The 433,729-nt window shown below is 43.9% G+C and overlaps 2 protein-coding genes and 2 pseudogenes across 17 annotated transcripts; 1 reads left to right on the plus strand and 3 right to left on the minus strand.

Annotated features, from left to right (window-relative positions):
• Positions 1–1,262: 1,262 nt before the first annotated feature.
• LTBP1 (latent transforming growth factor beta binding protein 1) lies at positions 1,263–345,280 on the minus strand. 16 transcript variants are annotated; one of them, XM_036334892.1, is made up of 34 exons: positions 344,457–345,164; positions 343,408–343,478; positions 299,348–299,645; positions 229,463–229,632; positions 205,422–205,589; positions 165,031–165,255; positions 163,535–163,809; positions 142,911–143,013; positions 139,000–139,071; positions 123,931–124,053; positions 119,139–119,306; positions 116,000–116,227; positions 113,793–113,815; positions 110,006–110,105; positions 109,202–109,297; positions 99,308–99,433; positions 98,056–98,181; positions 96,972–97,094; positions 92,968–93,087; positions 82,780–82,902; positions 79,664–79,786; positions 78,107–78,229; positions 73,895–74,017; positions 67,386–67,511; positions 48,905–49,030; positions 45,350–45,493; positions 31,223–31,399; positions 30,372–30,458; positions 27,903–28,031; positions 27,111–27,251; positions 25,613–25,783; positions 7,787–7,909; positions 3,693–3,842; positions 1,263–2,296 (listed from the first exon to the last, which is right to left on the minus strand). In XM_036334892.1, exons 1-34 carry the CDS (start codon positions 344,948–344,950, stop codon positions 2,115–2,117), a joined length of 5,157 nt encoding a protein of 1,718 aa, XP_036190785.1. In that variant the 5' UTR covers positions 344,951–345,164; the 3' UTR covers positions 1,263–2,114. The 16 variants fall into 16 exon arrangements, with proteins under 16 accessions (XP_036190785.1, XP_036190784.1, XP_036190786.1 ...); XM_036334891.1 differs by having other exon boundaries at positions 109,202–109,300; positions 344,457–345,162; XM_036334893.1 differs by having other exon boundaries at positions 109,202–109,300; positions 229,514–229,632; positions 344,457–345,161.
• Positions 106,910–108,544, minus strand: LOC118669115 (annotated as a pseudogene).
• Positions 345,281–373,124: 27,844 nt separating the features above from the next.
• LOC118669454 (non-histone chromosomal protein HMG-14-like) lies at positions 373,125–384,441 on the minus strand. Its single transcript, XM_036335546.1, has 2 exons — positions 384,122–384,441; positions 373,125–373,203 (listed from the first exon to the last, which is right to left on the minus strand). Exons 1-2 carry the CDS (start codon positions 384,439–384,441, stop codon positions 373,125–373,127), a joined length of 399 nt encoding a protein of 132 aa, XP_036191439.1.
• Positions 384,442–387,021: 2,580 nt separating this feature from the next.
• Positions 387,022–389,986, plus strand: LOC118669455 (annotated as a pseudogene).
• The last annotated feature ends 43,743 nt before the right edge of the window (positions 389,987–433,729 follow it).

Below are 433,729 nucleotides of genomic sequence, written 5' to 3' on the forward strand. Positions count from 1 at the left end.
TGTTGAAGAGAGTATATTTTTAATTGATTTCAGAGAGGAAGGGAGAGAGATAGAAACATCACTGATGAGAGAGAATCATTGATTGGCTGCCTCCTACACGTCCCCTACTGGGGAGGATGAGCCCGCAACCTGGGCATATGCCCTTGGCCAGAATTGAACCTGGGACCCTTTAGTCTGCAGGCCAACGCTCTATCCACTGAACCAAACCGGCTAGGACATAGAATCATAGTCATTTTATCGCTGCAATTTATTAGAATAATTCATAAATTCAGTTTTGGTTTGTCCTCACAAGCAGGGGCATATAGAATTGGCATGCTTGGTAACTGTTTTCTTGAACTGTTGACCCAAATAAAATGTTCATGAACCTCATTTCTTAAGTATAACAGATGTGTAATTTCTGCCAATATTGGGTCATTAAGATTTACCAGAATTCAAGTACATTTTAGAGTAAGTCAGTCCTCTGTGTGTGAGAAATACTACAGCTAAATTGTAGTATTCTTTTGAACCTATAAACATTTATTAGAGAAATATGAATGATGGAATTGTGCAAACCTTTGATATATTTAATTAGGGTTTGGTTTGCTGGCTTTGTACCTAGTGCTCCACTCAGCTAACATGGCAGATACCAACCTTGTAACTTCAAATTGCATAGGTTTACAGCAGCTCGCCAGTGATTTTGGAGAGATGTTTGATGATTATGACAAAAGAATAGAATGTTATTGGTTATTGGTACTTTAAAGTACAGAGACCTGTTCTGTGGAGGGATGGAGAAAGAGACCTCTCACTCAAGCAGCTGGGAAATACATGGGTTAGCATAATGGGTTATGCATAATTAGTATATAATGAATGGCTGGCATGCGCTGTACTAGTTATCTGTCTCTTTGTGCCACAGAACCCCAAACCCATGGAGGACAACTGGGCTTTAAAAGTAACTCAAAGAATCATGTGTGTCTTCTTATGATCTTTCCTGTGTGTGTGTCCTACTCTGTTCCTATAGGGCCCATCCCAATGACCACATTTAACCATATTCACCTCTTTAAAGACCCTCTCTCCAAATACAGTCACATACAAATACTGTACGGTTAGGACATCAACACATGCATTTTGAGGGGACACAATCCAGCCCTTTAAGTATCTAACACATTTAATAATTAGCCGGCCAACAACTCTACATTACTTGGGACCATTGCTAAAAATAAAGGTGGGGGGGGAGGGATACAACTTGTACACGTATACTCATTGACAATTACTCTCAGGTAGAATTTTTTTTCTAAAAAAAATGGTGATTTATTTTGCTTTAACATACATGGTAAATATGCTGGGATCATCAAGTTTTCAAAAAATTTCGCTGGGCATACTTCACACATTACAATTCTATGTGAGTTCATTGGTTCTTCCATTTCAATGTACAAGAGGGATCCACCTGACACCTACTAGCAGCTTGGCTAAGAATGGACATTAGAATCAGACAATACATCGTAAATAGAAAGTACTCTTCTCCAAACGTGTGGAAACAAAATCACTGCCTGCTCCACAGGACAGACAAGCTGAATTTTAAAATGCTCCCAACTACGAATCACGTGACCCTGTGTCACAACACTTACAAAACAGTTTCACAATATCTCACCAACAACTTGTGCACTTGAGATTTAAAAAAAAAAAATCTGAAGGAAAAGAAAAATAGTAGCCAAGGAACTGCACAACCAAAAAAATGAAAATTATATAAAATATTTCCACCGCTATGTAAATGCCAAATTTAATCAAGCAATAGTAAAACAAAAAACAAAAAACCAAAAAACACAAAAAAACACACAAGACAACATAATAATACAACCTTCTGTTTAAAATAACAGCACTGCTCCGCCTCTTTTTTTCCACTGAATTTTACATATGAACAGACTATATATACGGGTTTTTCAGAGAAATGTCCATTTGGTCTGTTGCATCGGTCAGGCTCACACCAAATCCTTTCATTGTCTTCTGAGGATACATGACACCAAGTTGCTCCTGTTTCCAACACTCTGGGTGAGGTGCAATGTCTCAAGTATAATACATTTCTCTCTTTTCCTTTACACAGTGCAGAGTATACGGGCTTAGGTTATGTAAATTTTCCTTTACTCCAGGTCACTGTCCTTGTCTAGATTCAAGGCGGTATTCAACGGGGTGCAGTAGTTGGGCTTGTCAGAAGGCACGTAGCCGGGCAGACACAAGCACTTGTAGGAGCCTTCCGTGTTGATGCACTTGGCATTCTTGCAGAGAGACATCCGGTTGTTCAACTCGTCGCATTCGTTCACGTCTGCAATAAGCCAAACCACACAGGTGAACCAGCTCGGAGGTGCTCTGCGAGGGCAGGAACCCACAGCCTACCGAGGCACCGAGGCGACTGGCCTGCACACGGCCTGGCTGTTCTCCTTCCCTTCCCCCACCCTGAAACGTTCCCATTCATGACAGTTTCCATCCCCTGAACGGTAAGGCAGACTTTCTAGATCTTACAAAGGTAGATTATCGGGGGAATTCTAGAATTTCTTTCCCTGTTATTTCACACAACACGAACAATTTGTTAGCCTGACATTTTTACAGTCCAACCTCAAGAAAGCTGGAAATACTACCCCACTTGTGAATTCTTTTCCGCAGGTAGAGAACAGACGGATGTGTCAAGAGGACACAGTTAAGAGCAAACCAGTGAGCCGAAAGCCTTCTGAGCAGCCCCTCCTCAGGCTGACGTTACTTCTTGGATTTCTTCCCACCGGAAAGAAAGGCTCTTATGCACTTGCAACTCCTGTACTAACCCAGGTTCCCTACTTTCCAGACCCACCACAGATGGAGACTCATCAACAGGGAAGGGAACACTACAGGAGGGAGAAGAACTGCAAAAAATAGAAGAAAACTTAAAGCCCAGGGCCGTTTAGAATAGAGGCCAAAGGGCCCTGGAACACAGTCTGGGCATTCATTCGAGGTCACACGGAGCAGGATAAGTGTGAGTTTACTGCTCTTTTAAAAAGAAAAGGGGAGGCAACGACAGCATGTTAGGAGGCACTTTTTCCAAATGATTACCACGGAAGTTGTACTTTTTCAGACATCTACATTCCCTTATGCTTGGGCCAAGTATTCAGGGGAAACATTACTGGCTGCACAGTCAAAAGCTACATGTAAGAGTCAAAGTCAAGGAATGGCTCTATGTGAGGAATTCTACAGGAATTCTTACATGAGATATCAACTCTATTTTTTGAAATATGTTTTCATTGATTTCAGAGAGGAAGGGAGAGGGAGACAGAAACATCAATGAGAGAGAAACATCCATCGGCTGCTTCCTGCATGCCCCACACTGGGGATCTAGCTCGCATCCCCAGGCATGGGTCCTGACTGGGAATCGAACCCTGACCTCCGGGTTCATAGATCAACGATGCTCAACTACTGAGCCTGCTGTCCGGGCTCACCTCTATCTTTTAAAAATTGTGGTAGAATATACAGAACATAAATATGGCCTTTTTAACCATTTTTAAGTGGCCAGTCCAGTGGCATTAAATATATTCGTGTTGTTGTGCAACCATCACCACCTTCCATCTTTAAAACTTTCCTCATTTTCCTAAACTGAAACTCTGCAAATCTGTCTTAAATGTACTTGAGGGTATGCGATCTGACCACAGGGGATCTCAGGAAAAGAACTGTTTCCCACAAGACACCGTTCTTACCGACACAGGTCATCTTCGCCATGTCCAAATGATACCCATCAAAGCAATCGCAGGTGTACCCTTCCTGCACCCTCACACAGCGGCCGTTCTCACAGCCATTGAGGATGCCGCACTCCTCAGCCTGAAGCTCCTCAAAGCTGTTTAAAAAACCTGGAAACGACAGGGCAGACACCGAGTTAGATATGTTCACCCTCTTAAACCGTTTCTAAAAACTATATGGTTATGCTTACGGTTCACCAGATAGACATATTTCAGATGCTTTAAAGCTAGCATTAAAATGTAAGTGAACACTGCATATAACTGCAACAGAGGAGGAAGCATAAAATATTAAAAACTTTAGATATTTTGTATAGATCAGCCCCAAATCTTGAATTCTGATGCTCCAGCAAGTATGATTTTTGGTTTTGCCCTTATTTAAAGTTTTTACCTAAAATTCCAAATTCCCTGAGTTCTCACTAGCAAATGTCAGGACATCTTTCAGCGTGGAACCAATAGTGAAGTTATTGGCGTTCAGGAGACATTTGCTTAGAACACCCAGGAGAGTTGGAGGGGTGCTTCTTGTGCTTAGAGTTCCCGGGAGAGGGAGGGCCAGGCCCTCCCAGCCCTGCCGGCTCTGTTTGTTTGCTCTGGCTTTGGAATGAGCCCGACAAAAGGGCTCTTGGGGATCAAAGGACAAAGGCAGTAAAAGGGACTCAAAACATCCTGATAAATGAGAAAAGAACATCGCGCCTGTGTCTAGTAAACCCAAAGTCTTTTTGTACTGAAACAAAGACGCTCTTGTTGAGGTCAGATAGCTTTAAACGGACTCAGGGCTGCAGTGTAATAATACAGAAACAACCTACCCAGGCAGCAACAGTGCTGAGCTTTCTTTCTAGTGAAGGAAGTTGTAAATATAAAAGACTCAAGCACACTGTGGATGCGGCCCCTCATCCCTTCCTCACCTTCTGGACCTCACCAAGTATTAGCTTTAAGAAAAATCAAAATGAGGAGCTGGGGGGCTGGGCTTTGTGACAAGGGGGAAGGGATTAAGCAGCAAAATGAGTAGTTACAGAGATGCAGATGACAGCATAGGGAATATAGGCAATAACATGGTGATAATTTAGGTAGGGGGCCAGAGGGGTACTTGAAGCAGCAGGGAGGAACGCTCTATAAAGTGCATGATTTTAGAACCACTTTGCTGTACATCTAAAACTAATACAGAATAATATTGAATGTAAACTATAGTTGAAAAAAAAAATGTAAGAAAAAAATCAAAATGTGGCCAAAACTGTTAGGCCTTTGAAGTATGTAATTCTCCAGTGGAACTGCAGGGGGCAGCAACATATCATCGCTTACACAGGACTCTAAGTCTAACTTGGAGACGTAAAAAATGTAGTAATATATCCACGACAGGCTCTTTTTACAAAATTTTAGAGGAAAAAAATATTACAGGCATCAGGAATATGTCAGCAGATGCCCCCTAGCCAGTGTGAGAAATACTGACTTAAGAAAATAAAGTCAACTTCCAGGTATTGCAGCAAAATCATTTTGACTTTAAAACTAGTCAAATCATTTTTTATTCTATACATTAAAACATGAAATTAAATTTGAAGCTCCTATACAGATATATCAAGTAGACTTCCCAAAATACTTCCATGGGACTCTAAGGCTGGGTCAGCACAGTGCCGTCCCTGCTGCCTATTTTATAAATAAAGTTTTACTGGAACACAGCCACTCCCACTCACTGATGTACATCTTGCTGCTTTCATGAGAACACAGCAGAGCTGAGTAGCTGCAATGGAGAGGCTGTGGCTGCAAAGCCTAAACATTTCACTATCTGGTCCTTATAAGAAAAAGTTGATTTCTGCTCTAGGAGATCACAGCTTTATAACTATTTCGCTAACTAAAGGCACCACCAGCCATCAGTAACATTTGCAAATAACTAGAAAACAGGAGATGGCGAATCATAAAGGTGATAAGAATCCTTAGCCTCCCCTCTACGTTACCATCTACCCGATACCATCATTTCTCCAGCAGGGCCAGCGAGCCCTTGCTCCTGGTCTGAGACGGGGGAGCTATTTCTTGTAATTTGTTCAAAATTTAAAGGCCATTTTGTAGTCAAAGCTGGAGGTCCTGGAACTACATCTCAACTACCTATGTTGCTAAATAGGAATTGGATGTGATATCAACTTGTTCCTCTTGTAAGGTTTGTACTGAATGAAAAAAGAGTTTTAAGGCAATGTGAGCATGAAAAAAGAAGGTACATAAGCCAGAACATTTCAACACTGAACTTCCTGAAGTCTGAACTATGTTGCGATCGAGGCTACACACATAAGCTATGGGGCTGTGTCAGAGTTGTACAGAGACTTGATCTGGTATTTTGGATTTATGGGGCAGGTAAGCTGGCTTTCTTTCAACCTTAATATTTCTTCTCCTTTTCTTTTCCTTTCTGTCTCTTTTTAAGGTAAATGTTTATCGACCTATAATGTAAACAGAGAGAAGTGTAGAAATCATAAGGGCACAGTCTTACAGCTGCTAGTGCATTTACGCACATTTCATGAGGCCGTGTATGGCTGTGTGTTGCAGATTAAAAAAAAATCTCAGGTGTTAGAAGTCAGGACAGTGGTTGCTCTTGCAGGGAGTGGGCTAGGAAAGGGCACCAGGGCCTCTGGATACTGGAATGTTCTAGACCTGGATGGGGGTTACACAGATGTGTCAATGCTGTGTTCATGTAAATTCTTTATTGATTGATTGATTTTAATGAGAGGGAGGGAGGGAGAGAAGGAGGGAGGGAGGAGTAAAGAGAGAAAGAGAGAGAAATCATCAATTTGTTGTTCCACTTATTTATGCATTCATTGGTTGATTCTTGTATGTGCCCTGACCAGGGATGGGACCCACACCCTTGGCGTATGGGGATGATGTTCTAATAAACTCAGTACCTGGCCAGGGCTGTTCATGTAAATTTTAAAGCACTCTAATTCTACTGGATGAACAATATACTACATCCTTCAAAAAACAAAAAGAAGGGAGAAAAGAAAGGAGAAAGGAAGGGAGAGAGAGGGGAAAGAGAAGAGAGAAGGAAAAGGGAAGGAAGAAAAAAACTCTTCAACTCAGAACTGAAGTAGATCCAAGTGCAATCACAAAGCATGCATTGCCCCTCAGGGACTAGGTCATGGCTAGTTTGATGTGCAGGTGTCAGGGCCCAAAGAAAGGAAAAGCTTCCTTGTATTTTGTGAGTCAGCAGCCTCTCCAAGTCCCCCCCACCCCGACCACCCGCACTCCCACTCCCGTCCTGAAAACCTGGTGCAGAGCGCTTCCCTGAAAGGAGGGCCCCTAGATGGGAAGGGGCCCAGGCAGCTGGGACCAGCGATTCCCTATTCCCGTTCTTGAAGTGACGCAACCTATTATCTACTAATATTTCATTTTGGACCGTCCTGTTTCTCAGACTTCAGATAATTAGTCTACACGTGAAAGCTCTGGTTTCCCCACGGAAACATTAGGTTATTGTGGCTTCCTCATCCAGGCCGCTGGGCTGCACATGGTAAACCAGTTACTTTCTAAATGAGAGTAGGGTTCTCACACCCCACCTCCCACAAGAAAACCCCACTCACAAATGCAGGAAGAGCCGGCACACATCATATCTTAACGCATCCCCTAACGAGTGGATCCTAAAAATTAATTTCTGACCAGGAGAGCAATGTTTTTGACCTCCCACTCGAAAATACTTCTAAGAGCAACTTGGTACAGTTCCCCTTTGTCATTTCCTTGTGTGACAAAAGCTACAAATCTAACTGGGTGTTCAAGGAAGCCCTCGCAATAGACCACCACTTAATGGTACAAAATGATTATTATGGAAAGGTAATGAGGCCATTTGCTTTACAGACAGTGAACGTGGCAGCATCCCCACCCGCGAGACTAAGATCTGGGCCAACAGCTCTCGCATTTGGATGCAGAAGGGTTAGCCCAGGGGCCGTGACACCCCAGTCTCTGGTTCGGAGATCTAGTGCAGCCCGAGGCTTTGCATTTCTAGCGAGTTCCCAGGACGACATTTTGAAAACCCTTGGCTAATCTTGAACCACAATTTAGTGCCAAAGTAACCGAAAACGTCTGCTTACGGTCCTGAATGAAGTAGGGGTCGGCTTCCGGAGCATACTGTTCACTGAAGTCCACCAAGGCGTCCCGGCCATACGGCTGCCGGCGTCCTGTGACGGGGATGTTACACAGCTGGGCATAGTCATCTAAGAAAGAAACAACAAGGGACGCCTTCAATGTCTGCTTGCACCTGATGCACCCACTGCCAGCTGAGAGCCCTGGGAATCTGCCAGGGCACCGGCCACCCCAGGCCCATCTCCCACACACACTGCTGGGCCAGGAAGTGTCTCGATGTTCTTCATGAGAGCCCTGCCCATCCACATACACTGAGTGTCACCCACATACAATGAGTGTCACCCACATACAATGAGTGTCATCCACATACAATGAGTGTCCGTCCAAATACACTGAGTGTCATCCACATAAATGAGCGTCATCCACATAAATGAGTGTCACCCACATACAATGAGTGTCATCCACATACAATGAGTGTCACCCACATACAATGAGTGTCACCCACATACAATGAGTGTCATCCACATACAATGAGTGTCATCCACATACAATGAGTGTCCGTCCAAATACACTGAGTGTCATCCACATAAATGAGCGTCATCCACATAAATGAGTGTCACCCACATACAATGAGTGTCATCCACATACAATGAGTGTCACCCACATACAATGAGTGTCACCCACATACAATGAGTGTCCGTCCAAATACACTGAGTGTCATCCACATAAATGAGCGTCATCCACATAAATGAGTGTCACCCACATACAATGAATGTCCGTCCAAATACACTGAGTGTCATCCACATAAATGAGCGTCATCCACATAAATGAGTGTCACCCACATACAATGAGCGTCATCCACATAAATGAGTGTCACCCACATACAATGAGTGTCATCCACATAAATGAGTGTCACCCACATACAATGAATGTCCGTCCACATACAATGAGTGTCATCCACATAAATGAGTGTCACCCACATCAATGAGTGTCATCCACATAAATGAGTGTCACCCACATACAATGAGCGTCATCCACATAAATGAGTGTCACCCACATACAATGAATGTCCGTCCACATACACTGAGTGTCATCCACATACACTGAGTGTCCATCCACATACACTGAGTGTCATCCACATACAATAAGTATCCATTCACATACAATGAGTATCCATCTACATACAATGAGTGTCCATCCATATATAATGAATGCCCATCCACGTACATTGAGTGTCCATCCACATACAATGAACTCTAAATAAAAAATAATCGCTGAGCAGTTGGTAGAACTATCCCAAGAGACTAAGGAACTGAGAAAAAGGGCCATCTGAGAGCAATGCAGGCCTGTCGGGAGAATGGCTTGATCTGAGCCCATCAGGTAAACACTTGATAGGTATAAAGTAGTCATTCTTACACACAGGCATTTTTTCACTCACGAGAGAGAGAAAATTTATCTCTGGTGATCCAGAAATTAGACTAGCAAGGAAGGATGCTATGAAGTACAATTTAAATTTAATAGCTATTATTATAATTCTACACTCAAGACATGATCCTTATGGATAGTATTAAATTAATGATGTCATCATCATCATCATCATCATCATCATCACCATAGTGTAGTAAAGGTAGCAGCAGTAATAACAGCTAACAGACGGATAATGCTTGCTCTGTGCCAGGTACGATTCTTAATACATATTAATTCACTAAACACTAATTCATTAATTCACTCACAACACCCTATGAAGAGGTACCATCATCATCCCCATTTCACAGATGAGGAAACAGAAGCACAGAGTTGTTAAGTGACAGCTAATATGTGGCGGCGCCAGACTGGAACTCAGTAATGATGTTCCAGCTGCACACTTACTCTGCCTCTCCCACAACGACCTCAGCTCCTCTGTAACTCTTGCCTCTACTCCTTCTGCACCCCAGATAGACTCCTCTGTGGTTACTGTTCCTGCAGCCACAGTTCCAAGCTGGGTCAGCCCTATGGTTGTCTGACTTCTAAACTCTCCTTTAGTTTTCCTCACAGGACCCACCCAGCGCACAAGATCTTGGATCCCCGCTGGCTGGGGTGACTGAGCTTTAAGTGCATTTCATGCTCCTGCCTGCATTTAGGAGCAGAGTCATGCAGGAGGTGTAGCGATGAAGGCTTCAGAGAGGATGGCTTCATGTTCTGAACGCATGTTTTACAGAAACCTGCTACCTGAGGAATCACCTAGCAGATGGTGGAAATTCTGGGGCTCCCTAGACTCCGACAGCACTGCCGGGGCTGTGAGATGCAGGCCAGCAGGCTCCAGGGCTAGATGGGCACTCTCCGGGCAGTCGCACAATGCAACAGCCACTTGCCCCGACCACAGATGGGGAGAGTTGTCCTCTATTTTTTTGCCTCTGTAACAAAACTAAACAAATACATTAAGGCAATAGTGCAAATGCTCAAGGCTGTCTTTCATCCCTCAACTTAAAGGAGTCAAAGGTATGTGTGTGTGTGTGTGTGTGTGTGTGGGTGGGTGGTGTGCAAGCATAAGTACACACACACACACATCTTCTATAATTGCACCAAGGAAGTGTAAAGCCAGAAAAGACCCCACACCGCTGGGGAGCGGAGGATTATGGTTGCCCCTTCCTAAAATTCTCCTCCTGCAGAGCATTCCAGGAACAACATACAGACTCCAGACAGCCCAATATTTTTGCATGAAAGCATTTCATGAGAAATATTAATTTCATTAAGGAAAGAGCTGATCCTGGAAGAAGATCCTTGACTCAACAAAACCCAACTTCAAACAAAGAGAACACACATGGCCATCATGCTTCGAGTTTGAGAAAGAAGAATGAAGGATCTCCCCGAGAGAGCAAAATTGCTGAGATGTTTACAAGTTTCAAGAGCTGAGGTCATTGTCTCTCAAGACTTTCTCTATACATTTGTTGGACATCTGAAAGGGAGACTTGTTCCATATTTTATATCCAAGCAACAGTTGTGATCAAGAATAGATGTTACAAGTAAATTAATCCATGTTCTTATTTTGTAAAACTAAATCCAGACACAGTTGAGCAAGCTCTTCTGACATGTGGCTCTCAGGGGAGCTCCACTGAGACTCGAGGTCCTGGGGCTGTGGACTGACAGAGCCAGGGCCGTCTCAGAGCTGTCTGAGCTTCCTGCCATGGCCTTGGCCAAGACCATGCCTCCTCCACTAAGACGTGAGCTGGTGGCCACCCTCCAGGCTGTCACCGTCTAGCAAAAGGAAGGGACCGAATGTGAGAGGAGTGACGAGGAGGAACAGACTTCTGTTCTGGTGAAGTGCTGATGGGCAGCTTCCTGGAAATGCTGGTACTTGACCTGAAACTAAACAGAATTTGCTTTACAGGAGAAGATATTTTGGATTGATTTTAAAATGAGATAACCCAAAAGCATCAAGAAAGGGAACTGTAAGCTGGGTTTGGGAGCCCACAAGTGACTCCTAGGAAGACTTCTAACTCAACAGGGGCTGGTGAAGGGGGGCAGAGGAGAGATGGGGATGGGACCTCTGGGACTTGAGGCATCTTCTTTGCCCCCCCCCCTTCCCAGCCATGCATTTATCTTTCAAGATTCTAGAACTGACTGTCCTTTGCTGCTTTACTTTGTCTAACATATTAACATTCCAAACTTCAAGACAGTTTTGGTCAGTTATCCAAACATGATTTCTGCATTAAATGTTCTCTCTGTTGTATCTGGAGACGTGCTTGTTTGAGGGGACTGAGCTTTCAGTGCATTTCCAGGACATGCATGCTGAGTAATTTTTTTTCTGGGAGCATGGATGAGTCCATACCAACCCACCCATGTCACCTCTCCAGGCATGCACTTCTGTTCTCATCTTGGCCAGGGTCAAGGGTGAAGTGAGGACAGGCTAATGGAAAGAATGTGGACTTTAGAGGCACAAGCTTGAGCTCAAGTCCTGATTATACCATTTATCATTCAGCTCAGCAATTTTGGGCAAGCCTCAGTTTCCCCATCTGTCACATGTAGATAATAATTCCTGTTTGTCTACCTCTGTGTTATTGACATATAAACATGAAGGTAACATTATGGAATGGTTTATAAATTTTGGAGCACCAAGAAATTGGAGGGTGCCATTTTTTTTCTCATAGGTAAAATCACCAAGTCCCTACTTAAACAACAGGAAGTAAATGAGGATTTTCAAAGACAGCATCCGAATGATTGATGCAGACTTCAGTGTTAGTAAAACTTAATGGTAGTTGTCATTGGGCAAAGGATTGCGCGGTAAATAAAGAGCAATGAAAGCACAGTTTCTGGATGTCTTTAAATATTGTTGTAAGGCTATTTGGAATTTCCTAATAGATGGAAGAAAATTTTAATTCAGTAAACAGAGAATAAAGCCTTCATCTCAGACATAAGGCTTACTTGTCGACAGCCTAGCAAATATAATCACGTGGTCGAACAGTGATAAAGTATGAACAATGGCACACTTGAACACTAGATACACAGAACTCAAAGTACAGGGGGCAAACTGGTGTTCAACAATTCTTAGTGATGCCTGAATTGATCACAAATGTGTGGAGTTGAGAATAGGTTTCTCAACGATCTTCCAGGGGAACAACGATCACAGGACTTTCTAATGAGTCTCAGGCATGGCACCAGCTTCAGGATCTGGGCGCATGCATATTTCTAGCACGTCTGAGCCTCTGAGCAAACCCCCAGCCACGACCAGAGCCCGTCCCAGCTTGGAGATGTTTGGTCTGGTTATCTCTAGGGCTGGTCAGGGCTGCAGGACAGCTTGGGGACACAGTGAATTGTGGTTGGTTGAGGAGACCGAGCCAGGGATAGCGGACACCTGAACTATTTGCACAACCTCCCATGACAGCTCATGAGAACCTCATGGCTGTCACTTCATCCAGCTTAACGTATGTACACGAACACATATATCCCATCCCTAGAGTCTTTTTTTTTTCTCCAAAAATTCTTCCCTTTACTTACGCCATCAACAATGAAGCAACTAGTCACCCAGGGCCTGGTGCAAACGAATAGCTTTGCTTAGCAGGCAGGGCTTGTACTCTGTGGGAGGCAAACACTACTTATGATACACCACACAGTGTGTGCATCCGGGATCTAGCCAAATGAGAGTGTAAAACGAACAGGAAATGGAAATATTCACACCTCCAAGCCCCTGCCCCACTGCTGCTGTCCCCACCCCACCCCCCAAGCACAAATGCTAAGCTCTTGATCAAAGCTATGAAAGACACACATGGCATGGTGTTGGACACGTCACTACGTGATCTAAACAAGACCCAGGCCATTGATCACACTCATTTCCCCGGCCCGGCAGTTTCATAGAACAGATGGTGCTTTGATTTTAATTTTAAATTGAAAGAAAAAAGTTTAAAAATTACCCCCTGGGAACCAGCGGGTCTGGGGCCCCTGCGGTTGGCGGCAATGGGAAGCACATTACTAGATCCTGGCAGGGAAGCTGCACTGCTGATGACAGACACATCTGCCGGGCTGGGCTGGACAGTCACATGTCACCATGCCACTCTGGCATGTGGGGAAACTGGGAGGTGAAGTCTGCGCTCTGCCTGAGGCTGATTGAATTCAGCTGCTTGTAGAAATAACGCAGAGGCTGCATTTCGCTCCCCACACAGCAGGGCTGAACCTCTAACACTGGAATTGCATCATTTTCCAACACAGGAGACGCAAGGACCGATTCTCATGCTTTAGAGAAATGGGTCTTATTTGGATCAAATTTCTAGACCAAGCATTTTTCTTACAGGTCCCCATATGTATTATTAATTGATGATGGTGTTCGGGAAATACATACACACACACAACCAGGAAATGGAGGAAGGAGACAGGGAGAACAAAATGAGTATTTACCCCAATGCATGCTGAGCCAGCAGTATAACAGGCATATTTTTTTGGGACTGAAATGAGCAAAATCTATAAAGTTAGAAAAATGTTGACCATTTACAGAACATTCCATCCAGGACATCTGTGTGGGTGTCTGTCCACTTCGGCTCCTTCTCAGAGGATACATTCTTAGCCACAGTCACCGGTGAACAGGCAAGAATCCAGTTGCCCTGATACTAAACTTACTGAGTTGTGAGAGAAAATTGGGCACATTAAAAGAGACAGGACCCAGAGTAAAAGTCTTGGGATCTAGTCTTGTTTCTCCATGTTCTAGTTCCTTGGATTGGACACAGTTTTTGGTCTGTTGAACTGGATTATTGTCTTTTGACTTAGTGACATTCAGTGATGGACTGACTCACTCACTTGTGGAAACCGAGGCTGAGAATATTATGGGCAGCGTGCGATTTGGGAGAGAGAAGGGCTATTGTGACATGGGCAATAACTTATCAGTAATAACTAAGTCAGCCAAGAAGAGCTGGGAAGGTTCCATCCGCCGTGGGGGTGACCATACAGCAAGCATGTCAAACTCACAGTGTGGCCCTCCAGCCACAAGTTTGACATGCTTGGTCTACAGCAGGGGTCCTCAAACTTTTTAAACAGGGGGCTAGTTCACTGTCCCTCAGACCGTTGGAGTCCGGACTATAGTTTAAACAAAAACTATGAACAAATTCCTACGCACACAGAGGCAGCAAAAACACCAGGCGGGCCGGATAAATGTTTTCGGCAGGCCGCATGTGGCCCGCGGGCCGTAGTTTGAGGACCCCTGATCTACAGGAAGGAGGCCAACCAAATGTAGAGGAGGAGGGAAGGTCGCTCAGAGAGTCACAAGTATATACCGTAGTCCTCCCTTATCTAGGGGCTGACTTTCTGTGGTTTCAGTTGCCCGTGGTCAACCATGGTCTGAAAATGTTAAAAGGAAAATTCTAGAAAGAAACAGTTCACAACTTCTAAAATGCACATGGTTCTGAGTAGTGTGATGAAATCTCGTGCCATCCCGCCCCATCCCGTGGGATGTGAATCATCTCTTTGTCCAGTGTATCCATACTACATGTGCTACCCGCCCTTTAGTTCCTTAATAGTACCAGTCTTGCCCTAACCAGTGGTCGGCAAACTGCGGTTCGGCAAACCACGGCTCGCGAGCCACATGCGGCTCTTTGGCCCCTTGAGTGTGGCTCTTCCACAAAATACCGGCTCTTCGACAAAATAGCAACTTCTGCACATGGGCCATGAAGTTTCAATCGCACTGTAGGTGCGCGCCCGCACGTGGTATTTTGTGGAAGAGCCACACTCAAGGGGCCAAAGAGCCACATGTGGCTTGCGAGCCGCAGTTTGCCGACCACGGCCCTAACCGGTTTGGCTCAGTGGATAGAGTGTCAGCCTATAGACTGAAAGGTCCCAGGTTCGATTCCGGTCGAGGGCATGTACCTTGGTTGCGGGCACATCCCTAGTAGGAGGTGTGCAGGAGGCAGCTGATCGATGTTTCTCTCTCATTGATGTTTCTAACTCTCTATCCCTCTCCCTTCCTCTCTGTAAAAAATCAATAAAATATATTTTTAAAAAAGAGTAGCAGTCTTGGTTATCAGATTGACTGTCGGGGCATTGCAGTGCTTGTATTCAAGTCACCCTTATTTTACCTAATAATGGCCCCAAAGCACAAGAACAGTGATACTGGCAATTTGGATGTGTTTAGAAGGAGCAATAAAGTGCTCCCTTTAAGTGAAAAGGTGAGTACCGCACAATAAGATATTTTAAGAGAAAGACCACAATAACTTTTATTACACTGTATATTGTTAATAATTGTTCTATTTTATTTGTTATTGTTGTTAATTTCTTACTGTGCCTAACTGACAAATTAAACCTTATTATAGGTATGTATGCAGAGGAAAAAACATAGAATATATAGGGTTCGGTACTATCTGTGGTTTTAGGCATCCGCTGGGGGTCTAGGACTGTATCTCCCATGAATAAGGGGGGACTACTGAACAACAAATAAGAAAGCATTAGGGGAACAAAAGTACCAGGCAGACGCTGGCTAAAGAACAGTCGAAAAAAGGAAGGTTAGCTAACCTGTACTGTGAAGCTTCCTTGTGCGAGGTGCTGTGCACTTGTGCACACACCTTTTCATTTAAATCTCAGAACAACCCTGTGAAATAACTAATTTATCTCCTTTGTTTCCAATAAGAAAATTAGGTTTCTAGTGTAAAGTCCTAGTTTAGGTGAGGGATTTTAAAAAATATATATTTTTACTGATTTCAGAGAGGAAGGGAGAGGAAGTAAGAGATAGAAACATCAATGATGAGAGAGAATCATTGATCAGCTGCCTCCTGCACACCCCCCACTGGGGATTGAGTCCAAAACCTGAGCAGGTGCCCAGACCGGGAATCAAACCTGTGACCTTCTGGTTCATAGGCTGATGCTCAACCATTGAGCCATGCCGACCGGGCGAGTGAGGGATTTGAACCTAAATTGGTCTTGTGTGCAAAGCCATGTTCTTTCTACTCCCCAGCTGCCCTTCTGAAACCCTAAGAAAATTATTATATACACTCCCCAGACCTTAAGCATCAGGTAAGTAGTTTTTTAGCAATAAGCATCTGTGACTACAATTCCAGGGAGAGGAGTAACCATGAATGCTGATGAGCTCAGCCCCACCAGGGGCAGCGCTATCATTAGGATTTATGTTTATTGACTTTGTTCGATTTATTAGGTGAAAGAGATCAAATTGCTTAATGTTCAATTAAATTGTACTTGTTGAGAACAGGGAAGTAATGAAGTCTTGGCAAGGTTTACGTTCTGTGGGGCTCCTGTAAATGTGGAGGTTCTAAGGAAACACACGGGTCTCACACCAACCAAGTCCCCTCACCCAGCCTTCTTCACCCAACGCTGCCCCCTCCAAGTTCAGTCACTCCCAGAGTTTCCCACCAGGTTGCTGTTTATTTAGCCAGACTCTAACCCAGTGGTTCTCAACCTTCTGGCCCTTTAAATACAGTTCCTCATGTTGTGACCCAACCGTAAAATTATTTTCGTTGCTACTTCATAACTGTCATGTTGCTACTGTTATGAATCGTAATGTAAATATCTGATATGCAGGATGGTCTTAGGCGACCCCTGTGAAAGGGTCGTTCGACCACCAAAGGGGTCGCGACCCACAGGTTGAGAACCGCTGCCTAACCAAAGAGACAGATTGTTGGGTCAGAATGCCAAAACGTGAAGGCTCGCTTTCCTTTCTAAAATCTGGGTTCAAAATTTGCACACTTGTCCTAGTATTAAGTTATGCCACACATGAAAACCTTATAACAATGATTGATAACTTATAAATTTTCTCATTAAAATTACATGAAAAGGTTTCTCCATTTCTAAATATCCCGGGCTTTGGAAATACTCATTAAGTCGTACATTCAGGCAACCTCAGAGGAAACCAGGAGTGAGGTAACCTCTAATAATTGGTAAGAGACAAGACGGAACAATATTAAACAGCGTGGTAAATGACAAAAAATAAATAAGCATGTACTATATTTAAGAAATACATTTTGTCTCTTCTCTCTCTCTCTCTCTCTCTCTCTATATATATATCTATATATATATATATTTGCATTAACCAGGGAAGCATTTTTTAAAAACAGGAGCTAAGTATGAGCTTAAGAATATAGGGGAGCTTGTACAACACAGGGGTGTATTATATGCCACTGAACTGTTCACTTAAAAGTGCTTCATTTTATGTTATGAATTTAATCTAAAAAAAAAAAAAGTCAAGAGAAACAAAACATACATGGGAAAACCTTTATATATAGAAGCTAGACTAGTTTATCTCTAAGGTCCTTTCTAGTTTACATAGTCTATGATTCTAAACAGAAAAATTTTGCTAATTGGCTGCAAAATCTTGGGAAGACAATTTGCCATGGAAACTTAAGGCTGTGATATGAGGTAACCACCACTAGATGATGCCATTGCCTTCAGGGGGTGCTGATCTGAATGCTTTCAGGTTGACTGACAATCATGGACTTTAATACACTGTAAGCATGGACAGTCTACCTTGTAAGGACAGTCTATCTATCTTCGTTTTTCTGCTGAGGAAACTGAGGGCCAGAGAAATTTAATGATATTCCAAAGGTCCAGTTAGGATAAATTCTCAAAATATAAAACTTCCTTTTACTAACAACAATAAATTATTATTTTTTCCAAACCTCAGAGGGAAGGTAGGGGAGGGTGGGGGTAAGGGGGAGAGATCAACCACAGGACTTGTATGCATGCATATAAGCATAACCAATGGACACAGACACCAGGGGGTGAGGACATGAGCGGGGGGGAGGGGCGATGGGGGGGATAAGGACACATATGTAATACCTTAATCAACAAAAAAATGAGGGTAAAGATGTGCTGTAAGTATATTATTCTTTTTAAGTTTGGAAGAGAGAAAGCTAAATTAATATTTGTTCAAAACTTTTCATTAATATTCAGAAGTATAGATCTCAAGGTCCTGGAATAAAGATATAGGCTGAATCCATTACCATTATTTGAGGATTAAATCTAGATAATGAATATAATATTAAAGTAAACATAGTTGACATTCAGAAAGCCAAGAGACACATGAAAACATGCTCAAAGTCACTAATCATCCGAGAGATGCAAATCAAAACAACAATGAGGTACCACCTCACACCTGTCAGACTGGCTATCATCAACAAATCAATAAACAACAAGTGCTGGAGAGGATGTGGAGAAAAGGGAACACTCGTGCACGGCTGGTGGAAATGCAGACTGGCGCAGCTACTATGGAAGACAGTATGGCGTTTCCTCAAAAATTTAAAAATGGATCTACCATTTGACCCAGTAATACCACTTCTAGGAATATATCCCAAGAAAACAGAAACACCAATCAGAAAGGATATATGCACCCCTATGTTCATAGCAGCACAATTCACCATAGCTAAGATCTGGAAACAGCCTAAGTGCCCATCAGCAGATGAGTGGATTAGAAAACTGTGGCACATCTACACAATGGAATACTATAAAAAAGAAGGAATTCTTACCATTTGCAGCACCATGGATAGAACTGGAGAGCATTATGCTAAGTGAAATAAGCCAGCAGTGAAAGAACAATACCACATGATCTCACTCATTCATGGATAATAGAGAACATCATAACCTAATGAACAAAAAGAGAGATACAGAGGCAGAGAAGCATCGAACACACTGTCAAATTACAGCGGAAAGGCTGGGGAGTGGTGGTGGTGGTGGGGTAAAAGATCAATCGAAGGACTTATATGCATGCATATAAGCATAACGAAAGGACACAAGACACTGGAAAGGTGGGGTAAGGGCATGTGCTGGGGGGTAGGGGAGGCCGGGGGAAGGTCAATGGGGACAAAAAGGAGACATATGTACTACTATTTGTAATACTTTTAACAAGAAAATAAAATAAAAAATTTAAAAATAAAATAAAATGGGAATAAAAAAATAAAGTTAACATAGATGATATGATTATTCATAAATATGCCTTCCATTTGATAGTAAGAAACAAGACAACACTGTGACGTAAAACTCAACGACTTTAAGATCCCTAGCTCTGTTTTACGATTTTTCTCATACATTGCTCTTTCCCGTAATCTAAACTGACTTTGTTACCTTCCCCTCTGGATCTACTCAGAATCAGGAGTCCCCTACCAGCACCTCCTTCTGGCAGTGACTTCTTTGCTGTCTTCGTAGGTGCTTATGGATTAACGTGTGAATGGTATCTCCTAGGGTTGAGCAGCACACGACCAACACAACTGTTCACAGCAGCCCTGCTTGCACTGGGAAGGAAGCACGAAGGAGGCACTGGTGTGTCTACCTTCCCAGTGAGCTCATCTTTTGTAATTTGCTTCTTTCTTAAGATACTCGTTACTGATGCTGAACAAAACAATGACAGCCCCCTGTCCCCACACCCCCCCTCCCCCGCCCGCAACTTCTGCTTCTTGCAGATTGTATCAACACAAAGGTAGCTTTGTGAAAATCAGTGATTTTCAACCGGTGTGTGGCAAGAATTTTTAAAACTTGCAGTACCTGACTATTTAGTCAGAGCCACTGACCTCTTTTCCCTTAGATTGTCAATTAAGAAAATTACAGCAGCCAACACAACAATAGCCATCGGGTGTGAATGAATCAAAATTATACTTATTTTTTTTGTCAGACTGCCAAAAAATATATTTTTTGGTGTGTTGCAAAACTGTAGTAATTAGGTTTTGTGTGCCATGAGATGAAAAAGATTGAAAATCGCTGTTCTAGATGCTTTTCTCCCAATTACAAGAGGCACAATCTGTCCGCTGCATGAAGGGGAAGTAGATAAACTTTCCCTCACCCCTCTGCAGGCTTGCCTGGTCTGGCCCTTGGATTACGTTTAAAAGGCAAGGGCAGCCAGCAGCTTTGTTCTAGTCATTGTTGTCTTATAAGATTAATTAAGAGAAGGTCAAAATAAATACAACCGTCTTTGAATTCAAAACCACAGACAGACTAGGGCTGTGAAACAATTATGTACAGTGATTTTCTCATAGTCCCACTGATCATAGAACATTCAACTATTCCTATCATTGAAGAGATAAAAAAAAATCGTAACAACAAAATTTTGAAATATGTGAAAGCAAATTCCCACTAACGAGCAATTCACCTTCGGAAAGATCACACTGAAAAGGCATTTCTAGGAAACTAAGTGCTTTATTCATAAACTCTGACTTCAAGGGAGAAAGCGTAAACGGCTAAAAGCTTTATTGTGGAGAATAATTAGGTCACTTGTTAATTAAAAATAATAGTGTTGCTTTTGGGATCAGATTATTCATTTTACATGGGATCAGATTATTCATTTTACTCAATTTCTCTATATTTGGCTCTCAATTAGAAAATTCTAATAGGACATCAATGTGATTATAATCATAATAACATTTATTCTCTCTTCAGAATATTGTATCCAACAGAGCGTGGCCACCAAATACTTTCTAAGCACGTCAATGCGGTATAGCTTTTAGGAAAATAAGCACTGAATGAAACTGACACCCCGAAGTCCAAGCTGTACACAGCCTACAATTTCAGAAGTGCTTGCTCACGGCACAGATGGAAATCCTTTCATCAGATGCCCCACATTTAACTGTTCTCTAATCATTGCTGAGACCACTGAGACAGTAGCTTCAACAAGTTCCCAAAGCAGAGAGTTCATGCTCAGGTTTGTAGTCAGCGAGGCCCGCTGGTCCTCCCAGCCGGAGGGGAGGGGAGGGGAGGGCAGGGGGAGTGCGGGGGAGGTTCCCAATGCTCATTGGCTCAAGCCTACTCCAGAGGTTGGGGTGAGGAACTGTAACTTTTCCAGCAGCTTAGCAGGAAATGGAGTGTGTTCCCCCCTATCAGGGTTTGTTTTCTTCCTTTTTGATGTTATTTGCTCGAAGGCAAACCACGTTTCCTTGTCTTCTATGTTTTGAATCATTGACCATCACAGGATCCTACCCCCTACATGTGACTTCCCTGCCCATTGCTCTCTCCTCCTCTAACACACCTGCCGAAGACAAGGTGGTTGGAAAAACCCGCCTGGGTGCTCCATTTCTAGTATTTTTCCTCCGATGCCCTGTCCTCCTCTTTGTACCTGGCTCTCTGTCATTCATTCCTGCTCACGCATCGGCTTTCACAAGTCAGTATCTCCGTCCCACTTTTGGTCAAGAGCTCCTGCCCTGCCGCGCAGCCCTGTCCAATGCCGAGTCCCTCCCCGCGTCCCTGCCCTTCTCTCTCTGGCCACTTTACAAATGAAGGAACAAAATGTAATGCTGACCTAAAATGACAAAGCTCTATGTGCAAAATTCATTAGGAATTTTAGTTTTCAATAACCCTTTTATAGTAAGAAAAGCATTTCACCCCTTTTGGAGGGGGGAGTAAGGGGAAGTTTTCTAAATAAATAAACATCTTTTCAGTAAGAAAATACATAAATTGCTTAGTTGCCATCCTGTGTGGTATCCAATTCGATCGAGTTCCATGGATACCAAGAATCCAGTCCCTAAGGAACTGGACCACTTACCACTGAGATAGGCTCTGTGTTAGGGGTCCTCAAACTACGGCCCACGGGCCACATGCAAATACAAATATTGTATTTGTTCCCGTTTTGTTTTTTTTACTTCAAAATAAGATATGTGCAGTGTGCATAGGAATTTGTTCATAGTTTTTTTTTTTTTTTTAAACTATAGTCCGGCCCTCCAACGGTCTGAGGGACAGTGAACTGGCCCCCTGTTTAAAAAGTTTGAGGACCCCTGCCGAGTCTGTATACAGAGCACACATTCTGTGTGCAGGCAGAGCACCCACTCAACGCAGGCGGCCTTTTATATCTGTCCAGTTTGCTCTTTTTAATTCTCCACTATAGTTTATAGCTACACTTTCTTCAATCATATTATTCAGGATCTAGGATCCAAATGACAAATGCTTTCATGCTCAGAGAGTATTAACTGCCATATCCTCACAAAAGAGTTCCCAGCTCTGGCTGCGGAAAACCAAAGTGACTTGTCCAGTGCAATCGACAGAAGCAGAGCCAAGGCGGACGAGAGCCCTGGCCTGCCTCTTAGACCCAAGGCGGCCACCACGCACTGTGCCTCGCGTGCGCGCTGTTCCAACGTTATTATTAACATTTTTTGGAAACGCATTTCTTGGAAAAGCCTTTAAACCGTGACTGCTGAAAGGCCTGTTGCAGCCCCTGCCCAGTTACAATATTTTTTCAAGTTTAGTCCATGAGTCAAATCCCTGTCTTCCTTCACACCTCCGAGGGGATTATGAAACCGCTGATGCTGAGATCTTTGGGAACATGGAAGCGCCATGCGGCCATGCATGCACGTGGAAGGAATCACGAGCTCCATCGCCCAGACTCCAAGTTCTGTCACTTTTATGGGAACTTATGAAAAAATTGGGGGGAGATTAGCTGTTAGGAAGTGTCCAAAATTTTTTTGTCATAGCTAACAATACATAAATAAAGGCATTGCTTCCATATTTAAATGTGACAATAGGAATTGTATGGCATGTTATTTCACAGAATTAAATTGTAAATTTCATGTAAGTACAAACAGTACATTTGTTTCAAAATGTGTTGCCTAGTACATATCAGTAAATAATGAAATGAAGGAAGAAATATGTAAATAATTTAAAACTGAAAACAGATGAATGATCATTTAGATTGCATTTCAGTCATGGTTCTTACTCTTAACTGCACCTTGCATGTAATGGTTTAATAAACATGTTGTTCTTTGCCTTGTTTAAAAACTAGAATTAGACATAATTCTGTATTACAGTCTGTAGATTTGTCTCCTTTAAAAAAAAATGGCTATATTTCCACTATATGGATACACCAAAAATTATCAACCAATTCCCTATATAATTTCAAATTTTTCTTATGCTGTAATGGTTATATTTTTATTCCTAGCAGCCAAGTACAAGACCAATATATATTCCCAGAACTAGAGGGTTTTTTTTAGTCAAATGTATCTATACTAGTAGGTCTTCAAACTGCTCTCTTGGCAAAAGAAAGGACCCACGCCTCTGCATCCTGATCAACACTGGTGTTTTACAAGTCTTCAAACATGTGCAGTTTCTTCTGTGGCACTTCAGTTTCCTTGGAGATTTTTTTAAAACCATTCTCACCTTTCTATGCCTGACTTCCATCAAGAATACTTAAGGTTAAAACACCTGTGATGCAGTACATTAAACTACCATAGGTGGCACTCTGCCAGCTTCCTAAGTGTCCCATAGAGAAAATTTAACTTCAAAGTTTTCGATCAAGACTTTCTCAGGTGATTATGTTCCATTTACTTACACTAAATCTAATTATTTTAATAATTTACTTAAAATAAGTAATTATTTTAACAAGAACCACAGACACTGGGATCTCTGGGTACTTTAGATTCCAGTGTTTAAATGTGTCAAATTTTCTTTCATTTATAGGCCAATAGGGCTTTATTTCCATGAGATAATGGCACCCTACATATCTTGCAGAAAATTTTCATTTTATACTTTCAAGAGTATCAATAAAAACTTTAAAAACTCATTTTAGATAATTATTGACTTGCCCTGGCTGGGTGGCTTGGTTGGAGGATTGCCCCATACACCAAAAGGTTGCAGGTTCAATTCCCAGTCAGAGCACATACCCAAGTGGCCGGTTTGATCCCTGGTTGGGGTGTGTATGAGGGGCAACTGATCAATGTTTCTCTTACATCAATGTTTCTCTCACTCTCTCTCCCTTCCTCTCTCTTTAAAAATCAATAAAAACATTTCTTTGGATGAGGATTAAAAAAAAGTAATTATTGACTTGCTTTAATCTATTAATCCATCAAATATATATTATCTATTAAGCCCACTAGTGTGCTAAACTCTGACGCAGAGTTGATGAGGCACCACCTCTAATTTTGCCTAGCTCTAGAGATGTAGTTTTTCTCTTCTCTAAGCATACAATGCATGAGAAAAAAATTAAATCTCAGCTTTAATTTTTCACTCGGCTACTTCTATATTCCAAGGGATACCATTTATCTAAGATGTGCTTTGAGACTTCGGGTAAAAGGCTGGAGTAGCACCGAAGTGGAGAAGATGCGTGGATGTTGGGCCAGGCCGCCTGGACTGGAATCTGCCACTGGCTGGTATGGACCATGTACCTCAGTTCCTCTTCTGGAGAAGGGAGGCAATTATGCCCCTGCCTCAGAGGACCGCTTGGAAAATTAAACATCTTAAAACCTGGAAAGCATCTTGAACAGCACCTGGCACTGTGCCTCATACATGCCAGCTGTCAACATTTTTTACTATGGAGGAGACCCAGAAAAACCAACCGACAGAAAACCCCATAAACTCCACCAAAGACTTCAAAGCTCTGACATTCCTATGACTTTCTTCTAGCACGTCACTGAAAATTCCCAGAAAGACCAAGCAATAACCAGGCCCTCTCGTGTTTGATATGGATACAAGGGTTTGTTCTTCCTGACTTATTTTTCCCCCAAACAGCTTTTTCTCCCAGAGGCCGGGGGTGTGAGATCATGATAGAGGGCTCAAATGGGAGGGCCCTCCCACAGCAGTTCAGCCCCTCCCCCCAGACGTCACAGATGCCCTGCCGTCAGTTCACGACCACTTCAACAAACTGTCCACTGCTGCACCTGCAATGCCACCCACCCTCAGTGGTCTGGAACCTTCTCCTAATGCCAGGTCTGGCCTCTAAGACGTTCGCTGAGGACTGAAATAAAATCCTAAGCAGCCCAGACATGTACCAACTGATACATGAAATTCTCATGTCAAGCCACCCTGACACAATCCATCCCCCTGCACTCACTTCCCCTGCAGGTGGCCCAATCCGCAAGAAGCCACCTACTTTCAGAGGACACTATTTCAGGAGCCACTCCACCGCCTCCAACTCCTAGCATTCTCAGATGTAGCTGCTGCCTTAGCAAGAATTAGAGCCTGTGACCTATTGGACCAGAAGTGTGCAAGCCTGCTCCAAGCCAAAGCGTCACTGTACGCTGCACTTGATGCTCAAAGCCGATGACAAGGGCTGCAATTCACCCCCCCACCCCTCCACCCCTCTACCCTCCCAGCACCGTCTCCATCAGTAACGATCATTCCCCAAAGCAGCGCTGGGCTCCTAAGGAAAGTGAAAGGTCCTGTGCCTGCCAGGCTGGGATTCAGCCAGGGCTCACAGTAACACACAGACAAGGTGCCCCTTTGTCAACGATCAGGATATGCAGGAGCAGCATAGTTAAACGGCTCAGTGACAGAAATGATGAGCAAAGCAGTTTTAAAACACACGTTCTTTGCTCCCTCTTTCCGAAAAAGTAGTAACGGCACTCTCATTGCTTTTAATAAAATCAAGTCGGATGAAGTCAGGTGTCTCGAACCTTGCGAGCCTGGGCTGAGCACCAGCAGCAGCCGCCTCCCCTGGCAGAAAGGACACCGAGATAAGGGCTCACCTGAGTCCTTCATGGGGCAGAGGGCACACTGCATACCCCAGGCCTCGCCGTACAGGCAGCAGCACTCCGTGTAAGTCGTCTGCTTGCCAACGAGGGGCCGGCTGCACACGTAGTCGTCGCTCAGATGCTCCCAGCACAGGTCTTGGTAGACATCGGTTTCTTCAATTTGTTCTGAAAGGGAAGGCGTGGGTCCGTGACAATCGCACCACGGCTCCAGGTTCATACACATGGAGGTGGAAGCCGGCGAGGCTCGAAGTTCCCATGCCCGTTGCTAAGAGTGACTTCCAAATAAAACTCTGAAGCCAGCCTGTTCTCTCCATGGATCAGGCCTCTGTCGTCTCCACCTGCGTGTCATCCCATCCGCTGAATGCAACCTGCCCCTCCTGTTCCAATGATGTCCTTCCCAGTATAGCGTCCATCGTTACATGAAACTCCCCACTGTCTTGCCTGTACTTCCTATCCCCGACGGTCTTCTCTTTCCTTCCATCTTTGCTTTGTCATGTTTACTTCTCTGTCCAATCCTACCATTTCTCTCTACATAATATTTTTTAGATTCAAGTTTTCTCACCCATTTCATCTGCCAAAGCCTTGGACTAGTGACACTTCATCCCAGAATCCTCCACCCTAACCTTTAGACCAGTGGTTCTCAACCTTCCTAATGCCACGACCCTTTAATACAGTTCCTCATGTTGTGGTGACCCCCAACCATAAAATTATTTTCGTTGCTACTTCATAACTGTAATTTTGCTACTGTTTTGAATCGTAATATAAATATCTGATATGCAGGATGTATTTTCATTGTTACAAATTGAACATAATTAAAGCATAGTGATTAATCACAAAAACAATATGTAATTATATATGTGTTTTTCGATGGTCTTAGGCGACTCCTGTGAAAGGGTCTTTCGACCCCCAAAGGGGTCACGACCCACAGGTTGAGAACCGCTGCTTTAGACCTTTCAATTGATTTTATCCAGAGCAATCTCCTGTCGTGATGAGGGACTGACCCATCACACCTGATGTGGTGATGGACTGATCAATCACACAGTTATCAGTGGCACATGAGCTCATCAGGGAGGAACAGGGATTCCTATCCATGGACACACGGGCTCTCCGCCTCCTTGTTGAACTCCACCCTCTGTTCTGCCCAGCTTCCCCTATGTCCTCCAGTGCAAACTGGGAAACGAACTTATCTCTCCCTGAACTTACATCTTCTTCAGCCCCCTTTGAAGGTTAAGTGTGATCAACCCTCAGGCATGAACAGCTCTGCATGTGCTCAGCCACTCCAATACTGATGTCTGTTGTATGAGTATGTTCAGGGTATTAAGTCTCCTACGTACAGATGATATGCATTTACGATTCCTCCCAGCATTTCATTTGAATTATTTCAAAAATACCCACAGAATCCATTTTTCTCTTTTCTAATAGCTTACATTTTAGTCAGAAAACCTTATGACATTTGTTCGGACACAGACTTGCATCCCTCATCCAAACGTACCGTGTGATTCAGATGGTCGCACACATCTCTTTTCTGAAGCATCCAGGACCATTGGATGTGTACAGAAGCAGTTATAAGAGCCTTCTGTGTTAATGCACTGGCCATCGATGCAACTGTTGGGGTCTTGACACTCATCCATATCTGAAAGGAAAAAAAAATTGTTAAAGAAAAACCAGTGATCAGTTGTGTTTCACACACTTACCCAAACTGAGTCCAGATTCCAGGGGCTGCCACAATTTCATTCCCTACGCATCACTATCCAAAGCAGTCTGACTATAAAACTGTGAAATTGTGTTGACTGGGGAAATAGTGCTGCCCTGCTGCTGATGACATTACACAAGGAAAGGAAACATTTAGGAGCAGAAAATGCTTAGACATTTAAGGTAAAATGCCCCTTTAAGATAGTGCACAATTATTTCCTTTTGCTGTGTTTTCCGGCCTAGCGTACATGGTTTTCTGCTTAAGCATCAAAGTCAGGGTCAGCATTTTAAAATGGGATGAGTGATGAAGCAGGAGGGTCCCCAGACCAAAAGAACACTCCACTCAAACCAGTGACCTGAATTATAATTCCACACTGAATATTAACTCTTCGTTTGATATCTAGTCCAACAGCAGCATTTGGAAGCTTTTTATTTTCTTAAACCTTGCTCACGAAAAAGATCCATAAAACATTTACACATCTTCGCAACACATGATTTGGATGCAAAGAAACTGGTTTTGTACGCCCCAGCATGACTTATTTTTTTTCCATCTGTATATGTTCACAGCACCCTCTATTCTCTTAAAACTCACCAAAGCACTGCAATTTGACAGGATCGTAGTATGTCCCTTGCTTACAGTAGCATTCATACCCAGGCTGAGTGTTCAAGCAGAAGCCATTTTTGCAGATTTCTTGTCCAAAAAGCAGGCATTCGTCCGCATCTATTGGGCGGGGGGAGGGGGGAGAAATGGAGCAACAAACAGAGGAGTTGCCTCTGGTCTTTCAGTCAAGAAGAAGCATCTAATCCTGAGCTTCACGCTAGATAATTTTACATTTATATGCCACAGATTCTTAAAGACACAGCAACACAAAATTCTTGAAGTTGGGGCTAACTCACAGAGGCGGAAACATAATCAGGGCTGTCTGTGATATTTAAAGAACAAGGTCCGAAATATCAATAGGGAAGGTCTATCTGTGAAGATGGCTTCTGGGCTGCTCCCGTGTATTTGATGGAACAGTCTATGAAATTCTACAGTGGCACCAGCAATATTCTCTAAAGGACATGCCTTTGAAGACATGTCCCTTCCTATAAATACATATTTCGGCCCCTTAATTAGCTGAGATGATGAAAACTCCTGAAAAGAGTTTGATGGAATTTTATAAAAGTCTTCTTTCTTGGGGATGATAAGCTAATAAAGGCACAAGCTGCTAAGGGTGTTGGCAGACCCATTCCCCCACAGAATTTAGAGTGCTCGGGATACTCAGTGGTAAATTAGAGATAATAGAAACATCTATTTGATAGGATTGGAAGGATTAAGTGATAGAGAATCCACGTGGAGAATTCAGTATACTAGTACTCGAAAAAAGTGTTACTTACTACTTCTATTATTATTATTATTATTATTATTATTATTACCATCAGTTCTTACACTTTAGAGCTAATATCCTCTAGTCCTCATTTTAAAAACTGGAGATTCCAGCCCTGGCTAGTGTGGCTCAGTGGTAGAGCACTGGTCCATACATCAAGGGGTCTCAGGTTCGATTCCCGGTCAAGGGCATGCACCTGGGTTGCAGGTTCTATCCCTGACCTGACCCGGTCAGGGCAAGTGTTGGAGGCAACCAGTGAATGTGCCTCTCTCACATTCATGTTTCTCTCTCTTTCTTTTTCTCTCCATCTCCATCCCTCCCTTTCTTCCACTCTCTCTAAAAAAGAACAACAACAAAAAACTGGAGATGAATTGGTCCAAGTTAAACAGCTGGAAAATGGCAAAACCAAGTCCAAAATATATGGCTGTTTAGATCTGAACCTAATATTCTTCCAATCATTTCCAGTGCTGCTAAAGATAGGGAGAGGAGGAATTTATTTTTCCATAAAAGAGGGGATGACTTTGTGGTGAACTCAGGGCTTCATCTCACAATATAAAGTGAGATTTAACTACATCCGGGCAAAAACATATAATATTTGTGACCTTGAAAAACCATTAAACACATATCACCAACCGAGTCTTGTTATTTAATTGGACTAAATCATAGATGTATTTAAAAAACACATATGGAATTTCTTACCCAGCTACTGAATTATACCAAATTATTAAAACACGATTTTTCCAAAAAGATGAATAAAAAATGTTTTCCATCCATGTAGCAGTTTTCAATATTAAATTTTACAGAAAAAAAGTCACTTTGTCTATAAAAGGACTTAATATCTCTATCATGGAAATGTCAAAAGTGAGTGGTTAATGAGGAAGTACTCATACATGTGGTTTAAATTTCACCCAAATAAAAAGGCTGCACATTTAATTTAGAATTATAGATTAATAGCACTGAATATATAAAACACATCTACTTTTGCTTTCTTCTTTTCCATTCCTTATTACGAATCTGTGGCCATAAGTAAAAGGTCCTAACAATAGTAGGATGAGTTCTAAAAAAAGCAAGAATGCTAGCTTTACTGATGATCATTAAAGACCAACGTGATGACAAATTTATAGTCTTAACATGAGGTTTCTAATATGCTTCTGGAATAAAAGAATAAATTTATTAAGTACAGAATTCTGCATTAGGCACACCTTGACATATATTATCTCATTTAGTCCTCATGATACTTTTTTTAAAATATATTTTTTATTGATTTCAGAGAGGAAGTGAGAGGGAGAGAGACAGAAACATCAATGATGAGAGAGAATCATTGATCGGCTGCCTCCTGCATGCCCCCACCTGGAGACCGAGCCAGAAACCCAGGCATGTGCTCTGACCAGGAATCAAACCATGACCTCCTGGTTCAGAGGTTGACACTCAACCACTGAGACACACCAGTTGGGCAACAACTTTTGAGATATCATTCCTGTCCCAGAGCTGGGAACTCAGAAGGTTAAGGGCCTGAAGTTCTAACTCCCAGGCCACGCACGGCCCTGCCCAGGCTCCACAGGGGTTCCTTCCAGTGGCCGGATAATCAGTTTCCCTGGCTCAAAAGAACTCTAATTCTGTCTAACCCAGCCATGCTTTTATTTGAGTGTCCGATATGCACACACATTGTATATTCAGTTCTGCTCGATTCTGACCTTTATAGTCCTTGTCACCAGCTTCATAAGAGGATTCTCCAGTGGGGACAAAACCTTTCCCTCTAGGACACATTTCAGTGAATTCGGCTGATTTCAGGAGAGACCAAGAAAAAAGTTGAAAGAGAAAAACATCAACATCTTCCATAAATTTGTATTTTATCTTATTATGATTTTTTTATTGTTGACAATATTACAGCTATCCCCCACTTTCCAACCTTTTAGCCCCCTCCCCCAACCCCCACCCTACCCCAGGACTCAGTAACTTTAAAACAAATTTTGGCATCTACTTCAGACAAGTAAATTCAGTACAATCTCAAAAATTATGCATTGGGTGCAAATAAAACCAATGACTTCAGAGGCTTACCTATAATTATTTTTATAAAACCTTCCTAGCTCGCCCATATTTTACCTACTCATGTTGTTACTTGGGGTTATGACTTACTTCTCCATTACTGTGGTCTCTAGTATTTTAACGTTTTAACAGGAATCCATCAAGCGAAATCTTAGCTTAAACATGCAATTGCTAGGTATGGGTCATGCTATGTCGTCGTTGTATGTAAAAAAAGATTGGTTTCCATTTTAAAAAATGGGGTAACATGGAATTCTTTTCCTGCCAAATACAATACTGAACCTCCCTGTAACCGTAAATTCGATGATGGAAAGAACTTGAGGAATGCAGCACTGAGGTGATTTTTCCAGCTCTGAATGGAACGCACTCTAAGGTAGCCTCACTTGAATTCCAGTCGGGCAGCTCCCAGTGAATGCCAGTGTCTCATTCAAACCAGAATGAGAACACCCCGCCACCACATGACCAAACGCAAGGGCGACACCTCCTCTTAGCCAATGCTTACCAGTCCCCAAGACCGGGCAGGGGAAGATCTCACAGTTGTCGCCCCACCCGGCCCCAGAGGTGCAGCAGCACTCTTGCTTGGTGACGTTGGGGGCCAGCACATTGTCGCAGAGACTGGCGTCGTTGAGATTGTAGTAGCATTCTTTCTTCTCTTCCCTGCTTCGCTCTACTTCCACGTCTAAACAGAGCGCAAAGGAAAAGGAGGGCTGACGGGACACATCGGATCTATCGCTCTCACAACACAGCCGAAGCCACGGTGACAACAAAGACCGGATGGGATAATAGTGTTTAATGGACAGAAAGCCGCTTCCCACTTTTAGGTCAGATTCTCCCACAGCAAGATACACATGCACTTGAATCCCAAATTTTGGTGGATTTCACCCCCCACCCCCCACCCCACCAAGAGTGCAAATCTGTCAAAACCATTTCCTTTTACATTAACCAATGACTCTATTCTTGCACATTTGGCTGTGAGTGAAGTTTCCATACTTGCTTTCTTGCCAAACACAGGCCCATTCCTTACTGAACTATGACACCTACTTAAATCAGTGAAAGTTTCCCCCAACACTTGACGGGAGATGTAGGGCCACACATAATATTTAACCCATAGTTATTTGAATCAACCATGCCCCCGATCTTTTCTGAATAGAACAAAGCAGAAGATGGTAACTAGAAAAAAACAAAACAAAAAACTGCAGAAACCGAGAATCTATAAAATAACCTTTCATGACTGAAAATCTACTCAAATTGCTGCAAATACAAGGCTTTGAACGAAATAGTGAATGTCAGATAAGCCTCAAGGTAAATTTCAAGGCTGGGTCTACCAGCCGTGGGCAAACTACGGCCCGTTCGGCTGTTCTATCCGGCCCGCGGAGCCGAAAGAGCGGAGGGTTCTCTTCCTCCCCGCTCCCCGCCCCCCCCCCTTCACCAGCAGCAGCGTTAACATGGCAACGTCGGGAAACACGGCCGCAGCTCCTTCTTCTGAGTCCAGTTTAAGAGCCCATTGTGGCCCTCGAGTGAAAAAGTTTGCCCACCCCTGCCCTAGCCCCTCCCTGCTCCAGTGTGTCCTAGAGGAAAATGCATTCTAACAGACTGAGCTTAACCCTCTGTGATAAAGACAAAGCGATGTGATAGGACACACACGATGAGAACATAACCCGCCTGTTTTTAGATAATACCAGACATGATTTCATCCCATCGGATTTGAAGTCTATGAACAAGTTTGTGCTCTTAAGAAATGATCAATATTTTGTGACTGGACTTGGCAAGTAATCTAATCTCTTCCCTACCAAATGCCATGAAGTTCAAATTACTGTCTATGGTCCAATTAAAATTTGTTCCACTTTTATTTTATAATATATCAGATAAGAAATTGACTAACACCATCACAACTACTTAGGTAATTCTAATGATTTTTTTTTTTTTTTTCATGAGAATGCTGCTGTTTCCAGATTCTTGGACCCAAACTGTAGGGACAAAGGGAAAACATTTGCCAGGGAGGATAAGACTTCTTTTTTTAATAAATATATATTTTTATTTATATCAGAGAGGAAGGGAGAGGGAGAGAGAGAGAGAAACATCAATGAGAGAGAATCACTAATTGGCTGCCTCCTGTGCGCCCCCTATTGGGGGTTGAGCCTGCAACCTGGGCATGTGCCCTGACCAGGAATTGAACCGTGACCTCCTGGTTCATAGGCAGATGCTCAATCACTGAGCCACACCAGCTGGGCAAGGCGGATAAGATTTTAATGTCAACATTTACCCTTTTTTTGAAGTTATTAGATAATTATATTAGGGAAATGTAAGGAATTATTTTCACAATAGCTTCATGTATATTTCTTTTGGCAGCATCAGGCTGACCCTGGAACTTGATTAATATACCAAACAGCAAAGGTGTTTTTAAAACATAAGTTAATAAAATTCTCAGAAAAGATGCTGCCCTTTTCTTTCCTCTTCTGGCATTAAAAACAAGCAAAGCAGCAAACAAGCCATGACCATACCCATTGCTCTCCCACACAGAGCATCCACGGGGATGGAAAAGATCCCTTGCACGCTTCAGTCTGGCTCATTCTCCGATTGTTCTGTCTTTGACAGATTTCAGCTTGGACTCTAAGTTAGTGTTAATAGCTGATGACAAATTCAAACGTAGACTAAGTGTCCAGGAAAAAAGCTGAAATGCTGATTCCTCAGAAGCAGCCTGTGAAGTGGTTTTGAATCATTTCCTCCTGTGTGAAGTTGGATCAAACCTGCCACATCCCTCATCTCATCTAGCTTTCCACGTGCGCAGAGGACAGCAATGAGCTTGGCCCACGCCAATGCACGGGCCACCGCCAATTCACTCTCCTCAGGAGGGGCCTGAGCTCTCACACACGGAGTCACTGGGGAAAACTAAGGGTAGGTATTTTAAATGATTATTAAATCAATCCTGAACTCTGTGGAACATTTCATAAGCTTTCCCCCAACACCTGTGAATAAACTGACACCCTATTACTATTAACAACTCAGCTCAATTATTTTATACAGTTGGCCTAAAAATGCTGCTAGCTATTAATGAATGTATTTAGAAGTAGCAATCAAGTCAGCAACACAAGTAGTTTTGCCAGTCAAGTTTACAGTTTGTGCTAAAAGAGGGCTCAAGGACTGTTTTTTCCCACTTGTGTACAAAGTTGTAGGTATGTCATAGTGTTTATTACAAAACTAGAGGCCTGGTGCATGAATTCGTGCGTGGGTGGGGGTCTCTTGGCGTGGTCGGTGATGAGGCCGTCTCGCCCAGTCCAGGGGGAGGGACCGCGGGAGGTTGGCTGGCCACAGGAGGTTGGCTGTGGGAGCGCACTGACCACCAGGGGGCAGCTCCTGTGTTGGGTGTCTGCCCCCTAGTGGTCAGTGCGCATCACAGCAACCGGTGGACCGGTCGTTTGGTCAACCAGTAGTAAAAGTCACTTAGGCTTTTATATATATAGATGAAATACTATGCAGTTGACAGTGGAGACTGCTAGATTCAGAGATGATCAGAAACCACAGGCTTCTGAGTCAAAGCATGTCAAAAATTATATCTATAGTAAACACTGATTTCTACAATGTTCGTTAGACCCACAGCATAGGAATGAAGAAATCAAATGATCTTTGCTCTTCTTCCTTTCTTGTTGGATGGAAATTCACAGGTTAGTGCATGGGGAAACAATCAATAATATCACTGTATTATTCTGGTTTTATACTGGTTGTTTCAAGTTTTGCTCTGATTTCTCTTTCCAAGCAGTCTGGAAGCTCGATGTTTACACAGCTGAACTCAAGGGCTGGTCAGGCCCTCATCTGTGTTTGGAAAGCGGAGCAAATTCTTTTTCAAAAACTGGTCCACAAAGGTCGTTCTGTGAAAAACTACAATTCCCCTATCTTCCTAACCTTTACATAATGACCTTCCTAGAGCATTTTTCCACTGCGGGGGAACACTGATCAGTAAATAAAGAGAGTTTAGAAATGTTTCTATTGGAAAATGATTTTAAAAGATCAATGGTTATAGGAAGTGCCAAGCATTAAAAAGATTTTTTTTTTTCTTAAATACATGATGAATAAAATTAGCCATACTACATATCTCATGCCAGGGACTTCTACAAAATATATTACATCTCCAGTCTTTTCAGACCTGATTTCTCAATTTGTATCTAGAAGTTGGCTTCACATCTGTGTATGAACAACCATTTGTGTATGTTGATCCTGGGGGTATGACTGGCGATAAGAAGCTGAGTTTTTGGAACTTTTCCAGGCGTGCTTTTTGGGGAAGAAACTTTTACAGAGTAACTCCATGAGACAGATGGTGCAGGGTAGAGCACCCTCACCTTCCAAAAGAAAAACTGAGCGTGGGTCCAACGTCCCAATGCTTCATGTTTCTTTAGACTTTTTCTGAGAAGCCCAGCTTCTTAGCTTCTCAACTGGCATGAGTTTGGTTTGGTTTGTCTTTTTTCCGCTCTGAGACAAAGCGGGAGGGGGCAGCAGACAATCCGTGCAGGGGTGGAGTTCAGCTGCAATGCCACAGGGCATGGGCGGGTACCCTAGCTCCGAGTAGGAAGGAATGGGTTGCAGCTGTAGGTGCTGCTTCTGGAGCTCCTGGAAGCTTCTGGAAGCTCCTCTGGGTTCATCAGACAGAAGAGGGTGTGGTCATTCACTTACAGGATTGTTTCCTTCTTCAGTCTTTCCCCCAGGATATCTAATCTTAGCTTTGCTGTTGGGGTGAGGAAATTGGGAACTTTTTTTGGTGAAAGTGGATTCGAGCATCTAAACGGGCTCATCTTTGTTTTCACGTTCCATTTGCAATGTGTTCTGAAGGCCTCCCTGAGCTGGTCCTCCCAGAGCCACTGGGGCAGGCATGATCACGACAATGACCAAAGAGCAACCTCAGAAATAAATATGTGAGAGTACCCAGTGTGCCCGGATGAGAGCACCTGCCTGCCACAGTCCTGAAAAAGACATCAGTTCACGCAACTCTGCGATGGGGTGATGGTGTTCCGTAAGCTCCTTTCAACAGACTTAGGAAGCTTTCTTCTCTTCTTTATTTTTTAAATCACCACAGGCACTGATGTTTTCTATCAACTCGTGTTTTTATGAGAAAAGGAATTCTAGAGTAATATTCCAAGGAGGAGTAAAAGAGAACTTGGCAATGCATGCCTTCCTTTATTCTCCCCCTAGTTTTCTTATTCAAGGACTTGGAAAATGAAACGTGTGTGTGTGTGTGTGTGTGTGTGTGTGTGTGTGTGTGTGTGTGTGTGTGACAGAGAGAGAAGTGGAATTCAGGAGAAGCCATGGGTGAGTTCCAGAAAACAAGCACAGCCAATAGGAACGGACTGGATATGAAGGGATGCAAAGAAAAAGGAAGTCTGTAGAAAGGTGGTAACTTCCGCTGGTAAAAGATATGAAAAAAGTCAAAATAAAGGTTAGAGAGCAAAGCACAAGAGAAAAAAATACTTTGAGAAAAGATTTCTCCACACAGTTCCCATTTTTAAAGAGGTCAGTTGGGTAGGGAGTCAGCCCATGACAGCGCTGGGAGAATAAGACCTGGGAACCTAAGCCACACTTAGGATGGGCTGAGTAAGGCAATCGTGGAAGGCTCCCTGGAGGAGTTGATGGTTGAGTCAAGTTCTTGAAAATACATTTTTAAAAAATTGGCCAGCAAATAAGGTGTGATAGGGGTGAGGAGGAGTCAAAATACAACTGCACCCTGTGCGGGTGGACCAGGGTGAGGGGTGCCCGGTTTGCAGAGGAGTAACACTGTGAGTGTGAGAACCTGGGGGGTGGGGCAGGAATGCATTAACAGGTGAACAGGTGATGGCTGTATTTCTGACTTAGATGCTGGGGTAGAAGACAGTGCCAGTTTCTCCTGAGGCCTCAGGACCTCACATTCCAAAGGCCTCACCATAAATACTTGCTAGATGCAGTGGAGGATGTTTCGTTGTTGTTTTTTTTCTGGTGAAGGGGTCAGAAGAGAAAGGGAGAAGTAAGCCTAACATAGGAATGCACTGGGGAGAAGAGAAAGTCTGTGATTTATGGCGATGCTACTAAAAACTGGAAATGTGAGTGAGGGTAAGACAAGTGGGCAGGTGTGGGTGAAAGAGACTCCTGAGAGCCGAATAAAGCACCGTGGAGAAAGAAAATGGGGGAGACCCATCGTCGTGGGTGGGAACAGGAAGCACCTGTGGAGACGGAGAAATGAGCAGACGTCACAGCAACACAAGTCCTGTGTTATGGACACGTGCGCATCACAAGGGCCGGTACAGAGGATCGTGAGCACTAAGCCACGCTGCAAGAGACATGTGCAATGTTTGGAAACATCTAGAAATGTACAAACCAGCCCAGCTAGTGTTGCTCAGTGGTTGAGTGTCGACCTATAAACCAGGAGATCACAGTTGGATTCCCGGTCAGGGCACATGCCAGGGTTGTAAGGCTCATCAATCCCCAGTGGGGGGTATGTAGGAGGCAGCCGATCAATGATGCTCTTTCATCAATGATGTTTCTCTCTCTCTCCCTCTCCCTTCCTCTCTGAAATCAACAAAAATATATTTTAAAAAATAATAAAAATATATATTTTAAAAAATAATAAAAAAATAAAAAATGTATGTTTTTTATTGATTTCAGAGAGGAAGGGAGAGGGAGAGAGAGATAGAAATATTAATGATGAGAGAGAATCATTGCCCGACTGTCTCCTGCACACCCCACACTGGGGATTGAGCCTGCAACCTGGGCATATGCCCTTGACCAGAATTGAATTCCGGACCCTTTGGTCTGAAGGCGGACACTCTATCCACTGAGCCAAACCGGCTAGGGCTTTTAAAAAAATGTACAAATCATTCCTCTTCAGGCCTTTTTTTATGGCAAATTCTAGGATACAAAATGCATTTCTAATGCAAAGGTGTGCGTGTCTCTTGCAGTATTAAGATAAAATGGTTTATTTATATAGTTCGAGTCTGTGATTTTGATCTATTGATAGATCAGTTCATTCAAATATCAACGTGTCTTTATTAAAAGCTCAGGTATCATTTTAGAAACTATATGTAAGAAGCAGAAAAATTTCATAAAAATAAAAGTATGGTTTGGTAATTAGCAAATTCTTCTCACTATCCTCTTTGAATGTGAGAAGAAACCTGACCCAACTTAAAAAAAAACAACACAAAAAAACAAATGATCACATTTTCTTCAGTCTTCCCTACATTTATGGTATAGATCCACTACAAATACCCATTCAGACCTCTGGAGTTTTATGGCATTTTACAGTGTTTGCATTCCAAACAATGTGGTCTCACTGTCTTTAATTTTTTTTCCTACCAAAGGTTTTTTTTTCCAATCAGAAATTATTTTGAAAAAACTCTCTTAATGTTAATTGATTTCACAGGTTAACCAAACGCATTAGAAAAATAATCCTACTCTGCCAAATATAACAGTTGCATGATATTATGTGGTTTCCTGCCTTAAAAAATATGTACACACACAGAACCTGTAGTGGGCCTCGATAGGAAGAGAGAAACCAGAATGCTGTTTGGGTCCGGCTGTCAGAACCAGGAGGATTGACTGGCCCGCGTCCCCTGGGAGCAGGGAAGTGCTCCCTTCTCTTTTGTGCCACGTGCAATGTAACCAAAGCACCTGGAGGAACCGTCCGCCCTACAAACAAGTGTGAATAGAAATTCCTCACTGAAATGTGGCCCTTTTATACCTTTGATAAAAGGAATAGTTACTTTTACTTTATGCAACTAGCAGGGGACGAGATGTTGGGGCACACAAGGGACACATTCTCCAATGTGGAGAGGCAATTTTATTCAGCAGCTGCAGAGCGTCGCCATAGGTCATGGGTTGCAGGGGATGCAAAGAGAAATAAGACAGAGGAAAGTGGCCATGCTGCCTGCTAATAGATTTGGCCCTCACGCTGTAAGCAGCAGGAAGCAGTTGAAAGTGTAAAGAAGGATTGAAAACCAGATGTATGTTTTGAAAATGTCAACAGTGGCAGCGGTGTGGGGGATGGGAGGGGCAAGATGAGAAGTCAGCTGGCGCCTGCTGTGGTCAGGGAGGAGAGGCTGAAGGACTGGCGGGGACAGTGGTAACGGAGGAGCAGGGAGAGATCAGAAGGGTACTATTGAGGTAGAAGTGGCAGGATGTTAGGATGGCTTGGATGGAAGGGGAGAAAAATCAAATCTGACTTTAGGATTTCCAGTATTTTTGTTGTTGCTTGTTTTTATGTTAATCCATTGATATTTTAAGAGAGAGTGGAAGAGTGAAAGGGAGGGGGGAGAGACAGAGAGAAACTTTGATGTGAAAGAGACACACTGATTGGTTGCTTCCCACACATGCCCCAACCGGGGCCAGGGATTGAGCCTACAACAGAGGTGCGTGACTTTGACCAGAATTGAACCTGTGACCCTTCAGTCCGAGGACCTACACTCCAACCACTGAACCAAGCAGGCTGGGGCAGGATTTCCAGTTTTGATGGTTAGCAATTAATGAGTGAACATAGAGAGAGTTACTGGAGAAGGAACAGTAATTAATTTGGTTTTGGATAATTTCAGGCAGAGACGCTTACAAGACACCCCAGAGAAAGGTCCGATGACTGGCAGCTGGAAATAGAGGTGGAGGCAGAAGGTGTTTGCTTGGCAGTCCACATCGGAGAAGAAAATCTCCCAGGAGAAGAACTAGAGTAAAAGAAAGGGCTGAACATGCAGCTCCCTGGGGCACTATTGTTTACGGAATGGGCAACAGAAAAGGAGTCTGAGAATAAGACAGAAAAAGAACAGTCCGAGGGGCGGGAGGATAAGGGAGGAGTAATGTCCTGAAATCAGTCAAGGGAGAAAGCAGGGGAAGGAAATGGGAATCCACTGTCATCGATTCTGAGGATGGAGCCTGCGATGAGATGGGTGGCTCACTGATGACCGCGAGAAAGGAGTATCAGGCAGGTGGAGCATGTGAGGGCTGATCTCAGCGTGTGGGGGATCGAGTGGAGGAGAGTTCTGCTGAGGCAGGTGGAGCATGGATGTCGCTTCAAAGCCTGGAGGTCGGCATGGGGACAGGTTATCCCTGGATGGTGGCTCTGGGGGGATATCCTTTTTTGATATATTTTTTGCATTTGCCAGTTTTCTAACAAGCATGTGCATTGTTTTAATAATCAGAATAAAGCAAAGAAATGAAGTGAAAAGGAAGCCAGTTTTTAGGAGAATCTGGTGGCATGGTGTCCTCGATCTTAGAAATAGATGGAAGTGGAAAGAGGTTGGAGTTGGGGTCCTCTGTCGATTCTGCCCACACTGGCTAGGTGACCCCGAGAATGACTTCCAGAGCTCCCCTCTGGCCTGGCCTCCTGACCTGTAAACAAAGGAGCTGGGCTGGAGACCATGAAGGTGGGTCTAGATGTAGAAATCTGGGGTCTGGCTTGTGATGTGAGAGTAAGTTCTCAAATAGAGTAAGAAAACGGATATTTAAGGAAACCCTTTAATGCATTTTGTGAAGAACAGTTATTTCATAAGGCAAATATTTATTCCAGTTTCTGTTTTATAATTTCTGATCTTGTTTATTTTCATTTCTGTTTTTAAAATATGTTTTTATTGATTTCTAGAGAGAGGAAAGGAAAGGGGGAGAGAGAAACATCCATGGGTTGCATCCTGTACATCTCCTACTAGGGATTGAGCACACAATCCTGCATGTGCCCCAACCAGGAATCGAACCTGCGACCTCTCCTTGCATGGGATGGTGCTCAACCAACTGAGCCACACTGACCAAGGCTATTTGCATTTCTTAACAGTGAGGAAGAATAATTATTTTATAATGCAAATAATCACTCCAATTTATATGTTTTATAATTTCTGATCTTGTTTATTTGCTTTTCTTAAAGTAAACACCTACATCGATTATAATACCTATCTTTTTTTTTGCATTCTTTTCATTATACCTTCTGTTTTAAAAATAAAATCCAGTCCCTACCACAGCATCTCCTCTGTGCGCTAATCAAGGCAGAGAATAGCATTTTGTGGGTGAGGCCTGAAGGCTGCAGTTGCCCAGACTAAATGTTTACTGCTTCCTTGAGAGTGCCCGAGGACATAAAGTTTTTATGGAGCAATTATCGCAGGCACTGAGGAAATAAAAGCATCAGGCTATATTTCATATCCATACCCTCTTCCATGTGATGAGTGGTCTGGTATGGACATTTCTTAGTTGTTTCTGTTTCGGGTGCTTTTAGGCAATGCACAGCTATGGAAATTAGTGGCCAAAGGCCCAGGCAGTGAAAAACATTAGACCAGACCTAACAAAAAGGGTAGGTAAAAGCCAAGAAGTCGTTTAGGAATAAAAATCCTAGGACATTAAAGTTCAAAAGCACCTTGAAGGTCCACCTGGGACAAAGTCCTGCTGGAAGTGGGTGCCTGTCTGCCAGTGGGTGTCCCACCTGTCCTAGGGCAACAATTTTCAACCTCTTCCATCTCATGGCACATCCAAACCAATTACTAAAATTCTGAGGCACATGGAAAAATAAATTCTATGTTTTGCTGATCTTACAAAAAACAAAGGTTGTCTTTTTTTTTAGATGACAATCTAAGGGAAAAGAGGCCAGTGCCCTGACTAAGTCAGGTACTGCGTGTTTTAACAATTCTTGTGGCACACCAGTCAAAAAATTACTGCTCTAGGGCAACACCCAGGATTTCATGAGACAGGTATTTTGACAGCTATCTATTTACTGGAAAGTTCTTCTGCATCCTGACCTGAAATCTGCCTTCCTGACACCCACCCGTTAGGCCCAGTTCTGCCCTCAGTATGAAACCACTTGAGATTATTATGCGACTGCTCATCCTTGGAATGTTAAATGGCAACTTTATCTCCCCTTTCTTAAACACTTTTCACGAAGCATGAGGTCTATTAGCCTATCATGGATAGAATAAAGTTCATTTGAATCCTTGTTTAAAAACTTAGGCCTGGCATAAGATGTTTCATTTTATGTAACAGCAGACTCTGGCTGCAGTGGAATACAGGTCTTAACTGGCCTCCATTTAACCCACTTGTTGGATTAGTCAATGTTCTCTGGTGCCCTGAGAAACATCCTGGCTAATGCTCACAGCGGGTAGAATGCCCACTGCCAGTCGGCAGTTCTTGGGGGGGGGCGGGGGGGAGGTCTACATAACTTCTGATCTTACATGTTGACCAGTATGTTGACCAAGTCTCAGCTACATTTATTCTCAAACCTTGTGTGCCAGTGTGTTGATTACTGTAGTTCCATAATCAAATAGTATATAAACCAATAAAATACCAATGTGAGTAGAAGAGTTGTTTCTATTACACGTTAAAGTTTTAGAAAGACTACAGTTTGTTCAGTTAAAAGAATGCTATCAAATGGGTATGGATAAGACAACTGCAAACAAAATTGAGAAAAACCGCAACAATCCAGAGGAATGTTCCACTCATTTACTTCTGCAAAGGCCTTTGCATTCTCACTCCCTTTAATGTTGGCAGTGGAGATAATGCATCATAGATATGGCTCATGCAAGACAAGCCAGGCAGAACTCTTAACAGTGAACTTCTACTCAAAGCCAGGCCTTGGCCCTTCCTCAAAGATTGGTGAATGAATCTACATTTACATGCTTTAAGTTGAATTTTAAATATTTAAAATATGTCTTCTCCTTTTTATGATTTTCAGCTTTAATCAACTTTTTCAAACAATGGATCAACTATTGGCTCTGAAGTCAGGGAGAAGGCTCCCACTAGAGTTTACAGCTGACCTGTCTCTCGGGACACTTAAAAAGTCCATATCATCAAGGTTTCCAAGATCTATACAAATTGAGGTCTGGTAGAAGTCAGAGATACCAGGAACTATAGGAATTAGTAAGACTCACCAGTTACTGTTTAGTTAGATTATATTGATATAAACCAATGAAACAACTGGGTATGTAGAGGATTTAGCAGAAGCCAGAGAACTATGGGGAAAATATACAAGAAACTCATAAATAAAAGCGTTAGATATAATGTTAAGGTAAAAGTATGTATTCATTGGCAGACAAGCTTTATGAAGCTGCGTATTCAAAATAATGTTCTTTGAAAAAGCAGAAGAACTTTCCAGAAAGGGAATTTATCAACGAGAGAGAAAGGAGACTCAGGGAGGGAAAAGGCAAAGGGACTTGCTTACAGAAAAACAAAAAACAGTAGGTGAGGAACAAGGCTTACAAAAATAATCATGTAAAGTTTTAAGAAGTAGTTGTCAGTGAACTAGTCCGGTTCACCAAAAATGGTTCTGATGGACAATGACCCCATTGTTACAACTCTAAAAAAACAGGAGCAAGCTTTAGGATCCCAGACAGATAATCTAATTGAAGCTATGTGAACTGAATGAACCATTTCTTGACATCACTAAAACATTCTAGCAAGAAAAAATATTTGCAGTTAAAAGGTGCACCATTTCAGAAGAGCTCATCAAAGGATGAGAAACAGACATCCCTTAAGGGTTTGCATTATAGCTCACTACTTGATGACTTGACTTTATATAGTACTTTGCCATTGATGAAGGGCTACTACATATATACTTTTTTAAAAAAATCACCGAAACCCTCTGAGGTAAATAGAACCTTCCTATTTCACTGGTGAGAAAATCAGAACTCACAGATGCTGAATGACAAGCCAAGCTCACATAGCTGGAAAGTTGTTAGCAGACCAGAGCCCCGGCCATTCCAATTTACAGTCTTACAAAGAGTTTGGAAAATAAATGGAAAAAGTAAACGTTCCATTAATTCCAACAATCATTTTATGTATTCTACCCCCTCCCCTCCCTCCGCAGACTGTGATCACTGGACTATCTTATTTTTTTCCTTTGCATTGTATCACATGCATTTATCATGACTACCTGATCTTCATATAGTTCATTTAATGACCATACAAATATTATGACATGCGGATTATTTCAGTCAAAAATAATACAACGGATGAGGTGTTACTCCATAAAACCAAAGATCAATAAGAAGAAGACAGTTACTTAATCCATCCCGTTATTGGCCAACCAGGTTTTTGATGCTTGCTTTGTGTTTGTTTTTTGCTATTAAGATGATGTGTTTCCTACAAGGGAATACCCATACGACTGTCAGCTGATTTCTCAACAGAAACTCTGCAGGCCAGAAGGGAGTGGCAAGAAATATTCAAAGTGATGAATATCAAGAACCTACAACCAAGATTACTTTATCCAGCAAAGCTATCATTCAGAATTGAAGGTCAGATAAAGAGCTTCACAGATAAGGAAAAGCTAAAGGAGTTCATCACCACCAAACCAGTATTATATGAAATGCTGAAAGGTATCCTTTAAGAAGAGGAAGAAGAAGAAAAAGGTAAAGATACAAATTATGAACAACAAATACGCATCTATCAACAAGTGAATCTAAGAATCAAGTGAATAAATCATCTGATGAACAGAATGAACTGGTGATTATAATAGAATCAGGGACATAGAAAGGGAGTGGACTGACTATTCTTGGGGGGGAAAGGGGTGTGGGAGATGCGGGAAGAGACTGGACAAAAATCGTGCACCTATGGATGAGGACAGTGGGTGGGGAGTGAGGGCGGAGGGTGGGGCGGGAACTGGGAGGAGGGAAGTTATGGGGGGGAAAAAAGAGGAACAAATGTAATAATCTGAACAATAAAGATTTAATTTAAAAAAAAAAAAAAAGATGATGTGTTTCAGTCCCTGAATGGAGAGCAGCCCCTCCCTCCAGAAACACTGTTCCCCTTCGCAATGCCCGTGTGTTACTGTCTGCTCATTTAAATCTGCACTCCCCACTTCCTGTAGTTAATCCCTGAGAAATCAAGTGTGTGTGGATGAAAACTGTACTTTTAGATTTTCCTCCTTATTACTCGCAAAGACAATTATTTTACCCAGAACACGTGCACCCTATGATGGAACAGTGAAAGCTTTCTTAGAAACGTGGATAAAAATCAACTGAGATTGAGCAAGAAAGCAAAATGGTCTGTGTGTCACTTTAGCCGGCTCTCAGAGGACCACTCAGTCTTTTGCTTTTCTTAAAACACAACCAAGCTATGGCGACATGGCACAAACTACAAGGGCGATCTGGAAGTTGATGAATTTATCTGGAAAAGCATCATTTCCCCACTGCAATGCGTGCCATTGACGACAGCCCAGATGAAATTTTAAATGAATGCAAACACAGCCGCTCTCTAGGCCAAATTCTGGGAAAACACCTCAAGAATTCCAAGTGGAAATCTTTGTAGATCCTGAGAGGCTTATATGTTGCTCCTCATTTAGAGAAATGTCAAGATACACGTCTCCGAAGACCAGGAGAGAAGGGTTATGCAACACAATGAGATGATGCTTGTGAGACCCCAAGCCATGGCTCTCTGAGTTTTAAGCAATTCCTAGTAAATGCTCTCATCACTTTGGATCCCGCACCCTAAGTCATGGCACCTCTGGGTTGGAAAGCACAGGAGGGACCACCTAGTCCTCACCCGCCTCCTTAATCCACTAATAAGGTGGGCTGGGAAGAGCAGAGAAGCTTCCAGGGACAGCATGTGCCAGAACATTTGATTACTTCTTACCTCACTGCAGAGTGTTTGGCCCAAACCAATGCACGTACCGATCCCGGAGAGGAGCCCTGCCCCCCTCCACAGGGGCCCCGTGACTTACCCCCGGGGGCCCGGGAGCGGCACTGCCCGGTCATGGGGCTGTACTCCTGGGTTTCATCCGCGCACACACACAGGAAGGAGCCTTCCACGTTTTCACAAAAGGCTTCGCCACACACGCCACTGAGCAGTTCACATTCGTTCACATCTGGAAAAGGGAGCACAGAGCAAGTCAGACGGGGGCCTCACTCCTTTGCTTGACCAGCTGTGCCGAGGCTGGTGGCACTGGCTGAGAACCAGGACCCCCAAGTGAGCAGTCGGGCCCTGCTTGCCCCTCAAGGTAGGGCTGTGCATTTGGTTTGTATGAAAGCCATGAAAATGCAAAGCGAAGTTTCCAAATTCCAATTCTAGCTTTAAGGAACGTCCCAGAACTGTGCTGCAAGCATCCTACGCACCTTTGATGCTTTAGTTTTCGCCTCCCTAACTTATTGACATAACGAGGTCTTATATAACCCACACTCTTCCTCTCAGTCCTAATTTAAGGAAAATCACCATCACTGTCACTTTGAAAACCATACACTCCTTTAAATTCATTTTTAAGAAATGGCTTTAAATCCACGTAAATGTCTGAAAATCATTTCCTGGCAGCCAAGACATCCATCATTTAACAACCAGCAGTCAGGTTGTGTAAAGACCCCGTAAGTATTCACTGGTCCCATGAATCACTCACATACAACAAACTGGTTCGATGACTCCTCACTGGTTTTGCCCTGCCTTTGAAAATCCTGTTGGTGTCCCACAGCCAAGGAATCTATGTGTGAGTGTGTTTGATTCAACATTATGCAAGTGCACAGCCCAAAAGAAAGCCTAATGCGATGTTCCACCTGGCCCAATGCTACCTCTCACCTTTACTCCTCCTAAGAAATGTTATGAATGCAGGCCCCATGCAGCAGAGCCCCTGGCTGACACCTGAAATGCTCATGCGCTTTACGCCTTCCCCCTGTGCAACAGCGGCTTCCAGGAGAACACTCTGAGGCCGCGAATACAAAGTTAAACATTTGAGCAATTCGCCAGACCCCTCAGAAAACAGATCCTGTTTTCACCTGCTATGCTCAGCTAATTGAATACAAAGTTTATGTATCTTGACTTATTTGAATAATTACTCAGTTTTCCATTTCATTGTGTATATAAACAGATAAAAACCAAAACGAGCTGGGTTTCGCTAGTTAAAAGATACTGCAACGTAAAGTAAAGCAATGAGTTAGTATATTTAATCAACCTAGACAGTCATAATTTAGACCAGAAGAACTGACTTTAGAAATCTGCCAGTTCACATTGATCAGTTTTAGGTCAATGTCCAATGGAACTTTGGACTTTCCAACTGGTGTTATTTCCAGGGCTCCCCCATCAGGCTGCATTCATTCAACCCCAAAATATTTTCTAGTTGTCTTCTAGGGGCCTAGGCACTGGGGGAAAAAACCATGAGTCAGGCGGCCCAACTCCTGACTTCATGAAGCTTATAGTCAAGTCAGGGAAGTTAATCAGATAAGCAGATAGGCCGTGATAAGTGCCAAGCACAAACAGTACAGAGCACTATGAAAGCACAAGACAGTGGGCCTTCGGTGCAGGGTGGGTAGGGACATGGTTGGGAGGGAGCTCTAGCTGAAGGATACAGAGGTGATGATAAGAGGGGGTGGAGGTGGGGGGAGGCAGTCAGGGTCCTAGTAGAAGAAACAGCGTGGCCAACGGTTGGTATCAAGGCTGATTCATCCCTTACACCCTACAGAACACCAGTATAGTGAGCTGCACATGACAGGTGCTCAGTTAATATTTTTGAAGGCATGCACACACAGACAAAAGGACACCTGCTGAGTTCCCTAAAATGACGAAAACGATTTCTTTACTAAGGGTGGCGTTTTGTGTGCCACAATGAAACATCGACAGGGGCTCAGTGAGTTCATCCGGCTGCCTAGAAACGAGGATTGAGAGCTGTGTGAAGTCAGTGGCTTGAGGTCCCAATGAGTGACAATTAAACAATATTTACCGAGCACCTATGACAGGCCAAACCGGTGGAGAGAGAAAGTTCTCAGTCACATGGCGCTCACTGCCTTGGAGAAGGCGGCTGCCGGCAGCACACGTGATTAAATTATTCCCCCCAAAAGGGTGTCCGTTCTGCAATAGAATTTGCTCAAGGTATTCTGGAAGCAGGAGGAGGGTCACGGCTCAGTTGGAGAGTGAGAGGTGGCACAGGGGTGGTGTGTGGGAGGAGATGGCATCTCTCCTCCAGCTCCAGCTCCGGCAAGGAGTGGAGTGAGTTCAGGCTCTGGGAAGGGGAATTTGCGAGGACATTCTCAACAGAGTGAGCAAACAACAGCCAGGGAACCGCACAGTCGCACGAGCAAGCGCAAGCAGTTTTACTGGCTGGAGCGTAAAAGGTGAGGAGAGACAAGGTGAGGCCGAGAAGGTAAGTGGGGGTCAGGTCACATGACCTATTTAGTCACAATATTTAGTGAGTGTCAGATGGCTTTCATCGCGGGCATTTCAGTGCAATGGAGACTAAAGCAGCAACTGGCAGTAGCGATGATGACAGTGTTACCTCAAAAGCGGTTATTAGTCAAGTGATTTTTTCATTAAATTTCCAAATGCCTAGGTTTTGTCTTCCCAGTGAGATCTGGATGGGACCTGAATGAATGCTTCATTGCAAATTTGCCACAGAATGAACAGAGCTATTTTTCTTAATTAAGAAGAATCAAGAAAACGCCTGGCTATCTGGGAAGTTTTTAATTGAAGAACCTTTCTTCTCTTTCCCATTGAATTGCTCTACGTTATAAATGTGCTTCATAACGAATTTGATTTAAAGAAACCACAGCTGGTCAGAAAATGAAATGCAACATCCCCTCTTCTCATGTGCATGTGCCGGGCCATGTCCTACCGTGGTCGGCAAACTGCGGCTCTTTGGCCCCTTGAGTGTGGCTCTTCCTAAGCCTTAGGAGTACCCTAATTAAGTGAGTAACAATGTACCTACCTATATAGTTTAAGTTTAAAAAATTTGGCTCTCAAAAGAAATTTCAATCATTGTACTGTTTTGATATTTGGCTCTGTTGACTAATGAGTTTGCCGACCACTGTCCTAGGACATCTGATGACATTCAAGATTCATTTGCCCGTCCATCAGAGGAGTGAAGAAATGCAGTTGCCCAATCCAACGCATGGCTCCTGGGTGTCATTCCTGGAAACCGAAATTCCTGCCAACACCCCTCCTTACAGGCACTGCCTGAGGAGGTGCCCAGTGAAGACAGGCAAGCTCTGCCCCACACCAGACTCTTTCCGGTGCAGGAGGGGCTTGAGAGTTCTGCACACTCAGCTAAGAGCTTAAACAGATGTTCTCCCTACTACACGTCTAAATTCAAAGTTACACGTCTATACTTCTTAATGTCCCTAGCCATTTCAGAAGCCATAGGACCTTTTCGTACATCCCCACATTGTGTGACAACATCCAATCGCGATGAAATTCTGTCTGGATTACCTTGCTGGTAGTCTCTCCTGTTGTTGATAGCTTTGGTTTCTTTTCCATGCGGAGATAGGAAGCGTGTTGGGGGGAAAAAAGTCTAAAAACTCACCCACACACCCTTGCCCATCCTGCGGGGCCTGAAAGCCCTGATAACAGAGGCAGCGGAAGGAGCCGGCCGTATTGTCACAAAACCCGTGCCTGTCACAGACAGTGTTGTTTACACACTCATCAATATCTGCAAAAAAGACACAAAACACAGACTGACAAACACCAGGTAGGAATGGATACACAGGCGCTTCCACACACCTCGGTTAGTACGACATGATCATGGTTACACAGAATGAACTTTAAAAACATTTTACACAGCAATAAAATGTTTTGATGGAAATGTCTTACTAGACAAAACACTGGGTTCTAGGAGAAAACATTTACTTTTTTCTCAGGAAATGTTTTCAAACGGAAACAACGGCTACAATGGTCACACTCAGTTATTTTCTCAATGTTTTTAATTCTTTATTTTGAAGGAGAACTGTCTCTCTCTACAGAGGACATATGGGAAGGCACTGCCACCTATGTTGATTGTGGTAAATACAAAACTGTTCTATCTGCAGAGTTGGGGGCTGAAAGAAGCAGCTGCCTGCCTGGGCAATGGTTACTCAACTCCATGGATGACCTTGATCAAGTCTAGCTAGTATTCCCAAGAGAGGGAAGAGAAGAAGGTGGGGGAAGGAGAGGAGAGGGAGAAAGCAGAGGGGGAGGAGAGGAGAGAGAGGGGAAGTGGGGAGGAAGAGGGAAGAAGAGCAGGCAAGAGGGAGTGGGAAGGGACAGAGAATCTTATGATTTCAGCGGTGTAGCCACTGAACTCATTGTAGCCACTCAAGGTCTTCAATGTTAATGCTGCTCCACCTGACCAGCCAGTGGCCAAACCTGTAAATCCATTGTGTTCTGTATAAATTTTGTGATAGATAGTGGTCCCTGGCCTCTCCTTGCCCCCCATTAATAAAAATCTATACTAATAAAAGGGTAATATGCTAATTAGGACGAACATCTTCTGGATGTCCATCCGGACAAAGCCACAGTGGCTGCAATGCCCGGGACTCACAGCAGCTGTGGGCTCAGGCAGCTGCAAGGCCCAGGGCTCACGGCAGCCACCATGACTGGCAATGGCAGCAGCAGCAGGGTGATAGAGGTGGCGCCTTCCCCTGATCATCCTGGTCGCCTCCACAGAGGGAGGCCAGACTGCGGTTTAGGCCCGTTGCCCCTGGGGAATGGGCCTAAGCCATCAGTAGGACATCCCCTGAGGGTTCCTGGACTGTGAGAGGGGGCAGGCCAGGCTAAGGGACACCCCCCACCCCCCCCAGTGCATGAATTTTCATGCACCAGACCTCTAGTGTTCTCATAAAAGTGATGTCTCAATGACAAAGTCACAAAAGGACTGTTAGATATAGTTCTTCTTTATCTTCTTCAGTTTCCCTGCCATTCTTTCATTTCTGACCTCCTGTTAACTGTGCACTCCCTTCTGTCCTGTCTGCCTCTGGACCTCACAGTCCCAAAATACAGGTTTTGGGAGAAATAGTTAAGAAAATGCAATGACTGTATCCAAATCTGATAGAAGGTAGTGTTTTTATGTTCAAATAATGAAACAAGAAAACAAACGATAAAGGAAATGATGGGCTAAATTGCACTTGACAGAATTTGGTTTTCGAGAGTTAATGTTAATAAAATTGAGCTTTTCTTGTTTTAAACTTTTTAAGCTGATTCCAAGAAATTTTCCAAGGAAAAATTCAGCGATTTTCGGCAGCTGTCTCACTTCCCTTCCTGATGTTCCAACACTGACACCATCACATTCAGAGACTGTCTCACCTTTTGAATTGCAAAATATGAGTGACTGCATCAGAGTTTTCCTAATTTTCACAACTCAAAGAAGACTTTCTCCCAGCTCCACCCTTTTCCCTGGAGTCCAACCTCTCAGCATCTTCCACTATACACCCCCTCCCCCCCACCCTCTTCCCTCACTGCCTTGGAAAAGCTTGACCATGATGTCACCCACTGTGCTTTTCCATTCTTTCTACCACTGTAATATGTCTACAAAAAAACACAAAACCCCACAAAACTGTCTACAATCGTTGCCTTTATTTCCTAATATAGCTTACCAGTAAATAAAATAATAGCAATGATACTAATATTAATAACAATAATATGGGTATGTTTCTAGGATCACTGTGATGATTAAACAAAATAACACACATAAAATGTTACTTTTAGCCCTAGCCGGTTTGGCTCAGTGGATAGAGCGTCGGCCTGGGGACTGAAGGGTCCCAGGTTCGATTCCGGTCAAGGGCATGTACCTTGGTTGCGGGCACATCTCCAGTAGGGGGTATGCAGGAGGCAGCTGATCGGTGTTTCTCTCTCATCGATGTTTCTAACTCTCTATCTCTCTCCCTTCCTCTCTGTAAAAAATCAATAAAATATATTTTTAAAAAATGTTACTTTTAGAACATTGCCTGGCATGTAGCATAGGAAGCATCCAGTACGTGTCAGCTGTTATTATTACTATTACTATTCCTCCTAATCATTAATGACTTACTTCCTGACTCTATCTCTCAAAACCCCTCAGAAAAACCATCGACATTTGCCATGATCATTTGCCAATCAGTCACCATCACCCTTGACCTCCACATCTGGTCAACACCCCCTCCTTTACAGTACTCTCTCTTTTCATAACCGGACAAACCATTGTTCTCATTCTACCTGTAACCACTACGGTTGGCCCTCACCTGGCACAGCCTGAATGAAGGTGGCGCCTGCCAGGGCTCAGGCCTCAGTCCTCCCCTCTCCACCCTTTCTGCACCTTCCCAACTGCGAAGACCAAGGTCCTCAGAATGAATCCCAATTCCTCCTCTCCAGCCAGGATCCTTCATATTCAAAGTCATCCATTTACCCATTTGATCTTCTGCTGTAATGTCAAACTTATCAAGTCTGAACCTACTAAACTACACTGTCTTCCTCCTAAACTGTACTTCCTGATCTGAGTGAGAAATCTTTCATCTCTTAGCCTTCCACTTTTTTTTTGCCTCTATCAAACACAAAGAAGACACTCCATAGATTTGTTCTGATAGATTTTTAATGTCAGCATGAGGCTGGGATTATAGCTATTTACTGATCACAACCATGCGAGGAGTAACTGCATGTGCCATCAAATCACTTGACACAGGCCACTGCTAAGTTTAGACTTTCTGGGAGGGACATTTGTCAGGATATTACACTACTCATCGAAGTATAGGACCTAAGGGCTGGAAAGAAACTCAGAAATGCTTCCGTTACCACTTTTATACTGATTTCCCAGCCTTCCTCCAGGGCCAACCTCCATCCGTTAGAGACATTTATCTAATAACTGCTGGACATGTTCATCATAAATGAACTTATTTCCATTCCCGCCTCACATCTCCATTTCGCCTGAATTCCCTTCAGCAGAGAATCCAACCAGTCACCCAAACCAGAAACCTTAGTCACCCTTCTCTTGCTCCTCCACCCCCATCCCTCCAGTCATACCCTTTTATCTAACTTTCCTGAGGCTCATACTCCTAATCGGTTTTTTTTTAAATCTCCAGTCTTGCCTCCCTCCCTCTAAACGGTTCTCTACCGAACTGCAACCCTGTTGGTGACATCCTCTTGCTCAGAATGTCCAGTATCTCCTCTTGGCTGGAGGATACCGAGCACGCTCCTTCACAGAGCACAGAGCGCCCTTCATCATCTGGCTCCTGGCTGCCAGTCTGGCCCCGTTCTCAGCCAGCCTCCTTCCCAATAAATGCTCCATCCCCACCAGCATACTAGAGTTCTTTGTAGACCCTATGGTCTTTAATTTCTCACTGACTTGGTGCATACTCCTTCCTCCACTAGAAACTCTCCCCGCTACCTGCTTTGCTCAAAGCTCCTCTGGCTTCTCAGGAGTCGATCCAGGGGCCACTTCTTCTGTGGCACCTTCCATAGCTCCTCCCATTGCAGACTTCAGGGCCCCTGCTCTCTGCTCCCAGAGCACGCTGTGACATTGCTGTGCTTATCAGGGCTACTTTTCGGGGTGGGGGACCTCACCAGCACCTTATTTCTCTTCAAAAATGAGGTGTTGGATGGCAAAGAAGAAGCAGTGCTAGAAACCTGGTGGCTTTTCAGACAGATTTTTGAAATAAAATCTCTTGCTTTCCTTTTTATTAATTCCATGCCGTTACAGCAGACGGTGCTTTCTTGTTACTGATCGCCAGCTCAGGAACTGAGTGACTGACCTTAAGGTGAAGAAGTCCCGAGACAGTTATGAATTACTGGGCGTCTTGCAGTCTCAGACTTACTGTAACAGTGATTAACAAAGTTTAGATGAGCAATATTTTGGATTTGAGTGAATAGGAAAAAATAACTTGGAATGCCTGCTAGAGACTCACTCTTCAACAACTAATATTTTATAAAAATGATAGACTGTAACTCTCAGCAGTTTCATGTTTTCAACAAAGAGGTGAGGTAATCGCTTTAATAAGAAGACAACATTTGTTTCACTTCTCTGACTAATGATCTGTATTAAAAAAACACACGCTTTCATTAGATTTTTCTTTGATGTGAGCTCTCTCAGATATTTTTCCATTGTTAGTTCCGTCTATAGAGACTTAGAAGAACTACAATTAATATTAATTCTATAAAAATAAAGCTAAATGTTAAGATTTATGATTATATAAAAATAAAAGCCCTATCAAGATGCAGGTTTCAGAAATGGACCAGTGAAAGCCATCTGTTTTGGCTGAAGTTGAATTTTGAATATGAAACTCAATTTTGAAAGATCCAACTCTCACAGGCTGTCTTTTCACTTAATACAGAGTGAGTCCATGACATTACCAATTTTGCTGAGGCATCTGCAAGAACCCCACATGGTATTATCACCGGTTACACTGCCAACATGAGTGATGAAGACGTGATTATCCAGCTATCTCTCAGTTGGCAACCCAAATGAATTAGGCATACTGCTGTAAGAATTTCTGATTCCTCATGCAAGATTTTGCTGCTAATACCTGACTGAACAAAGCAGATATAAATATTACTGCTTCAATGGAAATGAACTCAATAAAGAATTACACACACCAAGGATAGTGGATCATTGATGTGACTTCTCCAATAGCAACGTTACATAAATGCCAGAAAGATAAATAAAGCACAGTCCTTCCTGGGTTATCTGGAACTAGCAGGAGCTCAGTTTAAAGTAGCAGTGTTGTCAGGGACCTTCAGGCCCACACTTTGAGGCACTGACCTATTTGGTAGATCCATTTTTCTCATCCATATGCTTTTTATTTAGTATCTTTTCTCAGTGGATGAAAAGTTTTTCAAAACCTATTATATTATTTTTAAATATATATATATTTTTATTAATTTTAAAGAGAAGGAAGGAGAGGGATAGAGAGATAAAAACACCTCCTGCACACCCCCTATTGGGGATAGAGCCCGCAACTTGGGCATGTGCCCTCACCAAGAACTGACACATAAGCTCCAGGTTCTTGGGTTGATGCTCAACCACTGAGCCACACTGGACAGACCAAAACCTGCTGTTATCAGGGATTCTCCACAGAAAGCAGAACTCTAACCATTTTCCCTCACTTCTCAAATAAAGACTTAGGGCTAGACACTTGGTATCACCCTCTTGCTTACGTAAGGTGAATTATGAAAAAGGGCAAAAGTATGCAAAGGAGGCATGATTTTCTAAAAGGGACATCAAAAAATGACAACTGTGTTCAAAGACCTCAACAATGAAATCCACAACAAAACCTCAATAATTCCATTAGATTCTCTGAATTATGTAGAGAAGTATGTGTATGGGGAGGAAGGAGTATTTGTGTACCTTTTGTTTTTTTCATTTAAATGATTTGGTTTTCCTTCTCTTAGTTGCATTCCTCAGTTTGTTTGTTTGTTTGTTTGAAGAAAAAGGAGCTTCTCTTTTGTACTTAGCATGTCCATCTTTCTTGATTTTCTTTTTCTTATTCTGAGCAAGACATATATCTACCTGTTGGAGGAAGCAGCTCACTGCTGAGTCTCCTGTCTGCTTCCAGGGAACTCTAGAGAGGGGGGTGATGGAACAGAGCCCCCTTGTTAGTAAGTGGATCATTCACAGAAAAATCGCCACAGCTCCTGCATGGCTTGGAAGAAAAAGCCTTCCTGTCATCAAAACATTTTCAGATGAATGATATGGTTCATCTCAACGTGAGGGGACTTGGAAGATTACTGGGTTTGCAACCCTTCATTTTAAGAACCAGAACACTGAGGCCGAGAGAGGGGAAGTGACTTGCCTCAAGGTTATGCAACCAGTTCGTGGCAGAGCTGGCAACACAACAGAGCCCAGTGTAGGAACAATCTCTGGATTCTGAGTTTGAAGCTCCGTCCATCACGTCTTGCCTCCCACTGTGGCAATTGTTATACAAGGTCAGTCCGAGAGGGTGAACGGAACTAACCAAACAGTGAGCCCAGCAAGTGCACTGGAGTTTGTTCATGACAAAGATGGGAGTCAGAGAGCACACTCCTTGATTTATCGCTTATTGACTTGCAGTTTAAATCAAGTACCCCCATCTGGTCTTGAAACAAGGCCTCGTCATCAAGTATCATCATACTTGAAACTGAAATACCCGCGGTATTGCTGTGCTGAAGATGAGATTTTCCTAGGAGACCCATGGAAGAAAGGCCCATCGGGCAATAAGGGTGTAGAAGCCGCAGGAGGTCCCAGGACCAAGTTAGCACTGATGTTCTCTGGATCTCTTCATGATAAGGAAATGATCCATCACTTTAGCCCAGGGCCCTCTTGACCAACTGGAATTGGTTACACATTTAGTGCCAGAACCTTAGGAAAATAGAGCCAAAGAAAAGGGGCTTACATTGGAAGGGAGTAGGGTTCTTGCTTCAGGAAAAATGCCGCCCTCATGCTCCTTACTGAAAGGAACGGAAGCCGACGGGAGACAGTAAGTCCCAGCCAAGAAGCGGGACTGAACAATGTTAGACCAGCTGAATCGCTGCCCAGAGGAATGTTTAAATGGCATGGCTGCTGGCCCAAGAGAGATTAAGGCCTCTCTCCTAGCAGAGGAGGAGAAGCCAGGATTAAATGGAAGATGAGTGCGAGGTCTAAAGAAGAAAATAAAATTTAGCCAATAGGAAATTAAAAACTGGATTTGGAGAGGGTCCAGACAATACAATAGGATATGGAAAGAGCCTTTAAAAAACAGTGCGCTGAGGTCTGGCAACATTGGGCGGGCTGAAGAATACGGGCCTTGTGTGTTATGGAAAACAACTCCATTCTGGGAAATGGGGGCGGACCAGGAGGCAGAAAAAGTCGCTGTCCCTGTGCAGAGTTTGACTGCCATGCTGCTGCCTGACAGAGAAGGTGGGAAACCCTGGGGACCTCAATGGTCACAAGTATGTTTTGAAAGCTAGAAACCTAAGATAAGCAACAGAAATGACAGAGGTAAGAAAGTTACTTCAGGTCCAACTTTCTAGTATATAAATTCTAGGAATCAAGGCTGCCCAGTGAGTAATCCTTTTTTTTTTTTTTCTTTAATTCAGCCTTGAAATTCACTACTTTTCAAAGTTTACTTAAATTACCCTGTAACAACCACCAGGAGCAGCCTCCCACTTGGTTTCTAGAAACAGCTAGAGGTTCTAGAGAAACGAAACCAAAACGTTGCTTTGATTTAATTAACATCATGTGGACAATGTATATTCGCCATTCATAAAACCCTAATGAAAACCACCCTAAAATCACAAGCAACATCCTAGTCATCGTATCCAAAACCATGAGACAGCCTTGATGACCTCCTTGTACCCAATCATCACGCTCTTCGAATTTTATCTCTTGGTTCCATCTCCAATCTCTCCCCTCCCCACCATCCTTATTCAGGGCCTCACCATCTCTCACCAGAATTCCTACAATGGCCTTTCACCTGGGTCTAGCGCTTCCAGCCACTCATTGCCACTCCAATGCCATTCTCCATAGTGAGAGAATGATTTGCTATTTGAAACACTCAACCAAATAATTCCCCCTTAGACTTCTGCAGGTTTTCTCCATGGATAATAGTATAAAACCCTTGCCACATGCCCTGTGGAGCTCATCCACACGTAGTATCTCAAGGTACTTGCTTTTCTAGGGGGACCCTCTGTCCCTGGGATCGAAGGGGCTATATGTTCCTGGGTTTCCTCTTAATCCTTAATCTCTTTGACTTGACCGCTAGATTTTGAAGTTTCACGGTGTCTAGTCCTAGGCCCTCGTTTCTTCTCATTATATGATGTCTCTTAGCGGCCTCACTCATTCTAATAACTCCCACTGCCGTCTACAGCTGACCACTCCCAGTTGTATCTCCAAACCTAAACTTCTCGTCCAAGCACTAAATCTAACTTGACGCAATTGCCTACCTGACGTACCCACATGAGTATTTCATAGACAACTGTACTGAAATATGTTCAAATCATACTCTTGATCTTTGAAAAAGTTTACTTTGCTTGAAAGGATAAAGCTTATATAAGAGAAGTGCTGCTAATTATTATTAATAGCATTCACATATTTTAAGTTAGTAAACCATAGCAATTCTCAACATTTGTAACTGCAATTGAAACCAAGCAACCAACAAAATCAAAATTTCCCAAGACAAAAAAACCCACAAAACTTAAATTCTTTTTAATCTAGCCAAGGATTTTTTTATTTTTTTTGCATACAAAGCTATATTTGTTTAGTTTAAAAAACTCTGGACCCACAGCCCAAAAGTACAATCTTCCGAACATTAAAAGATTCTGTTGAATAAAAAATAAACACACTTTGGGCCAAATCCCTCCCTCAACACCAACGGTAAATTTCCAGTTATAAATGTTTTCTATCTGAAGATTGACTTTTCTACTGTATACAGATAAGTACTTCATAGATTCTCACTTTTTATTATGTGAAAGTAGATCTTGGGCCAATGTGTTTCAGGTCCCAAACTTATCTTTTGGTACATTTTATTTCCCTTTCATACACTGTTCTCTTTTTCTTCTTCCCATTGGTAAGAAGTATATATATTAGACTAAAATATTATGGGACTCTGAGTAGCAATCCTGATCATGATTCCCTCTCGATCCATTGTAAGCCATTCAAACACTCTGAGTGCAGAATAAAATCAAGCTATTTTCTGTTTTGTTTTGTTTGTAAATAAAAATAGCAATACTGGTGAAAATAAGAGACCATATGTAACTCAATACATTTTTCCTTAAAATTTAATTACATTTCTGTGTGACCCACTGCAAGCCAAGGGAATTATATTGAATACTCTGTTCCAAACATGCTATTTTTTGTTTTGTAAAAGGTGATGGGGAGATATTAAGGAATAAAATTTTTAATAATTTTCTTGAAATCATAACAGCACTGCCATGTATACAAAATGGACTGAAATCTAATGTTCTAGGATGTGTATAGGGTTTAGGAATTGTGACTATTTAAACAGATAATGGAGAAGGGAAGATGTTGAATGTTTGAAGGGGAGGTCATATTTGTTGTTAAGCATTGATGATGAGACACAAGGTCTGGATTGATGCAGCTCCCCAGGTCCTCGCTGGCTCTCTCCCTGAAGTCACCTGAACCCCCGACAGTGGGTTCCCGGTACCTTCCTCATCCACATGCCTTTCCTACATTTAAAAGTAAACACGGCTGGTCAATGCTCCTTTATGTGAGGATAAAATTCTAAAATTGGGTTTTTAAGTTTTGTAATTTTTTTGAAACCCCCAAAATGTCCTAAGAATTTTTCAAGTATTTAAATCAAGTCTTCAGTTCTCATTTCCAATAGGCCTTTGAAGACAAGGAAGGGGGTAAGTGTACAGACGAAGATCCTCTCTCATCCGAAATAAGGCCAAGGATGAAAGTCCTCAGGAACAAAATCATTTTAGATGAACTGCTTTCAAAAAATTCCAAGATGAGTATTTTGGCTTTTACATTTTCAACCGTCTTAACAAGCTCAGGCAGTGAAAGATCAAGAAAACGGGGCAAGTGCTGGGTCAGTTTTGCTCAGTGAGGGGGCTCAGAAAGCTCGGGTCCTGGCGCTGGGAAGGGCATCTGTGTCCTTCGACAGGTTAGCCCTGGGCTGGAGAGTCTCTTCCCACTGGGAGAACAAGGACAGGGGGCGGAGCCTGGAGGCCCTGTGTGAGGAGGACATCGCCTGTGGCAGATGTTTGTTCAATTACAATAAAACCTCGATATTTTCGGGTAAAATCGGAATCTGAGTATCTGTGACACCTAAAGGAAAAATTCCAAATTAAGTTGAAAAGTAGCATATTTTTAAAAAATATATTTTATTGATTTTTTACAGGGAGGAAGGGAGAGGGGTAGAGAGTTAGAAACATACATAAAACAGCTGCCTCCTGCACACCCCCTACTGGGGATGTGCCCGAAACCAAGGTACATGCCCTTGACCGGAATTGAACCTGGGACCCTTCAGTCCTCAGGCTGATGCTCTATCCACTGAACCAAACCGGTTAGGGCAAAAGTAGCATATTTTTAATGAGAAGCAAGATACTTTTTCTTTTCACAAAAGCCAAACCTGTAAACACAAGAAGCCATCTATGCTTCTTTTGAGAAAAAGAGAATCCAAGTGGATTTCTGAATTTAAAAAGCCATTTTCTTCCTATTTCTTCCCAGTAGGGATCGACAGAATACTACATGAAAACGGAAAACGTGAATGAAAGGATTTGAATTTGCTACAGAAAAGAAACATTGCTAAAAATCTAAAGAAATGAGAAGAAAACTTTAAAAAAGAATTTCTACTCTTGAAAGTTAAAAAAAATCTTAATGGACTATCACAAAAAGAAGACTATTTGAATAAATTCTCCAGTATAAATAAATTCTATGCCATTCAGAAAAAGTTCTTTAGATACTCATGGAAAATATCCTGAACTTCACTGCATAGTTCTCCGACCATAATTACTCCTGGCAAAAAAACCCAGTATGTGTGAAATATACATGTGTGTGTTTACACTGTAGAAGTTTTTTAAATGCACTACTATTTGTCTGAGATTTATTTATAGTTACTTGGACCATCTTTGCATTAATGTAATAGTTTTATATTTTTACACCCGCGATCTGCTTAAAAATAAACACCTTTGTCTAACTTCAGAGCCAGGCAGCACACTTTCTCTTTTCATATAGTCTTTCTTACACTGGGAGGTGCTGCCAATGAGGACTGGGAGAAAGCCCTAGGCATGGGCCAAACATATCAAACCCCAGATTCATCTTTTTGACACTCAGGCCCCAGAGGCAATATCAAATCAGCCAAAAAATCCCCATTTTGTTCACTATTCTAATTTTTCTTTTTCCGTATTCAAATAAGAGTCCAAGAAAGATCGGCTTTGAAACCACAGGAAACGGTGTACCTCTAGAAATAACTCCCATGCTTAAATGCAAACAAGCATAAGCCTTAGCCATCAGTTTATTGGCAACAGATACATAAAACATTTTAAAACTTGAAATACTGAGGGGGTGAATGGGGACAGTAAGTCATCTGAAACTTTTGGGGAAAACAAAGGGTAAGAATTAAAGCCAATTATGTATAAACAAGTCACTATATTGTATTCTGATTGACTTTAGATACAGTTTGAGTTTAAAAGTAGCTAATACACTGCAGGTGGGAATGCAGACTGGTACAACCTCTATGGAAAACAGCATGGAGTTTCCTCAAAAAATTAAATATGGAACTGCCATTTGACCCAGTGATCCCACTTCTAGGAATCCCACTTGTATCCCAAGAAACCCGAAACACCAATCAGAAAGAATGTATGCACCCCTGTGTTTATAGCAGCACAATTTACAATAGCTAAGATCTGGAAACAGCCCAAGTGCCCATCAGTAGATGAGTGGATAAAAAAGCTGTGATACATTTACACAATAGAATACTATGAAGCTATAAAAAAGAAGGCTCTCTTACCCTTTGAGACAGCATGGAGGGACCTGGAGAGTATTATGCCAAGTGAAATAAGCCAGTCAGAGAAAGACAAATATCACATGATCTCACTTATATGTGGAATGAAAAGGAGACTAACAAACAAAATAGATCCAGAGACATGGAAGCATGCAACAGACTGACAATTCTCAGAGGGAAGGAGGGGAGAGATTAACCAAAGAATTTATATGCATGTATGCATAACCCATGGACACAGCCAATAGTGTGGTGAAGGCCTGGGGAGGGGGCAGAAATAAGGAGTATTCAGATGATGAGGTAAAACATTTTAAAATATATTTTTATTGATTTCAGAGAGGAACAGAGATGGAGAGATAGAAACATCAGTGATGAGAGAGAATCATTGATCAGCTGCCTCGTGCATGCCCCCTACTGGGGACCGAGCCCACAATGCTGGCATGTGCCCTGACCAGAACTGAACTGTGACCTCTTATTTAATTGGTTGATGCTCAACCACTGAGCAACACTGGCTGAGCAAGAACTCCATTATTATTATTGCTACAGCTTTTAATAAAGTCATGAAATCAGATATATATGAAGTATCTGCAGTCCACTCACACTGGGAATCCAAGAAAACCGTATAATATTCTATCAGTTAGATGCTTAGCAAGTAACTAATTTGGGAATCAACATATTAAGCATTATATATAAAAGCACTACTTACAACCTTCCATGACCTATCAAGTATTCAGGCTGTTGATGACATCAAAAGACTCACCCTAACAGATGCCGGAAGCTGGTTCCCCCGGACCTGAGCTGGGTGGCAGAGGAAAGTGGGAGGGGTGGCTTGCCTAGTCGCAGACTGCACTTTCTGGGAGTCTCATGTCTGTTTTTTGGCTGCAGGAAAGTGTTTACTTCTCCTCCTATGAACAGCTGATTTTTTCATAGCTCTGGGGTTCTAGGTCAGCAGTGATAAAATGTTTAGGAAGAGCTCTTGAATTTCTTTGCTACTATTACGCACTTTTTTTTTATACAAATGTTGCTATACGGAAGATAATCATGCAATGCATGGGAAATATGTATTCCTGGTCCAAAAGCAGCTTATTCCAGCAAAATTTCCTCAGCTCTCTCCCTAATGACTTAAACATCCATTTTCACTCACTTCTGCAGAAGCGCGTGCACAGGAGGAATGAGTATGAAGAACAGTAGCCTTTCTAGTGGGAAGCCACTTCCCTTCCTTACCTGGAATGGTGCACGACCACTGTTCTTGTTACACATGGGAGAGAAAGAATCCGATAGTTAACCTAAATTCCCTTTCTTCAGAAAAGTCAGAAATACTCAGGCCGTATTCTCTTACTAGAGTTTTCAGTTTCCAACCCCCAAACTACTAAAAACCGTAAAAATCCTGGGGCCAAGCAGCCAGATGTAATATAGTACTGTGTCAGGTACTTCGATGTCCCTACTTGGCTAAATCGTTTCCAAAACTGTTTTCTCTTTGCTGACAGATCTAGAGTTCCATCTCCGTGCCCCAGAGCCGCCAACTGCCCTGGAGCGCGGTCAGCAAAGGTTTTATAGTTTTGCACGGTTTGCAGAAAATGTACCTGAAAGTCTGAAAACAAAACCACGCTCACTCCCAATTTGTTTTCGTTTCTTTGATTTTTGCAAAAGGTGCCTTTACTGCCTTTTCTGGCTCCCGATGAACACAAAAGTGGCCTGAGAGTTTGAACCCAACTTCTTTCAGTCTCTCTGTTATCACTGTTCTCAGGAGGCATCGCAAAGCCAGCCATCCTGGCCACCTGCGTTCGGTATGTTTTCCCTTTCAAGTGAATGAGTGAACAAGTGGTGTACAGCAGGCACCTAGAAAGGTTTGGGGATTCAAGGCTCCATGGCTGTTTAACAACAGGACCTGGACCTTGGTGTACTTGGGGTTCCGATTCGGGCTGGACATTTTCAGTCCCCTCCCAATCCTGTAGTGCTCTGTTTGTGAATCAATGTTCGAATGGCTTAGAAAGTGGGAGCAGAAGCTTCTGATCCCACCGTCTGTCTGGGGCATAAAAGTGAGCAACAAACAACCACATCAGGGCAGGAAAATATAGGAATAGAAAACAGAATTAAAATGAAAGGTGGTGTCTTTTCTTTTCTGATGAAAAATAGGTAATTCCAGAAATGCCTGACTTTTAAAAACGGACTATTTTTAAGAGCAGTTTTAGGTTCCCAGTAAAATTTCACAGAACGTTCCCATACTCCCCCGGGTCCCCCAACACGCACCCTTCCCCAGCCTTCCTCACTATCAACACTGGGGAAGCAGAGTGGTACCTTTCTTACAAATGACGAACCAACAGTGACACATCACTGTCACCCAGAGTCCATAGCTGACATTAGGGTTTGCTCTTGCTGTCCTGCTCTGATTTTTTTATTCCCTGTTCGGAAAACAGAATTCCTGTTGGCAATAGGAAAAAGCCCAGGGCAGAGAACCGCAGGCCTTCTTGTCTGTTAAGGCTGCTGTCACTTGGCCAGCGGACAAGTGGTTTGAAAGAGGAAGGCTTCCTTTGGTCCTCAGACACAAAACGTCAACCTTTCTTTTATAAACCCACCGAGAACAGTGACTGGCAGAAAGTATACACTTAAGAAATATTTGCCAAATGAATGAAGGACTGAAGAGGCTCTCTAAAAGGCAGGGCTTTAGGGGGTGATGTTGGTCTTCGTTTGTGGGCCTAATTAGCCAAGACTACCAGGTTCTGAAAGCCACTCTTGCTCCCTCTGCGTTGTAAGGCTTGTCGAGGTCCTTGCGGGACCAGTGTGGCCACGCTGTTGTGTGAACAGGCTGGAAGCATGCTGAGGTCTAGAGGTGTCTGGTGTACCCAACTCCAGCTCTCACTCAGCCTGGACACCCCACTGAGAGAGCAGCGGGCAAAGAGACCAGAGAAGGGAGTGATGCAAAGTCAGCCTCCAGCAGGCATCTCTCCAGGGCGTCAGGGGACAGACGAGGTGGCACTTAGAAATCCGACTGTGCGTTTCCTTAGTCGCCTCCCACTCACACACATTCTGCTGACGATGAAGAAACCAAACCCCGAGTCACCTTATAAATGGGATGACAGATACTTTGCATATGCATTAAAATTCCACAGTAGCCCTAACTAGTTTGGCTCAGTGGATAGAGCGTCGGCCTGCGGACTGAAGGGTCCCAGGTTCGATTCCGGTCAAGGGCATGTACCTTGGTTGCGGGCACATCCCCAGTGGGGAGTGTACAGGAGGCAGCTGATCGATGTTTCTCACTCATCGATGTTTCTAACTCTCTACCCCTCTCCCTTTCTCTCTGTAAAAAATCAATAAAGTATGTTTTTAAAAAAATTCCACAGTAAAAAAGTGAGAAAAAGTAAGAGGGCAAAAGAATTATGACGTTTTAAACAAAAGGGTTGACTCACAGGGATATAAAAGTGAAAGAAGTCCAAGTTTCCTTCGCTTTCTACACAAGATCACAGCTCTGGCCGGAGGACACAGAGGAGTGGAGGAGCAAGGGAGCCACCCTTACTAGTACGAGAAGAAGGGGAAGCACAGAGAGGAGGCAGCAATCAGAGCGTCCGGGTCCCGGTCCCATGGGCGGGACTTGAGAAATAAAACCTTGGCATTAATTCCCAGAGTAGAACTATGCTGGATTACTTAAATAGAAAAACACAATTTTCTCCAGGTACTATTTATGTATTTATCCCCAATTCCCCGCCTGGAATGTAGGCTCCATGTGGGCAAGAACTGGGTGGGTTTTGCCCTCAGAACAGTAACAGTGAGGGGCAAGGACAGGCACTCTGTGTATATTCTCGGAGTGAATGAATACATGAATGAAATAGCTGCTCATTCACCATACTTCCCACTCCACTCCGGCTGACCTGCAAATAACAATGCTGTTCTCTGTCATGTAGGAGGAGCAAGGTGCTGCTCCTTCCTCCGCAGGCAGGTGCTCCCAGAGGCCACCAACAGCAGGGGAGGGAGGCAGCCAGTGGTGCTGTTTTTATTTCTATGGAACCTGCTACTTGACACTTGAGATGGTTCATGCTGACAGAGGCAGCTTCTTCGCTGTGTTCCCTAACTGTGACCAGATGCAGACAACTCTCCAAGCCACGGGCAACGAGGGAAGGGCCCTCCTTCCCTAGCGGGGCGGGATCCACTCAGTCCTGCCTAGAGCAGGTGTGCCAGCCCCAGCACCAATGCGGCTTCAGCGGCTTTACCAGAAGTTCAGAGGCTGGGGAGCGGCATGAGTAAGAGTGTCAAACGCGTTCTCAATGTGAATTCAAGCACAATACAGATCTTCACTTAACATCGTCAATATGTTCCACAACTTGCAGCGAAGCAACACACAATGAAACCAATTTTACTATCGGCTGATTGAGACCATAAACAAGAGTTAAGCCCCTCTGGCATCTCATCAAGGTTATAGCAAAACGACGTTGAACAGAATGACGTCATTCAAGGACCTAAGCTCCCCAGGGAATTCCCGATCACATGGCCTGGCTTCCACCTAGGCCACGGCCAGGGGCAGTCAGGACACACTGCTACTGCCACGAGTTTCAGTCCAACAGAAGGACACGTGGGCCGGTTTAATATATAGGATGAAGCCCAAACGAAACGAAAGCCTTGCCGGGCTTATTCTAGAAAGAGAATAACACGTCTAATAATTAGAAGAGTTCTAGTAACACTGCCCGATAGCAGCACAATATTGTGAATGACCGATTTTATTACTTGTAAAATTGTCCAGGTTCTGGAGTTAAAAGAATGAACCAAGTGTCAGAGAGAGTATACTAAGGTACAATAATTTAAAAAACACTAGACATTTTCCAAAAACTCATTTTGAAGTTCAAGTCTTTGCCAAGCAAATGCATAACAAAAATTAGAACTGCAGCCCGGCTGGTGTGGCTCAGTTGTTGAGCACTGACCTATGAACCAGGAGGTCAGGGCATATGCCTGGGTTGGGGATTGATCCCCAGGGCAGAATATGCAGAAGGCAGCCCATCAATGATGCTCTCTCATTAATGTTTCTATCTCTCTCTTTCTTCCTCTCTGAAACCAATAAAAATGTATTTGAAAAAATTAGAACGAAAGTGACTATAAAACTCATGAATTGCAAAAATCAGTATTAAAAAAAAAGACAGAGACTTAAAGAAAAATGACTAAGTCCAAGAGAAAAAATAAATGGGAACATATTTACGTTGGTATATGCTTCCGGAATGAAAGCGTTGACAAGTGAGCACTTGAGCGTCTTACATTTTTTTGAACATAGTTTTTTCATGGCACAACTATTGGCAGGTCTAACTTGCACTCTTTTCCAGTGAAGGGAGCCCTGTCCAGCCAGGACTTAGAGCTCACTGAGGAAGCCACCCTGCCTCTTTCTGGAAAGACGCAGGGAAAGGTGCGTTCCGCAATCCGGTCTCACCAGTGGTTCAGATGCCGCCGTCTCTCCAGAAGAACGGACGCGTTCCTGCGGCATGTTTCCGAAGTCTCAGAGCTCTCGGTATAAAATTAACCTAAACCTCGAACCACGAAAACATGGCGCCCTCGTAAATCTCTCATGGCCACCTTTTGATGATGTTTTCGCTCCACTTCCCAACTTTTGATCACTTCCAAAGCCCTCAAAATCTGCTTGCTCAAACCGTACCCTGCACTATCTCTTTTTTTCACTTGAGGCCAAATCTGGCATCAGTGTTCTGTCTGCTCAGCAGGAGAGCAATTTCAACAATCTCCTGCTTTTTATAAGATCAGTGTATTCCTCCCAACATAATAATTAGTTTCAGATGAACCTGGTCGCTGTTCCTAGGACCCTTCCACTGTGGTGTGAGCAAGGAGAGCAGAGACTTCCCGCTGCACTACTTTTTCCAGCAAAGAATGTGGGTTCTCTCATAGCCCCAGGACAGAACTTTCCCATTTTACTTCCTTACAACATAGCTGGGTTTTCCTAACCGACATTCTCAAAGAGGTAGATTGAAATGATGATTATGGGAATCTGCTCATTTTTCTTTTGAAAAGGTTCCGATGAATTATTCCTCCATTTATCAAACTATAATGTCATCAAGGACATAAATCTTATGACTCTAACCAGGGCTGTATCCCTACAAACACACAGAGGTTGCAAACAGGAAGCCAACAGTGTTATCTTAACTGAATTAGCGTGCAGGGGATAATAAATACTGACAGGTAAAAAAAATATACTGGCCTAGAGCTAAGGCTATTTAGAGAAATAACTCTGGAAAGTCTCTGCTGGCAGTGGTGCAGAGAAATCAAGCAAGACATTATTTTTATAAACAGAATGATGGAGATGATCTATATGGAGCATAATCAAAACAGGCCCCGTGTCAAGTTACACCCCGGAGTTGCCAGTTTTCCTTTAGGTCTCCCACGTGCACCTAAATCATCGCCTCCCGTGCATTTTGACTCATTAATTCAGTACCAGCAGTGAAGTCATCCGTGAGTATTTTCCCCATCGTAACCTTAGGTTATCCTACTTGTAAATCCCAGCAGCCCTGAGCGATGATTTCTGGGAGGAGTCGCCCTGATGCCTGGAGGTCTTCAGTTGGGACTATCTCTTAGTGTCTTGGAGTCTTTGCCTGTTTCATAGAAAGCAGCGTCCTCGCTGCTTTATCACGCGGTTAACAGGATTCCTCATGTTTATCTTACCTTCACACGTACGGCCATCTGCAGAGATTGTGAAGCCCTGTTCGCAGACACAGTGGAAAGAGCCATCTGTGTTCAGACACTCTCCATGGGGGCCACAGAGTCCAGGCTGCTCACACTCATTAATGTCTGGAATTGAAAAGAAAGTTCCAAACACTTGAAAAAAATCTGTTTTTTTTCCCTATAATACCTTACAGTAGAGAAATCCATTACAAAATGGTTGGACACTTATTATGTGGCACAATCACGCCATTTGTACAAATACCAGACCACAAGACAAAGTGGAAATGTCATGAAACTATTTAAGTTGAGTCATATGAAATAGCCAATGTTCCACCATTTCCGACCTACCAAAAAAAAAAGCAATTTCGTAGGTTCAACCCAAAGCTAGCTTCATTTTAGACTTGAGGAACAGTCTCCTAGAATCAACAGCTCCTCTGTGAAATATTCTTCGTTGGTGAGAAAGCTGTGTGCCCCTCCACCCACTCCCACTGCCGTGCATACAGCTAACTCTCTTGTAGCCTTGTAACATCCATGCATACCAATCCCTAGGACAGTGATGGCGAACCTTTCGAGCTCGGCGTGTCAGCATTTTGAAAAACCCTAACTGAACTCTGGTGCCGTGTCACATATAGAAATTTTTTGATATTTGCAACCATAGTAAAACAAAGAGGTGTATTTTTGATATTTATTTTATATATTTAAATGCCATTTAACAAAGAAAAATCAACCAAGAAAATGAGTTCGCGTGCCATCACTGCCCTAGGATGTGAACTTCATAAGGGCAAGGCTGATTTATTGCATTTGGTTCAGAAACGGCGCTTCACCAATGTCTGCTGACAATATAAATAAAATAGGCTCCAATCATTATTTCATTGAAAACGGACAAAAGAAAGAAAATACAAGAAAAAGAAGGAGGCTTAGACCAGGGAGTTCCTATTATTTGCACAGCTTTGTGATGATGAAACGGGTGAATGAGGGTCAATTGCTTAGTGCAGTGCCTAACACACAACTAACGGTCAAAGAGTGGTAGCTGCTACTGTGAGGATGTGTAAGCAAATCATGCCATAGTTAAGCTTGTGTTGACCACCTTACACTCCGCCTGTCCCAATGACAAGTGCTACTGCTCCCTGTAGCCAGAGCCATGACGCACTCCTGAACCGCGATAAAGCATGAAGAGTTTGACGTAAGTATGATGTTCTTTCAAGCCAGTTCTAATTGCACTGGTTAAGTTGACAACATAAGGAATCCCAGAGAGTGGTTCATGTTCATGTTGGTACTAACACAGAAAACTGCCTATTTGCACTGTGTTTTATTTTTTTAATTTATCTTTATTGTTGAAAGTATTACAGATGTCCCCTTTATTTTGTTTCCCTCTATTGACCCCCTCTACCCTGCACCCACTCCTCCCAGCCATTTACCACACTATTGTCTGTGTCCATGGAAGATGCATATATGCATAAAATAAATTCCCTGGTTAAGGTTCATCTCTCCCCACACACCCTCACCCCCTCACCTACTCATGTCCCTCACTACACTGACTGCTCCTTAATGAGACTACATATTTTAACAGAGTCCCCAGCTTCTAATAGAGCACACTAGTAGTATATGATGAATGTCTGTCCACTACAACATTTTGGTCATGTTCATGCTCTACCAACTGAACAGCAACTGGCTAGTTCACTTAATTAAGGGGCGGGGATCACAAAAACTTTCACAGGTCCTTGGCACCATCCAGGCAGTAGTCCTACTAAGGGCATTCTCCTGCCTTCCTAAAGTGCCCTAGACCATCCTTTGTCTCTTACTAACAAGGTCCTCGGTACTTCCTCGTAGGAGTCCATCTTTAATTCAATGAAAAATATTTACTGAATGCTGCCTATGAGAAGGTTAAATAGGATAGAGCGCTTGACATGATGAAGCTCACAATATAACAGGGGAGGCAAGAACACGCATGAATAACTGCAAAGCACGAGACCTTCCTAGTGACCTCTAGAGCATGCTTAGCCACCAGCCCTGCTGTTCCCTTTCTCAAGAAAGTCATCCCTCTCCCTGTATCCAGGATCTGTTAATCCTAAACAATTTGTCCTACCATCTGCCATATAATTCAGACTAGTTGGCCTATCCATTGCTAAATAAAAGTAAAAATCCAAGCAGCAATGACTCATTTTCTTAATAACCCTCCCATTCTTGTTACTGTCACTGATTTTAAGACATTTGAAGGGAGAGGACTGAATCATTTCCTACTTAACTATTTCTCAATTTTTCACACTGAAAAACTCTTCACCTCTGTTATAGAAGTCTCTGATAGCTTCTATGTTTGCTCTCTAACTACTGATAACATCTCAGACTGGCAGTCTTTTTTGAACTCTGATCTTCTCTTTGCCTTAAGCTCCATTCTTTCTTTCCAACCTGCTGCCTAGAGTCATCTCTACCTGGGCAAAAAGGTAACAAAAAGTTCCACTGGTCTAGAGATCAAGCCCAAGGTCACGCCCTGGCGGTTGAGACCACCCCCTTATTTCATCCAGTGCCTCAATGTGACTTTTTAAAAGCTGCCTGCTTTGCAACTTCTCAGAGGGAATAATGTGCATAAAGTTCGTGCTTCAAGAGAAGTAAATGATTAACAAATAATTGTATAAAAAGTTTGATGACAGGAACTGAAAATGGATTCCCAGACTTTTTTTTCTAGGAAACCACTAAGAAAGAACAACACGACTATCTGGAACTCGAGAAACATATGCATTCAATTTGGGTTGTACTTATTGAGCCATTTCTAAGCTATGCTGCTAGTAACTCAGCTGAAAGCCAGGCTATATTTGTGTTTCTTTCACGGGTCTGAGATTCCACAGAAATTCGCCATTTGGCGTGTGTAAGTCAAAACGTGAAACTGAAGTGTGTTCTGAATCTCAAATGTATGCTGCCACATTCCTTAAAGAGTCGATTAATATGGAATTTCCATGCTGCCTGTATACCATCATTAATTTCGCTGCGGAAGAGAATCTTAAATACACTTCCACTTGAAAGTGACTTATTGACACAGAACTTTCTTCGCATTATTAGGGAAGGTTTAAAGTTTATGCCTAATACACATTGTTATTACATTTTCAGCATTAAAACAAACTGAAATCTCCACCAATCTACAGAATGGTGACATGACCATGGGATTAGATAGAAACAGGCTACTAACTTCAAGCAGAGTGGAAGACCACAAAGTTGCCTCCAAAAACATAGCAAAAAGAGATAATTCAAAACAAAGTGAGTGTGCACGCCTCTGATCATAAATAGCCTCTGATAGGAGACAGCGGGTGACAGAGCAGATTCGTAGATGATATTGCTTAAAAGATATTAAAACCAGCTTCAGGAATACTTTTCATTCATTTGGATTTCAGTTTTTTTAAGCAGACATGTTAATTCATTCTGGAAAACAGGAATCACCAAGGTGACAGAGAATGAAGTCAACTTAATGAACTTCAATTCATTTTATTAAAATCATGATGGCAAGTATCTGATATTAAATGAGGTATACAGCAGTGTATTTAAGTCTTGGGATCAGTAAGGCAATTAATTGTAAAGGATCTTGAGGCAAAGGCCCATGTCTTTGGTATCTCAGTGACATACAGCTGGGTGTGTGATACGGATATAGGGTATACTATTATTCCAGTACCACATCTTAATGATTAGACCATCTTCCCTTTCAAGAATACTATAATTTGCCCTGGCCCAGGTGGCTCAGAGGTTAGAGTGTCAGCCTGTGCAATGCAGGGTGGCAGGTTCGAATCCCGTGCCTCAGTTACAAGTTTGATCCCAACCCTGGTTGGGACGTGTATGTGAGGCAACCAACCAATGTGTCTCTCTTACATTGATGTTTCTTTCTCTCTCTCTTTCTCTTTCTCTCTCCCTCTCTCTTACTCTCTAAGGATCAATGGAAAAAATATCCTTGGTGAGGATTAAAAAAAAAGAATACTGTAATTTGGGATATGTGAGAAGAGATATAGTTTATGACCATCCAGATGAAAGAAGTCATACATGTTCAGTAGCAGTGCATAGAGAATAACTTCAACAATCCTTTTTTATTTATTTTTTTTAATATATTTTATTGATTTTTTACAGAGAGGAAGGGAGAGAGATAGAGAGTTAGAAACATCGATGAGAGAGAAACATCGATCAGCTGCCTCCTGCACATCCCCCACTGGGGAAGTGCCCGCAACCCAGGCACATGCCCTTGACCGGACTCGAACCCGGGACCCTTCAGTCCGCAGGCCGACGCTCTATCCGCTGAGCCAAACCGGCTTTGGCAACAATCCTTTTTTAAATGTTACTTGAAGATACAAAACACAGTTCCATAATGGCAGAAGAACAATAAGAAAAAATAGTATTTCCAAAAATAAATATGCATAAAGATAAATATAAATGTGAGTTTTTAATGGGAAAAATAGGCATGGAAATGCTATTGATACAGTAAGCAGTTATACAAGACAGGATCACAGTACAAAAGAGGCCAGTTATAGAAGGTCACCAGGGTGGACAGCCTCAGGTACCTAGAAATGAACATACTGGGAAAACAAAGCATTGTAGAGTGGGACCTTGCCCCCAGGATGACCCTTCCTCCGCTAGCATATCACTGGTCATGAGGTTCACACCATCCCTTGACCTTTCCCTCACCAGCATGTTGCAAGTCATGTGGTAGACCCCCTTAAAGGAGGAGCAGGGGCCAAAAAATAGCCTCCTATGACTCCCATTCAAGCCCTTGCACAACCACTCCCCTAAGCATTAAGCCCTCAGGACAATGAGGACCAGCATCAAATAATTTTAGGAACAAAGCCTCAGGTCTGGTGACCACAGACACAGAGTTTTGGTCAAAGTAGAGATAACATCTAGGGCTCAGTTGTGTTTCAGCTCCAGGCCCAGAAAGGCAGCAAGGCCAGGCAGGGTGATGCCATGGCTGCCATCAGGACCAGCTGTGATGACTAATGACCCTCTGGCCTGGCGCTGACCAATCAGTGAAGACCACAACCCTGAGAGGACACCCAGCTGATGAATATTTTATTGAGATCCTCCCCTGAGACCTGTAAAAACCCTTAACATGAAGGACCCAGTGCGTGCTCTCTCTGGAGCACACCCGTACCTTTCCCCTTCCTTCCCCCAGGAATGTTTTTCTTTGCCTTTCTTTCTCCTAAGCTCCCAGGACTCTTCTTTTACCTCTGTTCTTGTTTCCTGAGTCCATGCCACCCAACTGGCTCACTTCTTCTAACCCTGTGAATTTCTAAATACATTTTTGCTTGTATTTGAGTTCCTTGGCTCTTAATTCTTTTCTTAGCTGAACTCAAGGACCAAGGTCTAACATCTGGTGTCGTTTGCCATTAATACTAGGACTAACAAGTACAGAAGAACTTGTGGGACAGCCAGGTAAAGCTAAAGATGTTAGGGCACAGGATCTAAACTATCTAATTTTTCATCCCAGCATCAATCATGCCCCAATGCATTACACAGGGAAAAACAACTGAATCTCACATCTTCCTTTCTGCTATAAATACAATAATAATTGGTATGGCGGCAGAGCAGATAGTAATGAGAGAAGATATTGGGTTCAAAGCTCTACCACTTATTCGCACACTAATTCACTTCTCTGAGCCTTAGTTATTTATGCACAAAATGAATGTAAGAAAACCTACCTCAAATTTTGTAAGAATTAAATGAGGAACCTACAATACTCAGCATATAGTAGATATTAAATTAAGCTGTTGTAGTAATTAGTGCTGTGTTCTTATTAATCCATTGTACTGTTGTTTAGAAGATTACATATGATAGCACTTTGACAAATAATATAAAATCCTGTCCTTCGTAATTTTGATCAAATTATATTTTAAAGACATAGTTTTATTGATTTCAGAGGAAGGGAGAAGGAGAGAGAGATAGAAACATCAATGATGAGAATCATTGACTGGCTGCCTTCTGCACACCCCCTACTGAGGATCAAGCTCAAAATTTGGGCATGAGCCTTGACAGGGAATCAAACTAGAGACCTCTTGGTTCATGGATCTATGCTCAACCACTGAGCCATACCATCTAGACTTGATCACATTATTAATGAGATTTTTTTTAGGAAGAGAAAAAGCTGGATACTGGATAAAAACAGAGCTAAGGAAAAAGATAAATATTAGCTATGTGACAAAGTGAAATATGCCCACGAAGGATATAGAAAAACTAGAAAGATCATTTAGAATCAAGTTCCAAGATTGACCCATGAAAAAAACAACAGATTGCAGGTGATCTCAGTTGCTGACAGCATGCAAAGCGAGGACACAGTTCTAAAACATAGGAGTTTCAGTTAATAACAAGGTGCCATGCAAAAGAGGACTTCCTACTCGATGCCAACCCAAGAAAGATATTTTAATAATACAAACTGGCGAAGCCCATTTACATATAAAGCAAGTGGTACAACCCCAGATCACCATCAGGAAGCATTGAGAATGGAAGGACTGTGTAAATTATGAGAAAGAGGAGGAGAGAAGTACCTTGGCATCCTTTATTGTCATTTAGCTGGAAGCCATCTGGACAAGTACAATCGTAGGACCCTTTGGTGTTAATGCACTCTCCTCCCTGGCAAACGCTATTGTCTTCCAAGCATTCGTTGATATCTATAAATCAATTTAAGAATTTTAAAGATTAAATAAATTATATCTTAAGCAAGTAGGTATTTTCCCTTACATTTACACACAAAAATCATGTACATGTATATTTTTTACATCACTCATAACACATGATTTGAAATGAGTGACAAGCTTTTTAAGAGTTTTTTAAAAATGAAACATTTTTAAAGCATTTTAACTTTGAATAATATATAATCTGAAGTTTTAACATCAAATGAAATTAATTGGAAGAAGAAAAGTCAAAATTCTGTAACAAAGAGTAATTTACTTGGCTATTTTCTTGGTGATGACAGAGAATAAAAAACATTCTTTAAATATATACTGTTAAGAATATCTTGAGCATCTATTTATACATGATGCTGCATTATGCATTATAGGAAAAATTTTAAAGTATTTGGCATGGTCCCTGCCCCTAATGAGAAATGATTGTTCAACAAAATTTGCAGTAATAAACACATGAAACATTAAATTGTCTTAGAAGTCCAAAACAATTTAACATAAAAAATGTCAAAAAATATAATTATTTATCAAAAGAACAGTAACAACTTCAGGTGTCACATGAATTTAGAGAAGAGATGTAAAGGTCAAAAGTGGGCTCCCTGTAACAAAAGGAATGTCCGTGGAGTCTGGTCAGCAGGCTGGGCAGGGGGAGGGGAAAGCAGAGGGACTTTTGGCAGAAAGGGACTCAGTAAGATCAAAGCGGAAGTCACTGACTCAGCAGCTGTCACAAGCAGGTTGGAGGCTGCCTGGATTTGTGAATATATGTATGTTTATAGCATATGTGCAACTAAACATGGTTTACATGCCCAATAATGAGTTTTTGACTGTAAGCATATGAGACAACTAAGGACCCCCTCATAGCATGATCACTGGCAGGACTTTCCAGAGGTCTGTTTAGTACCACACTCACTCCCAGTCTGAACTCATTATCCCTAACACACGCCATGAGCCCCTCTTCTCTTGTCTAGGATAGAGGATTTAAATGATTAGCAGCGAAGAAAGCTAAGGGACCAAACCGTATTTGTTTTCTCAGGATTTGGCATATTATGGCATTTCTTGCAAATAACTATGATCGCTGCTAAAATATAGGAGAAGCTCCAGGAGGAAGTGAATATGGAGCCTGTTGGAGTCTAGTTCTCACTGTCTGGTTCAAAACATGGAGGCGCCAAATTGTTTTCTTCCTAGAACCCAATCAACCAATTAACTGGCTTCTGACCAGTCATGGGGGAAATAAAAGAGAAATAAGCACCTTACCCTAGTATAATGTCATTTTATCAAAGTAAAAACAAGTTATATTATGAGGTTCACCCAGATTTAAAGTGTTTCTGAATACTGATCCTAAAACATAAAACATGACTGATGTGACTTTGTCACCAATTAAGTGGGTTAGTTATCACTTTTTCTTTAGTGTGTTTTTCCAACTTCACTGAAGTATAATTACATACAGTAGATACATCTAATTTTAAGAGTCCATTTCAATGAGTTTTGACAAATCTAGACACATTCTTGTGACCACTCTCATAACCATTAAGGTGTAGGCATTTTACCTACACATCGTTTACTGTTATCTCCCTCACTAGATGTAAGCTCCATGAGGGCAGGAATTTTTGTCTTTTTGGTTCATTGCTCTATGTTCTGTGCTTACAATAAATATCTGTTGAACAAATGTATAAAATAAATGATTCTGACAAGGAAAGAAATCATTTCTTCCCACAGTTTTTTGATTTGGTCCATAAAGACCAAGCATTCGTTGGGTCAAACTAGAGATAACATCTAGGACTCAGTTGTGTTTCAGCTCCAGGACCAGAAGAGCAGCAAGGCCAGGCTACACCATGGCTGCCATCAGGGCCAGCTGTGATGACTAATGACCCTCTGCCCTGCTGCTGACCCATCAGTGAAGACCACTACCCTGAGAGGACACCCAGCTGATGAATATTTTGTGATGTAGGGACCACAGGAAGTCAGAGTAAATCAGGAACCTTTGTCTCAGGCTTTGTAAGGGATTAGCAGGGAGCAACCCCAGTGAGGGCTGGGGAAGGTGCTAAGATAGGTATGGAATCAGACACTGTGCCTGGAAGGGGGACAAGTGGAGGCAGAGCCTTTCAAGGTTGAGACACCTGGACCTCCGATAACCAGGACCACTGCGCTAACCCCGTCATGTTAGACGAAGTGGCTGCTGAGTATAGTCAACAGCACACAGAAATGAACACAATGCTTGGGCTTCCAACTCTAAGAGAAGGCCAGCAGGACTATAGGACAACCCTGTAGGAAAACAATGTCTTTGCCAGAATTATTAGAGAAAAACTACACATGTAATATAAAAGCCGACAAGAAGGATGGCTCTTCTTCCCACAGCTGTGAGCAGCATGCAAACGGTCACAGCTCAGTTAATTACAGCTAAATACACTGGAGGGTTGGAAGCAGTGCCGGATAGGAATTATCAGGCTGGAGCGCTAATAGAGTTTCAGAGGGAGCTCTGACTTAGCTGGATGGACTCCAGTCCTATTTATAACCTAGGACAGTAGGAAAATGAGCCCTGACTTGATGAAAAAAGAATCAATAACATATTCCAAAAGAAGCTTTCTCATGGAACAGAATAGTATCTTATAATCATATATATTAACCATGATGAGGAAGTTGGCTAAACAGTTTTTATTTGGCTTTTCACGCACTGGATGTTTTGAGAATAAACATCCTGAACTTCCGAAAAGTGGTTACATGTTATAACAGCCCAAAGAAAGGAACATGCCCTTGGATGAGACCCATTACCCAAAACTTAACCAATGGCTTGGTCAACCTGTTGGCCAGGCCGGGACCAGGGAAGGACGGTTTCAGGCCCCAGCGTGTGCCATGCCGCTAACTTACTTCACAAGAGGTTCCCATGGCTGGGACCTCCCTGGCTGCCCAACAAGGCTGCCTCTCCCACTCTGAAGCACCACTATGTTGGATCATTAACATTTACCCATGTGGATAGAGTTCCCCAAACACACTCTTTCACACAAAGTTTATTAGATTGACTTATCACTTGTTTGACCCTTTGCCTATTTTTCAATAGGTATGTTGATTACAACTTTTCACGGGTGTCGTCAGACCTTTGAAGAACATTAGAACATTACCACCGTAGGGTAAAATCCTAGAAGGTGATTCACCAATAGTGGACACGGTGAGGCCCTGGAAACTGCCCAAATCGCCCCTCAGAAGGGCTGCGACTGCTGTGCCAAGCTCTCTGGGCAGAAAAGCAGGAGGCTATGAAGTCCAGTGGATCTTTCCCAACTGACTGGGACAGGAAGTTAAAAAGTATCTGGGGCCATTGAAATACGGGCTCTAAAAGCTTTCACTAGAGAGCACACCCACTTCTCTCACAGGTGGGGTTCAGACTCCCCCCCGACTCGCACGCTCTACGTGGGGCACTGACCTGCCACATTCACACTTCACAACGGACAGAGTCAAAATGCAGTAAATCAGCAGGCTAGTCAGGAAAAAACTTGTTACTTGGACGGATATCAAAAGCAGACAGAAGTCACAAGAGCCAGATGGGTGGCAGGTGGATTCAGCAGCCCTGTGGCCTCAGAGAGGTTCTGGGCCACGGCAGGTAGGGAGTGGGTAATGACTGCACAGTGCTGTACATGTGGGGTATCTTTTAGGACTATCCTATGCAAAAAGCTCAAAACCAAATTAATGTTTGCCTCTTAAAAATGTTCCCATTATCTCCAAAACTAACTTGGATTTACTTATGTGGATCATTTGCATGCCGGTCCCGCATAAATAAGGTGTCACCATTCAGAACTGCACACCCAGGACCACACTCCATCCACAGCTGAGAAAAGTTAAACAGGTCCTTTCCTCCTCTCACGGGCACAAGGCTTCTAACAAACAGCTCCCAGCGGTGCAAAGAAAACCTGGGTCCCACTCCTTCTCTGCATCCCCTGCGTGGCCTTGGGGAAAACACTTTGCAGGGACCTAATGTCCTCAACTGTGAAGCCAAAAGGTTGGGCTTGAGGACCCAGGCTGGAAAAACATACTGATTTCTGTCTGATTCTGGCATCTTCCGGTTCTGACATCAGGAGCAATTCTCACCTTCACAGTGGTCCCCCAGGGCGGACGCTCTATAGCCCTGGTCACACACGCAGCGGAAGGAGCCCTCCGTGTTCCTGCACTGCCCGTTGGTACAGAGATGGCGGTGCTGGCATTCGTCAATATCTGTGAGCAGGGGAGGGAAAAGAACCTGCAGAAGGGTTGCTTTAAAAATACTTTTATCCCGGCTGGTGTGGCTCTGTGGTTGAGCATCGACCTATGAACCAGCAGATCACCATTCGATTCCCAGTCAGGGCACATGCCCGGGCTGCGGGCCTGATCCCCAGTAGGAGGCAGCCAATTGATTATCTCTCTTATCATTGATGTTTCTATCTCTTCCTCTCCCTTCCTCTCTGCAATCAATTAAAAATTATATTACAAAATTCTTTCAATCATTCATGCAAAGGAAGTATATAAATTAGATGGCTTATAATTAACTTAGACTTGATTTTTTGTTATGTGAATGAAACACTACCATAGTAAAAAGCTATTAATCCCCCAATAGGGAGAAATCCAGATAAATTTACAATTTTAATCAGTGTGTTAAAAGCCTGTACATATGAATCCCACTGTTTAGTGGTGTGTGGTAAATACGTTGCTGGGGTCTATAAGCCTTCACTAAACTTCGTAGCTTTCTTTTATAGGTTCGACTATGACACTCTGTGATAGTCTAGAGCAGCGGTTCTTAACCTGTGGGTCGTGACCCCTTTGGCGGTCGAACGACCCTTTCACAGGGGTCGCCTAAGACCATCCTGCATATCAGATATTTACATTACGATTCATAACAGTAGCAACATTACAGTTATGAAGTGGCAACGAAAATAATCTTATGGTTGGGTCACAACATGAGGAACTGTATTTAAAGGGCCAGAAGGTTGAGAACCACTGGCCTAGAGAGTTGCACACTACAGCCCACTGCCTATTACTGTAAATGAGGTATTATTGGAAAAGAGTACCACAGATTCATTTACTACCTGAAAGTGATTTCTTGTATTGAGATCAATTAAATTTCTTTTAAGTCTAAGGTCAAACCTAGTGAGGTCCAAACTCCTCACTATCACCTGTAGGAATAGGGCATAATTTACAAACTCTATCCCCGAGTAGAAAGGGGACACTATTGCAGTCTTGCTGAAAAGTCTTCTTTAGTGATTTTTTTAAAAAGGAAAAATGTTTTAAAGCTGAATACACATAAAAGTTAAGGTCATTAACATTCCATAGCACATACCAGACTGATATAACGACCTTCTAATTGCAAGAATCCTAGTGTGCACAACTTTCAAATGAATTCAACCGAATTGATTTTCTCTAGTAAGGAATACAGAGAGCAATATTTTTTCTTACTAATATGAATGCCCAGCCACTTGATCACTAATTACCTATTTTTCAAATTTACATATTTTCCATCCCGTTTCATTGACTTTCCTGATGTAAGTGTAAGTCCCTTGCTTCCTGGCACTAGAAAGCCATCATCGATGTAGTGCCTCACTTTCCCGAGTGCACCTGTTCCAGGCCAGGGGCCTCAGGCTGAAAGCACAGGAGCTCACGTTGCCACAGGCCTACCTTCACACTGGTCTTTCGCTGCTGACAGCTGGTAGCCCTGCCCACAGGTACACCTGAAGGAGCCCTCGGTGTTTTTGCACTGCCCGTTCATGCAGAGATTCCCTTGCTGACATTCATCAATATCTGGAAACACATACAATGGCAACTGTTTGAAATTAGGTCATATCTAGACTAGTGACTTAATTTAGTCTCAACTCAGACTAAACTAAGCCACTGCCCACAAGGTGTTCCATTTAAGTTTTCTATAAACAAAGAAAAGGGGGAATGTAATGTTCTCTACAGTACATTCTGGGGTTAATATTACAAAAATAATACTTCCTATATGAGACCCTCTAAATTTTAGTCTGATTCAGCTCACTAAATGTTCCTCATATCAACCTCAGCAGCAGAACTGTGGAATGGAAAAAGTTACAAATAAACAATAAAGTTATGAGCAAGTTAAAGCTACTTTTAATATAACATGAAGCCCTTTGCCATCTCTCCCATACTTTGGCTATAGCAGAAATACAAGATGAAATATTTGAGAGTTGAAAACAGAAGAGAAAATCTAAGCACAAAATAGTGACAATTGGCAGCATGTAGAAATTTCAGGAAAGAAGGCTGAATTAAGACTCTACCAAGAATTTTAAAAACAAAACTATATTGAAGGCAGTAATGGAGAGAAATAAACATTTCTCCTATATTTAGAAGAAGCTGAAAAAGTAAAAAATCAAACAGCTGTGTTAAAAGATACTGAACTTATGTATTTATTGGTGGAGGAGAGAGAGAGAGAGAGAGAGAGAGAGAGAGAGAGAGAGAGAGAGAGAGAGAGAGAGAGAGAGAGAGAGAGATCTGTGAGAGAGAAGAGTGACACGTTGATTGATTGCCAGTGATCAACCTGCAACCCACGAATGTGTACTTGACCCAGAATCAAACCTGACATCCTTTGGTGCGGGGGCCAACACTCTAACCAAAGAACTTAATTTTAAAGAAACAAGGAAAGCCAAGTGAAATGATGGTATTATATTGATGGCTGCTGGAATATCAAAAGAGAAAGTGGTGAGAATTTTTTAAATGCCTTGATTAAATGACTTGATTTCTTTTACAGAAACCAAGTCCTAGCAATCAATGTCTGACTATTGCTTTCTTCCCAAAATACCCTAGTTACAATGTCTCTGAAAGTTTTTACCCAAGAGAACAGTCCTTCCCCCTAAGTGTTATTGACAATTACCTGTTTTCTGAGCAAAGATGCATTTCTTAACCTCTAGGAAGGCAGTAACCTTTTGATTTTATCCTGATACAAGCAAGGTCTCGAGCTATTTGAAGTTTCCTTTAAAAAAGCTCACATAAACTATTAATCTAATTGTAGTTCAGGAATTTGTAGGGGGGGGAGTTCCATTTAATTTTATGTAGAAATTAGTGTACTATAAACTTTTGTTTCACTTACTGTGTTATTGATCCCTTTTATTAATACATAAGTCCAGCCTGCCAATTGTTGACTACCAAAAGAGAAATCAAATAAGTGAGCTGAATTTCATTTGAAGAATTATTTTATACCTTTCCAACACTCTAAGTCTATTAGTTTTAGGAGTGGCCGACAGCAAAGAACAGCCTACACCGTATTTTCTTCAGCACATTCTATAAAATACTTGAGGTCTCTCAGTTCAAGAGCTTGAGACCAACAACTGCTCCTGTAGCATGTTGGATCTCATGTAATGTCTGACAACATTTTTAGTGCCTTGGACTCTTTTTGATTTTCTCAAAGAAGATGACAAATTAAGTATTCTCATGTGACGATGTCTGCCACAAGAATAGACCCTCCATTCCAGTACCGGCAGGGTAAGCCAGGCATCTTACATAAGTTCCTCATTTGTATTGGGAAGACTGTTGGAAGTAATTCATTATAAGTAATGACATGCACAGTTGGAATAACTTGAGGCAACACAGTTATCTTGAATCAGGTGGCCGCTGGGTCTTTAAAATCACCAAGGGGAACAGAGGCTGTTTAATTCTACAGATCAAAAGGCATTTTTCGTTTCGGAGAAGGGACCAAACTCCTATGATAAAAGAAAGCTTTCTAAAGAACAGGCATGCAGGAAAAATATCATCTCTCTTTTGTGCCAAGAGATGGAAATATTATTTTCTGTGAAAGATAATTAAGAGACTTTTTGCACATATTCCTTTGACAAGTCCAGCTGAGAGTTCAAATAGAGACTACCTCTAGTTATGTATAAAATTAGGACATACAGTGCTAAACTGCACAGATGCAAAGAGATGCAAAAAATAAAGCAGAAATAAATGAACACGTTAGGTAATGTATTCATAACCTGCTAAAGGCTGTCAGTCTATTTAGTGAGGTGAAGACAAAGTCATATTTCGGACCATCCACAAGGTGAGATTAGCAGCTTTGCTACAAAGTTGGAAAAGAGAGAGATTTATGACTTGGGAAGAATTTGACATCTATGAGCTGATGTGATTTGAAAAAGATGATGAAATAACTAAAGAAAAAGGATGTTATGTAGTTTATTATTATAAAAAGGAAAGATTTTGATTGATGAATAAGGAAAACACTTAATGCCTATATATATAGGTTTCTAAAGGAGAAGATAGGAACTTTTTAAAAAATCCTCACCCGAGGATAAGTTTTTATTGATTTGAGAGAGAGAGAGAGAAAGGGGGAGAGAGAGCAGGAGAGGGAGACGGAGAGAGAGAGAGACATTGATGTGGGAGAAAACCATCCATCAGTTGCCTCCTGTACAGGCCCCAACGGGGGATCAAACCCATGTCTTGGGTATGTTTTTTTTTAGTAGCAATTTCAATGAGATCTAATTCACATACCATGCAACTCACCTATTTAAAGTATGCAATTCAATGTTTCTGTATATTCACAGAGTTGTGCAACTGTACATATTATTTATAGAAACAGAAAAAAAACTTAAATAAACAGATCTATGGTTTACAGATGCTCTGTAAAAATACACTATCTTACATTGTATACGTAGCTATGGTCTGGCATACCCAAGTAGCTCAGTGAAAATAAACCACAGGTAATGTGGGTCCCTTTCTAAGGCTAGTTACTCTCATATATTCATAATGGAAGTTCCAACAACACGGAGAGAGGTGATGACAGTCTTTACCTTTGCAGTGCTTGTGGTCTGGGGTCGGGGTGTAGCCCTTGTGACAGGAACACATGTAGGAGCCTTCAAGGTTGGAGCAGGTCCCATTAGTGCAGACCTTCGGGTCCAGGCACTCATCCACATCTTGAGGAATGGTGCCCATTGGGAAGGGAAATTATAAAACAAATAAACAAAAGCAGGTCAGAGAAGAAAGAAATAAAACATGAAGAAAGTTGAATTTAGTTAGAAAAAAAAAATAGTGGATCTTCAAAAGATCTGTAAGATAAACTTTCACATTAACCCTTAGAAGGAGAAAAAGCTGTGGTGTGAGCTGCTTATATGACGGTTCTGTGCCTTAATTTACTCCCTACAAAGTAACTGACAAAAGGAACCAAACATGCTGTATGAATGAACTCAATGGAAGACAGGGGAGCAGAAGAGAGTGGTTTTGGAGCAACATCCCCTACAAAAGAACATATTCCAAGGAAGCAAAGATGCGTCAAGCTCTGCTTGGAGAACTGAGTTCAGTAAGATGTGAGGATTCACGGGAGCAAAAGCTATGACTGGGGTCCCAGAGAAACCTCAGGAAAAAGTGTAATAGGTGAAAAAAAACTAACAAAACCAGCATTATAAAAACAGTCTGGGGACAAATGTAAGGCTATTTGGGCAGTCAGAAGGTATGCTACAGGCTAAAGAGGCAGATAATAGCTAATCTTTATCAAGTACTTCCTGGATGCAGGCACTAAAGGCTTTACCTATATTATCTCATTTAATCCTAACAAAGTCCAGCGAACCACTTTCAAGAGAGGAAGGAACCATGACTTAGAGCAGGGGTCCTCAAACTTTTTAAACAGGGGGCCAGTTCACTGTCCCTCAGACCGTTGGAGGGCCGGACTATAGTTTAAAAAAAAACTATGAACAAATTCCTATGCACACTGCACATATCTTATTTTGAAGCAAAAAAACAAAACGGGAACAAATACAATATTTGTATTTGCATGTGGCCCGCGGGCCGTAGTTTGAGGACCCCTGACTTAGAGACATCCAATAGGGTTGCCCAAGCCACACAGTTAGAAAGTGGTGGCTCTGAGATTGAAATCCAGTCAGTGTTATCACTGAAGCACACCCTTCTAACTTGGCTGTAAGTTTCTGTCATAGACAAAGTTAAGTTCAGTGATAGAGAGAGATTTTTATGTTTGTTTTAATTATTTGCAAAAATACTCATCTAAGTGTTCATTGATTTCATTCAATGAAATAAAGCATCCATTAAGCTCCTATGAGAACATTATTAATAAAAAAAGAAAAATTGGAGTTCTGAGTCCCATTTGAATGCCCCTGGGTAAGTCCACTGTATGTTGTAGTGGGAAGACATAATGTAGCATAAATAACCAAAGCCTGAGAGGAAAAAAACCTAAAGTGCTCACAAACACACACAGCATCGCAGTTCAGGCTTAACTGTAAAGCAGTCTGTAACCTAATCAGTGCATCTTAATGATAAGGCAGACAGACAATAAGGAGGAAAAGGCTCCTGATTTCACCCACTTCCTTTGACAATGCTCACTGCAAAGGAAAAACAGCTTTCTACCCTCTTAATGTTCTTAACGTTAACAGACAGAGTGTCACGAGCACATCAACAACAGAGATCTCATTTCCGGTCAGCAATCCAGAATTCAGAGTGCATTCATTTGCCCCGCATTTCATTAAAGCTGTATTCTACTTTTCTTACAATAAAATTGAGAAATAAAGCCTAGCAAAATATGGTAAAGAAAGGGGAGTCTGTGTGCTCAGGTGGGTTCCACATTCATACAGAGAACAGCCAAGCAATTGGCACTGCGTAGGCGGCTCTACCCGCTCCCACACAACCCCTAACCATGGTGAACCGACTCTTCCCCATCCATCACAGCAAGAGCAGCACTTCCAGGCTGACACACGCTCCGTCCGCCTGTGTGGGGATCCACCTCTGTACACATGGAAGGCAAGTAACTTGAAAGAAGCCAAACACCGAAGCCAAAGTAAACAGTGGGACAGAATGAGCCTTGACAATAAGCATGGCCATTCCTGACAGCAGCGAGAAAATGTCAAGTTTAGCATCTGGTTTGCCTGAAAAAAATGGTAACAACTTGAAAAATGTATGGCTCGCTCTCTCTAATTATTCATGCACCAGGGAATGTGACTTACAGGGCTGGAGAACGTAATAGCAAAATCAGCTCAAGACCATATTTCTCTAAAGTAAATGAATAGGCATTACCGATTACTATTCATGAGATACTTATAACAGTTCTATTTTGTCAGGCGACTACCATGATTAACTATGAAGCAGAATGCCTTGAAATACCTAGGGTATTCTGAAGTCTTTATTCTTCACTTATTACAGACATAATTGCATGGAGCCAGAATCCTTGCAAGTCAATCATTCACATGGAGACGGAGCAGTTTGGATTCAATGAGTATTTGGACTTAATGGAGCTCATGCCCTTGGGAAAGTAACTATATAGTAAAATATTATAAAAGTACCTTTACACGGGGTCAAAAGGTACAAACTTCCAGCTATAAAATAAGTAATTCAGCCTTAGATGGTTTGGCTCAGTGGATAGAGCGTTGGCCTGTGGACAGAAGGGTCTGTGGTTCAATTCTGGTTAAGGGTACATGCCTGGGTTGTGGGCTCGATCCCCAATAGGGGGCGTGCAGGAGGCATCCGATCAATGATTCTTTCTCATCATTGATGTTTCTCTCTCTCCTTCTCCCTTTCTCTCTAAAATCCATAACATATATTTTAAAAATAAGTAAAGTAAGTCCTGGGAATGTCATGCACAGTATGGTGACTACAGTTAAAACTACTGCATTGCATATTTGAAAACTGTCAATAGAGAAGATCTTAAAAGTAGCTTATCACAAGAAAAAGAAAAGAAAAAGAATTTATAACTATGTATAGTGACGCATGTTAACTAGACTTACTGTGGTGAGCATTTTGCAATGTAAACAAATATTGAATCACGATGTTGTACATATGAAACTAATACAGCATTATATGTCAGTTATATCTCAATTAAAAAAGAATCTCTATATAGAAGACATGTATCTAGATGGGGCCTCACTTGGTGGATGCAAAATAAACTCAGTGTTGTATCTTTAGCCCAGACCTGTTTCCTAAACTGCAGATCCCTACATCGAGCAGGTCAGTCTACGAGACATCCCCACCTGATGTCCCACAGACACCTCTGAGTCTTCACGGCCAAAACTGACCTTCCCTACTGCCTCCTCTGAATGCTGTCTCCCATGTCAGTACATGGTGTCACTACCCTCTCAAGTGTCCAAGTCAGAAGCATGGGCATCATCCTTTCTAGATGTCTTACACTTATTACCAAGTCCTATCAATCCTACCTTCCAAATATCTCTCAAATATCCTCACTTTCTTTTCATTCCTATTCTACCATTCTATCCCACATGTATTACTGCCATGGCCTTTTATTTCTCTATTTCCAGTCTTTCCCTCTTCTAACATTACCCAACCTACAGCCAGAGTAACCTTTCTACAACACAGATCCAATCAATGGTTGTTCCTCTATTTAAAAATCCTCAGTGGGTCCCAGTGTTCTTCAGTTTGGTCAAGGACACAAACTTGCGGGGTCTCAAGTGGTATGGACAGAAGGGCTGGTCCCTGCAATCCTTCCTTCCAACACTTGGGAGGATCAATGCCGTGGGAAACAAGGTGGTCCCTGCCCCCCTCAGCACCCATCACTCACAACCTCCCCGCCGCAGAGGGAAACAGTAACGTCTATATTGGAGATCAAAACTCACCTTACTCTACGACTACAGTCTTATAAGAGAGCCACATTACCCAAATTCTTACACTGCCTATACATTATGAGTTCAAAAGGGAATTTTATCATGAAAAACGTGTCCACAGAAAAAGTGGCTTCAATGAATGAATGAAAACCTCCCGCAGTAAGGAAGTTGTTGGCATTTATGAGACCAGCACTTTGTGGATATGATAGTTCAAAAGTTTATGAATCCTCCTCACTATTCTATTGCCCAACCCCAATGGATCCTTCTCATCTATAATCCCCTGACAGACTGTAACAAATGGCGTGTTGAAACCAGAAATGCCACGCCCGGAGTAGCTCCTGGCTACCCCTCTAATCGCTCTCCCTGAGGAAGCACTCAAGACAGTCTGGCATGGTTTGCCCTGACTGAACTCTGGCTGATTCTTATGATCATCGCTTTCATTTAAAAGTGCTTCACCTCATCACCTGAATCCTGTAGTCTACAGTTCTTTGTCAAGATCAATTTGAAGTTCATGGGTCATTAGCTCCTGACTCCACCTTCTTTCCTCTTTAGGGGGAAATGAGGACATTAATCTCTCTCCAGCTCTCTGGCAACTTTCCATCCTCAACCATTTCACAAAGATGACTCCCAGCTGGCCAGCAATCCCACCTGCAATTCTCTCGTTGCCTTGGGATGCATTTCATCTGAGTCAGGAACTCTTTTGAAATTTCCCTTCCTAATATCTTGGGAACATACCAGACTACCTGGTGGGCCTGACTTCTAAGTCACAAAGGGTTTTCAGTGGCTGATTTTACACCAGTCAGCCCAAGGCTGTGCTGTACCCACCCTTCCACTTCACTTAGGTCCTTGGGGTGGGTCAGGACTGGTTCCAGCAACCATTGGCCTGCATTACTTCCTGTACTTTCAAGGAGGTGAACTTGTCCACACTGTGAACCAGGCATTTTTCAGTGTCCATTCAGCCTTATTTAATTCCTTAGTGACCCATGTGGACTTCATGAATGAGCATCATTTGATATGGGAGGAGAGAGGGTAGGAGGGTGGAAACATCTTATTCTATCACTATAGCTACATAAAAGTCTAGGATTACTCCTTGCCCCAAACATGCTATTACTTGAATGATCCCTTAACTATTCTTCACACACAGTCTTTTATACTAAAGATGGTAAGAGACCATACTGGACAGAAACACATACTTGACAAATGAGAGACAGACGCTGGCTAGGCCAGTGTGACCCAACCACCGCAAGTGCACTTAAGGTACAGTAAGTCCTCAGGGTCTCCGGCCTGCTGTCAATTCTGACCAATTTATGCAGTAGCAGAGCTGTCTACAAAAATATATGGTCCTTGAAGATGCAGCACTGCTTTTCAGAACTGGAAGCCAGCCAAGGCTATGCACATGCCCGGTAAGGAGCCAAGGTCAGCCCGAGAAGATCAATTCCACGAATCCTACCAACTCACTGGCTTCTTACTTTACCTTTCCAACAGCACCCGTGTCTTTCAGCAAAACTCAACTGGGCTATCTATGGGGCAGGTCTGACATCTCTGACTCTAGCGGTCCCCCAGCCGTTACTATTACATCATGCAAGGGGCAACTCCAGCCCACACAGACGTCTCCTTCCTATGAACTTTCCTTTCCTTATTATGTTAATTACGTTGTTTTGTTCTTGAGTTTTCTTGAGTGCACATGAGAGAGACAGGAGATATTGTGTATAACAAAATAAAAAATTGTTTTGGAGAAAGAGGGTCTGGGATCTGGTCCTAGCCCTGCCACATCTTACCTCTGACCTTGAGCAAGCCTATTAACCTATTTGGGAATCAGTTTCTCTAGCTGTACTACAGGGATGATTGCCAGGAGGATCAAATGAAACCACAAAGTCAAAGCCCTTTGTAAACTACATAAAGTGAGGTTTTTTGTTGTTATTCTCACACAGGCATGTTTCCTTCACAAAAGTATTTTTTTTGTTTTGAGTTGTAATTGACACATAACATTATATAAGTTGAAGGGATGCGTTGATACCTTATATGTTGTGAAACAGTAGCATTAGCTAACACCTGTATCACAATTAAGATCTAGTCTCTCTGAGGTTTATAATCCAGTGATGCTGCCTCCAATCACCATGCTGTGCACTGGGTCTCCAGAACGTACTTATCAAGAGTTTCAAGTTTGCACCTTTAAACATCTCCCCAACCCCCCAGCCCCAGCCCCAGGTAACCACATTCTACTCTTGGTTTATTTTGCTTTTTCACTGTCTCAAATCTTCTCTGGCATCTGGCAGACAAATAGTTAGGTGCTCAATAACTTGCTGACGGATTAGAGATTCCTTTAGCATATAATGGTTTAGGGATAAGTCGGATGTTGACATTTTATAATATCCACAAAAGGTAGATGGTCAGATCAGCTGCCATCTTATGTGTATTTCAGGATAAGGAAGATAAAAGGGAGGGTACCAGGGGGGAAAGAAGAATTCTAACATTAATGGAGTCCTTCTTTATGTCAAACACCTTACTCAGCACTTTATATTGCTCACTTAATTCTGACAATAAACCCTATGAAGAAAGTATTTCAATCCTATTTTACAGATATTAAAACTAAGCTTCAGAATGGTCACATGGTCCCCAATCTGCCTAAATTCAGGGAAATGTGATCTTTATGTCAGAGTTACTGGAAAGTACCTTTAAACAATGAAATATGAGAGAATTTCCTATGGGGAATAATCTAGTTGGGTTGGAATCAGGCTAGTTCTCCAGGAGTCAAAAGAAACCTATAAATTGAGTACCTGTCAGGCTGGCTCTCCTCAAGAAAAGTCCTGGTTGGAGCAGCCGGTTGGAAGTAGACAGAACTCAAGGTGTTGAAATAGTCATTAGAGGTGGGGATTGAATGGGCAACAACTCCAGGTTGAATGTGAGGTCCAAGGAGTACAGTGTTGAATGATGAAAGTGACTCTCAAGAGAGGACCAAAATCCACAACTTGAAAGAAGATGCTACATTAACAGAGGTCCAAAAAGAGTTGCCAGAAAATACTGAGGGGTAGATATTTTGAGAGTGGACAATAAACTATTGAGAATGAAGGACTATGTGTCCTGGGCTAAACCCTAGGAAAGAGTGTGTTCCCTGTGACAACACCTGCTGACATTTTACCTGTTTCTGCCCCAAATAATTTCTGTCCTAATTCACCAACCAAGGAGAAGCATCAATCAGTAAGACCCAGTGTACATGGCATGAAGACAAACAGGCCATCAATGGTTTCAGCAAGTCCACTGTTTAGTTAGTGAAAGAATCAGAAAGTGTAACTGGCAGCAAATCCCTGCAGAATACAAGGGTCAAAAAAGCAATTCTTAATTCCCAATTAAACCATTTCAAATAAAAATGAGCCAAGTCAGAATGAAGATGGACAGAGTACACACAAAAAAAGCAAACACCAAGCATAATGCAAGTAAAAATACTATTCTACACAACAATGTACAAGTTTAATCATATAATTTTAAAAAATGAATGAGTGCGAGGAGGGTAGTAGAAGAGGAGACTATGAGACATATGGCACAGAACAGCCCTGTGATGTAGCAATTATTTCTATAGGTGATCACTAGCAAATGCCAGGTATAGGGTTTTTCTTCAAACAGTGAGATCTGGGAACTTTTTAAAGTCTTTACTGTTCTCATACATTAAGAGTTGGACAATAAAAGTCTCATCAATGTATTCTAAATTATCTGAACTAACAGGATATAACACGCCACTACTCACAAATAACTGTTAGAGACAAAGCAAATGGTTAACAAGGAACACCTTGTAAATGACTGATCTCTGACCACCACAGAAACTATAACACTCCCTTGTCTTTCTTATGCTGCTTTCCTTCCCTTCATGGCATTCATCATATCTGACACACCATATACTTCTCATTGTTGAGTTACTTATTTGTAAACACAGTAGCTCTACAGTAGAAGTGCAATGCAAGGAGGGAATTGACGTTGTTCACTCTCTATCCCCAAAGTCTACAAAAACACCTGGCTCATAGTAGGCACTCAATTGATAAATAAATGAATACATATAGATCAAGTCGTGTTACCCATGAGCTCAACACAAAGGTAAGATTAGGTAAGGACTACACCTTCTGGAGTCCCACAAGTACAAAGGTGAGAACTGAACTCTACAAGTTACAGAGACAAAGAGGAGTGGCTGGGTATTCGTGAGCACTGTCAGAGTTTAGCAGAAAAATTCAATCCATCCATTGGCTCAATATGAGCAGAAAGGTTTATTGCAATATCTTTCTGCTTTCTGTCACACTCAACTTTTCAACATTTGAAAGCTCTACTGCCATAAAAAAAATTATGATGGAAAATCCATTTTGGTATCATCTGCAAAAGCCCTCATGAGGAATTCAGAATGAGCACAAGTCCAACTGAGCAATGAAAGGAACTGCAATTATACCACAGAGAAGCTTCATCTATAGATGACAAAGAGCCCAACATTTGACCCAGAACAGAAGGAAAAAGTACGCTGCCTACTTTTAATAGGAGATGCATGACCTTCGGAATGCAAAAACGAAAGCTATTGCTTAGAACAAGTGGCTAAGTGTGTGACTTTGGTTGCGTAGCGCAGTGACTTCATGTTTCTGCATATGATTTTACTAATCTGGTTGGCAAAGTGAAATTACTTTTAAATGAGGTGCTGTGTTTCTGTCACTACAACTGGAGCAAAGTGGCCACAATTAGATTTATTGTATACATCTAGGTATGAGAAGCCATTTATTATTATTACTGCCCAATCTAGACAAATGCATTTATATTGAAGAGCAATCACTTGCCAATTTGGTCAGTCACATTCCATTAGCAAATTCATGAATCAGGGCTGCGTTTATATCACCACTTAGCTACGTAAGGTACAGTTCAGCATCTGCTCTTGGGTTATAATATCCATCCGTATGTGGAAATGAGAGCACGAATGGAACCTTCATAGACAACTATAAAAGGTATGCCAAATCGGAAAATTAAAACCAAATGCACTTTCTGACCAACACAGACGTCGTAAACAAAATCTTATCAAATAAGCAATGAATGAAAAAATCTTTTCTTCTCCCCGAAGATCAACATCTCACAATTCCATTCATAGACGCTCTTGGCATGGGTATGAGGCTCACGATTTGGGGCCACCTGCACCAGGTACAGCTCATGCTGCCTGGTACTGAGTCCAAAGCTTTGAAATGGAGATTTGTTTTTGCCAGGCCTACCTATACCACACTTCCTGAAGTATCTAAGTGTCTCCCCAGAATTGCAAGAATAGGCCAACATTTTTAACAGACCCAGAAGGTCTGGCATGTTCTACTCCTCATCCTGCAGCAAATCTTTCCTTGATCTCTGTCCTTCAGCCACACTGTCCTTTCAGCTGCTGGAATATGACCGCCTCTTTCTACAAGCCCCCTACATATGCTGTTTCCTTTATCCAAAACGTTCTCCCTCTCATCGCCTTCCCCAATTAAAAATTAACTCAAGAATTTTCCTAGAGGCAACTCATTATAGCACAGGCTCTTGTCGCATCACACAACCATCCCTTTCTAGCACTTTTATCAGCTGTGCATTTGCACTGATTTATGAGATATCTGGGTGGTTACCCAGTTTCCCCACTGGACAGTAAGTTCCTTGAAAAAGGCACTTGATGTACCCCGGCACTCAGTACAACTCTGAGCATATATAGTAAATTGTCTAGCATTTGTGAAAGAAAGGATAGAAGGAATGAATGAAAGAAAAGTTCAGAGTCTGGCATGGAGTGCAAAAGAGTTCAACTTTTAAGGAAAAGATTGTATGGTAGACAGAAACACCAAGGGAGGCCATGAAAGGAGACAGCTAGTGAGAGCCCGTGTAATTAGAACCGAAGCAAGTATATCAGATCTCTCTCGGTGCCTGATGCAGGTACTATATATTAAATACTTAAATGAATAAATGTATTATATAAGGGACATGAGCAATCAATCAAGATTTCCCTTTCTGCATCTGCTATTTCTGCTGCAAGTTTGTGTTTGTATGTTTCCTAATTCTATGTGGTCTCTAACAGCTTCTTCTTATGCCTTTTCTCACTTTTTAAGTATTTTGCTTTCCACCGTTCTCCCTGTGGCGATTATTTTATTTAGTTTTGGTTATTTAACACATCAGGTAACAATGTGTTTCCAGCAGGATTATTTGTTGCATGTAAAAATCCCACATTCCTCATGCCGACTCACTTCCTTATTTTCTCCATGGTTGAAACTCACTTAGAACTTTTCTTTGAAGTTGTCTTAGAATAATATTTTGTTACATTCCATATGTATGTGTGTGTATTTATTTATATTTTATTTTGAAAGAGGGCTCATTTGGCATTACACCACTCTGTCAGAAAACAGGCCGGACAGAAGAAATAAAACTATATGACAAGAACTCTGTGGTACCTACCGAGACACTGCCCATTCCAGCCTCGGAACCCTTCAGTGCAGGGAACACACTGGTAAGATCCAGGAGAATTCACGCACTGCTCATCTGGACAAGTACTTGGACTCAAACACTCATCAATATCTGAAAAATCAAAAAGCTAGGTCACAGACATTTTATCAGGATACTACAGCAAACACTTTTGTGATAAAGGGGGGAAATGCCTGCCCTACCTGGTGGGGAAAACAACCGGCTAAGTGACACAGGACTATAAACGCACGGCGGTCATGCACGGCCAGGTACACCTTGACCAAAACATTTACACATATTCCCAGGATGTCGTGGGACCCAATTCTCCAACTGGCAGGGCCTGAACTCCCTAGTCTAGGAGCTTGCAACGTCTCCAGGGCAACTTTCTGGACATCAAACCTTTCAAGCAAGTGTGCAGTTTGCCAGAAAAAAAAGACAGAGAATAGGGGTGAGCAGGAAAAAGCCATACAGGGTGGGGCAAAAGTAGGCTTACAGTTGTCCATGTGGAAAATGATACCATAGTGAATACAAGAATAAACTCTGTGTTTCAAATACTCCCCACTGTACACCTACTTTTGCCCCACCCTGTACATCCACCCAGTGACAAGTCGGCGCTACAGACACTTGACGCTCTGGGGAAATCCTCACTTTGGCCTAATGGGCCCCCAAACATCCTGGGTTTAAATAATTTAAAACCTTTCATATGCTAGGAATTCCTTGGAAGTAGAAAAAAAAATCACTAGAAGAGAATGAACTCATCACATACTTTCAAGATTTCCCAGCAAACATGGTGATACGATCATTGGTAGTATTTTCTGATAAAAATACACCTTTCTTTTCACGTTCACAGCTAACTGACGTTACTAATCACTGTTCTCGTCCATATGAGGACAAAACACCTTAAATACGGTTGGGACTGCGGCAGAGATAATGACTCCAATAGCTTGAGGCATTTTTAAAATTAGTTAAACAAAATGGGGGAAGGACGTAAGATATATTTACAGTAAGTGTTTTTCTGGAGTTGGATTTTTTTGAATTTCAGTGAATGGATTTAATGTCTAAGTGTCTCGATATAAAATGTATAGAAGATCTCTAATCATACTTCAACTATAGACAGGTATCTCAGGACATAAGCTGAAAAGTGAAAGAAATCCGTGATGGATACACAGAACAGGCATGGGCATTTGACATCTTCATTCTGGTAAATTCTTTAAAATGATCTCCCATGACATACCCATGGATGTGTGTAAAAAAAATGCTTGAAGTAAAAAAGTTGAAGACGATAGTAACAGAATCAACACCAGGCCAGCATTGTAATTATTTTTCCTATCGGTGAAAAATTCTTGCCAATAGACAATGACACACAGTGGTTTTGTGTGTGTGGGTTTTTTTTAGGTCAGATGTTCTGGGACTTCTTGTTCTACAAAAAGATGATGCTCGCCAGTTTCACTTTCCAAACAGCATGACATTATTCTCTGGATGGGATGTTTTTTTAAACAGAACTGCGACTGCTAAGTCAGAGAAGGTCACCGAGGGCGGCTGGTCCGATAAATAAGGTGCAACAACTGAGCAACACCAGCTAACATCCCTGAATTTCCTGCTGCCCTCACCTGCTCTCTTGTTCCCTCATTTATGCATCAGGGACTACCTGACTGGTAATATCTTAACGGAATAAAGTAAGGACGCATGAGATAATGTCTGTGAACTACAATAGGCTCCTTGGAGACTGGCGCTGTTTGAAAGCAGCCTTGTCAGGGACAGCTGAGAAAACCTTCCGTGAGCCAGGAGCCCGGGGACCTTTGGGTCGGGTCCATGACAAAATTAGCAAACAGCCATGTTCTTTGGCTCCTTCTTCTCCTCAAGCCTTTTCATGGGGGGAGAAGTATATGTTTTTTTACACAGGGAACTCTGGTAATATTTCTGTTAAATAATCTGCACACATTGAATATTACCGAAAAGTCTCCTGTTTCCCGTGGACTTGCAACATTTCTTTTCTCCTCCTTCCCACTCTCCATCCTTATGCTACAGCTATTGTTTCAATGTCTGGTCTTCTCATTCTGAGACTGTACTAGAACATAAAGATCCACATTTGACCTCCTTGGGGAGTGCTGCTTTGCATATAAATGCTTATCAAATACCTACACACACACCCTTTTTTTTAAGTACTCCCACAACTAGAGATGTACAGAGAAGATCTACATACAAAGAAAAGGCATCAGAGAAGGGCAAAGTTTAAGAAACAAACGCTTCCTCAGAACTAATAAGGTGACCGGCACCATATAAGCTACCGCAACACACATTTCTATTCTCAGCAACCCTGAAGGGTCAACTTCTCAGCGGCCATGTTAGAGGAAGAAGTAACTTTCAAAGGGGCCAAGTCACTGGCTCCCAAGCAGACAGTCACGACCTATGGGGGTCGTGAGCTGATGCCACAGTTCCTCTCTCTCTTGTGTCCACCCTGCCTCTCCAAACGGAGAGAGAGAGTTCCCGGGAAGAGGAGAGTGGGGACACGTCACACCTGCACTCCACCAGGTCCCTCGGCCCTCGGGGGACAGTTCACGGCTCTGTTCTCATTCGAGTTGACCAGAGATCCGGTAACGGACACTGTTCCCACTTCCCTCTCGATTAGAACCGAAGGGGCCAAGGCAAGAGGCCAGCAGGAGGCAGGCGCAGGCTGCCAAAAACTGTCTAATTAGCTCTCCCTCCAGGCCTGGGCCGATAGGACTGTGAAAAAAACCAATCTGCAGACGCCAAGGGACAGCTGAGAGCAGCCCACCCCAACCAGTCTACCTCCTTCCCTCCCTCTGGATGCCCAGCCATGTTAGAAAAGAGGCTGGTCCTCGGGCAGCCGGGCAGGGAACCCCAGGGCCCCAGCTCCACCCCCACATATGGGCTCCTTAAGCACTAGCTCAGAGACCCCTGCACCTTCACCCTCATGTTTCCATGGCAGGATCTAAGCCAAAGTTCAATGCAATTTTCTTTCTTTTTTTTTTAATGTCTTTGTCTGGTTTGGGGATCAGGGTAATGCTGTTTTCTTTATGAAAATGATTAAAGGGAAAAGTACCATCAGGGTTTCAAAAAGAACCTGTGTGCAATTTGGACCCAAACATGAGAATGTGAAATTGTTCATTACTTTGACCATGCTATAAAAACTTTTCAGCCCTATCTGGTTTGGCTCAGTGGGTAGAGTGTCGGGCTATGGACTGAAGGGTCCCAGGTTTGATTCCGGTCAAGGGTGCATGCCTGGGTTGTGGGCTCAATCCCCAATAGGGGTCATGCAGGAGGCAGCCGATCAATGATTCTCTCGCATCATTGATGTTTCTATCTCTCTCTCCCTCTCTCTTCCTCTCTGAAATCAATAAAAATATTAAAATGAATAAAATAAATCATGTCCCTCTTAAAAAAAAATAAAAATGTTTCAAAACATTTTTGTAAGGAGCGCCAATTTATGGCTGTGGTCATTAACAAAGGCATTTTTATCTGGCGCTGTTGGAATGTGGCCTACAGTGGATTAGACAGAGCTTCTGTGGGGAGTCTGCCAGCAAGTCCCAAAATCTACGTGAAAGAAACAAGTTGAGACAAAGGAACGGATCCAGGTGAAAAGGTCAAGAACACAAAAAAATCAAAGGTGGTTACACCCGAACCGTGTCCTCACGCGAAGGACCCAGACACTGTAATTAAGTCTGGGTTTGCATGAACTCTGCGATAATTGTTCTAATGTGACCTCACTTGAAATACCAGCGAAGGAAGATACTGAAGGGCGTAAGAAAGAGCATAAAGATAGAAAATAATCCAGACAGAGCCACGGAAGTGAGACAAAGAGGCTGCGAATCCAGAAGGCGGGCGGCGCTGAGACGAGCTGGCGGCATGCACAGACTGGCAGAGGGAAATACCAGGCGGGAGGCCCGTCAGCCACAGGCCCTGCGCCCAGCCCTGCACTGCAGTCAGGCTCACTCAGCCTCAGAAGTGGTGTGGCCGCCGCCTCGCAGCACACTCACCCTCGCAGTGTCCCCCGGGGGTCATGCGGTACCCGCTGTCACAGTACTTGCACCGGAAGGCCCCCACGGTATTGATGCAGTGGCCTTCCCCACACACGTCCGGCCGCAGGCACTCATCAACATCTATGGAAAGCAGAAACAGTGCGAGGGTTATTTCCCAAACTATAATTTCAAACCTCTCCCTGTGTAGTTTAAGAATGAAATAACTGATTCCTGCTACCACCTGAGTGGTTTTGATTTGTGTGGGATCCAAAAGAAACATTTAACCCCTCTGGTCTTTGTGCACACTTGACACTCTTCGTTTAAAGGGGTCAGAGAAATAATCCTATATAATAAAAGCCTAATATGCTAAGTGTCTGACCATCCATTCGACCAGTCGCTATGATGCGCACTGACCAACAGGGGCAGACGCTTCAACCAATAGGTTAGCTTGCTGCTGGGATCCGACTGATCGGGACTGGGTGAGATGGGCCGGACACGCCCTGGAGCCCTCCTACAGTTCCTCCCCAGCCGGCCAACCTCCCACTGTCCCTCCCCGGCTGGCCGCCCTGATCATTGGCCCAGATTAGAACTGGGCAAGACAGGGCAGACATGCCCTGGAGCCCTTCCATGGTCCCGATGGTGCACTGGTGGGGTCCCTTGGCCTGGCCTGTGCCCTCTCGCAATCCGGGACCCCTCGGGGGATTGTCGGAGAGCCGATTTTGGCCTGATCCCTGCAGGCCAGGTGGAGGGACTCCACTGGTGCATGAATCCATGCACCAGGCCTCTAGTATTCTAATAACTATGTATGCTGCTGGCTAGGTATTAGGCTTATAGGGGAGACCATTTCAAAAGTTACATAAATGTCTCTTAAGGACTAGGCTATACACCTAAAACTAACAACGAATGTCAACTGTTACTGAAAATAATTTTAAATGCAAATAAAAAGGATTGGAGGAAAAGAACTCAAGTTTCATATCTTTCCGCATCTAGCAGATTGCTATGTCATGGCAGGTGTTGTCTGACTAAGCAGTGAACGGACGGGATCTTAGGGGAGGCACAAAGGCAGACCTGGGAATTGAGGCACAGGAAGCACTGCCATTACCTATGCAGCTAGTACCCTCCTCACTGGCCATAAATCCTGCTGGGCAAATACACAAGAAACTTCCCTCAGTGTTCTCACAGCGTCCCTGGGAGCAGAGGTGTGGGGCCTGCGTGCACTCGTCAATATCTGTCAAGAGAATGATGGATCAAAGGATCAGTGAACTGGAGCATGACATTCTCCTTCTCTTTGTTCGTGAAACACCAGCCGACTCCCGTGTCCCACAAGCCTTCATCGCTGAGGACAAGGAGACATGACTGTTCTCCTTAAACACTTGAAGGGTTGTTCCTGGGAAGAGGGAATACGCACTGTGCATATCGCTTCAAAAGCTAAAACTACAACCGTGACTCTGGTGTTTCAAAGAGACAGGTTTCAGGTCAATATAGAAGGACCTGCCGGGTAACTGGACTCATCTAAGCTCTGGAATTCGCCGAGCTACTCCCAGACCGGAACCGCAGGGACAGGCCCAGTGGCGTGAAAGGGACTCTCCCGCTCTACACACAGGTGGAGCACGCTTGCCCTTTCAACTTCATACTTTATGGCTCTAGTTACACACACAGTGTATGCAAATGAAAGGGAAATAACCATAGTGTGAACAGGCAGGTGTCTCCTTATCCCCTTATACGTATACAAAACCAAATAACAAAAGTCACAAATCTTGTCTAACAGCATTTAGCATATCAAAGTAGTATTAATTAGCTATATGCCTCTGTTGCTTTTATTCACTTTATAACCCTTAGTTTCTAAAAACGAACTATAGGGTTAACACAGCAAAATAATTAACCCACCACCATCCCAGCTCTTTCTGAGACACATTTCTCCAGAGAGGCATACTCAATAACTTTGTGTCAGCATTTGGTGATTTTCAATTCAGAAATCCCTATTAGAAATCGGATTTTATGCAATTAGAGAATGTAATTCTTTATTGCAGTGTATGTTAACATTAATTTGATTTTGCTAAATAGATGCTTGTAGCTCACTGTTTCTAGAACTCTTATTTTATATATTTTACCTGAAAAAATTTTGGAAATCACTTCACCTTTATGTAATTGTGTTACACTTGGCAAAGTAGGCAGAGTTGAACCAAGAGGTTACAGCTCCCCAAGAAAACCTCTTTTTGAGCATCCTTAGCTCAGGGATAAGAACTTTATAATATTAAACACAATAACATTTTCCTACAATAATTACAGAAAAAGTGTTCTTACTGTGCAAATATTGGCTAACTGAATAATGTCGCCTATGAAATGTCTCTTACCAGTGCATTTCCTCTGCTGCTCACTGAACTTATAGCCTTCGTAGCAGATGCAGGTGTACCTCACCGGCAGGTTAACGCAGTGTCCTGCTCCACAGATGTCAGGGTTCACGGAACACTCATTGATTTCTTTAAACATAAGTAAAATGTTGGGGGGGAGAAACAGATATAAAGATTTCATGGCTACTGGTAAACCATCACTTTGTGTTTCCTGATGAGCTTATTGCCAGGTATGCGCTTAAAAGACAAAAGGTGACCACTTCTAAAATCAAATATAAATTCATCTGACTACTTTATTAATTGTTCCATTAGGTCCACCCAAGGTCATCAATAATTCCTAATGTTGAAACAATTTCTAGATGAACTGGAGTGGGGGGGGGGGACACTCAGAAAGAGCCATGTTGGAAGTTGTGAAATAATAAATGCTTCCTAACTTCTAAAATAGCCTGTCAATGAATTTCCATCCACCCAAATTCACTTCTGAATCATCATGTGATTTGCCCTGGTAAGAAATATATGGTAGCATTGCATTTGTTAAGAGGCCAAATTCAAGTTCCAACTTTGTTCAACCTCCTCCAAAATTTCTCATTAATTTTCAAGAAAGATGTACCACTTCTAATCAAAGCAAAACTTGTGGGTGTAACTTTACTCTTAATTTGCCAATTCCAACATGAGCATATTTTATTGAAATAGATTAAGCAGAATCTTCTTCCAAATTCTCTGCTAAATTCCTCCCTCACTCTTCCACTGATTCTTGCTTGAGACCTGCTTCTTCCATAAAGCCCGAGCAGATTAACCCAGAGTTCTCACTCCACTCATAGACAGATGCTGTGATAGACACAGGGTCATAGGAGTCCATGGTGGGTGAAGATCAGAAAAAGGAGCTTAATTAATAAAAGGACCTACGGACTCAAAGGTGGCCTTCTGAGATGACGTACCTCCCTAAATAGTCTGCTTTCAATGACCTCTGTAAGGAGGTAGAATGGTACAGTGGGAGTTGGAGACAGTCTGGGTACAAAGCTTGCTGTCCTTTCTTAGCTCTGTCACAGGGGGGCAAGCTACTCAAAAATTCTATGCCTCACTTTTCTCCATGTGTAACATGGGAATAATCAAAGCGCCAACTTCGGGCCCTCAGGTTCAAAGGCGATAACGTCAGTAATGCACGGAGACCAATGCCTGGCACATTGTATAGGATCAATAAGAGATGGCCGTTATCATCATTATCACTGTTGTTCCTGTGGAAGTCACATAAGAATATACAACAAAGAAACAGCACATTTAAAACAACAGCTGTTTGTTCACTGTCATCACACAGTCAGCAATGCCTGAATAACATGCCCTTGGGGAAGAGCCCAAGGGGCCCAGAGTAAGATGGGGGCCTCAAGCATGACCGCCTAGTGCCCAGCCCTGTTAGAGGCTCTGTAATTTGAACGAGAAGAAAAATAGGTGACAGGTGTGCTCTGTCACCAATAACCCACCATGCACTCTGCAGAAAAGGATGTGAAAACCAGTGCCTTAACCGTCTGTATGCCATGAGTGTCTATAGCCGCAAGCGGCAGACCTTTTTAATTAAATTCAAAATACCATGGCAGATAACTGGCTAACAAAGGGTCACCATGGAAATGACCTACACGAGGCTGAGGTTGCTCTCCAAAACCCCACTACAGTCTTCCTATTTCATCAAGTGCTATTCGCTGTGCTGTGACTTTAAGACACCAGACGCAAGTCACTTGAAAAGTTGGTAGACTTTAAAAGAAAGCAAATGAATACAGAGCTGCAGTGTTTTACACAAAATCACTTGGAGGTACGGGACAACCACACACTTGCAAATTACTGATATCTTCAGGGAGCGTGGTCGTGCTAACTCACTTTCAGAAGAATAGTTTTTACACTCAGTATAATATAAAATCATATAAAACAGAAAACAATTTGAAAGGCTAAACACATGATTAACATGATTGCTTAAACTTGAGTGATGGGCAATTATACCAAAAAATGAATTAAGCTACATATGCAGCATAGATTATCATATAGTCAGTAAAGGATAGGAAATGTTTACTTGTTACAAAATATAGTTGGGAGCAAATGTTAATATAGATGTCATCTAAATTACAAAGTACACAGAAAAGGAGATTTTAAGGAAATAAATCCAGTGTCATGATTTTGGGGATTGGTGATTTTTTCTTTATATTTTTCTATATTTTTCAAAACTTCTACAATGAGCTTATATAATTTTACATTCAGAAAGGTCTTCCATTAAAAAAGGTTATCATTTCTATGTTCATTTCTATGTGTGATAAAAATCTGAAGGTGAAAGGTAGTGTTCTCCAGGTTATACGCCTAGACCCTCAGGTAAGAATTCTCTGCTCTGTTGATAGGAATTCTTTAGTAGAATATTGTCAAAAGCATGCCTCTGACCATCTAATCCATGTTGAAGTTAGATGCCTTCTTTGAAAATTATTGCTATTTATACTTCTCGGTTTTCTTTGTAATTATTGATCTTTATACTCTTTGCTCCCATTTTCTTAAGACAGAAAAGACATATTTATCACATTTGCAAAAAGAAAAAAAAAATAGAAGTTAATAATGAGGGACAAAAATTCAAAACAAATCAAAGACTATAAATATCTAGATTTCCATGAAATGCTTCATCAGTACTCAGTCTCCATCACATACACACACACACACACACACACACACACACACACTAATTTGTTGATTACCAAATATTTGTCACTTTTCAAGCATATCAGAATAGAATTTTTACATGTGTGAATACAAGTCTTTAAAAATAGGTGATGCTTAATTCACACCAGATACATTCCTATACCAGTTTGCCAACATACTAAGTTTCTTCTTAAGTCAGCTCTAAGGCATAAGAAATTCTTAAGAATTATAACTCCTTAATCTCAGGAAATGAAATGAATGATAACAGCCTTTCCTTCCAATCTAGTATTCTGAACAGAAGCCGTGCGGTTGAAGTGATATTCATGAGGCATGTTTGAGGGACTTTAGCTGATCACCCTGTAGATTAGTAAGTATACCAAGCGGCAGCTTGAAAATGCTGGTCCCCTGGGGAGGGCACTAACTTAGGTAAGAAAATGTTCCTCTGACGCCACTAGAGGGAACTAAGAGACACATCGCAGGAGCGAAGGCACATTTACGAAAACACACGTGATTTCTACAGTTTGCCCCACTTTTCACCCAAGTCATTAGTTCATGCAACTTTCACCAGTTTGGCCTCAGAGACGCCCTTCGTCCCTGCGCTAGGCAGAGCTCCACCCTTCTCATAGAAAGAACAGTCGTAATACCTCCCAAACACTTCCGTCTGCTTTTTCATCACTAGTCATCAAAAGTTAATCAGCACCATTTTTTAAGAGAAAATTACTACTACTCCTATCTTAAAACTTTACAAAACATGTCTCCTCCCACACTTTCCCTCCTTTTCTATTACATTCTCATTCTCTGGCACACATGCTACACAGCAAGGCCAGTCCTGAGGGTACCGTCGTGAAGGATAAGGAAAGTTTTCTGCTTTTTCCATGTTTTTTAGGGAAAAGACATTGCGCTTCTTATTTTTTGAAGAGGTCACTCACACATAAGTATGTGAGCCTCTTCCCAGAGAATGGATCAGTTTACGTCAAAACATACACTTCTGCCCAGCTGGTGTGGCTCCGTGGTTGAACATCGACCTATAACCAGGAGGTCACGGTCCATTCCTGGTCAGGGCACATGCTGGTTGCAGCTCTAGCCCCAGCAGGATGTAGCCAATCAGCGATTCTCTCTCATCACTGATGTTTCTATCTCTCTCCCTCTCCCTTCCTCTCTAAAATCAATAACAATATATTGAAGTTTGAACACACACACACACACAAACGCACACATACATTCTGTGGATTAGACTGTGTCGACATAACCCTGGAAATACAGCCAAGCTTCACGCAGGAAGCACTGGTCTCGGTGAAACTCTCCAAAGTGGGGATGTCTTGTCCCCTTCAGCCTGTTCCACTTCCCAGAGAGACCATCAGAGACCGCTCGCCTGGGCCCTCCTGTGTGTCCTTCGTAATGCCCATCGCATCCCCTGGTGTTCTCAGGACCCCCTGCCCTTTCCTACTACACCTGCCCCTGAAACAGCTCCCCCTTCACTGGATCAGCGACCTGATTCTGTTCATGTTTCCGCTAGAGTCCGCTTGTAATTAGGAAAAAGAGCCACAACGAAACGCCAGTGGAAAACCAGGCACTCATCTATCCCAGCAACAAGGCCAATGGGGGGCTTCAGAGTTCGGGATCTCTGTTACATTTTCTAGAATCAAATGAAAAAGACAGCTTTTGGAACAATATGAAATTGAGTATGCTGATTTTAGACTTTTTTCTCCCTCATCATGTGATTACTCAAAGTAAATAAATAAATAGGGCCTGGAAATATCAAACCACTATGATTTTACACGAATAAAAGAGTTCCTTTTCCGTCAGTACGCACGGTTTACGGAGGCTGTAATGACGCTGGTGATACGCGTCAGGGATAAACGGTCTCTTTAAAGGGGCCAGTTATGAGATCTGGAAAAGGTCTGAGCAAAGAGTTTTTAGAATGTTTGGGCTGTGATAATTACAAAGGTTTCCGCAAAGGCAGTCACGATGTCAAAGAACAGTTTCTGGCTGGTCGGCCAAGGCTATGGAGAAAGTTTGGGGTGAGCAGGAGGAAGCAAAAAATGTTAACTCTCGGAAAGGTTTACAAAATGCCCTGGCCTCCTAACTGCCACACAACGAGCATAAATTGTCCCACAACAATTGAAACAGATGTTTCCACTTTGCAAATATTTGCCAGAGAAATAAAGGTTTCATTTTCCAACCTATCCTTGAGCTGTTAAGACACTACACTAAATCAAGAATTTATATGCTGAAATGTATAATTTATTTGGACACAGCGTGCCAATAATGTTGCAAGCCACCAACTCAGCTGTTAGGAGTGGAAAATGTCACACTTATTTCCTGTAAATATGTGGCTCACTTTATAATTATTGCATGTCAAGGGGTGTCTGACAAAATCTGAAAAGTCTACTTCCAACCTCACCATCATAAAGATATCATCACGAGGCAATGTGGAACTGATTTTACTTAGTTTAGACTCATTATTATTCTACCCCTTTCTTCAACTTATGAGAGCAACTAATAGTGACAAATAACACCAACCTCTTCTGTGTTTTAGGGAGAAAAATCATTGCATAATATTTCCTAAGAGAACAGATCACATCACTCCCTCAATTTATATGTTTGGCTCTCATATCAAACCAATGCAAACATCTATATTTTGATTTAAATTAAATTTGATACAAAACAGTCTTCTGGTTCTACTGTAGATTACTGATTATAGTGTCGCTTCAAAGTTGAAAACCATTTAATTTAAAGACTACGTGTAATGCCCTCATGGATTGTTTCAGATTCTTTTACTATAGGAAGGGGGAGTACCTACAAATGTCGCATGAAAATGAAATTCGATGTTAACTTATTTCCTGGAAGGAAATATTTGTGCTTCAAACATGTGATAGCAGATGTTAACCCTGTGCTCCTGCCAAACTCAAATTAATCTCTGTTAACATCTTCATATAGCACATTGTTTTCAATCGGCTCTGTAGTTCCGTTGAAGCTAAGTGACTTCAATTTGTTATTCCTCACACAGCTGCACTGAAATGACAACACTGCATTTATCCAGCCAAACTGACCCTCTACAAAGCTAGTTGCAAGAGGTCCCTCCACTGACCTCTGTTGAAAAGACACAAATTGAAGTCTATTTTGACATTGGAAAATAGAAATACATTATATAGAAAAAACTCATGAATTACATTGTCACATTGCAATTTTCTTTTCAACACTGAGGTTAACAATGAGAAGATGCTTGCTGACCAAGACAGTGTATGACAAGTCTGTATGCATTACAAGGCACAGCAGGGAGAGTCACTTTGAGATGGGCTTAATGAAATGGGTAGACACATAAATGACCTCAGAATGGACAGCCACTATTTTACCCATGGCCATTTAAAAACATCACTATCGTTTCATTGTATCACTCTAGAAATACAAAAGCTAACATCTTTATATCAATTTACTTAGTATTAAGAGCAAAATCAAAGAGCAACTGCCATGAGTAACTATGGAAAAGGCCAGGGCTCTGGCGAGGGTAGGACTTGAGGACCCCGATCGAGATGAATATGAACTGCTAAGTCCATGACATGACTGCACTCATCACCTGTCGACAGGTGCTTCTAGGAAATACTGTCTAGCCTGCTTGCTTGATTCAAATAGCTATGGGAAATGACATCCACATTTTTGAGAAAATGGCTAAAAGTTTTTGGTTATTTTAAACACATAAAAATTGCATATATTTTATATAACTGGATAAATATAACTGCACATATGTACACAACTGTATACTTGTTTTTAACATGAAGTTATATATATACTTAAGGTGTACAATTTGATGTTTTAATATATGTATACATTGTGAAATAATCACCACAATCCAGCTAATTAACATATCTATCAAGCACATTTCTATCTGAAAAATAAGCATCTAATGTTTCTGAGGAAAGAAATATTTTAAAGGAGGCTACAAACACCCCTATTACACACTGCCAAGCTCATCCTTAACTGACACTGACATAATGCATCTGGGTGGCTCTACTGCACTCCAAACCTCTCGGATCCTACCACAAAAATAATCACTGCTAATATCTGGTGCATTTTCCCAACAATTATGTCTTTTTAATGTGACTGGTATAATACTCTATATCTTTCATTTTTTATATACTTCATCTTATATTTAACAATTTATTGAGTGACCATTTTCTGATAAATCTTAATAAATGTCTTTTAAAAAATACTATATTTGATGGTAGCATAATGTTCCAATGTATAGATATAACATCTATTTCCCTAAAGTTAAATGTTTAAGTTATTTCTATTTTTTCTCTGTTATACATGGTGCTTTAGTAAGTATCCATTTATATAGACCACTAGAGGCCTGGACCCCTCAGGGGATGTCTGACTGCTGGAGGGATTAGGCCTAAGCCAGCAGACAGACATCCCTCTTGTAGTCCAGGACTCTCGCAGTCCGGGACTCCTCGCTCATTACCGCCCGCCTGCAGCAGAGGTGGGAGAGGCTTCTGGCCACCACTGCTATGCTTGCCAGCCCTGAGCCCAGCTTCTGGCTGAGCAGCACTCCCCCTGTGGGAGCACACTGACCACCAGGGGGCAGCTCCTGAGTTGAGCGTCTGCCCCCTGGTAGTCAGTGCCCATCATATCTACCAGTTGTTCTGCCATTCAGTTGATTTGCATATTAGCCTTTTATTATATAGGATTATCAGTGTGGGAGGGGATATGATTTCCTTACGCTAGATATCTTACTATTGGATTACTGAGTCAAAAGTTCTGAACATTTTTAAAGTTCTTGTTTGTGCTTTTCAGAAAAGCTGAACCAGTTTACATTCCTTCCAGCAATGTGACAGTCTCAATTTCACTCTAGAAGAATTAAGTCTTAATGTGACAAGAATAAAGAGTTATTTTAATTTGCATTTCTTCGATTACTAGTAAAGTTGACATTTCCTAGCATATGTTTCTTGGTATTGTTTTTCTCTATGAATTATTCTATGATTTCCTCATTTTTTTCTTTTTTTGTTAAGTAAAGTTAGTTTGTTTTACTTACAGCTCTTCCAGTATAAATTGAATATAAATGCTGATACTGAGAAACATTAGGAAGAGTTACTGAAAGATGTCAGAGCATCATGCCTTCTAATCCACCCTCCATGAACTTCTTATGTAGTGCCATGAATCTGGCCACAAAACCTTCCAAGTGATAAATGGCTTTACTACCCAGCTGTAGGCGACGTTCATAGTGAGCTGCCATCTGGGCCACTTCTCCCTCCAGCTGTCCATCACAGTTATGCAAAAGTTCCGAGAGAGGCCCTTCATTATTATTTCAGGAGGAATACAAGGAGCTAAAAGCTCACAGAGTCTTCCATGAACTTCAAGGAGCCTTTGTGGAGTCTGCTGGCTGACAATAGCACTAGCAGTCTCCCTCAGCTCCATCTCTCCATCTGTTTCTAGGACTTCGTGATCTGGAGCAAAACGACATGATTGGACTCTACAGACTGACACATACATAGGGCTTTTCTGAGCCTTCCGCGGGACTTTTCTGGAAGTCTGTGAGCCAGCAGGGCAGGAAGATTCAGACCTTCCTCCTTGCACATGGTAGATAGCACGTGGCAAAGGCTGGAAGCAGGCACGCGAACAGCCAGATACCTACTAGGAGCAGGTGGTATGACTTTAGATGTAGAATTGCAACACGAGATCAGTCTGCAGGTGGACATGTACTTGCCCATGGTTCTACGCAAGGCATGTTTGTCAACCTCTGCCAATCAAACCACTTTAAAGTCTCCTAGAGAGTTTGTTTCAAGTTGCTGTGATTGTGCCACTGTTTTCAACATCCGAATCGCTACCCTGTCACTCGTTCCAGCATCTCTGGGATTAACTACAAGGTGGTAGTTGCTTGCCATAGTGCTAATTTCAATTTTCTTTTTAGATGGAGCTGTGATGGTCTCATGTGCAATTCTCAACACCATGAAGTTCACAAAGAACACACATAATTCTCGTCTTTCTATGAGCACCTCATGGTCCGCACACAGACAGATGAGGGAAGTCACCACGTTGCACCAGGTTGTGCAGCTGGGCCATCTGCTCCTTGGGATAGTCCAGCCGTCCCGGTGAGCAGGGCGAGTCTGTCAGCTGGAGTTTGCGGCCACGTGCTTCAGGTCCCGCGTGCCCTGCACTGCCTCCGTTTTCTATTGTGTGTTTTTTATTGTTCTCTGACATTAAGGATATTAGCTTTTAAGCTGCTGATTTGTTTCATCTTATGATACATTCTTATAATTTGTCACTAATGATTAAAATAATGTTTATTATAAAGACTTCTAAAAATACGTAAAAATCTATTGAAGGACATAAGAATTAACCATGATCCTTCTAACTGGTGATAGTTGAATATTTTCATGTGCTTTTTGCCTCCTTTTCTATTTGTAATCATTTAAAAAATAAAATTGGGTCCGGCCAGCAAAGCTCAGTGGTTGGTGGCGACCTATGAACCAGGAGGTCGCGGTTCAATTCCCGGTCAGGGCACATGCCCGGGTTGCAGGCTCAATCCCCAGTGGGGGGCGTGCAGGAGGCAGCCGATCAATGATTCTCATCATTGATGTTTCTATCTCTCTCTCTCCCTCTCCCTTCTTCTCTTAAATCAATCTATACTAATAAAAGGGTAATATGCTAATTAGACCGGATAGACCAGATGTCTTCCGGACGTCCTTCCAGACAAAGCCACGGTGGCAGGGGCAAGGCAGAGGTGGTTGGGGCGATCAGGCAGGTAGGCAGTTAGGAGCCAGCAGTCCCAGATTGTGAGAGGGATGTCTGGCAGTCAGACATCCCCCGAGGGGTCCTGGATTGGAGAGGGTGCAGACCGGGCTGAGGGACCCCAAAACCCATGCACGAATTTCATGCACCAGGCCTATAGTAAAAAATATATTAAGATAAATAAATAAATAAAATTGAAATCATTATATTGTGTTCTGTATTTCTTAAAACCATGCCATAACTATCTCCTCATGACATTAAGCATTCTTTTAAGACGTTACTTCCATAGCTGTGTGATATTCCACTGCATATGTGCCATCATTTATTTAAACATATGCCTCCTTCTAAAAAATATTCAGATTATTTCCTAATCTTGCTACTATGACTAACCTGCCATAAGCAATCTCACCTACTTGACACAGTTTTGATGCTCTATTTAAAATTAACCTCAACCCCATGTCTCCTCTTCAGGCTACGTCACACAGCGGACACTGCACCTACCTGTTACTTGAGTAGGTGCAATCACTTGGCTGGCACTTGAGGTAGAAGCTTCAGGGGCCACTTCCACAGGCACAGGAGGTGATGTTTTTTCAATCACTACTGCACAAGGACGGAGGGGATTGAAAGGACATTAAATGTGTTAGATGCACTGACATGCCATTTCAAAATGCAAGCATAATTTAGCCTAATGACATACCACGGTAGCTCTTAGATTGTAAGAACTGTCATAGGTTCCTAAAGCTGAAGGTATGAACCTATAGGTTTCAACATTTAGCAAGAATATCTGGGGATAATTCAGAAGCCAAGAAAAATGACCTGTCATCAAATGACGACCCTCAACAATATCCTAATAATACATATTACTCCTGACCACAGAAAACAGCATAACACTTCTTTTGCCTTTATAATACTTATATCATTGTAATACTCACATTATATAAGTATATTAACATACTTAAGTGTATAATTCTAATGATTTATTAAACTCTAAAAAACTCTAAAATCAAAGACACAGAATATTCTTATCTTACTCTTTTATTGAGAACTAGAGGCCCAGTGCACAAATTTGTGCACTGGTGGGGTCCCTCGGCCTGGCTGGCAATTAGGGCCGATTGGGGTTGTGGGAGGTTGGCTGGGGGGAGGGGCCGAGGGAGCACACTGACCACCAGGGGGCAGCTCCTGCATTCAGCGTCTGCCCCCTGGTGGTCAGTGCGCATCATAGCGATTGGTCGACCGGTCTTTCGGCCACTTAGGCTTTTATATATATAGATGTTGTTACAAGCAGCACAGGTGAACAAAGGCTACCTGGGAACTGTGGGTGCAGATGAATAGTGGAAATGCCTGGAGAGAGCTGGGGTTGACCAGGCTCAAGTTTGGTTTTCTCTTGATCCAATGAAGGTATTTCCTGTGTGGTTGAATTAGAAAGACAAAAAGAGAATTGAAGTAAGAATTATTTTTCATTTGCACTTATACCTATTTTTATTTAATTAATTGTACTCTTACAAAGGCAACAAATGTGATAGTACATTAGACAAAAACCTGTGCAATTGTGTATTTTTTTTAAATGTGCTACTACCACTGTGCCACTATATGGCAAGCTGCTGAGTGTCTCCTGCAGTGCTAACCCAAGCACACACCCTCACCCATCTTCAAGGGCCCAGAGAAAAGGGTCCCTTCAGACATGCGAAACCACTGCCTTGGCTCAGAGGCCCACACTTGGTCTAGAACAAAACAATCCCTGAAGAAGAACTAAACCGTCACCTCATTCACATGTAGCTCTGCCCCAGATTAGATAATGTCTATAGCAGATGTGTCATAACAAAACACACAATATTAAAATGTGTTATGCTGGTCAGTCCTTATGGACGCCCTTAACCTCACATCTAATAACTTGGCACCTCCAGGTCTCCCAGTAAGGAGAGTCCGGCAGAGAAACAGAAAGGCAGAGCCTGGGAGGAGGGCCCTAGGCTTCCTGTGTCCAGTTGCCCACTCCCGTCCCCTGGACCACAAGCAAAGAAAGAGACTCATGATCAGTTCCAGCTCCAGCTCCTTAGGACTCATGTAGACTGAACTTGGGGCTTGTTAAGCATCTGTGACCTTGTCCACACGTGTGGGGCCAGGGCGCTCCTATCATCGCTTCATTAAAAGTATTAATCAGGTTACTCGGTCACTGTTACCCTACATAGTCCCTCCCCCCATTTATTATTTTATAATTACACTAGAGGCCCGGTGCATGAAATTCATGCACTGGAGGGTGGGGATCCCTCAGCCCGGCCTGTGCCCTCTCGTAGTCTGGGACATCTCAGGGGATGTCTGACTGCTGGCTTAGGTCCAATCCATCCCTCTCGCAATCCAGGATCCCTCGCTCCTTACTGCCCGCCTGCTCACTCCTTACCACTGGCTCACTGCTCCTTAGCGCTCAGCTAGCTGCTCCTTAGCACTGCCGCGAAGGCGGGAGAGGCTCCCCCCCCCCCCCCCCCCGTGCTCACCAGCCATGAGCCCAGCTTCTGGCTCCCCCTGTGGGAGCGCACTGACCACCAGGAGGCAGCTCCTGCATTGAGCGTCTGCTCCTGGTGGTCAGTGTGCATCATAGTGACCGGTCGTTCCAGTCGTTCTACCATAAGGGTGACTTAGGCTTTTATTATATAGATATTCTTTTTATTTACTGTTCACCTTACTCGCAGCTTTCATTTTACGCTAACTTGGAGGTGTTTTTTAAAAAATAGAGAGACCTAAATCTTCTCTTGAAATTGTCTTTCCTTTTGCTGTTATAACATAACTCCTAATTCTCCAACTATTTTGACACTTTGTTCTCATCCTCTTTTAATACAGTTGACATTCAATATTATTTTATACTGTTTCAGGTGGACAGCGTAGTGGTGAAACATTATTATATTCTCTCCCCCTTGCTTTAATTGCTGTCATCCTCTAGAAAGCTTACTCCCCGGGCCTCCATGTCCCTTTCAGCCAGTCTCCTAGTTTGAATTACCCCTTTCCTACTTTTTATAAAATAGATATCTTGCCTGAGTATCCCATCAAAGATCCAATTGTGTAGGCACGATTCTTTATAGGGTAACTCCATTTAGATATTCCACAAATCCCTAAGTCCACCCCTTCCAAAACCATCCAGTATGTCATCTCAACTTCATTTCAGACAATGACACAATCATTAACCCACCAGGTTTAAAGTCACTTTTTAGTCCTCCCTCCATTTCTCAACCTAACCCCTGCCCATTTGCACTATTCCTTCTATTATCCATCCTTTTCCATATCCATGGCCCGCACTACCCCAAGTCTGGATTCACTCTCTGATTCTCAGTTTATTCTAATATTTACTTGGCCTCTCCAGCTTCCTCTTTCTCCCTCTCTGTCAATCCTGCTGTGATTTATCTTCTAAAAATACTGAGCACTTATTACTTTTCCCCACTTCTTAAGAACACAGAGTAGCTTTCTATTACCTATTGAAGCTGACCTCAGTTTCAATTGCACCCCAATCCCTGCACCCCACGGTCAATGCCAGCAAGAAGACCATCAATCCACTCCCGCAGGTAACAGACAGAATCTCCCTATTGGCATGGGCAGCAGCCTCCCTCACCAATGCCACCTCACCCCTGGACAGGTGGGGTCCAGCTGAGAAGCAGAGTACTCCCCCACTGCTGACAACTGCAGGCTGGTATCCCACGCCTCCCAAAGTTTCTCTTTCTAACCCGTCTCTCATGCTCCCCTCACTGACCTCTTGCTGTCCCAGCCACACCTTTGCGCATGTAACTTCGCACCCCCGGCCACCCTGCTTTCTCTTCATCAATCTTCAATATCATGAGGCCCTCTGCCAGGAGTTAAGACCACAAGGACTCTGGTTGCATTTTTCCCACTGCTGCTTCTCCAAATTAATTGCAGTAAGAGTAGATAAGAAAATGTTTGGGCCCTCTTTCAGATTCCTAATGAAAGGTAGCATGAACTCAACCATAAACAGAGAAGAACAAGCCTGCGATAAGACGAGGCTGTGAGGGAGCTGGCTGGCCCACTCCCACCCTGAATGATTCCTCCCTCATATCAACCAGAACCAAATTCAAAATCAACAGAATTGCAAACTACCGTACGTCACTGAACTTCAGGAAATGCTAAACAACAGCTGCAAATGTTCATGCAAAATATGCATATTTGTTGTGTTTCTTCTGGGGGTTAATATAACACGACATTCTTCCTTATTGGGTGCTATCACTCTAAAATCACTTTTTTTTTTTCTGGAGTCTTTCAGCACGTATGCTATTCTATCCCATGTTCATAAGATAAAGATTTTTAGAACTATAATAATTTACATATGTATTTGCCCGATCTAAATGTGAATATTTACTGCAATCTTGTCAATTAAATAACTATAAATGTATAAACATTTAATCATTACCTCACTGTCATGTTATTATAGAGAATCAAAATAAGAGTCAGACAAGGAACAATATTCCTTAAATAGGACTTAGTTCCAGAAAATTTATATATTTCCTACTAATAAATTTCACAATTTATAGCCCCATTTTATGCCCCAAACGAACAGATTTATAAAAATTTCTCTAAAATGTCTAATCAGTATTCTAGGAATGGTTGTAACTTTCAAGGGTAAGATCTGTTCTTACTCTAACAAATTCAAACATGCGTGTTAAATTGTAATTGAATTAAAAAGTGCATCGCTCAATACGTATGCACCATAAGAATATACAATTACATAAACCCGTCAGATGCTTTCTTTTCATAAATGGTCCAGGCCATAAATTGACTCCTTGAATTCTGTTTTAAGCCCTGGTTCCTATTAGTCTCGTCATTTTCTTCCCCTGGAATTTAAGTTCCATGAAGAAAATAAATTTTGTCTGGTTTTTCGCTCTATTGTTTTCCTAGCATTCAGAATACTGCAAGCCATACAGTAGGTGCTCACTAAATATTTCTTGAATGAATGAATGAATGAATGCCATTTCTTCCAACCAAATTATGAATATACATGTTACCGTATTTAAGCTTTAAAAACACATACATATTCCAAAAGGAAATCATTGTGAAGTTAAAGGGGGGAAAAGAGACTTGTAAACAATGAACAAATTACCTTCTCAGGGGGTGCAGTTGCCACTAAAACCAGAAAAGAAAGGAGAACATTAGTAAAATTTAAAACAATCTACTACATAATATTTTAAGTTTTAAAGTGCAATAGAAGTTTAGTATGTCTCCAAAAGGATGAAGAATCAAACTAAGTCAAACGCAGAATTATGGCCACTACTATTTTGGATATTACACACAGCTGACAGGGGAAAACGGTCAGGGCTATGTCATTCCTCAGTTACAGGAGGTCAGGTCACAGATGTGATGAAGTTCTTTCCATGTCCCTCATTAACTAAAAATGTTAAAGGAGGCAACACTTTCTAGTACATCATTTTATGCCTAATCTCAATATTGTAGAACATTCCATATTTTAGAAAACAAACATTTCCTTTAGTTGGTCATACTTATCCTGAACATTATATAATGTTTGAAATGCTTTCTGATGTCAATGTTAAGAAAAGAATGCCACTATTTCAATGAGACAAGAATAGGTGCTGCATTCCTGATGCATATGAATTCTTAATGAAGCTCTGTGAGCATTTCCAGGAAGATATGCTAATGAAATTTCGGGGGAAAATCACAAGCTAATAAGATCCAATGACTGATTAGCACCAATATGGTGAACAAATTACATATTACACAATCATAAACATTACCAGAGGGTGAATGGCTATACCTTTGTATTTTGAAAGGCTTGCTTTTCATTAATCATTCCTTAAGCCTTAGGTGAACATTCACCAACATTTTTTCTCATGAGGCAATGTCTCAGTTACATTAGTATACAAGTTTGGTAGATGCATTAACTCCTAAAAGCAATCAGATACCAGACTGCTACCACCGCTGCAATATTCTTGTGATTGAAAAAACTCAACTAACATTCTGTCCTGCCTGATCCACTATTAAGAAATTCTTGAGACAGAGCCTGGACCAGAGCAAATTTTCTCCTGCTTACACAGAGGATGAGGAGTTGCAAACACCTGGCCATGACACCCCAAGTGTATAGGAGCAAACTGGTCATCACTGTCAACTCTAGGTGAGGTCCCACTGCTCTGCCTAACCAAGAACGAAGTGCAGCAAGAGGAGGAGTGGAACGGAAGAGGCTAGAACACACGAAGGTTCAGAGCCCTGCAAAAAAGACACCTCGACCAGGAAGGAGGCCTTGCCAAGCCCCCAAGTCTTCATTAACCTATGGCACCTTCTCTCCTTACAAAATCCATAAATGAGCACCCTGAATTCTGACCTAAGACTCAAGTGAGAAAAGCCAACATCAGCTTTATTAGAGCCAATATATATTCATCCAAACCTAAGATTTGTGTTCCTTCTTTGGGGGTGAGAATTTTTGTAGTAACAGATATTCAAAGTATTAGATATGCTGGTTTATATTAAAAGACAGAGATAGAGATAATCTTCTTTGTGAAAGCCAGGGAGATAGTCAGTGTCAGCTGTCTCTAGACTCCCTCTGGAGTGTAAGGCCTAAACCACTTCCCTGGAAAAACATGCTCCCTGGTACCATCACTTACTCTGTGCGTGACAACTGGAAAGTCGGGTCCCCTCTCTAGGTCTCAGGTTTCCCCAAATGTAAATCAAAGGACTGCACTAAGTGGTCTCCAAGATCCTTTTAATTGACCCTGTCCTTCCTCCCCTCAACCCGGACTGCCCGTCGGACTTTATTTCATGAAAGCTCCTTTGATGCTTTAACTTTAAGCCTATGGATTCCACTTTTTAAAGTAAGTAAATGTTTATGAAATGGCCCTCTAGACACAGAAATGAATGTGGGCTATTCTTTGGGGGATCTAGCACTCTCCAGGACTAAACACCAAGAAAAAGGGCCCCCAAACACGCGACTATGTCCTGAGATTACCTTGGAATATTGTTACCTGCTAGGTCCATATGACTCTAGAGCAGTGGTTCTCAATCTGGGGTAATTTCCCCCCCACCCCCACTCCAGGGACATCTGGAAACGTTTGGACACCTTTTTGGCTGCAAGAACGGGAAGGGAGAAGGTGCTACTAGCATCTCGAGGTCAGAGGCCAGGGCTGTTGCTAAACATCCTACAATGCACAGAGCAGCAGCCCCCACATCCAAGAATTACCCACCCTCAGTGTCAACAGTGCGAAGGCAGGAAACCCCTACTCTGGAAGGGCAGAGACAGGGAAACCAAAGCAAAGACACACGAGACAGATGGCTAGGCCCATGATCCATTTCCACTCTCACCTTCGGGCTCCGCCACTCCTGGCCCGTGTTCCCGGGAGAAAGTCAGGGCCTCCACTGGCTCTTCCTTGGCTGGGAGAGGTGGAGGATGAGTACTTTTAGCAACAGGTTGAGTGTTCTTTGGCTTGACAAATACAGGTCCTTTACCTACATGGTGATGGATTGGCCTGCGTCTATGAACGCCAGAAACCGTATAACCCATTCCACCAGGACAGATTTCCTTAAAAGCAGCTAGATTTGGGATGGGAAAATATTCCTTTTAAAAATCTAAAAGTGCAAACTGATACAGAGGAAAATATCATGATGAGTATCTCTTAATAAATCATCACTAATATAGTTACATTTAAAATCTTCAAAAACAGATGCAAAATGCTTGAATTTCTGTTAAACTTGCATATTTACAGAAAAAAACCCCAACCCTTTTACTAAACATTTCTCCAGCTGTTAATTTCTTATCCTACACCATCAGATTATATATGTATTTATATATATAGCACATAGAGCATATATTTAATATATCATTTGTATGTATCAGCAATAAATTAGGTGTTATATAATTAATATTTTACATATCACATATATTACACATATTAAGTATATGTAATATATTAGATTTGTATGTATAAAAGACACTATATAACATATATCTTATTGGAGATGTGTGTAATATCAACAAAAATTGGGCTTTTTTCCTTCTGCTATGGTTTAATTTCATTGATTATTAACAAGAAACTCAGTAACATCTCTCTAAATTAGATGATGGGCAAAAAAAAAAAAAATCACTATTCAAGGAAATGAGGGGTTGAAATCGTCATAATTTGTTTCCAGTGAGGAACCCAAAGGACTCAGCCAGAATGGAGTGTATGAGCTGACATGGAGAGGTCGGTTAAGAAGGATTGAAAAGGGGAAGCGTACTTGAAGAGAGAGTCTCAGGACAGTGGGGAGGGACCCAATGCATTAAGACATGCTAAAGAGATGATGGGTAGGAATCCAGTTTAAAAAGGACATGCCACAGCCCAGCTGACGTGGCTCAGTGATTGAGCATTGACCTATGAGCCTGGAGGTCACGGTTCGATTCCCAGTCGGGGCACATGCCTGGGTTGCAGGCTCGATCCCTAGTGGGCATTGAGGCAGCCGATCAATGATTCTCTCTAATCACTGATGTTTCTGTCTCTCCCTCTCCCTTCCTTTCTGAAATCTATATATATATATATATATATATATATATATATATATATATATATATATATTTTAAAAAGGATACGCCACATGAACACATACTTATATTCATGGGAAGGGATGATACGTGGGCAAAAGCCTGGTCATGAGCAGATAGCTGAACTACCCAGAGGACAGGGGGTATTCTGTGCTCAGAATCACTATCCTCCCCAACAAAGTGGTTTCGTAGAGTTTAAAAAAAAAAAAAAGTAGACTGGGCACGTGTGAGTTGCTGACCTCCATTGCATAATCCTGAGAAATACGTAATGAGGAAAGACTAGGGAGGAAGGCAGTGTGGGGCCCAAGGAGGAAAATTCCACCTAATCCCTTTGGTGTTGGGTATTGGAGGCAAGTTACCAAATGCAGACACCCAGGAACTTATGGTCAGCATTTTTCTTTCTACTTGTAAAATTGAAAGTAAAATCAGTCATTTAGTACTTCCACTGAACCAAAGATTTCCTATTGAATGAAATGGGCCTAAAATTAGTTCCCAATGAACAATAAGCTCTAAGATACACCATAAAGCATGCTAAAACATTATTTTAATAGGGATCACACACTGAATGGTGGAACCTCATTCTTACGTTTAACTATGAAATAGAGTTCTTACTTGAAAGCATAGATAGATGTTTCCAGAAGGAAACATGGAATTCTATCAAATAGCTAAAGTACTGATGACCTAAATATTATTTTTATGAAAATCACCACATAACCAAATTGGCTAAGTGTAAAAACATTGTTTTCAAGTTTAGCTATTATATTTTAGGGAGAAATCTCCCAGCATGATACTCACCATCTTGATTTACGTTTCATGTAAAGGTTACAAAGCTATCAAAATTGAACTTAAAAGAGAAATGTATCTATGAATTATAAAGATAATTTATTTTTTATTATTACTTTTTAATAATGAGTGGATCAGATCATATATGAGAAAAATAGGACCTTTTGGAGATGTCTAAAATCATCTGGTCTACCAAAATACCATCAACATTACACTACCCTGTGCCTTACCAGTTCTTTCTGACCCTACCCATCACCAAAAGTGGATCATAATATTTATATTTACATTTAACCCTGCCTGCTACAGTATAAGTTATGGCTTTAAGATTGCAATGGCCCTGTGAAAATTTATGCATCTTCTCAAATACGCAACTGAGCAAACTTTTTATGTCCACCCCACACCAGTGACATGATAATATTATCCTTCTTTGATCATATCATGGTACCCAGTATTTGCAGGGTATGTTTCTTTCTATTTCATTTAACTCTGCTTGACCATGTATGAAAAATTGGTCACTTCTTGGTAAAATTAAGGCACTTATACAGATTTACTCTTTCAGGGCTTTAGGCAATTATGTACCAAATTGAAGGATAAAGACTAATCAACTTCTTAATATTCAGCTCCCACCTAGAAGTTCATGGGGACTTTGGCAGGGTCTACCCTTGAGTTACTGAAATTACCTCCATTTCTACTTGGAGAAATTAAACACAATGTTCACAACAGAACCTGACAAGCACATGATCAATAAATGAATGAATAAGGCAACCTACACAAGGTCTCATTACTGTGCAAGTGGTGAGCGGCCAATCATTAGGGAAATGCATGGCCCAGCCGGGCCTTCTGATCTCACTACACTTTTAAACAACAGCCTTAGAGTCCCAGAAGTGATGATCAACAGTAATGGCTATCTTTCACATTGAAAAGGAAGCCTAATGTTACACAGAATTGGAAATCTCTTTGCATGTAATTTTTTTACAGTTCACCCTTCTATGTTCATGGTTTCTACAGAAGTGACAAAAACACGCTGAATTATTAAAAACTAAATTTAGAATCAGAGACAAAAAATAACTCTAGCTGCCAAAGTTGTCCCGTGTACTGATGTGGCCGGGAATGAACATGAGTGCACAGCTGAGCATGTCTTACCTGTGCCTGGAAGGGGACATTTCTCACAGTGGGGGCCCCAGGCCTTGCCCACGCTACAACAGCAGAGCTGCTTGGTGAGGTGAACAGACAGAGGGTGCATGCACTGCCTTCCGGAACTGACAAGTCGGTAACAGGGCCCCTTCTCTTCCGAGATCACAGGGGTATCCGCTGAAGCAGAGAGACAAGGCCCGACGTCACCCAAGAAACCACAAAAACCAGATGGACTTTTCACGTAATAATAAAAATAACCATAGAGTCTGGATCAGAAACCATACTTCCGAATATATCCTCCTAGATTTAGGACAAAACCTTTCTTCATTTAGAGTCAGTTTACCAAATGAGTTTTCTAGTTCAGTCCCTTCTTCCATTTTAGAAAAAGCATTAAGTCAGGTATGTGGGCCAAATGTGAACAGAAACAATTTCACCCAAAATCTACCTGCCCAAATAAACCTCATCACCTATTATCAAAATCACTACAGCGCAGCTGTTTTCTTGTAGGTGGCCATAACGTTCTAGGGGAGAATTTGGTGAGCAACCGGGCACTATGGAAGCTCACAAACTGAACATAGTTGATGCTGCAAGCCAGCTGTTGTTGCTCTCTTTGCTTGGAGGGCAGTGAGAGCCTGCAGGGCGCCATCAGATTTCACCCTAGGACGGTGAACAGGGGAATGGCAGCAGCAAATCCTCTGACCTGCAGTGCCACCAGGGCTCCTGGTCCAGTTGGACAGCAGATCAGAGAAGGAGCAGATGATGGGCTCAACCCTGAAGAAAAACATCGCAAAAGCACACCAGCCTACATTCATCCAATACCTAAATCCTATTCCTAAACTACTCTAAGTTTAGTAGATAAGACTTCTTGAATCTAACAGTTACACCCTCTGCTGGGTAGAAAGGGCACATATGACAGCTTAGTAGATGCTACAAGAAACATCCCAATTAAATCGAGATGCTATGTAGCAGAGTGAAAAGGTCTACCACCCGCCAGCAATATAGCTTAAGGGAAGTCACTATGACTGGTTATGATGGTTAATTTTAAGGTCATTTTAACTGGGTTAGGCCATGGTACCCAAATATTTGGTCAAACACAGGTCTGGATGCTGCTATAAAGATTTTTTTTTTGTACATGAGATTAACATTTAAAGTAGCAGACTTTGAGTAAAGCAGATTACTCTCTAGAATGTGGGTGGGCCTCATCCATATGAAAAAAAATATCTGATCTCCCCCAAAAGAAATTGGTCTCCCCCCAAAAGAGAGAATTTTGCCAGCAGACGGCCAGGCCATCAAACTCAATGCCCACCATGTGTTGGGCAACACTACAGACTCTTCCAATGTTGCCATGGTAACATTATAGGGTCGCACAATAAATTCTTACTATACATTCTGACTATACTTTCAAAGACATGCTGCTCTAATATCAATTAAAATGTGAAGGATAATTATCATGAACTTGATCTAGGACCCTAAATTTGGAGGCACAAAACCCAGTTTTCAATCTCCAATGTCAGTTACTAGCTGTATGACCTTGAAAAGTTACTTAAACTCTCCTAACTTCAGTCCCCCAACGTGTATATGAGAACAATACCTATCTCATAAAGGTGTTAGGAAAATTAAAATGAACTGATGTGCATAAACATGCTGGCTTTGAAGGGATGTGTCCTTCATCTCATGACTTCCAGGGTTCCGGCAGAAGTTCCTGAGCACATCTTCTCTGTAACCCTTTATTTCTGTCAGTTAGCACCAAGCCCATGGCTCAAGAAGACTATGAAGCAGCAAAGTCCAGGCTCAGAATTCTTTTATCTGAATCTATAGACACAGCCTCTGCAGTGCTCATCCTGAAGCTCCTAAATTCTTGAAGAAAATTAGTTGCCGCTCAAGTCATAAAGTTTTCCCACTCCAACTGCAAAAGGTTATTATACTTTTTCTTGGATTTGCTCTGACATGTCCTAAAATTTCACCTTTCCCCAGATGAAGGTAAGGAGCAGGCCTGGAGAACGCTGCTGCTGCATCCTGAGCTATACCGACAGAGAGGTGAGAGGCAGCAAATGCCAGAACCCTCCCATTTCCCTTCTCTGAGCTTGGCTAGGTCAAGGACAGAGAGCGGACAAGGAGAGAAAGAGAAATGGTTGCAACCTTTGGCTGGAGTCAAGGAATTCGGAGGGTGCATTCGAGAACAGGGAGAGCTTCCCATTGCTCCTCAGCTGTTGCCAAGTGCATTTCTTTGAGTTCACAGAGTCAGCCACACCTTTTATGGCCTGGGTATGCCTTAAATTCATGCTGTCTGAACAAATGTAGTCAATCTCCCTCAGTTGGATTACAGGCTCTATTCCATGGCTGTTTCTATACCCCTCAAGAAGGTATCCCATATAATAAAAGGCTAAGATGCAAATTGTCCCCTCGACTGGGAGTTTGACTAGGGGGCGGGGTTGGCCGGCTGGCCTGGCCCTATCGGCCCCGATCCAGGCAGGCCGGCCAGACCCCACCCGTGCATGAATTTGTGCACCTGGCCTCTAGTATTCCAAATGTTAACCCAGCAGCTACTCTGTGTGTGTGTGTGTGTGTGTGTGTGTGTGTGTGTGTGTGTGTGTGTGTTGTGTGTGTGTGTGACCCCACTCTCTGCTACATCCCCAAAACCATTGAGGGTACCATCTTGCCAATATTTTTTTTTCCTTACTCTGTAAGCATCACCTTCTTCCCTGATTCTTCTCATCTGTCTTCAGATTTTCCCCAGCAATTTTATCAAAATCTAGTTTACCAGCAAGTCTGACTGGATTGAACTAAGTCACAAGCCCTGAAGACTCTACATATCTCTGCGATGTTACACGTGGTAAATTCCAAGGCAAGAGAAATAAATCTGCCCACTCAATACTGGTACAGAGCCCAGGTTATAACTTCAAACTCTAAACTGGAACATTTAACTAGCAACAAACGTCTTCCAGTAGTTATCATTTGAGCTGTTGTAGCTGAACCATAAAACTGAATTATTTTTCAAATAAGAATGGATGGTGGTTTAATAAGTTTAGTATTATTTGAGCAATGACAGGGGAAAATAAATGCTAAGAAAATATGTGTTTCAAAAATCTCATTGGCAAATTTCAACAATCTTATTAAAACCTGGATGTCTGCCCTTAACACTAGACATCCGATCTAGTCAAAGTTTAATAAAATACTTTGCGACCAGTTCTCCAAATTTACTAATCTGCAACCTTAAATGTAGTGATTTCAACAAGACAAGTCAAATTATTTAAGGAAATAAAAACATTCACAACAAATTTTATATCCAAACTCTGAAAAATCTTTTACACTTAAATTATAAAGCTATTTAAAATATTGACTCATGTAATTAACATCAATCAGAAATTATCTCTAAATTTTCTGGATATTGTCAACAATGTGATTTTTGGCCTAAAATTTCCAAATTCTTGCGTCCATTTTCAAACATGCCTCATATGCAAATATAATTTTACAATCTAACTTTACCACTGGCTAAAATGCTTTATAACTGTATGTCTGCTTGTGATCAGAATTATGTGAAAGAACATGGGAAAAAAAGAACTTACGTGCAAAATTTCCTAATCTGCATTCGGCAGTTTTTAAAGGAAAATAGTAGTAATTAGTAACAATGTTCCCAAAGACTCAACAAACTCATCTAAAAGCAGCGAATGGGCTTGCCATTTTTATTTTACGACACTTGCCTTTCTTATCTATGGTCTCAGCTTAGGGCACAGAGTTAGAGGTAAATGCACAGTTGAACACAAAGGATGGCATCATCATGAAGAGCAGGCCTTGACCAAATGCCAAGTTTGAAACTGGGGCCCAGAAGTGTGCAGCTTACCATATCAAAGCCACACTAGACACAGAGCCACACTAGACACAGGTAAATAAGAACAAAACTTTGCAGGGCCGAATTAATACAGAATTGTCCTTAAAACGGTCCTAATAGTTTTCTGCCATATGTTAGTTTAAAAGGCTTAGACTTTAGTTGATACGGCTTTGAAAAACCTGATTGCTTATCTACGTTGTAATAATGGGCACAAGGACATTTAAAAAAAGATAACCTTTAAAAATCTGCATTTGAGAATTCTGTATCTAAAATGCCTGCATCTCTCATTGTCAGGTGATGCAGAGCTTACACTGAATTCTATTTCATGGTGAGAGAGTTTTCGGAGAAACTATATTTTCTGTCCAATATTAGCATATGTGGTTTGATGGAGGATTTTTACCCACACCAGATACAAGAGAAAATTTTAGAGACAACATTTACTAGGCAAAACAGGATAACTTCGGGGATGCATTTTGGTGGCTTTTGAGGACAACGGAATAGAATATCCAAAACTATTTCCCAGACTCTCCAACTAAGAAAGTACAGTGAAACCTCATTAAATCAAACACTAGTGACTCAGAATTTGGACTAATTAAAAACAGAAGCTGGGAGAAAGTTGAACTCGGCCTAAATAATGCTTAAAATACTCGTGAAGGAAAAAACTTTTCATCTCTCAGGTATGTTCACTGTAATAAACTCTCTTTTCTTCATCAAATCCATTTCCTCAGTGTGCTTGTTCTTTACCTTGACTTTTGGCTATTGTATTTTTCTGAATGCAATAAAAATGCATTTTGGTTCTGTAACATAGGTTTATTGAAATATGTCAGCCCCGCTTCCTCCCTCTGGTCATTTTAATGAGGTTTTTCCTGCATCTGTACAATATTCAATTGACCACTGAATATTTACCTTATTTTGGATAACCTCCCACCCCAACCCGATCCAAAGTGAGAATAAAAACTGATCATTACTTACGAACACAAGTTGTAAAAGTAGGATCCGGCCCAAATCCCATTTTGCAGGTACATCTATAGCTGCCCATGGTATTCAAACACTCACCATTAGGGCACACACCCTGTAGCTGGCATTCATTAATATCTGCAGGAAAACACAACTCTTTTAGAAGGAGCATTCACCCATTGCTGGACAGATTCTGGCTATAAATTGCATTCACTTTCTTTTTCATCATAATCTCTTGGTTATCTATATATATAAAAGCCTAATATGCAAAGTGTCCCCTCAGGAGTTCAACCAACTGGGAGTTCGATCACTCACTATGCATGCTCTGACCACCAGGGGCAGTGTGGAACAAAGGAAGGCCCCAGCTGGCAACCAGCATCTGGGGAAGGAAGGCCCCGGCTGGCAGCCGGCAGCCGCTAGGGACCCTACCAGTGCACAAATTTCATGCACTGGGCCTCTAGTAGTAAATAAGAGATGCTAGCATCTTCTAAATAATATTTTTTATTAATTTCAGAGAGGAAGGGAGAGGGAGAGATAGAAACATCAATAATGAGAGAGAATCATTGATCCATTGCCTCCTGCACCCCCACACTGGGGATCGAGGCTGCAACCTGGGGCATGTGCCCTGACCAGGAATCAAACCATGACCTTCTGGTTCATAGGTTGATGCTCAACCACTGAGCCATGCCGGCCAGGCAAAATGCTAGCACCTTTTAATACAGCAGGTGTGACTGAACTAAAATGAAATCACAAGCTATCGAACATCTGCAATTTTATATGACAAATACTTATTAGGCACCTACTATGTATCCAGTGCTGTTCTAGATACTAGGGATTTACCAGTGCACAAAACTGACAAAAGATTCTGGCCTTCACAGAGCTTACCTTTTTACTGTGAGTGTGTGTTAGGTACTCTAGAGCTTACAGGGAAGCAAACAGTTCACCCTGGAGACATTGACAATCTAGTCATACATACAGCTATGCAAAAAATTCAAGAAGTGATAATGAGTTCAAGTTATCACAATTAGAGGAAAGGTCATAAACTTGAAGTTAAAGTATGAAATGGCCTGTATACACAGGAAGAGCTAGGAGAGGAAGCTGGAGGTAGAGGAGACGGCAGTACTGAAAAGCATGTAAGACTTCGGGCACTGAAGTTGGGAAGAAGTTGGGTAGAAGGTGAGTGATCTCTGAGGGTGGATGCAAGAGCATAAACACAGAGACCGGAGAACGGAAGGGACATCAGGAAATTGTGAGTCAAACCACTGGCTACAAAAGAAGTTTTGGGAAAGTATATATCTGGAAAGAGAGCTGGTAAAAGCCAGGCTAGGTTTGGGTTCCATTTTATTGAGAATAGAGAGCTACACTGAAGGTTTCTAAGCAGGAGGGAAGACATCATCAAAGGCAGGCTCTGGGGAAATTCATGGGTCAGCACATGGCTTGGTGAGAAAAGATTAAAAGTTGGATCACTGAAGGAGCAATGCAAGTATGAGAATGGTGACAAGCCAGGTTGGTGACCACGAGAATAATTAAGAAAAGGAGTAAAGATTAAACACACACACACACACACACACACACACACACACACACACACACACACATACACACATACACACACACATACACACACATACACACACACATACACATATACACACACACACACACAAATGGACAGTGCCTGGTGTTTGGCCCCCAAAGAGAAAGGAGTTGAAGGTGCCTGGGAGGCTTCTAATCCCAGAAAAGAGGAAGACATCGTTGGTTTTGTGGAAAGCTCTGAGGAGGAAGGAGGTAGATGAAGAGATCAGCGCTACACGCGAAGGTCACACTGGGATACCCAAGTATAAATATCCAGCAGCAGGGGAGGAAAATTCAGGAAGCGAAAGGAAACCAGAGCTGGAAACGGAGACTTAACGTCATCTGCCTGGTGGTTGCTCTGGTTCAAATGTTTGAAATTCACTCAGACCAAATTCATCTGTTGAAATACAGTACCAGCAGGTGATGGTATCAGTAGGCGGGGCTTTTGGGAGATGCTAAAGTCTAGATGGTGGAACCCTCAAAATGGGAATAGTGCCTTCCAAAGAGGCTCCAGAGGATTCCCAGTCGCTTCCTCCATGTAAGGACAAGGGGGAGGCCTGCAACCGGAAAAGGGCCCTCGGCAAAAGGAGACCATGCTGGTGCCTTGATCTTGGACTTCCCAGCCTCTAGGACTCCAAGCACTAAATATCTGTTGTTTATAAGCTACCCAGTCGGTGGTGTTTGTTACAGCAGCCCAAATGGACTAAGACAGTGATCCAAAGGGAAACCAAAGTTAATTGGAACTTGAGAGATAAAAAATGTGCTGACTTTAAAAAAAAAGATTATAGAGTCATTTGCAACAGCAATTAATTAACAAGCAAAAGCAGAATGTGGCAATTTCAAAATTAGCAGTCATTTGTATCTTGGTGTATGAAGCTCAATGGTTAACAGACTTGGCTATTAGCATTTCCTTTTTAAATAATACTCATTTCCTTCTATCATTAATTCTAATAAAGCTTTTATTAAGGATCCCAAAATATCAATTTTATAAATTATAACAACACATTGGCAGCAAAATGTTGCTAGCAGAACTGTCACATAAAAAGGCACATACAGCCCTCAATAAATCAGTATTTGCTTGTAGTTCCTATTCTAAGTAGCCATAGATATCTATATAGCCATAGTTTATCCAACACATGCAGTTTGTAATTTCATTTTAGTGACAAAATACATTTTTTTCAGTGACATTCAAGTGACAAATTAAAACATTTGTTGTATCAGCTCTACAGCATCCCAACTTGGGGTCCGGCTGGAAACTGGTCAGCTAGATTACACCTTATGGCGCAGCATAAGGCCCAGCACCTGACCGTCTTATTCCTTATCACAGTGTGTTGGGCTGAAATACACATTCATGCACAGCATATAATTAACAATATTGCCCTGTAAATCATTCTTCTTAGGAAAACCACCATGAAGGACCAGAAAGAGTTCCAAGTCCAGTTGGGGCTTACATGGTATGAGCAAAGGCCCTATCATATGCCCCAAATTAAACCTCAAGTTGGGTAACAAGTCAGCTGTGGTCAAGAAAGCTGGACAAAACCTCCTCTCTTCCGTTCTGCTCATGTCCCCACTGAGGTGCAATGACCGACCTTCCTCTTTCTCTGAGTGGCCTCTCCTCCTGTTCACTGGCTGCACCACCACACATTCCTGGTTCGCCTCCAGGGACCCAGAATCTCCCCCTGCTTCTTAAACATACTGTCCCAGCCTCCCTGTGGGCTGGAGGTTACAGGGAAGGGGTTTTGCCCCGACATTTAAACACGTGGTGCATGACCACTGCCTGTGGCCTCTTTGACTCTCCTTATCATTGCCCATTGCCTCAGCCATGATGCCATGAGAGTGGAGGACAGGAATTAAGACTTATAAACAACCACCAGAACTATGGCTATAGACAGGAATGAATGGAAAAATGAATGAGGAAGGGGAATCGTGTAAAGCCCTCCCTTTTCCTGCTGTCACTAATCAGCTAGTGACACCAGCACCGGCCACACCAACTCCCTAATTTTGGCCTCAGTAACCCAGAAGCATGACCCTTTCTTCATGACACACTTTCACAGCTTCCGGAAAAACTCCCATTTCCCTCAGCTGCCTCAATTTATTTTTACCATATTCTTTAAAGCACCATAAATTAGAAATTAAATTTCTGACTTTTAAAAAATGTATGTACAGAAAAGTATATCAAACTAGATGAATTTTACATATACATATTGTGAGTGTATATGCATGCATCAATGTGTACGTGTGTGTGTGCATGCACTATGTAACCATCACCCAGAACATGTTTATTGCCTGAGAAGGCTCCTTCATGCCTCTTGCCAGTCAACACCTCTGCCCCCACAGGTCACTACTACTCTGACTTCTATCACCATTGATTAGACCTGCCTGTTTGTGAACTTCACATAAAGGCAATCATATTGTATATGATCTCTGGTGTGACTTTTTCATTTATTATTACATCTGTGAGATTCATCAATGTTGTTACTGCTATATTATATTTTATTGTGTGAAGCTATCAAAATTAATTTATTCATGCCAGTTTTTGGCTATCCTTAACACCGCTCCTGTGACCATTGGCATATGTGTCTTTCAGTAAACCTGGGTACTCATTATTCTCGTATCTGTATCTAGACGTTGGATTTCTGTGTCACTAGAGAATGCCCATGTTTACTTTGATAAATACTGTCAAATACTTGTCCAAAGTGACTATGCCAATTTCCATTTCTGGTACCAATTACTCCACATCCTTGTCAAACACTGTCAGTCTCTTTCATTTTAGTCATTCTTAAAGAAGGGTAGTGTGATCTCATTAAGGTTTCAACTTAGGCTTCCTTCTCATGTATTTATTAGCCATTTGGATTGAAAAAAAGTTCTCTTCTCAAATGTAAGTATTGATAGGAAAGTTGTGGGTTGATGAGATGGCTTCCCTTTTAGCTCAGGGAGGATCACCCGGTGATTCTCAAAAGGGAGGGTGTGTGACCGCCTCAGGCAGTGGTCGCCAGCCGGTGGTCCGTAGACCACTGGTGGTCCATGAGGCCTGGAAGGTTGGCGACAGCTGGCCTAGGGGACATGTTGGGTTGTCACAAGGACTGGGAAAACACAGGGGTAGACACTGAGAAGCAGAACTTTCTAAAAGTGTGGTTATGTCTCCCTTGACAAAGAATTGTTCTGCCAAAATGGCAATGTCCTCACTGAGAAACTCACACGGAGGTGATGGAAATAAGGGTCTGTACATGCAAAAGGCACCATTGTCTGAGGAAGATGATGGGGTGGGGGTGGGTGCTGGTTACATGTGAGGACTTGACAGGTTTCCTTCACTTGACTCAACTGTATGTTTTACATCTGGAAAGTCACTTGCTGTCTCTGAGACTGTGTTTGGGCCATAGGACAGATGGGAGGCTCAGCTGAAAGCAAAAACAGAGACTGGGTCCCCCAAATCCCTGAGTCTGGGGTTGAGTAGTTAGGAAAATGCATAACAAGAGACTCATTAAATAACCTAATTTAACACAGCCTTCCGATTCCAGTACTAGGGAATGAAATAACAATCTAGTGCGTCAACAACCCTCACCACCATCCTTTATATTTGTATGGCACACCCTGCTTCAAGGAACTTTATAGTAATTCTGAATGGTGAGCCACACAATAATTATTTCTGCCTGCTAGAGATAATTTTGTTTAAGATCATATTTTTTTAAAATAATTAAGGGTGAGTGGGGAAATTTAATGGGAGAACTATCCCACTACAATCCAGTTTTGGTCTACCCAGGATGCTGAATTGTTAGCTCAAACAAGTCACTTAATTTGTCAATCTAGGGTTTCTCTCTTGTAACACAAAGGGGCTGAAGCAGATACTCCCCATGATTACTTCTCGCTTAAATACTCCAACTTCAAAATACTCTGCCAGTTGCCAAGGTGGAAAAAATGTGACATTTATGGATAATATATTATAAATAACATAAGTGCCCTTATGGGAAATAAACACCCTTTTATGTATCCTGTGTGTTTTAATAATTTACTGCCTTTTTAGTGACGCAAGTTCATACAGGAAATGAGACATGTCCAGTAATCAACAGGAATTAGGCCCAAGGTGAGAACAGTACATGAAGATCTTTGTGCTGTGTGAAATATGAAGCTTTCTGATGATGCCGCTGTGTGCATATTCAGAGTTTGCTGATGGACAGACATCCCATCAAGCAATTTAGGAATGTAACTTCTCCTTGAAAGCAGAAAGAAATATCTCTGGAGGTAAATTCTTTCCCTAGCCAGACATATTTGCTTTGACTGCAACCAGAGCCTCCCTACTGACCAGTAATTATCCCATCATTATAAAATGAGAGATTCAATCATAAGAGGAAGTGAGCCATTGTCCGTTCCTTCTAATTCTTCTCTTTTCAGGGTAACATGATAAAAGAATGATCAGAACCCAGAGAACAGCTGTATTTATTTCTTGATACATGTGTACTACACGTGGAAGATGCTAATGGCACACACACACATCTCTGTTGGCCTTGGATTTCTGACTCTAGTCTACAAATACTGCATTAATTTCTCCTTGAAACATTCACAGTAACATGAATTTATCATGGCTTCTCCCATTGATTTTACAGTCCCCAGAGATGAAAGTCAAAGAGCTACTGGAAAATATAAGGTGCTAATGACTCACTTCACCACTGTCTTTCCTGAAGAAAAGTGAATAAAATGAACAGACATTTCATTTTTGAATCCCATTCCAGTGATTTGAGCATGGTAAGAGGGCACACCAGAAAGTGATTCTAAAATAAAGAGGAATGGGTCCCAAATTGATTTTTAAATGTTGAAATGTGATACACAGGTCCAGATCAGAATTATTTATATTCTAACTGAGAAGAACATGCCTATTTAAACTAGAAATGGCAGCAGGAGTTTCGAGAAGAGGCCTCGAACAGTAAGATAACCCCTTCAAACAAGGGAAACATCTATTAATTCCCTCTTAGCCACTGACCATTGTAAAACATGATTTGACCTCACATTAAGTATCCCCCAGTTTCTGGGATTAAATCACTAAATACAGCAGAGCAGTGTCAGAATATCCATCCAGTAGGCTAAATAAAAAGAACTTTAAACATTTTTAAGTGTCTTGAAGAAATAAATGATCAAGCCTGGTTGACTTCAGTCTTAGTTTATACCCATTGATGTTCTACTATTATTTCCCAAATATATAGCAAGAACAATGGATTCTAAGTTTCGTCTTTACACCTACATTACTCTCATAACCATATTCCCTATTTTGTATTCCATATTCCTGAGAAAGAAACAAACAATTGATTCCCCACTGATAATGGAACTGAAGGGAACTTTAGAGATAGCACTGTGAAGGGATTCAGAACAGGCCTCCCTAGGAATGTGCCACTTTGGCAGGTGAATTATTTTAAGATGAAGCCCTTTTATATTTAATATAAAATAACTGGTAAAGCCTACATAGAAAGGTCTAGGGCAGGAGTGGGGAACCTTTTTTCTGCCAAGGGCCATTTGGATATTTATAACATCATTCACAGGTCACACAAAATTATCAACTTAAAAATTATGTTGCCATGAAAAAAGCTCCTAGATTTATTGAATTTTGAGTCCCGCCTGCGGTTGCTTTGGCAGGGCCAGACCAAATGATACAGCGGGCCAGACGTTCCCCACCCCAGGTCTAGGGCCTTGGAGAAGGAAAAGATACTATTTAACGGCCCCTTTGCTGTTTTCCAATTTGTAAAGAGAATGAAATCAGGAAGGAGGGGAGGGACATGGTCAGTGGGTGCTGTACTGAGAGTGGGAAGGGAAATGGTACATCCTCTTCTAAAGGAAATTGGCACAGGATGAAGTGAAGCTTGGAAAACAGCATAGTCATAGGGTCCCATAGAGGTACTGAGCATAGTCATAAGGTCACATAAAGGTTCATGGCCACGCCCTGACAGCATTCCATATAATAGGGAAAAATACAAACCAGTCTGAAATCCAATCTTACGGGAATGGGTAAATACATTAGCCATTAACTGGGATCCCACGCCAGCATTACAATAATTTTGAACATCAAAAAGTATAACATATAAAGTAAAAAATAGTTTGCACAACTGCCCAGGAAATTTCAAGTGTATACGAGTAGCCTTGTGCACGAATCTGTGCGCCAGTAGCTCTCCGCCCGCTGCCCCACCCTCCTGTAGCTCCCCCGCGCCCCCCTCACAGGTTGCTGCCCTGCCCCCTCCTGTAGCTTTCCACCGCCTGCTTGTAGCTCCCTGTCCCACCCTCCTGCTGATCTGTGATCTGGTCATTACACGGGTGGTTGTTATGTAATGACCATTTGCATATTACATCTTTATTATATAGGATGGAGATATATATATATATATATATAATGATTGGCATGAAATCTAGCAAAATGTATCAATTTTTGTAGGAGATGATGGTAATTTTCATGTTTCCCCTTTATATGTTTCTCTCATTTCTCAATTTTAAGCAACAGGTAAGAATTTTATAAATAGAAAAGACAGTGTGATTTTTAAAGGAATACGTTTTTTAAATAGCATCTGTGGCCCTAGGTGATTTGGCTCAGTGGATAGAGTGTCAGCCTGCCCTGCGGACTGAAGGGTCCCGGGTTCGATTCCGGTCAAGGGCACATGCCCAGGTTGCGGGCTCGATCCCCAGTAAGGGGTGTGCAGGAGGCAGCCAATCAATGATTCCCTCTCATCATTGACGTTTCAATCTCTCCCTCTCCCTTCCTCTCAGAAATCAATAAAAATATATTTTTAAAAAATAGCATCTGTGATTTTTCTAACTAAATGGGAACTTTCCTCTGAAATTGTATAGTATTTAATTCAGTTCATAAAGGGCTTACGACATGCTACCTTGGTTTTCTAACTGTATGAGAACAGCAATCTTCATAAGGTAAGAGTTCAATTACACTATACTGCTCAGAGAGTGTCTCTACTTACGGCATTATTAAAATGTCTGTAACACGAATGAGTAAGTGTATGAATGGCAGGTGGTCAATAAGTTTATGTCGATAGATTGCTTACGTATAACAGATAAAGAAACTATCTGTGGATAACAGATGCTATAATTTTAAGCTTTTTCCTGAAAAGCTTTTAGATATACTAAAAAAAAAAAAGAGTTTATAATATATACACATTAGCTTAACACCATATTCCAAATTTTTCAAATTTGAGGAAAAACATGACTCTTCAGACTGACGATGTACTGTCTACTGTGTAAAATCCAGATAAAAACATGTGGAGACACATTATGATAAAACTAGAGAAGATGAAAAATTAAGAGACCATCTCAAAAGAGAGAAAAGACAGATTATGTACAAAGAAAGTATAAAAGGTAGAAGAGTCAGATGACATTGGTATAACAATCAAAATCATTGTTGAAAAACTGTTAATCTAGAATTGTATACCTGACAAGTCCCATAAAATGAGCTCAAAATAAAGGAGTTTTCAGACATATAGTTTTCAGACATATAAAATTCACACTTTTCAGCGAGAAAATGTTAATAACACCTTTCGTACCGCATAGAAATCTCTAAGACATACGCCAGGGACCGCACGTTTTTGGGCAAACTGCACGTTATTTAAATCATCATAACTACAGATCATAATGCACTTTAGGTGTTGTTTTTCAATAATTATAACATTTTTATTTACAAAAACAATTAAACAATTAAAGTTCCTAGCACTTTTTTAACGTATGGTACTGCGTAAAACATTTTCTAAAAGCGCCAGGAACTTGAAGATGAAGACTATTCGAATGACAAAAATACAATGTAACTGCAATGCTTTATGGGTTTGTGCAATTATATAGTTTTTCGTAGATTGACCTGCACGGTTTCCACCAATGAGATTGCTTCATTCGGTGTGGACAAGACAGTGTGTTGACATCTAAGGTCCATTAACAGATGGCGCGCGAAACACGAGAAAGCTCGTGAGCGGTACGAAAGGTGTTAAAGAATCCAATCTAAAAAATATACAGTTAGCAAATAAAAATACGGGACACCCAGTTAAATTTGAATTTCAGGTACACAACGAATGCATTTTAGTATAACTATGCCCCCAAATTATCTGAAATTCAAATTTAACTTGCTTTCCTGTATTTTATCTTGCAAACCTACCTCAAAAGAAAACAAGAACCCAGAAAGAAAACATGGGATGTAAAAGAAACCATGCTGAGTGCAAAAATTGATAAAATGTCAGTAAGTTCATATACCTAATCACTGTATGGAAAAAAAAAACAACACCTTTCTATATTTATATTATACCTTCAAAAATAATTATGAAGTGATGACTCTTATCTAAGCCACAAATCCAAATATGTGAGTTGTCATAAATGGTCTTTGGACATTTCCAAGTTAAAAGGAGTGCAACTGTTTTCCCAGCATGCATCACAAAGCCTGATCTATCTACTGTACATGGTACATGTAATCAATCATAGGAGCCTTGCCTTAAAGTTACAAAGCACTTCATCTTACCGTACCTGTCCGTGTTAACCCAGCACACGCCACAGGCCACATTCTCTTCTCCAGCCAAGTAGGATTTCTTGAGGGACTCACTGCACTTTCTAGACTTCTCAAGACACTCAAAGACCAGTCTTCACGTGCCCACCCTACTGCAGTCACAACCAATTTTTCTGGGAATCATTAAGAAGTCTGAGATGCAAGCTAAAACCCAGGCAAGCCCTTCATAACCCAAATGTCCCATGAATAGTTTACTTATCTGGAATATTAATCAAGACCGGCGAGTCTCATTTCATGACACAGAGATATGCCCTTGAAAACAACGTGCATTATCTTTCCTATAGGCCAAATAAAATGCAATTTCAGATGCACTTTGAAGAGCTATCTGAAAGGAACCTTACAGGGGAAGTTGTGGTAATGAGTGTTATTGTGCCTACTGTATCTGTTTTGGAAATGTGTTATATTGAAGTGTAATAACCACTGTAATAAAGTGACGCCAAAAGAAAGTTATGCGGACAGCTCTCTCATATTTGCTTTAATGGGCTCCCTGGGAGCCAGCTAAAACCCAGCTAGTTGGGACAGTGAATAAAGCAAATTACATGCTGCTGATTCAAACTTATTTAATTACACTAGATCCAAGGGCAGGAACGATGTCTTCTTCATCATTCATTACATACCCTTGGTCTGCAGCTCAGGCGCCCCGTGCCAATTAATGTTGGTGCAGTAGTGAGTGTTTTTAAAAGTTCTCAAGATTATCTATGAAAATGGAATATACATACACTGGATTATAAAAGTGTAGACGCCACCTAGTTGTTTATTGGGGCGTTGCCCACAGCACCTGGATACATGCAAAAATGTAGAAAATACTACTAAGCTGATTTTATACCTCAACACTCATGCATCACGTAAGTGATTTCAATAAATCAAAAAAGAGATATTTGCTTTTAATAAAAGATTTTACTAAATAGCTCAAGCCCCAAGTACTTTCAGAAATAAACTCTACTTTTAAAACTTAGATTTACACCTAATTTAATAACTCATCTCACACCAAAGTTACGGGTAAGGGAGAGTATTCAAAATTCGGGGGGAAACTTAGCTTTTGAGTAAAGTAGTATGAGCATATAAGGTTCCTATTGTCATCATTGCTGTGATATATTATTTCACTTAATTCTTGTTCAATATCAGACCTGTAGCAGTCATGGAATGACAAATGACGCTCTCGATCCACCAGGAAATAGAACTGCATTGTTTGTTATGAGAAACAAAGCAAATGATAACAACTCCAAAATGTTGAGGGCAGGTTTGAGAGCTCCATGTGTGTATATGTAATAAATCATTCCTCTGAAAAGATAATTGCAGTCCCGCTACAGAGAAGAAAAAAAACACACCACAAACACCCAACTTTGAGGGCAATTATTTGAAAGCTCCTCAAATTAACTCGGGCACAGTTGGTTCTTTGTTACTGAGTGCACATTAGTGCAAGTTGTATCATTGGAGGAAATAATGTCATTCTAGGTATTAATCACTTTAATTTTAAATGTGCTTGGTAAGCCGAGAAGACGTGAGACTGCAGGAACAATGTGGAATGCAGAAGTAATTAGATGCTGAATGGGCTCCTTTTGAAAACTGCAGGGTAACAGAACCAAAAAGCTTCAAGGCTCTCAGAAAACGGAGGGTATGTATGTAACGTGAGAACGTTCTGTTTCGTTTCACTGACCAATCACATCACAAAGGGAGTGAAATTAAGCCCTTCTCTCAGAAGCAATTTTAACAGATTATGCGGAATGAAATCATAATATTTTAGGAGTCAATCTTCTAGTGTAATTTAGCGGTGGCTTCTTGAGGTACCGTGAAATAGAGCTTTCTGTGATACTTAAGTCTAGAATCCGTGCCAAAAAGTATAACAGTGTTTTTGCAAATATCCTTCTGAAACAAACATAAGCCAGGATGTGGTGTTACTGACCATCAGTGCAAATGACCATTTGATATGCTCAGTGTGAACAAACTTTGCTAAGGGCCACTTCATACCAGCCACACCAGGAGAGGGGGAAAAACCCTCAAGCAAGTACTGTTTAAAAGATTCTCCATTCTAATTTGTGAAATGAGATAGCAAGTGGTTACCTGCAAATTTCCACTTCCATTTCGACAGTATTTTGGTAACTACGAACTCTTAGAACCTTGAACCAGCCAGTAGAAGGAATATCAGATAATCATCCTTTGCTATTAAACAAAACCCTATCAATGTTAACTGCTTTGACTTCTATTAAGTTCAGCACACATGGCTTATCTTCTGTTCCAATTAGTGAGTATTCACATCAGTAATACTTAACAGATATATATGTATACATGGCAAAGGGGGCCATACTGCACATAGAAACAAGTGGTTTGGAAGTTCAATCCTGGCTGGGCCTCTTTTCATATGTGTAACCTTAGGAAAGTTATTCTCTCTATGCTTCAGTTTCTAATTGGGATTAATAATGTCTAAATCCTATCCCGCCCCCCCAAAAAACATTCCTATTCTTCGTCATTTAACACTCAGAAAAGTTAGGAGCATCTGTCACTCTTGAGCCTTTCTAATAATTAGCCATGGAGGATTAGGAGGGTGAAGGATAAATAAGGACCCTCCTCAGTCTACAGTCCAATGGAGCAAGAAGACAGGCTTAATCACAGAGGAGACTTCAGGAAACCACATGCCTAGGGGCTAAAACTTGTGTGACAGACCAAGATGTCGCTTCTTTCTTCTCATGCACAGCCTCTGCCCCAGGAGACAGAGTAATGACGGCATCAGAGAACTGGGGTGTACCCACAGAATCATCTCATCTATTGCACAGGATAGAAATTCTCTAAAGCATCCTGGCCAATAGTTAAGTACCTGCTGGGTCACGTCTATGTGCAGGAAGCTCAGTACTTCCAAAGGCCTTTCAGTACAACGCCTGGGGATGCCGTTCCATAGCGGAGGTTACCTGTAGTTCTAAACATGCCTCCTGGTAGCTCCATTCTATTGACTTTGGCTTTTGAAGCAGCTCATGAAAGTCTTGTTTGTAAGATGGTTACTCAAACACTTAAAGGCACATTTACCAACATTTAAGGCATGTTTATAAATTAGCCATTATATTTGTCTTTGGCCTGCACTTTTCCACACTAAACACTCTCAGGTTTTGAGGCCCTTCACGAACTTGGTTGACCTTATTAGTCAAAAGATAATGAACACGAATACCCAAACCCCAAATTCAGCCTGACTGACAGAGTGCAAGGTCATTACGTCTAATGCCCTGCTCATTCTGCTTCTACTAATGCATCCGAAAACAGGGTTGGGCTTTTCATAGAGATTTTTTATCCAAATCTGTGAAATTATAACTTGATTTACACTACAGTATATACATTTAGCCATCTATTCATTTATTTAACCTACTCATTCTTCCTTCCAATTAATTCCATCTTTCATCCATTTAATACAATCTTTCAATATCTTAAATCCTGCTGACTCATACATAATGTTGATTAATCCACTATTCCTGTGTCACTGAGGTTCGCAGACATTCTTCAAAAAGTGCCTTGGACATCCTCTCCTTGATCAGTAATTCTAACTTTCCAAAAATTCCTTCATATGACAAGGGCTTATAATATTTTAAGGCAAAATATTTTTAAAAACATGGTATGTGCATTTCAAAAAAAAATTATTTAAGTCAGTGAAAGCTCTACAAATCAGAAAAGCTACACAGATGCGGTATGGAATACTTTACTCGAGAAAATTCTCAGTTAATTATGATATTTCTTTGACATGAGCCATTTCTATAATTTATAACATTACCTTAATCTACTGTCTTATAAACACATGGTCAAGGATACAGAGCCCCAGACCACAAGTCGGAGACATATGCTACGTTTTTGACATGGATTTTGGTTCAATAAGTCTCCTGGAAGCTGTTTCCGTTTATTTCAATGTACGCACAGTCCAGTAACTAATAGCAACATTTTCATCCTGGACACGTAAGGGGATATTAGGAGCATTAACTGCACATCCCACAAAATAACAAACAGAATGTGTTATCCTAAATGGGCACTAAACTCGGTATTGGGACACCTGAGTTACAGCTCAGCTCTACGTATTCAGCCACAGGAAAGCCGCTTAACCAGCCTGAATTTCAACGTCCTTCGTTTGCAAAGTGTTGACACTGGGCTAAATGACCTCTGAGGCTCTCCCTGCTTGTACAATTCTGCTGTGGGTTCAAAATAAAGTGAGCAAAAGCACTCAGGACCTGTCACATTTAGCTACCTAGTTTTCCCTACTACCTGGCTAATGTGTGTTCACTCTGATATTTAACACCTGGACACTTCAAGGTGGCCAGCAACACTCTGAGAGCAAAAAGGGAACCCTGCTGCCCAATCATGTGTCAGCAAAGAAGTAGTACTGCTAGGTACATGCATGTGCACATGTATACACATGCATGTGCTCATGTGTACACACTCATGCACCCATGCATGGATGGAAGGTGACTAGCATGGAGACCACTAAGCAATCCATAATGTAATCCAATCTCCTATGGATTTCATTGCAAATTAATAGAATGAAAGAAAGTTCCATAAAGTTTACATGGTAATGAAGCTGTTCTAGCAACTGTACACTACACCCCTATATTTCCACATAGCTAAATGGAGTGAGCAAGAGATGGGTCAATGTATAACCTCACCTGCTGGGCTAATGAGAAAAACGTGGCCAAACAACTCAGGTTTCTAAAAAGGCAAAACTAGCCCTGACCAGTTTGGCTCAGTGGATAGACCGTCGGCCTGAGGACTGAAGGGTCCCAGGTTCGATTCCAGTCAAGGGCATGTGCCTTGGTTGCGGGCACATCCCCAGTGGGGAGCGTGCAGGAGGCAGCTGATCAATGTTTCTCTCTCATCAATGTTTCTGACTCTCTATCCCTCTCCCTTCCTCTCTATAAAAAAATCAATAAAATATATTTTAAAAATTAAAAAAATTAAAAAAAAATAAAAGCCAAAACTACTGTTGAGTCCATCCCAATGAGTTCGGTTAACCTTACCTTGACAAAAGGTGTTGTTAACCCTCTTATAGCCTTGTAGACATTCCATCATTTGGTTATATCCATGATAAGCTGTAAGAGAAGAAATAATTCTTTGTTATGTACTTAGTTTTAATTCTTACAATCCTAAACTATTATATGTGATAACCAGAGCCACTTAAGGCATTAGTGGTCTTACTCATTTCTAAGATACCAATTCAATGTATATAGTACTAATTTATTTCACATTATCCTTGTTTGTCAGTATACTTCATATTTTGCATTAGATATAGTCTCAATTATTTGTCAGTAAATGCTGATTATGTTAAATGAGAGAATCATAAGACTTTTATATTTTATTCCAGTTATTCCTTATTTATATTACAAAGGATCGCTTCCTCCCCAATGACTGCTACAGGCACTTGAATTTTCTTATTGTGGGTTTGGGTGACTATAAGCTAGTCTGCCCGGGACACTCCTGAGTTATGCCTGATGTTCCAGCAAAGTTCATGAACAGCACTCCATTGCACTCTCAAAAGTGCCCCCGTTTACACAATGAATCATATGCTCGCCTTAATTGCAGGGTCGTGTATTCTACTTACGAGCTGATTCTTACTAATATGAAATCTGAAAAGAACAGGAGGTGAGGAGAAGAAGCTGGGATCAGTTGTATGGATTTATCACTCGGAAAACTCATCAACGATATGAATGCTGCAGTCACCCATTTACCAAAACCCTACTTGCTGAAATCTGACACTGTAAAGTGAAACCATAGTTGAAATAGCGTAATTTCTGGAACCACGGAGACCTAGGTTCTGCCCAACAATAGATCTGCGACGTTGGGAAACAAAGCTTCCTGGGCTCCAAATGGCAACTCCGTGCAATGAGAATATCACCTCTATGGACCACGGCAGGGTTGTTGTGGAGTTTAGAGATAATGTATGCAAATGCCTGCAACAGTGCCTGATAAAGCACTCACTCAATGACACGTCACTGTTCTTTCCTGAAATAAAGTATTCTTTATTAAAAAGATAATGAACAATAGGAAACGGGCCATAATCAAAATAGGTTAGGCTACTAAAAAGGCCTGAAGGAGTAAAAAAGGAAAGCTGAAGTAAAAAATAAATCTTCTTATGGAAAATAAAATTATTTTGCATTCTCAGCACTAATGGACAGGGTGAACATGTACTAGTGTTGTTCCTCTCCTCCTTCATTTTCTTTCATTGCCATATTTCCCCCCATCTTCAGATCCTTCAAATGCTAGAAAATGGATAGAGTGAGGAATCTGAGATTAGTGAGGTAAGAGAAGGGAGAGGTCGGCGTGGGGGAGCTGCCCCGTTTACCTCCTTGACTGAACGTCTACTACTCTCCCATACAGCAAAGCCTTGTGGAGCAGACTGCCTACAGAGATTGTGGGCGCTCTGTCTGTGAACTGTTCAAAGGCAAAAGAGAGGCAAAGGCAGGGGGCGGAGCAAAGGATCTCCTGAAGCCTTCCTAAGCTTAGGATTCAATGTTCATTTTCTTCTAAAATCTCTTAAGGGACAAGCAACTTGCTCATGCTACGTACATTTTTTAATAGATTACAGACTATTTAAGGAAATCCCCTGCAAATTTAGAATTTAAAGTTTCACAGTAAAAACTGATCCACAGTGAAAGGTATTTTTGTATGTGGCTAAACAAAAACTTCAAACATTAAATAAAAGCCATTTGAAAACTGAGGTTTCGACTATTTTGAGTGAAAAAAAAAAAAGACATGGAACACAAAACCATGGGATATAAAGCCAAGGAAAGTCTGTTCTCTTCCAAAAGGGGTATGATTTACAGAGTAGTACCAATACAGGAAAGGAAAGTTTCTAAATGACCCAGGAAGAATGTGACCCCCAGAGTGTTTCTTGGGAGTGAGTCACTTAGGCACAAACGAAGTGAATGTCAAGATGCTAATGGTTTACTCCATTCATAATCCACACTGCCCATCCCCAAGTGAATCAATCTTTTTAATTTTATACATTAAATGAGTCAACACCTGAATTCATTTCATCAGCCTTTAGTTAAAAGCGTTAGCAACTTTGTACGTACTTTCACATTCTATCTAACTTATTATCAACATTAAAATATAGAGCTATCAAAACCATATGAAGTAGATGAATTTACACCTAGATGGCACAATTCAAAAGGTCAGGAGTGGAAGTTAGAGATAAAAAAGCAAAAAACAAAAAACTATGATTCCCGTTACCCCTGATTGCAATTTTGGGGTGTGGAAAATAGAGAAGAGAGAAGAAACTAGGCAAAAGATAGGTCTTTCAGTGAAGAGGGACCATCACATTCAACCCACTTTCTGGAAACCCACATTGGCCATCATTTTTGAATAAGCCTAGAAAGTCCACTGGGGACATCCTTGCAGTACTCAATGTCCTTATTTATGTGACATTTTCCCTAAATGACAGTTATTAGAAACTTCAGTGGCTGTTTCCACAAATTGGTCCTCTAAAAGAAGACAGTAATATAAACAGAACAGTGATACTAAGTGAAATTAACTTTAGGAGATTTAGAAAACATACAAGTTTGAGAGATAAGGCAGTCTAAATGAGAGACAATTATTTAAAAGAAGTTATTATGATGGGAGAATAGTTTATAAGACAGACATAAGGAGCCACAGTGATTTCAAGGTGGCAGATTCTAGACTTAACAGAGAGGTTTCGAAAGCATTTGAGAATATCAACCAAATCAAATAAAAATTACTCAATTGAAGCAAATGGGAAATTCCTTGAAGTGTAAAATATTTTTTAAAAAAAAACTTATAAAACTCTTCAGTTATACAAAGCAAAAAAAGATGACTGAGAAAAGTATCACTTCCTTCCTTGGCAAAAACGAGATGAGTAAGTGTAAAAATACTCCACTTAAAACAAGCTACCTTTGGTTTTCTCTAAAAAAGTATTAAAAATCAGTTTTCCGGAATTAATGCTACATACAGAAACTAAAAATAAAAACTATATTTGGGAAAAAGGTAACAGAAAGATATGATTCTGGACTTATTCCAATCAATAGGTTCCGAAGAACAGATTTTATAGAATAATCAAAGCATGTGGGTGTCAACAGTTATGTGACCAAGAACTGCGATAGTACAGAAGCATGAGTAAGAAGAAAAGAGGAGAGTACTGGGTTCTAGTTACTATCAATTGCTTTTTTACAATCATTTCGTCATTTGAGCTTTTTTCTTTTTAAGTGAATTTTGGGAAGTTAGAGTATAACAAAAACTACCACAGCAGTTATGGCTGTTAATAAAAACTTCATTTAAGAAATTTAACCTCAGAAATCACAACTGCACTGACTTTTTATAGGATTTGAAACATGTCATTATCATCTTAAAAGCTATCCTGTTTTCTCTTCACCTAAGAAAAGAGACCCTGTTTTATTTAGTATATCACCTCTCAAAAGACTTTTTTAAAAATATGCAATCTGAGTGAAGGAGGCAACTCATAACTGTACTTATTAAAAAAAACAGAATGGGGCCAGAAAGTGGCTCAGATGGCTCAGATGGTTGGACATCGACCTGTGAACCAGGCGGTTGTGGTTCGATTCCCTGTCAGAGCAGGGGGCGTGCAGGAGGTGGCCGATCAATGATTCTCTCTCATCAATGATGTTCCTACCTATCTCTCCCTCTCCTTTCCTCTTTGAAATCAATAAAAATATATTTTTAAAAAACACACACACACCAAAAAAAACAAAACAAAACAAAACAAAAAAAAAACCCCACAGAACGGGTATAAAACTTTTCTCAGACCTGTAAGGTTTCTGGAGGGGCAAATTTTTGCACGATGTTCTACAATTCAGTAAGAGTTCTTTGAAAGTTGAATGTCCCACCGTTAAAACAGTGACCGTAAGGAAACAGATGTGCTACATTAACCTGCAAGGGAAGAGGATGTGTCACTTACATGGCTTCTTGGGGCATTTCTGGCATTTGTGAAAGCCCCAGGAGGTCCCCACGGTTCCGCAGCAGTCCTCCTGCTTGGAGAGGCCAGGGAGCGCTTTGCCACACTGCAAGGACGGGGTGTGAAATTCGCAGGTTAACTGAGTGCAGGACGCCCCACTCTAGAGCACTGCTGAGCTTCAGCCACATTATCAAACAGTCATGTTGTTATCAACAGAATTAGAGAGGGGAAAAACACCTCTAGAACTGCAAAACAGAACACCATGACGGAGTTAAGACCACACTGAAATGAACAGGCATATTTCTAGAGCTTCCTGGCATTGTTAGTCTTAGGAGAATCTGTCACTGTTCAGAGCGCTTTATAAAACATACGCTTCCAAGCCCTTTTTTCTCTTAATAGAACCTGCAAATGTAAAGATCAATATAACCCTTTAAAATTTTAGTTTCAACTATCAGCGGATCATCAGGAAACAGCACTCCAAGGGCAGGGTAGGTGTGTAAACCTTGAGAATGTGGCACAGATCCCATCTACAAGGGGCTGTTGGTCTCCTTATAACCCCAGGGCCCGGGCAGGGAAAGAACAGAGAGGACAATACACGAAATGCTCACTGGCTGAGCCAGATCAGCTCTCACAGCTCCAGCAGTGGCGAAGGCGCCAGGCAGCCAAGCGGGCTGACCTAGGAGGTCGGCCAAGCTAGGAAGACACTGGCAGGTTTAAAGAGACCAGGAGGCAGACGAGCAGGGCTGGAGGCCACTGACCAACGGCAGCTGCCCAATGTAAAGATCCATCTCATGACCTTGGTCAGCCACAGGAAGTCAGGGAGGCTGAGAGGCAGGGGTCTGAAGAGAGACCAACTCAGTGAGGTTGGGAAGGTCTAGGAAAGCAGACCCTGCTCTGTGTGCTGATCCTGGGCAGGGAGGACTACTCCACCCCTACTGTGCAGGCTAAGCCCACATCTCAGGGGTCAGTCCGTGGCCTTCATCTGCCTCAGCCTCCACAAAATCCTCTAGCGGTTTCAAGAGTCATCTTTCCAAAGACAAATCTGATCACATTCCTCCACGGATGATACACCGGCAGTGACTCCCACTGTCTGAAGGCTGCAAACGCCCTGGCCTGACAAAGAAGGTCCTTCCTATTCCTGCCTAAGACAGCTTTTCTGAATTTCTCTCTGCCCCCCTTCACCTCTCTACACCCATGCTTCAAGCATCCTAAAAAACTACAGGTTTCTAAGCTGTCTTTCCGAAAGCTGTGCCTTCTCTCTCTGATGGCCTTCCCTTTTTCCTTTGCCCGGAGAAACTTTCTTATCTCATGAGCCCCAACTCTGAGTAACCATCACTGGAAGCCTCATGTCTCCTCAGTTTTAGCAAGTTCCTCCCTCCTCTTTCCTCCAGCACTTTTCTCACAGTCCCACAGCCTCTGCAATGCATTTTACTTGAATGTAGACGTATCTTATTTACCTTTATATTCCAGTGCACAGTGCACATCGCAAATGCTCAATAAATGCTCTAGGGAGGGAGAGAGGGAGGGAAGGAGGGAGGAAGGGAGGGAGGGAGGGAGGGGCCAGTTGCCATCCACCCAGGCGAGCAGTGGCTCTGTGAAAAGCAATGGAAGTCAGCCAATGCACAGAGGCCAGCGAGCAGGACACTGTGGCAGCAAGTCGGGCAGGTGGTGTGCCTTCCAAAGGCAGCAGGGAGTGGACACGGTCACCTGGCAGCCTCCAGGGACGTCTTCTCTCCCACGGGTCCTGGCATGCTGCATTCTGAGGCGCTAAGTGATCCAAATGAAAAGCGGAACCAGAGGTGGCCCAGCCCAGTTCATGAATTTTCAGTTACATCATAGCTTTGAAGTCATTAGGTTGTGTGTTTGTTTGTGGTGTTTAATGATTCTGGCAGGATGCTGTGTGCGCTCCAAAGCTGGAACATGGTGACAGAGAGAGGGGGAGAGCGAACACATGAACAAATGGAGAACCTGGGAGAAGAAAACCACGGACTGGCTGATTCAAGTAGTACCCAGACTCCTTCAGTTTAATCTCAGAGGCTGCCATGTGAAATGCAAGGCAAGGAAGAAGGAAGAGGCAGCCATGCTCCAGGCATGCGACTAGGAACACAATGGTCACGTTAAGAAAAGGTGAAGGGATTGAGAAGTACAAACTGGTAGTTACAACACAGTCACAGGGATTTAGCTAGAGCATTAGGGAATATAGGCGATATACTGTAATAACTCTGTATGGTGCTGGGTGGGTACCTGACATACCGGGGGGAACACTTCATGAAGTATATGATTGTCTAACCACCAAGCTGTGCACCTGAGACTAATACAACAGAATATTGAATACAAACTGTAATTGAAAAAAATATTTTAAGAAAGGACACAGCAGTCTCCACTGTGGCGATCTGCTGTCTTTCCAGTTTTATCCATCAGGCTTATGTGAGACACCAGTGCACATCACATGTTGATCATTCTTGTATCAGGCTCTTCGGGTTCTTCTCTTCATCGTGCAAAACTCTCAACACTTACTGATTTTATATGCTCAAACATTTAGTAGCAGTTAAAATCCAATTTTCACATTGGATTCCGAGAATGTTTGACTTGGTACGGCGAAAATAAACCATGTCTCTCTACCGGGCCTCACAAAAGGTACCAGGTTTTCGTTACAGGACTCGGGCCGCTTTATCCCATGGCTTTGTTTTTGCAGGTCCACAGCCAAGAGCAGCACAAGCCTTCCAAATTGATGAAATAAACGGCCGTGTAGGTGGTACCAGACACTGTGTTTCTTCCCCAAACTGGGTCTGCACAGCATGAGAACAGGCTGCAAGGGATGAAGGCAGGCTTACAGCAAGGCACTAAGTTCTAGGTATGTACCCTTTTAGTGTTTGAGCTGTGAAGAACTTTCAACATGTGGCCAGAAACTCCACCCAAGAGATCTTTGTGGCCATACTCAGGGCTCTCGCACGAGACGACCTAATACCATAGGTCCTCCCTGGATGTGGGAAATAGTTAGAGGAAATGAAAGAAGAGGAAGGATCTTCTCTCCTCCATGCCGAAAGGCCACATGGGAGAGACCACTTAGAAGAGGATGCTGGAATTCAGAGTCTCCTCTCAGACGGGAGGATTCTGCTTCTCCATGAGACATAATTACATGGACACAGACTGATTCTGCCTAACTACATTTTTATGCCCAGATTGAGGTGAGTTTTACAAGTGAAAAACACAAGTGGAATTTCTCCTATGTGAATCATTCACCACATTTTCAAAGAAAGCCAGTCTCTCATTTCATGGCATACCTTGTGCATAAGCAATCCAGTAGAAGTGTGCTACACTTACAACCCAAAGTTCAGCTATTTCAAGTCAGAAAGAAAATTCTATCCTGTCAAAGGGGCAATGCGCTTTAGCTCCCCCCAAAATTCATACAACTCCATGCTGCAGATTAGGGGACACTGAGTCCACACACCCATGCTAGGATTCTGCAAATGCATGATCCACGTAGAGCAGTGCAAAGGGAACAATGAAGGTTCTTGTGAGAAACCGCCTATTGTCTTCACTAGCAGAGAGGTTCAGACAGAGAACCTGGAAGGCTGGTGACCTCTGAGGTCCTAGCAAAGGTCAGAGCTGTGCACACCACCTTTGTTAATCCAGATAATGGTAGCTGAAGCAACCTCCCCACCTTTACTCATGTAAATCCTTATTGATAAAATAGTCTGTGTGTCACTGGAACCTCCCTGCCTAAGAGCTATGGGTGTATCCCATACCAATAAAAGCTTGGAGAGGCTTGAGCACAGGAAGAAGTCCTTCCCCTTGTGTTAGACTTACCCGCCTGGCCCCCAATATTCCCAAATTATCTCTTGTCTCTTCTCTTTCATTTGTGTGCGGCTCCTCTTCCAGATCCTGAACCCTGAACCACGCGGGACGTGGAAAGGAAACATTTACCACAGGTTCTGGCAACCATGCCCTGTGGGTATCAATTAAAGGAAGTAGAAAAAATAAACACTACCTGTAGCCATGATGGCAGAGTTCATACATGTTAAAACGTGTTTCATGAAGCTAGTTACATGATGAAGTAGGACTAGTTACAAGTCCTATTAGTAGGACTTGCGGCTGCAAGTCACAGGAAGAGAGGACCCAACTCATTAAACAGGAAACCATTTCAACATTTAACGCCCCTCAACAATGGAAGATACTGACATCTTCACTCGGAGCACAGACTGAGTGAACACCTCTCAGGAATGCCCAGAATATAAAGCAGATGACTTCTATGGTGTATGCCAGGTCTAGGGTTCTATGTTCAATATACTGTATACTGATATATATATATGATTTAGGAAATGTAAATTAATAGACACTAGAGCCAACCTCAAGTACCTCTGTTGCTCTCACATCTGATTCTCCTAACCACATGGTGGTTAGGACCATGTCAGATGCACTCCTAACCACCTCTTTTGTCTGATTCATTGCAACCCTTGCAAGAGTACACAGGACCATGTTTAGGCAGGAGCTGAAGCTAGACAGTAACTCAACTGCTATATTGAGGAGAAAGAGATTCCAAAGAGATAGAACAACTCTAGCTACACCCAGGGCCCACCACCAACAGGGAGAGGACCCAGGGTGAGTGGGTAGGAGGAGAAGGGCAGACAAAGGCAGGCCCAATACAAAGAAGTGGGGAAAGTCAGAGAATGAGCTGGAGCTGAACCAGGGAGAGTATTCCAAACTTTCGACTCAATTTGTAGTTGGGGATCAAAGGAGACAGGGAAAGGGAAATATCCAGTTTCTTTTCCCAAAGCAAAACGGTTTGGATTGCTTCCAATTTAATATTTGGCATCTTCAAAGTAATGGCAGACACAGAAATATTGATAAAGAAGAAAGAAAGAAGAGGAGAAGATTAAGTGTTTTTATAAAAGTATAATTTTTATATCTGGTGATTCCCCTCAAAAGTAAAAAAAAAATAATTATTGGGATAGAGTATATCATTAATGGGGGGGTGGAGAAATTATATGTAAGGTAAACATGACCTGTAATCATCAGAGGACCAAAAAAATTGAAATTGAGTAATTATCAAAGGCTCATTGATTATTCTCAAATAGCAGAAAGGACTTAAGTTCAGCATAAATGATCTCTTTTTTTAACAAGACATGTTCTAACACAAAGCAAACACCCGGGCGTTTCCATGTTCAGTAGAGTCAGTGCTTTCCACACAATCATGTTCCCTGTGGGCCCCATAAAAGGAAGTGTACAGATAACAGTAGCTGAGAAAATGACAAGACATAGCTTTTGAAGTTGGACCAACATGGGTCCAATTACCACCTACATGGCCATGGGCAAAATTCTCAACCTTTGCCTACTTCCTCCTCAATATAATGGAACTAAAAATGTCCATTTTCATAGAGCTCTCAAGAGGACTGAGATAAAATACACAAGAGACAAATCCTACATAAAAGATGGCCAGCATCCATGAGAATCTCTCTCAGTATTAGACTCCTTCCTCCAGGGCCCTCATTTACAAACAAAGGACCGAGGAATCTAACAGTTACTCCATATACCAGTGATGGCAAACCTTTTGAGCTCGGCCTGTCAGCATTTTGAAAAACCCTAACTTAACTCTGGTGCCGTGTCACATATAGAAATTTTTTGATATTTGCAACCATAGTAAAACAAAGACTTATATTTTTGATATTTATTTTATATATTTAAATGCCATTTAACAAAGAAAAATCAACCAAAAAAATGAGTTCACGTGTCACCTCTGACACGTGTGTCATAGGTCCGCCATCACTGCCATATACAATATCCCAGAGTCAACTTACAAAGAAGAGACATGTAAATAAATAGTTCAGATAGACATAGAAATAAGAAAAATAAGGTATTCTTAAAATTTTACTTAAAATGCCCAGGTTTTCACAAAAGTGTTCTGGCTAATAAAGAAACGCTCAGAGAATAAATGCTGTGAAGGCTTTGTAATTATATGAATCTCATCTTAATTCTACTCAAGAAGCACAACCTGGTGTCTCTGAATTACAATAATTCAACCAGTAAAATCAATGTTCAAAAACAGCAGACAATTTTACTTCAGGAACATCAAGATCTTTCTGGTCATGGACCATGTCTTGGTGCCAGAAGACCAAGACTATGAAGCTAAAACAGTGGAGCCCGCTCTGCCTCTCCTCACTGTAAACATCCCTGGTCCAATCATAAGACTGGAGAACACAGAACTCCCTAACACAGATCCCAGAGAAATAGCTGTCCTTTCATGTTCGGCTAGTGATGTAGACTGAATGTGTGTGTGCCCCTCCCCCCAAATTCACATGTCAAAGTCCTGACCGCTAGTGTGATGGTATTAGGAGGTGGGGCCTTTAGGAGGTGATTAGGTTTAGATGAGATCATGGGGGTGGGGGCCGTGATGTAATCAGTGTGCTTATAAGGAGAGGAAGAGACCAGAACTCTTTCTCCCTTTGCCATGGCGAGGGTGCAGCAAGAAGGTGAGTGTCTGAAAACCAAGAAGAGAAATCTACCAGAAAGTGAATCTGTCAGCACCTTGATCTTAAGACTGACCATCTCCAGAACTAGGAGAAAATACATTTTGGTTGTTGAAGCCATTCAATCTATAGTATATTGTTATGGCAGCCCAAAACAACTTATACAGATAGCCATGGTTTCTTGTGAATCCTCCTTCCCCAGAAGAGATGGACTAAGAGCCAGGATGAAATAGTAAAGAGAACAATGGAGTAAAAACCAAAAAGCCGAAGTTTTAGTCCTCACCAACCACAAACTCAATGTAAGTCGTGAAGCAAATTAACTTACTTCTCTGGACTTTAACATTCTCATCATTAAAATTTTAAGGATAAACAAATTGCTAATACTCATTGATGTGCCTAAAATCTATGATTTTATGAGGGTATCCTGGGAGCTATGGTGGAACAGTGTCCTGTGTCATGGCAAGCCAGTGAAGGTCAGTGTTCCTTAAATGTCACCTGCCTGCCAGGTTGACACACTAGATTCCGTAATGCCACCTGTTATCTAGTCCTAACAAGATGCTCTGACCTGGACCAACTTGACAAGTGATGTCCAGAATGGGCCTCCTCTTCTCTACCCTACCTCTTGCCTACCCCTTCCTTACCAGTCTATACTCACAAAAAAAGGCAGCTCTATCTTCCTGAAAGTCATTATGGCTCTTCAATGGCTCCTTTCTAGATTACATTATAATAACTAATTATAATGAACTAGAGGCCCTGTGGACGAGATTCGTGCACTCAGGGGAGGGGCGGGGGGGTCCCTCAGCCCGGCCTGCGCCCTCTTGCCGTCTGGGAGCCCTCGGGGAATGTCCGACTGACAGCTGAGGCCCACTCGCCATGCCATCAGGTGAACATCCTTAGCGCTGCCACAGAGGCAGAAGAGGCTCACTGCACTTACCAGCTGTGAGCTGGGCTCAGGGCTTCTGGGTGAGCAGTGCTCCCCTTGTAGGAGCCCACTGACCACCAGGGGGCAGCTCCTGCATTAAGCATCTGGCCCTTGGTGGTCAGTGCATGTCATAGTGACTGTTCATTCCGCCATTCGATCAATTTGCATATTAGCCTTTTATTATATAGGATGATACATTATCAATAGGCAAAATATCAAAAATTATTGGAGATCGTTACAGAGATGCAGATGTTGTCTGCCTTGAGCTGTGACCATTATCACGTCACATTAGAGTCAATCAACCCATACTACACAGTGTCCCATAAATCATGACATCTGTGCAGTTGCCATGCTCGCTTCCACCCACACCCAGAAGTACCTTATTCCAATGTTCTGCCATAAAACTCTCAGGGATTCTGGCAGACAGAAGTTACAACCTGAGAACAATGAATCTGGTTGAGGGATGTGAATGCCATTTTTGGAAATCTTGGACTTCTTTAATAAAAACAAGAATGAGGTTCCTTATGGGGAAAGTTCTCACTATATGTAATGGGTTGGATTAATCCAAACCTCTGTTACAGACCTTCTTTGTTCCTATCATCAATCTTTTTGCTATGATATAAACACATCTCCCCTCTGGCAAAGTAACTTTTGCCCATCTTCCGAGGAAATGGCGTTCTCCTAGCCTCTGGACCAACTATAGCTCTAAATTAAACTGAAAACCCCCCTGAGAGCTCTTCAATGTCCATGTACAAGAACATTAAATATGTTTATATCCGTGTGCCAATAAGAAAGAGGGTCCAAATCTCTGAACCCTATCACTAATGCAGCTACGGCAACATTATTTGATCAACTTGTTCTAAAGGCCCGTTGTCATGAAGGAGAATAGTGTACGATGGAGCACTGGCAGGCTAACAAGCATTGTCTCATAAGAAGAAGAGGAAAACGCTTAAATACTTCCAGATTTTCTAAAAGAACTTGTAAAAAATTTGCTTTGGCTTGAGCAGAACATTCTTCATCAGCAAGGTTGGTTGTTGTTTTTTTAATCCACCCAGCTTTCTTTTGTTAGAGTAATTAAAACAACGTTAGGTATTTTGAGGTATCTGGTACCACCCTAATCCTCTGATATTTCAGGCTATTGATTTTATAAAGTATCAACTGTGACGGGGGCATTAACTGCTGGAAATGTAGCCACATCGATTTCTGAGAGTGTATTTGTTTAAGGCCTGCTGAAGCCAAACCATGGGCTTCAAGGAATTCCAGACAACTACTTTAGTTTATGAAACGGTATTTTAAAAGTTACACCAAGACAAAAATGGTTTTAAAGTAACACACAAAGGGAAATAACTCTTAAGCGTGAAACTTCTGATTTGACATCTTTTCTAAAGAAATGATCAAATTTGGGCTGCCTATTTTATCCATCTCTACAATGATTTGAGCAATAGTCAAGTCTACCAGGTGGTGATACATGTGTGTCTTGCTATTCTTAAGTTGCAAAAAGAGTAGCTAAGTATTGTCATGACTATTTCTGACATGCTAATTCCTATTAGCCTTTCCTTGCAGCAAAACAATATGAATGACATCATACATGCTAGTGCTACTGGTAAAAATATTAAAAAAGTTTAAGTTCCATTACCAAGGATGTGTCTAAAAGGATACACTCCTATTAAGGGAGGAAATAAAGGTGGGTATATAGGCATGGTTACTATTACTATGGCAACCAGATCACTCCCAAATGATGAGAGTAAAGGTCTCTTTTCCCCAATGCTTATTCCTACAACTGTATTGAGAGACATTTTCTATATTAAACTTCAATGTCTGTCCGTTTCCTTTTTATGTATATAGAGATATTGAAAGGAACAAAAACCATGTGGGGCCTCACAGCACTATGTACATTGTAACACGTGCCTCATTGGGTTAAGCTTTCCATTTTTTTGTGTCGTATCCAAGTACACAGAACTCAAAACTAATAATTACTTGTGGTTTGGTTGCAAGTAGCATAGAAAAACTGAATGCCACAAATCATATTAATAGCTTTTTTTAGTTCTCTGCAAGCAGGGAATCAAGTCTGTCTCGACCACTGCTCTGCCACTTGGCAGGAACATTTACAGCTCACCTAAGAACCACTTGCTTCCCGCCATGTCCCAGCTCCCTAACTATATTAGTCAGCTCGGGCTGCCATACAAAATACCACAGATTGAGGCGGGGGAGTGGCTTAAACACAGACACTCCTTTCATCACAGTTCTGGAGGGTCAAGTCCAACCTCAAGATGCCATCAGGGGCCGTCTGGATGAGGACTCCCGTGCTGGCTTGCAGGAGGCCACTGTCTTGTTGTGTCCTCAACATGGCAAAGAGAGCAAACTCGCTGGTATCTCCTAAGAACACTAATCCCGCCGGCCAGTGTGGCTCAGTGGTTGAGCATTGACCTATGAACCAGGAGGTCACAGTTCAATACCCTGTCAGGGCACAGGCCCAGGTTATGGGCTTGATCCCCGGTAGGGGGCACGTAGGAGGCAGCCAACCGATGATTCTCTCTCATCACTGATGCTTCTCTCTCTCTTTCTCTGAAATCAATAAAAACATGTATTTTTTAAAAAGAACACTAATCCTATTGTTTTCAGGGCCCCACCCTTATTAATTCATTTAATCTTAGTTACCTCCTTACAGACTATCTCCAAATATAGCTGCAATGGGGTTAATGCTTCAAGTTATGTATTTGGAGGTGGAACACTATTCAGCCATAACACTGCCATAAAACTAACAGTGAGAGAGGGCCATGTAACTCAGTCTGTGTAATGGGCTACGGGAAAAGTCCTGTGTGTTCCCTGCAGTAAGCACCTCTCTCCCTCTGCTACAGGAACTGAGGAGGCTGTGTATTCTAGACAGCACATCAGGAACACGGTGAAACCACCATTAGCCTGAGTCCCTCAGAGGTGAGTAGCACAGGGGCCCCTGCTCACCTGTCAGACATCTAGTGCATACAAAATAGAAGTTTTTGTTGTGTTTGTTACTACAGCACAACCGAGCCTAATCTGACTGATGCTCATATATTTACTAACTACTCACCTGTGCCCAGCACTGAGCTCAGCTCATAAGAGCCGCGCCCTCATGAAAAAGACAAGCTTTGGGAGGTGCTGGCTTCTGAGAGAAGTGTCTTAAGTCAGTGTGGATTTGAGAGCTCATTCTAGGTGTTGTATCTGATATCTGTATAGCTTGCTCTGTCCACAGATCTGGTGCCATTTGTTAGTATCAGTGGGATCTAGGATCGTGGAAAAGAAAGATGTCAAAATCATCACAGTCAGAGGACTGTCGAGCTAAAAGAGGTCTTGGTAGTCCTCTCAGCCAAACCAGTTATTTGTAAAGTAAAGAAACTGAGGGCCAGAGAATGGTGTTTGCCAAAATGGAAAAAAGAGCTATCGACTTGGAAATAACAACACAAGTCTGTCCCTCCCTCTGTGAGCTTCAAGTTTCACTTAGGTAACTGGGAGACAAGACTACCTACTTTTCCTTGTTTTGAAGTTGTTCTGAAGGCCAACCAAGGCCATAACTGTGAATGTTCTCTATCAGCTATCAATTTTATAAAAATACACCGTCTTCCTAAGATGCCTGCTCCAAAGCCACAGGATATTAAGACCATGTTCTTAACAACTCTATTAAAGCTTGCACAATCTAAACCAATCCTCCTCAAGGTGGTCATCTTGAAGGCACTTCCGTCTTTGTTCAAAATATTTAGAACTCCTCTGTCTGGATTTCAGAGTTCTCTTCAGGGCTAAGGACATGTTCTTTTAAATACCTTCAGTGGTGGCAAATCCCTGCTCCCTGGAGGCTGAATTGACCATAGGAAGTTTCCAGTTCATTGAGACTACAGTAAATGAGGGAGCTGCAGGAGATTAAAGAAAGACTGACTTTTCTGTGCCGCTCATAAACTGGTTCTGAAACAATTCTTTTGAAACAGAAATTTTGAAATACAGCCGCAGTGTTACTAGAGTAAATGCAGAGTCTCAGAGAGAGATCTTGTTGAAAGAGAATCTCCAATCTATATTTATATATATAAAAAGCCTGTGGCCACAACGCTGTAATGCCGTAACAACCAAACAACCAGTCACCAGGAGGTGCATTGATGGATCTCACTGGCGCGGTGGGTCTGGGTCTGGGGTCTCGCACAATTTCGGTTCACACAGTGTGGCCCACAGGCTCTGATCGCAGCAAGGCTGGTGGCTGGAGGACAGAGTGGCGGGCAGGTGGGTGTGGCGAGGCGCGTGCGGGTGGGCGGGGCAGTGAGCAGGTGAGTGGGGCATGCATGGGTGAGCGGGGCCATACTATTTCTCGCGCTGGGCTTCTAGTTTTACATATAAATCTCTTACAATCAAAAGGAGGGCAAGAGAAGAAAAATATGGAATTATGGGGAAAAAAACAAAAACAGGACTATCACGGTGGCACGGAAGGTGCAGGGTGGAATAGGACAATTACTGTGTTGTCGCTCAACATAGGGCCATGTTGCCTTTTTCACTGTAACTTTATGGATCAGATTGCAAAGGGCTGGTTTTTTTGGGTTTTTTTTCCGGTTTGGGGGTGGTTTATTTATTTATTTATTTTAGTAAAACAGATGATTCCACTTCATCTGAACAAATTTCAATTCCAAAGTATCATGTAGACAACGCCAAGAAACAACATCAGACCCTAGAAATACCAGCTGTGACTCTTTAAACGTTTTTGTAATTTACAGAGCCTAAATCAACCATCAATTTAAGCCATGGTCTCTTAAAACTACTTCCAACATGCTCAACACTATCATCTTCCAATGTAACGACCACAAGATCTTACCACTTTGCCAATATCAGAAGTGATGTAACTTCCGCTCTGTAACACACTGCCCCATAATTATTTTCAATGCCTATTCTGCAAAAGCAAGAGTCTAAGTATTAATTGGTGTGTTATTATAGTGAGCCCTAGAGGTATAAAACACAGAAATTGGATATCCCATGTCATGATAAAGGCATTTTCATTGCCAATAAAATGCAAACCATCTGAGAGGATGGGCGTGGGAAGAACCAAAGAAGCATGGACTTGCTCGTCTATGAAACAAGTCAGGCTCAGTGAACACTGGACTCTTTGGTGTCCAAAGATATTGGTCTGGGTAAAGACTGGATATTGGGCAGGAGGAAAGGTAATGTCTGGGTCATCACCCATTCTCTGAAGTCCTCTACTTCAGTTCTAAGAATCTGTATTTTGATGATCCTAACAGTTCAGTCCCACATTCTCCATCCAAATAAAGCTAGCCATCCTCCCTGCCACTTGGCATGAGCCCAGGGACACGCAGACATGTTCCCTTTCACAGACAGCAGCTCCCCCTTTGGATCCAATACTCATCTACACCGTCTTTTCAACTCCAGGGAAGAAGTCCCTGCTTGAAGCTGGCAGGGCTTGGAGGAGCAGGATCGGCAATACTGTGGCTCCGGGCACCTCTCACGGAGGTGTGCGTACCTTCAGCGATACCTCTGCTGTGGACACAGGTAAGGGTTGGCAAGGATGGCCCCTGCAGAGCCACTGGAGACAACCAGACTCACTCACACTCAATTAAATGCCTCTTGGATTGTGCCAAAGCAGTGTTTGAGTGGGAGACTGAAGAAAAGCATAGGAAGGGCCTGGTGTTAATGACATATTCCACCTGAAGAAGGCCAAACATCAGTAAATGCAATCAGCGCGCCCCAACATGTCTCTCTGCTCGTGGAGAAGGCAGACATCTGGTGGCTCCCGCCCTGCCTTCCTTACGCCCTGCCAACAGCACCTCAGCAAGGTGAAGTTCACCTGGGAGGGCTTGCCCTAAGGGCACGTGAGCTGCGGAAATGGGCAACATACATACCTGTTGACCCAGTTCTCCTTCCGACATCAAGAATAATACATATAACACATACATGACAGGCTAAGAGTCTCTGGTAAGTGTTTGATAGTTACTCTTTCATTAGACTTCTCATCTATGTTAGTGGGTGTCGTTTTTGGTCTCAATCTAGGGAAAGAACCAATGCGAAATGAGTCTGGCATTATCCCTGTCAGAAGAAAACTATTATTTCACCAGTGCTCTAGGCTGCCCCTCAGTTATACTCCTCCAGTCAGAGCAGAGGGAATCCTCTGGAAATTAAATATTAGGTCTCCAAGCAGAACTGATTATTCCAACTCCCTTGGTAGGCTACTAAATTCGCTTTCCATCCTGAGCAGAGATTTTGAACATCTTCAGCCCATCTCTGTATCTATGTCTGTACCTACTCATCCACCTGTATTCTCCCTGCCGTAGGGAACTGACAGGCACGGCACCTGTTCCCCCTCCTTCCTCACTGGCTCATGTGTGGGGAAAACCAAGAAATATTTTTCTTCAAAGTCTTGTGACAGAGTATCGAGTTTTTTTTAAAGTACTTTCAGCCATGTAATTAGGATACTTTCCACTTCAATGAACTCACACTTTCCTGTTAATTTCTCTACGATGCTTATTAAAAAAAAACATTTTCTTAAACAAAAGCTAAGTGCATCTGTTTGGCCCTTTAGAAGTGTGTGTTTATGTGTGCATGTGTGCGTGTATGTGTGTGTGTGTTCCAGTGCTAAGGCTTAGAGTTTGATGATGCTATTGAATTTATCTGCCAAGAGACCTATCTCCAATTAAATAATCTTTTTCTCCAATAGCCCATTCTGTTTCCATTTTTCCTGTCCAAAAAGAGCTGTTGGAACAACTTCTGAAAGTTCTAAGGGGATCCCAAACAATTCTCGTGCCACTTTAACTCGGTTTTGCCCCAGGTCTTATTATTTATATGACCAATAATTAAAGGGGAAAAAAGGCTTTTCCAACAATTTTACATCAAGAACTGATCCTCTCTTCCTATTCCATAAACATTATTGTCTTCTATAGAATACATCTTAAAGAATTTAACCTTAGTTTGTTTCTTGGGGGTGTTTTTTTTGTTTGGGGTTTTTTGTTTTTTTACTGTTAAGGGGGATTCTATGTTTGTAAACTATAAGAGTTGGTTTAGATATTATTTGATCATCTTTATCTGTGTAAGGACACTGTACTAGAAATATCTTTTATTCCGTTTATCTTTACTCCAGGTTTTCCAGCATTTTTGTTCTTCTTAGTTAACTCAGGTGTGACTCTGTGGACTTTTCTGATCTTCTGGCATTTGCAAAAAGATCCTGAAGAGTTTTTTTCTCATCCTACAATGCCTGTGTCTAATGAAGGAGCACATCCCCCCCTTTAACAAAGAGCATAGGATTGCACACCCAGGCAATGGCAGACCCCAGCGTGGAAGCTGAACCTTGAACCCTACATCATGATTCTGAACTCTCCACAGACAAGACAAGGTCTTTTCATACCATCTGGCATCATTAAGTAACTATAAATATTTATTTCCAGCAATTAGGCAATAAATAAAACATGTTGGAAACAACCAAAAACTCAGATGCCAAGTAAGTTTCAAATTGAAAGCAAAGGTCACAATGGAAAGCAAAGGGTGCCCTTGCACAATGGGAAAGGTACATACATTCAATGTCCCTGTGGAACAAAAGTAGATCACAGGGGTATTTTCTGAAATTTGACCTCTTCTTATAGAGGAACACTAGCATAGAAATGTTCACGTTTTAAGCACATGTAAACATGAGATTATCTTGAAAGTAGCTGGTAATTGTAACCACTGGAGATGTAATTCTAACTTGATCTATACAGTGAGCAAACTCTCCAACATGTTTTCAAATATACATGGTGCACCCTGTCTACTGCAGGAAGTCAGGTACCTAACTCTGTCAAAGCTATGACTTGTCAAGTACTTGAAACTTGATTTACATTCAAGAATCCAATTCCTCCTCCAAGCCACCCCATATATTTATTGGATTAATTTCTATTCTTTTAATACTTTAAAGAAGTATTGTACCTAGCCCAATGCACATAAAAATCAATACTTTATATGATGTTAAGACTCAGAAATTATTATTAGGACACTGAGAGATTGAACATCGCTTTCCACAATAGCAAGGGTCCCTTCCACCCATATCTTGACACTGTCAAGGTGGGAAGCATTATAGTTGTTTCTGATTCCATTATTCCTGTTCTTTTCTCTTTATATACATGCCAAAGAAATGTCCTCTGTTCTCATGAATCTATCATCACTAGATCTATTCACTAACCACTGAATTTTCTCCATTAATCCTCTTCCACTCCATCTCTAACACAGCTGTGGATTTCCCAATTGATATCCAAGCATACACCCTTCTTAATGTCATTCAAGAATGAGGCTGCTTAAAACAAGATGTAGCTACTCATCTTCATCTCACAATCCTCCCCCAAGGGCCAGTTAATCAATCATAGCGAGCATTTATCTGATTTCTGAAGCAAGGGAATTCAGAATAGTCCTACTCATCACCATCTTTTTCTTTGCAGCAGCCCATAATCAAATCCTGATGCTTGATTCTTTGCAAAAGCCCTTATTGTCATCTCTTTATTTTCAACTTTTCTCCTAGATTAGACCCTGATCATTTCACAATTGGACGAAGGCCAACTTCTCTTCCCTGGCCTGCTCATGTCTACTCCACATCCACCTACCCACCCCATTCATTCAGAACGTGAAACATTTTAAATTATTTTCTAAAAATTCATTAGCTCTTTAAAGTTACAACTTTTAAAATCAGCTTAAAATTATATTATTCCACAGGCATATCTCTGAGATATTGCAGCTTCAGTTCCAGACCTCCACAATGGAGCAAATATTGCAATAAAGTGAGTCACATGAATTTTTTGGTTTTCCAGTACACATAAAATTATATTTACACTATACTGTTGTCTATCAAGTGTACAACAGCATTAAGTCTAAAAATATACGTACCTTAATTTAAAATACTGTATTGTTAAAAAAAATTGCTAACTATCATTTGAGTCTGTTGGAAAAACAGTGCCAATAGACTTGCTCAACGCTGGGTTGCCACAAACTTTCAATTTATAAAAAATTCAGGCCGAGACCGGTTTGGCTCAGTGGATAGAGCGTCGGCCTGTGGACTGAAAGGTCCCGGGTTCGATTCCGGTCGGGGGCATGTACCTGGGTTGTGGGCATATCCCCAGTGGGGGATGTGCAGGAGGCAGCTGGTCGATGTTTCTCTCTCATCGATGTTTCTGACTCTCTATCTCTCTCCCTTCCTCTCTGTAAAAAATCAATAAAATATGTTAAAAAAAAAATTCAGTATCTGGGAAGCACAATATAATGAAGCACAATAAAAGGAAGTATGCCTATATTTGTACATTTTGAAAATTTTAATGTTTCCCCCTTTTTATCCTCATAAGAAAATTTCAAATATGCTGAGATATTTGATACTACAACGACCTTATATACCCACTTCTCAGAGTAAACAATTGTTACAATGTTACAATATTTGGGTGTAAATGCATTTGAAGACAAATTATAGACATAATGGCATTTTACCCTAAGTTTTTCATTTATCTTCCAAAAATAAAAACACTGTCCTACAAACCCTAATACCATTATCACACCTAAAAAATTAATAATTCCAAAATGTCATCTAGTATCTAGTCTACACTAAATTTCCCCAATTGTTCCCCAAATATCTTCTAGAGATGGGTTGGCTTTTGTTGTTGTGACTCTTTAGTTTCTTTCTAGAAAAGTCATTCTACTTTTTCCCCATTGTATGATTTTTCTTAAGAAACCGGGCAATAATATCGTATACTATGAATCTGCCTGATGGGGGTGAGTAGGGGTTATATTTTTAGCTTGTTTCTTTACCCTCACTACAGTTAAGGTTAGGTGTAAAGGCTTGGTTAGACTCCGATTAAACATATTTGGCATGGTTAGTTTTAGGGTGATATGCAAAGTTCATACTGGACCACATCAGGGGGCACATGAGGTCAGTTGTCCCACTTTTAATGACTCTGAGTTTGATCACTTGATCAAGGGGGCTTCCCATATTCTGCCTTGACACCAAGTCATTTCGATGGCCCTGTGCCTCGGGTTTACGAGGCTCCATGCTGTGCAAACATCTGCCAGGAATCCTGAGCCAGTTCACATCTCCAGTCTCTCCATACTTCTTCCTCACCCATTTCTTGCCAAATTCTCTTTCCTCTGTTTAATTATCCTCCCCCTTTTCTCTGTGACTTTGGCTTCCTAACCAATTGCCCATTTTCCTCCACCACCCAAGCAATTTGTGAAACTCTATTCTATGAAGCTTCCCAGAACTTACTAGTAAATACATTAATCACAGTTCATGCTGGGTTCTCAACCCCAAGCTTTCTGCCTAATTATTAGAATATGCCACAGAAACAAGGCCTATTTCTGCCAAATTTTGTTTTGTATATGCCCTCTTATTGTAGCACACAAACATAGATGCTTACTGATAACTCCATGGCATTATAAGTCTCAATAGTTGAAATCTGCAGCTAATAAGACTATTGCCATGAGCAAAGCACTAGTGAGCATTTATGCAGCTGTTTTTACCATTCATTTTAGAACATCCTTTTTTAATATATATTTTAATTGGTTTCAGAAAGTAAGGGAGAGAGAGAGAGTGATAGAAATATCAATGATGAAAGAGAATCATTGATCGGCTACCTCCTGCACACCCCCTTTTAGGGATTGAGCCTGAAACCCGGGCATGTGTCCTGACCAGGAATCAAACCTTGATCTCATGGTTCATAGGGTGATGCTCAACCACTGAGCTACTCGGGCCTGGCTTTACCATTCATACAAAATCTACCTATACCTCCCCCTCTAGCTGGGTATGCAAACCAACCATAGCAAGAAAGCACAAACGTTTTCAAATATCTTTGTAGGATACATCTTATGTACTAGTAACTATTCACCAGTCATGTATTTTTTTCAAGATTGTTCATTATTATTTTCTATAATTTGGATCATCCTAATTGCACTAATTAATCTGGCGATCATAGACATCCAGCACTGTGTCTCACCAACAGGAGACAAATATATACTAAGAATGTTTTCTAAAACCAGGTCTTATTTTGAAGCTTCATATTAGTGACTACACCTGCAAAAAGAATTAAGACTCGAGATCGCTGTCTGGATCATTCAGACCGAATGCCAGAGAGGCATGCAGATAAAGCAGAAGTATTCCATTGAGTTTGAATTATTTAAGTAACTTCCCCAGTTAGCCAATTCATTTTAATTATATGGTCCAGCTTAGGCTGAAAAGTAAATAATGCTTTAATCTTTTTTAGTTAGCACATTTCGGCCTAATATTACACAAGAATAACAAGTTTGTGAATACTTCATTTTCTTGCTTTTTATCATCTGTGTTCCAACTTGGAAACGGGAGAAAGGCACTGGGCACACAATTTTAAAAGGATCTGTTTTTTCCTTCCTCATAACCAAACTAAGGTGAAATGACTAAACAATGCAAATGGCACCAAATTCATCCTCTCTCTCCAAAGCTGGTCCAGGGCACAATTTGTGAAGTGCACGAAGTATATCTTCAGCCCCACTGCCCCTATAAAAAGCTGCTCTTAGCACAACCATCAAGACTTTACTTCAAAGCTAAACTTAAATCAATCCTGTTCCTTCTTCCAAAAAGTATGTGCTTAAACTTTGGTCTTCAAAAGCTGTGGCAGGTTTAGGAGGCATTTCAAGTATCTGAGGGCTACACCTATTAACCTATTAACCGGCAAATACTACTACACAACAAAGATTGCGTTTGGGGAGATCAAGCCTTCCCTGCCTTACTGAACTTACATGACATAAACAATCACTGACTATTATTAAGTTTGAGACTATGGATAGATGAGTATCTTCTAAGCTAGCATTTGCATAGTTTTACAACATTTGCAAAACAGTGCTCAGATTACCTTGTCTAATCTTAACAAAACCCAATATTCTTATCTCCACCTTACAGATAAAAAAGCTGGTTCCCTGCTACCAAGGTCTGGGCCCCTAGTTATAGCCAAGATCGTATAACTCCATATGGTGCTCTTTCTACTCAGGTCTACAAACCAATTTTGCCTTCTTTCCCTGGGAGAAAGGTGCTAACCCTACCATGGATTTGCCCAGAACCTAAAAGTATTTTCCAGGTTTCTAAAGCAACAACAACTGATTCTTGTTACCCTCAAATATTTCACACACACAACATTCTTTAAATATTCAGGTAAGAAGAGAAACATAATAAATTCACCCCACTTACTCTTCTCATGTGAGGCTGAAATCATGATCAAGTGACAGGAGGAGAACCACAGGACAAAGCTATGTCATAACCACATAATCCCAAAGCAGTCAGCACCAAGTGGTTTGGGTAAAAGAGCCAACGTTTTTGTTGCCTTCATTGAGCACTTTCAATGATGAGTTTTAAAAGAAAATCGGCCGAAACTGGTTTGGCTCAGTGGATAGAGCGTCAACCTGCAGACTGAAGGGTCCTAGGTTCGATTCCAGTCAGGGGCATGTACCTGGGTTGCAGGCACATCCCCAGTAGGAGATGTGCAGGAGGCGGCTGATTGAAGTTTCTCTCTCATCGATGTTTCTGACTATCTCTCTCCCTTCCTCTCTGTGAAAAATCAATAAAATATGTTAAAAAAAAAAAAAAAGAAAAGAAAATCGGCCTCCCTTCTACTTTATGATATAGATATAGGCCTAAAGTTATATGTAAACCCAGTGCTATTTAAAATGCACTTCAAACACCTCAGTCATTGCCAATCCAGTTATGAGTTTTTATAAAGAAAATAAAAGATCACAAATTATTATTGTGTGATGGGTTCAAACCCAACTACACCTATTAACCTGCAACTACTACAAAAAGGCATGAGTATTTTCAAAGCCTTTGCAGAATATATCTCAAGCCTGTCACATGTTTTACACACAGATCAACTTAACTGGAAAACAGAAACGGCAGTCAGGGACGTTCAACAGCGTTTCTGGAAGGTCGCTACTTAAACATTATCTTACAGAGCAGAGGTTGGAAAGCTTTTCCTGTAAAGGGCCTTGCCGACCATATTTTAGGCTTTGCAGATCATACGATCTGGTTGAAACCGAGCCATTCGACCGTTAAAGGCCTGAAAGCAGGACAGGCAATATGTAAATGAGTGGATGTGGCTGCGTTCCAATAAAACTTTATTTACAAAAACAGGCCCATGGGTCAGTTGGCCAAGCCCTTCTATAGAAAGTCATTTTACCACGTGTGGCTTTCCTGTGAAAATGAGACTTTTCTAGAAAGCACTGCGGAAACAGGCTGGGCAGTGTTGAGTGTTGCTCACCTGGGACCCGACGGTTTCCTGGAAGCAGCGGCCAAGCTGGGTCTTCGCAGCCACAGGATAGATGTGAGGAATGACTTGCTGGTGGGAGTACGTGGAGTGGACGGTCTGGGTCTTCTGGACGGGAAGCCCTTGGTAAGAGATCTGGGATTGGCCTGGTTGGGCTTCTTTTACCTTCTGGCCAGTTGGGCCATCGATTCTGGAAACCTGATGTATCTGGACTGAGGCCTCCGGGGGATGCTTCACGTGGATATTGACTATGTTGGGAGGAAATTTCACTGAAACAGATTGGGAGTAAAGGCTTGTTAATCATGACGAATTAGCATGCGAGTCAGCATGAAAGTCAATTTTACTCACATATATACTTATACGCATATGTATTATACATAGGAAAAACTATACAAATGTAATGTATACATATATTTGCCACACAGCCATCAAAATAAGTGAGAATAAAAGGATACATTTAATACAAAAATTAAATCTGAATTTATGTTTTAAAAAATCAACTAATTACAAAGAGAAATTAAAACCTCTCGCAGTAACATATTCACTAAGATAATTTTTTCAGGTGAGTCATAAAAGTATGAAATTCATGCAGCTTATGGGGAGGTACATTTTATCAAATAATAGTAATAAAGACTCAAAAGTTGGATTACTTTTGAACTTCTCATTAAGTTCCGATTGCAAAGTTGTGGCATATACTTTTCTACACTAAAAGAGGAAACACAATTTCATAGAGCACAGTTCTCTTGCCCTTAAATAACATATTGTGGGTATACGTTGGTGCTTATTGGGACACACACACGAAATACCGAAGTGTGCTATTTTATATCTGTAACAAGACTCACTTTCTGCCACGTTCAAACACAATTTCATCTTCTGATGCTAAGATTCGGGTTTTAAAGAATAACAGTCAGTAACACTCTCTGACCCCTTTTTTAAAAACTGTGCATGTCTAAGAGATGCCAGGTTTAAAAGAATGAATGAGTCACAAAATTCCTGAGCTCCAAGTGACCTAGTTTACCTTCCTCTACAGAAGAATATACTGAAGCCCAGTGAGGTTAAGTAATCATTTCGAACTAAAACCAGGCACTCTTCAACTATTAAATACACTTGTGCTCATCAGCAGGACCAGTGTGATCACTAGCTCATTAATGCTATAAGGGCCCCAAATTTCCAACTCGTCTTTCCATGCCCCAGGCCCGGCCAGAACAGGCCAGGCACATTCATCAGCTCTGGGCGCTATGAGTCATCAGAGAAGGATAGACTCCTTTTTGTTTTCTATTTCTTAGATACCAAATCTCTATGGCCTAGAAAGCACTTCAGCCACATACCTGGGCCCACATTCTGTCCCTACTGTCATTTCTCAAGCCACAGGTCACATCCTCCTTTCTGTTTCAACACCAGCCCTGGCCATCTGCAGGTACTTGGCTTCTGTGGGTTTGGCAGGCTAGCAGAGGTCTGACGAATGGGAAAAATCAAAATCTTAAGCTTACCTTTGACTCCTTGCTGACTCGTCATCGTCAGAGGCAAGGTATGTGTAGAGTGGACGACATGCGTTCCCAGCGCCTTGCCTGACTGCTGGGAATGCTGATAAAGTTTAGGAACGCTGGCACCATGGACTGGAATCTGGCAAAGCTTCCCCGTGAAGTTTGGAGGGCACTGGCATTTGTCCCTTGAGCTGCACTGGCCACCATTCATACATGGAAGATGGCAAATTACTGAAAGGGAAAAGAGAAATTGTGGAGAATCGGTTAGTTTCTCAAATGCTAAATCACAGTCAACCAACAAAACTTCCAGAAACACAGCACCATTACAGCCATCATATTTCTACTGACTTTGAAACAGTAAACGAAGAAGCAACTACACGTTGGCAAAAAAGGTCTCTATTCACGATCTTTGTTTTTCCATCCTAAGTCATTTAATTCTCCAGTTCCTTGCAGTGCTCTCCCCCAACAATGGAGAGAATTCACGGGAAAAGAATATATAAAGGAGCCACCGAGGATGACTGTCTCACAGTGCCCTTTGAGTATCTCTCGAATTCTGTAATTACTTTTTCCTATTCAATTCCTAGCTTATTAGCTGTCTCTCTAGATTATAAACTCTTGAGAAAAGGATATGTTTGGCTTAGTAACCTTTACATTCTCAGCACCTAGAATAATGCCTGGTACACAGTGGACATTAAACATTTCCTCAAAGAATAAACAAATGAGAATACTAAAAATAAAATCTGCGGAGAATATAATCTGAATAAGGGAGTGGGAGAGTTTGAATCTTGCTTTCCCAGAATTTGCCATCTCACTGGGATAACAAGACCACAGTGAAACCTAAAGACACAGAATGATTAGTAGTTTGGAATGTAATTTATTTAGAATACCGAAAGATAAAAGGGCACACCGGGCAAGGCATTTTCAGAGGTGTTTTAAATTCTGATGAAATTCAGCTTATGGCCAACCTCTTTATCACTAATGAATTCTTCCTATTGGCCTTTACACATGAGCAGGTTTCCACCAGCTTAAAAAATAAAAACCCCTCAACTCCATTTCCTTCCACGATTAAACTTTCCAAAAGAATTGTCTGTCCACTTCTCCACACACTCCCTTTCCCCACACCTCTTCTATGGAAACTACTCTTCCTGAAGCCACTAATGGTCTCCACATTGCTAAATCAAATGGACAATTTCAGTCTTCCCTCGGTTTCCATGACATCTCACTCATCTATTTTGATCGTTCTTCTTTGCCCTTTCCATCTTAACATTCTTTACAGAATCTACTCTTTATTTGCCCTTTCAACACTGATATGCTTTAAGATTTGGTCTTAAAATCCTCTTTTTTACTATCTCTACACACTCTTCCTCTATGATTTCAACCTGTCATATGTGACAATTCCCAAATTTCTATTTCCTAGCAAGAGATTTCTGCTGTGCTCCAAATTACTACTACACATTTTCACATAGATATTCCACAGACATCTCACACTCAACATGTCCAAAACGTAACTCATCATCTTCTCTCCAATGTCTCCATTCACCGAGTTAGTGGTCCTTAACAGCTGTCACCTGGCCCATCCATACTCCCAGTCCTGGAAGTCCTCCCTTCTCAACATCCATCAAATATGTGCACTTCTTTCCCATCACAGGGCCCCTGTTCCCTTTAATTCGTCTTCACTTATGAGTCTCACCTCATTCCCTACAATCTAGCTACATGGAGCTTTATTCAGTTCCTCAATGTGTAAGGCACTCTTGCCCCCCCCTCCCCCCCGAAAGCTTTATCCATGCTGTGTCCTTGGCCTGGAACACTCGTTCCATTCAGCCCCCTCATCCATCAAACTCCTACTTATCTTTCAGACTCTGCTTAAACCTCACATCTTCTAGAAGCATTTGCTATTGCCTCTCATCTAGGTTTGGTGCCTATCTAGGTAGGCCTCCAAGGACTCTCATTCACTGCCCATCCTGCCACTTAGCTTAGTGCCTAATGACCTTCCTGTATGCCTCATTCAACTAGTGCTCTGTGAGGTCAGAGACCTCATCTTTTGTTTACCCCTAACATGCAACTCAAAATAGTACTGGATGAAAAATGTATGCCCACCACTCAGTCAAACACCATTGTAGGTGCTACAGAAGATTCAGTCCCTACCCTCAAGACCGTAAGCACTAACTGGAGAGATTAGATAATACATGCCAACTAAAACCACAGATCACCAAATATGTGACAGTTGGAAAATATAAACTACAAATCGTTTGGAACTTCAGAGAAGGGGGAGTCATTTCTGGGAAATCAAAGTAGACTTAGTAGGAGGGATCATTTCGGGTAAGTCTTTGAAACTGGGCAAGATTCAGAAAAACAATGGATTGCTTCCTAGGAGGACAGTATGTGAAAAGGACGGGAGGCAGGCATATTTGGGAGATAATGAGAAAATTTTCTGTTGACACCTCAGATTCCTGAGGGGGAGGGGTCAAGTGATAAATAGAAGGTAGAGGCTTGCGTCAGCCAATGGATCAAGGACCAATAAAACGTTTGGATTTTATTTTGTAATTATTAAGTTATTTTTGAAACTCCAAGGAGAGAACTAAATAAGGCTGAGACAGTGTTCCAGGAAGACAACTCGTGACGGATTAGTTGCGATGGAGAGTGACTAGGTGGAGAAGCCAGTTAGGAGACCATTGAAATACAAGCTGAAAAACACATGGATGAGGACAATGGCAACAAGAGTTGAAAGAAACACAAAGCGTCACAATGACAGAGGGAGAATCGGTGCAACATGAAGACGGGACAGAGCGAACAGCAGGCCAAGGGAGAGTTCAGACAGCGGAGGAGGAAGGGGAGCCAAAAAAATGACCAAGGGCAAGAAACTGTGTCCAGCATGGATGTGGAGGTTCAAGCCAAAATTGCCCTTGCTGAACGGGGTCTGAAGTAAGCTTTCTCCAGGGCCGATGTCCTCTGAGGTGCCGGGTAAGAGAAGCGAGTCAAAGTGGGCTCCAAGGTTGAGTCAAAGACTTCATAACTCTCACGTCAACTCTGAACCGAATTTCTAAATCACAGCTTGGCTACCCGGGATGGATTCAATGTGTCATGGGCAAGGGGAGCCAGGCCAAGATTGAAATGTACTACAAATAATTTATAACCGGAATACAGGCACCACTCACCCTGCATGGTTCCAATATGCATGAATTTCAGTTTCCGCAGTTTAAATAACACCAGTCCCCCAACAGTATGGTTCAAACGTCAGTTGCCATAGTGTATTAGCTGTGAGTAATTGCATAAAGTACAAACTTCACTGCTAGCTCTTTGGTCCATAAACACTGCGTGGATAACAGATGTGTATGGTGATCAGTAACCAATCATGTCACTTCCTTCAAAGTCTGCTGGTGACTGATCCCTGCACATCTGTTCTCAGTTCACACACAGACAGGGAAGCATGTCGTTGTGTTGCCTCCTCATCGCGCAGTGATAAAATCAATAACATCTCACAGAAGTGGATAATTAAAAGGGTCAATGACAAAAAGTGTCGCAAAAAAATGACAGGCAGTTAACATTGGAAGTGAAATTGGAAAGCGGTTGTGGTGAAAAGGATGATGATGTGCCAGAGGAAGTGACATTAAAGGAACCCCCGGACAGCTCTGAAAGCACAAAGGGTAAGATGTTGGCAGCTGATCCAGATGTGGAAACGAGTATGACAACCGACTAAGGCAAAGAAAAAATGCTCCATATCATGTTATACAGTGAGAAGAAAGCAAACATGTTCTAACTACTCTTGATAAGTTCTACTCAGAGAAACAAAATATTTTTATTCTCAGTGTTTCTAACATTTTCAATAACGGGGCACTAATTAAATATAAGCTTTACTATTTTTTTCCATTTCCATCTACATTTATAACCTACAGTAAAAGAGTTTTAATAAAAAAACGTTTTCAAGGTCATGGAACTTAATAATTCATTGATTAATAAGATCATTTTGCACATGGCCATTTTGCATTAGCTTGCATGATCATTTTCATGGTCCTGTACTACCATGCAAAGATGACTATATAATCAATACTAAAATAACTTCACATATGCAACCATCTTTTTTATAAACAAAAAACAACTGACTTTTACTAGATATTTCTAGTATCAATAGCAGATTTTGAAATTAAACATCTACCTTTAAACCCAAGATAGCTTCCTCACAAATGTTTCAAGGACTGCCCGAGTCTAAGTGGACACAGCCATAAACCCAGAAGTTAACTCCACTACCCGTGTCTCTCTGCTCAGACAGGAAACAGCGTCTGCTTGACTTATCCCGATCAATAAAAGGCCACTATTGCTAATCATTTATGAATGAGAAAGTAAATATCTATTCTACCGTTCCCGCATTTTTTAAAAATCGAAATTACAATAGAAAGTTCTTTGCCTCGGCTCAATAAATACACGTTGAATCCTTTGTGGCAGGTGATCTTTTTATAGCTAAATAGTCTTTTATATCAAAGAAATCAAATTGAAAATCAACCTACAAACAAGGATTGAACTATGAATGGTTTCTTTCTGTTTCAAAAGTTCATGCTTCGACCTTTTGCCTAGTGATCTACAGTCTGTGTTGCCAGTGTTCTAGCAAGCCTTCTCAAGGCATACAGAGAAAGAGGACCAAGTTCTCTTTAAGGCTGACTTGGGAAGCTTGTGGTATGCTGGCTGCAAGTCTAGCTATGGCACATATATTTTAGAACATGTCACTAGAGGTGTCACACAGAATGCTGGCTGAGAAAGCCCATAACTTTATCAGCTTGTTATTTAGCGGGCCATCCCCATAACTCACTACACTGCATGCTAGGTCACCTGGGACCTACTGAAAATAACAAGAGGTCTATGGGCCTCCAGCCTGTTATTCTAGAAAGTATCATTTCATCCCAGCCACTCAATGCATCTCACGGTACTGCTACAAAAGGTCAAAGGGGGCAGAAGGATCCATGCTGGAGGTTTTAAATATGTCAAGTGCTTCTGTGCGTCCCACCATTCGCTCCGGTCTATAAAATGACTTGCAGCACTCCGGAAGCTGGGCTGACAGAATCATAGTCCCATTCTATATGGCAAACTGGAACTTAAGTGAATAGATATTAGTCGCTTGTACCCAAATATGGGCAACATGAGTTTTCTAAAGATTTGTACTGTAGAAAGCCATACCCGCTCTGTCTTCCCTGTTATCTCAGCTATAAAAAGACTTCACACACCTGAGTTTCCTGCAGCAGCATCCCGGCCCCTCCACCACCCTCTAGCTTTCTGTGCCAGCGGACAATTTTGTGGCTGAGGCAGAACAGGGAAAACAAACCTCCACTTGAAGAAACCCTGCACCTGTCATCTCACAGAATACACACACACACACACACACACACACACACACACACCACACACCACACACACACACACCACACACCACACACACACACACACACACACACACACACACACACACACCACACACACACACACACACCACACAGACACACACACACACCACACACCACACACCACACACACACACACACCACACACCACACACACACACACACACACACCACAACACACACACACCACACAGACACACACACACACGACTTTGATCTGCATAGCTGCTTCAACTTTGCCACTTGTTTCTGATTAAAAGAACAGCTTTCCCTTAAAAGTTTTCCGCATTTTTGTTGATAGCCCTTGAAGTGTGAAAGAAAAAAAACAGTACTATTTTTTAGAAAGTAAAAGTTATTACTTTATTCATTCCCCTAAACATACCTATATTGTCCTCTTTTAAAGGGTACCCTTCAACTCTATTCAGCCAGATAGTGGGTTCCTACTATAACTGTTTAAAGCTTTTGGATAACAAATATGTTAGATAACAATTAAATGCTGCAAATTATAGCTCATGTCAAGAACCTTAAAAATAACAAAACAAAACAAAACTGGGTCCTGGTTAAGTAGCTCAGTTGGTTAGAGCATCATCCCAATACACCAAGGTTGTGGGTTCAATCTCTAGTCAGGGCACATATACTAGTAAGAAGCAACCAGTGAATGCATAAATAAGTAGAATAACAAATCTCTCTCTCTCTCTCTCTCTCTCTCTCTCTCTCTCTCTCTCTCAAATTAATCAATAAAAAAAAAAACACTGTATGCTTGCCTTGTGATCCAGGATGCATCTCCCCGAAACAAACATACAGACAAAAACCTGGAACTAAAAGTGAAGATGGAGGTCCCATTCTTCAGAGGCACGGAGGAGGCCTAATGCCACACATGAGCCCAGGAAGGAAGTACAGAGATTAGCAGGCATTTATTACAACCTAGGTTTGGGGGTAGGGGTGGTTAATCGAATGTAGAGATTTACAACTGTGCTCTAAAATTGCCTTCAGCCAATTCTTAATTATCTGCCTGCCAACGTATACTGACTCACGGACACTACCAAGAAAACGTGAGATACAATGGTCCAGAACAACAGGTCCAAGGAGGTGACATTTAAGCTAACCCTGAAAGAAGAATCCAGTGACTTAAAAAGTTGGCAAAAAGAATGTTTGCAGAAGAAGTAATAGTGGGAGGTAGGATCTTGAGGTGAGACATGATTTAGGCGGCTGGGGCAGCAGGGGCGTAGAAGACAGGGAGAAGCTGAGAAAAGCTGGGTTGGACAAACAGATAAGGGCCAGATTCCCGTTTCTTTCCACAATCATATAGGGCAGCCTATAAAATCAGATACAATGAAACAGAAAAAAATATATATATAAATAAAAACTTAAAACTTAGGACCAGGGCAGATAAGATCTCAGGAGTCCCATAGACACAGAGATCGGGCTGGTGGTTGCCAGAGCAGAGGGTGGTTGGGAGACTAGGAAAAAGAGGTGAAGGGATTAAGAGCACAAATTGGTAGTTACAGAAGAGTCACTGGGAGGATAGGAAATATACTAGTAGTAGTTAATAATATTGTAACAGTGTATGATGCCAGGTGGGTATTGGAAATATCAGGGGGAACACTTTGTAAACTATATGATTGTCTTAATCACTATGCTATACACCTGAAAGTCATACACAATAACACTGAAAACAAACTGTAATTGAAAAAGAGTAAGAAGTAAAAACAATCATAGGCACCAGAATCGGAGAAAAAGAAAGAACAAGCCTAACTCAGATCAGTAGAATCCTCTACCGTACACACGTGAAATGTGTGCCATGAGTGTGCTCGGTGTTCCTGGCCCTCCTTATACATTTTTTAGTAACTAATTAGCCAAATTTCCATCAAATTCCAGAAGATTTCACTTAAAACTCCTATAATCATCCTATTGGTAAAATGACTTTTTTAATGTGTAAGAGAAGTGATTAGTATTCTCAATCTTACATACAAAAGGGAAAATGGGAATCCAAGGAAATCTGGGGGCAAAGGGAGGATCCTTTCATAAGAGTTAAAAACAGCTTCACCACACTCTCCCTGGCACAATCTTTGTTTTCCTGCGTTAGAAACGGGGGAGAACATCTCCATCCCACCCTGACCTGTCACTCACTGAAGTGTACTGGGCTGCAGATCTCAACAAATGCAAAATAGCAACCTTAAACACAGACAAAAATTCCAAGAACGGCGCTGGTTTCTAAAGCTGGTGCCCATGAACAAATGCTTCGATACCACATTCTGTTTAGAATTCGGGAGATAGGAGGCCCTACCACACACGCACAGGCATACCGGAGCTGCTAATTCGGGATGAGGCCATTCATCATCTCAGCTTTGTTTATGGCTTTCCTTTCCTTATCAGGAGCCTCACCCTGGCTGCGGGCTACCTAATTTGATCCCGTTTTATAGTCAGCATCACCTAAGGAGCGCCACATATCAGGCACATCACAAAATCCACTCACACCCTTCACCCCCAGACGTTGCTGGCGGTGCTCTCTTAGAAACTCCCACTGGCCGAGGCCCTTTCCCCTTAGGAAAGACACAGCCACATCCGCAGGCTGCAGAAGGAACACAGGAATCCCAGGCTCTTTGGGACTGGGGCGTCCTTTAGTAACAGCCTTCATGCTGGCTCGTTAGGTTATTTCATCCCTTTCTCGCTTAATTATTTAACTCGTCCCACCCGGAGATGAACTAGTACGTAGATATGGGTTATAATTCATTTTGCTTCAAATTGCAACCTACGAATCTTAATATCACTGACTGAATCGAACTGGCTTTCCCATATTTTTAAGACAAGCAGTTATTTTAGTAGAATCCAAAGGGGTTAGGCAAAAGGTGGTGGGGGAAAGAATGTGGCCATTTAGGATGGAGTTAGGGTGGAAGAATAGAGGAAGAATGCAGGATAAGAAAGGACTAATACAAAAGCAGGGCAACGTTCCCCGGGAGACGTGAAAGAGGAAACGCACTGGGTAATAAAACGAAATGGGGTCTGTAAAGCTCAGTCAGATGCCAGGAGCGATAAATTCTGGGTAGACAATGTTTGGGAACCACACTATAAACAACAACCTGCGTGGCCCGTCTACAGCTTCCTTTTATTCCCACCCTCCACGGATCATTACCTTCCCTGGCTCCCACCTAACCGCGCCCCCACAAGCGAGGCCTCTCTCTCAGGCCTGGTCCTGTTATTTCTTTCAAAGGGCAGGAAGCCCTTTCGGAGTCCTCTTCCTGAGTGCTAAGCAGTCACAGATGAGCATAAAAGTCGGTGACGGGGATGCAGCGCAAAGAGTCCAAATCACCACGATCAGGGAAGTGTCCACTCCCAAGGATACGGCATATCCTGTGTAGCTGCTGAAGGGACAGGCGTGTGAGCTCAGCTCAGATCTTTCTAGATGTTTGAACTGGAAAACCCTCAGGCAGGACCACCAGCTCCCCATGCCTCTTTACAGGCTGCTGGTGGCCTTAAAACCTCCATGTAACACAAAAATGCGCGGGGAAAACCAGCGTAGAGGCCTCTCAAGACTGGTGGGTAAGCTCTCCCACACACTTCCCGGTTCAGAATTCTACACGCACATCACAGCCTATGGACTGAGTATAGACAGAGGTTGCGTACACTCACAAAATGGGCTGAATAACCACATGACAACTGCTGTCATGATTGGATTTCAGTTTCTACCTCAGTTACTGAGAACTTCTTTGTCTTTTAGACTTACAGGCCCTTTGTGGAAGGACTGGAGTTAGAGGTTTTAACTAAAGGCTTTTGACAAATACTAAATAATAAAATTTGTAAGAGTGCATCACAAGTTTCGATTTTACAACCTGTTAGATTTAAAGTATTTTAACCCAGATTTCTTCTCCTACACAGCATGCAAAAAGGGATGAGACTGTTTAGCGGGAACTAGAGGTAATTTCTGGACATTACCATAAACTTGAATGATTGGTAAGAGGTTCCCAAGTGGTTTCTACCAGATCACTGCCTCTGATATGCAGACTCGTTTGAGCTGAAAAGCTGGACACCCCAATTTCCTGCTTATCTATTTCAGAGATTCTATCAACAGTGGGAGACATCTAAACCCAATCATGACAGAAGGGCTCTTCTGGGTCTCGTTTTTGCTGCCTGCCCAGCCCAATTCTCCACCGTTGCTGTTATGTTCTCTTCAGTTCCAGAATGCCCAACCCTGGTCTGTACTGAGCAGGCCACGCTTCCTCATACACTCGTGGTTCTATACAGGCTCTTTCCTCTCTTCTTCCAGCTCACCACCCCGAGCCTCTGCTTAAGCTTCACCTCATCACTAAGGCCTTTCCTTCTCCCTGCCACATACTCAGGGCAATGACTGCATGTGCACACCCAGCCCAAAGAGCATCGAACTGTCATTGTCTGGATGCACATCTGACTTCTCCAAAAGGTCCTGAGCTCCTGGAGGGAAGAAACCTTGTCTTTGGGATGTTGACCTTTTCAGGGGCACATCCCAAGCTTAGCAAAATACTAGTCACACAGTAGGAACCTAAGAAATGTTTTTTTTAATGAATGAGCAAATGGGAGCTTTCTATAAAACATATTTTTTAACATAAAGTCAGCTAAATGCCAAATTCTGTACGTTTATAGTTTGCTTTCCCACTTCTTAATGTTGTCTTACCCCTAAATTGACAATCAGTCTTATATTAGTCATTTGCTTTTATTGTCTTTCCAAGGCATTTTACTGTCTTTTAATCTTCATGAAACAACTCTTTTTGCCCTCATTTCTAGTCATTCGCATAATGTTTAATTAAATGATGTAATTTATGGTCAGAAACAAAAGAATTGACCCTTTGTAGCTATTCAACTCAGACTTAAGATGTGTAATGTGTGGGGTGAACTACCGGCCAAGAATATTCAGCAGGTCATGGGCATCGGTTGGTGTATTTTAAAAGGGGTGGAGGGCGTTGGTTAATTTGGAAAGTCAGTTAGGTAGAGGTAATTTTAGACAGATTCTACTGCAGACTGCTTAAAGTCACACTGAACTTTCAAGAGTCAAATGCTAAAGCCATTCAAAGCCACGAGACTCATTACTGATGAGATGAGCCAAGATGCCTCCTTCCATTTAGCTTAAATAACTTGGTATGTCAAGTTCAAGTTATTAAAATCGGCCTATGCATTCCTCGGGGCTCCATATATGCTCCCTGAATCTGGAACATTCCATTAAATCAAGACAATATGTATCACAACTGACTTCCTGAAGATAATTCCTTCTAATCCCCAGTATTGGCCCATGGTTGTGTTTCTAATTAACTCTCTTGAGATGTAGCTCAGACTTAGGCTAAATTGATTTTTGAAACATCCTAGTGTATATCTAATCCCCAGTTACCACTATAAAACATTTGGAGGTCTAGATTTTGTACAGGATTAAAATCAGAGAATCAGAGACATGGAAGAAAAGTAAATTAAAACTACCATCACTAATCAGGACTAGAAAAATTTCCAAATCCTTCTGGCAACTTTCCTAAGTAAACCAACTATCATCAGGGAAACTACGTGGGTAAACAAAGAAGAATTTCAGAAACTTTTCCCTAGTATTCCTCCTGTTTCTCTTTCTCTTTTCCTTTTATGGCCAGTCAGACACTGAAGTTAAGGAAACGATATAAGGATGTTTTAATTTGGAATTAAAATGCACCATACAGTGATTCTTACTAATATAAAAGGAAATAGTTTCACAAACTACAATCATTTCTCTGTAATTTTTACAAACGTAAAAAAATCTGCCACCCTGAGGTCATAATGAAGTTTTATCATTTATAACCTATCTGACCCAAACAAGAAGGAAAAGCCCACAGGTTCCTCTTAGAGGGATGTGCACCCACTTTGAGAGTTACAGCTGTTCTGGAAGAAGCCATTTCCACAACTTGAAAAAGCCAGTGAGGAAAGAAGGAAGCACTTGACAACTTTTCTACTTCCTAACAGATTCAGTACCATCAAAGCTTGAAACTGAGCAGCTTTCAAATACATTTCACAGCCATTGGACAAAGCCTTGTCACAGTTCCCTTTTAACGTTCTATTAATTCTCTTCATAGAACGGATGTATTTAAGCAACTTTACCACGTGAGTTAAGCACTTTGCCACATGATTCATGTTTTCTAGTCCATTACTTTTTATCAGGAAAGCGATCCAGCTAGTACTAATAGTAGTGATGATGATGATGATGATGATGATGATGATGATGATAAATACTTCCTCCTGAATGAAATAAAATCATCTTTATGTAGAGATTTTCATGTACAAGTTTAAAGTCTAGGGAGTCAGAAGATCCCTGTACTGAGAGCCAAGAGATCTGAGTCCTAGACCTAGGTCAGCATCACACAGCTAAATGACCTTCAGTCATTCAGTTCAGCATTCTGGAACTCGGTTCTCTAACTGATAAAACAATAGATCTAACTGACATATACATTTCCTTCTCAGTGCCAAACTTTTATGATCCTATAATGTATTAATTTTTTAAAAAATACGATTATCAGCCATAAACATTAAGCCTGGTTTTTTCTCAGACCCATAACCCCCACATCAACGGAGACCAAGTTCTACTGATTCTCTCTTCATTATCTTTCGGTTTGTCTCTTCCTCTCCATTCCTCCAGACCTTTGTCCAGGTTCAGACTAGTCTATCTTGCATAGACTATGGCAAAGCCTTCTTGAGAGCCTCACTACCTCCTTAGCTCTCTCCAATATTTCCTCTCCATATCACGTCCAGAATGTACTTTCTGACATGAGTACTCGATCAACAAGCTCATTCCTCCCCATGATTTTTCTGTAGCTCTCTATCACCTAAAAGAGAAAAAATGCCGTCTTCTCAGTGAAATCCTGATTAAAACCCTATAGGTTTATTGGAATAACTGCCTCCTGGGTTTTGTGGTGAGAATTAAAGGCTCTACTCTTGGCAACAGTGCACTAAGTACCCAGCGCTGCCAGGCTTATCTCCACCATGTCTTGCTCTGAGTATTGTAGACCACAAAACTGATGTAGTTGTGATTCCCAGAACACACCACTCCCTGTGTAAATCCATGTTAAAGCTCATGTCTAGATTCTAGAACAGTGGTTCTCAACCTGTGGGTCTCGACCCCTTTGGGGGTCGAACGACCCTTTCACAGGGGTTGCCTAAGACCATCGAAAAACACATATATAATTACATATTGTTTTTGTGATTAATCACTATGCTTTAATTATGTTCAATTTGTAACAATGAAAATGCATCTTGCATATCAAGATATTTACATTACGATTCATAACAGTAGCAACATTACAGTTATGAAGTAGCAACGAAAATAATTTTATGGTTGGGGGTCACCACAACATGAGGAACTGTATTAAAGGGTCGCGGCATTAGGAAGGTTGAGAACCGCTGTGCTAGAAGAATTCCTCTCCCCACTCTTCCTTCTTCAGTTCTTGCCCCCCGCCCCCACCACCACCACCACCACCACCACTCCATAGCCTCTCCTCTTGTGAGGCCTCCTTTGACTGCTCCCTGCAGGCCTAGGTGCTCCTCCACCTCTAAATCTAGAAACCTTAAGTAGGTGCCCAATTCATGCCAACGATTTTCATGAACCTCAGCAGAGCCAACCCTCCAGCTCTCTGACAAAAGGCAGAGGACCCAAAGTTAAACTCTCTGTGTTTTTATACAAGGACCAATCGACTAAAAGTATTTTTCCCAGGAGAGCTTTTTGTGATTCTTTTTATTCCAAATGACACTAAAATAAGTGGAATGATAATGCTTAAAGTGAAGTGATGATTTTCAGCTAGTATCCCATGATATATCAGACTGCTTCTGATGTTTTTCCAATATACGGCTAGCAGCAATCCTGGAAAGATTTAACAGTTTTGCAACTTTAGTCACAAGCTTCAAATTGCCTTAAAACTTTAAATCTTATATCCAGAATATTTTTTAAATCATATTTTGCATTTTTTCCATCATTTTTAGCATAATGGAATATTTCCAATGGTAAGTGATGATTTAAAGTCTCCTAAAGCTTCTTATTCCTTATATCTAAGAGGAATACTGTCTCTCTCCACCAAAGCCCTTTGCCTTTGCTTCTAACATACATTTGTGCCACTTCTGTTAACCATGGGTCCAATATAACAATTGTCCTTATCTATATCTGAAAGATCTCTTCTGAACTCTCCCTACAAAGTTCAACTAATTGCTCTGCTTATATAAAACTTCTATTATCGTTGAAGGAGAAAGACTATCCATGTAGATAAACTTACAGCTTATTCATAATCTTCCTGAGAGATTTATGATTAGCTCTTCCAGCTGCTAGCAAGCCGATCAACAGCCAAGCAGAGGAAACAGTGAATCTTACTTGTCAGCTACATGTGTCATCAATATGGTCCAGATTAGGAAAGCTTAAACTGGATTTCAGGACAAGAACAAAATTTTTGCTTTCACCATTAGCATAAAACTGTCCAGGATTCTTACAATTAAAATGGAGAATTCTGGTTTTCATTGCCTGATACCTATGAAAAAAAAAGAAATCCAGAGAAATGATAGAAATTTCCAAGTAATTATTAGAAATATGATAAGATCCAGTCAGAATTCCTAAAGCAAACAAGAAAATAGTCATTAAATATTCCTTTTGATTTTTAAGATATTGCTTGACCACTATCTTTATATGCTCATTTACATATTTTGTATGACTCTATGGACACACATATGAACAAATACAAATCCATTAAATAAACATTCAGAATTGATAAACTTCACCCTTTATTCTGGTACCTTCAGTTCAATACTTTAGGCACAAAAAGTAAATAGGAACAGTATCTTTGTCTCCCTCCAAATTTGCTCTTTTGAGCCTGAGGAAACACAAAAATTATTTACCGATGGCTGTCACTCTCCTCTACAAATGATGACCATCAGATAAGTTCCTCAACATGTGTTTCTCAGGCTTCTGTGAAACTATCAAGGAATGCTAGCAAGTATGCTCACTTTTACTAAGTCCCTTCATGGATGATACAGAACAAATTTAAGGAAACTGTCCAGAAGCACAGAAGAGATTTAGAAACTAACCAAGTGATCAAAATTTCTAAGATTGATCAGAAAAAGCTATGAAGAATGTTTAATCTAAGATGCAAGTTCTTTATACCCAACATAAACCTACTGAAAGGTTTCCAGTCACTTTGTTAATAAATCAAAAGATATTAATACTAATACTATACTAGGCCTCAGCTATCTAATACATAAAAGTGATGGGAATGATAACATATCTGTCTTTAAGTGCCTTAATGCCAATATTGACATCACTTACTCATCCATATAAAAATATTTTCATTTGTCCACAGAAGGCAAGGACAATAAAGTTTCAATAAGGAAATGTTTATTTAGCTTCTGTGTAAGGGAAAGGTACTACAATTGTTGGCTACTCTTCTATAGGGTACTGACTTCATTATCTCATTTACTCCTTACAGCAACCCTGGGAATGACATAGTTTTATACCAAAAGATATAGATAACTGAGATTCTGAGATATTTAGTATTCTTCCCAAAGCACACCATTAGTAAATGGCAGAGTCAATATGCAAAGTCTACCACACTATCTCCAAAGTGTGCACATTATCCCAATAGGTTCTGAAGAGGTCAGGAGGCCATATCACCGCTGTCTTCCTCTATCTTTAACATAAAAATTAATAATCTATCATGTCTCTTACAGGGCCTAGACTCTTTGCAAAACTTCACAGATCAACCACAAATAGAGTTGGTAGATAAAATTTACTTTCCATCCTTAAGTACCGCAATGATCAATAATTTTGAGGCAGAAATAGTAGATGCTAACAACCACAGGCCCAACAACTAGTTACCGGTAAAAGCCTATAATATGTACTTAGTTTTCTCAATAGAACTGAAAAAGCCTGTTTCTATAGTAGGTCAACCCACTGTATTGAATGCCCATTCTTTTCCATTTATTATACTAATCATTATTAGAGGAACAAAAGAAAGATGTGGTGCCTCATCTGTAAAAGCTTAGAAGCTAGTTAGAGGAAACCAAACTTACACAGTCATTCAAGCTCTCGGGAAGGCCACCCAAGGACGCTGACACAATCAATCAAAATATTCCCTTGGAAGCAGCATTGCCCTAACCACATGAATGACCCGCTCAAAATAATTCCCAAGCACTTGGATTCCATTGAATTCAAGTTCTGCTATTCATCTGCCGACAATTAAAAGGGGCAAGTCTCTTCAAGACCCTAATAAATTTTCTCTACGTGACCAAAGAAATGGAAATTGTCCACAATAGTTATTTTTACAGCTGGATTGAATATTAACAATTCTCTAGATTGAGTACTTAAGCTTTCCAGGCCTCACCTATCTAATCAATAAATGGGAATAATATACCTATTGTTCTCAGAATGAACAGACAAAGTATGAAAATGCCTAAAACTATGCTGGGTACGCAGAAGGTACGCAATAAACATTAGTGTTCCTTTCCTTCCAGCTCTGAACCGAATCTTTTCCTGTAGTTTCATTAGGGGTATTTTTCTTCTTTAATAAACCATTGAAATATCACACAGGAAGCTAAAGACATGCCCATAGATCCCAGAGGCAGAGTTAGTACCTTCAACAGGGGCCTTCAAATAAAAGCGCAAGCACTGGAGTTCCTGTCTTTCTATCATTTAGAAATATTATTGAGAGAGTTGAATGACTGGGCACTGAGATTATGAAACAGAAGAGATGAAGAGCAGAAATTCTTTCTCTGGCAATCAAACCAGTGATACTACTTTTAAAAGGTGCTAGACAGGAAGTGCTAACAGTGACAGCTTTTTGATAACTCAAACTCAACAGCTTGGTTAAGTAGCAGCTGAACTGGCTGAGCCCTGGCTTTATAGCAAACATGCAAGGTTTGGCGAGACTATTATTATTACTTTAACTGCAGCCTGGTGAGACCCATATTTTTCATTATTTGTGATAGGAAGCCCTTGAGTTGCAGGGCCACAGCCACAGCAGGCTGCCTTACTCTGTGAAGACTAGCAGGGCTCCGTTAAGGCCAAGGGGAGGGGAGCCAAGCTAAGTGCAGCTGTTGCTACTCCTGCCTCAGCTCACCAGGCTGCAGCTTTGCTCCCTCCCTCGCAGAGGCACACTCAGCCTGGGATTAAGCAAGCCCCCACCCCCCCACCCCCGAAGCCCCCTGCATTCCCATCTCATTGCATTCTGTCTGGCCATGAGACAAAGAAGCGCAACGCACACGTTCATCTCATCTTAACTGAGCTCTCCAAAGAAATGTGTTTCCTGCCTCATTATATGATGTGGTAGACTTAGAATGTGTCATCAGTTCTGTAGAAAAGAAAAAAGGTACACTCTGTGTTTCTGCCATTTTGAAGACCAATCATTTTGTCTCCACCGCTTCCCAGCACTGAGGTACATACACTACAATCAATTTGAAGGATCAAGTTTACAGGGGAGGGGAAGAAAGGAGAGCGGTAGAGAGGGGAGAGAGGGAGACAAGAGGGGAAAATTCATTGATTTCCAGTGTTTCAACGTTATTACCAAGGGACTTGAGTTTGTATCTTAAATTCCAGAAAGTCAAAGTATTCTGGGTAATACATGTGAAACACTGGAAAGAAATCTCCCATTTTCTGACTAGAAAGTGACTCCTTTGATAATCAGCCACTGAATCATAGATTCTGTATTACTGGACTTCCTCTCAATGAGCTAAGGGCCCCCCTCCAGGAATTAGTCAGGGAAAAGTGAGTCTCCCAGAATTGAGCTCATCTGGGATGCCCTCTCCTAATTTCTCCTCTGGGTTCATTCCAGAAAATGGCACAGAATTGTGCCATCCAGTGTTTGTCATGCCCCTGCTGTGGGTAGTAAGTAGCTTTCTGTGGCTGGGACCAGAGGGCCTGTCTGCTGATGCCCCAGATATTCCTTCTGCATAACTACCTGTATTTTTTAAAATATGTATTTTCATTGATTTCAGAGAGGAAGGGAGAAGGAGAGAGGGATAGAAACATCAATGATGAGAGAGAATCACTGATCGGCTGCCTCCTGCATGCCCCCTATTGGGGATTGAGCCCACAACCCGGGCATATGCCCTGACTGGGAATGGAATCATGACCTCCTGGTTTATAGGTTGACGCTCAACCACTGAGCCACGCTGGCCGGGCAACTACCTGTATTTTTAATCCTCAGTCCCTAGATATCTGGGTTTGGTATTCTACACAACAATCTCTATCCGAAGTTTACATAATATAATCTCCTTAATCTTTTTGTTGGGCAAAGGTTTACATAATAATTGGGGAATATTCTGTGCTACATATATGTTCTTTTTCAGTATAGTCACCCTAGCTTCTCCCAGTTACTCAGTGACTCTCACCCTCACATAATTTGGGTGGGAATGGGGTTAGTAAGGAAGGGCTGGAGCAAAACCCCTGAGACTCCTCTCTCACATGGGCAAAACGCATTCAGATCATCCCGCAGTGGCACTGTCCAACAGAAGGCCACTTTAAGAAATCTCCAGACATAAAAAATGTTAAACCTAAAAATCTCATTTGGCAATGAAAGCAGAATCACAAGCCTGGGTCTGAACCAGAGCTTTGCCACTAGCTGTGACCTTAAGGGAGTCACCTTCCCTCACTGGGGCCTCAATTTTCTGGTGTACAAAACAAAAAGGGAAGGCCTAGCTGGTTTGGGTCAGTGGATAGAGTGCCGGCCCACAGACTGAAGAGTCCCAGGTTTGATTCCAGTCAAGGGCATGTACTTCCATTGCAGGCTCAATCCATGCAGGAGGCAACCAATCAATGTGTCTCTCTCACATTGATGTTTCTCTCTCTGTCTCTCCCCCTCCCTTCCACTCTCCCTAAAAATAAATAAATAAATATATATATAATCAATTGAAATACATATATATATATATACATATATATGTATATATATATATATATATATATATGATCTCAATGGAAAATATTCTGAGGTGAGGAGTAACAAAAAAACAAGAAGGGTAAACCAGATGCTCTGCACGCTACTCTCAGCTCTAAGGGTCTCCCATTCATTTCACAAAACAATTCTCGACAGGTTTCCACAAAACAACTCTTGCACAAGGGTTATTTGGTACAATCATTAGGTTTCACCTTTTCAGAAACACACGGGTGACAGCCAATAAGTCACCTCTGAAATGCCATATCCCTTCCTTCACTGCTCACTGCCCTCACTGCCCTCACTCCCACACGTGCCACATTTTAATTCTATTTGCACCAACAACTTCTTAAATAATCCCAGACAATAACATGTCTCTGGAATCCAAACACTTTTGATGTTTGACTTATAAATTTTATAGCATCTATAATTTCAAGGCTAAATTATACATTAAATTTCAAAGGCCAAGTACTTCAGAGGGAGGGCATTATGTGTGCTTTCCACGCATACCCCGAGTCCAAATAAAAGCTGCTCTTTAGTCACCAAGGAGGGACTCTCAACTGGCAAAAATCTGTCATTTGCAAAACTATGCAATGTTTAAATTCTTTATGAAACACCAAATAGTAAATTAAATTTATTCAAAATTCTCTCTAAACTTTATTAAAACTATGAACAGAAAATAATGTCTTTGTATCAGACTTGAATCTACAGCTAAAAATATTCAAGTACTAGGCAATGCTATCGATTTATGGTATTTTTTAAGTTTCATGAACACAAGAAATTAAATACGCAATCTCTTATCTTAAAATGTGTTAAAATATGTGCAGGGTTGGAGCTTAATGAATTGCATTTTCATGCCACTGAATGTATGGTAATCAGGCAATTAATCATAGCTAACAATCACACCTGAATGGATACTGCTCTGATCATAAAGATTTCCAATGGTCCTGCAGGAGGGAGCTGTAGTAAATATCCCAAACTCCTAAAGAAAAGGGGCCCCTTATGTCTCTGGGACATAGAGCAGGGCAGATTTCCAGCACAAGCGCTGTTGAACACCATTTTTTTAAAAATCCTCATCTGAGAATATTTTTTCCATTGATTTCTAGAGAGAGTGGAAGGGAGGGAGGAAAAGGGGGGGGGGTGAGAGAGAGAGAGAGAGAGAGAGAGAGAGACATTGATTGGTTGGGGAACCTGCAACCGAGGTCTGAGGGACATGCCCTTGACCAGAAATTAAACCACGGGCCACGGGCCAGTGGTCTAACCACTGAACTGACCAGGGTCATATTTTGACTGAAAAAAGCTCAGGCATCTGACCTTATTCTTCCACAAGAAGAAACAATTCCAGGAACTGTTAATCCAAGTAACTTAAGAAATCTAGGAATTAGCAAGAGATAAATAAGTTCAAACCAGTATCACATGGAAAAACTACCTCTTCAGTTATTATAAACACCATGTTCGTTATATTTAGAATTTGCTCTTGACTTTTTCCCTCCAGTAAGGTGATTTAAATCCTTATAGCTCAAATTTTCAATCCTAAATCATTTCTTTGTTATAGTTTGTAGAAGGGCTCCAACGCATTCTAGGGCATGCAAGCCCTCATTTCAATTTCCTTTAAAAAAAAATTACCTAAAACCTCAGCTCTGTCAACCTGAGTGGCCCAATGCAACCCTAACCTTTCCTTCCTTCCACTCCACACAAGCTGTGCTTCTCTCAGGCCACTTTCTCTTTCTGGCCAAACCCTTCTGAGCACTTTGGTTTCAAAAACTAAGCAAGAAAAAAATCCAGTCATTTGTAAGCTTGTGAAATGTTTCAGGCCTCTAGCTTTCTGATCAAACTTGTCGGGCCAATGACACGTCACCACACAATATATCACTGGATTTCTGTAAAATCGTCCTTTGATTTACAGTGGAAAGTGGAGCCAAAAAAAAAAAGTACAAAAGAGAACACACTGTACATACTTGAAAATCACAATAAATATTTTCAGAATAAAACACACTAAAAATAACCTAATCCCATTTACACTCTATCATTCTCCTCAGAGCCAGGCTTTATTTTAGACAGGATAATAGCATTTTAGAGTTGCAAGCGATCTTGAACATCTACTCCCTAAACTCATCCTTTTACAGATGAAAAAAAAAAAAAAAGACTTAAAGTGAGTTTTGTCTAAGTGGTAGGACCAGGATTAGAACTCAGGTCTCTCAAAAGATTCACAATCAGTATCAGCTACAGATAACGTTGCAATTAAGCACTTACTTTAGTAAGTAGAAATCCCAGGTTTAAAAAACAAAAACAAAAAAAAACACCACAACAAACCAATTCAAAATTGGGCAAAGAACTAGAATACATATTTCTCCAAAGAAGATTTACAAATGGACAATAAGTCCATGAAAACGGGTTCAATACCATTAGTAATAAAGGAAATGCAAATCAAAACCACAGTGAAAGACCACCTCAAACCCTTTAGGATGGCTATTTCTCAAATAAAAAAAGAGAAGAGAAAGGTAACCAGTATTGGTGAGGATGTAGAGAAATTAGAACTCTCATACACTGCTGGTGGGAATATAAAATAGCATAGCTGCTGTGGAAAACAGTTTGTCAATTCCTCAAAAAGTTTAACAGAATTATCAGTAATTCTACTTGTAGGTATAGACCCAAAAGAAATGAAAGCAGGGACTCCACCAGATACTTGTACACCAGTGTTCACTGCAGCATTATTTTTTTATTTTTTTTTTTTTATTTTTTTTTTTTTTTTTAATTGCTTAAAGTATTACAAAGGGTATTACATATGTGTCCATTTTATCCCCCCGCCCTAGACAGTCCCCTAGCCTCCCCTATCCCCCAATGTCTTATGTCCACTGGTTATGCTTCTATGCATGCATACAAGTCCTTTAGTTGATCTCTTACCCCCCTACCTCCTGCCCTGCAACCCTCCCCGGCCTTCCTGCTGCAGTTTGACAATCTGTTTGAGGCAGCTCTGCCTCTGTATCTATTATTGTTCAAAAGTTTATAATGGTCTCTATTATCCATGAATGAGTGAGATCATGTGGTATTTTTCCTTCATTGACTGGCTTATTTCACTTAGCATAATGCTCTCCAGTTCCATCCATGACGTTGCAAATGGTAAGAGTTCCTTCCTTTTTAGAGCAGCATAGTATTCCATCGTGTAGATGTACCACAGTTTTCTAATCCATTCATCTACTGATGGGCACTTAGGCTGTTTCCAGATCTTAGCTATGGTGAATTGTGCTGCTATGAACATAGGGGTGCATATATCCTTTCTGATTGGTGTTTCTGGTTTCTTGGGATATATTCCTAGAAGTGGGATCACAGGGTCAAATGGGAGTTCCATTTTCAGTTTTTTAAGGAAACTCCATACTGTCTTCCATAGTGGCTGCACCAGTCTGCATTCCCACCAGCAGTGCACAAGTGTTCCTTTTTCTCCACATCCTCTCCAGCACTTGTCGTTTGTTGATTTGTTGATGATAGCCAGTCTGACAGGTGTGAGATGGTACCTCATTGTTGTTTTGATTTGCATCTCTCGGATGATTAGTGACTTTGAGCATGTTTTCATATGTCTCTTGGCTTTCTGAATGTCCTCTTTTGAAAGGTGTCTATTTAGGTCCTTTGCCCATTTTTTGATTGGATTGTTTATCTTCCTTTTGTTAAGTTGTATGAGTTCCCTATAAATTTTGGAGATTAGGCCCTTATCGGATATGACATTGGCAAATATGTTTTCCCACACAGTGGGTTTTCTCGTTGTTTTGTTGATGGTTTCTTTTGCTGTGCAGAAGCTTTTTATTTTGATGTAGTCCCATTTGTTCATTTTCTCTTTAGTTTCAAGTGCCCTAGGAGCTGTATCAGTGAAGAAATTGCTTCGGCATATGTCTGAGATTTTGTTGCCTTTGGATTCTTCTAGAATTTTTATAGTTTCCTGTCGTACATTTAAGTCCTTTATCCATTTTGAGTTTATTTTTGTGTATGGTGTAAGTTGGTGGTCTAGTTTCATTTTCTTGCATATATCTGTCCAATTTTCCCAGCACCATTTATTGAAGAGACTATCTTGGCTCCATTGTATGTTCTTGCCTCCTTTGTCAAATATTAATTGAGCATATTGGTTCGGGCCGATTTCTGGGCTCTCTATTCTATTCCATTGATCTATATGCCTATTCTTGTGCCAGTACCAGGCAGTTTTGAGAACAGTGGCTTTGTAATACATCTTGATATCTGGTATTGAGATCCCACCTACTTTGGTCTTTTTCAGGATTGCTGCAGCTATTCGAGGTCTTTTTTTATTCCAGATGAATTTTTGGAGAGTTCGTTCTAGATCTCTGAAGTATGCCGTTGGTATTTTAATGGGAAGTGCGTTGAATTTATAGATTGCTTTGGGTAGTATGGACATTTTAATGATGTTGATTCTACCAATCCATGAACACGGTATGTTCTTCCATCTGTTTATGTCTTCCTCTATATCTTTTTTCAACGTCCTGTAGTTTTCTGAGTAGAGGTCTTTTACCTCTTTAGTTAAGTTTATTCCTAGGTAGCTTAATTTTTTTGGTGCGATGGTAAACGGGATTGTTTTTATAATCTCTCTTTCTGAAAGTTCACTATTGGTGTATAGAAATGCCTCGGATTTCTTGGGGTTAATTTTGTATCCTGCTACATTGCCAAATTCATGTATTAAGTCCAGTAGCTTTTTGATGGAGTCTCTAGGGTTTTGTATGTATAATATCATGTCGTCTGCAAATAAGGACAGTTTTACTTCCTCTTTTCCAATTTGGATGCCTTTTATTTCTTCTTCTTGCCGAATTGCAATGGCTAACACTTCCAGTACTATGTTGAACAGGAGTGGTGAGAGGGGGCATCCCTGTCTTGTCCCTGTTCTTAGGGGAAATGGTGTTAGTTTTTGTCCATTGAGTATGATGTTGGCTGTGGGCCTGTCATATATGGCTTTTATTATGTTGAGGTATGATCCTTCTACTCCCACCTTGCTGAGAGCTTTTATCAAAAATGGGTGTTGAATTTTGTCAAATGCTTTTTCTGCATCAATTGATATGACCATGTGGTTTTTTTCTTTCAATTTGTTTATGTGATGTATCACGTTTATTGATTTGCGGATATTGTACCATCCTTGCATCCCTGGGATAAATCCTACTTGGTCATGGTGTATGATCTTTCTGATGTACTGCTGGATCCGATTTGCTAAGATTTTGTTGAGGATTTTGGCATCTATGTTCATGAGGGATATTGGCCTGTAATTCTCTTTCATTGTGTTGTCTTTACCTGGTTTTGGTATTAGGGTGATGCTGGCTTCATAGAATGAGCTTGGAAGTGTTCCTTCCTCTTGAATTTTTTGTAGTAGTCTGAGGAGGATAGGTTTTAGTTCTTCCTTGAATGTTTGGTAAAACTCCCCTGTGAAGCCGTCTGGTCCTGGGCTTTTGTTTGCTGGAAGCTTTTTGATGACTGCTTCAATTTCTTCCATAGTTATTGGCCTGTTGAGATTTTTAGATTCTTCCTGATTGAGTTTTGGAATGTTGTATTTTTCTAGGAATTTGTCCATTTCCTCCAGGTTGTCTAGTTTGTTGGAGTAGAGCTGTCCATAGTATTTTTTAACAATCATTTGTATTTCTGTGGGGTCTGTTGTTATTTCGCCTCTATCGTTTCTGATTTTATTTATTTGGGTCCTCTCTCTTTGCTTCTTGGTGAGTCTGGCTAGAGGTTTGTCAATCTTGTTTATCCTTTCAAAGAACCAGCTCTTGGTTTCATTGATTTTCTGTATTGTTTTTTTGGTCTCTATGTCATTTATTTCTGCTCTAATCTTTATTATCTCCTTCCTTCTGCTCACTCTGGGGTTTTCTTGTTGCTCTCTTTCTAATTCTTTGAGTTGTAGAGTTAGATGATTTACTACCATTTTTTCTTGTTTGTTGAGATAGGCCTGTAGAGCTATAAACTTCCCTCTCAGGACTGCTTTCATTGTGTCCCATAGGTTTTGGATTGTTGTGTTTTCATTGTCATTAGTTTCCAGGATGTTTCGAATTTCTTCTTTGATTTCATTGGTAACCCAATCAATATTTAATAGCATGCTATTCAGCTTCCAGGTGTTTGAGTATTTTGGGTTGTTTTTATTGTAGTTTATTTCTAATATTATGCCATCGTGGTCTGCGAAGACGCTTTTTATGATTTCAATTTTCTTGAATTTGGGGATACTTTGCTTGTGACCCAATATATGGTCTATTTTTGAATATGTCCTATGAGCATTTGAGTAGAATGTATATTCCCTGGCTTTCGGGTGAAGTGTTCTGAAGATGTCTATTAAGTCCATCTGATCTAGTGAGTCATTTAGGATTGCTGTATCTTTGCTGATTATTTGTCTAGAGGACTTATCCAGTGCACTGCAGCATTATTTACAGTAGTGTCCATCAATAGAAGAATCAATAAACAAAAGGTAGCATATGTATACAATGGATTATGATTCGGTCTTAAAAAGGAAGAAAATTCTACCAGGCTGGTGTGGCTCAGTGGTTGAGTGTCCATCTATGAACCAGGAGGTCATGGTTCAATTCCAAGTCAAGGCAAATGCCCAGTTTGAGAGCTCAATCTACTGGGGATTCTTGCAGGAGGCAGCTGATCAATGATTCTCATCATTGATGCTTCTATCTCTCTCTGAAATCAATAAAAATATTTTAAAGGAAGAAAATTCTGACACATGCTGCAACATGAATGAATCATGAAAACATTATTCTAAGTGAAAAAGGCCAGACACAAAAAGACAAATACTCTATAATTCCACTTTTCTGAAGTACACAGAATAGGCAAATTCACAGAGACAGAAGATAGAACAGAGGTTGCCAGGGGCTGGAGGGAGAGAAGAACGGAGAATTACTGTTTAATGGGCATGGGCTTTCTGCTTGGGGTGATGAAGAGTCCTGGAAAGGGGCAGTGGTGATGGCTGTACATCACTGTGAATGTACTCAATGCTATGGAGTACACACTGAAAAATGGCTAAAATGGGAAAAGTTATATTTTACCACATCTAATGAAAGGACACAATAGGGAAAAAAAAATCAGCCATATGAATTATGGGCTTAGAGGATCTCATGGAGAGGCAATAAAATATATCACCCCTATAATAATGAATTAAGAACATTTCAGCCCAGCCAGTGTGGCCCAGTGATTGAGCATCAACCCATGAACCAGGCGGTCATGGTTCAATTCCCAGTCAGGGCATATCCCTGGGTTGTGGGCTCCATGCCCGGTAGGGAACATGCAGGAGGCAGCCAATCAATGATTCTCATCATTGATGTTCCTATCTCTCCATCCCTGTCCCTTCCTCTCTCTCTCTCTCTGAAATCAAGAAAAACACTTAATTTTTAAAAAAAGAACATTTCATTTCATTCAAGTAAAAAAAGGCAAAAGACACAACCATGAAAATACCAAGTGTCCTGGGCAAGATGACCAAAACATGAGGGGGACTGCTACAGCAAGATTCTATGCACGTGAAGGCAATGGGCTTTTACTTGCTCTCTAGGGCTCTTGCTCAGTCCAAAGCAAAGGCTTGAAAACATGACACACATCACTGTCCAGCTAACCTCGAGTGCTGTAGCCACAAAGAGGTTTTCCTTTTTTCAACAAATTAAATAATGTGTCAGACTTTTAATGCCTGGAGAGTGTTTTTTTTCCTTCAGACTTGGCAACATAATCCTTCGAAAGACATGTGTACAGACGTTTGGGTTAGAAATAACAAACCTGTCCCCTCCCAAGGTGCGATGTTTATTTGAACGTGGGATGATGCTATGGTTCAAATAAACACGCGCAGCTGTCTCTCCTCTTCCAGTGGCCGGAGCCTTAGACGCTCTGCAAACAAGTGTCCACGGTAGCAATGGGGAGTGTTGAAAAGCGGTTTGTGTCATACAATCACTTCTAGGATGTGCAAAAACTGCCTCCCGCCCGACGCGTTTTCCCATTCGTTATTTCTTACTTCACTTTCCAAAATATCCCCGTGATAAAGGCCAATCCTCCTCCCTTGTTGAGTCATCCTGAGACATCCCAAACCACCTCAACCCTGCGCCCTCCGCAACCCCGCGAGGTGATCGCGTACCACTTGTCCGATGCAGATCAAGCCTCCGCAGTCAGGGCCCAGGTTCTGAGGCAGCACAGGCACAAGGAGGGCGGGAAGGGCTACCGGTGTGAGTCTCGGCACCGTCGCCGAAGGAGTGCACTTGTGACATAATGCTGGAGGTTACAGAACAACCTTGATATTTAAGAGGGAGGGTTCTCTAGAGACCTGGGCCAAATGTCAGAGAGAGGGTCCAAGATGATGTCCAACAGGAAAAAAACAATGCTTAGAGCTGGATTCTCAACTTTGGCACTGAGATATTTTGGGCCAAGTAATTCTTCGTGGTGGGGCTGTCCTGTGCACTGTAGGCTATTTAGTTGCATTCCTGGCCTTTACCCATTCCATGCCAGGACCACTCCCCCAGTTGGTCAACCATAAATGTCCCTCCTGGGGGGGAGGGGGGGGCGCACACGTCCTCTGGTTGAGAACCATTAGACAAACTCAGCTTCGCGCCTTCCCATCTGCATTAAGGGTGTGAACCAGATAGTTCAGAGTAGGAGAGGGAACTGAACGAGCACCAGCAAAGAATACATACGTGAAATCACAGGAATCGGAGATAGGGACAAGACACAGGACCCAGTGTCAGTAGGCCACCGTGGAAAGAGGAAGAACCCAGAGGCTCGTGAAAGAAACACAAGGGGGTTGGATAGCACAAGGTGAGTTTCAGCTTTGCTATGCTTTGCTAATGAGTACATGTTCACTCTCCCTTTCCATTAACTCAACTTTTCTGTGCTGAAAGTGCTCTCAAGGATCATGTTTATAAGCCAGAACCTAAGTCCTGTTGGTAGGGAAGTTCAGGATAGAGACTGTGTTATCAGAAAGCTAGGATGATGGTTGCATGACAGGCTTAGACAACTTGGGTTTCGTTCAAGTGCATCTTCCCTTAAAGACTGTCCTCGAATACTTTCCACATGCTTAATAGTAATCACAAGCAGGACTTCAATAGGATAATCCTACTGAGAGTGGATCCACGCAAATATATCGCCCCTCCCATTTCTCCTGGAAAAACAAATCTATGGCCCGTTACTAGTAGGCCCACAGCGTCACCCTTGCATCAGTTGTGCAGGCTATGGAATGGGACTTGAGATTTGAGCAACGTCCCAAAGCTGAGGACAAAGTTAGTGGCAGTTGCCCACTTCCTGGGATGCTGGCCGGGCTGCAGAACCCAGCTTGCTGCACTGGAGCAGAGGAGGTGAAAATCCTTTGGAGAGCCTGACACATATCCCTTGGAATTCAGGGGACACGAGCAAAGAGACTTTCTTACTGTTCTCTGGAAAACTGGTAAGGCAGGAGGCAGGCTAGAGCAGGTTGAAATGGTAGGATGAGGAAATAAGGCAGCCTGCACCCAGTATTTCATGTGGCAAGGACGGTATCCTGGGGGCACCCTGCCCAAGAGGCTGCCTGGCAGGGTGAGAAAACCTCTGCTTTAAGAGTGATGGGAACTGAGGTAGGGGAACTGCAAAGGATTAATGTCTTTTGATTACATGGTCGAGTCTCTTTTGACATTTATACATCACTTCCTAATATAGTATCAGCCTCATATAGAAACTCAATAAATCAGTATAATTAATTTATGATAATATATCTTTCTGAAGCCACTATTTATTATAAAATTAATAGCACCTTGCAAAGGGTAACGCATGGGCCAAACAGCATTCCAATCCCCAGGAACCTGTTAAAAATCTCGCCCCACCTCCCCGACCTACTGAATGGGAATCTGGACTTTATCAGTATTCACAGCGATTCCAACGAACAGTAAAAGGTGATGAGCAAGGCTTAGGCCAGGGGATCTCCATCAGAGCTATACACATTTAACAATCGTCTGCATCATTTGTTTTCAACGCCCACCCAGGAATTCTGATTTAGAAGTCTGGGATGTGGGCTGTGCATCTGTGCTCTTAAGTAATCCCTGGAATATCTGTTGTGTAACCAGGACGAACAACCACTGATTTAGGGGTTGGAGAAGGCGGGTATTTAAAGTCAGGTTTCAGCAACAGCTCTTATCTATTGTCCCACCTCCCCACCATAAACATTTCTACACAAGAATCAACTTCTTCCTTAAGTCACTGTCAACCTCCAGCAAAACATCCAATTTTGTCTTCATGATCAAGAAAGACAAAAATGTCACACCCAGTGGGGACACACGAAGCAACGCAGGTTGAAAAGATGCCGGAGGCCTCCAACTGGACCCCTGTCCACAGCCGCCTGGGGCATGTTAGTTTGACTCAGCACGGACTTCTCATAAGGGCTTGTTATTTGTGAATGAAGATGAAAGGAACCATTCACCAGCCACCACCAAATTGTTAGGTTTTCTTGTCTAGATTTGGTCTTGGAGGAAGAAAGAACGGGACCTGATTTAAATCAGACCCTGACTCAGCCGCTGTTATTGCTACATACCCAAATATTCGAACTCAGCCATCCCTGGAACAGATCAAATTTCAAATAACCAGCTCAAAGAGAGCCCAAACTCTTGAATCCCAACCCGATTTCTAGGATAGACTAATTAGGCAAATTGGCACTATTAGTCCCCGGTGCAGTATGTTCCTAAGAGTTAATTTCCTTACATGAGATCCTTCAGAATTCTAAAGTTTTCAAGTAAGTGCCAGGTAAAAAAGAAGAAATACTTTCTCTGGCAAAAAATGGTCTCTAATATGATGAAGCTTGACAGAAGGGAAATGATAATTACTGTAGGAACAGCATGGTCAGAAGTCTTTTACCAAATAAGGTTATGATTTCTGCAGCGAGTGAGTGCATTTCAATAAGAGGGCATTTCCAGTCTGAAGAGCTTAGCTTCTTTCTCAAAATGATGGGAAAATACAAAAGAAAGTCTGTTTAATACTAACTTATCTATTTACCAAGTACACAACTTTGGCATGAGTGTTATTATTTTCTTCTTTTCCATACAACGTCATGGATTTCTGGGCACATTATGGGACTCTCAGATGTTTCTAATTACCCTCTGTGTACACCCAATAAAACAGCTGGCTTGAGATGTTATTAATACCACAAGAAGATCCAGGGGGCTCATAAATCACCCTTTCTTCAGAAAGGGACAATGAGGTGGCAAGCAGTGACATAGTCTAACCTTGCTAAAGAAAAGACTTAAGTTAAAGAAGTTCCAGGGCATTTCCTAATTTGCCGGGAAAAGGGCAGTGGTCTGCTTTTCTCACTGCAAAAGATTTTCAGGTCAAGTTTCCCTTTTACCTCTTCTAGGGAAAATCTGATGAAAATCAGGCTGAGTTTTCACACTAGGGAAGCTCAAAAAGTCCGCATAATCCAGAACAAAATTTTATTGATTCTGATGGGCATCTGAACTTTGGTCTCCGAGTGAAGAAATCTCTCATTACTGCATACTAGTAACGTTGTTTCTTTTTTTCCACCAAATCTTACCCAAAAGGCCAGCACTGCAGCCGTGCCAGTTTTTTCAGTAATTATTGCATGAGTCCAAATTCAAGGTAACAGAGAGGAGAAGGAAGCTATTCCTTGAGCCCATACCCTTCCACTAAACAGAAAAAAATCAAGTTTTAATAAGAGCATCCATGACAGCACTCTATTAAATTGGCAATGGAAGGGTATCTGTTTCTTCTCATTTTTTGTGTGATATAACTTTGGGGAATGAATCTCCAACTTCCTCACTAACTTTATCCTGCCCCATTTGGTAGTTATTTGATTTTCCTGGACTGCGGAGCATGAAGATGACTGTGTGGCTGCCCTCAAAAACATTTTCACATCATCTGTGATGTTAGTTCCAGGAGGTTTTTCCAACAGTACACAGATGCATTATTCCTTCTCCACTTGCAATACACACACACACACACACACACACACACACACACACACACACATATCTATACATACATATAATATCTCGAGATTAAAAGCTGATACAAATGTTTTACTTTTATACTGACTAGAGGCCCAGTGCACGAAATTCGTGCACAAGGGCAGGTCCTTCAGCCCAGCCTACACCCTCTCCAATCTGGGACCCCTTGGGGAATGTTAGACTGCCGGTTTAGGCCCAATCCAGGATCAGGCCTAAACTGGCAGTCAGACATCCCTCTCACAATCCAGGACTGCTGGCTCCTAACCACTCGCCTGTCTCCCTGCCTGATTGCCCCTAACTGCTTCTGCCTGCCAACCTGATTGCTCCTTAACCACTCCCTTGCTGGCCTGATTGATGCCTAACTGCTCTCCTGCTGGCCTGATCGCCCCCAACTGCCCTCCCCTGCTGGCCCAATCACCCCCAACTGCCCTCCCCTGCCAGCCCGATTGCCCGCAACTGCCCGCCCCTGCCAGCCTGATCAACCCCAACTGCCCTCCCCTGCCAGCCATCTTGTGGTGGCCATCTTGTAGTGGCCATCTTGGGATGACATGAGGGCGGCCATCTTGTGGTGGCCATCTTGTGATGATGTTGCATGTGGCACCACCTAGGCTTTTATTATATAGGACTAGAGGCCCGGTGCATGAAATTAGTGCATAGGTAGGGTCCCTATGTCTGGCCTGTGATTAGGGCCGATTGGGGCCTTCCAGCTGCCGGCTGGGGCCTTCCTTCCCCAGCTGCCAGCTGCTGGCTGCTGGCCAGGGCCTTCCTTCATTCCGTGCCACCCCCTGGTGGTCAGCACATGTCATAGCAAGCAATCGAACTCCTGGTCTCCGGGTTGAACTCGCAAGGGGCCGCTTTACATATTAGCCTTTTATATAGAGAGATGCCAAAGCCCAACACATATGCCAATAAATGCTGTGGGGATATACTTATCCCATAAATGTGATTTTAGTATCTACTTTAAGTCCCACTTCCTTCAATGTACTCTAGCCTTGGAGCCCAAATTACGCAAAGGATAGCAAAACAAAGAAAAGCATGAAGCAGGAGCCTATGTTACAATCAAACAGCACTGGAGATCCCCCCCATCTGTTCAAAACGATGACTTGTCCTCCTGCCCACAGCTGCTGGTTCCAAAAAGTGCTCCACGGTTTCAGTGCTGCCACCATTGCCAGCAAGGTTGGCAACCTTCACAAGCTCCTAGGTAAGCAAGTGAACCCCCGTAAGGGGGTGCTCGATCCAAGGCAGAGGGACGGGTTGCTGCTACGTGTGTCTGCCATGTGATAACGTAGTATCCAACATTAGTTTGTACGCAGTCTAGTCTGCCCAGAGCAAGTCTCACTGAGCAAATAAAGAGCCTTCAGTGCACTCGTAGCAGAGGAGCAGCGAGAGCGCATAATGGAAACAACCTGCTCGGTCTCTCTTGCAGCTATTGTACCACCAGGATCAGTTCATGAAGGGAACCCGGTCTCCGTGGTGCACAAGGAGCATACCCCACCCGAACCCCAGGAGACGTAAGCTCTCTCCCCATATCCCGGGTCACAGGGGATGCAAATTAACAGGATGTTCTCTTCAGAAGAGAAAGACCTTCTTCAGATCAATCCAAGGTGCCTGGGGACACCCTCAGCCTGCTGCTCCTTGGCAGCCGCGGAGCAGCCCCGCAAAGAAGTTCAGGGCAGTGCCGATTCATTTTACTGGGTGGGATCAGCGAGGCTGATCACCAGCCCAGGCTGCCAGGACCAGCCAAGCGTCCACCTGAGCCAGACCCCCACGTGTCACTGACATGGGAATGACTAGAGGTCAACAGGGAAGAGAACACCAGAACAGACAGCAACGTCTGAAACGGACCTTGAGGCCGAGATTCAGGCAGATTGCCGGGGTGGGGAGCAGCAATGCCATGCTGCGGGAGCAGCTGAAGGTATGAAAATGCGACTGCACTTCGCCGTGCATGGGATGTCCTCCGCAGTCAGTTCAAAATGTCAAGTTCAGCTCCGGACAAAGTGCTACACAGGTGGCCTGTATGTTTCTCCTTTCCTGTGACCCCCACACACTCAGATGGTTATTTTACATCTGTGATTTCAGGTGTCTGAGAATTCTGGATGGAGCCATATCAGGAAAATTGTGTGTGCGGCCCCATCACACGGCCACCTGCATAGACAATGTGCTCTGTCAACAAAAATGCATTCAGCATCTCCAAAGCCAGGCCCAGTGCTGGCACTGGAGATGCCAGCAGGAAGTAGACAGGGCCCTGTCCCCAAGCAGTTGAGAATGCAGTGGAAGAACCCGGTGTGAAAACACAGGGGAGGGAGGTTTTGTAGTGTGAGTGGCGCTCGCTGACTCTTGAAGCAGCAGTGGGTCACTGCCCAGGCCGGGTGGGTTCAGTGCGCCCCCAGGCAGAGCAGCAATGGGAACACTGGGGCCCTGGGGCAGTCAGTGCCTGTTGGTCTCCCTGGAAGCTCAGTTTGGCAGAAGCAGAGAGGAAGGGGCACAGCCATGGTGAAGGCCGGGGAGCCAGGGAGCAGCTAACCCTGAGGGCCCCGCAGGCCATGCTAAGCAGTTTGGAGTTTTCCAAAGATCGTTCCATGTGCCCGAGCTGACAGAGGAGGGAAGAATATACACTTTGTGACATCGTGTTACAGACTCCAAGGAATTTTGAAAGGTCATTTATTCTAAGCTAGCCCAGGACAGCCCGTTTGTGGAGTCCCGTCCACCCCCGCGACACAGGCCAGGGATGGCTTAAGCGGTTCAATCAATCACACACGCCTCCTGCGCTGGGCAAGCAGACTGCTGAACTCTCTTTTACCAGAGGTTAGTTTCTTCCAAACTGTCCTGACTGCAGACTTAGTCTCAGACGGCCGCTGTGAGGCCCTTACTTGCTCATCTTCAGGAATCTTCCTCTTCAACCAAACAGGGCCTCATTTTCTCCTGATTTTGGCTCTTAAGGTCCAACTATTCCCCCTCTTGGCCCAACTAACCCCTGGAACCACCTTCCCATGCAGCCCTCCTTCACTGGGCACTCTCCCTTACACACACACACACACACACACACACACACACACCTGCCCTCAGAAGCAGGAACCAGTTTTATTTCCCTTCCTTAAAAAATAGCTCTGTACCCAAATCATGTGATCTGTCTTATAGGAAACTAGAGGCTCAGTGGATGAAATTCATGCACTTGGTGGGGGTCCCTCAGCCTGGCCTGCACCCTCTCACAGTCCAAAAGCCCTCAGGGGATGTCCAACTGCCGGCTTAGGCCCGCTCCCTACGGGAAGTGGGGCAGGTCGCAGCAGCAGCTGGCAGTCGGACATCCTTAGCGCTGCTGCAGAGGTGGGAGAGGCTCCACCACCACATCTGTGCTCACCAGCCATGACCCCACCAATGCACGATTGGGGTTGGGGAAGGACATGGGAGGTTGGCCAGCCAGGGAGGGACTATGGGAGGGCTCTAGGGCGTGTCCGGCCCATCTCACTCAGTCCCGATCAGACAGACCCCAACAGCAAGCTAACCTACTGGTCAGAGCATCTGCCCTCTGGTGGTCAGTGCTCGTCACAGCAAGCAGTTGAGCGGCCTTAGCATATGATTAGCATATTTTGCTTTGATTGGTTGAATGGCCGAATGACCAGACACTTAGCATATTAGGCTTTTATTATATAGGATAATGTTTGAGAAAGAGGTGATCCAGCATTTTTAGTCATGCATTTCTTTACTGACATCCCTACACTTTTTATTATCCATAACCTAAATTCCTTCTGTAATCATTCCAGCACCTTTTTTTTTTTTACCCAATGACTTGCTTGCCTCTATCTTCTGTGTATGAGGTTCTTTATCAACAGAAATTACACAAAGGATACCCTGATACAATACAATATCAATACCCAAATAAAACCTAACCCAACAGGAAGTATCAGAAAAGTTTACATAAATTCTCCTAATACCACCCTTTGGAAGATGCTCCACAGCTTAGATAAAATAAGCAGTCACAGAGCTCGGTTATAAAGTCTGTGATGTTCCCTCTCAGAGCTCACTATTCACACCATTCAGGTCTCTGATCCGGGATCATCTCACCAGGGAGCCCTTCCTGGCTGTCTAGAGGAGCAGTCCTCACCTTCCCACACCCCGCTCTCTGTCCCTCTCTCAGCGCTGTACTTCTCATAGCATTTATAACTCCCTGAAATTCTATCATAGAGAATGCTCCTTACAGTGTATTTCTAGTAGCAATGACTAATTATGGTCAAATACAGGTAACATAAAATTGACTATCGTGAGCATTTCCAAGTCTCTATAGTGTTAAGTACATTCAGACTGTTGTGCATTCTATCGCCACAACTTTCTCATCTTGCAAAACTGAAACTCTGTGCCCACTAAAATGATTCTCTATCTCCACCCTTTCACCAAGCCCTGACAACCACCACTTTCTCCCTCTACGAATCTGACTGCTCCAGGTAACTCGTACCAGTAAAATCATACAGTATTTGTTTTATTTGGCTGACTCATTTCACTTAGCATAAAGTTCATATATGTTGACTCATACATGTTGATTCATACAAGATTCATATATGTTGTATAGCCGCATGATATTGTTTAATGTTGCATGTTCAAGGACTTTGTCTATTTTGTTCATTGCTATATATCTAATGCCTAAACCAATCCTGGGCAAGAGCAGGTGCTCAATTAAAATATGGTAAATGAGTCAGTGCTCCTAATACCAGCCTTTGTTGGGTGCTCCACAGCTTAAATAAAATAAAAAAGGAAATGCCTTACATTATGACATTTACTCAGTATTAAAAAATGAAATCATCTGAAAAGATCATATGTGGGAGTAGTTTGACAACTTCTTACGCATTCTCGACTGCCCAAATGAAAGGCAACCGCTTTCTTTTAGTATTGCATTGGATCATCTTTAAACAACATAAAACCTGTAGCCATGCATTACGGGGGAAATATATGCCCCAGTTCATCAAAAAGTGGCATGTTGGTATTGGATTGGTTTCTGTGCTGGATAAACATCAAGGGATCCAAACAATGACAACTGGCAGACGACGAAAGATTCAGTGTCTGAACTAAGTTGCCAGAAAAAAAAATCTCAATGCCTCCCCCTCCTTGAGCAGTGCTGATTTATTTAAAGCCTCGTGGTGAGAGAATGTTCTTCCCTCCTTAGGAGGAGAGCCTACATAATGAGTGCGGCAGCATGGCCCGCCTCCATTCCCCATCAAAGGCTGGAGGATTAAGCTGCTGCTGTTAGGCGTACGGGGAGGTCCCAAACAGAGCAGCACGCCAACCTCAGGGCAGTTCAAAGTGCCTCCAGGTTGTCACCGTTACTAGGGGCTATTCAGAAGCTAAGACTATCAAAACACTAGTTTCCTACCTTAAACACACAACTTCCCTCTTTTTTTCGAAATGATAAATGTCAATGTCCCCTTTCCAGAGGACAGTAATATCCACAAAAGCAAAGTCCTAATTCCTGAGCTTGACATCAATCGAAGCCCTTCATAGCCTTGCCCCAATCTACTTTCCTGGACTTGTCATCTGTCACTCCCTTTCATTCTTTCTACATTTAAGGGAAACGACTGCCAATTCCCAGAAACTACCTGTGCCTTCTCGTCTCCACGCCTAATTCTGATGGGTAAATCCTTCCCACATCAACTTTACCTCTCCCTTCCCTCTACCTCCCGTCCACCTTTATTTTGGAACCTCCCAATGTTTCAAGTTGAATGCCCCTGCCCCTCCATCGCCAACCAGCCACATGCATTTACCTAGACCCCACCATGAGCCAATCTGTTTAGCAGCTGGGGTGGCCTGTGAACTACACAGAAAAGCTGCATGCCACCCCTCTTTTCTCAGAGCATCCCTCCTCAGCTCAAAGGGACAGCTCCTCCTCTGGGCTCCTGCAGGGAGATTTCTACCTTGAATTAAGGTTATTTACGTACACTCCTCATCTCCTCCTTCAAATATATGCTCTGAGAGGGCAGCTGTAGGATATGCTTCTCCTGGAAAATCAAAGACAGTGTTTTATATATAATCACTCAATATTTGGTCCCAGGAGGCACCATGGGAGGGCAGGAGGTATCTGGACTCCTGGATAGGAAAAGTGATTTAAAGTCACCTTGAAGCAAACCACGAAAGCCTTGGTCCGCATATCTACAACATGTAATACCACCATTTACTTTTTCTCAGGGGGAATAAGCATCAAATAAAGTAACATATGGGAACTTACTTTTTAAATTATCGAATTAATTATTCAATTGGTGCTAATGGAATGCAAGTCCCTGGTAACCTCTCAGAGAAAGCATCCTACAAACCAAATGTGTTATTTTAGCAATCCCAATGGCTTTTCAATGTCTCTACAAATAACTTCTGCCAAGGGGCAGTATTATTTTATTTGAAATACTCTAGCTGTGACAACATGAATTCCTATGCTCTTCTTATTAGAGGAACTTGTGATTCTATAAACAACTTAAAAATACCAGAAGGTCATCTTCACTATATCCCTATGGAATGGAAAGAATCCACTAAAGTAACAACAGTTAACCTGCTGGCCCACCCAACTGGGGACATGTTTCCATTTTTTAAGAAGGCAAAGGCAGGGAGAGCAAGAAGGCAAAGCTCAGAATGCCACACACACACACACACACACACACACACACACACACACAAACCGTTATTATAATTAAAAACCTGCTTATGTTATAGGAAATACCACTTAGTGTAAATATTCTGTTACATCATACTAATATCACGTTCATAAAAATGAGTTTATTCTAAAATCTCAGAGTACTTTTCTTGGATGTCATCCTCATTCGGGCCTCACTATTCAAGTCACATTAAGTGGAAGTCATACTTAAGATTTCCCCAACTGAATACTCAAAAACAGAGAGCATGTGCTTAAGAGTAATGAAAAGCGCGCCTGCCTCTCGCATCTGAACAGCCCAGCTCACCATCAGCAGGGGTCAGAAACACCACCACAGGAAACGCAGGCTAGAAGGAAGAGGCTAACCCTGTGCCTGCTACAGAACCACCCTCTGCAGACCTGTCATCCCCTGCATCGTGCAGCGGAGCGACACGGGCCCAAGAAGACAGAAAGCCAGAATGTGCCCAAGGGCTTGATGAAGCCAGATCTGAACCCAAGGCTGTTGGCCTCTCAGTTGTTTATTTTCTATTATATCATTGAGCCTTCCCACACACTCAACCCTCCACAAGGCCCTTCACCTTGTCCCTCCTACACATCATGGTCAGACCTCAGGGAGTTAAGTAAACAGGGAACATAAGGAGATCTAAGATCTACACCTCACTGACTTAATCTATACTAAGGCAAACTCACATAAGCCATTGTGCCTAAGGTTCCTTATCGAAATAAAGCAGTGACAATAATATTTCTTCCATTTCTTTAACACACACACACACACACACACACACACACACACACCTGGAAATCACCATGTAAATTCAAAAGCTGTTCTGCTGTTCCAATGATCAAAATGGATTATTTCATTAAGGTGCCTTGACTATGAAGTCCATATGGTTTTCCCTGTATTATTCTGACTTCTTGGAGCAGGGGCCAGCAAACTATGGCACTCAAACCAAATGTGGCCAACTGACTGTTTTTGCAACAGCCACACCCATTCTCGAACATACTGTCTACGGCTGCTTTGACAACCAGAACAGGGTTGAGTGGTTGGGACACAACCTGTATGGCTGAGAGGTCTAAAATATTTACCATCTGCCCTTTACAGAAAGATTTTGCCAGCCCCCATCTGTTATAACCGAAGACAGTAGCTAACAAGTTATTGGAGGCCAAGGAGAATTGCTAACAAGTTACAGTAAATTTTGGATTTTCCTCACACTGTACTATTTTTCCATATACACGTATCTTATGTGTCAAAAGATTTAATATAATATAAACAAATATATATATATGGAGAGAAAAGCAATACATTTGAAAAACCACTTTTTCTATGTAATTAATAAAGTTCTGTTAAACCAGTAAAGTCCACAAAGATATCATGTATGTCTGAAAAATGGATTTATAAAATTTTCTGTTTGTCTGAAGAACCATAATCTATAAATTTTACAAAATTGCCATTCTTAAAAAACATAAAACTTGTCCCTCAAATTATCCAGTAGATATAGCTCAGGGTGTAAATGAAATAGTTCCCATGATTTCCGATGTGAAACTGTTCCTTACTACCCCCCGCCCACACCCTCTTTACTTTACTTTACTTTTATTAAGCTACTCTGCCAATCCTTTTGTGACAGAGTTGAGTGCTGGTTTTGAAATGTTTCTGTAAATAATTTTTCTGCATTTTAAATTTTGAACAGGTTACCTGTATTGTGTTCCTAAACATTTGCTCAAATGCCGGAGGACGAAAGTGTGTGGCGTGTTTTAACAAGCAGACTTCCTCTGTTTCTCAAAGTCTTCAAATGTTTAGTTTCAAAATGAATACACTGTGAGCCAAAAAATTACCACCCATCCGATTACTTTGTCATTCCTACTGTAAGGATTTGTGGAAAATGCAAGGGGGTGGGGGAGCAGGCGTTGTTGGCGATGGAGGAGGGACAGCAAGGAGAGGAAGGAAAACAATCAAGAAAAGTAAAAGTGAGAAAAGCCATTCAGCCCACAATAACCTGCTTGGAACTGTCTTTTCCCTTCCCCTTCCGTGTCTATAATCCTCTGAAAAAGCCTGAAAATCATATTACTTATTCCTCTTTCAAACGCATAAGGTTTCAGAGGTGCACTGAATTTCAGGGGTCACGACACCTAAGCCATTTGTTTTATGGATGAGAAACACTGAGGTTCAGAAATATGAACTGTCATGTCCTGTGGATTAGCTGGTCATTAGTGGCAGGACAAGGACCAGAATCCGGTTTCCTGATCGTCAGTTCCACACACTTCCCATTAGACTCGGCTCTCTGCCCTGCTGAGCGTAATGTGCCATTTGGCACCTGACAGCTAAATTCTTTTAAAAAGATGCCTAAAGCACCCCTACTGTAGCCAGGAAATTCACAATACCTTTTTAAATAGTAGCTATGGCGCACGCTTTTTCCAAGTACAGACGAACATCACCCCGAGTGAGGCCTCGTAAGGATTAGGAGTCGCAATAAAGCAGAATAATTCAAGAGCAAATAAGGACCTCAAGCTGCCTCCCTGTGTTCTGTCTTGATGGAAATCAGTTTGAAATAGACACCCCCCCCTTCTCTTACCCCCCCCCCCCGAGACATACACTCCCAAGACTAAACAGCAATATTCCATAAAAAGACCAGATCTAGCCAGTGTTATTATCTGTCTGACATTTGGGTTATTCTTGTGAGTAACTCGTAAAGTAACGTGGGTGTCTGTGATTATTTGAGTACACATGGCAAACCATAATTGGTCAAAGAAATAATAAAAGACATTTTTCCGTGACAAAAATACTGTATTGAATGACAACCTGGCAGTGTGACAGCATTCGGTGGACCGCAATACTTTCCCCACTTACAAAAAAGTAAAAAAGAAACAAAAATTTAAAAAAAGTTAAAAGCCTTTTTTTCTTGCAGTCAGTCATGACTATGGTTCATATTTAAATTATTTATGAAATATTCAAAGGTTTCCAGTGCTGACAGTAATCCACTAGCATATACCCCCCAAAATCTATGTCCTATATCAATTTATAATTCAGGCTTTTGATAGAGAGCAGAAACACAGCCAAAGATGCAAGTCTGTGTCCCTTTCTACAAGCTAAAACACAGGGCTCCAACAATTTTTAAAATTTCTTTAGAACATATTTGTGGAGTACAAATTTAAAATTCATCACCACCTTCCAAACGTTACAACAGGAGTCCTATCTAACATAACTCCTATGTATCACTGAGAAGAGAAGATTTGAAGCCACTCAGCCCAAGTTGTGGTCTTCATCTCAAACTATTTCCTTCCGTCCAACTGATACGTCCCCATCACCACACGGCTGCCTCAATGATAAGCAATAAGGGGCAATACCATAGTTGCCATTTCTCTAAGAACCAGTCTAAAAATTATTCCAAAAGTAATTTAAAAGGTCTCTTGGGGGAAAAAAAAGAAGCATATTTAGACTCAGAGAAACCCATTCAAACAGAGAGCAGTGTGTGAATGGGCAGTGGGGCGGGGGGTGGGGGGGCATCTAAATGCTACGATCTCATAAAACCACTCGATAAGGACAGTCAGGGACTGTGGAGGAACTCACCCACTCGGAAGTTCGTGGCCGTCAGGGTGTCGGCAGCATGACCATTCTCACTAATGAGAGTGGTGGTGTTCCCCTTCTCACAGCTGTTCTGACAGCTGCCCTTGGTGCAGGTCACTTTACAGATGCTCGGAGTAAAGACCACCTTGATGCGGCCAGTGTGGTTACTCACTAGGAGCGGAGGCAGGGAGAAAAAGAACAACAAACACATCAGCTTAGTATCCATGAACTTGCCTCAGAAGGATTCAAAAAAAAAAAAGAAGGTGAAAAAAAGAAAGGAAAGGGGCGCGAGGGGGAAAGAGAGAGCCCACAACCCGACAGGTTTAAGGAAGGAGGGAAGCCGTCAGTGCTCGCTGCTCTGTATCCAGTGGTGTCTCTGAAACAGGAGTAGGAAGCTTAGCAAACAGAACTCTGGGATGCACTCCAAAACCACATTTGAAGTCGAGTCACTGGAGTGGGATTACTAACCACAATGCTGCACTTTATTCACGGGCAGACAAAGAGCAGTACCGAGGGCACGACAGATGAAAGAGCCAACCCTGACAGGCAGATGTAATGCAAAGAGGTTGGCCATGCACCTAGTGGTGAATAAACGCTTGTGTCCTCGCCTCGCATACTTTCCCTGTTTCTCCACTTATGAAGTCACCGTTGCAGCCCGACCCCTGGAAATGTTTTAGGCATGCGGCATGTCTGAAAACATCTGTCTCAAATCTCCTGGCACCGCCGGCCGCAGTGATCGAATCCCGTGACGCAGCTGCGGGAGCCCAGCTTTTTCACAACTCCGGGGCGTTCTTTCTCCGTGTAAACGTACGCAACGTATATTTTGTTTGAGTGTGAACAGGGTCCATCTCGGGAAAAGTGAGGCCAGCTCGCAGGGCTGCACGGCTGCCTCGATTCAAATACCACCCTGGAGCTCTTGCTGCTGCACTCACAGGGCCCTCGATCAACCAAGCGCTGTAACTCGGCTGCACAAATGCATAAAATGGGCACGAATCTAAATGTCAGGTTCTAGGCTGGAGCCCTGGCTCAGCCTGGTGTGACTTTGGGCCTGTCATTCACCTTTTTTCTAAGACAGGAAAGAATTGGAATGGATGCTTTCTAGCCAGTTCTAGCTTTCAATGTCCATATCAGGGGTCAGCAAGCTATGGCCCCCGGATCAAATCTGGCCCGGTGCCTGCTTTTATAAATAAAGTTTTACTGGAACACGCCCACACTCATTCATGTATGCACTGTCTACGGCCACTCTTGGCCTGTAACAGCAGAGCTGCCCAGAGAATGTATGGCCTCACCCAGAGCTGCTGTTCACAGCCAAGTCCCACTATGAACTCTCTGGCAAAGTGTGATACAGAAACCCTATTCTAACTTATTTCTATATCTGTGGCAGCCAGTCTTTTCTCTTTCCGGGAGCCCAGGCAGAAAGCAAAGATGGTAGCAGCGGCTGAAGACAGTTGGTTCATTTTTTTGAGGCTTTAGGGCCAGTAGAAAACAGTGCCCGATCTGCGGCCCCTGGGTCCCTCCTCTGCCCTCCCCTGCCCACCAGAAGCAAGTCTCCCCTCTTAAACTGCTTTTATTTTACCACGATTATACTTTCAGAAAATCATCGAAGAGGCCTCTATAGGCAGGCCCTCAACAAAAGAAACTGTCGTCAACATCTGAGTGCGGAAACAAAGAACCGTAACCGAATAAGCCATTAGAATTTCAAGGCTGGAATGGGGCCTCCAAGGTCCTCGAACACAACCTTGATGGAAACGAGCCTGCTGACAGGGAGCTCGCTCTCCGCTAAGTTGACCCATGCAGTTACGGGCAGTTCCTAGCAAGCGCTCTTCCTTCTGGAGCTGAAGCGTAGCCGCACAGTCAGCTGCACCCATGAGTCCTAATTCAGCTGCCCAGGGCTCACAGTCTAATGCCTCCTCCACACGGTAGGCCTTCAAGTTCGCAACGATAACTGCCACGCAAACAAAGAAGGCTGCAGTTAGAGGGACGTGAGGACACCAGCCCGGGTGGGTCCTCTTCACTTTACAATAGAAAGCAGTTCCTTCGGAGGAGAGATCCCACCCGTTCTTTTCAGATGTTTTTTTCCGAGGCCATTTCTTCTGCATGCACCGGTGCTTCTAACAAACACAGGTCAGGACCCACATCTGAGGTGGGGAGAGACCCTTGTGGCCGGTCTTCCAACACCTTACAACATGGTGTGCAGAAACCTTCCTCTCAAAGGCCAACCAGTAACTATGTCAGGGTTCCGGGCCTAAAGGATTCTGTTGCAACTATTCAGTGCTGCAGTGGTCACAGGAAAGCAGCCTGTCAGGAACAATATGTAAATGAGTGGGGGCAGCTGCGTTCCAATAAAACTTTATTGAAAGAAACAGTTTGCCGACCCCTGCTTTAAATGCTTAGATGACTTTCAAACTTTTCTATGACTGTATCTCAGAGATTTTACAAACGACAACAGAATTCAGATTTGACGATCAGTTTTATTTCTTTACAGTAGCACACAAAAAAAGAAATCAGCCTACACTCTAAGCTGTTAAACGATGCTTAACAAATATCTTGAGAATAGTTTGTGTGTGTGAAGCCCAAGGATAAAAAGAGACAACATAGTCCCACTTCAAAAGAATACAAACATATTTTTTCTGGCTCTGGGTTCAATAACGAAATGAGAAGTGGTGTGCCAACTATTTTGTCTTCTCTGGCATTAACTCGTGGCACCTGCCCTGCAGATGCTCGCATCGGCACCTAAATTATGCTCCCTCCGGCAACCGAAGACATCCAACAAAAGCAAACGCTTGGTCGTCATTCCCAATTCACCTCCCAGCTCCAGTAGTCCCTAACAGGCACTTGAGAGTCTCTGAACCTATTGTTTTTAAAAACTGATTATATTTCTTTGCCAAAAAAAAAAATTGGCTTAGAATCATCTGGATTTTCAAAAAGGCCGAGACAGTTTCATATGACTTAATTCTGAAATTTTACAATGTTCACATCTCCTTGGAAGCAGAAGACACGTTTTATGTCATATTTCCCCTTGTGTTTTACAAGAATTCTGGTATAAAGGAATCTAATTCTAAAACAGACACTTGTATTCTCAGCGGGTGCTCCTGTGTCTTCAAGCATTTATTTATTCATTAGAAATAACTTTAGTCAACCTCAAAATCAGTGTTGAAACACAACTGTTTGACACTCAATTGTCCTTCACAGCTTTAAGAGGACCTCCATAAACATTAAATGGGTTAGGAAATACACTTTCCTATCCACACGCCTTTCAAATCATTTCCACATATCTAGGGTATCGTGTAAAGAGAGTTTGAATTATTTGTGTGGGTGGTTTGGTTCTTTTTTAGGTGCCTTTGAAATGCTTTATTTGGGGAACTCTCAAAACCAAGTTAACACAGCTCAGAGTTTCAGATGCATCACATGTGACAAGCTGAGACAACGCGCCTCCCCTCTCAGGAGTTCTGTGAGAACTGAGTGACAGCAGCCTTTCCTACGAGGCCACTTGGTCCCTAAGAGGCCTCTTCCTCAAATGCCTGTGCTAAGTGAAAACTTGAGGACCCCTGGGGCCTTGCATGGAGCACGTTCCAAATAAACATGAAATAAATGAAGTGACCCAAAGGATGACTGGACAACCCCACAAGGGGGGGGGGGGGGCGGCTCACGGATGCGGGGGTCATTCTGGTATACAGCTCTGAAGCCCACAGTCACATGGGTGGCAGAAGACCACCCCAAGTGGCACCTATGGGCTGACTAAGGATCCCACACCTGAGAAGCAAGAGGCAGGCCAGTCAGGAGTTAACAGGGGGATAGTGGGCACAGCTTTCACGTGCTCGGTCCTTCCGACCAAAAAAAAAAAAAATGTAATTTTCAAATCCCCATCGGTCCACCAGCCCCAGAAGTGTGAAGCAAGCACTTTCAGACCGTGGGTTTAGAGGCCTGGCTAGGAACACAGATTGCCTGGAGCCACGGAGCACCTCCACGGGGCCTCCTAGTCAGTCAGTCCGTCAAGACACTCGAGAGTCAACATCCTGTCTGCAGCTTCTGCCAGGCCCTGTGTGAGTTTATACCTCCGAGAAGAGGCGCTGGCACCCGGGGGAAGGCAAACCACAGATATTCTGAGTGAACGGCGACGGGGATGGGAGGGAAGCCGATACCCTTTCCATATAAAAAAAAAAAAAAAAAAAAAAAAAAAAAAAAAAGCTTTCATTGCTGCTTCCCAATCATTAATGACGGGGAAGAATTCAAAAATTCGAGTCTTGTTCCCGACAAATGGACTTCAGGCTAGAAAAGAGCACAGCTGCCCTCTTTCAGTCATTAGACTAGGATGTGACCAAAAGCCACGGCAGCCAAAGAAATAAACAGAACAAGTTCAAGACTCACATCAGATGTCGGGAACGAATACCATCTCCCCTGCATTCAGCCAGAATGCTGCGACCCACAGCACATGACACGCATCCAACGCACACGGCGGGGACCCACCAGCACAGCCGATGTCCTGGGGAGGCAGACGCAGCCTCACTGTGAGGACAAGCCACCACCCGGCCCATGACCGAAGCCAGTCCCAGGAGACCCCGGAGCTGACGCAGTGACAGAAACAAGGCTAATAGCTAATTCTCCCACTTGCAGTCCGCTGCTTGCCCGAAGGCCAAGAATTCTTTGAAGGACAAATCATCAGCGTATTAAATAATGCTTAGAATAACAGGGCTTGATTGTTCAGCTCTCCAGGCTTACGTAACTCCTCCTGGACTGGTAAAATAATGCCCACAGAATACTCTGTGTTCCTCGAGAAAGGTGCTACGTAAAGAGAAATTTATATCAAATCTGTGACTTCATCAGATTGCCCTGGTCCCGGGAAACCCTCCAAGAGGGAACTCAGAGGGGATGTCTCGTTCTGATGTGGGCGCTTCTTCACCTAAGCATCTAGAGTTACAATCCAACACCATCTCTTGAGTTTTTCCAAGGAGAAGTAACTAAACAAAGAGGGACACAGATAAACAGTTGCTACATTGGCGATATAAATGAAAACATCTGAGCTTCCTCCGCCTCTCAATTCTCCCTTAATATTCACTAAAGGCAACTGTATGTCAGATATTCATCTCTCCCTTTCCCATACACACATGATTTCCTTCCATTTGTATACTGTAAGGAGACAGACCTATAGAGAGGCCAACAAGGAGAACCTGTTAAATCATTTGATATAAGAATAAATTTTTGGACCCATTCTGAGTTTCCGAAAGAATTGCTTATTGTTTATCAAAAGCAAGGGTTAAATGAATACCATGTTTGAAAATGTAAATACAGCCCAAAAATACCCACTTGGGCAGAAATGCAGACACTACCTAGTCACGCACAGTCACGCATGGCCTTGCTTATTGTTTCAGAGAAAACAGAAATTATAGAAAATAGAAAGTACATGCTATAATGCCCTGGTTCCCACTTTTCAAGAATACCCCACCTCCCATTTTCCCCATTCCACTCCATTGCTGATAATGCTCTATTTCTGTTCCCTTTACAGAAAAGCTCCTCAAAAGAGCTGCTCTACTGGCCCTCTCTACTACCTCCCCTCCTATTCTCACTTGAACCTGCTGCAATCAAGTTTTCGCTGTCAACACTTCACCAAAGCCACCCATCTGAAGTGGTCTTCGTATTGCCAAAGCCAATGGCAAATTCTCTGGCTCTTTCTTACTCAAACTTTCAGCCTCTCTGACAGTAGAACACTGCTTCATAGAATACTCTTTCTTCACTTTGCTCCTACCTCGAGGACCACTGCTCCTCGTGATGTTACCCAGGGAGGGTTCCAGAGCTCAGTCTTTATGGATTTGGCAATACCATCTACAGACTTCTGTACAGAAAATGTTTAAGTATCGCCTGGACCACCTCTCCCTTGTGTGTATGCATGTGCACGTGAGTACCGAAGGTATGTGTGCGTGTGTGCGTCCACGAACCCAACTAGTCAACTGCTTATGGAACTTTGCTGAGTAGATGTTTAATGTCTCATGTACCCAAATCCACACCTGTTCTTTGGCAAGTCTTCCATCTCAGAAAATGGCAAGTCAATTCTTGACCTTTTGTCACCGAAGACTCAACACAGCAGCAAATCCTATTTAGCTCTATTTCCAAAAGTTGACAATTTCTCAGCACCTCCATGACAACACTGGTGGAATCCACCATCATCCTTTGTCTGGATTATTTCGATGGTCTCCTACCTGGACTTCCTGCTTCTACCTTTCCCCTCCTATAGTTTATTCTCCACTCAGCACTCAGTGCATCCTTTTTAAATGTAGGTCAGTTAGATCATGACACTCGTCCCTTCAGTGGTTCCCACTCTAAATCAGAATACAAGCCAATGACCTAGGAGGCCCTCCACAACTGTGACCTCCCTGACCTCATCTGCTACACCTCTCTCCACTCTGGCTTCCTTGCTATTCTTCAAATATTGGGCACACCCCTGTTTCAGGCCTTTGCCCTTGCTGTCCCGTATGCCTAGAATACTCTTCCCCATGTATACACAGCTTCTTCCATCAACTCCTCAAAGACATCTCCAGAATGTCACCTTATCAAGAGGCCTTTCCTAACTACTTGGCATGAAACTGCAACACTCCCACACTTCTATCCCTCAAACCCTGCTTTACATTTCCTATCTTATATAATAAAAGGCTGATATGCAAATCGACCAAATGGCATAATGACTGGTTGCTATGATGCGCGCTGACCACCAAGGGGCAGATGCTCAATGCAGGAGCTGCCCCGTTGTGGTCAGTGCTGGGAGCGCCACTCAGCCAGAAGCCAGGCTCATGGCTGGTGAGCACAACAGCAGTGGCGGGAGCCTCTCCCACCTCCGCAGCAGCACTAAGGACCCCTTGGGGGATGTCTGACTGCCGGTGCGAGGGCGCAGGCCAGGCTGAGGGACCCTTCCCACCCCCCCCACCCCCCAGTGCACGAGTGTCGTGCACTGGGCCTCTAGTTTAGTATATACTTTAGTAAATACTTTATATATGTGGTGTTTGATTATTGTCACCAGAATACAAACTCCAGAAGTGTCCTGGTCACTACTATATACCCAGCATGTGTCATAAGTAAGTGCTCAGGAAATAATTGAATGAATGAACAAACTTCACTGACAGGAAGCTAAATAACAGTATTTGTCTATAGGGTAATTGTTAGCAGTGTTAAAAAAAAAAAAAAAAAAAACACACATCAAAGAACACTCCTATACACCTTTAGCCTCCAAATACCCCTGTTACATGCTATATTTGTCAAAGATAAATGTTTCAGCCATAGAGGTTTCAAGTCAAGGGAAAGCACAGTTGTTGTTAATCAGGAAACTCTGCAATTATTACAAAACACATTTTCCCCCAAATCATTAAAATGTTACCCCCAAGTGGCCAATGATATAAAAAAGTAAAAATTTTCAATTAAACATGCCAATGAGAGCATAACTGAGTAAACAACAGGAAACAGAAATTTCTCAAACACTTTTCAATAGCAAAATAGACAATTATTTGCTCCCAGAATTTCACAACATATGCAAAAAATCAAACTGACAAATGATGTAAATTTCCTTTAATTCTATAAATAAAATTTATGATGTGTCAACAGTTGAGTTTATAATAAACATATTTGTGATTTACTAAGTGTCCACTCCCTTTGTTAGGCAAAAAGCAACTAAGAAATTAAAAACACTAGGACCCAGACTCTGGGATCTGATATAAATTGTCACCAGGCCATAAAAACCAGCAAGGAAGAGAAATACACTTTGATTCTCAGCTTGGGGAGATTGGCTGAAGGACTAGCACGGATCCAGCAATAGAGACCGTAGATTTCATCCCAAACTTCCACTTACTTCAGGAGTTTGGTCTAATCTCCTGTTTCTCATTTAATCTTTGTTTTGCCTTGACTTGGGATTTTAGAACTAAGATTTTCACCTAGAATCACATTTTCTCGCCTTCAGTCTTGCCCTGCATCCAGACACCCATGCTGCCCCAGCAGGACTTTAAAAAGCTCACCTTGTGACTATGGGATTTTATCTTTCCTTTTTGCCTTGGAGTTTTCCCTCTTTAAATACCAATCATTGTAAGTTCTCTTCTCTAAAAATATTTTTTAAAGGGCCTATTTTTATCCTGGGAACAAAATCAAATATCTTTGAAGGTATAATATATTTTACAGTCAAAAGACTAATCGTAGTTTACTTACCCAGCAGAATCTGACCCAGTGTTTGGAGAAAGAAAATACAGTTGGTAATAAAAGTGAAGAACTAGAAAAACAAACCAATGGCTTTAGGGCATTTTCGTTTTCTGACCTCTTTTCTAAGATATTTTCCTTTAACATCCTAGACGCTGACGGGGTTCAACTGTCTAGGCTTACTTCAGTTTGTGGATGAGGAACGGCCAGGAACAAGCTGTGGACTGCAGTCCGAGGGAAGAGGTGACAGCCTTGCTGAAGGCACCACAAGTAGAGGCAGCAACAGGGACAGTTCTGGGGGGCCTGCGACTCTGGGTACCAGGCTGTCCCACAGTGATGTCTCCCACGTGACTTTAAAACCTTCCCTGTCTGGAACAACATATCTGGAACTCTCTCCTCTGCTCCTAATTCTGAAACCCGAAGAACCTACTGTTGCCCTCCCATCCTGAATGAACCATGGCGTTTGAAATGTTGTGATAAAGAGTTGAAGAGCGCAGCCGGTGTGGCTCAGTTGGTTGAGCGGTGTCCCATGCACCTAGAGAGGTTGCTGGTTCAATTACCAGTCAGGGCACATGCTGGGTTTCAGGCTCAATCCCCAGTAGGGGGCGTGCGGGAGGTAGCCCATCCAGGTTTCCCTTTCACTGATGTTTCTATCTCTCTCTTCTTCTCCCTTCCTCTCTAACGTCAATAAAAACATTTTTTTAGAAAGACTTGAAGACACACATTCCCGGGACGATAGGGCTTAAATCAGTTCATAACTTTAAAAGTAGCCAAGAAGAAAGTCAGGGAGGGAGAGGGAGCTCCCCTCTCCTGTTTTCTCAGTTCTGAGTTGACAATGCAATCTTCTGCCTTGATCTAGAATGCTAACAATCATGAGAACCACACCTGGAGAGGGTTAAATGAGTTTGCTCAGGGATGTTTTGTTTTGTTGTTTAGCCCTCAACATTCAAGATGTTCCTCTTTGTTCGTGCCTCCCAAGGGAGCAGTACTATTTAAAAGATGCACTTTTTCATGTGAAAATCTCTACCTCCCTTAAGAACCTACACCATTTCTTGCAGCAGCACAGCTTTTGATGCTACACCGTGGCCATGCCGGGGAGAGGCTTAAGTACAACCCACACGGGGAGGACATCACTGTTGTCCCTGAGTGAACAGAACAAGTTACAGAGCAGTAAACACACACCTGTCTTCCATCTCTAAGACTCATTCAGCCTGGCTTGTTTGCACGGGCTCCTCACAGAGAAAGCGCATTAGATGGGCTTCACATGACTCACATTTTCTGTCCCTTCATTTGGAACTGAATTGGGATTTATTTATCCCCACATTTGTTGTTTTCCCAAAGAGACGTGATGGAGGCATTTGTTATCCGTCTATCACTCAGCATTTCCATAAATAACTTCTGTTTATTTGTATGTGGAGAAGCAAGTCTGACTAAAAGGACAGATATCTATTGAGCGATGTGTTCACCAAGGAACAAATTTCATGACTTAGTCACAAGCTTGACGAAGTGGCGGCCATCTCTCATGGGGGTCCCAGCTTGCAGAATCTCTATTCTGCAAGCTTGGATATCCCCAATTCTGTAATTCTAAATTACTTCACAGATTTCAAAATGCCACTTTTCTTCCATATAATTAATTGCTTCACCAGATCAAATTGGAGAGTTGTTTTGGAAGTTGCAAAATGTTCACATCTTCAACTTCCTTAGTGCCTCTTAAGAATTAAGATTCCATAGAGCCTATATAATTTCTCTGACAAACATTTCTCGCAAAATCAACCTCCTTCAAAAAAAAGTTAGGATCCTTCTCCATCTAGAACCAATAGAGCCTCAGCTCCTACAGCAGTGATGGCGAACCTAAGACACACCTGACAGAGGTGACACACGAACTCATTTTTTTGGTTGATTTTTCTTTGTTAAATGGCATTTAAATATATAAAATAAATTTCAAAAATATAAGTCTTTGTTTTACCATGGTTGCAAATATCAAAAAATTTCTATAGGTGACACGGCACCAGAAAAACCTTAAGTTAGGGTTTTTCAAAATGCTGACACGCCGAGCTCAAAAAGTTCGCCATCACTGGCCTACAGCATCCCCCATGGAAAGCCAAGGCATTCGCCAGGCAGGACGGGCCAACAGTCCTCCCTCACGCACTTACTTCCTTCACCTACAGCTTCTACTCCTAGGAAACCTTTCCTCCTTTTCTCTCCACCTTCCATCCTTTTGACCCAACTGAACTCCCCCTTCCCTCCATGATTTTCCGCACACAGGCATGCCCAAACAGGACAACCTCCCCCGCCCCACATCTTTACCTGGCTCTGCACATACTTCTATTTAGGAACATACGTCTACTTCTCCAACCTCCCCTTGGCTTCTCTCAAACCAAGGAAAACGGTTCACATTTTTATCCTCCTTTTCTATTCATAACATACATGTCACCTGGTGAGTCTCCTTCTCTGACAAGGGGAAAGAACATGTGGCGAGAGGTGAGGGACACAGGAAAGAATGAGGGGGAGGAATGAAGGTAAGTGACCCGAGGTAGTAGGAGCTCGGGCTGGGAAGCCAGGGCAATTCCATTGTCTGAGGGAAAAGCAGAGAAGCGACTCTTCCTCAAACAGCCAATACCTGTCAGGCACAAAACTTTAACAAAGGTGAATGCCCCATTATCTTCACAAGGGAACCTGGGAGTTTCTCTCTTACACTAAAGGCAGACATAAGGAAGAAAGTGACCTTTTACAGCTTACAAAATTTAAATTCTGCTTGAAGGGGAAAAAAAGTCAAGAGACAGGGCAGAGAGGGAAGTGAAACCTGCTGCCTGGACCAGCATTCTGAGTCACTGCAGCTGCAGGTCAGAAGTAGACACCTCAATGTGCCTCTCAGGGAGTCCAGTTCTTTCTCATAAGCAATCAAAATCCAGAGCAAACCAAAATATCATTTGAATGCATCTTATTTTAAGAGGCACTAAGGAAGTTGAAGATGTGAACATTTTGCAACTTCCAAAACAACTCTCCAATTTGATCTGGTGAAGCAATTAATTATATGGAAGAAAACTGGTATTTTGAAATCTGTGAAGTAATTTAGAATTATAGAATCGGGGATATCCAAGCTTGCAGAATACAGATTCTGTCTTTCTTTTTCCCTCCCAGCACACACGTCTCTCTGGCTCAGTTTTTAAATGACTTCGTCAAATGGCCCTAACGTCTCTCCCAAAGGATTACTGCCTAATTCAATAGATCTCATCATTAGGAAAGATTTCCGTCTAAAAAAATCCCTTTTTCAAAATCGTCCTATTATACCTAGCCGTGCTCCAATATCATGTGATAAATAAAATTAAAAATGATTAGTTGGCCAATACGAAATGAATCACTGATGTGCAATTACGCATTGTCAATCTTCCAGCTGTCATTTCATTCTTTTTAGGTTACTCATTTTCAACTTCCTCTTTTGCTTTTGACTCTCATCAAAATAGTGCCTCTCCAGTTGAATACTGACAGTTTTAAAGTTCATCCACAATTTTTTTTAATACTTCTTCCTTCAGGAGGTGATGTGTACTTGCCTGCCCTTCAGCATGGACTGGTCTTAGTGACTCTTGTCTACAGGAATAGATTGAAGCAGAAGTGATGGTTTGTGACTTCAAAGTGCAAATCCTAAAAGGCCATGCAGCTTTGGTCTTGTTTTCTCTCTCTCTCTCTCTCTCTCTCTCTCTCTCTCTCTCTCTCTCTCTCTCTCCCTCCCTCCCTCCGTCCCTCCCTCTTGAATCACTCACTTTGGGGAAGGATAGCACCCATGCTGTGAAAGCCTGTGAAGAGGCCCATATGGCAATAAACCGGAAATCTCCTGCCAATGGCCGTGTGAGTGAGCCATCTTGAAAGCAGATCGCCCGGCCCCAGTCAAACCTTCAGATGACGGCAGCACCTGCTGCTACCCTGATGGCAACTGAGCCAGAAAAGAACCGAGCCAGAAGCAATCACCTAAGGTACTTCTGAATTCCTGAACAATAGAAACTGTCAGACATTTGGTGCTTGAAGACACTAAGGTTTGGAGTAATTTGTTACACAGCAGTAGATAAACTAACATAAACACATACACACTCCTCTTCTCTGTTTTTCTTTTTGGCCTAGATTCTAGAAAACATAGAAGCAGAACTTACAGATCTCTCTAAATGCACAGAGCACTGCCTGCATGCTGTATGGACTCATGAAATGTGTACTGAGTGCCTGCTAAGCCACAGAGCTCAAAAGGCACACCACAACCATGTACCTTACACTCATGCCCAATTCACAGACAAGGGCACTACAGAGGCTTTCATCAGAAACTTGACCAAGGTCATTTTGTTGGGAAATGGTAGAGCTGGGATTTCGATATAAGCCATTGTCCTTTTCTCACTACCCCAGTGCCTCTCCTACACTTTCAATGAGCATTACTATGAAAACTATAGGACACAAAGTACTTGGGAAGGCTGGGATGAAGGAGAAAAGCATGCTACCAAACTGAAATTGGACATTCCATGTGAGCAAGAACCCCTGAGACCTAAGAATGCTCTATTAAAAACCCAAATTGGTACGCAACCATAAATAAATCGCACATGAGGCCCTACTGAGCCCCAGTCCGGGCAGAACGACTCTCTCAGTGTTCGGAGATCTTAGGAACTGATGGAACTGACCCACCCACCCTCTGTCCATCTGCCAACCCACCCCAAGCTTTCTTAGAAGTGAGGGGGTGTGGACAGGGGGAGAGTTAAAAGGGGAGTGTAGAAACGAACTAAAGCAGCTGGGTCTTCCCTCTAAAAGGCAATCTTTGGTGCTCTGAGCTATCAGGACGCGCAGCTGTCAGAGGGAAGGGCATAAACAGAACATGTGTGAGCTGGGGTCTTAGGCTACAACACACTGTGAGGGCTGCACATTGCCTCCGGGGATGGGATGCTGTAGTAAAGCTGTGCGCAGCATTAAGGGAGATAAAAGCCTCCAGAAAACCCAGAAACAGCCAGCCATATGAGCCAAGCCTCACGAAGGATATATTTCAATTAACTGGGGAGACACTAAGAATCCAGAGTACTTTTAGCAATACGTTGTATGGTGCCCCATCCCCAGCCCTTTTCAGAAAATGCTGACGAACCTCGTTCTTGTACCCAACATTAACATGATACAAAGCTTCTCTCTGGCCGGTTTTACTTGGTTTTCCATTTCTGTTTTAGCTGCTCAATGTTCAACTCTAATTTACAAATTCCCTGAGAGTCTCTGATGAATCTAATTTCATCAATACCATCTCTGGTGGCATTGCTCTTCTACCAGGTCTCCTTAGAGGCAGCTGACCGACTCAGATAGGTGTTTACTGAGTCAAGTATCTACACCCCCACCCCTCCTTTTGAGGTCCACTGTGGCAACAATAGCATTTTTTTTTTTTTACCTGTAGGTATCCTGTCTGATTAAAACAGTATCATCTACTCGACTGAAACTAACAACTGACTTGTCCAGACTGTTTTAAAAAGTAAATTTTCTCCCTGGCTGATAAGGCAATCTAAGAAAAGCTGCAGATGTCAAAGGAGTTAGCACGGCAGCAGACTGGATCCAGGCCTTTTTCGTGGTAGAAGGAAGAATGCAACCACACAAGGCCCTTTAAAGCTCAGAGTTGGCAAAGGGCTTGTATGCATACATATAAGCCTAACCAATGGACACAGAAAACAGGAGGGTAAGGGCATGAGTGTGTGTGTGTGTGGGGGGGGGGGTGTTGGTGGAGAGGCAATGGGGGGATAAGGACACATATGTAATATCTTAATCAATAAAGAAATTTTAAAAAAATAAATTTTAAAGAGCTGGTACACTGTCACTCCGCCCACACTCCAGTGGTCAAAGCAAGTCACATGGCCAAGGTCAAAGTCAATGGGATGGGAAAGTCCACTACACCCGCAAGGAGGCCATGGCAAGGGGGAGGAGGGAAGAAACTTACGCATAAGTAAGTTCTGAATGTGTGGGATCAAGAGCTCTGGTTTCTGCTGGATCTGAGGCAGGCGGTGCCATCACCAGATGCACCTGCAGCCATTAAGGGGCCTTCATGCAAACAACAGCTGCCAGGGCGTGCGGTTCCAGACATCAATCCCACACAAGAAGCCCAGAGGCCAGCAACCCAGGGAATGGGAGCCTCCACCCTCTCACCTGCCCTACGAATGCTTTCCTTCCTCTCACCAAAGCTTTCTAAATCTGTTTCTAGGAGACAGGGATTTTCAAATAACGATGCGGTTTTTCACAAAAGCAACCGCTGCCTATTAAAATGTTTTCATTTAGTTAAAAAAAAAAAAAAAAGCTGGATCCTTGGAAATACAAACTCGTGAAATGCAGTTAGAACTACAAGTATTTTTCTCATGGATACTTGATATGTGGTTAAAAAAAGAAGTTCCCAAAAGTGACTGTTTAAATAATACTCATAGTTATACATGAGCGAACGCATATGCATATGTGTGTATATATATATATATATACAGACATCAGCCATACAAACATGTATCTCTCTCAAGGTTTAATGTTTGCCTGTCAGAGAATTACTCAAATATAATGCTATTGCAAGCACCTCTTAGGAGAAAGGCTTTCTTCCCATGTAAGAATGTCTGCTCCCTTCATGTGGGGATAAAGGAGAATGAGGGCAGCTGGGTTTCAGTTTAATTACATTTCAGTTTCATGAGGGGCTAATACGAGGTAAATATTGAAAAATACGCAGAAATAACATCACAGACAATTACAACAAATAGTCTTTCATTTTTCAATCCCCACCTAAGCACATTTTCATTGATTTTGAGAGTGAGAGAGAGAGAGAGAGAGAGAGAGAGAGAGAGAGAGAGATGAGAGAGAAAAAAAAGAAACATCAATTGGTTGCCTCCAGCATGCCCCCTGACCAGGGCCAGGGGTCAAACTCAAACACAACCCAGGTATGTGCCCTTACTGGGAATTGAACCCAGGACCTCTCGGTGTACAGGACAATGCTCCTACCAACTGAGTCACACCAGCCAGGACCAAACATTCTTTTTAAAGAAATGTTATATAAAAATGTAAGAAAGGTACTGAGGTCTTTACCGCAAAGAGGGGGAGAGACAAACTCACCACAAGGCAGTCATTTTCAATGCTAAGAGGACACTTCAGGAAGGAGACTGACACATGAGGAGACATAGCATTCTACTTTCTCTTCAGAGCATCTCATGAGCAGTGTTTTGTTCAATCTTGTTTATTTTGAATCAAAACTATCATTTCAACTCCAATAGAGATTAATTCCCTAGAAACTATTTTCGCACTCAGACGTAAAATCAAGTAAAGCCCTCATTTCCTGGCCAAAAACAATTATACTGAGTAAGCACCATCTCTCTTCTTTTTCAAATGCAAACTTTCTCTTCCCAAAATGTTGCTTTGTAGTACCCCACCCCACCAGGCAACCTGTAAATTCATGTGTGTTATTTTTTTCCCTAGAAATAGCACATTTTGATCACAGAATATTCTGGAGCCATACGGTGTTTATTTCTCAATATCTTGAACTCAGCCTCAACCCCCAGAAACATCCTTGGATTGGTTTATTTATTATGAAATCGTGGGCCCTTGGGATTAAAGCCTCTTTCTCTTGCACGAAAGGCTTCCCATTGGGGAATTTAGATTACATCATCCTTCACTCTAGGTTTCCCTCCACGGTTCTTTCCATATTGCTGGATAAGCTTCCTGGAAGTGTTTATAATCAATCCATGTCCACCGTCCCCAGCTATCTTAAACTGTGTGTGAGCAGTCGGGAGGCAGGGAGAGAGTTCACGTTCACATACCTTCCCAGACTGGGATAGTATCAGACAGCTCCTGGTTAAAACATACCACCCACCTTCGCCTCCCAACTGAGGCACAGTGGCCATGAGAAGACCACACATGGAACTTTCTCTGCAATAGGTAATACCCTGTTCTTCAGTGGAATCGGGATTCCTGAAGACATCACTTCAGCAAAACCCTGATGTTAACCTTTCTTGAATGTTTTATTTTTTTAATATATTTTTATTGATTTCAGAGAGGAAGGGAGAGGGAAAGAGAGAGAAAAACATCAATGATGAGAGAGAATCATTGATCAGCTGCCTTCTGCATGCCCCCTACTGGAGATCAAGCCCAAAACCCGGGCATGTGCCCCGACCGGGAATGGAACTGTGACCTCCTGGTTCATAGGTCGACCACTGAACCACACTGGCCCAGCTTCCCGAATGCTTTCTTAATTGTTAGTTTGTACACAGTGTCCTATGACTTTGCTGTCTAGATGTGGATAAACCAACAGCGACTTAGCCAGGCATTACTGAAGCCTGGGTGATTTTCTGCTAGCCATCTTTCCTGCTAACATCCACACTGCCAAGAAGCTGGGAAACCAGCTGAAGGTTCCTGATTCCCACACAACAGTGTGTGGGCGACCCAGCAGCTTTAGGAACCTGTTGCTTTGGCAAAGGCAAAAGCACGGAGCTTCACCATCACTCCTTCTCTAAGGTGGTGTGTTGTCACACTTGATACTCCTCTTAGATGCTAAGTCACTTCCTTGTTAGTTGTCATCAGCTTCTTGTAAGATTGTTGCTGGCTGGTACAACTTCCACTGCCACTTAGTACCCGGCTGGCTGGGGCCAATCCCGAAGACACATTCGTTCATACACCAGATGCTAAAGGTAGTGTGCATGCAGGGATGGCTTCCAGAGCCGCAGAAGGTGTATCTACGGAACACTCTCCTCCACTTTGTCCATCTGCAAAGCTTTGCCCTAACAGGGCTCCCGACCAATCAGAAATGATCAGAGCCCGGCTGGCATGGCTCAGTGGCTGAGCATCGACCTACGAACCAGGAGGTCATGGTTAGATTCCTGGTCAGGGCACATGCCTGAGTTTCAGGCTCAATCCCCAGTAGGTGGCATGCAGGAGGCAGTCAATCAATGATCATCTCTCATCGTTGATGTTTCTATCTCTCTCTCCCTCTCCCTTCCTCTCTGAAATCACTAAAAATTTGGGTTTTTTTAATAAATTATCAGAGAGGGAAACTCACAGGATTGGAGTTGCCAGCACACTTTTTCTTTCTTCACATGATCTGTCCTAACACTCAGAGCCCAACTTTCAACATCCCAATGAGGCGAGGCGGTTCTTAGAGACAGACTCTTCTTCACCACCGTTTCCAAACCATTTCCTCTCTGAAGAGCTCCCTGTTGCAGTTCATCCTGTGCAAAAGAATCTGATCCCAGTTATTCTCATCTGTGCTGACAATAGTTTCATTGGCCTTTATCCAGGTGCCACTCTAAGGTTTCTCCCCTCTTTCACAAAGGGTCAGTCAAGTGGAGGATGAATATGGTCTTCCACACGCTGCGGCAACTTCTCTCCCATGGTGGGTGGTCTGAATGCACTTGTGGGGATTCTGTAACTGGCATTGAGAACCCAGAGCCTTTAATCGATGTCTGCCTGCCCCCTGGAAGTGGCAGGCATAAGCAGAACTGTCCAGGCCAAATACTGCCTGTATCTCCTAACCTTCAGATGTGTTTTGCCAGTCCAGGGCATCCAGGAAGACAGACAGTTGTACTGGTAACTATTTGCTGTACCAATTTGTAACCATAGAAAATCTTTACACCAGACACATGGACTTCCTTTTTTTTCAAAGGGAAATACACCATTTGTTACACGAACCCCTGAGATGCTTTCATGTCTTATGCTTCTTGATGTTTGTGTGAACACAGCCTGAAGGCTAATACTAGCACATTCAACCACAGAATCATTCAAAATGTGAAGGAGGGTAGGGGGGTCTAGTGCCTAAAGGGTCCACATCTGGGACCATGGACTGTAGCCAGGCCAGAACTGGATGCCGGAACTTGGGCAACAATCCTCTTTCTCAGACCTGAGACCAGCTGTTCTATCTGCAAATGGAGGAGCCCCAGGACTGGTCACTGGGTGGAAGTGGAGCTGACTGGCCTACTGCAAGGACTGGGAGAGGTCAGCACAGACCATCGCATCCGGGGCTAAGATGTCACCTGTGGCCCCGGTGCGGGCAGAACAAGGTTTCCTGCAGTCAGAAGTGGCCTACTGGGGGCTGTGTACGTGATTCCTGCACCACTATGGCTGCTTAGTGAGGCAGAAAGATTATGTTTAACACTTTACGTAAAACTAAAAAGCGGGCTGTGCCTACTCCTTTTTGTAATTTCACAACAGCATATGTTTGCAATGCCAGTCCTCAATCTCTTCATATCTCATCATAATGTCTCAGCACAGCAGGTGGCAAACTGGCATAGTCTTTTAAGAGGCTGACTTATATCTGTTTTAATAACTTTAGGAAGGTAGTGTACAGAAGAGGACACCTGCTTTTTCTGAAATTTAAAATTCCAGCTTTGTTGAATTGAAAGAACTAACATTTTGGACGATGACTTCAAAATATAGATAACCTATTTAAAAGCCAAGTCCATCTTGACAGGAAAACAACTGGAATTAGCAATGAGAAATCCCATTTAGAAAAGCATAGATTTCTAAATATTTACAAATATTAAAGTGATCAGATAAAAAGAGACGAAGCAGGTGAGGATTTAAATCAGAGAGTCCCCAGTCTGTTTGCTCTAGGACAGTGATGGCGAACCTATGACACGCGTGTCAGAGGTGACACGCGAACTCATTTTTTTTGGTTGATTTTTCTTTGTTAAGTGGCATTTAAATACATAAAATAAATATCAAAAATATAAGTCTTTGTTTTACTATGGTTGCAAAGATCAAAAAATGTCTATATGTGACACGGCACCAGAGTTAACTTAGGGTTTTTCAAAATGCTGACACGCGGAGCTCAAAAGGTTCGCCATCACCGCTCTAGGACTTGGCCTCGCCTGCAACCCAGCTGCCTGGGGAACCATGTTCGTTACGTGGATATTCCTGCTCATCCTAAGGATCTCCTTTATAAGTAACTCTGCACTCAACCTCAGTAAGTTCTCCAGTACTTACAATCCTCATGATAAAAATGTCCTTCCACCGCAGTCTATAACAGAAATGTAATTTTCTGGTTTTAACATTATCAAGCATTCCACGGTATTTTTACTACAACAGCAGATAGTTCGATGTGGATACTTACTACTCTCACGGTCTTTTTCTAGAGGGTTGTGCCAAACTAATCTCTTTACGCGTGAGTTATTTGGCTTTGCTCCTGAGCATGTGGTATTCTAATAATCTCAATGGGCTGTTTTCAGAAGATTTGCCTTTCAAATGTTATCATGTCATTTCAACCTCTCTTCTTCCTCTGTGTTAAAAGTGCTAAACCAAGCACAACAGCATTTGGCTTATGTCCTCAGTGCTTTCCTACACGTCACCAAGGAAGATACTGGATAAAGAAGACCCCTCTACCCCAGGCCATCCTTAGGACTTCTTTTCCGCATGACGTAGCGTATAATTTGCCTCTGGATCAGGATTCTTTTGTGTCTAGGTTCTCTGAGGATGTGTATTTCCAAGGTTCATTCACACTGTGGCATGTGTCGGCACTTTTTATGGTTGAATAGCCAATTATAGGATATACCACATTCTGTTCACCCATTATCAGTTGATGGGCATCTGGACTGTTCTTGCTTTTTGATGATTATAAATAACGCTGCTATACTGGTACACTTTTCTGGCTGCCTTCAAACTAAGTGGAGATATGTCTGAGTCTTTTCAGAGTGAGGAGGGTGGGCTGCTGTGACAACAAAGAACAGTTGGTTATGGCTCAACTGTCATGCTCCAAGCACCAATTAGGTCCAAAACCTAGATATTTTCAGTAGACTGGGAGACTGTAAATCTCTAGGTCAGCAGTTGGCAAACGACAACCCCTGAGCCAAGTCCAGCCAGCTGCCTGGTTTTTTAAAGCCTGCCAGCTAAGAATAATTTTTAGAGTCTTAAATGGTTACATTTTAAATAGTTATATAAGTACCTATATAAAACATCTTCGAGTTGTGTCTTGGCTCAGGAAGCCTGAAATATTTATTACCAGGTCCTTTAAGAAAAAGTCTGTGGACCCCTGCGCTAGATGATACTCATGCCAATTAAATTCTGTTAAGACCAACGAATAAATAAAGTGCTAGAGATATCCAGCAATCAGAGAACACCCAACCCAGATCTCATGTTACCCAGGAAGTGCCGCAGAGGCTGGTGAATACACAGACTCGAAGTAGGAAAAGCACGTGTGGGACAGGGATGGTGAGTTATGCCATCCGAACTCTGGGAAATTCCAATGACATTTACTCCTCACAACAGAGAACATCGCACCAGCAACTTGATATCTTGTGTCTCCCAATCCAGTTTGTTTTATCTGCAGAGTGTTAAAGTTAGCACTTCATTTAACACGTTTTGTTTTACTGAACCCATCATCCTCCATCCTCAGCCTCTTCCTGCTTCTTCAGACCAATTCTCCTTCCTTTAGCCTACGGTGTCAACAGCAAATCCTTATTCACTTAGGCTTGGAGTGCTGCTGCCTCCTCCTATTATGAGCTGATTAAGTCACACAATGCTTACAGCCTGAGGAATACATAGTTATTACTGCTTGCAAGGTAATATTATACCAACCCACTGGTAATTACTGTAGACCAGTGATGGCGAACCTATGACACGCATGTCAGAGGTGACACGCGAACTCATTTTTCTGGTTGATTTTTCTTTGTTAAATGGCATTTCAATATATAAAATAAATATCAAAAATATAAGTCTTTGTTTTACTATGGTTGCAAAGATCAAAAAATGTCTATATGTGACACGGCACCAGAGTTAAGTTAGGGTTTTTCAAAATGCTGACACGCAGAGCTCAAAAGGTTCGCCATCACTGCTGTAGACCATGTTTTTTTATCCCGCTTAAATGGGGAACACATTGTTTCTTTGCCAATCAAAATGTTTCTCTAGTCCCCAGAGCTTCTCACAGTAATGACAGTGGACTGTGAGGACACCCCAGACCCTCAGTTCCATCCCAAGATTCATCATGCCCACCGGATCATAATACTCCCATTTTTCTAAAGAGTCAGAATTATCGACTCCTATTGTTGGACCTTCATATCCTTCAGTAAAAGGAGCTTGTCTGTTTGCATTTGGTCTGTTCTACGAAGATGAGAAAGAAGACAAAGTTTCTGCACTTCCTCAGACTTCTCTCAATCTCCCCTTCCGTGACCCGGACAGTTTCCTTGGGGTTCATTTTATCTCATGCAAAGGTAGATGTGGAGTTAGATGTGGGGGCACAATACTTTTCCATCTTAGCTGTCACTTGTAACTTCTTTCTAGTATTAATCTTTCTATTGTTGTTCTTACTCAATTTTGCTACTTTTATTTTTTATTCAGAGAGAAAGGGAGATAGAAACGTCAATGATGACAGAAAATCACTGATCATGCCTCCTGCATGCCCCACACTAGAAATGGAGTCCGCAACCTGAGCATGTGCCCTGACCGGGAATCGAACCGTGACCGCCTGGTTCATAGGTCAACACTCAACCACTGAGACACGCCGACCAGGCTCAATTTTGCTATTTTAGTATCCTAATAGTCCTGCCAAACTACCTCTTTTTAAAACTTTCCCATTAGCCCTCCAGTTCTCAGTAGAGTTCTGGTCTCAGCAAAAAATAGCCCCGTTTCCTTTCCTGGCCTCCGATATGGCTATTTGCAAGTTCCTGGGCCTTTTTATTGAACGGCCGCCAACTTTGAGGGGTGGGGAGGGGTTGAACAGAGAACTCCATCTTTGTGATCACATGTTAGTCTAAATTACTTTACCAGCTCCCAACTATAGAGAAACTACATTGAAACAGGATGGGTGGGAAATTTATGGGCCACACAGATAAGAAACACATCCTTCTAAAATATAATTTCATCTTTCAGAAGACAGTTGAACAAAACTTTGAGAGTTTAAAATATATACATACACACACAGTGGGAATTTTTCTTCCAATAACAAATCATAAGTAACAAACCAAAACCACAGTCTAGCCAGTGATTCTCAGACCACCTTTCCCCATACCTTCATGTAGCTATAAACTCTCTCCTTTATCAGTATGATCATTAGCTTTCAAAAACTCTCCCCATCACATTCTAATTTTGGAGAGCTTCTAAAAAATATGTGATCTATATAAGACCACAAGGAAATAAGATGTGCCTCCTTTTTTTTAAATTAAGATTAGAAAAACTACATATACACAGAACGGGGATATTAACAAAGCACTTAAGTCAAAGGATCTTTAAACAAGATGGACACATCTATTGTTTTGCACATGCCTTGGAAGTTTTCTTGGCTGAGGGGCAAGGAGATGAGTTACACGATTTCTCCATACCTCCCTCTCTAAAATCCCCAGGGCTTCAGCCCAGAGTGGTTCAGTGCATCGAAAGGTTGCCGGTTCTATGCCCGGTAAGGGCACATACCTGGATTGTGCGTTCAATCCCTGGTCAGGGCATGTATGGAGGGCAACCAATCAATGTTTCTCTCTCACACTGATATTCTTTCTCTTTCTCTCTCTCTCCCCTCCTTCCTCTCTCTAAGTATGTCCTCAAGTAAGGATTAAAAAATAATATTAAAGCCGGCCAGTGTGACTCAGTTGGTTGAGCATCCTCCCATGTACCAGGAGTTCATCCATATGATTCCCAGTCAGGGCACATGCCCACACTGCAAGCTTTGATCCCCAGTAGAGGGTGTGCAGAAGGCAGCCAATTGATGTTGCTCTCTCATGGACGTTTCTATCTTTCTCTCCATATCCCTTCCTCTTTCTGAAATTAATAAAAACATACTTAAAATTATTATTACTTTCTGAAATTAATAAAAACACACTTAAAATAATAATAATAGTAATTATTAATTAATTAAAATCCCCAGGGCTTGCTTTCTTCGTCATCCCAATAAACCTCATTAAACTACTGCTCTGGGGGGCGTGCAGGTTGGGGTCCCAGCCTCAGATCACTGAGCAGAATTTTCTCACATGAAGCAAAGTAGGATATACAAACCTTACATTAGATACTCTTTTTGCTAAGTGACCAATTCTGAGGGAAGAATCCATCATTTTATGAGTGACCAGTTCGGGGAGGTGGGATGGACTCAGGGAATCAAATCCACACAGACACAGACCTCTAAAGCACCAAACAGTAGTACAAATTCTATCTCAGCTATTCTCGTGACTCCGGGTGGTGAAAAGCAGTCCTTTCCCACCTCACGACTGGCATTCTCTTTCACAACGGATGGCGCAGGCCATCCGTCAACGGGAGACCGAGCAGGAAGCTGCTGGAATGAGTGCGCACGTCCAGCCCCGGCCTCTGAATGGTCTGCGCCTCACTCCGGAACGTTTTCTGCAGATGCTGCCAGGAGACACTCTGGAACACCTAAACCGCAAATCATCACATTCCCCACCCTCGCAGCCAGGGCTCGTCCTTGAGCTCCCCACATGGTGCGAGATTCACCACGCTGGCCACTGATACAATGGCTCCTTACAAATCCAGAGGAAAACCTGCCACGCCATCTGCTTGATACACTACAGCGTGGACCCCAAAACAGGACAATACCCACTGCAGGTGTGCTCAGAGAATAACGCGGGCGTATCACACATCTCCCGAGGAACGCATCCTGGCCAGCTTCCTACATATTTTATCAATGTAAACACGGCAGGCGTATAACTGCATCTAAAATTAGAACACATGTGTCTCAGACATGGGACCATCTTGCAGGCACGGAATTACAGGCCACTTCAGATTCTTTTCCGACAGCCAAGAAAACTGCCTTTCCTCTGAATAAGAAAACAGTGCTGCTGTCTGGTTGTTTTAGGAACCAATGTGGGTTTACTTAAGTGATTTTAAAATTTTATCTACTGTGACACATTCAAGCCATCGAAACCAAAGTGTTTTCAGACGAGGCTACTATAACGTAGAGAGATGATTGGCTGGACGATACTCACACTGAAAAGGTGCAGCTACTTGATCCGGCCCGTATCTTAAAGGGAACGAACCTTCAGTGGACTGCTCTCCCGAGATCACCTTCTGGGCTGCAAAGTACTTAGGCTTGAGCACGTATTCCTGGGTCTGGCCGTGATGAATCACCACATTCTGGGAGGACAGGGGTGTCACTCTGGGGAGAAACAAAGTGAGGACAGGAAATAAATAATAGGTGTTTTAAAAGGCGAGTAAGAATAAGAAGTTAGTTAAACTTAGACAGGAATATAAATTCCATTCCAGGCTCAATTTTTCCTTCACATACTGTAGCTGGACATTTACAGCATCCAAGGAATTAACAGCTTGCCCTTGGAAACCTCCAATTTAACAGGGACTCTGCCTGGCCAGTCGAGAAGATTTAGGAGAAACGGGCCACCACCGGTGGATTCTAAGGGGGGATTCAGAGCACAGCTACCAGAAGCCTCCATGCAAAACACGTGGCATTTGTAAACAATAAAAAGACATGCATGGCCAGGCACATATACAAAAAGGCTTGTTTTATGTAAACCGATAAATAAGTAGGCAGTGTTGAAAATGGGAAGAGAATAAAGGCGGAATAGAATACAGAAAAAGGGTTATGTAAGAAATCCTAAGACGGAGTTCGGAGAAACTAAACAATGGGAATCTGTACCACACACAGTGGGCCCTTCCTGACACTAGAAGGGAAGCGGGGCAATCACGCCGAGCCTCACTTTCCTGATCTGGACCACAGACTCTGCCAGGGCTAAGGGGGAAAATGCTTGTAACAATGGGAACACACAAAACTGCAAAAAATGTAAATGATCTTCTGAAGTATAAGGGATGATGATGACAGGAAAAACAGACACTCATTCTATATAGTTAACATTTAAATATTTTATGCTGTTTCTCATAATGATTGAAACTGTACTATTCGGGTTCAATGTTTTATAATTACTAGTTTCTAAGAATAATAAGAATGACTAATCATAATCGCATTATTTCTTCAATATGAGTCAAGATCTCCGGGGACGCCTGAACACAATTACTGTGTTTTCACCCTCCTGGCCCAACCCTTTATTTTCTATGACAGTTCTCTTCTGCTGCATGTAACGTATACTTTAAAATAATAAGCTTCACCCAGCTTTAGTCATTCCCTGAGAGACAGAGCTGAAATCATTAGCTAAGTAAGACTAATAAATAATGAAGACTATGTAGAAGATATACCAACTGATTCCAGAAAAGGGCTGAATTGCTACTAAAACTGTATGGGCAGAGCATTTTAGCAGCAGACGGGGCCTTTGGAAGGAAACCTGCCTGCTCTCTGGTGTAATCTTAAATTTTATTGACTGTGGCACATTAAAGTCAACTAAACTGAACAAAATTTTTCCAAACTGCGATATTCTAACTGAGGACAATGGTTCCCTGAGCTATTCTCACACCGATAAGTTACCACGAAACTCTCAAGGTTGTCCCAAATGAGGGGCTCTGAGCCAGAGGAAGAAACGACACCAGGGCAGGTCAGTATGAAAGGTGAATTGTCCATCCACCAAAAACACCACCACACAGTGTCTCATCAAAAGCAGTAACTGAGTCCAAAATAAACTCTGTCTACTTGAGTTATTCTAGTTGGGGCTGATACATGAGCTATTCAGGGGGACAAGGTACCCATGAGAAATAGAGGAAGAAAAGGAAGCTGGGGCCCTCACTGGTTAGAGCATCATCCCAATATGCCAAGTTGCGGGTTCTATCCCCTGTCAAGGTACATCCATGGATAAATCAATGAATACATAAATAAATGGAACAACAAATCAATATGTCTCTCTCTCTCCCTTCTTTTCTCTTTCTAAAATCAATCAATTTTTTTTTAAAAATAAAGAAGCTGGGATTGAGAGTGCTTCTGTATTAACTAGTGATCTAAATCTAGCACTTTTTTTTAGGAATTTCTTTATTCTTCAACAGTTTGCAGAGGGACTTTAAATATAAAATAACATCCTTGGCAATCTGTTCAGCTCATGAACAAACTTTGGGAGCATTTTCATAAATAAAAAAATCATAAATGCTACTTAAACCCCTATAGCCATTCAAATTGCTTTCACGAAGTCTCCTTTATGATCTGGTTTGGTATTAAGAAACAGTACTGCCCTGGCCAATGTGGCTCTGTTGGTGGGGCACTGTCCCATACACCAAAAGGTTGCCGGTTTGATTCCTGGTTAGGGCACATGCTGGGGTAGAAGGTCCCTTACACTATCATCATTTTTAAAATTCCTTTTTATTTTTTCTGCTCTGGATGTTTTCTTCTACTGAGTCTTCCAAATCACTGGTTCAATCCTCTGCTTCATCCAAGCTACTATTTATTCCTTCTAGTGTATTTTTTTATTTCAGATACTGTATTCTTTTTTTCTGGTGTCCTTTTTTATGCTTGCTATCTCTTTGTTGAAGTTCTCACTGAAGTTCCTTGAACATCCTTATAACCATTTTTTTTTTACTCTTATATCTGGTAAATTACTTGCCTCCATTTCAGTTACCTATTTTTCTAGAGATTTCTCCTATTCATTTGGGAGATGTTTCTTTGTCCCCCCATCTGTGTTGCTTCTTTGTGTTTGTTTCTGCTCTGACTCCTAGTCTTGGTAGAATGGCCTTATATAGCAAGTGTTGTGTGGGACCCAGTGGCATAGTCTCCTTAATCACCTAAGATGGGTGTTCCAGGAATGTCCCTTATGTGGGTTAACGTGGGCCCTCCTGTTGTAATTGAGTCTTGATCTCTACTGGCCTATTCCTGTGTGGGGTCGACCCTCAGGCTGGCTGACTGTGGGGATTGATCGGCCCATACCTCAGTGTACAAGCTGTTGTGCAGGTGCTAACTACATGAAACGGAATTTGCCTCAGTAGGGTCTGGTGCCTGCCAAGATTTCCCATTGGATATGCCACTTGGGAAGTTTAACTGGATCCTGCTCTGATGTTGTCTGAAACTGGCCACTTGGTATGTTGGTTCTGAGGCCTCTTGGGATGGACTCTGGTGCCGGCCAATGTCAGATGCTGCCTGTGACTGGCCCTGGGAACCTGTTGGAAGCTACAAAGTGATCCACAGTTTGTGGATGCCTCTGCTGGGCCTCGGAGTGCAGGAAGGACCAAGCTGCACACCAAGGACAGCTTTAACCAGCACCAGGCCCAGGGGCAGGTCAGCAAAAGTCCCAAGGCACCCCAATTTCAGCCTCCACCTGTCTCCACAGGCCGACTGCCTGTTAGGCTCAACCACTGCAACAGCCACTGGTGGCACTAGAGTTGCATGAGGTAGGTTCTCAATGAGTCACTACGTAGGGGCATGCGGTGTTCACCAGATAGATAACAGGCTCAAACTCATCGTCAGTGCTGGGTCTGAGGCCACTCAGCAAATGTCCCAGGGCATTCCAGGTGTAACTACCACCCGCTGGTCTCAGGAAGCTGTCAGGGTGAAGCCAGCAGCGTTTATCAGGCCCAAACAGACCAAGATTTGGCCGTGTGAAGGGAGGCTCTGCACTGCTCAGGAAATGTGAGGTAAAAATGGCGCCCATACTCTAGCTGGTTTTCTCAGTGGTTAAAGCATCAGCCCATGAACTGAAGGGCTATGGGTTTGATTCCAGTCAAGAGCACGTACCTCGATCCCCAGTAAGCAAGCTCGATCCCCGGTTCCAGTTGGGTACGTGTGAGAGGCAATCAATCGATGTGTCTCTCTCACATCAATGTTTCTCTGTGTTTCTCCCCCTCCCTCCCATTCAATGGGAGGTTGGGAGGGGAATTGGCCCCCATCTTAGAGCCATGTAACTCACTCTGTCCAGATTCTGCAGGAGTGGGGAAGGTGGGGCCGCCAGGAGCCTGGAGAGCAGAGCTAGCAGATCTCCCTTGAGAGGGAGGTGCCTATCAGGTTTATAGGAAAGTGGAGGGAATATCCTCTGCCCCAAAGCCACATAAACTCAGTAACTGACAACCCCTGAGACTGCCCAGACCTCTACACCCTGACCCAGGCAGCCGACTCCTCGGCAGGGTGTGAGCTCCTCAGGGTGGGGCAACAGGGAGTCCAGAGGATGGAGCTATTGTATTTCCCCAAGCTCATGCCCTATGGAGGGGAGTGCTCACAGTGGTTTCCCCCTCAGCTTTCTCCCCTGAGCCACAAACTCCAGTCTCTCTTCTAACAATTCTAGTCCACTCTACCCTCCCTCTGCCAGAGCCCAGGATAAGTGGCTGTGAATGAGATTGTGTGTGTTGACCCTCTTTGAGGGTGCCTGTGTCTCTAGCAGACTCCATCTCCCCCTGGTAGATAAAATCCCCACAAATTTTCACAGCCAGATGTTATGTGGGCGCCACTTCCTGGCTCTGGGCTTGCAGTTGAGACCCCACGATTCTCTGGGGGAACCCCCACAGCTGAGATATCTCTCTGGAATCCCTGCCATGAGAGCGGAGCCAGCCCTATTTGCATCTCCGCCCCTCCTACCAGTCTCAGTGTGGCTTCTTCTGTAATTCCTTGGTTGTAAGACTTATTTTCGGTGAGTCTTCAGTTGGCAGTTCAGTTTGACTGCTCTATATTTCAGTTGTAATTCCAGTTTGGACATGAGAGGAGGTGAGTGTAACATCCACCTCCTCCACTGCCATCTCGAGCTCTAGATCTGTCACTTTCAATCCTTTAGTCTCAGGAAAACCCTGGATTTTCCCAGACTCAATGCCATGAAGAGCACTCCCCTCCCTTTGTCACTAGATTAATGACTTAAATTACTAAAAGCCTTCACATTGTAAACACTTTTGTTTCAATGATGTAAGTGTTGTTTTGAACTTTAAGTGTGTTTGGTTGGGATGGAGTAGAAAGTGAAACAGCTGGATCCATCTGGTGGGGTTGATAAGAACCACAAGTCTATTCTGTTAACCTCGAGACAATGGGAAGCCCTCTGTCTCATCTCAGGGGCAACTGGCACCCCAGCGATGCTGTCATCCTGTCCCTGTGCTGCTGGCACCTGCTAGGAGAAGGACAGGCTCACTCCTGTTCAGAAGAGGACCATCCAGCATCCCAGGAGACCTTGGGGCTGCTACACCACTTCCTGCTCCCACCACAGCCACGTAGGTGAGACTGCAGGGTCTTCCTTTTAGCTGAGGCCCCCCCGCCCCCTTCTCTCCCCTCTGAATCAAGGAAATGAGAGGCAGCAAGAAATGAGCTGAAAGCATATGTCCATACAAGCTCCTTTTCCCTACACATAACAGAAAGGAAATGAACAAATAGAGAAGATCGAGGTGTGCTGGGTCTAGAACTTGAGTATCAACCCTCAGCCATCACTCATTTAAGGACATGAGCAATAAGAAATTACCGGTGTAATGGTACTTAAGTCTTCCTACAGTAAACTACTCTGCAGGTTACAGCACATTATAGATAGGGGGCTCCACAGAACTGCACCTGTCCTGATGACTCCCTAAGGAATCACAGCCAGTGGTTTCAGGGCACTTGGTCGAGAATCACTGGGCAAGGGCACAGCCACAGAGGAAGCAGCCTTGCTAAGGAGCCACAGCGTTGTTCTGGATGCTGAAACCAAGTAAAGCAAAGAGTGACAGGAAGAAGTAGGGTTGAACACTGGTGTCTTAACTAAAAAGTCTCTCCAGGCATACCTCTGAGACGTTGCAGACCGCTGCCATAAAGCAAGTGTCGCAATAAAGTGAGTTGCACAAATGTTTTGGTTTCCCAGTGCATATAAAAGTTATGTTTATCCTATACTGTAGTCTATTAAGTGTGCAGTAGCATTATGTCTAAAACAACAATGTACACACCTTTAATTAAAAATACATTCTCGCTAAAAAATGCTAACCGTCCTGAGCCTTCAGGGAGTCGTGACCTTTCTGCTGGTGGAGGGTCTTGCCTCCATACTGATAAAAGTGTCTGTGATAAAACAGTATTGTGCCATCAAGAAAGCACAATAAAACAAAGCGTGCCTGGATGTGAAGGCTGTTGTCCCTACTCTAGCAAACAGAACATCCAGAAGTCCAACTTCCACTTCCCTGGGGGAAAGGAATGAGTATTCTCTGAAAGAATGGAACCGTGTGGTTTGAACCACAAAACTTACTTCCCCAGAGTAAGGCCCTCTCCTTCTGGCATTATAGGTTCCCCTCGCATAAAGACTGGCTTCTCACATTTCCCCTAAAAGGCAACTGCTTGCCAGGCAACCAGGAAGAGTGGGAGCTCCAAGAGAATAATCCCAGAGGGGGGAAAGGAGAGGCATGAGAATGGAAAACATAATTGAAATTTTAGAGACACTTGATTATATGGTGATGAATGCAACTGGTGGAGTGGATTTAGGAAAAATCCATTCAGATGTGATGCTAGGAACACCATCCTTTAAGAAGTACAGAGCCCTGGCCAGATAGCTCTGTTAGTTAGAGCATCTGTCCTGATACACCAAGGTTGCAGGTTCAATCTCTGGTCAGTGTACATACAAGAATCAACAAATGGATGCACAAATAAGTGGACCGACAAGTCAATGTATCTCTCTCTCCCTTCCTCTCTCTCTCTCTAAAATCAATCAATAATTTAAAAAAAAAGAAGAAGCAGCACAGAAGTGTCAGCAAAGAACACATACAAAGGTAGAAACCCAAGTACCCCATACTTGGCCTTGCATTGAGAGGTATGTCCACAGACACGATGTCGCAAATGTCAGAAATAACCCATGTTTCCAATGTTGGTGATATAAATGTACAGAGTGAGCTGGGGGAGGATGGAAAATTCTGAAAGAGGAAGAGGAGACGTAGAGGGAAGATTGAGAGGCCGCTGGCCTCATCTTCCAAAATGAAAGGTCACCAGATAACATCTATGACCTTGATCGATGAAGCTAATAGACGAAGTTGGTTTCAACGTGCTATTGGAGTTTGCCCAGACAGAAACTATGAATCTGAAATAAAGATTTTGAGAGGAAGGGTGGGGAGCAAGAGGTAAAGTAAATAAGGTAAGTCCCATCCCCCGTGGCAAGAAGTTTTAGATGACATCTAAAGGGAATAAATTAAGAACTGGCTGGATGGAGGGAACTACCCAAAGGACTAATAGGATCTGTGGTTACTAGTAAGTGACGGAGGGGCAGGGACCAAGGAGAAGGAGTCAGGCTACCTGAAGGTTTCAAGCCTGGCTGACGGGAAGGGTATTTGGTTCAAGGCCCAGGTGAAAAGCAGAGCGAACGGGCATGCAGCATGATGGCAGCCGGAGGAAAGGAGGGTCTGTGACCAAGATCACTATGTTCCTTTTAGAGACAGAAATTCGAGGTGGATCTCTGGGAAGCACTTAGGAAAAGCCCCGAGTTTAGGAAAAGTGATGTTCAAGGTGGGGCTGACTTCTCCAAAGGCAAAAAAGTTTCAGAAAAAAAATATGGAACCACAGGGTTTGGGAGGATATTTATTTAATGGTGGGAACATAAAGAGAAAGCAAAGGCGGGGAGGTTAGAGGCAGGGAGGACAAAAATGACGTAGGTCCAGAAATGACAAATGGAGGAAAGGTTCTGGGAGTCAAGGAGAAAGGACCACCTGTTCACTGCTGGGGGAAAGCCAAAACAGAGAAATACAAAGTGAGAAAAGGTCACTGGGTTGGGTAGTAGGTCGCTGGTCCCATCAACACGGCTGCTTCAGTCATGACAAGAGAAGTGTGACCACACACACAGGGTGAAGCACCGGGCGGGCGGCGTGCTGGGGGCCCACGGGAAAGGACAGACAGGGAAAGCAGGCCGAGGTCGGGGAGCGGCTGGCCGTCTGGGGCCTGGGCCTGTGGAAACCTCTGCATCTTTGTAGGCAGAGGGGAAACAACTGCATGAAACGTCTTTCCTTCAAAGAAAGGATTAGTCACACTCTGTTTACACGGCTGCCTTCAGAGTGGCGATTCCTGGCACAGGAATGAACTCAATTTTTCCGTATTTCTACTAACTCCATTATTTGACCTGTGGAGCGGGTGGGAGGATCTGGCAAAACACAAGCCCTTTTCCACTGAAGAAAAGGGCGCTGGACCTCACAGAAGGCCATACAACGCTTCCCACAGGAGGCCCGTCGGACACAGTGGAACCCTTCCCCCAGGATTAGCGGGCCCGGTTCTGATCGGGCCTGAGAAAGGAAGCTGCAGGAAAGTCACCTCAGGCTTCTGGGGCCGGTTTCTGCCTATCAAACTCCCCTGACATACGTGCCCGGTTGTGCTCCATGTGGCTCAGAAGCACCGGTGATGCTGCTCAAGGAGAAGGAAGGCACCAACGTAAGAAATGCAAGCTACGGTGCAATGGAGAAAACCTCATTCCTCTTAAGTTCTCAAGGACAACACGCACACAGGGAAGTTCAAAGAAATCAACCTCTAGGAAGACGAAGCCCCGGCCGGTGTGGCTCAGTTGGTTGGGCATCGGGCCCTGCATGGAGGGGTTGCTGGTTCCCAGTCAAGGCACATGTTCCAACTGCAGGTTCCATCCCTGGTGGGGGGTATGCAGGAGGCAGCTGCTCGATGTTCTGCTCTCACATTGATGTTTCTCTCTCGCTCTCCCTCTCCCTTCCTCTCTCTCTTAAAAAAAAAAAAAATCTATTAAAAACATTAGAAAAAGGAAAACCTCTAGGAATATGTCACAAAGCAGCATAAGACATGTGCATGTACACAGGTAAGGGGTAACAAGTATTTATTGCCTGTAACCCCTTCATACAGAACTACCAGATCAAAGAACAATTAGGAGGTAAAAGACTGTGAAGAGACTAAGGGTCAGCTCTACAGCACGTACAGACTGCCAGTCATCGAGACAGGTTGGCACGGGCCAGAATTAACACAGCCAAAGTCAAATGAAACAAGCAAACACAAAGTCATGAGAACAGGCAGGAAGAAAAGACCACACTGAAAATATAAATGTAGGAGACCAGCAAAAATGCTCAGATTTTGAATGAGATGAAAAACACAAAAGGGAATGAGAAAATAAAAATAAAGACGGTAGGTGGGGCAGGGAGGGGGGAATTAAGGCAACTTTGGTGGTCATCATCAGCACACACACTAAACACAACCAAGGAGGTTTGGAACCAACTGTCTCAGACCAGTGGTTCTTAATGGGGGCGGGGGGGGGTGATGATTTTGCCCCCCAGGGAACATTTGGTGCTCACATCTGTTGGGAAGAAGCTAGGGATGCTACTGAATACCCATGATGCACAGGACAGTGCTCCACATAAAGATTACCTGGCAGTAAACGTCAGCTGTTTCAAGTTTGAGAAGCTCTGCTATAAACATGTTCTATCACCAAACAACTATAATAGACGTACGAGTACAGAGCCAAGTGCCTGTGGGAGTTGCAATGAAGAAGTCTCTTAAAGTGACGGGGCCAGGCACACATGAATTTAGGGCCAGGCACACAAAAAATTTAGACTCTAGATTAAGGAAAGCGATAAAAACTGTACCACCTTCTCCTGTGTCTTTGGAAGTCCCATTAAGACAGGAAGGTGGCCCTATACTCCAGTTGCCTGACTGGCAACCTGCAAGGGAAACTAGACTATCACTGAAAATGTAACAGGACAGCAAAAAAAAAATGGTAACCATTTTTACTAGACCTTTACTTTATTTAGAGGGAATTGTGGGGCCGAGTACATGTTAATATCACAAAGGTGCAGTCAACAAAACCTACAGTTCCTAGAAAAACTCACAGAGTAAAAGAGATTTAAAAGACATATACACCTGTTGCAAAGAATGAAGATTTTTTTTTTAAATTCTGATTTGAACACATACGATGTTAAAAACTTATGAAACAATTAGGGAAATTTAAATACCGCACCTGGATTTTAAATCATGTTAAGTGATTATTTACCTTAGGTGGGATGACGGTCTTGAGGCTAGTCGTTAAGAGCCCTTGTCTTTTTCAGATGCATGATGAAATATTTACAGATTGGCCTGAAACTAATCAGGGGGAGGGAGGGAAGTGGGTTGGAGAGTAAATGAACACAATGGGTTCTGATTTAATAATTATGAAAGTTGGGACATGGATACTTTGGGGTTTTTATATCTTCACTAGTTTTTATATATTTAAACTATTCTGTAAGAGTTTATGTAATACAAATATATGAAGTTCTCTTTCGTACGTTTTAAACATGTATCAAATGAGATCCTGTATTTATTTACCAGTACTTTGAAAAGCAGAAAACATTACATAACAATATTACTTCTTATTCACTAAAAGGAAAAAAGGAGACAAATAGCAAGGCGGGGGGCGGGGGGGAGAATAAACGAAAAGACAAATTCCAGCCATGCTCTGCCTCTCATTTCTTCTATTTTCAATTACAAAAGCTACCTGCTCCTGGAGCACATACCCTATCTGCCAAGGACGAGCTAACCATTCAAAAGCTCTGAAAAGGCACCAAAGACTAAAATCATCAGAACCTGGGCATGACGAAGTTATAAGGCATGTAATCACGTAATGAAATACTAACTGAAGTCCTTAGCTTTGTCAAAAATGAGCAGCTACACTTAGTGACTTGGGGCAGCCCCCCTGAACGCAAATGAAAAAGGAATTGCAGCCCTCTCCTATTTAGCTAAACTAAGAGGGGCCGGAAAAGGTCTAAATACAATCCAAGAAAATTCCAAATTATAAACAATAATGAAGGCTTCTACCCTACTGGGGAAGTGCCGATTTCAAGGCTTTTGAATCCAATTCTCAGAACCAGATCCTAGCACTACCACTTATGGGAGGGGAGGGGAGAATAGGCTCAATTTCCTCACTGCAATGTAAGGGTGATGATATCCACCTCACAAAGTTAACGTGAAGACAAGCATGACATGTGATATTTTTTAATGTGTGAAAATATTTAGCATGACACCTGATGCACACACAGGATGGCAGGCTCCTCCACTCCCACAGCATCGGGGGACCACACAAACACGGAATCTCACCCTTCTCATAACATTAGAGTTCATGTTCAGAGACTGCCCAAATGTGTAGTAGCTAAGAGAAGAGCAAAACTTGTTTTAAACCTTTTTTAAAACTAGTTTTAAAAAATAAATCTGAAGTTACTTACAAGCAATGAGCTCCAAATGTACCGTTGCATTCAGCAACTGCAGGGTCAACTGTTCATCCTCTCACACCCACATAGGGAAGCCCTCCGTGAGGCTGCACACCCCAACACTACAGAGCAAGGGTGGCAGTTCCTCAGAACAGAAGCACCGGGTGACCCAGCAAGTCTACGCCCAGGTATAGACCGGAAAGACTTGAAAACAGAGACTCAAACAGATACTATTTTCTGCGGCCAATGTGCACTGCAGCATGATTCACAACAGCCAGAGGTAGCAGCAATCCAAGTTGTTTCCGTCAGCTGATGAATGGATAAACAAACTGTGGCATCTATATGTAGGATCGAACATTATCCAACCATAAACAGGAATGAAGTTCTGAGCCATGTGCCAGCATGGGGGAACCTTGAAAACATGATGCAAAGTGAATAAGCCAGATAACAGAAGGCCACATTTATATGATTCCACTTCTGTAAGGTACCGAGAACAGGCAAATTTAGAGAGAAAGTACAGTAGAGATTAGCAGAGAATAGGGGGGGGGGAGGGGAGGGATGAGGGCTCATAGTTCAATGGGGGACAGAGTTTCTGTTTGGGGTGATGAAAGGTTTTAGAAACAGATAGTGGTGATGGTTGCACAACAGGGTTTAATGTAAATAATGCCAAGGTATTGTACACTTAAAATGACAAAGTTCGTTGTATATATTTTACCATAATTTTTAAAACCTACATGAAAAAGACCCCAGATTCCTTGGGGGGAAAAAATCAAAAAAACACCAGCACTGAAGTGTTAGAGGGAGGAAAAGGGCGGTTTTCTTACTCCCACCGCACCCCTGGCCATTCAGTAGTGTTGGATGATACAGGATAAGGTTTGTTCATCTCCGCCAATTCCAAATGTTTTGGTCCCCTTTTAGACAACAGTTTAAGAAGCCAATTCTATAGTAATAACCAGGTATATGGCTCTATCCCCCACATAACCATTTTAATCATTTTTCCCTCTCGCTTTCTAACACTCATGTTGGCCGCCACTCCTTGAACCACACTGTAGATTTCAGCCTCTGCAGCCACAACACGTTATGTTTTCCAATGACCCTGCGAGGAATTACCGTGGGGGTTGCAGGATGTGGGAAATCACCTCGATCCACTCGCCTGGGAAGCCTTTCATACCTAACTCCGCTCATTCTCCAAATTCTTCATTGTTGTAGCAATTGTATTTAGACGCCTTTTTTAGTCTACTCTCCATCATGGACCCTTCATGGCAGCAGGACGAGACATTTGTGGTTTGGGTTTTGGAGGCTAACTTTATGCACGCCCTCTCATTACCTGCAACCCTGGAAGGAGGGAAAAGCTGGTGGGAACATGTCAGGCCATGTGTTCTTCTACAATTTCCCCTCATCCTCGCCAGCATCTAGGAGAGTCATCTAGGGAAGCATCTAGGGAGAGTCAAGGATGCAGGCGACAGGTCCAGGATCCAAGAGCTCGCTTCTCCAGGATGGGGCATCCGCGGGGCTCACAATGGCGGAAGGACACACAGCACTGAGTCAGCTTAGCGAAATTCAAATCGGACTTCTGCCTGCGCCACTCAACCTCTGCCAGCCATGGACCCAACATCCAAGTCTCAATGTGTTCATGTATAAAGTGCAGGGCTGGAGGGCTCTATGCAATGACCTCCAAAGTCCCCAGGTTCTGAAATTCAGTTCTAAGAACAATATTCCCACAAGTGTTCTCTACTCACATCAAAAAATATTTCATGTAAGAAAGTGTTTCTTAAATATGGTGCCCATGCAGATTCGGTTCAAAGCAGGAAGAGAATCTCTCAGGATTTCATTTTCCCACATCCAAGCTAAATAAAAATTAATAAGAAGGGGAAATTCTTCAAATCTTTACAAATTCTTACAATTGAATGCAAAAAAAACTGTCTTTCTGAAATGGTCTCCCCCCCCCCGCCCCCCCCATTACAAGTGCTACTAAACTAGGTCACCTAAGTAATAAATATTGAAAGCATTTAACCAAATTCAAACATCTGTTCCAATCCTCTTTTAGGGCTCAATCCAGCGGAAACCAAATACCTACTGCCCTCCAAGCCCCGAAGGAACCTCACTGCCGGGAATGCGGGCGTTTTTCTAAAGCCCATGTACCTGGTGGGAAAACGACGGCTCATTTTGGTATGTCTGAAGAACATTAAAAAAAAAAAACCTCTAAAAACTACAAAGCACCATAAAATTGTCATTAATGACCCTCTTATCCTTCTTGTAATAATATAGTTTCACAGATCTTGACATTTCTGCAGCACTTGTAAAACCCATGCATTTCTTATGTAGTACAGCTACGTACGTTATAAAGCCCACACCATATTGTTCTGAGTTCCCATGGGTGTCAATTCCCAGAAGTCTGCAGAACTTCTTTCACAATTTCTTATTGTACAGAGCTTCCATTTTCATTGTTATGCAAATTTCCCTCTCTCTCTCTCTCTCTCTCTCTCTCTCTCTCTCTCTCTCTCTCGGGTTAATCCTCCCGAGGATATTTTCCCATTGATTTTAGAGAGAAGGGAAGGGAGGGAGAGAGACAGAGAAAAACATCAATGTGAGAGAGACACATTGATTGGTTGCCTCCCGCATGTGCCCTGACCAGGGCCGGAACAGAGGTACATGCCCTTGACCAGAATCAAGGTGCCTGCCCTTGACTGGAATGGAACCCGGGACCCTTTAGTCCGCAGGCCGATGTTCTATCTGCTGAGCCAATCCAGCTAGGGCTCACCTTCATTACTGAAGAATTTCTCTTTGGACCTAAAATTCCAAGTACATACTGTTTCTTTAGCTATATTTTACAAAAGTTTATAAACCAGTTTCTTTACAGTTTAGCAATGTTCCACCATTTTATAACTTCCTTTGTTCCCCAAGAAAAGTCATCCATCATTTATATCATTGTTCCAGTGTATGTAATATAACTTTTTACTCTGGCTGCTTTCAAGGTCTTCTCTTTAGCTTCGATTTTCAGCTGCTTTACTATGAAGTGCTGAGGGGTGGTCTGCCTTGTACTCTTATTACTTGGCATTTGCTGAGAGTCTTACATGAATGAGTTTGCTCTTCGCCTGGGAAACTGTCAGCCATTATTTCTTCAAAACCTTTTCCTGCCACATTCTCTTCTTGCGCTCTAAGACACAATTCCAGGTATGTTAAATTATTTTATACTAGAGGCCTAGTGCACAAATTCGTGCACAGGTGGGGTCCGGCTGGCCTGCCCTGATTGGGCCAATTGGGGCCGGGCTGGCCAGGGGAGGGGCCAGGAGAGGTTGGCCAGCCCCACCTCTGATCAAGCCTGTTGGCTGGCTGCAGTGCACTTCATAGCGACCGGTGGTACCAGTGGTTCCAGTGGTTCTGGTCGCTTGGCTTTTATATATATAGATTAATTTCTGGATAAAAGCACCAAGGCTTTGTCCACTTTTAATCATTTTTCTCTTGGTTCTCAATAGGGGATAATTTCTATTGATCTAGCGTCTAGTTTACTGATCCTGTTTTACTTCTAATTCCTTTGTTTTCTACTTTTCTATTAAAATTCCCCATCTGTGGTTTCATTATGACTGTTTTCTTGTAAGTCAAGCATATTTATAATAGCTCCTTCTAAAGTCCTTGTGCAGTAATTCTAGCATCTCACTCCTCCTGGAGTTGTTTGTTGTCTACTGACTGCTTCTTCTCTTGACGATGCGTCATAGTTCCTTTTCTTCCCAGGATGTTAGTGTGGGAGGGATATCATGAATACTGTTTTGTAGAGGTTCTGTATCTTTCCCTGAAGGATGTTTCGTTCCACCAGACAGCTACTTGGCCAGATTCAAACTCCAGTTCTGTTTGCCTTATGGTGCGCGGTGGCTGGATCTGCTCAGTTCCTTCAGCTTTCCAGCTGCTGCTTTTCAGGGGAACTTCAGAGTCTCCCCAGGGGTCAGCCAAAAATGAGGGCAGAGTTTATATTCAGATGGAGGGGCTCCCTCTTGTCCAGCCACAAGTGCCATTCATCTCCTAACTCCTCAAGCTAGTAACTGCCCCTTTCTGCTCTCAGTCCAGTGGCATAGACTGGGAATGCCATCAAGCAAAATCAAAGCAGAGTCTATAAATGTTGACTTTACCCAGTGCAATTTACTTCTTCCAAGAATCAACTCCCCTCCAATTTATGTCTGTTTTCAGTTGTTATCTAGAGCCTTCAAGTAATTGATTTTATATTTTGTCCAGAATTTATCATTGTTTTCTGCAGGAAGGTTAGTCTCATAAAAGTTTGCTACTATTGGCATTGTCAGAACAAAAACCTTCCCCATCTATACTTAAAAAGCAGGTTTCTTTAATTCAAGATCACTATTATTTTACATTGATATTTACATATGATTGTTTTTAAAAAGCACAGAATAGGAATACAATTCCTTGTCAATTTTTAAGTAATTAGACTACCTAAAGAACAGTGAGGCCCTTAGTTTTCAGTTTCATACCAACTATTTGTTTACACCAATATAAAAAGCACCTATATATATAAAAGGCTAATATGCAAAGTTTCTCCTCGGGAGATTGATCGGGAGTTAAGCCAGCAGTTGGGGAAGGGAGGCCCTGGCTGGCAGCCAGAAGGCCCCTATCAGCCCTGATTGCCGGCCAGGCCTAGGGACCCTACCTGTGCATGGATTTCATGCACCAGGCCTCTAGTAGGGTATAAACTTGAAAATGGCCACATATGGGTATTTACATTTGGTGATACAATTCTTTTTAAAGTAGGGAAAAATATGTCCTCTTTAGAGAAACAAGTAGGATTTTTTCTCATTTGGAAGATAGCATGACCTCAAATGTGGTTCAGGAAACCATGGTGTTGCCATCATGTGCAGTGCAACTCATGAAGGCAGTCTGTTTGCCAAGGCCAGCAAGACTCATCCCATTTCTGGCCGCCAGGGAATCTGTAAGCTCTAACTCACTGAACAATCAAATAGCATCATTCTGTGGTACTCACTAAGCACTGCGAGCCAACTGGAATAAATGGCTGTATGTAATTCCCCAGGCTTCGTCTGCAGTTCATGTGATAATGGTCTGATGTTCTACATCCAGCAAGGAGGACAGTTCTAACTTCGTTGATGAAAATCAATGTTCAGACAGCTAAAGACTTGAATACCCTCCAGTCCATTCACCTCATTCTACAGATGGGGAAACTGAGGGCCAGAGGAATTGAGTAATGTATCCAAAGATGACAAAATTAAGTAACTGTCAACAATATCTTACACTATTCCTCCTAGATTCAGGGGGGAAGGTTAATTATGAAAGCTATAGCAGAGAGAGGAGCATTAAGAGAAGAAGGAAACAGAGCTCCCTAAATTTTTACTCTCTCATTGCTTGGCAAAAATGGGCATTTAAAAAATAGAGACAGCAAAATAAACGTTTCCCAAAAGAATTATCTTGCAGAATGATTAATAAAAAGAATTGCAAAGCGTTCGAAAATATGAAGAACTACAAAAGCTCATTGAAAGTTGTATATCATTAACTTGCATTACTAACCTGCTACCCTTTCTTGCCAGAATCCATTTATCCTGCTAAAATCTCTTTTCACTTCTTTCAGTTCCACATTAAACTACCCATGTGGGACCCAGGAGATGCTAAGTTCTCTAAGCCCTAATTTGTTGAAATGTTGAAAAGAAAATAAAAAGGACTGGTGATTTCCTCATTTCTATGAGATTTTCCAAGAAGGCCAAGGCAAGTCCTATGAGATCATCATCATGATTATTACTTTATATTACTGTAATAGCTCTCTTCCACGGAGTTCAATTAGTTGGCTTCTGATAAGTGTAGTTTCACAATCATTATTTCTCTTCAACAGAAAAAATTGCATGTTTAAAACCAAAAGAATAAAAATAATCTTGGTGTGTGTGTGTGTAGACATATAGACACACACGCATATGTGTTGTAACAGTTGTCTGGGTTCTTAAGAATGAAATCAAGAGAACAATTTGGAAACATTTACACTGGCAAACACAGAACCCACAAAGGTAGAACATTTAAAATATATATTTTGAGCTGGCCTATCTTAGCTGCCAAAAAAACCTGCCAAGAAAATGTTTCAAAATGCTTGGATTGTTCTAACCGCCTTCCCCCCCCCCCCCCCAACCCCCCCCCCCAACTGTTTCCATCAGGCAGTAAATAAAATCCCATCAATCTCATTGAGTGGGAGGGAGGGCAGAGCAGAAGACCATGGAGGGAAAGAAGGGCAGGCCAAACCCGCTTGCATTTAACCATCTTAACTGCTGTAAACCAAATATTTGATTTTGCTCACTTATTTCCCTTTGAAAATACATGCAAGTGAAACAAAGACTGGATTCAAATATATGAGGGACTGGTTAGAATGTTATGAATAAAGTGCTAGTTCGTTGAAAGATATGTTCCCCTCTAGAGAATGTCTGCGAGCGTGAGTGTGGGTACCACATGGTCTTGATGCATTGGATGACCTGTGGGGTGGTCTCTTTCTCTTGCCTCCCACTTAGGACAGGAATGAAAGAAAGGACATGAAATTAGAAAGGACTGAACTCCTCCCCATAAGAGGAAGGAACTCTGTCTCTGAGGCAGCCCAGTAGGCTGGGTGGGATTTATACAACAAAGAGCAGCATATCCTGGTAGTAAACAGGTCCAACAAGGGATGTGGAGTGAGAACAGTTTCAGAGTTGAGGATCCTGGGAATGAGGACTCTCTGGGGGGGTAGCTGCTGTTTGCAGTAATCAAGAACAATGGGAGGAGGGGTTTCCAGTTTTATGCAGGACCCAGGAGCACCTCAAATATTTCATTCATTAAGTATTTCAATCAAAGCTGAAATTAATTACTAATGTTTCCTCTAAGGCTAGAACTCTGCCTATGAAACATCTCTCCACTAATCCGTCCAAGGAAAACACACTGATCCCACTGTTTGTACACAACAGAGATGATGAGAACATGGGGTAAAAAGTCAGAAGGATTAGTCCCAAAGTCTCACGGTCTGCAGTTGTCAGCACCTCGGTGATAGGGGCTGGCACCATTGTCCTTCATCTACTTTCTTTGCTTCAAAGCCCAGGTTGAAAGGTTTGTGAATTTTACAAGTTCTAATACAAGACTATCTTTACGATATTTTTTCTAATTTAAAAAAAATGATATCGTGGCATGCCACACACCCTTAGAATTGGAGATAATCCAATAAAGAAGAGATCCTTTACAAGGGATAACTGGTAGATGGATTGGCTTCGTGTGAGCAGAGTCTCCTAGTCCCACAGAACTGTGCATCAAATTGAGTGTGTGTGTGCGTGTGTGTGTGTGTGTGTGTGTGTGTGTGTGTGGTGTTTGTGTTTTTAGCAGATTCTTAAAGAGGTCAGTAATTATTTTTTAAAACTGTAAAGAACTATGGAAATAGATTTCCACCTCAAGTCCCTCACATCACAGATGAGACACTTAAGATGCTGCAAGGCTGACCTCTCTGCAGTCACACAGCTAGAGGTACCCATGCCTGGCCAGTGGGGTTCCAGGGAGCAGCGGGGGGGGGGGGGGGGGGGTTAGGAGGGGAGGACTTCAGGGGAGACAGAACCAGAGCATTCTGTCAGAGAGACTCTGGGAGGGCTCCAGAAGCAGACTCGGAGGCTGGACGAACACTAGGAGCACAGGGCTTCCTTCTTTCTTTTTTTTTAAATATATTTTATTGATTTTTCACAGAGAGGAAGGGAGATGGATAGAGAGCCAGAAACATCGATGAGAGAGAATCATCGACCAGCTGCCTCCTGCACACCCTCCACTGGGAACATGCCCACAACCAAGGTACATACCCTTGACCGGAATCGAACTCGGGACCCTCCAGTCCGCAGGCCGACACTCTATCCACTGAGCCAAACCGGTCAGGGCAACAGGGCTTCCTTCTGACCGCCGCTCAGGCTCGAATACCTGAGGCTCTCGTCATTATTCTTATAAACTGCAACTCTGCATTACATTCAGGTAAAAAGCAATGCTTAGCTTCCACCTAGAAGGTGTGCAGGCATCACTCATTTGCTTGATGCACATTTCTGCACTGCTCTATCAGGTATGCACCCGGTGCCCTTGAGGAGACCACACCTTCCCCATCACAGGAGTCATGCATGCGCACTACCATGTGCCAGAGATGCAAAGACACAAAATGAGAAAAAGATGAAAAAGGGGTGAAGAGGGCACAGATGCGGACATCAGACAGTCCGTGTAGGAATCCCGCTCCTCCACTCACTGGCTGGTGACTTCAGGCAGTCACTGACCTGCTAAACAAACGAGGGATGCAGCCCGCTGGCCGCGAGTTTGACATGCTTGTGCTAAAGCTCAGTTCCTCATCAGCACCCAAACGGCCTCTGTGACTCCTAATATTAACACAGCATCTGTCCCAAAGGAGCTCACAGACCAGAGAGAACTGGGAAGAATTAACTAGTTCTAGTCCCATGGGTGCTATGCACCAGGTGCCCTTGAAAGGAGACCATACCTTCCCCATCACTGCCGACAGGAGTCATGCGCGCACACACACACACACACACACACGCACACAGTACAGTGCAAAATTCAATTCATATGTTCCAGGACAAGGATGCTCCATAAAAGTGCTTTTACCCAGACACAGCTATCCTGGACAGCCATTAGGCACAATGGAGGCACCATGTGGCAGGCAGAGGTCTGGCAGGACTGAAGAAGCCACGCCTGCCTCAAGCAGCATCTCCTAAGGTCACGTGTGTGGCATCAAGCCTATACTTCCCATTCTGCCCAGTGCCAGCAAAGCGGGGGGGGGGGGGGTCGGGGGGGGGCAGGGAACGGACTTCACGAGGTCCATCTTTTTAAACCTCACTTCTAGTAAGCGCCTCTCTGTCATTGCAGAGCTACTGGCCATGGTGGTGAGTTATACTTCCCCGATGTTTTATTATTGTTGGCATTTACAGTGAAGGTCCGATATCTGTGCGTGTATTAGCCCAGTCAAAGGACCAACACCACCGCCGCCACACCTCCAGTGAAGACAGCAAAGATCAGCAGCAGGGTAACTTGACCTACGCGGGCCCCACTCTACTCACACAACCACGGACAAGTCACTTAGCCGTGCCTCTCAATCTCTGTAGCTCTAACATGGGAATGATAATAGCAGCTGCCTCCTGGCAGGGTGGTGAGGATAAAATGGAAGCTTCAGAAAGAGCATTGAGCACCATACCTGATAGAAAGTAGGCACTCGGTGCCCACAAACTCAAGACAGCACCCAGGAGCTGAGCACTGAGTCGCAGGCATGAAAACTCACTCAGCACACAGCAGAACCCCCCTTTGGGGAAGCATCAGACCACCAAAGGCAACATCTGTTACCCCGCCCTACCAGTAGCTGATGCATCACGAAATACCCGGGAAAAAGGGTCCACTTTCAGGCCAATAATAATAAATACAAAGAATGTCTTCAAAGTCTTTCCCACACCATACAGTTTATTCAAACACAGTGCACTGGGCAATGGCTAAATGAGAAAGCAAAGGAAACTATGAAATGACCCGAATTTTCCAACTCTCTTCTCCCACCTCAAAAATCCACAATATTCTTTCACAGGAAATATAACTCTGAGTTTAATGTAAAATATATTATCAAATTTAGAATGCAGGTTGTTAAGGGCACAGGAAGCGGACAGTGTCATCAAGCGTCGTGTCCATCCAAACTGACAAGTTGATCAAATGTATTCTGATCGGACTACCAACAAGTTAATAATTCCATTCTTCGGTGGTGGTTGCAACCATATTAAATAATAGTGTTTGCTAAGCTCTGCCACGATTCATTAAGTATATGCTTATTCTAGTGTTTGAAAAGCCAAAAATTGTTAGGATATATAAATATGTTGATGAAATGAATCCCCGATGTTGACAGAAACGGAGAAAACTAACTTAGGCTGGGAGGCAAAATTGAAAAATTTAATTGGCTACACATGAAAAGACTTTATCCATAAGTAATATCTTGTCCAACTTAAGATTCATATAGTGACACACACTCTGTATTGTGCTTACTACTTTGATGCTGTACTTTCATGTCTGACTCAGAGAAGGTTTCTCCACCTCCGCACCCTTGATGCTTTGGGCTAGATCATTCTTTGCTGTGGGACTTGTCTTGTGCTTCGCAGGATGTTTAGCGCCATCCCTGGCCATTGGCCACTGGCCACAGATGGCAGGAGTCCCCTGGTGCAGTACTTTTTCCGTTGCTAAAAGTCCCTTGGGAACAAAGTCGCCCTGGTTGAGAACTCCGGCTTACGGCATGACTGCTTCCTTCTCTGTGTTATCTGAAAAGTACCAATGAGAACAGGAAGCAATTGCTCTGTGCTGCTGCTAAGTGAGATTGTGTTGGGTGTTCCACATATATAATCTCCAGTCTCACAACCGTATCTTGTCCCCATTAAAGAAACATCCAGCCAGAGCAGTCTTTCCAACTCTGATGCCCAAGCTTTGCCCATCTGGTCATACATGTACAGTGCATTTTTAAATGATGTATTATTTTCAATGACATATTCATGGGACCAAGACCATGATCAAGAAGCATACAAGTCCCCGCTTCTTTAGAGTTTCACTTAATTTGTCACTAATAAAGACCTACCTTCATTCCTTGCCACTTTTATATACCCATTCATTGACTCACTCAACAGATGCATATTAAGTCCCTACTCTACACTGTTCTGGGTCAAGGAATTCAGCAGTGAACAAAATCAACAGGGTCCTTGCCCTCAGAGAGCTCACATTGTTTTTGTTGTTTTTTTAATTTTTCAATTATAGTTGACGTTCAGTATTATATTAGTTTTAGGTGTTAGTGGTTAGGCATTTATATACCTTACAAAGCGATTCCCCCAACAAGTCTAGTACCCACCTGACACCATACCCAGTTACTACAATATTACTGACCACATTCCTTATGCTGTACTTTACATCCCCATGACTATTTTGTAACTTCCAATTTATAGTTCCTAATCCCTTCATCTTTTCCACCCATCCCCTAAACCACCTACCCGCTGGCAACCATCAATTTGTTCTCTGTACCTGAGTTTTTTGTGTTTTCTTTACTGTTTTAATTTTTTGTTTGTTTGTTTTATATCCCACATATAAGTCTTAGTGAGCTGTTTCCAAACACAATGCAACACATGAAGGCATCAGCACGGGCCAATGAAGAACCTGCCTTAGTATTTTCTGCTTCAAAACCCACCTCCAGAAATGCACTTCCTATATTTAACAAGAGACTCCTATTGTATTATTCTGTACAACGAAGGCAACCGCTCCAAGTGCCCTATTTGTAAAAACTTTTATACTCTACTAGAGGCCTGGTGCACGAATTTGTGCACCAGTGGGTCCCTTGGCCTGGCCTGTGGGATCAGGCCAAAACTGGCTCTCTGACATCCCCCGAGGGGTCCCGGATTGCGAGAGGATGCAGGCCAGGCCAAGGGACCCCATTGGTGCACGACTGGGGCCGGGGAGGGATGCAGGAGGTTGGCCAGCCGGGGAGAGACCGTGGGAGGGCTCCAGGGCATGTCCAGCCCATCTTTCTCAGTCCTGATCAGCTGGACCCCAGCAGCAAGCTAACCTACTGGTCGAAGCGTCTTCCCCCTGGTGGTCAGTGCACATCATAGCAAGCGGTTGTGCAGCCTTAGCATATTATTAGCATATTACATCTTGATTAGTTGACTGGACGATTGGACACTTAGCATATTAGGCTTTAATTATATAGGATGTGCCTCGTACTATACAGGAGTTTTACCAAAGTGAATGCCTAAAGACTGAAGTTTACTATTTTAGCACAAACATTTTTAATTCATTTTAACTGTATTTAATAGCATTTTCTGTGCACCAGACAAATCTGCACTCCTACACTGTACATTCTACCCACAAGTCAGATTCAATTTGTGGCATTCTCTTTTTCTTAAGATAGTAATCAGAACATTTTGGGAATGCTTATAACATAAATTCATTTCAGTTTCTGCCAATCAGGAAAATGTACTTAAATAATTAAGGCAAAGCAAATTCTGTTTGGATAAACTCCATTGGCATTTTATAAACAAAATGACTTCTTATTAGTAGCCAACTTTCTGAAATGCAGTTTGAGATACAGCCATCATTTGCATTCTGCTTTCTCCCAGGCTTGAAGTTGGGGGCAGGGCAGGGGGTGAGGGTGGTAAACGAACCACAGGAAAGAGAATTAGAGATTTCTAACCTGATGATTTACTATACATCACCTCAGTACCCTTATCTTAAAATGGAAGATGTGCCTGGCCTGTGTGGCTCAGTGGTTGAGCATCTACCTATGAACCAGGAGGTCATGGTTCCATTCCTGGTCAGGGCACATGCCCCACTTGCAGGCTTGATCCCCAGTGGGGGGGGTGTGCAGGAGGCAGCCAATCAATGATTCTCTCTCATCATTGATGTTTCTATCTCCCCCTCCCTTCCTCTGTGAAAGCAATCTATAATAATAAAAGCATAATATGCTAATTAGACCGGACAGCCGAACGACCTTCCAGGGCTGCGAGGGCTGAGCCCCTTGCACAAATTTCGTGCATCGGCCCTCTAGTAAAAAATATTTTTTTTAAAAACAGAAGATGTAGCTAGCCTATTCTTTAAGACTATCTGGAGGAGCAAATGAAACCATCATTTTAGGAGGACTTGGAACATGTTAAAAGTGGAACGTCAGGGTTAGGTAAATAGGTACAGCATAAGTGAGATTGTCCAGTACCCTATGTGTCCAGACTCCAACAGGACAACCCAATTGGAGACACCAAAGTATGCCTATGGCAACGTGCCCAGATCAGCGAGTTCCTCTGTGTGCCTATAGAAGCTAAGACACACACAAATAGCCACAAGATGGGGACATTCTCCCACAAAAAAATTAAACATGGGGGGGAAAACAAATGTGTTACTTCATTTCCTTTGCCAAAAGTTAACAAAAGATGGAACAGGGCCCAATGAGACAAGGAAGTAAAAATGATTCTGGTTGTTGAATCAACAAACTGTCCTCAATGCTCCCAATGAATTAAAAGACACCAACAGCCGCGGTACAGATAATCTCACTGCAGATAAAAATGAATCAAATGGTTACATCATGAAGCTTACAGAAAGCTTGCGATGTTGTGCTGCCCAGAAGTTTCACAGCCGAACCCTCTGTTCCCTGGGCATAAGGAAGAAATAAGTGAGAACAGCACACAGCGATATCAAGGACATCCTGGAGAACGTTTCAGGCCTCAAGCACGTCACTGTAACCACCAGGTCAGAACCCTGGGGTTTTGACATCATCTGTGGGGCTGCACTCCCTCCTAGGGCTCCGGGTGAGAATCCTTCCTTGCTTCCTCCTGCTGCAGGGGCGTCAGGCAGCACTCCAGTGTCTGCCCAGGGCCTTCTCTTCCTCTGTGTCCTGCCCTCTTCTTTTTTTTTCTTTTCCAGAGGCCACGGAGCGAGCGCTACTGGAGCACAGCCACACACATTCCCGGGTGTTCACACCACAACAGCAGAGTGGCGTAGCCGTCCCAGAGCCACAGGGCCCGCAAAGCCGGAAATATTTACTGTCTGGCCCTTTACAGAAAACGTCTGCCAGCCCGTTTTAAGGCATCAACTTTATTCATAGATTCAGTGCAAAATCTAAGTTAAAGTATCTTTATATTAACTCAAGCACGGTTTGGTAGAAATCTGAATGGTGCACTAGTGCTGAAGAGGGATATCTACTTTTAAGATAAAACTGATTTCAAAGAAGCCCTGGACTTCAGCTGTGCCTCCTGAGGGTCCCCCTCCAGTCTCCTCTGGGCACACTTGCACTTCGTTGTTGCTGTCGTTTTGTTGTTTTTTAAATATATTTTTTATTGACTTCAGAGAAGAAGGGAAAGGGAGGGAGAGAGAGAAACATCAATGACAGAGAATCACTGATGGGCTGCCTCCTGCATGCCCCACACTGGGGACTAAGCCCACAACCCGGGCTTGTGCCCTGACCGGGAATTGAACTGTGACTTCCTGGTTCATAGGTTGACACTCAACCACTGAGCCACGCCGGCTGGGCCACACTTGCACTTTGGAGGAAAAATTGGAGCTGCCTTGCCCTCGCTCTCTTTTTCCACCGCATCCTGCTGGGTGAGGAAGGGGAGCCAGACGACGGCGCTCAAGCTGCTGGGAGAGAGAACAGGCAGCGTCCAGAGAGAATATCCAAAAGGGACGGGAGGAGAGTCGGGAGGACACAGGCAGAGAAGATGCAGGGCGTGGGTGTAAGGACCAGGAGGCACAACCGCCCGTGCCCTGGGAAGGGGCCGGGGAGACAGTCCTGATCAGTCCGCTCTTTTGTCTTATAAGGACATTTGAGACTAGATTTGGAGTCCACATGGTTAATCTAGGATGATCTCATCCTTAAATTCCTTAAATGAATGACATCTGTAAAGACTTTCCAAATAAGGTCGCATTCACAGGTGCCAGGGATGAGGATGGAGGGCCACCATTCAACCCCCTGAACACTGGTAACCAGGGACCTCTGAGGTTTGACCAACAGATGGAGGGACACGGGCAGCTGTGGGAGGGGCTGAGCTGGACTGACCTCTGGGGGAAGGCACCTGAGGGCATCACTGGCCAAGGAGAACCCTGTGTGTTGGGTGGCACAATTTGGACATGAAAAAAGAAAACTCACGTGTCTTTTAAAAACATGTGTTGCCTGTGTGGGCAGAGAAGTGCCATAGGAATAAACAGAAACTCTCATCCACAGAGAATTCTAGAGAGTGGGATGTAGTAAGGAAAGAGCCTTCCAGCAATGGGGACCCTTACTCTTACGTTATGCTCTTCTAAACAATTTTGGGTTTATCTGCTTGCCGGCAGGCTATCCAACCGAGTTCCCTAGAGCCAGAGTATCACTACTACTAGAGGCCCAGTGCACAAATTTGTGCACGGGTGGGGTCCCTCTGCCTGGCTGGCGATCAGGGCCAATCAGGGCCAGCCAGCTGGGGTGAGGGACCATGGAAGGTTGGCCGGCTGCAGGAGGTTAGCTATGAGAGTGCAATGACCACCGGAGGGCAGCTCCTGCATTAAGCATTTGCCCCCTGGTGGTCAATGCCCGTCATAGCTACCGGCCGGTCATCACGGTCACTTAGGCTTTTATATATATAGATTACTCAGATTCACAAGCAGCCCGTGCACAGCCACAACAGCAACGATGAGAGTCCAGACAGAACCTCCAGCACCTGCCGGCAGTCCTTCCCAGCTCTGGGGCTTCCTCAACTTCAAAGCCAGTTTCCCTCCTGTTTTCCCCTGCACGGGCCTATCTGAATGCCTTAAGGCAACTGAACTCAGCTGCCAGTTTAGATGCATAAATACCTATCTGGGCACACAGGGGGGGAAATCTGATACACATATGCGTCACAAGTATAGGATCATCAAGTTTCACCAAGAAAATGTCCTTGTTTGTTTATCCTCTGAAAGCCTTCTTTGTCTGTTCTCCGAAGAGTCAGAGAGAGCCTGGGAGATGTGCAGCCGCCTTTTGAGTGGAATGAGACAGCATTTCCAGAGCCCAGCTTCTTCCACCTGTAATGCACATTTAATTAGCACTCAGGAATGTCTACTCAAGTTAATAACGGGTTCCCATCAGGAGAGCCTTCCTCTGGAAGAGGATCAATATCCTTTCAGGTTAAGAGCCCGTTAGGCATGCCAGCTTCCTCCGATTTACAGTGCGTCAGGAGGTCACTGAAAAAAAGACCATTTCCTTCAGAAACGACCTTCTGGAACTTCCTTTTTCAGTGACTGATTGTTTCTTCACTCTAAAGTTTCCCGTTGAAATGCTTCTGCAACATGACCAGCCCTGCCTTAAGGTCACAGAATGATAAATGAGTTAATACAACTCTTTGGAGTGTTCGTAGAACTACACCCACAGGACGCCAGCTGAGTTTCACGTTAGGGCAACTCGCTGGGACACAGGAAATCACCAACCACCCAGCAACATCAGCAGAGACCAGGCGAGCCTCCTGAATCGGAAGCAGTCTCCCCGAACCCAGACCCTTCCCTCTCCCATAAGCTTCCCACTGCTCTCATGTGAATCGTCCCAAAGCACAGCCTGATCCTGTGTCACTCCAGGCTTCCCACCACCTCCTCTCGTTGCCATCGAAGACTGTCCTCAGCTAAGACCCACTGGGCTGGGGAAGGAGGAAGTGTGAAGGGGGCATCATATTTTGAAACAGGAACCAAATTTTTTTTCTCCTGGTTTATCCCCCTTCCTTCCTCCCAATTCAAGCTAGGTCCTTCTGTTCCTTGTCTTATCCAACTAGCATGCAAGTGTTGCTGGCTTTTATGTTGCAAAGCCTGAGCCCACTGATGGGCTTTGATATTCTAGACCCTGAGACTTCCTGCCCTAGTGCACTTGAGCATGGTATTCCTTCCACATCGAATGCTCTTCTCACATTTTTATCCACTTACTCTGACCCAACCCTTCCATTTCTAGCTCAGTATTGCTGTATATGTATATGTGTATACAGCAGGTGAAGTATGTGTGTGTGTATGCCCATGTGCAAGTTTTATCCTGGGACAAAATCTTTATGCATATCTTTTTCGGTGGAGATATTAGTACTCAGAGAGTGCCTCAATATCTATTCACCATAGTAGTGGACAGTTTTAACTTCACAAGCATCATTTACTCATGTACTTCTAATATATTTATTGCTGCAATGGAAAGTCTATATCTATATTTCCAATAAAAATGCCTCAGATAATTTCAAAAAAAATAACTATTCACTGAAAAAAATAAGAAAAAGAAATGAATAAATTAATAAAAGGAACTGACTGCTTTCAAGGGTAAAGTCCTATATCAGTTATTTGATATAAAAACACTCTTTCATAGAAAGTAGATATATATAACAATATGTGATCGTGTAAATACATACTTTTAAAGGATTTTATCTGAAAACAAAAGGAGTCTTTATCTTGAACACAGAAGTTATAAAAACAAGAGCTTAGGTTTAAGTAAATGATGGACAAAGATAAAGACATGGAGAATTGAAACAGACCTTCTGGGATTTTTCAAGGACTTAAAAAAATGGGGACATTGGTTCTACTTCAAAACATGGACTGCCTTCTCAACATAGTAAAACAGATGTATTACTGTTATTATTGCTAGTCGTGATTAAGGGCTTTTTTGGGCTTTATTTGCAACATGGAGAGAAAGGGCAGCGTATCAGAAAAAGAATAGTAGTATATGGTTTAAGAAGAACCATCTGGAGGGGAAAGGCAGCCGACTGGGGAATTAACTGCATTGCAAGAAATTAAAAGAAGAACAGACACGTTTCCTACGGAGAAAGAAAAGAAGTGGGAAGAGGTTGCAGATGACATGGTCCCTGTGACAGGCTCAGGCTATGACATTGGTCCAGCATAGCCTGGTTGCCTTTTAGAGGAAGCTGCGACTCGAACTGGGATGGAAATGCTGGCCAGCATGCAGAGTGCCACTGGTTATTTCAAAAAATGGATCCTCCATCTATCAGTCAGATGTTCATACGATGACATATTTCTAGTCCTATCACAAATTTCACTGTAAAGGTTCAGATTCTAGCACCTGGTGAACAATGGACATGCTTCCGGAGAGCCACCACTCATCTCACACACATCCTTTCTATTAACTTCGCAGTCCCTGATAATAAGAATTCTGCATTAAGTCTTCAATTCAAGCTATACGGTCAGGGTGATTAAGTAAATTGCCAGACGCCTGCCTGCTGGCTCTGTGGTTTGGGTGCAACACAACTGGAAACATGCAGAGAGCTGCCTTCTCCCCATCTGTGCTCTTCCACGGACTATGACCCTCACCATCACAGCACACACCAGACCGGCCTGCGATTCTGGCTGATTCTTCTGATTTCTCCACTCGGATTTTTCACCCTTGAAAACAAAGACCCTCACTTACTCATCTAAATTTGTCCTGTGCCTGATGCAAAGTAGGCGCTCAATTAATGTTGTTGAGAGTGTTAATAACACTAGTTAGAATATACAAATAGAAGACAAAATTAACAAGTGAAACAAAAACATAATTATACTATCTCAACACCATAGGAGGGCAAAAATATTCACCTTATTGAATGACTATATTACATAGAGTCCAGTTTAGTGACTGACTACTCTTATACTTCTTAAAAAAAATATGTATTAAAAATTTTCGTTAAAATTAAGTCAAGCTCACCTTTGGTTAAATCGTGACTATAAAATCAGATTAGATTATAAATAACACTATTGTGTTGTTTTGCTTTGAATTTAAAATAATCATCCACGTAAAGAGTATTTATTGCTCCCCAATTTTGTAATTATTCCCACAATTATGCATCTCCCAGCAAGGATACATGTAATCAAAATGAGCTTGGCTTTCACACTGTATCCTGTCACATGACTAGCATGCCTTCCCCTCACTCTAACAGCCTGGTAAATTGTAGGCCAGGTCTAATTGCTTCACAATTTAGGTCTGCAGGCGTGTGGCTAAGTGGAGGGCTGCTTCACTCCAATTCTGCCAACTCCGCCCTACACAACACTGTGAGGTTGCAATTCAGCCTCTCCATTGCCTTGAGAGAAAACACTGTGTTCCCACATTTCCTATCACTTAATAATATTATTAATGTGATTAACACCAAGTCTGTGGTGTTACAATAGTGGTTATCACATTTCATTATGAAGGAGCAGCCTCAATTCCTCTCAAGTATTCAATTACCTATAAATGTCTCCAAATTATATACATCTAGATGTGACCTCCCCCCGGGCTCCATATATTTACAACTGCTTACTGGGCATCTCCACTGGAATGAGCATCCTGCAGGCACTCAACCTCAAAACGGACAATGAATTCATCAGCTTCCCCTCCTGCCAGGTTCCCTTTGTCCATAAACTGGTACCCAACCGCCTCACTGCCCACATCCACAGAAAAGTAATGAAGTTCAAAAAAGAACAGGAGTTACATGTATTACCTACATACAATTTCAATAGGATTTTTAAAAATATATATTTTCTTTGAGAGTTTCTATTTTTAAATAAGAATAATACTTTCCCAGAGGCCAATAAGCAAAGGGAAGAGGCTTTGAATCACCCTTAGCACACTGTGGCCTGATGAGCCTGGCCATCCCCCTTCGCCATGTCATCTTCTTGATCTAGTCACGGCTGACTGTGTCCTCCTTTGAAATTCACAGCTTGCCTTCCCCATGTAACGGAGCAGTTAGCACCTCCTTGGTCCTGTCAGTGTATCTCCACTGGGAGAGGACTAGAGACACAAATCTCTTCCAACAATTCAGAATCAAAATATACACAACCCCAGCATATCCCTGATATTCCTTTTTTTAATTGGTGACACACTGGCTTACAGAACCACTATTCATATTCACTTCAACAATTTAAAGAGGTTTAATTTATTACCAAGAAATCAGAAAGCCACGGTCGCCTACCTACGCTTGCCCATAACTCAAAAGCTGGACAACATATAGAATGATCTGATAAAAAAGGCCCAATGTCTAGAAAAATAACCCCGTTCATATTAACTAGAAAACAAAACATGATTCTTAGAAAGATTTGCTTGTTTAAGCATTTCATTTTAAAGCACCTGGAAATGACTTTTATCAGAATACCATGCTAATCGAAGAAGTATGGATTATATCACTTGCTTAGAGTATTAAATTTAATAACCCTCATTGAAAAACACACAACACCCAGTAAAATAGGTAAATGGTAACAGGCAGCTGGGTAACTTCAAAGTCAGATATTGGTTCAAACACACATAAGGCCATTTTAATGGTACACTTTTACGGTCCATCATTCTTGCGTCTTGCCGAGAAGGTGGGAAGGAATGTTTCATAAACATACATCCCACATAACTCTCCTAGCTTAATAATATCAATTTCCTTGATAGGACCAACAAATGAGTGGTTTTGGAAGATATCTCAGGACCGTTCTTTTAAAGCAGACTAGTAGTAACTTGACTACATTTCAAATTTCGAAGTTTACAAATCACGATGCCAAGTTAATTAGTGAGAAATCAAAATGTACACCTCACACGTGTTTACTTTTTGGAAAGATTTAGTCCCCAAATATTTTTTTCATCATTCACATTTATCAAATCTCAATTAGCCACAGGTCACTGCAAACCTGCAATGTGGGGACAGTCCACAACATCTGAGTCAAAGCGAATGTTTCCTTGACACCCTGGGCTGCTCTCTGTGAGGTCAGCCCCCAGAGGAGATGGAATTGCAGGTGTTCGGGAGATTTCAGGGTTGCTCAGACGTCCGCTCTCTCCAGCCCCACCTGTTACTTGAAATCCTACAACTACAACATCATTCCTTTTTATTTGAGTCGGAAGTGCTGGCTCTGACTGTATCTTCACCTAGTGCAGGGCTTAGGGAAGTAACTGAAGCTGCCGGAGGAAGAAGTGCCATGAAAAGAAATGGGAGACTCATGAGAAGAAAAGTGGTGGCCAAACAAAGCAAAACAAAACAAAATCCTTTTTGCACTTGAGCAAAGCAGACCTGGTTTGCAGCCCTGTCTATTCTCTAGCAATTCCTATATGTTAATTAAGTGCCAGCTTATTTAAATATTTAGTGAAGGACAACATATATTATGTTAAATCTACTTTTTAAACTTATGCAAAGCCAAATATAATCGATGTCTCAATTACCCATTTTAGATCCGCTGTGTCTTAACTTTAGGCCATTATTAGCTCCCAAAGGGAATAAAAGGTGCCCTGCATTACTGCTTGGCCACCAAAAATGAGTGGAAAAAGTGGCAACAACAGCATAGCTGTATATCACTTTACAATTTACCAAGCGCTTTCCCATATCCTGCCTGAGATTCTGAACTCAGCAAAAAATGGAAAACTGATGTTTCGGGGCAAATTTGGAAACTGAATCAGATTTAATTCTTTCCAAACTTCCAAAAAACAGTTAATAAAAAGGCAACATAAAAAAACAAATGTAAAGTAAGTTTCTTCAAAAAGCCTGGCAGTTCTCATAATAGCCTGACTTCGTTTGGCACAACAGGAAACCTACTAAAAAAAAAAAAAAAAAAGAGGGATTTCTTGTTTAAAGTCAGTGCAGAACGGGCACAAGAAATTAAGTCAACTCCTGGTGGCCAGGTCTGGGATCCTCCTCAAAGCACACGCAGAGCAGAGCTTCACAGTTAAGGAAGAAGCTGTCGACAAGTATCTGATACACAATGAAAAGAAACCCACCATGATAGCAGTCAATGATTATATGAAAAATAATGGGGAAAGACTGGTGATTAGAGCTGCTTTCTGCCTGCTAAGCAATTTCTACAATTTCCTCCTCCCAGCTCTCCCCACCTGCTCATCTCCTATTCATCCTGCAACCCACTGCAATCAGGATATACCTTATCTCTCCACAACCACTGCCATGGCCAAGACTAACAACGAGCACATCACTGCCAATCCCAGCTCTATGCTGAGTAGTCACGTTGCGCAACGTGCGGAGGCTGATGCCACTAACTCTTCCCTCTGGGCTTCTCATCGGTGCTGATCACCAAAGGGCTTTGACCTTCCGTTCTCTGAACACATAATAGGATTGCTATCCTTTGCGGGGAGGGGGGGCCACAGGACATTATCAGGGCAATGAAATGTGAAAGGAAATAACATGAGCTGAAGTGCTGAGAGCTAACACATGGTCCTCCACAACTCTTGCCCTCTGCCATGGCAATGAGCAATGTTTCAGATGGTGAAAACTGCACAAACGGTCAGCTCAGGTCCCACAGTAAAAATGACACAAAGAATCCATAAATGACTTGATGGACATGACTTAGGAGTGATTATGTGGCACAAAGCCCAAAGCGACCTGCAATGAATATCTATCTGCATGAGCAAGAAACAAATCTAGATTATTTTAAACCCCTCAGATTATGAGTTTACCACAGCATAACCTAGCCTACAGCTGAATTCTTCTCTCCTCCCATTAGCTTGTGGGACCACATCTTCTGATTCTTCACAAAACCCATTCAGCAGCCCACCTCTTAGATGCTGAGCTAGGCAACCTCTCAGATGGCCCCCAAACATCCCCACCTCCTGGTGGTTCCAGACCTTGTGTAATCCCTTCCGCTTGAGTATGAGGAAACAGCCCTGCCTTCAAGGAACTACTTGCACAGATCTACAAATTAGAAGTGAAGGAGCCCGTTAGAACATGCCCCTTCCGTGAGCTGTACGAATAAACAGAAGAATGGAATAAAGGCTCCGCTTCTTGTAAATCAAGTGTGGTCCTCAGGCAAGTTCGCAATGTAGGCTGGGAAGTTCCCAATGTGGGCTGGGAAGTTCCCAATGTGGGCTAGCAAGTTAAGGCATTCTCTTGGCACAAAACCAGTGAACACTAAAGAGCCATCCATTTGGGTGAGCAACTAGGCAGGCATCCCTTAGAGGACTTTTTTATGCAAGTCCCAGGCACACGGAGTGAGGGCCCATGGCCACCAGCCATGGCTAGCCACCCACCACCTAGCACCAGCTACCAGATTGCACCTCCCCAAATGGGCATGCTGCCCCAGTTTATCTTACCCCTCACCCGGGTCCATAGTCGCCTTGCCACGGCCTTAAGCAAACTAACCTCAGCAGGACAACAACAAACAACTCCAGACAGAGAAACAACAAACTATTCCAACACACTTTTCAAAGAAAAAAACAAAACCGGTATTTCTGAGTTTGCTTTCTGTGGGCAGCTGGGGAAAAAATTCAATCTACCCAATCCTAACACCTCTCCAAAAGGTTTCTTGCCAGGACCATGACGAATGCTGTTCAGAATGCAGGTTTCCGGCAGAGAGAAGTGACACATCGCTGAGTCACAGGCAGGCCCAGCCCCGGCTGAAAATCTCGGTCAGAACTGAGTGATGCTTTCACTGTCAGAAGTTTAAAATAAGAGCGATGGTGAGGTCACATCTATGAGTCATCTTCCCACATGCTATGCTCACTGCTCAACACGATCAGTAGACCAAGTTCTCAAAAGAATTTCCTCGGGGTTGTGAGCTGTTTCCGTCCAGCGTTTGAGAGAGCAGTGTCTGACATCCTAAGTCAGAAGCTATCGATCCCCCACAAATAACCCAGAGAAATTAAGATTCTACAAAATATTAACAACAGTAGTCATTTGTAGACAAGAAAGGGGGAAAGAGAGGCAAACTTTGAAACTGCACTGTATGATTCTTCTCTATAACTGTTTCATGAGCTGAGCACTGGTCTCTGAGCAGTTGTCTGCACTATGGGCACCTACATCTATGAGGGTTGAGAATAATCCTGACTTAGCCCTTCCAGACTGCGTTCATGTACCTATGTGCACACGCGTGCGTGCATGCATACACACACACACACACACACACACACATTCTTTTTCCATGGGTTTCAAGGGCAGCAGGGTTACTATCACCTGTGTTCTCTTCCCTCTTCTTCCCAGGGAAGGCTTAGGAAACAGCAGGACTTCTGGGGCAGGCAGCTCTGACCTGCCTCTGCCTTCCTGGGAGATCTCCTATCCTCCAAACCTAAAGAGACTGTCCAGAGGGAATGGCAAGAATGGGTGCTTATCTGTAGCAGATGAGACCTCAGGGATTAAAGATGCTTCCATGAACAGGAGGAGGGAGAGGGGCAGGCAAAGGTGGGGCTGGAGGGAGGGATCAGTGCGCAGAACCAGCAGCCTCCTCCCACTCTTCAGTCCAAGCGCTCAGAAACCAGGCCTTGAGTGGGGCCATCCTCGCAGGGCCGTAGGGGCACCTGACAAGTACAGGGAGAGGGATCAACGGTCTTGTTTTGTTCTCTGCCCTCTTCTAGACAGCTTAACACAATTTAAGGACAAAAGTAAACTTAGGTAAGCATAACTTCTAGAGCAAATTAACCTCAGCCTTAAACAATTTCCTCACCACCAACGGTTTTTGAAGTAGACCTTTAGCAGGACACAAAAGCTCACATTCCCTGAATATGAACATTTACAATACATGAGCACTGATATAAATCAGAGGTTAGCAAACACTTTCAATTAAGGGCCACATACTAAGTATTTTAGGCCAAGCAGTCATATCAAGGATGTTTATATAGGTACTTAAATAACAAATGAAACTTCCCACAAGTATAACAAAATTCAAAATATAATAATGATACAATTATTTGTAACACAAGCCTTCCAATGTAAAGAATGACATTCTATTGAGGCGGGGGCGGGGGGGGGGGGGGCGGGCGGGGTGACAATTTTCTTAACTGGGCTTCAAAAGTTAGTGTTCCTTATCATTAAAATCAATTGCAAGTATTAATCTGCTGATGCGGATCTGTAATGCAATTTCGCATTAGTTCTTCTATGAAATGTCTTGTCACACAAATAGGTAATACCAAATACTGATTGCCATGCACATGATTTTAATGAAGCATACTCATCACGTGGATAGTATTTAAGGAATTCTGTTTGATGCTTCTCTTGACAGTTTTCTTTTAGAATGTCACCATGTCACATTTCACTTCCAATTGAAATTAGGTAGAGGCTCCTCATTTGCAGTTATAAATTTTGAAACATGTAAATTTGTACTTGCATTGAGGTCTGAGAAGCTCTACCAGTACTTAGCTTCTGCTAAGAAAATATATCTGTTAAAAATTGGTTTAAAAACAGAGATCTCATTTCTCATTTTAACTTTTGATAGCATTGGAGGTATACAAAGCAGCTTGACATCACTAGTGACTCCAACAATATTAGTTGTCATTTAAAATTACCATGTCAGTATTAAATTTCACATATAAGCACTGTTTTGCCTTGTGGTTTGTTTAACTTATTATCAAGTCTATAGCAAAAGCTACTGTCCAGCACCATTCAGTGTTCAGTAACAGTAGTCAAAGGCAAGTTCATCTTGACCCTGACTTAAAAAAAAAAAAAAAGTTTTACAAAAAAACAAAACAAAACCATTTTTTACCACAGCTGGGCCATCAAACTGCTGTGCAGTGAGGCAAATCAGGATATTTACCTTGTGTCCGACAAAAGTTCACAGAACTAAATAAAATACGTCCAAGAGAACAAATCAAGTTCACCACTGGCATCACTTGTTCAATTGCACAAGACAAATTCAAATATCTGCACAAAGTTCCTGGTGATAAAAACAATAGTCACAGGACTTAAACACCTTACATTTTCACAAGCTTTATAAATTCACCCAACGAAGCTTTTTTCTGCTCTACATGTATTTTATCATCAGCCATCACAGCAAATTCCACTTCAGATTGTACCAACCCCATGTTTTCTTAACTTCTTTCAAAATATTCTCCCTGGTAGCTGTTCTATCCAAACTATGCATAGAGGTTAACTTTTCTGTCACTTTCACACTCTACACTGACCCTCAAAAAGACAACTGAGCAGTACTATCAATATTTGTCAACTCATCAAGAGTCCAGGAAAACCACTCAAAACCATGTGCCTTGTTAATTAACGAGTGACAACATTGAGTCCTCAACTCCTCCAGTAACTCTTCTCTCCTAAAGGCCAATAGTTCAAACAATTCTGTTTTCTCTGAACACATTTCAACAGCTGCTGCAATCAACCATGACCTTATTAACTCACCAACAAGAAATGGCTTTTCTGGCTTAGCTAATAAACAAGCCACTTGGAAACTTACATTGGTTACACCTCCTTTTCATTTTTTTATTTTTGGGGAAGAACTCTGTTACAACGAGATAGTATTTGGTTTTAAATTTTCTCATTCTTAACGTGCTTTCCTGGGAGTTGAGCATGTCAAACAAGTGCTTCCTCCTCGGATGGAGATGGACAGTCTATCCTTTGAGCACAGTCACAGAGTCACGGAATAAACACAATGCGTTGCCATCTCGTCAATAACAAAATAGCCCACACTCCACTGTGCCTCTAGAGCACAATATTCAGAGTCGGCTTTTCTCTTCTTTCCTTGTTTTGACATCAAGGATATGCAGTGGTAAAATAAATAAATAAAATGTCACTGACAGGGATAACATAGCACTCACTATACCTGCGTCACTGTGATTTACAGAGCAGCAAGCAGCTGTGAGAAGCGACAAGGGAGCCCTGTACAGCCTCTGTCACCACTTGGCTGTCGCAGTGAGAAAGCAGCTAGAGACTATACGCAAACAAATGACCGACTTCACGGCTGCCTTCCAATAAACCTGACCTTCGGCAGAGTTTATAAAATATGAACTTGATCAATTTTCACATTATACATCACAAAATAGTCTTCTTTTGATTTGTTTCCGTCGCTTTAAAATGGAAAAAACGTTCACTCCTGGGCTATTCAAAACCAGGTAGTTGGCCACTGGTTGCCAACCCCTGATCTACACGAGATTTGGATCCATCCGCATGGCTATGTCATTATCAGACTCTCACCCTTTCCGTCTGAGGAAGGTGGACAGAAAGCTGAATGCCCCTGGGGCCCACGAAGGAGGAGAGGCCATGGCAACAGAGAATGAAGAGAGGGATTAGAAATGCCCAGATAAGCCTTGCCCATTTCCTAGTTTTGCCTCGGTCCAGCCCATCTGTCTTTGGAGAAGTTTCAGATGACAAATGCCCTGACACCTGATTACAGGTCTGGTTATTATGGTAACCACCACCATCTATGGACTGACTACTAATGTTCCAGGCAATGACCTTGATGCTTTATATTTCATCTTCTCTACAGCATTGTGACATAGGTGGTATTTTTCCCTGATAAGAAACCTGAAGTTCAGACAGGTTACATGATTTCCCATCTGTCCTAATAATAGTAGACAGCAGAGCAGGAATTTGAACTCAGGTCTGTCTGATTCTTAACCACTACTCTAGAAGGTCCAGGGTAAGGCACCTGACCTGCTCACACTCCCAACAACCATTATTCTTTCTCTAATTGCTAAAATAAATTGTTACAAAAATTAATTCCTCAATAAAATTTATTGAAAATATTTGCACTGTTTTACATTTCTGAAAATATTTTTAATGTTTAGCATAATAGAAGGCAGCTGGATGTTCCTATCTAGTTCCGCATCTAATCGATTATAATATCACACATTATGTAGCGTCTGGAAAACTCTATTGTACACTCCCTGAGAGAATAAGAGTATGAAATCGAATAAGCCTTAGTATGATTATGGAAACAGTTTTGACCTGGTGAACCCCAGGATTTCCAGATTCAAGGCAATGCAAATCATAATCCCACAAGCTTTTTAAAAAAAGGAGAGAAAACGTAACAAGCGGATTCTATGACTTATCTAGACAAAGGGCCTACAAATAACAAAAAGCAGTTATGAAAAATGAATAAAAGTGGAAGACTTACACAACGTGAAGACTTACTTTGGGGTTTTTTTGTTGTTTTTTGTTGTTGTTCATCCTTACTCGAGGATATTTTTCTATTGATTTTTAGGGAGAGTGGAAGAGAGAGAGAGAGAAACATATCGCTTGGTTGCCTTCTGCACAAGTCCCGACCAGGGCCCAGGCCAGGGAGGAGCCTGCAACCAAGTTACATGCCCTTGGCCAGAATTCAACCCAGTACCCTTTGGTCCCCAGGCCAACGCTCTATCCACTGAGTCTAACGGGCTAGGGCTAAAGAATTACTTTGGAAACTACAGTATTCAAGACAGTGTGGTTCTAGCATAAGAATCAAAAAATAGATCAATAGGATAGGCTAGAAACTACCAAATAGACTCACACAAATATAACTGACTGCTCTTTGACAAAAGGTGCCAAAGCACTCCAAGGGGGGCGGGGGGAAGGGGGACTTTTCAAAACATGACGCTGGAACAACTGGATAGCAGGATGGAAAAAGAAAAAATGAACCTGAATCCTTACCTCATGCTACACACAACTAACTTCAAGTTAATCACAAACTTAAATGCAAAAGTTAAAGCTGTAAAGCATCTAGAAGACATCACAGGAAAATATCTTTATAATTTGGGGATAGGGAAAGATTTTTTTTAAACAGACACAGAAATCAACCATATAAAAAAGGAGAAATTAGACTTCATCAAAATTGAGAACTCCTGCTCATTAAAAGACATGGTTAAGAAAATTCACAGACTAGCCACAGACTGGAAGAAAAAAGGCAGTGTGTGTCCATGTGACAAAAGATTGATGTTCAGGATGTATAAAGAATTCTAACTCAATAAGGAGAAAAAAATTAATAAATGGGCAAAAGATTGAATAGACATTTCACAAAGGAAAATATACAGATGGCCTATATGTACATTAAAGCCATTCACCGTCATTAGTCATCAAGGAAATGAAAATTAAAAACACAGTGGGGTACCACTACACACTCAGAGGAAGATTGGTATTAAGAAGACTAACCATACTATATCCTGGGGCAGATATGGAGCAACCAGAACTCTCATCCACTCTTAGGACAATAAAACCACTTTGGAAAAGGTCTGACAGTTTCTTATAAAACTGACCATATGCCCACCTTTGGATGCAGAAATACCACTCCTAGGTATTTCTCAACAGAAATGAAGGCATACATCCACATAAAGACTTATACAAGATGCTCATAGCAGCTTTATTCATAATAGCCCAACTAGAAGCAACCCAGGTATAAACACTAGATTAATGGAAAAACTGTGATATGTTCATAGAATGGAATACCACTCAACAATGAAAAGGAATAAACTACTCGTTCAGTATGAATGCATCTCAAAAAAATATGGCGAATAAAAGAAGAATTATACAAAAAAGTACACACTGTATGATTCCATTTATATAAAATCCTAGAATAGGGAAAACTCACCCATGATGAAAAGATGAGAATGTTAGTTGTCTACGGGATAGAGGGTAGGACTGAGTGAGAAAAGGCATGAAAGATCTCTTATTTAACCTATGTTTGCATTTCTCAAAATTCAAAGGGTGCAGGTAAGAAGAGTGCATTTCACTGCATGTAAGTTTTACACACAGAAAGACTAAAAACAGATATTGGGCTCTAGGCAATGATATTCATGTTGAAGTGTTTACAGGTAAAATGCACTGGTCATATTTGCATCCTGGTCTGCAAAGCATCAATAAACCAGAATGGACTGGTGGAAGAACACTGTATTTACAAGGTAAAACAAACAATTAAAAAATAAAACTAAGATATAGTTAGGAAAAGGACACATTTCATAAATAAAGACTAAATTATATTCAATAATCACCCTGATCACCTTTTCCCTAATTATGTCCCAAAGTGAAAGGCACATGCCCACCAACACTAGTTCCTCTGCCTCAGAACCAGGCAAAAACCCTTGTTATTGTCCTATGATGTGATATGGCATAATCAAGCACATGGCTACAATTAGGTTTCAGTTTTCATTTCCTCAACTGTCTACAAAGATCTACTTCAGAAAAGATTTTATGAAAATTTTTAATTTTAAAAACTCTGCCACATAAGGAAATTCTAACAGCTATAAAACATTAGATTTTTAAAAATGTACACATTGTACTTTTTAAAATATGAAAGCCAGAAGCCTTTCTGACCTCCTATTTTCTCTGACTATAAGAATAATCTCTCTCCAGTTCCATCCATGCTGTTGCAAAAGGCAAGAGTTCCCTTTATTTTTTTTTTTGAGAGCATTATGCTAAGTGAAATAAGCCAGTCAGAGAAAGATAAATACCACATGATCTCACTCATTTGTGGATTATAGAGAACAACATAGACTGATGAAAAGGGACAGACCCAAAGACTGAGAAACAGCGATCAGGCTATCAATCCCCAGAAGGAAAGTAGGGGAGGGCGGGGGTAAGGGGAAGAGATCAACCGAAGGACTTGTATACATGTATATAAGCCAAACCAATGGACATGGACAACAGGGGGATGGGAGCATGAGTGTGTGTGGGGGGGGGGGGAGGGGGGAGTGGGGGTTAATGGGGGGGATGAGGACACATTTGTAATACCTTAACTAATAATAATAATAATAATAAAAAGAATAATCTCTCTCTGATTTCTTTGCTATTAAAGACCACAAATATTTTAATTTTGGCCATCAGAAATGCATTTATATCCACACCCAAAAAAATCTGAAGTTCCCTCCTTATACCCTCCTATATGCACCACACACACACATACATAAACACACACATACACCCTCAAGATGACTTAGCACAGCCCAAATTAACATATAAGACAAGTATCCCATGATCGCACAAGACAAGTATCGCATGATCATTACTAGAGGCCTGGTGCACAAATTCATACACAGGTGGGGTCGGCCGGCCTGCCCAGATTGGGGTCCATTGGACGAGGCTGACCGGGAGGAGGGGCCACGAGTGGTTGGCCTGCCAGCCCTGCCCCCTGGTCAAACTCCTAGTTGAACTCCTGGTTGAGGGGGCAATTTGCATATTAGCCTTTTATTATATAGGATATGTGGAATCTAATGAACCAAATAAACTGACAAACAAAATACATGGAAGCATGGAACAGACTGACAAATCTCAGATGAAAAGGAGGAGAGGGCTGGGAAGAGATTAACCAAAGAACTTATATGCATATATGCATAACCCATGGACACAGATAATAGGGCGGTAAAGGCCTGGGGGGAGGGGCCAATCGGGGGGAAAGGAACATCTGTTATACTTTCAACAATAAAGATAAACTAAATTATATATTTATATATATAAATCTTAATGGCAAAATGTCTGTGCCATTATACTTTGAGCTTAAATTTATTCCCAATAATAATCAAAAGCAACACATTACTCAACTCCAAAGAAACCTACCTTGAATGCAAATATTCCTTCAGATATTAGAATTAGACATCTTGTGTGTTCTAGGAATCTAGTGAGTTTTAAAAGGGGGAAATTAAAAGGAAAAGAAATCCATGCCCACTTCTAACGCAATTTCGGAATCACAGACTCTCATCCCATCCCTGCCAGCACATGTACACTCACTGAAAGAACCCCTGGTTTAGCGCTAGGGCAGAAGAAGAATGTGGAAGCGAAAGGGAGTCTGCAGTTTAAAAATAGGCCTGTGTGCACAGTCCAGCGTCCGCTCGCCAGACAGGAGCGATGGCGAGTTTCGGACATAGCCCGAACCAGCAACATCCAGAAGAACTTTGATCTCTTGTTCCAACCTTCTCCGGCCTATTTTCCTTCTTCCTTTGAGAACTGAGTGAAGTGGCCAGTCAGCCTGCCAGAAGTCTAGGAATAGCCTGTCTCTGTGTTTGCCTTAGACCTACCTGCCGTCTAGAAGGCATTTCTCCAATTCTTAGGGATACGTCTGACTTACTCTCAGACATTCACACCATTTCCCTCTGTCTTGGTGAAACAGTTTTTATGCTCAAAGCTTCTGGTCCTGGAGTTTGTATCAGAAGCCCAGGATAATTAGAGGCTGAATGGGAAACATTCTGTATCTTGCACAATCACGTTATGATTTTCAAGGGTAACATGTTTGCTACATGAACATGTGCAGAGCCCTCACTGAATAGACCCTGTACATTTCCACCTCTCCAGGCCCAGACTTCCTAACCACGAGCCTCTAAAATCTGAAGGCTAACAGGGGCGCGTCTGGCTCAGCTGCTTTCGTCCTACAGAGAGGCTCTCTGTTTGAGATCTAGGTTTTCCAGTTCGGCCATTACCCTGGGCACCATGATCCTAGCGAGTCTGAACCAAAAAAGGAGTCCCTTTAAGGTGTTTGAAATTAGATCCCAAGGCTCACTTGAAGTTTCCATGTTCATTCTTTTGATTTATGGGTCTCATTACAAGGGAAAGCTGAAATAGCTCTCTCCTTTCTCTCTTCAAAGCACTTGGGTACTCAAGTATATTAAAGCTAATTTAAATCACCACCGTAAGCACCAGTGTGCTCAACAAACCAGAAAAGACCCTTCAATCCAAAATATATGATCAACTTTTATACTTAACTAGAGGCCTGGTGCATGAAAATTGTGCACTGGGGGAGGGTCCCTCAGCCCAGCCTGCACCCTCTTGCAGCCCAGGACCCCATGGGGGAAGTTTGCCTTCCGGCTTAGGCCCAATCCCCTCTGCAGCCAAGGTGGGAAAGGCTCCTGCTGCCGGGGTCCAACCCCAGCGGGTCCAGGGGTCCCCAAAGGTGTGGATGGAGTCGGCGAAGAAGGAATGACACAGAGACAGCATTCAGTTGATCAGCAGCCTAGCCAGGATCTCTAGCCAGGATCTCCAGCCAAGTTCTGGTCTGGATCTCCAGCGAAGTTCTGCTGAGGATCTCCAGCCAGGTTCTGTGTCCATGTTCTCTTGCTAGGTTCCCCAGCCAGGTTCTATCCAGGTTCTCCAGCCAGGTTCAGTCACCAGGTTCTAGTCAGGTTCTCTTGCCAATTTCTGTAGTCAGGTTCAGTCCAGGATCTTTTGCCATGTTCTCTCGCTAGGTTCTATCTCTAGGTTCTGAGGCCAGTTTCTGTCCAGGATCTTTTGCCATGTTCTCTCCAGCGAAGTTCTTCTGTCTCTAGAGAACGTTCTGTGTAGGTTCTGTGCCTAGGTTCTGTCTCTCTCGGTTCCGTATTCTAAGTTCTGTGTCTTACTGTCTTATTACATCTGTATTTATACCAGTTGATTCAATCCTATCAATCTCTATTACAAAGGTTAGGGTGTTTCTTATCTCCATTCCAGGGAGTAAAGATTATGTAGCTTAAGCATGATTGCTCGTAGTTAAAGTGATTAATTACCCACCTGGCACTAGTTAAGAGGCTTTATTCCCTCCCTAACTTCAGGGGAAAATCCCTACCTGGGGAAACAACCTTTCTCAGAGACCTTGGTTAAAACACATAGTGCCAAGGTGAGCAAACATATTAAGAACAGTATGCCATATATGCCAGGTCCTTTGAAACAGCAAGCATGGACCAGCTCCCAGCATCCTGCCACTGCTAAGGGATCCACTCCCCAGTGCATGATTTTCATGCACCGGGCCTCTAGTTAAGTATAAAAGGTGACCATATATTTTGGATTGCATGACCATATATTTTGGATCGGCCGGACCCCAGCAGCAAGCTAACCTACTGGCTGGAGTGTCTGCTCCCTGGTGGTCAGTGCACGTCACAGTGACTGGTCGACTGGTCGACTGCCCCCTGGTGGTCAGTGCACATCATAACGAGCGGTTAAGCGGCCTTAGCATATCATTAGCATATTATGCTTTGATTGGTTGAATGGTCAGCTAGACAACTGGACACTTAGCATATTAGGCTTTTATTATATAGGATAGGACACAAAGTAGCAAATTCATCAACATAACGGTATAACTTTTTTTCTCATTTATTTTATTTTTAATTATCTTTATTGCTGAAAGTATTACAATGGCCATAGGTGGGATCATTTGAACAAAATAATGATCATATAACCCAAAGAATAAAATAAATGAGGCTAATGAAATGTAAACAAGTGATTGAGTAAGTAAGTGAGGAGAAGGAACACTTCCTTACAGAAGAATTCCCAATAATGGCTGAGGATGTGCTGCCCTCCCTCTCCAGAGGTAGAGCTTGGTTCCCCTCCCCTTGAGTGGGGATAGTATCTGGTGACTTGCTTCAAAGAATGGAGTAAGGAATGGGTAGACAGTCATATTACAGTGAAGTCTGGCTGACACCACCTCGACCAAGTAGTCAAGATAAATGTCATCAGGGATAAGTCACGTTCCTATCACACACCCTCTCACATGGTGGGATGAGAAAGGCACCTCACCTTTGCAGTATCCTCCCAAACCACACTCCCCGATCAATCATCAGGAAGCGTCAGTACACCCAGCCTGAGGCATCCTCCTACAAATATTTTCAAAAGCTTCAAGGGAAGACTGAAAAGCTGTCAAATTACAGGAGATTCAGGAAACATCAGTTGGGCATAAAGTGATATCCTGGGGGGAAACATTAATGGAAAACCTGGCGAAATCAGAAGAAAATCTGTGGTTTACACCCGTCTCCTTCTCTCCACCGCCTGACTGGTTTTCCAAGGTGTCGTGTCACTGTGTCGCAGTCTCCAGCTCAGTCGCGTCTACTTCGCTAACAGGAATACTCGTGAAAAGCATGCTAAGACCAATTTCTCCTTCGACTTCCTCCCCTGAGCAATTGCTTACAGGTTTCCTCCCAAATAAAACGCCATTTCCTCCCCTTTCAGCCCATCAACCCCTACCCATCCAGCCACGGGGAAAACGGGCCATCCAGCCGGCACTGCTCTCTCCCTTCCAGGCCTCAGGCTCTTGTCTTCTCATAAAGGTCGTATTTTACACTGTTTTGTCTTCTCCAATGCACAGCACGTTACATCGCGTAGGAAGACCACCCCATACATTGGGTTGATTTGTTTTTCAGACACATAATCAAGAACACACATTATCTGAGTACTTCTCTTAATAAGTTAAAAATACAAATAAAAAGCTTTTTTTCGGCCAGTTGTTAACTGTGTCAGGAACGGAATCAAAGCTGCCTACCCAAGAGCTGAGGCTCTGGGCCCAATCCCACTGCTTTAACGTAGGCCTGATTTCATCTGACGCGGAGCTTCCTGCCGTAATGTAGTCAAGCTGAGACGCGGAATGTTTGCTGGGCCATCGCGACGGTCAATTTGCCGATCACACCCTCCAGAGCAGAGGTTCCCAGCCCTTTGGGGATTACAGGCCCCCTTGAGGCTGACGAGAGCTGCGTAACCACATTCCCCGTAAAAACACTCGTGTCCACAAAAGTGTGTGGACGAGGCCAGGGGGCAGGTCCGAAGCCCGAAGGCCTCAAACCCCAGGACAAGAAGCCTGGTTGGTTTTCCCTGTCACAGGGCCTGCAAGTCAGGAGGCAGGAAGGGAGTACTGTAGCCTTACAAAGACTCCCTTCCAGAAGTTTTTCACATAAGAAGCCAAATGTTTTTTAATAAACACTAATTTATTAATATGCCAACGGAGATGTTGAAAATATAGACATATTGCCAATATCTGGGTGTGGGTTAAGGTACCCTTGCCCTTCCTAGAAGTATTAGAGCCCTAACCGGTTTGGCTCAGTGGATAGAGCATCGGCCCACGGAATGAAGGGTCCCGGGTTCCATTCTGGTCAAGGGCATGTACCTTGGTTGTGGGCTTGATCCCCAGTAGGAGACGTATAGGAGGCAGCTGATCGATGTTTCCCTCTCACTGAGGTTTCTAATTCTCTATCCTTCTCCCTTCCTCTTTATAAAATCAATAAAAAGTATATTTAAAAAATAAGAAGTATTCGATATCTGCTTAGATTACTCCAGGGCTACGAGATAATTTGACCTCACTGCCCAGTGGCGGGAACCACCCGCTGGTCTTGCCTCATGCAACCCTGAGCTGAAAAGGAAAGGCATTCAACAGCTTTCGTCTTGCTGTGCAATTGCTTTTCCCATCAGAGTAAACCGTCCCTTTGCCCTTTCCGACCCTTCCAGCTTCCACTGGAAACCAAGCAAATCCCGCTTTTCTTTTCCCGACTGAAGATCAGAGTTCCTCCCGTCCTCTCTAGCTCTTCTCTGTCCTCCGTCTCAAAACCACACCGAGGAGAAGCCCACCCCTCCCCCTCCCCCCGGTCGGAATCAAAGCCCATCTTCGTTTCCCTTGGCAACCACTCCTAGAGCATCTTCTTCAAAGCACTTTATAAACTGTTTATGTCAAATGCACTGAAAACCTTAACAAACCCCTGAAAAGGAAGTTCTGTTAAAGATCAGTCACATCAACAAGAAAGCAAAAGGCCCAATTAAACCCAGGGGCAAAAGACCCGAACAGACACTTCAAAGAAAATATAGGGATGGCAAGCAAGCCCATGAGGAAATGCTCAATGTTTCTGATATTTGGGGAAATGCACATTAAAACCGCAATGAGCTACTTGCTATGATACACCTATTAGAAAAGCACAAAGCAAAACCGACACTACCAAGTGCTGGCGAGGATGCGGCGCTCCCAGAACGCTCACGTGCTGCTGGTGAAAATACAGAACTGAAGGGGTTAAGAGGTACAAATTGCCGGTTATAAAGACAGTCTTGGGGATGTAAAATGCAGCACAGGAAACAGAGTCAGTAATACTGTAACAACTACATATGGTGCCCCGTGGGTGCTAGAATTCCCAAGGTGATCACTTCATACATTGCATAAATGTCTAAGTCCTAGGTTGTACACCTGAAACTAAACGATACTGTATGTCAACTGTAATTGAAAAATAATTTTGTTTAAAAAGGAAGGGAATTCTGATCTTTGCTACAACATGGATAAACCTTGAGGAGTGACACTCTGAGAAATGAGACAAACAGTATATGATTCCACTTCTATGAGGTGCCTAGAGCAGTCAAACTCCTAGAGACCAAGAGGAATGGTGGCTGCCAGGAGCTGGGAGGAGGGGAAGGTACGGAGCGTTATTTAAAGGATATATAATTTCTATGCAATCAGATGGTAACGCAATGCCATACACAGACCATGTATCACAGAAATGTATACGTGCAATCCATAGGACCCTATTAACCAATGTCACCCCCAATAAATTTAATAAATTTTTTTAAAAAAATTAGATGGTGATGATGATTGCACAATAATGTAAATGTACTAATACCACTGAATGTTGTTCTTTTAAAAAATGAGTAAGATGTTACATTTTTTGTTATATATATTTTGCCACAATAAAAAAATTTGTTTAAAGAATACAAACTGGTATAACCACGTGAAAAGAGTTTGGAAGCTTCTTCCACAGCTAAGCGTACACTTCGCAAATGGCCCTCAGCAGGCAGAGGCACCAATGGCTGCCCCTCATACAAATGCCTGTCATAATATTTATTACATGGCACTATGATGGCGTGAGTGTGCATCTTCCAATAAACAGAGAGTGTTTAAGGGTAACTGTCTGATGTATCTGTTTATTCCCCTACTTATCCCTTAAAACAAAGCTTGGCATGTAGTACGTGTTCAAGTGTTTGCAGAACACATAAAAGAATACGAGACCGTGTGCTCCATGCCAGACTAGGCACTGGGAATGTAGGAAACGGAGAAGATGTGGTCTCTCTGCCTTCAGAGAGCCATCTGGCTGAGACACAGGCCTGCCCCAGAGGAGACGGTGAGCATGGGGATGAATACCTCTAGCTGTGTGAAGTGGTGTGGTGGTAAACAGCTCCTCATCATTCTTCCGAGTCAGACAGGCTCGTGTGCAAGGTCGGACTCCTGCTTCCTAGCTGTCCCTTTGGCAGGTTACTTGCCATCTCTGAAACTAATTTTCCCGATCTATAAAGAGAGGGTATTCATGATGGGGTTGGGGGAAGGCAGCCTGACAGTCAGCAGGTAGGTACCAGGATGATGTTACCATCGTAAAACTGTTGAAATTCTTACCCAGCAGTTGGGCACTGGAAAAAATCAGAGGCAACCGTTTGTAAAGTAGACTCTCATTAACTACTGATGATCACATCCCATAGTCAGCACTCGTGATGGCCAACCCAAAGCTTAGTCTTCAAGTAACAATTGCGTATTTCCTTCTTCGCTAAGAGATGAAACCTCGAGGGGCCTCTGTCCCTGCACCCTGCACCCTGTCCCAGGCTCCACCTGGCCCTTGCCAACCACTGCCAGGTCCCAAACCTGTCCCCTTAGATCTCTCATCTCATCTCAAATACTACAGGATTCTATAGTCTCCTTCCCCTTCTTGTTTTCAGTTCCACCGTGAATCGTACACAAAACCACTCTCTCATATGGAAAAATTCCACTTTTTAAAAAAAATTATTGATTGATTTTAGAGGGAGGGAGAGAAAGAGAAACATCAATTTGTTGTTCCACTCATTGGTTGCTTCTTGTATGTGCCCTGACCGAAGACTGAACTCTCAACCTTGGCGTATCGGGAGGATGCTCTAACCAACTGAGCTACTTGGCCAGGGTGAAAACCTCCTCCACGTTTAGCAACCAGGATCACCCCAGGTTTGAAACTGAAATACTAAACTGATAGCTATCAAATTCCAACTCAGATTCTTGAAAAGGAAACAACAGGGGGCCAGAAAAAATAGGCAACTTCATTCACCCCCTCAATTTAAATGTAATTGCCTACGATTATATGGTTATAGCCCCCCACAAACATAACATGTAATTTCTCAATGATTTAGACAAGTGTGTGATTAGAACTGGTCAGCCCAAAATACACTTTATTTCCATTTTGGTTAGGAAAGATGTGTACTCGGTGTCCTGATATATTTGGCAACCCTCAGGCTACCAAGTTACAGGTGGTCATGGCAAGGGATGAGTCTAAAACAGCATTAAAAAGTGTAAATTTAGAGCCCAAAAGAGGCACACTCAAAATAGACACAATATTATTACTATTTATAGCTGTAATAGCTATACTAATTCAGGAGTACTCTTGGATTTAAAAGTATGTTTCAATGGGGCCCCAGCTCTCCCTTGTGACGGCAGTTCTGTTTTTTCCTATCAGATACCATTAGAATAGGAGCAAAAACGTGTCTGCCCTTCTCCTGCCCCCAAATCACTATCCCTCTCCTCCTCCCTGTGTAAGAATGAACAGAACTCCAATTTTCTCTCACATCCTCAAAGAGAAGAGTGGGATTATAACACACAAAGGCTAGTTTAACCTCTGCAAACACCAATCAGTACTGTAAAAGTACACGTTTGAGGGCTAAAGAATGCCCAGATGAAACTGGAGGAACATGAAGCCACGGGAGACAAGCTTGAACTACTAGGCTGGGGACGAATAGACAAAGGACAGGAAATGAGCCACAGCCAAGAGCACAGGTGTCCCGGTCTGGGTGCCAAGGAGCGGACATGAGGACAGGCTGCAGAGTGTCCTATGGACCCCTCCGGCCCTGGCCACCTGGCTGGAGGAGCCCCCCAACAAGGGGGTGTCCGTAAGACTCCTCAGGCTGTGAATGATGGAGAAAAGCATGCCTGGACCTCCCCAAGGACCCAGGGGGCAGTTATTCAACTGTGATGTGAGCTCCCGCAGAACAAGGAACTTGGTGGTTTATACTCCAAATATTAGGTTTCCAGTATCTCAGGACAAAAACTCTTTCATATACACTAACTAGGATGGCGACTTCTGGCGAAGTAGGGGGTGAGATGTCCAGAGAACATTTGCTAGTATCAAACAACTGACAATACCAGACAGAATATCAAACTACGGTTGAGCTGGCAGGAGGGTGGGAGGCACTCTCAGAGCCAGAGACACCCAGAGAGCATGCGTCGCAGGGAAATAAGTTGGCACCAGAAGAGGAACTTGCCCTGGAGGGGCATCTGCCATTCCTGGGCGCCTCAGTCACAGGTTTTAATACACTGCCCGGGGCACAGGGATGAAGCCTGGTAACTGTACCAGATAAGAGATCCCACATACGACCAAACAGCAAGACGGTTAGTAGGCGAACCAAAGGCAGGCAGCCCACAGGTGAGGGAGCATGAGGATGTACGCCTGTCTCAGCTTAGGATCTGGTGAGCGTGAGAAGTTACAGTAACGACAACAAAATTCATCTCAGGTGAGAATTCCTATTGTTAGTCCTCCTCTGTGCAGATTTGGCCATCAAATAAAAAATATCTTCGCGACCAAAACAATAACAACTCCAAAACTGAGGTACAAGTGGGCCTGGATGGGTAGTACCTCCAAGACTTGTTAAGAGCAAACATAATACCCTCTGTAAGAACATCCCTAACATTGAACCTTAAGGAATTCCAGAGATAAAATGCCAGTGAACATTTACTGACAATCAGAAGCCACCAAATACGCAAGGAAATATACCAGAATGAGACAAAAATCTAACAGCAGTATCAGCCCAATAACAACTGCAAGTTAGACTGGAATTGTAAGCTACAGAATATATGTAATATATATAAAGATGTTGAAATTATGATTGAGTGATAAAAGACTATTAATACAGACTAGATCTGAAAAAGAACTTTTAGATATAAAATAAATAACATGTGAGATGGGTAACCTAAAGGACAGCGGAAGGTATAGCAGAGCTCAGTGGAGAAATGAACCTAAAGAAACATATCTGTATGCAGCACAGAGACAAGAAAAACTACAGGAGATAGTTGAAAGATATAGAGACAAGGATGGAAAGGTGTACTAGCTGCCTGATTACACTTGTAAAATAAGAGAACTGGGGAGAGGTAATAGTCAAAGAGAAAAAAAATGACTAAGAATTTTCCAAAAGTGAAAAACATGAATTCTCACATCATAATCCCAATAAATCCCATGCAAGATCAATAAAATCCAAACAGAAAAAAAAAGACCCATAAAGGAATACGAATCAAAGTGATCACCTGCTGATTTGATCATCAGCTGATTAAATAATTAACAAGGAAAGCCAGAAGACCATGGAAAAATGGCTTCAAAATGCTTAGAAAAAAATAACCACCAAGCTACAACCGCACATCCAGGAAACCCAAGGAAATAAAAAGACCCTCACCACAGGAATTTCCAAAAGAAGCACTTTAAGAAAAGTTGTCCCAGAGAAAATGTCTAAAATGCAAGTAGGAATGGTGAACAAAGAAAATAATAAATGTGTGAAAGAACTAAATAAGCATTAACGCTATAAAGCAGTGACATAAAATATAATTTGTAGGATTAGAATCTTTTCATTGAACTGTTGCAAAATAACAGCATTAACCTCTGGAGGGAATGATCAAAGTTGAAATGTCCTAAGGCCTTATGGCACTAGTAGAAAGGTAAAAATACTGAATATCTTTTGCCTTTGTGAATTTAAATATACATTTTTGAGGTAAACATCTGGAACAATCACTAAGAGAACAGAGATAGAGTACATATAATCCGAAGTAGTTTGTGAGGAGGGAAGGAAGAATAAGGAAAGGAAAAAACAAAATTAAAGAAAAATTTCAAGTACAAATAAAAAGCACAAGTGACAGTAAAAATTAGATCACCCTCATGGAAAATACCCAAATAGTTTTATAAGCAAGTTCCACAAAACATCCAATCTTATACAAAATTTTCTCAGAAAAGTATGGAGAAGGAATACTCCCCAGTTCATTTTATTAGGCTAACATCACCTTAATACCAAAACCATATCAAAACAGTATGAGAAAGCAAAATTATACGCCAGCTCACTCATGAATACAGATATAAACTGAAAGCGCTGAAAGATTTAAGAAAGACACAATAGCCAAGTGAAGCTTATTATACGAATACAAAGTTGTTCCAACATTAGCAAACCTTTCAATATAATTCCCCACATTATAGATAAAAGGCAACCATATGACCAAACCAACAGATCAAATGATCACATTCAACATCTGTTGATACTCTGGGCAATCTAGCAATGCAAGGGCTCCCCTTTCCTCGATAAAGGGCATCTACAAACATCCTACAGCAAATGTGGGCCTCAGTGGTGAAAGGGGAACCGAACCCTTTTTAAAAATAAGAAGCCCACTCTCACTCCTTCTGTTTCACAATGACCTGGAGGCCCCGGCCAATGCAAAGCGGCACACAAATTACCACTGTAAAGATTAGGAGGGAAAATCTCTCACCATTATGATATAATTCTCTAGAGAAATCCCAAAAGAATTAGACAATGTACCAGAATGAATGAATTTAGCAAAGTTTCAGTGTACAAAAAAAAACAAGCAACCTCATTTCTATATGAAAGCATGTTTGGAAATGAAATGTTCGAAACAATTTCATTGCAATAGTAACTAGGAATATCATATCAACAGATCTGTCCAAGGATGTGCAAGATGTACATAAAGAAAATTCTAAAACTGCATTAAAAGACATTAAAGATCTAAATAAACAGAGGGACATATTTATACATAAGAAGAGTCAATATCAAAGATATGCCCTGGCTGGTGTGACTTGGTTGAGCATCATATCATATACCAAAAGGTCATGGTGGGTTCCCAGCCAGGGCACATACCCAGGTTTCAGGTTCAATTTCTGGTCAGGAGGCAACGGCAACGGATCGATGTTTGTCTCTCAGATTGATGTTTCTCTCTCTCCCCCACCCCATCTCTCTCTCTAAAAGCAATAAAAACATAGTCTCTCAGGTGAGGATTTTTTTAAATGCATATTCATCTCAAAATTATATACTGATTCAATGCAATAATCAAAATTCCAGCCAGGTTTTTTAAAAAAAGTGACAAGCTGATTCTATAGTTACATGGAAATGCAGTTGACTCAAGGATAGACCAACGTAACAGGACAGAGAATTCAGAAACAGACTTATACATATTTAGAAACCTGAATATGACCAATCTAGTACCACAGGAGGGAGAATTACTCAGCACGCAGTACTAAGACAATAAGTTATCCATACGGAAAAGAAAATCACACTATACTCAAAATCAGTTCCAGGTGCATCACACAAATGTGAAAGGAAACGCTTAAAAATATAGAAAAAGATCTCAGAGCAATGGGTGAGGGAAGGATTTCTAAAACAAGTTAACACCGTTCATAAAGGAAAACAGCAATCACTCTAACTATCCTAGAGGAGCAGCTTTCAACGTGGGCACGAGCTCACCGTAACGGAGGCATTCCACAGAACAGTGTGTGTTCCTCAAACACAAGTCTCACGATACAAAATTTACCCTTAACACAAGGGAAACACTTTTTCTATTCCATTCTATAAAAGCTCTTAATATGTAACAGAAGACAAAAAATGCTCAACACAATACTGTTGGAACAGCAAAACCCTGGAAACAACCCCAACGCCCATCACCGGGTGGTTGTACGTGTGAACTGTGGTACATTCATACAATGGGATGCTGTCCAGAGGAAACATAAAGGGACCCCACCTATAAAGCACCAGGGTAATCAATGCTTCTCAAAGCTGCTCCTGCGACCAACACGTTAGCATCACCTGCAAGTGTTTAATGATGCGAGCTCTTCTCCCCAAACCCAGAAACTGGGGTGGGGGGTGGGGGGCTGCACCTAGAGCTTCAAACATGCCAGGGTGAATCTCACAGACTCCAGTCTGAGAGCCACTGTTATGGACCGATGTCAACACCTGAGCAAGAAAAGCTAGTCTCAGACGAATACAAAAATGTGGATCAGACTTACTTAAAAGTCAAAAACTGGCTAGCCAAAATAACAGCTCAAAAGTACCAAAAAACACAGTAAAGCACTAAAGAAAAATAGGGAGTGGTCAATACAAATTACTGTGTGGGAGAGACGGGGGAAGGTGCGGGCAAGGGCCACAGGCAGCACGGCTAAGGCAACGAGAGTGTTTTATTTCTTCAGTGCATACGGGAATTTTGGCTTCCGTTATTGTCCTTTAAGCTGTGTGGGTTGTAAATTCTATGTCTTTTTGTAAATGATATATTTTCCTAACAATAAAAAATAAAAATGTAGAGCTGGAATTTAAGAAGGTAAGAACATATAAAGCACTGTCAACATAAAATAGTGCAGCCCACATGAACTCGTTTCTAACAAAAGCCCTAGGAAAAATAACTGAGTACGCAGCAGGTATGGAATATCTGTAGACGGTTAAGTGTTTACAGTGAATCACACGCTTCTTCATTCTTCTCTGTCCCCCCAAGTTTTCCCCAGTGCATAAAATAACGGCCCTGGAAGAAACGTTTTATATAGAAAGTATGAGCCAACAGTGTATGAAATAGCCTGGTGCCCACCTCCCCCTCACTCCGATCTTTAAGCTTCGTCTCTTTTCCGGACTTACAGTCCCAACCCTGACAAAGCACGCATTATTGCCGAAGGGAAGATAATAGCTTTCAATTGGGGGTCTCGAATGTATTTTTTCTTCTCTAATTTTCCAAAAATACTTTCGCGGAACTCTACTCCGTTTTAATTGCGGCACAGCTCGGAGATGCTGTGGGCTCGGCTCCAGACCACAGTCGTAAAGCGAGTATGGCAAGAACGCAAATCGTGATCGTTCTGCTGGTGGAGGGTCTTGCTTTCAATTAGTAAAAAACACGATACCTGTGGAGCACAATAAGCTAAGCCCAGTAGAATAAGCTGTGCCTATACTTCTCACACCACAGTATCAAGGTATCTAGCCAGTGAGAAGTGATTATTTTAAGTGGAAACAAAAAAAAAAAAAAAAAAAATTACATGTATATAATGAGTAATTATATGTATATGTAGTTAGTAATAAATAAGACTGAACAACAAAACCTCTTCTAACACCATCCAAGCACTGCCTTAGAAAGTCATGTTTCTAATTTATTTTCTCCGTTAGCAATGTGTTGCTAAAAATCACAAGAGAATAAAGCATTGCTCATATGAACCGAGTCCTCTCCATCTGCAACCAGGGGATCCGAAAGGTTGGCTTCAGCATCCACAGAGAGGCAATTATGCACAATGAGCAGAGGAGGTGGCTCGAGGTTGCCCTGCCAAGAAATGACATATTCCAGTGGATCCAAACCACCCTCCTCAAAGTCTGGCATTCCGCAGCATAAAAATAAAACCGAAGTTCACTGCAAAGCAAAGCTTGCCACCTGCTGCCCGATGGCATAATCGTAAAAGTTCGAATTGGGTCCACGTTTTGTACTTAAATCCTTTTATGAACTGATTGGGATGGATGTTTGCATTTTCTGTATTTTTTTTTTTCATTTGTTCTCACCAGTTGTGGTGGTGGTGGTGTTTTTTTAACTGATTCCGTTTCAAACCCTTTACATAATCAGCTATAACGAATGTGCCTAAAACAAAAACAACAAAAAACCCTGCAAACTATTATACATGTTGTGTATATAATAAATGGACTGATGTGCACTTGTGTTTATTACAGTATCCAGACCAGGGAAGAATTCCTTTGAAAACGGGCCAGCATAGTCCTCGGCTCCCAAGGCCTGTCATCGTCCTTGATGACACTGAATACTAAACCCGTTTCCTGACCATGCAGACTTTAAAATGCAGACAGAGCTGAACATCAGTATATATACGCTTATGTTACAAAACATGAAGTAGCATCCCAGCTAACCAAGAAGAAAAAAACTCACTTCCAGGATTTCAACAGTGCTTTGTCAGCTCTAAAGATGTGGACTTTTAAATATCTTAATTATGTTAAATTAGCAAGCATTTTCGTCGGGTAAATATTTCTAGTATTCTTTTCCATTTGAATTCATTCTAAGAAAAATCTGAGAAATAAAAGCATTTTCACCTTATTTTTCCCCTTAAAGAAAACAACGCACCTCAAGTTTGGCCTGATTCTTGTGACTCTATAGATTTGTGTATCCGTGCTATCATCCCCTCAAAAAGAAATACAAAACACTCCTAGGGAGAAAGTGAAACTATGAATTTAGGAGGGAAAATATTGAGGGGCAAAGAAATAGAGAAGGAAGAGGGGAGAGGGAGAGAGAAAAAAGAGGGGAGAGGGGAATCAGTCCCTGTTCCTGGACAGATCTCTGTGCTTTCCCTCTTTGGTTTTCATGCGAGACTCAGAGTATGTTTACTTCACAAAGTAAATCATCAAAACCTCCCTAGCAAACTTTGGTTCCCTAGCTAAATTAAACAACAAATATAAGCAAAGTCAGAAACAAAATCGCATTTTTTATTATTTAACATCACCCAATAAATAATGCCATTTTTCTTACAGACTTTAATTATGGGTAATTATTTTTTATTAAGTTATGATAAATAAGAATAACTAATGAGAATCAATCCAAATAGAAACTAGATAATGCAATCCAACTAGAAAGATAGTTAGAGCCCATGAACATATAGGTGGTGATACTCTAGTCAAGACTCATTTCTAGGTCATCATAAAGATATCCTGAAAAATGTGGGATTTCTATCACCTAAAGGAAGGGGAATAAGAGTGAGTTGAGCACTCTGAGTCACGCATGAAAACCAAAGAGGGAAAGCACAGAGATCGGTATTCAAGGAGGAGCAATCATATGAAATGATTATGGCAAAAGCTATACAGCCAACACAGGTAATGACAGAAAGCCGGAGTCTGATGAACATTTGAAGAAGAAACCAAGATCTTGATTTTTCTGCAGGTCATGATGAACTGCCACAAAAGCTGGGAGTGTTCATCTGACCAACACAGAAGAATCTTGTTCTGATTATAGGTTGGTGAATTTGAAAACAGGGGTAGAGTGGAGTAAGGAAAGGAAAGCATTCAAAGGCAATTTCCACTGTCCCCCACTCCCAAAGCGAAGATTATGTATTATTTGATTTGACGAGAGAGAGAGAGAGAGAGAGAGAGAGAGAGAGAGAGAGAGAGAGAGAGAGAGAGAGAGAGAATGAGAATGAATCATTAGACTACACGTAACTCCTCAGCTGGGATCTAAAGGAACCATCTTCTTGACTGGTAGATAGTCTGCATCCCTCTGTTTTAAAGGAAATTAGCTTTTGTCTTAAGACTTTAGGCATCCCTTTCTCTAACCTGCCCACCAATCACCCAACCTAGCTTCCCACAGGTAAGTCTTATACTTTTCTTTGGTGGCTGTGAGAGGCATCTCTCCATTTCTCACAGCCCCACTCAAAGATCCTCTCTCTGATTGTCAAGGCCTTCCATAATCTGGTCCTACCCACCCAATCTCATCTCCTACTGCTCTATTCTTCCTAAATAGATCAATCTCCCGCCAGTCCTGTGGAAATAGGAGGCTCATTCCAACATATCTTCCACCCTATTATCCTGCACTTAAAGGTCAGCCTCTCCTTCACTTCCCCAAATCTTCCCAGACTCAGGTAAATGTTCCTTTTCTCCAGTACTCACTTCCTAATTCTCCACTAGAATTTATAACAGGTAGTAGTCAATTAAGTACTTATCCTATATCATTAACTATTTTTTAGGCATGTTAGCTTGATCCTTTTAATTGGAGTGCCAATAACATGACCTGGCATGTGGTTGACACTCAATAAGTATTTGCTGACAGACTGAATAAATCAACTACAGTAAACCGAAAACGTGTGTTGTAGAGGTGAGGAGAGTTGTGATTCTATCTTCATGGTGGTTATAGGTGGTTCAGTGGTACATAAAGATTTTTGTCTGTGTCAATCAACAGCCTCGCATAGGACAGAAGAATTCTGAAATATATTACTCACTGAATAATAGATTATATTCTTGTCCTCATAGACAAGTGGAATTTCCCCCCAAAAAAATCAATTTAAGAAGTTTTTTTCCAAATTTTGGAGTTAAAAAATTAAATAAGTACTAATAACATTCTTTGCATAGAGGTACCCCCTCCTTTGAGAGTTCTTGAAGTGTTTGACAAATGGGAAGTTTCATATGAAAAGAGTTCTTACAAATAAAAATTCTTTTGTAAGACCATGTAATAGAAAATGGGATAAAGAATGTTGGTAGGTTATTCACATAAGAAGTATGTGAATAAACATGTAAAAAATGTTCGACCTCACACAAAAAATCTAAGAAAACCAAATTGAAATAAATCTGTAAGCAATGTGATAAAATCATACATCACAGGAATATTTAAAACCACTAAGACTTTACAAACTATAACTTATTTGATTTACCAAAGTCTTATTTGAAAGTGACCACACTTACTGTCCAATATAGTATCTAATATCCACATGTGACTAACATTTACTTTGACTTAAAAATCACTACATTAAATTAATACAAAGCAACATGGCAACCAATAAATTAATCAAGGAGACTGGAAAGCATTTCAACCTTATGTAAAGTATTTCTAATACGCACACTAAATTTTCAAACGATTTAGATTCATGGGTCACCTTTCAAGACATTAAGGCAAGTGAGTTGTGAAATGCTTGCCTCACACAGGGCAATGGAATTTTTAGAAACTTTTCTTTACTCCTTCAAAAGAGCTTAGGGAAGTCCAGAGCTAAGTAGGAGCTACAGGAATGGAAGAGGAACAGAAGGAGAGAATTCCACATGGGGGAGCGAGGGGGGAAGGAAGACGGTTATTTGTTCCCAGGGAGTGAGAAATGGGAAAGGGAGACCGCTTCCTTTCAAAGTTCTTTTCCCAGAGTAAAGTGCACCCTAATCTTCTCAAAATGCCCGTGTCATCTTCCTGTTTGAGTTAAGAACATCCTTCCTAGCAATATAATTAGGAAGGATTAGCTGCTGCATAAAGAGGCTTTGAACAAATTAAGAAAGAATGAAGTCTCACTTTAGATTCTGTCCATCCAGTCTCCAAATACCAGCGCTGGCAAAGCACCAACACCAGGCAGAGACTAAAAAGGCGGCACTTTGAAAGCAATCGGAGTGATGTGTATGTCAAGACAGCCCTACAATGAGAAAGTTTCAAAAATAAATTCCGTACGTGTGACACACAGTCCAGCTAATCTTCAAATATTTGGCAACAGCTTCTACACTGGTGACTTCCTATAATGAAGTAATCGTCACATTTTCTTCATGAGAGAGAATTTGCTTTGACTAAGTGAACCTTGATTGTTTTGAAAATAAACAATTTTTTGTCTGACAACATTGATTCACTTAAAATTTATGAAACGAAAATGTCTCACTTCTCTATCCTTATTTATAAAAAAAATACTTCAAAATATTGTGCAAAAATTTTTTCACAATTTTGATTTTTTAAAAAAAAAAAAGCCACACTATGGCATATGAAAGATAGCAAAGAGAACATGGAATAAGAGGTCAGGTTCAGCCCTAGCCAGTGTTGCTCAGTGGATAGAGCATCGGCCCAAGGACTGAAGGGTCCTGGGTTCAGTTCCAGCACGTACCTTTGGTTGCAGGCTCAATCCCCGGGCCTGGTCGGGCATGTGTGGGAGGAGATGTGTCTCTCTCACATCCATGTTTCTCCCTCTCTGTCTCTCCCCCTCCCTTAAACTCTCTAAAAATCAATGGAAAAAATATCCTTGGGTGAAGATTAACAACAACAACAAAAAAAGAGGTCAGGTTCAGGTCACAGCTCTGCTTCTACCTTCCTGTGTGACCCTGGGAAGACATTCACCCCTGTAAGTTATAAAACTTTATGGGCCGCGCTGGTTGAAAATTTTGGAAGATGTAAAAACAAAACAAAACAAACACCCGAATATACTTGTTCTATTTTCCATGATGCTCAAATAACTTCCCAACAGGACAAGAATCCACATTAATTCTCTTCAAAGATACTGATACTGGTAAAATCCTCCTTTGCTTTCGGAACAGCGCGCTCCGTGAGTCACACCCATCACGCTGGCCTCACATGAACACTGAGTGACAAATGAAGTCTGCCCGCTGTCCCCGGTTCCTTCCTATGAGAGTTGAGCCAATTCTGCATCAAAGTTCAAATTATTAATACTCAATTAAATACTTATGAGGCTGACAAAGTTCAAGCGCAGAAACTGGATTTACGGTGTCAGTGTCTCGAATTTTCCCACGAGACGGGCGGCCAGGGCCCTGCCGTGACGTCACCTGTGTGTGTGACTGTGCCTCATGCCCGTCACGGGCTTCCTCGGAAGCGCAAGGAGCAGGAAGGCCTAGCACTGCGAGGTCCGAGCGCTAAGTGGAGTCTGACCAATGAGAACTCCTGGTGACACTGACAGGTGCACGCAGGCGGGGCCCACCATCCCACCGAGGGAGCGTGGGAGGAGGGGCCGCCCAGCCCGAGCTACTACCCTGCCCTGGGGAGTGGGGTGGCTCAGTAAACGTGTGCCTGCTCCCATCAGTGACCCTTTGAACTGGTCTCTTCTCATTACTTTGGGGAAACTGAGGCAGCCTAGAAGATGTGCTACCTGCCTTGCATTCCTGCACAGTCAGACTTTGCCATTGAGAGCAGTCCCGCGCGATCACCCTCATTGACTCATTCACCAAGTACGCGCAGGGCCAGGTGGAGTAAAGCACAGGAACTGCAATGAATGCTGTGAAGGGGGGGGGCCTAAAAAAGTCTCCCCAGGGAGTAACGGGCAGCAGAGAATGCTTCCCAGAGGATGAGCAGGTGCCGATTAGGGGAGAGGAGAGTGTGCCTGGGTGGGGCACAGAGGAGGGGGGTGAGGGCGGAAGGGTGAGAGGCAGAGAAAATGTGCCAGGAAGGATGGCAAGGTCAGCAGCTGCCTGTGTACGGGGACAACCAGCGGGAAGGGCAAAAATGAGACCAGGCAGCCTGATCCCCCGGGAGTGGCGAGCCGGTCTTTATCCTCAGAGCACTGAGAAGCCAGGGCAGGGCAACAGGAGACCTATCTTTTGAAAAGATCCCTCTAGTTGTGGACACAGGTTTGGGCTTAATTCTCTCATACTTTATAAAGCCCTGAGCGCTTGGGACAGAAGGGACAGTCAAAGCCGCCCTCCCCTTTCCCCCCCAACAGGAAAGCGCACCTAACTCCAATGGGAATGGGAACATTGTCCAATCCACTGTTTCGTCCCCGCCTCCCACCCCCACCCCGCTGGCCTTTCTGGTCCCTCCCACTCTCCTGCACGACACTTAAACCTCTTGTCTGAAAATAGCAGTCCTGGCTAACGGCAGACATTTTCTCCTGGATCAGCAAATCTAGGGGTTCTCTTTTCCGTGCGTGTAAGTAGACATTCTTTCCACTTAGAAGCTCTTGCCTCCAGGACCATGAGACCAGCCCTTTCTGCTGGGTCCTCTCTAACACATCTGAGGCACAAATAAAGAGGTAGAAATAAACTCGACGTCAAGAACCTCAGTAAAAGCATACCTACCATGTAGGCTATTTAACGTTGCTTTTTATTTCCTACTTGGGCATGTTTTATGTAACCTGAGGTGTTCTTGTCCCCTCCCTCACACAGAACTCACATCTTATTGGCTCTTTATTCTGATCCCAAAGAGCTGCTATAAAAATGTGGTCTTAAAATGTAGTCTACACTCTGCTCAAATGAAAACAAACTCTTCGGCCAAGGCAAACAAGGAAAGAGGATTTAGTGCGACCCCAGAGGCACCCTGGAAGGATTCAGGCGCAGTATCTATGGAATGCCGAACGCAGCCAAATGTGATTTTCACTGTAATCGGCACAACACCCCAAGTCGGGCTCTGAAAATCGTTCCTCCATTTGACATCAGCCTTGCAGGCCTGGCCCACAGCTCACGGGTCCCACGGGTCAGCCAAACTGTGTTCTGTTCCAACCGCTTCTCGGTGGATTCACGGGTGTTTCAAGCCCGGTTCTACTGTCGGTTTGCAGGCGGTCCTCTGACAACAAATTAATTCAATTGTCGTGCACAGATTTATTTCCACGTCCAAGAATAATCCTATGGGAAACACTTGATCAGGCTTAAGGGCCACAGTGTAATTGTCGTAGAGAGGGACATTCCTAGCCCCCTCCCACTCCTGTCCACGTCTGCCTGTCCCTTCCCAACTCCTCCTACTCAGAGTCCACAGGCCACTTTGTGTAGTGGGTGGGGCCACTGTACGCCAAAAGCCACTTATTAGTGAGTGGTGTGGACGTTTCAATCCCTAGTCCCATGAGCCGGGCCCTCCTGGTGTCTGGTCATCTCCAGGCCTTGATTTCTTGATTCCCCCTCTCCACCCACAAGTGCCTGAGTGTGCTGGTCCCAAGATTTCAGAGAACAGTGGGGGCCACAGTTAGGCCTTAAGTCTATGTGATGTATTTAAATCTAACTCTCTTTTATGAGAGTCACAGGGCTGGCTCTGCAACTCATCGAAGGGTCTAGTGATAATTATTTACTATCCCTGTGACTGCAGCTCACGCCTGAGTAGCACGGAAGATTGGCAAGACTGGGACCCTGGTAAAATACTGCAGTATTTGCCCCTCCCCGCAAAGATGTCCATGGACTACTTGGAATTGAGGCTGACCATCAGCTGACCTTGAGACAGTGGTTCTCAACCTTCCTAATGCCGTGACCCTTTAATACAGTTCCTCATGTTGTGGTGACCCCCAATTTCATTGTTACAAATTGAACATTAATTAAAGCATAGTGATTAATCACAAAAACAATATGTAATTATATATGTGTTTTCCGATGGCCTTAGGTGACCCCTGTGAAAGGGCCGTTTGACCCCCAAAGGGGTCGCGACCCACAGGTTGAGAACCGCTGCCTTGAGATGAGGACGTTATCCTGGAGTGTTCCAGGGGACCCCACACCATCACAGGTGTCCTTAAAGTGGGAGAGGGAGGCAGAGAGAAGGACTCAGCCCAACGCTGGTGGCTTTGAAGGTGGAAAAGGGGCCACAAGACACAGAATTAAACGCGCCTCTGGAAGCTGGGAAAGAAAAGAAACATTCTCCCCTGGAGCCTCGGGAAGAACGTGGCCCTGCCAACATCTTGATCTTGGCCCAGTGACACCCATTCCAGACATCTGACCTCACAATTAGGAGACAATTAGTTTGTGTTAAGTCCCTACATTTGTGACAATTTGTTACAGTAGTGATAGGAAATGAATACAAATGCCATCAAAGAAAGAAGCAATGCAGACTTATTGCTTACAGACTGCCTCAACATGAATCCTGGCTCCTCACTCGCCAGCTACTCAAACTTCGGCAAGTTGCTTAATCCTTCTGCACCTGAAATCGCCTCGGCATGCAAAACGGGGATAATAATAGTATCCATCTCACATTCTTGTGAGAGGATTAAACGAGATAATATTTAGAAAGGACTTAATAGCTCCTGGCACAGAATAAACACTCAGTAAATATTAGTTGTTATTGTATATACTGGAGGCCCGTGCACTGGTGGGGTCCCTCGGCCTGGCCTGCGGGGATTGGGCCAAAACCGGCAGTCCGACATCCCCCAGGGGTCCTGGAGTGCGAGAGGGCACTCTGCAAAGTTGCTGTCACTCGGCAGCTCCTGCGTTGAGTGTCTGCCCCCTGGTGGTCAGTGTGTGTCATAGCTACGGGCCAGCCAGTCACTTAGGCTTTTATATATATATAGAAGATTGTTATCACAATTATTATTATTATTATTATTATTATTATTATTATTATTACATAGCAACAAAACACCATCCTGATTTCTAGCAATTAAATTGGATAGAAAACTATCCTAGAACTTGCCCTTTTCAATTGCAGACTTGGAGTTTCCATACAATTCTTTGACCAGAATTTAAACCCAGTCAGTTACTGGTTGTATCTCAAAACTAATTTTGGCCAAGCTTTCCTCATGGGACCGTACAGGCTGAAGACAACTTGACTTCCCCGGCCCTTCGCCTACCTCTCCCACCCCCACCCCACAGTTCACTCCTCCTGCCGGTTCTCATCAGGAGGAAACAGTTCCTTGCTTCCAGTTCCTTAAACACTACATCACCCCACCATTCCCCCCAAGTGCCTGGTTTCCTCAAACAACAAACCAGTGCTGACCCACAGATACCAGTATGATCCAACTTTACACAGTGGATTATGAAGTCCTTCTCAAACCTTGACATCGCTATACCCAGTTGGACTTGGTTTTCTGATGAGTTCACAAAGGTCTTCTAGAATTCCCACATATGCCTGCCTACACAGCATCATTCATAAAAGCCAGAAACTGGGAAAATTCCCGACTTCCATCAAGAGAAGAATAAGCAATAAGTTGCAGTATATTCATATAATGGGCCAATGCTTGGCAATGTAAATGAAAACATAAAATGACATAGATGAATCTCATTGTCTGATTCATTTATATATAGTTCAGAAACAGAAAGAACTAATCTCTGGTTAGAAACCAAGACAGTGGCTCCTGTCGGGAGCAGGGGAGGGAAGACCTAGGAACAGAAGCAGTGCTCTGCTCTTCGACGTGGGTGGTACACATACGAGTGCGATCTCACTGGTGGAAATCACCGGGCTGTGTGCACTCCTGACCTGTGTGCTCCTCTCTATGCAATTTCAATTTAACTTCAATTTTTAAAAAGGTTATAATAAATGCATGTAAAAGGTTGAAATGAGTCATTGGTTCAATTTTCAGTTCTCCTCCTATGCCTAAAATGTCCTGAAATGAACACGCTACCCTTCTGCTTCTGTTCCACATCATAAAGCAGAGATCAAAACCTCCATCTTGCCCTGGCCAGTGTGGCTCAATTGGTTGGGCATCAAGCCATGCACCAAAGGTTGCTGGTCCGATTCCCTCCCACATCTATGTTTCTTTCTTTCTCTCTCTCTTAAAATAAATACTAAATAATAAAAATAAATAAAATTCTTTTTTAAAAAGCCTCCATCTCATAGACTGGTTGGGCAGATCAAATACAACAAGGAATACAAAGTACTTTGCAAAATGTTCAGGGTTTTACAAAGGCAAACAGTATATTCCAAGACAAAAAGGTAACTTCTGCAATATAAGCATACATGGGACAATCCTTGGACAGGGATTTAGACATTTACATTGTTTTCTCCAGGTAAACATTCACTGTAACCCCGGTGTGTACCTACGCAGCTAGAGATGAAAAGCTGTGTAGCTATGATCATGGTAAGTACGGGAAGCACAGAAGCGAAGCCTGGGGGAGTGTGGACAGAGTGGGGGTTGGGGGTAGGGATCCACACCGAGCAAAGTGCCCCTGCAGTCGCAGACCATTTGGGGAAACTGTCTATTTGAGTACTGGCCATTTCCTTGGCTTCTTTCAAAAGTTCAAATGTCCCAATCTCAACTACTAGCGCTACAAAAAGCTTGAACCTTCTCCCTACAGTTTTCACTGCTGGTGTAGTTTCACTGCTGGAGGGTTTGGGGTTTTTTTCTTTAGGGCTATGAGAGAGTCCAAATAGAGGGAACAACTTTACATCGTGCCGTTGTTGTTGCTGGTAATGAGGAGAGCCGAATACGTCCAGGAACATTCCGCAAACTCTCCCATCCTTGTCAGAGTCACAGCATATGGCTTTCTTTAAGACCTAACCACGGTGAGAGGAGGCCGAGAACTTCTCCGCGGCACAGACGTCACCCAAGGCTGCCTCCGATCCACTGACCCAGGGGAAATGAGGAGAATTCACTTCTCAACACCTTTGAAGGTGCAACCCATCAACTCCATGTGGACTTTAAAGGACCTTCTCCGTATCACTTGATAAATGCTCGATGCGTTTGAATTACTCCTGTCTTATAAAAGGATGTTTTCTAATTTGCTTCTTTTCTCTTCCCCACATCCCTGGGAAGATGATGCTGGACAGAGGGACAGTCAATGACACTGGATAAATGCAGTCCCCTCAAGTGATTTGAAACAGGAAAAAAAACAATTTTTCCCAAGAAGCTAGCCACAACCCTTTGGAACACCAGGGTACCACAGAAGATGAAAGTAGCCAGCCCCAGGGAAGAAAAAAGACTGGACCCATGTGAGCTCCCCAGATAGATTTGACATCATATCCTGAGTAAAACCAGGCTTCCTTCTCCAGCCAAAAGAGAGGGGACTGGGTACCTTGTCTCCTGCAAAAGTGCTTCCGCCTGACACAGCGCAGATAACAGCTCCCCACTTGGCAAAGCCCAGCGGGCAATTTCACACCAGTCAAAGCCGCTCCATGGAGCAGCAGGAGGGCCAAAAACAAACTCTTATGGGAAACCTCAATGTATTCATGTGAATAATGATACTGGCAGGTGAGGAATAAGCTCTGGAAAGCTAAAGAGTTTTGAATGCTGTTCCCTCGTGGAGTCTCCCAGCCCCGACTTATAAGAATTAACACCTTTTTAAACAGGTAACTCAAGACAAGACCTGTGAGTGAACAGTGGCAATTCTCCAAATACACTGACAGCGACATGGGAATAACATCTGTAGGATGCAATTATGAGAGTAGCCTGAAGGGTTAACATGGACTTTCTAAAGGATCCAACCTTGTAAAGTTAGGTGCACGTTCAGAGCATCAGAAAAGGGGCTGCCAGAGTGTGTTTGCAGCAAGATGACCCGTCGTTTATTCCTTTCGTCAGCTCATGAAGTAGCCATTACTTTTTTCCCCCCCCCATTTTGTTTCATTGTGTCTTTTTGGAATTGCTTGGTTGACATCGTAGTCTTTAAAGTGGTTTTCAAGCAATCTTTAGAACTTTTTAGTACCACTAGTCTTCATCTACATCAAGTTCCAATCCATTCGTGTCCTCGATGTGGTCATTTTCAAATACATCCACAAATTCTTTGCTATTTCTCCCTCCAAGAAATACAGCTAAATTCCTCTCCCTTGGAGGGTGGTCTGACTTGGCGACTCACTTCTGATGAGTAGAATAAGGGAAAAGTGAAGGTACGCCGTTTCCCAGACTGAAGACTGAAGAGGCACGGTGGCTGTGTCCTGGCTCTCTCCACTGGGAGGCCAGTGTCCCAGTGTCATGTCGTGAGGACACTCAAGCACCTTAAAACAAGATAACTCGAGAATTTCTCAAAAGTGGCAAAATGGCCCTATCATCTGAGCTTCCTTGGCAGTTTGATTAAATATGAGTTCAGGTGATCGTGTCATTCCCTAAACTCATCAGTGGGCCCACTGCCCCCTCCCTGTGCCTTCCTCTCAAGTGATAGCCACCTATTTCAAAATCTCCTTAAGAACAGAACTGGATCTTGTGCATCTTAATACTCCCTGCAGTGCCCAAGTAACAGGGCAACCTATAAAAGGTTTTAAAGAAATTATCGGGACTGGTTAGTATCTCAGGCCATCTCTTCTCCTTACCCAAAAGCACCCAGTAGACATGACGTCTCTGAAGCACATTATCTAGAGGCATACCTGGGAAACAGGGCAGGCCTGGTCCCCCAAATGGTGTGATGCAATGCTGTGACTCACACAAACTTGCTGGTTTCCTGGTGCATGTAAAAGTTATGCTTGCAATATACTGTAACCTATTAAGTATGCAATAAATAGCGTTGTGTCTAAAAAATGTACATGCCTTACTTTAAAAATTCTTTATTGCTAAAAAATACTAACCACCATTGAGCCTGTTGGGGAAATGGCACCAACAGACTCACTCAACACAGGGTCGCCACAAACTTTCAATTGGTAAAAAAACAAAACAAAAAACCCGCAATATCTGAGGGGCGCAATAAACCAAGGTGCAATAAAGGGGGCGCAATAAAACAAGGTATGCCCACAATGACTTCTATTTTCCCAACGCCAAGTTAGAGCTGAAACCTTAGCCTCCTCTTTGGCTCACAACATTCCTGTCCAAATTATACCGTTGCTACCCAAAAAAAGAAAAAAGAAAAAGTTTGCTCCTTTATTTGACGTCTGACATATGGTTCTCACTAACAACCCATACATACACATCACAGAGGGTCACAGTCTAACAGTGGATGGTGCTATTCAAGATGAATGATGTCCCTTGTAAATGACTTCACAGTTTATGTAAGTAACGATGCTGGAAAAAAAATAATTGCCGTGCACAGCAATCTGACTCTGAGTGCCAAGGCATAGCTCAACGCAGAACGGTTTTGGAGACCCAGAACAACGCTGGGAGAGAGATGCCTCGGTGTGACATAACCGAAGCTTTACATCACTTCAAGGACACAGTTACATTCGTGTTCTGGCACCAAAAAGCACCACAATCCTTTACAGAAGGGGTCAGCAAACCACAGCTCATGGGCCAAAAAGCTGGCCCACGGCCTATAAGCTAAGAATGATTTTTGCATTTTCAAAGGGTTGAGGGGAGGAAAAAAATCAAAAGAAGAATGATATCGGGTGACATGTGAAATTTATATGACATTCAAATTTCCATAGCCATAAATAAAGTTTTATTGGAGAGGTCACACGTTCATGTCGGCATCGTCTGTGGCTGATGTTGCGTGATAACGACAGAACTGAGGAGCTGCGACAGAAACCGTATGTCCCCCAGCGCCCAAAAGATCTGAGCCTTCACAGAAAAAGGAGGCCACCCTCCACTTCAGGGCGTGGATGCTGGGTCCTGCTGCCTCCACTCACAGCCTCGTGCTTATTCTCCCTAGTCTGCCTGCATTTTAATCCAAACACGTATTATTATTAATTGTTATCATTATGGCCTTGAACAAGGTGCTTAACCACACTGCACCTCATTGTCCTCATCTGTAAGTGGGGTTAATAACAGTGCCTACCACATGGGGTCATTGCAAGTTATAAGCTAATAATATACACAAAGCACTTGAAACAGTACCTGGCTAAGTCACTAAGTATTAGTTAGGAAAGCTGTTACTAAGTACTAATTATAACTACCATTCCTTCTTGCTGAGAGTTACAGGATATAAATATTTCCCAAATAAAATGCTCGCCATGTGGTTAGATTTCAAACTAGCCCCTTCCCCAATCTACTTATCACGGCAGAAGTGAAGTCGGAGACAATAAGAAATGAGAGAAAAATGAAGAAAACCAGAAAGAAGAGGGCTGAGGAGGGAATAAAAAGAGAAAGAACAAGTTAGAAGGACCCCACTCGCGGGGACAGTAGGTGGCCTCTTCAAACGGGAAGTATAAATTAGGGTAATTTCATCCATAGGAGCAGACTGAATAACGCCTGCGGGCGGACTGGATCCTAATGACCACGTGGGCCCTGTTCCTAGCGCGGAGAAAACACTGGAAATTCCAAGCTTACAAATGCACTCCTGGGTCAAGCCCGCGCTTAAGCTGAGGACTTCCTGTATTTTACATTCCTAGGCAAATGACAAGTGATAGTTGCGGCCAATCCTGCGTCTTGTTATCCACGCGGAGCAGCTAATTAAAAGGCACCGATCTGCGCCAGGGTCCCAGGCAGCCGAGACGCGCTCCTCGTGCGACACAGAGGGGCACCGGGAGACCGGCCTTGATCCAGGGTCTCATCCTGTTCAGAACAGCACTTCCCAACGCTCAGAAAAGGCCTCGTCCCCATAAATAGCACACAAGCTCATTCCCCAAAGACGCTCCTGCACGGCAGCTGGCGGGTGCACTTCACCTGCTCCTGAGGCCGGGACATTCCCTTCCCGAGGCCTCGCTTCCATCGGAATACCTTCTCTGTGCAGAGTGGGGTCCCTACCTTCTCCATGCAGCTTTAAAAATCACACTATGTCTCTTTTCAAATTATTATTTCAAAACTCGAGAGCACTCCCTCCTCCCGAAAAAAAGGATTTTTAAACTCACAGCTCCATCATAATCAAACAATTCTCTCTCCTATTCCCTTCCACCCCAGCTCCCTGTAATCTTGGCTCCTGCTCTGGTCTGTGCTTAGAGTAAAGCTTCCCTGCAGAGGCTAAACGCACGCATCGAGTATTTCTCAGAGACGTGGAGTGTGAGAATAACATGTGCAACCTTAAGGAAAGGGAAGACAGACATTACTATGCAAGTGCTGGCTGCACACTGTGCAGAGAAAGGAGAGTGGTTTAAAGCGTGATGCATCTAAGAGAGTAATTAAGATGCCCCCGGGCCGGAGGCAAGTTCAAAACACTCACTGAGAATGTATCTGCTGGGAGAGTCCCACGGACGGCTTGGGCTTGAGGGTCAAGGTCATCTGGGCCACGGGGCTGACCCTTGGGAGGGTGTCTGCCTTCTTCGACGAAGTGTGCTTCGCTGCTTGCTCAGGAGGGACCCAGGAGGCCGCAGCCCCGGGACCCTGCCCTGCAAACACTGGCGACGAGGTGTCCTGGGCGGCTGTCATCTCACAGGCTTTGCCCTTGGTCCCTGGTTTGCACACACAGAGTTGAGGCCGGAGACACATCCCTCCGTTCTGGCACGGTGGCACACAGCTGGCTGCAGAAGGATAACAGGAAACACATTGGAAGGAAAGCATTACAGACTTTACAAATTCTTCCGAAGGCTTAGCAGCAGCATCCATCAATAGCCACCAATAAAATGAAACCCTACTTAAAGATGTCAAGATGATGAAGGTAGTGATGGCAGCTAATGTTTATTAACATCTTTCTATGTGTCGGGCACTGTTCTACTACATATCAACAAATTTTCCCAGCCAGCGTAGCTCAGTGGTTGAGTGTTGACCTATGTACCAAGAGGTCATGGTTCGATTCCCCGCCAGGGCACCTCCCTGGGTTTCGGGCTCCATCCCCAGTGTGGGGCATGCAGGAGGCAGCCGATCAATGATTCTCTCTCATCATTGATGTTTCTCTCTCTCTCCCTCTCCCTTCCTCCCTAAAATCAATAAAAATCTATTTTTTAAAAATTTTAATCCCCAGCAACCGTTTTAGTAGATATTTTATTCTGCCCATTGTACTGATGAAGGAGTTTTATAGCTGCCAAAGGTCATACAATGATTAGTAGAGGGAGGATCTGGGGTTTTTATCCAAGCGAAGTAGCTGCCGAGCCATCATTCTCATCACTTTACTCTAGCTGCCTCTCAGAAATGCATCGGAAACTCGGGAAACTTATGAAAACGCTCTGCCCTTCTTTCTAAACGGTGCCCTGTGGCGTCAGTTTAAACTTTAGGCATCCAGATAAGACTTGGCAAAGGAACAAAAGCTCAAGCCCAACCACAGCCCCCTCAAAAAGTGCTCCAGACTTCATCTTGCACAAGCCACCAGAGCTCAGAGACAATCTTTCAGAAATGGGGTCCAGCCCACTTTTTTTTTATGTGAGAGAAATTCAAGATTTAAGAGGTTGAGAGTCGCCCAATATACATTTTTATGCATTTGCCAGCGCACTGTCCATCATCCCTAATTTCATAATGAAAGACAACCCAACAGAAGCAGCCTCCTCATCTCCTCCTTTCGAGGATGTGTGTACTTTGCATCACCAGGCTTGTGGCCAAGCAGAGTTTTAAAGTCAGGAGGGCTCTTTGTCTCCGGCACAGTAAGTGGATTTTATCAGTCCCGTGGGAGTGCACATGTTACTGACATCAGTTTTATTAGGTTAATGTCATTGGCCTACAAACATCATTTCTTCAGCCCCTTCTTTATTTGTCTAAGTACAGGTGTGTATGCCAACCTTTGGCCATCAGTGCACCTTTGACTGAAAGTCTTTTTTTTTTTTTTAATATATTTTATTGATTTTTTACAGAGAGGAAGGGAGAGAGCTAGAGAGTTAGAAACATCGATGAGAGAGAAACATTGATCAGCTGCCTCCTGCACATCTCCTACTGGGGATGTGCCCGCAACCAAGGTACATGCCCTTGACCGGAATCGAACCCGGGACCTTTCAGTCCGCAGGCCGACGCTCTATCCACTGAGCCAAACCGGTTTTGGCTTGACTGAAACTCTTGGTCCTGAGGGAGATAAGACTAAATCTCCCCTAACATTCAATGCAAGATTCAGTCCACAGACAACTGTGAAGTGGGTGAGGGGTATGAGCCAGAGGAGGCTCAGTGTGGAAGACGGAAAAGGCCTGAAACCTACTGATTTTCTTTAAAAGAGAGACGACACTCTTCCCATCTTTCTACAATGAGTCCTATTAGTTACAGCAAATAATGACAAGAAATGAGTGTCAAGTATCAGAACACTGAGCTGACAAATTTTCCAAAAGTTGAGAAGGCTTCTTAAAAAAGAAAAAGATAAGAAAGAGGGGGAGGGAGAGAGAGGGAGAGAGACGGAGAGTGCAGAGAGAGAGGGAGGGAGGGAGGGAGGGAGGGAGGGAGGGAGGGAGGGAGGGAGAAAGGAAGACAGATGCAGCCAGCTCCCTAGGTGACCTTGGGGCAAGTTACTTAACCTTGGCCTCTGCACCGTACATGTTTGGGGGCAGAGGGAGGGCAGTAGCTGCTTATGCTAAAATGGTCCCCATGGGTCTTCCCATATGAGGCTTCTAGAATTCAAAGTCAAACACGATGCACTTCTGGAGTTCAGTATTCTAATTTATCAGCGCTTTCCTGGCGGGTAATCATCGGGTCCCTTCTGGGCCCTGGGTATTTATGGAATGTCCCTGAATGGAAACAGGCTCCACCCGGGGAGAACAGCAGCGGGCCGTAAGCGAGGACTGGACTGGCTTCCACAGCCAGCTCTGCCAGAGAGCCCCTCGGGCACTTCCATGTGCGCATTCTCCTCATGCTTTCCATTAGGGCCGAGTTTCAGTTTAACATCTGAGAGTGATTTCCGCTTCTCCTCCCTCCCAAGGTGTAGTCTGCTAATCCCCCAGGGAGGCTGCCCAGACAGCGCAGCCTGAAGAAGCTGGTACCTGTGGAGACCAAGGCCTAGAGTCACCAGCCCCCCTCGAGTGCCACTGAGAAGGCACAGTAAGACCTGTCCTTGGGAGGACATGGAGGGATCACAAGTGAAAAGGGGCAGAAACTGTTCTTAATGCTTCAAACGCTGTATGTGGTAGGGGGACAGGGAAAGAATAATAAGAGAAAGAATTTAAACCACAAAAATTTTCTACTGGAAGAAAAAGAACATGGTATGTAATCGTGTGACTCTGCACAAGACCTCCCTCTTGCAATGAATTGTGAAAGGACAGTGAGGAGGAGGATTCGACAATTTCCTCTTCCTCCCACCCCACGAGGTTCTGGCAGCAGCCCCTTGGAGCAGGCAGGCAGAAGGGGCTGGCTCGAACTGGGGGGTTTTGGGGGGGCAGATTCCCTAACTGCCAAGACAAGCCCCTCACCTGACATGAGAAGCCAAACTCATGTGCTGCAACCAGACTTCACCAAGCCCTCTCTCCTACCCTGCTTGGGCCTCAGGCGGCAGCGGGTGGTGCCGGGACCAGCAGCAACGACGCCTGGGAACACTTCCGAGATGCCCTCTGTCGGCTGCTCCGTCCAGAACTGGAGCCCAGCAGTCTGACCGCCCTCCCGGTGGGTCCGACGCACACACTCGAGTTTGCAAACCACTGACCGACAGCATTCAGAAGCACAGGCTTCCACCAGCCGATTTTTTTGAGGATTCCTATTTTTATCATGGCAAGTTTAGTGTTTTCACACTAACCGTGCTTTCATTGCATTGAATTCTTGCTGTGATAAAAGTGTTTGTTTTATGGGGCCCTTTTATGTTGAATGCAAAAAATAAAAATAAATGTTTCACGGGACCAAATTCCCAAGATAAATATGGGTCCCTCCCAAGAGTTTAGACATATGGTCACCATCGACTTCATGGCCGGCGTAAACGTGTGCAGGCATTTATGAGAAAACTGCTATTCTGCGGTGTTGGGCTATGTGGAATATTACACATACATATTACAGAAGTACTTTGAACATGTTGTTTCCACCATTTGATTCTGCATTTTCCTGGCCAGCTGTGGGTCGGCACCATGAGTCACCATTACATGAAGATCTTATCAGAGGGCTGGGAAGTGGGTCTCAGGCTTGGCTGCACCTTAGAATCAGCTGGGGAGCTTTGAAAACTCTCAGAAACCCAGGCCTAAGATGGGAGAGGGGTGAGGAGAGCGGTGAGAAGGGGGAAGGGATTGAGATGTACAAGCTGCCCGTTACGAAGACAGTCGCAGGGATGTAAAGCACAGCACAGGGAATATAGTCCATGATACTGTAATAACTACGTACAGTGTCAGATGGGTACTAGGTTTATCGAGGTGGTCACCTTGTAAATTATATAAATGCCTGATCATCAGGTTGTGCACCTGCAACTAATTATTACATGTCAACTGTCATTGAAAATTTTTTTACATTAAAAATAAAAAAACAAGGCCCAGGCCTAAAGCCAGCAAACTGAATCAGAAACTCTGGGGGATGGAGCTCAGGCATCAGTACCTTTACTTTGTGTTACATCTCCAAGTGACTGCAACTGGCAGCCAAGCTTGAGAACCAATCGGTCAGGAAACAAAACCCTCATCCAGACTGCGGACAGACCAGTCTTCCTAAATGTAGCTCTCTAGAATTTTCCCTCCTTCATTCAACAACTTTCAGCACATTATAGCTGCCCCTGAAATACATCGAGACACTCTACATCCAGCCCCACCCCACCCCCACCATCACTGGCCCCTCGCCCATCCCTGCAGAAGCTCCCCACTCACCTGCACACAGGTGACCCATCCTGAAGCAGGGCCCTTGGAGTTCTGCTCTTCTGAAAGCCCCCCCTTTCTATGAGGTCTTGCCCAAATGTCCCCCACCCACCGTGAACTTGTGGCCCATTTCATCATTCACTTCACATTTCATATGTGCTTTCACTTATTATTAAGCATCTTTTAATAAGGTTCTCCTATTGCCCAACTGGATTCTATACTGGGCAGACCATTGGCTTCTACATAACTTATATACCCAAGGACGGGAGCCTGAACTTCACCTTGGTTGAATGCCTGATGTGAATGTAGAGACCCTCCTTTGCTAAGGATGCTGGGATGTCAGGACATCTGTAAAGGGAAGGTAACCAAACCAATGGGCTCTTAATGCATTCCATAATAACACCCGCACCTCCAGACTTAGTTTGCATGTTGTTGGACCAAAGAGTCTCCAAACCCTCCAAGATGTTTTAAAATCACAATTATGTTAAAATATACTCTGCTCATGTATAAGGAAGGTCTGTAGTGGCATTTCACAGTATGCTTGTTAAAGAAAGTTCCAGAAGCTCAGGCCCCGTGGGTTCTAGAAGAACTCTGAAGGGGGGTCATTCTGAAACAACTGGTCAAGGACTGACAGAAGAGAATATAGCAATGGGCTGGGGGAGCGGTGACAAGCTCCTGAACTTCCAGCACAAACACACATAAAGGGAATTCGCCCAAGAAGCTCAAGTGCAGTAGAAACAAGAAGAGCTTCTGAGAGATACTCCGTTTGTGAAAGGACGTGTGGAGGGGGTCCCAATTCATAAAGCAGATAATCCAATGAAAGGACGCAAGATAAGCACGCTGAGTTCACCCTCTACCTACCCCCTCCGTTCCAAACGCAACTGCGATTCTGAAAGGTGTTTGTTTTTAGGTTAAAAAGCTAGGTTTCCACGGTTGGCCAGGCTGGAATAACTGTTACCAAGCAAGCCCTTTTTCCATAAACAACTAAAAGCATGGATGAAAGATACAAAACAGCTGTTGTGGAGCCCAAGACAACTAGCAAGTGAGGACAGTGAACCCTGAGAGAAGGAAACCAGAGAGGTGAGCCCACGAGCACCCCGACCGCCTGCAGCAGGCACTTGGCAGACCGAGGCACCAGGAGGCACCGAACGGAAAACGGTGGAGTCCTGAGCGAGACCTCAGGAGGCCGAGCGGGAGCCTGCAGGGCGGGTGCTGGAGAGCTGAGACCTCAGGAGGCTCAGTGGTGGGAGCCTGCAGGGCGGGTGCTGGAGAGCTGAGACCTCAGGAGGCTGAGCGGGAGCCTGCAGGGCGGGTGCTGGAGAGCTGAGACCTCAGGAGGCTGAGAGGGAGCCTGCAGGGCGGGTGCTGGAGAGCTGAGACCTCAGGAGGCCGAGCGGGAGCCTGCAGGGCGGGTGCTGGAGAGCCGAGACCTCAGGAGGCTGAGCGGGAGCCTGCAGGGCGGGTGCTGGAGAGCCGAGACCTCAGGAGGCTGAGCGGGAGCCTGCAGGGCGGGTGCTGGAGAGCTGAGACCTCAGGAGGCCGAGCGGGAGCCTGCAGGGCGGGTGCTGGAGAGCCGAGACCTCAGGAGGCCGAGCGGGAGCCTGCAGGGCGGGTGCTGGAGAGCTGAGACCTCAGGAGGCCGAGCGGGAGCCTGCAGGGCGGGTGCTGGAGAGCTGAGACCTCAGGAGGCTCAGTGGTGGGAGCCTGCAGGGCGGGTGCTGGAGAGCTGAGACCTCAGGAGGCTGAGCGGGAGCCTGCAGGGCGGGTGCTGGAGAGCTGAGACCTCAGGAGGCTGAGCGGGAGCCTGCAGGGCGGGTGCTGGAGAGCTGAGACCTCAGGAGGCTGAGCGGGAGCCTGCAGGGCGGGTGCTGGAGAGCTGAGACCTCAGGAGGCTGAGTGGTGGGAGCCTGCAGGGCGGGTGCTGGAGAGCTGAGACCTCAGGAGGCTCAGTGGTGGGAGCCTGCAGGGCGGGTGCTGGAGAGCTGAGACCTCAGGAGGCTGAGCGGGAGCCTGCAGGGCGGGTGATGGAGAGCTGAGACCTCAGGAGGCTGAGCGGGAGCCTGCAGGGCGGGTGCTGGAGAGCTGAGACCTCAGGAGGCTGAGTGGTGGGAGCCTGCAGGGCGGGTGCTGGAGAGCTGAGACCTCAGGAGGCTGAGTGGTGGGAGCCTGCAGGGCGGGTGCTGGAGAGCTGAGACCTCAGGAGGCTCAGTGGTGGGAGCCTGCAGGGCGGGTGCTGGAGAGCTGAGACCTCAGGAGGCTGAGTGGGAGCCTGCAGGGCGGGTGCTGGAGAGCTGAGACCTCAGGAGGCTGAGTGGTGGGAGCCTGCAGGGCGGGTGCTGGAGAGCAGAGACCTCAGGAGGCTGAGCGGGAGCCTGCAGGGCGGGTGCTGGAGAGCTGAGACCTCAGGAGGCTCAGTGGTGGGAGCCTGCAGGGCTGGTGCTGGAGAGCTGAGACCTCAGGAGGCTGAGTGGTGGGAGCCTGCAGGGCTGGTGCTGGAGAGCTGAGACCTCAGGAGGCTGAGTGGTGGGAGCCTGCAGGGCGGGTGCTGGAGAGCCGAGACCTCAGGAGGCTGAGTGGTGGGAGCCTGCAGGGCGGGTGCTGGAGAGCCGAGACCTCAGGAGGCTGAGCGGGAGCCTGCAGGGCGGGTGCTGGAGAGCTGAGACCTCAGGAGGCTGAGCGGGAGCCTGCAGGGCGGGTGCTGGAGAGCTGAGACCTCAGGAGGCTCAGTGGTGGGAGCCTGCAGGGCGGGTGCTGGAGAGCTGAGACCTCAGGAGGCTCAGTGGTGGGAGCCTGCAGGGCGGGTGCTGGAGAGCTGAGACCTCAGGAGGCTCAGTGGTGGGAGCCTGCAGGGCGGGTGCTGGAGAGCAGAGACCTGCACACCCATAGCCTTGGGATCCCCCTGGAGCCTCCGCCCGACACTAAATGCACAGGGGAGGGCAATACATCTGCCTAAAGTGTTAGCAATGACTAAGGGAAACAGGAACTCATGTCCTGCTCATGGGAATATATTTTATATCAACTCCGCAAAAGGCAATCTGGCAATACCTAGTAAGTTTCTAATGTGAAAACCCAGCAATTTCACTTACAGGCTTGTGGAGATATATGCAGGAATCTTCACTACACACCAATTATGTGGGAAAATACTGGCATTGATAGATAAATTCATAAACTATGCTATATTCATTCATACAATGGAATGCCATACAGCAGTTAAAACCATGAGCTGGACCTATCAAAATAGATGGGCCCACCCTAGCCAGTTTGGCTCAGTGGATAGAGTGTCGGCCTGCAGACTGAAGGGTCCCAGGTTCAATTCCGGTCCAGGGCACATGCCCTGGTAGTGGTCTCAATCCCCAGTAGGGGGCGTGCAGGAGGCAGCCAATCAATGATTCTCTCTCTTCATTGCTGTTTCTATCTCTCCCTTTCCCTTCCTCTCTGAAATGAATTAAAATATGTGTGTGTGTGTGTGTGTGTGTGTGTGTGTGTGTGTGTGTATACATACATAAAATAGATGGACCCTGAAAAAATAACAATAACATTGCCTAAAATAAATCAATGTATATGATGTTATTTTATCATACTGTTACTTATGTGATCATATTATAACTGTCTGGGTCAATAAACGACATAAAACAATACTATTTGTTTTTATGGATACACAGGAAATCAGTAAAAGCATAAAATACGACTGGGTTCACACTAAGTTCATGTCAGTGATCACCTCAGGGAAGGAAGAGGAACAACAGTAAAGAAGGAAATAGGCCACTTTATGGGAATACTTTCCCTTTAAAAAAAAAAGATGGGTAGCAAATATGACAACAAGTAGACCTATATTAACTATGGGTAGTAGACACATAAGGGTTTACTGTTATATCCTTTGTACTTCTCTGTATATTTTTCAGTTTTTAAAAACCAAAATAATTTTTTAAAAATCCAACAAAGGCAACTGAGAATTGAAGGTAGTAAACTTGTTCCTTAAGCACAGGGTGAAGGGGTGAAGACAAGGATGAGGTCAGTCAAGGTGGCAGAAATTGCCACCAGGACAACCATGAACTCAATTTGCAAATACCGGGCTCGAAGAAAGCGGAGACACCACATCAAGACCTGGGTGAGCAGGATGGGCAACAAAATCGGGCTCCATCCATCCCACCCCGCTGGTCTCCGAAATCACTCCTTCATCATTTGAAACAGTCAAATTCTCAGCTTCCCCCCATCCCACAGTAAACACCCTCGGATTTGTCCACCCGTGAATCCGCCTCCAGTTTGACAAGCTGTTCCGAGTGTTATTTAAACGCTCCGTGACTGTGTTTTTAGGAAGTAGCCCGTGCCCTGAAGCCCAGGCTCTGTTGCTTTTACTTCTAAAAAAGTCGCTCCTGGTTATATTTGAAACCGTCCCAGTGCACACGGGGCAAACAGTGTGACTCTGCCCCTTGCCTTTCTCTCTGAACAAGTTGCAGCATGCCCCCCGCATGTGTCCCGGGAGAAAGAGGAGTCTGTGTCTCCTGTGATCACAGGCAGCAGGTGAGAAATTGCTTTGCTCTGCGTTCCTCACAGTAATTCCCAGCTGCCCTCTGAAGTCACTCAATAACACTCAGTGATATCAGATCACAAGAACCCAGCATGAGGTCACAGTTAGGTCTGCTCTAACTCCGTCTGCTCCGTGTACCAAACCCAACTAACTGCTATACTTTCCGTGTCAATGTCTCTGGGCCAGCTTCCTCCAAAATCTCTGAAGAGCAAAGAATATTAGCATCACGTCCCCATGCCTTTTCTCTCCCGCCTCGTGGGATAATGAAGAAGTCACATCAGCGAGTTTTTTTAGGGAGGCAAACCAATCACCAATGCACTTACTAACCCTTAGGGCAGTGGTCGGCAAACTGAGGCTCGGGAGCCACATGCGGCTCTTTGGCCCCTTGAGTGTGGCTCTTCCTAAGCCTTAGGAGTACCCTAATTAAGTTAGTAACAATGTACCTACCTATATAGCTTAAGTTTAAAAAATTTGGCTCTCAAAAGAAATGTCAATCGTTGTACTGTTGATATTTGGCTCTGTTGACTAATGAGTTTGCCAACCACTGCCTTAGGGGATCTGATTGTTATGAAAAGTCGTGTGAAATGCTTCAGGGGGGTGTGTGTGCTTGGATCGCTCTTCCCCTCCAAGGCAGGCTGTGTCATACAGCACAGGCTTTCTCCCACCATTGATGTCCTACCCATTCCTTCCCTAATCTACTCTCAAGTGACAACTTAACCCAGCAGACAGTCAGGTGGTCGGACACAGCACACAGCCTACAGAACGCAAGGCGCAAGGTTGTGTGATGTCCTGGGCCCCATCTGCCTAGTTCCCCGGGAGCTGCGTTCTGGAAGGCGGAGGTTCTCAGAGCCTGAGCTCAGCAGGAGTGGCTGGTTACCCTGTGACTGGATTTAAAATAGGAGGCTCCCGGGGGCCAAACACACTCCGCCCAATGCCATCAATAACTGTGAAATCACTCACGAAACAGAACATAATTAAAAGTCGTAAGTCATGTGAATGGAAAACCCACCCGCAGTTTTTCAGGGTTCAGTTTCTGGTCTTATTACTGCCATTTTATGAAGTTGTTTTGTTTTGTTTTTTAAGTCAGTGGGGAAAAAAAGGAAACGAAAACAAAGCTAAAGATCTACAGTTTAGACTATATGGACATGTAATTAAAAATAGCAAAAGCGCACAGGCCGGTGTGCCCAGTGGTTAGAGCATCTGCCCACTCACCTGAAGGGTCACGGATTTGATTCCTAGTCAAGGGCACACACCTGAGTTTTGGGTTCACTCCCTGCCCCCAGTCAGGGCACATGTGGGAGGCAACCAGTCCATGTGTCTCTTTCACATTGATGTTTCTCCCTCTCTCCTCCTCCCTCTCTCCCTCCCTTCCACTTTCTTTGAAAAGCAATGAAAAAAAATCCTCAGGTGAGGATTTTAAAAAATAATAAATAATAAATAGCAAAAGTAAGAAGAGAGGAAAAAAATAGAAAAAATTTCAGAAAATGCTGTTATTTAGAAGTACTAAAAAAGTTGTGTTTAACAAATTAAAACCAAAATTGAAACAAAAAGATCAGAAATAGACAATTAAGACAAAAGAAAATGTAATTGGTAAATAAACTTGTGGGGTCATGTGCAAATGAATTAAGTCATCCAAAGAAATGCAAACTCAAACATGAAGAAACAATATTATGCCTACTTAATTTTTTAAAAGACATAAAATTATTAATACATACTGCTGCAAAGATGGTAACATAATGGTACACGCCTTTGAGAAAGCAGTTTTACAAAATGTTTCAAATATTTTAGCAGCCTCATTTCTAGAAATGTATCCTAAGAGTCAAAAAAGGAAATATCTATGCACACTATGTCCAGCAGTGTTATTTATACCAATACGCATGCAAAAGAACCACACAGGTTAGGGAAAGTTTGGTATTATAGCCATTCGAAATTAGAATTATAAAGTTGATACTAGTAAAGTGAATAAAAACACAAGGTTACTTTGCTATTCATTCAGTAAGTCATTTATTAAACACCTCTAATAGTATAATTCCATCTTGTACACTAAGGTTAGTACATATGTATGACTATAATTTTTTGACAAATCCTGAGTTTTACAGACTGTGAACTATTATGCACATATAAAGTATTATTATAATTAACAGCTTTGTTGTTCATTCAGAAACCATGTATTTCTAAATAATAACTCTAAAACCTTGCTATAATCCCATATTCTCTTCCTTCATTATTAAAACACTGAGCCCCTCCAACATGCTAGCCCTGTATCAAAAACTGTGGATGAAAAGATGAAAGAGACAAACTTCCCACTGTCAAAGAGATCCGAATCCAGTAGGGAAGACAGATAAATGTAGAAAAAAATCACCATACAGCTCTGTGTTGGAATGTAAAGGTATAGAGCAAATGAGAAATGAGGGGCCCTGATTGGGCAACTGACAGTTATTTGTGAATTATTATAGTCAAGGGACCAAAAAGTATACAAGGAATTCTTAGAAATGTGTATTTCTTTGTGGAGCTATAGAAGCCCACCTGCCCAGGCTCACCTAGTGATGGAACCGCCCCCAGCTCTGTACCTGTGGGCCAGCTGTCAAGTTCAACCTGTGCCTCAGGTCTTCACTGAACAAAATGCTGAACGACAGTTTTGCACTAGACATAGTCACATGCCTACAAACAGTGCTGTAGACGAAAAAGCACCATCTCTGCCCCATGGGTCTCACAGCCAGAGGGCTGATTATAATTACTCTAAGCGTTTCAGACAGAGAATGGTGTGCTGTGCGGGCCCATCCCTGTGGAACTCTGGGTATTAGGAAAGACCTCCCTCCCTGAGATCATGAACTTAAGATCAGATCTGAATGCTGAGAGAAATAAGTAACACATAAGCCTGGCCCCGGCGTGCACAGCCAGAAGTTAATGGTGAAACCCACCAAAAAGCCATTAAGAAGCAAAATGCAATGGGCTCTACTAATTCACAAATGACATTTCCTAAAAGATCAGGCTCAGGGGAGTGGGGAAGGCATTACAGTATATTCATGAACATGTGTCCACGATGCTGGTCCAGTATGACTGAATGTCACCTGCAGAGACACTGCCCTGGAAGTCAGCAACAAACCCCTGATGCCCATCCTCACCATGGCAACACCTGTTCTGGGTGTGCTAGTCAATGCCGTACTATATGGAAGAGAGAGAGGTGTGCAGTGTCCATGGGTGCAGACTCTGTAAAGCTGCTGGCCTTGCTTCAGGAGTAAGCCAAGCGTGTCAAAATGGCCCTCCGGCCCCGAGTTTGACATGCTTGGAGTGAGCTCTAGAAACACTCAGGCCTATTGGTGTTTTATCGTTCCTAATCTAGGAGATTTTATATTCAAACTAGAGGCCCAGCGCATGAAATCGTGCGCGGGTAGGGTCCCTAGGCCTAGCCTGCTATCAGGGCCATCTTCTGCCGGCTCGACAGTCCCCAGTCCCACCCAGCTACCACCCATCCAGTTCGCCATGGTTCCCCACTCGCCATGCTGCGATTGGAGCCTGCTGGTCGGGCGGTCGTTCTGGCCGTTACACTTATGGTCGCTGTCCTTTTATTATGTAGGATACGAGCACTGCAGTGTGACAATTAATATAGTGTACTAGTAAACACAGAAATATCCCACGCAGGAACAACAAGGAGCAGATGACAATGGTGGAATGTGGTACAGTCGTTGGAGACAATGTTTGTAAGACATTCTGAATGACACAGAATAGTGCTCATGATGTAATGCCATGCTTGAAAACAGTCCCACTCTCTCTGGAACTCATTCCAATCAGCCTTGGATTATAGTTGGCCTGGGAACAGATGATGTGGGAGTTACCAGTGACCTCCAGGCTGCCCACCCAGAGGGCCTCTCCCTCCTTGAACAAGAGTGGCGTGGATCCATAGGTCAGCTCCTCCCTCCTCCCCACTTCCTCCGTTTGGCTGAGAGGTCACACCAGACCTCACCATAGACCCTTTCTCAGTCTCCCTCTGGCTCTCCCTTCTCTTCCTGATCTCTAGATGTTGACATTTCCCAGGGCTGGCCTGGTCCCTGGACTCGTGTCCTGGTGATTTCATTCAGTCCGTGCTTTGATGTCCACCGAGGCTGTGCCCACATTTAGGTCTCAGTCCTGGAAGTCCTTTCTGAACTCCAGATTCCCATGTCCAACTGCCTCCCCGTAGAGATCTAACAGGCTCTCAAAGTCAGCTCCTGTGGATTCCCCTCCCCGACCCCAAACGCCACAGCCTGCTCCCCTAGCATCCACCACCTTGCAGTGCCCTGCCGTTCCCCCAGTTGCTCACCCAGTGTGTGAGGCTGCTAGGGCTGCTGTGACAAAGTACCACACGCCTGGTGGCTTCAATAGCAGAAAGTCTTGTCTCCCAGTCCTGGAGGCTACAGGGGTCTAACATCGAGGAGTCGGAGGGGCTGGTTCCTTCCGAGGCCGTGGGAGAGAACCTGGCCATTCCTTTCTCCCAGCTTCCCACAGCTGCAGGCATTCCCTGGCTTCTGAAGCTGCTACCCCCGTGTCATCACATGTGCTCCTCTATGTGGGTCTGTGACCAGACATCCTGTTCTTATACAGACACCAGTCATGTTGGATTAGCACCCCTCCCCTCCAGGATGACTTCTTCTTAGCCAAGTCCATTGGCAATTACTCTAATTCTAAAGAAGGTTCTATTCTGAGGCACTAGGGACTAAGACATCAACATGTGAACTGGATTGTGGCAGTCGTATTTCGACCCATAACACCAAGTTATCACCATATTTGACTCTTCTTTTTCTCTTATACCACACGTCCACTTCATCGCTGAATCCTCTTGGCTCTACCTTTAAAAATATCCTGAATCTAACCATGTCTTACCACCTCCCCTCAAACCTTACCGCCCGCTACTTTGTCCCCTGGAGTCAGTCCACTCTCACCAGCAGCCAGAGGGAGCCTTTAGAACCAAAGTCAGGTCACATCACTCCTCTGCTCCAAACCTTAAAGGTGTCCCTCTTGCTCAGTGGAATGCAAAGCCCTTATTTGCACAGCCTGCAGGTCTCTGCCACCCCTCCCCCGTCACATCCCAGCCCCTCTCAACACCATCCCCCATCACACTGCCTTCCTGGCTAGTCCCTGGGCTCAGCACACCTGCCCAGCCCTTGCCTGGCTGTTTGCTCACATATTCCCAGGGGAACACTGCCTTCAGCATCTCTCGGCCTCCCCGTGACATTAGCTCCAGCAGTCTCTGAGCCTCCATTCCCTTACTCTACCTTACTTTTCTTCAAAGCACTTATTCCTACCTAACATTATATATTTACCTACTCATTGTCTGTTTCTCCCCCTAAAACATCATTTCCACAGGAGAGAGACGATGTGGGTCACTGCTTTTACCCTGGAGCCTAGAATAATGTCTAGCTCACAGAAGATAATCAATAAATGAGTGTTGAATGAACACATGACTGACGGCTAGAAGAAAAAGACACTTAAATGCTAACGTGAAGTATTCACCTGTGAGTGGTGAAATTACACGTTATTAAATTTTTTTGGTTCATGCTATATTATACTTTCCATGCTTTTCTAAAATGGCCTGTTATTACTTGGATAGTACAGCAAAAATCAACACTAACACTTTTCTTTTTGGAAAAGGTAGGTTAATTCACTTAAAGTCTAGTTTAAACATACTTAAATTTTTAAGGGCTGTAATTCCTACAATGTAAACAAAATGTGAGGCAGAGTACCAAGCACTAGACTTTATGATAACTGTACTATACTGGAACTTACATTATCTTTACTTTGAAACTTACTCTTAACGCACTGTGATTGGGTAATACGTCTAGCACTTTTATTAACATGGTTCATGTGTTTGAAAAGCTGACTTCTCTTATTTGCACCAACCGAAAATGTTAAACAAGAGAAGCTCTTTCAGAAATCACAGCAATAAAAATGAACTTTATCAGCCCAAAACAACTGCCAAATTGAGAACTGAGTCTCTGAAACTTGGATTAAAACAAAGGGAAAGAAAGAACTACAACTTTACTTTTTAAACTTTATTTTGATTAGGGAGTGTCACCTAGTGGTAAAGAAAGCACTTAAGCCAGGCAGCCCAAACCAAGCCCCAGCTCAGACACTGACGAGCTGTTTGCCCTTGGATATATTTCTATGACCTTTTTTTGCATCTCAGTTTTCCCATCTGTAAAATGGGACCCATTTTTTAAAAACACAGAGGGCTTCTGTGTGGATTAAATGAATATATGCTAAGCACTTAGGACAGTGCCCGGTTCAGAATAGCCCTACACAGGTGTCAGCTATTATTATTATTCCGTGCCCCAGATTCACCCCACATTCATCCCACACATGCCTTAAAATAGCACTTAAGGAAGCTTTTGAGAAGCAGGTCCCAACTATATCTGGGGCAGAATTTTATTTCTACCAATGGAATTTCACATTTGCCTACAATTGAATCAAACATAATAAGCTGCCTTTTTTCGTTCTTTCTTTCCCACACTGAGTCACCCAGAGCAAAGCTGGGGTGGGTGGCAACAAAGTGACAGGGAGCCTCATTAAATTAACACAAAATATTGTGTGAAACTGTTCTCACGCTCAAGACTCATATTTCCAAACGAATTTTCTTAACTGAATAAAGAATAATAGCTACATGAGTAAGACAGCCTTTAAAAATTACCGTTTGGTTTATTTTGACAGCATTCCTTAGGTAAACTAAGGGTATTGTGTGACCAGGGATGGGAATACCCTGGAAGACAAATGCTCGAAGCCGTGCCAAGCCCTTTCCTTGCAAAAATAAAATGCTTGCAAATGTCACTGAAGCCTGAGCCTCACTCACTGCGGGGCACAAATCTCTGACTGGCTGCGGACATGGTCCCAGCTACAGAGACCATAATAATTAGGCTTTCGCCCCCAAAAGGAGCAACAGTTGAAGCCTCACTATGAAATGCAAGGTCATTCTTCTAAATCAGTGGTTCTCAACCTTCCTAATGCCGCAAGCCTTTAATACAGTTCCTCAAGTTGTGGTGACCCCCAATTTCATTGTTACAAATTGAACATAATTACAGCATAGTGATGAATCATAAAAACAATATGTAATTATATATGTGTTTTCTGATGGTCTTAGGCGACCCCCAAAGGGGTCGCAACCCACAGGTTGAGAACCGCTGTTCTAAATGGAAGGAAGCTGCCTGGCAGATGATGCTACTGGCAAACAATGAGTCTTCTGGCCATCAGCTCTCTGACTGTGGCACGAGATATGACCGTTTTTCAGAACTGAAGCTGAAACAGAACCGTGGATGTCCAGGGTTCCTCAGAAAGCACTGAAAGGAACAAGCAAAGCTCTGTTTTCAAAACATTGAGAGATGAAATTAAAACTGGTGAAATGGCTTTTCTCATTTCCGACAGCCTTCTGAATGGAGAAATTATTCTAGTAATACTGTGACTGTGGAATGCTCTTTCTGTCCCTAGACTAGGTCTAGCTTCCCGTACACATTTAAATTTTTTACTTTATTGATCTCTGAGGTCCCTTCTGTAATGTCTGATCATTGCAAAAGTAAAAACTGTATCATCAGTAAACAAAGAACGTTAAATAATTATTAAGATCAGAAATTAACAAGAATTATTTTACTGCTAAAAAGTGACAGCTTTAAAAATAAGTTATTTCTGTCTACAACACTATGCCAAACTTGCTAAATAATGGATGATGGTAACTGTTACTATTGCCAAATCCTTAATGTGTTTATGTTTTCCAAGAAAACAAATGGTCATAAAAGTGTTTACAGATTTAATCCAAATAATTCTTTTTATTGTTCAAATATGCCATGAATAACTGACTTATTTTAATAGTAATTGTATTTGTCTCTGTTTTCTGACAAAGCAGACCTGCTAAATTTTCTGCTAATCAATTCTTGAAAAACATTAATTAGGAGAAATAAGAAGTAAGAAAATTTTACACGATTCTGAGAGTATTTTAATAAAGCCGTAAAAAAAAAAAAAATACCATAATCACGAATCTCTCATAGCTGCCTGTTTAACAGATTGTGCAGTAATTTACTCTCAAGCCACAATCCCCTGAAGGCCATATATTCCTGGTACCCATTTTTGTATTTTTCTTAGATTTCTTCCCACTATTTGTCATCATCAGCTCAAACCATGATTCGGGGCAGGCTTCTGTGGATTGCGAATGAGGAACACCAAAAAAACCGGGGGGGGGGGGGGGGAGGTATTGTGGTTCTTGTTATCTCTAAAGATGTCCTCAAATAACCCCTCCCTCCCTATCAGTACATGCTCTCCTGCCATCAGAAGGTGGAGCTATGTTCTGTCTATGTTCTGTTCCCTCCACCCTGAATCTAAGCTGGGTCTGTAGCTGTTAAGCCAAGGAACTATCAGACGGACCATTCTGAGACCACTGAGCCCAGGCATTGAAAAGACCAGGAACAACAATTCTTCCCTCTTGGAACCCAGCCACCAAGTTATGGGGAACCCCAAGCAGCCACCAAGTTATGGGGAACCCTAAGCAGCCACCAAGTTATGGGGAAGAGGCCCACGCGGGAGACAGCAGAAGCCCCCCTCCAACAGCCCTCACTGAGCTCCCAACCTGCAAAAACCAACATTGTCTTGCCAGGAATGTGAGTATAAAGCCGCCCAAGCTGATGCCACATGGTAGAGAGGCAAGCCATCCCTGCTGAGCCCCGCCAAACTGCAAAATAAATGACAGTGTTTGTTTTAAGCTGCTGAACACTGGGGTCATTAGTCTTGCAGGAAGAGATAGCTGAGACCGTCTTCCAGGAGAGGAGTCACCATATCTCATCCCCGGCTTCTGCTGATTCTGCCATGCTTAATCACCTCGCATAGACACTTAAACCCATGCTTGGGTGAGCAAATCTTCAAAATAAAAATTCGCGCAGACGTGATTCACAATCCCATAAATCCTACGAAGCAGGGAGCACACCCAGCACAGGCCTCCATATCCATGCATTTTCTAGCACTGAATGGGATCAAAGACAAGACTAGCTTTCCAAAGATTTCCTGGCCAAGTCACCAAGCACAGAAAAATGCTCACCTCTGAGAATACTAGCCACAAGTGATTATTTTACAAATTTTATGTTATATATATATTTTACCACGATTTTTTTAAGTAATGCAATACACCAAGGAAAACAATGAATTGCACGCTTTAAATGGGTGACGGATACAGTATAGTACTCATCTATAATAATAAAAGCATAATATGCTAATTAGACCGGACAGCCAAACGACCTTCCAGACGGAGCTGGGGCTGTGAGGGCCAAGGCAAGCTGCCATGGCTGTGAGGGCTGAGACCAGCCACCTTGGCTGCAAGGGTCGAGCCCCCTTGCACGAATTTCGTGCACTGGGCTTCTAGTATGTCAATAAAGCAGTTTAAAACAAAATCGCTGTGCCCATGTGAGGCAATTCCATCAGACAGCTTATCATAAAGCTCAAGAAAATCCATGACAACAGATGCACATAAGGTGGCCCAGCTGTGGCCAAAGCTGAAGTCACAGACTCTCAGAAAAAGCAGGACCTCTTCCAAGGATTAAAATTCCCCACAATCTCTCTGCCCGAGTCCAGCAAGAGACTGGGTTCCAAGAGGGAAGAATTGTTGTTCCTGGTCTTTTTAATACCTGGGCTCAGTGGTCTCAGAATGGTCCGTCTGATATTTCCTTTCTCTTCAATAAAGATCTCCACCCACAAACAGCCCAGGCCACCTCTGAACAGCTCTGGCTTAAAAGGGCTTTTCCAGCCCAGGACCAGACGGCTTCACAGGGGAGTTTTACCAAACATTCAAGGAAGAACTAAAACCTATCCTCCTCAGACTACTACAAAAAATTCAGGAGGAAGGATCACTTCCAAGCTCATTCTATGAAGCCAGCATCACCCTAATACCAAAACCCAGTAAAGACAACACAATGAAAGAGAATTACAGGCCAATATCCCTCATGAACATAGATGCCAAAATCCTCAACAAAATCTTAGCAAATCGGATCCAGCAGTACATCAGAAAGATCATACACCATGACCAAGTAGGATTCATCCCAGGGATGCAAGGATGGTACAATATCTGCAAATCAATAAACGTGATACATCACATAAACAAATTGAAAGAAAAAAACCACATGGTCATATCAATTGATGCAAAAAAAGCATTTGACAAAATCCAACACCCATTTTTGATAAAAACTCTCAGCAAGGTGGGAGTAGAAGGATCATACCTCAACATAATAAAAGCCATATATGACAGGCCCACAGCCAACATCAGACTCAATGGACAAAAACTAACACCATTTCCCCTAAGAACAGGAACAAGACAGGGATGCCCGCTCTCACCACTCCTGTTCAACATAGTACTGGAAGTATTAGCCATTGCAATTAGACAAGAAGAAGAAATAAAAGGCATCCAAATTGGAAAAGAGGAAGTAAAACTGTCCTTATTTGCAGACGACATGATATTATACATACAAAACCCTAGAGACTCCATCAAAAAGCTACTAGACTTAATACATGAATTTGGCAATGTAGCAGGATACAAAATTAACCCCAAGAAATCTGAGGCATTTCTATACACCAATAGTGAACTTTCAGAAAGAGAGATTACAAAAACAATCCCATTTACCATCGCACCAAAAAAATTAAGCTACCTAGGAATAAACTTAACTAAAGAGGTAAAAGACCTCTACTCAGAAAACTACAGGATGTTGAAAAAAGAGATAGAGGAAGACATAAACAGATGGAAGAACATACCGTGTTCATGGATTGGTAGGATCAACATCATTAAAATGTCCATACTACCCAAAGCAATCTATAAATTCAATGCACTTCCCATTAAAACCAACGGCATACTTCACATATCTAGAACGAACTCTCCAAAAATTCATCTGGAATAAAAAAAGACCCCGAATAGCTGCAGCAATCCTGAGAAAGAACAAAGTAGGTGGGATCTCAATACCAGATATCAAGCTGTATTACAAAGCCACTGTTCTCAAAACTGCCTGGTACTGGCACAAGAACAGACATGTAGATCAATGGAATAGAATAGAGAGCCCAGAAATCGGCCCGAACCAATATGCTCAGTTAATATTTGACAAAGGAGGCAAGAACATACAATGGAGCCAGGATGGTCTCTTCAATAAATGGTGTTGGGAAAATTGGACAGATACATGCAAGAAAATGAAACTAGACCACCAACTTACACCATACACAAAAATAAACTCAAAATGGATAAAGGACTTAAATGTACGGCAGGAAACCATAAAAATTCTAGAAGAATCCAAAGGAAACAAAAATCTCAGACATATGCCGAAGCAATTTCTTCACTGATACAGCTCCTAGGGCACTCGAAACTAAAGAGAAAATGAACAAATGGGACTACTTCAAAATAAAAAGCTTCTGCACAGCAAAAGAAACCATCAACAAAACAACAAGAAAATCCACTGTGTGGGAAAACATATTTGCCAATGTCATATCTGATAAGGGTCTAATCTCCAAAATTTATAGGGAACTCATACAACTTAACAAAAGAAAGATAAACAATCCAATCAAAAAATGGGCAAAGGACCTAAATAGACACCTTTCAAAAGAGGACATTCAGAAAGCCAAGAGACATATGAAAACATGCTCAAAGTCACTAATCATCCAAGAGATGCAAATCAAAACAACAATGAGGTACCATCTCACACCTGTCAGACTGGCTATCATCAACAAATCAACAAACGACAAGTGCTGGAGAGGATGTGGAGAAAAAGGAACACTTGTGCACTGCTGGTGGGAATGCAGACTGGTGCAGCCACTATGGAAGACAGTATGGGGTTTCCTCAAAAAACTACAAATGGAACTCCCATTTGACCCTGTGATCCCACTTCTAGGAATATATCCCAGGAAACCAGAAACACCAATCAGAAAGGATATATGCACCCATATGTTCATAGCAGCACAATTCACCATAGCTAAGATCTGGAAACAGCCTAAGTGTCCATCAGCAGATGAATGGATTAGAAAACTGTGGTACATCTACACGATGGAATACTATGCTGCTATAAAAAAGAAGGAACTCCTACCATTTGCAACGGCATGGATGGAACTGGAGAGCATTATGCTAAGTGAAATAAGCCAGTCAATGAAGGAAAAATATCACATGATCTCACTCATTCATGGATAATAGAGACCATTATAAACTTTTGAATAGTAATAGATACAGAGGCAGAGCTGCCTCGAACAGATTGTCAAAATGCAGCAGGCAGGCCGGGGAAAGTTGGGGGGCAGGAGGGAGGGGTATAAGAGATCAACCAAAGGACTTGTGTGCATGCATATATGCATAACCAATGGACATGGGACGCTGGGGCGTGGGGGAGGCCAGGGGATAGTCAAGGGCAGGGAAAAAAAAAAAAAAAAGACACATATGTAATACCCTTTGTAATACTTTAAGCAATAAAAAAATAATAATAAATAATAAATAAATAAATATTTTTAAAAAGGGGGCTTTTCCTTATTGTGAGTGAACATCTGCCTTAGCTTCCATTCACTGACTCCCCTTTCCACAGTTTTGGAGGAAAGCGCTACCATCCTGCCTGTGCCTTCTTTTCCCCTGATTCAACTTTCCCATGCCTGCAGCTCCTCCTGGTGTGGGCACTGTTTCTAGTTCCTCATCACCAGCTTGCCCGGCCCTGAGTATATCAGTTTGTCCCAGTATGAGCGTGGGAGTGAGAATGCCAAGGATTAAATCCGAGTTCCATCACTTACCCGCTGCATGAGCTTTGCCTAGTTATTTGGCCCTTTTGTAAGCGTCACTGTAACATCTGTACAATGGGGATGGTAGAAAGTCATCTCATCTTTTGGGGCGGAAGGGAGTTAAGTAAGTACCTAAGATGAAAGTCATCTACAGTCAAAATTACTCTGACAAAACCTACCTAGAGTGGCCAACATACTGTCTCTTAAAATGTCTTTCTGTATCTGCACAGGCCACCATTTCTTAGTTTCAACACCATCTCTCTCCCTCGGCCAAGCACATGGAGTCCTAACTCATTACGTGCATGAAGGACGCCATTCCACTCCAACACACCCCACCTCAAGGGTAAGCAACTAGCACAGGGCTTGGAGGACAGGAAACCCACCCACATCATTCGCTTTTATTATTCTACCTATCGCAATTCTAGGAGGGAAGCACAAGATCCAAGCTGACGTTTCAAAGGTGTCAGCCCTGTGTGGAATGGGGCGGACCTCCGAGGGGGATGGACTTTTATTCCCGGTTGTCTTCTCCTTCCTTCAGGGCAGGAAAGAGGCTGGGAAATCCACCCGTGAGCACCGAGGAGCAGAGACCCTGGCCCCACCCTCCCACCCCTCCAGGGCACTCACTCCCAAACCCTGCCTGTCAGCGCTGTATTCAACTCACCTGGAAACACTCACCCTCGCTCGCTCTCGGGAGACTCCAGGCCCATCCTCACCCGCAGGAAAGGGGAAGTGGTGTTGCCTGAGCCCACCCCACTGAGCATTAAACACACCCATTTTCTTTTCAGCAGCCCACAGACACCGGCCCCACCACCTGTGCAATGTAATCACGGTATTAGCTAAGCGTCTGCATTTATTCAAGAGTAGTTAGTGGTGTCACCCAGGTGCACTGTCCAAAACTGACATTAAATATTTTCCACCGCAGATGAGCCACTGCAGAAGAAGCTCAAGGGCAATGTTTGTGTTAATGGAACAATCGTTATAGTCATCTGCCTGGTCCAACCGCTCAACACCTGAGGGGGGTTTCCCACCCGTGACTGGTGATAACCTCCGACCCAGACGGCAGGGACCACAAGCCTGTCTGGTCCGCTTGGCCACTGGGAGGACACAGCTCACGCCCAGCTCTGGGCAAGACAATGGGACTCTAAGGAGGGCGGTCCTTCAAAAGACTGTTTAATACAGAGCACTTCCATTCTTTATTACTTGTTGCAGGGAAGAGAAATATTTACCTTTCTGATAACCCGTGCTCCTCGACGGTTGGCCATACCCGCACCTGGTCAAGCCCTGGGCAATGAGAAGCTCTTGCCAATCCTTGTCACTGCCACACCCTTTTGGGCAGGGTCTCTATGACCAGTAGCAAGGGGAACACTGTGCAGCCACTTTCCTGCAGAAACCTTGTTTCTGTAAATGGTCGTCAGCTTGGTGGGGGAGTCGAGCAAAACCTAATGAGTGTAAATGGAAGTGGGCCATAACACACATTTACACTGAGTTCTTCATGCCACTTACTGTTTACTCTTTAAGCAGGACATTTCCTCTCCTCGTATGCCTTTAACAACCAAGGAAAAGCTACCCAATGAGAAAACTCATCCGGCAGGAGAGCTGGGCCCCAGGTGTATCCACGTTCGTGAATCATAAGACAGCGTGGTCCCTGGACAGCAGCAGCAGCAGCAGCTGGGGTCTCCCTAGAAATGCAAGTTCTCGTGCCCCAGTTGAGACATGCAGAGCCCAGCAGCCTGTGCCTTAACAAGCACGGAAAATTGTGGGAGCCACGGTCATATTTTAGAGTCACTAGGGTCTATGCCAGCCGTGGGCAAACTACGGCCCGCGGGCCCGTTTGAAATGAATAAAACTATTGAAAAAAAAGACCGTACCCTTTTATGTAATGATGTTTACTTTGAATTTATATTAGTTCACACAAACACTCCATCCATGCTTTTGTTCCGGCCCTCCGGTCCAGTTTAAGAACCCATTGTGGCCTTCTAGTCAAAAAGTTTGCCCATTCCTGGTCTATGCCAAGGGCATTTCTGGGGTGACAGGCTTTCCATTCACTGCAAAGTAGTTTGGCGCCTGGGGGGAAAGGCAGAGCCAGGCAATCCCATAATATACCTTCGTCAGGGTCACTCAGGATGGTGTAAGCATCGCGGGCCAGGTCCGTGAGGCAGCTTGGGGATTGAAGGTCAAAGTGACAGGAAGGATGAGTGGTCCTAAGACAGAGACGCTGACCTGAACTGTGGCTTGGGAGGTGAGAACAGTGCCACCTTCAAAGAGGTTGTGCATCAATGGACAGCCGTGACTCATGTTCAAAATGTTACAGTGAGATCCTCTCCTCAAATGCAGTTTTACAGTGAAGCGTACTTACTACATGAAACAGGTAGAGCAGGGTGTGTCTGACCCCCGACCGCCCCACACATACCTTGCTTCTTCTCTTACCTCTCTCTCTTGAAAGCCCCAGATGTATGTGGGTGGAGTCCTGGGGGTTTCTGAGAGCACAATGTGAAACGCACAAAACTGAGTAGGTGGACACTTAACATCTACTTAGACTTCAGGGACAAGCTCGCGCCTCCTGTTCTAGCACTTTCCTCTGGGGGACACTTGGTAGAAAGTTCTAACAATTATGAGGGCACTAGCAATAATCAGTAGGGTTGCCTGGCCAGCGTGGCTCAGTGGTTGAGCATCGACTATGAACCAGGAGGTCACGGTTCAATTCCCAGTCAGGGCGCATTCCTGGGTTGCAGGCTCAATCTCCAGTGCAGGGCGTGCAGCAGGAGGCAGCCAAGTGATGATTCTCTCTCATCACTGATGTTTCTATCTCTCTCTCCCTCTCCCTTTCTCTCTGAAATCAATTATATATAATAATCAGTAGGGTTGGTCCACAGCTCTTTCCCACACTCCAGCCCTCAAACACTATAGTTGGATGGCCCCTGAATAACCCCTTAGACACATACACTCTTAGCTGATCACCCCTTTCGTCTGGGCCATCCACTGAGGAATATAGACCAGAGGTTCTGGCCTCGGATGAACAGGTTACTTCAAGCAGCAGAAACACCTGACATCAAGCTAGCAGGCTCTGCCTCCAGTGAGCTGGGTGGCCCTGGACCAGTCACAGTGCTCTGGGCCTCAATTTCCTCATCCATCACACAGGGCTAGTGGTCCCTTCCAGCTCCGCCCTCCTGGGTCCTCTGGGGTCACAAAGGACTGAGTCATGTTTACACCTCACGGTCTTCAATAGAACAAAGCAGGCTCCATTCTCCCCACTGCCCACTCAGGGGATGTGTGATTTACATTTCCATGGTCTCTCGGTGACTAGCCAGTAAACTAAGCCTTAACAATAGGCTTTCTCCAAAAGTCTTCTAAATATAGACATTTTCTGGGAGCCAGAGGATTTCCTGAGGGTTTTTCTGAAGAAACTAACAGGCCTAAATAATAGATGAACTTGTACATGTGCATGCCAGTGTGTGTGTGTGTGTGTGTGTGTGTGTGTACAAACAATGTAATGATTGTGTTGGTTTTCCCCCCTGAAAACGCTAAGACACTGGGCATCATTTGTCAGGCTGTCTCCGCCAATTTTCCTTTCACTGACTCTTGAATTCATTCCTTTCTTTGCTTTTAAATGACCACCCCCCCCCCTTGGGTTCTGGTTCCTCTTGCCCATCTCCAAGGTTGGACGGCAGGCTCCCTGCTATGGGGCCTCATGCACCTGCTCCCACCTGCATCCCCAGCACACTCCTTTGGAGCACAGACCTTCCCCTGGCTGAGTTCCCACCACCCCAGCCAGTCCCCAAGCCCAGCCTCTCTCTCAACCTGGAGGACCTCCACCTCAAGGTGCCCCTCACCAAACTCACCCCTCCTGCCTACCTTCCTTCCCCCACAGAAGCCTGAGTGCCATCTCTCTTCCTCCCGCTCAAAACGTCAGATCTGATCCTACCTTCTCAACCGATGTCCCTGTCCCCTTCCACATCCCCACTGCCACCCCTGGCATTTCACCTTCTGTCTGCCCTGAGCAGGTCTTCCTCTGCAAAGTGCCCTGTAGCCCTGCAGGGTCTGTATGTGCGCTGCCCGCTCCCCTAAGCCTAGCCAATGCAGGAATCCTGTCACTTCCCACGCCTCCGCTGGGCTCACATACAGTCCTGCAATCCTAACAATGCGCACAGATTATTTCTAGACTGAGATGCGGAGGCTCTGTGACAACACCTGGATTCCAACCCAGGTCTCAGCTCTTGCAGTGGCATGGTGATGATGCTGGGCAAGTAACTGAGGCAGGGAACCAAGCCTCTCCCAGCTCTTGGCTCCGCCTGCCTCCGTCCCCTCCTCTACAAGCATTCTAGAGGCTGAGCAAGTCAGACCCCAGCCTTGTGGATACAACTCATGCTTCCTACCCTGAGGCTTTGGTCCACACATCTGTCTGCCCCCAATGCCCTTCTCCCAGACTCACCCTGCAAAACATTCCACCTGCCTCAACTCCCTCGGGTCCTGAACTCAGTTGCCTAATGCAGCTGAGTTTGGTATCAGTCTCTCTCTTTGGAGCCCCGGCAGCACGCGGCTTCCCTCCTGTATCAATCTGTGTGCTTTTCCGATCCATTTCCCACCGCAGCACATTCTTGCGTGGCAGGAACCAACAGATCTTTGTGTCCCCACGCCTTCCACCCAGCACTGAGGAGAGTGCCTTGCACAGGACTGAGATTCAACACATACTTGCTGAACTGGGCAATGTTGTAAGAGGCTATCAAGAAGGAGCTCGCCAAGAAAATACAAGAATCAGAAATTATACGTAATTATCCCACCTCTACCAATACTTTAAGGAATGCCTATGTGCACAAGGACTCTTCGTCATCTTCAAGTAGAAACTGACAACACTAGCGAATGAATGGGCGTTAGAAGGGAGCATGTTTACACTCAACAACAATGATTTTATTTTTCACAATTACAGTTGTTTATAGAAGAACAGGGTTGGTCATGAAGGAATGAGCTTCCTGTCTCTACAAGGATTCAAGTACAGTCTAAGTGGCCAGTGGCAGAAGTGCCTGGAGGACTCCTGGGCTGGAATGAGGACAGGGTGGCTAGATTAAATGACTGACTTCCCGGATCCTTTGCAAATAGGGTTCTAAGCCATCAGCTTCCCGTTGTCAGGACACCCACTGAGGATGACAGACAGGCATGTTCTGTCATGTTACAATGCCTACAATCAGTTCCCTGAAACCTTACCCCATGTCACTCAGACAGGCATTAATGTATCATGTAACCCTGAACTTGGGCAACAATAAAACGTCAAAGAAGCTGCCTGGTTGAGCACTGACCTATGAACCAGGAGGTCAGGGTTCCATTCCCGGTTAGGGCACATGATCCCCAGTAGGGGGTGTGCAGGAGGCAGCCAATCAATGATGCCCGCTCATCTCTCTCCCTCTCCCTTCCTCTTTCTGAAATCAATAAAAATGTATTTTCTTAAAGTATGTTGGCTTAAATCCTCTGTAGTTGCAGGTATTTATGTGGGCAAATACTAAAAAAGAAAAGCTAAGCTACACTGAGGTCATATTTTGTTTGGTAACTTTTAGCAAGAAGTTCTATGATATGAGATAAAAAGCAAAATGAGTAACATTCAGGCAAAAGAAAATCAGCACTGTCTTCTTTTCAAGTCACGATTTTGTCATCACACTTTCAAACACCAGCTCCTCCTCTGAGACAGAGGTGGCCGCGATGAGAATCTGAGAAAGTGCACCGTGTGTCTGTGAGAGGTGAGCAAATGCAGCGCTCCCGAGAGGGAGGGTGGCGTTCCACAGCCTCGATGCGGTGCACATGGTGACACATTCCCCATGGAAAACTCTTAGGTGCACCTTTTTGTATGTGTCACCCAAAAGCTTATCAGTCTGTCTCCCACCCAGATGAAAAGGCTGCACAGACAGGTAGAATCATAAGACCACACTGAGTCATAAAAATTACTAATGAAACCTAGAACTTTCTCCACAGGCAGCTCTGCCTGGCGGTGCTATGAATCAGTCAAGGTAACCTTCGGCTCACTCCCCGACACGGATTTCTTTAACAGTGTGTAGAACACCCATCCAAAAGGGAACTGAAGCCTGTATGGAAAGCACCCCAATTCATGAAAATGTGGTCAGTGACCCAGATCAGTCTTCACGTGAACAATATAAGCAAACAGTAAAGAATAACAGGGCTCCAACCCAACAGGGTTAAGCTTTGGGAAACTCACTCCGTGTGTTTCTAAGTGAAATTTTTTAACTGGGACTCCATGAGAACTTTATAGAAAAGTCACTGAAACTGAAATCACACTAAAAAGTGACCCTATACTTGGTCTCCATATAAATAGTCATCATTGGGTTGAAACCTGAGCGTGAAATGTGAGTTCTAGAAGAGCTCCCGTCCGGAAGAATGCCCGGCGCTCAGGATAATACACAGCAGGCACGAGAGACCGTGAGCTAATTGGCTGGACTATCTGCCACTGCACATGCACAGGCTATCGGTGGGCGCAATGAGCATCTGGTCAATAAAGCAGCTCCCAAATGGTAAGACGCAGGACTTACACTTGGCGGCCATGATTCATTCTTGGAAATTCACAGTAGCTCACACGTAACCTACTGCTAGATTCATGTTTCTTAACAAAGGCTCCCACAGTTTCATTTTGCACTGAGCCTTGCCAATTATGCAGCCACTGTGGTGCTGATATGACCATTCGAACCCCTAGGTCCAGCGAGGCCTGAATCCAGCATAAACTTGGGGCTTCCCAGATATCTGGCAATAAACAGCCTCTTTTTCTTCAGCCAGTCTGTGTCTCTTTGACTTTCAACCAAGGGATTCTGCCTAACACAGCCTCGGGGTCCACCCCTCTCCCACCACACCATACAGACACCCGCTCCACCCGGCCCTGGCTGCCTCTGCGTTATCCTCAGTCAATCCATCTCCTCTCCAACATCATTTTAAGAGCCGTAGCTGATCCTCTGCCGGCTGCTGAGTCTGAATTTCCCTCATAAATATAGACGACTCAACGTCAATCTTCTGTTTCCAAGACTCAACTAATTGACCCAACAAGGTCAGAAAGACATGAAAGATTCGTTGATTCAAAAAATACTTATTGAGTACGTACCATGTACTAGGCACAGGAGAAATAAAAGGAACCTTTTTGCACTTGGCCACCGTGGCTCAGTGGTTGAGTGTTGACCTATGAACCAGGAGGTCACAGTTCAATTCCCAGTCAGGTCACGTACCAGGGTTGAGAGCTTGATACCCAGTGTGGGGTGTGCAGGAGGCAGAGGATCAATGATGCTCTCTCATCATTGATGTTTCTGTCTCTCTCTCCCTCTCCCTTTCTCTCTGAAATCAATAAAAATAATTTTATTTTAAAAATGAACCTTTTGCACTTGTAACTGATAGCAGAAGCCACCTCAGAAAGCCTCAGATTAGCTATGCCCTTCCTTCAGAAACAGGGGGGCTCCACAGAGCAGCATCTTAATCGTCTTCTTGGCCCACAGCACAGCGCCTTCTATACAACCAGCACCTCACCAAAAGTTAAGGAATTGAAATGACATTCACATAGATAACTCAGCTATAAAAACGGTGGCATTTTTGTAAGTGTTTGCCCACACTGACTGACTGAGAACCAGGTTTTTTAAAGCATTTCCTCAAATTTGAGCACCACTGTCTAAGACTGTAGCCTTGTCTACATGGTATTTAAACATTTGGAGGCTTCCTCAAAGTACTAGTAAAATGCAGCCCTGGCCGGGTGGCTCAGTTTGTTAAAGTGTCGTCTCATGCACCAAAAGACTGTGGGTTCAATTCTCAGTTGGGGAGTATACTAGATGTCCCAGTTAATAATGCGGATTTTTTTTTTCAATATATGGAGTTACACATATGTTGATATATATGTGATTTGATATGTATGCTATTTTGTTGTATTGACAACAAGCTTCAAAACTTCATATGTCAAATTTCCTGAAGGTGTTAACATCATACATATTTTTACACTTAAAAATGTTGAATTTTGTGCCAAAAAAAAAAAAGAGCATTTGTGGGAAGTTTTAATTCATTACTTTATTTTGAAGAAAAGTGCTGCTGAATACTTCGGGAAGCTTATGGTGAACATGCTCCGTCTCAAGACACTTGTGAACGCTGGTTTAAACGCTTTAAAAGTGATGATTTTGGTGTCAAAGACAAAGAGCGTCCAGGTCAACCGAGAAAGTTTGAAGACCAACAATTATTGGATGAAGATGCGTGTCAAACTCAAAAAAAAACTTGCAGAAAGATTAAATGTTGCTCAGCAAACAATTTCAGATCTCTTACAAGCAATGGGAAAGATTTTAAAGGAAGGAAAATGGGTGCCACATCAACTGAACGAAAGACAAATGAAAAGCCGAAAAGTCATCAGTAAAATGTTGCTTCAACGGCACAAAAGTCCTTTTTGCATCCAATTATGACTGATGATGAAAAGTGGACTTATTTTGAGAATCCCAAAAGGACAAAATCATGGGTTGATCCAGGTCAACCATCAACATTGACTGCAAGGCCAAATCGCTTCGGAAAGAAGACAATGCTCTGCGTTTGGTGGGATCAGGAAGGTGTGGTGTATTCTGAGCTTCTAAAACCAGGTGAAACCGTTAATACTGATCACTACTGACAACAAATAATCAATATGAATCACGCTTTGATCGTGAAACGCCCAGAATGTGCCAGAAGACACAGCAAAGTAATTTTGCTTCATGATGACGCACCATCACACACTTCAAAACCAGTTAAAGACACATTAAAAGATCTAGCCTGGGAAGTATTAACCCACCCGCCGTATTCACCAGACCTTGCTCCTTCAGATTACCACTTGTTCCGATCGATGGCACATGCACTTTCTGAGCAGCACTTCAAAACATATGAAGAAGTGGAAAATTGGGTCTCTGAATGGTTTGCCTCAAAACAAGAAAAGTTCTATTGGGACGGTATCCACAAATTACCTGAAAGATGGGGGAAATGTATAGCCTTTCTCATCCTTTCTTGCCTTCGGCATCTTTTATTCTGGCAACCCAATTTAACCCCGGGGCCTCGGGCTTCAAGGTGGATGGGTCAGCTGGCTGCTTGGGAAAACGAGGGTGGTGAGGCACCACCTAGGTTCCAATCCGGTAGGTCTGGGGTGGGGCCCCACAGCCTGCATTTGTTACACATCCCACAGGGGGGTGAGGGAGGGGGGGTTGTGATGCACAGGAGGTTGTGATGCACAGGAGGTCCGAGCACCACACATTGATACCTGCAGCCTTAATGAATCTGAAGAAGTGTGATCGGAGCATCTTCCATGTTAAAGGACAGAAGAGGGCTAGGAAGGCCCGAAGATATAAGACTCACGTTCACCGGGTGGCAGAGTGGCCTCTCTGGTCCCCTCGGTGAGAGTGCCAAATGCGACGTGCGCTAACAGGCACGCTGCACCTGCTCAGAACACGAGGTTCCCGTCGGAGACTGCAGAACCGCCCCCTTCCACCAGGAATGGGGAGGAAGCTTAGCTGCTAGTCCCCAAGGCTTGGAGCCCAGAGGAGCCCATTTCCCTGCACCCTGCCTCCCTCTACACATGAATGGAGGGGGTGTGAAAAGAGAGGAGATGGATTGGGCCAGGGCAGCACTTCTCAAACTCTAGCTGCCAGAGGGCTTGTTACAACACAGAGTGCTGGGCCCAGGCCAGTTTCTGACTCGGGAGGTCTAAGGTAGGGCCCAGGAATTTATATTTCTAACAAGCCCCTGGCCCAAGGACCACACCTGGAGAGCCACGAGGTTTGTGAAATGCCATTAAAGCAGTCTGCATTATAGGACAAAACGGGGCAATTTTAACAGTCAAAACTGAGCATGAAAAGCTGTTCCACGGGAAGGTTTGCTAATATTCATTCTCTCATAACAAAGGGAACTGGTTAACGACATACTCTCGGTCCACTGATGCAAATGAATTTCAGCTGGTCTCTCCCTCAGAAACAACAGTGACTCGTAATGCTTATGAATCAGAAAACCTACTGAGGGTCTATTGTATGCACAGAACTGCTGTGTAGGCCACTGCTGGTGGATAAAACGGAAAACAAAAGCAGGGTCCCTGCCTTTAATTTACTAACAATCTGTGTCATTTCACCTTCGATTACTAAAATATTCTGGTCTAACTTAACTGTTTCACTATCACCATAAGAAAGAAACAGATCTCTCTAGAAAACAAAGGTTTCTCATCTTTGCCTGGACTCTACTCTTAGGAGAATAATACAAATCGCAGTGGAGGCATGGGGGGGGGGGGGGGGCCAAAAGGGGATTTAGGTATTTTTGTTTATTTTCAAACCCACTTCCAGAAGGTGCCCAAGAAACCAGAACCCATCGGTGAACAGGAAAATCAATAAAGACCTGATTCACAAAATCTGTAATCCTCACAATCCCACGAAACATGCGAAGGGGTCTACGGTTCAAGACCAGACACATAACCAACACGTTACAGAGAAAACTGTCACAAACTGAAAAACGTTCACGAAACAGCCAGAAAAACTTTACCAGTAACATCACCCTATGCCTACATGGCACTTTGGAGGAAGCTTTCTCATGAACCACATTCTATTTAATATTTACTACAAAATGGGAGGTGTAGCCAATGGGTACCCCGTTACACAAACAGGAACAGAATCACCTGGAGATGATGAGTGACTACCAAGGCGCCCAGCAGTGGCTGCCTTGCATCTACCTCTTCCCTCGGGCTCACCCGCAATCTGTAAATTAGACTGCGGGGTTGGGGGGCAGGGGGGTGCGGGGTGTTACAGCATTCAAATGTATTCCACAACTTCTGCCCTCTCACTTTAGCACGTGCTAACGGCCTCTGGGAATTTTCTATGGAGACCAGAGTGGGACTGTCCTCTTCGGTTCTTAAAGGGTTAAATACTGCATTGTGCATTTAGTGCCATGTGAGGATCCCCAACAATTTGCCTTTTAACACAGCTGTGACCAGAGACTTTTCTTTTCTTAACCCTCAAGCTTTCACCCTGAGTCTGGTCTGTGACCCTGGTGAGAGTGTCCCCTCTCTGCCAGAGCTCCACAGAGGCTTGGGGTTTTGGGGGGGTGTGGGGGGAGCATGGAGCTGGGCTGGTGGTCAGGGCATGGAGCTGGGCTGGTGGTCAGGGCACAACCCAGGTGGTCAGATTATGACAATAATTTGTTGTGGTCCTGAGCACTTTACTGTTCTATATGGAGTTTTTCTCATCCATAAAATATAGCAATAAAAGTGATTGAATGAATTCTCTATTTAAAACATTTTTCCAGGCCTCCAAAGAAGTGCTGAAAATACCAATTCCTTCATCATAAACGCATTTCCAAGTCCCCTTTATTGTCTTATTTATGGCCTTATTATCACCTACCAGACTGACTAGGGGCCCTGCCCTGTCTCCCTTCTCACTAATACTCCAGTCCTACCTGCAAACCAGTAATACTCACTACTGGGCCCATTCCCACCCCGGGCCTTTGTGCTAGCTTTTCTCCTGGCCTAAACGACTCTTCCTCCAGACCCCTTCATATCCCTTCCTGACAGAGACCATCCCTGACCACGCTCCCCTCCTCCAGTCCCACCCGCCGTAAGTGTTTGTAAGTGTGTGTGGTGCTGATATGACCACAAGGATTCAAGTACAGTCTAAGTGGCCAGTCTAGCCTATCACCTGCTTTATTTTCCTCTGTGCTTAACACCTCTGTGTGCCTATACCTGGTACACAGGGGCTCAGTGAAAGTGCAACAAATAAACCCATCCATCCATCCATCCATTCATTCCATAAAGTCTATGTGCACTTGCCAGATACTGAGGATAAAGATGGCTGAGTGTACGCCCCCCTCGCACAGAGCTCACATGCAAGCTGGGACGCCAAACACACACACACACACACACACACACACACACACACACACACACGACTGTGACACGATATGAACAGTGTTAGGAGGGAAGAGGATGTGTATGCCTGATAGCCACAAGAATTACTTGAATGAGGTTGAGTAATGAATTTTGCTCTCCCATCCATTTTATTTAGGTTTTGAAATGTCTCAGAAAGAATTCATTCGTTGAGCTGCTTGAAGATTCCCAGTTAATGGCAAAGGCAGAAAAGTGCCCCACTCTTTGTAGCCAATAATTCATCAAGGTGAGGTGGGCTGCCTTAGCTGGTTTAAACAGCTTTCACCGTGAAACTTACCTTGAAGATTTTCATTATTAACTATCCACTTGATGTGGTGTTAAAATAAAATACATATGGGTGAAAGGCTGGAGACTCTACTTTTAATTTATAGTAAAGATGGTAAAATTAAGTACCTGCAAGATTGCAAGCGAGATTGGAATTGTTTGGTAACCCTACAAGAAATACAGACATTTTTAAGTGTATAAAGACAAAAGAGAGTTATTATTGTATTTTCCTTATTTTATTACCCTGTCTTCCTCCAGTGGCTTTTTACTAGTAACTTCCTCTCTCCTCCCTCCCTTAATTTATTCCCAAAACACCTCTGAAGGTTCCCCTCCAGCCACTGTGTCCTCACTTCTGAATAACTGATTTCACCGGTTCAGAAAAGGTGACCACATCAACTTTGGATAGCAACACCTCCCTTCAACTGGTCTTCCCATCCATCAACCAAATTCATCTTTCCTCAGGCCCAGCAGAACCGAAGGCACGTATTCAAAAACCAGCCCATCCATCCCCTAATTTACAAAACACAACATTTCGCAAACTGTTTACTTACATCCCTGCCAACAATATTACTCAAATGTGGTGGAGTGGAAAAGCCACAGGGAATGGTGTAGTTGGCCAAGAGCAGTATTTGGGGATCTAAAATTACAGGGGGGGAAATCATACCACATTCATTTTACTTAGTCCCAAATCTCTATCAGCTGACGTTGAGCAGAGAGATTCTAAAATTGGCAGGAAGAAAGGAAAAGTTGTCTTAAAGTGCGGGCCATGCCAGGGCAGCCCTCAGAGAAAGAGAGCAGGAGGAAAGAGAATAAGGTGCTGTGCCCTTGAAAAGCTGTCAGAATCGCAGCGTCTGCTGGGCAGGGATAACCCCCCAGAGAAAAGAGGGGAAAGAAAACCACGTGGAGCTGACTGCCAAAAGGTGAGGTCAACGGAGGAAGGAGAATTCTTCATGTAGGATTTAGAGGACGGTGTTTACAACACAAGAGAATCAGACGTGCTAGTTCAATTTGATTTTAGTCAATTCAGCTACCATTGGACCATGGCAAGGAGCAGAGCCCGGATACTTAAAATGACACAAAGAAAACGCTGCTCCCCAGGAGACCCACGCTGCTGGGGAGGCAGGTGCCTCTCCCACCTGGTCCAGCCCTAGGCAGAGCCAAGTCAGAGTGAAATCAGTGCTGGGGGGACAAGGAGAGAGCACCATGATTTTCCCCAGGGGATCTGAGAAACTCAAAGAGGGGTGTGGAGCCCTAATCGGTCTGGCTCAGTGGATAGAGCGTCGGCCTGCGGACTGAAGGATCCCAGATTCCATTCCGGTCAAGGGCATGTACCTTGGTTGCGGGCACATCCCCAGTAGGATGCATGCAGGAGGCAGCTGATCAATGTTTCTCTTTCATAGATGTTTCTAACTCTCTATCCCTCTCCCTTCTTCTCTGTAAAAAAATCAATAAAATTTTATATATATATGTATGTATATATATATATACACACACACATATATATACATATATACATACATATATATATATATATATATATATATATATATAGAGAGAGAGAGAGAGAGAGAGAGAGAGAGAGAGAGAGAGAGGTGTGTGTACAGTAGAAGGCTGGGGCACCCAGGAGGAGGCAAGCCTAAGCAGAATGGGAGCCCCTGAGAGCTCAAATATTGTTGGGCACCTCTCCTATGTTACTTCATGCGGGACCCCAACAAGCCTCTGAATCACAGTACAGACCATGTTATTCCCGTGCTGTGAATGGGGTCACCTGGCCTTGCCCCAGGTCTCACAGCCCAATGGGCTGTGCCTACCAGAAATGTTCAATCCTGCATAATAAGGAAGGCAAATGAATAGGTCCACATAGGCATAAACAGATAAATACAGCTGTGATGTATTTTTCCGTAAGTACCAAAACAACCAATTTGTGCCACACCAACCAATTATGTACTATTTTCTCTCCACTAACAAGACAGGAAACTTCATTAGCAAAACACGCATTTAGAGCAAGATAAGACCATAGTCTCTCCCTTATCTATAAATCATTGTGCTTAATTACCACTTCTGGGAGCTTTTAAAAACACGACCCTGTTGGATCTATTATTTTCTGTTTTTGTGGACTTAAAATATCTCGTAATTAAAAATAGAATATTTAGTGGAAAAAACCACTCAGTGTGTTCCAAAAGCATTTCAACCTTTTTAAAAACCATTTTATTTAAGCTCATACATATCACTAACAATTTTGAAATTTTCCAACTCTTGTAAAAACATATTTATCATACACTCCACTAACTAAAGAAAAACTGGATGAAATAACCTGATATGCTACACTCTTCGTATATACCAGTGGTCGGCAAACTGCGGCTCGCGAGCCACATGCGGCTCTTTGGCCCCTTGAGTGTGGCTCTTCCACAAAACACCGACTTCTGCGCATGGGCCACGAAGTTTCAATCGCACTGTACGTGCGCGTCCGCATGTGGTATTTTGTGGAAGAGCCACACTCAAGGGGCCAAAGAGCCGCATGTGGTTCGAGAGCCGCAGTTTGCTGACCACTGGTATATATATTCAAAAGTGAGCTGAGCCGAAACTGGTTTGGCTCTGTGGATAGAGCGTCGGCCTGCGGACTAAAAGGTCCCGGGTTCGATTCCGGTCAAGGGCATGTACCTGGGTTGCGGGCACATCCCCAGTGGGAGATGTGCAGGAGGCAGTTGATGGATGTTTCTCTCTCATCGATGTTTCTAACTCTCTATCTCTCTCCCTTCCTCTCTGTAAAAAATCAATAAAATATATTTTAAAAAAAAAAAGTGAGCTGAACTAATATTTAGAGGACCCCCACCTTGAGACATTTCTGAGTTGTGAAGTGTTGGGGTTGGCCCTTAAATTCCCAAAGAAGGGTCCTAAATATTGCCCAGCAGAGGGTTCCTTCTGAATCAGCTTCTCAAAATGGGGGCCACCCTCATTAGCGTCACCTGGGTGCTTGTGGAAAGCCCCAGGGACTCTGATTCCATACAAACTCCCGAAATGACCAGCTGCACATTCACGGTGAAGAACCACCCATCTAGAACCTCTTAAAACAGACCAAGTCACATGGCCAGAGTCATAACCAAAACCAAAGTAGCCAGTTTCCCCCCAGAGCAGCCAGAGGTTCTACATTGGGAAAGAAGCCGAACAAGTCCACAATCACAGCCTGTGTGGGAAGGGCCTCGCGAGCCTGCACCCACCGTCCCTGGGCTGCGGCTGGGGAATTCCCAAGTGCCCCAGGCTGACCCACCTCCCAGTAAGCCCACCTCTCAAGTCCATGTGCACAGTATCTATGGGTTTGTGTTATGAGGTGAATCCTGCCCTCAAAAAAGAAAGATATGTCAGAGTCCTGACCCCCAGTACCTTAGTACGTGACCTTAGTTGAACCTTATTTGGACACAGGATCTTTATTATTTGGACACGGGACTCAGGGCTCACTGAATAGAGAGCCATATTCAGTAGACAGGCAGCGAGGGGCACCCACCCATCGTCTCTAAAACCCTGCTCTGCATTTTCCATCTTTACACAGTCATATTCCACCGCAATGGTGCTCTCATGGATGGGTTGTCTCTGTTCTTTAGGCAACCGCGTCACATCAGGTTTTGAGCAGGAGTTACAGGAGGTAGTAACTATAAACTCAGGAAAATGCTGGTGCACTATTGTTAAAATGACCACTTAAATTGACCAGTTAAAATGACCAGTTAAACTGACCACTTAAAATGAGGTCATTAGAAGGAACCCTAATTCAATATGACTGGTGTCTTTCTAAAAGGGAAAATTTGGACACAGAGATAGACACACAGAGAGGGAGGATGATGTAAAGAGACACAGGAAGAAGACAGCTCCTACAAGAAGAGAGGCCTGGAGCAGATCCCTCCCTCACAGCCTCAGGAGGAACTCACCCTGTTGACACCTTGATTTTGGACTTCGAGCCTCCACAACCCTGAGACAGTGAATGTCTACTGTTCTAAGCCACCAGGCCGTGGCACTTTGCTATGGCAGGCTTAGCAAACTCACACAGCTTGGCGAATCACAAAGGAAACTGAGGCAGTGAAAGCTAACCCAAGCCAGGGCTGTCCAGACGGAGAGCTAAGAAGACCAAGACCTCAAGAGAGAATATGGCAGCACTAGACGTGCATGCAGGCGAGGGCGCTGGAAAGAACCAGGAACCAAGAGCCGCAAGGTCTGGGGTGGGGTGTGAGCTCTGCCTCCTCTTTGTAAAGGGGGTGGTAAGTCATGCCTGCCTCCCCGACCCCCACGGCATGTGAAGATGAAGAAAATGCTCTCAGTGCTCGGGAAAGCAAGGCACAAGCCACCCTCACCCCATCAGGGCACCCTCAGTCTATGCTCTCGCCCTGGCCGGTGGGTGCTGAAAGAGTGGAGACACAGCCCTAGCACTCCGTGTCACCCTGTCCATTGCTAGGAAGGCCTTGGAAGCAAAATCTGCATTTTTAGGAAAATTCCACTCGAGCTCCCAGACATGTTTGAGTATGTTTGGAATATCCAAGACAACAAAGGACAGGGTCAGAAACAGCAAACTCCTGTGGTTGCCAAAGTCAGGCTTCCTAAGGGCCCAGGGCTCCTGAGTAGAGAAACGTTGAATAGCAGGCCAAGCAGGGCAGGCGGGCGGTCGGTGTGTCCAGGCGGCCCCTGGGCCGGTGGAGGGCTTCCCTACGAAGGTTTAAGTACTATCACAACACAGAATTTATGGCTCCTGAATGTTTGTTTTAACTAGCGTTGAGAACACATATTTGACCCAGTGTGAACTTGACCCCTGGGTCCCTCTCCCTTCACCGGGCTGTCTGTGCAGCAGGACCAGATTCTCCCAGCCGGGCCTCCCACCCTGGCTCCCAGCACTGGGGCCGGGGCAGCCCTCCCAGCAGCTGCCATGGCAAACCTCACTGCAGATCTACTGGCACAGCGGCTGTGGATGGCCATAGCAGGCACATGAAAAATGTGTAATCGCTCTGGGCCTGGCTCCCGAGCTCAGTTAGCACAACCCTGAGCCAAAAGGGCCAGGCGACAGCCTGGAAGTCCCCTCGGTCACCTGGAACCCGGCCACATCGCACCCTCCCGGCCGATGCCATCAGCTGCAGCATCGCTGAGCACCGAGGGTACACATACCTCTGGCCCCCCTGCATACAAAGAAGGAACCCGCCTAGGTTTGGGTTTCCTTTTCCCAAAGCAGCGTGGGCCGAATGCCAATGGAAAAGCAATGGAATATCGATTTTTCTATTTCTTGCTAAGGAGAGAACAAGTCACTTGCTGTGCATGAGTTAAGTGAGTAAAAACAGACCCTGTCCTCCCCACAGCTGGCTGCGTTTCTCCTCTATTCATAGAATGTGGCACATGGTAAAAGCGAAACAGATCTCCGTTAAGTAAATGAAAGAACCATCCATGCCTTTGCTGAGGGCCCGCCATGTGCCGGGCCCTCCGCCACCTTCCCCCTTCCGCCCCCTCATCCTGCCAGCCCGGCCTCACCCTCGTCGCCCCTTTATTCTTTGTGGTGTCCATCCCCACATCCAGTCTTCTCTTTAAAGCCAAGCCCACTGGCAATGTCTCTCTCTGGCCCACATTTACCCTGAAAGGGGGACAAACAAATTGAAAGAAACCCTTATAGGCAGTGGGTTCAGTTTGGACAGAGAGGGAAAAAAATAAAAAAATGGGGAGAGGCAAAAACATGAATGCCCCACTCAAAAGACAGAGTTTCTAAGCTACAAAGCCCTCCTCGAAATGTTAACTCTCTGGAGAGAGGAAAAATGTGGCACTATCTCTTTTACCTAAAACTGATACCATTATCAGCAGTCACTTCCTATTAATAACTATAACGCCATATCTGGTGCTGCGATTTCAACTTCCGGAGCTGCACACACAAAGGGTGTCTGGGAACGCCAGCATTAGCATGCCATCGGGCATCCCCACGGAGAGACTGGGCAGCTATAACCCCGGGACCCCCTCTGTGGGTGCGCATAGCCACTAGAGAGTGGCTGTCCCTGCGCCTGCTTGTGTCACGTCTCTCTGATCAGAGATTTCAGGGTCACTAAGTCTTCAGTCTTCAGAAGCATTTGCCTGTGGTCCATTTAAATTCAATTTCAATCAACTGAAAACAGTCCAGGCTGCCTGGAAGGGGCACCTTATTTTCTTCACTGGATTAAGCAAAGGAAACAACATAAACACACCCGATCTCTTAGGCCAATGGTCGGCAAACTGCGGCTCTCGAGCCACATGCGGCTCTTTGGCCCCTTGAGTGTGGCTCTTCCACAAAATACCGACTTCTGCGCATGGGCCACGAAGTTTCAATCGCACTGTACGTGCGCGCCCACACGTGGTATTTTGCGGAAGAGCCACACTCAAGGGACCAAAGAGCCGCATGTGGCTCGTGAGCCGCAGTTTGCCGACCACTGTCTTAGGCAAAATACTTTTTGCATCCATTGGATATGACCTGAAATTCTTTAACTGAAGCCTTTCAATTATCCTCAAAATACAGTGACAATGAGGAGGCATCCTGGGCGATACAACTGAAAGAGCATGCACATTTTATGATTGCTTTATTAACGAGGGACTTCGTGTGGGCATGCCACTGGGATTTGTGTGTGTTTTTTGTGTTTTGTTTTGTTTTTGTATTTTTAAGTGTAATAAATTATACCCAAGTGTAACTGTTCAATCTCAGCATAATAAATGAGAGGAGACCACGTCAATTTCTTTTGCAATCTCAATGCCACTAGTATTTACTGAAGTGGTTATATTCTCAAAAACTGGTGTCAGGGTTTTTTCCATTCAATTTATGAATACCTCAGGGGAGCATTTTCCCCTCAGCAAGCGTGTGCACAGGAGAGCTAGAGGCACACCAATAATCTAATAGTTAGTCTCTTTTAGAGTTCTTCTAAAATAGAGCATTCTGGGGCACAGAACAACCCAAAGTGCTGTATTTCTTTTTCCTTGATAATCAAAGCCAGAAAAGCACGGAATGACTGGCTTTTTCTTTTGTTCTTTTTTTTTTTCATCTTTATTGAGGTATAATTGACAAATAGAAATTGTATATATTTAAGGTGTTTGCCATTGTTTTGATATGTTGTGACATCATCACCACAATTAAGCTAATTAACATACCCATCACCTCACATATTTAGCATGTCTTCTTTGTGGTGAGGACTCTTCAAGACCTACCCTCTGAGCAAATTCCAGGCCTACTCCACAGTATCGCTAACTATTGTCACACTGCTGGGCATGAGATCTCCAGAACTTACTCATCGTCCCCATTTACTCATCCCCCACCCCCAACCCTAAATTACTTTAAAAAGAGCCCTAGCTGGCTTGGCTCAGTGGATAGAGCGTCAGCCTGCAGACTGAAGGGTTTCAGGTTGAATTCTGGCCAAGGGCACATGCCTGGGTTGCGGGCTCGATCCCCAGTAAGGGGTGTGCAGGAGGCAGCCGACCAATGATTCTCTCTCATCATTGATGTTTCTATCTCTCTCCTTCTCCCTTCCTCTCTGAAATCAATAAAGAAATATTTTTTAAAAAAAAAAAAAGAAAACCATGACAAGGACGAATGCTGGGGAAACACACACAGGGAAATAAGAAAGAGAACCAAGTCATAGATCCATGAGACAGGATTTCCTTGGCTTCATCCAATAATAAACTCTGAGAATCTTCCTGGTTTCGAGGTTTTCACATCCGTCCCCTTTCACCTTCATACCTGCAATAATCCTACAAGGTCGGCACATGTGTGGCAGTCATTTCAGGCTGGGAAATTGGGTTAGAGAGGTCAAATGATCTCTAATGAGTTCCCCATGGCCACACAGCTAGTGACGGCTTGAGGTTCTGAACTCAGTCTTCTTCTAAACCAGTGGTTCTCAACCTTCTGGCCCTTTAAATACAGTTCCTCATGTTGTGACCCAACCATAAAATTATTTTCGTTGCTATTTCAGAACTGTAATGTTGCTACTGTTATGAATCGTAATGTAAATATCTGATATGCAGGATGGTCTTAGGCGACCCCTGTGAAAGGGTCGTTTGACTGCCAAAGGGGTCGCGACCCACAGGTTGAGAACCGCTGAAGTAGATACATCACTGTGGACTGAGCACTGACCTACCCCAAGATCATTTTTAAAAACAATTATTGCTGAGAGGACTTGTGGTAGGCTTCTAGCGTTTGGGCCTGAGTTCATTTGTCAGGTTGGGCAGGAAGGATACTCTTTCGAAGGAAAGGGATGTTGCACTGCTTAGATCCCAGCGCTACCCGAGGGCTACATTCCAGGATCTGGAAGGATAACTTGGGCCGAGAGCCAGAAGCATTTGTTGTTGGTGTTGTGATACTACATTAATGGAGCGACGTCCTCCGGAACCCTGCAGGAACTGTTAAACCCTAGCTTCTCAGAGACACACCCAGCTGTGCCTAGGCACACACACGCCTTTCCTCTCTCACCAGGAGAAGCAGAAAGCCATGCGGCGATTCCTCAAGAGCTGGATGTTCTGCTTCTAGAGCATCTCTGGATCCTCTAGAATGTCTTTGGGTCCCCCAATCCTCCGATAACCCGAGAATGGAGGACTACTTCTTTTCAGAGAGGGCACTTAATTGCAACACTTGCCAAGTAAACTTCTCAAAGTCTCGATGCATTCTCTCTGACAGGCAGCGAGGGGCACCCACCCATCTCTAAAACCCTGCTCTGCATTTTCCATCTTTACACAGTCATATCCCACCGCAATGGTGCTCTCACGGATGGGTTGTCTCCGTTTAGGCAACCACGTCACATCAGGTTTTGAGCAGGAGCTACTGGAGGTAGTAAAGGGTGTGTAATTTGACCTGAGCAACTGTAAATTCAGGAGAATGCTGGTGCCCTATTGTTAAGTGCAATCTAAGAAGTGACAAGTTATGACTTAATCTCAAATACTTACAACCCTGAGCATTTCTGATCTAGTGGTTTGAGTTCAGTAAGTGAGTTCACACCTGCCACTGCTCCTTGATCACAGCCAAATCCTAACCCACCTAAACACTCCCTTTTACAAAATTAAAGCCACTGTGCCAAAGTCCTCCTTATTTTCAAGGACTGAAGGCATTTTTCAACAAACAAGTTCACCAGGATGACTGTAGTAGGAAGCTTAAAATTTCATCCACCAGTATTTTAAAATCCAAACCACACACAAGACAAACTGCTAAATCTGACTTGCTATGCTGAATACTGATAAGCAGCTGAAATTTTGGACGATTCCAGTCCACACAGTTATGGCTCAAGCACTCTGTAGAGAACACCTAAGAATGCTTAACTTTTTCTGAGTGGAAGTAAAACTTCTCTATTTCCAATGAACGCGAGACAGAAGCGACTTGTCAAGAGGAACCTCAAAATATGCTTCACCTTAATCCTTAACATAATGATGCACAGGGGAAATATTTCCAAATCTAAACGCATCATTAATCTATTCATCTAAAAGACTGCTAAGCATGAGTATTAACTGCAGGAAACCCCGCCCGTCAAACAGCCAGGCCTCAAGGATGCTGGTTGCTGTTTTCCGAAAGCTTTAAAAACGATTGATGCTTTGCCCAGCTGGCATGGCTCAGTGGTTGAGCGTTGACCTATGAACCAGGAGGTCACGGTTTGATTCCTGGTCAGGGCACGTGCCCGGGTTGTGGGCTCTATCCCCCAGTGTGGCGGGTGCAGGAGGCAGCTGATCAAGATTCTCTCTCATCATTAGTGTTTCTAGCTCTCTTTCCCTCTCCCTTCCTCTCTGAAATAAATAAAAATTTGTTTTTAAATAAAAAAAAACTAGTTGTTTTATCCTAAAATAGGGCCCTCTACTTCCTATTCCCCTCCTGCCATCATCTTATGTCTCAATTAATTAATTGCATAGCTCCTGTCACATGGCACATCCTCCAACAGGAATTTTTTTGCCTAACTCCTGATTCACAGGTGAGACCGAGTGATTAATACCTGAGTTGAGTGCAGAGGAGTCTTGGCTGCGTGGCTCCGGACAACAGTCTGCTGCTGGCATTGATACCAACGTTACCATGGCCCAGCCCACCCCGGATGGTAATGAAGGCTGCAGATAATGGGGTGGATTGTACTCCAGACACCAGCGTATCCAGGACAGCATTAGCCCCTTTCACGTGACCCCTGTCGGATCGCACAGTGTGAACAGCCCCACTCTGCCTACCGTGCAGGGCCGCTGTGCGCATGGAGACTTACGTTTGGTGCACCTCTGGGAGCCAGGGGCCTTACTCCAGCCTTGGCAGCACTGCCCTCCACAGACGTTGACCCTGAAACAAAGCAAGACTCCTGAGTCCAGCAGTGGCAGCATTCTCTCCCAGAGAGCCCAACCTTCTAGGAGGTTCCCGCAAGCCCAGCATCCTGCTTCCATATTCCTCTGGCTCCCAGAGAGTCCTCGCGGCTGTCCAGGATGCCTGACCCAGAGATGCCCAGGAAGGGTAAGGACCTAGAATCAGGAAAGGGTGGGAGAACCAGGAAGCCAGCATGCCCTAGGGCTATACAGGAGGAGACAACAAGGTCCAAATAAGTGGTTTCCTTAACCCTCAAAGTAGAGCCAAATGTATTGTGTGTATTATCTGCACCCACGTTTTCAACTGCATTTTAGTTTTAGAGAAAAGTCTTCCAACAAGGAGGGGTGAGATCACAATGCTTGGAACCACCCTTAAAAAACACCAAATAATCAAAACCAGTTCCCCCACACACACACCCCAACCTGTGAGGAACGGCAGAGGAGAGCTGGGAGAATGTTTAAGAGCCCCAATAACAGAAACTTTTCAGCAGAAACTTCTGTCGGTGCTAAGACAGGTGCAGAAAGATCCAAGCCCAGAATTTCTAGGATGCTGATTATTTCTAGACCACAGAAAACTTTTTTTTTCATTAGCAAAGAGAAAAATATTGAAACTGTGTTGCAAGACGTTTAATGGATGCTGAGGGATCCAGTTGTAGTGACTTCATGTTTACGCCCAACTTCTAGGAGTAGCTGGGTTCGCGCGAGCACACGAGGTTACGCCCCAGGCAGAAATGCCTTTTGTGTTTATCCGCAGCTCAGTAACAATGCACTCGGGGTTTATGGGGGTACAGTTCCCTGGTTCCCCGCTCTCTGCTCTTCCCGCCGCGTTCCCGCTCCCGGGCAGGCGGAGGCGAGCGGGGAGCAGAAGCGGACCCACCGTGCGGGGCGCCCAGTGGCCCTGACCGCGGTCCCGCGTGGGCGGCGCGGAGGGGGGAGGCCGGGAGGGGTGTGGGCTTACCCCTGCAGCTGCTGCTTCTGGTGAGCCTTGAGCCTCGAGCCCCCGCCGCTCTGCGTCTCCTGCGGCACCTTGGATCGCGCGGCTTGCCTGCCTTGTCTGGCGAACGGGACCGCCGCCGGGTGCCCGCCGGGCTGGGGGTGGAGCTGCCCGCCCGGGCCCCCGGGACGCGCCGGCTCCGGCGGTGGCGGCGGTGGCGGCCGGAGCCCCTGCAGGGCCGCGCCGCCCGGCTGGCTCGTGCGCCGAGTGCGCTCCGCGGGGACCCCCGGGGAGGCGCGGCTGGGGGCTCCCGCGCCCGCCGAGCTGCGGCTGTACCTGGCGTTGAGCGCGACGTTGAAGGTCCGCGGGAGCGGGGGCCCGCCCCGGGGCAAGGCGCCCGCAGCCAGGCCGGGGCCCGGGCGCACCACGTACGTGATCCTCCGGACCCGGCCGTGTGCGGACATCGCGAGCAGCCCTGCCCAGAGCAGGAGCCCCCACCTGAGCCAGGCCCCCGCCATCGCGGCCCCAGCCGGCACCCCGACCCCCGCCCCCAGCCGCGCGGCTCGCCCGGTGCGGCCGCCTGCACACGCGCAGCTCCCCCGAGAGCTGCGGGGAGCCCGGCCGGCGGGAGGAGGCACCCTGGGTGACGGGAGAGGAAGTTCTGCGGGTGCCTGGGCAGCCCCAGACCCCGGCGGAGAGCGGCGGAGAGGAGGGGTGGGCGTGGGGGCGGGGAGGGGCGAGGGCGGCGGGCTGCGCAAGGTGAGGGTCCCCGGCCGGCGGAGCGGAGGTGCAGGGGGCGCCGCGCCGGGGAGTCGGCGAGGGCGGGCGTGAGCGCGGGACGCTCGGGCGGCAGCCCCGCTGCAAAGTGTTTAAAAAGTTCCTCCGGCCGAGGAGCCCCGTGTCAGACCTGAACAGCCAATCTCCGGCAGACGTGACGTCAGGCAGCAAGTCCTAATTGGGGAACGCGTGCGAGGAGCCCAGAACGCCGCACCCTCCACATCCACACCGACCGTTCCTGCGCGCTGGCCAGGCCGGGGTCCCCGCTGCCGTGTGCCGGGGAAGGACAAAGGACTCCTCAAAGTCCCTGGACGGCCCTGCCTTCGGGGCGCCCCACAGGGATGCATTGAGATGGTTTGGAAGGCATTCCCAGGAGTTTTCTTTCGGGTGTTTGCTTGGATACTTGCTGCGGGGATTGGATTGAAATGCCAGATAGATAGGGCTCCAGGAAGGACTGCTCGGGGTGCGCCTATCTGCCGACCCGAGAGCGTTTCGATGGCTGTGGGGTAGGGAGCCCACGCGCCGGGCTCTGGGTCTGCAGCTTCTGGTACCCTGCTCCTCGCTTGGCCGGTGCAAGAGCGCAGCCGGAGCAGCAGGGGGCGCCCGCGGAGACAGGGAAGCCCGCGACACAAATCCGCCCCAAGTCAGCCCTGCACTCGGTGAAAAGGCCTTGAGGATAGAAATACTAAGTTTGGGATTCATGACAACCCCAAGCCATTATGAGTATTTTTTAAAGTCAGATCAGTTCCCTGGAGCTCTATCGGAAAGGAAAGAATCGCTCACTAGCGTGGCCCCAAAATCACATTAGGGGAGATGCAGAATGTTCCAGAGTGCAGAGTCAACGGGGGTCATAGTGCTCTCTAGGGAAAAGCATGACATAATGACATATTTACTTCTGGCATTTGAATTGAAAACGATGTCTGCAGCAGAACTACTCCGTTTATTGCATGAATGCAGTAGAAAGCCCATGGTTATAGCAGTCTTTTTAAAAAGCCATATAACTAAGAATAATAGTTGCCAAGGCTTTGGTTGTTCTTCACATTTATTTGTGGCTTAACGTTGTGTTGTCTGCTTGCATTGGCTAGTAGACAACTGGTAGCAGGTGACAGTGGCTCACAAAGAATTAATGGAAATAATTTTTCAATTGAAGAAACTTAATCCACGAATCTATTTTTTCTGTGCATTGAAGGAAGACCTCCAGTATTTGATTTGGCGGGAGAGGGCCTCCTTCCATCTGCCTGAACACCAGTTTCATGTGAGAACACACCCTGAGAGCCACTGTCCTGGAATAATAGCCTGTGCTGGAGGAGAGACCTGAGTGCAGTGCTAACACGGCAGTGAATTAGCTGTAAGACCACGGGCAGCTCACTTCTCTGAACTTCAACTTCCTCCTCCATAACACAAAGAAGCTGGATTAAAAGTTCTTTCCAGCCCTAACAGGATTGGTGAGGTCACTCCAGGTCAGCCTCTGAGAAAAAGGCAACCAGCTGAGAAGATTGGGAAGAGATCAACCAATGAACCCATGTTCGTATGTGCATAATCCATGGACACAGATGGTAGGGTGGTGAGGACTTGGGGGGATAGGGGGGTTGGGGAGGGTAATGGGGGGAAAAGGTTCACATGTAATACTTTCAACAATAAAGATTCATTTTAAAAAGAGGAGGAGGGTCAAAAAGCTGTACTGTAGGAAGGACACACACCCAAGCTAATGACTCTCCAAGCACCTATTGTGCTGGAGAGCACAGAGGCTGACCCTCTGCCGATGACAACATATCACAAGGCAAGCCCCTTCGTCCTATCTCACAAGATGTAAAGAAATGAGAGCTTTAAAAAAAGATAAACAACAACTAAATAAAGCAAAACTTTGCATTAACAATGTTGAATTCACAAGGCAGGACCTGATTTGTACAAAACCAATGTCCAGTGCAACCTTTGTCATCTCGTGGAAGACTCACAACATCTAGGGAAACCATTTCCAACCCGCAACTCGAGTCAATCTACAGAGATTTAACCTCACAGGTAAAATTCTATGGCAGCCATTGAAATGGATGCGATAAGGGAGTGCCTAGATGCACTAAGTCCATTCTGAAGAGTCAGAACAGGAGAGCAGAGGTGTCAGACAGGTGAAAGCTCAGAAAATGGTTAAGGACAGCATCACCAAGGGACCAGACTTTAGTGCAATGGTGGGCGGGCTGTTCTTGTGGGGCACTCACAGGGCCTAGATGGACCACAGACATCAAAGCCTCTTTCAGTCCACGAGAGGTAGCTGCCTGCAGAGACAGAATGTGGGCCGGGAGCCGTCAGCCTGGGCCAGTGATGGTGAACCTATGACATGCGAAGTCATTTTTTTGGTTGATTTTTCTTTGTTAAATGGCATTTAAATAGATAAAATAAATATAAAAAATCTAAGTCTTTGTTTTACCATGGTTGCAAATATCAAAAAATTTCTATATGTGACACGGCACCAGAGTTAAGTTAGGGTTTTTCAAAATGCTGACACGCCGAGCTCAAAAGGTTCGCCTTCACTGGTCTGGGCCCTAGCGCTCCGCTTCCCTCCCCGTGGGAACTTGGGCCTGTGGAGTCGTCTCACCTTTCTGGGTCTCAGTTTCCAGAGAGCCTGGGGGTCAACCCGAGGTCCTTGCCTTGGGGAGACCAATGACCTGGATTCGCCATGCTCTGTGGCTCTGCGGAAGCATGTTTTCTGCTGTTCAAGCTTCCTTCCTCTGGACCCACAGCAACGCAGAGGTGGGCATTTCGCCCCAATCTTCAACCTGCTTACGACCTGCCTCATGATTTGGCTCTATCACAGTCAAATCATCTGTGAAACAAAACCACAGGAAGACTCTTCAGTGTGAATGTTCATCTCATCCCCGCAGGACCCATAACCATTTCGTATACATGTGGGTATACACAACCATGCATGTGGCAATATCCACATAAGTAAGCAGCCCGACTCTAGTGCGGAAACTCTAACAAAGTCATAGTTTTGCACATAAATCTCGTTATTTATATACCTAGCAAGATAATCCTTGGAAAATGTGTCATGCTCCCTCTGTGCTATCTTAGGAGATGGTTACTCATCTAAAAGACTGAACTCACTATTATTCTAAGAGTGAAAGCCCAGTTTCTGTCCGGCATGAGGACCAGCCTTTGCCAAGTCCAGACCCAGTTTAATGCCCTGGGTTCTGGACGCACATACACACACCCTCTCCCTCCCTAGGTTTCAGGTCTATTTATATTGGCAATACACAACTTCCTGGTTCACAAAACAGGTCTTTAAAGATCTCATAGAACTTCTTGGATTTCAGATGGTATTCACAAAACAATACGCAGATGAGCTAAGTGTAAATGAATCAGAAAAGAGGATTACATTTCCCATAAAAAACTCATGAGCTTGAGGATTAGGGGAAGAAAGGACGGCTGGCAAATGCCAAATGTTTTAAAGCACTTTGAAACCATTAGTCAAACTGAAAATGCAGCCAGGTTCCCTCATCCTTGGACTTTATGAGGTTTGTAATTGGAAATCTTTTCCTACATTTCAGATCAGCTACAAATCAAATTTAGTGTCTGCCTGTGATGAGAACTGCTTCCACTCATGTTTTCTTCCAGCCTAGGATTTCATGGGATACCTTTCAGTTCCCTTCTAGTTGCATCAAGAAATTCTTAGAAAGAGAAAGAGAGGAGAGAACGGGAAAGAGAGAAACAGGAAGTCAATAAAGTTGTAGATAAAAGGAGGAGAAAAAAAGAGAATGAGAGAGAGAGAGAGAGAGAGATTGAGGAATGGAAAGGAAAGGAAGTGGCTCCTGGTGACCGTGGCCTTTGCCCTGTACTGGCTGCTGTAGTCATCCTGTGTGGAGGCCATGGCCATGGGGCCTGAGGGGCATCCCTGGAGAACATTAGCTGGGAAACAGACCAGAGAACTGGAGGATGCAGAGGAGCCAGGGATTCAAACTTAGCTAAGAAACCTTGTTCCATCTGTAGGAACTGTGACAAGAATTCCATTGATAATAGTAAATTCAATTGCAAGTGTATTCCTTTTACTATTTGGGTGAAGATCAATGAGGGAACTAAAGACTCAGAAGAGATACCAGCAGAAGTTATTGCTTCCGTCCTTATTGGAATATACATATCTTAGCTGGTTGTCCTTGGACTTGACCAAAATGGAAACCTGACCATAAAACCAGAGTCCCTATTTATCTGATTTTTGTTTTCAATGTTGCACGTACTCTTTCTTTGCAAAAAGATCAGCTCATTAGAGGCAGTAACTCTACAGGATTGGAATCCACTTGATCGCTGTTAGCAAAAGGTCATGCCATGGTGACAACTGTGAAAAGGGGACAGGACCATCACTTGGTGTGTTTAGAGCTTTTTCTCTCTGACTTGTCAACTTTTTTTCAAAGTTTTGAAATTTGTTGTGACTTAGCTATGCTGTGAGAGTGATCATCCTCCTAGATAAAAGTTGAAGGATTTTTAAAAAGTAATCACTGCATATAAAATGGTAAATAGGTAAAATGGATAATTTTATCTTGAACTCTTTGGTCAAATGTCTGTATGTTGTCTTGGCTATGAAAAATTCAAATTGATAGTAAATTGAGGGGCAATACTCCGATTTTAGGAAGAATTCTAATTTTGTAAGTCAGATAGTCACATGATGATTCTATTTTTTGTTTTAAGTTCTTTTCATGCACTTCTTATTTTATTAGTTAACCTGAATGATGAGACCAGATTAGTATCTACTTATTCTCATTGATAGAAAAATCTGTGTAGACAAGTCCATGCCCTTTCCACAATGATGCCTTATTTTTAAAAATCACCATAAATATCAGCCTGCAAGAGCAATCCTGAACAATCACAATCAAACTGTACTATGCAAGAAGACTTATCTATGTAAGAAGACTTCTCTATGTAAGAAGACTTCGTTGCAAGCCATTTACCTCTGCCCACATTATCACATTTCATTTTCTTGGAATAGCACATGGAGGGATATGATTCTTCATGCTTCATTCTGTCAACAGCACATTCATGCTAGATAAGTTGTCTTCTGTTTTGTTTTTATGCCGTAGACCATTGCTCATCTCATAATACAGTTTTACGCAGAAGGAATTAAACTATGTAAATGGTTTTTCTGGAAATCATCAAGTTAGATTTTTAAATGGGGGGGAGATGGCATCTTTGTCTATAGGAGAACATACATTTGTAAGTAAAGTTAAATTTTCAAATCAAGAAAAAGGTAAGGAGAGAAAGAGTGTGAAGACAAAAAGAGAGGAGGCAGGCAGTGGAAGGAGGGACAAGAAGAGGTGGACAGAGGTAAGGAAGGAAGAGGGATGCACAGGAGGAGGGGAAGTGAAGAGGGCTCAATGAAGGAGAAAGGTAGAAAACAGGTCGGAAGAGGGAGAAAGGAAAGAATGAAAAATGAAATGTAGGGAGAGAGAGCAGAATTACACCCAGAACCTGTGGGCTAATGCTTTGAAGCTGCTCATAAGATTCTGGCAGGCTTTTCTGAACATGGGCTGGTTCTGACCTGAATATCAGCTTGCCCCAGTTTGGTCTAGAATGAAACCTGTGCCTTAGAAGTTGTCAGCACAGTTGGCTGGCTGGCTGCCCCACCTCATGCAAAGTGGGAGAGACAGGAAGTTTCTCCCCCACAGCAGGTGGCCAAAGAGGCAGCCTAAGCCCAGACTCCCGCCAGTCTGCACCTCAGTGACTCCCATGGTCCTCTCCCTTGTTCTTTCAACCATTTCATCCAAAAAGCGGGTGAAGGAGATTAGAAGTGTGTGACCTCCTCCACATTTAACCCAGCTCCCATGAAAATTCGCATGAAGTTTACAAATGAAGAATTAAAGCTGAGACTCCTGGGATGAAGGCGTCAGTGTGTCTGCCAAGCTGTGTGAGCAAGACAGAGATGGACTGGTGGGTAGAGAAAGATGAGGTGCCCCCTGGAATTAAGCAACAAGTGGAACTGAGGTTCCCCCGGGGTTTCCCTTCCTTTAAAGCTTCAGGTTTGGCATTTAAGCATTTTTTTAAAATATTTTTTAATGTATTTCAGAGCAGAAGAGAGAGGGAGAGAGAAATAGAAACATCAATCATGAGAGAGAATCATCGATCCGCTGCCTCCTGCATGCCCCACAATGGGGATCGAGCCCGCAACCCAGGCATATGCCCCGACCGAATCAAACTGTGCCCTCCAGTTCATAGGTCTACACTCAACCACTGAGCCACGCCAGCCGGGCCATTTAAGCATTTTTAGTTGTCAACCATAGGGCCCTCAGCTAGCCTATGTAGAACGTTAAAGCAAAATCAAAACAGAATTCCATTGTGCGTGAAGAAGTTAAAATAACACCTGGTTGAAATGCAGCCCAAAGTTGCCCCTGGGCCAGTGAGTGCCATGCAACATAGACCCTGGCCACGGGAGCCCACAGTCTCCTGGGGTAAACAGACTCGGGACAAATAATCACATGAATGGCAAGTATTGAGAAAGGACGTGGGAATTGAGACCCTTAAGAGGAAAAAGGGTCGGGGGCATGGGCTGCCTTCCTACAAGTTTAGAAAAGTTAATCCACAAAAGCAAACTCTGGAAATAAAGCTCTGTGTACACTACATTTTCCTTTCTGATTATTCTGGTCAACTTCTCACTTGCCTGCGTATAATCAAGGATGAGAATTGCACAATGGCAGCTGATTAAGACGGTGGCATGCCTCTGTCTACAGCCAACCAAAATTTGTTCGTTAATTTAGCCTTTACGGAGACGTTTGCATACCCATTGATTCAGAACTTTTGAATATGAAACTACGTAATAATTTAATAGCTAGCAATACAATTTGACTTACACTTGTCATTCACAACCTCTAAACTTCATTGGGCCATAGGCTAGTCCACTATAAGAGGGCATACAGGAATCACGTTCTTGCTCTCGTGGAGTTTGCATCTTAGAAAACCCTAGAATGTATACTGAACTGAGAGGCACTTCAACAGAGCAATCCATGAAGACCTGCCTTTTGATCTCAAAAAGGGTCCCAATTGCATTTCACTGTAGTATCTCAGTCACACACACCTCTTTGACCTTCCATTCAGTCAATGGACGTTTTCCTGGTTTCCCAGCTTAAATGTATGTTCACAGATGCCCAGACACCTGCAAGGTTGGTTGAGTGCCAGGTGGGCAAGCAAAGATATGGCTACTTATAAATTGTGATCCAATTTTCACAGGAACCTCCTGCTTTGCTTCAGTTTCAGTGCTTCCCAGGTTGCTGTGTAGCTGGAATTGCTTATTTTTTTAACTTTCAGGACTTTAGTGATTGTCATTTCTATTGTCTACATTAATTTTCTCCCAGTGGCAATAGAACATGATGTTGCCTGGGTTTAACATTAATCATAATTCCCACCCCACCCCCAATATCCTCTGTTGCCCTGAAATTGAAGATATCATAGGGTGAATAAAGCAGCCTAGAAAATGCCAAAAGCTCTTATACCCTCTCTTCATATCAATTACTAGCCAGCCTGCCTGGCTTTCTAAATTCCAAGGCCCTTCATAGATTATCTCCTTCTCACTTTTTCAACCTCACCCTGGGCTACTCCCCCAAATGCACTTTCTGTTGCAACAACATTTATGTACTGTTTTCCTTCTTTCTCTTTAAAAGAAGAAGAAGAAAAAGACTGGTCAGCGGCTAGCCCGCAGAAACAGGACACTCACGGTCCACCTCTAGCCTCCCTTCACATCAGTCTCCTGAAATACCCTCAACTCTTCAGCTAAATCCTTCTCCTCCTTCAAAATAGAACTTGAGATCCTTTACTTCCATGAAACTCTCTGGACCATCCTTAGCCTGTTTACCCTCTGCTCCCAGCATTTACCCTCCATCCCAGACCTGAAGCACATCATCCATGCTTTGTAATAGACACAGAACACTTCCTGCAAGTGAATCCTTTTTTTCTTCTCGGTCCTAGTAAGATAAACCTGAATTAAGGCAAGTCATGGTTGATCATAGCTGAGGTTTGGTTGCTTGCCTTTAGCTGTCTGTGGGCAGGGTTCTACTAAGCAATGGGGTTTGCCCAAGTTTTCCCCCACCTAAGTGAACTTGAATAAAACAGTGGCCCTCTTTAAGGGAAAAAAAAAATTTTCCAACCTCTGAGTTAATGGTTTGGAAAGTTCTGTAGAAAGAATTTTGTCATATTTGTGTCTGAAAATGGTTACATTGCCAGAGTTATATCATTAAAACAGTCAATGCTTTTATAACATCTCTTTGTTGTGACCCTCTCAATTTACCCTAAGATTGGAGACCGGACATGCTCTGAGAATGCCACTAGTAAAAACCCCCATAACATGGCTGAACTGAGCAATATACAGAAGTAACTCACACCACCAAGGAAACCCCAGCTATGCAGGGGGAGGCCCGGCTTTCTAAACAGTGAGGGGAGACCAGTAAAACCAGCCCAGTGTCTGATTCCTCCAGGTTTCCTAGTTTTAAAGCCCAAACTACTGCTGAGAGGGATCAGGTTACATGTGCCAGCTGCCAACAACTTTACACTTAACCCTTTCCCACCCACGACCTGGATGTGAACGCTGCCATTTCTCTTCCTAGAAGGCATCTTCAGTCTTTACATTTTCCCGTTTCCTTACCTGCATACCAGTCATTGGCCAAAGCCCCGGTAACGGTCACACAGCCTCTACCTCATCCCTGGAGGCCTGTGTTGAGGACAGAGACCTCGCGTGTCGTATCCCCCGTGCCTCTCACAATGTGCAAGTCCCAGGAAGTGCTTGTAAAATATTTGCTGAGAATGACTGTCCCTTTGGATGCCTTGTTGCAGTGTGTGGTCCACAGTATGAAGCAATCTGTCTTTTCTTTCCATCATGAGCACAGACCTTGCCCAGGATAAGGTGCCAAGGATCCTGAGATGGACTCACTCATTCAATCAACCATGTACTCCTTCCTTCCTTCACGGGACGTTTTTGTGGGCCAATGGTTTCTTAACAAAAATGGGCAAGGATTTTAGGAGTTTTTGCTTAGGGATCTAATATTCCTGACTAGATCCAGGATTCTCTCGGAAAGTAGGGGCATTATCTCTGGGAGGCATGTGAGGAAGAGATGGGTCGGCGGAATCCCTTCCTGCAATCTCCTGGCAGCTAATCCCCTGGGAAATCACGGGCAGAACATCTCCATGAGCACACACACCAGCATCTGCAGGAGGTAAATCCATAATCCCGGCTCTCTACCTCCCAGGACGGAGTAGAATGGAGGGCGAAGAGCACAAACTTTGATGTCAAACAGCCTGGGCTCACTTCTCAATCCTGATAAGCATGGCCGTGACCTTGGGCCATCGGTCGTGTTCTGGATGAATCTAGGAGGCGGCTGTCTGGACAGGAAGGAGCTAACCCCTGACTCTCCCTGAACAATCACTTTTATGAGGGGATGTCTTCATGTGCCTCAGTGCTGGCCCGGGAACCACTCAGCTGGAAGCATTTGGAAATAGGTCGTCTCAGCCTCAGGGTCTAAGGCTGCGAGGCTGCCATTCTATTTTATCACTTGGCGGTTCAGCACAGGGAGTGACTTCTTAGTGACCATGAAGCTTCCTGGCAGCCAGCTCAGCCTCCGCATGTTGACTGCCCTAACTCTCACCAGTGGGAGAAAGCCGTTGCTGGGGATTTAGAGGCAAAGACACCCAAAACTCATGAGTCTCCTGCGTTCCTCTCTCGGGGGAGAAAGGTCGCAGGTGACTGTGTCAGGGGCTCTTGCTGAGGACAGGATCAGGCTGCGAGGGAAGCACGAGATGGAAGAGGGGACCTCGGTTTTACATGACGGGATGGTGGGAGGAAGAGAACCATTTATATCCCTTCACTAAGCACCTACAAAGACCCGTAAATGGTGTGAGAGGGCTCCGCACCTGCCGTCAAAGAAGGGGACTTTCTATGGATGTTTGCCTTTGTAACCAAAAAAACGGCATCCTGTGATAGAATAAACCATGTTCTTCTCTAAGTTTCTATTTTCTTATCTGTAAAATGGGAACAATGCCTAACACAGGGCTCAGCTAGCCTTTTCTCAAAGGGGCTGATAGTAAATAGTTTCCACTTTGCGGGCCGTATGGTCTCTGTCACAACTACTCCGTGTTGCCACTGTGGCATGAAAGTCGCCAGAGACAATACATAACGGGATGGGCACGGGCAGGTGTGGTCTGCAGACCACAGCTGGCCGCCCCCTGTTCTCCACAGGTGTTGTGAGAATTAAATGAACTAATCCGAGTAACATATTTCTGTTTGTTTTGTTTTTTCTCTCGATTACAGTTTACATTCAATATTATTTTGTATTAATATCAGGCGTATAGTATAGTGTTTAGACAATCATATACTTTATAAAGTTCCCCCTGATATTTCCAGTAGCCACCTGGCACCATACATAGTTGTTATAATATCATTGACTACATTCCTTATGCTATATTTTATATCCCCATGACTATTTTGTAACTATCAATCCTTAATTCCTTCACCTTTTTCACCCAGGCTCCCAACCTGTCCTCCCCGCTGGCAACCATCAATCTGCTCTCTGTGTCTACGCATCTATTTCTGTTTTGTTTGTGTATATTGTCCGAGTACCATGTCTTAGTGCAGCATACCACAGGTCAGTGCTCCATACATGGTAGCTGTTATCATTGCTCTGGTTTTAGACTCTCCCATTGTACGTGCTACCTTGACTCACTTCAGTGAGTGACATCGTCCTCAAAGCTCCTGGGAGATATTTCCACCTCTCCCCCTCTTGGGCATATGGAGGGCGCCATGGGTTGGGTTGTTGGCAAGGAGCCCTGAGATGGAGTTTAGTGTACAGGATGCTTATTTTGGAGTGTCCTGGGAGCAACCCCGTGGAAAGGAAGAAAGGAAAGCAAGATTGAGCAAAAGGAGTTGAGACGCCCAACAGCAGCTCGAGCCAAATCTACAGAGATCCCTGGGGCCAATATAGAGTTGTCTTACATTGGGTCAAAATGACCGGGCCTCAGTATCCCCACCTGGAGCAGTCTCTGGGTGTGGGCTGCCCTGGAGAAGGTATGTCCTTGTGTGAGGCAGCTCTGCAGCTCAGGTGCTCCTGGAGGGACCCGCAGGTGAGCCTCTCTGCTGGCAGCACACCCCACAACTGGTTCCCCAAAAAGGGGAAAAGGTATGACTGATTCTGACCATGAATTGTGCACAGAAGTGACACCTGTCACTTGCAGCCCACGCATCTAATTGCTGCTTGCAAGACTCTGCAGAGACGTGTTCTTCTATAGTGACTGGTAATGTCGAGGGGGTGGCTGCTCCATCAGCAGAGTCTTAAAATAGTATCCAGAGGGATGGCAGGGAGCAGAGTCCCCTGCCAACCGGTGATGGAAACATAATGTGAGCAAGACTTAAGCCTGCATTCTTTAAAGCCACTGAGATTTTGGGGTTGCTTGTTGCTACAGTATTGTTAGCTTTCTATATGATTTCTAGCAGCAGTGGAGGAGGCAACAGTGGATGGATTTGAATGTTTTAAACTGAAGGCACTTTTATAATCTTAAAAAAAAGTCAGGGAACCATTTTGAAACCATCATGGTCATTACCAGCCTCATCATCATAGCCAACACTAGCATTTCATGAATTCACTAATTGAATGCTCACACAACCTTTACACAGAGATATTATCTTCACTTTAGAGATGGTACTTATAGAGGTTCATTAACTTGCCCAAGGCCAGGGGTGTGCAGGCTACAACCCACAGGCCAAATCCAGCTCATGACCTGTTTTTGTAAATAAAGTTTTATTAGAACATAACCATGCCCATTCATTATGTAGTATGTAATTTTGGCTGCTTTCATGATGCTGTGGCAGAGCTGAATAGTTGCATAGGGCCTGCAAAGCTGAAAATACTTACCATCTGGCCCATTATAGGAAAAATTTGCCCACTCCCTCTCCTCCCCCCAACCCCCCTTTACACACGGCCTAATTCCAAACCCAGGTTGTCTCCCTCCAGAGACAACACTCATAATTCAGATATAAGTAAACTTTAGGTAGGCTTGGAGCCTGAAGGGTGTTGTAAAACTTTTCCATATCCATTATCCTAACTGTACATTTTTTTAATTTAAAATTTGCATGGCATTTATTTCTAACAATATGGTAGACTTTATATCCTGAAAAAGCCTCCCCTAAAAACACCTATAAAATGCTGGATACAAGGAAGAGCTGACTTGGCAAGAAATTAAGGTAAATCTTCAGAGGCCAAAAGTGGAGCAGAGGCCAGAATCCAGCATGAGCGTAGTAAATGCTCATGTCAGCAGGCATTGGCGCCCTCGGGCATTTGCCAGGGAGGCAGGCAACATGGTAGTAACATGTCAGCACAGAGACTTTGGAATGAGTCCCCAAAGACCCCCATTTCCAGTGAAAGAGTGGACTGGAAAGTATTTGCCCTGTACAGGAAGACCGCAAAGAAAATTTTGCGTCTTAGCTTTGATTTCAGTTGGGGGGAAAAGTCCCTACCCCATGACCAGAAGTAATTAACCACAAACCAGGCCTCAAGACCTATGGTTCAAATTCACTTTCTTGCCTATGTTGATACTATTTTAAGATAAAGAAATTTAAAATGGTCCTAAATTAGTGGCTCCCCAGGCACTTGGCATAAATAAACAAAAACAGAAGGAATAATCTCTCAAGTTAAGTCTCCTAACACTCTCACAGACAATGCCCCCAACAAAATGAGCTCACAATAAAAAATCACTATTCCACTCACAGAACAAGATGCATGAGATGAGAGTTAGCAGAAATGTCAAGCAGCAGAATCAGACACACAAGGTCTTTAGATGGTAGAATTATCACATAGAGCAAACTTTTTCTCCAAAAGGCCAGGTAGTATATATTTTTAGGCTTTACAAGCCATTCAATCTCTACCCAAAAGACTCAAATTTGACATTCTACTGAGAAAGCAGACACAGGCAGTATGTAAATTGATGGGCTTGGCTGTGTTCCAATAAACCTTTATTTACAAAAACAGGGAGTGCGCCAGATTTAGCCAGCAGGCCATAGTTTATAAAATAAGTGTGTTTTCAATATTTAAAGAATTCAAAACATGAGTGAGGAATAAAATATTATCATAAATATCCAAGCAGATCCTTATCTTCTGGCAGAAAAACATACAGTTGAAATTTTAATGCGTTATCTAGCAGATAGAACTGAATAAGTAGTACTTTGAAAGTTGGACACAACAAACAAAATTACTTAGAATATAGTACAAAGAAAGAGGAGGAAATTATAAAAGGGAGCTTAACAAATATGGAAATTTTGAGTGAGACGTTCTAACATGTATCTATTCTGATTTCCAAAGGAGTGAGTAGAAAGAATGGAAGAGAGACAATATTCAAGAAGTTTCACAGATCCTTATATTGAGGACGTACAAAAAATTTCCAAAAAGTAGTTACACCCTGACACATCTGGTAAAATTATGGAACATTAAAGACTAGTTAAATAGCTTAAAAACAGTCTGAAAGACAGCTTACCTGCTTGATGTGCTGCTTCTTATGAGCAATAACAGACACCAAGACTGCCAAATACGCCTTCAAAGTGCTGAAAGAAAATAATTGTCAATCTAGAATCACATACCCAACAAAATTTCTAATTCAAGAATGAGGATGAAATAGGGAGAACCAAGATGGCGGCATAGGTTAACGCCGGAGTTTGCTGCTTTGAACAACTACTTCAAAAGTGAAACTAAAAAACGGAAGGGACATCACCCAGAACCACAGGAACGCTGGCTGAGTGGAAGTCCTACAACTAGGAGGAAAGAGAAACGCATACGGACACTCAGAGGAGGCGCAGTGCTGAAGTCAAATTCTGAGGTGCGGAGTGCGTGGAGCGGGCTGGCGGCGGAGGGCGCGGTTGGCTTTTTCAATCGGGAGGGAGTCGCAGAATCTGAGCTCCAGATCCGGGCGAGTCTTTAGGGACCCAGACTCAAACGGGAGAAGCGGGACTGTCTGGCTTCGGTCAGAGCGAGTGCAGCTTTCTCTCTGAGCTTTGCAGCGGGTGCTGGGACTCAGAGAGGCAGAGCCCCTGGGGACAGGACTGAGAGCCGCCATAACTGCTCTCTCTGGCCCACCCTGTTGATCCTGTGCGACCCGCCCCGCCCAAGCCCTGCACAGAGGCATTTGCCGGATAGCCTCAGGCAAAGGCTAGATTAGCACCTCCCTAGAGGACAGAAGTTCTCTCACTGCTGACACAGCTGATTCTCATAGCCACTTGGCCTGGAGGTCAAACCCTCCCTGGAATTAGCTACAACGACCAAGATTTAACTATAAGACTGCGAACAAAGACCACTAGGGGGTGCACCAAGGAAGCATAACAAAATGCGGAGACAAAGAAACAGGACAAAATTGTCAATGGAAGATATAGAGTTCAGAACCACACTTTTAAGGTCTCTCAAGAACTGTTTAGAAGCCGCCGATAAACTTAATGAGATCTACAAGAAAACTAATGAGACCCTCGATCTTATATTGGGGAACCAACTAGAAATTAAGCATACACGGACTGAAATAACGAATATTATACAGACTCCCGACAGCAGACCAGAGGAGCGCAAGAATCAAGTCAATGATTTGAAATGCGAGGAAGCAAAAAACACCCAACCGGAAAAGCAAAATGAAAAAAGAAGCCAAAAATGCGAGGATAGTGTAAGGAGCCTCTGGGACAGCTTCAAGCGCACCAACATCAGAATTATAGGGGTGCCAGAAGATGAGAGAGAGCAAGATATTGAAAACCTATTTGAAGAAATAATGACAGAAAACTTCCCCCACCTGGTGAAAGAAATGGACTTACAGGTCCAAGAAGCACGGAGAACCCCAAACAAAAGGAATCCAAAGAGGACCACACCAAGACACATCATAATTAAAATGCCAAGAGCAAAAGATAAAGAGAGACTCTTAAAAACAGCAAGAGAAAGAAACTCAGTTACCTACAAGGGAATACCCATACGACTGTCAGCTGATTTCTCAACAGAAACTTTGCAGGCCAGAAGGGAGTGGCAAGAAATATTCAAAGTGATGAATACCAAGAACCTACAACCAAGATTACTTTATCCAGCAAAGCTATCATTCAGAATTGAAGGTCAGATAAAGAGCTTCACAGATAAGGAAAAGCTAAAGGAGTTCATCACCACCAAACCAGGATTATATGAAATGCTGAAAGGTATCCTTTAAGAAGAGGAAGAGGAAGAAAAAGGTAAAGATACAAATTATGAACAACAAATATGCATCTATCAACAAGTGAATCTAAGAATCAAGTGAATAAATAATCTGATGAGCAGAATGAACTGTTGATTATAATAGAATCAGGGACATAGAAAGGGAATGGACTGACTATTCCTGGGGGGGAAAGGGGTGTGGGAGATGCGGGAAGAGACTGGACAAAAATCGTGCACCTATGGATGAGGACAGTGGGTGGGGAGTGAGGGCGGAGGGTGGGGCGGGACCTGGGAGGAGGGGAGTTATGGGGGGAAAAATAAAGGAGGAACAAATGTAATAATCTGAACAATAAAGATTTAATTTAAAAAAAAAAAAAAAGAATGAGGATGAAATATAGATGTTTCTAGATGAGCTAAAACAAGATAATTTATTATCAACAGGCCCTCAATAAAGGAACTTCTTAAAGGTATATACTTTGGGGATGTAAGAAGAATGGTAACCAAGTGAACAAATTAATGGTAATCGTGTAGATAAATTTAAGTAAATATCAACACTATTAACAACATCTAATTTGTAAACTTAAAAATGTTGGGAGGAAGGTGCATGGCTTTCTAAAGTAGAGATAATATTCCGTTTCTTAACATAGTAGGTGCATAAGTGTTCATGAGTGTGAGTGTGTATGCTGCACACTCTTTCCCATCTGATACATTTCACAAAATATTTTAATAGAAATAAAAAACTGGACGATAACAGCTTGTAAGCTGGAAATAATTAAAGTGCTCTTAATTTTAGGAGGACAATAAATATAATAACTTTAACCATTAAAAAAGTAAAATAGAATCTATACATTCCAAACTTCTAGAGGAGACAAAAAATAAAAGAAGAAAAAGCACCATAGAACAAATAGAAAGCATGAAACAGATAGCAAAAATAAATCCAAATACATCAATGATCACAAAAATGACAATGAATTAAATCTGCCAGTTATGATAGTTTTTAATCCAGCTATAATCTTCTTACAAGAAACTCACTTAAAACACAAGTACACCAGATGTTTGAGAGTAAAATAATAAGAAAGCTATATAAGGCAAATACATTTTTTCAGCAAAGAAATAAAGAACGAACAAACAAAAAAAAAACCCTTCTTATTTGCTTTCTGGTGTAACCTCTGAATCCTCATAGAAAGTGATGTATTATAATAAAACAAAGAGAAGAGAGAAATGAGAAAACACCTGGGCTCAAAATTCTGCAAAAAAAAAAAAAAAAAAAAAAAAAAAGCCTAAAGGTATGAAAAGATTGTTCCACATGTGCTAATACCTGCGGAATTGCAGCAACCATTAGTGAAAACCTGGGGTTTAATAGTAAACCAAAAATAAATGCAATTTATCATTACTCCAGTTTGGGTCAAATTTCTTAACTTAATAATCAGATAATGTGGCAAAATAACCTGCATTTTCAGACCAAGGAGAGTGTGGTCACTTTTAACTGTGATAACAACACTCTAACATTTATGAGGTATTACTTATTTAAATATAAGGAGTCTCCGGAAAATACATTAATAAATTTGAAGTGTGAATGGATTTGACTAGTTTGAAGTTTCAGGGGTGAAAAATTATGTATAAAGGTGGGTAATTGCCACATTAAAACAGAGAAAGATTAGAAAGAACCTAAATGAATAACATAGAAATGGTTGAAGTATGATGCATGTGTATTATAAGATGTTCTCAAAGGTATCTTATAGATATAGGGAAATACTTATGGTATAGTTAGTAAGCTAAATAATACACAAAACTGTAATAACAAAATCATCATAAATCCACTAAGTGTAGTCACTTGTGCCTAGAAACAGGATTGGGAAAAAACAACAACAGAATAGTAAGAGTAATAGGAACATGAGTAATTTATATTCTATTTTCCAAGTTTTTGCAATGAGCATTTTCATAATCTGGGCCTCCATTGGGAGGCACCATTGATCTCCCACCATCCCCTTAGTGCCCAGGACCTGCCCATGGTAGGTGGCCAGTAAATATCTGTTGACCAAATGAGGGAATGAGGGAGATCAACGGAGGCACTTCCTCCGTCTCCTCTGTGGGCTCCTCTTCATCTGCTCACCCTTGAATACAGACATTCTCCAAGAGTCCACACTCAATTGCTTTTTCTTTCCATTCTGTGCCTTCCCCCTCAAGCATGTGGCCTGGAGTTTGACGTGCTTGCATTGCTCTTCCTTTTGCTTTAGCCAACATTCATATGCAAAGAAGCCCAACTTTTCAACTCTGCCTCATCTTTTCCCCTCATCTGCATTTTACACTGCTTTCAGTGGGACCCACAGGCATTCCATATTCTCATCTATACTCATCATTTTCTTCCCAATCATTCTCCCCCTGAGAGCTCCAACTTGGTTAACATCACCACCATCCCTTCAACACGGCCGATTTACGGATTTAGGTACTCCCCTCCCCTCCCTGATGAGCACTGCCTTCTCTCCTGATTCCATTCCCACTGCCCCGTTCCACTTCTCACCAAGGTCATCGCCAAACGTTGAGGAGTTTCCTTAACTTGAACCTGCACTTTCCATGACTTTAGAATAAAGTCTGGTTCCTAAAGGCTCCTTCCAATCTGGTTCAATCTCTTTGTTGCTTCATCTCCCATCACCTGTTTCCACAGCTACCACCTCTGCCATTCTCTCTCTCTCTCTCTCTCTCTCTCTCTCTCTCTCTCTCTCTCTCTCTCCCTCTCTCTCTCCCTCCCTCCCTCCCTCCCTCCCTCCCTTCCTCCCTCCCTATCTCCATCCCTCTCTCTACCTCATTAGGTTTCTAGCTGGTCTGCTACCTCTGTGATTGCTCACATTTCTCTGATGCCTGGATGCCAGTCTCCCACTTCTCTGCCTCTCAAATTGCCCTTCCTCCTCTAAAGCCCATATCAAGTGTCACCTCCTCGGAGAAGCCTTTTCCCATACCTTCAGTCAGGATTAAGGTTCACTCCCCTCTGGGGTCAAATTGCACCTCAACCATGCCCTCATTAGCACAAAGCTCAAGGTTGTCAGCTGCAAGTGGGTGGACAGAGGGAGTCAGTGCAGTGCCCTTGAGAACCTGAGCACCGGGGATGTAAGGTTCCCCCCTAGAATAAACCCATAAAAACGATAAGAAATGGGAAAGAACAAAAGTCCTGCTAGGTTCACAGGATCCACCCCTTACTAGCAACAGCTGTAGCCTTTAGCCAGTGATGCTAATGAAGCTGTGAGAAAAGGCTCTCTGGGAAGGGGGGTGGGGGATTCATAGAGCACATTCTGGCATTTTCTCAACCTTTTCCAGGGAGGACAGTGCTGGGGCGGGAGGGGGGAGGGGGGGCATTAGATTCCAGGCACTGCTGTCTGGAGAGGGCCAGGGCCAGATTCCTCTTCTGGGCTCGCCTTGACCTGAACTCACTATCCCAGATGCTCCCTGTGGTGCAGTCAGGCCCATGGGGAAACCTGGTGAGCATTAGTCAAACTTGGGTAAACACCCCAGTATGCAGAAAGGGCAGCGCCTAGAAATCATTGCAGCCCCTGACAGGGCTGTCCCACACTATGTCATTAGCCTGCACGACGGGCTTCGATTTGGGGATCTCTCAGTCTGTCACAAGTGCTGTTGTCATGTCCAAGTGAACATACAAAGTCCAGTTTCTGGGCCTGCAAGGTTGAGGGCTGGTCCACCAATCTTGGTGACGCCCTAAGGCAGTCAGCCAGCGCCCCCCTCACCACCAGCGCCACCCACAGCTGGGAATTAGAGTTAACCATAAATGGCCATGTGTTGACAAACTTTTTCTGTGGATGGTTATACAGTGGAAGGTTATACGGTCAATATTTTGGGGTTTGTGGGCCATAAGGTCTCTGTCGCAACTACTCAACTTTGTTCTTACAGTGGGTGCTACAGCAGCCACGGACAATATGGAAATGCACAGGTGTGCCTGGGTTCAAATAAAACACTATTTACCAAAAATAAATAAATAAATAAAATAAAGGTGGTAAGTCAGATTCAGCCCATAGGCTTTAGTTTGCCAAGCCCCAAAGCAGCCTGTGAGTCCTGTGGGTTTCTGTATTGCAATGTAATTGACATATAGCATTATGTCAGTTTCAGGTGTATAACCTAATGATTCCACATTTGTATATATTGTGAAATGGTCATCACAGTCAGTCTAGTTAGCATCTATCACAACACATAACTGCAAATTTTTTTCTTGTGATGAGAACTTTTAAGATCTACTCTCTCGGCAACTTTCAACTATGCAACACAGTGTTATTAACCATAACCACCACGCAGCGCATTCGATGCCATGACTTTTTATAACTGGAACTTCGCACCCTCTGACCCCCTTCGCCCATTCACCCACCCAGACTGTGAGTTCACACCATCAGCTGTGGGTTCCCGGGACTTGCCTCAGGAGGCGCCTCTGTATCCTGGTTACCTGCTGCCTCCGACTGTGTCTGGCCTTCACAGAGCCTCCAGTGATATCCTGACAGGGGCTCACCAGATTTCAGAAAGTCTTTTTTTTTTTTAATATATTTTTATTGATTTCAAAGAGGAAGGGAGAGGGAGAGAGAGAGATAGAAACATCAATGATAAGAGAGAATCATTGATTGGCTGCCTCCTGCACGCCCCCCACTGAGGATTGAGCCCGCAACCCAGGCTGACCAGGAATCGAACCGTGACCTCCTAGTTCATAAGTCAATGCTCAACCACTGAGCGACACTGGCCAGACATCAGAAAGTCTTACCCGTAATACAAATCTCTCACTCTTCTGAGAGCTTTAACATTTGCAAAGTGCATTCACATGGCCTTCCTTAATTCCCACCAAAACCCTCTGAGGTACAGGAATCTCAAGTGTCCCCAAGCCTCACCCACTTGTGAGGTCCCATTAAAGTGAAGTCCATCTGTAGGACTAGAAGCCCTCAACAGCCACCTAATTTCCACACACATACACCCCGCATCACGTCAAATCTCCCCTGACTTCTGGGCGTCCTCAAGCTGTCTCCATTAGCTCATGCCCAAGCCGGCAGCAGCCTCTGCTCCTCCTTCCTCCCAGTCGCACACCCTGGCCCACAAGGCCTGGGACAGCAGCGCCTGGAGGCTGGTGTTTGCATCCCGTGGGCCTTGGAGTGGAATCGGAAACAGTGGTTCTGTTCCATCTTCGGGGAGGACTTTGTCACCTGGGCTCCATGGCTTGGCTCCACTCCCAAGCCCACTCCATTAGGCCGGGAATGGGGGTCAGGAACAGGGATACTTATGCCCAGGATGCAGGCTGAGGGCACGAAACACAGATGCCAGACTGACTCCTGTGGTCCTCAGTCAGCCCTCGGCCTCCTGCATTCAAGGACACCCAGAAACTCCCTCCTCCCCCAGCCAAAGAAGGGGAACCTCTTACACATGATCACATTCATCCAGATGCTCCGGGCAAGGGCCACTTGCCTGCACATCTCGTTTCTGCTGCGCCCCAGCCAGCCCTGCTATCCAGGCATTATCTTCCCACTTATGGTCAAGACAATGAAGGTTTAAACCTCACGTAAATTAGTGAATAGGAGCAATGCGGCTTCAACGCAAGTCTTTGGCTTCGAAACCACCCTTCCTTTCACTTCATCACAACTAAGCAACTGATGCTCTGCCTCATCTTCTTGTTCCACGAGATCGGTCCATTTTCTACCTGCAGCATTATCAGTTCAACTCAATCTCGCCTCTCTTCCCACGTCCGGTTACTTGGCAGCGCTGAGAAGTGGAAGAGAGGTTCATTGGCCTTAAGAAAAAGTCAGTGTTGTAGGCGGCTCAAGCAATAGAACATTTTCTTTGCAAAAGAAATCTTGGCAGAACCTGGTTGTTTCTACAGACACTGTAAGCAACCAACGTGAGGATGGTGACTGTGGCTCCTAACGAGTGAAAGCTGCCCCTTAGAAAGTGGGGAATCTCCAACACAAGTAATTCTTTTCATCTTTCCACTCTCTTCTCAATGCAGCCCTGATCTCACCCAGAGCTGGAACGTAACAACTAAGTAGGAAAAAGAAACGTAAACCATAGGAGATAGGGTGTGGGTCATGCGAAGCCTTACAGTCAAGCCATTGTCTCGAATGTTTTGGAGAACTCCAGTTTTTCATTTAGGAAAGAAAATCTGAAACAGAACAATTACATCACAAATGGAACGTTTATGTAGTTCCTGGGACAGAAAAAAATGTTCAGCAAAGGGGAAGGCTGCATGACTTCAATGAGATCCAGGTGGAATAGCCCTTTCAGCAAATGTCTACACACCAGCCCATAAAAATGATGGAAAAGGCACAAGATGAGAATAAAAGCAACGAAGTGCCAGGTGCTCATCCCGACTGAACCCACATCCTCTCTGAGTCTGCCCTTTCCAACAGCTCCTACTGCCCACTCCCCCTCCCTTCCAAGGGCTTGAACATCTCTCCTGCCTTTTGGGGTCTCCTGACCATGATCCTCCCCCTCATTAGGCAACCAGGGCTGAGGAGAGCAGCAGGGAGCACAGCATGAGCGATAGTGATAGTAATGATGATAGTGACAACGTCCGCAGCCCTTGCTAAGCACCAAGGGCTGGCTTGGATGCTTTGCCTGGATTATCTCACTCAATCATGACAACCCTGTACAACAGGTTCTATAATTGTTCCCATTTCATAATTGGGGGGAATGAAAGGTTAAGTATCTTGCCCAATGTCACACAGCTAGTTAGTGGTAGAACTAGCTCTCAAACTTAATTGAACCAATCACCCTAACCAGTAGCCTACTCATCTCCGGAAAATAGCTATTAATTACGGTGTATTCACCTATCTTCCCTCAAAATAAATGCACACAATTGTAATCCGCTTTATAGATGAGAAAATACGGATACATCCGTTGAGCATATACTACCTGCCAGGAGGTACACATGTGCACGCTTGCATCTAGCTTCAACTGCAGACCCCGAACTACTTACAAAAGGGCCTTTTAATAAGCCTCAAATTGCAGCCCATAAACACATGCCCCCTCCCAGGTCTGCATCATCATCAGGGTCATTCTATGAAGTCGGGTGGGAAAAGCATGGATGCAGACAACTCATGGGGGAATGCAAAGGAGATGGGGGGAGGGGCAGGAAGGGGAGGGGAGGGGCAACAACAGGCCTGGCTAACGAGGGACGAAGCAGCCTGCCTCCCCAAGGTCCCAGGGGAGTCCCTGGGGACGTCAGTGCAGGAATGCAAGGTGTGCAGACGGGACCCAATCTTGGCAGGAAGAGGGGGAGGCCGTGTTGGAGCAAACCCAAGAAGGGGTTCCATGAGAGGTTCAGTTTGCCATGGGAGCCAGAGGACCGTCTAGTTTATCTGCTGGAAAGGAGGCAGGGGAGGCCAAACCCTGCAGGCTCCTCCCTTTCCCAAAGCCAACATCCCTCCTTCAAACCCTCCTTCCTCCAACCCCCTCCTCAACTAGGCATAGCCCCTCCCTCTACTCCAGGGACAAAGAGAAAGCTGCTTTTTGTACCCCAAAGAGGTCCGCAGTGCAATCTGCAGGGGGCCGCTTCTGCGAGCTGTGCCCCTGCATCTGTCCTTCTCACGTGGTTCCCGATCAAAATCACACTCTCCGTGAACTTAGGCAGAGCGGCATGTCTTCTCCCCCCGCCCGCTGTGGCAGGGTGTGCTCCACATCTGTTCCTGCACTGACCACCCATCACTTCAGGGTGATCAGAGGAACAAGCAAAGCCCTAGAGCAACACCTTTCCACGCACAAGATTATTCGTGAACATTTTTTAAAAAGGGTGGAGTACTAGGAAGTCAGAAGGAAAGTCTCAGCAAGGGATAAAGGAGAATGCGGATCAAGGGTGAGAAGAAGGAGACAGTCTGTAGGAATGGCTGGGCCACTCTAGCTGGTACCTCATGCCTAATTCTCAGTTGAAAGTGCGAGAAACTTGTCAGGAAAAATCCTTATGCATTCAAATGTCTCTGACTTTGATTCACAGAGGATGGGAGGCAAAACACGAGAATGTGGGATGTTAACATAAGCGTGGCCATTCTCGCAGGGAGAGAGGACACGCCTGCCCGGAATGCAGCGGTAGAAGGAAGCGGCCTTACGTAGGACGTAGAGATGCACAAAGATGGCCTGGTCCTGTACAGAAAACCACTCACTGTGGGTGGAAGCAGGACAGAATTACAGGAGACGTACAAACCAGAGTCCTGCTAGGGTGAGGGGTCACCACGGGATGGGCTTTCTGAAGGCAGAGCATGTAACCACAAGCAAGCAATCACAGGGCCGGGGACTGGAACTCGCTTTGTGTCTGCTGGAGGTCACACTGGGCTAAAATAGAATCACTTATAAAAATGTTTAACATTCCTAGCTAACAATTTCAGCTCTCAGAGAGGAGAAACTGCCCTTCTAGATATAACTTTAACCAACAAGAAAAAACTGGTTTCTGTACAGAAATTACAGGGACTCAGGGAGAAAGTGACCATGTCTCTTGGGAGTCCATAATAGCAAGGCAGGGGAGCGTTGCGCAAATCCTGAGGCAATGCAATCATGACGAACTCTGGTGCGAAGGAAGCGGATAAGTAAACTCCGAAGCCAGTGTGGCCACACACAAAACTTTCCCATGAGTTCGTGCTTTTAAAAGGACATCGTTCACAAGAGATAATGAGGGACACATACCAAGAACAATACGAAAAATGAAGGTTTTCAGCAAGGCTAAAGCCTCAGCTAATGGGAAATCCAAGAAACATGAGAGATTAAAAAGGGGTTCCATGAAGGGTTCAGTTCAGAGAGAGAAAGAGAATGAGGTGGGAGAGAAGAAGAGAGGGAGAGAGGGAGAGAGGAAGGGAGGGAGGGAGGGAGGAAGGAGGGAGGGAGGGAAGCAGGAAAGATAAAAGAAGGGAATAAGGAGGAAGAAAAGGAAGAAGAGAAGAACAGGAAGTAATAGATCCAAGAAGATGATATAATGTTAACAGGCAACTAAAAGTCCAAATTACCAAAAATTCAAATTCTATCTTATGGAGTAAGAAGAATAGATTTTTGAATTCTAAATGTGCAAAGAAGCAAAGAAGACCATGAAAGGAGGAAAATGGAGCCCACAATAAGTTAGGGAATTAAAAAAAATCTTGGCAGAAGAAATGATTTCAATCCTCTAGGCCCAGACAGATTATAGTCTAGAGTGTGAAAAAAAAATTGCAGATATAATCTCAGAGCCACTGGCAGTGAGTTTGAGAAATCATGGAAAATGGGAAAGATGCCAGAAACCTTGGGGAATGTTCTATTTTGCAATATGTTGAGTTTGGGGGGAAGCCCAACAGATCCTGAAAATAAAGACCTATGAGCTAGATATTATTCCCATCAAGGAGAATGAATCCAATTAGACTCTGTGGTGACCAGGAAACATCTGCTTTTTTTCATGAGGGATGTTGTCAGAATAGAGTCTTCCAACAGAAAATGAGCAGTGTGGAGAGGAAGTCGGAAGCCATGCCATCCAAGGGAGGTGGAGAGGTCTATGCAGCACAGTAATGAAATGACTAAGAAGGGTACCAGAGATTTGATACGCAGTCATGTATAAGGAGCTGTGGAATCAATTTGTGTTGCCTTAGGACACAGAAGTAGGGCTGATGATGACATTTCAGTAGGTGGATTTTTCTGTAACATTTAAAAAGTATTTTCTGGTCATTCATTCAACAAGTGTTTATTGAGCACCTATTGTGTGCCAGAAACTGTGCTAAGTGCTGAGGATCCATGAAAAAATGACAAATACTAAAATATTTTCAAAATATTATATTACCCTCTTCAAATATATATATATACACACTAATAAAAGACAAAGATGCTAATTGACCGTACCTTCGCTATGCCCATCAGCCAATCAGAAGAGTGTGCAAATTAACCCAACAAAGATGGCCGTTAAATTTGCTTACTGCAGGCGGGGCAGCAAAGCACAAGCTGCCACCCGCCCACCGCCATCTGGGCCTGCCATCTACGACCCAGCACGGGATCAGGGCCTGCCATCTGCAACCCGGGGAGCGGGCCTAAGCCAGCAGGTGGTTATCTCCCAAGGGGTCCCAGACTGTGAGAGGGTACAGGTCGGGCTGAGGGACCATCCCCCCCCCCCCGCCAGTGCACAAATTTTTGTGCACCGAGCCTCTAATATATATATATATATATATATATATATATATATATATATATATATATATATTTAGTTCCTACCTTCATTGGACTTAGAGTCTTATGGAGGAAAACAATAAAGTAAACTAAGAAACATAATCACAGGTTATAGCGAATGACAAGAAGGCGAGAATAGAGGATAGGGAGTAACAGAGAATATCTACTTTAAAGATGGTTTTGGGAAAACTTCTCTAAGGAGGTGACATTCGTGCTGAAACCCATATGACAACAAGGGTAGGATTCTGTGACCAGTTTGGGGCAGAGGGAACACGGGGTACAAAGGCCCTGAGACTGGAATGAGCTTCACTTGTTTCCAGAACTGAAAGGAGCGGGGATGGTGAACTTGGTGAGCAAGAGGAGCAGAATGTGGGACTGTGAGAGAAGACTGAAGAGGGAGACAGGAGTCAGGGGAGTGAGGGGATGAGGTGTGGCCATCACGAGGAATTCAAAATGTCTCCTAAGCAATATGGGAAGCCATTGAAAGTTTTAGCAAGAAAGCCATGTGTTCTGGCTGAGGCGTGTGTTCTTTTTTGTTTTGTTTTGTTTGTTTTTAAATACATTTTACTGATTTTTCACAGAGAGGAAGAGAGAAGGATAGAGAGTTAGAAACATGGATGAGAGAGAAACATCCATCAGCTGCCTCCTGCACACCCCCTACTGGGGATCAAGCCCACAACCAAGGTACATGCCCTTAACCAGAACCAAACCCAGGACCCTTCAGTCCGCAGGCCAACGCTCTATCCACTGAGCCAAACCGGTCAGGGCGCGGTACTCCAGCTGCTCCATGTTAGCTGGATCCGAATGGGGCCACGGGGAAAGCGGAGAGCGCTCAGGAGCCTGCTGTCGCATTCAGATGAGGCCACGGCGGGAATTGAGGGTGTGGAGGCACGTCGTCGGAGAGCTCAGTTGCAGTTTTTTTTGAGGTAACAGAGACAGAATTTACTGATGAATTGTTATGGAGTTGGAGGGACTGGAAGCAAAATGACTAGAATGATCTGAACGTGGACTCAGGGGGTGGGCATTTAAGGGCCACCTGAGAGAACACTGCAAAATGGGGCCTGGAACAGGGCTGACAGGACGGACTAGAAAGACGAAGGTTCCATGTGACTTGGTGATGCTGACAACAGAACTCCTAAGAACAGGTGTCCAGTACCAACGTCAGGCTGCAGGGCTACCAAAAGCGCCAGAAAACAAGTTCTTGGTTTGGCACAATTCTTTTTTCCCCCCTCTCTATTGATTTGGGGGGGGGGGGGGGGGGGGAGTGAAAGAGAGAAACATCTATAAGAGAATGAAACATCAATTGGCTGCCTCCTGCACACCCCCTACCTGGGACTGAGCCTGCAACCTGGGCATGTGCCCTGACTGGGAATCGAACCGGCGACCCTGCAGTGCACGGGACAACACCCAACCAACTGGGCTACAATTCTTAAACTGTAACTGGTTATAAACATAATCACATGCACCAATAAATCATTTCTATGGAAACTTACAGTGTTCCCCGTGAAAATAAGGCTACAAGAGGAGTTGTAAGAATACTTTGCTATATATATGTTGTATTCACATGTATATGTTATATATATATATATATATATATATAGCTTATATAATCATACACCTTAGCTTATAACTTAAAATATAGAAAGTACCCATGCTTTCAATGCACATGATACACATTAAGACCCAACAGACACAAATACCACAGATTTTACTAAAGAGAACACAGCATTCTCGTCCTGTTACATCATCGGGAGAAGCCATCTCTTGAGAAGAGAGGTTTTTCAAATGCAATAAAACCTTAAGACTTTTCCATGACAGAATGGATCCCCCAAATCAATCCTCTCGTCCCTGTTTCACTCCCAATAATCTCACCTCCCACCCAGGGAAAAATTCCTGCCTTCAAGTATCATAAATATTGGGTGAGCGGCAGAGCACATGAGCATTTAATTGTGGCGAGGATTCTTCTCGAGTGCATATCAATCTCCCAGAGGTAGCCAGGCCCCGGCCACAGATCACTGCTGAGACTAGATCTGCTGTGCTGCTAGCCCTTTATGCTGCATCTGTCTGGCAACAATTAAACATCAGGGTTTAAACTCCAAATCACAAACAGCTTGACCTCGGCCCCACCGCAAGCTGTGAATAGTTAGGCCACCAAAAATATCACTGAGTTAAGTGTATGTGGGAACCTCACCCTGGGTCCTTTTCTCAATATTCCATTCAATTGACATTTAATTTTCTTTGTTGAAAAAAACTGAGAGAGAAAGAGAGAGAGAGGAGGAAAACTGAAGCCTCGATGTTGGCCAGCAGGTGGGATTTTGCATGTTTCTTATTCGGGGGCCCAGACTGTGGTTTCAACTGCAGTGGGGTGTTTTGTCTAACAGTCTGGGCTGTAGCGTGTGTTGTTCCACAAACAATTTGTCACACCGTGAGAGCTGCATGTTCGGGGACAGAGATCGCTCATACCATATGGCACAATGCGCTGCCCTTGTCAATTACGGCCCTCGGTGGCAGGTGATTCCTCAGGCGGGACGTCGTGAACGCGTCAGGGTTTTGTGTCTGCGGAGTGCCGGGTGATAACCTCTAGCAGGCACAGTCAGCCGGGAAGACACGCCTGTTAACGACCACGAAGCGCCAATGGCCGGAGGACTTTCCCACAGTAGCCGCGTTTGGATGGGTGATTGCGGAAGAGGATGCTTGAAGAAGAAAGAGTTTACCGCCAGATGCAGGTTCTGGCACAGATCATCCTAACGATGCTGCTGCGATAGGTCCTAAAATGTTAACTTTGGTCCCCACCCCCCACCCCCCATTCAACGTTTGTTCTATCCCGCCGTACTGATGAAACGCATCTACAGAAAAGCCCACAGTGAAAAACATCATGGAGTCGGCCAGCTGAGCAAAACGTTGCGAAACAATCCATTAGGGATGGCCTGGCGAGAAGGACGCCACTCCATCGGCAGCGGGCGTGTGGGAGCTCCGCTCTCTAGTCATCCCGCAGCGTCTGCTCACGGTTACCCCGGTTACCCCGAGAGAAAGAGCACGACAAGCTTTGGAGCGAATGCGAGAGAGGCCCGGGGCACAGGGGCCTGCCAAGGCGCAGAATCCGCTGGAGGCATGGAGGACGCAGGCTGGGGCGGGCGGGGCGGGCGGGGCGGGCGGGGCGGGCGGGGCGGAAAGGTGGAGGGGCAAGTTGAGAAACTTTTAAAAAGAATCAGAAAGCAATTCGGAGGGCGGTAAAAGGGAAAGATGGAAGAAAGCAGCCTGTGCCCCTCTGGGAGCTCTGCCCTGCGTCATCAAACCCCCTCGTTTGCCCACAAACGCTAGAAACAGTGGGTTCTTATTTTCCATTTTGAAAAGACAAACAACAATTTTAGGGCAGTTTTAGGACAGAGGATAGAAAATGTTCTTCGCTCCAAATGAACGAGGATATCGGGGAAATGGACCAAGGCTGGGGGAGGAGAACCAGCGCTGGCCGTGACCGCGGACCAGGGCCGGCTTTGGGTCAAGGCCGCCTGGGCGCGAGCTTTCGTCCTCCCTGGAGCGGTTAAGAGCACGTTGGCGGTCGCGCTGCCTCGGTGGGACAGAGCTGTTTGAACACGGATGACGCCTTCCTGCAGATTCCGGAGCTGCGGCCCAGGCAGCTTTCCCAAGGCAGCGCCCACACTTTGATCTTCTGGGGGCTCTGACATCTGTTCTTATTGTCTGCACATTCATCCGCTCGCATCAAAGCTCATGGCGAGACCACGGAACAGCAGTCTGAGGCCCCAGAACCTGTCCAAGGCTAATAGAGCCGAGATTTACACTTTTGAGATAATAGCGTCCCGCTAATGCAAGCCAAGAGGCAATCCGCCCGCCGGGATTATGAAATATCCTACGTGCTGCAGAGCAGGGAACACTGTTTTAGGAATGAATCTTAAATCTCTCAGGCCTGCTGGCCCTCGCATGCGGTGTTACAGCCCAAGTTATGACTCTTTGCTTCTACGTAGGATGTTAGGCATCCTCTCCTCATAGGCGCTCCCCAGTTAAGAAAGAGGTGCCCAGGAACAAGCCTCCCTCACACACTAGCTCTAGTCCCGAGCCTCTGTGAGGCGCTGGTTCCCACCAAAAGAACCCCCCCCCCCCCCCCCCCCCGCATGGCCTGGCTGTCCTCTGCGGTGGCATCTCTGAGCCCTCAGAATGACAGAGCTGGTCCATGGGTCAGGGAGGCCGGCACGGCCCCCATGCCAGATCGATGGCCTGGGCCCAGAAGCCACGTGCTCGACTTGCGGTTCCAAGGCAGTGGTTCTCAACCTTCTGGCCCTTTAAATACAGTTCCTCATGTTGTGACCCAACCATAAAATTATTTTCGTTGCTACTTCATCACTGTCATGTTGCTACTGTTATGCATCGTCATGTAAATATCTGATATGCAGGATGGTCTTAGGCGACCCCTTGAAAGGGTCATTTGACCACCAAAGGAGTCGCAACCCACAGGTTGAGAACCGCTGTTCCACGGTCTTTCCGGAACACAGCTCCTACATGGGGGGTGTGTCCAGCCTGCCCGCCCGCCCGAGTCACTCCTTCCCGTCCCCATCTTGTCCACATAGGCTTTCCATGTGTGAGCTCTGCACGGAGCCAGGGGATTGGCTGCTGGTGGAACGGCAAGCACCATCGCAAGTTATGGAGAGGAGGGATGGTCTGGGGATGGGAGGGAGGCCTGCTCCCCGCTCAGACCCTCTGGGGAGAAGTGGTCTTCTCCATGGACGCACTCCCCTCCCAGACTCCGCACAGCTGAGGGCTCACTCTGGGGAAGACTCGTGGGGTGAAGGCATTCGTGATGCACGTCCAGGTGAAAGGGAGGCGGAAGGGTTTCTTTTGCCTAACTGTCCAGTCTGGATGTGCCGCATTGTTTGTTCATCATCAGTTCATGGACATTTGGGCTGTTTCTACTTTGGATCTACTATTAATAACGATGCGATGGCCATTCATGTCCAAGTTTGTGTATAAACACATGTCTTCGGTTGAGTGGAAACTTTGGGTCATACGGTAAGTTTATTTTTTACTTTTTAAGGAACCGCCAAACTGTTTTCCACAGTGGCTGCACCACTTTATATTCTCAGCAACACTTGAGGATTCGTCTCCTCGCCCGATGCTAACTTTTTTGTTATAGCATTTTAATGGGTGTGAAGTGTTATCTTGAGTGATTTGATTTGCATTTCTTTGATGGCTAGTGATGTAGAGCATTTTATCATGTGCTAATTGTCCACTTGCATATTGGAACAGTATTTATTCACGTCCTTTGCTCATTTTAAAAATTGGGTTATTTTTCTCTTTATTGTTGAATTGAAAGAATCCTCTATATATTCTAAATACTAGATCCTAATCAGATATAGGGCTTGCAAATATTTTCTCTCAGTCCGTGGGCTGTTTTTTCACTTTCTTGATAGTGTCTTTTGACACACAAAAGTTCTTAATTTTGATGAAGTCCAATTTATCTTTTTTTTCCGCTGGTCATACTGTGCTTTTAGTATCATATCTAAGAAACTACTGTCAAATCCAAGGTCACAAAGATTTACATCTATGTTTTCTTCTAAAAGTTTTATAATTTTAAGCCTTGTATTTATATCTTTGATCCATTTTTTAATCTTCACCCAAGGAATTTTTTTCCATTTATTTTTTCGAGAGAATGGAAGGGAGCGAACGAGACAGAGAGAAACATTGACGTGAGAAAGACACATCAACTGGTTGCCTCCTGCACGTGCCCTACCAGGTCCGGGGATTGGGCCTGTAACTGAGGTATTGCCCTTGGCCAGAATCAAAGCTGAGACCTTTTAGTCAGTAGATAATGCTCTAACCGCAGAAAAACCAGGCAGGGCTTTGATCCATTTTTAATTCATTTTCATGGGTGGTGTGAGATAGGGTTCCAGATTCACTTGTGAATAAGCAGTTGTCCCAGGGCCATTTGATGAGAAAACTATTCTTTTCCCATTGAATGTCTTGATACTCTGGTTAAAAATCAATTGACCAGCCCTAACTGGTTTGGCTCAGTGGATAGAGCGTCGGCCTGCGGACTCAAGGGTCCCAGGTTCTATTCCAGTCAAGGGCATGTACCTTGGCTGCAGGCACATCCCCAGTAGGGGGCGTGCAGGAGGCAGCTGATGGATGTTTCTCTCTCACTGATGTTTCTAACTCTCTATCCCTCGCCCTTCCTCTCTGTAAAAAATCAATAAAATATATTTTAAAAAAGCAATTGACCATAGATAAATGGGTTTATTTCTGGGCTCTCAATTCTATTCCATTGGTCCATATGCCCATCTTATGCCAGTACTACACTGTCTTAATTACCGTAGCTTTGTAGTAGGTTTTGAAAATGGGCAGTACACGTCTCTACCATTGTTCTTTTTCCAAGAGTGGAATGGCTATTCTGGGTTAAAAACTTTTAATACACCTTCCACCCATGTTGTGAAACTGGGTTCTCTCTGAGATGCCCCCAAAAAAGAAGTAAAGAGGGAACACAGTGTCGCTTCTCTGATGTGGCTATACGACTTGATCTTAAAATACAAAAGAGCCTTTCTCTTTCTTTCTCTACATTATAGTCCACGATCCCCAGGGGCCTGCACAACATTTCTCCATTTGCAAAACCCAGAATCCATGTCCATGTAAACGTGGTAAAAGGCACCTATAGTCCCTTTTCGCCAATGTCATGCTTCCTGGGCAAATTCCGTGATGGTTCTCAAAGGCTGGGATCCCCCAGGGTCTTGTATTTCTCATAAAGAACCAGTCAGGCCCTTGCCCAATTATTTCCACGCAGGGTCAATGTCTCTAAGAAGCTTAACTCTTGTTGGAGAAAGAAAACAAATAGCACACAGCAGTCACAGAGCAAAAGCAAGAAGAAAATCAGGCACCTTCTACTTTCAGAGTCAGAGGCCATGGCCATTGAGGGGTGGGGATGGCTTACAAACTTTAAAAAATAAAATTCTTAAACGATCTAGCTTTCAAAGATAAAATGGCTATATGGACATAGACCAGCCGTGGGCAAACTACGGCCCGCGGGCCGGATGCGGCCTGTTTGAAATGAATAAAACTAAAAAAAAAAAAGACCGTACCCTTTTACGTAACGATGTTTACTTTGAATTTATATTAGTTCACACAAACACGCCATCCATGCTTTTGTTCCGGCCCTCCGGTCCAGTTTAAGAACCCATTGTGGCCCTCGAGTCAAAAAGTTTGCCCACCCCTGTCATAGACCCTGTAGACAATTGTATGTTTGGCGTAAGTGCCTCACACAACATGAAAGCAGGGAAATATGTGTTTCTCTCTGTGAACAGGTCTTGCAGCCTATACTCCTGACCTTGGTTTCTGATAAATATAATGAGAGTTTTCGAGAATATTACAGAAAGGCATTCGGCAGCATGAATGCTCTGGTACGGGGCACAGGAAGCATGGGGCTGTTCTCCGAACTCTGTATGCGTAACAGCTACAGAGTGAATTGGGGGCAAGAGAGGGTTCGAAGGGCCTTTCTGCTTTCATTGGCTTTCTCAGAAGGTGCTGGAAGGCGTTCATACAGCAGCCACACAAGAGCAAAGCACAAGGCCAGCCTGGTCAGTGCAGCTCAGTGGTTGAGCATCGACTGCTGAACCAGGAGGTCACAGTTCAATTCCCAGTCAGGGCGCATGCCTGATCCCCAGTGGGGGGCCTGCAGGAGGCAGCCAATCAATGATTCTCTCTCATCACTGATGTTTCTATCTCTCTCTCCCTCTGTGAAATCAATAAAATAAAAAAAAAAATTTAAAGCGCAAGCCCAGGAGAACTTGCTGCTCTCCGCCCTCCCCTCTCGCTGCAGACTCCTCCATAAAAGGAAGAGGTCGAGCCGGGAGGCAAGGGCTGTATTTAAAGAGACACTGAGCTGACTCTGGGCAGCTGTGTAACCTTTGTCCCTTTTATCCTTCACGACAGAAGCAGCTCGGGAGAAATTCTCAGAGATGAAAATAACTTCAGCTGAAGACCTAACATCGGGAGAGACCGGACTGTTCCGTTGAAGACAGAAAACTGCAGCCCATGAACGCATGCGATTGCTGCTGGGAGGGCGGGGGGGGGGGGGGAGGGGGGAGAGCGGAGAGGAGCTCGGTTTTAACTTAGAAATACAGTCTTCAGCCACCCAGCCGCGCGCAAACAGACCGAGACCAGCGTGAGATGGGAGCTGGGTATCATCACCTCCGCTGGAAAGTGAAAAGCAGAGGCACCAGCAATGCTCTGGTTGCCACCCCAGTTGTAAGGTTAGGACTGATTTAGAGGAGAAAAGGGCGTATTTTTAGATTCTCTTCCACAGGATATCCAATAATACGGCAAACACTGAGATCAGACGCGATGACAAATGACGCTGGCTGCGCGAGGCCGCAGGCGTGTGATGCTAAGCCTGTCTGGGGCGTGTCTAGGCACTGAAACACTCCGGAAGGGCCCAGAGAGGCCAGCAGAGGTACTGGCCACGTCCTGTTGCGCAGTCACGGTGTGGACCCTGGGTGTGCTGCTCTGTGTCCATTAAACTGTTCCGCCTGAACGTGCTGTTCTAAAGACCCTCTTTGTTCCTCCCGGCCTTGACCACACCACAGCGCTTCCGCCGAGTGTGGGGGTGAATCTCCCTGAGATGGAGCCCCCACCCTTCCACCCTCTTCCCTACTGAGCTTCAGCCGGCTTCCACCCAGGAGATTTTTCCTTGGGGGTCTGCCTGTCTTCATCCTTTTGAAAATCACCCTCCTGGAGACAAGGTCAGAGTCAGGTGACCCCTCCTCCCGCCTGAAAACCGGCCTTCAGCTGTGTGTGGCCCAAGATAGATTACCCTCCTCCTCGCCACAGGGCACGTGAAGTGAGCAAACGCCGCAGGAAGAGCATCCCGACAACGACCACAGCTCTGCTCTAATGGGGCACAAGAAGATTCTAGAACTTCTCTCCCAACCCCTGGCTTGTAGTGATGGGGCGGACACAGGTCAGTTCAAACACGTGAAGGTCTAGAGCTGTGTGTCCAAGACGGTGGCCACTCCACATGCGGCCAGTGTGACTGAGGCACTAAGTGTACATTCTATTTAGCTTCAGTTCATTTAGATTTTAAAATGGAAGCCGTGTAAAATGCCTTTTTGTTACACAGAAATTGGTTTTGGTGGGATGACGCTTGGTTTCAACTCATATATCATGTAAGATATTCACGTTGCAGGGCTCATATCAGCACATATGTTGGTTCTAGTATTTATCAATACTTTACAAATATTGTTTACATGTTGAAAAGATACTATTTTGATACGTTGGATAAAACAAAATATATTGCTAAATTTAAATTTACCTCTTTCTTTTTACTGTCTTAATGTGGGCTACTAGAAAGTTTTACATTACTGGCCTGGCCAATGTTGCTCTGTGGTTGGAGTGTCCGCCTGTACACCAAATGGTCATGGGTTTGATTCCCCATCAAGGGCACATAGCTGGGTTTTGGGGTTCACTCCCGGTCTTGGAGAGTTTGGGATGCAAGCAGTTGATGTGTCTCTCTCACATCAATGTTTCTCTCTCCACCTCCCTCCCCTCCCACTCTCTGAAAAGCAATGGAAAAATATCCTCAGGTGAGGATTTCCAACCATACAAAAGAAAATTTTACATTACATACATGGCTTGCATTATACAGGGTGGGGCACAAGTAGGTTTACAGTTGTGAGTATGTGAAACTGAGTTTATTCTTGTATTATTATTATTTATTAAGTATTCCATTATTTTTCATACAAACAACTGTAAATCTACTCTTATCCCACCCTGTATCCTTTTTTAAAAAAATCTGTTTTTATTGATTTTAGAGAAAGAGGAAGGAAAAGAAAGATAGAAACATCGATGCATCAACATCAATAGACTACCTCTTGCACGTCCCCTACGAGGGATCAAGCCCGCAACCTGGGCATGTGCCCTGATCAGGAATCAAACCTGTGACCCCTGGGTCTGCACTCAACCACTGAGCCACACCAGCCGCTCCACCTTGTATTTTTTTGTTTAATATATTTTATTGATTTTTACAGAGAGGAAGGGAGAGGGATAGAGAGTTAGAAACACCGATGAGAGAGAAACATCGACCAGCTGCCTCCTGCACACCCCTTTCTGGGGATGTGCCCACAACCAAGGTACATGCCCTTGCCCGGAATCGAACCTGGGACCTTCCAGTCCGCAGGCCGACGCTCTATCCACTGAGCCAAACCGGTCAGGACCGCCTTGTATTCTAGAACAGTGCTAGCCTATGGAACAACTGAAGGTCTTCAAAGGCCAGGAGGGCAGAGCTGCCGCAGGTCCGGGCAGGACAAGAGGAGGCTGGGAGAGGGGCTCACATGCCGCATGCCTCTGGTTTTCATCCAAGGGCTTAATTTTTTCCAAACAACCAGGAAGAATGAAAATGTTTAAAGCTTGAATTTTTTATTCGGTAATAATATTTAAAATGTTCACCTATTGCCAACTGGCCTTCTGCCCCTAAAGTAAGTTCTTCAACTAGGGAATAGAGCGACCTTTGTGTACAATGATCTAGGGCAGGACTGGCTCACCTGCAGCCCCAGACTCCTGGGACCACTTGGAGCTACTGCCAAGAGTCCCCAAATCCATGCAGGCCGAGCCCTGCCATTCGATTGAGTAAGCAACCTCCGGCACTACCATGTTTCAAAAGGATGGGTGTTGCTTGATTAATGAAATGTAAGTTCATCTTCATGTGTTGCTGAATTCAGAGTAGTTACGGCAGTGGTTCTCCACCTTCTGGCCCTTTAACTACAGTTCCTCATGTTGTGACCCAACCATAAAATTATTTTCGTTGCTACTTCATCACTGTAATGTTGCTACTGTTATGAATCGTCATGTAAATACCTGATCTGCAGGATGGTCTTAGGCGACCCCTGTGAAAGGGTCGTTCGACCGCCAAAGGGGTCTCGACCCACAGGTTGAGAACCGCTGAGTTACGGGATCAGGATACATTTTTTCAATCAAAAGAATCAAAAACTCAGTTACTCATGCCTGGGCTCTGTGGAGTGGTGGGTCTTTGCTAGTCCATTCCGTGCCTTTGTGCAAATTAGAGCAAGGTATGCCCGGGGTACGGCCTGCACCAGCAGCCTGCTGCAGCCTGCTACAGTTTACTATTCAAAAAGCTCTTCACACTGGGAAAGGCTTAACTATCCTGAGAAACACCCAACAGCCAGCAAATAAGAAACAGATGCTCCACCTCCAAGGAGCCCTGCTCTTGGCATTGTCCAGGGTCAGAGTTCATGCTTTTGACCTGGAGGCTGGTGAGGTGCACTCCTAGGTCTGGGCCAGGTCTGGGGGCTTGGGCGGGCCCACCATGGGCTCTCACACCATCTATCCCTGGGGGAGCACAAACAGGAGCCGATGGCCTCATTTCCCAAAGGTTCTGGAAGGAGCAAAGTGAAGTTGGAAGGAAACTGGAATCGGGATTCTTTTACCTTTAATTAAGGAATTCGCAGCGGATGGAAAAATAGGCTATGTTTCCTAAACGTGTTGGAATTTATTTAAATTTAGAACCGGGTTTTTCAACCTCGGCACTATGGACATTTTGTTGATCCTTTTTTTTTTTTAAATATATTTTATTGATTTTTCACAGAGAGGAAGGGAGAGAGATAGAAAGTTAGAAACATCGATGAGAGAGAAACATCGATCAGCTGCCTCCTGCACATCTCCCACTGGGGATGTGCCCACAACCCAGGTACATGCCCTTGACCGGAATCGAACCTGGGACCTTTCAGTCCGCAGGCCGACGCTCTATCCACTGAGCCAAACCGGTTTCGGCTGTTGATCCTTTTTTTGAAGGGGCTGTCCAGGCAGCACCAGATGTTTAGCAGAAACCCTGGCCTCTAACCCACCAGACGCCAGTAGCACCCCCTCCCAATTGCGACAATCAAAAACGTCTCCAAACGCTGCCAAATGTCCCCCGGAGGGTAAAACTGCCCCAGATGAGAACCACCGACTTAGAATGTCCAAACATGGTTTGTGGCATTAGCTGATTTCCATCCTTACATATCCAGCTGCAAGTACAGGGACTGGAATCTGGCGCATGTGGATTCCAATCCGGCCCACGCATTACCAGCTGGGGACCGGCGGCAAGTTACTTAACATCTCTGTACCTCGATTTCCTCCCCTGTAAAATGGGGCAATAACTGTGCTGTCCTCAGAGAGATGTGAGGATTGAGAAGCTAAGGCTCCTAATAGGGGATCAGGAAACAGCAGCTAGCGCACTCCCTGCGCACTGGCCTCATACAGGATCCCTGGGTTTCTTCTCATTCCTGGGCCTCTGTCATGTGACAGCCAAGACCTGGGCTCTGAGCTCAGAGCCCAGAGTTCACACTCCAGATACAAGGTGGAACAAGCTGCTTAACTCTGAAGCCCTAGTGAGAGAGAGAGAGAGAGAGAGAGAGAGAGAGAGAGAGAGGACTCAGGAAAGAAATGAGCACGCAGGCCCAAGCCTCTCCACCGTGATCAGGTGCTGCGAGCCTGCGTGTGAACGTGGGGAAAAGCAAAGTTTTCTAAAACCGCAACAAAATCATGGTCTTTCTTAACCTTCCTCCCCTACTGCTGCCCCACCAATAGGGAATGTGCTGGAACCCCCAAGCCCTCGTACCTCATGTTGTGGCCGCCTGAGGAATTCCATCTGTTCCTCCCACCTACCTCCTGGGAATCCTCTTGCTTCTGGAAGCTCTCCTGGTCCCCTGGGGCTGTGCTGTTCCCAGGGAGTCACCCCAGGTCTCGCTGGGAGAATGAAGCCAGACTTCCTTCCCTGAGGCGGAGCAATGCCCTCCCTCCCAGCGGTAGGTACGGGCCTAATGCGGCCACAGAGTCCTGCGAGCCTTACTGTCCTCAGCTGTGAAATGGGCGGTCAGCCAGCCTGGCAGGACGCGGACGCAGGTGCTCCTCATTCACGCCACGCGGGCACTCCTCTCTCCCTGCCTCTCCACCCCACTTTAAAACAGGCCTGTTTATCTTTCTAAACCGTGCACTCCCCCAGTCAATGACTATATCCTGTTCACGCTCTCCCCTCCCCGCCACTAATTCACAATTGAATACCCTCTATTCTACATAATCACATGTTCCATCGCTCACAGCACATTAGCAAAGTCACTAGGAAAGCTGACGGCCAGCCAAAGGTGCTACAGAAGCACAACGTTCTGACAGGGAGAGAGCCAACGGCCAGCAGTGCTTCTCTTCAGGAAACAGTTCTACCAAACACACGTGAATAGAAGCAACTTTAAAGGTTCAAGACATAGCAAACGCACGGCTGACTCCCAACTGCCATTTAGCATGCTCTGCATTACGGGATATAAAAACCACCCCCATCTATGGAATGTCGGGCTGACAGCTAAGACAGTCAACGCCTCCATATTCAAGATCCCACTATTTCTGGTTGTGCCAAAAAAATAAACAACCGGCAAATTATTCATCTCTAAAAAAAAAAAAAAAGCATTCACACTTTAAAAAAGTGGGATGAGGTGGAACTCCCTCCTTCTTAATAAGGTGTCTAGAGCTACTAAAAGCCTTGCATGTGCAGAACAGTTGCTAAAACGATTCCCCTGGATTGTGCAAGCAGGGAGACAGGGACCACTGCTGAGCCCTGGCCTGTACCATTCACCAGACTTGGCTTCTTTCTCTCCTGCTGCATCGGAGGCTGGACTCCCCCGCGCCCCTCCCCCGCCTTCAGTTTCTCCGTTTCCCGCAGGCAGATCTTCTGTGGGCTCCTGGTCAGCCCCTGGCGCCTGCTTTCCCTTTGCTCCCCTTTTCCTTTCCCTTTGCACCTTTTTGGCTGCAGATTTACCCTCTCCTGCCGCCTTTTTTGGCTTCGAGTCCACTTTTGCAGGAGCAGGTGTGGCTGACAACCTGGCCCACCTCCTCTTGGGTGCTTCTTGGGCCGCCCCCTCGGCAGAGCTGACCTTCCTCTTGGGCATCGTGGAGGCGGCCCGGCCCAGAGTCCGGAGAACAGGGGCTGCCAAGCTGCCGGGGCCCGCGATGGGGGCAGTGGGAGGACCTGCCCTATTCATACTTGTATCCCATAACATAGTTCCTGCCACAAGGCAAGTCCGCAATCAGCGTTTGTTGAATGAATGAATGAATGAATGGGGAGGAGGGATTGGAGCACGTGACCACTTTAAACTCTCCAAGTGGGACAGGGTGGGGGTTTCTTTCCTTCTCGCCCTCCTCTGGCCCTACCCCACCTCGCCCTTTGCTGGGAAAATACACTTTATAAGATGAAGCAAAGACTGTGAGGTGAAGCAAGAGCAAGTCCAACACCTGAGACATGACCCGCGTGACTTCCAGCAACACTTTTCCAGGCTGCACTCGACATGCACCTGGGTAAATAGATACATGGATACTGTTCCAGAAGGGAGCCAAGGGAACAAAGAAGACCCTTTGGGGAAGTGCAGCGGCTGGTTTCAAAATAGCCTGAGGCCCTGGGAAGATGGGGTAGAAAAGTGAGTCTCCTCTTCTCCACAGCTTGGCGCTCACCGGGCCTCAACAGCCCATCCACAGTCCCTGGGACTAACCCAGGGTTTCCGTGCAATGAGAAGTGGGGAGGCTCACCGCCTCCCACCGAAAATCCTCGTCACAGCCCAGACACAGGCTTCTCACCGTGCCCCAGGGATCAAAAGTTGACTCAGGGCTTGAACATCTTGCTCAAGAACATTTGTTCCCCGAATTCCTCTCTGAGCTTTCCTTTGCTTGGTTTCAACTTTTAATTTTGCTCTAGTCTCCAAGGCCCTAAACCAGGCTTCCTGTGGTGTGTGCTCAGGACCATTTATGGATGAAAGTCCTACACATCCCTTGCTGTCTGTCAGTTAAGCTATTAACAGGGAATCAACGTCAACTGTGGGAATCAAGCTGAGCACAGATACGGTCCTTTGCAGCACTCCTTCAGTTATTTCAGGAAACACCCCTTTGTTCTAAAGTAGTGTATCAGCTGGGGCCCAGCCTTCCACAGGCATGCCCTGGGAGTCTAAGCTACTCTCTTCCTCATTCTCGTTTCCATTGCCTATTCCACGGTACTTACCTCTAGAATAGTGGCCAGAAAACTGGTAAGGGTTGCACGTAGGCACCAACACCCCAGACTTTCAATTCAGATGGAAAGAAAGAAACTCCATTTTTGCTGTATTAGTTTCCGATGGATGCTGTAACAAATTACCACACACTTGGCTGGATGGTCAGATCTAAAATTAGTTCACCAGGCCAAAATCAAGGTGTCTGTAGGGCCACACTCCCTCTGGAAGCTCTGGGGGAGAATCCTTTTCCTTACCTTTTCCAGCTTTAATTCATGAAAGCCAGTGAACAGTGAAGAGCTATGGACACAAAGAAGGGCAAATGAACTAAATTCCTGAGAACACTGGGCACAGAAAAAAAAAGAAAAGAAAGACCACTGGAGAATTTGAATTCAGTCAATATAACTGGTCTAAACAGAAGCACGCAGGAGAAAAAATGATTCAAAACAAAATATTAGGAACTCAGGAGTCAATATCAAACAATCTAGCATATGTGGAATGAAAGAAAGAAAACAAACCGGGCAAAGAAAGAATAAAAAACTGCGCAAAATAATTATTGGAAGACTTAATAGTCAGAAACTTCCTAACTTAACAAAAGACATTAAACCACAGGTTCAATAAACTCAGCAAATCCCAAGCTTTGTCTGAATACAAAGATCGCTCCCAGGCACATCATGGTCACTGAAAAATCAAAGACAGAAGGAAAGCTCATAAAAGAAACCAGAGGGGGAAAGAGACACTTTATATTTGGGGGCAGAGGAAGGAGAGACATAGATGGCAGTTGACTTCTAATCAGAAATAAGAAAACCTAGAAGATAATAGAATAATATCATTAAAATGATGAAAGAAAAATAATAAATGTCAACTTAGAAGCTTATAGCCCGTGGAAATATACTTCAAAATGAGGGAGAGAAAGAAAAAAAAGATATTCTCAAACAAACAAAATCTGAGAGAATGTGATACCAACAAATCCAAAGCTCAAGAAGTAAGCCATTCGGTTTACATCACTACAATCTCGACAGGTTTTTTAAGCTAAAGAGACAGTATCTCATGTGGGAAATGGAATCTACAGGAAGGAATGAAAAGCACTGGAAAAAGCAAGTATGTGGGTAAGTATAAAAGATTATTTTTAATTTTAAAAAGATGTCTGAATGTTCAAATGAAAATAATAGCAAGTATTATAACACATGTAGAAGTAAAACTCATGACAAAAATACCACTGAAGAATGGAGGGATAAAATGCAATTGCAGTGTTTAAGGTTCTTGCTTTGTCCAGGAAGTGCTGTAATATTTATTCAATGTTGACAATGATATATTAAGGTTGCATATTGAAATAAAACAAAGAGGCACAGCTAAGAATCAAAAGAGGAGATAAAAGGAATATGAAATAATAATCTATGAGAGGACAGGAAAGAAGGAACCAAGAACACATGGGACAAATATGAAACAAAGCAAGATGATTCATAAACCCACCCTATCAGAAATTATATCAAGATGGCGCATGTGTACTGGTGGCGGTGGTGGTGGGAGCGAAGGTCTGTGCCCCGAAAGCAGACCGGCGAGAGGGCGACCAAAGCACCGGCCGTCTCTGCCACTTCCGTGGAGGAGTTCAGGGGGATGTCGCTGCTGGTTGGGCCGCGTCCCAGGGATCACTACTCTCGGAATCAAACATAAATCCAAACACTGCATATCAGAAACAACAAGAGACATGAACCCTTTGGTCAGAAGCTGAACACTGGGATCTGGCTCTACATTTTCAGGAAAAAGCTGGTGGTGATGGGATCTGGGGGGAAACTGGTTACATTCAAGGTTCTGCTCTATCAGTGGAAGTCACACAGGGCCTCACTGACAAATCAGAAGAAGAACGATTTGAAGACATGCCTGAAACCAGTCCCCTGACTGATCTGCCCACATGTAAACGCAATAAACTTGAAGAGATTGCTGACTCAGTCGCCTCAGCTCTCTCCTCACCTATCCGCAGGGAAAAGCTGGCTCTGGCCTTGGGAAATGAAGGTTATATTAGAAAGCTACTGCAGCTCTTCCAAGCTTGTGAGACCCTGGAAAACACCGAAGGCTTACACCATGTGCATGAAATTGTTAGAGGAATCTTATTCCTAAATAAGGCAACTCTGTTTGAGGTAATGTTTTCTGATCCATGTACCATCCATGTCGTTGGATGCCTTGAATATGACCCTGCTTTGGCTCAGCCAAAAAGGCATAGAGAATTCCTGACCAAAACTGCAAAATTTAAGAAAGTTATGCCAATGACAGACTCTGAATGAAGGTAGAAAGTACATCAGACTTACAGGATACAGCACATTCAGGACATCGTTTTGCCTATGCCATCCGTTTTTTTGTTTTTTAAATATATTTTTATTGATTTCAGAGAGGAAGGGAGAGGGAGATTGAAACATCAATGATGAGAGAGAATCAATGATGAGAGAGAATCACTGATTGGCTGCCGCCTGCACACCCCCGACTGGGGATGGAGCCTGCAACCCAGGCATGTGCCCTTGGCTGGAATCAAACCTAGGACCCTTCCGACTACAAGCCGACACTCTAGCCCAGCCGTGGGCAAACTACGGCCCGCGGGCCGCATCTGGCCCGTTTGAAATGAATAAAACTAAAAAAAAAAAAAGACCGTACCCTTTTATGTAATGATGTTTACTTTGAATTTATATTAGTTCACACAAACACTCCATCCATGCTTTTGTTCCGGCCCTCCGGTCCAGTTTAAGAACCCATTGTGGCCCTCGAGTCAAAAAGTTTGCCCACCCCTGCTCTAGCCACTGAGTCAAACCTGCCAGGGCTATGCCATCCATTTTGAAGAGAATTTTCTTTCTGCTCTGACATCTTTTATTTAATTCAACAAATTTTAGATAGCATGTTGCAGGAAGATGAGGAGCTTCTGTCTGGTTTTGGCACAATTAACACATGATGGTAAACTGTGTGAGTTGACATTACAACCTCAAAACAGGGATGCATTTTCCAAATCTTTGGCAAAGTTCAGGATTCTTCCTGCTCTTGAAATTGTAATGGGCATGGATGATTTGCAGGTCAGGTCAACTGCTACAGATACATTTTCTTACCTAATAGAGTTTAGTCCACCCATGGCCTGAGAATTGGTCATTCAAAAGCCCACAGAGTGACCATGATACCCTTCCTTCTCATTAATGTAGTAACTGAACAAATGATCTGTGATCCTGATCTAGGAGGTGCTGTTCAGTTCATGGGACTTCTTTGTACTCGAATTGACCCAGAGAACATGCTGGCTACAACTAATAAAACTGAAAAAAGGTCAATTTCTACATTTCTTCTCCAACCATTGTATGCATGTCCTCACAGCCCCACGTTTGACCAAAACTTCAGAAGACAAAAGGGAAAAGAATCATATAGTTGGATCTAACAAAAAACAGCACCATTTGTCCTGATAATTATCAAACAGCATAGCTGCTTGCCTTAATTTCAGAGCTACTCGTAGCATTTTGTGTGGAACATCATGCATATCACATAAAAATTATATTATGAACAAGGATTTGCTAAGAAGAGTCTTGGTCTTGATGAATTCCAAGCACACTTTCCTGGCCTTGTGTGCTCTTCGTTTTATGAGGCAGATAATTGGCCTTCAAGATGAATTTTACAGTCGTTACATCAACAAGAGAAGTCTTTTTGAGCCAGTTGTAAATGCTCTTCATGCTCTTTTGGATACAGGAACTTGGTACAATCTGTTAAATTCAGCTGTAATTGAGTTCTTTGCATTTGCAAGAATGGAAGATATTAAGTCTTCTACTGCACGTATAGTTGAAAACTCTTATAAATCACTTGAATTGATGGAATATGTTCGGACATTCCAAGGATTAAAGACTAACTATGAGCAAGAAAAAGACAGACAAAATCAGAACCTGATCAGTGTGCCATCTGTCCTGCGCAGTAACAGATTTTGCAGATGCAAAAGCCTCGGAAGAGGATGAAGAAATGGGGTTTAATGAAGGTGAAGGGGACGAAGGAAAAGCAGTTGTGGCACCAGTGGAAAAATCCAAGCCAGAAGATGTTATGAAAAATGTGTGAAGACTAAGAAAGCCAAAGACAGTGAAGACAAGGAAAACCGTCCCAGAATGACAGCTTCCGGTGGCTTCCCATTTCCTTCCCCCCCCGCCCCCCCCCCCCCCGCCCCCTCGGCCAGTGCTGACGGAGAAGCAGCGCAAAGAGCAGACCTGCAGTGGCCCCAACACCACCGGCAAGTGCCAATGGAGCCTCTTCCAAAACTACACACTTGGCTACATCAGTAACAGCCCCCAAGGGGAGTTTGGTTGGTTCAGTGGATTGTCCAGAGGAAGAGGAAGAAGAAGAGGAAGAAGAAACACCCTCCAGGAAAGACCTCATCTTAGCTCATAAAATATTGATGGGGGACCCTCAGCATGTGGTCTCACTAAAATGCTGCAACTGTTCAATGAGCTGAAACTGAATCAGAAAGCCTTCTCACATGAACGTCTAATTAGACAGGGAGTAGCAGAAACGCAGGGTATAGCACCTAGGAGATGTTAGTTCTGGGGAAAAAATGGGCTTCCTAGGAAGTTGATGGCTTGCTAGTAATTAAGCAGTTTGCCCTACAGGCTATCAAAAAAAAAAAAAATTAGTAACCAAACCTCCAAGATAGCTTCTCAGCAAGGAAACTCTCAGGCTTTGGGACCCTGTTAGGTTGAAAATAAAATATGAATGCAGAGTTGCTTCGGGGTGGCTGTGGGGAAAGTGGGGGCGGGCGCGGGGGGGGGGGGAGGGTGTATTGTTCTAGAAACAATTATAAAACTTCAGAAAACCCAATAGCATTACTTATATAATGGTGCTGGCCGTGTTGTTCTCTTAATCAGCTGCCTCTTTTTAAAAGAAGCGTATGGAAAACATTGTTTTTTTTAACTATCATAAGAGAAGAATGAAGTTAAGCTATTGGGACCAGTTCTTTGAAGATTTAACAGAAATTCAGCCTTTCTATGTAGTTGGAGGGAAGTGCACCCCGTATTACAGCACATGTTGAGTTTTCCGCACCAGGATTTTTCATATGTATTTTGATGGAAACAAACAAGCTGGATTCAAAATAGCTTTGTTCATGTGACTTTAAAATCAGCGCTTTTAGAGATCCAGGTGCCAGGAGCCGTACAGCAGCACCCCATGATTTTCTCTAGAAACGGAGAAGGTGGAACAGAGTGTTTTCAACTGCCTACGGCCCAGGCCTTTGTGGAAGATACTTTGAAGTTACTTTCTGCTTTGTTAGGGAATTGTCTCTCTCCCCAGAGCTGCAGGCAGTTTGAAAGTGCCATCTATGCAGACTACTATACAGAGACCAGTGATGAATAAAGTGGAATTTCATATCCAGAGGCCATGTTGATCCAAGAAGTTACTTCACTGTCAGACTCAGAATGCAGCCCGCGAAGCTTTTCCATAAACAAACAGGGTGTGATGGGAAAGCTGCTGTTCTTACCAAGCAAAAGCGCATTCCATGTCTGCAAATGAATTTAAAATAATAATTTGAGGCAAACAGTGAAGAGGTTTTATTTTTAGAACAAGCAAGTTAGCTGTAAATATTTTTAAATGTTCGTTTGCTCATCTGTGATCTGAGATAATGCTGAGCAAAACATCCCTCACGCGACAAGTGAATGCATGGGGGGGGGGGGGGGCTAAAAATCACGATTCCAGCTACAATCTTCAGATCACCCTTGTAATGTGTTATGGGTCCATTTTTCTTGGAATAGCTTCCACTGAAGCCTTTTCCTTGTTTTGGAGATTCTGTAGTCAATTTTCATTTTGACTGTTTGGAAAAGATGGGCTGTCCGTGTTAGTCAGTGCTCCAGGCACTGCTGGTCCGGTAGCGAAAAAGACAAAATTCCAGCATTTGTGATGCCTCTGTGACAGAAATATAAGGCGATGTTACTGTATTAACATGAAAAACGCGTGTCTCTACCGAGAGCATGTCTGAGGAGAGATTGTGTCCTCACGGCATTGCGCCAAGCGGAAGCCCATGGTGCACAGTGGTGTTTTCACTTGATTTGCTGGTTGCTTCCTCTCAGAAGTCAGAAACAATGACTGAGGTGGCTGTGTCCGCCTCCAGACCTGGAGTTGATCTCTTGCCTTACACGTTCCTCTTAGTTTTATAGCATCTCTCAGCCTTTGCAGCCTCAGGGGTCCTGGGGCAGCTGGATCCAGCACCTCCTCATTGTACAGAGTCTGCTCCTGGGACTCGCTAATGAAGGTACACTTTCCCAGCCAAGGCTGGGGCTAAAGACCACAAGACACTGTTGTGAATGGATGTGGTTCTCAGAGCTGCGGCAGGATAAAGCCAACCCAGAGAAGAGGACAAATCCAGGAGTCCACAGAGCAGAGGAGCCAGTGCCCTGGGGAGCCTTGGGCGGGCCTGCGTTAGGACTTGTCATGCAAGCTCACAAATCCCCTCATGGTTAAGCCATCCGGAGTTGGGTCTGTGGTTCCTTGCAGCTATAAGCACCCTCACTAATGCAACATCCCCAACGCCCCTTTGTTTTCAAGAACGTGTGTGGCTCTAAAGCACCCCATTTCCCAGAGCTACTGGCCAAGGAATTCTCCCACAAACCAATGAAATTCCCAGCCTTTGTGGTCAAATGCTCTCCGTCTGCCCTTTTCTTTTTCTTACCTTTATCCCCTGGGACAACTCTCAGACACTCAGTACATTGAAATCGCTCTAGCATTATTACCAACAGCCCCATGAAGACACTTGAAGAGAAATAACGCTTTGAACTAAAAGCGCGTCTCCTAGTGTCATTGGATAACACAAAAAATAGGACTTAGCCGTAGACCCCCACTGCGTTATTCAGCGTCTGGCTGCTTTGGTGAGTGCCAAAGTGCCTTTGGGCCTCCTGAGCGCTTCTTTCCTTTCCTTGATTGCATTCAAAAGGACTAAAAATAAACAAGGCATGTTCATTACTAAGGGGCATTCATTACTTTGTCCAAAGAATCAGGAGGATCTATTTTCTGAATTCACTCACCATAGTTTCCCAAGCAGCCACCATGGGCACAATCCTTAGCACTTGTTGAAAATGTTCTTTCGTGTAAACTGCAGTGTCCCTGGAGCAAAGTGATGAGATTGTCCTGGGGCCTGGAGGCAACAATTAAGCCTTTTTTCAAAAGATGTGCAGATAAGACTGCTTGGGAGGTTTGAAACAACTTTATTCTAGGAAGCCCAGCCACTTCTAAAAAACACGGGGTTGACATTTCCTTTGCCTACCCCAGGAGGAGGGTGTCCCCTGCTTTGTTAATTCCTATAAGTTGTACTTAATTTTTGTCATAGTGGACACAGAAAAAGTACAGAGAATAATAATAAAACCAACCCCCATCCAGTAGTTATAATGATTGAACAAATGCTAACATACTGCCATCTTTCTGTTAAATATAATCATAATGATGGATATCTCTATTTGATGCATGAAATAAGTTGTTAAGCTAAACTCATAGTCCCATTTCCATTTTTCCAATTAAACCTATCAATTATGAGCTTTTTGCAACCATGATTTCAAAACAGAAGAGACAGGTTCAGAAATAGACCAAAAATACTCCAAACAGGACTTCAACAGGGCTTCCCTGCTACCTCCACAGGGGCTGTGGCAGGTGAAGGAGTCTGCATGGGGACATTAGCATGGGTTATTTAGAAGAGGTAAATGCTCTGTAAGCATCAAAGGCACTAGACCTGAAGATTACATGTTTTCGGAGACTGCAGGTCTCAAGTTACTCAGGTCTATGTTTTGTGAATTTCCTTTAATGCATGCGTACCCTGAGACTATTTTATAGCGTCTTCATTTTAAATCACACCCATACACAACTTGAATTGCAGAAGTTTGAAAACTAAACTCCATTTGTCCCCTACTTAATGAACACAGGGTCCTATCTCACCTCTGCGGGGCGTGGCTAGCTTTCCCTGCTTCCATACATGACATCATCAGGGTCTCCTCTGCTCCCAGGCCAGCCATACGGTCCGGTCCGGCTGAAAATGTCTTTTTAGAGCACGGACGGATCTTTGCAGCCTTCCCTGGTTTACAACCCCCTAGGATAGAAGCAGAGTTCAGAAAAGGGTTAAGCACTCTGTGGACAGATGCAAACATCCCTAACAAGAGCTGTCTCAGTAATTGTCTTCCTTCCCCGGCAGGAACAAGCCATTGCTTATTGATCTCGCTTTAAAGCAAAACCGGCATCTTCTCTTTCTGCTGAAGTGTTGCATCTCGGAGAAGCTTAGAAAAATAGAACTCGAGTTCTGGAAATAGCCAGCGGCGCTGGTTACACCACTTTGTGAATGTGCTGAATGCCACTGATTTGTACATTTGAAAATGATTAAAATGGCCAATTTCATGTTATGTATGTTTTACTACCAATTTTTTTCCAAAGGAGGTTTCGGAAAACAAAGAATGGTTGCACCATGGAATTGTGGGAAAAGAGCCTTTTATTCTGCCTTTTGGGCCAACAGCAAGCGGAGCTGACACCGCGGCACTCGCTAGTCCCGCGTGCGGTTCCAGGTCTCTGACGCTCTGTGGATGGAGGGCCACTCGGGCTTTCTGCCTCCTGCACCACGAGGAGAGCAGGATATCTGGTGATAAAAACCGTAAGCGAGTCCAAATTTCCAATATGGTTTTACTCTGCTTCTGGACAGACCACATCCGTTGTTTTCTCCATTTTGGACACCTCCCGTCACGGTCACCCGCTCATCCAAGTCCGTATGGCATGATTTTATATTTTAAAAAATCCGCTTTCCCCGTGTTGGGCCATACTGTTTCCTTTGAAAAGCTTTCTCTACCAGCACATCCTGGAGATCAGGGTGCTGGGGAAAAGCCCTCACAAAGCTGTAATCGAGTTTTGTGAAACTTGAAGCATCTGTTTCCCCCGATCCACTAGTCAAGGACTCCAGAAAGGTAAGAAGGCGATCCGGTTCGTTTCATTACGATGGCCTGTTCCTGGGACGTGGGTGCCCCAGGAATACCTGACGACCGCAGCCCCGCAGAAAAACAAGCCATTCGCATTTCTCCCTGACGTGACTTGCGTTTACAACCAGCGGGTATATGATGAAAGTTTATGCTGCTTTTCCACATAAGTTATTTTTCCAACTGAAAATTGCTCCCAGCTGTTCTGACCCACATGTGTTGGCAGCCTGTGCGGTGAGGGCCACTTTACAGGTGATGAAGCCTCAGACAATGAGGTTTATGCAACTTGTATAAAAGCTGGTCAAAACCCACTATCCCTTTGCACTTCTAACCTGGCCCCTCCCAACACAAACAAAAGAAGTGGCCTCTCCGGAACTTCCCTTGGGGCACAGTTAAAGGGTTTCTGTGCTGAGGCCCACACTTACCAGGCCCAGAGTAAGATTAATTACCCAGGGTTTCCTCTTCCCTCGAGAATTTGAGAATTCGGCTTGCAGTTCAGTGAACATCGCTCCGGGCAGTGAGAAAGGAGCAGATTGTCCCTGGGATCCGGCTGCCAGGAGAGCTGACTATGACGCACACCTGAGCCTGCTGAGCTGCCATTCATCTCTTGGTTTTATGTTGTCCCGGTACCGACTTCACTCGTTCCTTCACATCGAAATGATAGGTCGTTTTTATTATGTAGAACTTGTTCTAAAATTCGTACAATATTCTATTTCATCAGGAAGTCATAGGGTAACCAAAGCAATGATTGATAAGGGTGGCTATACCTCCAGGTTTTTCCAGAATAGTCTTGGGTTGTTTAACACATATCAGATGCTCGATATGAGAGAGAGAGAGAGAGAGAGAGAGAGAGAGAGAGAGAGAGAGAGAGAGAGAGAGAAAGGAAGGAAGGAAGGAAGGAAGGAAGGAAGGAAGGAAGGAAGGAAGGAAGGAAGGAAGGAAAACAGTCCTGGCCCGGTGGCTCAGTCAGCTGGAGCATTGTCCCTTACACCAAAAGGTTTCAGGTTCCGTTCCCAGTCAGGGCACATACCTAGGTTGTGGGTTTAATCCCCAGTTGGGGAGCATTCATGAGGCAACCAATTGATGTTTTTCTCTCACATCAATGTTTCTCTCTCTCCCCCTTCCTCTCTCTCTGAAGTCAATACAAAACATATCCTCAGTGAAGCTTAAAAAACCAACAGGTAGAAAAGTTACTTGTAGAGTATCAAAAACAAAACAGAACACTAGTCATCATAGTGGGGTTAAACACCCTGGGATTGGATTAGCAGGCCTCCACCTGACATTCCCAGCCTCCTCCAGTCTTGAACAGAAGGGATGAGACATGTGCATAAACTGAGTTCACAATTTTTCCTCCTGGTAAAATCCAAAGGATGCCCAGCAGTGCCCTCTTCCTTTCCGCAGCTGTTCCCTGATAAGGCACAGCTAACACCCCATTTGATGGGCAGCAGGATAAAACATCGAGTGCCCAGCCGCCAGCTCCTCAGGACTCAGTGGTCGTGAGAGAACTCGCTGCCCACCACTCTCCCTCGTCCCTGCTGAGGCGGGAGGTCGTGGCCACACAGCAGCAGGATCAGTGGGAAATGTGAGAAAGTGCAAGGTGGGTGCAGGTGACATGTGGCAGGAAAAGGAGGCTGAGCAGCGGGGTCAGAGAGGGTACGGGGGCAGTGTGGGTATTCTTGCTCACAGTGGCTTTGTCATTGTCTATTCAGTGTATCTACAACCATTATTTATTGTGTTGTTGGGTAACATTTTTTCTCTTGCAATAAACCTTTTAGCAGCAATCATTTTGAAAGATCAAAGCACATTTAGGGGAAAATGAAAATATGAATGCTGTAGTTGAATGTGTAAGGTGCATAAAATGTTGGTTGACACCTAGCATCCATGAAAACCAGAATGCTAAGAAGCTCAGAATTACTTCAAAAGTTAGTTGTGACTTTAAGTAAACCACACTCCAAAGTGATGAATGAACACAAGCAGCTGCATTAGGTATGTTTCCTAGTGCTTCTAAACCAGCGATTCTCAACCTGTGGGTCGCGACCCCTTTGGTGGTTCAACGACCCTTTCACAGGGGTCGCCTAAGACCATCCTGCATATCAGATATTTACATGACGATTCATAACAGTAGCAACATTACAGTTATGAAGTAGCAACGAAAATAATTTTATGGTTGGGTCACAACATGAGGAACTGTATTTAAAGGGCCAGAAGGTTGAGAACCACTGCTCTAAACCAACATGCTCATCTTCAAGTTTCCCTGGCCATGCCTCAAAAGGCTGTGAGTGCCCATCGGCAGAAGTGGGCCTATGGAAGCAGGGACATGACCCCAGCTCGATAGCAGGGTCCTCAGACGCTTCCACTGAGAAATGTGGTAATTCTAATAATGGTTGATTTTTTAAAAACCAAATTTGTGGAATACATTGAAAGCTTTGGAAAGTTCCTTCTGCCAAAGGTGAAACATCTGGCATTATTCTGATTGCTATCATAGATCCAGTTTACAAGTTCATCGCTGAGGAAGAACTTTGGTTTTGAGGTGATAAATATTCATGACCAGCATCCTGGTAGAAACAATATTGTTCTCAAATGAAGACCCGGTGGAGCGGAAATGTACTTGGACTGGGGAGGAAGCATATCTAATTAGTACTTTTGTCCAAACAAATTCTGCTGGTCTCCCAACAGAAATGGAAACTGAACTGTCACACACACACACACACACACACACACACACACACACACACACACACAGTAAGTGGATCACAAAATTCCCCTTCCTGTCTACCAGTTGACTTAGAATATCTGAGACTTTGTGATAACCTGCTTTGTTAATATCAACCTAAGTGTCCTATAATGCTCTGAATTTTAGCTGCATTTTGTTCAAAATCATTTGGAAGTCTTCAATGCATTGAGTAAATGAATTTGTAAAAATTCAGCTTTTGAGCTTGAAGCGTTTAGAAAATGACAGTTATTGAAAACCAAGCAGACAAACAGGCAGGACCAGCTACCTAATTTGTGGGGCCCGGTGAGAAATGAAAACTACAATCCCTTGTTTAAAAATGAAGAATTTCAAGATGGCAGCAGCAGGGCCCTAAACCACGTGGGGAGGTTCTGAGCGATGGCACCAGCCCGTGGAGCTGACTCTGCGAACAGGAGCCACTGAAATGTATCCTGCAAAGGGGCGGGGTGGGAAGGGGCACAATGAGTGCTTTAATGAGTACAGGATTTAATTCTGAAATTCTATAATTGTGCCCTGGATGACCTCAACCTGTGAGAAGAATATTTTGATGGAGCTCCTATTTTTATTTAGATAAATTTAGATTCTGTCCCAGAATAGGATGTAACTGAGAAGATCTACCCTGTTGAACCATCTAAATTTGGGGAACCATTCAAAAGAATAATAAATAGAGACAACTTGACAAGTTATCATAAAAATATTTGTCAAAAAAAAAGTAGTCTGAATGAAGGCCAGAATTTCCTGGGAACTACTTAGACTGAATTATTTACACATTTCAATGTTTTTAAAAATTAGAATTGAGAATAGTCTTAATTTAACAGAATTGCGCTTAGCTTACCAAATATTTTAATACCTGTAGGGAGAATTTTCTCAATTAAATATAGTGTGGTCTATAGAGAAGTCAATGAAAATACCAGCAATTTCAAATTTATGAAGCTTGAAATGCAGACAATTTTGTGGAAAAACATAAAAATAATTAAACTATTGAGAAATACATTCTACATAAAATACTAGGACTGATAGGCTAAGAAACTTGATTCTGTTACATAAATACAGGGTGGGGCAAAAGTAGGTGTACAGTTATAAGTATGCAAAACACAGTTTATTCTTATATTATTAATTACTAGTTATTGTATTATTTTCCATATGAACAACTATAAAACTACTCTTGCCCCACCCTCTATGTATCAAAAATTACATTCTGCTTAAATTTTTTAACATTCAGATCATCAAGACAAAATTATCAATTTGTTTTAATGTACACAGATATATGTTCTTCTATATCTTCAAAAGAATATTTTTTTATTTGAAAATAGTTCCTGAATAGAACCATTTTATAGGTCCACCAATATAAGAAACCAATTTGTTGGTCAAGAAATAAATCTTTCAGAAAAGTTATCATTCTAATTGTTTGTAAGCCTCCCGTTCCCTGTCCAAGTCCCTTGATTTGGATGACATTATGTGGTTACCCTGGTAATGATAATCACAGTCACCATTTACTAGACACCTGGGTGAGCTCGACACTTTTCAGCCCTTAGCTCATCTGACCTATAAAACAAGCCCTGTGAGAGGTAATGTTGGACCAACCACCTTAACGGCTGCGGAAACTGTGCCTTAAGGTGGTTTGGACACTTCTCTGAGGTCACGTCACTGGGGAAGCATCGGAGTCCAGGCCTCCTGACTCCCAGGCCAGAGAGCTTTCAGCCGCCCGTGAGATGAGTTCACCAGAGATTCTGAGTTAAAAAGGACAATTGCCCAGTGAAGTTTCCAGGAACGAACCCAGATCTCTGATGTAACCATCAAACTCCTGCTGCCTCTAAGGGGGCTAATTTGTGGTGCTCATCGCTGCTGATTAGCTCATATCTTCACTTTCTGGCACCGTTAATAAAGGTCCATTCAGTCTCCAACCTTTATGCATCAGCAGCTCTATCTGTGCAAGGCCCTCTGGGGACGCAAAGGGAAATCAGACCTGGCTCACCCGCCCGCAGACCTTTCCCTGGAGCGAGCAGACAAGGGGTGACGTGTGCCATTTAAGTCCCCTGAGGGACTTGGATAATGAGCCAAAGAAATTTGCTCCAAGGAGACTAAACAAATCAGGAAAACATATTCCAGTTTTCACCCCAACTCCTGTTGTTGCACTGAATGTCTGTGCTTTCCCTTAACGGAAAGGAGCTTTCCCTTACACAGCGCCAGGCTCTCGTGATGCCTATAGACCAGTGGTTCTCAACCTTCCTAATGCCGCGGCCCTCTAATACAGTTCCTCATGTTGTGGTGACCCCCAATTTCATTGTTACAAATTGAACATAATTAAAGCATAGTGATTAATCACAAAAACAATATGTAATTATATATGTGTTTTCCGATGGTCTTAGGCGACCCCTGTGAAAGGGTCGTTCGACCCCCAAAGGGGTCGCGACCCACAGGTTGAGAACCGCTGCTATAGACCAACTGCACTAATCCAGGTGCGATAGGAACCAGCAGATTTAATCCTCATCCACCGAGTCCTCGGGGCCCTACGCTGCTACTCAGGTGGGTGCTTCCAAAATGCCATCGTTTATTGCGTCCCACAGCCGCTGGGCGGGGACAGAAGGCACAGAACCAGACTTTCCAGCTGGAGACTCAGTGTCTCTTCCTGGGAGTCCCTGTGGGCCTTAGCTCAGCGTCAGACTCCCAGAGGCCTCCGGCTCCTACTGGACAAACGCCGTGACTGTACGATATCACCGATGCCACCTCGTCCTTGGCGGGCCGAGAAGGGACTTCTTGAAAAGGCGTTAAACGTCTGCCTTTAAACCTCACTTCGAGGCAAGCCTTACGTAGGGCAGGGTCGGACAAGGGCAGGTCGGACAGGACGCGGGTCTGTGCAGGGCTGGCCAGGAGGATTTTAGGAAATTCCCTTCTGCACTTGAAGGAAGAGGGGCATCCGTTGCTTTTTTCTCTCTCCCAAATGAGCTCTTCCAAAAAGGAAACAGCCTTTTCCTGGAGTTACCAAGCCACGCACACGTGCCTGAGTTTAATGTGGTGAACATTTGGGGAGCAGGGCAAACCTGCGATTGTCTCCCCTTCTGGTGTCCTCCGTCCTCAGAGCCATAATAACGACAGTGACTACAGTACAGGCCGTGATGCGCTGCCTACACCCCCATGCAAGGCACTCGTCCCCCAGCTGCAGGTAGGATTGCTACTGATGGCTCCCAGCTGAGTCGGTCCTCAGGCCTTGCCCTTGGCTAAAGGGAGCCACCCTACCCAAGGTTACACCCTGACCCCAACAGCAGCGCCCATAGAGTGCTGGTACAGGGATATGAAGGCCTGACAACTCTAAATTAGGGTCATCCCAGCTCCCTGTAGGATTGTCTGAGGCTGTGTGTTGTAAATGCATTGTATTCAGCTCCTCCCTCTGTCCAATCTTGAGTCTCTTAGTTCCCAGGTGATCCTGTGAGCACTCCCATCTCAGAGCCTGCTTCCTGGGGGAGCAGGTAAGACGCTGACCATGGACGGAGTGCCTGTGACAGGGCAGGCACTCTGTGCTCTGCGTGTAACCCAGGCAGCATCTCTACCAGGCGGGTATTATTGATTTCATTTTATAGGTGACAAAATCGAGACTCAGAGAGGTTGTGTTCCTTGCCAAGATCACACAGCGAGAGAGCCACAAGTCAGCTTTAGAGCCAGGCCTTTAACCTTAAATTCCACACAACTTACTCCATGCATGGCCCTATGCTAGGTTCTGGTGATTCCAATCATAGATATTTTTATGAAGTATAACTTTCATTAAAATAAGAAAATATTTTTTAAATGAATGGAGTACAATTATAAAGGAGTAGCACAAGGGAATTGCCTTGTGGGAAGAATAAATAAGATCTGTAGTTTAGTTAATAGCACTGCACTAATGTCAGCTTCCTGGCTTTGACAACGTACTGTGGTTATATAAAATGTTATTGGGGGGAGCTGGGTGACAGGTATAGAGGAATTTATTGCACTATTTTTGCACCTTCTTTGAGTCTAAAATTATTTCAAATTATTGTGCATAAAAATTTCTAAAGCAAAGAAAGAATGAGACATAAGGTTTTCTGATGTCTTAAAAAATATTCCTCAAAAGGGAAGTTAAAAGCTACTTCGCAAAATTGCCATCAATAAGAACTTAATATAAATACTTTTCTATGATTCATTGAGGGCTAAGAGAGACGTTTTCCCCTTTAAACTAACAGTGTGAGATGATGGTGGGCCCTAAGTTTCCTTCCTGATTGTGGCTTCAAATAAAACAACACACTAAGCAATAAACCCTCCCCCTACAGAGGTGGAGAGTCATGCACCCACCACACTCCTCTTTTCCCAACGGCGTCCCACCATGGAATTCTAGGCAGGAACAAGGAAGTGATTGCCTGCACACATCCTCCTCCCCAGGTGAACCGGTCTGTTCCATCCGCAGTGGCACGTAGAGGTGGGGGATGACGTGCAGGACAGTCACTGGAGGGAAGGAGGCTGATGGGTGAGAGGGAATTGGTACTGGGAGAGGAGGAGGCACTTGTCAAGAGAAGGGCATGACAGTCAGGGAAAGACAAGAACCGTATGATTTCACTTATCTGTGGAATCTAAAGAACAAAGTAAACAAACAAACAAAACAGACTCATAGACACAGAGAACAGACGGATGGCTGCCAGAAGGGGGAGGCTGGGGGACTGGGTGAACAGACTGATGGTTGCCAGAAGGGGGAGGCTGGGGGACTGGGTGAAAAAGGTGAAGCGATTGAAAAGTACAGATTGGAAGTTACAAAATAGCCATGGGAATGTAGCACCATAGGAAATACAGGGTATCCCCCCAAAAATGTATACACACACTTGGAATAATTATAAAGGCAGTGTTTATTAAAATACATCTCACTGACAAAATCGAGCTATCAGCTGTTAAAATGGATATACATTTTGGGACACCCTGTATGGTCAGTAATAGTGTAATAACTATGTTTGGAGGGTACTGGAAATTATCAGGGGGAACACTTTGTAAAGCATGTATATGCTGTTCACCTGAAACTAATACAAACTAATACTGAATGTCAACTGTAATTGAATATTTTGCAAAAAAAGACGAGAGAGTGACACAGGATACTGGCCCAATCCATTCATCACTCTCTCCTCCCATCTCACCAGGAACATCTGTAAGAAGTGGGAAGCTATCACACTCATGGTGGCACTTACATGTTTTCTGAAATTCTAATTTTTTACTTGAAAGTTCAAATTTTATCTTTGGCAACAAGTACAGATAGTTCTTTTCCTTGCTCTGACAGGTTCCTTTTATTCGTTTTCAAGTAAATATCTGCCAGATACTTAAGTCTGAATGACCATAGTCTGACACTTGTTCCTACAAGTAAAAATGGTCTTCACTGAAGAAGAAGAAGGGCAGCTGACTCCGCTGGCGGCTCGGCACGGGCCTTTCCGGAGACAGCCACCCTGCTTCGGCGCCCTTGAGAAGAGCGTCATGCCTACCTTCCATTTGGTCACAGAAATTTAAAAATACATGCACTCAAGGGTCAAGAGTAACCCAGTTTGCTGCCCACGCAAAGGCATTAAGTGAAATGGGCTTTTTCAAAAAATGAGTATTTTGTGATGAATAACCCAATTCGGTGTCACCGCCTCAATTCTTGTGAAAGCAGCTAGTTTCGCACACCGCTGCTTTGTATCGGCGCAAACATCAGCACAGTGGGAAAGGAACACACACCCCTGCCCCCTGCACCAGGGACTGGCAGCCACCCTCTGAGAGCTGCTGAGGTACCACGATGGGAGCAGGGGTGGGGGTGACGTTTGATAAGAAATGTAATAGGTACACTGGTCCTTTGGGGCTGAGACATGAAAGAGGGAGGGGCGTTTGTGGGAGGATAAACGGAAGATGATAGATTAGGAAGAGGGAACTGCACGTGCAGGGCTCAGAGGCGTGGCAGAGGAGGGCCATGCCGCGAAGCTGAGCGGCACTGTGTTTGCACTGCAGGCAGCTTGGTGGCCGCCACAGCCCTTACCCCGCACAGTTCACAGTCCAGGAATAAGAGCCCACCACGGCGCTTAGTGGGAGCTGGTAGGTTCTAGGCATTCAGTTAGTCTTTGAAACAACCCTGTGGGCTCAGCGCTTTTACAGATGGAAAAACAAAGGCGGGGAATGCAGAGGTAAGTAACTGGTACCCGACCCCACAGCTGGTAAGTGCCACGGCCAGCATCAGGCACAGAGGGCCGGATGCCAGGTGGGGGAGCGGGGGGGCCAGTACAGACTACTTCTCATGAGGAAGAGGATACTATCTGCTTCCGATCTGGGAAATCCCAATTGGCCGGCTGAGGTCACATGCCCATCTCTGGGACCAATCCTGGCAGGGGACACATGCCCACCTCCCTCCGCGATGTCTCCAGTCCTGATGCACCACACGATGGATACCAGTCAGCAATGAGAGTGGATGAGCTGCAACAACACTCAAGAGCCTGGATGCTGCGTCTTCCTGATATTGGACAAAGCCAGACCCCAAAGGGCACACCTGTGTGCTTCATGTGTATGTACCATTTCACTTTGTAACCGTCCATTAAGCCATACACCAAGCATGTCAAACTCACGGCCAGCAGGCCGCATGCCTCATTTAGGCATGAAGCCCGCTGGCCGCGAGTTTGACATGCTTGCCATACACTGTGCACTTCCCTGCAAGTATTTTTTTCACTGTTATGAACTAAATTTCTTATTACGTCTCTAGTGTACCTAAAATTAAAACTGGAAAAAAAGAGACATGACGGAGCTTTATTGAGCCAGGGTGGCAAATGCGGAAAGGATCTGTGCCCGCGTCCTAAAGGATGGCGAAAACCCAGGGGTGAGGGGCATCGTGTTTCAAATGCCTCTAACGAGCATTTGTTCCAGTTTCGCTCATCAGCACCCTAAGCGAAAGGAAGGGTCCAGAACACAGGAGCGCCCTGTGCACGTGCCAGCTTTTCCCATGGGGCCAACCGGGAGGGCTGCGGGGCTGCGCCACCCACCGCCACCTCAGGGACCCTGGGCGCCGGGCGGGCAGAGGTGCGGGCACCACGCCTCCCTGGAGCGGACACACGCCTGTCAGCAAGGCTGCGGTTCACAGGTTATAGAGTTTCTCAACCTTCGAACCCACGCTCCCTTCTGTAACAGACGTAAATATCTCACACTTTCCTTTCAAGTTATTTGAAATTTCAAAATTAATTAAATATTGTGACAAAAAGCAAAGCAAAGCCCCAGGACAAAGTGCCGCTTTGTTTCCAAGCTGCCTGCCCAGCCCCCCGCCCCCTGCCAGCCCCAGAGTGCGCGCCCCGCGCTCCCCTCTCCTCCCCGCGCCCCCCTGAGAAGCCTCAGTTGGTTTATAAGTTACAAGCCTTTTCATTTCCTCCAAGGTTTTTGATGAGAGATTTGGGGATGCGGCCACCAGGTGGACGCTGTGCCCGGCATTTATGAGCTAGTGGTCTGGCTTCCCAGGGGTGAGGGACTAAGAAGCAGACGGACCTACTTTGTTTCTAATAAAACCCACAACTCCTTAACTTATTAAATAAGCATCACTTAATGGTAATGGCTCCTCTTTACGGGCGCTTCCCGTGCGCCACAGTGTGAAGTGCTCCGCGCGCCTGTCCTCGGCCTTACCACAGCCCGGCTCTGCTGCCATGTTTCTGCTGCATGGCCGGGGAGTCCCAGGCGCGGAGTGCCCAGCGGCCTGCCCAAGATCTGACCATGGGAAAGACAAGGACTTAGAATGTCAGTCCCAGTCAGGCGGGCCTCCGCGGGCCTCCACGGGCCTGGCCTGATCAGCAGACCACGAACTGTTTGGCAAGAGCAGGGATTCGAAACCCTTGCTGTTCATCTCCAGAACCTCCATGTGGGCACCTCCCAACTCCTGGTCAATGGGTGAAACTGACACCAAGAACCCCCCAGCCAGAAAGAACGCTCCAAGAGCAGCAGTTCTCAACCTGTGGGTCGCGACCCCTTTGGGGATCGAACGACCCTTTCACAGGGGTCACCTAAGACCATCGGAAAACACATATATAATTACATATTGTTTTTGTGATTAATCACTGTGCTTTAATTATGTTCGATTTGTAACAATGAAATTGGGGGTCACCACAACATGAGGAACTGTATTAAAGGGTCGCGGCATTAGGAAGGATGAGAACCACGGCTCTAAGAGAGAGGAAGAGACCAGACAGGTGACCCCTGACCCCGGCTCTATGCCAGGACCTGGATTGTCTGGGGGTGACCTGTGATGGGAACCCATATGGTGGGGCCTTGAGCAGGGCGCTGATGCAGACATAAAGGAGCTGTGTGAGTGAGAGCCAATGGCTGCAGCCCCCCGGGGGCCGGGCCTGGAGGAGGACCATCTACTGTTCCTTCTCTCCACCCCGGCTGCTGCCGTCCAGCAGGGCCTCCCAGCCACACTGTGTAAGCCACAGGCGTGGGCACAAGTCCCACATGTGACAGTGAGGCTGCCCCACCAGCCCCGCCTTCAGGTGCAGCAAACCTGGGCGATACTCTGGCCAGGCAGCACTGGGCATAGGCTGTGCGCAGGGACCACAGGCCCCTGCCCGGGGCAGTGCCACTCCTCCTGCAGTTCACAGGGTCCGGCTGGAGCTCTGATTCAGAGGCGACACTGGGAGGCTGTCCCCGGAAAGGAAGGAAAGTTGAATGAAGGGCCCCAAGTTGGTGGATGGTGTTTCAGAATCCTACTCATTTGATTATTAAAAGAAATGTGACCTTTTCGTGGCCTGAGATAATGAAGGGAGATATTTATAAGTGGATCTCTCTAAATCAGTGGTTCTCCACCTTCTCGCCCTTTAAATACAGTTCTTCATGTTGTGACCCAACCATAACATTATTTTTGTTGCTACTTCGTAACTGTAATGTTGCTACTGTTATGAATTGTAATGTAAATATCTGATATGCAGGATGGTCTTAGGCGACCCTTGTGAAAGGGTCCTTCAACCGCCAAAGGGGTCGCGACCCACAGGTTGAGAACCGCTGATCTAGACCATCGGCTCCCTGAAGAGACAGTCAATAAATGGGTGTTGAATAATGAGTGAAGGAGCACAAAGGGTGTTCCCTGGGCACAGTGACGCTCTGATCCCCAGCGCTGATCCCCATAGATTGCTTCACTCCCATAGATTCACCCACCCTCACTGCCAGCTAAACGATGGACGGTCAAGCTCCCTTCCCATAGAGAGAAGCACTGGGTTTTGAGATGGGACAAGCATGCTGCCTGTGACTAACGGGCCAATGACAGCGGGAACGCAGAAGCGAAGCACCTGCCTCCAGGAGACCCGGGGAGGTGGCTGCCCCCTGCACGGCTGGCCGACAGGATCCTTGTGCTGCTGTGCAGTCACGCGTGCCGGCCCACCTCAGAGGTGAACGTGCTGCCCGATGTTCTCAGACTGATTACAGCTCAGCCCACATCTAAGCGGCCACTGCAAACAAGACAATCCACACGCCATGGAGTGTGGAGGAGGCACACCTGCCGGATTCGGCGCTAGGAGAGGGGGAGGATGGCGAAGATGTGAGGCATGCAGCCGCGGAGTTCTCTCACATGGACCAAGTTTGCCTTTGCAACTTCAAGTTAATAACATTTTACCAGGACACGGTCAAAGAAACTTTCATTTTGGGCTTCTTTGGCACAGAGTCACCTACGCAACAGGAAAGGACGCTTCTAGACCTGCCAAAGCAGGGAGAGGTGGGGCCCAGGTCAGTTCTCTCAGAAGGGGACTGAGCCTGGTGCCTAACCTGGGGAAAGACTAAGTGAGATGGGTCATTATCCCTGCCTTGTAAGTAGTCTGGGCCATGGGGCTGCCTCATCAGCTGAAGACCCCTGTGGAAAAGTCGGAAACTGCCCTGGCTGGTTTGGCTCAATGGACAGAGCGTCTGCCTGGGGACTGAGGGGTGCTGGGTTTGATTACAGTCAAGGACACATGCCCAGGCTATAGGCTCGATCCCTGTAGGGGGCATACCGGAGGCAACTGATCAATGATTCTCTCTCATCATTGATGTTTCTCTCTCTCTCTCTCTCTCTCTCTCTCTCTCTCTCTCTCTCTCTCTCCCTCCCTCCCCCCCCCCTCTCTGAAATCAATGAAAATCTATTTAAAAAAATAAAACTCAGAAACCCACCATCAGCCCAAAAAGGTTAGCAGATGAGAATATCAGGCTTTCAAAATCACCATGGTCTTAATAAAATAATGAAGTGGAAAGTATTGGTTTTTATCTTGTTGGGTTTTGTGTGTTTTTTAAAGAAGATTCTTAAGATGCTTATTCTCTTTTTAAACAATGTGGCAAGGTTTGAATCTTCTCTTAGCAGCTGATCTCCTGGGAAGAGCCAATAAACAAAACGCCTTCAATATTTTGTCATTGGGAATGCAGCTAGAAAAACAAAACTCAGGCAGTTTTAGTGTTTGGTCACTGAGCAGACTCTGGTTTTGATTATAAACAACAGCAGTTTCAATGATCTGTTTCTAGATGCCAAACGTATCCAGACCGGGGGCCGGAGCCCTGCGGAGTCTGCTCTAAGAAGCATGGTGAGCGAACCACGGTGCACACACTACCCGTAACCGGCTACCAGCGAACAGCGGTTCTGGTTAATTAGTGAGGAATTGTTTCCATTAAAATCTTAGTGGCATTCAAATCAGCTCAATTAACAGCCAGAGAAACAGCCACAACTAAATTACATTCCACTGTTTCCAATTAAGTTGGAAGCCTTGGGTGCGGTACCCACCAACATTACAAATTAGGGATGTTTGCCAAAAATGAACTCCTTCAGTGTTTCTCAGACCATCAACAGCCTTTGCTAATAGAATTAGTTCACTGAATGTGTGCAGAAAAATAGAGTTAAGCAAGCCACTTAACGGCATTCATTTCTTCAATGAAATATTTCATGTCCAAAGCTGGGCGAGGTGTAGGTAAGACGAAGGGCTCCGATAGGAGACTGCCACGTAAGAAGACAGCAATGCCTCTTGTTTATGGTTTCCATCGCCAACACACTGAAGGAAGCATTGGCCTTCTGAAATCAAAGAGAAAAAATGGTCAGACTGGCCAGTGACTTTGAACCCGTGGGCTCCTCTGCCATTGCTGGTAGCTTTGGATCACTGAGGTCAAAACAACGATGATGTCAATATTTATAAAGCAGTTTCCAAACCTCATGCACTCCATTCTCTGAGAGCAGCATGATCTTTGGGGGAAAGGATATAATCTTTGTTCTGTAGTAAGCGTAGCTTGAGTGTCCATTCGAGGCTGTCAACAGACCACACCACAGAACAAATTTGTGCTTTTAGGGGCTCTGGGAAGGCTTGGACTCCCCTAAATGCATTCCCTTCCTGCTGGTGCATGAACAAAAGTGTGCGATTATAGCATCAAGGCTTTGGACTGGGGTTCTTACTAAAGATCCCTTTGAGAAGAGACACCTGGCTATTACTGCCTATAAGGGCTTAAGCAGACCCCAGTTACTATGGAAACTTAAAAAGCAAGTGAGGTAAGTCTCTGACACTGATCTTGCCATCCAGCCTGTCCCACCCACCCTTCAATAAATTCCTTTCTTCTCACCTTGAGTGCCAAGGGTTTGAAATATCTCTTTTTATTACATCAGTAAAGATCACGTCTCTCAAGTCCTTGGTTTGTACTAAGATGTAAATGGCTGATATAAATTGTGTTACTTCTTCAAGTATTTATATTTACTTGTATTATGAAGTAAGATTTTGTATTTATGAAAATTCAAAGTTTGACAGTGAAAAAGCTCTAGCCAAAGGAGTTTCAGGAGCAGCCAGCTATATGCGGATAATCGTCTGTTCTTTTGGTCCATAAGCAGACTTCGCAGAAGGTGAACTTTGGTGCCTGGTCTCCAAAGATGAGAGGGAAGAAGGAAAACAGAAGATCTTTACATATACATATATGGTGGAGAAAGTAGGTTTACAGTTGTGAGTACATGAAACACAGAGTTTAATTCTTGTATTATTACTTACTAATTATTCCATTATTTTCCATATGAACAACTGTAAACCACCTTTTCCCCCATCTTGTATCTGACTAATATAGAAGGTCACATTCTGAACCCAACATTAGGATGGCCTAACACAGTGGTCGGCAAACTCATTAGTCAACAGAGCCAAATATCAATAGTACAACGATTGAAATTTCTTTTGAGAGCCAAATTTTTTAAACTTAAACTATATAGGTAGGTACATTGTTATTAACTTAATTAGGGTACTCCTAAGGCTTAGGAAGAGCCACACTCAAGGGGCCAAAGAGCCGCAGGTGGCTCTCGAGCTGCAGTTTGCCGACCACTGGCCTAACAGCTTCCACTATTGCGCTTTTGGGAGCCCTGAGCTGCCATATAAGAAACCTGGCTAGCTTGCTGGAGAGGCCACAAGGAGAAGAAGGCCTGCACTGTGTGGAGAGAGAGGCCAGATAAGACGGTTTCCTGGCCGAGGCCCGGAAGACTGGCTCCAGCAAACATCTAATGGAAACCACATGAGACATTCTGAGTGAAACAAGCAGAACCGCCCGCTGAGTTCAGAACACACCGAATCATGGGAGATAACGAAACAGCTGTCATTGTGCCCCAAAAGACAACAACAACAAAGTCACAAGTTACTGTTTTAATTATGATAGCCACGTTCGCCAAGCTTTTTACTCTCTATTGCTTACATCTCAGAGTCTCCACTTAGGATCATCTCCCTTTTGGGTCAAGTGCAGTCACATGCTGCATAACAACACTTCAGGCAAGGATGGGCAGCACATACAGTGGCGGGCCCACAGATTATAAGGAGCTGGAAATTTTCTGTCACCTGTGATAGTGCACTGGTCTTCAACCGGTGTGCCTCAGGAATTTTGAAAACACGCAATACCTGACTATTTAGTCAGAGGCACTGACCTCTTTTCCCTTAGATCAGGGGTCCTCAAACTACGGCCGGCGGGCCACATGCAAATACAAATATTGTATTTGTTCCCGTTTTGTTTTTTTACTTCAAAATAAGATATGTGCAGTGTGCATAGGAATTCGTTCATAGTTTTTTTTTTAAACTATAGTCCTGCCCTCCAACGGTCTGAGGGACAGTGAACTAGCCCCCTGTTTAAAAAGTTTGAGGACCCCTGCCTTAGATTGTCAAACAGAAAAATGACAACAGCCAACACAACAATAGCCATCTGGTGTAAATGAATCAAAATTATACCCATTTCTTTTGTCAGGTGGGCAAAAACCAGTATATTTTGTGGTACGCTGCAGAATTTTAGTAATTAAGTCATGTGTGCCATGAGATGGGAAAGGTTGAGAATCACTGTCCTGCAGCCTAGGTGTGTAGGCTAGACCATCTGGGTGTGTGGAGTCCTCTGTGATGTTCGCAAATGAGGAAGTCACCTAATGCCACAGTTCTCAGAACTTACCCCTCGCTAAGCATTGCATGACTGGATGTTCCTTAGAATTTCTTTTAGTGCATATCTACTGGTGGCAAACTACTGTTGTTTATGTGAAAATGTACTTTGCCATTATTCTTGAAGGATATTTTCACTGGGTACGGAATTGACAGTTGTTTTCTTTCAACATAGCATAGATATCATTTCACTGTTTCCTGGCTCCCGCGCTTCCTATTAAGAAGTCATGTCCGTCATTAATAAGCAATCTGTCTTTTCTCAGGCTACTTTTAAGACATTCTTTTAAAAAAAAATTTTTTCGGGAGAACCAAGATGGCGGCATAGGTTAACGCTGGAGTTTGCTGCTTTGAACAACTACTTCAAAAGTGAAACCAAAAAACGGAAGGGACATCACCCAGAACCACAGGAACGCTGGCTGAGTGGAAGTCCTACAACTAGGAGGAAAGAGAAACGCATACGGACACTCAGAGGAGGCGCAGTGCTGAAGTCAAATTCTGAGGTGCGGAGTGCGCGGAGCAGGCTGGCGGCGGAGGGCGCGGTTGGCGTTTTCAATCGGGAGGGAGTCGCAGACTCTGAGCTCCAGATACGGGCGAGTCTTTAGCGACCCAGACTCAAACGGGAGAAGCCGGACTGTCTGGCTTCGGTCAGAGCGAGTGCAGCTTTCTCTCCGAGCTTTGCAGCGGGTGCTGGGACTCAGAGAGACAGAGCCCCTGGGGACAGGACTGAGAGCCACCATAACTGCTCTCTCCGGCCCACCCTGTTGATCCTGTTCGACCCGCCCCGCCCAAGCCCTGCACACAGGCATTTGCCGGATAGCCTCAGGCAAAGGCTAGATTAGCACCTCCCTAGAGGACAGAAGTTCTCTCACTGCTGACACAGCTGATTCTCATAGCCACTTGGCCTGGAGGTCAAACCCTCCCTGGAATTAGCTACAACGATCAAGATTTAACTATAAGACTGCGAACAAAGACCACTAGGGGGTGCACCAAGGAAGCATAACAAAATGCGGAGACAAAGAAACAGGACAAAATTGTCAATGGAAGATATAGAGTTCAGAACCACACTTTTAAGGTCTCTCAAGAACTGTTTAGAAGCCGCCGATAAACTTAATGAGATCTACAAGAAAACTAATGAGACCCTCGATCTTATATTGGGGAACCAACTAGAAATTAAGCATACACGGACTGAAATAACGAATATCATACAGACTCCCGACAGCAGACCAGAGGAGCGCAAGAATCAAGTCAATGATTTGAAATGCGAGGAAGCAAAAAACACCCAACCGGAAAAGCAAAATGAAAAAAGAATCCAAAAATGCGAGGATAGTGTAAGGAGCCTCTGGGACAGCTTCAAGCGTACCAACATCAGAATTATAGGGGTGCCAGAAGATGAGAGAGAGCAAGATATTGAAAACCTATTTGAAGAAATAATGACAGAAAACTTCCCCCACCTGGTGAAAGAAATGGACTTACAGGTCCAAGAAGCGCGGAGAACCCCAAACAAAAGGAATCCAAAGAGGACCACACCAAGACACATCATCATTAAAATGCCAAGAGCAAAAGATAAAGAGAGACTCTTAAAAACAGCAAGAGAAGGAAACTCAGTTACCTACAAGGGAGTACCCATACGACTGTCAGCTGATTTCTCAACAGAAACTTTGCAGGCCAGAAGGGAGTGGCAAGAAATATTCAAGGTGATGAATACCAAGAACCTACAACCAAGATTACTTTATCCAGCAAAGCTATCATTCAGAATTGAAGGTCAGATAAAGAGCTTCACAGATAAGGAAAAGCTAAAGGAGTTCATCACCACCAAACCAGGATTATATGAAATGCTGAAAGGTATCCTTTAAGAAGAGGAAGAGGAAGAAAAAGGTAAAGATACAAATTATGAACAACAAATATGCATCTATCAACAAGTGAATCTAAGAATCAAGTGAATAAATAATCTGATGAACAGAATGAACTGTTGATTATAATAGAATCAGGGACATAGAAAGGGAATGGACTGACTATTCCTGGGGGGGAAAGGGGTGTGGGAGATGCGGGAAGAGACTGGACAAAAATCGTGCACCTATGGATGAGGACAGTGGGTGGGGAGTGAGGGCGGAGGGTGGGGCGGGAACTGGGATGAGGGGAGTTATGGGGGGGGGGAAAAAAGAGGAACAAATGTAATAATCTGAACAATAAAGATTTAATTAAAAAAAAAATTTTTTTCTATACTTCTGTCGATGTGTTTGGTGTGAATTTATTACTACTTTCATTTCTTCATTTGCTATTCAGCTTATTTTATTATTTACATTATTACTTATTATTAATATTTATTTAATGTAGGATTTATTTGGCTTCTTGATCGCCTGCTCTGTTTTTAGCATCTGTTCCTCTTTCTCACGTTACCCTGTATGGTAGTGAGAGGAGTGCGGCACTGGCACAAAAGCCAAGTCGGAGTAGACATATAGACCCAGCACAGGAAGCCAGGGATAAACTCACAATTATATGGGCAGGTGAAATAGAACTGCAGGGATGGAGCAGAACCGTGGGGAAAGGATGAATTTTTCAATAATAAATGCTACTGGGGAAGCTGGGTCTCCTATTAGAAAAAAAAAAAGTTGGAGACTCCTATTGCATACAAAAACCAATTTCTAGATCAGTGATGGCAAACCTATGACATGCGTGTTAGAGGTGACATGCGAACTCATTTTTTTGGTTGATTTCTCTTTGTTAAATGGCATTTAAATACATAAAATAAATATCAAAAATATAAGTCTTTGTTTTACTATGGTTGCAAATATAAAAATATTTCTATATGTGACATGGCACCAGAGTTATGTTAGGGTTTTTCAAAATGCTAACACGCCGAGCTCAAAAGGTTCGCCATCACTGCCCTAGATAGTCCTAAAAAAAAAACTTTTAGAAGATAATAAAGGAGATTATCCTCCCATTGTGTCAAATTAGGAAACACAAAATGTCATTCATTGGGCTGCACTTAAAGTGACCCTAATTTTTTTTCACTTGGAAAATGTTCTGGGACAGCGAAGGCCCTGCCCTGAGACCAGCGCACCCACAGTTAGAGGTAGCGCTGGAAGACATAGTCTCCCCGGGAAACGGATGTAGCTACTAACTGGGGATACCACTACGCCTCCCATTCCCAGGTAACCTGTTAAGAAAGGGTTTGTGAAGGGTCAAGATTTACAGACAAGATGATGAGGGCAAAAAACCTTCATAGGAGCCTTTCCAGCTATACCAAGCAAACACAAACAAAACAGAAGGAGTTGTTACCCTTTGCCAACTAGCTCAGACAGAATGGAAGGAGGAAAGTCATTCATTAAGGTTGAAAGGAAGTTGGCAAGAAATGTATATGGCCTGAGGCACCTTTGCTCAAGAGAACTGAATGTCCTCCCAATTAGCATGCTTATGTGCAGAATGGCCCTTCCCGCTCCTCCCCAGCCCCACCCTGGCATGTCTGTTCCTCTCTCTCCTTGCTCCTCCCGCTCATGCACACCTAGAATGTGGCATCTTGCTTGGTGCCATGTGGACATCAATGGTTGTGTCTGCTCAGCCCTTCTTCTGGGCATCGGCTCCTCCCTCCACTCCAACCAGCGCCGGAGGGGCTGCTGCCTTCGGAGGTGCACTTGACCTGGCCCTTCTCTAGAATGCTTTGGCTTGGAAACAAGGAAAGAGAGGCAGCTCCACCATCTCTCAAAGGCTGTTTCCTGCTATGTGAGAAATAAACACAGGAATCGGAAACTAACATGCAGAAAAAGGGAGAGAGAAATAGAGTGCTGGTGGCCCGCCCCATCAATCACACCCTTGCCCCCGGATGGGTCTGTGAGCCCTACGTTTGCCCCTTCCCCCTCTAGCCAGAGTTAAAGTCCTGTCCTCGGAATTCTAATCCATCACAGGCTCATACAACAGGTGGGCCTCTGAGAGGACCCCTGGGACAGCCCTCATCTCCAGACAAGAGGATCCTTAAAGCAAGGTGGCCGGTACGCAAGACTCCCCAAGAAAACAAACCCACTTCTTCTTTCAGACCCTTCCTTCGATAATTGATTAACTCTAAGGTGAGTATTTCCCTGTTTTCCTCTTAACCACCATGTTTTTCAAGCATCCTCGCTAGAACGGAGCCCTGATTCTCCATCACCGAGGCCATCAGGTCGGCTCAGGAAGCACCTCCGGAGCCTGACAGGCCCTGTTCGCACGGGTCGCGGGGTGACTCTGTGTCTACGGCCGCTCTGCAGCGCTGGCTCTCAGGGTCTTCCCTTAGGAGATACTTTTTTAAAAATATATTTTTATTGATTTCAGAGAGGAAGGGAGAGGGAGAGAGAGATAGAAACATCAATGATGAGAGAGAATCATTGATTGGCTGCCTTCTGCATGCCCCGCCCCCCGGGGATGCGCCCTTGACTGGAATCCAACCAGGAACCCTCGGTCCACAGGCTGATGCTCTATCCCCTGAGCCTTACTTGCTGCCTAGAATGCCCCAGATGGAACCTCATGGGAGACTGGCAATAAGATCATTTAATTAGCTGATAATAGAAACCAGATCGGCACTGTTTGTATAACCAGCCTTCTTTCACTTAAACACAAAGATCTCATTGTCCTGTGGCTTTCTTCCAAGCACATTTAAACATCTGCATAAGACCCAGTTCCATTCCTTTCTTTTTATACTGTTTTCCCCCCTTCTTTGGGGGAATCTCTTCGGATAGTTTTCTTTCTCAAAATCTAGAGCTCAGACTATGTGGGGGAGGCCTTGAGCAGTGACAAGAGGAATGGGGAGTCATTTCTCAACTCCCGTATGCCAGGCCATTAATACATCCCAGGATCAAGTCTGCGTTTAAAATAACATGGTGACCTTTCCCTCTATTCTCCTAGGATTTGCTGAGTCAAAACATGTACCCATGCTCCCCGACCGCGTCTCAGGAGATGAGCACCACCCTGTTCATAAATGGACCTCGCAGCCTCCAGTCCATTCCCCATGCGCTTCCCATGTGCCCGGGCTCTGTCCAGGGGTCGGGCTAGGACGAAAGATGCTGCCACTCTCCCAGAGGCCCACTTAGGCCCGCGGCTGCTTCGGGCCTCTGATGTTTGAGGAGACCTGCTGGGAACCTCTGACAGGTTCCTCATTCTTTGGGGACTAGTCAGGTTTGGAATAGACCTGTTTGGGCAGCTGTGATCCCAGGGACATTAGTTCATCATTTCCATTGAGTTAGGAATTTTTGATGTGTCTTTGAGGATCCTTTCTATGCCAAGACCAGGCCCTCCCTGGCTTCAGGGAAGGCAGGCTTGGGGTGGCGGGGGGAAGAAGGGGGCAGGAGGGAGATGCAAGTGTCCACAACCCTTCCCTCTCCTACCCCTGCTGGTTTCCTCCCTCGGAAGCTAAAGATGGGTCAGCAGAAGGATGGCCAGCCTTTGCTGTGGGCAATAAGCCGGTAATTATAGGACCTTCTCTTGGTGAATGAAGTCAGCAGAGAATGGGGTGGTTTTAGTCTGGTCCAACTAGCAGGTTAAAAATGCCATTTGTGTATTTGACAACTATGGAACCTACAACAACAAACCCCTTGAAGGACACCAGGGAAAGGAACAATGTGACCAGTGATATCCCAACCTCTCAAAAGCTCCTAGCCCAGAAGGCGCGGGAAAAGCAATCTATTTTAGGGGCACTGTTGATGTTTCTCGTAAGAGCAACACATTTGATCCCCCACTTAGATTATTTCCCTAAAGAGCACGTGGGCAGGCATGGACATGAAACCGTGGGTAGCTCAGAAGACAGTGTGGGTGCCGGGCCCTGGGGGCTGGGAACCCTGCTCCCTCCTCACTCTGACCTGCTACTGCTGCACCAGGTCTGTGAGCCCCCGTCATGTATGATGTGATCTTTCTATATTTGGAAACACTTTGGGGGGAAATTTTCCACGCTTAGTCATTAACTCCGAGTCTTAGATACATACATTCTTCCATGCCCTTGCTTTATGTGTTGGAAGGTTTCTTGTCGAGAATGTTGAGGATGCAGAGGAAGGAGGTTCTGGTCCCTGGTGGGGGGAGATGCTAAAGGCAGACCTAAGGGGGTTCCTTCCACTCTGCCCTCCTGCAGGTGCTTGCTGTGACTTTGGGGAGGCGGGCAGGGCGGGGGGGGGGGGGGGGGGGGGGGGCGGGGGAGGGTCCATCCTTCTCTCCCTCATGCTGGGAATGAGCAGGTCATGTAAGCAAGTCAAGAGGGATTTTAAAATGTCTTATTTCTCATGACAAAAGCAAGCCATGTTAATGTCAGAAAATACAGATAAGAAAAAGCAAAGGCCCCAGCACTCCCTTACCTCAGAGAAACCACTACGAATACCGATTAAGGTCTACATCTTCCCCCACCTTCACCTGTGCCTGTGTAATAATGAAAGCAGTAACTTACTTAGGGCTCAGGTGCGGGGCTATGGGACTCACACCCATCATTCCCCGTACTCTGCACAAGTCTACTGGTCACTCCACGGTGTCCCTGCTCGGGCATGGATGGAGGGTGGGCCCCGGAGCCAGACCGCTGAGAGAGAGATTCTCCCCACCGGACTCTACTGCGAACATCTATCTCTGTTGCTGCACAGCGAGGACTCCCGTTGGAGGGGCCCGTCGGAGGGGCGGCTCGCTCACACCCTCGGGCACAGGAACCCCTGGGCTCTGCAAGTCTAACAAGCTCAAGTGAGGCTGGTGGCCGCTGGTCTGGGAACACACCACACACACCGTGGGGAGGTTTTCGGGAATGTGGGCCAGTGGACCTGCCCTGTGCTGCGCCTTCCACCCCCTCTAGTCCACGTGAGTCACCTCCAATCTCCCCTATTGCCCTGAGTCCGACATCTGAGTCCATCGACAGCATGGAGCGCCCGAGGAGGCCTCCCGGCTGGGGCATGGGGCACAGGGCACCCCCAGGGATCGCTGAGGCCCGTGTTCCCAGCCATCAGCCTCAACCCTGGGGGGAGGGGGGAGGGGAGAAGGGGGGGAGGGGATTTGCACAAACAGGGCTGCCCTGATCCGCATCGTCTGGAACACTTGCGTTTATGGTTCCAGAGAAAACAACTGTTCACTCTGGAGCCCAGCAGGGGGCGCAGTAGGCCCCGGCCGCTGTCCATCCCCGGCCTCCGCAGCCCTGCCGTCCCCTCCCCTGCCCACAGCGACACAAACCCCGTTCTCCCGGGTGTGCCCTGTGGTGCCATCTGGAAGCCCACCTCCTGGATGGGACATCCTTCCGAATGGACAGAGGGAGTCGCCCCGGGCTGGCTGTGGGAATACCGGGCAGCGGTCCGAGTGAGAGAGACCAACCTTGGATCTGAGTGTGGCCACTGGGAGGGGGACAACCTGAGCTGCCCGGGCCCTGGGCTGAGGGACAGTCTGTCCTAACGAGGCCTTTCACCGCAACGTGTCCACGGGGACCAGCTCCCACTGGGCCGGCCACCAGCAGACAGGCGGGTCCTGACAACACCGGTGTGTGGGACAACCGCCTGGGACCCGGCCCACCTGTCCCCACGGCAGCAGCCTCCGTGGTGCCGCCCAGCGTGCTGCGTCTCCACATTTTAGAAGAGGCCCCTCTCTCCCGGGGATTTTCCATGGTGACATAAATCTCCAAGCCTCACACCGGCAAACCTACTCATTGTTACCTCAATTAGAACAAGTGAACGCTCGGGAAATTCCCACAGCCTCGGCCAAGACCTAATGGGGTGGTTTAAAAAGTTCCAGATTCCCTCTTCCCGCACCAGCCAAGGGCAGGTTCCCTCCCGGGCGAGCATCGTCCCGCACAGCGCCAGCTCGTGAGAAGCTCGTGTACAAAATAAGCGGGGCCGCAGGTTATTTATGAAGCTCCTGCTATCAGACATCGGAATGGAGTCAGGCCTGGCCCTGCAGCCTCGTGATCAGACACTGACTCAGAGCCAGACATCTGCCACTGGGCCAGAAGGAAGTGGGATGGTGAGCCCTGGCCGGGCAGGAGGCTCATCCCATGCACCAAAAGGTTATGGGTTCAATTCCCAGTCAGGGCACATGCCTAGGCTGTGGGTTTGATCCCCAGTCAGGGCGTATAGTGGGGGCAACTGATGGATGTTTCTCTCTCGCACTCATGATTCTCTTTTTCTTCCTTCCTCTCTCTAAAACAACCTCAGGTGAGGATTGGAAAATAATAATAATCCTATACTAATAAAAGACAAACATTAAAATTGACCATACTTTTGCTACACCTTAAGCCACACCCACCAGCCAGTCAGAGCAACTATATGCAAATTAACCCAACCAAGATGGCAGCCACGGAGCTGGAGCGAGCAGGAGGCTTGCTTGCTCCAGTGATGGAGGAAGCCAAGGTTCCCCGCCTGCCACGGCCCGGCTCTGAGCTCCACTGAAAGCAACAAAGTTTCAATTATAGAAGGTAAACAAACCCCAGATACCTGCTTTCAGCCAGCCTTGGCCGTGGCCAGGGAGCTGTAGCAAGCAGCAGTGGGTTGCCCCTGGTGATGGAGGAAACCAAGCTTTCCGCAGGCCTCCACTAAAGGCAACAAAATTTCAATTATAGAAGGTAAATAAATCCCAGAATTAAAAAAAAAGAAAAAGAAAAAAAGGAGAGGCTGGGAGCTTACATTGCCAGGGTGCTTGGCCAGCCTGAAAACGGCCCTCAGCCCCTCACCCAGACTGGTCAGGCACTCCAGTGGGGACCCCCCCACCCTAAAGGGGGTGTGGCCAGCCTGCAAACAGCCATCAGCCCCTCACCCAGGCTGGCCAAACCTCCATGGGGTGAGGGTCCCCACTGGGGTGGACATCCTCCGAGGGGTCCCACACTGCAAGAGGGCATAGGCTGGGCTGAGGGACCCCCTAAGTGCACAAATTTTTGTGCACTGGGCCCCTAGTAATAATAATAATGAATAATAAAATGGAGGTAATGATACCTGCCCTACCAATTCTCATAGGGTTATTGTGAGAGTGACATAACATATATAAAAGTGATGTGAAGGCTGTTACTTCATGCCTAAAATCCTGGCTTACTATGAAGATAAAATTAAATGAGAATATATAAAAACACACACACAGTTGTTTTCCAGTAAATGCTTAACAATTGGCTTTCTAGAGAGGAAAATAACTGGGTTCTTTAGCCTTTGCCAATTTCTGTGGTGTAAACATTCCCACCATGGCTGATTTCAAAGTACCAGTGTACTGAATGTCAAGTTGAGAACTGTGTGTCATTAGCCCTTATGGCAGGCTGAGCTGCCCCAGCACACCCCTGGTTATGTACTTGGTCCTCTTGTACATGAAGCACTGAGCACAGTGCCTGAGAAACTGGAGTGCTGGCCTCCTCCCCCTCCCCTCCCCCTCCTCCTCCTCCTTCTCCTGCTCACAACTCACTCAGTACCCAGAGGGTCCCTGGTGGAGCTACTGCATCCCTAGTGCTGGGCAGTGCGTGATCTCAAACTCCCGGGAGTCTGACTGGGAACCCCAGCACCGGGCTGCAAACTCCCTGCTTTTGTTTGTATCCCCAGATCCAGGCCTGACGCTGGATCCTTCTCCAAATAGAGTGATATCAGCTCATGGCCTGCGGCTAAAAGGATCCAGAGAGAGGTGAGATTGCAGAGATGCGTGAGGAGGGAGGGCCCTTGCCTATCTCACTTGCACGGCTGGGTTTCTCTCCCCTCCTCCACATGGCATCCCTGCCGACTGCGTTTCTTCTTTCAGTTCTGCCCACCTGCCCCCGCCCCACCTCCATCCTGGTCCTGCTGATTCCCCTCTCGGTCTGTGGGGCCTGGGCCCACTCATTCCCCTTCTCTGAGTTATTGGGGCCCAGGGCGCTTTCCCTGTACTGAGAGCCCCCAGGCCAGATGCACCGAACTCAGACAGGGTGTGATGGGTGTGAGCGCATGCGTGCTGCCTCTCCATCGCCCGCTGCATCCGCCTTGTGGCTCTGTCCCTAGGACCGTGTATGTCCACGGCCGGCCCTTGGTAAAGGTTTTTATAATTTTTTTTTTTTTAGTTACTGGGTCAGGACTCCAGGAAGGAGGAAAGGCATTCCAGGTGAGTTAATGGCTCCGGGAAAGACCTGAAGTCATTGGCGCTTCCTTGGCTTGAGTACAATAGCAAAGGAAAATGGATTTTTAAGCCAAAAACACTCACATCTCCTCCATCACTGAATAGGGGTCCCACCCATTTTTATGGGCTCTTTCCGAGTCCTGCGTGCCAACATCAACTCCCAGCTCCCTTGTGTTCCTCAAGGAAACGTGGAGAAAACGAGAAGGTGGAATGGAACAAAACTGTCCAAGTCACCTGTTCCAGGCACACACCCAATACGCACGTTTTCTCAAGCCGAAGGGAATAATGGGCCACTGGGTACAACGCGTGCACGTAGCGGGAGAGAGCCTAGTTCTAACCAGGGGCGTCGTAGAAAACTCCGGCTTTAAAAGCTACAACAAATGGCCCTGGTGGCTAAACTCCCGAGCAGAGGTGAAACGTGCTTCTCATACCCTCGGAACAGGTGTGACTTCGTTGATTTAAAGAACAAGAGGGAGAGGAGTAGGATTCATTAGGCACCTAGTACTGTAGAGCCTTATGCAGGCACCGTGCTCAGCACATAAACGCTCATTCGTACCCAACTCCATGAACTGTGTTTTTACCCACTTCAGAGAAAGGTAACCACGCATAGAGCCTCAGGGGCGTGTGCCAGGACACGCCATAGGTGAGCGACAGCCAGAACCGCCATTGGTCTCTCTGGCTGTGGCCTCGACGAGCACAGAGTGGTAGTTGCTGCTGTGGCTTCCCTGTGGGCCCTTCAGGTGACCCCAGGAAGAGTCACCGAGACCACAGAAGGAGACAGGCCCCTTCATGACCCCCAGGGAAGCAGAGCCGGAGGAGACAGGAGGGAGGGGCAGAGTTTAAGGCCGGAGGAAGGGGCCAGGGACCAGATGGAAAATCTTATGTTGAGTCTTTAGTCCATGGGCTTAACATTCAGAGGAATGATGTTTGCTCTTTAAAGAAAAAAAAAAGGAGTAGAGGCAAGAAAGGAGTGTTTTAATTAAAATTGAAGGTATGGTCCCAGCGGTTCTCGACCTGTGGGTCGTGAACAATGAAAATACATCCTGCATATCAGATACTTACATTACGATTCATAACAGTAGCAACATTACAGTTGTGAAGTAGCAATGAAAATAATTTTGTGGTTGGGGGTCACCACAACATGAGGAACTGTATTACAGGGTCGCGGCATTGGGAAGGTTGAGAACCATGGGTACGCTGGCAATTGACCAAGCAGGCCCTGGATTCTTTGCCCCCATAATCAGTCCTGTGAGCCTCACCTGCCCCTGCCCCTGCCCCCACACCTGGCTGAGGGCCTGGGAGGAAGGGCGTGCGCCTCATTCACCTCAGGGCCCTTGGGACCTGGGGCCCGAGCTGCTGGCAGAGAGGGAGTGCTGAAAACACAAATCTTGAAACGAACTTTCTTTTCCCACCTTTATTCCCAGAGTCGTCTTGTGGCATCTTTCAACAAGCTCTCATGCTAGGCCTTCCTTCTCCTCCGCCGGCGCCTCGCCCTCCTGCAGAAACCGGAGCAGACAGGGTGTGAGCACCCCAGAACTGCATGGAGAGAGCCTGCTTACGTTCCCCTAGAGCAGGAACAGCTTCTCTTCCAGTTCCATACCCCCAGCACCTAGCAGAGCGCCTGACCGCTTATTAACACTTATTAACACCCATTCATTAGGATCAACTCCGGCAAAGGCTGGTAAAAAGTGAGTCTCTGATATCTGTAATGTTTCAATACTGTCTCTGCAACTCTGAGCAGAAAGCCCCTCGAGGACAAGGGTCGAGTCAAACTAGTTCTCGAACATGGTTCTAAACACAGGACGGTGGCTTAGTTCCCACAGTAGGACGTGCCGTGTTTAGGCGTTGAGTATCATTAATTGAGATCGTTCTGGAATCACCTGTGACTAATTGAGAGGCATGAATATAGATGATTTAAGATAATAAACTCACACACTTACCAAGAAAAAAAACCAGGAAATGGCATCCACTGGGAGGTGAGCTCTAAACGGCAGACCCTGTAGCCATGTGTCTAGGCAGCTTCCAAACCTCCAGCCCAACCACAGCGGAGCGCAGAGCTGGCAGCTGGGGTGCCCGTTCCTTTATGCAGGGCTTCTCAGAGACTTTAATCGCCTGATGTGCCTGGGGGCTCCTCGTGAAGGGAGAGGGCGCATCGTCTTCCCAAGAGTCCTTCCTCAGTGGAACTCCTATTGGCAGGCTCGGGGAGACGCTGCACCCCTGCCGACCTGCCCTTCATTACATTCAGTTCCACAGTCATGTGACCACCTCCTCATACGCCCAGGTGACGTTCCAGGTGCAGGAAGGACAGAGGATGATGGACAGCCTCTGCGCATGGAGCGCCTGGTCTCACGTGGGAGATCAGAGGCCGAATCAGAAGGCAGAAAGCAAGCCAGGATGACGTGGGCACCTGACAAGGACGCTAGGGAAGGCCAGTGGGGTGGGGTATAAAGCGGGCAGACATGGGACCAGGGAGAAACCTCAGGGAGGAGGTAGGCTCTCACCGGCAGGGCATGAGGAGGTGGGGCGGGGAACAGTACTGTGAAGGGCAGCAGGAGAGAAGACGCAGATGTGGGAGGGACGGGCCACAAGGGGGTCTGGCAGGGAGGCGTGGAATGGGAGATGGTGTGGGAATGTGGTTTGGGTCACATTATAAATGTCACAAAGTTTGTATGTCATGGAGAACTCCAGAAGGTCTTTAGGCAAAGGAGTGACAGAACTAACCACAACCACTTAAAAATATATATATATTATTGATTTTGGAAAGGAAGGAAGAGAAACATCAATGATAAGAAACATTGATCGCCTGCCTCCTGCACATCCCCTAGTGGGGATCAAGCCCACAACCTGGGCATGTGCCCTGACTGGGAATCAGACCGTGAATCAAACCGTGACCCCCTGGTTCATAGGTTGATGCTCAACTACTGAACCACACAAGCCAGGCCTACAGCCACATTTTAGACCACAGGGGCTTCTTACTGCTAACCCTCATACATACGCTCTCTTAGCTCAAAAACAACTATGGAAATGACAGATTGTGACAGCGTATGGTAGACAGTGAAAGCATTTGAGTTTAATCTGTATGTCAGTCTACCACCTTAGGAATAACAGTGGAAATGTTTTCCAAAGAAGACGTATTTGTAATTATTAGTGAATACTATGGATTTATGTTAAAAAAAAAAATGACAGGTGAGATCTACTCAGTTACCTATTGCTGTATAACACGTTGCTAAGGCAAACCTCGCCACTTGAAGCACACACATGTTATGTCACAGTCTTTGTGAGACGGAAGTCCAGGGACAGCTGAGTCAGGTCCTCACCAAACTGGAATCAAGGAGCTGGCGAGGGGCAGGGTCTCATCCGAAGGTGTGACTGAGGAAGGACTTGCTTCCAAGCAAAAGTGTTTGTCAGAATTCAGTTTCCTGAGGGTTGTTAGACCAAGGGACCTTCCTCAGGTCCATCTTTCTTTCCTTCCTTCCTTCCTTTCCTCCCTCCCTCCCTCCCTCCCTCCCTTCCTTCCTTCCTTCCTCCCTCCCTTCCTGGCTTTGCTGACAGTTGGCCACCATGTGGACAGCCATGTGACCGCCTGATTCAGCAGAATCAGCAAAGGAGAGAGTCTGCTAGTAAGACAGTGCCTCTGTCTTAGGTGACCTAACCATGGATGTGACATCCCGTCAATGTGGCCAATATTTTACTGGTTAGAAACAAATTGTTTAAGGGAAGGAGATGGTAGAATGCCAAGAATAAATGTCAGGAGGCAAAGATCACTGGGGCCATCTCAGAGTCACCTATAGGTCACTAAATCAGAACACCGACTAATGCAAAACTCATCACATTTTAATGATTATGTGGCAAATGAACCTACAGAACTTGAGATCAGTGCAGGAAGCAGCTTATTTTGGTGGAATGTCACAGTCAAGGATAAATAACCCTGTGTTGTCACTGGCCCCTTCACAAGTCGGGATTCTGTTGTGTGAGGACAGCCGAGGAGGAGCGACAGTGAAACCCTTACCATGTGGGCCCTGGCTGGGCCAGCCATGCCTCCGTCCTCAGGGCTGAGCGCAGCCAGTCTGTGCTCATTCAAGTCCTCGGCCGCGTGCAGGCTCTGGGAAAGGAAAGGCACTCCTTTGTTCTGTGCGGATGAAACAGGATATGCTTCGTTCTGTCTGGTTCAGACCCCTTCCTAGGAATGCCGCTTTCACATAAAGAATGTACCAGCTACATTCCTGAAGACGAGAGACCAAGTGCTGTCAGGGATGATTTGTGCTTCTTGTGATTCTCAAAGGAAGAAAGGGAAGAGCAGGCGGGTTTATCTGGACGAGTGCAACAGCTAGAGGAGGACAGTGCGATCGGCCAGGTCGGGAGACGACTAATAAAATCCAGTGTCTTTGATCTGCAGGTCACCAGCTTATTTAGGGTTTCCCTGAGACATTCCCTTGAAATATGTTTTTGGATTTCTTCCAGAAAAGCTTAAAACCCTGGGTTATCATTTTCTTTTTTGTAGTGGTCTGGATTTTGATTTATCATTCCCTATGAAGTTATGGGTGAAATTTCACCTTTATTTGTTCAGAAACCATCCAGGCGCGCACAAATGCTCCCCCTCAAAGGGGTGGTATGGGGATCCTGCCAAGATTCGACTATGGGGATTCCTATTACAGCCTCAAGGGAAATCAGGGCCCAGCCAGAGCTGTGAGATGGAGGGGCTCGAGGCCTTGCTAGTCAACTTGGCCATCAGACATCAGCAGGGACTTTTTCCATCAAACTATTGAGCTCAGAGGAAATGCCACAGGATATTAAACATGTCAACACCATGCTTTCCGAGAAGAAATGTGAGAAGCTGGCTTTGGTCACCAAGATGGCCACACTCTATCAATGACTCCATGCTGGCCAGGTTCCCTTAGGTCAGTGCGGCCACGTGGAGAGGCACGGGATCGTAACTGGGAGAGACAAAAGCCAACGAGGCTTAGAGGCTCATGTCAAATTCCCCACATTTTTGTGCTGGAGCTGTATGTAACACGTTATGCTCTGCTTAAAGAGGTGTTTGCTAAAGAGGAAGGCGGAGGGAGAGTTAAAGTGACACGGGGTTAAGTTTGAATTTGCGATGCAGAGCTTCGCGTGGAAAAGCAGTACGCTTGCTCAAAAATCAGCTTTATGATTTGCAAGGATTATTCCTTGAGGAGTCGGGTCTCCTCCAGGAGGAGATGCCCAGAGGTAGAAACGCTGAAACCCCGGGATGGGGAAAGCAGGCTCGGCTCACGGTAAAAGCGGCTACACCGCTCCTGATAGTTGAACGTTTTTTACTGTTCAATGTAACACACACTCAGAAAAACGTGCAGAACAGAATGTAGAGCTTGATGACTTGGCAAAAGCACAGTGTTTACCACGACCGAGTTAATAAAGGATGCAGCCCTCTGCCCAGAGGCCCGCCCCCCCCCCCCTCACCCACCCCCGGCATCACCTCTGTGCACTCCGAGAGAACCACTGTCCTCTTGTCTGTGCTAAGCACTTCCTTGCTTTACCTACAGTGTCAACACCCAAGCCCGCATCACAAAGTAATGTGGTTTGATTTCATTTGCTTTCTGAACTTTGTGTTATATGTATGGATACATACAGAGTATTTTTTTTTTTAAATCCTCACCCGAGGATATTTTTCCATTGATTTTTAGAGAGAGTGGAAGAGAGAGGGAAAGACAGAGAGAAACACATCGATTGGTTGCCCTTTGCACAAGCCCCGACCAGGGTCCAGGCCGGGGAGGAGCCTGCAACCAAGGCCCGTGCCCTTGACTGGAATCGAACCTGGGACTCATCAGCCTGCAGGCCGACGCTCTATCCACTGAGCCAAACTGGCTAGGACAGGGTACATTTTTCCCAATGTCTGGCTTCCTCTGCTCAGCAAACTGTTTAAGATTCACTGCTGTTGTGGCTGTGGCGGCTGCAGCGGTCATAGTTGCTGTGCATCCTCCTTGCACGGCTGTCCCACCCTATCTACTCATTTCCTTCGGGGAGACATGTGGATTGATGCTGCTCTAGACACTCTCGTAGGAGGGTTTGGGTGCAGCGAGCCTGCATCTGTGCCTGTGTTCACCTGGCGGTAACACTGCTGGGCCCTAGGGCACGTTTTCCAATGTTTACGTCCATTTATATTCCTACCGGCAATGTTCAGAGTGCCGTTCCTCCACAGCCTCACCGGCACTTGCACGCAGTCCTTTCCGTCCCAGCCATTCTGTGGAGTACGTGCCCATCTCATTGTGATGCCCAAAGGCCCAGGCCTGCATCGCGGGGCTGCGGGGGCCGCTTCCCCGGCCCACATTCCTGAGGAGAGAGTGGCCTCTGGCCTGTGTCCTGCCAGAGGGGTGGCTGGTGACTGAGACTTGGCTGTGGTGGGCACGCATGGCCCCTGCAGAGCGGGGTGGACTGCAGGCCGACCTCCCTGCACCGCCCTCTCCCAGTCTGGAATTCTCAGGGCTGAGGGTCCTGAATTAAAACACGGCCTCCCAAGTCAGTAGAAAGGAATATTTGTCCAGATCAAAGCGTAAAGCAAATCTTATTGAACAGTGTCTCAGCTTGATTTATAGCTTCATTATTTAGATATATGGTATGTGGGTCTCCATTGGTCCTCTGGCTCTGAGCCCCACCAGGTTAAAGACAGGCCTACATCCATTGCTTTATTAGAAAGCTTAATTGGGTTGTTTTTTTAAAGCCTCTCTCTCTCTCTCTCTCTCTCTCTCTCTCTCTCGCTCTCTCTCTCATATACACCCTAGTCTAGAAGGGTATGCAGGAAAATGTTAACATGGTTATCTTCTACAGCAGCGGGGTCTGGGGTGATTTAATTTTTTTCTTCTTGCTTATTTGTATTTTCTACCCTTTTGACAATGGCTTTTGTAACCTAATACAGGGGGAAGATGAACACTGAGCAGGGCCTACCTACCCAGACAATAACCTGTGTCCTGCTGGCTTTGGTCAGGTAATCTACTTAGTGTGTGTAGTCCCCCTAGTTCTGCTGCTGATACCGATATTTGGGGGGCGGGGGGGGAGGGGGAAGAACTAGCATACGCAGGCATAAGCAGGGTGTTTTGGCAAACAGATGTAAAAATACCAAGATGGCTTTTATCAACCCTGGCACCAGACATCCTATAGGCCCAACTGACACAGTAAGTCGAGCGGTGAAGGGACACAGGAGCCGGGAGAAACATCTGCAGCACTGTTCTCAAACCCCAGGGTTCCGACCCCACGGGGATTAGGAGAACCAGAGCCACGTTGCTGGACGCCCCCATCAGGGACCCCACCAGTCCCGGGGCCCGAAGACCCTCCACATGCCCCTTCCTCCTGATCATAACAGGGGCTAACTGTGCACAGCTGCTCACAGAACACGTCATACACGTCACCTGCTGTGACCCCACAGAATCTATCTGGTCTGTAGGGCGGCCATTTGCATTTACAGCTAAGGAAGGCGAGTCCCACAGAATCTATCTGGCCAGAAGGGCGGCCATTTGCATTTACAGCTGAGGAAGGCGAGGCCCACAGAGGCTCAGGGCTCAGGAGCAGTCATGGCTAGGAAGTGGGACTTAAATCCAGGTCTTCTAACCCCGAGTTCACTCCAATCCATCAATTCCCATTTCATCATTTTCCCACCTCATCTTCCTTTTCATCCTTTCTTTCCTTTTCCTAGCACTAACCTGAGACATTCTGATGACAGGAAGTTGGTTTTCTTTCTCTTTCACTTCATAAAAATCCATCACAGTCTTTCCTTCATGCCTTCCCCGACCCGCACTCAGCCCAGAAACAGGGAGAGGTGCTGCAGAATGAAAGCACCGAGAATCACGCGCTGGCAATGGCCCAGCAGCACTGAAGGCCACCAAGCTCCTGCTTGGGGAACAGAAAAGACTGTGTTAACGCTGATTACCCAGCGGTTTCTGGGACGCTCTTACCTATGCTCCATTCAACCTTTTTATTTTCTGCTGCAAGCACCTTCCTCGCGGATCTTGTTATAACATCTCTGTCACATGGATCGCTGACAGGCTATGGCGGGGTTAAGGGCATCCTCGAGCCCCTCAGTAAGAGAGTCTTCAAGAAACACGTGTCTTCTGTGAACAGCACTGTGTCCTAAGTTCTATCTGCCTATGGATACTGACATGCATCTGAGCCCTTCGTCTGCAAAAAGTGAGCAATGCCCGGGTTAGCTCCTGAACCGTAACATGATTTCCCCACACAAGCACACACCCCTTTCTGGCAACAACACCACAAAAGGTTCAAATATGGCTGATGCTCACCGTTCAGAAGACCGCTTTAACATAGCTCTCCGCCTCGAAGCCCTTGGCAGGAGTCCCCTCCGTAGATCACCATGTTGGCGCAGGGCCAAGAGATGGTGTGGTTGACTCACGGGTCACCGCAGTTCATAAGTCAGAATAATAAAGAGGAAGGCAGGTCTGACATCATTGGCAAGGGACACATTTCAGTGCTGTGCTAAGTGAACTGATTACAGCTAGCTCTGAACAATGTGGGCGGAGGAGTAAGACCTTGTTGAACAAAGCCAAGCACAAGAAAGAAAAGGGCCTGGTAAAAAGCCCGGCCTCTCTAGCAGGAGTTCGTAAATCGTCTCAAAATGGACATTCACTTGTTATTGATCCTAAAGTCAAAGGAAAAAAACAAAACCTGCGCAAAGTCTTTATTATTAACCAAGTGAAAGGGAAGCTGCTTTATGACAAACTAACGAGCACACACACCCACGGTGCACACGCACGCACACAAACGCACACGTAATGGGTTTCTAAACTGGCTTTGCCGCAAGCTGCAATGTCTAGAGTAAAAAGTACCTCTTTGTCCGTGAAGCCACTGCAATTTATAAAAATAAGGACAGAAAACATTTCAAGATAAGCTCAGCTTTACAGTTCACTTGGTGAAAACCTAATGCAGCTGCAATTATTCGTAGGCCGTGGTCTGTGAAAGACTCCATGAGAGTTGAAAGCAAGTCAGCACTACCCTAGCCTCTAAGGGATTACTCTTTTATTAGGATATAGTCTTGGGATTAGTGGAAATGGCTGTCTCATGAATGCAGCTACTATATTTGAGCACATGCCTGAATAAGCTGCTTGTTGATTGAAACCTATCTATTTATAAGCACTTGTGCACGTTGTGAAAAATCCATCTGTGTCACCACAGCGTGGCGCCCACCACTGAATAGAGGCTCTTTGCCATTTCACTCTGAGGCCGCTGAGTGAACAGCAAAAAGGAAGTGTGCTGCGTCCACTTAACAGGTTTTATTCCTCACTCTTGGCCAGTAAAGTCGAGTCCCCTTATCTAAACAGGGGTTTAGATGGATGTGGATGTTATAAAAACAGAAATGGAAAAAAGAACACTTTTATTCAGACTCGCCCAGATGGTAAATGTAATAGATTTACCAGGATTTGGGAAAATGGTTACAAATAGCCCAACCTAGCCATACCTCTGCTTACGTCACAGTTTTCGAGTGGGGTCTGGAAAGTAGGTGGGTTTACTGGACGTACTGGATAGCATTTCTTCTCTCCATTTCTGCTTACGAAGAGCACACTGACAGCATGTCCAACAGAAACAAGAACAGCACAAAGAGAAGAGCCTGGATATGCAATCAAACAAGTCAGTGCTGCCAGTGCTAGGGCCTCATTACCACCTGAGCCTCCGTGTGAGGCAAGGCCAAGCTCCCCACGCCTCAATGAGAACCCCGGATTCTTTCTGGGATTCTATAATTCTGAACCCCACCACCCTGGCACACCCCAGCCCGCCAACACCTTCCTCCCCGTCAAAACACACCCATGGTTCTGCTTCCCAGACTCAGGACCACTCTCCTGAGTTTGGGTGTAGAGCAGCGGTTCTCAACCTGTGGGTCGAGACCCCTTTGGCGGTCGAACGACGCTTTCACAGGGGTCGCCTAAGACCATCCTGCATATCAGATATTTACATGACGATTCATAACAGTAGCAACATTACAGTTATGAAGTAGCAGCGAAAATAATTTTATGGTTGGGTCACAACATGAGGAACTGTATTTAAAGGGCCAGAAGATTTAGAACCACTGGTGTAGAGGGAGGGGTTTCTTATTCCATTAGGATTTTAACTCCTTTGTAGCTAGGGACTCCATTTACTATGCTACTTCTTCAAAAAAGGCTAACCAAGAATTTATTGATTTTAAAAAGACTTAAATAATCTTAACTGAGACCTCCCAGAATTTCTCTCCTTGAAGAACCTTATAAACAATGACGGGAAAATTTCCCAGGTATTCCCCTGTGAGAAGACTGACAGCTGACTGTCAGAAGCTTTTCTAGCCCCAACAGAGCAAGGAGAAAGAATGCAGGCGTTCACAGTCTTTGAATTCTATTTCTCTTTCTGAAGTTTGTGACCTTTAGTTTCCTGGTGATATCACAGACCTACTAGTACACTGTGAGAACTCAGTGATGTGTACCCATTAGCATTATTATTATTTTAAATCTTTATTGTTGAAAGTATTACATATGTCCCCTTTTTCCCCCATCCACCCCCTCTAGCCCACCCCAGGCCCTCACTACCCCACTGTGTCCATGGGTTATGCATATATGCATACAGGTCTTTGGTTGATTACCTCCCACCCACCCACCCTCCCCCCACCTTCCCTCCAAAGTTCCGCACTCTGTTCCATGCTTCCATGTCTCTGGATCCACTCCGTTCATCAGTTTATTTTGTTCATTAGATTCCATATATGAGTGAGATCATGTGATACTTGTCTTTCTCTGACTTATTTCACTTCGCATGATACTGTCCAAGTCCCTCCATGCTGTCTCAAAGGTTAAGAGATTCTTCGTTTTTACTGCTGCATAGTATTCTATGGTATAAATGTACCACAGCTTTTTTATCCACTCATCTACTGATGAGCTGTTTCCAGATCTTAACTATTGTAAATTGTGCTGCTATGAACATAGTGGTGCATACATTCTTTCTGATTGGTATTTCAGGTTTCTTAGGATATATTCCTAAAGAGGGATCACTGGGTCAAATGGAAGTTCCATATTTAATTTTCTGAGGAAACTACATACTGTTTTCCATAATGGCTGCACTAGTCTACATTCCCACCAGCAGTGTACTAGGATTCCCTTTTCTCCATATCCTTCCAGACTCGTCATTTGTTGAATTGTTGATGGTAGCCATTCTGACAAGTGTGAAGGGATACCTCATTGTTGTTTTAATTTGCATTTCTCTGGTGGTCAGTGACTTAGATTTTTTCATATGCCTCTTGGCCATCTGCTATTAGCATTATTATTCATGCTAGGAATTCCATAAAGACTAGAGAATCAGCCCTAACTGGTTTGGTTCAGTGGATAGAGTTCAGTCCCAGGTTCTATTCCAGTCAAGGGCATATGCCTGGGTTGCTGGCTCAATCCCCAGTGGGGGGTGTTCAGGAGGCAGCCAGTCAATGATTCTCTCTCATCATTGATGTTTCTATCTCTCTTTCCCTCTCCCTTTCTCTCTGGAAAAAAAAAAAAAAAAAAAAAAAAAGGCTAGAGAATCACATCTATGTTTAGTTGACAAAGCAAAAAGGTAATTTTGAAAACAAAAGTATTACTACTAGAAAAGGAAAGTTGAAACGTATAAAAAATAAGGCATTTGGAAATGGCATATGTTTAAATCATAATATAGCAACATGAAGCAGCACAGACCCTACAGTAAGTGAAACATAGCTGTGTACACAGACATGGAGTTACTGACTGGACACTGGGTAAAGTGCTGTAAGAGATACTCAGAACCTGATGGAAGGTACTATTATCACCACACTCACTCTACAGACGAAGAAATCAAGCACCTGAGTGCTAAGTTTTATAAGGTGGTAGAGACAAGGTTTTGATAAAAACCAAAGCTTCTCCTACTTTACCATAGTACCTCCCCACACATCTTCCTCCATTTTGTTAACCATTCACATAAGATTATTAAAGGTAACTAATAGGTTTATGTGTTATAAAGAAGACATCTAATCGGTCTCTCTTTTGTGAGATCATTTTGAGATAAAAGAGGGTACATGGCCGTCGGCATCCTGGAGACTTTGGTCCAGCCTAGAATCTGGAAGAGGACAACATTTTGTGACTTGGTTTGTGATAACTCATACTCACAGATGACTTTCTAACTTGAACCCAAAGGTACATAAACTGAGAGCTAAAAATTAAAACCTGGGAGCTCCTCTTCAATCACCTGTTTCCTGAACTTTTTTCACTTTTTAGTATTTATCTGTTTTCTATTGGGGTTCCCAACTAGGTAGTGATAAAGAGTTCACCTTAAAACTTTGCTCCATCCATCCATCCACTTACCCACCTATTCCCCAATGGCTTCCATAAAAGACTGAGTCAACATGTAATGATAACTCATGCTACTACCCATTTTCTTGGCCTTTCTTCTCATAATAATTATGTCTCCTGTAAGAGACACTGCATTGGGACAAACGTTGACCTTTTTTTAGGCTAGTATGAGAATAGAAAAGAGTGGTGAAGGAATGGAAGCACTAGTAAACACTCACAACCAAAACTGGTTGATGAAAAGTTTTTAAAGACTTTTTTTAATGTTCAGGATACTTATATTTATGGATTATGGATTTTTTTAAATGCCCAAAGGCAGCTGAAACTCACAAAGATGCAAAGAATAGAAATTATTCACATTTTATAAAAAAGAACATAGAGAAAAGCAAGGGTCAAATGACTTATGATGGTACCCAGAATTCAACAACCTGAGCCAGGACTTAGAATTCTTCACTATGACTTTTCTAGTAAGATTATTAAGCTCAGCTGCTGCCTTCAATACTTGTTTCCATAGACATTACTAAGAAAGCATTTTACTTTGGCATTTTTGTAATATGGCACCGTTTATAGCTGTCTTCACTCATAATACCCTTACTAAACAACCATCTTCAGGGCTGGCGGTATACCCAAGGAGGGTCAGCCTGGTTACTAGTGGCTAATGATTGAGACAAAAGTTGACTTATGTCATTTTTTTCTTGCGTTTTCTGGATTTAGAAGTTAAACCATGCCCACATTTCTAATTCAGCCAAACATAAATTTTCCTGACACACATACAAAATCTCAAGAAGTGTAAAGGTTTCCATCACCAAATCTACTCTTCTATCACTTCTGGATAATAAAGCAGAC

The sequence above is a fragment of the Myotis myotis genome, unplaced genomic scaffold (genome assembly GCF_014108235.1).
Source record: "Myotis myotis isolate mMyoMyo1 unplaced genomic scaffold, mMyoMyo1.p scaffold_m19_p_14, whole genome shotgun sequence".
In the NCBI taxonomy this organism is placed as follows: Eukaryota; Metazoa; Chordata; class Mammalia; order Chiroptera; family Vespertilionidae; genus Myotis; species Myotis myotis.

Bases quoted from the DNA above. Each gene is read 5' to 3' on its own strand.
- LOC118669454 (XM_036335546.1), bottom strand. From the start codon at position 384,441: ATGCCCAAGAGGAAGGTCAGCTCTGCCGAGGGGGCGGCCCAAGAAGCA. The intron at 373,204-384,121 runs GTACAGGCCAGG...TTCTTCTTCAAG, and splicing joins GAAGCCAAGTCTGGTGAATG to CATCCTCTTCCGCAATCACC.
- LTBP1 (XM_036334891.1), bottom strand. From the start codon at position 344,950: ATGGCGGGGGCCTGGCTCAGGTGGGGGCTCCTGCTCTGGGCAGGGCTG. The intron at 97,095-98,055 runs GTAATGGCAGTG...TGCTTTCCATAG, and splicing joins GGAGGGTACTAGCTGCATAG to ATGTTGATGAGTGCCTGCGG. The intron at 82,903-92,967 runs GTAGGTACCACA...CCATTCCTCAAG, and splicing joins CTGGAATGGGCAGTGTCTCG to ATGTGGATGAGTGCCTGGAC.